Source organism: Numenius arquata, chromosome 9 (assembly GCF_964106895.1).
Source record: "Numenius arquata chromosome 9, bNumArq3.hap1.1, whole genome shotgun sequence".
Taxonomy (NCBI): Eukaryota; Metazoa; Chordata; class Aves; order Charadriiformes; family Scolopacidae; genus Numenius; species Numenius arquata.
This window is the reverse complement of record NC_133584.1, coordinates 59,064,776-59,580,700: the sequence shown is the minus strand read 5'-3', so window position 1 is coordinate 59,580,700 and position 515,925 is coordinate 59,064,776. Positions and strand designations below refer to the sequence as shown.

The window sequence follows — 515,925 nt, the reverse complement described above, 5'->3', positions numbered from 1 at the left end:
TCTTGCTTTTCAGTCTGGAGGTACAAATATATAAATGTAGTAGAAATTTGTAGGCACATAGAGGCAAAAACAGAAGACAAGTTTGTTATAAATGTCTTTCAACTCTAAACAAGAAAGACAGCACCAAGGGAGATCGGTCGAGAAATCTGGATAAAGCAGAAAATCAATTTCTTCAAATCAGTTGTATCAAAATTCTGCTTGTTATCAATTTTTTTTTTAAAGGAATTGCTGACATTTCTCATGCAACACTTTGTACAAATGGGCAGATTCAGGAGACTCACAATTTTAGCAAGGCACTTTCTGCGCTTTATTATTTTCATAGGAACTTTCTAAAATTGAAAGATTGGTCATTTCCAGGGTCATTCATAATTGTGAATTTTACAGGTTCTCACATCCTGGGATGGACTTTTAAAGGTATTTAAGTGTGGCCTCCTGCCCTCACTGTGAAGAGTATCCCCGGGAAAATAAATGAACTCTTGAAGTCTTCTTGCAGTACTGGGTTATAACAGAGTAAAGCCTGAAACAAACTTTTTGTAGACAGCCCCCACTTTTGTAAAGTTATTCCAAAGTTCAAAGTCCTGGCCATAAATTTCATGGCATTATAGGACATAATACTCTTTCCTATATTACCCAGAGGGAATCCCAAATTGATTGCCAGGCTCTGATCACTCCATAAACTCCATAAACCTGTTTATAGGAACAAGATTTCCTGTAGCTACGCTTCGGTCCTTCTCCCATACAGTGGGATTTCAAATACAAATTCACACTTCCAGCAGCAATGCAGGGAAGGGTAATATTGGCAGTTTCTGTGCTAGTAGGATGAGGCTCCCAATGAGAATTTTCTCATCTTATTGACTAAAAATTTTTATTATTCTTATCAGCTATTCAGTTTGCTGATACAGCGTGTTTCAAAGCAATGGGTTTTACCAGCCACGTTGCATTGTATTTGAGCAGTTCTTTCCTCAGAGAAAGATTTGACATTGGATGTCACTTGTTTGAAAATAAAATGGATTTTCTGTCTTTCTGGAGAAAATGGAGACTCTCTCTAGAGAACTTGAAAAATGCAAAATTAGCAATTAGAGTGTGTTTAGCGGTTGCAAGACAAACTTGTAGTCCTAGTAAAACGAAAAAGCCCAGCATTATGGTAATCGCTGATACAGTAAAGAATGCATAGTTGGAGAGTTGTGTAATGTTTGCAGCATTTATCTCCTAGTACTTCTCAGATACATGATTGATGAGAGCTGAACTGCCTTGATGCCAAAGACTGGAACACCTTACAGCTTCATCTGCTCAATCATGTAGTTCTTGCTCCACTTCTGCAGAGGAGACGCCTGCAAAAGCCACAGTTTTTTGCTTTTCTGCCCATACATACCTTCTCTCATCTACACCTTCCCTCTCTCCAGAAGCTGTAGAGCTTCAAGGCATGTCCTGGTGATCCAGACACTGCCAGACATTGGCCAAGCTCCTAATCCAGACCCAGATCTACATTTTCCAGCTGCATTTACACTAATAATAATTTAAAAAAAATTAATGTGTTTTGCCTGTGTTTAGAAAATAGCACCGCAGGCTAAAATACCAGCTCCAGATACCCTCAGATCTAATGAGCTGGTGATTTGATGTTGAAACCTGGGAAGCTGTGATAAATGGAGATGCTGCTGTCACCACTGAGAGATGCAGAATTTATTGATGAAACAAGATTTTAGCAGCGCCCCAAAATTCCTTTCCGACTCTGTAGCCAAGAGTGACACCCGGTGGCTGAGGAGCAAAATAAAATAAGGTCTAATTACAATGTTCGCTTTTCCTGTCCTTATTCACTGATTTTCTCCTTCAGCTTTTAAAGAAGGAGCTGGGGGCAAGGGAACACTTACTCCCCCTCCTTGCAGCGTGAGCACCCATCGCCTGGGAGCACTCATTCCCCTGGACCAGCTTCTTTGGGGTGAAGCAAGGAGACCAAAGGGATGCTGGCAACTCTCCCATGGCTCCTAAAACAGGCATGGAGGTGGTCCTGGCACCCTGAATTCGGGCAGAGGATTTCCACTGATCCACAACCCTCATGTGGCCCTTCCCAGGGCCTGTCTAGACTCAGGGATTGCGCTCGTTAAGACACAAAATGGGGTATTTTTTAACTGTGTTTCAGCTAAAATGGCAACAAACTCATCAGCACAGGTTATCAGAGAGAGGTACATACCATGGGGCTCCTTTTTGCTTTGTGCCTACTAGGTATTGCTTACCATACACTAAAGAACACATGGCAAAAAGAATGAAAGAAATGAATGAAAACACAAAGAAAAGAATGAAACACAATTTTTCACTACTCGTGTGGATTAAACCCTAATAATATCTTCAGCTAAGCTGATCTGATCATAGAATCATAGAATCATAGAATGGCTAGAGTTGGAAAATTGATCGGTATTATGAGTGGTTAACTGTCTCAAGGAAAGTGTTAAAATGCAAGGTAGTAATCTTTGGTGAAGGGCTGAAAATGTACTTTATTTGCACTTTAATTTGGACTTACTAAAAATGAGAATGGAAATGCCCAGGTAATTACATCACTCACTGAGCTGTGGCTTTACTAAAATGTCAAGTGTTGGCAGTCTGCTGCTAAAAGCTGGTGTCATGGGCCTCTGCTGGAAACGTGCCCACCGAACAAACAAACCAGTTTGGCTCCTAAATCAAAAGTTTCTGTGTGGGTGAGCCTTGGTGTTAGATGTTCCCTAAGGTACCTCTCCACCAATGTGTTATGTAGAGGGAGCTCAGGCTGGGGTCTGGGTAAGCATTTCGCTTCATTTTACTGGGAAAATGAAGCCCGGCTCTGAGACTTGGACCTTGCTGCTGGCTCTGCTTCCAGACCTCCGCTTCGGTGGTGCAGGTGATACCTGGCTTTAGGAGGTTGCTGGTGCTGTCCCTGATGGAAAATGTGGAGCAGGGGAGGATTGTTGGAGAGACAGGTCAGTGTCCTCTGGTCCCTCACTCAGGGATGGCTGCAGAACTAAGAAAAAAGCAAAAATATTTGCTCTTAAAATTTGGGAAGGTCTCTCCTGGATGAGAATAACTGGGATGGGAAGGAGCATCATTTTTGTGCCAAATAGTTTTTAGAGTTTTCAAAAAGGCAAGGAACCGTGTTATTACGAGCAAAGAGCATGAAGGAGAGGTTGTTGCACAACTCAAGACTATCGCAACCAGAGAACCAAGGAGCAGTGTGTAGCTGCCAGAAGGACCAAGCTATGTCTTCAACCACCCTCAGCTCAAAGGAAGCTCTTTGCAGAGACATCCCTCTGACACAGAGTTGCATTGTACAGCATACGGCAATCCCAAGCACAAATCCAGGCTGGGTGGAGAATGGACGGAGAGCAGCCCTGAGGAGAAGGACGTGGGGGTGTTGGTGGATGAGAAGCTCAACACGAGCCGGCAACATGCACTGGCACAGAAAGCCCCCCGCACCCTGGGCTGCATCCCCAGCAGCGTGGCCAGCAGGGCGAGGGGGGGGATTCTGCCCCTCTGCTCCGCTCTGGGGAGACCCCCCCCAGTGCTGCCTCCAGCTCTGGGGCCTCAGCACAGGAGAGACATGGAGCTGCTGGAGCGGGGCCAGAGGAGGCCACAGAGATGCTGGGAGGGCTGGAGCCCCTCTGCTGGGAGGACAGGCTGAGAGAGTTGGGGGGGTTCAGCCTGGAGAAGAGAAGGCTGTGGGGAGACCTTGGAGCCCCTTCCAGTCCCTCAAGGGGCTCCAGGAAAGCTGGGGAGGGACTCTTGATGAGGGAGGGGAGCCCTAGGATGAGGGGGAAGGGTTTGAGACTGAAAGAGGGGAGATTGAGATGAGATGTGGGGAAGAACTTCTTTGGTGTGAGGGTGGTGAGAGCCTGGCCCAGGTTGCCCAAGAAGCTGTGGCTGCCCCATCCCTGGAGGGGTTCAAGGCCAGGTTGGAAGGGGCTTGGAGCAACGTGGTCTGGTAAGAGGTGTCCCTGCCCAGGGCAGGTGTTTGGGACTAGGTTATTTTTAAGGTCCCTTCCAACACAAACCATTCTGTGATTCTATGATTCTGTCGCTTGCCTGAAGGAGATGTTGTCTCTTAAGGGGCTCTTCCGTAGTCAAACAGTTTCACAGCCTCAGCGTTACTCCTAATGTTCAGCAAATATTGGATCAAATAATTGCATCTGGAGAAAGTGGCTCCAGAGCAAAAATGTCCCTCAAGTTCAGTTCTATGACAGGCTGCCCTGTGGCTTTTTCTTCTTAATCATTTCCTTCTCTGTCTCCACCTCTCCTTTCACTTCATGAAGTGTTGTTGCTGGTGAAGATGTAGCAAAATGAGAGTTTACAGAATCTTTATCTCAGAAATACACAGCCCTAAGGTCATGCAGAAAACCTCACTCAGACTCAACACAGAACCTTGGTTCTCTGAGTTTTTCTGTCTCTTTCTCTCCCTTGTGGAATTAAAATAATGAAAAGCCAAATAAAGGCATCAAAACGTAAAACATCAGGAAGAATCAACCAGTTAACAAGTCCTAAGGCTGATACAGCTGTTTCACGATGGTTGTGTCTGGGGACTCCCATGAAAAGGATGTGCTCCGGGCTTTGCCAGCCGCAGCCAGCCTTCCCTGCCTCGAATGATTTGGGAGATCTCATGTAACGTTAAGCATTTCACTGTACGTGCTCCAAGTGCTAAATCGCAGCGAGGCTGTGGTCAAATAATGAACTGTCAGTATGAAAAAAAAAAAAAAGGGGAAGCCGTCTTGCTAACCAAGAGGTCAGTGGGATCTTTTCCCACCGCCTTCCACAGGAACTCCTCTACTTTTAGCTTTGCACATCCCATTCTTGACTGGTTTTTGGCTGCTCTGCTGTGAGGGAAGTGGCCATCCCTTACCCTTATCCCCTACAAGTCACCGGAGTTCATGGGTGATGCTGTACGCATACTGGTGTGCAGCACTTGGATCGTAATGGACACCTGCAAGTTGAATATTCACATGAATTAGCCTAGCAAATTACCCCCCACAAGGAGCGCACTTTCATTAATTCACAGCAGAACCAGAAATACTGGAGTGGTCGCTTCTAGACTTGCCAGGGCACACCTGGATTTATCCCGTATCACAATTTGCCTTTAATGACACATCCTACAGCCAGGAGAGACCACCGAGGTCTCTGACCCCTCTGCTCTACATAAATGAATTTGCATACTGATTCTTTCCCTAAATTTTTAATTCTTTCCGTAATTAGAGCTGCTGGTGCTTTATCTCCAGTTTGAGTCAGTTTTGGGTTTTCTTCCAGTCTTCAGATTATTTTGCCCTCATGATCTAAATTGTATTTTAAATAGATGAGAACGTCCGCTTCCTGCTCCATGCTATTTTTTTCTACAGAGATTCTCTGAAACGTGCTGAAGGCTTGGGTAGGGACTGGAGAGCACCTTCCTCACTTAATTCAACTCCTAAAAATATAGCAGCTAATCGATGTTAGCTATCTACCCTGACTTTGCAGTTGGGAGAGAGGAGAGAAGTACCTGGTAGACAATTTTCCTTTCCTAAAATAAGTATCAAAGATACATGGGATAAATCACCCTTTCGCTGGCGCTGGTCTCTCTCCAGGGAGACACCAGGGAGAGTTGAGCTGCCTGGTGAAGACTTGGAGGACCTAACTCATAGTTGGTGAAGGGAAAGGAAAACCTGGTGGTCCTTTCCATTTGTAGGCTGCAGATCTGCGATGTTCTCTGTTGCTGCCTTCCTGAGCGTTGCAGAAATCAGTGGAGCTGCTTTTCCTCTACCCTGCCAACACCAGTATGATTAACAAAGAGGCATGTGGCTGGTTGGTCCTGCTTCTCAGAGATGCTCGACGCGTTTCCCGGTGTGTTTTACAGGAACTGTCAGTAGTTGGCACTTCATAAAATCATCGTGGTCCTTCTTCTCTGTGTGCTGATGCTCTCAGGCAGAAGGGGGAGCCCATACATTACTTTCTGTGTGTAATCATCTCAAAATAGTGATACAAAGCCATCAAATCAGTAGGTTCTTTTGAACATGAGAGCTTCTGTTCTGAGAGCTGATGTTACAGGCGCATACAACTAGGGGAAGGCAGGCTTGTAGAGCCCAGATTAGTGTTATCTATTCCTTTGCAACAATGAGAAATCAAGGAAGATTTGAATTCTAAACAACTTTATCATGTGTCATCACACTAGTTCAAATGCTAGAAAACAGAATTTAATTAAGAACGCGTTAAACAAACAAAAATACAGTGGGGAAACAGAGCCTTTAGAAATAGAATAAGTCATAGCCACATGACATTTATTTCTGTTAATTTACTTACACACCCACTGGGAAACCAAGTCAGTCATCTGTACGGCACTGCTACGGTTATTTGTATAGAACTAGTACGTCAGATGTTTCCTAAGGATGCATGTGAATGTTAAACTCTTAAACAATCTTTGGCCTTTTGCAGGGGACTTCTACCAGGCTGAGCAACTAAATAAAGGCACTGGGTGGTCTTTTTTATCACTGCCCAAATCCTCTTCACATCCTTTCTCAGTGCAGAAGCTCCCAGGCGTGCCATGTCCTTCAGTCACAGCTCCTTCTCCACCCTATAACCAACATTTTGGTGCATGCATGTACACCCGGGGAAACCCATAACTCATTTTAGCTCTGAGGACCTTTGCAGTTCATTCCCTGGGATGGGTTTCTTGTAATTTTTCCTCCAAGAAAGGGTTTGGTTGCTCTTTCTGATGAGTTTGAAAGCAAGTAGGTTCTTTTACTCCTGGCTTTAACACCATCCGTGCTGCCCTTTAGCGGCATTACCCACCTGCTGGCTGCCATTAATACTTTGGAGGATCACACAAGCAAAGATTTTGGCCCTAAAACTTGTGACTGCATGAAGTTATATTAATATAAGCCCAGGTTAGATTTAACCCACACCGTATGTATGAGTGGGTTTTTTTCCACCTGGTTAATTGATGCTGTGCTGGATTTCATATAGAGCATTGAGTTTTACTAGCTTAGGTAGATTTATTAGTCAGAACTGTGGTTTTATCCCATTCTCCTTGCTCTGTGAATGAAACTTCATAGATGCATAGATGCAGTTACACCGTTAAAGCAGTCCTTTTACTCATATAGCTCCTTGTGTTCAAGGAACTGGCTAATGAACACCCAATATGGGTTAAGATAACCTAGACTGGAAATGCTCACACAATCTGATATCTCTGAACTTCCATGAGCTTTGAAGATGAACTTCATCACCAGCTTCACATTGTGCAGGCTTTCAGTCTCAGACCATGCCCAGGTCTGTCCTGTCCTTGCCAAAGGTAACATCAGGGAGCTTCTAAGAGAGATTAAATGGTCCCTAGAAGGAAGGAACCTAGGTTTTCTTCCCTGCTTGATGTCCTTGCAAGAAGGACAGAAGGATGGAGTCAAAAGGGAACTGCCAGGACCGTGTCCATGGGCTGCTCTGAGTGTGATGTGCAGCTCAGAGTGCCCTGGGTGGTTGCTCTGCCCACTGCAATGGATAATACAGGCAGGAGTTCACAGCAGCCAAAATCCCCAGAGGATCACGAGGCTGCAGAGAAATGTCCAATCAAGAATTTGGTGTTTTCCAAGGGGTAAATGGTGCTGCTGAGATGGGTGATGAGCAAAAATGATGCCACTAAAAAAAAATTAATAATTTCTAGATCTGAGGAATTAAATTGATTTCATAGCTTCCATTTAAAGGAAGAAGTGCAAGTTGTGCTGCAGAAATGCAGTGATAATGTACCTCTGGAAAGAGTGAAACTCCTAGGAGATATCAATTCTATGTCAGAAATTCGGCTCATGATAAGGGTTTCGAGACTGTGGAATTAATATGCAGTTTTGGAGAGTTAAAGAGATCTCAGGTCCTACTGGGAGCTGAAGATGGACATCTGACCTGATAGAAGATCCCTTAAAACTGGGAGTGAGAATTTGGAGAATAGAGAATATAATCTGCCCAAGAATACATATTGAATTCTTATTACATATAACTTGGATGCTGGGGTATAAATGAACTTTTATTTGAGACTGCAGTGCAAGCTTTGCCAAGAAAAACCCTACCCTGTAGAAGAGGGACAGGTTTCAGACTACGTGGTGGAGAAACCCTTCCTAGTGTTGGTGTTTCTGCAGCTGATGTAAAGATAAACTCAAAAAGATAAACTGCAAATTGTTTCAGGAAACGGTGTGTCTGTTCAAAGGCTGAAAATCTGTCAGAGTCTGTTGCACTGATAGGAATTATATGCAGAGGAACTGGAATTCAGGGAGCTACAGAAAAGAAAAAATATAAATAAAAGGCAGCCCTATGTGTAAGCATAGAAGTAGCAAAGGAAAAGCCAAATTTTGAAAAGAAAAATGCCACAAACAAAAATTGAGGATAGAAAACTTTAGTATAGAGGAGCTCCATTGAGCAGCGAGACTGTGGTCCTGAAAATTGCGCCAGTTAGTTGTTTGATGGAAAGAAAAACAAATTTTCCCATAAGAATTAATGTAATAGAGCAATTGAAATGCACAGGGACATTATGCAGCAGCTTAAAATCATTCCCATCCAAAACCCATCCCTGAACAAAGGCACAAGATGATAGTGTCGGTGTGATACTTAAATAACGTAATATTGAATTACTTAAAATGTTGTATGGCAGACGACTGTATCTTTGTGGGTATTTTAATGCAAACAAATAGAATACTAGAAAAAAAATTGTATTCACCAAAATAATTTGGTGGCAGGAGGGGGAAGGACAGAAAAATAGTCTAATGACAGCAGTTAGCAGAGCAGGGTATCACATGATTGACAGTGAATTTGCAAAACATGGGGTAGGTAAGTGATGGAGAGTAGGGTATTACTGTGCTATTAAAGACCTTCCTCCTTCTTTCAGGAGAAATTTGAAAAATTGTAGCACAGAAAAAACACACAGAAGAGCAGAGGCTTATGTTGGAAAAGTAAATATATTTAAGAAATCTGTAGGCTCTTGGTCTGGAGTGGCGTAAATTTATTTGCTTGTACTGTTAGAAAAAGGCATGTCAGTTCTGGATTAGAAACACAGATGCTGGGGATTCACATCAACATCGTGAGAAAATGTAAAAAGTATACTGTGAGGGGACTGCGTAGTTTAAAGGCCTTACAGCCTTAGAGTAATGTATATATGATGTTAAAATGTAGGTAAGAAGAGCAGAGGCCCATACAGAAGTTGCTTCTCACTCAGGTGAGGGAGGTACTAGACCAGGGTAGACCTCTACATGCCAAGAATGGCTGTCCTGGAGGAGGCTGAAGGTCCACCTAGCCCAGGATCCTGTCTCATGGTGATAAGTGGTGTCTAGAGAAGAGTAGAAGAACAGCTGTTAACTGTTTAGGCTGTATTGAAAGTTTTTTTGTCCTGCCCGTGTCCTAAGAGTGTTCGCAACAGGAGGTTACAGAAGCAGAGCTCCATAGGAGTAACTTTAGGAAATCCAGATTTGTGTTGGGAAAACTGTAAGCTGGCCCAGAAGCGTTTTTCAGACTTGCTTTTAAGAGTGACTGTATGTGATTTAGAAGATTCTCCCTCCAGACATGCTCCTTTATTTGGCTGCTCTGCTTTATCTGGGGTTGCCAGCAGTACTTCCCAACCAGGAGTCTCCAGCTGAAGCTGCACTTCCCTGTTACACTGCTCCTGGGGGTGCTAGTCTCAGGATCTAATTTCTTGGCTGACCTAGGATTGCACCCTCATGGCATGTGTCCCACAGACGGTGTGTTGGGGACCAGTTGGCCTTGGGTTACTGTCCCGAGAGAGAGCCAAGGGAAAAGGAGGCTGCGGGGAGACCTTCTTGCTCTCTACAAATACCTGGAAGGAGGGTGTAGCCAGGGGGGGTCGGTCTCTTCTCCCAAGGAACAGGTGATGGGACAAGAGGAAATGGCCTCAAGTTGCACCAGGGGAGCTTTAGGTTGGATATTGGGGAAAAAATTCTTCACAGAAAGAGTTGTCAAGCCTTGGAACAGGCTGCCCAGGGCAGTGGTGGAATCACCATCCCTGGAGGTATTTAAAAGACAAGTAGCTGTGGTACTGAGGGACATGGTTTAGTGGTAACTTGGCAATATGAGGTTAATGGTTGGACTTGATGATCTTAAAGGTCCGTTCCAACCAAAACAATTCTATGATTCTATGAGGAAAATGGCTGAGCTCCCTCATCAGAGCATCACTGGATACAGGTGCTGAAGCAGACCAGCATGTTTCCTCTTGGGCTTTTGGGCACCAGGACATCCTGCAAGACTGGATGCACTGCCACACTGGTGTCACGAGCCATTTGGGACCAAGGTCTCAGACGCTTTGGGGGCGCTCTTGTTCTTCTCAACCCCTCGGGTAGGCAGCACTGCCTCTACGCTGTCCCTGCTCCTACCTTCCCTCTCGAGTGCTAAGAAGTTGCTAAGCAACCTCCATCCATCTAGCAACCAGCAGCATCACCACCACGAGGATACCGTGGCCTGGATGCTGGTACCATTTTGTCCTGCAGCAGCTATTGCACCTGGGAAAGTCTCATCCTTCCCCCCCTCCCCAGCTGAGAGTGACCCCAGGGATGTCCACAACTTTGCACAAATGTGCAGGGGTACCAACAGATAAAAATTGGACATACCTGGTCTTTACATGAAGAACCATCTTTGGCTCATAGGGGGTCATTTGGACATGGTGTGGATTTTCATCAGGATGAGCAACATGGGATATTTGCAGATCGAGCTCCCTGCTGGTACCCGGGGGTTGGGTGATGCCATGTGGGGTGGTGGGGAGTGCATGGGGACAGGGTGGGTGCTGGAAAGAGGACCACATTGCTTGACTCCCCCCAAACCCTCCACCATGGGCTATTCTCGTAGGCAGATGGACCTCACCTGATGTATCTGAGATGTGTGATATGCCCATCCAGGCTTTTCAGCTTTAGTACCCTAAACATGTGGCTGACCTGGCAAGTCTTCATTGCTGAGACTTTTGTCTTTTCCATAGAAAGTAAAAAGCTTAACTACAGGGATATAGTCACGGATATTTATAGCAGCGTTCTTAAAAACTAGAAAATCGTTGCTATCTTTCTCTATTTTGAAAAAATTTGCTCATATTTCTCCTTTTGCTGGCTCCTTCCAGCAGCGCAGCTTCTCAGTGTTGTTAGAGGGGTATCATGTAAAGGCATGCACGAATGTTTAAGGAATGGCTATATTGCTTGGGGACAGCATGATGGTGAACCGTATAGGCATTTCGGTGCGGTTTCCTTTGTGCATGGTTGCATTGGTCCATCTTTGCCAGCCTCCTGCCTTCCTTCACGCAGAGTTTCGAGTTGCTCCTTCTTCCCAAAGGCTGCAGGGATTTCCCGAGTCCCGCTCCCGGACCGCGCTTGTGGCTGTACAGCACTGAACCCTCCCTCTAGTGGCTGCCGCACCGAAATGCCGAGAGATGCTCTGCACGTTTCTGCTCCTCTCTGCTCAGGGATGGACAGCGGTGCCAAAACCAGGTCGCCTGCCAGAGGTCCATAGTTCCTGCAGGCTTGGAAGCCAGCCCCATAGCACGTGCTCCGCTTGTGCTGTCCCCTGGCTGCCTTACACGGGGTTCGGCCACGTTGATGTGATTCCTGCCGTTCCTTGATTCGGATGGGCTATTTGCGATGCAGGATTTGTCCTCCTGAACCGGCAGAGAGGGGTGTGAATGGGAAGAGCCGTGTCAGGCTTCCCGTCTGGGTCTCACCACGTGTCTGGTCAAGGGTGCTTCTCCTTCTCGTGGGTTCTGTACTGCTAACATTTTGGATTCATCCAGACCAGACATGCCAGGGTAAAAGCTGGCTTTATTTTAAATCTCATTACAGTTCCTCTGTGTTTCATCATCCTGCAGGCACGCTATTTGCTGCAGCATCACTCCTTGCAGCAGGAGGGATTGCAGTGAAAGCCTCCGCGGCTGGTGGGAAGGGAAAAGTGCTGCCATCCAGCACGCAGGGCCCCCATCGACATCTCTGCTTCTCCATCACCATGCAGCTCCACCAACATAACTGTGTGTGCAGCCATTCTTGGGGTTAAACTACCAAATCTTGTACCAAATGGGTATAGCAGCATTTTTCTGGGCAACTGGGAGATGCTGCTTAGATTTTGGGAAGACAAGGCTAATGCAGGGGTGCAAGATGGCATCTCCTCCTGGCTCGGGTACAACCAGAACAGCACATCTGGCACTACCCGCTATGAACACATCTGCTGGGGGCTACCGGTGCCTGAACGGTCCCCGAGAGGTGCGTGTGGTACCGTTCTTCTCAGAGAGTCATCGATCCAGACCCCTCAAAGGAGAAACCCAGGCTCTGAAAACCCAGGATGACTATTTATATGTAAACACCACTAAACCTTCTGCTGATGATTTGAACAAAACCCGTTCAGAATGAATGGAGCAATCAGACTTGGTACCTGTCCAGAAACCCACTCTCCCAACAAGCAGAAGATGTGTCTGTGCTGATAAATGCCAAGAATGATGTCCAGCTTCTGAAAACTTTTTAGTAGTTGTCTTTTACCATCGTGGATCTTCCTTGGATTATTTCTGTTCCAGTCTCAGTCTCAGGGTTGTTCCTCTGGCTAATTAAAGGACAACCATTTGTCACTATTGACCAAATTTTTCAGCACTCATCAAGTTACTTTGCATTTCACTCAGCTTGACTATTAAAATAAACTGGGCAATTTCCCAGTTATTGCTGACTCTCAGGCACCGGCACAAAGCTGTGCTCGAGTGTCTCTTGCTGCAGGGAACTCATAGATTTAAAAAAAAATTGCCTCCCTGTTGTTTCTTATGAGAGATTTCTCTATTTAACATCAAGAAAAAAATTAAGCTCAAAATGAGCCAAACTTCTTTGCTCTGGGTACCTCTGCCTGGCACAGAGCAGGTCGGGCAAAGCCCACGTACCAGTTCCCCTAAAGCTACATCTGTACTAGTTAGTTATTAACCCATAAACTAACCAGTGCCGGGAGGAGGGTATAAACTCACTCCCTTCCTGACAGGGTGGCTGCCTCCCAATTATCAGCGGGGAACAGTCCCATCCTGTGCTGCCCCTGGCAGGGGAGGATTTGCTATCTGTAAATTCATTTACTATTCAGTTATATTTATTATTTTTTATTATATTTATTATATATTTTACATATAGATTCATATACTGATATTCATACCTATCCGTACAAAAAGGAGTTTCTTGTGATTTCCCTTCTGCTGCTGCTCGTGGAGCCTCTGTGGCATCTCCCAGCCTTTCCCTGCTGTGACGTTGAGTGGAAACCTAAAAGAGCCGACCAGAGAGGCAGAGGTTATCCCTTGAATCCAGGAGCTGGGATGAGCTGAGGTTCAGGGTGTTTGGGGTGTGAGACAAAACATAAGTATAAAAAATTCAGATTAACTTGGAAAATCTCTATATTAGCACTGAAATAGGTTAATAACAGCACGTTTCCCACCTTCTCACGCTCACAGAGGAACCCCACTGCCTTCCTTCATGTTCTCCATCACCAGGGACGCTGATACCACCCAACTCTGGCTGCATTGACAGGCGGGTTATTTCCCTACGCTGCGACCAGGTATTTATAGGCAGCAGATCCAGGCAGTAATTAGGCCATAGGATAATTTCTACTTCCACTGGGTCCGCCGAGCCCTGCTGGAGGGGAGCAGGAGATCTTTGCTGGGAGGGAACCAAACCCCCTTCTGGGTGCGTTGCTCCTCAGATGGAGCAGAAGATGCCAGCTTGGTGTGTCCAGTGACAATCCTACCCGCTTGTCCCTCTTGAAGGTCATCGGGGGCATATAACGGGTAGAGAATAGCTCCTTTTATGCCATGTGAGATATTTATATAGATAAGGGCTGCCGGTCGCTGGGAAGCTGCCCAAGATTTTAATGGTTTAATTGCTGTTTCCTGTATGTTCCCCTCTCTGTTGTTCATCACAGATGACAATTGTGGTTTCGTGTCCGTGGGGCTGGGCTGGGTTTCCCTGGGAATCTTGGCTCCTCGTGTAATTACGGCTCCTGGATATCTCCAGCGGTCTGGGTACATCCTTGAAGTCTCACCCCAGTTAAGATCATCCATGTGGGCCTTATTTCCTAGTTGGGAACTCCTACAAGATGATGTTGGTCCCTTTTTTTTCCTCTGAGGCATGAGGGAGGGATGGAGGGCAGATTTGGGCATCCTTGCAACAACCCGTAAAACACGCTGTGCACCATGGGGTGAGACCGGGAAGGACTCAAGGCACGACAAAAACCAGCGGAGGACTGGAAAACGAGCCCATTTTGGGTACCCTGGTACTCACTGGCGGTGCCACAGAGCCGCATTAGTGTAAAGCAGGGCACAATTGGACCTTTTAAGACTTGCGTGTGCGAGCAGATAAATACACCATTTGCTCCACCCTGATATTGATCCTGAAATAAAACCATGCCGCCCTCCGCTCCCAGTTCCATTATCTCCCACCCCAACTGCCCAGAAATCACAGCCAGAAACCCCCACATCACAAAATTGGCTGGAAGCTCTTGATCGTATTTTTAGCACTCTTTCTAATGTGCTTTGAATTTGCCTTCTGGTTTTTTAGCTGCTGGAGTAAATTCAGCTCATCCCTCGAACCTTTTGAAAAATTGAGGGTTTTTTTCACTTGCCTCCAAGGCCTTGGGCTTTAAGAAAAACAACATATATGCATGTATATGTATTCCTACATATATTTATACCTACATAAAATGAGACGTGCGGTAAAATTGCATGAGCTGGCAGCACAGCCGCCCTGTCACAAAAATCTCTTTGAAAGGGTGACAAACCACCTACGCTAAATGCACGGTGCTTTGTCTGCTCGGGACTGAGATGAGAGGGCAAATGTTGGCCCAGCTGAACGAAGCCCTGTCAGCCCTGATCCTTCATGTCACCCACCGCTGGGTTTCACACGTGCACCCCCTCCCCTCGCCCTGAAACCATTAGGTACCTGCCTTAATTTGGACTGGGCTACGGCCAAGGGTTGGATGTTTGCTTTAAATCACAGAGGTCTTCTCTGCCGTGCTTTAAAAGCTGATCCTCGGCTGAAGTCGTGCCAGGATGAGTTTTATCAGTGATAGGAGGGAGAAGAACCTGATAAAAAATACTGTAAATCTTTCAGAGCTTAAAAAAAAAAAAAAAAAAAAAAAAAAGAAAAGAAAAGAAAGAAAGAAAGTCTTTTCTCCCAAGGGCATTTTAACAAAGAGAGTTGCCCTGGGATTGAGTCGGTGCCCACCACGCGTCCCTGCTCCCCCCTCTGGTTAATTCATCTCTTGGCACTTTTTTCCTCCAAAGCTGCCATCAGTGCTGTCTCTTGGTAAATCTGCTGGAAAAAGCTGCTGGGAAAGTGTGTGCAGGCGTTTGTATGGGGGGGGGACAGTGCCACTGCTGCTGTGGGGACAGTGCCACCGCTGCCATGGGCACCGCTCACCCCGTGGGGAGCTGCTCAACGGGCTGATCTTTGGGGAAAGGTTGCAGCATCAGGACCACCGCTGGGTCATCCCAGCCCAGAGACCTGCTCTCCCACCTGCCGTGGCATCACAGGAAGGCACTGAGCCCTCATATTTAATGCATAAGGAGCACCAGGATGATCTTTTTATAGGTAGTGCTCTCAGGCTTCATTTTTGAAAAATTGTTAGGGAATAAGGGCTTTGAAATTAGGGGTTGGGTTCCCAGGTTGGTGGGAGATGTCTGTAGGACCAACATCTGGAGGTAGAGCTTTGCTGGAACTCATTTCTCACCCTGGGCACCAGGGACACGTCTGCTCAGCCAAGCAGGGAGCAGGAATGGAGGGGTGAATTCAAGCTCCTGTTTTAGCAGAGTGCACTTCCAGCTTCCCCGTCCTTGAAACTGAGGAAAATCTTTTTTTTATTAAACTCTACTTTTACACAATTAGGTTTTGTTCTAAAAGAATTGGAGTCTGGAGATCTGGACTATATTCCCTGTTTTGCCAGTGATGTGCTGAGTGAGGAGTTTTTCCTCTGTTAAAAACATCTGTAGTCCTCCCTGTACCTTGCTGGATTTGGTCACCAGGTTGGAGGTCTACTTGAGCCATCTGACTTCAGGGGATTAAACCCAAGGACTGTCCCTTTTACCTCTCCAGAGACCGTATTGCCCTTTCTTCTCTGCTGATTTTCATCGTGCTAATTTTAAAAAGAAATCCTTGAATCAGTGGGCTTTAACCCCTGGCCCATGGATGGCTGCTAGTCTGGATGACGCTGCAAGCCAACTATCATTATGTAGATATTTTCAACACTGAGGCAATGAGGCAAGACAGCAAGAGGGGGGAATTAAGAGTTAATTTTATGGGCATTTGGGATGTTGGCTGTCTTTCCTTTGGCTGCAAGTGATGGCAATGGTACACAAAGATTGTGTATTGTACATTTGGGATTTTAATGCTAATTTACAGGTTAGCTAGACTCATGGACCAATGTTGGTTGGAATGAGACCTTTGGATGTCACTTGGTCCAGCCCCAGAAGCTTTGCTGGTCTTTAGGTATTTTTTAAAGTCATTTAGTGTTTTTTCCAAGAATGGTGGGAAATACTGGGCTCTAACTTACCCCCTTGTCCCAAGGCAAGATCAAGTATTTCCGTATGTCATTCCTGACACACGTTTTTCTAACCTGATATTAAAACCCCGCAGGAGCGGAGAGTCTATCCCAGCTGCAGGCAATCCATCCCCAACCTCACGCGATCAAACTTTCCTTATAGCAGAATAAGAAAAACTCACAGTATCTAATAAATCAAGCAACATTTATTTCACTGACCATCTTGGTAGCTGAATCCTGGTTTTGTCTGGGCTATCAGCATCGTTAACTCTGTGCTAATGAGGGTAGCGTTAAGAGGAAGCTGCACTGGGGAGTGTAGATGGAGAGAGGATGGAGAGGTAAATCCAGGTCCCTCTTAGGTACAGAGTTAATCACTGCTATATGGCCCTTTCCCACTGCCTATCACATCCCATCCCATCACCCCATGTTGAGCAACGCAGGGCATTTGCCTTCTCTCCAGGAAAATCTGAGCAGCTAAATTCCTCGCTATACAGCAGAACTCAAAGTGGTAGGGGAAAGGAGAGGAAAATGCAATATAATAGGCCACGATATGGTGCTATCTATAAATATTTTACCAGGAAAGGTATGCGACTGGTATTTTGAACAAATCCCCAGCCACAGTTTTAATAAAGTGCCTTTAGCATGCCATTCTGCTGTGTTTAAATCTAATTCCGGTTGTCAGTCAAATCGCTGTATGTTATTAACCTATGGGCATAATTGCCTATTCCAAGCCTGCAGCTCTAAGAGGCTTTATGTATGATTGTAATAAATGAAATAACTTTTATGATTCCAACTCACAGTTGAACACATTGACATTGAAAATTACACATGCATACGCATTGCTTTTGTCTTTCCCCATATAAGATATTATCGGTGCGACTCTGACTGCGGAGGAAGACCCGTGGTGGCAGGGAAATGACTGAGCTTTGCATTAGCTCATCTCTGCAGCTGGTGCCACATGGAAACACTTCAGCCCATCTTGGTTTAAGATAAAAAGTCTCCATCCAAATAAGCAAACGTTCATAAAATTGCCACTGTGTACATCACTGATGGAGAAATTCTCACAGGCTGCCATGGCCAAAGTGATTTATACCAGATTTAGGTGTTGATGGCTGCTGTCTCTCCAACCCCAGCCTCCTCCCTCTCTCCCACCGTGTTGTATTTGGTGCCTGTGAAGTGATGCTGAAGGGGACATTGGTTTGTTGGTTTATTTTTTATTTGTCACCACGGACCAAAGGTGAACATGAAATGCAAAGGGCAAGGTCTGCGTTTTCCAGCCCTTTTGTGCTGCCAAAAGCCCACGGTAAAAATGTGAGGGTAGCGAAGATTCACTGACCACCAAAGGATGTAGGTGATGTGAGCAGCAGGTCTCAAAAAGCATCCTCTCAGCCTCTCTTGGGTGTCACCAGACTTTACAAGAAGTTATGTCCCCCTCTGTCAGCAGTAATCTGTGCTGGGAGCATCTCTCCTGGCAGTGCTGGACCCCTTGGCCTCTCTTGTGTGTCCAAACTGTTTTCATATTCATAGGCTGGGGAACATCTTTCTTCACTCCAGCCATCTGAAAGGCACGTGGACAGTCTCCACTGGCCTGCTGAATGGCTTCCCAGATGAGCAGAGAGACTGGTTTCTCCAGATGGCGGTCTATCTCAGAGACGAGGGATGGCTGACCATCAGTGATGGACGTTCACATGATGTGATGCACAGGACAAGAGGACCTTTGGGCAGCTGAGATTTGGTAGAGTGAATCCCGCCTCTGCAACTCCTCTACCTCCCTAATCTGAAGGCTGCTGTATAGATGTGAGACACTTGGAAAACACTTGTTGAGGACCAGCCCCTGCTTAAAATACTGCAAGGGATAGCAGAAGCGTCCTCCCCTGGGCCTCCAGCCTGTCCCCAACTGCCTGAATATGTTCAGAAAAGAGACAGCAAGTGGAGGACAAATCCTCTAGCCAGGCTGCCTTGGGTATGGGGAGAGGTTGTGCTTGTTGGCCACCTCCAGTGACCAACCACTAGGGCATTTTATCTTCTTGCCATCCTGCACTTTGGCTGAAAGTGTCCCAAAACACCCAGAGAAAGACTCTTCTCACTTAGAATGACAGAATGTTTAGAGTTGGAAGGGACCTTAAAGATCATCCCGTTCCAACCTCTCTGCCATGGGCAGGGACACTTCCCACCAGACCAGGTTGCTCAAAGCCCCGTCCAACCTGGCCTTGAACCCCTCCAGGGATGGGGCAGCCACAGCTTCTCTGGGCAACTTGAAAGCACTGTGTCCTGGCTGCAGGGCAAGAAAGGTCCAAGCTCCTGATTTTAGTGCTGTGACAGGCTCATGTCCTAAAATCAGGATGTTTCCACTGAATGATATGCTGGACATCTTAGGGACCAGGGTTTCTGGGGGCAGTATATGTGTGTAGGTTCACATGAGTGGGTGATACCACTCAAATCTTTCCTGGCATTGGTAGTGATTAAAGAACTGTGGTTTCACGGGGTATCATGTCACCACTAAACCTTTGGCTGAGGGTCCAGATAGTTTTTGAATGCTCTGCGCCTCCTGAGCTCCTCTTACCAAACTTTTGCCCCTCAACCCATCTGATCTTGTTGAGGAGGTCAGGGTCTGCCCCTCCAACTGCAGAGCAATAGGAGGGAATCCCTCTTCTTCACTCATCCCCTGGTATATGGGACCTCTCGCTTCAGAGCAGCCCCATTCCCACCTTGGGACTCAGCCGTGGCTCCCATTCCCCTCAGGGTGGTGTTTTTCAGCTCTGAGCTTTGATTGCAGAGCAGAGCACGCTGAAAGCGTTATAGGTATCGGGGCACCATAGTGGCATCACTGCCCTGTAATCGTGACATGACTTGGGTCTGCACAACTGTGCAAGAGCCACGGCAACAGCGTGTCCCCCGTCATCACCAGGTGGGTAGCAAAGGCTGGACCCTCCTCCCGGCCTCCGCGCCAGGCAAAGCTCATCGGCTTTGCTCGTTTGGTTGCTCGTCGCCCGCAGGCTTGGAGCAAACCTGGTCACACCGATGCGTTGGGTCCCCACGCTCCTTAAGCGCAACTCCTGATTGGAATTCATCTAATTATCGGTCCGATTCTGGGCATTTTGGGTGATGGGAAAATACGTATTTTGAGGGCCTGCTTCGAGATGTCTTAATAGGAGAAACGGGATGGCCTCAGTGTGTAGGAGCATCATTAAAGTGCCGTCCCCGCTCCTCCGGGCGCTGTGTGCCACTTCCCTATTTGACCCCTTAATTTCCAGCAGTGATGTCACCGAAATCCCTGTTTGTGGTCTCGCTGGCGGTCTAAATTTAGAGCGTTTGAGATGATTTGTGACTCTGTTGCTGGGGGGAGGCGGGGAAGGGGGAGGAATGACATGTGAGTCCTGTGTCATTGAGGCTTGTTTGGGCTTTGAAGACGGTGTGCGGAGGTGACGGTGCTGTCCAGGAAGAGCAGAAGGGAAAAAAATATACGGGACTCTTGATCCTTTTTATAGTCTAAGCAATTTAATTGAGCTCGTTGCTTAGCTAAGACATTAAGAAAGGATTTTCCCCTTGAATCCTGATTAGATTTCCCAATAAAATGCCCACTTTGACTGCTGCTGCTAGGAGATGTGCTGGTTTGTGGTTCAAAGAGGACACAGCGTAAAAATAAACTGAAAAAAGGAGCTGGATGCCGTGGGGATGTGGAGGAAAAGACCTTGCTGCATGGAGACCACCATCCTTCATGGGGCTGGGTGAAAGGCAGAGCTGGATGGGGCTGGGACTTGACGGAGAGCCGGGAAATGAGGGAAATAGAGGAATTTCCCACATCTTCCTTTCTGCCTCCCCGCCGGAGCCAGAGCATCTTGAGTAAAACCAGCGCTGCAGTGGCGAGCGAATCGGACAGGGGGTGGGTGTGGGCGGGGAGAAATAAAAATGGCATAAAATCGCGGATGGAAGGCTCTGCGCACCCCGCTTCTCCGCTCCGTCCATCCCTTTCCTCTCCCCGCATGGTGGGTACCCAAGGGTCCCTCTCCCCAGCCCCTTCCAGCACACGACCTTGAGGCCAGACGCCTGAAGGTTATTTGGGGGCATCTCTGTGTTAATCAAACATTCGCACAAGCTGCTTAATATCCCCCCCCCCCCACGCACACACACTATAATCCAACTGGGGATGGAGCCTGGCAGGTTTCTAGCCGTTATGTTTACATCGGACTGCGGGTGGAGGGAGGAAGGAGGGGATGGGGAGAGGTGGGGGGAACTGACGTGCTTGGAATAAAATCGTGCCACCTCCTCCTCCATCCCTCAGTGAAAAAAAATCAAACGCATCTGTCCATCCACCCCCCCCGCACCATTTCCCTACCCAAAGTGTCCACCCAGAAGAGGAGGGGCCGCCCCGCAGCTCATCTCAAGGGGGCAAAGGTCTTCGAGAAACCCCCGGCCTGATTTATTCAGGGCATAGCAATATTTCTTGGGATTAATATTAATAAGAGCCTCCTGCCCCCTCCTCTCCATCCCCCCTGAGCTGAGCCCGAGGGAGGCAGCCGGGCCCCGGCGGGGTACCAGGCCTCCTGCCTTCGGGTGCGAGGTGATGGCGTCTCTTCATCCCAGCCGTTTCGCAAGCCATAAACAGGTTGTTTATTTATTCGGGGCTATTTAAGATCTCCTTTCTCTCTCCCGTGTGCCCGCAGCCCGGTGAATGGAGAAGCCGTTTCGTTGGCTCTCCGGGCGAGGGCTGCCTGCTGCTGGGGCCGGCGGCGCTGCAGAGGGATGCTCGGCCCTGCAGAGGGATGCTCGGCGCACAGTGCGGCAGGGCAGGGACCCGCCTGCGAGGATGGAGGCCATCCCGAATAGAAGGGACCCCAAATCTCTCGTTTTTTCCCCCCTTTTATTCATTAAACGGGAGCCCTTTGGCAGTTCAGACTCCCCTGGAGGTCCAGGGCGCGGAGGCGCCCGCCCAGGGTCGAGCAGGCGACCGTGGGGGCTGCCAAAATTGAAAGGCTGAGGTTTTTTTTTATTTTGGGGTGGATTTTAATATTCATCCCCCCACCTGGTGCTGAGTGCGGGTCCTGCCTCCGCCGCTGGAAGAGGGGGGCGAGAAACCTCGGCGAACAAAGGAGAGGATGCGGGAGCCTGCAGCGAAAAGAGCTTTATTGGCACGGCACGACCCGACGGGCTCCTTGCGGCATCCGCACCAGCCGGGCTACAAGCCCAGGGGGGGTTGCCCCCAAATACCTGCAGCACCCCGGGGGGGGGTTGGGGTGCATAGAGTTGTCCCAGGGACCCCGAGCTTCTGTCAATGCTCCCACGGGCACCGTCCCGGAGGCGAGGGTCTGTGCGCAGGGCTGCAAAGAGAGATGGACCCCCCCCCCCCCCACGCCATCATCAAAGGCTCTGCAGCTGCCCCATGGGGTGGGGGGGACACCGTCCCCTCCAGTAAGGCCTGTCCTTGCCCAGTGCGAGGCACCTGCTGGGAGCACTGGGACAGTGGGTCGGGGATGGAAGGATGCGGGGCAGGTTGGCCTCCAGCTGCAAAGAGATGGGAAGGGATGGGAGAAGGGATGGAAGGTGAAGGGCGGGGGGTGGGGTGGGGTGGCGATGGGCTCCCAGGCACCCCTCTGGCTAAAAAGATGGAGAAAAAAATTGAAATAAAAATTTAAAAGCGTGAAAAAGGAGGGGAAGAAATAAAAAAAGCTGGGTGGTAGCGGAGCAGGCAGCTCTGCGGGGGCACCCGCTCTGCGTTAGGCCGCGGGGTCGCAGCATCCCTCTGTCTCCCCCCCTCCAGCTGCCCCGGGTTTCCAGCTTTTATGAATTTTATTTTATTTTCTGAATAATTCAGGTGCTGGTTTCCCCCCCAAACCCCCCCCTCCTCCTTTCCCCCACCCCCCTCCCCTCGGCTCCTCGCACACACACGCCTCTCGCCGGGGCTGTGTTAGGGGTATAATGAGGCAGCCGATGGGTAATTGGGATCTTTTGTAGGGAGGATGTATGGCCGGGGCAGCTGCCGGGGGGGCAGCTGGGGGGGGGGGGGGGCGAGGGGGGGGGGGGGAGGACAGCATTACCATACAAAGGGAACAAATGACATGTTTATCCCTCCAAGAGATTTACGCCCGGCCTCGCCCTGCAGACACAGCGCACCCCCCCCCCCCCCTCCCGTCTTCTCCTCCCCGGCACTTTTGATTTAAATTATAAGGATTAAAGGAGAGGGGGGGTGGGATGTGGAGGGGGAAGACACACAAACAGCCACCGGAAAAAAAAAATAAATAATAAAAATATTAATAGCAATAATAAAGCTTTAAAAAAAAAATAAAGAAAAAAAAAAGCGGCTTTGCCCCAACCTCCTCCCCCGCCGGGGGAGCAGCGGGAGCCCCGGTGACCCCGAGCCCTGCCCTCGCTTTTTAGCGGGGGAAAAAAGAAAAAAAAAAAAAAACCCACAAAAAAACCAACAAAACCCCATCGCTCCGCGGAGCAAAGGCGAGAGAAAAGGCAAAAGCACAAAGCGGCGGCACCGGAGCAGCCCCGGGGGCAGCAGCCGCGGCCCCCCCCCGGGGCCCACCCGCGGGTCACCCCCGAGTGACAGCTCCGGATTTCAGCCCCCCGGTGCGTGTGCGCGCAGGGACACCCCCCCCAACACCACCACCACCTTTTCTCCCCCAAAAGATGCTGCCCCCCTCGTCCTCCATCCCTCTCGGAGCCTCCCCCCCCCCCCCCCCCACGCCCTCCCCGCGCTGCGGATGCCACCTGCGCCGGTGCGCAGCGCTGCCTGCGCGCCCCGCGGCCGGGTTTTTGGGGGGGAGTGGGGGGTGAGGGGGGGTTCCGCGGGTGCGGAGAGCCGCGGAGCCGCCTCCGGCCTCGATGCTGGTCAGCCTCGTTCTTGGCATTCACCGCGTGCCTTAATTGTATGGACATTTAAATCAAGGTCCGCTGTGAACACGGAGAGAGGGGCCTTTCCTCGGGAGGAAAAAAAAAAAATATATATATATAATAAGAGGAGGGGGAAATTATTAAGGAAAAAGAAGGGGGGGGGGCGGCGGAGAAGGAGGGGAGGTGGGAGAGGGGCCGCGCAGCCCACCGCCCCCGCGGAGCCCAGCCTTTGTTCTCCGCACCCCGCGGAGGGCTCGGCGCGCCCTTCCCGATGGGAATAAAATCCATCCCACCCCCCCACTCCCCCCACCCCTCAGGAAAAAAAAAAAAAAAAGAAAGAAAAGAAAAGAAAATCAAGATATATATAAAATCAAATCCATCCAAGGGTGTGGGGTGATGCCCCGGGAAGGGGCCGGGGCGGCGGGGGGGGGGGGGTGGGGTGGGGGGGTGGGGGGGCCGTTACCTGCCCTCCGTCTCTGCCCGCCGCTGCCCGCTCTCTGCCGCCTTCCCCGAGCCCCGCCGCGCTGCTATAAGCGGGGGGGGGTCTGGAGGAGCGCGATAAACCTTCCCCCCGTTCGCCTGCTGCAGTCAATCCTTTCGCTCAGATCCCAAGTGGTGCAAAAAAAAGAAGGAGAGGGGCCCATCTGGCTTCTCATCAGCTTTGTCAAGTCTTGCATACGCTAAAATGCTAATGACCTAGATAGCTCATGCAAAATGCAGCAGAGAGGGAGGGAGGGAGCAGCGAGGGAGGGAGGAGGGAGGGGAGGGAGGGGGAAAGGCAGAGGGAGGGGGAGAGCCCGGGTGCATCACCCCCCTCACCCCCCCCTCCATCACCCCGCAACCCCCCCCCCCCCCCCCCTCACCCCCCCCTCCCGCCCCTTCCAAGCCCTTGCTGGCCAATGCACCTTGGTAGGTACGAGCCGGGCTTTGATTTGAAAGGTCACCCGGGTACGATGGGGGGGGGGGGGGGGGAAGGGGAGGGAGATGGATGGATCGCGGGGGGGGGGGGGGATGGATACATGGGGGGGGAGATGGATGGATGCGGGGGGGAGACGGATAAACCGCCCTGCCTTCACCCACTCCCCCCCACCCCCGCCCCAGCCCTTCAAGGAGGGGGTGGGGGGGAGAAAACGCGCGGTGGAGGGGGGGGAGGGCAGCCCCCATGGGGTGCTGAGGGGTGTCGTGTCTGTCGTCCCCCCCCCACTTCCCTTCCCGGCCCGACCCCAACCCCAAACCGCCACCCCCCCCCCCCCCGCCCCGCAATAAGAGGAGCGAAGGAAATACCCCCTGCGTGGTCCCTCCGTCCGACGGCCGGTGCAGCTGCGCGGCCAGGCGCGTAATCCCGCGGAAGATGCTTGGGGTGAGGGAGAATGCCCCCCCCCCCCCTCCTCCGCGCTATGCGGAGGAGAGGTGAAGATGATATATATATATTAAAAAAAATAATAAATATATATGTAAAAGAAAAGGGAAGGGGGGGTGTGGGGGGATAAAGTCAGTCCGGCGGCGGGGCGCGGAGCGGGCGGCTGGAGGGGCGCGGAGGGAGCGCGCAGCGCGGAGCAGCCGGGCGGGCGCTGCGCGGAGAGAGAGGAGCTGTCAGCGGCGCCTTCTCATTTATCATTAGCCAGCCCTAATCTTGCTCGCTGTCCTCCTTCGGTGATGTTGATCCACTTTCCCTCCCTCCTCCCCCAGCTCCCCCCCCACCCCCCCCCTTTCTTTTCCCCGCACACCCCCCTCCCCGTAAAGGATTATTCAGCCAAAAAAAAAAAAAAAAAAGAAAAAAAAAAGAAAAAAAAAAAAAAAATCACAGCTGCTGACTCCGTGCGCCGAAAACAAGGCGGCTGCAGCCCTCGCCCCCAGCCCCTCTCCCGCAGAGATGCTCCGGGTGTTGTCCGCAGAAATGCTGCCTTTTAAAACAAGGAGCGACCCGCGGGGAAAGAGCCTCCAGCCCTGCCCAGCTCCCCCCCCCCCCCCCCCTCTAACCCCCCCCCTCTCAGCCGCCTTCCGCACCCCCCACCCGGCAGAGGGAGCGAGGAGCGGGTTGGGGGGTTGTGGGGGGGAAACCCCTGCCCTGGCCCCCCCCCATCCCTCCCCGGCCTCCCCCAGCCCCGCTGCGGAGGAAGGATGCTGCAGAGCTGGATGCAGCTCCGCCAGAGAATAAAAAAAATAATAAAATAAAATAAAATAATAAAGGACCAATTTTGGATGAGGCTTCTCTTTCTCTAACCCCCCCCCCCCCCACCACCACCACCTCCCCCAACACTGCTGGTTTCACGGCTACGCTACTGTAATTATGAATTCTTCTTCTTGCGACTTGTGTGTGTGTGTGTGTGTGAGCGTGTGCGAGGGGCTGGGGGTGGCAGTGGCTGTGTTTTGCGGCTGACATCACTGCAGTGGCGTGGGGCTGACAGCTCCCAGGGCTGCCTGCCGCCCGCAGCGGCTCCTCCGCTTTTTTTTCCCTTTTTTTTTCTTTTTTTTTTTTTTTTTTTTTTTTTTTGCAACCTCTCTGCTGACAATTGTCAGGGAAAAGGCAAGGGAAGGGGGGGGGGGGGAATAATAATAATAATAAATAAAAAAACAACCCAACCCAACACAAACACCAAACCCACCCCGTCTCACCGCCTTCAAGGTGAATTTCAAGGAGAAGAGCATGCTTTTTGTTTACGGTGGGGTCCTGATGTATACCCGTGGTAAGGAACGCGCGCCGTGGGTATCTGTACATCTATATCCAGGGATAGCCATATATTCCCAGCGTCACCGGTCCTTACCGAGCGCCCCGTGAGACCCCCTAACCTTGTCAGGGCGCTGCGCAGCGCAACCCAGGCCAAGCCCCCGGCTGGGGCAGGCTCTGAAGGCAGGAAATCCTTTATTACTCTCCGGGTGATTTCCTACCAAGGGCATGTGCCCGCTCCCGGGATCTCTTTGCACAAGCCGCAGCGGCTACCGAGCCGTCCAGATCATTTCGGCTACGTATCGCCCCGCATGGCACGTATATTCCTTCCCATCGCATGAAGACAAATACAGGCTATTTTTTTTTTTTTTTTCACCCCCCCCCCCCCCCTTCAATCGAGGCCTAGAAGTTGCTGAGAAAAAAATCCACATGGAAGGAAGCAGGAGCACACGGTCCATACCCCAAGCACAGCCCGTGTGTGTGTGTGTGTGTTCAGAGATGGGTAGAAGCATCCAGCTCCGAATAACCACAAGGGCCCTGTTCGTATTGGGCCCCCCCTTTCTCCCTGCCCTGTTCGCATTGGGCCCCCCCTTTCCCCCCCCCCCCCCCCCCGACACGCTCGAAATCTTGGTGCCGAGCTGGCTGAGAGCCGCGGCCCTTTCTTCTTAGTGCTGTTTGACACTAGTACCATTTTGTTTCCATTGCGTTGGTGACGTTTCCTCTCACACGCCGCATCTGAGGAGTTTTCAAGGAAATACTGGAAATTAGACGTCGAAAATTGTTCAGCCGACTCACCAGCCCAGGCACAAAAATCTCCCTGCCTGCCCTTTATAACGCCACCCTCCGCACCGCCCCCCCCCCCAAAAAAAAACCCACAACACAATATTATCTGGTTGAAAAGAAAAGCAGCCCCTGTTTACCCCAAATGAGCAACTTCTCATATACCTCCTCTAAAGTGTTTGCAATTCAAATAAGAGCCCGTATAGCGCAGGTTTTAAAGGTCTCGCTGGCAGAAGCCATCAGCCAGAGCATCCCTCTGGGACCGCCGTGCTTCACGCCGCAGCTGGAGCCACCGGTCACCCCAGCCCCTGTCCCTGCCCGCAGGCAGCTGCCCGGTGGGGACCGGTCACGTTATTCATCCATCTCCTCCTTGGCTTTCTGTCTGGGAGATTTATAGAGAGCTGAGCTATTTTCCTTAAAAATAAACCTACGTGTTTCACCGGAGACAAGTTGGTTGGAGGTAAAAAGTTGTAATTTCAGTAACCCTCCAAAATTACAGCTATATATGTTTTTTTTTATAACTAACAGTGCTTTATCTCTTGGTGAGATCTTCCTTTGGAGGATCCCAAAGCGCTTCGAGAATCTGCAGGAACACGGATCCAAAGGGGCAATCTGAAGGAGATAAACGCAAATTCCCCCTTTTGTGGGGGAAACTGGGGATCGGGGGCCTGGGGGGATGTTTTGCCGGCCATCCTTGGTGACTTCGAATGGGAAGGAGATGCCTACGGAGCCAAGCCGTGGAGATGGAGCCACTGCTGGAAACCACGGGGGCAGCTGGAGATAGGAACCCAGCCAGGGGCTCCCATCGCCCGCAGCCCCTCAGCGCTGGGCAAAATGGCTTTGGCTAAAGGGACACGGGGATTTTCAGCCCAAATTTCAGCCCGCTCACACGGGGGCTGGGGGCCGCATCATGAACCTGCGCTGGATTAATGCCCAAAGGGATCTTTCAGGGTCTGTTCCAGCTCACATTTGCCCGCTCCCACCTTCACCGGCGGTATTTATGTAAAGCCCACTCCAACCCGCTTGAAAATACATTACGCTTCCCTTAAAAACATAAATCCTTGGACTTAACCGATGATCCATTCCCTCCCTCTGCACTATTAGCACATTAAGAAATTAAACGATAAAACTCCTAAAGATCCGATTGACCAGAATCGCGCTGCTCCATATGGCACGGCATATGTGTCCGGCCCTCCCCGCGCGCCCCGGCTGGGACGGGAAAAGGGTTTCAAGGCAAATTCGGATGGGTTTAGAGTTGCTTTTTTTTTTTTCTTCCCCTTTTTCCTTTCCCCCGTGACATTTCACTTCTCTGCTCCACTTCCAGCGCCGGAGGAAACGCTGTGGAGGTGATGTATGCCCCTAAATAAGGATGCAGAGCTTTGCTTTGCTGGAGGAGGTCAGGTGAGGCTATTTAACGCTTTGCAGGATGGCTCCTAAAAGACGATGGGCTTCAGAAAACAACCCCAAACCCCAAAGCTACATCCCCACAATCAGCTTAAGGACTGCTGGAGCCCATGGCAGGGGTGACTCTGGGGTAACGGGTCCCTGCGGGTGGATGCCGAGCACCCGGCCGGGGGGAAAAAGTCCCTTTTCTGCCCTACCCGCTCCACCATAAATCACACTGCAGCAAACAATAGGCTCTGGGCCTCACCGGGAGCTTTCCCTGAGCGATGATGGGTTTCTAAAAGCCTTTATGAGCTTTTTCACCACTTTGCTGAAATTTAAACCTCCTTTTTTCTTTTCTTTTCTTTTTTTTTTTTTTACTGGGGCTCACCTGAATTTCTGGGTGCTGGGAGGTGCAAAGATCTCGGAGCGCTGGGTTCATCCCCGTGCCCGGCGCTGCGCAGACGGACGGACAGAGCCCCTACTGAAAAACTTTAACTCTAAACATGACCTAAAACAGCTTAAGGGGGATATACGCCAAGGAAGGGATTAACCCCCCATCACCCCCCAACCAGGAGCAACAAATCCCATTAACTCCCCATCCCTGGGAGGGGAAACTCCGCATCCACTGACCCCTGAAATAGGGACCCGCCGCATTTATGGAGTTATTTATTCCCACTAAAAAATCCCACCCCGTGGCAACGTCTCCCGCAGAAGCTCTGTACTGAGAATTAATGATGGTTTCTGCGGAAAGCATCGGCATCGCTGCGAACCAGCCCGACCGTGTTATTCTGGTGCGACACCGGCATCGGCTGCTCACCTCCTAAATAGTTAATTCCTGGAGGCTGCGAGAAGGTTAAATATGTATCGGGATGGGACGCAGTTCCCTATAGCTCCCCTTCCTGCAGGATTTCTCGGGGCTAGGCAAAGAATCGGGAGCAAAATCCAGCAAGAGGGAGATAAAAAAAAATATCTCTCTGCCTGAAAAACCCGGCTTGCTCCCAAGTTGTAATTTGCTTTAAACCAGGAGAATTACTCACCGAGGTGATAGGTAGGAATGGCACAAAATATAGTGGGGCGGGGGGGGGGGGAAAGGGGGAAAGAAGCTGTTAGAGACAACAGCCGAAGAAAAACTCTGTTATCTATGGTAACAGTCTGGAGACTGATTTGTATCGCGTATAAATAGAGCAGAAGCAGCTTTCTCGATGTAGACACTCGGATGGTGAAGCGAGAGTTTATTTTACCCTCCCTTTCAGGTTCAGCTTAATATGAAAATTGCCCGTTTGAGGCAGCGGCTCCTGCTCCGCGGCGTCTGACATCGCACCCATTTCCATAGGAAACGGGCCCAAACTTTCTCCCCTTGATGCCGTGTTGGGCGCAGGCGTGGGATGCGAGCCCCGCGGTCCCCCCCCTTCCCCACGTAGCCTTTTCATCTTAATTAACCCCCCCAGCTACCCCCAGAGCAGCCCTCCCCAAGCCCCCAAATATTATTGCTTTGTTTACTACTGGGTTTTGTGGCAGATTAAAGCTGACGGACTAGACCCCTACTCCGAGTACTTATTCCCTTCCACAGTTTTTATACTAATATTTCGTCTACGGGCTGTAAAGGGGAAAAAAAACCCCACAAACCAAGCCACCCCAAATGTCTTGTAGTCTTGTGATTTATTTCTGAATTTTCCTCAAAGGGGGAGGAAAAATCATCTAAAGGTCTCCAAGCCAAGGGTTTAAAGTAATGCATCATATTTAAGCAAATTATATCAGAGTAAGCACAGGGGAAAAAAAAGGAAAGATGTCATGCCGGGCTGGAGCCTTGTTAAGCATTTCGAGTAACGTAACGTATATTTTTGAGGACAGAATTGGGGGGGGGGGGGGGGGGTAGCAGTGAGATTTCAGGGCTGTTCTCAGGAATATACCTGGGCTGTTCGTGTTCGGGAGCCGCAAACCCCATGGTGTCATTTGTCCCCTTCGCGTTTTGTGCCTCCCTCATTTTATGAGCATTTGCAAAGCAGCTTAAACCAACCCCCCCCCCCCCCCCCCCCCCCAAAACTCGCCTCGCCTTGCTGGAATCCGCTATTTATTTTTCCGAGCTGCTCTGCTACGGCAGCAACGGCCTTGAAATCCCGCAGCTTGGGTTTTACGGTGACATCTCCCGGCGTATACATTATCTGGGCTCCTATTGTTCCATAGGTCAGCCCGAGAGCCCTGAATCAGGTAAAAAGCACTTTCCTAGTCCCTTTTGTGCCGTACGCCTCCATATAAATGCCTGCCTAGCGTGTGTTTCCCATACGCAGATTCCACTGGCAGGGATGAGCAGATGGTTCAGGTAGCGGATTTAAAAGCCAACCCCCAGCCCTGACCTACATCGCAGGAGGAATGCCAGGCATACCTTTGCTTTCCCCTACATCCATCATATATCTTCCGAGGATTTTTTGCTCCCCCCCCCCCGCCATCAGCTGTCCAAAAAAAAAAAAAAAAAAAAAAAGCAATACCTTCACAACTGATATTTACACAAGTAAATATTTTTTATGTATATACAGCCAGTACGAAATGATTTTTAATGAATTATCTGTGAGTGAAAACAGTTCTGTAAATCAGCAGGGCTGCAGGCAATTTTTACCATATGTCGGCTTGCATTTGTATCACAGAATTTGGTTGTTTTTTTTTTTTTTTTGCGAGGAGAAAATATCTGCTTTTCTCTCATTGCTTATGTGCTAGAATTAGGATCTCCATAACTCAATGCATTTAAGCAAGAATATCGTCTGCTTTTATTGGACTATTATTAATGCAAAGGCAAAACGTGTCCTATACGGCGCTGCACACCCAGAGAGCAAGGCAGGCAGGAAGAGATGCACGTTAGCAGGGAGAAACACGAAGGATATTAAAATTGCCTTTTTTTCCCCCACAAAGCTTCCTCCGGACCTTTTGCCAGGAGGTTTCATAGAGTAAATCAGCAACTTCCACAGTAAAAGAAATAGAAAAACCTGCAAAATCTGAGCTGCGCTCTGCACACATCCCTCCCTTCCCCCTCTGTAAAATAGCATCTGAATTCCTAATGGCAATAAGGATGAATTACTTAACGTATGGAGGGGTTGCTCGGGCTAAAAAACACGCTCCGTAATAACGCTAGGCTTTATCATCCCTGTATTTACCCCTACAAGTGTAAAGCTCGTCACGCACAACAGAAGCAGGAGCCCGAAATGAGGAATTGCCACCGTTAATACCCTGCAAAATGCAGGTGAAAACTTCCGGCTGATGCAGGTTAGGAATGAACCGCTCTCGTAAATTCAGTTACAAAAGCAAGATGAAAAGTAACCGGGTTGTGTGTGTGTGTGTGTGTGTGTGTGTGTGTGTGTGGCGGGGTGGGGGGGTGGGGAGAAAAAGCACAAACCCAAGCCAAAATCGCTATGGAGATCTCTTACTCCTGCTTTATTCCTCAACTCTGGGGATTTTATTCCTGAGCTGGTAACGCCAAGGAAATGTTTTAATTATCTTTTAAAAATATTGCCGCAGTGGAAACCTAAAGCCGGATTCTCCATCGTTGGGGCTGAATCGGAGATGGAGCGGGGAAGGCGGGGGTGGGGGGGGGAGCACATCACGCAGGTTGCAGTGATGGTGGGAGGGAGGAGAAGGCCTCTCTGGTGAGAGTGGTCCTCGCTCCGCCGCGCCAAACCCCGAACAAAGAGAGGTCGCCCCTATTTGTCTACGGGTCCTGTCCATCGAGTCATTCGCCGCCGACTTCAATGGGAACAGGATGCTTTCCATTTGCCCACGGGAATATTCCTGGCGATGCCGCCTCGGGCAGGGGGAAGGGAGAGAGGTTGAAAAAAATATGTATTTTTCAAATTAAAAAATAATAAAATTAAAAAAAAAAAAAATCCCAATTCTTTCTCCTCTGCCCCCGTTTTCATCCCCTCCCCTCTCCCGCTGCGCGGCGAGGATGCAGCCATGAGGCAGGAGACGACGATTGTATCATAACGTAATGCTTAGATGAAAAATGTCATAACCATTTGTCACCAAATGCCCCGCGCGCCGAGATGAAGCAAACAGTATGAGACTGACAGGGCTGATGAAAAACAGCACTTAAGCTAATTTTTTTTTTTTTTCTGCTAAACTCTGTTGTGCACTATGCAAATATGATTGCGAAAGTGGGACATTATCAACACTTTAACGCTAGTTAACTTTCGGAGATGATTCTCAGAGCAATCAACATAAACTTAGCATACAGTAACTTAAATAACAAAAATGTTTCGCCGCTCGGCGCTGACATTTGGTTCCAGCCGGTGTGTAACGCCGTGTGATGGATTGCGCCGTGCCTGCGAACAAATTAAAAATACATTGCTTCAGATCACTGGTGGCAGTAGCGGAGAGGAACTGGTTTTAAACCGGAATAACAATAATAGCAATTATATACCAATCTGGCCTGAATCATCTCGCCCTGCGAGCAGTTATTGATTATTAATAGGATAATATTTGCACCAGCCCGCCTTAGACCGCATCCCTCATCCCGCTGGCTCCTGCAAGCAGGAACCAACCCGCTCCCGACGGATCCACGGTCCAGCGGCGGGTGCTTGCCACCTCTTAAATTTATCAAGGTCCTCAACAGCCTGTTTTTTTTCCCTAAAGGTCCAATTCCTAACGCCACGTGATCATGTGAGAATTGCATCCTTCCTTTCCTTTTTTTTTTTTACCCCCCCCCCACCCCGGAAAATAAATGTCTCTTTATCCATCAGAGCTCAGCACTGCGAACCATAAAGGTCATCCTCCCAAAGAAAGGAAGAATAACCCACAATTTGCTATTTTTAAAGCTCACGGCGGTGGGAGAGGTGGCGTATGAAAAGATGAACTGATTTACAGGAGAGGACCGGGGCGCGCATCTCCCTCGTTAGCATTCGCCCCATTCCCCGCAGCAACGGGGAATAATAATCATACCTTAATACCTCCCAGCGGGGCTCAAAGGAGCTGGAAAAATAGGATTTAGGGTGCGAGCTCGGGGTGGGGGGAGGAGGGGAAAGAAAACCGGCCCCACGCTGCAGCTGAACCCACGGTGAAAAAGTTGAAGCTGAATTTTATGTCGCGGTGTTATTGATTGGGATGTTAACAAACCCGGGAGCCCGGGGAGAGGAGGGAGGTTGGACGGCAGCCAGTTGCTGCTGCCGGTCCAGGCCTGGAAGGATGCCTGCTCAGATACAGCAAAAAAAAATAAACCCTCCCCGTCCTAGGTCTTCCCAGGACTTCTTTAAAAAAACCTTAATTAAGACTCGCACACTGAGTAAAGTACAGGGAATTAGCCCTGTTTTGCATATGCAGAATTGAGGCATGGGGAGGAGAAGCACCTTAATGAGGGTGGCCCGGGGAGCCCACCGAGAACTGAGCCCTGTCTTCACGGTCTGGGCCCTCCTCTTTGACTGTGCCTCGCCTGGTCTTCTCCTTAATCAAACCACCGGCAATCCTATCCAGCTCATTAATGAAATGCACCAATTCATAGCAAATATGATAGATTGGAGGAACAAACGGCACCTTTTCCAAAATTCAGGAGACATGCCAACACGCACAGTTGGTGCAGGGACCGGAGAGATGAGCAGAGGACCAGTCTTCCATGGGAGGTCTGGCCAAAGAAATGAAATAAATATATCCAAGGGAAAGTCTTCCTTCTTGTCTCAAGGGGTGGCTGCAGAGATGCACCAAAGGGGTTTTCCCCCTTTTTGAGACTGGGGAAGGCACTTTATCTGTGAAGAAACCAAGGAGGACCTTCTTGGATTTGATGGATCAACTCGGAGTTTACCCCAGCCCCGTGGAGCATGGGCTAGGCTTGCTGCTGACAGCCTTGCACCAGAGAGCCCTACCTAGACTCTTCTGCATGACTTAATTTATTAAAAAATAATAAAATGGGCTTCGACTCTTTGATAGAAGGGAAGAGCGAGGCTTACACATCACCCGGGTCTCTCTGCTCATGGTGGGGTGGGGTTCACCTCTCCAAACTCCAGCTGTTTTGTTGCCCAGTGCCAAGACCTGCTCCAAGGCCCCTCTGAAGATGGCAGCAATTTGAGGGCACCAAGGAAAGGCTGTGACTGCACGTGCCCCCCATGGTCACAGCTCCCCCACCCCAAAGATGTGGCCTCATGGCCAAGGAAAAAGGCTCTGGCACAGGTTTATTTATTAGTAAATGAATAGCTAAATGCTACAATTTCTTCCCAAAGGCCTGCATATCTGCTCTGGTCCTGCCCAGGGTGAATGAGAGATGGGAAACAGAGTGGTCCAGCTTTTTCAGATTGGGGATGGGACATTTTTGGTTCATTAACCTGTGCTGCTTCAGCAGCTCAGCTTGATGCTTTACTGTGTTTCAGCTCCTGTGTTCTGCTGGAAGGACATCACCAAGGCAGCCACCGAAGCCAGGGTCTTGTAAACCCCAAGGTACCCCCAAAGCAGCTCTTTCCACCTTCTCCCATGTCCAGGGTCTCCCTGGACTCCACCTGCCGGCAGCTCCACACCTTCAAAGGGATGTCTGATCCTAGGAAGACCACCTCGCCATGGCAGAAAGCCTTTTCCTGTAGCCGTGGCTGCTCTGGAGGGGAGGTGAGGTCAGCCAGCACGTTGCTGTTTGACGAGAGAGCTCTCCTCATTCTCACCCAACGCAAAGGCACTTCACCACTGAATTTCTGAAGCTGTAACAAGCCCAGTCCTAGTCCCCGGCTGCCTCTCATGGCCATCAGCAAGTCCTGGAGTGAGAGCATAAATGCACTTGTTCTGCCTTCCTGAGAGCAAGGAAACTGTCTCAACAAAGAGGATGAAATATTTCTCGTGGCTTTCCGTAAATGAAGGGAGAGAAAGCAGGGCAGACGGCAGATACTTGAACCTCTCCACCCGGCGATTCGTAGCCTACAAGAGCCTCGCGGGGCCGCTGGGACAAGGCTTTTCTGCCGCAGATGAACCCGCTTCTTTATCATCTCTGCCCAGATTCCCTTTTCTGCTCTTCCAGCTCCTGGTTTCATAATAAATAGGAGCCGGGTCTGTGAAGGGTGAGCAAGAACAGCCCCCCAGGACCTCTTCCTCTGCTCTCTGTTGTACCCCCAAAACCCATGTCCCTCTCTGTGGCGGATATTTGTGTTGCCAGCAGCAGCGGGATGCAGGGGACCACCACCACTCACCTCAAATATCAGGAGTAGTGTTATTGGGGCTTGCCTTGGACCTCATTTTCAACAAGGCAGAGATTTGGGCATGATGGAGCCGTCCTCCACCAAAGTGACATCCACCCCGAAGAACCTCTTTTCAAAGTCCCTTTCTGCACTTGAAATGGAGGCCAAGAAAATGTCCCAGTCGCTGTCACATCATCTCAAATCACAGCTTTTTTTTTTTTTTTCTTTCACTTCGAGCGACCAGCATCAGCTCTCATCCTGTGTTTTATACATGGTCAGCAAGAGACAATCTCTTTCATAATAGGGCAGGAGCACATCCAATTAAATGGGCAAACAATATTACATTTTCCTATTACTTTGCAGAGAACATCCTTTCTGGTAAAGAGAAGCCCAGAGGTTATAGAAATTTTAAGGATTTCTTTTTCACACTCTTGCATGGCTGAATCTGTGATCTCAATTTGAATCAGCCGGTACCTGCTGTTTGGGCTGTTTGTTGTGAGATGTCACCAGCGACGGCGGTACCAGAAAAGCTGTAACACAATAGACTCAAAAGGACCTGAGGTCAAGGGCAATAAAGTTTAAAATATAATCTCTGCTTGCTTGGAGATATTTTTGCACATATATATCCTGAAAAGAAAACTCAGAAGAATAATGCTTTCAAATGCAATCCGAAGAAAGTCACAGGGAAAAAGGCAATATATTTTGTAATGAATTTGTTTAAGCAACTCAGGTGATATTGTTGATTTGCTGCTCCCTGGATTGTAATTTATTAGAAATTGCTTCTGATGTTTACAGGATGCATAAAGAGTAGTTCAATGTAAATAAGGTGCTGCTGTATGTTTAAGTGTCCCTTCTGGTGAATTAAATAACTTTGTGAAAAGACTTCTTGCATATATTTATGCCACTTCCTACTTCAATGTCATCTTAGCTCAATTAACCGGAGAAGAAAAACCAGATCGCGTGTGAATATTTTACCATTCTTGATGGACCTGCGCTTCGATATGGTTTGGAAACCCCCAAATTGCCCGGAGTCCTCCGTTGCTCTACCGATGCCTTCAACCTTATCACCCTGGGGACCCGGGGGCTGCTTTTTTCTGGGGCGAGATGCCACCGCGTGAAGCAGAAACGGTCCCCCCCCCTCCCTCGACCACTGCGCCAGTGCGAAAAGTGCTGAGCCCAGCAGAGGAAAAGCTTCTGCTGCCGAACGGAGAAAGGGGGGCACCGCGGCACGTACCCTCCGCAAGACACAGCATGTGATATTATTCCACAGCCACCTTTTCCGTGGAGTGATTTGCTTCATACGAGGATTGCTTTCCATGCAGAAATAAATCTGAAAATCTATATACAACCATCCCCAATTGATCAGACAAATCTTGCATAGCCAAGGCTCATCAGAAGGAGTTGTAACGCACAGATTCCTTAAAGCATCTTGAAATTAATGGCAGGATCTATCCCAGAGCTATAATTTTTTTCATAGCTCTTAAAGGGGGTTATGCAGACATAATTCAGCCGGATCGAACAGTCTAATCTGAGATTTACATGATTGGTAATGCTTACTTCTCTGGGAATCAATTCTTGCAGTGCAAGAAGGAGCTCTAAGACGTGCAGCCTTGGTGTGAAGTACATTAATTCTTTCTAACAGGTTTATTCCTCCACCATTTTTTTGTGGAGCGGGATTTGCGTTACACCCCTCACAGACAAACCTGACAGAGCAGATGTGTTTATTTAACCGATTTACAGCCAAACTTTAAATAGCAGAACTTGCTTCTGCTATTAGCCATGCCCTCCCAGTAACACAGAAACACCTTGCAAGTCCCCAGCCAGCTTTTATAGCATGACATCCCATTTTTCTCTCAGCAACGGTGCCAGTTTCCTCGACCCAAGCCCTTGGTCTACGTTGATCATCCTCCCCTCAACACTAGAGGCTCAGCACAAGCCATATATCCCTTGTGGGCTTCAAAACACAGATTTTTTGACTCATTTTCCAACGTCACTGCAATATTCCAAAAAGCCTTCTTCAGGGCAGCACGTGTTTAACCTTCTCCCTGTGCTTTACTTGCCGGGAAGGATTTGGGCACATACAGGAAGCTGAATTTCTTCTTTCTTCAATCTCAGTTTCCTGGGTGGGATTTCCATCCCCAGGAGGTGTTTCAGCAGCAGGCCCATGGCACGGCTTGCAAGCTGGACTAGAAGCGTGCACGTCCTCCAAGAGGAGCGTGTCAGGGGAAGCTGTATAATGAAAAGAGAAATCGCAAGGTGGCGATGGGGGGAAACACTGAAAATACAGAAAATGGGAGAAGCGTTTCTAAGCTAGAAGAAAACGTAGAGTCATCCAGTTACGGACTGGCATCTCCTCTTCTGCTGGTCCAGCAGGAGTGGCAACACGGCTCTGCGTGCTCTGCTCAGGGGTGGGCACGTTTGGTTGGGGCAATGTGCCAAGCGCTTTGGGTTCGCTTTGGGTTCACGATGGGTTAAGAGCAGGTGGATGAGCAGCTCCCCCCACTCCGCTGATCCGGGGGAATTCATTATGCCCGGGAAGCTTGATCATGTCAGAGTTTGAAATGATGCTAAAAAGACATCATGGGGTTTCCTGGTGATTGTCCCCCATAGTTCCAGATCAGCTGAATTCAAAGAAACCCCCTTATAGCTACAAAGCTTTAAACTCTGCTTCAGGTCATCTGGAAATAGAAATCTCTTTTCTTTCTGCCTCTTCCAGCCTCTGTGGCCATATGCTGAGTTTGGCTGTCAGAATTCAATCACCAGTGCTGGTTCCTGAAGCAGAAGAGACTCTAATTTATTCTTCCTTCTGTATCCAGGCAAAGACATGTTTGCGACACAAGCTGAGTGAGAATTAGGCTTATTCATATTTTCATTTTTCTGAGCAGAAGCGTAATGTTCCTTAGGTTTGATCTTGCAAAATGCTGGTTGCTTTGGCCCTGGTCCATGTCCGGAAATCATGCATGGTAACTCCTGGCATGTCTGGGGGATGTTTGCAATGTGCATATAAATTCTGGAATATACATGATGTGTTGCTAAGACTAAGATGTCTAAGATGCCACTAAGATGTGTTTGCTGGGTCAAAACCTGAGCAGGAGCTGCGTCCAACCAAGGAAGGACCGTGCCCATGAAGTGTTGTGCTTGTGGAAGAAGGAACGCCAAAGTCAACCATGCGGCAGTGAAGAAAGAGGAAGGAAGGCGCTTGCCACTGTTGATGCTAATGGGCTTACACAACCTCGTTCATCTGAAATTAGTGCTCTTTTGTGACTTTGTAAATGACTTCTGTAGTGACACAGAAAGGAAAAGTGGTGCCAACCCAACAGAATGGGGAGATGTGTTTGGTCCTTGTCTCTCCAGGTCCTCACCTTCTGCGTGCAGCGCTTCTCCTGCTAATGGACCCATGTTTAATGGCAAGAGGCATCATCTTTGTGCAGCTCAAGTTCTCATAGAACCTCTTAGATTTGGCTTTTCTGGATTCTCTGGTGGGACAGGAGAGAAGAAAGCAGAGAGGAGATTAGAGAGGGAAAGACCTCATTAGCAGACAGAGAGCTCCTGCTCTCTCCTTTCTTCTAAAGCCTGATGAATGCCACAAATCGGAGCAGAAAATCAGAAATCAGCTCTGGGAGAGCTGTTAATACCTTGGAGTTAGGCTGGGATCCTGCCATCCCACAGCTGAACTGTGGCACCGTGGAGCACGGACCTGCAAATGAAGACTCCCCCGCTACACTGTGCTGGTTCAGCTGAGCTGAATGTGTCAGCAGGCAGCACCCGGAGTTTAATATTTATAACATGTTTTGACCAGTAATATATTCAGCTTATTTTTAGGCTGCGTGGCTCTGCACGGGGGGACATCTCACAGCTCTGAGCCCTACGGAAAGCTCCTGGAGGCAGCTGGAAGAGCTTTACGGCTGGTGTCCACACTTGAAGGAGAAGGTTTCCAGCCTTGCTTTGGTTTTCCAGCAGTTGGGAGGACACCCAGGGCTGGGGGTGGGATATTGCGTGGTTTGTGGGGTGGGAGAGGACATGGCATTGAGCTACGGATATGGGATGCCTAGAATGGCATGGGCTTGGCCAGGGTGGGATCGACTGCAATGGCATCAGGTGTATTCACCTAAGTTTGCTCTGGTTTAGGTCATCTTGGAAAACGCTTTCGCTGCTGCTTTAGGAGGAAATTCTTCTGGCAGCAGTTCTCAACCACAGGTCAGTTTATTTACACAAAGAAGGATTTGGATAATGAGAAAACACCATTGTGAGCCCAAATTAACATCAAATCAAGTTTTTAAAGCAGGAAATCACTTTCCAGCAACCAAACTGTTAAAATTCAGGTTCTAATGAGAGACCAGAAAGAAAATCTATAGCAAGAGAAGCTGAAACCTGTCTTGTTTGGATTATGTGATTAGAAGTTTTACTATTTTCAGTGTCACTAATCTGAAAAAGTAAGCCATGTCAGCAGAAAATTAGTCAATGTGGGAGGAAAATTTGGTGAGTATTTTGGGTTTTATTTCTGCATTGGAAATCAGTTGTTAGCTGAACAACACACAGGGAAATTCAAGCAGTTGATGTTTCACTTCTTCTGTTGCACGCAGCGCTGGTAGAAATCAGTGGCTTTTTGGAAAGGAATTTGCGTGGGACATGACAGCAGTTCCTTTCACACGAACCCTAATGTCCAAATACAGATTTTTTTCTTTATATAACCAAAATTCTGGGGGCCTGAGAATTGTTCATAATTAAGTATGTGAAAGAGAAGTGGCTGGTAATGAGGAGGCTTTACTTCATGTCTCCAAACAAGCCTCACCTAGATGAGATTTGTGCCTACACAGGTCTTTACAGGCGCCCGTGCATTATTTGAAATGTAAATAAGATATCCCCGACTGCTCAGATAGCTAATGGGAGGCTGAGAGCAGCCTGTGAGATGCCCAAATTCAGGGCTAAGCCAGAAGATGTGGGCACAGGTCTCCTTGCTTTCTGCCTCATGCCATCCTGTACAGCCTGCAGGAAAGGGCAAGAATTTTGGAGGTTGCTTCCCAAATGCGAAGTCACCCCATTTTCACCTCCATGTAACCTGCATAGCAGCTGACGTGACTAAGCTGAAGCCAATTTTAGGGAAAACTCATGCGAAGAGGAACAGATCTAACCTGAAACGCGATAATAGGATGGTTAGGATGGGTTTTGAGATCAGATGTCCTGATTCATATTTATACTTAAGCCTTTCCCATCCCGGTAACAACATAAAACAGCCTTAAAACGACTGTGCAGTATCAAATTCTTCCCTTATTTCCCCAGGGGTGCGGAGGTCTCTGAGGACAAGCCCCATGAGTGGCTGTGTTGAGCAAGGGCTAAAGAAGAGCCGGGGGATTTAGGCTTTATCTTGGAAATAGTATTTCAACGCATCACCCCGAATGAACCACTGCCGAGGGGTCAGTGGTTTCCTCAGCAAACCTCAGAAACAGGTGAAACAGTGGGCAGGGCTTGGAGCATCATTCAGCCGGACTTTTAAAATAGCAATCCCCGTAATAGGATTAAACGGGGCCAACCAATGGGGGCAAAGGCTTGAAGAGATTACAGGAGGCATGCGAGAGGAAGGATTAGCGGGAGATACAACAAAAACGGAAGCCAGGAGAGTGCACTTAGAGCTAAGGGCAAGTGGAGCCACGCGCCGGGCAGGCTTGAGGTTAGTTCACCTCTCCACCTCCACTCCAGGACAGCACGGACTCACCCTCTCCATCCACGAGAATGGTCCCTGCGCTGTGCCTCGAGATGTCCCATCGTCACTTGGACACCAGCTCGTTCCCTACACTGGTACTGACATGGTGCAGGGCTCCTGGGGCTGATGACCACTGGGAGTATGGACAGTTGTATGCACCAAAAATGTATTGTTTAAGGCCACTTCTCCTTTGCAGTCTGGTAGCCATGGAGTGAGTGTTGTCTCAACTGCTTTTAGCTTTGTCATCCCAGAATGCCCCAACTAGTGTGACAGCAAATTCAGACACCAAAAATAGTCATCTGAGTGTGGCCCCAGATTCATCCTTTTGCCTTCTGAAAAATGAATGTGTTAATATGTCTGTTCCCAACAATACTTTTACAAAACTGGGTGAAAAATATCTTTTCATAGAATCACAGAATGGTTTGGGTTGGAAGGGACCTTAAAGATCATCCAGTGCTACCCCCTGCCATGGGCAGGGACACCTCCCACCAGACCAGGTCGCTCCAAGCCCCGTCCAACCTGGCCTTGAACCCCTCCAGGGATGGGGCAGCCACAGCTTCTCTGGGCAACCTGGGTCTCACCACCCTCAGGAGAAAGAATTTCTTCCCCAGATCTCGTCTCAATCTCCCCTCTTTCAGTTCAAAACTGTCCCCACTCATCCTACCCCAGCCTGCCTCACCAGATAGTACCCATAGTGGAATAATCTCAGACCTGTGAATTTACATTCTCTCATGGTTATGTTTCAGCCACAGACACTGATGTGAGTGTGTCCTACCTGCTGCATAGGCTGTGCTTTAATATCATGGTCTTGGTGACTTCACTGGTTTAAGCTGGGTGAGATCTGAGCTGCTGACAGTCTACACCATCATCCCTCATCAGACTTTTCACCACACAAACACGAGGCCACACTGTGTGACTTGAGGCATCATCAAATACTGTTTGTTTCCTGTAGAAGATAGAGGTTTGTGCTCTTGGAAACCACAGGGCAGGAGTCAAGGGCCTCTTTCAAACTTAAGGACTTTTTGGAGTTTCCTGGCTTTGTAACTTGAAATATAGCTTCCAATAAGTAGAAATCCCACTATTTTTAACTTATGTCCTTCCCAGTAAACTGGGGACAGTGTGTTCCTCTCCCATGTCTCTGAAGTGTCCCCCCTCTCTGGTGTCCCCAGGGCTGTCAGGGCAGCCTGACTGCACCCCTCTGCCCCCAAACCTGCACCAGAACCATCTGATCCTTTCAAAATAATATTTCCCTTCATTGATCTAAATGCATCATCTATATATTTGTCCACCTGACTGAGCCCTTACTGGTGACAAGACTGTCATTGGTGATGGCTACCTCTCGGCATGCAAAATAGCGAGCAGATCCTCCAAAATGTCTTTGTTAATAGCAACAAGGACGGTGCGCACCGAAGTGCTTTACATGAGCCAATTTTAATGACTGATGGAGGAATGCTATGGAGTGCAGGGTGTTGGTACTGCTCTGTGTTCTGTATTTAAATAGACTTCCTGAGCACAGCCACGTGCCTTTGTGTGTGCAAAGTACGTCGAAGTGGTGCGTGACCCTGCACACAGCAAGGTACTGCTGCTGCCAGCGCCGGCTCCTGCTCCCACCCCTGGTGCTGCCGGGGAATAGCATCAAATAAAAAGTTGTTGCCTTTCACACACACATCTTCACCTTTCTTTTCTCTGGAGAATGCACTTGAGACACTTCCTTACTGCTGAGAGGCCACAGCTCTCCAAAAATTGTTGTGTTACCATGACCTGCTGTCATTAACAGCGCCACTTTTTGCTGTTCTGGCCAGTAATTGATAGCTGCTCCAGCCCTGGACTGCACATTCGGGGGTGTCACTGATAGTACAGTGCAAAACATTTCTTTTTTTTTAATTTATTTCATCTCTGGGCCTCTGCTTAGTCTGCCCTTAGCTGTTTTCCCAATGTAGCTGTTTCCAGTGGAAAATGAAACGGTTACATTTACAAGGAACCTCAGCGTGGATACAGATATAATGGCAATTTATATGGAATAGTTCCTATTTTTTGTGTGTGTGTGGTGGGCCATCAGTCGAAAGCCTGTTTATATGACAGAATTGTATACGCTATCAAAAATTGCAGTTTTCTGTGTATAGTGTGCAGCAAACTATGCAGTTGTGGTGTTGGGAGATATGATATAGGGAAGAACTTTGTAGTGTAGGGTAGATGGTTGGACTCGATGATCCCAAGGGTCTCTTCCAACCTGGATGATTCTATGATTCTATGATTCAAACACACCGTGTACAGGGATCAAATGATTATATATTTCTAATCGACATGTGCAAGTGGCTCTCAGGCCATTTAGAAGTCGGCCTTCTGCTTCAAACTAGGAGCTCAGGTCTCCACTGGAGAGAAAGATTCACCTCCAGAGGGCAGTTTTTCTTACCTACCCCAGGGTGGGATGAGCTGGCCTCTGGCAGTGCCTGTCTTCTGCACGGGAAAGCTTCATAGGACAAGGGGTAATGGTTTCAAACTGAAAGAAGGGAGATTTAGATTAGATATTAAGAAGAAATTCTTTCTCCTGAGGGTGGTGAGACCCTGGCCCAGGTTGCCCAGAGAAGCTGTGGCTGCCCCATCCCTGGAGGGGTTCAAGGCCAGGCTGGATGGGGCTTTGACAACCTGGTCTGGTGGGAGGTGTCCCTGCCCAGGGCAGGGGCTTGGAACTGGGTGATCTTTAAGGTCTCTTCCAACCCAAACCACTCTATGATTCTATGATTCATTCCAAGGGGGGGTCTTTGACAACCACCATATTCTTAGGTCATGAGTCATTTCTTTTTAGCCATCTAAAGGAAAGCTCAGAACAAACCCACGAGGCTACTTGGTACTTTTGGGGAAACCCTGGAAAATCCCTGTATGACCAGGTGCTGTGGAGCTGCTATGGGCACGGAGCAAACACCCAAGGCATCCTGCAGACCATCAGCCAGCTATGCTGCTCTCAGGGCGAAGGGGTTCGAGCATGAAGGGAACTGATTCTTGAGCTCCTTTGAGCAAAATCCATGATCTCTCGTGCACTGAACTATCCCTGTGTCATCCTCCCCGGCAGCCGCAGAGACAGCTTTATGGGTCTGCTGAGGTCATGTCCGAATATCCCGAGTAATCTTCATGAGTGACGGAGAAACGCTCGTGTGTCTTGGTAAACAGCTGCAAGGGACAGTTACCATAATTTAAGGTGTATATCTGATTCCAAACCTCACCTTGTCATGCAAAGTGTGAGCAAGACGGACTCAGCCAAAGTGCTGTCACTAAGATTGCATTTATTATATATGTATGTGTAAGATTAATGACCTGAGGCAAATATCCATGGAAAATATTTATTTTGGTAAAAAAACCCATCAACTCTACTCTTCAGTGAAGAGACTGGGAAAAAAAAGAAATGGAAACTGCCCGTGAAAAAACCTCCCAAACCAATGTCTTTCTTGTGTTGTAAAAAAAGCCTTGAATACCCATTGAAAAAATGATATAGGTTTATGTATTTTTTTGTTTGCTTCCTTTTAAAATTTCTTGGGAAATATGTCTTTGACCATTTCTGACAAGCTCTGAAAATCACCTTAGCCAAACAAAGCTTAGGTCAGCCATCTATAGAGACATGAGACGTGGCAGGATTCCTTATGGCAGGATTCCTTCATCTAGACCCAAATTTTTAATTTTTCAGCTAATCCCATCCAGACTCCTTTGCTGACCCATTAATATAAAACGTGACCTTCATTCTTCTTCTGGATAGGAGGTATCACTGCAAGAAGCAGAGACGACCCTTCACTAGCAGTTACAACAGCTTATATTCCTCCTAACACATTTTTAACATCTCACAAAAAGTCACTTGTTCCAACTGTTTTCTGTGAGCCTACTCCTCCCTCTTGGATGCAGTCAGGAGTCCCAAGATGAGGTATCCAAACCTCAGGTAAACACATAATGCTGATGAGTTGTGGGAGGTGAAGATGAAGTAGAGTCATACCCATGAGGTGCTCTGTGGAGTTGGGTCCTGGACCTGCTGCTCCTCAAAGCCTCAGCTGCTCCATCGCTTTTGGGGACAAAAGAACTTCCTGAAGGAAAGAGCTCTATGGGTGAACACTGATATCCTTCCTAAGGATGCATTCAAAAAACGTCAATTTGAGGGAAGTGAAGAGGAAGAGAGCTCCAAGAGGAGAACACCAGCTTTTGGAAGCTCCCGATCTGCTGACTCCCACCTCTGGATGTCCTGAATCTAGCCAATATTGGGAGCAGGGCCATGCACACATATCACAGCCGTACACTCTATCCTGGCCCGGCTCATGGCAGGGAAAAAAGGGTTTCTGCACCATGTGGGGCTCCAGCTGCTGGGTTGGGTTGAGGACCACTGGCAGCCTCCACAGCCCATGACTGCGCTGAATTTCAGAGGGTGATTTCCCCAAGCGCTTGTCATCCGTGGCTGCATTTTCCTTGCAGACTATTAGATAGGGAGGGTCTGTAACATATAATAAGAGCTTGATGAAGGCTGAAGGGCAGTCACGTTTTTACTGACTCTCATTTAAATTTAATTTAAATTTATTTTAAGCATTACCCCGTGGCCCATAAGCAAACAGATCCAATTGATGCTGCTTCTTGTTTTACCCACGTTCAAGTTTTAGCCGGAGAGGTGGCAAGTGGCCCTGGATGGCTGGAGGGGTTGCCAATGTTGGTGAAGCCCTGCCAGATCGAGAGCCTCCCATTGCTGCTGACACGTGGGTGACCACACGCAGCTGCGCTGAGGTGCTTATCAGTAGATGCTGTTAAAGCCGGCTATAGCATAATCTTCTTGGCAACTCTGGGCTGGGGGCATGAGATGTCACACAACCCTTCACCGCTCCAGGAGACACATCTACAAGTTGGCTGACCGTGGACGCAGCTGGCCAGCCCTCGCGGTACGCTGCAGGTTATTTTTGGAGGCAAAGCCACGGAAAAACGCTGAGGACCCCTGTTTTGATGGCTGCTGCTGTCCCTTGTTGGCCTCGCCGAGTTCTGCTTTGCATCCACAAACGCTATCCCATATTCAGAAAGTGCAATGCTGATTTCCGCTGTGTCTGTCTTCCTTAAAACCCCACAGAGGTGGCTTGTCTGCTCCATACTAGGTGCAGATCCTCACCCACATCTTGGAGGCTTCTTAACCCTTATCCTACAGACTTACTGGTGTAGCTGCCCAACATCTGACCTCTTCCACTACTGCTGAAGTGCTGCAATGCAGTTGGTGTGGCTAGGAGCCTCCCCTGAAATCAGAATTTCATGTACTAATGCTTTATTCCCCCTCCCAAATAATCCTGAAGCACCCCAGACCCACACGGTGCAATCTAAGTGGACTGCAGAGCAGCAGAGGAGGTGACCTGAATAACATAGCACAGTGACTTTATGGCAGAGATTTTTGGCTACCCCTTTACTGGTAAATTCATGCCTAACCCTGGGAGCCAACTGGCAGAGTCGTGCCACGTCCATATTATCAGAGTCCCCAAAACCAGGGGGACACATCCCAACTGCCTTTTGGGATTGGACTCATCCTGCTGTGCCGAGCAAACTCATCTCCTGCCGCTGTAAGATCTACCAGTGTAGAGGTGGGGTTTGACTTTTCCATCTGCATCTTGCAGGTACCATTCCTGAATTCCTGTGCCGTCCCCTATGGCTGGGATTTGAGTCTTTCTGACTCAAAGATCTCTTCAATGCACTTTTCATGTCACTGCCGCCTCTATATATGGCTATACTTCAGACACATCCCAGAATATCATTATAGCAAAAAAGAAGAAAAAAGGAGCTGAGAAGGCACACGTCTCTTAATGACTTTAAAAACCTTTTTAGAGGACTGCAGTTGGATTTTTTTTTTTAGTATAGAGCCACTCCTTTGGGACCTACTTGTGGTATAAACTTGTGCTGATCCAGTCTAACATCTGAAATAAATCTAAAGTTGAGGTAATGCTTTTGAGCTCAGTCTTACAAAACACTGAGTACCATTCCCACCTGAAACGATTGTGTTTCTTTATTCCACCTCAGGGTGCAACAGAGGATCTTACTGACCTTTTTTATAGGGCTGAACACTATGTTCCCATCTTCGTGTTGCTCCTGTTGTGAACCTTGAAGGTGTCTCTGACACTTCACTTCTCTCTCATGAGAAACACAGGTTACAAGATCTTCCTGAACAGCCTCTTCTTGTAAATAAATAAATTTTTTCACAAAATTCCCATGAAATGTGGCAAGTAAAGTACTTTCACCTGTCTACTGAAGTGTGTATCATATTATCTGTACCAACATTAATGTATAACTCACATAGAGGAAAAAACCTCTCAAAATATATCAAGGGTTTTCTCAGTGCCTTCCATAACAGTCAAATGAGCCCTGTTGCATTTTCGAGGGGAAAGGCCTGATCAGCCTCAATGTTAATGCTCGTGTTTCTCCACAAAGCAGCCCATTTGAGTTCAGTGCCACTTGACTCTGCTCTTCCATCGCTTCCAAGCTCATGTGGATATGGGGCCTCCGTCTCCATCGCATTCTGCCTCGGGGATTTACTCACAAATTGGATGTAAGACCTGAACGTCACATCCTTGGGACCGATGTTCATCCCACCGTAGGCTCTGTCAGAAACAGTGAACTTGATGGATGTTGGAGCACAACGATCATTGGCAGCACATCTCTGGCACAGTTTTGACCTGGGACAAGTAGTGCTGAGCTAAGAGGCTCCTGGGCTGCATCCCCAGCAGCGTGGCCAGCAGGGAGAGAGGGGGGATTCTGCCCCTCTGCTCCGCTCTGGGGAGACCCCCCCCAGTGCTGCCTCCAGCTCTGGGGCCTCAGCACAGGAGAGACATGGAGCTGTTGGAGCGGGGCCAGAGGAGGCCACGGAGATGCTGGGAGGGCTGGAGCCCCTCTGCTGGGAGGACAGGCTGAGAGAGTTGGGGGGGTTCAGCCTGGAGAAGAGAAGGCTCCGGGGAGACCTTGGAGCCCCTTCCAGTCCCTCAAGGGGCTCCAGGAAAGCTGGGGAGGGACTCTTGATCAGGGACTGTAGTGATAGGCTGAGGGGTAATGGTTTTAAACTGAAAGAGGGGAGATTTAAATTAGATATTGGGAAGAAATTCTTTGCTGTGAGGGTGGTGAAACCCTGGCCCAGGTTGCCCAGAGAAGCTGTGGCTGACACACCTCTCCGAGTGTTCAAGGCCAGGTTGGACGGGGCTTTGAACAACCCGATCTAGTGGGAGGTGTCCCTGCTAATGGCAAGGGGGTTGGACTAGATGACCTTTAAAGGTCTCTTCCAGTCCAAACTATTCTATGGTTCTATGAAATAATCCCCAAACCCAGATTAACCCGGGTTAGAGATTGTTCTTAATAGTTTGTCTGGGTACAACCACCCTGTTTAGGGGAACAAGGGCGTTTGGCAGTGTGGATGTGGCTACACCACCTCAGCCACGCTGAAGCCAGAGGACAGACCCCGGCATTATTTATTTTCCCAGGAGAAACGTAGCCTTAATGCTACCATTACAGGGGCTGGCATCCCAGCCTGCTATTAGAGTAGCCATCTTCCAGTGCTGTTGTGCATTTATTTTACCCTGGGCTTCGGCTGTATTTTCTAAAGCTGCACTGTGAGAAAGTTGTAATTGGACTCCTGAAATTTAATTTAGTGGTTGCCTGGTTGTCGGGCAGTTTTTCTGCCCATCGTTCGCCAGACGTAATCATATTCCATCAGAAGCAGAATAAGCCAGTATGTCCTGCATTACTAAGTGTAGCACAAGTTTATTGCCTGATGGGTTTTCCTTTCCTTGGGTTTGTTTTCTTCTGGGTTTTTATTTTTTTTTCCCCATGACAGATGTACATATTTGTTTTTGTGACTCTTGTCCACGGACCTCAATGTGTTGCGTTATGATGGTACACGAGGAAATCGAGAGAGGATGGTGAAAATACCAAGATGGAAAGGCCAAGCAGTGGTTTAGGAAAGACAAAATAACAGGCAACATCAGCCCTGTGGTTGTCGTATTGTTAATAATATATATTATTCCAAGACTGGGAGAGGAAAGGAGAGTGTTGTTTGAGAGGATGGATAGGAGCTGGTGTTAGAAACGAATCTGGAGCAGAAAGAAAGTGATTTAGTGTCTGTCCGTGTGGATGAACTTCATTTTTCTTGTACCCCTGGGATAAGATCACCTCCAGGGGATGTGGCAGCCCTGGTTGAAGGGGCACATGGTCACCTCCCCTGTCCATGCCGGCTTGTCCATAGCTGGGCTTCCACCCCAGTGTGGATGAGCTTAAAGCAGTAGTGAATATACATCTGCCTGCACCCATTTCTGTTGAAATGCCCATAGAAACCCCAAGCAGCCATATAGTGAAGTAAACTGGGCTAAGGGGCATTTTCCAAACCTGCATGGAGAGTTTGAAGCACAGGGAAAAACCACATATTTAGGCTGTTCCTGCTTTTACAATATAGCTGTGAGTCAAAAAAAATAAAACTGAAGGATTAGAAGGAACCATCATAGAACCAAATATGTTCAATGCAAATGCCTTTAAGAAAGAGCCACCTAAAATTAAAAGCGAATTAATGGCTATCCCTATTACGGCTTAAATTTGCTTATAACCACTGAAATTACAAAGTGACAACCAACTGCATCATTTAAGCCTTGACTATTTGCGCACTGCTGCTGGGGAGCCCGACCCAGGCTTGGGGAAAGTGCTATTTCAGGATTTGACAAAAAATTTCCCTCTTTTGCAGATGCATATTTTCTCTGGTCACTGAGGTCAGCACCATAACACCACATGGAGATGCTCCCGGCCAGAGGGCTGCTTGTGAAGGTGGTGGAAGATGCCCAGATCCCTTGGAGAAACTCAGCTGCGGTCCTCTGGCAGCTGCCTGCTCCTGCCAGCGGTCCTCAGTTGACATTATCTCCTGGCTTCCCCTCTGAATGCTTCTCTGTCCTCTTTTGCTCCCCGTTGGAAGCCCTTTCCCTCTGGCAGATTGACGGCATTATGGGGGGTGTCCCCGGCGGCCGCACTGCCATCTGTCCCCCCTCCCACTGGCACAACCTAGAGGCACCACCACTTTGGGATGGGTTTCCTGAGGGCTCCCAGGGGTCAGGTTTTCCCTCCAACGACTGCTGAGCAGAGCAAACATCTCTCTTGGTGGGATGCAAGCACCTGAAAACTGTGCCCAACCATGGGACAGCCAAGCATCCTGCCTAGTTAAGACACAGCGGATGGAGCGGGGCTTCCCCTTTGCTGGAAGGTTTGCTCCAATCTGTTATAAAAATAACTTATTCTGAGACGATCTGGTCCCAGGAGGGAGCAGAAGACCAAATCTCCTGGTTCCTCTTCTGGCTTCTTCTTTTATCCACCCCTGTGGCTTTTCTATCCCCTGCCTGCTGCTAATCAGCATTCCCCGTGAAGAGCAGCTGCTAATCTGCCGGCGGTAGTTAGTGCATGCGGAGGGTCGGGAGGTGGTGGGGGCAATGAAGCGACACCCTCCTGGCACCTCCTGCCCGGGCTCCTGCCTCCAGCATCACCCCCCAGCCCCCCCCCCCCCCCGGCCCTTTTCCCAAGCTCAAAGCTGTCCTGGCAAAAAATGGATTCAACCTGGTGCACCGAGTCCCACCCGTAAAAGAGAAGTTGTTTTGTAGCACTTGCATTTCAGGCAGAAAAAAAAAAAAAAAAAGTATTTGTATATGTGTATGTGTGTTTGCGTGTGCGGGCGTGTGTGTATATATAAATACATATATATATTTTCCCCTCTGAAGCAACTTGCTTCCCTTTGGGAATAAAGGGGATCTTTAAAAATGCAAAAATTCCTTCCAGACAGTTTGTCATGTCTTACTAGAAACAGCCGACCCTATTAGCAATTTAAATGATGTCTCCTATTAGCATAATTTTTAATGAAGCAGAGCACGTGTTCCACATTTGTGTTTCCGATGCGGTGGGGAGGAGGCACTCGGACACTCAATGAACGGAGCAGAAATCGGCTTTGAGAAGATAAGGAGTGATGCCACAACCTTTCGACAGTGACCCGCGGTGGTGCCATGAAATTCAGTGTTGGGGTGTGTGTTAATCGCACCCTGTTAAGGCAGTCAGTGGTGTCCACCTGGCCATCGTAACGGACCTGTCTATAGACGAGGCATCCTTCTTCAGTGTGACACCACGTAGATGCTTATATCAGGATTAATTTTGACCTGCTTGTGTGGTTTCTCAGTCCTGGCCAGGACTTTAGATAGTTCTCTGCAAGTGGGTTTGCATTTCGATAATTTTCCCCAAATTCTATGTGTAATTTGGTGGAAAACCTGCACTGACAAAAAAAGGCCATGGGAATAAGCCACCACCACTCTTGGTCAGTCTGCCAGATTTTGAGATGCAGATGGAGTGAAGGAAGGAGGGGCATATGTGGGTTGTCGGTGTGTGGTTTTGCTTCTAGAGCAGCCGTTGTTGAGTTGTGGGATCCTGAAGGTCTGGGAATTACTTCTGCAGGGGCTACCGCTGGTGAACAGAGGAGCGAAGTCGCCTCCATTGTGCAGCCAACTTCACCAGCGAAAACACAAAAAGGGTCCACTGGAATTTTTTTAGGATTCAGAAAAAGTTGCAAATTGCCCACCGTTGGATGCGCACAGAGAAACTGTGGCTTTCATTTAGATTTTTTTTTTTGTTTTTCTCCCAAAATCTTGGGAATAACAGGATTTCTCTTCCCTGCTGTCATTCATAAAGTCTTTGGTAGCTTTGAAACATGACCCAGAAGCTTTCTCAGACCATTGCCCTACAAGCCGGGCTGTGATTGCAACCCCAAGTCCCACCTGGGAGTCCAAAAGGGGTTAGCAAACCCAGGATGACTGACAGAAATAAATGCTAAATAAAATCACTTGCCACCCCAGATCTGTTATTACTATTTCAAATTCTTATTTGCTTTACAGTACCCTCGTGGCAGTGTGCAGGAAGGGAATGCCAACGGGTTTTCAACTCGATCAAACATCAGATAAAGCAGGGCTGGTGTTTTTTTTTTCCTAAAAACTGACATGATTTCTCTAAGATGAAATAGTAACTGAAATTTGCCCATCTTTTTCTCTAGTTTCCCCCTGTTTTTCCCACCTCTCCCTGCCTGCAGTGCCGATCCGTTGCACTACGCCAGGTCCTCGCACACGAGCCATTTGCGACGTTAGAAGGGAAATTGTGCGTGGGTGTGAAATCTTGTGTGCACACATGTTCCACATTTTGTTTGCTTAAAAGCCCGTGCAAAGCTTCTTTTTCTCTTTTTTTTTTCTTTTTTTTTTTTCTTCTTAATGGGAAAATCCTCCTGGGAACTGAAGTTACACAGGCAATAACACACAACACAAACCAGTAACTGATCCCTTCTGGGGAGGACACAAACACCCTTGTGCTGGGCCATCCTTTGGGAAAGCAGAAGGTCACTTGGACCAACCTTTCCCCCTGCGTCAGCCTCCCCCGTCTCGTGCGCGAATGGTCTGCCACGATACGGAAACATCCTCATTAGGATAATAGGCAGATTTCCAGGATCCACTTCTGATTCCCTCATCCTGGAACAGTCCCAAATATCACAGATGTTTTGACGGCTCTCCCAGAGGGCGGCAGCAGCTCCACTTTCGGCACGTTGAGCCCTGGCATGCCGCGAGCAGTGGGCTGCTGATGTCCTGCTCCACGCCAGGGATAGCAGCCATCCCAGTGCTCCCAGTGAGCCCAACACCTTCACCCCAGCAGACCGAGGACCCCATGTGGGGTGGTGCTCAGCTGGGATTTTCAAAGCCACGTGGCATCCTGGATATGCCGTCTCCAGCCTGTGCATGCTGCAGTAGCTTCTGGGGAAAAATATGTCTTTTTTAGGACATCCTGCAAAGCAAGTGCTGCTTCTTGAGAAGGACCTTGCTTTTAGGAAAGATGTACGGTAGATGAAAAGGACGGATGCAGGTCAATGCCTCCTTTCCACAGGCCATGAAATTATGAATAGGAAGCAAACCACTGAATTGCAGCGATGGAAGTTTGAGCATTAGGGGAAAAAAAGGGAATAAACCTTCAGCATCAAGGTGGCCTTCAACATCAAGGTGACCTTCCTCAGTCCACCCCAACGCAGAGCAAATGCAACTCTGATTTACACTGTGAGTCCCATCCTGGTGGCTGGCGGATGGGACAGTGAGTTGAGAGAGATGAAACCACGTCTCGATTTGCTGGGTAACCTCAGGAAATTGTTTCCCTTCCACCTTCCCTCCTATCCTCCCCACCTGCCTCAGAAGAGGCTGTGAAGCTTACTTCACTCAGGATTGCAAAGTGCTTGGGAAAGTTCAAGTGAAAGACAGCATGGAGCTGTTATTGTTGCTGACGTTTTATTTTTCTCTGCCAGTCAATTAAGTAAGAAAACCTGACAATCAGAAGTTATTTGTCGCGCTATATAACAGCCTCTTGTAGGGTATATCTTCCTTGGGGAGGAAAACATGAGCTGCCTGTTTATGAGAAGACTGGTAATAACAGACAATGGAAGAGAAGCATCTCTGCACGTTGCCGACCTGGCCCATCTCCCACCGGGTGTCCTCATTTATATATGCTCAAAAGCGATTGCAAAGTGCTGTTCTGGTGGGGTTGCATTGCTGGCTGGTGGATCGAGCGTGCAAAAGACTTGGAAAGTGCTGTGTGATACAGTATGGACACAGACATAAAGACTCATTGCTACCTTAGGGCTCAGATATCGCTCTTTCCCTACCTTCTCCACATAGCTTTTTCCTATGAAAGAAAGCTTGTGGTCACTCATGGTGGGGAGATATTAATAAGCAGCCATGAGATGGGATCCCACATGCTCATGATGAAGAACCCCTTACTTAGGGCACCAAACTGAATTCAAGTCTCATAGAGAAATTCCTTAATTATTCAAGTTAGAGCTTGGCCAGAGCACTGGAGTTAATTCTGTTAATCACAACATGTGTGCTGGCACCATAAATGATCACAAATGGTTACAAGCCAAACTTGACATCTCCTCCGGAGGACGTTGCGATCAGCAGCACAGACCTCCCCGGGACCATTCAAGCACAGAAGTGAAAAGCCATCTGCAACGTTTGGTGTCAGCTGGAGGCTGCAGATCCCAATGTCCTGAAGCCAGGACTTGTGACTGTCTATAGAAGGAGATACCTCCACCCAACACAGCCCAATCAAATGTCTGAACTATGTCTTCCTCCTCAGAAGGCCAGTTGTCCTGAAAGGATGTGGCTCTGGCCAACACAGGGATCTCCATATGTACCTGCAGAGGCTAAGGCATTTAGAAAGTGCACTCTGCCCAAAAGGGACCTTTAAGCTGGAAAATGTCATTGATATTCATAGTGCTACTTTGGTAATACTACTGCTCAATGACTGTGCTGGTACAAATAAATAATAGGAATTAGCTAACAATTGAAAATGGGGAAGGATCTTTTCTTCATTGTAGCCTGAAACAGTTCCCATTGAAACCACTGTTAAAGTCTTCCTTTTTCCCCCAGAGAGACTGAATCATGTCTCTCATGAAGCTTTGGTTGATCTTTCCCATTGCTGATGGGATGACAGGCTTGAACTCCAGGGAGCTGAGAGGGAAAATCACGGAATCATGGAATTGTCAGAGTTGGAAGGGACCTCTAGAGATCATCTAGTCCAACTCACCTGCTGAAGCGGGATTGTCCAGACCACATCACTCAGGACATCAAGGTGGGTCTTGAAAATCTCCAGAGAAGGGGACTCTATGACCTCCCTGGGCAGCCTGTTCCAGGGCTCTGTCACCCTCACCGGAAAGAAGTTTTTCCTCATTTAAATGGAACTTCCTATGTTCCAGCTTGTGCCTGTTGCCCCTCATCCTATTGCTGGGAACCACTGAAAAAATGTGGGGTTGTGCCTCCTCTGTGAGTGATCTTCATGAGAACACGGGTTTAGACTTCATTAATAAACAGGTCTGTGGCAGAGATGTCTCCTTCATGTCATCAGTCTCTCAGTCCAGCAAACACTGCATTACCAGCTTGCTGCTTGTGCCAGGTGGGGTGGCATGGTCCCACAGATCCTAGCAAGCCACTGGGAACACGTGGTAGGGTCAGTGTCCTGCTCTGCCACAAACTCCCAAGATGTCCTGGATGATGTGCTTGGAAACGACGGAGAAGTGGCTGTGGTGGTGGTGGCTTTCACACTGTCCAGCTGTGAGTTTGAGCTCAGGACCACAAGGCTTCAGAAGACCTCAACAGCAGATGAGGATACACCACACCACCTGCACCTCCTGGTCCTTTTGTATCCAGGCCTCTATTGGCTCTCCTGCAAGGTCTGGCACAGAGAAAAGCCCTGACTTTGCTCCTCCAGAAGCTGGGCTGGTTTATTATCCCTGTTAGAGTACCTGTCTCCCCCCATCACTTGCACTGAGCTTTGGGGAGATAAGTGTTTTGAGAGCTGGAGTGAATTTCATTTATTTTATTGTCCTTATTTTATCTGCCGGGGGGAGGTCAAGAGGAAATAATGTATTTTATTTTGGATTTTAATTTAGGAATATCTCAGTTATCTTACCTGATTGAAGCTGACCCCTGCAATTGCTTCCTGCTAAATATTTCAGAGATAGGTGCAAGGTGTCTATCAGCAGGTGAGGATGAAATTCCTTGCTTGTCAGTAAAGTTTTTATAAACCTCTTAGTCAGAGTTCATCTTGCAGCTGGCGATTACTTACATAGAGTCTGTAAGTAGCACTAGTGGTGCAAGAATATATTTGTCCTACTGCTATGATCTCCCGGTCGTTCTCCACTTTCTCCAGGCGGTTGTTTGCTCCTGCCGCACCACGCTCTCAGCTGGAATGCAAACTGATGGCAATTGGCCTTTTAATAACATCAGCACATCGTCCAGCAAGACCAAGTGCCAGGTCTGATTTGGGCCCCTGACACTTTATTATCATGCAATCTTCCAGAAAATTAATTGCTATCTCTGTTAGTGATAACCCAGACTCTTCAAGATGAGTATATCCTCCTGGTTTAGACAGTAAACTTACTGGAATAGGGGTTGCCTACTGCTTTTTTTTTTTTTGCTTCAACAAGATTTAACTTGCAATAAGGAAAATCAGTGTAAATGAGAGTTTAACTTCAGAGGCTGAAACATGGGTTTTGACAAGAGTTTTCCTTCCTTCCTTCCTTCCTTCCTTCCTTCCTTCCTTCCTTCCTTCCTTCCTTCCTTCCTTCCTCCCTCCCTCCCTCCCTCCCTCCCTCCCTCCCTCCTTCCCTTCCTCCCTCCTTCCCTTCCATCCTGTCCACCTACAACAGACAAGTCTGCCAGTGAAGAGGGGACTCCAGGGAGCAAAGAGAAGGGTTCCCTCCAACCTCTGCCATTTTTTGGCTAACTGGGGTGTCGGAGGAGCTGCCTCCCAGCAGGTAGCTCTTGGGTGTAGGCTTTGCGCTGGGCAGTTTGTTAAATGCATATGAAATGCCTTTTCAAATGTGCCACAGAGTAAATGTTTTTTCCTCCTCATTTGTTGCTAGGCTAATGTTGTGAAACAGCAGAATAGGCCATTTGCAATTGTAATGCCGAGCACTCAAGCACAAGCATGTTAGCATCTACTGCTGGCTGCGGCGCCCGCAGATTGGCAGCTGGCACTTTAGGTATAGTCCTTAAAGCTTATTAAATTGATCGGTCTTCGGAGTTTTCAGTCTTTCCTACAGCGTCATATTTATGGGCACTCCTGCCTACCAGTTGCTCTGCTGAGATTAATTGGCACGTCTTTGTGGGATCTTAAACTTTGCGCCAAGCCGTACGCAGCAGTGCCGTCTTCACATAGTCTGCTGGAAGGACCTTTGTAATAAACAGACAAACTAATTTTGCTACAGATTCCTATTATTGACCTCTTTTGTGCAGCCATCAAAGGAGGGAGGGACTGTTTCGGGGCATTTCCATTGACTGTGGATCCAGAGCTTCAAACCTCCAAGCCAGAGCTTCAAATTCAGAGCCAAGTTGACGGGAATCAAACTTTGCACCCAGAAATCCTATCTGAACAAAAGTGTGAGAAAAAAGATGGTGGAGAAGTAATTTCTCCACAGATAAGTGCCCACGGCACCAGAGTGCCAGAGGAAAAGTGCTGTGCCAATAACCCCTTTTCTGCAAGGCTTTCCCGACTTTAAACGTATCCCAGTTGCAGATCCACCCAAACCCGACAGCTTTGTGGGTATATGGCCTGTTGGTGTCTCTCCTCAGCTGAAGCAGGCCTACACCGGCCTACGGCTGGCACTGAGCCTCCATGATGGTGGTGCTCCAGAACACCTTGTCTCATTTCTTGCCATGAGAGGTCTTAAAGTTTGACCTACATGTATTTTTCTTGCTGATACAATATAATAATGTCCTTAAAAGGACCTCCCTGTATTCTCTGGACTTCCAACCCTTACGTTTTGGGAGCTCGTTAGACTTTTTAAGAACCACAGTTACATATTGTCTCCTTCCTCAGCAAAGGGAACTTATTTCTCTTTATTTTTCTTGCTCCACTTTGCTGTGAAAAAAAAAAAGCCCAGAAAAAAAAAAAAAAAAGTGAGGAAACTCACTGGGCTTTTATGAGGTTTACAAGGGGTTGCCCTGGCACTGTGGCTTGGAGAAGCGATGGAAGGATTTTGCAGGCCCATCCAAAGCTCCTAAGCTGTTCATGGAGCGGACAGTACTTGGATTTATTGTCCTGTGCAAACTGCTTGGCAGGAGCGCTACTTCTCCTCCACAAGGATGGTGGGAGGTACATCATCTTCCTCTCCGCATAGTTGCTGGCGAAGCCGTGAAATTAATGTGGCCATATGGAAGTAGGCTGCAGATCTTGACTATCTAACACGCTCCAGGTTCCAAAATCATGCTCCTGACACAACGCAACCAGAGGCTGCTCCAAACCCAAGGCTTGTGGCAAAAAGCCAGTCTTGTTCCTCTACATCAACCAAGGTACCCTTAGATGTGAAAGATAAAGGTCTCTAGCAATTTATAACTGCTAATGTTCTGGCCCTGAGAAGCTCGTGGAAGACATTTTATTTTCTGTTTATTCATCCTGACTTGAAGTGAATCAACTTCTGAGCTCACACCATGTGATGGTGGCAGTGGCGCATGTGTTTTCTGTGCCAAGAGAGAGTATCCAGGCAACTAGACCAGATATCAAAATCTTGTCAGATTTCTCCCACCCTGTATTTTGTCTGTCTTACGGCCCTTATTACCACTGAATTTAGGACCCGTTGCTCTCTAATGAATTTAATCTCACAGCTGCCTTTTGCAGGCAGGGTGATGCCTCCATTCTGCAGATGGAGATTGGAGATAGGGAGAGCCATATAGGAAACCTGGCTGAAGTAGGGATTGAAGTGGGAAGTCCCAGGTCATCAACTAGTAACAGAGACCCTTGTTTAAAGGTGGGAACAGTCCTGAATGTGAAGGGTTCAAGCTAAGAAAAGGAAAATTAACAACAAGGTGGTGGTGTCTTACTGGAGTGTAGAAGAATTTGGGCTGGAAGGGGCCTTAGGAGGTCTCTGGTCCAACCTTCTCGTCAAAGCAGGGTCAGCCCTGGATTTAGAGCAGGTTGCTCATCCAGTTGGGTCTTGAAAATGTCCAAGGACAGAGACATAACTGCAACCCGCTTCACTGTTTGTGCCCTTTGCCCACAGTCTGAAGCCCTTCTGCATCCTTCTGCCAAGCCCAGCAGCTCCCTACAAGTATAACCCGAGAGAGGGACCAAAGTCACTAGACAGAGGCTTCTGCTTTTTTTGCTGAAACCAATGATTTCTAGTCCCAGTAACAAAATATGGATCTCTCCATATGAGTTGGAAGTAGGACCTACTCTACCTACTGTAAGCACCCAATCTACACCCAAATTTTGCTCCTGTCCTCAAACATATCTACTTGTTCCCTGCTCAGGATGGAGAGGCAGGTACTCTGAAGACCTCCACAAGAAGATCCATAGCTTCTCTGCGCTCGTTACCCATCCCTGGGTAGGAAAACCAGATCAATTCACCTGTCATTGTAATTCCTCTCCTGTGAGTGAGTAGCAAAAACCAAATCCTACGGCTTTAACTTTTCGTGCTTATCCTTTTTGTTACCGCCTTTTGTTCAGCACTTCATTGTCAAGAGGAGAAATTGAGGAAGACAGGCATCATTTCATGTATGACCAAACAGCCAGAATGAAAATGGAATACCTGACTCTTTTTTTTTCCCAAGTCGTTAGGAATGTGGAAGTCAGTCGTGGACATTGTCCTAGCAGAACGGTGGCTGGATACCGAACTCAATTAGACTTTATGTAAGCGTGGAATTTTGAGACCTGAGAATTATTTGTTGTGTTGCAGAGATTCATCTCCCTCTCCAGCCCTATTAGGGAAAGAATGAAGTTTCTTCTATTTTAAGTTTAAAGAAGTGTTGTTGATGACCCAACAATCTCAAAATGATTCCTGGGGGAGAAATCAGGAAAATCATATGCATTTTTAATTCCTTGTCATTTTAGTTTCATGTCCTCAGGTTTTATTTCTTTAGCAATTCTTCTTAAATGCACTTATTCCAAAGCCTATGTCCTAATTAAAAAGCACAGTGCCCTGAAATAAGAGATGGCATGCATGAGTGTCCTAAATAAAGAAAAATAAATAAATAAAGGGCCTGTTAAATTTTCTACATAATGTCCACGAATGAGGAAGCATCCCCCTCTTCTTTTTTGACCTATGGATATCATTAATATGGACTGTTCCAGCACAATGAACTGGAAAGAATGGTAATATTTTTAATTTCCTCTCTTCGGCAGAAATAGTTGCTTTACCATATTAATGTCCGCATGGGTAATACACTGACTTCTGCCTGACATGAAATGGGACTTTATCTTGGATTTTGTGGGTATGTCAGAACCGAGTCTGATTACTTGGGGAAACAATATTCATGCTGCAAATTCTAATGAGTCTTCCAGAGACGGATCACGGAGGCTCTTCCCAAACGACCTGGAGCAAACAAGGGCTCAAAATTTCCATAGGCAGCTTGGCCACCTTCAGCTATAAAGCCAGGCGCTTGGCCGACAAATCCACAGTTGTCCCTGTTTGGTAGCAAAAATATGATTTTGCAGTAAGTTACAGGCGTAATTCAGCTTTCATGAGCTGGACCATGAGCCCAAGTTTACCCAGATTTGATGCTGTTTTTCCCGAGAATAGTTTACCGAGAACTGAAAGTCATACTAATGAGTTAGAAATCAGATATTAGAACAGCTTTCATTGACTAGTGACCCAGCAACTGGGCATGAGCCAAAGGTGAGAAGCAGAATGGACTCAGAAGTTTGCAAGGGAACCTGCTCATTCTCTCAAGCCTTTCATTGTCCTGCTTAAATTTATTTTGCTAATAATCTTACTGAAGAAATGCAAGAATAACAACAAAATCAATAACCCATTTCTCTTTTCCAAAGAGTTTGCTGCTTTGTGGGCTGTGTGGTCCCACCTGATGCATGTGCTGTTTGGTATAGGACTGAAAGGATCTGGTCTAATTCTTCTCTCTGCACTTTGTCTTTTCAAAATTGAGGATAAAAACAGCTTGGAGTTTAGTTTATATGCAGAAAGTCACACTGTAAGTAACACAGTGCAATTTTTCAGCCCCCTGTGGACACATTATGTTTGATCTTTCTTTGTTATATTAAAAAAAAAAAAAAGAAGATTTATCCAAGGAATTATTTAGGCTGGAAAAAAAGCCTTTTGCTGCCCCACAAGGTTTCAGTGGAGGAGCAAAAAATGAAAGAGCAAGTACATTGCTTCCATGCAAGCCAGGGTGAGGGATTTGTGGCAGGGTTCCAAAGGAAGAGTTGCCCGAGGTGGGCCTCATGCTCCTGTGATGCCTCCATGCAAAGGCATGGATGCAGCAAGGACAGCAGTGCATGGGGTGGACCCCAAACCCTCGACTGAAGCCACCCCAAACAGACAGGGGAAATTCCAAACATGATCCAGGGCAGGAGCTTGGGCTGGCAATTGCTCCAGTGTTTTTCGCGTGCTTTCTGCTGCTGCACGAATAAAGACAAGGAGAGGGGGAGAAGAAAGTTGGATTTGGGTTGTTTTTTGCAACTAAAGAGAAAATACAATGACGACACAACAGGAGAGCGTGCACTTGTGAAAGGCTGTTCTGGAACAAATGTAGGTTGGTCCCCAGGAAGAGGACTGGAAGAAAAAGGCTTTATTTGGTGGAGGAAGATTTAGGCTAGTAGCAAAGCTGGTCCAGTCTAAAAGAAGAAAACCTTTTCCAAGAAGGTCTTGAAAAATATAAAATGCATCAGTATGACTGTGACTTCTTCAACAAGAGCAGTTTGGGCATGAAACAGGAACTTCACAGATATAATACAAGTCACGTCATGTTTCATACAGGTCCTAGCTCTAGGTAATCACTCTCCCATGTTCTTGTGTTGCTGTGTGGCCTGTGGAAGGTCTCTGAGAGCCCTCGTTGGGTTGAAGGGATGAATCAAATATCTGCCAGGAGTGGTCTGAGACTACTTCATCCCATCTCAGTGCAAGGGAAGGCTGAGTGCCGGCCGGGATTGCCTCTAGAGGTCCGTCCATCCGTCCATCCATCCATCCATCCATCCATCCGTCCGTCCGTTCATCCATCCATCTCCCAGCCCTGGGAGCAGCACCGAGCATTCCCCCTCGCCGCCCGGTCGAGGCACAAAGCTCGGGAGATCTAACACGAGCACGCAGGAGGGGGCATGGCTGCGAGCATAAATGATCAAAGGGCAGAGCAGGCTGATGTGCATAAAGACGCTGTGATACAGCAGAAGAGATCCCCTCTAGCCCTCGCCGATGCTAATGCATATATTTACCTCCTGATTGACTTCATAATTAATTGACTATGCGGGGCAGATCCTTCTCTCACCTCCTTTGCTCTAAATAGGGCTACAGAAGCCTGCAGAGTGACAGGGGAGTAAAACCAAGCCACACGAGGGATGAATGAGACCTTTTGTCTTTATTTTCTCTGAAAGTACATAAAAGCCATAAGGAGCCTGTAAGGAGGGCAAAAATGTATTTATTTCAATCCCTGAACTGCAGCAGGAGAAAGTGAGCGTACAGAAGGGCTTAGGCAGTAGTTAAAAAGAAGAGGGGTTTGCATTTTTGACTCTAAGGTGGTTATATTTAAAAAAAATATGGTAGAAAGGTAAGGGAAATTAATACTTCCATCCCAACCAGAACAAGGAGAAGAAGCATTTGTTATGCAAATCTTTTCATTATTGCAAATCCCGAGTGCTGATAAGAGATAAGCGTTGTTCTAGCTTTATTTCAAGTAGCTCCTGCACAGACGCGGGTACGTGATTATATTGCTGTGAAAGAAAGAAACAAACACACGCATTTTCCCTGTACATTTATTTCTGTTACCGGAACATGAATTCTGGAGCCTGCCTGAAAAGGCGTTTGGTCCATTGAGGCTTGTTCATTTTACTGCTTTGTTTTCTGCTAAGGTGACATCTGCTCCTGAATGACCTTAGCATCTTTTCTCTCCGCAGCCTGGCCCGGGTGGCCATCCCTTTTATGCGCATACATTAATGTTCGGGTGAATCGCAGCTTCATGAGGTCTGTTCTTTATCCTTTTCATTTTCACTAATCCCAGACTCTGCGGGGAAACAAAGGGCTGGATCCTCGCGGTGTAAACGGCCAGACCCAACTGTAGGGATTTACATCCACTACGGTGCGACACCGGTTATCTCCAAAACCCATTCCCCACTTTGCCATCTCCACCATCAAATTCCTTCTCCCTGTTGGTAATTTATTGCCTTTTTTTTTTTTTTTTTTTTTTTGTCTGCTTAGGAGGCAGCTGTAAAATATCCTTCCAGGGGTGGGTGCCCGGAGCAGCTCCCATCCTGGGTACCCCGGTTGGACACATCCCCACTGCAGCACGAGGGAGGTTGGTGGTGGGTGGAAGGGTTGATGCCACCAGAATGGCGTGGGATGCCGCTTTCCTCCTCATCACTGCACCAAGGTCCTCCATATTTTTGCAGCCCCCAGTGCAGGATCTGCCCCCGATTACTGCTGTGTTCCATGGAAATCAATGAGGTTTGCTCATCCCTGCATTTAGCTGAGACACAGCTATCTGTCTGCCTGGCTATTAAATTACTTTTCCACGTGACAATGGAGCTTCCAAACTTTGCAGTATAATTTCAGTCTCCATATGCAGCTCTTCGAGCCATTTTCCCCCCCTTCCATTGTTTCACCGCTCTCTCCCCATTCAGAGCCTCAGTGTTGCAACAGGATTATTGCATATGCCCCATCTCCCTTTGTCTGGCACCTTCATTTTTTGCATCGCCACAAAATGAAATCAATTTTATAACTGATTTCTCTGACCTGGCACCAGAATGACATGCCTACAGTTTCTGCTACAAATTCTCCTTGCTGTCTGTAATAAGTTACTTAACCATTCCATTATTTCATGCCAGATCCCGGTGGGTTTTAGCTGCACAAGACGTCTTTCTGATGAAATTGGCACCAGCTTTTAAAAAATCCAAATCAATTATATCTCCTGGGCCCCGCTTGAGACTTTAAAAGAGGTTAGTTAGGCAGGGTCTTCTTTTTGCACATCTGGGTGGAAAATGCAGAGGCATTTTTTCCCTCCGCCTGCACGTACCAAGCGCCTCACATCATTGTTTCTTCCATAAAATTGTTTCTCGTTGGGAGAGTCGGGAGCTCACTCAGGGAGGAAATTTGGCTGGTATGTATGGCAAGACTCCAATGGCTTTAATGAATGCAATGTTGATCACTTGAACAACAGGATCAGCAATATGGCACGGATGCGATAGCCCTTTTTTCCAGTCCTGGTTATAAAGTACCAGATAACACCGTTGTGTCAGAGGGCAACTCCCACCAGAGGTGAAGAATTATGGTCTGGGTGTTAGATCTGGTTTCTTCACCCATCTTCTCCCTAGCAAGGCTTTGTCCCTGGAGCTGGTCCAATTCTTTTTTCCATTCAAAGTCATATTGAAATCCAATACTACCTATCCTGGCAAGTTTTCTGGTAAGGAAACAATTAATCCCAAAGAACTTTTTAAACAACAATTTCACTAGATTCCTCAATCTTCTCAACCAAGTCTTACTTTAACTATTCTCTAAATGAATACTGAAATGTTCCTTTATGGAAAGGAAAAAAATCAACTGCCTCACTTCGAGGTCACATCGTTATGCAAAAACCCACATGTGCACAACTTCCCACCTTTTTAAAAAATCAAACCTAAATTTGACTTGTTCTAAGTACCTAATGGGAGCTGCAATTTCTTGCTAATTATATAATTACTCCAGATTGTTATGTAGCGCTGGCAATTAAACACTCAAAATACTTCTAGCTTGAAGAAAGTCGTTGCGTAATTTCAGTGGATCTGTGCGAGCGAAGCTGCATTGGCTGCTGCTCCCTTTTCCCCGGTGACTTCACATCCGCAGCTGCTCGCGCAGACGCAACGGTGAATTCCTGAGTGGCCGCAAATGGGCAGAGCTTGGCCAACCTTGGCACATCACTTCATAGCACCTGAAGGCCCAGATCGGTGTGATGTAAGGGCTTAACATGAAAACAATAAATTATTTATACAAACAGGCTGAGGGGAGACCTTCTCTCTCTCTACAACTCCCTGAAAGGAGGGTGTAGCCAGGGGGCTGTCGGTCTCTTCTCCCAAGGGACAGGCGATAGGACGCGAGGAAATGGCCTCAAGTTGCACCAGGGGAGGTTTAGGATGGATATTAGGAAAAATTTCTTCACTGAAAGGGTTGTCAAGCCTTGGAAGAGGCTGCCCAGGGAAGTGGTGGAGTCCCCATCCCTGGAGGTATTTAAAAGATGGGCAGATGTGGTGCTGAGTGACATGGTTTAGTGGTAGACTTGGCAGTGTTGGGCTAACAGTTGGACTCGATGATCTTAAAGGTCTCTTCCAACCTAAATGATTCTATATGGATGTGTATATACACACACACACAGAGATATATATGTATTTTCAGAGGCTAGCAGGGCCATGAGCATCCCAGCATCAGAGTCCCCCAGGGGACCTCCCTGTCACACTATTCGATGTGGTCCCAGTCCCGGGACTTCCCAGTGGCTATTTTCATGGCAAATGTTTGCCTAGACCCAAAAAGGAGCGGCATCTCCCACACAGCCCCAGTGACATCTCAAGCATAGCCTGATTGCTATTCACCACCTCCTTCTGCGTGCCTGGACTAGGGCCCCGCAGTTACACATGTCTGACCAACACGGAAAAAAAAATGTCCTTGTCCCCAATATCTCAGTGTAATGTCCCTTGACACCTATTGCTTTTAATTCAGGTGACAGTTCTGTCTCTGAAGTCCCCACAGTCCCCGTGCTCTATGCCAAGACACAAAAGATGCATTAGTCTTCAATCCCATACTTTAAGTCCTTCCTTCGTTATAGCAATGATAATTATAAAGAAGCCTGGAGTGTCTTTTACATCCGGTCCCAGAGTGGTGGGGACCAGTAAGCAGTGATGACCCTGAAGCTGCTTTGCTTCAGAAGCTTTCCCAGATCCCATCCTTCCCATGCCACCATCATGTGAATTTACTGCCTTTCTCCTCTGGGAAGCTAAAACTCAGCCAACCCCCTTCTGGGCCTGGAGACTTGACCAGTGGCCCCACCTTTGGATGGTGTCTGGGTTTGAGTACCCTTGAAGCCCACCCTTGAAGCCTTGATATGATGCTCTCCCGTATGCAATGTAGGGACCACAAGAAGGTTTTGAGGAGGTAATGGGAGATCTTCCATCCCAAGCTCATTGCACTGATGGAAGTATTTGGCTTGGCTTGGCTACAGCAGACTTTGGTTAGTCCCTGGATTATACGTATCTGTACATATATATATGTGTATGTACACACCACTGTATAGGATATATGATTCTCTATACCACTGATCACTCCAGGGCTCTGTCTTTCTGGCCTGATGCAAATAAAACCCTCTCTGAAGTAGACGTGGTTTTTACTTGCATGAAAACCAACCAAGTTTGCTAGAGAGCATTTCCATCCCAGCCCAGCTAATGCAAATCGACCTGGAAAAGATACCTCTGTCACAGAGATTATCTGAGATGGTCTGTTTTGACTTGACAGCAACAAAAATAATAAAAGAAAATCTAACCTCTTCCAATTTCCTTGCCCATCCTAAACCGGGGGCAGTCCTCTGTTTAGTCATTCCTGGGGCTGAAACCAGCATGGAATGCTAAATGGATTAATTAGTACTACATCACTCTAAATTTAGACAGCTTCCTTTCAGAATTAGATTTCTTCAGGTTTATGCCATTACATTTCTTAAATGTACATTCTCAATCACATTAGCAATTATGAATACATTACATTTATTTTCTTTTTGAAATATTTTACTGTTGTACCTTAGGATATAAAATACGCACACTGTCCTACCCAGGCAGAAATGTGAGGTCACTACTACTCAGAATATTATTGCAAATCTCATGATTTTAAAGATAATCCTGAGACACCCCCCCCCTCCCCGAAACTATCAAGTATCTCCTTGTAGGAGAAAACCCACTTTCCTTTTTCATGCAAGTTTTTATCTCCTGGAGTTGTAGAGATGCTCTTGAAGAAAATGGAGCATCTGTGAAAACCAGGAGGTGAATAAAAATATTTGTTTGCCACTCAGACTAAACCTCTCTTTACCTAAGGTAGTCACATAATTCTGGGAACTAATGTCATGACTTTGGAAGTTAACATTGCTGAAAATGATATAAATTGATATAAAAACCAAACAATCAAACAAAAACTCCCACAGGGAAGGATCCTGGAACAAGTACGCCATCCTAGAAGCAAAGTTAGGGCAGTTTCTGTGCCTGTGCCATAAGCTTTGCAGTCCTGGTCCCGCACTGGAGAATTTTTCTCTGCTCTCTATTACATGTGAAGACAACTGTGGACAACAGGAATAGACATGTTATATACTAAATTTAGTCGAGGTAAAAGGCACATTAGGTCTGCACTGTAAATTCTCTTGAAAGGTTTGAGAATTTTGCGTACAAAAGGAACTTTTTCAGAAGTGTGTTCAGCATCTGGCTCCACATGTGGAATCAGATTTTCAAACCAGGCAGGGGTATATCAAATACAAGTTACGCACACTTTGGACATCTGAACTTGTTGAGCTCTCCTGGCAGATCTGGTCATGGTCATTCTATTGATGTAAATGGGTTATTCCGTAGAAAATCTGGTGATTAAGAGAAATAGTGGCAGAAACATATTGAAAATCTGGGAAACTATTGCAGAAAGTGAGGGTAGGCGGCAATATATTAAAAATAAAAACGAGAGTATTTCACATTCCCTAGTATTATGAAAAGTGCAAAACGAAACAATAGCTGTTAGCTTGGCACTTCGAAAAAGACCAAGTGTATAGTGTTGACTTGGAGATGTGGTAGGAGACATGGTGTGCAGCAGATCAGTTTGTGGTGTTACAGTAGTGAGCGAATTCAAAAGGGATTTCAGGCCAAAGGGAACTTGAACATTTTTTTGGGACCAGCAGCATTAACAGCAACAACAGGAGCAAGAGTGAAGAATTTACAAGATTTGCACACATAGCAGGAGAACTAAACCTGATTCAAATAAAATGCCAAGGCAGTTTACTGAGAAGGATGTTTGTGCTTTAGGGAGCTCATTTTTACCAGTTTGTAAATTAATAGTGACTGAGAGGCACCAATGCTTCACAATTGGTGATGGCAAAGCTAGAAAATGGAAAGACAACAGCTCAGCAGCCCCTTGAGAGACAGCCAGCATGGGCAAATCCTGCCTGAGTAGTCCGGTGGCCTTCCACGATGGAGTGACGGCATCAGTGGACAAGGGAAGATCTATGGATGTCATCTACCTGGACTTCTGTGAGGCCTCTGATATGGTGCCCCACAACATTCTTACCTCTATGTAACGACAGGCAGACCCTGTGTTAAATACTGTCCCAGGTGCAACCTGGAGGAGCCACCTCCGGGGCAGCAGTGGGACGCACGGGGCCACGGTGGAGTTGTTGGGAGCAGGTACAGCACCCTGCTATAGCCCATGGCTGGGAGGAGGGTGCCCAGGATTGCAGGGGTCAGAGCTGCTTTGTGCACGGATCCACGTCCGAGAGTCCTGCATGGCCCCATCTGTTCTGGCTCCCCCACCAAAAGGCTGCTTCTCCCAGGGGGAAGGGGACAGGGGAGTCACCCCCCCATGATTGCCTGCACCGCTGACTCAGTCCTGAGAACGTCTTGGTGCCCTTAAGACCCTGGTGGATCCGACTTGGGGCTCAGCAGTGCTTTTGCACCGCTGTGGTGCCATTCCCTGGTGTCCCCTGGTTCCCCATCCCATGCGGGCATGAAGAGGCTCTGACTAAAAGACTTTTAATGAAAAAAAGGGAGAAAAAACCATTCCTTAAATCTACTACAACATTAAGACCCCTCCTGTTCCCGTCCAACCCCCAAACCATCAAATCCCTGAAACAAGCCTAATCCCACCCTCCCACCCCAACTCTGGCTGCGGGAGCCTTGCTCTTGATGCCATTTTTTAGTGAGGAGCCATTCTGCTGCTGCTTCTCTGGCTTGTCCAGCCTGATGTTCTCCTTGGACATGCAGCCCTCGGGTGGTCGTAGAACTATCCCCAAATCCTGATGTGGTCCTTTAGGATTCATCCAGATGGTGTTGATGCGTTCCCTGATGGTGCCTTACTCCATGGGCACATCAGTACCCATGGAAAGGTCATGTCCCGGGGGGTGTCCTTCTCCATGGGCACATCAGTACCCAGGGAGAGGTCCCTTCCTGGGAGGGTGTCCTCCTCCATGGGCACATCAGTACACAGGGAGAGGTCCCTTCACGGGAGGGTGTCCTCCTCCATGGGTACATCTGTGCCCAGGGAGAGGTCATGTCCCAGGAGGGTGTCCTCCTCCATGGGTACATCTGTACCCAGGGAGAGGTCACCAGCTGGCAGGGTGCCCACATCCATCGGGATGTCATTTTCTGGGGGGCTGCCACTGCCCAGGGGTGCCCCTAAGGAGTTGGCTGTGCTCGGCTGTCTGTACTGTGTGTACTGCCCATTGAGGTGGTTGGTGGTAGCCGGGCAGGGATGGTTGCAGTCCTGGTGGGGCTGGGGCCACATCTTGATGGTTGTAGGGCAGGAACAGCTGTTGTTGGCCCTGGGGGGCCCATTTGTGTGCCCAGGCCAGTGGGAGTCTGCAGTCCTGGTGTCCCAATGGGGCAGTGCCTGCTGAAGGACCGCCATGGCCGATGACGAAGATGGCTGGTGAACGCAACTGGGTGCTCTTGCATTCAACGCCAGAGATGTGGGTGTTGAACCAGCAGCCTCCTCTCAGAGTTGTTTGCAGACCTGCACAGGTGAAAGGGAGATGTAGTGGGCTGGGTGATGGGAGGAGTCTCCTGGGGCTGCACATTGGGGAGGTGAATTGGGAGAGATGGCCCCATGACACTGGGAAATGATCTGTAAATTCTATTTACTGGGCAGGCTTTGCCCAGGCGACAGCAGGTTTGGTCGCTGCGCCTTGCTGAGCCCCCGTGCCACAACTGCCAGGGGACAGGGGTGCTGGGGATGCTGGAGGTGCTCAGCAGGATGGAGGAGACAGGGGAGCCACGGGTGCTGGAGGTGGTGGCAGGGCCAGGAGGGTCGAGGTGCCAGGGCAGATGGGGGTGCCATACCTGGTGGGGGTGCAGGGAATGGCTGCTGCTCCTGCCCAGGCAGTTGGCAGAGGTTGGTTGATGCTGGAAGAGAGACATGAGCAAACGCTGGAGGTGACATCCCCAGCTGGGGTGCGAGGGATGGAGCACCAGGGGACTGAGAAGGGGGAGGGAGAAGCCCAACGGGAGGAAGGGCTGTGAATTTCCCCAAAGTGCATCCCTGGGCTGCCGGGGTTGGGGTCAGTCCTTACCTCTGGCATCAGAGGTTTTGGCGAAGAGGGATGGCTGGATTAGCTGTGGCATCGGGATGGCCCAGGGGCCACAGGGTAGGTGCCACAGGGCGGGAAGTGCCATGGTCAGTTATGGTCGCTGGACAGTCTATTGTGTTTGGGGGAGGCACCAAACTGCTCTTGGTGCTTGTGTTTGAGCATCTCCTGGGTAGGAATGTTGGGGCTCCCCGTGTTCTGTCCCCGCCCCCAAACACCTTTGCCAGCTCTTCCTGGGGAGACGAAGGGCTCAGAAAAGAGTTAAAAGGAGAGTTACAGTCAACGGCTTAATGTCCCAGTGGGAACCACAAGCACTGAGTGGTGTCCCTCAAGGGTTTGTACTGGGACAATATCTTCACCAGTTTTCATGGTCTGAGAAAACCCTTAATAGTTTATTGTCATTTAGACAATTATTGTGTCACCTGATGACCTCTCCCCACCTGCAAAAGGGCTATCAGCGAAAGCAAGGAAACACAAAGTTTGAAATAGAAATAGATTTACTAGGATGTCTAAATTATTAATAATAACACTACAGAACCAGTATTAAACCTGATACTAATAGAAGATATGCAAGAATTATACCGGCCCAGTCCATCAGCAGGACCCTGGGCACTCCCAGCAGGGGATAACAATGGTGGGATCCTGCGAGCGCACTGAGTTTGAGAGGAAGGGAAGGGCTCAGTGGTCCAGCTCCGAGGCAGGGAGTTCTCTGGACCACCTCCATCAAGGGAGAGAGAACTATGCAGCAAACTTTTCTAATTTATACTGAGTGTGATGTTCATGGCATGAAATGATCCTGTTGTCCAGCCTGGGTCAAATGCCCAGGCCTTGCTCCTCCTCGTCTAAATCTAGATTAAACATATTACAAAATACGCAGCGGGGGTGTAGCAAAGGATTTAGGGATGCTCTTGTGAGGCCCTTTGGAGTCTGGGACAATGTCAATGACCTGGGACAATATCAGCTTCCAGATTTCGCCCAAGAACGGGGAGGACTAACAAGGCTTGGTTATTTGGACCAATGCAGAAGCTCTTGCTCTTCTTTATCTCACCTAACCTAAGGCCTTAACAATATGCTACAGGTGGGATTATCTCCTCCTATGAGACACTGTAGAAGTTATTCATACTGAGCAGCCAGCAATTTAATAGTTTGTCAGCGGACAGTCAGTGCCAAAAATGAGTGCTGCTTTTTGAGTAAATACAATGTCCTTGGACTTCTGTAAAGCATTTAAATTAGCACCATATAACACTACAATGTCAATGAAATCTCCTTTAAATGGATTCAGTACAAGAAGATCTCACAAAACAGTCCACAGAGGAGAATCGCTGTCAAAAGGAGGGATGTTTATGAAAGTTTCACGTAGATCAAAACAAGGTCTGACACCTTTCCACATTTTTATTAGTCACTGAGAAATAAATATAGAAGCACTGCTGATGAACGGCCCAGGTATCTCTTAGATTTACTGCAGAATGGTAAATCACAACAAGGAAGGGACAGCTGTTTTTATTGCACCCTAATCCGAACTTAAATGTGTAAGGAAGAAAAAACACAAGATGAACCTACAAAAAGGCGAATGGCTCTTGGAAAGCGGTGGCTCCGGAGAGGTGTTAGAGTTTTAATAGATGGTGAGTGAGCAGGGGCTGTCATGGGATATACTGCTGTGATAAATCACAAATGTGATGCTTGGAGGCACACAGAAGGGAGGGGGGAAGGGATCGGCTTCTCCCAGTCCCTCTGCGTGCAGGAAACCTGGACTTTTGGGAGAACCAGAGATCTTCCTTGCCACGATCATGTTCCTGCTACATTGCAAGGCTCAGTTTTGAGTGCAAGCAAAAATCATGACCTTCTTTTAAAAGGCGTAAGGCAGATGGATTGACAATTTGGGATTATATAAGATTTCCAAGGAATTAATGTTTTTGTTTTTTTTTAAAAAACACAGCATGTTAATGATCTTGGGGTGTATTTTCAGTGCAAAGGCATTTCATAGAATCATAGAACGGTTTGGATTGAAAGGGACCTTTAAAGGCCATCTAGTCCAACTCCCTTGCAATGAGCAGGGACATCTTCAACCAGATCAGGTTGCTCAGAGCCTCGTCCAATCTGACCTGGAATGTTTCCAGGGATGGGGCATTCACCACCTCTCTGGGCAACCTGGGCCAGGGTTCCACCACCCTCAGTGTAAACAATTTCTTCCTTGTATCTTGTCTGAATCTACCCTCTTTTAGTTTAAAACCATTACCCTTTGTCCTATCACAACAGGCCCTGTTAAAAAGCTTGTCCCCATCCTTCATGTAGGCCCCTTTTAGGTACTGAAAGGCCACAGTAAGGTCTCCCCAGAGCCTTCTCTTCTCCAGGCTGAACCCCCCCAACTCTCTCAGCCTGTCCTCCCAGCAGAGGGGCTCCAGCCCTCCCAGCATCTCCGTGGCCTCCTCTGGCCCCGCTCCAGCAGCTCCATGTCTCTCCTGTGCTGAGGCCCCAGAGCTGGAGGCAGCACTGGGGGGGGTCTCCCCAGAGCGGAGCAGAGGGGCAGAATCCCCCCCCTCTCCCTGCTGGCCACGCTGCTGGGGATGCAGCCCAGGGTGCGGGGGGCTTTCTGGGCTGCCAGGGGACATTGCTGGTTCCTGTCCAGCTTTTCATCCACCAGTAGCCCCAAGTCCCTCTCCACAGGGCTGCTCTCAATCCCTTCAGGTCCCGGCCTGTTTGTGCTTGGGATTGCCCCAACCCAGGTGCAGGATCCTGCACTTGGCCTTGTTGAACCTCATGAAGTTCACACAGGCCCACTTCTCAAGCTTGTCCGGGTCCCTCTGGATGGTATCGTGTCCCTCAGGCATGTCAGCAGCACCACTCAGCTTGTTGCCATCCACAGACCTGCTGAGGGTGCCCTCGATTCCACTGCCCACGTATGTCCCAATATGGACACCACTTGTCACTGATTTCATCTGGACACTGAGCTGTTGACCACTGCCATCTGGATACGACCATCCAACCAATTACTCATCCACCGAAGAGTCTACCCATCAAATCCATACCTCTCCAATTTAGAGAGGAGGATGTTGTGGGAGACTGTCATTTCTCCATGGTACATCCCAGTTGTCCCAGTGCAATGTCCCCATGCCACAGCCTCAGTCCCCCCAGGGTTCCTGTGTTTGGCTCTCTCCCCTAATATTAAGATGCAGAAAGTCTCCCAGCTGAGCAGGGTCTCAGAAGCCCCTTCCTGAGTTTGTTGTCACTTGAAATGCCTTGAAGAGGGTGAAGAAAGAGGTGCCTTGCTGCGGGGAGAGAGTGTGGATTTTGGAAACAGGACAGAACTGCAGAAGGCTACTCATACGACACCTCAGCATCCAGCAGTCCCTTGTCTTTACTTTCACGATAGTCTTATGGGGGGAGATTGTGAGTCTCCTTCTGTAGGCAGGAAAATGAGACAGAGAGACACTAAAAGCAAGACTCACAAAGGGATTTGGGTAGATCTCACGGGTCTAACCAAGAGTCTCATGGGTCTTAGGTTGCATTAGATGTGCCATTCCTAAATCTGGTACATCAGAATCTCAGCCAGGTTGCTGTATAACCTAGGATGTTTAGAGATGTTTAACTGATGTTTAGAGATGCTCAAGTTAGTAACATTTGCATTCCCAAGCATGTGAGTGGCCTCTATACCAGTGTATTTAACAGTGCCAGGGGATGCTATTAAGCAACGAACCTGTCACGATTCATATTTTAGGTTTCCTCCATCAATCCCATCTCAGAGGTTCAGTCTGGTAGGAAGGTTTTAGCGGGTCAGGACCAGCACAAAACAGAGCAATGGAGGACTGGTTTTTCTTCATAAATTCTGGGAATGGGGCTCTCTGGCAGGATGCTTGGCACCAGGGTTTTATACCTTCCTTTCTCTGAAGAGTTTGAGCCCCCATCTCTCTGCAAAGCTCCTAGGCTGTGATCCCAGGACGGGTTGTAGGTGTGTTATCTTCCTTCAGTGGAAGCTTTTCAGCTTTACTTGGCATCGAAATATGAATTGGACCAGAGAGAGGAAGAGGAAACGTGACCCCTTAACCTGACTCTGAAAGGGGGAGGCTCAGGTGATGCCCACGGTGTTGGGCTGTAAGGGTGCAAGGGCAGTGCTAAATTGTCAGAATGTTCCCTGGCATAGTTTTGGTCTGTGCCAGCAAACATTGACCCAAACCATCCCCAGGCACAGCAGAGGGTATAGCATTAACCAGGGGTCATTCCCAGTGAGTGGTGTGGACACGGCCACCCTTGTTTTGGGACAGTGAGCTTATCTGTACCACTTGGCCTCAGGGCAAAGGGCCATTCTCTTGCCTTCGTTTAGTTTGTTCATGTGAATGAGTGAGGGATTAATTTATGGAGCAAGGTCTGGGTCACAGGTCTCTCCCAGCAGCTCGATGAACATATGGCACATTAGAGACCTATCGCAACAGCTTCAGCTGAAGGAGGTAAAAGCATCCCCTCCCTGAGAAGAGTCTAGAGTGGGGTCAGAGGGAAGGAAATGAGAGGACAATCCTGCTCTGGGCAGGAAAAGTCTTGCTTTTCCATCCCACGTGCTGTAAATGCTCTGATGGGTGGATGCATTGTAACAGCACTTGAAATGAAAACCCCCTTTTTTTTTCTTGAAAGCAAAGCCTTGAGCACCTGAAGTAGGTGCAGAACTGTGAAACCTGTAAGGAGGAAGGTCCTTATAAATTATGTGCAGTAACAAGTGCCATTACGATGCCACAGACAAGGCTGCAGAACCTGGTGCTGCCCGTCCCAGCTCTGTCCCACTGGAGGGGTATAAGCCATCGCAGCTCTCAAAAGACACAGCATGTTAAGGTGCTGAGACAGCCCTTTCTCACAGCTTTATGGTATTGACACACGCCAAGCCTCCTTGGAAAATCTACTCTGGTCCTAGAAAATTTAGTCACAGGTCTGTGGTCTGAGGAGGTCCTGGTCTGCAAGGAAATGAGTTCAGTGTGTGTGTCCCAGCCATGTGTTTCAGATCTCTTTTGTGATAAAGCTGTATATAAAAGTATATGTGGATGTCAGTACATTTATATATTTATACAAATATTTATACGCGTTTTTACATGACTGTATGTAACCGCATCTGTATAAATTCATTTTCACCCCCAAAAATCATTGCAGCTTTAAAGTTGTTTCACAATAAAGAGTAAATAGGGAACCATGCCTTTTCCATAAGATTTATTAAATTATAAACCTTCAGGATGCAGCAACTTTGCCATGGTTTCACCAGGCTCATGCCCACCTTGTGACTAAGGTGAAGAAATGGAGCCCAACACCTTGTGAGAATCATGTATGTCACATGTTAAATGTACCCACAACACTCTATTTTTTCCCAGTCTCGCACTTGCTGTTTTATATCTCGTATTTTCAGCTAGTCTTTCTGGTCAACGGTCGAAACCTTGTTTGTCACTTGAGATTTAATTTTCCATCTCTTTCTTACATCAGTGAGTGAATCTTTGATGTTCCCTCTGCCAGCCATTGTGCCTTTCTGCAGCTTTATATTTGGCTTGATTGTACTATCCTGCGAACACAACTGTCTTGAAACAGAATAGCATTGATGCACAGACTGTCAGTCAGAGACAAGTCAGTCTTGTTCTTCTTTTAATCATGTGGGCTTTCCCCTTTCCAATTCTTGGTGACTTTCCTCCTACAGGAAATGAGTAGAATCTTCTGGCTCTGACTATTATAACATTTTACCACATGTGTTCTCTTTTGTTCCTAATTTCTCTTCAAAAGTGACTGCCTGGGTTGCTTTTCCCATGTTAACGCCGGTGAAAAAAATAGATTTTTATTTCTCCTTCAGCAGCTTGTGACAGTTCTTGAAACCTGTACTCATTGTACAGTTAACCATTGTAGTATGTATCTTTACTATTTCAGGCACCAATTAATTCTGTTTATCTTCTCAATGTCCCTTGCCTTTGCAAGAGAAAGGGTAATGGTTCTTGTCCCCACTTCATCGATGTGGTGTTTAGAGATTGATACTCATCCAAGAGTGAGTATCACCCAATTCTTCTCACGGAGAATTGAAACTCACCCAAGAAAGCACCGGAGAGTCATTGCGATGCCACCAAACACACCCATGGCTCCAGCACCCTCCTCGGGGGTTTCACCCCAAGATCTTCTCCCCTCATCAGTTGCCTCCGTGGGACTAACTAGAAAGCCACCCCAAACGAGGGCACACCGTGTTACCTGCAATACTTTGCATGGTTGTATGGTTTTAGCAGCTCATCATCTTGCCACTGTCGATAAGTGCACACATCACAGCGATAATCAAGGTAGAATTCTGCTTTTAATTATACCCTTTGCGACACGTTGAAATCAGCAGCATCGCACAGCCATGTCTGAATGCTCAAATGAGAAAGCTGGAAAAAGGTAAGCGAAAGGAATTTAGCAAAACTTTCCTGTTCTGATGGAGGTTGAGGAATTGAGTTTGGTTTTATGGAACTCTTGCTGAAGGCAAAATTTGGTCTTTTTGCTCTCTTTTCTTGCCTTTTCTAATTAATTTTTTATCTTTTCCTTCCACAGGACATGCTGGTTTAAAAAAAAAAAAAGAATGAATGTCAAAACTACTAAAAGCTAACTTTGAAAACCAAGCAATAATTCATTTAAAATCATCATCAAACCAATGCCTCTCCCTAGTGTTCTCCATAAACTCCTCAAAAATTAGGTGTTTCAACAAGAGCAGTTAATTATACAGACATAATGTGGAGCAAGACATTTATAAAATCCCCTAACGGCTGATCGAATGATCAGAGAATCACACAGCATTTGCAATTAAACATAGAAATATTCTGGATTTCTGGTTGTGAGTTGCACTGTCGGTGGTAATCTTATAGTGGCATATAATGAAACAGTTGTAAAAGCAAAGGAGCCCCCCTAGAAGATCAGGTGATGAAAAACGACATTGTGATTCTGGGATAACAGAAATCTGCACTGATTCTTCATCAGTGTCAGGTGAATTAACTACTTTCTTCTTTCTATGCTTTCCTAATTTTCTCAATGAGACTATTACATATTGTCAAACAACTTCTCACCTTAATCACAGAAAAAAAAAATCCAGTAAGTATTTTTATCCAGAAGAAACTTGGCATAGAGTAAAGGCATGAAATAAGGGAGTTGTCCCACTAGAAAGGAAGTTATTTTGCAAGCAGAAATGTCTCTTTTCCTTAGAAAAACATGTGGCCTTGGTAATATCTGGGAAAATACTCATGTCTCTTTTTTTTGCTTTGGTAGAGGATCCCACGTATTCTCCATGCTTGGTCTGTGAGTCCCATGTTAATGTCAACACAGATAAAAAGTGACTATGAAATTTTGAGGAAAACTTCCTTTGTGAGCTCTGGGAGCCAACAAACTTCCTTATTTCTACAGGTTTGTGAAGAAGTTGAAAAGCTTTCACAATATCCTGTGGAGACACGCAATTTGTATTCAGAACAGGCTTCAGAAGTGACAGCAAGACTTTCCATCGGAGATTTCCTCAATTAACCCCAAGACATACAAATTGGCATTTTTACTAATATTCTCCAAGGTCTCCAGGCTTGTGATGAGCGGAGTGCTGTCTCTCATTAGCACACCTGTAAGAGCCTTGCAGCAAGCACACGCGCCTCCCAGCATCCCAATGTTTTCCAACTTCATTTCCAAATCAGCAGCTCCACTCTCGTGGGAGGGAGAAGACGATGCCCAGACGCCACCAGAGCTTTACGCTGGTCAAAAAACGTGCAGATTGACAATACCACTGGGTTTTGGTGGCAGTCATCTCCGAAGACTTTTAGGAGTAGGACTGAGAAAACATTTAACCTCTTAAGACATGAGCAAGTTGATATATGTATTTTCTGGGTTTATTTTAATCCAGATCAGTTTTGTGGTCTGGCTCAACCCATGGCCATCCAAATGTTTGGGGTCATATAAAGAGAGGAATGTTCTCGGCAAAGAACAGTCACAAGCCAGGGAAGGTGGGACAGCTTTGGTTAATATTATGGTGATTCGAAGCATCCTTTGCAGGGCTGATCTGCTCAACACCTTCCCTGTGTCTGAATCTCACAAGGATTGGGGAAAAAAAGGATTTCTGAGTCCTCCCGGTGTGCTCTGTTGGGGAGGAAGGTTTCAAGGCATAGTTGCAATCTCAAGGTCTCTGAAAAAGCAGTGAACGTGGGTCTACCATAAGATGTCTGACTTCTCTACCCCCTCAACTATTAAAGAAAAGCAGATTCTCTCTTTTTCTCCTTGTGCTTTCAAGGGGTGTCTTTCCTCAGTGTTTAGAAGAAAGCTCACTGCGCGTGTGGGAGCCCCCAGCCTGCAAACCACAAGTGTACGGAAAAATCCTGCAGGGTTGTAGGACATCTCTCTGCTCCGGAGAGGGACATGGCTTAAGACATATTTTCCATGGGGAAGTTCTGGATGATGTGTTGACCAGGACTATGGGGCATGATGCAGAAGTTAGCTAGAGGGGTGTCACTGGAGAAGGCAGGCATCTAAAAGGTGGGAGAGGAATTCTCTGCCTATCCATTTTAAGGGTCATTAAATGAAGTGCAGGAACAGCATTAGAAACAGGAGCTCCCACCCTCAAGGTAATGTCCTTTCCTAGCCATGAGTCCAAACTCAAGCTCCCAGCTGTGAAGTTGTTCTCTTGACCTCCAGCTTGTCCTTCCTGGCTGTACAGTGTCCCGGTGTGAATGTAAAAGATGGGAGTTGTCTGGAAACTGAATCCTGGCCAAGAACTGTGTGTTCTGGAGCAAAGGATACGACTGAAGGTGAGAAAGATACAGTCGGAAGCGGTGAAGATCTCTTTGGACAATTCAGATCCTACTTCAGTGGGCACATAAACCAGGCAGTTGGAGCATACGTTGATGTGCTCCTCATATCAATGCAACTGGTATAAAAGACAAGACAGATGAACCGGATTCAACTGCTTTTGGGTGCAGATACGAACATCATAGGCTTTACGGCAAATTACTGGGGAGAAGATAAACAGGACACTATGAGAACAAACTCTAAATTATACAGGAGGGGCAGAGTAATTTGCATTGTGGAGGAGTAGTGCCACAGTTAAAGAAAACAGAAGCGTCACATCAGACAAGTAAGTTAACTGTATGGATAAATAACACCGATGCCAACACACTGCAATACCACACCTAAGAGGAGGACTGTAACAGAGCTTGCCCAGGGTAGTGACACTGCCCGAGATGTCCTAAAGGAGACTAGGGATGCTGTGGGTGGACAAGATGCAATAAAAAGGGGAAAAATCATGTACACTGGGTAAATATGTTGAAACATGATGCTGAGGGTAAATTTCTAGATGCCTTTAGATTTTAGAACAAATACTTCTTGGAGATGTAGTCAATGGAGAAGGAACTCCTGGTGCAGCCCAGGTTCACTGTGGTATTATCAAAGAGATGCTCTGGATGAGAAGCCATAATGTACTGAGATTCAGTATCGTCGTAGGAACAAGAAAGCCAAAAATATCGCCAGCACAGCCTTGGATTTAAAAAGGAGCCCTATGAAAAATGAGGCAACTTGTTAAAAGGAAATTAGTACAAGCCACGACTGGGTGAAATGTTTGCAAGCAGCAGAGATATTGTTTAAAGACACCATATTAGAGGTTCAGAGAGAATACGTAGAGTGTATCAAAAAAGACTTTAAAAAGACCAGAAGAAAGCCACTGTAATTAAAGATCAGAGCGAAGGAGGCTATTACAAGTAAGAAGACTTCATGTTCAAACAAGGAAAAAAATAGAGAGCATACATTCCATTAAAAAGGTAGAGTAAAAGATTTGAAGAACAACTTTCTGAGAGCATGAACACACTATCAATCCTTTTCCAAACACGATTGGATTAAGAAGCCTGCCAGGCAGCCTGAAGGGGCAACAGAGGACTGGGGTGTAAAATGAATAACTTCAGATCCGCAGGCCGTAGCATCGAAGAACACCAAAGGAACTTGAACCCGAACTGTCTGCACAGAGGCAATTGCTAGTAATTATTCCAGAGCACGTTAAGGGCATGAAGTTGGGGAAGAGCCTACATGGGTTTGGCAGGCTGAAGTCTTACTTAAGAAAACTGCTGGAGCTTTTCACCAGCACTAATTAGTCCGTTAATCTGGTTGTGTTGTTTATGGGACCTTTCAGAGACCCTTACCAGAGAGCTGAGCAAAGCAAGTTGCCATGGGCATGAGATGCTATAGGAATTATGTGTTTTTTTCACCGATTAAAGGACAAGCAACAAAGCATTTTGCAGGACAGGGGGATTGTTACCAGGATCCTGGTGCTGGGAGGTGGACTGCTGAACAAATCTGATGATACGGATGATATATTTGCTGATAATATTGGATTATTCGAGGCTGTGTGAAGGAAAACCAGTTGCAGAAACCTCATAGCACCGAGAGGCCGGATGATAAAAGGAGAGCTGAGATTCAGCATCTGTCATGGCAAATTAAAGCGCAGGGGGGAAAGCAACTCTCAATCTCTGACAAGTACTGAAGTTGAGTGAGGTGGTGTCGGTGAAGATGTGATCTTAGAGCTACTGCAGACAGGGCCAAAAATGGCAGAAAACCCGCTGCCCAGGAGGAAATAAAAAAATAAAAATTCTTCCTCCCCGCTCCCCCCCCCCGGCAAGTAACAAACTAAATGTTAGGAATTGTTAGGAAATGAAAAAGAATAAAACAAATCCCATCATTTCCCATATGTAAAATCCCATCTGGGGAACTGCATCCAGTTTCTAGATTCCCCAGTCAGCAAGAAAGGTTCTGGGGAAGTGTCATGGTACGTTTGCCTTATTCCCAAACTTCTCTACAAGTGTTTGTGAGTGGCCTCATCAGCAAGAGGAGACTCCTCGGTGGAGTCCGTGCAGCCTTGCCAGAGCTGGACCCAGGCTCCAGTGAGCCTGGGGGGAGGCTGCAGACGACCCCGACGCACAAATACCTTTGCAAGGCTTGACTCAGGCTGGCATGTTGTATAAACTGGTATATGGGGGAAACAGTGAACTCAGTCATAATCGCAGAATCACAGAATGATGGGGTTGGAAAGGACCTCTGGAAATCATCTAGTCCAACCCTCTTCAAAAGCAGGGTCACCCAGAGCAGGTCCCACAGGAACGTGTCCAGGAGGGGTTTGGATGTCTCCAGAGAAGGAGACTCCACCACCTCTCTGGGCAGCCTCTTCCAGGGCTCTGCCACCCTCACAGGAAAGAAGTTCCTCCTCACGTTTAGATGGAACTTCTTATGTTCAAGTTTGTGCCCGTTCCCTCTTGTCCTGTCCCTGGGCACCACTGAGAAAAGACTGTCCCCATCCTCTTGACACCCACCCTTTAGGTATTTATAAGCATTGATCAGATCCCCCCTCAGCCTTCTCTTCTCCATCTCTGCTTGCATGTGCTAGCATGTGTCCTTCCTGCTGACACGTCTCTGTAGGTGAAGTCACGATTAGTAAAAGCGTTCAAGATGGAACCTCACAGTGGATAAAGAGAAAAGCTGCTGCCAGGGTCCCTACAGTAGCTCTCAAACCTTCTCCCTTCCCCATCTGCCTTTTTAACTGGCAGAGCACTCTGTATTTTCATTCGGCAGGCTGTGAAGGGCAGAGGGAGGAGGAGGAGGAGCAGAAATGGTGGGTTTTGCAGCGGTTATTATTCTCTCAAGCGGCAAGCTGGATTTGTCTTTGGAGAAAGGTGACTATTGCATGCTTTCATGACATCAAGTTAGATCTTGGAATGTTTAAAATAATAGGGAAAATGCATTTCCCATTGACTTCTTTGGGAGCAGCTTGCACATTTCTGCAAGCAGATGGTATGATGTATATTAAATTATCACTTATGTCGGGGGGCTTATTTTAAGGATGGAAGTGTCGTCTCTTGGTATTTGTGCCAGAACTGCTCATCCCCAAACCAGGATTTTTGTATCCTTCCAGCTATCCTGGAAAATATTTGAAGGAACATGCCCATCCCAAAGAGAGGTAAAAAACAGTATCATCTTGTTCTTCTTTTGCATCTTTTAATGAAAAGGGAAAGGATTTTAAAAAATCCCTTTTATAAAAGAAGAGTCCAAATTGGCATTAATTGAACTAAAGGCAAACGTCCCCCAGACTTCATTGTAAACCTCCTCCACTTGGGTGAAGGTTCGCGTTGACGAGCAGTGACAACACGAATAAGTAGTGCAAATATGACTAGTAAAGACCAAGAAGTCTAAAGCAAATGCTGAGTCATCAACAATATTTATAACCTCCCACACTCAGAATAGAAGATACCAAGGGACTGCAATTACAGAGATATGACAAATGTTGAATTTTTAATGACTCCAGCTGTAGGACACTTCATCGTCCAAGAACATTGCTGCTGAAAGTCATAACCTTTGTTTAATCCATTTTCCATAGGTTGTCAGTTATGCTCAGCCCAGTTTGTCCATAAAAAGTATTGCTATTGACTACCTTGAAAGTTATTCCCAGTTCTGCAGCTCTCCACATCCCATTTTCCACTGTACTACTCCTCTCCTATAATTTGGTCCCATAACATTTGGTCCTGTTTGGTCCTTCTGTGTTCTCTAACACTCATTTTGATGCCTTATACCATACAGCTGTCGAAACACACTCTTCTGTGAATTATCTGTAGTTTAATCCTCTTTGCACCACTGTTTCTGAGCTAACCTGGTAAGTCTACCCCATCACCATGAAAAAATATATTCCATAAACAGCACCTGCACTGGGCTCATTATGGCTTTGGGACATTCTGTCTCATTTAGAATGTAAGTTCTTGGGGGTGAAAAGAGGTGACAAAGTCCAACTGATTCCCCTGGGACTAAAATATTTAGATACCAACAGAAATTCAATACCTAAAGTGTCTTTGATGATCTGGACCTGTGTCTTCCTGTAGGTACAGGATAGCAATTCACTGTGTAGCAATTCCAATAAAGAACGGAATCAAAAGTCATTACATTGCGTGGATGATAAAGGAGATAATTTAATAGGCAGTCAGATATATTTTACATATGCTGCTAATTTATTTTCTTCCAAATAGAATATTACCTGGCATTTAATTTCCCTCAAGAATCCAGATGCTGTCAGGAAATGTCCTGATATTTTTGTTTAAAACCGAGAAGCATTTCAGGTGTCTCTTAATCCGTTTTATTATGATTTCTCCATGAAACTATCTCAAATATACAACCTTTCCATTTACATCAGCACCTGAGTGCATTTTGCCAAGCAATGACAGGCTGGGCTGCATATCTATTCCCAGAAGAGCTTTCTGTGTTGCAATTCAATAATCACTGTTATTGCTGGATGCCAGAGCAAAAATAAGATATCTGTGGTCAAAGCCCTGAAAATTCCTCATCACCTTTAATGAAACACCAGTTTGATTTTATTTTCACGCGCTTGCCTTATGCAGGGAGATGAGGAAACAGCTCGCGTTTCATAAAGATCATCTTCTCGGGGCACGCTAATTGCCTGGTTTGTGGGACGTGCCTGCTGCAGTGGAGGAAGGAGCCCACAAGAGGGCTCAGGGAAGCAGCCTGCATCCCTGGACCAGCATCCCTGGACCAGCATCCCTGGGAAGATGCTGGGCATGGCGAAGCAGGGCCCAGAGGGAAAGCTCATCTGCTCAATCATATTCACCGTTCTCCTTAAACTATCTCAGACAGGGCAAGCAAATTAACAAGCAGTCCAAACAACACCAGCTTTTATTAGCGTGGATAGTATCATACATGTATTTTCAATCTTTTGCCTGTGTATTTCTTACAAACTTTATTAACAACAGGGAATGCTGCTGTATGGTAATATACGATAGCACTTAAAGCTTATGAAGCTCCCTTTCACTTTTATAGTATCGGCACAGCAGGCTCTGCTGAGCACCACAGGAGCACATTTATAAAAAGCTTATTACAGCATATAGCACAAGAGTTGGGTTTTTTTTTTTTTAGGCCTGTATGGGAAAACGGCACTATTAAATGTGATTATTTCCTTTGGTAGGGCAGCGTAAACAACTCTGTCATTTGTTTTTATAAAGCCATCAGTGCCACTGCATCCAGCCAGCGCTGACTGACGAAGCCAAGGAATCTACCAGACACCGTGCAATGCATTGAAAACCACCGGTGGAGCATGTTTATGTTGCACAATTTTCCACCAACAAACTTAATTGATTCCATTAGCTTTTTTTTTGTTTGTTTGGTTTTGATTGTGTGGTTTTGCCATCAGATGAAAACAGAATCACAAAGGAAGCCACAAAATTTTGACCAAGTGTATATCTATGCATATAAGCAAAACAAGCCGCCAAAAATACAGGTTAGGTGACATGGAATACTTTTTCCACTATCTAACCTATTACAAGTCAGCCTGCTAGGCAAAAATACCCTTCCTTTATTTACAGAACTGATGTTTTTTTGCAGATTTGGAAGACAGTCCGTGTTATCTGTAGAATTGATTATGGGAGATTATAAAGGAAATCCAGTTATACACCATTTATTTGTATTTGTAAGATAGATCGCATCAGCACCTCCAGCAGAGCACTGAGCTGTGCAGTTGCCTTAGTGAAATTCTACCCCAAAACATAGGGATAGTTTACGTCATCATTGTTTATTATTTCATTATTGATAGTTTAAATACATAGAAGTCCTTAATACAGTTTAGCCACTTGTATGGATTTGTGTGAATGTACTTAAGACTTTCAATGACTTGGAAGAACTTGAAAAAGGCAAATATTTTAGCAAATATGAGTTTGGGGTTCAGGAAGAAAAAAGGTCCCAGTAAGGGAGGGAATAAATCTTGAGGACTATGAGATCAGTAAGGAAAATCTGGAGTGGGGAATGTACAATACTAGTTATGATGGGGAATATGAAGGATATTGTGCTAAATAAAATTTTGGAACGGCTAATCAATGTGTAATATGAGTAAAATCTTCTTGGGCTTGAAATTTGCTTTAAAACTCTGCAGTTTTTCCTGGGTAAATAAAGGAAACAAATTTTGCCTAATTTCAGTTATCAAAAAAAATAATCAGGCTATCTACTCTCAGCTACTCACCAGGGCACTTGATGTGAGTTGAATGAAATAAACCCCTCTGGAGAACAGTCCATCCTCTCTGCTCCACTCTATTTGAAGATGGGATGAATTATGTTCTGAAGATGCTACTCTTCCGTTGTTTGCTACCGAAAATATCGATGCCGTCCTTCTAAACAGCTAAAGTTAGGAGGTATCAGTCCCACCCAAAAGTATTTCTCTGTGCCCTCACCTGCGGTGATTTATTTCTATTCATAAACTCCATCCTGCAAAACGAGAGTTGAGGGGGATAAAAAGAGAGAAATCCCAAAGTGAATTGTACAGAAAATATTTATTGAGAAATTTGTTACCAAAGTTACAGTTTTACCAAGAGAAGGGCTGTGTCACGATGACTTCCAAGTAGTGAAATTGGTGTTAAAATTTCAGATTTTGGGCAGGGAAAGATGCTAATGACAATGCAATGTGATGTGTGCAGCACTGGCCACTCAACGGACCCATTAATTTGCCCTCTCATAAACTGGAATCTGATCCGCGGGGAGGGACCCTTGATGAGGGAGGGGAGCCCTAGGAGGAGGGGGAAGGGTTTGACACTGAAAGAGGGGAGATGGAGCTGAGATGTGGGGAAGAAGTTCTTTGCTGTGAGGGTGGTGAGAGCCGGGCCCAGGTTGCCCAGAGAAGCTGTGGCTGCCCCATCCCTGGAGGGGTTCAAGGCCAGGTTGGAGGGGGCTTGGAGCAATCTGGTCTGGTGGGAGGTGTCCCTGCCCAGGGCGGGGGGTGGCACTGGATGATCTTTAAGGTCCCTTCCAACTCTAACTATTCTATGATTCTATCTATGGTTTAGGTCTACGTATGAACAGGGCACCTGTGACAGGCGAGGGTTCTCACTTCGATAGCCACTGTAAACTGGAGTGAATGAGCTCCTAAACCAGTGATCATTTCTCAGCTGAATTGCTCTCCTCACACTGCTGATGGTAGGACTTTTTTCAGCTGCTCCCATATGGGTGCTGAAAGCCCCTTGAAATGCTCTACAGCATCAGAGATGGCTGTGTGGAGCTTGCAGATAGGACACGAGGTGTTTTGTGAGATCAGTGCCAACCTGGAGGAGGACCTAAAGTGCAGGTGATGCTTCTCAGGGCATCACAAATGGTGCTACGTGGTTAAGTGCAGGCAGCGAAACCAAGGCCCACATTGACATTCAGTGACTATGGTGAGAGCTCAAAACCCGATTCACACAGAGGCACGTGGGCAGACAGCAAAATGCAGGTGTCTGCATCACCCTGGCTTGTGTGAACACGTGGGGACTGGAATTAAAGATGCACCTTGAAGCTCCAGTGAAGGAAAGAGAGAACCAAAGGTTCTACCTGCCAGTAAGAAAATTTGCATTGGCGCATTTTTTTCCCCGTAATTGCTCCGGTGCAGTGGAAAAATGAAGAACCCGTGTGAAGAGGCTGCTTGTATCCTGTGTTTTCGCCTTCTCCCTGGCACGTAGGGTAGACTCTGTTCTATTAAATTGCCCATTGTTTTTGACATCCCTCTGCAAATCCCAAATCACTGCATTATTCTGAGGTACAGTGCTGATGGCTCTTCTACGTCAGTTCCATTTTTAGTATAATTTATGTAGCTTAATCTGTATCTAAACGCTCATCTAGATCCCAAATGGAAGGCGGATGAATGACTGATTAATCTTCCCGCCTCTCTCTAGAAACCGTCTCCTGTAGATTGCTCTACTGTATTATCATCTCCGCTGTCCTTCTGGGGTAACAGATACAGCTGTTGATACAGGAATTCAGGTCTCTCGTTTCCAAAAAGAATCGCGGCACTTAAAGTCTCCAGTTCCCTTGATTGAAAAACCTTAGAACCAGTTCCTGTCCTTTTGCTAAAACCGGGGAAGAATTTCATCAGAACAAACGCGGGTTTGTTCTGATGAAAATATGTGCTTTTTCAGCAATCTCGTTACCTGACCAGACACTAAATGTGATTGCACCGAGGCAATCATCATAAGGCCGGTGTGTTTACAGTGATGTCACGTCGGCATCGGTCCTGAGCTTCATTATTTGACATTTTTATCAATTACGGAGAAGAACATAGAAAATAATTTCCGACCACTAGCAGATGACCCAAAAACTGCAGGAGCGGTGGTGACAAAGATGGGGGATTGGTACAAGGCTATACTAGTAATTTAAATGCTGCCAAGGACTCAGCATGGAACACAAATGTCTATATATCTGCCATAATCATCTATATATTTCTATACATTGGTAATAAATTCCTCGAGAGCCCTTGGGAATCACCTCTGAGGCTGTAAGGTCTACAGATCATATCATTCATCTAATAGAGGTGAATGCCATCCCAAGCAGGAATTGGGAAACCACATTCCATCGGCGCTTGCTTTGGGGTGACCAGTACCAGAATTAGTCCCATCTTGATCAAAATGAAAAAAAAAAAAAATCAATCAGGAAATATGCCAGTTGAAAACCTGGAGAGGGTTCCGAGTAGGGCAATGACAGTATTTAGAGAATTAGGAAAGATACTTCCCTGTGACGAACTCCCAGAGTCCTGTTTGTCGTATCTCGAGGGATGGCCACACTCTACAGCAATAAGCGAGGACAAGAAAAACCGGATAAAGGAAATCTCCTCGTTCTGGGAGAGACGAGCTAAGATTTAACGGGCAGGAGCTGAAGCTAACCTAAAAATAAGGTGCATATTTTTAACAGTAATTAAGCACTGAACAATCCACTAATGCCTGTGGAGGATCTTCTGTCACTGTATATTTTCAAATTAAAAAAAAAAAAAAAAAAAAAGAGATTGCTTTTCCAGGAGATGCCCACTGCAGCACAAACGCGGCTCCGTGATGGGCACATCACCACGGAGGTGGTTACATCGGGCTTTATCGATTTTAAGACACAGCAAATTTTGCTACGGGGTTTGAGAAAACCGCATCTACTCTAAACTACAGAGATGAGCAAATTTAACTCTGAAGGAAAGGATTATTACACCTATAAATACCTAAAGGGTGGGTGTCAGAAGGATGGGGACAGTCTTTTCTCAGTGGTGCCCAGGGACAGGACAAGAGGGAATAGGCACAAACTTGAACATAAGAAGTTCCATCTCAACATGAGGAGGAACTTCTTTCCTGTGAGGGTGGCAGAGCCCTGGAAGGGGCTGCCCAGAGAGGTGCTGGAGTCTCCTTCTCTGGAGACATTCCAAACCAGCCTGGACACGTTCCTGTGGGACCTGCTCTAGGAAGACCTGCTTTTGCAGGGGAGTTGGACTAGATGATTTCCAGAGGTCCTTTCCAACCCCATATCAGTTTGTGATTCTGTAAATGTCACGCCCTGGAAAAAATTATACATTTTGAGCAAGGTCCTAGGACTGGATGACCAGGAATCTGTGTAGAGCCCTGGCTGAAAGGACAGAGGCGAGCCCACATCCCATATCCCTTTTTTTCCCCACTCTCTCCATCACGCCTCTCTTTTTCCCTGTTCATGCTGGTTTCCTGAAGATTTTTAGCACATCCTGTAAAATTGCTGTGCTGGGAAGACTGTGATTATTACATGGGAATGTGAGCACTGTGTAGGTGCCTGAATCTAGGCTTTTTTCTGATATACTTCTTAATTCCATCTGTGTGTTGGTACATATAAAGTCTACGTTTAAGTGTGAAGCATAGTACACGATAAAGATCAGCATAGAATCATACAATGGTTTGGGTTGGAAGGGACCTTAAAGATCATCCAGTGCCACCCCCGGCCCTGGGAGGGCAGGGACACCTCCCACCACAACAGGTTGCTCCAAGACCCCTCCAAACTGGCCTTGAACCCCTCCAGGGATGGGGCAGCCACAGCTCCTCTGGGCAACCTGGGCCACTGGGCCAGGCTCTCACCACCCTCACAGCAAAGAAGTTCTTCCTAATATCTAATCTCAAGATATTTTGGGAAGTCACCAGAGCTCCTCTCCAGTCCTGACCTCAGTAATTCTAACTGTATCAAAATTTACTCAAACTTGAAAAATTGGCCGCTTGGTCCAAGAAAAATCTTGGGACTACCTGTGCTCAAAGAAGATGTTGTTCACCTTTCAAACACAAGACCCGTGAATCTGAAAACAGAGGTGGGACAGCTCATCTCTCAGGTTCCCAGCTGAATTTTTAATTTTAAAAAAGTCTGACTCCTAAAACATGGATTTCCTGCTTCTCTACATTCTTTCAGGAGCATCTGGGAAATCTCAATGTTGCCATAAATATCCAACTCCTTTATAAACACAAATTCAATTCTATGTCTCAGGAGTATCATATCCCTGTGAAATCCAGCTTGATTATGAGCTCAATGGAACTGTGTTCGTAATAAACCCTTTTTTGAGAGAATTATCTGGCCTTCCTCTCACAGACCAGGCATCAGTCTGTCGTTTTATCATCTTCTCTCCTGTTCGGCTAACAATCCAACTTTTTCAAAACCCACCAGATCAATTTTGCATTGAATTACTATCATTTCCCTTCCGTAACTTCTTTGCTGCTTCTTAGTTAAGCACTGTCTTTCTCCATACTCTGAAACCCTGAGTGCAAGGCTCCTGCCCAGTTCACAAACCCCATTTGCAGGTTTTTGTACAATTTTCCTTCTGGCTATTGACCATGACTATATCCATAGAATGAGCTTCAACTCTTTTAAAAACAAAACACCATTCTTCTAGCTTCTGTAGGTTTTCTCCATTAGAAACATGGTGGTGTTCTACATTCAATACGCATTGTATTACCCCCCAAAGATACGGCAATATTTTCCACAAGTATTTATACTGTTTCTTCTATATTTTTATTGCAAACATACGCGCAGACACTCATCTCTGGAGATGTACATCACTCAGAGCAGCTTCATACAAAAAGTACTCTGCAAGACCAGCATGATATAGTACATTGGCTAAATGTTAATGGAGGGCAGTTCTGCGTATATCACTAGAAAACTGGTGGGGGGGGACGGGAAGATATTATTGTACAATAAAATATGTTACCACATGATGTTTTGCTGAATATATTTGTACAATCCTTCCCTCTCTCAACTAGGAGCATGGACAACAAGCCAGGGGGTGGATGTGACACGCACACATACTGCAGGAGGGGCACGAATACAAAAACCTCTCCTGAGGCAGAGCCCATGGAAAACCATATTGGATACAACTGTGCACGGGGAGTCCAGAGCAAGCAGCATTTCCCACAGCTCGTCACAGCTCAGGGAGCAAGGCCAGGGACAAAGCTCAGCAGCCAGAGCCCAAGGAAAGGGCTACTTAAAATCACCGAATGGTTTGGGTTTGAAGGGACCATTAAAGGGCATCTAGTCCAACCCCCTGCCATAGGCATGGGCATCTTCAACTAGACCAGGCTGCACAAAGCCCCCTCCAACCTGGCCTTGAACTCCTCCAGGTATGGGGCAGCCACCACCTCTCTGGGCAACCTGGGACAGGATCTCACCACCCTCACACCAAAGAAGTTCTTCCTTCTATCTAGCCTGAATCTACCCTTTTTTAGTTTAAAACCATTACTCTCCGTCCTAGGGCTCCCCTCCCTCATCAAGAGTCCCTCCCCAGCTTTCCTGGAGCCCCTTGAGGGACTGGAAGGGGCTCCAAGGTCTCCCCGGAGCCTTCTCTTCTCCAGGCTGAACCCCCCCAACTCTCTCAGCCTGTCCTCACAGCAGAGGGGCTCCAGCCCTCCCAGCATCTCCGTGGCCTCCCCTGGCCCCGCTCCAACAGCTCCATGTCTCTCCTGTGCTGAGGCCCCAGAGCTGGAGGCAGCACTGGGGGGGTTCTCCCCAGAGCGGAGCAGAGGGGCAGAATCCCCCCCCTCTCCCTGCTGGCCACGCTGCTGGGGATGCAGCCCAGGGTGCGGGGGGCTTTCTGGGCTGCCAGCGCACGTCGCCGGCTCGTGTTGAGCTTCTCACCCACCAACACCCCCAAGTCCTTCTCCTCAGGGCTGCTCTCCCCCCCCTGCCCGTACCCACACCGGGGGCTCCGTGCCCACCGCGGTGACACAGACACCGGTTCTCCCCCCTCAATCGCTTCCCGCCACACCGGGGCTGGGGGAAAAGGCCCTCGCGCCCCGTCGCCGCGCGCCCGCCCTCGCGGCCGCCCGTCCCAACGGCCCGCGCGCGCCGGGGCCGCTCACCCCTCCCCGCCGCCACCCCCCCCCCCCCCCCGCCCCATTCTCCTCAGGGGCGATGCCGGCAGTGCCGCGGCGCCTCCTCCGCTCGCTCTTCAGCTCCACCTTCAGGATGGGCGACTCGACCTCCCGGCTGCCGCAGAAGGAGGAAGCGCTCCCCGGCAGGAGCCAGCGCGTCGCGGTGGCAGGTAAGGACGAGCCCTCCCGGACCCCCCCCCCGGCCTCCCGCGGCCCGCCCTGGTGGCGGCGGAGGTTGGGGGGCGGGGGGGCGGTCAGGAGGCGGGGGCGGAGCCGCTCCCTCAGGCCGCGCATGCGCAGTGCGGGCGGGGTGAGCTATGCGCATGCGCGGCGCTGGGCCGTGTGGGGGGGTGTCATGGCGGCGCGCCTGTGTTAGGGAGGGCAGGGAGGTGGACTTCAGCAGAGACCTTGAATGGAGCTCTCATGTGTCGTCGTTTAAGCTGCAGAATGACATTTCCAGTGCACTCTTGTAATGGTCGGAATTAATCGATCGCTGGAGCAGCCAATAAGCACATTTCTCTGGCCATATCTGAGTTTTCTGTTTAATTTTTACCGAGGGCCACAGTAATCCTATTCAGGGTTTTAAACATATTTTCCTAATGCTTGTGTTTTCTGTTAAATACTCATAGAATAGTTTGGGTGGGAAGGGACCTTTAAAGGCCATGTAGTCCAACTCCCCTGCCATAAGCAAGGACATCTTCAACTAGACCAGGTTGCTGAGAGCCCTGTCCAACCTGACCTGGAATGTTTCCAGGGATGGGGCAGCCACTACCTCTCTGCGCAACCCAGGCCAGTGTCTCACCACCCTCAGTGTGAAAAATGTCTGCCTTCTACCTAGTTTGCATCTACCCTCTTTCAATTTAAAGCCCTTACCCCTTGTTCTATCACAACAGGCCCTGCTAAAAAGTTTGTCCTTATCTTTCCTGTAGGCTCCTTTTAAGTACTGAAAGGCTGCAATAAGGTGTCCCCGGAGCCTTCTCCAGGCTGAATTCCCTGTCACTGATTGTGCTGAACTGGGACAGTGCAAAAAAGCTCTTACAGCCTTTTCTGCTGCAGCTTCCTGACTAACAGAGGCCACAAGACCACCCAAATCCTTGCAAGTCATAGCTCACAGCTGAAACACATCAACTGGTTTCAATGCTCAGAATAAAAAGACCAGGGTTAAGGCTTCAGCTGTAAGGTGACATTAGAGAAAATATTTAAACACATGAAATATGTAAATGCTGGTGGGAGAATAATAAGTGAATAATAAAATGGGCATGAGACCAGTGAAAGAAGTGTTTGAGACCATAGTAAAATCTTACATTGTATAGATACTGGGTAAAATGAGGGTGGTGGAACACTGGAACAGGTTGCCCAGGGAGGTGGTTGAGGCCCCTTCCCTTGAGATATTCAAGGTGAAGCTCGACGAGGCCCTGGGCAACCTGGTCTAGTAGGGGGTGTCCCTGCTGACTGCGGGGAGGTGGGACTAGATGACCTTTGGAGGTCCCTTCCGGCCTGGACCAATCTATGAATCTGTGAATCTATGAAAAATGCTGAAGGTAGCAAGAAGATAGTGGTGAAATTAAAGGTAGCAGGAAGAAAATTCTGTCTGATGTGGAGAAAGGTGGACTCAAAGGAGGGATGCAGAGATGGGGTTAATGTTATTAGGACAATGGACTCTAGAGATAATACCAAGAGTAGCACATTGCCTAGATTAAAGTGGCACCTTCATGTTGCTTATTGATAAAAGCCTGGACAAAAGATGTGCCAGGCCCATTTTATGCTCTGTAATTCCATAGATAAAATAATTTTGTGCTGCTGTACAAGAAATTTACGTCGCAAGTCCTTTCCAGCAGGGCTGAGGTTATCTTGCACTGTTGCAGAACTTGCACTTCTCCTTCTTGACCTTCATGAGGTTTCTGTTGGCACAGACCTGAAATTTTTCAAGGTCTCGTTGGACTTAAGCTCTGCTGTTTTGCACATCCACTCTCACTCTCTTTTTAGCGTTGCCCTCAAATTTGCTGAGCGTGTTTTCTGTCGCATCATTCATGTTATTGTTTAAAGGTATTGAATGGTACTGGCCCCAGCGTCAGCCCCTGGGGTAACCTGCTACACACTAGACATCAGGATATTGATCGCTGCCCTGTGAGTCTGGTGGTCCTGCCAGTTTGACGTGTCTAGTGCCTAGCCGCCTGCTCTTCAGCCAGTATTTTCTCAGCTTCCAAATGCAAACGCTGTAAGAGATGGTGTCAGAAGCCCTGCTAAAGTCAACATGTATTACATCCACTGCTTTGCCCTCATCTGCATAGCCAATCATTTCAGCATAAAAGGCAACCCGGCTGGCCGAGCATCATTTGCCTTTGATAAATGTGTTGACTATTCCTGATTACATTCTTGTTCTCTTTGTGTTTGGAAGTAATTTCTAAGAGGACATACTCCATGATCTTTCCTGGGACTGAGCTGAGGCGGAGCATCTTATAGCTCCTCAGTCCTCTTTTTGCCTTTGGTAAAAATGGCTGTTACTGTAGCCCATATCTCATCATCAGGGATCTCCCCCAGTCACTGTGATTTTTCTAGATATCATTATATCTAGATCTGTCAGAGTGTTCTGACGGTCACACCAGCAAGCTTGCCTCCCAGCTCTGGAAAAACTCCATGTGGCTCCTTGGATTTCAACACATTTAGCTTCTCTAAGTGGTCATAACCTGTTTTTCCTCACATTGTTTTCTGCTTTTCTTTCTGGCTGTACCAGTGCATGCAGAGGTTTTGGAGCAGTCTTTGTTTCTGAAGACTTAGGCAAAAGAAGTTTTAAGTACTTTAGTCTGTGCTACTTCGAGGTTGTCCTCTATTCATAGATTCATAGATTCATAGGTTGGTCCAGGCTGGAAGGGACCTCCAAAGGTCATCTAGTCCAACCTGTCCATAGTCAGCAGGGACACCCAACTAGACCAGGTTGCCCAGGGCCTCGTCGAGCTTCACCGTGAATATCTCAAGGGAAGGGGCCTCAACCACCTCCCTGGGCAACCTGTTCCAGTGTTCCACCACCCTCATAGTAAAGAACTTTTTCCTAATATCCAATCTAAATCTCCCCTTCATCAATGCACCCAGATTGTTATGAGTGTCTTTTTACTCTTGTCATTTTTGTGGAATCGTTTCTTGATTGCCATTTATGTCCCTAGCTAGTTTTAACTCCAGCTTTGGCCTTTCTGATTTTGTGCCTAAATGCATAGTCAAGGCATTTTATATACCCCTTTTGTTGCTTGTTATTGTTTCACCTTCTTGTATGCTGTCTCTGCATTTTAGTCCATTAAGCAGCTCTGTGTTGCTGATGAAGTTCTCGCTTTTTCTGCATGATATTTTGTTCCTTAGCTCTCTTAGATAGTTTTTGTCAAGATTCAGACTATCCTGAATGGCTCTTTCTCCCTTTGACAGCCTCTCAGGGGCTTCTACCAAGCAATTCCCTAAATAAGCCAAAGTCTGAGCTCTGAAAGTCCGTAGTGCTAAATCTGCTGTTTAGCTTTCTAGCCTTTTTTTGCATCCTGAACTTGTGTCATTTTGTGTCACTGCAGCTCTCTGCCATCTGCTGCTGCAATGCCACCGCTTCTTCCCTGCTTCTGAGCAGCCAGTCAACAACCAGCCATTACCTCCGGTTGGTCCCTCTGGCACTTTTGGTGAAATTGTCATTAGTGCAGCTTCCTGAATTGCTTGCACAATTTGATGTTACCCTCCCAGCAGACGTCTGGGAACTGAAATCTCCGAAGGGGACCAGAGCCAGTGGTTGGGAGACTTCTGCTCACTCTTTGTGGAAAGCTTCATACACTCACCTCCTTTTGGTCATGTGCTCTACAGCAGGCCCCAAACCACACTGCCTCCAGTGTTTCCCCTCTGATCTTGTCTCGGAGACTCTCAGCAGATGTGGCTTCAGTTTCACGCTGGAGCTCTGTGTTATCAAGGACCTCGTTTCAGTAGAGTGCAGCTCCCCATCCTGTTCTTCTGGGTTAATCCTACGTACCCTCTTCCCATCCATGACGCTGCTCAAGTTGTGTGAGCTGTGCCAGGTCTCTGATTCTTGTCACGTTATAGGTCTGTGACCACATTTGGACATCTGAGTCTTCTTCTTTGTGAACCAAACTCTGCCTTAGTGTGCAGACACTTGAGGAAAACATCTACCAGACCTTTCTTGTAAGTGGTAACTAGCATTGATCCTAATCTAGTGACCTGAGTTGTCCACCATGTTAATTTTCAATGGTGTGGAGGGCCCTGAAACTCTCCTAGATGAAGAGCTGCAGAGCATTTAGCTTCCTGTCGGTGTGGTCTCTTTGAAGATCCCGTTGCTCTCCTGCTCCTCAGTTCTTCTTGCATCTCCTTCCCTTGTGCTGCAGCAACTAGGTCTGCCAGAGTGCAGCTCTCAAAGATGAGGCTGCTGCCACTGCTGCTATCCCCATGGAGGAGGATAAAATTATGCAGTTAAACCTTGTATATTATATGGATTTCTGTGAAGTGACTGGAAGTAGTTGGTTTGCGATACAAAGGGTTCTGTTTGTAGTAGTCGGTTAAATGGGGATAAAATACCATACTGTGAGCTGAAAACAATACAAACATTGGTAAGCTTCACTTACTCTTTTTGTAATCAAGTTGGATTTATCTGATCTTCAACAAATTTCATAGTCTGGGAATTAGAGTCTGTTGTGCTGTTTTGTTTCCTTGCAGTAGAGCTGCTGCATTCATTTCTGAAAATTATTTCTTTCATATGATTTCTGTATAATGGTGCAATACGATCTTGTGCTTTTCAGTAAAATCCTGTATTATTAATTGCTTTTACCTTTCTAGTATAAGTCTAGTTCTCAGAATTAATTTTAGTTACATTACTGGTGAAACATGGCTGTGTTTTATGAGTATGTGAGTATATATTGCTTAGTCTATTTAATTGACTATTTTATTTTATGATAGTGGTAGGAGCACTACTCAAGGAGCCCTAATAATGTAGAGGGAACCTCCTGTGCAAGACATTGTATAATAACATATATATATATATACACATACTCTCTATTTTTTTCTTCTAGATGGCCTGAGATAGCAGAATATAGTAAATTAAAATAATGTTTTGTCCCACTGGTCCCACTGAGCGCTGTCAGGAAATATCTTCTCTCTCTCTGTGGTCTCAGCTATGTTCCAAGCAGAGGTACTTGCGTTGTAACATACACATCTAGAGTGGGTTTACTTTTTTGAGGCAGTAAAGGTACAGCTCATGAGTAGACAGTCTTAACGTTTGTTTAAACCTGTTAAGCCTCTTAGCTTTATAGATTAATAGAGCAATAATTACAAATATGGAGGAGGTCACGGTGAACTTTAGTCTGACCTTCTGTATGAAAAGGAGCACAGCATTTCCGTGAATTAATTCTTGCTTGAACCAGATCATGCTCTTTAAAGAAAACATTGATTAAAAATGTCATTTGACTGAGGAACCACTGCAAAATTTCATAAATTGTTCCAATGTTTCACAACTCTCCATTAAAAAGGTGCATATTTTGAACCACTTTGTTCTGTTTCAACTTCCAACCATTACAGCCTGGCAGTTTTCTTCATGAAGAAGAAAACCACAGTAGTATGGATTTTCTGCTTTTCATGAAATACATTTAGATCACAATTAAATTGCCAGTTCGCCCATTTTTTTAAAAAGCAAAGACTTTAGCCAGACATAAACCAAATGAAGTGAATTTTTATTCTGTCAGCAGAAGGCACATTTTCAATCATTTATTAATTTTTGGTTTTTTTTCTTTAAACTGTCATGAATTACTTAAGGTCTTTCTTGAGTTCTGCATATCAGAAGTAGACACAGAATTTTCCTAGTGATAGTGTCAACTGCAGTCTTGTTCCTACTCAGTATCTACTGAGTATCCTACTCAGTTTGTGTATCAAAGCATAACTAACATTTTGGGTTGAGGTGTTGCACTTGTGTTTAAGTGATTAATTCCTGCATACCTAAGAGATTTTCAAGTCATTGGTATAATGTCTGCTTCTGTTTTTAACCTTACGAATTGATCTGCATTTGCTTCAACTATCTGATTCAGTTCCAAGTCTGTATATTTTACATTAAAGTCATACAATATGAATTTATTCTATGTGGAATTACTACTTCAACTTGACATACTGAACTCCAGAAAAAGTTGCAGGGAATGTTTTTGCTGAGACACCTGGAGAAGAACGTGGCTAGTGAGCATAGGAAATTGAGCTTTTGATAGGTTTCATTGTTTTATTATGATTGTCCTCAGAGGTAGCAGGAATATTTCAGCTTTAGTGGCCTTGATATTTTTAAAACAAATACATGATCTTTGAGTGAAGGAGTCTCTGCCTAAATTCAGTGAAGCTGGGACATGGTGCACAGGGGGATCTTATCAATGAGTATAAATAACTAATGGGAAGGAGTAAAGGAGATGGAGACAGAGTCTTCTTGGTGATGCCCCATGGACAGACAAGAGGCAACAAGCACAAACTGAAATGCAGGAAATTCTGTTTTAACATAAGAAGAGAACTTTTTTTTTCTCCGAGGTTGGTAGAACAGTGGAACAGTTGCCCTGAGAAGTTTTAGCTTCTCTATCCATGGAGAATAGTCAAAACCTGACGGGAGACAGTCCTGAGCAACCTGCTCTCAGCAGGGCAGTTGGACTAGGTTATCTCCAGAGATCCCTTCCAACTTCAGCTGTGCCGTGATTCCATAAATCCTCTTAGCTGTAGCTGTGGTGGTATCAGCAGTGTCCATCTTTTCTTGGATACTCCAGCAGTTACAGAATTCCCTCAGGATCCTGATGATCCTCTTCTGTTGGGAGGCTGAAATGACATCCTAAGGAGAAGTTTGACAACAGGGTTCACTTGCTCTTCCTTCAGAGACACACTTCTTTCCATTAAAGATATGCAGAACGTGAACAGGTATTTTATGGGAACTACTTTACTCTTACAGGGGACCTGTTCTGTCCCCTGTCTGCTGAAGTAGCACTTGGCTTTCACAGGGTATAGACAGATTGGATTCCACCGCAGTTGACTGTATATGCATGAAGAATATACTTTAGATTCTTACAGGGAGTTTGTTTCACAAGAGATTTTTAAATGAGACGATTTTAGCTATCATATGTCCCGTTAGGAGATGTTCAGTTTATTTCTAATGTTGCATTTAGTTGGACATCTTTTGAAGCTTAATAGTTTCCAAACACAATGAGCAGTCAGAAGCAGAAATAACCCTTTAAGTTGTCTTGCAAACAAGCCTGTTTGTTTTAGTGGAATTTCTGCCCATGCTAATCTTTTTTTTACCATTCTTAAAACAACTAACAGAAATTATTGTGGTCAGACTAGTGACCTGTGGTCTGATCTTCTCATTTGTCTCATCCCCTGCCCTTGGAGGAGGTGGCTGGCCGGCCTGCGTCTGCTCCCATGGGCACATGGAAAGGTGCTGAGACTAAAAGACTGTAACTTTTCTTATCTATGTTCGTGGCCTGGTACAAAGATCCCTGTGAGCATGGGCATGAGATCATCCAGTAATTTTTTCAACAGCTTGAATCTGTGTCGTCATTAAAGTTTAAATTGTGCTGACTTGTAATGATATAGGGTCAGCGCACTGACAGGGCATACTGGATATCACTGGACTGGGATCACTGGACAACTTATTTAAATCATCGGTACTTTCCTGCCAAGGGCAAATGGCAAAACAGGCGACTGCTGAATGGGACAGCCTGATCCCTTGATACTTGGAAATTAGTGTGTCATGGAAATCTCCATGTTTTTGTAGCCTCTTTGTACTGTGCAGAATTAGGGAAAAAAAAAAAATCTGATACCTTATGCTTATTCTGTGCCTAAATCTGTATGCAGTGTTAGGTTGAGAAGTTTTAAACAGATTTTCCCTGATATGCTGACAGTTTGCCGAATTGTACAGGGTGCAAGATTTTGCAATAGAATTGCAAACTAAAATGTAAGCTTGAAGTTTTGTAAGATATTTTTTCAGCAGTACATAAGGAATAAAATGAAAAATATTAGATATTTTTTCCTTTAATGGTTAAAAAACCTGTTAATCGTGGGCAAATATAAACCTTTTTTTTTCAGACATGAAATTAATATCACTGTATTGTAGGTGTAAAATAGACATTCTTGAGTGAGATTATGACTCAAAGCCTACGAAGGAAATACGGTTTCTCTTAAGGTTTAGAAGGATTAATTTCTTAAAGTTTTCCAGCACTTTATTTACCTGAAACAGTGTTTTACATAAAGAAAACTAGTTACCCATTTTTACTGAAGTTTATATGGAATATGGGCCAAAAAATGCGAGATCTGACCTCCACTGAAGTACAGTTCAGGAGCATGTTGAGCATGTTGAGTAACGATGTCACATGTGCTCTAGTGTTTCTCAAATTTCAATTTACCTTTCTAGTTCAGAAGAGTTAATTACTTATTTCTTCATTCTAAGAGACGATCTCTGCGTCAAATACACTCAAGCCATCCATTTCCATAAATTATTAAATTTCATTACAATTTCACTGCGTACGCCCAGAGTCAAATCAGAAAGGATGTAAAGCAGAATATGTTTCCTTGTGGAAGCACATCACCCCCAGTAATTGTGTATTGTCTGAAAGACAACTTCTGAAATCCGTGCTTACAACATCTTTACAGGTAGGTGTGAGATGAAATTTGCTTGGAAATCCTGCCTGTAATAACATGCCATGGCTTTTTCTTTCTTTTTTTTTTTCTTTTGCACCTTGTCAGGTATTTATATCTAAACATTAAACAGCTCGTTTTCCAGCCAAGTGTACAACTATAAATATTGTACTGTCATTGGAAAAACAGGAATTCCTTTTTAACCACACATTCCGTTTACATTTTGGAAGGTGTTGCAAGGAGAAGCAGAGGTTAAGGCAATCTAAGGGGATTTTTTTTTGTTGTTGTGTGTGCTTTTTTGCTATTGGCAGCTGGAAAACAACAACAAAAAGGAAGTTACATGCACACACCATGCTTGATAGATTAAAAGCATACAGGAAATATGTTTACGGAGCTGCACATCCAGCTGTCAAATGCTGCTCCCCAGGTAACACCACCCTGATGAAAAAACCCTGTGCTGCCTTATCACCTCTGACTGCATTGCAATAAAAAGGGCTACGTCATTCATCACTAAGCCCTCTCCAAAAAAAAAATAAAAAAAATAAAAAAATAATTAAAAAAATCTCTTGTTGGAGTCCCTGGAGTTCCTGGCGGACTATTTAGCATGCGGCTCACAGTCGGGTGTGTGCGCTGGCATGAAGCAGCGCTGCACAAAGCTGTACCCCCAGGACTGCGGCGGGGCGGGTGCGGAGGAAGCTCTCCCCGGGGTTTCTCCTGGCAACAGCGCGGGTTGCTGGGAAACAGAATTACTTAAATGGGGAGAAACTTTACCCAACTGGCAGCCTCTTGAATGCAAATAAGGCTTGAAGGAGACTTCTCTTGCTGATACCGTAATTTCCCTTTCCGAAATGAAAAATGAATCCAGAGGTTCTTTATTCAGAGGATTATGTGTGGATGCTGCTCTGAGGAATCATTCAAAGTTGTGTAATAAAACAGGATAATTATTTCTAGTAAAAGGTAGCGGTGTGGTACACAGGATTCAATAGCTTCTCATTGCTGCAGTTTTGAAAAGGGATGTAACGTCTGAATTTGCCAGATTTGTGTTGTTAAATAAACCTGTCAGTTATGAGAATTAAACACAAGGGTTATATTTACACAGGTTATTTTTTTCAGTACAGAATATTTTATATTATTTTGTGTGAATCCTGGGATACATTGGACTTCTTTGGTTAATTGTGTGCATTTATCTTTAGTGCAATTTTTGCATGAATGACATTGACGTGCCATTTAGGTAATTTTGTGATTTTTGACTCAGAAAGAGGAGCATCTCACTTTCTTCACTTGGTCTCCACGCTACTATTTAAAAGCCTTTTGTGCTTGGGTGCTCAAGATCTGTGGCACCAGCTGTGTCTTTAGTTGTGTCTGTGTAACTTGAACAAACAAATGTTCTTTTTCAATATGATATTTGACCGACTTCATCATAGCCACACTAGCACAAAGTTAGCATATATGCTTCTGGGGAAGACTTGGCTTTAAAGGATGGGCTGTTGCAGCTATTCACATACAAGTAGGCATTGCTAAAATATCATGCAGTAAATCAGGATGTACCCTGCATCATGCATTTCCCTCTGTAAGGCTTGTTTGGTGAATGTGTATCACATGGGATTAGGTTGCTCATTGCTCTTTCTCCTTCCACACCAAATAGGAGAATATGGGGAGAAAAAACCTTGGTTTTGCTTTACGTTGTACCAGGTACAGAGCTGGGAGAGAGCACTGGAAGGGACTGTACGTGTTGCTGAATTGCTGCTGCAAGTAGTGCTACAGCAATACACAGAGTTACGGTTTTATAGGTAAAACAGGCACTTGCATGTTTAATTTGTCATTAATTATGACATTAATATGTCGTTCTCATAATGAATGTCAAAAGAAATTTAAACCAGGTGAATAGCGCCCCCCAAAATGAGTTTTTCTTCCACTGGCTGCAAGGGAGTGACCAGCTCAGGTGGAGGCATCTGTACTATAACCAGCTGAAGCATGATGACTTGAATCCCGTCTTTGCTGTCTTAGGCATCCGTAGAATCATAGAATGATTTGGGTGGGAAGGGACCTTTAAGTGGCATCTATTCCAACCCTCATGCATGGGCAGGGACATTTTCAACTAGATCAGGTTGCTCAGAGCCCCGTCCAGCATGATCTGGAATATTTCCAGAGATGGGGCATCCACCACCTATCTAGGTAACCTGGGCCAGGGTTTCACCACCCTCAGTGTAAGAAGTGTCTTCCTTATATCTAGTCTGAATATCTCCTCTTTCAGTTTAAAGCATCATCCCTTGTCCTTCTCTTCTCCAGGCTGCACACCCCCAACTCTCTCAGCAGCAGAGGTGTTCCAGCCTTCTGATCATTTTTGTGGCCATAACCAGATAGTGCGCAATCTTCCATGGGCCCACTGACCTGTATTTAAGTTATGTAGCTGTTTGATGTTGGTTAAATCATCAACATGTCTGTCCCAGTCTTTCATTTGGAAGGGTGTTCCAGGAGTGAACTGCTTTGAGTATTTATAATGTTCTTTTAATTTTAACACTATTATTTGTTGTCCTTCTTATCTCTTTTTGCGTCTATGTAGTCATTTAGCATCTCTCAGTTTTCTTTTACTTCCTTGATGAGAGGAGAGAGAGTGATCCCATCCTTCTTCTGTGTTCTGCTAAAGAGTAAAGCTGTTTTAATCGCATTCCATAAAATAGATTACTTAAAAAAAATATACCATAATCGTACTTTTCCGCCTGGTAGAGCTCTGCTATATATGGTATTCTTAAAGAAAAGGGTAACTGCTACGGAGACTCATTCAAACTCGACATGATTTTGATTTACGTTATGGTTACGTGGACAGATTAGCTCAGTGTAAGCCAGGTGTGGATTTATAGCATAATAACCACTCCAGGTAACTGCCTACGTGGATGCCTTTGTTGTGCAGTGAACGCAAAGTAATTTGTCTCGGTTTCATTGAAAGGTGAGCTATGTTACATTTACTCCAGGGTAAAAAATTGCGGTTATCACAAAGAGATGCTCTAATATGTTAAGAATTTTTTTGTGTGTGAATCATTTTTATCTGCTCTGTTTTTTCCCAGAACAGCACAACCAAAATTAATTGAGGGAATAATGTTATTTAATGACCTATCCCTGTGGTTGGTATTCAGTGGAAAGCATTGAAATTTTTTTCTTGCCGAAAGAGTTATTCTGGTTGCCCTGAGTCAAAAGCTCACTTCAAATGCCATTTCACAGAATGATAATTTTTTTCCCTTCTTTTCTTTGATTTTCTTGGTTAAGATATACAACATTTTCAATAATAAAAAAAAGAATTTCCAAAGTCAGGTTATGCTAAATGAGAGTTAAGTTGTTCACGTATGGAAGTGTAGAAGTGCAGCAGCTTTAGTTCTCCCAGAACCCTCAGGAAGTTCAATAGTAAAACTCCTCATACTTTAATTGATTTGAAGGGAGGTAAGTGCAGAATAGACCTTATATTAGGTTACCATAAGGCAGATTTAAGGTTGTTTGAATGTTTTAGCTATTAACCTCTGTGTCTTAGTCCTTTTGTGTTTCTTTGATGTGTAGTATTTACTTTGAATTTCTTCAGCTTAAAAAGCTTCTGTGGTTTAATTAATGTCTTCCTGTCAAATTTATACCTTCAAATTACAGTGGTGTACATTGCCTTATCTTCAGTTTTATGTAATTTTTGTTAAATTTATTTTTACTTTGCGATCATTGAATTATTTGGCTTGTAATTTGTTGTGTGATAGGCGCTGCTTTAGCTTTGCATGCTAATATTTTATTTATTATGTGTAGAATTTCAGTGGTGTGGATACATTTCTATATTGCTCTTATTTTGTTACTTGCAAATTTTTACAATACGTGTGAAACTTCCATTTAAATTTCTAGTACAATTAAAATAATACACATAAATAAGTCCTTAGTTCAAATAAGAGAAAATCCTGTGCAATATATAATGATTTTTATTGCAGTTTCTTATGTATTGCTCATAGTTAATTCCTGTTGCAGATATGCAAAGTTGGAGTTAGTGGTATTTCATCTACCTGGGTAAAGAGATTATTTCGGTCTTAGTTTGGAAGATAGGACCTTATTTTCTGTTGAGAAATGTGGCCAACTAGATTTTATCTGTATTTTTACTGTAGTTTGGGCTTGATTTTTCAGGAATTTGACTTTCCAGGAGTCTCCAAAGATGTCTTAAGGACTGCCCAAATTTCAAGAATGGCTGAGAAGCAGAAATCTAGCGGGAACTAATTCTTTTGGTGTCCCTCAATGTGAGACAGAAAGCTCTATGCTCTCTTTGGGAGTAGATGTGACACCAGCTGATACCTTCTGCTAGGAACCCAGTGAAAAAGTAGAAGTATCATGCAAGGGATGCTTGTTCTGATTAGACAATGGAAGTGCTCATAGAAAGCTGAAGATTAGCAGCAAAAGATGCTGCATCCAGGGCATTTCTGTAATCAGAAAACGCTCAACTACCATTATGGGATGGTAGATGTTTTCCACAAACCAGCTCTGGCCATTGGGTAGGAGAAATGTTTCAGCATTGCGCCCTTGCTCTCAAAAGGGAAGCACAGGTTGGTTCTTGTTAACGGCAGCGCTGACTTTTCTACTTTCATTGAGGCATAATCTGGATGATGTTGATGTTTCTCCAGAGGTCTTTCTGTTTCTGACAAGCCCCATTCATCTTTTACTATTTACAGGCTCTGAAATGCACTTTTTGGTTCATCAAACATTCAACTCCTGAAAATTTCATCCCAGAACCTGGTTATGCATCTGTGGCTGCTTCAGTTGATGCACAGCAGGAGCAGGAGTTGGGGAGGACAGCCATAGATTAGCTGGATAAGGAAGGAGAGGGATGACTCCAGACAATCCTTGGGGACAGCAAAACAGAATGCAGAGACAGGGACTGGTACCTGCTATATTGCAGACTCAGATCATAGCATAATCCAGGTTGGAAGGGACTTTGGGAGATTATTGATTTATGAGATCAGTAGATTGGCAGCTGAACTACTGGTCCTGTAGAGAAAAATGTCTGTATTCATCTGCTACTTTCAGTGTGGACCTTATACTTTAAGAAAGGACAAGCTTTGAAATCATGGTATCAGTGGATGATTTCCTGAGATGTTTTAGCAAACTACAATAAGATTTTTTCTAAGATTGTCAGATGCAAAGTATCTGCATCAGAGACAACATTACGATATGTAGGGTCTATGGGGACTATTTATATTGTTTGCTTTCTTTTGTTTGTACTCTTCCTTAAAATTTCTTCTTTGCTAAATAGGGATGTGTGAATCTCTTTTTGCACTTACCGGGGTCGACCTGTTATATGATGGGGAGTGGAAATGAAATCTCATCTTAAAGAGGTTGCACTCAGGTGACTTTTAATAAAATAAACTGCTCACAGAGTAAAAATGCTTAATTTTATTAGTATCTTGAGTGACAATTTTCAAAGTTACTACTCAGAAAAGGAACAGGAAAGAGAAGAAATTAGCAGGCAAACCAAAGGGTGGATTCTTAAGCAGAACATACTAACATGTCATTATATGAAGAAGAGAAATGTATCAATAAGATGACTCAGAGATATGTTTACAGTTGATTCTTAACATATTAATTTTTTTTCCTTGAGTGATTGTAGGATGTTTTGACTCTCCTCCTATTTTTTATCATGTCTTCATAAATCCAATCATAAATTAGAGTGACTTGGTTATAATTGCTCTGGAGCGCAGCAGCAACTTCTGAAATTAAACAGTAGGACCAACAGTACCTGTTTGCCATGTTCCCTTCTTCAGAAGGGAAGCATTTTGCTTCTGAAAAGTGTCTTCTGATGCTGTCGGCAGCTGAACATGATTCCTGGTGAAAACGCTGTGTTGAGCAATGAAGGGATTTGGGGTAGGACCTTGGTGTCTTACTATTGAGTGGGTTAATGCATTTGTTTTCTTACCAAGTTGTCTACTTTTTTTTGCTATTTGATGTAATTTGGTCCCTTGTACCATTCTTTCTCATCAAATTGCTTTTCAAACAGCCTGAAAGATGTTTTCTTTTACTGGAGTAGGGTAGCATTCCACTCGGGAAAAGCTGGATTCAGACTCTAATGGTGAGAACCCAGCATGAGGAAAAACTTTTTTCCTGTGAGGGTGGCAGAGCCCTGGAAGAGGCTGCCCATAGAGGGTGTGGAGTCTCCTTCTCTGGAGACATTCAAACCCCACCTGGACACGTTCCTGTGCAACCTGCTGTGGGTGACCCTGCTTTGGCAGGGTGTTGGAGGAGATGATCTCCAGAGGTCCCTTCCAACCCCATATCATTCTGTGATTCTGTGATTGCAGCCTGTTTCTGTGCCAGTGAAGGGAACTGTATCAGGGCCCCAGCCCTGTAGATATAGATAACTCAGATCATCTCTGTGAAATTGTTAGAGAGATCCTGGATCTGCCTTTGCCCTGGTCAACCAGTAGGTTCCTTTTGCAATTCCTAGACATGGTTCAGGAGTTAGCATGAATCGGGAACTGTTCCCAGTTGCCAGTTTGACACAGCCATCGTTTTTCGGAGTGTACGAGTATGGTGTGGCTGTGCCTGGGCTGATGACACAGGTCCAGAGGATGGGATCTGTGGTCACGAAGTAGCCATCAGCAGGACTTAGGTGCCTCCCTAGTCTTTGGTGGTGCAGAAGCGCAGACTTTGAGACTTGCCCTCTTGCATTTAAATAACTAAATTCAAGTCCTCATTAAGGACTCACCCTTGTGTTGAGCATTTCACACACCAATTAAGACCTACTCGGTGTTTGATTTAATTTATAACAATTAAAAGCTTTTTGAGTGAGAGAGAAAAATTAGAGCAGCAAATATGTATCCTGTATGTGTGGATATCTGTGCACTGACATTTCTGGGTACTACTATTGTAAAAATATGTCACTGTAGTTTTATTAATAATAATGGAGTTGGAAAATGAGTAAAAAATTGTTCTCTCTGGGCTGATGACTGGATGTAGATGAGGAATTCTGAGACATTAATCTCTCTAGAGCCATTTGAAATACTAATTTGTGAAAATTTAATTGTTGAAGAGAACGTTGAGCACAAAATAAAGTACTTTGTACCTGAATTTTACAAGAAAGCCCTTGCTTAGTGCAGAACAAAGAACATGTTCTTGTTCCTCACACATGGACTGACAATTATGAGAGGGTAACCTGACCATATTTTGGATAAATTATCTTAGTTGTCTGATTTTTCAAAGCATCCTTTTTCATAATCACTGAAGATATTTGAGTTTCTACCCACTTCATTACAAGTCTGTTTTCACTCTACCCAAGTTAACTCTAAGTGGATTTCATTATGAGTAACTACTTCTACCTAAAGTGCTATGCAGATATTTTTCACGTTGCACCCTGTAATCGCTTTTCTAAATGACAGTGACAAATGCCTGTGAAGCCAGGCTCCTAACATTTTGATTTTTGAGAGTATCTGTTTTTCTCCTGAGAACTTAAAGGAAATGATAAGCAGTTAAGGCTACAAATGGGGTTTAAACTTCCGCGTGGCACTTTATGTATATAATGCATGTATCTAAATTGTTCGGGGTGATACTGGAAGAAGAGAATAGGAAAACATTTTATCCTATGAATGCAAATTTACTTTGATATACTCAGATAAAAACCAAGTCCTCAAAAAAAACTGAAGAAGAACACGTCTAGTGAAGACTGACTCATGTATTTTGCAATTTCAGATTGGGGCATCATGCCAGGAGATGATGAGTAGTTGAAGCATATTCCCAGGGTGGAATATTTAGGAAGTTGTTGATAGCTTCCCATAGTGTTTGGCCTTGTGATTTGTTTGCCTTGCAAAGCTGGAGAACTCCACTCAACGGCGTGACAGTGTGCCAGCCCTAAACCCACCGCACTGCAGCATGGTTCAGGCATGCAGATTCGATTTTCAACTGGATTCAACTGGAACAATCCCTTTCTGGTGCTAATCCTTTTCCACAGCATTGCTCGACTATTGCAGTCTCCCACAGAAAAGGCCACAGTCAGGCATACGTTATGTTGTCAAAATGATAAATGATAACTGATAAATGAAGGTGGTAAGTGGTCAGCTGCCAAGGAAAAGACAGTCCGTCCTGTAGCAAAGTTAATTGGGTGCACACACAACTATGCAAAATGAGCTGTCGTAGGTGGTCCCTGCTAGGGATGTCTCATCAGTCAGTTGATCGGTCACCCTGGGAGTCTGGGTGCACCTCAGGTCCTTGCAGATCTAGTCCTTGTTCAGATTCTTCATGCATTTATAGGCCTTTGTTCTTGTTTTACTGTGTATTTTGTCCATTTTTGTGGTTGAATCTGTCAATGTCCGCTTCAGCTGTTGTATGCTTCTTCTATGTGGCTGTAATATTCCTTTTTTTTTTTTTTTACTTTTTCACCCATATTTTGAATCATAGAATCATAGAATGGTTTGGGTTGGAAGGGACCTTAAAAATCATCCAGTTCCAACCCCCTGCCGCCATGGGCAGGGACACCTCCCACCAGACCTGGTTACTCAAAGTCCCATCATTCTCCTTTTATATTCGTCTCTATGTCATAGTTTCATTCACTTACTTATGGATTCTTAGAGCTTCACCAGTGTTTGGCTATTTAATAATAAATGAAAACCAGAAAAGTGGAGAGTCATTAGGCAATTCATTGTTATCATCTCTCCATAAGAACAGCCCAGGTAAAAGTAGCCTTTTTTTCTGTCATGTAATGTACTTTCACCCTTTAATAATAAATCAATAAAGCCTCTGGCTCCAAAATTAGACTCCTAAAAAACCTCTGGCTTGTTCTCAGAGGAACTGGCTTGCCTTATCTCTAATGGGAATGCCCAGAAATGATAACAGGAGAGGGATAGCAGAAAGGCTAATAGAGTTAGCTCTGATGTGACAAACATGCCATGTTAAGAATGTGTTTATTCTTGAGAATAAAATATTTTGGGGACTATCATGTGCGTGGTGCTTCTGAGCAATATTCTCCTATCAGGTGGTGAGGATGAAGCATTACACAGCTGCTGTTGATTCATAGCATTTGCGTATTCTGTCAAGGAAGCCAAAAAGGAAGATGAGAAGTAGACCTGACATTAAAGTAGCTATTTGGGGTTAAGGTGTCTTGGAGAGTTTTCCAATGGATAAAGGCCATTTTATGTGTACAAAAACTTGTTAACATTTTTAGTTTATATTGCCTGTATTTAGGCATGCATTTACCGTGTTTCATGAGAAGATGTAGACCTCTAAGTGTTTTTGCATTTTGTAAATCATTCTCTCATGTTAATTCTTCTCATAAAACTCTCCTGGTAGATTTGCCTTCCCTGCAAGCGAAGAAAATAAGCTGTGGTTAGATGTGGAAGGAGGAGCCGGTCTTGTGGGTGATTTCTGTATTAGATTCCAAATACAACAGCTCATATAAATGAGTTACTTCTAAGTTTTCCACTTGTGAGGTGGGAAATCATGCTCATTTGACAGGTATACTAGGACAGGTATCCAGGTATATTACTTTTGTGAGACACAGGTGCATTTGAGTGACATCGAAAAATATATGAATAAAGGAATTTTGAGAAAAGGCAGAATAAGAAGACATGAGGTGGCTTTCGTCGGGAGAATTTTAAATGAACAAATTGTTGAGGCATCAAGGTGAAATATATAAAAGATGGAAAAAAGAATTTGAATTGAGTGATGACCAAGGCACAGATAAATATTATTTTTTTCCTAATTCATAAAAGAAAGATCAAAGTGATATCCAAGATACTGCAAAAGAATAAATCTGTGGATTTTTCTATGAGCATGGGCATGTGGGTCGTGTTGAAGGACAGACCTACATGTTGTTCTGTAATGGTGAACCTATCAATAGTGAAGATGGTCAAATTTGGATGAGAGATGGATAAGAGAATAATTAGAGAGAAATATGAGGAATTCAACTCTTCCTATATTCTGTGCCCTGGAAGAGAATAACTTCAAAGAGATATCAGGAGGATAGCTGCAGATAGGAGAATGTTCATGAGAAAAATGTTAAAGACAAAAAGTACTTGATAGAGTTACTAATAGAGCCTGATGTCACTGGAGTGGGTCAACTAACCTGAGATTTGAGTACTGGATCATTGCAGCCTCCCATGGAAAAGGCCACAGTCTTAGTGCAAGAAGGAAAGAGGAAAGAAGCGACATCAGAACTGTGGGAGACCCAGACGACAATAAGGAGAGAAGCCAATTGGAGAAGGCAGTGGGGGAAGTAAGGTGGAAAACAGGCAGAGAACGTGAAAAAACATCCCGAAACACAAGGTGTGGAGACAGTTTTATGTTTTCTTTCTATCTGGACAATATTGGATTAAGTGGAACATGAGATTGATCTGGGCTGGAAACTTATTTATGGGAAGGAGGAGAAATTGGTTGCATTGAAAGATTTTGACAGCTGAAATTGAAGGAAGATGCATCTTGGAAGGCGTCACTGAGGGTGGTGTAAGCAATTTCAGTGGAGTGGAGCAGAACTGCAATTACAGAGTATTTAAGAGAAGAGAGAGGGAATTAGGAGAGCTACAGTAAACTACACGTCTGAAAAAAATGCTTTAAGACAGGAAGAGGGTAGTCATTTCTGCAGATGAGATCCACTGTATTTGGAGGAGTGTGTATTGAGAGAGAAAATAAGGCTCTTCATCTTATTAGCAAGGCTCTTTTCAGGAAAGCGTTTGGCTGTTAGGGAATATATTTGTTTTTTCTTCCTCACTTTCAGTAAGAGTAATGAAGGAATAGTTAAAATTGTTCATCTCCATTGGAATTATATATATTTTTTGGAATATAGCTGAAATACTCTGTTGTCAATACATACACTTTTTGAAGGAAAACTAATTAAAAGATGAGTTTCTAATAGTGACTGCTGAAGTGGTGTAGCCTTTCAGAGGTAATTCCACTGACAGTAATTTCTATGAGATCTTTTTGTTCCCATGTTGATGCCTGATGGTCTTTCAGTAAAGGCAAACTGACATATTAGAGTTTTCTGTCAAATGCACAAAGAAAAGAAACAGAAAAATTATACATAGGTGTATTTTTTCCCCAAGTTAGCCTGTCATAATGATGCTAAGTGCTAATTGAAATGATAGGATGTGCAATATTTTGAGTCATAAATGTGATTTTGAAGTTAATGATGCTTCTTCTGGAGTTGAGTGGCCATTGGGACAAACATGGGTAGATCTGCTGCAGTCATTGGAAACAGGGCAAGGGGAACCTTGGGAGGATGTCTAATTTATCCATCTGTCTTAAGGTCAGATAATTAACCTGTTTTTTTTTAAAAAATCAGTAGTTGAGATTACACAATCTCTCACAGAATGTAGCAGTTGTTACCTTTAGAAAGTTTCTTCTTAAGGCTTAAGCTAAATCTTTATTGTTTTCGTTTAACTTTTTTCATTTCTTGTCCCGTTCATGCTGGTTACACAGAACAATTTATATCCCCCCTTCTTTTTTTCTGCTTGATTAAGTAGCTGTAGTGAGGGATTTAGTGCTGGTTTAGGACCTGAAACTTAGATATCTGTATGCGGGAACCCCAGTGTGCTCTGAGTGTGTGAGCTCCCATTATATCCCATGGAGGTGAAGCTTGGAGAGCTTGGGTTATGGGCTACACAAATAGGTGGGGAGAGCAAGGGAAACAAAATTTGTTGATAAATCTATTAGGAGAAGTATTGATTTAGCAACTGACTTGCCTTACTTGCTAATAAGTATCAGGTGTATCTGATGCAAAGATGGGACAGAACAGATACAAATTAAACAGTTTACAATTTGCCAGATAATACTACTCACCTGTCTCATCGGGTGTTAGTCTGCTCTCCGAAGATCTTTGACAAATGTGGATCTTAAAGTAATACTTTTACAACTCCAAAGCTTTCTTAGCCTGAGAAACAAAGCATGCTCCTGTGTTTGATGGAGGAAGAATATTTTGCCTCTTTTTTTAGCCAAGTGAACTTTATCCTCGAAGGGAAGATAAAGAAGAAGATTGTATCACTAAGTCCCAAATAACAACTTAGCCCCAAAACCTTTGGGACTCTATATTGAATTTCTCATTCAGTAGTATCCATAAACCTATAAAATTATACACTTAGGGAGGTGATTTTTTTTCCCGATTAATCTATTTTCCTCATTAATGTAATGCATATGTTTTAAGAAGTTGGCATTTTGCCTTGTCAAATAGCTTGAAGATAAAAGCAAGTTTACTCCTGTCATTCTCATATGAATTCTTGTCGTGTACCATATCTTGAATGAAGTTCCAAAACATAATTTTCTATCCTTAAAAGTCTTGCAACACGTCAAAAAATTTTCCACCAAAGCTAACTGTTAATGCTGAGCCATTTCTCCTATGAATGCCACAACGAGAACTTGTGCTTTTTAATTAAAAGATGACATCATTGGCAACTGTGGAGATTGCTGAAGATTTTTTGTGTATTAGCTGGGATCAGATTTCTTATTAATTTTCAGCTGATTTTTAATAATGGTGGAAATGATAAGAACTGGTAGCTTTCAAGCTGGAGTTTAGAAAGTTAAAATGTGCGTGACTTTTGAATGTGATCTTAATTCAAATCTATATGTCTCCTGCTTCTGGCATCTTCCCATGATTCTCGGGAGGAGAGAAGGAAAACATATTATTTTAAGGAGTATTTGGTGCTTATTAAAATTGCACATACGCCCGCCTTCAAAAGAATCTTGATTTACTGCAGGTTGTTCATGTGTCGCATGCGGACATTTTTAGAGAACAGATTTCTTATCACTGTGAACAGTGAATGGCTTCCAGTGCTCCACGATCAGTGAGCAAAAATGTTATATCCATTGTAAAAGGTAGGAAACCATGAAATCTTTAAAGCCGATTTGGCAGAAGAAGCGGTTGTTGGTGCCAAGATTTGGTTACTGACCCACAGTTTCCTGTTTTTAAAGATATTAATTGATTCGCAAAGAGCATCTTTTGGAAAACAAGAACTCAGACAGACTGGCACAGGCTGGAGCTCCGCCAAGACTGCTCGGGAAGGTTGCCATGCTGGGAGCGAGCGAGCGAGAGAGAGAGCGAGCGAGAGAGCCGAGGAAAGAAAAAAAGGCAAGACTTGGCACGGCTCAGTCAAATCAGCTTCTTTTGTCTGCTTTCTCGGCTTGAGCTTCAGGAAAGAAAACCGTCCTGGGGTACAGAAAAACTCAGAACTTTTTTGGTTTTCAAACTTAGATAGCTTTTTAAGTCTCTTGGGCTGTTTGAAAGTGGTGGTTCATTAAATGACGTTCAGTTACCAGTGATAAGAGAAATAAAAGAATTCTTTATTGAAGCCTCCTCAATGTCAGTTTATACATATGGGAAATACGATATTTGATTTTTTTTGTATGTCTGGTTAAACTGTAAGGGAGCCGAGTAACTTGGAGGATTACAGAGGGAATACCTAAATAAATGGGAGAATTTTCATTTTTGGCAACAACAAAAAAGTTTTCATCGACACGAATATGCTTTAAAACCAAATCTGACCTCCTTCGGAATACGTTCAGAACGGGAACTTCAGCGTTTCTCTCATACATGCTACAGATACGAACTTTTAATGGAACCTCCTTAAAGATTTCATCTGACCCAGCAACGAAGTAAGAGTAGAGAGAAAGTTGTGACATCTTATTATCAAAGTAAGTATGTTCTTAAAGGAACAATATTTATTTTTGCTGCTTCCTGCTGTCCTAACTTCATCTCCCAGCTATTAGTGACAACACTGGAGACCAGCAGGGCAAGCCGAAGACACCCAGGCTACGCCTGAAGGGCAAAAAAAGAAATGGGAGTGTGGTTATTTTCCTACTGCTCTAAAAGATTCCTTCCAGTGCATCTTACTACAGAGCATGTGAAATTGCTGATTTTTCTACTTTTGGAGAAAATAAGAGATGGAAAAATATTGACTTCTGCCAAGTGAGGAATGTTTGAAGACAACAGAGCTGGATTTGAACTGATGACACTGGATATAGAAACTTCAATTTGTAGTCACAGTACCTGTTTGCTGTAAATTGTGAAAAAAATCTGCTCTTTTCTCATACGTGGATTAAAAAAAAAATATCTGTGACGACTGAAGCGTGGATGTCTTATGATTTCAATAAAATTAAGGACCTAAAAATCCATTGTTTGTTTTCTCCAAGGGTGCCTGGATTTTCAGTGAGACAGGTACCTTATTTCTGATTTCCTAGGAACAAATACTAGCACACTGCCTATTAGGCCTGGATGTGGTCGGATTATACTACTTCTGCTGTGACAATCAGCATTATTATTTCAGAGAGTAACTGTAAAGCATAAATTTGTATGGATCGTCCTCACTTATAGTAAGTATTACACTATCCTTAAAGAATAGATTGTTCAGCCTGTAAGATGTGTAATTTCTGGCATGCTGCAGAAGGACATTTCCCTAATTCTTATATGCTGAAGGAAAGGAAGAAACAACATTAATGAAAAGCATTTTAACAGGACTGTGTTTGGATTTTAACTGTACATCAGGGCATTTTGATTCCTAGTCTACTAGAAGTAACTGGCCTTTTTGATTATCTTAAAGAACTTGGGTTCCTTAATATTACACTAAATTGGTTTCATAGCAAGATATGTCAGATTTTTACTACATCAGTGAACCTTTTGAAAGATACTGTAGTTTAATAGAGGGTAAGATACTGTTGTGATTACTATTTGATGCACTGAAACCTTTTAATATGGTTTGTTAGTGATTTTTGAAGGAAGTGTCTCCATCAGATGATATTATTAAAATAGCAACCCTGTCTTGCTAAATCATTAAAAAATATATTCAACAGCTATGTGTTAGAATAGATAACCCGCAATAGATTACAAATTGGTACTCGGGAGGAAAGGAAATGTTTGCAGGAGTTCAGTTTTGCTTTCTGTGTGGTTAGGTTGTGTGTCGGTCATTCCTGCACAGGCAGTAACATGTGATGGGATCGGGGAACAGAGAGATGTGCTGGGTGTAAGTTTGCCATCACAACAGTGTAGTAAGTTTGTCGGTCTGGGTGCCTATCCTGAACTGAATTTCCTATATTTCTTAGAAAGAGTGTGTAGTCTCAAAGCATATGCTATTTGCTTTAATCATGACAACACATTTTTAATGAGTGTCCCTATTAAAAATCAGAAAACAATAGAAAACATTTATCGTGGTGTCTCTAAGTGCAAACAAGCTCTGAATATTAGAATAAGCATATTTCTCTCCTGAGTACTTACAGAATTTCAGAAATGATTTCTCAGGTTTTAAACATGATCAACATGTGGGTCCTTGCAATGCATTTACAAATAGAAATATTTGTACTAATATTTGAACATATATTGACACTGAAGTTATTTTGAAAGCAGTTACTACAATTTTGAAAATATTATTTATCTTTTAAATTTCTAGTCAGTACATTTTGTGTTCCTAAATGAGATATACACCACTGCAGATTTCTTTTGGCCTACATAATAAATTTTTTTTTTTCCTTTCTGCTAAACCCTCTGCTTTTAAAAGTTCATCTAAGTGCTTATTTTTGGAAAAGACTCCAACTTGGCAAGCTAAAATCAAAATTTGAATTGCGTGGTTTAAATGGTTGGTTCCAGAACATTGATGGGATTGTATGAAGATGTAATTTGTGAGTGTAATTTGACATGGTTTATCATATTTATATATTTTATTTATGAACTGTATAATAATTTGGAGTTTTCTGGATACTTTAATCAGATTATTCATTATCACCATTCATTTATGATCCTTAATTATTGGGTTAGTTTAATAACTTCATAAATGAGCAATTTGTGTTTAATTCTTAATGAATCATTAATATATGTTTCGATTTCGGTTGTACAGTTCCTTAAAGTGGCATATTTCAATGGGGAGGTGAGGATTAGGGTTTAGGATTTAACTTGATTTTTCTTATTAAACTACAGAGGCACAATATTATTTCACAGAGGAGCATTGCGTTTGATCCTGTAATGGGCCTATGTCTCATCTCACTTGTATGTATTAATAATATATCAACCAAGGTTTACTCTTCTGTTTTTATTAGTATCAAAGTAGATTAAGATCAAAATGGGACTGTATTGGCTTAGTTTGTGCCTTTTAATTTTATCTGTGTAAACCATTTTTAACACAGATTCGTACAAAGGTTGAGTGAGCGCTTACTATGAATCAATATGTTTATTGGACAAGGAAGAGATACGCAGTTCTCAGTGACTATGGATTTTTCCTAAATATGGCCGTAGGGTAATAATATAAATGTTAAAATACAGTGTATGCAGATTTTATGTTATTTTGTATGCGGATATCCATGGAAAATGCTGGAGATTGGCTTGATGTTCTACATATGGTAGAACTCTGTGTTCTGCCATTGCTGAGGTAACCTCATCTTCTCTATCCAGTATTTTTTTAAAAAGCTACATATATTTTAGGACTCTTTCCATTTACCATTTACCATTACTCTAGAATAATTGCTTATTTTGTAGCCTATTACATGGCAAGGTGCTTTCTCTTTGTATAGCAACTTTTCTGGCACTGGTGTCATCACTTTAATTATTCCTTATAACTGTAGCATGTATTTCTTCCGATCTTGCTCCAGTTCACAACAATGTATATAAAACCATAAGTGCATTTAATATTTTATCAGTAAGTCCAGTCTAGTCCAAGGTGGAAAACTGTCTGAGAACCTGCAGGAAGAAGGCTGTAGTATTCCCCTCTTAGTATTTAGACCTTATCATAATTTAACATTGATGTTCATGAAATGAACTTGTTCATGAGAACAGACACAGACTTTTTCTTTATTTTAGTTAAAACTGTTTTTTCTGGTATTACACGTGCACGTGCTGGTTGGATTCTCAACACTGCAAATTGGTGTAGTGGGATTGACTTTGGTGGAATTCCGCTCCTTTATTCCCGCTGGAAGTATAGGCCATGGTCTTTATCTGTGCAATAAAATTTTGAGCAAAATCTATATAGCATTTTGTCCAGTGTAGCTGTTAAAACAGCATGTAAGTAACTTTTGTAATCACTGTGGAGGAATAAACACCTTTAGAAGGTGATTTATATGGTGGTCACATCAGTCCTGTGAATCACTCTCTTTATCGATCATAAAAGTAACCCAGGGCAGCCAGCTTAGACTAAGACATCTGACATAGAGTTGTCTAAATTTGAGGAAGATCAATCAAAGTCTTAATAAGATAATTTACAACAAAAGAAAGTTTTAAAATAAAAAATGGCAGTGATTACTTCTGCAGACTTGTGCTCCACTACAATGCAGTATTTGCTATATTCAATTTCAAGATTAAAAAAATAGGAAAATAGGACAACAAATGAGAAGATGAAAACATGAATTTGTAATATTTTTAAGTTGGCTTAAGATAACCATATTGTCTGCTATGTTCACATTTATTTTATAGATATGGAATAATCCACAGTTGTTTGGGGCCTGACTGATTCTGATAACGTTGTGAAAATTATTGTAGAAATGATAGAAGCCTGTCCTCTTGATAATTAAGAACATCCATATCTTTTCAGTTATTTTCCTATAGTTGTTATACCCTGTATACATCTGTTTCTCTGAGTTACTTGAGCAGTTTCTCCATATTTGGTTGATTCTATGGAATTTTAAAATGTTTGTGTCTTCCCTGAAGCAGACAGGTACCACCCACTTCATGTAGTTGAAAGCTCTAGTCGTCTTCACCTCCTCTTGGGTACTCCATGTCCTGTTGTGTTCACAAAGATGCCACTTACTGTGGCTAGAAAAATGAACAAAAATGAATTGGCTACTGTGTGTTTTCTCGTCTAAGTCATGGAGATGTTGGAATGAAGATGTGGACCTGATTTGAATGTTACTTCCATTACAAGGGGATCAAATATAGGTCTTGCAAGAAATTCCCATTATTATCCCTTCTTTACATTTGTTAAGTCACCTATTTTTTTGTAAGTTTGCCAAGATCAAGCAGAGCAAGGCTATAATTTCCTGTAGCTACCTTCGTTTTGTTGTCTTAGTATAATGAAGGTTAACTTTTCTGAGTCTGCTTTGGTTTTATACACTGTGAAGACAAAGACATTTGAATCTCATCTAGTGTTTTAAACTGGAGAGTGACTGCTGTATTTTCTGCCTCCTAATAAGAATATAATTCACTTCTGTACTTTTTCAGTGAAGGGAAAAGATGTCCTTGAAGATGCTTGGTGACATTTCTTATGTTTTCCATATTCCTAAGTATTTTGGAATGGATTAATTTGATTTTTTTCTCTAGTTTTTCCATATACCATATAGTTTTCCCATGTCCAAATGAGAGGATACTCTATGCTCAATAGTTGTTTGAAGAGAGTCTATGAGTTTCCTTTTTATGAACCGTAAAAAAGCAGTTCACCAGAGGTTCACATTGATGCCCTCATTCTTCTCCTGAAAGGGGTGCATAGGAAAACAGCTTTTTAGGGAAATAAGATATGTTCTCTGGGAACATCTGGGGAGTTTAGGTGCCTGACAGCAGTATAAGTGGTGTTTTAGACATCCAAGGCTGTCTGAGATACCTCCATGGAGCTGACGGACATAACACAGGGTATACAGGAGAACTGGGGTCTCTTGGAGTTACGGCTGAAGCCAGATGGAGGCATCTGAAAAGGTATTGGGCATTTGGAATTGCTTTCTTTTTTCCCATTTTACCAATGAGGACTAGAGACATTCTGTAGAGATTGTTTTTCTAGCAAGTATTTGATTCCTAAAGTCAGATTGTGTAATGCGAAGGACCATGGCCCTACAAATGATGTAATCTGTCTCCTGAGTCATGACAAGAGAACTGGTGCGTACAAGGCCAGTGTCCCTTGTGACATGTCCTCTTAGTCTTACATTTTGGCATCTTGACACCAGTCTTAACACTTTTGTTCAGAGCAGTGCACTAATTTGCATAGCTCCAGGTCTTTTTGCTTTCTCTCTTGAACCTGTCTTGTTTTCTCTAATCCCTGAAATTTTCAGTTCCGAGGTGACTGATTTAGTTTATTTTAGTTGCTTTAACTAATTCAGCTATGTCTCCATTCTTCCCTGTTTTTTGGGGATTCAACACTGAAAAAAGAAGTGAAAAAATACTTTCTTTCTCAGAAAGGGACACAGGATTACCAGGGCATCCTGGTACTACCTGTTCCACATGAAGAGTTAAGGTTTAAGTTTGATCTGTACTTCAGAGATCTCAAAAGGTAGATAAAGGTTGTTTGAGTTCACTGGGCTTGCTTTAGGACCACTGTACTCTGAAGCCGTTCTTTGCCACCCCCCAGAGATGTTTGTGGTTCCAGGGCACTTAGTGGTGTAGTATATGAGACCACAAAAAGAAAATAAGGCTTGAAAAGTACATGTTAGTATGTGTGTGAGTTGGGATCACTGTGGCACAGGAAACTGCAGAAAGAGGATAGAATAGCACTGTGTTGCAGAAGAGGGGTGGACTCTCATCTCCCCAAAGTATTTTGATTTAGCCAGGGCTTTTTTGGAGCAAAGGTTCTACGTGGGTAAAGGATGTGTTTCCCGGATGTGCTTTATGGGTGCAGTGGGAAATGTACTTTGTACAATTTCTGGCATAAATTAGATACCAAGAGGTGTTTGTCTCTCCATTTTGGTAAGCTGGATGCTGAAGGGCAGCAAGATCTGTCTGTATTACGTGACCGCTTGTGGTCAATGTGACTGCTAATTTACTTAGGGAAATTATCTGGCTGGCTCAGATGACTATCCTGGTGTCATCTTTTCTCCCAAGTTCTTATTCCTGCAGCCTATGTAAAAGTCTTGGTTTGTTTGAAGTTGCAACCTCTGTGTAGTATCAAATGTTAGATTTTTAAAAACAGAAACTATACGGCATTTGTAAGACACTGTGTGCCCTATGTGCTCTAACAACTTGTTGATGAAGCATATTGATAAGAGAGAAATTAGAAAATAGTCATGAAGCTGGGATGTCATATTCACCTTATTCCTTATTTACTGGATGGTACACCTATAGAGACTTTCAAGTTCACTCTTTTCATAGATGTATGTTGTTGTAAGGAATGCAGTTCTGACAGAGAGATGTTTCAGACACTTCAGGAAGATGCTTATAAGGAGGTCGACAACTCAGGAGGTAATCAGAGCCCAAGAAGAGTCTCTCTAATACAGAGAGAATAAATTTACTGAATTCGAAAGGAAACTGGAAAGTCTGAAGAAAGGTTTGTTTTGACTTCACTAAACTATAATGAGGAGATATATAGCTGTCGTGCAGATCCTTAAGGAATTTAAGTATCTTGATTTAATATGCAGAAGTTATCAAAGATGCATTATCCTTAAGAAAGACAGAGCAGGCCCCTCACAAGCAGTTAAAAAAGTCAGTTGGCTCCCTGACTTTTTGAAATGTTTCAGGATATAGTTCTTCATGAAGAGCAGTGTGGGTGGCATGGAGTATCTGAGAGCAGGTGTGACTTCTGTTTAGTCAGTAGGTTATCTCTGCTCCATACTGTGGATTGTCTCCACATTAGGGTACAGAATTACATATTTCTCCTGAGAGATGCCATCAAGAGTAGTGTATGTGATGCTTTCTGGACAGGTGCAGAAGATGGGGATTTCATACTAGCAAGCTGTTATTGGGGTTATTAATATATTTGAATATGACTTTGATTTAATCTTCCATATAAATTAGTATTAGAAGAATGAGAGAAGAGGCATACAGAAAACATTGGCTTTGATGTGCTAGATTATATCAAATTGGATTGTTTCTTTGACCATCTTCTTAGATGATGCACTTAACACTTCTTGCTTTTTTGCTGATACGTAACAAGGCTTTAGTCCCTGTTCCCCATCCACAAAGTGCTAACTTTGGGTTTCAACACTGGTAGGTATCCATTTGTATTGATTTTACAGAGCAAGCCCTTTTACATCTCAGCACAGCACCGAATGTACAGCGTAAGGGTGCTTATTTGAGATAAAAGGCTTCTCGGTGGAGTTTGTTTTGGGTGCCCCACAGCTGTGTTTTTTCCAGTCCTAAAGACAGGAATAGGAGTAAGGTCTAGTTTGCTTGTTCATCTAATACATAGCCAAGTAAAAACTTGACTATGGCCAAAGAAGTCTCTGGAGTCCCTACTTCTACATGGATGGTACAGTGATAATGATGTTTCCAGTTCTTATTTTCCACAGACTGTGATTTGTGTAATATGGGTCTCAGCCCAGATTAAAACGTCTGCAGAGACTCTGAGGCGAGGACAGACTGAGAGAAAAACCTGTATGTTCCTGAGAAGTATATTCAGAAAAATCTTGCCAATTTGTTTGTACTATATTGATAGAAATCCGTGGAATTGAACATTATAGGATGGAAAGTTTTGCACTGAAATAGGCAATATCCACTGATGAATATTGATGGCCACATTGAAGGCTTGTTTGAGGCAGTTTTCCCATTTGTAAAGAAGACCATGGTGTTTGCCCCTGAGTTTCTACTGTGTCCTGTTCCTACTTGGAGTGTGTTGCATTCTTCTGTCCTTAGTTGTGAAATCCTTCTTCGTTGTCTGTCTAGGAGACCGGTACTTTCTAATCTCCATGGGTGAGAAGGCAGGGAGCATTTCAAAGGAAGAGAGGACCTTTTCTTTACTAGTAATTATTATTTTAAGACTTGCTGCTTTCACTGACATTAGTTTTCTTTCTCTCTGCCTTAGAGTTCTAGACAATTTTGAAATGTTAGGACAAAAGGAGATGGCCTCATGTTGTGCCAAGGGAGGTTTAGATTAGATATTAGGAAAAATTTTTACACTGAAAAGGTTGTTAAGCGTTGGAACAGGCTGCCCGAGGAAGTGGTGGAATCATCATCCCTGGGGGTATTTAAAAGATGGGCAGATGTGGTGCTGAGGGACATGGGTTAGTGATGGGTTTTGTCAATGTTAGGTTGATGGTTGGACTCAATGATCTGAAAGGTCCCTTCTACTTCTAGGACAATTCTATGATTCTATGATAATGTAAAATATCTGCAATTTGGGAGGTGGAATAGAGGGAGCGATAGGTGGTTGCTGTTGATTATTTGCTTGTGTATTCCCTTTACATGAAGATAATGATACCATCTTGCACAAATCTCTCCAGTACCCTGTGCTGTGATGTGTGTGGTTCTACCTGAGATTGAAGCAGGCACTTAATCCTCAGTTCTGAAAATCACTGCAAGCCAAACTTCTTGGCTACAGCCAGTTGAGATTCCAGAAGAGAGCCAGTGATGATAGAGGATCTGTTTTTTGAGGGGATATATTTCTTCAGCGGCTGGATGGTTGTGATGCTTCAGAATAAGAAAGCAGAGATGAAATCATTAGGGAGGTACAGGTGAAGGCCGTACTGAAAGTGCTGCAGCACGTTACTGCAAGTGCTTCGCTGTTTCAAAAACCAACGCTGGCTTATATCTGCAGTTACAAAGAGGGCAGCGCTTTTATTACTTTGCCCCATAGCTTTATCCAGTGAGCGAGAAGGTTGTGAGAGTAATCCCATATGTCTGACCTCATGCCAACCTATCCATTTGTGGCACTATCCAAGGAATTAACTCATGGGCATTTGGTAGCAAGTGAGAAACCCACCTTTATAATCTATAGGTAAGAGGTTTATGATCCCCAGAAGACATGAAGTTACATATAGATGCCTATTAGTTGTACACGGTTGTGATGCATTTTAAGTACTTCAGATGTTTTATTATGATGCTATTATACTTATGGCTCTTACTTTCTGCTTGGGTGCACCCAGTGTAGTAACTTTTTATAAATGAGTTTATAAATGAGCCTGTTTTAATTCTTTTTTTCTTTTTTCACTATGATTAAACTCATAAGCTCATAGCATTGGTGAAATTTTGCATTTAAGGTGCATTGTGCTATTGTAGTAAGATACATTGTCCCAGTGTAATGTTTTTCCTTTCATATGGATTCACGCTGTACAATAAAATTCCTTTTTTCTGCTATAACACTTTTTCTGTGTAAATTCATCTGAAAGGGAAATATTAAAAGCTGATACATTTGTGGTGAGTGAACCACTTTTAGCAGAGGGAGCAACACAATTCCCTGCAATTGTGTCTCACTGTCTCTTCTTTAAAATTGCTGTGTTGCAGGAGGCTATTGTACTTACTTTTATAGTTGGGAAGCATTTTTCTTGTTATTTAATTTACATGCTGACATAATGAGTGCTCTGCTGTAATGAATATTTGATGTGTTTATGCTGATGTAAATGCCCAACTATCTTGCCAGTTTTCTTTCAACCTTTATAATTTTTAGACAATTTTGAGAGCGATGTAGTTTGCCCAATGCATTTTGATGAAAAAAGGAAGTATTTTTATGGACACTCAGTTAACAACTTCTAGAATTCGTTTTCTTGTGGCCTTGGCTGTTCTTCAGTGAGATTTGAACTTGAAATAATCTCTTTAGACTCTCATGAGAGAATTGGGCCAGGATCAATATCTGCAGTGTAGGTATGTAGGACTCATTACTCCTGTTTTCCTTCGTAGTCATCAGACAGAGGCACTTTTAAGCAAATTTGTTCATTCTATAATACAATGCTCTTGGAGCCTCAGGTGGAATAGTTTCTAGTAAAACACAGTTTCTTCTAATTAATTTCCTCGTAGAAGTGCTGAATTATGACTGAGGTGCTCATAAGCAGTGAGTTTGCAAATCAAAGGCTTTCTTTAGCTCTCTTCATCTGGAGCAGATAAATGTTCTTTAGAAATTACTAGGAGTATGCAGAATACTTTGTAGACACATAATTACACCAAACTCTTTGTGCGTGTGTGTGTCCTCTGGGTGATGCCATCAGGTCGCTCTGTCCCACAGGAGACATCTTGGAAGAGGGATGGTATGAGTCAATGTGGCACGTTCTCTCTGTCGTTTGCCCTGTTTTTCTGGCAGGAGGTACAGTATGAAGTAATGCACATGTTAAGATTTTGGCACTGCATTTCAAGAAAAAGAGGGTCCAGCTGGAAATATTCCAGAGGACAGCAGTGATAGTGATTGCAGGTCTAGAAGATATAATCAGTGAGAAAGCAAATTTGTGTTGTTTAGCCTAAGGAAGAGAAGACTGAAGGAGAAGGTGGTAACACTTTCCAGTTCTGTAAAAGGCTGCTGTAAATCAGAAGGTCGGAATAGGTTTTCCATGCCTGTGGTGGCTCAAACAAGGCATAGTGGGTTTAAACTGTGTCAAAAGAGATTCACGTTACATATTAGGGAAACGGTTCTAAAGATACGGGTAGAGCAGTACTGGAATAGATGATCTTTGGGACTTCAGAACATCCAACTGTACCAATCTCTAAAATCATAGAATGGTTCATGTTGGAAGGGACCTTAAAGATCATCAAGTTCCAACCCCCCTGCCCTGGGCAGGGACACCTCCCACTAGACCAGGTTGCTCAAAGCCCCATCCAGCCTGGTCTTGAACACTTCCAGGGATGGGGCATCCATCCCAAAATCAGGTTGAGCAAACAGCTATCAGAGATGACAAAATCCTGCCTTGAGACAGACTGATGGACTACATTTTCTCTCCAGGGCCTCCAAACCTTTTTTTTTTTTATGATTATTGGTACAATATATGAAAAAAGAGAGATTAAATGACCCAAACAGAAGGATGATGCTTTAACAAAGCATTGAAGCATTTCTAAAACTACATTCCATCAGTTGGACTTGCTTCCAGTTTGTTCTACTCCCGAAACTGATCCCTTTTGGTTAGCAAAGCTGAAAGAATTTGATTAAGTAACAGAAAATCTGGATGGTAGTAACTGGTAAGAGGTGCCGAATCCTGTAGCACGATGGAGATGAGGCTGGAGCAGCTTCATGCCCTGAGGTCCTTCCAGCAGTGAGGGTGATCCATGGAAGGGCTTGTTTGATATTTTGTTTTCTTTATTTTCTTAATTTTCTTCTTATAGTATTTTGAAGCATTTCTGGAAGAGAAAGGAGAGATGTGTTGCCTTTCAACCCAGCTGTGTCAAAGAGCAGCACCTCTGCCTGTATAAAATGGATTTCATGGGCTTGTAGTGCAGGGAAGTTCATGATACTCCATGATACAAGAGTCTTGCTCTTGTGAACTTTCAGCCCATTTTCTTACTCAGATTTTTGCATAAAAAAGGGAAAGTCACTATTACCACAGACAATCTCAGTGTTAGAAATGGTGAATTTTGCATGTAATATTTTCCCTCAGCTGGCTCATCCTCTGGGATGATGCGCAATCCCACCGGCAGGAATTACGTGTGATATTACCAGAAAACATTACAGCTGCCCGAGTCTTGTAATGAAAGGGCACGGGGCTGTGCCCTGGATTGGCCAGGCTTATGTTTGTGGATTCCTTTCTAAGGAGCTAATTGAAACAAATCTGGGTATTCATCAGCAAAATGTAGTTTTCAAATGAAAGAATATTTTTAACATAACCAGATAATGAAAAAATAAAAAAAAAAAAATTACAAAAATGATAGGAAGAAAAACAAGTGAAGAAAGGGCGGTAAGAACAAATGTTTTTAGGTGAGAACTTCCAAGACGTGCCTAGGTAGATATTTTCTGTCGTCACATTTCTTTTGCTATTAGGAACAGAAGTCTGTTGATTACAGAAAGTTCTTTTCCTATTGCAGCAGCGATTTCCCCTGCCCTACAGGCTTGGGTAGTAAATGAGCAACCTCTTACGCTCCCAGGGAAAGGAGGGTATTTTATCTTTGTCCTGCATTGCTGTGGTAAGAGGGAATACAGCCAATTAAAATAATTTCATTTTGGACACCATACTAAGAGTCAATAATCCTATTGTATTACTACTGCATATCAGTCAGTTATTTGCACCCTTTACTTGCTTGAGTTTTTTAGAATATTTGGAGTTTATGTTCAATATAATGCTTTTTTTTGTTTGCTTTTGGATAACTTTAACATTCTTATATGCATTTTTTTATTTCTAACTTACTGATGTGTGTTATTAAACTTATCTTTCACACAGGAGATTTTATTTAAAGATCAGAAGGATGTGTATTTGTCTATACAAATATATATATGTGGAGTGGTGTGTTTGTTGAAAGTAAAACTTTATGCTCATAGGCTTCTCTGAAATAATTAAAACATTTATGGTTTGTTTTTTTTTTCATTATAATCAGATGTCATAGAGCTCGTTTAAAGACTTTTGGGTTTTTTTTTTTGCTGGTAAATTTTCCAGACATTCTGGTATTCAACTTAGTTTGTACACTTGCTTAAATTAGAGTTTCTGAGTGACATTTAGATCAAAGGCTCTGTAATTGTTTTGTTGTAAATCATTATAATTTCATTTGTAATAGATAAAAATGAGACAAACGAATGTGGAAAGTCCTTGTCTGCCTACCCTCTAGTAATGCATTTCCTTTTCATTGCCTGTGCTGGGAATTGGAGTTTCTTATGTTGCCTCAAATTCACTTTTTTTTCTTTACAAGTGACTTCTCTTTTATGTATAAAAAGTTTATAGATTTAGTTGGCTAATGCAGTTATTGGTTTTAAACTGTGCCTTTGGGCTTCAGGCAGTCTTTTGTGAAATGCTGTTATATATGCGAGGGATGGACACGCTGAATGCTTAACTTGCCTTTCAGAAGGACATGTGAAAATAGAACATGGTATTTGCATATCTTTCAGGATGAGCCCAGAAGTCTTATGAGGCACAAATGTCAAAATATCTGATGGAAAACTTGGAGTGCCCTTCCTGTGATCCTAAACACTGATGCACTGAAAAGCAGGACCTTCATTTCTCTAAAATTATAGAATGATAGAATCATAGAATGGTTTGGGTTGGAAGGGACCTTAAAGATCATCTAATTCCAACCCCCCTGCCATGGGGGCTAGTTTGCTCCTTCTCCTACCTTGAAGGAGACTAACACAATTTCTTCTATTTGGATTTTCTGCTGAAGTACTCAAGTTTTCCCCTGCATTTTTCTGTCCACATATTTAGGATGCCTGAATTGGAGACTTCTGGCTGTAGTTCTTCTGTCCGTAAGTTCAGCTCATGTCGTGCCCCATCAACACTTGCATCTCAGAGCTCTTGTCCTTCTCCCGAAGGGTTTTCTGAGATGTCAGTGGCATGAAAAGTTCTTCCCTGTTAGTGGGAAGCTGTGGGGCTTCGCTCTGCAGCTCACTGCTCCCATCCTACTTGTGTCTTTCCCTTTTCAGAAACATTTACATTGCTCCCGTGTGGATCCACAGTTTTGGTGCCAAATGCTGTGGCACCAGCAACAGACCCAGTGCCAATGGTACCAACAGTATGAAGTACAATGTGTAGCCACGAATTTATGTCTAAACACTTCATATTACTTTTATTTGCTCTTCCATTGTTTAGACGTTAAAAGGAAACCTGTCCCACACAAAATTGCATCTAACTACTGCTAAGTGTTTTTATTATATATCTGCTTTATTTAATCTCTTTTCTAATTTTACTTGTTTCAGTTTTAACGGTCATGATAACGAAGGTGATAATGTTTGTTTATCAGTCACAGCACCGCTCTCCCTTTAACTGTAACTAAAGCCCATAGATCTTCATTTAGTAACCTCATCGTCTGAGTTAATACTTTCCTTTTTATTGAGAATTTATGCCTCCAAACATTCTGTTCCCTATGTATTGTAAATAGATTTGTGGGTCCCATTCCTGCTATTGGGTGCTGAGTGCTCCAGAGAATGGGACACCAAATAATCTTCGTGCGCTCATCAGTTTTATTAGCGCAATCCGAGTTTGCTGCACCACAAAGAGAACCCGCACAGACCTTACAATACGCTGAAGAGGAAATGGAGAAATTTAATTAACTTGGAGAAGGTGTTGCCACCTTCTCGTACAGCACAGGGTTTACTTGCTGCATTTTCAAAATATCAGCCCCTGGCTCCTCATTGAGCAGTTAAATGACACAAAAGGGATTTTTTCCTCTCTCCCCTGAGTGCTCAGAAGAGGACTACATACTTCTTCGTTGAAGTTGCAGATCTAATGGTACACCTGTAAATAGTGTTGGTTTATTTTTTCATAAATCACTTGCAGATTACCTACAACAGCCTGCGATTACTAGTTTGGGAACACTTAGAGTAATATCCTTGCCCAGGAAAGTCCAGTAACACAGTGTAGTGGTACAATGACTTTAGTATTGATAAGTAGGCTCCCTACAGTATCCTTTAAATAGTTTTATTAGTAATCTAAGAATACTACTTAGCAGTTTCAGATAAAGTTGGCTTTATATAAAATTAAAGAGGCCCAGAGAATATTTTCTGTATTGTTTTGTCAGAGTCTAAACTTGCATGTCATGAATCGGTCTAGGATTTGAAGGTAATAGTGGGTCTTGAACCTTTGCTGTCTACACACAGCGTCTTCTTTCTTTCTGTGTGTATTACACAAAACATGACAGTTTTGTGAAATGTGACAGTAAGTGAAATGAAAACCTTCTCCTCCCCTTCACAGCCTAGGAACTGTGACCTTCCCTATAATTCTTTATCCAAATTTTTTTTTGTCAACGTATTGCAGGTTCCTATGTATTCCAGTGTTTTTAAATGGACAGCTTATTTTTAAGCTGTTGTATGGATGATTATAGATATTTTGTGCAGTTCAAATATTTTGAAATCAAGCTGTAATTTTGCCATTGGTGATAGCAGTTGTTCCAAAAAGCCATTCGTGAAGCAGTTGGAACCCAGTGAGTTCCGTGCCTTAGGTAGCAGGAACGTGCTTTCAGGGCTTTCCAGATTTAATTTCTGCAGTGTCTCCAAATATTTCAAGCACATATGTTGAAACTGGCTTTCAAAATCTGTATTTAGGCTTTGATTTTATTGAAAGGTGTAAGAGACCGGTCCTTTGGAAAATCAGGCTCCTCTAATTATGTAGGTAACATATTTTAAAATGTTAGATTCTGTCTATGAATCATTCTCTCCCATTATTAGAGATGACATTTCCATTTAATTTCCCAGTGGGATTCCTTTTAATGTTTTCAAAACAACGTCAGTTGAAATCATATTTGTTTTGGTTGTTTGCCTTTATAAAGAAATTTTTATTAGAGGAATTGCAAAGTTTTTAAAAGGAGGAAAAAAGAGCTTTTAGAGATGAAATATTAGTAAAAGTTCCACTTGTTATTTTCTTTTAAATTCAATGCCTTGAACAGATGTCAAACTTGTGAGGCAGCTGTGGTGCATCTAAGTATAATATCAGAAACAAAAGATTTCGGAGTTGGCTGAATTTTCTTATTTTGATCATGTTCTTATTCAGTGAATCATGTATATTTAGTGCTACTGTGAATGAAGCTAATACTTTGATTTTCATTTTCAGATGAAGAGGTTAGTCCATTCTTGGAGTATTCATATTGTCTTAACAGGAATGATTTTTTTAGCAGGTATATTGAATTTTCGTTAGATTACTTCTTATGGTGCATTATACTGGTCTGTTCTAAATAAAAGGTGGCCAAGTGATTTTTGTCCCTGGGAGCAGGTGGCATGGGCTGCCTTATGCTGGTCAGTCCAAGGCGTGGATTCAGGCACTGAGACAAGATGCTCTCTATTCTCCACGTCCTGCTCTTTCAGAGATGATGAAGTTTGGATGTGGCTTTAAAGTTTTATGAGCTATCACTAATAAGATTCTCCAAGATATTTGAGTCGTCACCTTGTTTTGGGTTTGGTGAAATGTGGTGTATCGAGTATAATGTGAAATTCAAATGTGTTAGGAAAAATTCTAGATAAAAAAAAACAACTGCTGAGGCATTTGGGAGAGTGTGAAAAGGGAGAAAACTAGCAGAGGGGGGAAACAACATGTGTGTGGAGAATAAGAGAGACGTAAAACCTTAGTATGCTGCTTATTAATAGGATTTATTGCTGCTGTTTGTAATAACCCTGATTGAAACCATTTCTTTACATTTCGTGCTTGATACATTTTCAGGAAATTAGAAGAAAATATTAAATGTGTTACCTTCTACCCCATGTCCCCTTTCTCTTCTGATCTTTTTACTTGTTAGGTTTTAAACATTTATGGGGAAAAAACATTTTAAAAGGGCATGTAACACAAAGGTAATAATCACAGTGCCATGCTGTTTTATGGGGCAATAATCCAGTTGCCTTGTTTGAATAAACTACTCGGCCTTCATTCTCCTAGGCTTTACCTTAGGGAATGGAGTTGGATTATTGCCTTGTAAAACAGTGCTGCATTCCTGTTGTTGATTAATTATAAATCTCTGCCTATCACTAGTCATGGAGTACTTTCTATCTCACAGCGTTCGTGTTCCTTTCCTCTATGGCTTTGTCCTGCATTCAGAGAACTCACAAATAAAAGCTGAGTTCTGCTTGATTTGTGGCACTTTAAACTTAATCTCCATTCTGAGAATTTCTCTATAAGCATGTTATACATTTATTTTCTTCAAATGAAGGTGAATCACAGCATCCTCCATCTGAACAGCTTCCGAGTGAGATACAGCCTGCTGTATCACTGAAGTCTGGGATAACGGGAAGCGCCACGGTGGCTTTAGAGCTGGTGAGGATCCCCCGCCTCCCCATGGAGACTCAACTTCTCATCACATACCAACTTCTGATCACATATCCACTTATTTTCTGCAACCACTGGGATGTGTAAGCCAGAAGTAAGTAGGTGTTAGCAAGGAACTTGAGTAGTACCACCCAAATGAATTTTAAGAATTTAAGAAGGTTGGGATTTCCTTAGGTTTGAACTGGGAATGTGGGCTACCACTTCAAAGTGCCACTGTCAAGATACTGTCATTGTTAGCTCTTAGCCATATACTGATCCCCTGCCTCTTGTTAACTGACGTTGTTGGGCTCGTCCAGAGAATTTTTAAGTCCTTTACCACTTCCTAGGACTTTCTGGGAATGGGAAGGAACAGTCCAGAAATACCTGAAATACTTGAAGGGAGGTCAGCCCATGCGTGGTTGACCCATCACAGGATCACACCTGAAATCCATTTCTATGGCTATAGTAGTCTATGTCATCATAGTAAACTGAGTGGTTTTCTGGTCTCGAGTCAGTCTGGCCACATCTGCGCTATTAAACTCTTTCACCTGACAGAACATTATAGCGACACTCAAGATGTCTTTTGGAAAGGTTCCTGGTCCGTACTGACAGTGACTGAGTAGATAAATACACCAGCCAGTCTGTGGGGCCAGGGTGTTGGATCTAGTGCATACACTACATCCTGTTTAAATTAGCTTAAATTAGAATTTTCCTCCCTTTCCTTTCCTACTCAGCTTCGTGATTTCTTGTTCACTGTTTGTCTAAGAGGCAGTTGCTTCTTCTGTTTCTGACAGCTGAGTGACCTTACATGCTAAGATATGCTATTTTTTTGACACGCCATATGCAAGAATCTCTCTTGTGCTTGCCTGAATTACAAGGAGGTTATTAACTTTTAGGAAATAGGCTCCTCTTTCTCACCCAGTGAGGTTTCACAGTGAATTCTTCTGTGCACTGCATTTTATATTTTTTATAAATACACACAGTAACAAATGGATGTTTTGGGCATATAAATGAGACAAATCACTGCACCCCACTATTGACTTTTGTCTGAGATCAGAGATATTGATTATTCACCACCCATTGGTGAGAGTGAATTTTGGGTGCCTGATCCTTGATCTTGTTTTTTGGGGGAAACTGTGATATTTACTCCTTGAAGTTCTCAATGCTTTGGATGCCAACAGCTTCGCAGAGTCTGTAGTTCTTTGTATGGAATGATAACAGGTGTGATCACCCAAGAAATTAGAATTTTTCAGTTCTTTGATTTAAGTGATGAGTGCTGATGGCTACTCACTTTTCCAAAGGTCTTTGGTTCTTGAATATTATAGAATCATAGAATTGTCTAGGTTAGAAGGGACCTTTAAGATCATCTAGTCCAACCATCAACCTAACTCTGATAAAAACCACCACTAAACCATGTCACTAAGCGCCATTATGAACAGAAGTGCATAAAATAAAGGTAACTTTCTCAGTGTAAGAACTCTATTACCTATGTAAGAGTTTAACGCTAATAATATCAAAAGGATTTTTATGAACTGTGTATACATATGAACAGTGTTATATTAAAATGTTATATTGATAAGAATTAGTTAATAATTCATAACGTGCATTTTTATTTTTACTGTGTCTAAATTTGGAATATAACGGATAAACATATTTAACTATCAAACAAATTATTTAGTAATGAATAGAATTAGGAGGCAGAAGCACAAGTTGTAGGAGGATGAGTTTTGGGAAGCATGAGGAAGGCACTGGCTACTGAGAGAGCTGAACTGCTGGTTTTGGTGGCAGCAAACCCATGAAAAGGTTTACAGGGAAGAGCCAATTTTAATATTAGAAGAGAGGAGTCCTCCTGTGCCATCACCTGCATTTGGTGCAGAAAGGTTAATAAATGTCTTCCCTCTACATATAGTCAAGAGAGATATTCCTTAAAAATGAAATATATTTCTGCACCCCCACCCCCTAATTTCTTATTGTTTTGTGCAAATGAAGTCAGAAGAGAAGTGTATTTTAACTTTGCTTAGAGCAACATAATTGGTAGGGTATATGATGCAAATAAATTGGCTCAAATTTTCACCTAATGTACCCCTGCTTCAGTTCTCTTGCTGCCCTTGTGAACTGTAGTTATTGTTCTTGCATTGTAGTTATCTTTGAAGAGGCAGGGTTGCCTGTGGCAGTCAAGGAAAAATCAGAAGAAAATTTAAATGATTAATTAATGTAATCTAGTGCCTGTTTTACCAAAGGCTTTCAGGGACTTATTTAGCTCGATTAATGAGAGAAGTTCCAACAGCAGGTTTGTAGAATGGGTTTTTGAAGAGTGTAAATCACATAGCTGCTGGAGGGAAAATGATCTTGCACCTCTTTATATTAAGCCACCCACTGAATTAGTACTAATGAAAAATATTCTTTTAAAGCTTTTATTTTTTATTTAGTTATTATTTAGTAGTGGTAAAAATCAACCTTGTACACATTTTCTTTGAAGTTGTAAAAGACAGAGGATGTAAATCTCAATTTTGGCTATCAGCTAAAAGTGTGGATGGTCCCAAAAGTGGCTGGGCAAAATCATGGAAGGAAAGCGTGGAAGGAATACAGGTACCACGTTTGGGCCAGGAGTCCTCCGAGACCAGGAAAATATTCCTGGGAATTGTCAATATGTGCTTTCACTGCTTCTGTGCTCTGCTGTCGGGGGGAGAGCAAGGGTCTGAACTGACCTTTAGTTCATTCTGGTGTAGCTGTTTTGGGTCATGTGTTTTAGGATTCAGAAATACCTGTAACCAAACCAAAAAGGTAAAAGGAGTAAAAATGTTGAGACATTTAAAATTTTGTAATGTTTCATTTTTATCCATTTAAAATTGTTGGTAACATGCTTAAATTTGGAAACAACCACCAATGAACTAAAATACTGTTATTTCATACTATTCCAGAAGGAGTTAGGTTAGGTGGGACTTCTGGAAGTTGTCTAGTTCAGGTCATGGCTGTGAGCATGGCTGCCTTCAGAGTTAGGGTCTTGCCCAGTTGAGAACTGGAAGTCTCTGAGGATGTAGATCTCATAGTGTTTTTAAGCACCTTGTTCTTGCGCTTAACCACTCCCGTTGTGAAAAATCTTTTCCTTAGATGAAGCTGGAGTTTTGCTTGCTGATGGTATATTTTTTTCAAAAATACACAACTAAATGTTTTAATACTTCTGAAACATTTGCAGGTTTTTTTCCAAAACAAAAATGAATTCTATTGATTGATTATTTCCGGCAAATTTTTAATGTGAGGCATACTAACAATTGTCATTGAAGAATGTCATCAATTCCTGCCCAGCTGTAATTATATTAGTTAACATCAGTGAAAGCGTCTGTCAAAGTTACAGCTGTCTGTGAGGATGCAAAGTGTCTTGAGTTGAGATACAGGATCCTAGAGTGGAAGAGTGATGAACACTGAGAAAGACACAGAAAGATCTTCAAAATTGCCTTAATTTTTGATTTTATTTTGGTACCCTCAAAACCGTGTAAGGTTTAATGCAAATGCACAGACTTTCTTCCTCATTTGTCCTCTCCCCCCTCCTTCTCTATAGATCGTGCTAATCAAAATGGTAGTTAAGTAGAGAAAACCTCATTCTATAGCAGAGGAATGCTGTAGTTTTTGCAATGAAAACTAAAAAGCGAAGATTTGCACTGTGTTGTATAATCATAGAATAACATAGGTTGGAAGAGTCCTCTGGAGGTCTGTGGTTCAACCTGATGCTCTGAGCAAGGCCAGCTTAGGTAGGTGAGGTTCCTCATCTATCAAAATACAGGTGGCTCATCTATCAAAAGTGTCTTATTGGTTGAGAGATAAAACTAGATTGCCACTTATTTTTCTGAGCTGTTTCTGTTAGAAGAGTTTTTAGTGGCCAGAAGTTCAATGACAAAATAAAAAAATGATGAAAATGTATTTTTCAGTACAGTAAAAACGTGTGTGCTTTCCATTTGGCCCTATGGACTAAGGCGAAGTGCATTAATTTAAAAGATGTGCTAATTATTCTTCCTCTTTCAAGAACAAGGGCAAATATTATACTCACCAAAGGTCTGGCTGACAATGAGGAGGCCAGTCTGGCAGTGACAGCACACAGAATTGGAGACAAAGTGATGAAGGAGAAAGCAAGCTAGAAAATGGTCGGATAAAAATGAATCCCCAGGCAATCTGGGTGTGTGAGTTGGAGAAGGAAAGGAAGGAGGATGACTTCCAGAGGAGAATTAAGATAAGGAATGAGAAAATGTGGCTTTCAGGGTAACTCTGACATGACTGCAGGAAGAGGGATTGAGATACAGAATTTCATGGGGACTCATTTTAAGGTCATAAGCCACAGAGAAAACCCCCAAAAGGAGCTTCCAGGGAGGCAGTTACCCCTCTGTGGGTCTCCATGCGTCTCCAGCATCCCCACATTCCCAGTGCCTCAGACCTACTGTGCTGGAAAGAGAACTAGTATACTAACAATTTATGTAATTATGAGCAGCAAGGTTTTATTTTATATCTTACATTAGTACATAGCTTCACCAAATTAGGGCATGTGATATGCCTACATTTTTAGTACCAAGAGGTTTCAATAAAGGTGAAGAGAAAAGGATCTCTCTCTTTTAAAGCTTGCATAAAATACTACGTTTGAATACAAAGCAACTGCTTCCATGAACCATAAACCAGCCCCAATGCACCGAGGAGGTTCATTATTCAGCCCAGGAACACTCATGAGCAGCTCACGAATGCGAGAACAAATGGCATCCCCTATGGCTTTTCTTTCAGTGAAGCCTCTGGCATTAAGAGGTCTATTTCTTCATTAACTGTATATACATCTTGATTTCTTCTTGTTGGCAAGGTAGCCCGCCTTATTCCTTATATTGTGAAATGCACAAAATACCTTGATTACAATGATATATAGAAGTTGTGACAGTTTAAATAGCCTTTAAGTAGCATTATCTTATCCATAAATGGCAAAACGTTCTTTCATCACCTTTCTGTAGTTTGGATTTAAAAAGACCATTGTCCTCTTGGTGTGTATCAGGATAATATCTACCAGGACAGAAAGAGATACGCTGTTTTCACTGGTTTATATCTGTCAGTGCTAATTCTGTTACTTCTTGTGCTCACGCGCAGGTGCTTCTAGTTCAGTCTTTCACTGGAGAAGCTTATGATGCATTGGCGAGAGAAATGTATAAGTGGTATCCAAAAGCTGGTGGAGTGAAAACCACAGCAAGGTAGCGCTTTTGTTGGTATTGAAATGAGCCTTGGGACTTTTCCTACTGACAGAGTTACTTTTGGGAGCAGTACAGATGCCATAAAATAGCATTATCATAGAATCATAGATTGGCATAGATGGCAGCAATTATGCTGCCATCTACAAGGTAGTTGTATCGTAGTTGGTTATAGTACACCATTCTGGCTTTCTCATAATTTTTCCAGGCTAGAATGCGATGAAGACCATGTTCAACTCCCCTTAACAGCTTGTATCCTGAAAATGTGTCCGAGAGGGAACTCGGCTGGAATGGTCACATGTTGCCAATTCAAGCAAAGAAAAAGCATTAAAATAGTGAAATGGTAAAATGGGAACAGTAAACTGTTGGCATTTGAGCTTTTTAAGGATTCCTCGACTCTTGTCTACCTAGAACCCTCAGCAAAAAGGTTATGCAGTCTAGACTGGTATTAGTAGCTGAGCGAAATACAGCTGATCTCCCCATTTTTGGGAGCCCTGCCTTTCAGAAATGATGGATCACGCAAGCGTGAGGTATTGATGGTACGCAAACTCCTCACTTTAACGGCTTGAAGTAGCACTTCAAAGAAGGTAGATGGCCATGACATTGGGATTTGGGGGCCTCAGGTACCACGTTGTTACTGAAACTAGTCACCTCTGAAGATCTTTGGAGACCAATGCAGAAAACTAACTGAAATCTCTGTCTCTCCTTACTGATGGTAAATATTTCTGGAGGATGAGTGAGTGCTTCTGCATTGCAAATATGGCTACTAGCTTCCTAAAGGGCTAGTAAATAAATTAAATTACCCAAATTGTTTTGGGTTTGTGTTTGTACTTTGCATTACTGTCTTTGATTTTCAGTCTGAGTGGCAAGCACATTGAACTCTTGTGGTATTTCTCAGATTCTGTTTGTATAGCTGAGATTTGTATTTATACAGTGTGATTTTGCCACACATCCACACTAGTTTTTGCTGCTAGAAAAAAGCGGGAAGAAATTTAAACACCACCATTTCCCTGCTTTTAGTCTTAATTCCTTTCAATTGGATCAAAGACTACCTACTAAAAGAAAGAGAAACTTCTAGTCTGAATTAAAAAAATCTTCACAGGCTTATCATCAAACCCCAAAGAAGCATCAGTTCTCTTATTTTTACTTTCTTCTATTTTTCCAATACCTGTAATCCTTCTCATGTTTCTGTTTACCTTTTTAAAAAAAAAATATCTGTGCGTTCTTTTTGATGTTTAGCTGCAGAAGCTGACTATTCAGAAATTGTGGCTTTGTCAGTATGTTAAAAATATTTGAGTTTTAATACTGTAGCTGCATACATACTTTTAATACAGCTATATACCATTTTATAGCTTGCAGTTTTTCTGTGCATTTATATTGAAGAAGCAAAAGTCTAGTATTATGTAGTGTTATTAAAAATGAACCTTTAAAACATTAATCCACCCAACAAATAAAGAATCCTGCAAAGCATTTGATGTTGCTTGCAAAAATAACGTCAGTACTGTATTATATTCAGAAGAGCATTTTATGTCTTTCTCTCTTTCATGATCTATAACACTGCATTGTTTTTTTTTCCAAAGCTCCTGTTGCATCCTTCTTGTCGAGATTATTTAGGAGCGTGGTTTCTCATGTCCTTATGGGTGGAGGGTGACACCTTTCATTGCTGCCTATTTTAAAATTTTCTTACATCTCATTTTCATGATCCTGTAATCTTCTTGGATCAATGTCTCATTGTGTGATAATTTAACACGAGGATCATCTGACTCAGCCCCCCTCTAATGGGCAGAAGCAGATGCTTTATCTGATCAAGGGTGATATAAACCTCTCACCCATTTTTATTATCTCTTTTATTATATTTTTGTATGGTAAATATGCTGGATGGGTTTTGATATACTGCTGAGCTGTATATCACACATCATTGAAGTAGTTACCAAGCCTTGAAGACACTGAGTTATTGTGTTTTTTCTGAGTTAAAAATTTTTTGGTTTACATTATTTTTAAGGTACAAGTTGTTTTGATCATTCTTTAATAAAATAAAAGATAAATTTAATATAATGTCCTTCTTCATTGTTGATACTTTGGGATTGTAGTGTCCTAGCAACAGAAAAGGAGACAATTTGGAAAAAAAATTGTTAGGTATTGAGAAATCTACTTCTCCCTACTTACTTATGAATTTCAAGGTCTTAGTAATTGGAAAAACTGCAGCCAAAGTTAAGTAAGTCTTTACTCCTGGCTACTTTATGTATTTTCTCAATAGTTTGTAGTGGAGAAATAGTCAAGGTATTTAAGCTCCGTGCAGTCCAGCTGTGCAAGAGAAAATGGCGGATTTTGCTAAGAAGGTTGAGCTTAAATACAATTTTTAACCACATAATAGCAGGTCTTCCAGGCTGTAGGGTCGTCCCAGCCTTGTAGAGGGTGGAACAGACTCCAGGAATGAACATTCTCTCAGTGCTGGGGAGTATCCGTCTGCGGTGACTGTATGTCACCTCACCCCTTACCATGTTGTCCCTTTGTGGTGGTTGTAACTTGGGTCAGTCATCCATGGGTTCCCACTATGGACAAGAAGCTCCTTCCTCAAGGCTCCGTAAGAGATCACCCACACAACTCAGGTCTCCGTGCCTCCACCCAGGTGCCCCATGTGCCAGACCAGAAGTCCTTAATCTATAGCTGATCAGCAACATCTTGCCTTTGAGCCTCTGATACATAAACACAGCTTTACGTATCCTCTTTTCCAATATATCACTTTCTACCTGTTCAAAGGAACGCTTCTAAATGTCCTTTTATACCTGGGACTTACAATGTCCCTGTATTCCCAATTTCTGACTCACTGTCAATAGGAATCTTTTCATGCATTTGATTAATTTCTACTATTTCATTACTTGATTAGGATTTTAGGTTTGGCCTAATCCACCATTTGTTTTCACTCTGTCTCTTAACATGATCCCTGCATCACAGATGCTTGTAAGCATTCACATTAAACCAAGTTCAACTTGTGTTTAAAAGCAAATACTATTTTAAAAGAAGCAGAAGCAGCACATAAGAAGACGTAACCTTTTCCTTTGGTATCTGCAGTTACTGCAGGCTTTTAGTATATGAGGGTAGGTAAAAAGTTATGGTCGATAAACTTGGATTGTAGCAACATTGTCTTGACCTCTCAGCTAAATACCATTTCATGCCATGCTTGGTTTGAGTGTCTTTTTGCTCGTTTTGCATTTTTTTTTTAAAATAGAGGAACATAGCCTACTTACGGATTCAGAGAACAATTTTTTTTTTATTTTATGGAATGTCAGTTTGTCCTTATTTTCACTTTATACACTGATTTTCTCTGTACCAGTAGAAAATTCCAGTTTCTAAAGATTTTTTAGACGAGTGTAGCAAGTAACACTGTTAAAATTGGGACACGCTGTGTGAGAATCTATTCCTTCTGCATATCTGGGCAGTTCAGAAATCGTTCTACACTTTATAAGATGCTGTCTTGAACCATGAGAGACATTTCAAAGAACTTTCCCCTTCTCACAGGGGTATTTGCGTAATCATCTTTGCTGGAACAAGTTCCTTTGGCATGCTAATGAATTCTCAACTCCAGGAGGTTCTTTCTACAAAGTTGCTTTACATCAGATTTAATGCCCTTAAAAGCACACGAGAAAATTTAACCCACAAAACATGTGCCATCATCATTTATGCTGCTTCATGAAAATGTGACACGCAGGACATGAAGAGGTGATTGACTCAGAGAACTGGTTGTGGAGCATGGAGAGGAACAGGCTCAGCTGTAGCCTCGCTCTGTTGGATATAAGCAAAGGCCTGGGATAATGCCACTGTGGGTCCACATTAATTACTCAGTAATTATCCAAGAAGAGACACAAAGAATTTTTGAGAGAAGATATTAGAAGAGGTACTGGATATCTGTAGTTTTAATTTAAAAAAAAATAAAATTTGAAATTAAGTATTAGGCTTTTCTGTAAGCTCTTTTATTTTCATGATTCTCCTTTTCAGTGGGTCAGCTTGGGGTATCTTGATTCCCTGGTCACAATGCAAACAGAGAGGGCCTAACACAGCCGAATTAAAATTGCCATGAAACAGTAATTCTAAATTTATTTTTTTTTTTAATGTCTTCTCTGCAAATTTCCTCTCTGAGATAACAGGAAAAATGTAGTTTTCTGGCCACTGTCTTGCCAAGTCATAGACCTTGTTTGTTTTCCTTCTGGTGTCTCCTGCTTATGGTTTCGACTGGTGTCGGTAGTTGTTCTGCTTAATCTGGTGGTTGGGATATTTTATTAAGGTGCCATGAAAATGGATTTGAATCCTCTTAGGATCTTGCACGGAAAACTGAAGTTTAATCTGTTGAAGTGTGTGATAGACTGGGTTGATGTCCCTTAGCAATGATGGCAACTGCCTGATGGAAACTGGTAGAGTAACCATCGTGGTGAAATCTGCACCTACTTAGTGGTCAAACCTTTTGCTGTTTTGAATATATTATTTAAGTAAGAAAAATCAGACTTTCCCGTGGACATGCTAAGGGTATGAATGGAATGCTGCAGCGGTGAACGTTTGAGTGGTAAAAACTGAAGAGATGTTACATACTGGATTTTCAAAGGGATATAAACTTCCATCTCCCAAAAGTTGCCAAAAGGCTTACTTTCAGTAATAATTCTTAATGGAGAAAAAAAGCAATAGTGCTATTCCATCATTAGAAATAGTTCCTGAAACCGCTGTACATCATTGGGAAGACTAAATCAGGAATGATCCGTCTGTTGATGATATCTCTGGGAGGAGAAGGATGTGGAAATAGCGAAGAGAAATAAAAGGTCAGGCACAGAAATGAGTTTGAAGCTGAAAAGTAAGCCTTATTGTGTGGGTCTTGAAAAACTCAAATTGTAATTTTATGTGAAGAGAAGATGGATAGGCAGCTCTCCTCGTGTGTGGGTACCTGTACGTGGAGAAGATTCCTGCTAACGAGTGGCATTTGTTTTGCAGAGAAAATGTAAGATGGAAAGACTGAAGTCAACGATAGATAAATTAATCTCTAAAACGAGGGTTGGTTTACTGGCTGCAAAAATCATTGAAGTATGGAGAAACTTCCCAGGGGACTGTTATACTTATTGTATCTGGTCTGTTTAAAATGAGTTTAGGTTTATTTTTCAAAACCTTAAAACCTGTTTTGGGAGAAGTTATTTGACCTGTATGCACAGAAGACACCTTTAATCTCATAGTTCTCTTGTGGAACCTCTTACATGCCGGGTTTTGAGCACAGAACGTTGCCTGTATCACAGTCTCTACGTACTGTATTAAAACAGTTCTTATAACAATATTTTTAAAGGGTGGATGCAGGTTGTGGGTGCACATTAGGATTTACGTAGTAGACAGTTGACTAGTGGTTTTTTTCTGTTATGCTTTTCTGGAGAGTGATTACCTCCTTGGCTAAATCTACAGGAAGAATTAATGCAAACCAACAGAAACAGCTTTTTAGATGGTTTTGAGGACCTGATGTCTGTGCTGCAGACATTTCAGGGCTTTTTCCGTTGGACTAGCTTTAGTCTGGCCGTGTGGGCTGAACACCCATGTGCAGCTGGAGTGTATTAGGTGCATTTCTGAAGTGAATCTTCCGGTTTAGTTTCGTGCACTCTGAGACCATTCCTCATGTGAAACAGAGCAATTAAGTCGAGATTAGCACAAGGTTTGCCTGAAAAGCATGTTCCTTCTCTGAGCTAAAACGCTTAATGTGGATGCACCTTTTATTGCAGCCATAGGATTGAAACTTTGGATGGAATTGTCTCCAACACATTCTGCTTGTTGCTTTCTCTGAGAGAAAGTCCAGGAATGAGATAATAAAAATGAAGTTTTGACAGGTATAACAAACCCATAAACAAACCAGTGATATTATATTGGCAGGTTAGACAAACCTTCTAATAGCACTCTACTGTGGGGTAAATTGTTCTCTGTTCACTTTAGTGATTTTTCAGGTGTGTTTTGAATCTTTGATTTATCTTTTGAAGATCTCAGGAAATGCACCAAAAGTTAATTTGACCCTGGTCCTTTTTTTCAAATCCTTCTTGCTTAAATCTTGGATCCATTCTCAATACAGTGAACATGGGGACAGAACTGCCTACATGACGGAGCCGTGCTTGATCCAAGAATATGGGCACAGTTCATGGCATAATATGACCAAGAATAAGATTACCTGAAAATTAGAAGAGTGTCTTTAAAAATTAGAGACATCAAGTTGTGGATTGAGTGGCATTCCAGTGGCAGTAATAAGGCAAATCATTTAAATGTTGGATAAATGAAATGATCGGTGTGTCTCTGAGAGCTTGGGGTTGGACTCAGTGACCCAGATGGTCCCTCCTAATAGAATAACAATTAAACTCTAACTTACAATATTAAATAATTCCCAATGTGAATTGTGTTTATCTTAATATCTGGCATTTCCTCAAAATGATTCGACTGTCTAGCCTTTACGAATTGTACAACTGTGGGCTGAAGATAAAATTTTAACTCATTCAGGAAAATATGCTTCCATTCATACAGAGCCTGAGATGAGCTATTTCATTTTATATTCTCGGAAAAATGCCTTGGTGAATAAAAGCTTTTTTTATTAAATTCATGCTATCGTATCTTCTTTTTTACATTTGGTAAGAATTAATATTACTCTATCGTTTAGTCATAAAAGAACAGGTCCTTATAATGAACTGTGACAAGAGAGAGGTGAAGAAGAACTTTGATTGGCAGATCTGATATAATGACACAGAAGATAATATACAATCTACTATCCTCGTATCTTGATCTTTTATATATGTTCAACTGCAGGAAAAACAGAGGGAAAAAGCTTTTTATTAAAAGAAAAAAAAACACTAGACAGTTTGCTTACGGAAAGGTTGCTTAAATCACTGCTGCTGCGGAGTAGAGAATATGTGTGACCGTCCGACTGTCTTTGCCTCTTAGTGGGGAAATGATAACGTTCTCTCACTGGTCATTGGAGCTGAACGGAGGAATCATTTTGCTAAAATGTCCTCAAAACCGGTAATTTATCCTGCAGTTCCCTTGCTGGCTGAAGACTGAGAAGACTTTGGAGAAGACAATAAATACCTGGAGCATTTTGGAGATATGTTTCTCTTTTATTTCTTCTTCATCTCCTTCTGCCCACAGGGAAAAAAAAGACTTCCAGCCTGTAGCTCTGTATTATAACTGAACAAAGCCCCTGTGATTGTGCTCCGTGTCTGCCCCTTGATGTTCCCAGTAACTTCTGAATCAGCTGGCCAGCTTCAAGCATATTTGAAGGAAGGATGGCATAACAGCCCTGAGGAGAAGGACGTGGGGGTGTTGGTGGATGAGAAGCTCAACATGAACCAGCAACGTGCGCTGGCAGCCCAGAAAGCCCCCTGCATCTTGGGCTGCATCCCCAGCAGCGTGGCCAGCAGGATGAGGCGGGGGAATTCTGCCCCTCTGCTCTGCTCTGGGGAGACCCCACCTGGATTACTCTGTCTTGCTTTGGAGTCCTCAGCACAAGAAGTACATGGACCTGTTGGAGTGGGGCATGGAGATGATCCAAGGGCGAGAGCACTTCTATGAAGACAGGCTGAGAGAGTTGGGGGGGTTCAGCCTGGAGAAGAGGGGGCTCCGGGGAGACCTTGGAGCCCCTTCCAGTCCCTCAAGGGGCTCCAGGAAAGCTGGGGAGGGACTCTTGATCAGGGAGGGGAGCCCTAGGACGAGGGGGAATGGTATTAAACTGAAAGAGGGGAGATGGAGATGAGATCTTGGGAAGAACTTCTTTGCTGTGAGGGTGGTGAGAGACTGGCCCAGGTTTCCCAGAGAAGATGTGGCTGCCCCATCCCTGGAAACTTTCTAAGTCAGGCTGGATGGGGCTTTGAGCAACCTGGTCTAGTGGGAGGTGTCCCTGCCCATGGCAGGGGGGTTGGAACTAGATGGTGTCTAAGGTCCCTTCCAACTCTAACCACTCTATGAACTTATTTTCTGCTTAAATACAGTCTGCATTTGTTCTAGTTTAGCACAGCTTTTACACTTTAATTTTAGTGTGGCTGGAAGGGTCACCCTGAATCCAAATAACTGCCTGGTTTTGAAGAGACTGAGTTTGTATTCGCTTGTAACTTTAATCTCTCTAAAAGTACTGAAAGAATGATTTTAACTTGCTGGTCTTTGTTTCTTTTCTTGAAAGGTGTGTTTAATTCTTCTTCAAAAAACTTTTCTGATGAGATATTATCATTAAAATAACTGTATTAACTCAACATTATGAATAATTCATAATGTGATTTTGAAAAAAATTGGCATGCAAAACTACAATAATTAGTTTTATGTGATAGGAAAAGCATTATTTTCATATTTAGACAGGAAGTGAACATTTTTTTTAGATACACTATTCATGGTATACTAAATTATGGTATAAACTAGTGTTTGTAATTTAAAAAAATGACAAGTTAATTTGAAAACCATCCCTAAGATGCACACTAGTACGTTGCCACCTACCTGATAAAATTGATTACTTTGTATATTTATGCATTTGCTGTAAAGTGGGTGGTTTTAAAATGTGATTGCACATTTAAAATTAGACTTGAGCCCATGATGTTGCCTTTTATGAATTTATTTTGCACCTTATTTGTAATATTTTGAGTAGTATTATCTATAATTTTCTGAGGACACAATGACAGTTCTCATTAATTGCCTCCAGTCTTGTAGACAACTTTAAAGAAGTAATGGGGTGGTTGGAGGGAGTCATGGCATATGCCTCATAATATTACTTTCCTGAGTCTGGGATTGGAAGCTGCCTAAATACTGTACAAATACCCAACCCAAGGAGCCTGTCTGGCAGTTTTGAGTCAGGGTGTCTTCTTTTCTCCTACTGACATCTTGAAACATCTTCTCCCTCTCTCAGACACAGAGTAAGGAACTGTGCTGAGTAAGTGTCCTGGTTTGAATCACAGAATCATAGAATTGTCCGGGTTGGAAGGGGCCATTCATATCATCGAGTCCAACCGTCAACCCAACACTGACAAACCCACCACTAACCCATGTCCCTCAGCACCATGTCTGCCCGGCTTTGAAATCCTCTAGGGATGATTTTGGGACTGCCTCGTTGGTGACTGGTACCTAGTTTAAAGACCTGCAGAAGATCTTGTTCTGTCAACGAGGAAACTCCACTGTTGTCCTTTGTACCACACAGTTTTCTCTAACACGAAGGGGCTATAAAATGTTAGCAAATAATTTTTTTCTCTGTTCCATTAAAGGCATCATCAGAATAGTCTCCACAGCAGTTCTGACACCCTTAGTAACTTCATATTCTATGCAGAAGAGTGCATATTCATTTCATCAAAGCTTGTGTATGTGAACTTTTGTTGTGCTAATGTAAGCCCCCTCAGGGTTCTCTGTGGCACTAGCACAATTTTTAACATTTTGACTTCTGCACTGCTGGATTTTGTGTATGTCACCTAAAAAGCAGCAAGAATTTTGTTTCTTTTTTGTTGTTATTGCTAGTTCTTTGTTTCTTCAAAGGCTTTTCAAGGCATTTTCCTCTGTCTTTGTGGATGCACTGATTTCTCTCCATGAGTTAAAGTCAGAAGAAGATTTTCTGTTACTTTTAGAACTGACAAGTTCTTTTTGAGCTTTCAAAGGTGCTGCAAGATACAGGGTTGTGTCGTTATCAACACTGTCAGATTCTTTCTGCAATAACAAAAGAGCCATTCAAATACTCTGTAAGCAAGATGAGAATTTATTGTGGATGTGCAGAAACCCTGCCTAAGGTTTCTTCTCATTGCTCCTGGTGTACCAAGTATCAACATGACAATAGCATTGTTATAAGTAGTACATAAAACTCATATTGCCCATGCAAAGTAAACTGCCATTTCCTACTGCACGTGTGATAGCCCCAGAAAATGATATAAATATTAAAAATATTTTTGGTTTTGTATATAAAATTTCTACCATATGGCTACAGTGGCTGGATATAGCGTGCGCTGGGTTGCGTGTGAACCTTTTCTGACACTTGTGTTTCAGTGGGTGGTGTGTTCCCTAACGAGTCCCTCCCCATCTCAGGAGAGGTGGGAATGGACTCTTGATCAGGGAGGGGAGCCACAGGACTCCTCACCATAGCACGAGGGGGAAGGGTTTCAAACTGAGAGAGTGGAGATTTAGAAGAGATACTAGGAAGAAATTCTTTGCTGTAAGGGTGGTGAGACCCTGGCCCAGGTTGCCCAGAGAAGCTGTGGCTGCCCCATCCCTGGAGGGGTTCAAGGCGAGGTTGGAGGGGGCTTTGAGCAACCTGGTCTGGTGGGAGGTGTCCCTGCCCAGGGCAGGAAGGTGGAACTGGATGATCTTTAAGGTCCGTTCGAACCCAAACCATTCTATGATTAGGGTAAGAATTCCTACAGAAGGGAAAAAGGAAGCATTGGATCAGCAAAGCTGTCTTAGACAACTCTAGAATCACAGAATGGTTTGGGTGGGAAGGGACCTTCAAAGTCCATCTAGTCCAACCCCCTGCTATGGGCAGGGACATCTTCAACTAGATCAGGTTGCTCAGAGCCCTGTCCAAACTGACCTGGAATGTTTCCAAGGATGGGGCATCCACCACCTCTCTGGGCAACCGGGGCCAGGGTTTCACCACCCTCAGCATAAAAAATGTCTTCCTTATATCTAGTCTGAATCTACCTTTTTTAGTTTAAAACCATAGCCCCATACCCCTTGTCCTATCCCTTCTAAAAAGTTTGCCCCCGTAGGTTAAAAAAGACACCCCCAAGTTAAAAAGAATCAATAAAAATGGAAGCCTTTCCCCCAGTTAAAAGGGGAAACTCGCAATATTTTGAAACAACAGAGAAAGTACCAGTTTTCTCCTATAATAAAACATGTGCGCGCACACCATCATAAGTGACACTGCAGATACTGAGACGTGAGTGTGTGAACTGAGATAACTGCTGTAATAAAAAGGGGAATTTTCAGATAAGCAGAATGTTTCCGAGATGGCAAGCCCAGTGTGACTTCATTGACTTCAGTGGGTTTAGCTTGTAGAAAGGTCTATGTCTCTTCGATACGACACAATAAATAATCCTGTCTTGGGTTATGACTTCAAAAAATATTCTCAGTGTAAATTCCAGGACCAAGGATCTGATCTGACTCTTCGTTTTATCAGTTGTGACTTTTTGACAGCTTGCAGCCTTAAAGCTGAGGTGAAGTGTACCGGCAAGATACAGTAGCATATAACAAGACTTAATGTTTTGGAATGAAGATTAACTTGTTCCTTCTGCTAAAAAGAGGCTGATATTCACAGTTCAGTTTCATATATATATATCTATTTTTTTTCCTATTGCAAGTGCTTTTATGAAACATCTTTGGGTTACTGAGCACATCATCCTCTAAATTTGACCCAGTGTAATTATGGAGAAATACTATATTTCATGGAGAAATATGATGTGTATTAATTTTCTGTTTTATTGGCAAGTTCTATTTACTTTGCCCAGGTAATTACTGAGAGTAATATGATTACATTTTAAAGATGGGAAAAATGTTATTGTTCCGTATAGGTGGTAAATATTCACTCTGCTACATTTAAAAAATTATTTATAAGTTGTTTGTGTAAAAATTCCTTTTAGAAAAAGAAATCATATCCTTTCATAGTATTTAACGTTTGTTCTCGTGTGCTGTGTTGTGCATATAAATATTTATTTTTCTGGAAGGTGTTTTAGAATTGAATCTCACTTCAACAAAGTCAAGGCAAATTTTCATTTTAATTCTAATGGGAACAGGATTGGGCCAGTAAACCTTAGATTCCTTTTAATGTGGTGATTGACATTTTAAACCAGTTGGAGGTTTGAAAAAAAAAACGATTTTGAAGACTGAAATTGAGTTAATTGCAATAGGCAAATAGATGAATGCATGATTTACTGAATTTATGAATTTTACAAAAAGAGCACCTGTAAAGTCACGATAAGGGGATCTCTTAACATACAGATTTTAAGTTCTGTCCCAGACAAGAGGAGCAAATGAATATGCACAGATGTTATTGTTATAAGACTAAATAAATAACTTGGAAGTATATTCAAGGTAATGATTTAATAAAAAATATTTGAGGTATAGATTGCTATCACTTCATTGCTTTCTGCAATTTTTATTTTCACTTTTTAATGTTTTAGTATCATCTTCTGAATAACTTTAATTAGATTTATGTTGGAGTAAAGCATTAAAATGCTATTTGCATGGGTTTTTTCACAGCAGAAGTCAATAAAGAACATTCTCTCATTTGCCTTTCCGTATCATTGTCTGCAAGAACTATACAATTCCATACTAGAGGAAAAAAATGTTCTTAAAGGAGATACTATAGTCAGTTTGAGCAGAGAAAATGGCATTAAAACTGTGAATAAAGAGGCAGAACTTTGCAAATATATTTATTCTGCACAGCTGTGTAAGACTTTTGTACCACTTTACATCCTGCACGAGTTATTTATTTATGTGAAAAATAAGTACCAACTCTGAAAATAGGATTTTAGAAATGATACATCAGTATTGGTGTGATATACTGATGAGCTGTATGCGGCATAAATATCTATACAAGGAGAAATGCTGTCCCAAATGAGATATACTAAGACAAGCTGAAGTATGGGAATGGAAAGAGATAAAAAAATAGGTGCTTGCAGGCTATGGTCATGCTAGTAAATTAAATTACTGAGAGCTGAAACTCATATTCTATGTACTATTAATGTATTCTATACACTTTTAGTCTTAAGGCTCTTGGTCCCATGTAACTAACATTTTATCAGTCCCTGGGCACATTTTGGGTGGAACCACAGGGACAGTCTTGCACCAGTTTGGGTGCCACCTTCCTGGTCTGGAAGGTGAGAGAGATCCATGTGGATACGGCCAGAGTGGCTTCATGCCAGAGAATGGGCCGGGATGTTCTGCGCTTTGCTGTCATACTTGCACCCAGATGGTGCCCGGGGTGGAGAGCTGAGGTCGTTACCACCACCCCTTAGTCCTACACGTTTAGTCAATCATTAGAGTGATCTTTATCTGTTAATTGCTTGTCAGGTCTATGGAAAAATTGATGAATCATAGAATCAGAGAATGGTTTAGGTTGGAAGGGACCTTCAAGACCATTCAGTTCCACCTCTCTGCCCTGGGCAGGGACACCTCCCACCAGACCAGGTTGCTCAAAGCTCCATCCAGCCTGGTCTTGAACCCCTCCAGGGATGGGGCAGCCACAGCTTCTCTGGGCAACTTGTTCCAGTGTCTCACTACCCTCACAGCAAAGAATTTCTTCCTAATATTTAATGTAAATCTCTCCTCTTTCAGTTTGAAGCCATGACACCTTGTCCTATCGCTACATGCCCTTGTGAAAAGTCTCTTTTGCGAAAGAATCTGGGGAAAAAAAGGAACATTGGGATGCTCTTAGTGTAAAATCCTGCATAAAATAAAAAATATACACAGGGAAATAGCCAGAAGGTGTGTAGAAATTCACACTGCTGGTGCATCAATCACAGCTACAATATTATAGCAGCAGCTGGTTAGAGAGTTTCAGAAGGTTGCACAATTAATTTGAAAGTATTAAATACAGCAAGTTTTAACTTGGTGTCTGTAGTAGGATCTAACAGAAGAATTCAGTGGCAAGTAACTACGGTGACCTCAGCTGTGTTTTGTGTGGAAGGGGAAAGCACCTTGTGTGAATCTGGGAGACAGTTATGGATGGAAATAACATGGCTTTGCTTTACAATTTTAGCTGTAAAGAAAGATTATCTCACAGAACTGTGTTGGACATCTCTTCGTACTGCCACTGCTCTGGCAAGGAAAGACCATTTAACATATATGTATATATGTATATATATATGTGTATATATATATATATATGTGTATATATATATATATGTATATATATATGTATATATATTTAACATATATTTTGAACATATATGTTCAAAAAAGTCCCCTATGTAGAGAGTGATGCTCATAAATTTTATTTTTTATGATAGAGACCTTGGTTGAACTAATTTGTTGTCACCAGAGATACAAAATTCCTTTTAATATGAGTATCTTAGTTAATGAAACAAAAGACTAGGACATAATTATGATTCCTTGAGCTTTGACAAGTCCAGTTTTCATCATGGACTGAAAACTCAGGTGCCATCACCAGGCAACTTTCACATAGTCATCAGAATAAAATATATTTTATATTTTATAGTTCTCACAGTTTACTTTAACCAACATAAATTATTTTGGTTAATTCTATGCTCATATTTATCTGAATTACTTCCTGAGTTGACACTATTCACTCAAATTATGGAATTGGGGAGAATAAATAGAAGATAGTTTTCTGCTACACTTCAGTCTATAAACTGTTGTCTCTGTTGATCAAATTCTTGCTTAAAATATTCTAGTTCCCAAAATAGCCCCACTGAAATGATTTCCTAAATATATATGTTCCAGGTTTTTGGTGGCATTTGTTCTGTATTAATAGTACTCCTGCACAGAAACGCTAAGAGCATTTCAAGCTCAGATCATGATGCTGCATTTCAGATCAGGATACAATATATATATCTCCTTCTAAAGCTTTTGCCTTTCTTTTTATTCATACCTATTCAGCTGTGACAATAGGTGGACAAAGTGATTTTTAAAGTCTGCCTGTCTTAAGAGGCTGAAAGTTGTTTGGCTGCCATTTAGGTTTATTTATTTGGTGCCAGCTCGTAGTTAAAATTCTGTAAAACTGCTATTTTTGCTCTTCACCAGCATTCTTTTTCTGCTGAACTCTTGGGTTCATGTCATACCTACATGGGTCTGCTCGAGATCCTTTTATGCATCTTAAAGCTTCATGGATTTAAAACCGAGCCCAGGAACTGCTTCTGGAGGCTGATGCTCAGTCTGGGGGAGCAGGTCCACTCTTTATCCCTCTCTTTGAGGAGCTGAGACATGGTCATTTAAATTTAACTCTTCAGTTGTTTGAGCAGCGCCAATGTAAACTCTCCATCTCCAAGAACTCCTGTCATGTCAGCTCTGCAGGTTTGTGGTTCAGAGGTTTGTGATAGATTAAGCAAAGAGATAGTGTTTATGTAGCTGGGCAGGTAGATGAGTCCAGACAAAACCAGTAAATTGTGGCAACCCTTTCATGTTTCACTTTCTCCATCGTCACTGAGGTTTCCAGGGTCCTCCTCCTGCAGCTCTTGTCGTCTTGTCAGAAAGGAGGTTCTTCTCCTTTGGGTTGGTGCAGCCATGTCTAGTCTTGGCTCGCCTCTCAGTTAAGAAGGAGAGCCCTTTCTCAGCTCTTTTATAATAGTGATGCTTTGGTTTTGGAGCATAAAAAGCTCGAGAGGCTTTTCAGTGTTTTATGGAGATTGATTTCTCCCACCTCTTTTCAAAGAATTACTCTGGATGTTAATGTTTGAACCCAGGGCAGGGGGGTTGGAACTAGATGATCTTTAAGGTCTCTTCCAACCCAAACCATTCGATGATTCTATGCCTAAAATTTAAGGGGTGAGTGCTGTCCCTGGCCTAGTGGAGACAGAGTCCTAGGACCAGGTAGATGGAAGGGACCTCCTGAGGTCTTTAGTTAAACAGTTCGAGCAGGTGATTCAGGGGCTTTGACTATTCAAGGGCTACACAGGACCCGCTGTCTTTCTGAGCCCTGCCCCAGCGTTTGACGAGGTCTATGATAATTTTGTTATTCTTTCTTATTTTGAGTTGGGATCTCCCATGTTTCAGCTTCTGTGTGCTGCCTCTTGTCATTTTAGTTTATGCCTGCAAGAAGAGTCTGGTTTCACCTTCCCTACACCCTCCAGTTAGGTGGACAGCAAGGTTGGCTCAGCCTTCTCCTCTTACTGTCATGCAAAACCAATTCTTTCAGCATCCCCTCATTTGTCCCGTGTTCCAGACCCCTAACCATTTTGGTGCTCTATATAGGGCTCTGTCTGTCTGTCTGTCTATCCGTCTCTCTACCTACCTATGTACCTATCTGCCTGTCTCCCTATATTTTGGTAGCCCTGTATATATACAGTCATTATAGCAGGTGGCTGGTTCTCAAAAACATTGATTAATATGCAACTTCTTCAAGCACTTCTGTACTAACAATTTCACAAAATCAAACTGTGCACAGGCTACGTAGGTGGAATCACACATGTTTTAAGTCAAGGGTCAATCTTAATGCAGTTTGAAACAGATTTTGTACATTTTGTTAGTGATTAACATGTAATTTCCAATTCCATGTCTAAGTGCGATTTTCTTCTTTTATAGTGCACATCTTCCTTGGTTACAGTGTTTGTCTTCATGAGCAACGCATACAAAGAGGGCGACTGCAGTCATATGTTTTACAAATGCAGAATATCTAAAATTAATATTTGCTTTTGGAAGCTGAAGATATGGAAATACCATAAAATAAACATAGAGCAAATGAAAAGAGAAAAGATTATAAAATATATAGGAATGTGCATGTTTTTAAACTGCCAGGATCTGGAATGAGCTTTCAGATGTTAAATACCATATTGTCTCCTTATTACTTTTATTTTATTTGTTTTACCTTGGTTGTTAGAAGAACAAATGATGATGGAATTTAGAGGATGAGCAGTGAGGATCAGGAGATTGAAAGTAACATTTGCAAGTCCTTAAAGATGAAGGTAGCAGAAAGCCAAATGGTTTCCAAAAAGGGACATTTCGTGGAGTGATTTATCTGATATGGCATTGCCATTTGTTGTACAATTTCAGTCTAGTTGCTATGGGAACCAATTTTACTGTTGCAGTGATTGTTAATCAGGATTTGTAGTTATACCATTTTTACCACAAGGCCTTATATCCTTACAGATTAAATCATGGTTCTCATTGACAGTGGTGTACATCAAACGTTATTGCCAGAAATAAAACCTGACCAACCTTCCTGTCATTTTTCTCACCATTACCAGAATCAGAGAGCAGAAGCTTAAGTTAACTTTTACAGGAACTCAAGGATTCTGCATCGGTTACATTTGTCATGCTTGTATAATTCCAGGAAAAGAAAAAAAAAAAAAAGAAGCAAGTTTCTGCCTTGCAGTATAATAATTTTATTTTTTCATTTAAGTGGAAATGAATTGAGTACTCTGGAGATACATTTTCTATGTATTGCTTCTTTAAGCATCTCTTAAGGTAGAATTAAAGCTTAAGGTCATCTAAATTCTTTTTCCCCTATATTATGAAAAGAGAGAGATATTTGTATTTATGGAGGGAGGATTCAACACTCGAAGTCTAGATAGCTCAGCACAGTAAATATTCTGTATCTTTTCAATCTTCCCTTGAGTTTTACAACTGTCCCTGCAAAGAGGGTGTTGGCAGGAGAAGGGACAAAAGGGCTAAGGCAGCGGAGATTGTATTATCCTTTGCTTCAGCTAAAGGAGGATGCTGGGGTCAAAGAGCGTGACTTCTCTGGTTCTGGTTCTGGTCCTGCTCTGTTCTCTGTAAGGTGAATAAAAATGGGAAGAAGAATTCTTTCTCTCTGAATTTACTCTCTCGGTGACCTGAGGAGCTGAGCTGAAGTGGTTGCCTGGACACTAACAGCTTAAAGTAATGAAAATATGCATTTCTGCTTGATTTAGAATAGAATAGAAAGGTTAGAGTTGGAAGGGACCTTAAAGATCGTCCAGTTCCAATCCCCCTGCCCTGGGCAGGGACACCTCCCACCAGACCAGGTTGCTCAAAGCCCCATCCAGCCTGGCCTTGAACCCCTCCCGGGATGGGATAGCCACAGCTTCCCTGGGCAATTTTTTTAATATTTCCTTTATATATCTTGCTAGTTTCTTTGCTACCAAAAATAAATCTTCGAAGTTCTGAAAAAAAACCATTGGTAAATTGTAAACTGAGGAAATGCTGCCTTCAAAATTCACAGAAAACTTAAAAAACATATGAGAATGGTGAGCTTCCCATCGTCTCAATGGGGGTTTGATGCCGAAGCGTAGGGATGGTCGATACTGTTCAGTGTTGGCCGGTGATCAGTTTAATGCCATCATTAAACAAAATCCTTGTCTCTGAGTCCAGAACGCCCGACCTCTGATGGCAGAGCTCCAGCTCCTCACTCCCCAGCTCAGCTCCTTTAACTGACACCAGGAAAAGTTGTCGACACAAAACGTGTGATAGATTGCGAGGTAAAATGATGGGGATGACATCGTTTGAGTCCAGCCTGGGCTGGGGATTATTTTCACACGCCTCTTCTTTTATTTAAGTGGAGTTTTGGCAGAATTTCTAAAGTGCTATACCAGAACGATGCAGAACTGCAAGCATCCTTCCCAGATTTATGTTTCTCTGATAGTATATTATTCCGTATGATACAGCCAGGTAGTGTTTTATGTGATATTTCGCAAAACCCCTCAGCTTGTTGGCTTTTTCCCTGATGAACCGAATTCACAGCTTCTCTAATTTCAAGTCAGCCCCGTTGCGCCAGGAACATCTATGTAACAGTTTTGTTTTCACTTCATTGTATTCCAAGTACACTGAGGGATGCAGAATCAAAATATTAGCAAGGTGCTAGTTGCATTTTTTTTTAATCCCTTTCCTGATTTTCTTTCTCCCTTCTTTCTCTTCTTTCACGTTCGCTGCTGCCGATACCCAGCCCCCACTATAATTCTGATTGGCTAAATTAATTCTGCAGCATCCTGCTGTGAATAATTATGTTCATCCAGTGTGGAGCTGGATGCCTTTCTCTCCCCCCTCCCCTCCTTGCCTAAATTATAATGTGACAATTGAAGCTCACAGCTGGCTCATCAGAGGTGGCCAGTTTGGGAATTGGCACATCTGAATGTGCCTCTCCGTTAACTCTCTGCCTTGATTGCTTAAGACAAGACATATGTAAACCCCATGATTATTACCATTTTGTGCATTTCACAAAGATCCTGCTTTAAACTGCAAAGCTGTTGTGTTTGTTGGGGGAGGGGAAATTACAGGAATTTTTCTCTTCCCCTCCCCACAGTTCCCTCCAACAATAAATAGCTGTCAGACTTATGTCAAGAATGAAATTATAGGAGCACATGAGGCCTTGATTACATTGTTTTGGATAGATTGCTATTAGCATACTGAAATGAAGTCTAATTTTTCAGTGCTTTAGCTCAGTCAAGAATCAAGTGACACAGGAGGGGGAAGGGATATCAGCTACAAGAAATGAATGATGTAATTCTGTGCAACCATTCTGGAGCCTCTTTCAGTTTTCAGTGGTTAAAAACAAACAATGAAATAAATAAATATCTTCTGCCGAAATGTATTATTAGTTGGGAGGTAAGGCAGTGCCGGCGTATTACTGAACAAAACGTTCAGGTTAGATGTCATTCATTGTGAACTTATTAAAGAGAGCTCAAAAGCAAATGGGTGTAGATTTAATCCATCCTCGTGCAGCTTCTAGTTCACTCAGTACGTCCGGATTTTAGAGTTGAAAATAACGAGTTTTTTCTTAGTTGTTTGCATAATTCCTGGCGCGTTGCTGGTTTTGGGTACTGTGCATCCTCCGATGATGCACGCTTCTTATCAGAGAATGCTTAGGGCAAGTGCCTTGTTGTGTTTTTATTGCTTACAATTTGTGATGATGTGCACACGTTGCTTGCTTAGTTTGAAAATCTTTCATTTTATATCCTGTGAGTGTCCTAACTTTTAAATGCTTTCGTACCTGTGGCTCCTAAGATGGTAGTTTTATTAGCCACGGATACGTTGTTTTAACTACCTCTGTTTCGGTGGGGTGGAAATAAATAATAATTGTTTTGACTGATTCTTGAAATGATCGACCTGGAGTTTGGAAAGGGTCAAGATTCATTTGGGTTTACTGGGCCAACTGGGAGCAGCGAGAAGAGAGCATGAACTGTGCATGATGATAGATAAAAATTCAACTTGAGTTGGTCGTGTTCTTTCTGAGAGGCAAAGCAGTGGGTGAGACGCACAAGACATCCAAATCAGGTGTTTAGAAAGGATTTATACCATAACATCATGAATTTGCTGGGTGACACATACTGTGCAGAAAGTTCTTATTGAAATGTTGGACATTTTATCTTTCTAATTTGAAATGCTGAGCACTTTAGTATAACTTAAATTAATAGAACTGCACCAGCTGCAGAGGAACATGGTAATTACAATTAAATCAATCTGAAGTATCCCTAAAATGAAAAAAAATACCTTGCTTATTCATTAAAAAGTCATCTATAAGATCTAATGTTTTGGAGACCTCTTCACACTTGAAGGAAATGTGGTTTACTTTGTTCGTAATTTGGGGGTCTCTTGGTTCGGTGGCTCACGCCACTGGACTACTTAGAGCTCATTGGCAAAGGTTACTGGGAATGCCAGGAGTTCACAAGAGCTCAGAAGTTGCTTAGAGAAATTCAGAGAAAAAAAATCCATGAAGAGCTGTTGAACAATAAATATCATTTCTAAGAGAGGCCCTTAGTGCAGATAACTGGAAATAAGAGAATGTACAAGGAAATACCGTGATGTGCTTATCCTATTATACTGTTCCCTGGGCAACATCTAAAGTGCTATCAGAGAAAGGGATGCAGAAACACCTTTGGTCAGATCCAGTGTAGATGTTCTTGCCTTTATATTAAATATTGACCATCTTGCATTTTAGATAGTGTTTGCCTAGGGTTTGTCTTTATGTGTGCTCTGGGCAGTTGCTATTAATTTCTAAAGCTTGGACTGTTTCAGTCAGTTGGACTTTCCTGAACATTTCCATATTGAGATGAAAGACAATTTTTAAGACACCTCTTACTAAAATAGATATTATTAATTTCCATGTTTTAAATGGTTTCAGTTGCTTCAGTACCAGATGCAGAGAGTAATGGAGAGAAAGGGAGAAAGAGGGAGTGTAAACTGGTTTGGAACCAAAGGCTTTCTAGGTCAAAGCTGATATGTCCACTTGTGCCCAATGCTCTCTGTGACTGTGGACTCATCACTAAATCTTTCCAGTAAAATGGTGAGATGCTCCATCCATGATCAGCTAACTCCCTTCCAAGTCTTAGTCTGGGCTGAGCATGGGGCTCATCTGCACTACCCTGGGCCAAGGAAGGAGATGTGAACCTTAACGTGAGTCTCCTGATGACCTGGAGTGAACGAAAACCCCTTCAGCCCTTGCCTAGCTATGTGACTCACCAAAAGCCCTTGGTAGTCAGAGGAACTGTTACAACCTTGTGGTGTCCCGCTGGAAACATAGCCAGCATTGGGTAATATTTATTTTGAAATTTCTAAGCTGTCTTGGCCTATGATATGATAATGAAGCCAAAGCATTAAACTAAGTGCCTGAAATTTGACTGTGGTGGTTTTGAGGAACATTTAATATGTTTTTTGGCTATAACCCGTAGCTTGGTAATCACTTCTGTTCTGGCTGTGACATGGGAGCCATGGAAAAAATGAAAATAACACAGCATGGTTTGGTTCTCCGTTATCCCTGAGGCTTGCAAAGTGAACTGGGCAGTTCTGAAACAAACGTTTTATATCCATGATTTCATAATCCATGAATTCTTGCTTATAATTTGGTACAACCTCAAAAAGCACATTGTATTTCACTGTATTAGAAATTTATATATCTCACCGTTAGGTGAATATCACTTTTGAAATTGCTGTATAAGAATGTCTTGAAATGACAGAGCTCAAACAATTATTGTTAAACAAAATTTCAGTTCCGTTGAAACCAGAGGAAAAAACAAGCTGCTAAATGGGAAAGGACAAATTCACATAGGAAAACAAATTTTGATTTTGAATGGCAAGATGAACTCAGATAAGAAGAGAAAAAATATAGAGTAGGTATTAAAAAAAGTATTTTTAAAAATAATCTTAAGTGTCATTTGGAGAATCCTAATCCAACAAATAAAGAATCTTCAAATTTCTACATAACTTTTCAGAATTCTAAAAATCTAAAAATGCAGGGGCTCAGTGATATTTCTGGCTGAACCATGTTTTTCATGGATTAGTTCTACTGAGCTGTTTGACACCAAAGTCCCCCTCACTGCTGGCAGTGCAGCCACTTCAGCCTCGCTGCAGCCGATGGTGGTGACGGGAGGCACCAAATGTTGCTCAGTTTGAATAAAGATCTCACAAACTAATACTAAAAAAAAAAAAACAGAATTTGTAATAAGAGAGGATGCCAGTTTTCCTGTCTGCAGTGTCTGAATTTTTAATTTCACTGGTGTGAATGTGTTGTAAATATTTCATACGAGTTCTTCTTAGAAGTCACTGGAGTTACAAGTTTAAAAGTTAATCAGAGGAATAGATCTGTTAGACTTTTCAAGTGCTTTGCAAAAAAAGAAAGATAATGCAAACTCATGTTAGTATCTGCATGACTTAATAAAAGAAGCAAATGATGTGCTAACACAGCCAGAGGGAAAATTGTTATATCACTTATTTCCTGAGAAATGTGAGTTTCAGACATAATTAACCCAGCATTCATACACTTCTGACAATACTATTGATTAGCTAATCAATGATAACTAAACACACACCTCTAAATTACATAGTTTAAAACACATTACATTATATCAATGGAAACAAACCAATTAAAGTGCTTTAAATGCATACAACTAATCAGGAATTTAATACATGCTAATTGTGACCAAAATTTCAATTAATGTGTTGATACATTACATCATATTCAAGAACATAAAAAACCGTGAAGTAATCATGTTCATCATGATCATATCAAATGATCTCTGAAATGTACTACCAAGAAACAATGGTAATTTTCTGCCATTTTTCAACATTTTCTTTTTACAGATACCAACTTCATCTCTTTATGAGAGTATATATGTATGTGTGTGTGTGTATATATAGATGTATATATAATGCTTGGCTTAGTGTGTCACAGTTCTAGGGTGACCTCAAGGTGATATTGCCAAATCTATCTCTTTTTTATAATGTATTTTTTCTACCATCTCCTTTTAGAAAGCATGTTTGAATATTTTAATGTGTTACAAAAGATTAGTGCTGGAGAGGATTAGGTGGTGGATGGTAAATGGCTGACAACAGGATAAATATGTTTGTATGTAGGATATTTTCTCTGGGTAAAGTAAGATTTGTGTGCTGAATTATTATTTGGAGAGTGCTAACAAATCGTAATTTTCTCTTTGGAAAATGATTGGATAATAATAAGAATTTTTATCAGTATCCCTATTGTTGCATTCCTTTTATTTTACCTGCAAACGATGGTGAATGTCTTGAAGTAGACAAAAGATAGTTAAGTATGTAGCTCTCCAAATTAAATGGAAATTGGACACTTTACAAATTTCTTTCTGAAGTGATTAGTGTAAAAATGAAGAGTAACAGCATAATATCAACTCGATCCGTACAGGAAGATATGGGAAATAGGTGGGGGAAGAATTGCCAAAAGTCTGAAGAGCAGTCGAGAGATAAAAATGCACATTAGGGATTGGATTCAGTTCCAAGTTAATACACCTGAATTTCGACGTCTTTAAATGCAGTAGTTGTCTAAGCTCTCGTTATAGTCACTGTTGGTGCACGAGCTGCTTTAGGGTGTCCTACTCACGGGGCAGGTGATGACTTTCCATGCCTTGTGCTGGGCAGGTTGTAGGTAGAGACAAGGACATGGAAACAGAATTGTGCAACTAATCCATTCTTCCGACTCGTTAACTCTGCAGAGAAGGATCTGGGAGTCCTGGTGGACAACAGGATCACCATGAGCCCTGGGAGTCCTGGTGGACAGGATGACCATGAGCCAGCAATGTTGCCTTGTGACCAAGAAGGCCAATGATCTGGGGGGCATTAAAAAGAGCGTGGCCAGAAGGTGGAGGGAGGTCATCCTCCTCCTCTGCTCTGCCCTGGTAAGGCCACGTGTGGAGCACTGGGTCCAGTTCTGGGCCCACCAATTCAAGAAGGACAGAGAACTGCTGAAGAGGGTACAGAAGAGGCTATGAAGATGATGAAGGGACTGGAGCATCTCTCTGCTGAGGAAAGGCCGAGAGCCCTGGGGCTGTTCAGCTGGAGGAGAGCAGACTGAGAGGGGACCTCATTGATGCTGAGCAATAGCTAAAGGGTGGGTGGCAAGAGGATGGGGCCAGCCTCTTCTCATTGGTGCCCGGGGACAGGACAAGGGGCAACGGGCACAAACTGGAAGACAGGAAATTCCACCTCAACATGAAGAAAAACTTTCCTGTGAGGGTGGCAGAGCCCTGGAAGAGGCTGCCCAGAGAGGGTGTGGAGTCTCCAACTCTGGAGATATTCAAACCAGCCTGGACACGTTCCTGTGCAACCTGCTCTGGGTGGACCTGCTCTGGCAGGGTGGGTTGGACTGGATGATCTCCAGAGGTCCCTTCCAACCCCTGTCAGTCTGTGGTTCGCGTGTACAAGCCTGGGGTGCAGCTCATCAATTTCCATTTCTGAGCCATACCTCTCTTTGGAAGTCTTGCCCTCTGCTTTTCAGGGCTTTGGTGTCACACACTTCTGAAATATTATCCGCAACTTAAAGTGTTAAACTGGCTATAATTCCCTTTCCCAGTTCAGGAAGCATGTAACAAATTTAAGGACTGAATGGCATCCCTTCCCTCCAGCTTGTCAAGCGCTCCACACAGCTTGGTGTCATTGCCAAACTTGCTGAAGGTGCACTCAATCCCAACATCCGTGATGATTTTAGTAGGTTTCAAAATGCTTTCCCTCAATAAATAATTAAAGAAAGGTGAAAACTGAGGGACTAAATCAGCAAAGAAGGCAACTTTTCCACTTAATTAATAGCAGAGCAGTAGATACAGCAATGGCCGTTTCTTGTTGGAAATCCTGAGCACTGAGCTCTGTTAAGGATTGCTTGGGGAGATAAAGTTCAATCTCACACGTCACTTTTATGGTTCTTTCCCAAGAACCGGTGACTGAGCACAGCACAGCAGAGACACGCTGCCAGGAATGGAGCAAATGCTGATGTAGGGTAAATCCAGTTTTCCTCTTGCACTTCGAAGACTAACAAGGTGAGAAAAATTAGCTCTCTACAGAATGCATGATAATAAATTATGATTATTATGATAAATTAGTATGTTAATAAAGAAAGATTAAAAAAATGACCTAATACACTTAGTGGAATATGAGGGCAATCAGCTGAACATTCTGGGAATGAGCAACTCCCTTCTATACTTGATTCTTCAGGTTATACATGTTCAGGTGCTTGTTTTTTAACATTGGTATGAGGAAACTGAGAATCAAACACGTTTTGCTTGCCCTAGAGAAAGATGGTCACAGAGAAAGTTTACTAACGATGAGAAGTTTAATTAGAACACATTTTGTAGCTAGAACATGTTACAGGACAGGAAAGGGGACAACCCTTGAGCAGTGGCCCTTACACGTAGGAGAGGACAATGGCAGCTTTTGACAGCCAACCCACCAGTCCAGGGTTCTTTAGCAATAAATACTGGAGTATCAAGCTGGAGGTTGTGATTTTTCTAAACTAAAGTTCCAGGAAAGATTAAATTTTTTGAAAAACAGTCCCGGGGGAAAAAGATGTAATTAAAATCGTGGGTATTCAGATGACATTAAAAGAGATTGAAGACAGTGGTAAGGGCCTCTCTGAAAAACTGAAATTATGTTAGTCCTTCCAGTGAAGTGATGAGGTTAAATGCATATTTGCAAGGTCATGCAGAATACAAGAAGAAAGGCAGGGTTTGGGTTTTTTTTTCCCCCTTCTCTATGGAAATACAACTCTAAACTCTCTCGTGTGAGAAAGACAAGTCTGGAGTTTTTCACTTATGTTTCTAGTGGTTTCCTATGAGCATCACCCTGGGGTCATTCTGCCACTTTCAGATAATACCTTCGCTTCACACCCCAGAGGCTGAAGAACCTATTAAAATACTTGGACACTTTGGTCAAATCCTGAGAACCATGGAAAAAACCACTGAAATATTTGTAAAAGAGAAACATTCTTTCCTCCCCCCCCCCCAAGAGTGAACAGAAGTAGCTTTTGTGTACAAATATCATATAATACAGTCATACATAAAGTCTTCTCAATATAGACAAGAGGTGGTCGAGAGTTTATGCAAGAAATCGGCATCTCTTGAAGCAAGCAACAAACAACCCATAGCAGTCCAACAGTTTCTATTCCTACTAAGCATATAAAAGAATTCCTTCTGGAGCAGGCAGGAAGTGTCTGAGATCCATGGCAAAGAGATACACGTATATTTTAAAATGCTGTCCATGAGCAGAGCAGCGTTTCCAATAGTAACAGATCCCAACGAAAAATTAGCTTCCGTGTGAACTGAACAATTTGAAGGTCTGACTCAGAAGGAGACAAAATTGCGGCTCTGCACATTTTAATGCTCTCAGAAACAGTGATATCTATTTTGTACTTCAATATATATGTCTAAATAAATATATGAAGTAGTCCAAATTGTTTGAGGAGACACTCATCTATTTTCCATGATGCTTTTAATCAGCTGGTGGTTTTCATATATTGATGAGCAAATGCAAATAATCCCTTTTGGAGAAGACTTCCAAATTTTTGATAGAGAAAGCAGCATCCTTTAATTTGATTTCTTTTTACATTTACTAATTTTTGAACAAAAGTGCCATTCTATGTAAAACTATAAAAAAAAGATGGAAGTACATAACTAGGACATGGATCTTCGAAAACCAACAGGTGACCCATGAGATCGTCTCATGAACAAACTACAAATACAGAACCATAAGTGAACATGGAGGGTATTGCCTGGTAAAAAGAGTTCAGCTGGGAATGGAGAACAGAATTGCGATGTTGAAAAGAATGAAAAAGAGAGAGAAAGAAAATTGATGCACTCCTGTATTTAGAAAGAGCAGATCAGGATAAATAAAGATTTAGGACAGATATAACCAGGGAAGGTTTTCAGCAATAGATTTCCAAAGTTAAATTCCAAAGTTTGATAACATTTTTCCAAAATTGAGAATGTCTAATACCACCACTGGAATCAAATTCTAATAAATTCTTGAGGTACATAGTAATTAGTCATCTCAGTTAAGTGTGTGGGGTTAAAGTATAATCTTGTTTGACTTGGTTTTCTTTTTGTCTTGTGAAAATGATGTAAAATTCTGAAAGGTGTGGGGTCCTCCTGGCACCGCCGTCAGCTTTTCCAGAAAGGTCGCGTTGCTCAGAGAGAGAATGTGATCGCTACGGTTTCATCCAAAGTGTTTCACGTTGTGTGCAAATCGTGCCATAAATTCTGAAGTTTTGAGAATCGAGATTCTCAGTGGGATTTAGAGAGATGGACAACTTGGGGTTTTTATTCGGTCTCGCTTGGCAGGTTTCTCTGACTGCTAATTTTGCAAAGGCCCAGAGGTCGTACCCGTATGTGTAATCTCCTGCAAGGTCAGAGAAATGCGTTAAAAGAAGCAGAAACATGAACTGGCCCCATATTCAATACCTGCTTGAGTAGATCCCAAACTTTCAAGGTCTTTTTTGCCCAGTACGAACAATGCATTCAGATTTTTAAAGGAGCAATACAGCTTGTTTCTTAGAAAATAATGTTAAAGCAGGGGTCAAACTATCACATTAATTACCTGGAGGTCATTTTGGAGAAAATTACTATCAAATGTGTTGAAAAAGGTTTTATATTCTCCCAGAAATTATGATCTGCTGTTTCTATGGAAACTGCAACAGTACATAAAAGCTCTTTAATGGAGGTTTACAAAAGCTTAACATCCTGAAGTCTGCCAACATCTACGGGAAAAGCACAAACTCTCACACAGAGAAGGCTCATTTCGTCTCTGCCGCAACTCTTTGATTCCAGCCAGAGTTACATCAGACGTGAACCGAGTCCCCCAGCATTTAATAGTTTTATAAGATACTGGGATAAATATTATAAGATAATATTTGAATTGTAATCCTCAAATCTTTCTCCTCTGTTGGATGCACACGTGCTTGTCATACTGTCAACCTGATGAAATGGAGCAAATCTTGGAGGAATAGAACTATTTAAAAATGAACATTATTTCAATCTGTAGAACATTCTGGCCTAGTATTTTATTTTTTGTATTTCCATATTCCATTAGCTGTGCTTTTCTGGTGGGTTCAGGCTGGAGCGAGGCTGAACATTCTGCTCTTTTACACGCGCTTAACTTTAAGCATGTGAATAGTAACACTGACTTCAATGCATAAAGATAAGAAAGTGCTTAAGTGCTTTACTGGCCGAGAGCCAGATTGCTCAGCTCCCAGCAAGAGAGTGCCCAATATCAATGATTAATAATAATGAAAACTAGAATTTGCATTTTCTTAGATAGTTTATTGATAACTTTTCCAAGATTAATGTTCCTTTTATCTCCCATATGCACACAGAGTCTGTTTCTTCAGTGAGATATCGTCGTTAAAAATGTTCCTGAGGCCTGATGGACAACAGTTCCCTCTCTTTTAGTCGAGAGGACTAATAAACATGAATCTTGCCAAAAGAGGAATAACGTGATATTTTAGTTCAAAGTGCAGTCAGGGTTATTCTGTGATTTTGGGAAGATTCAAAATACTGCTGATTTGCTGGCAAACCTCTCCTATAAATCTTTGAACCTCAATAACAATCCCAGGGAAAAAAAAGTGTGGGTGGAGTAATGGTGAAGAATAGGCCATTACATGATTTACTGGAAGCGATAGAAACACATTTCTAGCATTTGCCTGCAAATACTAGTTCTATATGATTTTTCTGCTTTTTGTTAAGACTTTTGAACAACTCCTGTTCGTTTCGGGTAATGAACTACCTTATGGGATTGAACCACAGACTATTTGCAGACTATCGGATCGTTAATGGTTTTCTGTGTTTGTATTTGCTAATGGACATGTAAGCAATTTGGGATGAAGTTAATAATAAAAGTTTGCTCATCTGCATAAAAAGCGGATTTTCTAATTTTGCTAAATGGATATCAGATGAAAGGGGAGAGAAAAGAATGGTCTAAAATTTGTTTGCAGCATTAGTGTTGTTTTAAACGGAACCCTCCAGTTATCCCTCCTTTCTATCAGTTTGGTTTGGTGTGTCCACTAAGACTCCTTTTGGAGGAAACTAAACCAACTCATCATATTGGAAAGTAAAATCTGAAGGAGTGACTGACCTTCGGGCAGCTTCACACACAGATGGAGTCAGAGGATCAGAGTAAGTGTTGCCCAAATAACATCTTGCACTGCACATAATGTCCTGATTGGGACTTCACCAACAACTGCTTGTTGACTGATTTATTTTGGTGGAACTGAATTACTCGCTCTTGTAAACATAACCACTGGGTTTAGGAATGTAAAAAGTCAAATTCTGTCTTTGTGGCCTTTGTTCCTTGTAGCCACAGTTGCACGTAAAGTGGGAAGTCTTGGGAGATAGAGGTTTGCTAATAGAATCTCAGAACTGGGTGAGTGCTGTTGGCTGGAAGCAGGTACTGAAAATGATAAAACTTGATCTCGGGTAACTTGAGTTCATTGTGATTCCAATTACAAACTCAGTTAAAAAAAAAAGGAAGGAGACATTGATTGCTGTATAAGGAGTGTTAGCAAGTGTGAGTAAAACTCAGGTATGTGCCTTTTAGAGAATTTCCTGAGATGTTAGTTGCACTAAAGATCTCAGTTTACTTACGTGATTTGCTGCCAAATGGGCACGACTGACTCTACAGCTATTCAGCCATTAATGCTGTACACGATTTCGAAGTGATTTGAGAAACCAAATGGTGTAGGCATACAGTCAAAGGTCAGTAGAAATAGTATCATGTTTTTATTGTTTTCAATTTTAGAATAAAGTAGGATTAACTTGGTCCATGACTAAAGCCCAACTATCCTCAGTGAGGACAGCCATTTTAGTCATTGCTTAAAGCTTTTTTCTCCCTCCACATAATTAAAATAAAATAAAACATACTAAATTAAAATAAAACAATAGCCAAATAATCCAGTAAACATAAATAAGATCCATATGTAATAATAATCCTGAATATTTTGGTTTGTTATGGAGACCCTGATTTTTTTACAACCTTTTCCTGTTGAGGATCGAAGGCCAAACCAGATACACAATGAGGACCAACAGAATTTCCATTTCTATTGCGCGGGTTTACTTTAGTGAACCTTTGCTTGGGTCTGTATCTGTAACCTCTCAGTCACAGGACTCGGCTATAGTCAGGTGAAATAGAAAATTAGCCTTCTGCCTCACCTGCAACACAACCCAGATTCTTTGTCAGTGTTTATATTGCTGTACTATTCCTAAAATACTTAAAATGACTCCTATTAATCAAAGCTCCCCATAATTTACCATCCAAATAAGTAATCCTTAAAATTCTCTAACCTATTTTCAGTGCAGTATTTAAGATTACATTAGTAATGTAATAATTAACTTGATTAATTATTTTTATGGAAGGAATGAAAATACTTGTAGTAAGCATAAATATAGAGTTAACAAAAATAGATTTTTTTTTTCCAAGGAAACTCTTAATTAAACATCGGTAGAGAATGTGTGATATTACTATGCCTGATTTCTAAGAACTGTTTGTCACTTAGGTACTTTCGCTCTATAAGGAGAAAGCAAACCAATGAGCAATGGAGTTTAAATCTCAGTAACCTGCTTCAAAATTTGGCTGTCGAACACCCATATAATTTGATTCCTTAGAGCATTGCCGAAAATATTTATTTAATTAAATATCATCTGTTCCCTCATTAATATGTGGTTCTTCTTGGCTATTTTGTTGTTTCCTTTGTGCAGAAATCATCCAATAAATTTGCATCAGCCCTGATGTATTTTCTTCATTAGATGCTTGGGATGATGAGTCCCCAGGCAGGCCTTAATTTGATTTACAGTGTACAAAGAATTGAACCTTTTTACAAATTAAAACCAAAATGAAACAAACCATAACAGAACAACCTTCACCAAAGCCCCGAGAAGTGCTACCATTTGTTCTTTTCCTTTTGAAAAACAATATATAGAAACTGCAACGGTGTCATAGCAAACTACTATCGTAAAATTAATTCTAAACGGATTTGTTTGTACTCAATTAAATAGTCCTTACTAAGGCAAGAATTTTCATCAGCTTAAACCTGAAACTTGTTTCTTTTCCTTCTGTTATCACTTTTATTTGTTTGAGATCTTCCAAGTTAAATTTTGAGACAGCTTTTTCTGGGTGTGAGTGAATAAGCGCAAATTCCATGTGCCAGTTGTTGGTACTGAAGTCCAACTCTTCAGCTGGGACCTGGATTTGCCGAGCTATATCCTAGTTGTCCCTCAGCATTTAATTTCAGCTGGTCCCCTACCAGTTTATCACATAGATTAAAATAATATCACCTCTGTTAGAATTTGAAAAGGTCTTACACAAACTTTTGCTCTCTAACTTGTGCTATTATTGAGTTTTAAAATCAAGCCCTAAACCCACACTTTACATTGGTGGAAGTGAGGTAGGAGCGCAGGTTCAGGGAAAGCTTAAGAAAGCCAAATGAACTAATTAGTAGGAGTATTAGGTCATTGCGTACAATAAGCATTTTCTTGAGAAAGAACAGCCTGGGAGTTGATTTTCAGAGTTTTTTGTTTGATGGAAGAAAGCAATGTGCTTTGAGGCTTCTGCTTTAAATTCCAGATTGAGAAGTCCAGAAGAAGAGATGTAACACTGAGCAGTCCAAGATCTACATTCAGATTCCTATTTCAAAAAGAGAGAGGCAACTGGAACTCTTTAATGAAATGATTGCAAAGATTTTTATTTTAAACACGGGTAAAAAATGGCGTTTTTACCCTAAAACTGTTCTGATGGGTGGCTGAATTACAGTTATCTGGAATTTATAAAAATTGAATAGATATAGACATTGGCTTGGGAAAATTTTCTTCTAGCAATGGAAGTCTGGCAGTATTATAGGCAACGTGAAACAAATCTACTGTGAGCAATGGGCAAGCTTAATTATAAGCGTATTAGCACTGCAGCTGCCATGCTGAGTTTCTAATTGAAAAAATCACGGTCATTGTTTTCGTATTTTCCTTGTAATGAATGATTCTGATTTCTCAGAGTGATTTCTAATATTTTGCTACTTGATCCTAGTTTGGTTTGGTCAGCAAATATAGACCTTAATTTTGCAAAATATTACTCATGTGGTGCACCTTTTCCTGGTAGATTATATAGTCGAATAAGATCTTCTTGTGATTAATTTTGTGCAATCGCAGTTCATGAGCACATTTCTGCTGCTTAGGCATAAACATAGCAGGTTCCGAGGTTTTCTTCTTGCTTGAATCTCAGTCTAGCTTTTTCCAGGAGGATGTTTTGAGATCAGCTCTGTCTCAGGCAGGATGCCCACGTACATGGCAGCGCTAATGAGACCGACTCCGACTCCCAGGAGCCTGTTTGTTCTTCTGTGTCCTTCACCCGGCTGAGAACCGACACATTAACACGTGTTACACATAATAAAATAATGCAGGGGTAGTACCTCTTGTGACCATATTTCTCCATCCCTAATTACTGTCTTGAGATTTATAATGATATAAATGAGTTTGGCTGGAGTGTGTTTTCTACATCAAGTATATGTGCTTTATATTGAAGTTCCATTAGATTGCAGAAATGGTTTGGTTCCTGAACTGTGTCCAGTTCTGTGCCCCCGAGTTCAAGAAGGACGGGGAACTACTGGAGAGAGTCCATTGGAGGCTACAAAGGTGATGAAGGGACTGGAGCATCTCTCTGCTGAGGAAAGGCTGAGGGACTTGGGGCTGTTCAGCTGGAGAAGAGCAGACTGAGAGGGGACCTCATCAATGCTGAGCAATAGCTAAAGGGCGGGTGGCAAGAGGATGGGGCCAGCCTCTTCTCATTGGTGCTCAGGGACAGGACAAGGGGCAATGGGCACAAACTGGAACATGGGAAATTCCACCTCAACATGAGGAAAAACTTCTCTCCTGTGAGGGTGGCAGAGCCCTGGAAGAGGCTGCCCAGAGAGGGTGTGGAGTCTCTGACTCTGGAGATATTCAAACCAGCCTGGACACGTTCCTGTACAACCTGCTCTGGGTGGACCTGCTCTGGCAGGGGAGGCTGGAGGAGATGATCTCCAGAGGTCCCTTCCAACCCCTGCCAGTCTGTGGTTCGCGTGTACAAGCCTGGGGTGCAGCTCATCAATTTCCATTTCTGAGCCATACCTCTCTTTGGAAGTCTTGCCCTCTGCTTTTCAGGGCTTTGGTGTCACACACTTCTGAAATATTATCCGCAACTTAAAGTGTTAAACTGGCTATAATTCCCTTTCCCAGTTCAGGAAGCATGTGACAAACTTAAGGGCTGAATCCAAATCTTCTGACTCTGACTTTAGCGTATTTAGAGTTCACACAGTTTAGATCCATGATTGTAACTACTGTGACTTCTTTACTTAAGTCACCTAATTTCCCTGTATTAATTTTTTCTCCTTGTCAAGAACTAGCACTAATTCAAATTATATCTCTTTCCGTTGCTGATTAAGTCATTAACATTTAATACTGATTTGAACATCAAAACCACTAATCAAGCACAAATATTAATGGCTCTGTTTTGTAGCTTTTCCTCTGACCAAGGTTGTGAGCACTGCGGGTCTGTTATGGTCCATGAGTTCACGGAAAAGTTCCCAGGGCGCAATCTATTTCTGCTTCAGCAATTCTGAGGAAAGGTTGGAGGGTTTTTTTAACTTCCTCCTTGTGTTTCCCAAAGTGATTCGTTGCTGGTGGTAACGTGATTTATTTGTGACAATGTGAGCCCTTTCTGTTCCCACCACACACCTTTACTTTGTGATCTGCCCATACTTTTCCTTCCTCGTTCATTGTAACTCTGCCTGTGGACTTCTCCTTGGGACGGTGGATGGATACCATTTTGATGGCATTAAAATGCTGCTGCTGGGTGTAGTAGAGGGAAGACTGCGTGAATAAATGAATGTGATGTAATGGTCTGCTAATTAATCGGCCTAGATGACCTCACAATTTCAGATTTTTTACTTTCCTTTCCAAAGAGGACTTCTTTCATTCATGGTCTTTCTTCCTGAGCTTGAGTATTATTAAATTTGTGCTTTTAATATTATCTCTTTATTCCACTTTTCTCCAATAAGCCCACCCTCTTTCTAGTGGGTTTTTTGGTGCTGGGAATATAAAATTTGAACCAGAATAACTACAACGTCACTATAAAAACATCACTCTTCTTGAACTATTTAGTGCAGGATGTCTCAGATACCTTAGGCATCTAAAATAGCATGAGCTATATTAAGTACTTGAATATTTTCAAGTGTTTCACGAGAGTACACTAACTTGCATTTTTTATTTTTACTATATTAAATACAAGTTTATTTATTTATTTATAGGTACCGATATCATGAGACTCTTGGTTCTTTTGAGTCTTGCACACAGCAGGGTGGGATCTTTGCTGGTGCTTTAGTTTGGCACGAAGCCGCTGAGCATCTTGCCCAAATTCTAAGTTAACACCAAAGAACAATTGTCTGTGGCCAATAATTTAACGTCACAATTCTGGCCACTTCCTGTGTCTTCCATCTGGCAGTGTGTCTTTTCGAAGGTTACGTGCCCGTGTCCAGCCTCTTGGATATGACTGCTACGGATGAGCGGGATGAGTCAGAGTTTACCAGTTGATCTGTGCTTTCTCCTGCGTGAGGAGAGCTTATTGGCACTCATCTGAATGTGTCATTAAACCTCCCAGAATTTGAAAATAAATCAAGTCACCCTTCTCAGTTTAAGTAGTATTTTGCCCCTTATCTCAGCTCTTCTGTTTGTGGAATGGCGTAAAGGAAAGGTGGCATAATCTGGCTCTAAATTAAATGGCTTGGCGTTTTTCCAGTACTTGCTTTTTCCTGCTATCATGAACTGTGTCAAGTTCTTTTTTTCCTCTCAGTTGACTGTAATCAAAGTGTCATTTTGTCATTATTGATCCTTTCTTATTAGTGCCTGAAAGTGCTGTGTTTGAAAATGCTTCTTCCTTGGTCCAAATTTACGGTCAATACACAAAGGTTTCCTCATCCTCACTTCTCCATGAGCATCTTTTCTTACATTTCCCTTATCTTTTCATGCAGTACTTTCAGTGAAATTCATGAGAAATGTCTGGTCTTGATGAAGAGGGAAGAGGGAAAAAGACAGGATTCATGTATCCTCTCTTCATGCTCATCTTTCTTATTTTTGTTTCTTTTTTCTACTCCCCAGTAACTTGTGACATCTCAGAAGCTGTCAGTCAAACTGCCAGCAGCCCTTTCTTTTTTAGTGCATGATACGAGATTATGATAACTTTTCACTTCTGTCTTTTTAATGCTCTCTTTTCTCTTTGCCATTGTGCCATGGCAGTGGTGAAATAAATTACCTATTTGTGTGAAATAAATCATCTATTTGTGTGAAATAAATCATCTATTTGTGTGACTCACCTTTGTACCTTCAGATCTCCCTTTACAGAGTTCACTTCCTACGTTAGCCATTCCCATGGTGAGCTCCAGTCCAGAAACTTCCATTATTGCTGTTTTTTTCCTTAGGCAATTCCCAAATAGCTCCACAAGAGCTGCGACTTCTCTTGTGCTCGATGACAGGCCACCTCCTGGAAACGGTCCTGGCCTACGTGAAGTTGAATGGAAAACCATCTCCTGCTGCTCTGCTGATCAAAGAGCCAAGCTCCCCTTTTCACACTTGTTTCTTTCTCCTTCTGATCATTTTCTCCAACCTTGGCACAAATTGTTACTTTGTCTGTTATGCAAATTTTTTGGCACATTTTTTGGAACAGGATCTCTGTCCTTTTCAGCAGTTCCCTCCTGATTTCTCCGAAATTGTTGTTCATGGAGAGTGATTTTTAAGAGGTTTCTTTGCAGGATATGTCTTCCATGGGAGTATCATTTCGAAAGGACCTTCAGCCAAAGGTCTCAACTATTTCTGTGATCTCGTTTGCCACTTGTTGACTTCCAGCTGACCTGCGCTTGAGGCTTTGTGGAAAAAAAAGTTGGAAGCAGCAAACTGAGGCAAAGAGCAGGAATTAATTTTTTCTGCTTTCTCGGGGGGGTAAGGGGGGAGCGGGAAGAAAAAGAAAATTTTAGAAATAATTCCTCCCTCTCTCACTCTTACAGTCCCACTGCCTGTGAAGCCTATTTATACATTGGCTGTAGTAGACAACATTCTGGATCCACTTCTTATATGCAAATATATGTATATATTTGTATATATAGATAAAACGTATATATAAGTGTATCGATATATCGTTATCAAGATATATATAGAATCATACAATGGTTCAGCTTGGAAGGGATCTTAAAGATCATTGAGTTCCAACCGCCCTGCCATGGGCAGGGAATATATATATTCTTATGTATTTATGTACATAACTGTATAAAGCAAAATGAAACTTGAAATACTTAGAGATTATTGTTTAGGCATGAGTGTCGCTATGTGATTATTTAATGTTTACAGCTTTGCAAAAATCACATTAGAACGACTTTTAGTGTTTAGGCTTTATACAGAGTCTTCTACCGGTATTTTATACTACAGATGACAAAATTATTTTCACTTCCAGTGGTCTAGACCCATCTTTATCTTTTGAAATAGAGGATATTCAAACAAGTTCCCAGTTTGATGTTCCATCCTCGCTTTAGGACAAAAGATGTCTAAGCTGAACCTCTGGCCCAAGCTGGTTCCATGGTCAATGCTGTTGGCTGCCAAAAGGCATCTCCACGTCCCATCATTAAACAGTTTCAAGCAGAGAAGGGGAATTCGTCTGTTCGGTCGCGACTTTCCCTCCATAGAAAAAACTTTATGTGTGTTTATTAGAGACATTTTAAATAAGTATATTCGATTAGATCAATCTCACAGTTAAGATTTACACATCTTGTTTTCCGGCTGTTCAATCAGTTAATGATCTAGGTATTTTTTTTGTTTGAGCAAACAAACAAAGCAGTCCCCCGTGCTTACGACACCGATATCTTAGCAGATGTGAACTTTCTCTATGTGTAATTAAACCAAGTTTTATTACTGATCTTTGACACATTTGAGTGATTCACTATAGTTTCAGAAGGCCGTGTATTAAAAAACACTTTGTACACCACTTTCTGCATGAAATATAACAAGGAAAATACTTTAATTGCATTTTGATTTTTGGTTCACTGTCCAATAATTTTATATAATTGTTTATTAGAGATTATTGTAGTCTCTACCACAATAATTAAAAGTTGAAAAGCAATAAAAATAAGCAATCTTGTTGCACAACAACATAGCTGCTAGATTTTGTGTGTTTCCTTTTTCTGTTATTAACCAACAAAGATATTTTTCTAGTCAAAGACATTTTTCAAGAATTGCATTACCCGCTAAACAATTTCAAAAGCTGCATTTAGTAATATTGTAAAATAAAACTATTTCCCATGGTTGACTGAATAATGTAGCTTCTTCGAATAGTACAACCCTTAGCTAATTAACTGGGTGCTTTCGTATCAGGAGCTGATTATTGCTTCTGGAAACAATGATTTAGCCACCGAAAGGGGAACAACACATCTTAATAAAGACATTTTTCCTTAGAGATCAGCTCGTTAAAAATTTTCCTAGTGTATGTCACCAGCCAGGCTGTAAAGTAGTTTTGACTGATCATGTAAACTTTCATGGATTTTTGTCTGAAAAATGGGGATATAATGTTTACTTTCCTTGGCAGCTCTTTCAGAGCCCAATAAACTAATGAATCTGGGGAATATGTACAGTACTAAAGATATTTAGGTAAGGGCACTTTTTTGGGGAGAAGTGTTGCTTGCAGATGTTTAAAGGTCAAGACTAAGTATGACAACAGCTGTGACTCCAAACTTTTATGAATCTTAGAAGACATAAATGTACTGTGTAAAAAATTGTATTAGAAAGTTAGTGCTTCTCTATTCATTATATATTATTTAGCTACTTAAAAACTGTAAGCCAGCCGTGGGTAAGAACCAACAGCAGGAAACTGCGATCGTTCTCATACATGACGTACGTTAGAGGGAGGTCACTCTAAGCACATGGTTCCTAGACAATCTCTGGGTGCATTTCTGAATTACCTATAGAATGAAAAAAAGTGAAATTATTTCAAATAATAACCACAAAAAATAATTCAAAGTGTCTTACTTTGAAGAAACTTCCAGAAAATTTAAACAACCTTTGTAAAGCATCTTGAGATTCCTTGATAGAAGTTTTTGTAGAAATTCTTGGAAGATTTTGCAAGTTGAGGCAGCCAAATTGTCAAAAGATTTTTTTGATGAAAGGAACCTATGAGAAAATGTTCTTATCAATGATCAGCACTAAATATTGATATTGAAAATACCCCATCTTTAATCATTATTGTGAATTTGTAATTGATTTAGATTGTTCCAGAAAAATATAATTATAGGGAAAGCATTATTGCTATAACTTTTATTTTGATTTGAAGAGACAGAGTTCAATAAAACGAATGTTAGACATTATTTTTACTTAAACTGATGAGCCAGTTTGAATAGAGAAATCAAATATAAAATTATCCATATAATGAGAGACAGCCCTCACACAAACACCAGGCCATATATTTTCAAACACAAGTCTGCAGTTGGAATCTCTGTGTGTGTATTTGGTTGTCCATTTAATTGTGGACATTTATCTAGAAGTATTTATTATGCTGTTACCCCAGTCAGCAAAACCATCTAAATCCTTCATAACTGTTTTGTTGACAGTCGTGTAATTTTAATTCATTTATATAAACATCAGTAAGAGAACGAATCAGTGAATCACAAGCCCTGGACAGGCTGTGACACGCAATATTTAATGTAAGAGTTGGGACTGAAAAATCTATGTAAAGTTCATTACCAAGTTATTTTATTTTGACATTTGGTGCAGCCTATACATTTATTTGTACGGTGTAGTGACAGCGATGGCGTCTCAGTCATCTGTTTGTCATAAAGATAAATCATATGTTGGAAAGAGACTTACTCCATCTGGAAGAGACCTCAGGAGGTCTCCAGTCCAACCTGCTGCTCAAAGCAGGGTCAGCACTGCATTCAGCCAGATCGTTTATGACTTTGTCCAGTTCTTGGTTGAAAACCTCCATGTTAAACATCCCACAACCTCTCTGTGCAAGCTGTTCAGTGCTTTAGTATCCTCAGAGTCCTCTTTACATCCAGTTGGAACCTCTCTTTCTGTTTGTGACTGTTGTTGCTCCTGAATGAGTATCTCAATAAAGAACTGGAGTTTCTTGGTCACCTTTTCTGCTCTTTTCTGAGGAGGGCAGTAGATTGGGAAGATACTGGCTACGACCTGTGCAAAGACACAGTAAGGTGTGTCTCTCCCTCTTCCTTCACAAGCAGCCCAGAGTCACTGGGGGTTGTTCTCCCCTAGTTCTGCAGCACCAGAAACCTGGAGAAGAGAAGGCTCTGGGGAGACCTGATAATGGCCTTGCAGTACCTGAAGGGGTCTACAGGAGAGATGGGGAGGGACTCTCGATCAGGGAGTGGAGCAATAGGACGAGGGGTAGCATTTTTAAACTGAAAAAGGGGAGATTCAGATTAGATATCAGGAAGAAATTCTTTGCTGTGAGGGTGGTGAGACCCTGGCCCAGGTTTCCTAGAGAAGCTGTGGCTGCCCCATCCCTGGAAGTGTTCAAGACCAGGTTGGACGGGGCTTGGAGCAACCTGGTCTGGTGGGAGGTGTCCCTGCCCAGGGCAGGGGGTTGGAACTGGATGATCTTTAAGGTCCCTGTCAACCCGAACCATTCTGTGATTCTATAACCATGCAGACATCATTGTTATATTGGGCTGGGTGGGAAATGAATGGCGATCAATTTAACTTACAAAGCTGTGAGTGTTCGACTCCCAGGAGTAACTTTCAGCCTTCAGAGAGTGAGCAGAGCCTGTGACTTGTGCAGATGAAACTCTGCTCTTTGCTTCCAGTCGTCTCTATTGTGCTCACATTGGTAATAAATTCAGGTCTCGTGTCCCTCTGTAACACCAGAGTGAACGGCTTTTGTATTCAGCCGTGCAAGGAAATAAACCATCAAACTTACAAACTTATTCTACATTTGATGGTATCAATTTTATATTATTTGAACATTTCTCAGTAAACATAGCAATGGGGCATGAGTTACAGCCGCAGCGTTTTCTCACATCGCTTTCTGGTCTTTCATCAGCTTTGTGCTCTTCATTTATTGCCTCCCCTGAGTCATCAGTATTGGTCTAATGGACTGGAACAGCCTAAGGTGAATGGTAATTACTTATTGAGTTGCTGATAGCCCAGATGAGAATAGGACTTATTAGATCAGTAATAATGGAAATCTGTGTTTAGTGCAGAAGTTTTAGAGTCTGAAAGAAAAGTGTCTGAATTTATCATTCCTTTTTCTATGCAGGAAGTTATAATATAGTTATAGAAAGGTTTAAAATTAATTATATGAATCATGTTGTCAAAAGAAGACATACTGAGAGGTAAACATGGTAAAAGTGCATGGATTGTGGTCCTTCCTAACAAAACAATACAATGAAAATGGTTTTGAAACAGCCTTTTTTATATGGCAAAACATAAAAGAAAATGTTCAGTTCCCTAGCAAGAAATGTAGACAACCTGCTTACATCTCCCAAACAAGTAGTACCCTTAAATTGTCTGAAAATCATCCTGAAAACCAGTTCTGTTCCCCCTTTGTCCACCCTGGGATGATCAGGGCTTGGCTCCGATTTGAAGTCTGAGAATTGCAGGCATTGAAATCTAGTTAAATCTTTTCACTCACCAGTTAGGCCGGCTGAGCGTTGGATGGAGAGTTATAAGGGAACATAACCTGTATAAAGTGGCCACTGGTATTTTGCTTTTTCCTATTTTTTTCTCTGTTCAGCTGAATTAAGATGTGGTTTTTCTTCCAGTCTTTTAAACTTCAGTGTATTGTTGCGGGTGCAGACTTGGCTCCTTTCATTATCCACTGAAGCAATTTTCTAATTCATCATCATGAGAAGTCTCTTATTAAAAGGTCTGCAGCTGTGTTGTTAAATAAAATAACAATAATAACAATAATAATTTGTATTAACCGACATGCCCATTCAGGAAAGTGGTGCTCCACTGTGCAGGATAACGTAGAACAGCTGAGGAGATGTGACCCTTTGCTCAGAAAACCTGTAAACTACTGCCTTAAGAGTAGACACGACAACTGCGTATAGTAAAAAGTAGAAAGAAAGATCACAAAGATTCGAATAATTGCAATAATATCCATCATCTACAGATGTTCACAGCCTACTGTTTGCCCTGAAATTTCACCAGGTTTGCTATAATATTTGTTCTTCTAGCGAACGAGTTGTATAAATACAGTCATAAACAAGACATCAGAGCAAAGAGAGCCTGAGAACCAAGAATAAAAGACTTCTATCTTACACGATCACTAAAAATATGAAGTATACATTTCTATTGCTATATTTTTCTCTAGTAAAAGAAAAAAGGTATCAAAACCTTCCAAAGGAGAAGTGTAAGTGATACTAAATACCTAAAATTAGAAACTCCATTATCTCTTCAGATTCTTACGTGCTGTTATTTTAAACAAATGAGACCTTTTGTAATCATCCAGCCAAATGAGAAGCCCCAGTGATTGGGGAGGCACTTTATTGCTGCTGGAGGCTTTGCCATAGACAATGGTTTGGAGACTCTGTTTGATGATCTTTGTCTGAAATATGAAATAACGTTTTAAGCACCAGCGTCACAAAAAGCTCAACCTAATTTTTCCTGAAAGAAAGAGCCCGTCATTTTCTCTAAGTTCCCATTTTTATGATGCTGTTGAGCTATTTGAACAGTTAACACTAAATGCTTCATAGAATCTCATGTTTTCAGTAAACAATATTTGAAATATCCTTTTCTTAGATCAAGCCTGAAAGACCCTTGAATCCTTTTTCCATTTGTAAGAGAAACCTTTTACTTTTAAGTTAACCAAGAGCAGGCTCTGATTTCTGTTGTGTTACTTGATACTTTAAAATTTACTCTTTACTCTGTTTAAAATTCCCCTCGGTGCTGGGACAACCTCATAAATTCGTGGCTGGACTTGGCTAACGTGGATTCAGAGGGTCCTTTCCACTGTTACGACCATGAATCTATTTTTTAATGTCAAATAAATCCCAGGGAATCTCAACTCGTTCTAGGATTCTTTACCTTGGTCCTTTCTCATCTTTCAAACAGAGTAATCCTTCAAGGGCAGCCAAGCAGTGGTAGACAGGAATTAATAACAAGATCCAGGTCTGCCGCGTTGCTGGAATCTGTAAGGTGATATCAGATATTGCACGACATCCGTGTGGAAGCGTTGAACGAGCTGTATCACAGGCCTTGTTCAAATATCATGGACTAATTTAAAAAGTGTTTTTACATCTAGGCTACATTGAGTGCTTTCTGCCTGGAATAGGTTAAAAGCGAGTATGTTTTCTCTAACTGAGCATATAGTGTTATAGTTTCTTACAGTTTGTATTTGAAGAACTGTCTGGAATGGCCACATTACAGCATTGTCCTGGTTTGTCTTTCTTTGTTTTTATAATGCTTCCAATAATCCTAGCCAGGAACTCAGTAGCTAACTTGATTCCTTCTCTCCGTCTTGAGTTGTCTGATCAGGCCACGTTTGATATTTGAAGGCAGTTCATCGCCTACTTTGGTGGGTGGTTATTGCTTATTATATTTATAAATATTGCCGCCTTTATTTTTTTTTTTTGGCTTCGGGGAGGTTATATAGCAAAGCATTTCAGTTTACATTAACTGCTGCCATAACTTCCTTTCAGGAAGAAATCTGAGCTGCCTGTGGGTAGAGAAGTTTGTGTAGATATAGCCTATACAATAAGATCTAAACAATATGCTGTAAATCAGTGCCTTATTTTCAAAATTACAGAGTTAATCATATTTCTGTCAGGAATTCGCAACTGAGATTAATTACTGAAGTTTAATTATACAGTCATAGATGAATGTAGATATATGAATATATGCAGGGTAGTTAATTTGAATTTGTGAGGTTGTCTTGTTTGCACTTGCATTGCTAAATACTTTTGTCCTTGTTAAATATTAGTCATTGACCCTCTTTCCGTTAGTTTGCGTGTTGTTTGCAATCATTTGAAATAAAAATTGTAGTGCTTAGCTACGATTATTTCCTGTTTGAGGTTTCTTTACTGTTGACTGTGCTGAAGTTGATGATATTGTTAGGATAGGTAGCTTAGACCCTGGGATACGCATATTTCTTCTCTGTTGCTGGCTTTGTAGCCAGGGGTATGTCAAGTAGCTCCAAATTCTGCCCTTCTCAGGGATGTGAGAATAAATTCATTACAAACTGCAAAGTACAAAGAGATGCTATGGAGGCTTTCAGAGTAACTGAGACAAGTTGGCAGGATGCATTTTACATTCTATTTCTTGAATGCCTGCTTATGGGATTTTTGAAATTGTTTTCCCTTGAACAGTTATAGCAGGAAAATTCAATCAACTGAACATTTGTAGAAAGCAAATACAAAAGTGAAGCGAACATGGTCAAAGCAAATTAATTCCAAAATGTGAATGATTTTCATTAGAAAATGCTTTTACGTTATTGCCAGTAAGTATTCATCCAGCTCTACGCTGGAAGTATTAAGATAAAGTTTTTTTTTCACTTTGGGGAAGGCAGTGAAATTTGAAAATTTGGACGATTTATACATATTAAGTGGTATCAAAATTAGATACTTGTGCTTCCTTTAACCCATCCACTTGACCATCCTCTTTCTGGATGAACCACTTTGGAGATCCTAATCCCACAGAGGCCACTTCTGACCTCATCATTGTTTCAGTAACTTACAGTAGCCAACCTGGTAAATCATCTCTATATTTTTTTATATATTCTACACAGAACTTAGATTTCCAATTTTCAAATACCAAATAAAGTTCAGCAGTAACCTTCTTAATAAAGACAGCAATTATGTTTTCATTATTCCCTCACTGCTTATTAAACTGGGTCCAGAGTGTTTTATGGATCTAGAGCAATAAACATTATCTTACTTTAAGAGCTATTATAAAATGTTGAGAAAAACATAATTAATTATTGTTGTTGGAAATGTTCACGGTTTTAATGTGAGGATGTCACAGAAACTTAATTATAGGGTTTTTTTCACTGAATAACTTGTTATTTTGGAGCTCTGATAATGTCATATAGAGCCTTTAATCTGTGGGCGTTACAATGAATCTTTGATAGTTGGTAGCAGGCAAACATTGCCACCTGAATTTTGGCAGCATCTCAACCCTATTCCATCTACATTTGTATAAAGACAAAGACAACGTCTCTTTCCAGGTGTAGCTTTTTTAGAAAAAAAAAAATAAAAAGGAACCATAACGTCCAGGCTCAGCTCTTTCTGCAAATTGCTTGATGTAGAATTTTGCATATGGCTCCATTCATAACAAGGTACAGCATCTTAAGCTACGTGAGCCTCATCACATCTACTTACTGTGGTGGTCTTCAACAGCAGTGCCCAGATTGGGCTCACAGCCCATGGGCCTCTGCCGTTATTAGCTCATTATCACAAGCAAAGCCTTAAAAGTTAATAATCTCAGGTTGGTTTTTACTGTCCAGGATGGGACTTTGAGCAACCTGGTCCGGTGGGAGGGCAGGGGGGTTGGAACTAGATGAGCTTTAAGGTCCCTTCCAACCCAAACCATTCTATGATTCTATCATTCTATGATTCACGAAAATGCATTGAACCAGGAAATCAGCTGAGATTTTGTTTGACACTCAGGAGAAAAGGCCAAACCCAGTGTGGTCACACAGTCTGAGAGACTGGCACAGATTTGTAGGTGACCAAGAGGCAATGAGGCAGGTTCTTGAGGCTATGTCGTTAAACGTGCACCAACTCTTTTAAAACGCAATTATTTGTCTTGAATGCTATTTGAAATAATACACAGGAGTCAGATTTTTGAAAGATCTTACAATATTAAGTGCTGAGCTCTTATGAAAATCTGCCATCAGTTCAATGGGAGCTATTGAATAATTTTGAAAAACTGTCCTTGATTATGTAGTACCATAAGCTGCAGCTGGTCATAACACATGCGGCAGGAAAAAAACGGTGCAAAATTGAAGTCACATTTGCGGCACAATTTCAGCAATGCAAAGATAAAAATACTGTAGGACTGTTGTAGTTTTCTGCAAACTAGGCATTATAAACTCAGAATACTTCGTGTTGTATTTACTTCTGGTAAATCGAGACACATTAAAGTACTAAAACCATGATTATGTTTTGTCATTTTATGAAGGGAAATAAATGTTAAGAAATCCACAGCTATTTTATCTACCAAAAATCTGCTTTGTCTACCGTGAAATGACAAACATTAGCATGTATTACTTGTAAGAGTGTGTGAGTAGTGACTGGCAAAATTGTAAGGCAGGATTTCCCAGCAGTTCTCTTTTATTTCATGGTTTAACTGAGGGAGGAATACTGTGGGTGGCCACTGAAGTAGAAGATACACAGACACGGGACATTTCAGGAGCAATGAGAGCTATGCAAACTCATCCAGGAAGGATGGGATGCAATACAGGCAATATTCCCATAGCCCTCATTCATTACAACCTGTAAAATCGTTAAATGTGAGCGAGTTGTAAAGGAGTGATAATGGTTCACTGAGTTGTGGGTCATACCATTGCCGTGTAGCGAGATCTGTGGATGAGAGCTAGAGGTGGTTTATATATAACGGTTGAAGCAATAACGGATAAATTCATTACACCCCAATTTATTCAATTACAATGTAAGCTCTATATGTCAGTTAATTCCAATAGATCTGAAGATTCACATTCTGTTATTAAGATTATTCAGAGTAAAAGCAGACTCAAAAGAATGCTAGATTTCTACAAAGATGCACTCCATAAATTAGAGCTTTATGAGTTAATAGAAAGAGGAGGAATTTTTTAGAAAATAGCTTCTGTATTCAGAGGAATGTCTTGTGTGTTTGGATAACATCTACTTTATTCTTCTTGGCTGGAAGAAAGGTTAAATTCCTGTTATGTAAGGAAAGTGGATTTTGCTGTTAATTATGGAATCGGGTCTGCTAACAGAATAAATATCGGTGTGCAACCAATGCTTCCATAATGACCTAGTCTGACCTACTGGGCTTGATGTTCTTGGGTTTTTCCTCACGAGAGTGACATTCTTTAGAAATACAGGATTCCCTGGAATATTACATTGAAATTAGATTCTACAATGGAGATGGCAAATCACTTCTTTGCAAATAGTAAAAAACGTTAGATTAATTTGGCCAAAATTCTGATGCTCCCAGTGTAGGTGTTGCTACCTGGGCTCATCACCGCTGGCCCCAGAACAGTCACGGGGGAGATAAATGTCCTCAAGGTATGATCCAAATATTTTAGATGCCTGCTTTTGAGATGAATCATGTTAGAATTGTCAGCCTATATCACTATGTGCTTTATTTGTTTAACTCACTTGCTGTGATGGGTTAAAATGTTCATTTTGATGGCTTTCGAAATAAACTCAAGCTCTCAGCTGAAATTTGTTGCGATTCGTAGGGCTATTCATAGAAACTAGTGTAAAGAAGCTAACTTCAGCATAAAGAAGCTAACTTTAGCACAAAGGAGCTAAAATCTCCAATGTTTCTTCTTCCGCAGTCAATGGAGAGACAGAGAGTGGGAGAGAACCTCATTCTGAAGGCACTTCAGAACTGAAAACTCACTTGAGGTTCTCTGAGTCGCTCTCTGCGATGTCCTATCTCTCTGGTGATCCTCCAGGAGAATTTAGGGCATTTAACCTTGGGGAATATATCACTTACGCCTGTCGAAATAACTGCCAGACCCAGTGTCTTTCTTTCCAAAGGGAGGAATCCTTTCTTGGCGTACCTCAAACGCGAGGTTGAACTTACCGTGCTGGTCTCTGGGCCACTGAGCTGCGAGGATCAGACCACTCATGGTCCCTCTTCTCTTGGCTGGTGGGATGCTCTGTGCAGCCCACAGCCCCACAGCCCCCATACACAGCAAATATCTTCCCCTCTCCCGTTTGTCTTGTTCCTTGTGTAATGGAAGGAGCAGCCTGGTGACATGAAGCACTCTTGTCCACGGCAGATGCCTCTTACACAAAAGAGTCAGCCGTGCCCATTACCCTCCCAGTTACCCAGTAAGCATCCATTTCCCAGGCCTAAAGCACGATACAGCAGCACCAGTAAAGAAATATTTTCAGTGGAGTTTAGGAACAGATCCCGAGCTGTGCGGCTGTTAGAGTTAGTAATAATACCCCCCTCGGAGAGTATTTTGATATATTCTACAATTCTCTTTGATTTTAGTATTAACATAGGTTAATGAGAATTTCATATATGTGAACAATCCCTGCTAAAACTTTTCTCCAACTCTACTGATGTATTTAATGTGTGCAGTATCCTGTCTAATCAAGCACTCTTTTTGCCTCTGTAGCTTTGTCAGTCTACACCTCTCCTGGTCCTCTCTGCCTCCTTCCTTCACAGCTCTGCTGGAGCTCCCATGACATGACCCCTGCTATTCTCCCTCTGGATTTCCTCTGAGCTTTCAGTACCAATTATATCTAATTGTTCTAGATTTGGGAGTTGTTTAATGGTGTGTACAATGCTCTCAAAGGCTAGGAAAAGACCGCTAAACCTGTTTTCACTCTTTAACTCTGCTGTCTTCGCTCTTCAAATGGTATTTTAGTGAAGTTCTCTATATAATGTGCTTATTAGGAAGTTTTTTGAGAACACTTAAAGGTGTAGTTAAGGTGTAGTTAGACCATCTACTTTAGGTTCCCAAATTGGGCAATGCAATACCTTTAAAGGAGATGTCTTGAACCAGGAAGGATGATTGAGGACCCCAAAAGGAAGCACCTTGCTCTTCCCATTGCCTGAAAGGAGCCTCATCATCTCTGTCAAGCTATTCAGTACAATAAATCAAGATATTCTTAATGCAAGAATATACAAATGACTACCGGAATGCATAGTTTTATCCAGGCAAATAGAGTCATGAAATCTTACAATGGTTTGGGTTGGAAGGGACCTTAAAGATCATCCAGTTCCAGCCCCCCTGCCCTGGGGAGGGACTCTTCATCAGGGAGTGGAGCAATAGGACGAGGAGGAACAATTTTGAACTGAAAGAGGGGAGATTTAGATGAGATCTCAGGAAGAAATTCTTTGCTCTGAGGGTGGTGAGACCCTGGCCCAGGTTTCCCAGAGAAGCTGTGGCTGCCCCATCCCTGGAGGGGTTCAAGGCCAGGTTGGAGGGGGCTTGGAGCAACCTGGTCTGGTGGGAGGTGTCCCTGCCCAGGGCAGGGGCGTTGGAACTGGATGATCTTGAAGGTCTCTTCCAACCCAAACCACTCTGTGATTCTATGAAATATTTTATGATATATTTGTAGTCACTGAGAAATAGAGTATCAGCTTTAAAGTTAGTAGCTGTTCAAGATGAAGTTGTGGCAAATGTTAATAATTGGGGTAACTACTTCCCATTTCACTTTAAAAATTGTCATTTTTAGAATCTTGCCCCCCCCAGTTCAGGCACAATGAACAAAGCATTCTCACGACATTGTTTCACAAGGAGGACAAGTGCTTTGAATAAAATACATATAAAGGCAGAGGTACATTCCTGAAGCTTTGAGTGAGACTCATCCATCCTTTTAAGGAGATGGTTAATTGATGACTGGGCTCTTTGTGGTTGTTTATAACACCGTTCTCATCTTTATGATGAGAAAAAAATCAGATTATGAGCTTTCTCGAGCAGTAAAATCACAATTCCCTGTTTTTTGAAGAAGAAAAGCTGGTTGGCCTAACCTTGCCGCTCCCCCATCCTGCCTTCCCTGTGCCGATGGGGGATATTACCAAAAAAAAAAAGGTTGATAGTCATCTGAAACAGATTGTGAGGGGAGGCCTATCCCCGTCAAGCTCAGCCGAGCATTAGGTCTGGTCATTTATCACTGTCAGATGGGCGAGGGGGGGAGGAAGAAGCGCTGGACCGTTCCTGCTCATCTGCTGACTGACAGCTGACGGAAGCCTAATGCAACCTCCGGGCAGATAATCTGCCATCAAGGCGGGGGGAGGACGTGGATGAAGGAGATACTCTATCACGGGCTGCGCGGCTGCTGCTCCCTCAAAGCCACTGACATCTTCACAAGGTGAAAAAAAACCACCCAGAAATGTCAGTTGTGCTTTAAGGGACGGCGGTGTATATTGTAATGCTTCGCTAAAACTGTTCCGTGCTTCATTTCCATGGGTTCGTGGACATGCGTTTTTAAGAACAGATTAAGGGCGTAGGGGAGACACGCAGTTGGGTGCAGGAATGCTAATGTGGTGACAATGTTCAGAGGAGAAAAAGCGCCGTTTTGTTTCACCTCTGGGTTTAATTCACAGGACTGAGGATACTATTGAAAAATAGCAAAACCCACCCTGCCAAATAAAGGCCTCTGAGTGAGCCTACGTATTTAAGGAATGGGAAAAATATCTTGTGAGGGAAAACTGAAATTAAAGCAAAAAATATCTAATAAGTAAGGATTAATGCTACTTCCCACAGTGTTTTGTGCAACAAATACTTCCTGTAGGTGCTAATTTAGAGCCATGCTCTGCAAAAGAGGGTCCCAGACCGGTGTGAGAATATCCTGGTTTCAAAAATTCTTCCTCTACCTCCTAATGAAAAATTCTGTGTTTTTAATTTTGTCAATCTTAAACTCCAAGATTTTATTGTTTTTAATTTGCTATTATTTTTATTAACAGTATCTAATTTTGCTATTCATTACAAATCATATGCATTAACTTAACTGGGGAACGTTTTAATTGAGCACTGCTGGAGATTTTCCAATAAATTAACATTACATACTTTTAACAGATGTCTGAATTAGACATTGTTATTAGACATTGTAATTAATAGAAGTATTACTCAAATTAAAATCTCAGGGCCTTAGAAAAATTAAATTGTAGGTGACTGAGTGATGTTAACTCATTAATAGAGACTGACTGTTGAATTCCCTCCGTTGGGGTTTATTAGCCCAATAAACACCCTTTCCCAAGCGGCTGGAGAGGGCATTGGACAAAATCTTTGGTGTAAGGGACTGGGAATCAAGACAGGTTTTACCAGTGATATTGTGAAGTTCTTTAACTCGTCGTTGTGATATTGGTATAATATGTGTAATATTACCTTTCTAGGATGTTGTAAAGTTTTAATATTGTGTGTTGGTTGGATTTTTTTAGATAGAAAAATCACAATAGGCCTGGTTGTTCACTGACTTGGATCTTCAAAACTATTTTGTTTTTTCCATTTTCATGGAGAACAAAAGCAAAACCAGGACATTTGGTGCAAGGAAGAATCAAGACCCCTAAAGGTACAGATTATCAACGAGTAGAAGGAGAAAAGTATGAGAGTGGCTTTTCTTCGGTGTTGCTTCTCTAAGTGAATGAAAACAGACAGTCTGATATTGGAATTAATTTACCCCAATATAGATGTCTTTATCTGAGGTAACCACTATAGAATCCTTCATATTAGTTGGGGAAAAACAGTCACCTGTAGGGTAAGATTCATCTTTCCTGGATGTGGATGCCTAAAAGCAGGTGAATTGCTCAATGCTGCCTGTTTCTCCCCATTAATCCAGATGCTTTGGGTGAGAGGAACCTTTCCTGGGTCAAGCTCTTCTGTGTTGTATTTCAGAAAAAACAAAGAAGTTACACGTAGGGTGATGTTATTAGCTTGAATGGCATGTTTTAATGCAGTATTAAAATATTGGAGAAGCCGTGTTTCTCTATGACTCCCTCCACAGGAAAAAAATGTTTGAGTTATGTCTCTGTGTATGTAATTAAAGACTTGAGAAGCCACCGCTCTACTATTTATCTACAAATCCATGGCCAGCTATGAACTTCAAAGGGATTTTCCCCCTTTGAAAATGTATGTGCATGTCCAGCAAAAATTATTTTGGGTCTAATTTTGACAAGCTATGAACATAAAAAATCAATGGTGTTAAGATCCCCAGTGTCAACTGGCACCAGACCTAACTTCTTTCAGGCTGAGCCCTCGGAAAGGGAGCATCCTAAATCAAAAGTCACGTTATTTATGTAAATATTAACATGTAAAAGGAAATTATAAAAAAGCAACTTGCTTAAAAGCATTTGGGGATTTTCCCATTAGGTCTGTGCGTAGGCCGGCCTAGGATTTGGCATTTATGCTGCTGATTCACAAGCAAGGAGATGTTGAGCCGAGCCGTGCCAGGAAGCACCAACAGTGATTATCTCCCCAGCAGCAGGCTGAGGGCACATCGTTTTCCACAGTCTGGCCACTATAGGAGTTTATTTCTCCTGTGAATCTTCTGTCCTTCCTTCAGGCTGTGGTCCTTGCCCTTTTTGACAGTTTTTTTTTCCTTCTTTTTTTTCCTCAAGAAAGATGAGGGCGCCAGCTCTTCTTCCGTAATAAGGAAACAGCAGTATTCCTGGAGCTACTTTGCATCTCTCTGTGCTTCATTGCAGAATTTCTGCCTAGAGCTTTGTGCTAGTTTTCATTTTTCATGGTGTACACATGATGTCCCAGTTGAGTATCCAGTGCATGTTTTATTCATGTGCTTTTCACCCCGTCTTTGAGATCATTAATAAAGCTGCTAAATAAACCCAGGTTTAACAATCCTCCTTGCCACACCCCACTGGACATCTCCTCCCAACTCCATGTTTATCAGGCTCCTTTGTTTGGATCTCTTGGATTTCCAGCCCGTCTGACAGTATTCTTACCCAAGTTGGTTTAGATAAGGGCTTCAAGTGGGGTTTTGAAAGGCATTATCTCTCCCTCTGAAATAAAGTCCAGTTGTATTTTATAGGCTTCAATCAATTCCGACACTAACAACCAGCTGCTACTGGCACTGCCGGACAAGCAGTAATGGTAGAGATGGGATGGGTTGTTGGTGTTACGTGGAGAGCTCAATACCACCCTCTCCACCCTCTGCTCCAGGTTTGGGGCTTTTTCTCTCCATTTAGTGTTGTGCTGATCATTATAGGGAGTCAAAAAAATGTGATGTGTGCAGCTGTATTCTCTCAAATGATGGCATGCTGACCCATTCTTTTGCAGAATGGGAAAATCACAGAATCACAAAATGGCAGGGGTTGGAAGGGACCTCTGGAGATCATCCAGTCCAACCCCCCCTGCCAAAGCAGGTCCACCCTGAGCAGATTGCACAGGAATGTGTAGGTTTGAATATCTCCAGAGTCGGAGCCTCCACACCCTCTCTGGGCGGCCTCTTCCAGGGCTCTGCCACCCTCACAGGAAAGAAGTTTTTCCTCATGTTGAGGTGGAATTTCCTGTCTTCCAGTTTGTGCCCATTGGCCCTTGTCCTGTCCCCGGGCACCAATGAGAAGAGGCTGGCCCCATCCTCTTGCCACCCGCCCTTTGGATATCGTTCAGCATTGATGAGGTCCCCTCTCAGTCTTCTCTTCTCTGGGCTAATTGTCAATCCCAATTACTCAACAGCTGTGCATTTGATCCCACACAGTAAATGCAACACTATTTTTATTATTTTTATTTGGGCTACCACGCGACAATCCAGAACTGACAGAGAGCTGAAATCTCTGTAGGTCAGTTCACTGGCAACCTGACTATACATTACATACAAGCAGACTAACTAGGTTCAGGCACTGGCCCAGGTTGCCCAGAGAAGCTGTGGCTGCCCCATCCCTGGAGGGGTTCAAGGCCAGGTTGGAGGGGGCTTGGAGCAACCTGGTCTGGTGGGAGGTGTCCCTGCCCAGGGCAGGGGGTTGGAACTAGAAGATCTTTAAGGTCCCTTCCAACCCAAACCATTCTGTGATTCTGTGATTCATCTAAACTTCCATAGAGGAGAAGAAGTTTAAGGCAGGAGATCAGGAGGTAGCTGTGGTTTGGTTTATGGGGATCTCCTCCCTTCTGGGAGGCGGAGGACCATGGAAACGATGGGGAAACTTGTTAGAAAGCATGAAGAGTGATGTCTGGTGTCTCTGCCTGATCAGAGGGGGAACACAATGTTGGCAGTAGAGTCGTGGTCAGGAGGGCCTTCAAAGTAGACAAGCAACTCCTGCTTAGTGTGGTAAGAAACAATTTGAAGAGGAGAGTGACACTGTCAAACTGATGGACTAGAAGAGTGTTCTTTGCAGCGATATTCTTCTGGAATTTTAGTGCTCCAGAGAACCCTTCTCAAGACTCAAGGAAAGCATATTTTAGTAATCAAGGTGGCAGATAATGAGAGCCTAAACAAAAGATTTATATGTACATGTAGATAGAGGGGCCATACTGTAGGGAAGATAAAATCTTGCACATTTGAACACGGCATGTCTTCTTAGAAAGAGAAATTTTCTTTGTATTTCTTGTTTAATTTTTGAATTTTTGAGTGTAGGCGATCTCCATTTTTGTAATCTTCCAACAGGCACCCTAAAAAGTATAGGTTTTAAAAATGAAACCTGATATTTTCATGTTACATCATAACTCCAGGAGTTAGGTTTTTGGGAAGTGAAATGATGTGACAATCCCCAAAATAGCACAAGACTTGACTGCTGTGTGTACCTACTATGTTTCTGTCTGTGATACCTGTCTGAGCTGGGCGAACACTGTATTAATTAGAGGTCTATTACCCCAGCACAGCAATAAAACTGCTTGTGACATAGACTACCTTCTAGCAACCCTTGTAGATAGGATTGTTATTTTCCTCTGCTTTTGTTTCCTTTCCTATTTTGATCATATGTTTTACTGTTAATATTTGTCCTGGTTGATAACCCAGGATCTCCCTTGGTGTCAAGGCCATATTTTAATAAATATGTAGGTACCCACACGTATGTATAATCCTCCCACTGATTAGATCATAAATCTCAGTGATATTACTGCAAGTGATACGGGTGGAATTCGTCTGAGTTTGTCACTAGTTTCCTTATAATCAGTGCTCAGAAACTGATGTTTTTAAATATGATTCATTTTATCCTGAAGAAAACATCCAAAATATGCCAGATGAATCACCGCAGAAGTGTCTGGTTGTTTCCAGAGTACAAAAGGATCCAAGGCTGAGTGCTCAGATGTAATTATCCATTGTAGGTGACTGAAGCCAAGCGGCATGAATCCCAATTTAAGCGTATTTAATTTAACCTTAATGTATCTACCCCAGACCTCAAAAGCTAAATACCTGGCCTGCAGAATCAGAAAATGCATCAAGGGTACAGTCAGGATATGAGAGGTCTTGTTTCATAGAATCATAGAATCATAGAAAGGTTTGGGCTGGAAGGGACCTTAAAGATCATCCAGTCCCATCTCTCTGTCCTGGGCAGGGACACTTCCCACCAGACCAGGTTGCTCCAAGCCCCATCCAACCTGGCCTTGAACCCCTCCCGGGATGGGGCAGCCACAGCTTCTCTGGGCAACCTGGGCCAGGCTCTCACCACCCTCACAACATAGAATTTCTTCCTAATACCTAGTCTAAACTTTCTCTAGGTCTCGTGTACTTTCTGTAGGTGAAAGTCACATCATGGTACGTGGCTTTGTCTCCTTGAAAGCATTAAGTCCATTATTCTAGTTTCTAGGATGCTTTCCTCTGGCCATACCCCAAATATATCCCTGCTTCTCATATTTTCCCCCCACACCCCACCATCCTCTGTCCCAGCTGCCACGTATCCACTACCCCACACCAGTATCTACTTCTGCTCCTATGCAGAGCTTTTCCCATTGCCCTCGGCACGCTCCTGCCTTCCCCATCACACACGTGATCTCCTTTGACCTGAGACCCCACCACCCTTTCCCTTGTGGTCCATCTCTGCATGACATTCTGCTTCCTATTAGCCCGATCCCACAGCTACCGGCACAGCTGGTCAGCCACTAATCTGCAAACCCCAGTAGGATCGAAATTTCCAAATCGCTATTTCTCCTCCTCTGCATCTCCACTGCCCTCTTCTAAGAAATGAATTTTTAATTTTCAAAACCTTATTTTCCTGTTGTTGCTGTTGGTACATTTCCCAGGAAGAACCGCAGAACAAAATCAGCGTGCAATAATCTCGCCTTTGTTCATTAAGCCGAACCTATGTTTTTTGTGGAGTCCATGTGTTTTGGGGTCTGAACTGACGCACTGCGCTAGGACGCATCAGGGTTTGTAGCATCAATCAGTTTCTGTGTCATAATCGGTTTGATAGAATGGATGCAGCAGAACACGGTGTGTCACATTGGGAGACATCATCTCCAGAATACATTTCAAAACTGTTCTCAGCTACCACTCTTCCTTTCCTGACCTATTTTAATAAGCAAAGTTATTTATTTTTCGGCAAAATCTGTAATTAACATTTCCCATTGAATGATGCCGTGCTTTTTTAATAATAGTTGGGAACCACCATGTGAGAAAAGTAGCACAATACTACAAATGGTTGTAGGCAGTGAATTACTGTTAAGTAGCTGACCCCTCTTTTTAATTGGTAATGAGTTGACAGCTGATCTCCGCCGTATGACAGAGGATGGAACTAGAGAAGGGAGAGGTGAGAGAAACCCAGTAGATCATGTACGCCATCTCTCTGCCAGTGCTGAGAACCAAAATGACTTGGCAGAGATGGAAACAGAAATGGCTGGGTTCGGGCAGCAGTGTCCCTGTGCTGAAAATATCCTTTGGGAGGCAAAGTGATGTGAAACGTAACACTTTGGGTTTCATCTGATATGACATTAGATTTTCTTATTACACAGGAGCTTGCAGAACTGACAGTTCTGCTCATTGAACTAGACCTGGAAATAAAGAAGAGCTGCTATTTCATCACCAGCTATGAAGAATTTATGGATGGAATTCTGCCATAAATTACACATCTAATACCACCATTAGCTCCACAGAGGCCTGAAGTGCAGCCCTTTCCCTCTCGTGCCCCTGGTGAAACTATACTTCCATGGATTTTTCCATTGAGGAGCTTTCCGTAATCCCCCAAATGATGAAGAGAGGCTCCACCCTCAGGGACAAGGATGAATGGGTGGTTTTAGACAGTTTAGGTTGGAAATGGGGGGATTTAGTAGGTAATTCCTATTCCTTCAGCAGCGCTACCTACAAGCTTTCTCTATAAGAGCCAGGCTTCCCTTCTGTCCTTTCCAGATCATTGGGAAACCATCTCAAAAGCATTTTCTGATAACCGGGAGATCTAGGGAGATAGAAAGAATGTAAGTAAGGTGAAAGATTTCCCCTCTGTCTGAATACATAAGGATCTGGTTCAATATTAATGACTGAAAAAATCCTACTTTCGTAAACTTTATAGAATAAATTTATAGAATAAGAAATACAGAAAAATTTATAGAATAAATATCCTCATATATGACATAATTTGATACATAGTACATGTATAACTCTTCTTGGCTTACACATCGGGTACCATATTAGAGAGCTAAGCCCTTTTTTTAAAGGAAATATCTTCCAGGTTATGAAATAGGTTGATGGTGAAAAGTTTTTGCGTTTATGCTTTTGTCTGAAAGAACTCTCGAGCATACTCCTGGAATTACTGACAAAGCAATCCCAGTCACTGTTTTGATCAAACTATCAGCAGTGAGAATGATAGGACAAAAAAAAAAAAAAAAGAAAGATTCTGGGTCTGTGACAGCTGAGCTTTCAAACCAGAATTTAGTGAGATTGACTTCAAATCGGATGAATCAATTGTTAAAAGATTTATCAGAGATTTAGTAATTTAAAAAAAGAAATAAAAAGGTTTAACAACCACTGCTAAAGGATTTAACAGGGGTAAGGTAGAGTGAAAAAGAAACCCAAAAACCTTATTAGGTTTAAAAAGTCAGGCTTCAAGGCTCATATTTAGGTATATAAATGACCTGTTTCTCAAAAGTACTGGCCATTTGTGGCTTTCAGTGAAGTTCATAGAAATTCTGGAAGCCCAGAAGTTTTCAAATCAGGTAATTTACTCAGGTACCTCATTTTAAGTACAAGTGCAATAAAGGTGAGATCCCTGTTTTCTAAACCAGGTGAATGAAGCACGATGAAAATCTAGTCAGATGACACGTGAATATACTGAAATGAGTTCTGTTTTAAAGATGGCGAGTAAGTTCTATACTTGGAAATGGGAAGAACACGTTTGTTACTGTCTTTTAATTCCACAGGCTGTGTAACCCAATGGAAATGCACATTGTAGTAGAGTTAGTTCACTGTTAATAAATGAAATGCTGCCTGTAGACTTCAATATAGTTACTGTAAAGGATATGGCTATTTGAAAAAATGAACAGGTATCTGGTTCATTCTCTGTTGACATGAACTGGTTAAATTAAATGGTTAAATCAAAATTTTTTTTTTTTTTTAAATACTGGTAAGTAAGGCTAATTTTTCTTCCTTTGAGCTCAGTTTTCGTGTGTCACCTGTGTTGAACTTTTACCCCAGGGAAATTAATTTTCCTTTTTTTTTTTTTTTTTGCTATTTAGCCTTCTTTAGCTCAGAATTTCTTCTTTTTGGTGACACAGACTTTTTACTCGTTACATGTTAAGCGGCAGCACTACGCTGCCAAACTTCCACCATTTTTTTTTTTCTGAAATGTTGCAGTCTTTTACTGGAAATAAAAATTAGATAATCTCTTGTTTACGGGACAGAAAAGAAACCCACTGGCCTTCAATTATGTGCTGTATATTGATGGTGCACAGCAGTAAAAAGTGTTATATGAAAAAGCAGTAGGGGACGATCAGGCCGGAGAGCCCGTGTGTCTCGCAGTGGGTGACCAATCATGCCACGAGGAGCTTTTTTCTCAACATCTTACTCCTCACAAAGCACTTCCCTCATCTTCTGCTATGGGTTACCTTTGTTGTTACATCGGTTTTCAGGCTGCTGATAATTCTGTCTTCTCCTAAAGCAGTAAAACTTTCTCAGCCATCGCAGGAGCAATGAATCTGGCATCTCCTCATTGTAGCCTTCATTTTACTGTGGTTTCTCTGGAGTGTGCAAACTCCGACACCAAAGTTAAACTTGGGCATTCAATGAATTTTTAAATAAAAAACCGTCGCAGCTGTAGGTTCCGGTGAAATGCCATCAGTCTGTCTCCGTGTTACGGGTTTGCAAGCGGCGTCTGTCATCCCACTTTTCATTACTTCGCTTCGGAGAGGCGGAGTTGTGACTGGGGATGACATTCTCCTCTCATAGCTAGAATTTAGGAGGCATTTAAATAACTTGCTTATTCAATGCTGAACATTTTTCTTCACCCCTCTTTATTTAGATGAAAGCAGTCCTTTTCACATGGGCCTGGCTCTAAGTTTTATGGCCCTTTATTGGCTCCAAACTTTTGTTTAAAATTAATATGGCAACTATGCTAAATATTCTATGTACACACCATGCAAAGTGAGAAGTGCTTTTATGTTTATTTGGTGCCCGTCTTGCAATTTATATGCCACTTTGGGGAGTAATAACCACTGAGTTATTTTTATAACTGTTTTACAAACATCGTGTATCGCAGAATCAGAGAATGGTCGGGGTTGGAAGGGACCTCTGGAGATCATCCAGTCCAACCCCCTGCCAGAGCAGGTCCACCCAGAGCAGGTCCCACAGGAACGTGTCCAGGAGGGGTTTGAATGTCTCCAGAGAAGGAGACTCCACACCCTCTCTGGGCAGCCTCTTCCAGGGCTCTGCCACCCTCACAGGAAAGAAGTTTTTCCTCATGTTGAGGTGGAATTTCCCGTGTTCCAGTTTGTGCCCGTTGGCCCTTGTCCTGTCCCTGGGCACCAATGAGAAGAGTCTGTCCCCATCCTCTTGCCACCCGCCCTTTGGCTATTGCTCAGCATTGATGAGGTCCCCTCTCAGTCTGCTCTTCTCCAGCTGAACAGCCCCAGGTCTCTCAGCCTTTCCTCAGCAGAGAGATGCTCCAGTCCCTTCATCATCTTCTTATCTCCTTACCTGCTTTCTCCATTATCTGTCCAAAATTTCCAGCCCCTCAGTGATCTCAGTAGCCAACGGAGAAAAAAAACTCCACCATGTCTGAGATGTGATGGAAAGTGTAGGAAAAAGTGCCTGAGGCAAAATAGAGAGGAGAAAGGAGTCGTTCAAGCAGCAGCTGATTCACTTTAGGAAGTCCCTCTCTTGCCCCATCACTGCTTTTCCCTTTTCCTCCTCCTCTCCCCATCTACACATCATGTTTGTGCTGGGAGGAGATGGAGGAGGCTCATGGAAATTGGTTAATCAGCTATTTTCAATTCAATTCCTGGCTGTGCTTACCATGGAAAATTAACAGTCCTTGTGTATAAATATGACCCCTACTCCTGGATTAATTTGATTATGTGAGAATCTCAGTTTTCATTTTAAAAAAATAACTTTCTGGCTGCTCTGATAAAACAAGTTTGGATATGTAGTCTAAATATTCCCTCATGGTTTAAAAATCATAAGATAAACATGAAGAACATATGAGTCTCCTACTAATAAAAAAATAAATGTTCTCAAATTTTTACAATGATTGCTTGAGACTGAATATTTTGAGAGCAGAAAATGTCTGATTTTCGCTCGGCGCTGGATCAGCATTCTGCGAGAGCCAGATCTTTTTGAGCAGCTTTATTTGGGTCCACAAATAGAGAACTGATGTTCGGTAATGACCGGGGCTATCTTAATCTGGAGTTCCTCACGAATATCTTCAGTTACGCAAAATGCCTTGTAGAGACTTTCTGCGCTGCTGATTTCATTCTGATTTCATTCAACTTTTGTTTCGTCTGTGCTACGGTGAGAGAGGATTTTGCCTATGAGCGAGTGGCTGCTCTGCATTAGGCCAGGGCTTTAATTTTGCATATTTAAGAAAGAAGCACAAACTTCAGTCTCTAATAATCGCGAGTTTGATTCCGTTAAAGGTCTGATAAGCGCTATAAATTTTGTGGCAATGACTTTATTAGGAATCTAACTTAACGGCATTGAGTTTTTATTTACCTGAGCTTTAAATTTCCTCTGGGCTTTTAGCAAAATGGTAAATCTGTTTAGAAACTAAGTCAGGCTGGTCTGAAAGGAAATAGTTTTTATAAAAATTTCTCATTTGAACATCCTTCATTGTTAAATTTATCTATTACAGGTGTGATACCGTCGACATACATGGAACTGCGAAGATAAATGAATTGTATACTAATAAATTAAAATGTGCCGGAGAACAGGTCCAGGCACTGGAACTTCATTGTCCACCTGGTAAATTGCTAGGATAGGATCTAACGTGATTTCAGCTGAGCTAATTAACACCATCTCAAATAGTTTCTAGATATGACTTGTTTATTTTAATAGTTTACTAGTGCAGATATAATCCGTGTGTGGACAGAACTTTACTTGAAGTCAGTGAACTTTTAGCAAAGGGCCATTGTAGGACTATGTTAGAAGCTATGGAGCTGCAAAGACTGAATAATGCCAAAGAAATATTGAGGACCTGATTAGCAACTTTTGATTATCTTTCCATATATTATGCTGTTTCACCTCTCCTATGAGGACAGGCTGAGAGAGTTGAGGGTGTTCAGCCTGGAGAAGAGAAGGCTCTGGGGAGACCTTAGAGCCTCTTCCAGTCCCTAAAGGGGCTCCTGGAAAGGTGGGGAAGGACTCTTGATGAGGGAGGAGAGCCACAGGATGAGGGGTAATGGTTTTAAACTGAAAGAGGGGAGATTTAGACTAGATGTTAGGAGGAAATTCTTTGGTGTGAGGGTGGTGAGAGCCTGGCCCAGGTTGCCCAGAGAAGCTGTGGCTGCCCCATCCCTGGAAGGGTTCAAGGCCAGGTTGGAGGGGGCTTTGAGCAACCTGGTCTGGTTGGAGGTGTCCCTGCCCAGGGCAGGGGGTTTGGAACTGGATGATCTTTAAGGTCCTTTCCAACCTGAACCTTTCTATGATTCTATGATTCATGGATACAGAGGATCCGTGTAGGATTATTTCTGTAAAAATCCTGAGAAGCTAAGGAGAGAGGGCCAGGCACTGCACCCGTTTAAAGCAGACTTTGCCTCAAGCTGAAGTTGAATGTCAAGACCTCCAGGATATGTGTTGCTTTCAGCGTATCCTAGTTCTGTTCAGCAGGGAGCAAAGAATGTTGCAGATCTCTCTCAGGCTTAGTTTGAAAAATGGTGAAAATCGTTCTTGCAGTTGAGGATGGAGCAGCATTCAACTGTTCTGAGGGCAAGTCCCCCATTGTTTGCTTTGGTTCATGGAAATGCTGACAGCTTGAGTATCAATAAAACAGAAATAAAAATTTATTCCTTACCAATTGGCTTTCTGTTGAAACCCTGAGGATCAAGAAGATCAAGAAGATAAAATAAAGACATTAATGTCCTCACAATTCTACTTTTCCATGTGCCTGGTTGCTGTTGAAATCTACTGAAGGATTAACCCTGTAAATATTGACAGTATTAGGGTGACACTAGGAAGCTGAATTTAACTTCTCAAAGCCAGGTCAGTGTTCACTGATCATCTTTCCATGACTCTGTATCCACGGCTCTGGTTTTATCTTATTTATTTATTGTAAGCCCTTATCTCTGGACTGACGATGAGCTTTGAACAGTCATTTATTCTTTCTGTTGACAAGTTACAGGGCAAGTCCTTCTAATTTTTTTTCTAATTTGACGGGGCCAAAGGATTTCTGATTTTCTGGAGCTACTCAATCCAATTTGTAGGTGTGAATTAAAGCTTATGTTTTCACAAGAAAAACTGTGCAGTAAAAAGCCAGAAACTGCAATGTTCTTTGAATAGTGTACTTGTTGAGAGGCTCTTTATATTTATTTGTTGTTACTGTCTTCCTAAGGTTGAATATATGTTTTGTGAAAGTCCAAGTTTTTTTTTTTTATATTTTACTATTTAGTGCATCTAGACAGAGGGCAGAGAATACTGGAAAAATTGTAAAACAAAGTATGAATGACAAGAAAAGGAATTATTTTATCTGTCTACAATCTTTGAAACAAAAGTATGATGGCATCGGAAGACAGCTTGAGGACTCTGAAAATATTATTTTCATTCAAGCCCATTTCACCTCTAAAAGTTTAATTTTAATTTTAATATATTGAAAGCCTCCCCATTTGAAATGATAACTACTTCATACATCATATATGTCATTCACTCTTTAAATGAAGGCAGCGATCGGGAGTAGGGCAGGGTTAGTTTATTTGATCTCGCATGATGTTTCATAATTTTTCTGGCTGTTCGCTCATCTCAGATGGCTGTAGATCATGTTAGTAATAAAAGCCAGAGCTAACGAGGTTGAAACTTTGTACGGCCCTGGTCATATTACTCCCACTCTGGAACCTCCCAACAATTTCCTTCCTAAAGCCCCTCTCTTGGCTGGTGTGGCCCAGGGCATTCAATCTTCTTAAAGGCAAACAATTGACTTTATGGCGCCTCTTGCTCCGGTTGCAGGTAACCCTGATTTTCCCTTCTCATTGACTGTTGATAAATGTTTGACGCCAGCTGGGATTAGTACTGTGCTGTGCCTCCCTGCTAATGAAAAATATTGCTTTCAGAGAATTCGCAAGGCAATCCCATGTTCCTAATTTGACCTGTTTTATTCCTCACCAGGTTCTGTACTACAGGAAGTAAAATAATTCACATACTGAGAAAATCTCCTGCCTTTCTCCCTGGAAAGTATTTTGTGAACAGAAACTTCTGTTTTGAGTTCAGGCAATATTCTTTCTTTCCATCGTTGAAAATGAGTCTTAGTAGATGAAGAAATGAATGTGGGGATACCGGTGAAAAGGACTGGGAATATTCTGTTGTGATCTGTATATTTTATTTTATTTGGAGGTTGGAGAGCTCATTTCCAGGTTATACATACAACCCTATAATATCACAAGGAGTAGAATTTTCTCTATGCTCAGGAAAGTACATTGGGATGAAAGAGAAGTACATTGAGATGTGAAGAATGTACTACTAAGTTTGGAAACTGAGCAGTTTCTAGCCCCTGGGAGCCATCTTGTCACAGAGGGAGTAAAGCCAGGCTTTGACTATTTTATAGCACAGAAATCATCCCTGTGAGTACCAGCGGTGCTGTAATACTGCACTTTCCTGTATGCTGTGTGTTCCTTGAAAGTCGCAGTCTTGATTTGGCTTTTATGCAAATGCTTTGTATAAGAAGAGATGGCTCCAGGGAGACCTTAGAACTCCTTCCAGTCCCTCAAGGGGCTCCAGGAAAGCTGGGGAGGGACTCTTGATCAGGGAGGGGAGCCATAGGACAAGGGGGAAGGGACACTGAAAAGAGGGGAGATGGAGATGAGATGTGGGGAAGAACTTCTTTGCTGTGAGGGTGGTGAGAGCCTGGCCCAGGTTGCCCAGAGAAGCTGTGGCTGCCCCATCCCTGGAGGGATTCAAGGCCAGTTTGGAGGGGGCTTGGAGCAACCTGGTCTGGTGGGAGGTGTCCCTGCCCAGGGCAGGGGCTTGGAACTGGGTGATCTTTAAGGTCCCTTCCAACCTAAACTTCTTTGATTCTGTCATTCTATTATATATAATTTAGTCTTAAGCTGCAGCTCCTGACAGCTGTAGCTCATCTGTCTGCTTCCATAGACAAGATTTCCCAGACCCCAGCTGGTCTCTAGAGAAAATGATCTTCCACCTGAGAGTGGAAAGCCAAAATGGCTAGAAGAGGACCATTTAACTCAAGCAAACCTCAAATGTACCAGCTTTTCAGTTGCCATGCAAACAGCAGATGAGGTTTGTGTCATGCATTAAGTTTTCTAAGAAAGATGAAAGAAACTTGGCCATGGCATAGAGGAAGTGTCCTATGTGAAAAACAGAATATGTTGGATAAATATTCATTTTAGCAAAGAGATTGCTGTTGGGTGTTGTTGTGTTGGGTGTAAATGTCCAGGTTTTGGTAGCGGGATGGTTTCAGGGGCGGCCTCTGTAAGGAGTGGCCGGGGCTGCCCCGAGCCGGTTCCAGCCGGTCCCAGCCGGCCCCGCCACAGGACACAGCTGAGGCCCCCAGCGACACTGGTGGTGCCTCTGGCAAAATATACATCAGAAATGGCAAAATATGTCACGGCAGTGAGGAGTGAGGAAAAAAGTGTGAGAAACAGCCCTGTGAGCCTGAGGGTCAGAGTCTGGGATGGAGTGAAGCTGAGCCGGGGAAAAGGGGAGGTGGCTCAAGGTTTTGGTTTAAATTATCTTTGTTTCTCACTATCCAAACACATTTTAATTGGCAATAAATTAAATTAGTTTTCCTTAAATTGAGTCCGGACTGCTTTTGATGGTAATTGGTAAGTGATCTGCCTGTATTTTACCTCAACCCATGAGGGCAATGGAGCTGGTGAGGGGTCTGGAGCACAAGTCTTGTGAGGAGCGTCTGAGGGAGCTGGGGGTGTTCAGCCTGGAGAAAAGGAGGCTGAGGGGAGACCTTCTCGCTCTCTGCAACTCCCTGAAAGGAGGGTGTAACCAGGGGGGGTCGGTCTCTTCTCCCAAGGAACAGGCGATAGGACAAGAGGAAATGGCCTCAAGTTGTGCCAGGGGAGGTTTAGGATGGATATTAGGAAAAATTTCTTCATGGAAGGAGTTGTCAAGCCTTGGAACAGGCTGCCCAGAGAAGTGGTGGAATTGCCACCCCTGGAAGTATTTAAAAGATGTATAGATGTGGTGCTGAGGGACATGGTTTAGTGGTAACTTGGCAATATGAGGTTAATGGTTGGACTTTATGATCTGAAAGGTCTCTTCCAACTTAAATGATTCCAAGAGTTTTTTCATCTTGTTTTCTCCACCTGTCCTGTTGACGAGGGGGAGTGTGAGAGCAGCTGGGTGCGCGTTTGACAGCCAGCCAAGATCAACCCACCCCACTGGTGCAGAAAATACACCATATTCTTGGTCCTACAAAAAAGCTTGTGGTTGAGCACCAACATATTCTAGCAGCGATTATGATTTCCCTGCTTTCTCTGCTTGCACGAGGAGGTTGCTTTCAAGAGTACTCCGCCTTTGACAGTGATTGACTGTACGTTGCTCTGTACGTGTGTGTCACGTTAGTACCAGCTGACTTGTCTTAGGCACTAAACTGAAATGCATCTCAAGTTTATATTCTGGGACTTGTGGACAGTATTTTTGGAAAATAGACTCAGAAAGTGTGAAGTTGCAGGTGTCGGTGAATTGTACAGCTCGGCTTTCATAAATCAAACTTCAGATTTCAGTAGAACTGTAAGAAATAAACAGTTGGTTTTGTTCAAAACATATATTCTATTACATTTTGACTTTTTTTTTTTTCCCTTCTAGATAGACATCATGTCAATGGAAACAGAATGGTAGAACCTTTCCCAGAGGGAACACAGATGGCTGTATTTGGTAAGACATCAGTTATAAAATAAAAGCTCTAAGCTGTGTAGTGTTACTGCATGCCAAATTCCTTAATTTCAGCCTGAGTCCTTAGAGTTTTGGAATGTGGACTATTGCCATTTTCTAATCACTACAGTCAGCTAAAGCCACTGGTCATTTTGGGAGATGCCCATGCCCCAAGAGAAGCATATGAAGAGTATTTTTCTGAGTTATACAAAGAGAAAATTTAAACCCTTATTTTGTTCCAAAATAGAAAATTCCAATAAAAATTCCAAAATAGTAGCTTTTTATTTATGATAATTCCTTTAAGATCATTCATTATTTTAAACAAAATTCTGATGATGACCCATGATTCTCCCGACCTTAAGTCATTCAAGGAACTCGAACCATTGCAATCTACTGAGTCGTTACCATTTACATGTCCCAAACCTGCTGGTTTGTACTTTACTTTGTGAATAGTCCCGTAGAGTTCCTGTTGGGTGCCAACAGAGCTGGAAGGGTGGCCAGCTGTAAAAGAGAAGATGTTTAATTTCATTGTATCTCTGCTATTTTCTATGAAAATGTCATTCTTTGAGCCCTTTTGTAAAACTTGATAAAAGTGTTTCTCTGGAGAAATTGGTTACTTCTGGAAAACAGAATATCCTAAAATAGATCAATCACCATTTTTTTACCAAGATATGGACTTTACCCAAATCTGTGAATCATCAGAGCTGTCATTTTAGAATGTACTAATGTTAGTCCTTAAGGGCAAACCTATGGAATTTACTAGGGAAGAAAAATTTTGACAATTATTCTTAAAACTTATTGTTACAGAGAATGAAAAGTTTCTTAACCCTGTTTTGAACCATAAGATTGGATTGTTTAGAAAGGATATAATTCTCTATTAACTTCTACAGGATGGTGAAAAAGTGCCTTAGGAAATTTATTATATACTATTAAATGTTTATCTATCTGGGATGTTGAAGTAAATTTTAAATTACTACTTGATACACCTGCTATATCATCTAGCCGGATGGAGTTCTAAATCAGAGTAAGTGCAGGTCAGGTATATAAAGCAGTCATCACTATTTTTGACCTGGGCTCGCTCTAATAACATATATATTTTGGCAATCGCAAGGCAATGCGTGTAACAACAAATATGTAAAAACGGAGGATGTACCCTGGAAAGCAATGATTCTGAGAAGCAATGCTGTATAAATGCCCAGTATGATATAACAAAAAGAATAAATGCAGTCTTCAGATATGAAATCAGGGGTACAGTGTGTAGGCATCGCAGGCAGTTTTACACCTGCACACAGTGTTTCCGAGACGATACTAAAATACATTTCACATTCTATTGAGCAATTAGAGAGAATTTATTAATAAAAGCAACAAAAAAAGTGAAACACCAAAACAAACTATTAAAGCAACCAAAAGAATCTGCATATCATTGTGGTTTCAGATATGGACTGGGACAGTTAGTGGGGTGTCAGACCAGAGGTTTTAGATGTTTTGGGCTCATCAGGCTGCCAGTTGCCAAACCAGGGGGATGGAGGTCTCCTGCAGTCTTGCAGTGTGGATATCTCAGTAGTCCACAGGCACCCAGAACGAACATGGACACTTGTGTCAGGCACCCATTCAAACCAGGTGCTTCCTGAGGTTATGCATCAAGAGAAAACCCATTATTGATCACCATAAAGGCAAAAGTAGCAGAAATTATCATCTTCCCTACCTGGTACAGCAGATCACAGTAGACAATCTAATCATCCCTATGGATGTTAAAGATTCTGAATCTGTATTTTACAGGAGAAAGTAGCCTGTGTCAATATGGCATTTTCTCAGTCATTGAGCTTAGCGATGGTGATCTGATTTAATTTATATAAATAAAAGACATAGCATGAATATTTCAAAAACCTGAGCAGTGTCTGAAGGTTCTTATGTAGTAACAGTTTACGTATCTGTCTGGAATGAATTGCTTATCTTAATCTATTTTCAAACAGAGCTGTATTCACATCTGAAATATTTAGCAATTCTATGTGGAGTGCAAAGGGCTAAGTTACCCATGGACACTAATTTATTACTCCAAAAATTACCTTTTCAATTGATTATTGCAAAAAATCATAGTAAGTGTCAACTTTCCTGCAGAGCTCATATTTCTGTAGTTACTATGGTAGAAGAGGAGAAATGGTTTGTGTGTGTCCCCCTTCAGTTATGGTCATGATTTCTTCAAATTCTCTTTAGAGTTCCTCTAATCCGGTATTGTCTTTCTGCCAGTATTCCCTTGTCTGGGGATTTTGGGAACATCAAAAATATTCTTGGAGTGGTGGAATGAGAGATTGATTGGTAATTTTTTTGGAGTTAGAGGAAAACTACTGTATGTTACCTTTTGAGTTTTAAGGTTAAGATGGATGTAGAGACTCATATTTGAATTTCTTGCAGCAGGCAGGGTCAGAGAATTCTGGTATGATCTGGTATTGATGCAGTCTTCACTGTTTAAATTTTTTAACGCCCCTCCTTTATTTCCTGTGTGATGGTTAAATCAGCTTTGCAGTGGTTGTGGTGGGTGTTGGTGTGAGCGCTTCTATTAGTTCTATCACTGTTGGGTGTACATGATTTGTAAAATTCCCTAGAAAGTAATATCCTACCTACAGAATTTCAGTGGAAAAGCACCAAATCTTAAACATTCTGCTTTGAATATTTTCTGAGCAATTCTACTCTATCCCTATCAAGCCTGGTAACTCTCATAATTTTTAAATTGCCCTAGATTTTCCACAGGATTGTGATTGCAAACGTTGGGCAAGGTGGTGAAAACTCACGCTGCTGCCATCTGTGCTGTGAATAAATGGAAAACCTACATCTTCTTAGGTTTACTATTAGACCTGAAATATCGTGGTATACAAACATGACTCTGATGATAATTGTTGTCATTTGTTGCCATTGGCATCCCGTTCTGATGTGTGGTATGGAAAAATGGAGCTATGGTTGAGTTTCGCTACCTCCAAGGGCTCAGTGTTTGCTGGCCCCGTGTGAACGGGAATGAAAGGAAGCACTTGAAGAAGAAGACAATTATCTATTAGTAATTCTTCTCCTTAGATTATTATTCATCCCCTCCATGTATACTCCTCTAAGCACCAAGTTCTTTGTATTTTAGGACTCTGTAAGCTATAAGAAACTGAGGAAGAAACTGAGCTCGTCTTTCTGCTTCCACCTTAGCAAGAGAGGGCTTCTCATGCCTCTGCTCCAGAAACATCCATTAATCCTTTCGTTGGGCTTGCACAGGGACAAGGCTCGAAGAGCAGTAGTTACTGAGAAGTAACCACTCTTCCTTAAAAAGATCTACAAAAGCTAAAAGATGGTAAATAACTGTGTGATTTTGTAAATATAGCCTACTTGCAGTGAATTTTCCTGCTGCTTGGATAGTTTTAGATTCACCACTAAAAATAACAGTATAAAATGTAGTGCTGAGTTGTAAACACTAATCCTTTTACCTGCTTGCAAAATGCAGTTAGATTGCATTACAGAGCTCCGTCTTCTGCAAAACCTCCTTCAAGATGCTCTTACTAACGCTGCGTTATTTACTTTATGATGTGACTTCTTGTTTTGATCAAGGTACGGGGTGAATGTACACAGGTCATTGTTCTGGCAGCTTTCCCATTTATAGCAGAACCTCACAGTTTTCAAAGGACTATTTAAATGATCTTGAGATTCTCCGGTTGTCTGTTTAGCGTCATTAGCTGCCAAAGATACACCTATTGTTCATTAGAATAAAGAAATGTGGCCTTGTTTCTACAATGGTGAAAAAGCTGGATTCCAAGGGTGAGGGTGACTCTTTAATGGAAATCTTTTAATGCTAACCATCCAGTGGCCTCTTAATCCATTTTCCAGCTAATATTGAAGCACTAAGAGCGCTGGGACTGCTCACAGCCTCACTGGAGACACTGGAGAGTGCTATATCAAAAATCGTTGTCTCCCTTGAAGTAAAGAGGGGGGTGTATTCCCAAGTTCAGTGACTGAAACAGCTGAAACTCTGGGTACAATGTGTTTGTGTTATGGATGGCAAAGTAGAAGCTGTTCAATAAAGACCTTTCAGAAAGTTTTCTTGTAGTTTTTATGGCCATAGATATCTTCAATTGAATATATTTTGCCTGTAGTGACTGATTTTGACCAAAAACCTAACCAAAAGCCAAAACCTGAACATATATTAGAGGGCTGATGATGTTTTGAAAAGATTCAATTTAGGGTCTAAAATCAACTTTGGACAGAGGTCTGAAAAATGAAAAGAAATGCTTCAAAGCTGCAGAACATATGCAAATATAAATTAATATTTCCATCAGTACTATTGTAATTCTTTGCATATTTTAAACACATTTAAATGCACTGCTGTATCACGCTCAGGAATATTTGGGCAGGTCAGTGTTTCTGAATGTTAAGTGCATATTTTTCTTATCAACTGCTGCTATTGCAAGACTCCCAGAGCACTGATATATTCACTGTGCTTTACGTGGTACCTTATTTCTCTAAGAGGGGGCATCATGCATATGGTGCATTAATAGAGGGGCTCTTATTTACCTTTAGTAAAATCTGGCAATATTTCAAATTTGTAATCATAACACTTTTTAAATTCGGGACTAAATTGTGTTGTATTTGCTTGACATATACTGGCTAGTAATGGGATAATTGGTTTCTGGATGTAAACAAAATATAGACAGAAGTAGGATGTTAAGTAACTGATAAGATCTAATTACAGACATGTCTGACTTGGCAGACAGATCCAAGCTTGCTCACCTTCTGCTCTGCACTTATTAGACAGCAGCGTATTCCAGTAATTCTGTAGAGCCATATTATTGTTTACTTTGCCTGAGTTACTGAGTCCTGTTGAGATTCAGATGTACCCTATGCATTCCCACAATTCCTGCTGCTTCCAAAGGTTATTTAAAAACTAAAATAGGATTATACCGAGATTGTGCCATTAGTCCCAGGCAGAGCCAGGGGTTTCTCAGCCTTTGGATGTGGCCGGTTCAGCTGCCTCTGCAGTGCAGTGTCACTCCGTACCTGTGGATGTGGGCTATGGAGGTGGAAAGCTGAGCTCCTTGAACAAGACTTACTCTTGGGTGGTTCAACCCTTTCTAATAAACGCTTGATCAGGGCAACTCTTCAACTAAAGAGAAAAATAATTCCACTTGAAAGTGGGATGAAAGCTGGGGAGGGACTCTTGATCAGGGAGTCGAGCCATAGGACGAGGGGGATTGGTTTTAAACTGAAAGAGGGGAGATTTAGATTAGATATTAGGAAGAAATTCTTTGCTGTGAGGGTGGTGAGACACTGGAACAAGTTGCCCAGAGAAGCTGTGGCTGCCCCATCCCTGGAGGGGTTCAAGGCCAGGTTGGAGGGGACTTTGAGCAACCTGGTCTGGTGGGAGGCGTCCCTGCCCAGGGCAGAGGGTTTGGAACTGGATGATCTTGAAGGTCCCTTCCAACCCAAACCATTCTATGATTCTGTGATGTATTTAAGAATTGATCACTCTGTATAGAGTTTCTTTTACTCATTTGTGAAAGATCTACTGGTGGCCACTTCAGATAAAAAATTGTGTTAAGAAGTCCTTTGGTCTGTCTCAGTTAGCTTTTTATGATAAGCTTCTTTCTTTTCACCAGAAAAAGGAAATCACAGGAAACAAAGTTTGGACCCCAAGAGAAATACCTTTTTTTTTGTAGACAGTAGAAAATAGAACAAACAATTTTTCTCTGTTGTTCAACAAAAAGGAAGAAAACTTGAAACCATGCTACATGTCAGAAGATATTATATCTCTAGCTGAAGAGAATATAGGACTTCCTGATGTTGAAACAGGTGCATGTGCAGTGACCCAAATTGTAGGAGAAACATCTACAGCAATATTGCCAGATGTTACAAGTGGAAGAACTGAGAGCCAGAGGGAATGTCTTCCAGAAGGGGTTCCTGTTTCTCATGCTAGTTCTTTTTCAACGTCTTGGAAGAGTGAAGGAACTGCACTAATTGGCTGGGTTTGTAAAGCACTGAAATGGTAACGTTGTCCTGTGCTCATGAGGTGGCGTAAAAATGGACACTGAACTTTCTGCAGCTCTGCAATGAGAAAATAAACCTGTGAAGACATTGCATCCCAAAAAGGATTGCCTAAGGGGAGGCTGCTCTGTCCCCAAACCAAATCCTGTTCCCGTTCTTACCTTTGCGGTATGTTTATTAAAGAAGTATATAATTATTTCCCATTTTCTTTTTTTCATCTTCGAAATACTGACTTAAGGCCAGTGTCTTTTTGTTGCCTCTTCCAGAGAGCTAAAACACGACCCACTTCCCTGCCTCTTCTCTCTGGTCCTGGCCCATCCTTATTGCCGCCAGTGCCTAAACATCCTCTTCCTTGTAATCTGGCCTGAAGTATGATGCTCCGGTTTGCTGGCCAAAACTTCAGGGGTTGGATCAGCTCTAAGAACTTGCCAGGGAAGGTTCTCTGTTTAGGATTTAAAAATCTAACTGGGGAAGCCCTGAGTTGAAAATTTCCCCCTAAGCCTGCTGTAAAATAAGGTGATAAAAGCAGAAATAAACATAATTCTGGGACCTTTTAAAAATAATAATCTTAATATTCAATTTCTGTTATTATATCATAGGCATTATGCATTAAATGCTGGTGATCTGATTTGGTATCATTGTGCATTGACTCTGCAGTAGCGTAAATGGCCTGTTGCTGAGCACTACGTGAGACAGACCCAGATAAATACAAAATGCTACAGTCTGCTTGGTCTTTGCCAAGGACATTTCCTGACATTTATAAACACTAATAAGGGCCAATAATATATCCCTAATGCAAAGTGAAAGCTGTCCTTGATCAGCACAACCCTTCACAACGTTTTTTTTTTTTTTTTTTTTTATTTCAAAGGATCCACATCTCTTTTTCTTTTCGCTTCTGAAAACAAAAGTAATGTGGCCTTCAAACACAATATCTGTCCTTCTCCATCGGGGACTTGTTTATGTTAATTTAGCTTTCTTGAGGTAATGAAGACTTTAGCTTTGTGTGGATTTCCACTTAGAGCGCGTATTGCACATTAGTGAAGATCTGGAGGTTTTTAAAAGTAAATCAGATCGCAGCTTTTCAATCAACAACGTTCGCCTTAAAACAGCCATTTAATTATGTTTTGGGCACTTTCCCTCTGAAAGGAGTAGAAGAGACATAGTTAATTTTCATGGGGTTTGGGATAAGGCTCAGTGATCTCCAACGGCAGGAATTGTCTCTAACATACAGTTTATTTTCTATGCAAAAAGCCAGCAAAAGCCCCTAGATTACTTTAGCAGTGCAAAAGCCTTGTAGAGAAGCAATTTCTTGCCAATGATAAATAGGGCTATATCAGTGACTAGGATGAACATATGCTTGGCATCATTCTGAGTTGGTTTAAGTTTGAAATAGAAGTAAATTATCCTGTTAATGACTAGAGGCTGCCCTCATCAGATTTATGCTGCTTTGCGGGAGATATATGTGCGCGTGTGTGTGTGTGTGTTTGTGTGCTGGGATATATGATATACACACACACATTTACCATCAGCATTTATCCTTTGATTCCTGTTAATAAAGCCCAGAGCATGATGACATAGCATAAAATATAGAGAACAGGGATGATTGATTCTATTCAGCCATGAAAAATGTGATGCTAATTGTCAGCAGTAACAACAGCAGAGAAAAAAATAATATAAGGGGGTTTTTGGAGGGATAAAATTGTGTTGTTTTGATAATTTTAAACATACTGTGACATTCACAAAGTATTGTCGGTGCATCTTACAGATTCTAATGGATTTATCTTTACAACCCTGCTGTCACAGACTGACAATATTAGAGCTGGGGATGTGAGACTGAGCAAATAGGGTCCTATATTAAAAAATATAGATTACTTACTATTGCGTTATTCAATTTGGGGGTAATTTGAAGTGATTTTCCTGATTTTCAGGAGTTTTTCTCACCTAATGAAGTTATTGGTGATCTCAAAAAAGGTATCATTAGATATCTTGCTTAAAATCGAAGCGACAAAAATCTTCAGCTACTTTTAAAATGCTTGCTCAGAAACGCTCCTGAAGCTTGGGGGAGTCAACTGGAATCTTTATATTGATCTCATTGGTGCTTTCAACTCATCGGACTGGAATTAACCTCAGTAGATTTTAGGTGTGTAATCTAAAGTCATCTTCAAGAATTTCTCCCTAGTCAGAGAAAACACATTTGGAGGTCAGTTCACAAGGGCTGTCTCAGTAAGGAACACATCACCCTCTGTAGGTGCCTTGTTCTGTCAAAAGCTGTCTAAACAACTATCTTAGACTAGGGGGAGTTGATTCATTTGCGTAAATAAGTTGAAAATAGTTTATGCCATTTGAGGTGTCCTAGGGCATTTGGGACATCCACAGGGGGCTGGCAGGGATGATACAGGGCTCACAGGAGATCTCTGCTCTTCTCAGCTAGGAGATTCAAGCCAGACAGGTTTATCTAGGACATCCCAAATGATACGAGATACCTGTGTTTAGGGATTCAATGTACATAAAAAGATATCTAAATATAACTGTAACATATATGTGAAATTGTCCTTGATCTCCAGCTTCCAAGGACATGGGTCTGCTTTTTGGCATATGTGCCCCTCTTATGCCAGTCTTGTGCAGAATTGCTCATAAGGCATGTCAGATGACACCAGATGCCTTTATGCATTGATACTGAGCCCTGGATCCCCACTGACCCTCATGGGAGCTGGGACAGCTTTTGTCACGTGTGAACATCGATTTGTATATCTAAATTTGAGATCTAAATGCAGTTGTCCAATTTGCATGTTGAAGCTTGCGCTAGAGGTCTCTATTTCAAGTGCTGGAGAAGAATTGCTTCTGGAGTGTGTCTCACAGAACCTCTTACAACCCAGTATCTGCCAGGTACACTGTTTGCCCCTCTGTTTAGGGGATTGCCCACATTATTAGATCATTTTCAATGGCAATCTATTCTGGCTAGTACAGGCTCTCTGCTTTTTCTGGGAAGCACACACAAATCTTTTGTCCTTAGGAGAGAGTGAAAACTCCATGCTTAAAGAGGGCCAGACAGCATTTTGTTCCAGATTTTTCTTCTAGAATGCCTCCCCACTTTGCTCTCCGTGCAGGACACACTTTAGAAATGAAGGAAAAAATAGCCTTCAACATCTACAAGAAATAAATAATATGATGGTTTTTTCAAATAAGATACGAATTAATCACAAAAAAAATTCTGATTTGAGTTGAACTGTAAGTAATTTTGAAACAGCCGTAGTTATTTGTTTGTGAGCCAGGGAAAACAGCATGCAATATGTCAGGCTTTGAGATAAAATTTATTGGTGTGTCATTGGCTTAAATCCAACATTATGCTCATAAATAATATAATCCTGGTGTGACACATTTCTGCTTGAACCTTGACTGAAAATTATTGAGAATCATGTTATGAATTATGTAGTAGCAGTCGTGCATTCAAGTCAAAAGGCTCTAACTTGAGTGAAATGCTGGAATGTGTTTGTAATTAGGTACACTATCTGAAGGTGCCTGGTTGCAGAAAAGGTGAGGTGTCTTTCTGTGTATCCAGAGGTAGAACACGGAGCCTCGCTGCAGATGCAGGCGAACGGCCGTCCAGCTTTTTATTGACTCGTTCTTCTGGGATGGAGAGTCTAATGTGGTTGAATGTGGTGGTGTCATCTCCATCACTCTCTTGTATACTCTTAGCACTGCCTTTTGTCTCTTAATTTATACCGGCTCAATATGACCGGAGGCTCCAGACAAACCTTGATGATAATATACAGTCCAGCTGCACGGCAGGAGGGGAGTAACTTGGTGTTATTCAGTGGAATGTGCCTGACAAGCCAAAAAAAAGGCAGATGTAAGGGCTTAAGCATCAAAATGGTTATACTCAGGCTCATCAAGGGTGATGGTGTTTATCCCTGTGGCAGATACAGAGATTATCAACTGCTTTGCTTTATGGAAACCAATAAACCCAAAATTTACTGTGCTGCTACATTAAGATCTGGGCATGTTTCTTAGATCTAGAAGGACTTTTGGTAGCTCACATGGTCCCTCTTCAAATCACTGTGTCGTGTGCTGCTTGGCTGTAGTGGTTATTTCTAGTGTCCCGCAGAAATTCATACCTGGGTTCTTCTCTGTCTTTGTTTTTGTCCTTACTGTCTGCACACTGCTTTGTTCCCAGGCTGTCTTCTAGAGATGAGACCTGCGTGTGGTTCTGGGGGTAGTTCATCCTGGGTACCCTGCCTTCTACTCACGCTGTGAAGCAGAGTGAAGTCACTCCTTCTGCTCTGTACTATCCCCCGATATTCTCCTGGCAGGCCTGGTATCCTCAAATGTCCTCAGATATGCTCTCACATCATGCCCCAATGTACGAGGCCCTCACCCTTGGGCTTTAGCTATAGAAGCCCTGCTCTTAATGGGCCGCCACTGATTTGGAACAAAACCCTAAACTGAGAAAATGTGTGTGCCCATATACACACAACACTAATTATGCCTTAGAGCCATAGGTGAAATGTATTTTGCAGTATAAATGGAAGAACAAGGTCGTTGACCATGTTTCCCATCTCAGAGCTTTAGCTTTTCTTAAATTTCCTAGATCTCATGCCAGGGTGTGTCCTGAAAAGAGGGAACAGCAGTGTTGCATGAATAAATGAAGCCAGGCCATGAACTACCTGTGGTACAGGCTTATTCAGCCAACTAGAGCTGACTGCAGTGTGAGAATGTAGCATCTCAGAAGGATTCATGAATACTCCTGCCTCTTACTTGTTCTAGTAGTGTTTGTACCTTCAGATGAAGAAGACTGCATATAACCAGAGACTTTTAAGATGGATTTCCTCTTGCTGGCCAATACCTTCTGTGTCCTATTTTTGCTTTCATCAACAGACTTTTGAATAGGTCACCGATTCCTTGGTGCATGTGCAGGGCCAAAACTTGTATTTTTATAAGGTATATTTATACTTGAACTTTTTTAATCTTCAGTTAAAATATTACCGCTTACTTCATTTTAAAACTGACCTAGGTCCCCTCCAGTTATTTGTTCCAGACTGCAGTTATTTATGCTTTACGATGCTGTAGACCAAAACCAAGGGTAAAACAAAGATGTTTGTAGTCTTGTGGCAGTTTTGTTGCTTTAACAGACTTATTGACTCGACACAAATAATTTCCCAAGAATTCAAGGTACTGTGTGGATCCAAAATGTTTTGGAGCCTGTGCTGGAGCTTACAGAAGTGTTGTGTTGTTTGGAACCTGAGGCTATAAGAGTGTCTCGAGCAGTTGTGCTCTCCCTGGCTATGAGTCTAAGGCACTTTGCTGATGACTCCATCAGTCATATTTTTTGCCCCCAAACTCTCTTCTTATACACAGTTTTAGGAGGGTAATATATAGATTTTAACTGATGCCTAAGTATGCAGTTCCTTTCTCTGTTGATGCCTGTTGTTGGAAAACAGAATAGGAACGGAAAAGAGAACAAAACAGGAAATTGTCATTATGCCAGTGTATAAATCCATGGTTTTTCCATACAGTGAATATTATATGCATTTCTGCACTTCTTGGGTTCAAAGAGATCTAGCAGAACTAAAAAAGGTTCAGGGGGGCAAAAGGGGTGATCAGTCCCAGCTGGACCACATAGCCGTTCTCTCACTCCCCCCACAGTGGGATAGGGAGAAGAGGGAGAAAAACAAAAAATCAACCTTGTGGGTTGAGATAAAGGGAGTTTAATCAAACAGTAAAAGAAGAAAAATAATAACAAAAATAATAATAATAGTGGTAAAAGAATAGCGTGAAAAAGAGATAACCTAGTGGGGTATGAGAGGTCTACAGAATGACGATGGGCACGGGGAATGTAAAAGGGAATTGGTTTTGCAGAATATCTGCCCATACAAGAAGCAGGGACCATAACAAAAGATGCAAGAAGGAGCCAGTTTCAAAATAAATCAGAAAAGCTGGAATAAAATAAAAGACTATTGGTCTCCTTGCCAAAGGTTTTTCTGCATACAGAAGATTTCTCAGGTTGAAATGGGGCCAGGAGAAATAGAAGAGAGATCCACTGAGCGTTGTTCAAACCACAGCGGGCTCAGGAAACCCTGCAAAAGTCAGAGACCGGGACCATAGTACCGGCAAATATCACGTGTATTTTTCCTTTTCTTCTTCTTCCCTGAGTGCCTGCTGTTGGCACCTGTGAGTTGGATCCCTATTTTTCCATATACTGTATGTCATAGATCACGTATATCACCTATGTATATCACCTATCATATCACAGTGACTGCTTTTCTGTTACAAATTAATGGAAACTGGGGGGAGTCACGTAGCTAGAACTTTTGTGCTGATTCGAAAATACTGGAGTAATTGTTGGAAATGGTGTTGAAAACCATGCAAATGCAAGCCACAGTTATCATTAGCTCCCGGTTGAGAAAGATTCGTAATGAGAAATAGTGAATTAAAGATGTGTGTGAATCTTTTTCTGGGCAAGTTTGGCAAACTTGGTATGCGTTCTAGTAATCACACCTACCCTGCTTTGAAGTTGTATGTCAAAAAAACCCTCCAAAACCCCAGAGGAGCCAAAATGACTGCTGTAAAACAGGCAGAAGCTCTTTCTGGATGCAGGTATGGCTTGGCATGGATAGGAGAGATGTCTGTGCCTGTGTGCTTGGAAACCAGGTGGGTTGATGGTATAGAACGGAGGGACCTCTTACTGCTTCCACCCCGGGGCTGCACAGCTCTGTCTCTGGGACTACAGTTGGATAGTGTCAGGTACTCAAAATACAGTCGTAGAACTGTCCAGCTCTGGAGTCCTTAGTCCAGCTCTGGGGTCTCAGCGCAGGAAGGACATGGACCTGTTGGAGCGGGGCCAGAGGAGGCCACAGAGATGCTGGGAGGGCTGGAGCCCCTCTGCTGTGAGGACAGGCTGAGAGAGTTGGGGGGGTTCAGCCTGGAGAAGAGATGGCTCCGGGGAGACCTTGGAGCCCCTTCCAGTCCCTCAAGGGGCTCCAGGAAAGCTGGGGAGGGACTCTTGATGAGGGAGGGGAGCCATAGGACGAGGGGAAAGGGTTTGAGACTGAAAAAGGGGAGACTGAGATGAGATCTGGGGAAGAACTTCTTTGGTGTGAGGGTGGTGAGAGCCTGGCCCAGGTTGCCCAGAGAAGCTGTGGCTGCCCCATCCCTGGAGGGGTTCAAGGCCAGGTTGGAGGGGGCTTGGAGCAACCTGGTCTAGTAGGAGGTGTCCCTGCCCAGGGCAGGGTGTTTGGAACTGGATGATCTTGAAGGTCCCTTCCAACCCAAACCATTCTATGATTCTATTCTGTGATCTCTGACCATGGTTTGTATGAGCTAATTTATCTTCTGCTTCACTATTCACTCTGTTGCATCTCATGCTTGTGTGTCACGTATCACTTGTGACTATTGCATTATTCTGAAATGCAGCAGTGATACGTAATACAGATTGCACAGATTTTTAAAAAAAAATAAATTTGATAATTGCTGATTCAAAACCTGTAAAGAAAGAGGAAAATTCTGCTGCCTACAGAACTAAGGATATCTTTCCTTGTTCAAGGAGTTGCTGTCCCATGGCCACATCCAGCTTTATGGTAAAGATGGGAATTTCCACCTTTGCTGGCTGCTGTGCAGCAACCATGGTGCTTCTTTAGTGAATAACGGTGCATATGTCTACAGCACGTTATGAGGCTCTACCAACAGCCAGTTTCAAGGACAGAGAGGCTATTTATTTAAGAAAAGGATGCTACTCCAGCCTTTAGACCCGCCAGAGGCTGTGTGCCTCGTGATGTCCTCCAGCTTAACATTCTGCCAACCACAGCCAGGGAGCACGGGTCATTTAGAGGACGTCTAAGAAAACTGGGGGGTTGGAGAGTGAGAAGGTCATGGACTTCGCTGTGTGTAATGGCAGTTCCTCTGCCGAGTCCTCAATGCAGTGCAGACACTCTGCCTCAGCAGTTATTAGAGTTACTTTATTTTCAAGAGTGACATACCATGTTTTTGGGGAATGAGTGCAACGTCAAGTACTACATAAATAGCAAGTGACTAACCACATATCTATTTGGCCTCTGCCTGTTCCTCTGGATATAAATTAGTTTTTCTGTAACAATCTTCTCTGGTATTTTCTTGAGTAATTGTCATTTTGGGGGGTGGATAGGAAAGAGTTATTCTCTTTTGCAAGTGAGAACGTACCATAATTTTATTGGCTACTAACAGATGAGAAAGTAAGTCTTGGAAATTCTGTATTTCCACTAAGGACAGCTGTGGTTCAAAATAGATTAATTTTAATGATCTTCTAGGTAGACTTAGAAGGCATTTATTAGTTTGGGCTTTTATTAGAAAAGGGTTAAGGGTATGTTTCTGTGGAGCTGGGGAAAGGAGGACTAAAGGGCTGCTTGGTGAATTGGCTTGTTATTTGAATGTAATTATTTTTCACTTCTGAGGAATTACAGATTGCAAGTTTAAATAATTGTCAGGGTGCGTATAGCTTTCTATTGTTGTTTAAAATCTAAGGTAATAAATAAAAAGTAATACGAGATTACTTTTTCTGTATGTGTCTATGGCAGTTAATTTAACTTAGCAATACTTATCAACGAAGGAAAGAAAAGGCAAATTTTCTATTCCTTGCAGTAAACAAACTTTGTAAACAAGTTATTATTTTCTGCAGCATAACCCTAAAAGTGATGCTTATTTTGCTGGTAACAAAATGTTTGTGGTGCTTTGCTTGTATAATAGTAGAATATATTTTGGTTTCCTTCTGTATATTTCAAGCTCCCTGAGGTTGCCGAGAGATTACAGAGATTTTCAGAAGACAAGGGTAAGGCTTCACTATTATTGCAGAGATGAATTTATATGAAAGATACAGTTTCAAGAGAATCAAATGGATTACACAGCGCTGATGACATCTCTTATTTTATGTGTACATCAAGTTCTACTTGAGTAGCAGAGCACTAAAGTGTGTCAAATGACCGAGGATGATCTAAAATGAATCTCTGCACAGTGTTGGAATGCTCAGAGCAAAGGAAGATCACAAAATGATTTGAAAGCCTCAAATCAATGACTGAACTAAAGATGTGATGCTTTGCAATGAAGCAAATAATCAGGTTGATGATAGGACCGTGTACCTCTATCTCAATCTCTTTCACATATTATTGTACCAGAGGTTCTTTTTATCCCTAACAGACTTTGGAAAGGTAATATATTAAGAAACTACTCCCTTCTTCAAAGGAGATAGAAAAGTGGCTTGACTGAGTTTATCTGTGCACAAGCTGGCATAATTTACTCTTTATTGACTGTATCCTTGAACATTCGTCTGTGTGAATTCAGACTAAGATTTGATTCCATTTTTGGACAGTTCAGAGATGTACAAAGAGCTTCTGATGCTTTTATTCCTACTCATCACATTTTCATTGATCCAATAGTTGATTTTGTAAGGGAAATTAAAAAGAATAAATAGTTAAAGGACTCAGAATCTTGACCATAAACCCTGGCATTTTTTTCTGTGTCCTTGGGACACCTCAGTCCTCATCTTTGTGGCCAGGAAACATCAGGTCCCTACAGTACTTCTTAAGACTCCTCTTTAATTGATTAGACATGAAAGACAAGCAATTTCAGTCCAAATGTTTTGCACTTGAGGACTGGTTGTTCTTACTTTGTGAACTTCTTTTTCTGCAGGTCATATCCAATTTTTGTGCAATATTGCTTTATCTGTGATTCACTTGTTCATGGAAAATGATGCCCAATTGTTCCCAGCCATGAGCATTCACTCAGTTGCATTCCCAAATCCCCAGACATGAAAGAAAACATGTATTTATTGGATTCCAATTCCCGAATTGTACAATTTGTGGCAGTTCTTGTTCATGTTTATGGAATGTACTGGTATGAATGGCTCTGTAAATGGAAAACTAAACCTTTGGAGAGGTTGCTGGTTTCTTCTGCATTTTTACCCAGAAGCCAGCACAATGGAATTCAAATCTATGATGAAGGATTTCATGTGTTTTTTGAAAATAGCAATACCACTAATGTGGTTTTGAAAATAGCAATACGACTAATGATAGAAACAAGCCTCAGAGAGGAAGTCTGCATTCGGGATTGAGTTCCCGAACTCTCCTTCTCATCTTGTTTTCCCCAGTCCTACACCTGTCAAAATATGATGGAATCGATTACTTAGACAATGTCAAGTAAACAGAATTAGTTCTGTTTCATGAATGAAACTTGAAAAAGAACAAAATAATTTTTTATAAGATGGAAATCTTCAAGAATGAGACATTGAACAATTCTTTGGATGAATTACTTATTTATTGCTAAACTTCTTTGATTTCTCTTGTCCTGTGCCTAATCTTGACTGGTTCTGTCCTCAAGCTAACAAATATCAGGATCCCAGTTAGTATATCTGGCTTAGCTTGTTCAAGCAATCACAATGCTCCGATAGATTTTCCATATTTTTGGAAGCAGTGCTTTATTTTGTCTTATTTTCTACATTACTATATTGCAGCTGCGTTCCACTGAAAGAAGACAAATAAGATGAAAGTTGCTACATTTTATCTCTTCAAAGTTATACTGAAGAATACAAACCAACCAAATATGGAAATGAAAAAGGAAAATACATAGTTTTATCAAGTGACGTTTCTATCACCCAATAGTCATAGCATGAAAAAGAGGCATTTTAAACAAAGACCCGTTAGTTGGGATCCTTGAGTATTTTTCCAAAGGTGATTCTTTGCTTTGCTTTGGGACCACTCATACCTCACTTGTGGAGTACTTAAAGTAATAATTCATAAATTATGGTTCATGTGAGGCTTAATTATTGTGTGCAAAATGCTTTGATGTTTTTGGATGAAAGGAGCTAAATGCATGTGAATTACTATTTAAGTATTTGCTTTCTAGAGGAGGCCGAAAACCTTGTTCCTCAGATCCAAACGTCCTCTGCTGCGATTCCTCCTGTGGCATATTCCCACACTGGGGTCCGTTTGGGAGCTGGGAAGTAAAGCCCGTGACTTGTATGTATATGTCTGGGCCTGATGAGCCCTGCACAACTTCCAACTCTTTTTAACCTATCTCTCCCAATTAAGAAAATGCTGAGTGTGATTAATGCAGAACAAATAGATGCAGAAGAGTGATTAGGAATAAAGCCTGTATCCCAAGACTACAGAAAAAGGCAAAGCCGCAGCAGGGATTGGTTTTCTTCACTCTCCTGAGATCTACTTCTCTTCCTATTCACTCTTAGAAGTGATTCCCAGTGTTAGTTCTGATTCTTTAGACCCAAGATGAACTTCTGAACAGTTCAGGTGCTGCTCTCAGGTGGAAGTTGTGTTGCAGAATTGTCCTCCCAGCTCTGCCAGGTGGAGGTAGGTGTCACAGATACAGGGACAGTCTGGTGTATCTCTCAAAGGTCAGGAACTTTGGCCTCTGCTGCTTTTACATATTCTTCTTCCAGTGTGTGATAAGAACCTTTCAGATCAGCATAAATGATTTTTTGAGTGGGCCGTATCTTCCATGTTCTGGGAATTAGAGGCAAGAAGTTTCCCAACCGAAGATTTTGGTGATGGAATGTTTTTATCACATGGACTCACCAGAGAACAGTTTTGTTGTCATTCAGGATAAAATTGGTTTAAATATTCCTGCTTACTGGGTGGGGAAAGATTACTGAGGCAGTGAATCAGGCCATCTTTGAAAGTATTTCAGTACACTGACTTGTGTATATCCCTGCTCTCTGCTGGTTAAGATCAAAATTGCATTTAGATAAGAATATCTGAAACCTCTCATACTATAATTGTGAAGTTTAGAGCAACTGTGGTTGTGCCTTATTAACATTCTTGATACTGGCTTCAGATTTATTTAAATCCTGTGGATTTTGTATTATTTATAACTTGTAACATGCTTTTATGATGGATTAAATAAACACATTTTAAGAATCATTTTCTGTCTCTCTATCTCTCTAGTGCTTTTCCCAGTTTGAGTGCTGTTGTTTGATAGGGTTTTTCAAAAGTCGTACTTATACTTATGACATGTTATGCATATTTTTCGTACTAAAAACATGGCAGTTTTTCTCTTGACAGTAAAATATTCCTTTTCTATTATGATAGTCTGCTTTTCCTTTTACAATAATTCTAATCTGTTGTGCAGATTTTATACAAACATACATACAAACATGTGCCCACACGCACTTCGAATGTCACCGTACAGGCAGAAACGAATTGCCTGGGCATTTGTTAATTTGAATGAACATGAGGCTTCTGCTTCTCCTATGGAAAAAGAAGCAAACCCAACAGTTTCGCTGGGAATTCATGCAGTGTGAACAGAACACATCTTGGCAAAATGGTGAGCCAAGAAATTCCTCTTTAGTTGCTCTGTTAGGCAAACTGCATTTTAAATTTCTTGCCGAGGGCTTTGTTTGACTTGCCCCAGGCAAGCTGTTCAACATATTTATCAACCCTGTTGTAGCATTAGAGCCAACGCTTATCTAGGAAGATCATCCGCTTAATGCCATCTGTCATCGGGAGTTTTATTTCTTTCAGCTGAGCTTGTTCTCCGTTTCAGTTTTTTTCTACTCCTCCCAACCATTTCTTAGTTGATTGTTTTCCAGTGATCTCAAATATTCTGTGATTGCTCAAATATTCGGTGGTTGCTGCATGTTAAACCCCTGAAGACATCAATAATACAATTTTACTTTAAATCCTGATTGATAACATTAATCCTGTATGCATCCAGATGGCTTACCAAAGCGCCCTACATATTACGATGTTATGTAAAAGACTATTGCATTTCAATCTGAATCTGGAATTCTTTCCAGATTCTCCACCGGAATTTGAAAAAATTCAGAACAAAGACTCTGGGGTAATTCATGCTGCATTTTTATCTAGGTGCCTATGAGGACATGGCTTCGACCACTTTAGATTTTCAGGCCCTTATTTACTGGTGTCTAAGTGCAAAAGCAGCATGAAAGTATTCAGCCAAGCTGTGCTCACTCGCTTCACATGTGATTGTGAGATCCAGGTCTATTTTGGATTTGTGTCCCCAATCACGGTGAAGCCAAAGGGACTGGCATATTTCCCTACAGAGAGCAAAATGTAACTTTCTGGAAGTCTGGTGCTATTGAGTTCCATAAAATCAAGAAAAATTATTGTAACCAGGTGTACAACCACTGTGTATAGACTAGATGCAGGCTGGATGTTCTCCTGGGTTGCCAGGACATCCTGAGCTCCTTATTGTCCAGACTGGGACTCTGCTGGGTCCCATCACAGCTTCCCTGTTGCTTGCTTACCCATCTTCTCTTTGGGAGAGGTAACACGATGGTGCCTCCCAAGGTGTCAATCTGACCTTTCATGGAGAAGCCAAGGTATCCCCTTCAACCTGTGAAGTACCAAAAATGAATGGTCCCCACAGTTTCAGAGCACACAGCAGAAATATCTTTTTGGCTCAGTTCTTAGAAATATCAGTACTTGGACTGACTTCAATCAATCAGCTGTACCAACTGCTCTACACAAATTTTTAAAGAGAAAAATGCCAATCACAGTATTTGGTGGAAATGAGCATTATTATATAGGTATATAACTTGCTGAGGTTCAATTTATTCCTTCCAACTGGGGGAAAAAAAATCATTTCAGTTCAAAGCAGCTGAGCATTTCCTTCTCCAGATTTTATAGAGGTAACTAAATCAATCGTATTCAAAATTTGGGCCAAGTCCTACCCTGGCCAAGAGAAGCGGGGATACTGGCAGCTGTGTCTTAGGCTCCCGGAGAGATGCTGGCTCGAGCGAGCTGCATGGAGGTAGGCCGGTGGGATGTTCTCTTGGCCGTCCTTTACTGCCTCAATGTATAGGAGCAGCCTGTGCCCCCAGCTCCTTTTGGCTGGGGACTGTAGCATTTGAGCAGCTGGCAGAATTGTCGCTTTTAGGGTTTCAGAACATAAGCTGGCACAAGAGCTGGTCTCCTCTGTCTAGTGTGCTCCCGAGCTTTGGAGAGATCCTCTCCCACTACTTGCTGTGATCTGGGGTTAGGGAAGAGGTTTCCAGGGCACGTTGCTCTTTGTTCTCTCAGCCTACCAGCACGTTTTATTTTTCTGAGTATATATATTTAAAACTGACATTTCCCCCTACTTAGTGGAATCATAAATTCGAAAATCCTGTTAACAGAAGGAGGAGCAGGAGCCGCATCCTTTACAGTTCATCTTCTGCAGTGAAGCGTTGCTATCAACCTGGCGCGGGAACAGCTTCTTAATCTGCTGCATGGAAAAGTGCCTTGAAGTGTGGGTGTAGGGATTGCAGGCGGTGGGCCAGGAAAGGCTTGGCACGCCAGTGAAATAATGCATTCATTCTTCAGAAGGTGACAAAAAAGAAAAAAAAGAGTCTTCTGGATGTCCTGTTGGGCTGCTGGGAGGGCAGGGGAGAGAGAACGTTCCTAAATAAAGCTGGCAGGAGCGAAAGGTCATTGGGTAGGAAGGCAGAAGTCAGGTTGTGGTGCACCTGATGCCCAGCAGAGAAGGAAGTACCACAAAGGTAAAGGACGAAGGCATTAAAAAAAATGCTCCACAAAATGAAATACTGCATACGTGTACAAGTTTTAGAGAAAATATGAAAATTAGCTCATATTTAAAACAATACTGCGAGTCTCTTTAAGTGGAAAGGGTCTCCGAAGCATCAGCCTCCTTTAGCAACCCTGGAACTCAGAACTCAATAGACTTTAATTGGTGCGGAAGGGGTGCATCTTGTGAGGTTTTAGTTTGGAGAAGGAATGCCCTGCTGATGCAAATGTGCTGCTTGTGCTGATTTGCATAACGGAATCATAAATAAGAATTTACATCAGGGAACCTTCATGGAAACTGTGTGTTATTCAAAGATGTGATAGGAACGGACACTGGAGAAGGGGATCAGAAGGAAGGGGAGTAAACGTTACCTTCGCAGGACCACGCGGTTTCTTGTAGGAGTAGAGAACATCTTGAATATTGCATACATTTCAAACAAGTTTTCCAATCTGTTTTTGGCTTCTGTGTGATGGCTATTCCATGCAGTACACAAAATAAAGACTTGAACATTATTATGAGGATAGATAACTTTTTAATTAGTAACTTTGCTTATGATTCATCTAGTTTATGCCGTAGCATAGACTTCTGCAGCTGAGCTAGTCATGCTCTTTATAGTTGTGGGAGAGAAATAGGCAACTTTCAGACACAAATCACTACCTTTTGGGAGATTTGATTCAACTACAGATTCAAAGACATTCAGGTTTTTGTAATGACTGCATCTGGGGTATAAGCTTGTTTCTCTTGCCTTAAAATATGCCAGCAGCTACATTTGAGATGTCCAGGAGCGTTTCCCCTGGCCTCGGGATGCCTTTGGAGAAAGGCATACGTCTCTCCCAAGTCCTGTGTCATTTAAGTCAGCCTTGCGTAGATTGATGTTGTGGATATCCTAAGGTATCTCAAATGACCCCGGATGGCTCAATTTAGGCAAATAAATTAGTCCCTGAATGTATATGTTCCTGTTGCAGTCGATGGAGACCGAGTCAATATGGTTAATGCAATCTTTAATGCTCTTCATCTCACTAGAAGGTAAACATCTGGGGGTCAATTCTGCTCAGTTTCTCTCTGAATATTTCAAAATTATTACAGATTATCTTTTACAATGCGATGCTTATTTCTTTATCAGGGTGATGCTTTGCTTTCATTATTTTACAAAAATACTTCAGCTTATGCTAACTATTTTTTAGAAATATGCAAATGATCTGGGTTGCCTATGGAAACACATGTTCCTTGGCTGAGCATAAGGCTGTGTACAAAAAGAGTTGCTCAGAGGATATGTATGCGTATGGACTTATAAAGAGAATAGTTTGAGGAAATGGATGCGGATGCTAGAAAGGAATAGGGGTACTAGTGTTTATTCCCAAATTATATGATTAATATTATTTATAGAGATGAATGAACCTTTAAAGATTGCCATTTGAATCTGTTGGGTTTGAAGTTCAAAAGCAAAAAAAAAATCTTTAAATACCTTTTGAAATTCCAATTAAGAGTCAGTCAAAACCCATCACTAAAAGAATAGTTTTTGTTTTACAAATTAGCAATTAAAAAGTGACAAATATCTTCAGTGCTTAAACACTCTTCTGCAATATCCATTATGTTCAAATAATACTTTTTCTGGGAACGTGACTATGTTTCCCAGTATTTCCTTTTTTTTTTCTTTCTCTTAGGAATGCCTCCGGAAGCTCTATCTAACTCTAAAGCTGCACTCTCTTCACCACTACTGGGGATTATGCAAATTATTTCATGAGTAGTTCAAAATCACATTCATGTTTTCTATTTTCAAATTATAATTCGGGTGGTTTATTTTGCTTTTATATTTCTTTTCCTACTGTTTTTTTCCTCTGAGATTTATTTAATTATTTAATTATTTCATTTATTTATTTCTTCAGTTTTCTTACTAGAGTAGTAATCAATAGAGAAAGTGAACTTTTATGTACTACGAGAGCGTGTGAAGTCTTGAACTGAGATTATTTCACAGAATCACAGAATCACAGAATGACACGGGGTTGGAAGGGACCTCTGGAGATCATCTAGTTCAACCCCCTGCCAGAGCAGGTCCACCCAGAGCAGGTTACACAGGAACTTGTCGAGGCAGGGTTTGAATGTCCCCAGAGAAGGAGACTCCACCACCTCTCTGGGCAGCCTCTTCCAGGGCTCTGCCACCCTCACAGGAAAGAAGTTTCTCCTCATGTTTAAATGGAACTTCTTATATTCAAGTTTGTGCTTGTTTCCTCTTGTCCTGTCACTGGGCACCACTGAGAAAAAAACAGCCCCATCCTCCTGACACCCACCCTTTAAGTATTTGTAAGCATTGATCAGATCCCTATTTTAGTAATTTCCCTATTTTAGTAGCCGTTGTTCGTGTTAAACTTGGCTTACGGCAACCAGTGCTCTGAAGAACGGGCATTCCATGAGCTGATGTGTCTTACCTCCGGAATATTATGGGTTTTTTTTATTGTTAATATTTCTCTCCTTGTGGCAATTTCTCTGTAGAATGTGGCACCACTTAAGCAGAATAACAAACATCAACCGCTGAATGTGTTAATACCGGGGAAAGCAATTTAGTCTTGTATTGTTGTAAATTATGTCCCTTTACTACCAGGTTGTTTTATTATGACAAAGATTTCAATTTTATCTGTTCTCGTGGATGTGAGGATTTATGGTTTGTGCAAGGTGCCAGATACTTGAGAAACGATGAGAAGGGTTCACCAAGAGAATAAAATGTCTGTCTCGCAGAGGAAGGAGGGCAGAATGGATTCAGACATAAACTCGAAGAAGAGAAAGTGAAAGAATCCCTGATGAGGATGTAGGTCACCAGGTCAACTCAACAGGTCAGAGAGGGCTATTGAGGAGAGAATCCTAAAGAATAGTTATTGATCAAGGAGAGTCCATGACCACTGCCCTGATGATCAGTAATTTCAGACAGTGCAGGTAGGGATTTATTGAGCATTAAAATTTTTGAGATAAATAGGAAAAGAATGAGCACTTCTACTTTGTATTTGAAGTTGGGCCTTTATCTGAACTCTGGAAATGCCTACCTCTTTCCATGGTCTCCAGGAGCAGGCTACCCTCCTAGTTTACGGGGCTTGCTTGAGCACCTGGATTAGAAGGAGAAATCTGGGTCATTACTTCTGTAATTTTTGGTCCATTACAACTTTAGTTTGAAGTTAATCTCTGAAGTTTCAAAGAAAAGAGATGCTTTTGTGAGCCTCCATAGTTGATAGAAGGGATTGCTTTGTTCTAGTTGTACTTTGAAGGAACATATCTGTAATTTTTTAACCTGTCATATCAGCGGTGTTGTCAATAGAAAACCCCCAAACCCATCATGGATCATTGATTTCTAAGTGTATTTAATATTTAGCTTATTTTTACTGCCTTTTATTTCACATGTTTTAGTAAGGGAATAATAAAAGGAAGTATGTTATCATTGAAAGAGAAAATATGTTGCTCATAACCAGGGATAAACTAAACAATACTAGAGTGTACATGATATATTTCAGCTTTAGAGAGTCCTCCAAATTGTAGCTAATGTTTCTTAACTATTTAAGCCATTGGAGAAATGAGATTGTTAGTCTGGTTTGTTCCTTCCCCCTGGCTTTCACACAACGTGCTCGATTCCTGTTGCCAGGAGAGTTTTGCTAATTCACACCTGGTGACAGTCTGGTGTCTGGCCACGTGGGAGAATGACTACCGAAATTTTGTCTGAGCGTCACATACCTGCATGCATAAATTGTTAAATGAAAGCATTTCTCCTCCTGCATAGCATATAATTTAATACATTATTACTGCCACCTTTAAAGATGGCATATGCCTGAAAGCAGAAAATTAAATAACTGTTTGCCATTAATACAAATTATTGTGTTTTGACAGCTTGCTAATCAACTAAAGTAAAAATGGTGCCGTACAAATAGTGCAATTGCCTTTTAAGTTACTTTTTTTTAATGTGAATGAGAATTCTCCTTGTTCGGGCCTTTGAACCCTTATAGGGTTTGTCCTCTATGAGATGTTAATATTCAGAATCATAAATAAAGCTTTATTTGAGTTGTGCTCCAATGCAGATTGGATTTCTCAGAATAGTTACTCTGTGCATAATCTTGGGAAACATTTGACCATCGTGTGCTGGTTATAGATGTTGCTTCCACTATGGACGGTATCAATTAATGTGTGAATGAGTGATTTAGTATTGAGCAGATTTTGACATAATGATATGTACTTTATGCAATATTCAGGTATGGGCTGTTTCTGGGGAGCCGAGAGGAAGTTTTGGAGGCAGAAGGGAGTCTACTCCACACAAGTGGGTTATGCAGGAGGGCATACTCCAAATCCTACCTACAAAGAGGTCTGTTCAGGTAAGTCTCTCTCTTTGGTTTTTAAGGATTGTGAGTAGAATCCTCTCAGATTATGAGGGACATTAAGGAATAAAATGAGTGACTGCAGCGACTAAAGAGATTTGGTATTTGGTCAACCCTGGTTTCGGCCTTGCACCCTAAACTGTAATGAAACCTATGGTGTGCCCATCCCATTGTTATCTGCTAATCATTAATGAGCTAATGTGTGTACAAATATTCTGAGGAAAAAGGAAAAATAATTTCTTCAGGAAATGAATTCTGTTTCAAATTATGCAAATGTATTCCTTAGAAACTTTTTTAGAAGAAGTTTTGATGTTACTTTTGTCTGTACCTTAGTATGAACAAAAATCAGAAAGCGCACAGTAATTCTTCTTTTCCCACTTAACCAAGAGGTTGTGTCGAGAAGTCTAAATTTCTCATTCACGTTATTATTTATAATTTGTTAAATTTTTATACAGATCAATGCACGACATCCTATCATTTTCACGCCAAACCTTTGCGTTTATTTCTCATTGCACTCTTATACTAATCATTCTACAGTACTAATAACCCAATGCAGTTTCTTTCTGTGATCTAAAACATAGAACCACTGGCAGCCAACTGACTAATGTTGCTGTTAAAGCAAATTCTTGCTTTCCTGTGCTGGCTGGTGGAGAACAGCTTGGAGGTTTTCTTTTGGTTTATTTCCTTGTTAACACTTCTTATGCCAAACGCTGAAGTTGATACACTGTTCTCCCTGACAGTCTGTCACGTAGGCTTGATAGAAAGAGTGTAAAAAGTTCAGTGGCACCAACAGATAATGGACACTTTAGCAACTGTGAAGAAGTGCTGCGGGCATCCAAAAAACTGGAAACTTTCTGGAAGTAGTAAAAAAGGTGAAAAGAGATGTTTTAAGGTGGTATAGAATAGAACAGACTGTTTCAGTTGGAAGAGACCTACAAAAATCATCTAGTCCAACTGCCTGGCCAATTCAGGGCTGACGGAAACTTAAAGCATGTTATTAGAAGAATAGACAATACTGTACTAATTAGAAAACACCTTATAAATGCTAAAGAGAATGCATAGATTAGGGAGAATTTCTGGTGGGAACATATAGCAGTAGGCATGCTTTTGAGTGCAAGTGTTTAGTTTATAGATATTTAAAAATATCTAGGCCAAAAAAAAAGGACACCGTGCCCATCCCTGGAGGTGTTCAAGGCCAGGTTAGATGGGCTTTGAGCAACCTGGTCTAGTGGGAGGTGGGGTTGGAACAAGATGATCTTTAAGGTCCCTTCCAAGTCTAACCATTCTATGATTCTATGCCTTTAGCATTAACTGATGCATAGATGCGCAGAACTCCTGCAAAACATAGAAATAAAGAGGATCATCTATGGAAGGATCAGTGATGCCTGTCTTATTTATCCAAAAGATCCAATACTTCCTAGTAGTTCTCCAGTCTTGTATTTTGTGCTTTCATCATTTGCCTGTACTATCTGTAACTTTTATAAATACATATGGTCCAAGACCTATCTGGTAATTATTGTCCACTCTGTTGAATGGCCTGGGTATTAAATAATTAAATTATTTATATAGAATAGGAATGTGCAGCACAACTTCTCTTTCCCAACGCACTCACGGTTCCAGTACACCCATGGTAGTTATGATGGACTGTTGAGTGTTTCTCCAAAGATTCTGAGTTCTGGCTGTTGGCCGAGGGGAGATACAAACACAGGACAAGATGGTGTGACCAAGAAAGTAGAAAAACGGTACCATCTCTTTCAATTTTGTGCAGTATAGGCTGGTTTTAAATTTCAGAATAGCTCCATAGTATTGTGAGCTTTACGTTTGTTTGAGATACTTTGAAAGCTTTCTGTAGCTAGTTCATGTGTTGTATTTTATCAATAGTAAGCAAAAATAAAAATGGTAATTTAATAGTAAGAATTCTAGAATAAAGAAAGGGGAAAAAATCTTCGAAGTCTATTTCCGGATAGTTTTTTAAGTTAGATTTGTAGTGCAAAAACACAGCTGAGGTTATTTTTCTAGTGTTTGTTTTTCTACACATTTGCATTACGGATGTTTATACGCTTCCAGATGCTGGACACTGGAGGATTCTTTGCTCAGAGATATCCAGAAGCATAAGCACATAATTCATAGCCTTGTCTGTGTGAACATAAATGGGATGTGTACGTGCTACACATTTCTTTTCCCTAGTTGGGCAGCTGAGCTGACTTGGAGAATTTACTGATTTCTGCATACTATTTTTTCCTACTTATCTTCCTCTAGCCCTATTTCATTCTGATTTTTTTTTTTTTTTTGGCAGCTTTTTTTCATCTTTGAACGTACTTTTTGGAAGTCTCTTTAAAGAGATCTCTCACAAGCTCCCCTAAGATACTGCCATCTGACTGCTTCCAGTTGCCATAGTTTCTACTGGGAAGAACAGTTCCTATTATGCACTGTGTAATTGCCATTTTCTAGAGTTGTGTTGCTTTAAGTGAATACAGGCCCATTTTTCACATCTGTGGTGTTCTAGTCTTCTGCCATGATCTTCATGTGGTGGACTTCACTGGGAAGGAAGAGTGATCTGCAGACCTAGTATTGAACTATGTGAGGGGACACCAATTTTCTTCCAGCACCCAGGTGATGGCTGTGCTATTACAACACTGTGTTGGTTCTCCATGAAAATGTAATCCTCTAAGGGCAAACCTCCAACCTCATAAGCCTTGAAGAGCAGGATGATGCACCCCTCTGTTGGGGAGGTAGGAAAGTCAGGATTCCGCTTGAAAGGGTGAGATTAGTGTTGTCCTGTTTGGATGTGGTCATTTGAAGATTCTCCCATCAGCTGATGTGGTATTGCCTTGCTAAATTGATGTTTAAGAGATAATTGAGTTACTTTGATGCTTCTGAATACTGTGCTGGAAAATTATTTTTACATTTTGTGGTGACAACCATACAGATGAAAATCTGAAAAGGCATTCTGGAGTGCATGAGGGATTTGGAGCTATTTTGGTGCTTCAGCCTAATGCATAAATACACCATTTTTGGCCAGCATTAGACAACCCAGGATGTTCATTCAGTATGAAACATCTTTTCATATTTTGCTTACAGATGTTCAGAACAATTCTGTTTATCTCTATATTCATAAGCTTTTTGAAATCTGCATAGCTCAAGTGGCACTGAAATCAGAAGGGAAAAAGTCTGCTGTTGTTATTCATAAACTGGTTATGTACAATTACCATATAAAATATGCAGCTAACGATGATTTTCTTAAAAACAGGGCTTATGGTTCAAGCTGTTAACATCTAAGCAGGTCATTTTATTTTGTTTTGGGTTTCTTTCTTTATCTTCAGTGTAAGAAAAATAGATGAATATGCCTGTTTATTATCCAATATTAGTTAGAAGGCTTAGTGAATGTAACAGTATTTTAGTTAGTTAAATCAATTTGTAATCTAGTCAGTTCTCAGTACCTTTCTGAAGCATATTCTCTTGTACACAAGTCACATTTCTTAATAATTGACAACGCGATATAAAAGTATGCCACATGGCCTTAGATTCTGTGTTGAGTTACAGAAAATACTTGATTGTGAAGTTGTTTCACATTTCCTATGGAACAAACCCATGTTTTTCTGAGGGATAGTGTTGCCTCTTGCATCCCAATTAGTCTTTTGATTGATTCCTATACACAGGAGCTCCAATTCTCCTTAAAATGTCTAGGCTTCCAAAGGTCATCCAGAAGACTTCCAAATAGCTGATGGAAGAGAGTGGAGAAAGGCAAAATTAATTTCTTGCTCTGTTACCTCCTATCCCTTTGGTCAGTTGGTGATTTATAAAGTGAATTCCATCTCTACTTCATCTTAGTTCTACTTGAAAGAGAGGGCAAAGCAACCAGTAAAGTCCACAACAGGTTGATGATCTGCATGGTTTTGCTTTAAGAATGGAAGAGGGTTTGACTCTATGACGTGGGGCTTATATTTGACATATTTATGCATAAACAGCATGATGGTTAAAGCCAACAACAGAAAATCTGACTGGCATTTTTCACGAGCTATTAGTATCAGTAGAGAGAACATATAATATGGGAAAATATTTCTTTCCTTCTCAGGTTTGCCATTCTCTACAAAATACAGATGAATGTCCTGTGACAAACTATCAGTATGTCGAGACAGTGCCTTGTATTACTTGAAAAGCCCTTCATTTAGACATCACAACACTATTCCAAAGTGGGTCTGACTCTCCAAAATGTTTAAATGTGTAATTAAACTACAAGTATTCCCTTCACTTTCTGTAGCTTATAAAGGGATCTGAAGGTTTTCATGAACAGAAACTAAGTCCACAAGATTAAAGTTTCCAAGCAGTAATGAGAATGGCTCAGAACATTTTCTTTTATTATTAAATCGCTGTCAAGAGAATAGATTCCTGTTGTGCCTTTGTCTGTTCTTTTTTTCCTTATAAGAACAGGATATAGGAATTTTAATGACTTATAGATTCTGTGAAGAATATCAGTGTTCACCATACCCTTGATCTGAACAACGTGCCTTGGTAATATTGGCCAAGTGCTCCACCTCTCCCCTTTTCTTTTGCCTAGTTCACCTGTAAGGAAGGAAGGAAGGGTCAGCCAAAGTACAAAACATGGTATTGATCAAAGATAATGTCATGTACTCTGGATATTAATGTTTTCTATATTTTTTGTAGCAATTGAAGAACAGGATTTTGTAGAAAACGTGCAATTTTTATAACTAGGCCACTGTTGGAATAACTTGAGTCTCTGTAATCGTGTGACTACAGTCCTAGGATCCTCTTAGATGTGCAGACAAAACCTTGATATAACCCTGTAAACTATAATTTGTCCTTGATGCAATTGCTAAGTCATGAAATAAAATGAATGTACCAATTTCACTTCAAAAAAATCATTTGGAAAGGTGATAGCAGATGCTGCTGCGATGTTAAAACCTTGGCAACAAGAAATACAACAGCTGCATTGAATTCCAGTTACCTGCTATATTGCAGTTCCACCTAGAAAATTGTCTGCGTTGACATTACTGACATGTTCTTTTTCAACAGAAGAGCTTCTTATTGACCAAGAAAATGTCATTTATACCTTAGAATACCAGGATACAGAAATGTGTTCTGTAGATTCATTATTTAAAAATAAAAGGCAGAATAAAGATTTTTACCAACCGTTGTCTGAAAAACAAAAAGCTGCGTGTCCACAAGGAATAGGAACTGCTCTGCTCAGGGAGTTCTGCTACATCTTTAATCAAAGCTAAGTTTACGTTTCCATTTCAGAATTTGACTTCTCAGGGTTAATGTCTTGGCTGATTCAGGCTTGAAGAAATTACACTGATATTTATTATTTAGATACCTGATTGTGCCTTGTGGCAAATCTGAAATCCTAATATTCTCACTGCTATCCTCTGTTCCTTTTATCTATTTATCTCAGCATTGCCCATAATCACAGGCTTAGGTAGTAGTAGCAGTATAAATACTAAATATATTATTTATTATTAACAACTTTATTTGAATTGTATTCCACTGAGATGTGTTGTTTCTGTCTTTCTCATCTCCTGGTTTTATTAAAGATATATATAAGATGAAAATGCGATAGCCCCAGAGGTTGGAAGAGCCGTTACAGAACAAGTCAAAGACAAAAATCTTCTGACCTGAACCCTCTATTGGGTTCCCAAAGGACCTTCATTTTCTGAAGCCTCTGTGCAGGATTAGGCTGTGATGTTCCCCGTGTCACTGTGCCTGACCAGGGAAGGTGCAGTGGAACGCTGCTTCTCATTTTAGGCATGGGAACATAGTGTATTTGTGAAAAAAGATGATGTTACCAAAGGGCTCCCTGGTGTTATTACGGCCAGTGGGGTTTTCTTACATTTTGTTTTTGCTATGGAGACACTTGAAAATCTAAAAAACCAACAAGGCCGGTCTTCTACCAAACTGTCCTCCTAGAAGTAGGGATTACTACAGGTAGTAACTCCACTGAGGTCACCTGTGGCTATTCGTGTCCATGAGAACCATTCTTGGTATGTAATATTTGAAGTATTGAGCAAACTGATACTATAAGACAAAAAAAAGAGGAAAACAATAAGCAAAAGAATGTCCTGAGGGGTAGAGATCAGAGGTGGAAGAAACCAGGGAGAAGCACAGCTCTTGGGAGAGCATTGCTCTGGAGGTAGAATGTGTTTGTTTTCCCTGTTTTTCTTGTTTATTGTGGTGCGTTTGTGGTATTTTGCTGCTCCTACTGCTTCTTCCCCCAGCTGAAATCTTCATTCCTTTGGTGGCACATGACTGAAATGTTTTGGGGGCAATATGAATATTTCTAAGAATATATTTTTCCTGAAATTGGGAGAGTACTGAAATTACTGTGTGTAAACATAGCCCACTTTGACTTACTCCCTTCACAGAACATATTCTTATGCTGGCACATAAAAGTCTGTAAACTGAATACTATCTCACCATGATGATTAAGATTTTCAATAATTCTGCCAGTGACCTGCATAGTTTCTATGTGATGGATCATTGATGAAAATATCTGATTACAAGAGTGTAACTTTCTTCTTGCTCAGCCGTGCCCAAGAAGACTATTTTACCTTAGTTTATAATAAGTAAAGTTATGATAGTCGAGTTCTGCTCTGTTTTACAGTTGCAGACTCACACACTCTCACATGAGTTTCTCCAGGTGAGAAGAATTTGGTCCATGAGTAGGAAAAGAATTTGGTCCAGTGAAAGAAGAGGCAGAGCCTTTGGGGTCCTCATGGCTGTAATGATCTATAGCAATGATTTCTATATTCGATGTGAAGTAACAATAGAGTAAAGGACACTTTGAGGGGGAAAGGACACTTTTTGGGAAAGCCAGAGCTCAAGGGAGTTCACAGAATTGCTCACATAAATTTAGAAAGATCAAACAAATCCCTTTGGAGTGTGACACACAGCAGTAGGCAACTGCCCTGTATTACTGATTTAGAGGCTCACAAAGAGAAGACAGACGCTAAGGAAATAGCTTTTTTTCAGTTAGCTGGATACACTGAAAAAAACTAAATAGAAATAATTCTTGGGTCAATTCATTATTTTTTTTCCTGGTTAGTTTTGGCTAACATAAAAACCAAAGAAATGAAGAAATTGAGACCATGTAGGATACTGATTTTATTTTAAATAGTTCTTAAATTTTAGGAAGGAGTAAAGTAATGGAACCATGTTTTAGAATGGCACTTTGGCTTGAACTAAAAGAAAAATCAGAATATTTCATTATGAAAAGAAGAGCTCCCCACTTTTCAGTATTCTACAGTGGCATCCATTAAGGGAAACCATCAACAACATTGCACAATTTTTTTGTCAGACTCAGGATGATTTGGGGGAAAAAAGGCTCATAAAATAGCAAAAGATTACAACTGTGCACAGCAAGAAATATTTTCCAAGAGAGATCAAGCAGTCTGTCTGAGGAGTCCTAACTTATCTTGGTAAAGCCAAGAGATGAAGGATCCTTCAAAGAAGTCAACTTTCAATTTAATTGCTGAGGATTTGCTGTGGGCTAAGACTTGAGTACATCCATTGGAGGCAAATTCTTTTATAGAAGAGACAAAAATCTTTAAAATGCTTTGGTGCACTAAAAAAGGCCGTGTCTATGTCAGTAAACTGAACAGGGCACAGATTGGGACATGAGTATGTGACCAGTCGTACTGCTGGAGTGCTTTGGTAGTCCCTGATGTGGTGGTAGCCCGGACAGTAGCCTAGCCTGGACAATTACTGGACACAGCTGTTGGTTAATGTGGTACAGATACTCAAACCCGGACTCTTTGGACTGCCCTACTCTTGGTTTCCATCTTTTTTGAGGTGTATTGTCTATAGTGACATTCACAACCAGCCCTTTAAACCCATGAATCCTTGGAGTTCCCTGGCTGGGAAGAAGCAAAAAGGAATTACCAGCTTTGCCTCCTCTACTCTGCGTGCAGCCAATGCCTGGAGACAGTTCTGTACCTATTACTGAGCGCAAAAATATATCGTGGCAGCGCTTGCATACACATGCGCCCACACTGCTAACACACAGATCAAATCTGCCTGGAAAAAAAACCAACCCCGACATGTGGCTAACCTTATTTTTTTTGTCTACTAGTTCCCCACTTGTTTTTTTCTGGTGTTTATTCAGTGAAGCGATTCAATTAGAAACTATTTTTATTTTCTTTCCGAGGAGTGAAAAATGTTAATTGTAGCTGAAATGCCTTCAAGTGATTCTGTTCTAATGTCACATTTCCATAAAGTCTATACAGTTCGCTTTCTGCTAATATAGTACAGCAGCAGAACAAAAATGCTAAAAAAGTGCCGTTAATGTTTCAAATGCTAGACTTGGCATGGACTATGACCTTGCTGGGTAAAGCACAGAAGAAAAATAAGGTCCTTTCCTCCCAAAGCATACTATATAAAACTAAGAGAAAAGACAACAGATTGCTGCAGACAGTTGGAGAAATCAAAAGAAACTATAAGAGAATTTTAATTAATATGATAAGCCATCATCTCAGCCTACCACTGCCTGGCTTTGAGTAGAAAGTAAGTGAACAGAAAGCAGTTTCAACTGTACTGTCCTTGTGTTCTCAGGCTGTCATTGGGCTTTAAACTGGAGTATGATACACACTGTGACAGTCCTTCTCAGGAATCTCCGACAATCCTTCTTCTCAGGAGTCTCATCAGCCATGAAAAATAGAGCTGTGCTCCTGTTACTTAGTACTAGAGCATTTTGTACCATCCGTTGTAGCACCTCTGGGAGAGGTAGGATGTGATTGTCACAAAGAGCATGAGGTCAGCTGGTGAGCCTGTGTGGTGTCCCAGTGGAGGGGTGGCTTTGGCTGTCCTTAGGTAGTGGCATTTCAATCTGAAGAAGTCAAAGGAACAAGTATAACCTCAACGGGTGATACGCAACTCATTTGTGTTAAAGGGGTGGTAATCTGTGCCAAGGTCTGGTTTAGAAACTTCTCAGGGGCTCTCAGATGGAGATGGCAGAAATCTTTGAGATCATTTGCCCAGAAAGAGGGGAGATTTAGATGAGATCTCAGGAAGAAATTTTTCACTGTGAGGGTGGTGAGAGCCTGGCCCAGGTTGCCCAGAGAAGCTGTGGCTGCCCCATCCCTGGAGGGGTTCAAGGCCAGGTTGGAGGGGGCTTTGAGCAACCTGGTCTGGTGGGAGGTGTCCCTGCCCAGGGCAGGGGGGTGGAGTGGATGGGCTTTAAGGTCCCTTCCAAGTCAAACTCTTCTATGATTCTGTGATTCTGTGAGTGTGAGGCTGTTGGGAGCAGGGAGTAGTTATGCACTTTATGCAAGTTATGGTTCTCTCTGGATGGCTGATTGGGGAGAAAGGCTTCATGGCCGGTGGGCGTTGTTGAGCTCTTCGTGGCCCTGTCATAACACTTCTGTCTCCCCTGTTGTACCTCCTTTCACGTTCAGTCCTTCTGGAGACAGAAGAAATGGAGATACTTTGGAGGTATGTTCGGCTTAGCCATGAGTGATCCAACTCCTGGATATGAAAGAATACTTTCCTTCTCAAAAGGATATGCTGGTTTAAAGGAGACTCTCCAGCCTGTGTTATTAAGGAGGTCATAATTTATTCTGGCCATAACTTTCCTTTATTCATCCTGGAAAGGTGACAGGTACTATGTACTAAACTGAAAGTTTGCATTATCACCAACTACCTTGATTACACATTGTTGACTTCTTTTTTTTTCTCCTTTTTTTTTTTTTTTTTTTTTTTTTCATTTTTGGGTTATAATTACGGTGTTTTAGATTTCCTGGAAAGGATACAGGGTTTAATCATGTCATTATGAGTGCTGAATGCTACGAAAATTCTTTGTTCCAACTCAAGTGGAACACCATTATAATGCTCTTATCATCTATTAAGAAAGTAATAAATTGGGCCAAATTGATCCTAGACATAATTCTGCTGATGTCAATGGTGTTACATCAGGAAGAAATTTGTCTCAGTCTGCTAATATGATGATAAGATAAAAGAGCAAAGTGGCTACCAAGTCGCAAACAAGCCTTGGAAAAAGAAGTTCCACCCTCATTGATGAAGCCCTGTTTGTGCAATGTCTTGAAGCTCCAAAGCATTACAAGAGCGCTAAATATTGTTGTTATTATTACTATTATTATTATTTTCTGAATGGACTGTGTATGGTGAGGAAAATGGTCAGGATTCTATTTCATTCTTGTCCTTTCAATTTTTGGCAGTGCAATTCCCTTCAGCAGAACTGACCCCAACCAGTGGTAGGTGCAGATGGGACCATTAGTTTTCACCGCTTCATTGATTTTGGTTTAACAAATGGCTTCATTTTATTTCTTGCCTCGTTCCTCTCTGTTCGGGGACAGTTTAGCCCTTCTGCAGGTGTTCAAAGATGTTCAAAGACAGCAGTAAAGGTGTAATGAGTTCTCCACTCACAATGCAGTCTCCCAGCCTGTCTTTGTGATCTATTTGGAAGTCTTTACGTGAAGCTGAAATTAAATGAAAAAATACAGATGGGGATTGGGTGTCCTTAGTGTGTGAGCTGAATTTAGGCACCAAGCTTGAAAGTGAAAAGAAGGTAGGATACAATTTTCATGAATTAAGTAGGTCAGGTTTTGGATGGGGAGGGGACCTTGTCTTCCTTCTGCTTCTGAATCGGCAACAACGTGTGATCCGAAATGGAAATGTGGTGGGGACAGAAGCAAACAAGAGGAGATTCTTGCACAGGAAAAAGCACAGATCCCTGATTTGGCTTCCCAAAGTGTATCTGGCATGAAGCTGTTAAAAAGTATATTTAAAAAGATGTTAGTAATGAGAATAGGTTCCAGGACCTTGCCCTTCTTTCTCTCCTTCTCCTCCCTGCCCCAGATAGCCCTGAGCAGTAGAAGAAAATGAGCTTCCCATCTGGCTTTATGGCCTCCAAAGAAAAGGAATGAATCTGGTGAGGGGTCTGGAGCACAAGTCTTGTGAGGAGCAGCTGAGGGAGCTGGGGGTGTTCAGCCTGGAGAAAAGGAGGCTGAGGGGAGACCTTCTTGCTCTCTACAACTCCCTGAAAGGAGGGTGTAGCCAGGGGGGGTTGGTCTCTTCTCCCAAGGAACAGGCGATGAGACAAGAGGAAATGGCCTCAAGTTGTGCCAAGGGAGGTTTAGGATGGATATTAGGAAAACTTTTTTCACTGAAAGAGTTGTTAAGCCTTGAAACAGGCTGCCCAGGGAAGTGGTGGAATCATCAACCCTGGCAGTATTTAAAAGACGCGTAGACATGGTGCTGAGGGACATGGTTTAGTGGTGGACTTGACAGTGCTATGTTTATGGTTGGACTTGATAATCTTAAAGGTCTTTTCTGACCTAAATGATTCAATGATTCTATAATCTTGCGTTTATGTCTACACAGTGGCCTTGCTTCATCAGGACAAGTAACATGTTTTTCCTCTACCCTGGTAGTTAGGATGTTCTCTAGAGTTGTACATCTCTTATTTTGAGAGTCATTTGGGATCCAGGCATCGAACATCCTGAGCAGGTGTTTGAACTGAGGGATGTCACACCAAAGGTGTGCAATATTGTGGTACCAGCTCCTGCTGTTTCAGATCTAATTAACAAGGAAGAGCAAAATGTTCTTCCTGGTCTTTCCCAGAGATTCACACACTCTGAAGCCCACCAAAGTCTCTAATGATGAGCAGTGTCTTTTATATAGCAGTGGGGAACTTTCCATAATAAAGAGAATTATTTCTAAAGGCTGCTTAAAGGATGGCTATTTCAGGCAGCTGTGGAAAATAATTCATTAAAAAGGGAAAAATTGTGCAGCAAAACTGCATTTGTTGCGACTGCTCTTGAAGTAGACGGTTCTGATCTTCTCCTAAAGGTGCAGAAACAAATAGTGTCACAACAGATCTAGAAGGCAAATTTTGCAGACCAATTGAGTATAAAGCCAAGTGTCTCACTGCATATTCATCTATTTACTGCCTTCCATTCTTCTCCAATTCCTTTATTTTCAATATGATAATAGACTCTTCTCCACGCTAACTCATTGTTACCATGAAATAGAATTTGTCTGCACATGTTATGTTCATATAACGTGTGAGGGCAGAATTCATCAAAACAATTGATCTATGAGCAGGGATATCACTTAGTTGCTTTTTGCCTCCTTTATTCTCATCTTTCTGCATTTGAATTGTTAAACAGGAGCTCTGCTGCAGTGTCAAAGAGTATCTTACAAAAGCTGTTGCCATAGTGTTACTCCTAGATATGAATTCTTTTTATATCCCTGGCACGGTAAGTGGTTATTTATTTGTACTTAGGCTTATTTAATAGCTCTTAATTAGAAGAATGGCCCAGAGTTTGAGGAACAACTGAACTATTAGAACTACTGATAAAGATCATATAAACCTTTTCAGGTGTTTTTCAGAAAGTTACGAGAATCATAGAATGGTTTGGGTTGGAAGGGACCTTCAAGATCATCCAGTCCCATTGCCCTGCCCTGGGCAGGGACACCTCCCACTAGACCAGGTTGCTCAAAGCCCCATCCAGCCTGGTCTTGAACACTTCCAGGGATGGGGCATAAAATAACTCCCTCTATTCTCACCTTGTCCAAGTATCGCTAAACTACCCCTGTAGCTGTCACACCAGCAACGCAACCTTCCTCCCCGCTTTTGAAACCCCTCCCAGAAAGGAAACTTCTCCCTGAATGCAGTAGGGGAAGATCTTCCCATTTAATTACACTCGGACTGATAACAAGTAACAGAAGCTTCTCTCACGCGCACCACACTCTTGGTCGGTGTGTGTTTGCTTCCCTTTTCTTGCTTTTCCCTTTCATATTCCTCAGTGGCAGATTTAATGCTGGACTTTTCCTGGCAGCTTTTTGGAGCAGAAGGGATTGCAGAAAGGAGGAGGAGCACCTCAGCTGGGCTGGTACCTTGAGACTCAGCTGATTTCCTTCTATTCCTGGATCCAAGGTTGACTTGGATGACCTTCAGCTCTTTCTGCCTATTGTCCTCATTTATAAAAAAGGAGATACTTTATCTTATCTTATAAAGCCCTTTGAAATCTACAGCTCTGTGGATTTTTCTGGTACTGAGGAGTGTTGGAGGAAAGCATAGGTAGCAAGGGGATATCTAAAGTTTTCTTTTATCTCCTGTAGTCATAGAGAATTTCAACTGATATATTTAGGTATTTAGATATCTAAGTTGTTTTATTCAGCCAAAAAGGAACTATGCATCTGAACATTTTAAATTAAACGTAATTTTTAATCTCGGTTTTAAAATTCTGATTCCTTTCCAGTCCTGTAAGATGCAGGATACTGTAGTGTATCATAGAAGATCTTCTTTGGGCACTTAATAATTGTCCAGATTTTACAATATGTGATAATACATGCTCTATGCAATGTCTGCCCCACAAACCTGCTCTGTTTATTTCATGGAAATATTACTTTTAATTGAAATAAGCTTTCAGAGAAAGATTTTTACAGCTCTGCAGAATGCGACTTGATGGCTTCATTCAGGACGGACTTATATTGTGCAAATGCACTGAATTCACTGGAGTTAGTTTTCATTTATAATGGAGTTACTGGCAAAAAGATCTGCCCCTAAAACTTTTGTAATTTTGACATATTAAATTTAACAAAGGAGTATTAACAAGGGTAATATCTTTTTTCCCATGGATGGACTATAACATAGTGTCTCCTTCATTGAAGACCTTCTATGAAGATTGGGTTTTAAAAAACCTTTCTCCTGCAGAAATATCCTAAAACCCCCTAATTCTTCTATGAAGCTTTTTATTCCCCCAGAATTATTTAAAACACTTTTTATGCAGCTCCTTAATTGAATGTAGCAGTATTTCAGTGCTACAAGCCAAGGTAAATCTTATTTCATTGTAAAACTACTACCTTGACACAACCAAAATAATAATAATAATAAAAAAAAAAAAACCTCAGGAAAAAAAACCCCAACCCTGAAGCCAGAAATTACTGCTTATGCAAGGACAGCGTTAGTGGTTGTGCCATTCCCTTTTAAATAATTCCTCTCTAATTGGTAACCCAGTGTAATGGGTAAGTGAACATATTTCACAGCAGCAGCTGTTGGATGTTCAATGACTGGAAAATACAGTGATGGTTAAGTGTATGGAGTACTCATCCCATCAGTACGAGTAAGTTAATCATATACAATTCACTGAACAGTAGAGTTGCATTTGCAGAGCAGTGGGCTGCCTTTTAATTGTTGTAGGTCTTTTTCAATATCTTGCAGTATCTTTTGTCTCAGCTGTAGCAGTTTTGGTTGCATCCCTAAAACTGTCAGTCTTCCTTATTTTTGCAAGGGCCTAACAATTCCTCCTTCACAATGCAGCTTAAATTGGACCAGATGCTGCATCAATAGAGCAGTCTGCCCATCTCGGAGGCATTAAGCCCAAAATTATTTAGAAAATTGAAGCCTTTAACATACTCTGGATTAATGTGATTAAGTAGAGCTTGCTTTAATTCATAGCCATCTATTCCTTTATTAATAGCCATTTCATCAACAGGAGCAGCACATATGGGTACAAGATGACTGAAAGTTAAATTGATTGCTGTAAGCCTGTAAGAAAAGCATTTAATGTTTCAATAATAACTGATGTAAGACTTCACTGTGGGGCATTTTAGATAGATTTAGACCAGCTTATAGACACAGTATTTATTAACATCTTTTAATTTTTAATACGAGCTTGCTAAATGAAAGTCTTTTTTTTTATTTTTAATCCCTTCTTTAAGTCTGCATTTGATATACAAGATCAGTGCATTTATAAAGGAGAGTCTCTCATGTGAATGATAACAGCTGGTCCAGGGCATAGCGGAGTTGAGACTTCTGTCAGGCTTAAGAAAAGATAAAATGTGGCAGAGGTTAATTTTCTATGAGTCTATATACCCACGCTTCCTCCAGCCACACACATTTCTGATCCTATCATCAATCTAGGTACTGAAAAAGTGTGTGCTAGCTCATGTACGACCTATAATACCGGGAATCCATCACTTACACACTTAAACTGCCTTTTTGGGGAGGGTTCAGGTGGTCCTTACTTATTTCCCAACTCAGTAATTACGTATGTGCATATGTACACATGCGTACGCGTGCAGGGAGAGACAGAGACATTTACAGCATGACTCAATGCCATGGACATGAATTCCAACAATTTAGTGTTGAAGAGATCTAATCCCAGGACCTGGGAATGTTCCCTGGTGCTGTTTAATTGTATAGTACAGGCATAGTCTTAAATTCTGCTAAAGATGCCAAAGTTTCTTTGTATGCATGAAGAAATTCTTTGCTGTGAGGGTGGTGAGAGCCTGGCCCAGGTTTCCCAGAGAAGCTGTGGCTGCCCCATCCCTGGAGGGGTTCAAGGCCAGGCTGGATGGGGCTTTGAGCAACCTGGTCTGGTGGGAGGTGTCCCGGTCCAGGGCAGGGGGTTGGAACTCAATGGTCTTTAAGGTCCCTTCCAACTCAAACCATGCTATGATTCTATGATTCTATGACTTGTCAGTGGCAGAAGAATTCACTAAATACTATTGGATGATCAGAGGGGAAAGCTCTTCACTTTCCTGCAGATAAAGGGAGAGATGAACACATGAATTGTCCATCTGTCACGGAGAACTATCTCCTCCCATTCCTTCATCTGCAATGTGGACATGGAAGCCAGACGCAGAGTACTGGGCCATCCTGTCCTCACTGTCAGGGCATCTGTGCTTCAGTGGAAGGCAAAATTGGAAGAAAGTCAGAGAATGCCTCTGGCTAGTTATAGAGACAGACATGGGGGATATTACTTTTTGAGTGGTCGAAGCTCCAAAGTGTAAGAGCTGATTAGAATAATTGTAATGAGAGCTGGAAACTATTCTGAGTGCTGAGCGTTACAAAAGTGATGTTCTCACTAAAGATTGTCAAGGAAGGGAACGATGAATGGAGCCATAGATCCATTGATTCTCATGCTGTGGATGATCACCATCCCTACTGGCCTCCTGCATCTGTAGACCATAGAATTCAGCACAAAAGCTTGAATTAAAAATATCTTCAGAACATAAATAATATCAAGCATTTATCCCTCAATGTTAAGCAACTGCATATTATTACAGGTTGAATGTATGTAAGCTCAGCTTTTAGCCGGTGGATCTTCCTGTGCCTCTCTCTCTTAACAAGGCTGGAGCTTCTCTCAATATGAGAAAAATATATCTCCAAGGCGTGGTATCTGTGAGAAAGAAATTTGTGCCCCTCATTTTGCCAGATTTGATGTTATTAAATTCAAATAGATCTCGTTGTAGTAGGTACTGTACAATAAACACAAATGCACAGTGATTCACATTATTTAAATATACTACTTCCTTGAGTTTGTTTTGTTTGTTTTTTTTTTTTTTTTTTAATAGATTAACAATTACTTCTTTTCCTCATTGTCTTCTAAGTACTGTTGGGCATCCAAATTGGGCATTTCTTTTCTGGATGAATAAATGTCAAGGAATACTGGTTTTGCTTGAATTAAAATCCTTTCTTTGCCTTTCTTAAATGCTCCCATTTAAATGGGAATTTTAGAAAGGATACAAGTGACCTGTAATTTAAAACTCTTGATTTGTGCCTGGTTGAATAGGAATAATGGATAGTCAAATGCAATGAATGTTCATTAGGTTTAAGCAGGAGGTAAATGCTTTCACTGGTCTAATATGAAGTACAATATTTATATTTTAGGAAAAAAAGGCAAAAATATTTTTTGTTACAAGTAAGTACCGATATAAGCAGAACACTGTTTATTGGAGTCAATTTTAATTAATTTTATCAATGGCTGAAATAAAGGTTGCTCTTATTGGCCTATTACAGCATAATTAATCATCGGTAATAATTCATTTTACTTGACTTCTTGAGGTTAAGCATTGGCACAGCCATTCGTTAAAATTGGGGTGAGAATTAATAATGTCTAAAAGGTTTGCCACAAAAAAAGTGAAATCTCTGTAAAGATTTATTAAAGGCTAATGATTGATCTACTTGCCTTTATTTTATAAACCTGATCTCAAATATGGGTCATGCAGCTGTAGAAATATATTAGCTGGGGTTTGATCTGTTTCCAGTGGTTAATGGTCTTTGGGAAACCTATGACACCGTGAGGCATATTTTTCACCATGTCCTTAAGAAGATGCTTGTCATCACTAAGTGGGGTTTTATGCTCGGAGTGAGATTCTAGGAATGAAGAATTCCACTTGCCATAATCAGAAATGAGATATTCTAAAACATTTTAAGGTCCCTTCCAACTCTAACCATTCTATGATTCTATGATTCATGTAGCCTCAGATGATGCGGCCATAGAACAAGCTGCCTATTCTCACTGCAGGGACCTTCCCGATGATGGTTGGGAAAAATAAACTTGCCATCAAGGAACTGTTAATTCTTTCCAGAAGTTTCAGTTGGTGGACAGGCTGTCTCTTAATCTGTATTTATACAGCACCTTGCCCAGTCAGATGGAAGCTACAATTTGCAATGTAATGTCTAGGTATTATAAAAATGAAATAAGGCAGGAAAGAGAAAAGATGTTGTTTTCTAGCAGAAGGACAACCCATTGCTCTATAGTACACCCAGTAGGGTTCCCAGGAGGAGCTGTGATCACAAGGAACCCCTTGCTAATGTCACTGGTTTTACCTTCATGATTAAAGGAAATAAAACATTTTCCTAACTGCAAAGTGTTTGTCGATTATAAATTAATTCTGAATTTTCACCCTAGCTCTCGTATTGCTGGAAGCCCTCTGAATCTCTGTCTGTCATGAAGTTCCCTGCTCTGTGGCTGTCTCTTTTCACTTTGATGTCCGGGAGAGGTCTCTGGTGAAGACATTGAAGTCTCAGGTTGCCTGTACTGCTTTTTCTGCATATTTGTTTTTGGGAAATCACAATCCCAATCACATTTATGTATATCATATAACTGTTGGATTAGTTTAATAAAAGTTAGATATAAAAGAGAAGCTTTCAGAGTAGAAATATAGCAATCTATCCCTTTTTTTTTGCATTCTAGCCTGCAATTCTCAGGTATTAAGATATGTACAGTTTTCTTCCAGGCGCTGTGTTGATGTTCAGAGTGACAAAGAGTGAGAATTGGTGTATTATTTCAGAAATCTCACCTTGCATTCATAGATCTCCTCAGAATAGTAACCTCTTGCTGAAATCACTTGGGAGAGAAAAGGACAAAACTACAATTTTTGTTATTCTAGTGGAGTAGGTATTAGAGTATCGTACTCTCATTTCTTCTTTTTTATATTCCAGATTATTTAACATTTTCCAACTCCTTACATCGAGCTTGCTATAAATAGATGTCCCTAGGTATTATGTTTACCTCCATTTGTCCCTTTTCAAAGCTGTTCTCAATGCATGGCATATTCTTCACATTTCTGTTATTCTTTGCCTTCCATTATGCCCATTTATTTCAGGAAATTCTGTGTGTTGCATAGGTGTGGTACAGAGGCTTTGCAGCTGAAAGCTGTAAATTTTTAAGCAAAAAATCAATCATATTTTCTGCTAAATTGACAATGAAAAATATTCCCTTTATAGCTTGAAGCTGGATTTCAGTTCTGATGTCAGGCATTTTATTTATATAGTTATATTTTTTTTTTATATATATATATATATATATATTCTTTACTTTTCCATCTAGGCTTTTTCTGTACCAGAGCAGAGCCCCAAAACTGGCTTGGTTTGGGATACTACAGCCATTTTTGTGAACTAATCTCCCATTAGAACTCTTTCTTGGAGACTTGGGTCTCTGTAGCTCCTTACTCCTGAACCAGCTCACAGATTTCCGGGAACATCACTCCCTTTCCAACCAAAAGGGATTTTTTGGTTTTCTTTTTCTTTCTCAGGAACAATAAGTCACAGTTGAAGCAAACCATTAAAGCTTTATATGAGACAGCAATACTCAGGGTATGAAACATTTTGACTTTCTTAAAGACAGCCTTTTTTTGTTTTTTGCTTTAGGAGCTGCAAGAAGTATAAATATTCAGGCAAACTGAAATGCAGTCTAGAAATAATGGTCTCAGCTTCCTAATAATTTGTGATGGTGGGATTTAGTGGGATTTTAGGTTCTTGCACTCACTTAAGCACTCTGTGGAGTAGGGTGGGCTCTGCAAAATTGCTTTCGAGTCACTCTTTGCCCTCCGCAATCAGCTGCCTCCATCCCTGGCAGATGCAGCCGTCAGAAGGTTCCTGCTCTTCAAAGACTTTGTTGCCCTGTCTCTCAGAGGTTTTGGGGATTGTATTAATATTTGGTTTATTCACTGCTCTTTAAGGAAAATTTCAGGAGACCCTCAGTCTTCTGGAGCAGGAGCAAAAGTCCAGACAATTTGTCCTAAGCCATCTCGAAAAAATGACATGCCTTCATGGCACAACTGAATTAATGTCTTAATTTCATGCTGCTGAAGATAACATCGTATTTATTGAGCTTGTTAGAAAAGATAGGTTTTTTGGGAAATGGTAGGTAGTATAGTCAAATTACTACCTTTTGAAACTCTTACCTGAAGTCAAAATTACATCACCATATATATTCCACACATCATGTCATAATTAATTTTTTATTATCTAAGCATGATAATATTGTTTCCCTTAGCCCCATGCGAAATATTTATATTAGGTAAGGTTTTGCATTTGGGTTTTAAAAGAACAGAAATGCTGTCAGTCCAGGGCTTGTTGTATTTGGAGAAATTATGTTGCATATATGTAAAAGTAATTATGAAGAACACAATGTTTTAGTGGATTATGCTCTGCAAAATGGGGATAATGGAATCCAAATTTAGAAAGTACTTTGGAATCCTTAGGACAAAAGGATGGTGCAACTGTGACGTAGCATTAGCCTTTTATCCTCAAAGTTTTTCATGCCCATGGATAACAGGATATATTTCCTGGGCAGATCTTTATTCACTGTGTTTATCTATTATGATAAAAAATATCAACAGAATTTCATTAATTTGACTTTTCAAAGGAGCTTTGCGATGAAACAATCTTCTGAGCTACTAAATTCATAACTGTCTGATAGCAGAAACTGATGATACAAGGAGTAGGCTAAAGCTGGCGTGTAATGCGGTGGCATAATGACTCCTGTGCATAATTTAGTAGCCCAAATTTGAGTTTGAGCTCGGTCTGGTTCGTACCCCCTATGCAAAGGGCAAGGAGTTGAAGCTGATGTCCCAAGGTCTTACACCGCCGTGCTCTGTCCCCAGTTCTCTTCTATTGCCATCTTATGTTTTTTAAGAATGACCTGTGTACCTAACGCTAATCAGTAAATCAATGTATTTATAAAAAAGAAAAGATGTCTATGAATAAAAGGGAGTCTTTTCTGCTATTTCAGAATTTGTTACAGTAGCCTTGTTATGTTCCTTAATAGACATCTTATCTGACCGAATAGGCACACGTATGTCAGAGAAGGAATTAATTCAAGGGGCAGTGAATGAGTAGGGCTGCAGAATACAAGGGCTTGAGTTCTGAAGGACAACATTTTTTTTCTTCAGAGGAAACTAAATTCACTCAGTCCAAAGTACCCAATAGAAACCTAGGCTAACTAGTTTGAGATTGCTCCCCAAACACAGAATCTGACATTGTGGACCACTAAATCTTTCCTATAATAGGAATAATTTTAGTCAGGGACTACCTTTGGATTCACGATGTGTTACTCTATTGGTAGCAAGTTCATCACCTACTTTGGACGTACTTTTTCCTAAGGAGACTCTGTATAAAAAATAGAAGTCTTTTTTCCCTTGTTTTGATTTTTTTTTTTTTTCTGTATTGCTGATATGCTTATTATCTAATACAGAGTAGAGAAATAGAATCATAGAATAATAGAATAGTTTGGGTTAGAAGGGACCTTCAAGATCATCTAGTTCCAGCTCCCTGCCATGGACAGGGACAACACACAAGTGAAATGCAGCAACTTTGAGCAATGTTGAAGTAGAAGGTGATGAAATCAAAGAAAATTCTTGTATTATCTTCTGTATGAAATGAGTGGGGGAAATATAAGAAACGTATTGTGGATTTTAACTCCTCTTATAAACATCATACAACCAAAAGATGTAGTGTTAATATACAGTTAAATCAAAACTGTATTTTATGCTCTTACTGTGTTTTTAGGAAGGCTTTGTAGCAAGTAGTAGATTTTCTTATGCTTTCTTTGAGGAGATGAAAATAAATATATTTGGAATAAAAAATTATAGACACTATATTTTGTTGTATTCTTCCAAAGCTTGGATCCTGGTCTAGGGAAGAAAGTGGAATGATTTATACTGCTTTATGCTATTGGGTGTTTCAGTCCCAGCCAGGAAAGTGACAAATTCAGTGACAGTTTTCAAACCACCTGTCTTCAGTGCAGTATCTTCATTGTACTATTCTTTGTTCATATGGCCACATTTTTGGCCTTCTTTCATTTCTTATCAGTCTCCAAACTGCTTTTTATGAGACACATTGTGATTTTTCAGTATTTGAAATTCTATTAAATAGATTTTTGTTTAGAAGAACAGAGCTTAAATTTTTTGTAGAGCTATAGTTATTTTAGCGTGCCATTTTTATGGAAAACATACAAGATAAACCGGTTCTGCCCTAATTCTCAGCTTCAAGGTAAGATGCTGTCAATAATCCAAGATTGCTGTTAGTTATGAGGCTAAGGTTCTGTGATTCCCATTACTCCTTCCATATTTAATTCTTCATTTTATTAATTAGCTTTGTAATTAATATGCCCTGACCTAAAGCTAGCATTTCTCACTTGCTTGGCCACTTGTCTTGTTCTATATTCCCTTAATTTAGTGTTCAGATTCTCACAGGCTGGATGTTACAAGCCTGGTATTGCATTTCCTTGGTACCAGTATAACTGATTTGTCAGTAAACATCATTTATTGACATGTAAAGGCTGCATCCTTCTGATGTGTAAGTTTAGGGTTAAATTTGGGTTTTTTAATGAGGCAATATGGTGTCTGTCTGTTCCCAACACTGTAGCTGAAAGATTTTAACTCACCTATATAAAGATCATATAGAAATTTTAGTTAGGTTAGTCCCTACCTCATCAACCATGATGAAAAGAAGATGATACAAAAGCCCCAACTCTTTGTACAGAGAACAGTGTTTGGGATAGAAAGACTTTCTTCAAGCCAAGTGAACAAAGGAAGAAGAGGGGCAATTCACTCACATATTCACAGCATTTAAGGCTGGTAAGGGCTCACTGCATTATTTAATTTGACATCTTTTAGATCGCAGGTCATTACGTTTCATCCCTTTACTATTTTATTAAGCCTTAAAACTTTTTCCTTTAAGTTTAACTGCTGTTTGTCTGAAGTGTCTCTCCCAGAAGGAAACCTGATTTGAGTTGAAAACATCAGGAGATGAAGAATCAACCGCTTCCCTTGGTTTATAGAACATGGGTTTATGGGAGCACCAAACGATCCCATGGTGTAATTGAGCCGTGTGGTGGTTCGTAGCAGATAATCATCTGCGGTATTTAAAATACGCACCTACTTTTCCACTTGAATTTCCCTGGTTTCCATCCCTGCCACTGGCTCTTGATACGCCTTTTCATTGCTAGTTCAAAGACCCCTTTTGCAGGCAGTCATTCTCTTCCTGAGAAGATACTTATATCCTTTAATTAAAAACCTCTAGGTTTCCTTTTTGAAAGGCTAAATATATCATGCTCTTCATGGCTGTCACTGAAACTATTTTTGAGGATCTACTTAATGTCAGGATTGATCTCTCCGGCGCTGTTGCTACCAACCTCTTTTTCACTGAGGCATCCCAATTCAGTCACTCTTCCATTTTATTGCAATATTGCAGTGAAATTCCATATTTACTTCCTTGTCTACTGCCACCTTTGTGCTTTCCCCGAAGGCTGTTCCCCATTTGCAGGTGGGGTGTGTGTCGCTTATTCCTTTCAGTAGAGATTTTACATATGGCTATTTTTGAAACTTTTTTTGATTGAATGGGCCCAGCGCAGCAACGAATCACTTTATAAGACCATCCTATCACCCTGCTCGTCTGAGTTATCCACAGATTCTATAAGTTGAGACTTCTTCTTGCTTTAAAATTACTGATGAAAGACTTTACCAGCAATGGACTTTGTACCAGCCCCTGCAGAGGACAGATAAAAATGCTGCCATTCAATGCCTGTTCCCTTTAAACAATTTTTTTTAGAACTGTCATTTAGACAATTCTTAATCCATTTAACATGTGCACTATTGATATTGTATAGTGCTAATTTTTTAATCAGACTGTCATGAAGTAATAAGTCAAATGCATTAATTAAGTCTATTACATCCATGCTATTACATCCTACATTTATTACAACTAGACTTGTAATTTCATGAGAGAATGAAATCGAGTTTGGCTGACAAGACCTATATTCCATACCGCCCTGTTGACTGGCATTAATTATATGCCTATCTCCAACTTTTTTTCTTCAGTTGAATGCCATGTGAGATAGTCTGTTTTGTTGGCCAGGACCAATGTCAGGCTGATCCTTAAGATGATGTGGGATTTGAGCAGTTCAGTGATCTCTGCTGTATCTGGGCTGGCGAAGAAACAGCTCGAACTGGAGATATCCCATAGCACGGATCACAACCAAAGCCGTTTCATAGAATCATAGAATGATTAGAGTTGGAAGAGACCTTAAGGATCACCTACTTCCAAGCCCCCTGCCCTAGGCAGGGACACCTCCCACCAGACCAGGTTGCTCCAAGCCCCCTCCAACCTGGCCTTGAACCCCTCCAGGGATGGGGCAGCTACAGCTTCTCTGGGCAACCTGGGCCAGGCTCTCACCACCCTCACAGCAAAGAAAAGTAGAGCTTTCCCTGGGATGCAGACATTTATCCCAACACAAATGCTAAAGCAGCTTTCCACTGACATCTGCGTGAAATCATGAGGACATTTTTTGAACCTGAGAATCCTTTTGAATGAAGTTAAATCAGAAGATACTCTTTAGGAGGACCCTTAACGCTCTCCAACTGTGAGAAGCACTCAGTCCAGAGAGAGCCCAAAGTAATCCCTCCCAAAGTGCTTCCAGTGGGGCCATTCAGCCTAATGAGGACATAACCAGTCAACAAGACAGTCAAGTTTTGTTCTCTCCTTTTGTCCTATAGGCTATATAATTGCTGATTTTTTTTTTCCTTTTATGGATTTTTCAATCTGCACTATTTTAAAAATAAGAATAGAAAGAGTGTCAGTAGTGGTGGTCTTGCTTTCAGATATTCTCTTTAGTGTCTGATTATCAAACCCAACTTGCTGATAAAGAATACATAAGATTTTAGCAAACAAAAATAAGAACTTTTTATAGCTATACCATATAAATTTTAAATACTTGCATATAAGAAACAGGTTCATTTAGTAGTTTTGTATTGCAGATCTTTAGGAAAAATCAGTATTTGTTGTTCAAACTGAGAATTTCCTTTATTTTAAATTCATTCAGCTAGTTTTACAGAAAAATATGACTGAATTTCTGTGAAAAAATTGTCAATAACAGCATTTTGTACCCCATTTTTCACTGTCACTTTTATTCTCTTAATTTTTATTTGATGGGATAAAAAATTTAAGTTACTCTACCAGCCACCAGAAATGCATTTTATAGCAGCTCATTGTTCTCCCAGCAAATTTTCTTATCTTTTTAAATTTTCATTTACTGTGTTATTAATCTGTCCTCTACTAAACCAGATAAATAAATTGAAGAAAATTCTCTCTTTAGGTGTGCGCACCACATTGTAGCTGCTGTATGTGCTACTTTCTGTAGGCACTAGAAGAGACGTGATTTCTTGTGATCCAAGCAGAAGTTTGTAGAATTTATGGAAAATTTTATTTTGATTAACAACTGCAGGATTGGCTGGCCCATAGTGACAAATTGGCTTTTTGCTGTATAGGATTGACATATTTTAATACATCTGTGTAACAGAGCGTAGATCATGCTGAGAAGGTAAGCATTATATTTTGTAAAGCAGAAATTCCCAGTGGATAATAAACCAAACATTATCTCCTAGTTCAATGCTAACAAAGTCATTAAAGTTATTTGGAGTATAAAGAAAGTAAAAAATGAGCAGCCACATTAGTGCCATTGGATACCTGATATATTTTATGGTGTCTTCAGAGTAAAAAGATAAGGGATGACTTCCTACTCGTCATTGGCTACGCAGAAAGATATTTAAATACATAAGCTCAGGTAATAAATAAAATGTCTGTTGTCTTTGTTTTTGTTCTTTGCTTGTTTTAAAAGTGAGATGTATTAACCACTCACAGAATGGCAGGGGTTTGAAGAGATCTCTGGAGACCACCCAGAGCAGGGTCACCCAGAGCAGGTTGCACAGGAATGTGTCCAGGCGGGGTTTGAATGTTGCCAGAGATGGAGACTCCACCACCTCTCTGGGCAGCCTCTTCCAGGGCTCTGCCACCCTCCCAGGAAAGAAGTTTTTCCTCATGTTGAGATGGAATTTCAACATGAAATGTCACTTGATTGAATTACCTTGACTTCTGATGGGTTTTCTGTCCATTGGGTTCTTTGAGTCAAGAGCTGTTACTTTTCTAAGTACAAAATATGGGCCTGCTCCAGTGAAATTCTCTCATCTGTGTTAGGCAGGAGGTCCAATAAAATTGGCATAATGGACCCTTCTTTAGAATCATAGAATGGTTAGAGTTGGAAGGGACCTTAAAGACCATCGAGTTCCAAACCCTCTGCCCTGGGCAGGGACACCTCCCACCAGACCAGGTTGCTCAAAGCCCCATGCAGCCTGTTTCACTACTTTGAAGGTGGAAAGATAGAAGTTAAGTAGATCCCCAAAATGTGGGTTCTTAGTGTGTTAGTGCTGAATCCTTTTTTTGTTTATTTAAAGCACTGCTATTTTAGGATGAAACTGGAAGTTTTATTAGCGATAACTACAACATAATAAAAATTCCCAGGCTGGTTTGGAGAAACAGATGCTCAAAAGCCCTGCTACTTTTTCATGTAATACTTTGCATATTCACTAGGGCCTAGGCTTTAGCCAGCACTAATTGTTTTAGCTCCAAAATCAATAAGCTCTGAAATGTGCATCAGCTGAAGATCTGCCACCTATTTCTTTTGATTATATTTTGACATTTACTAGATTTAGGCCTTTTTTTTCTTCGGGTAAAGAGAGGCAAGTGTTTTTTCATTGAAGAAGCAGGGCAGGCAGGAATTGTTTTGGCATTGCTTGAATTTTATAACTTAATTCACCCAGGGTTGGACTACCTAAAGATGTCTTGTAGCAGTGTCGTAGCTGCTGGGCGCTGGGTATTCACCAGCGAGGTGCTCTCGAGCCAGCCCTTTGAAGTTGTTCCACTTTGCCGTGATTAATTAAATGCTTACGGGATACAGCAAGTTAAAAAGAATGAGTTCCCTTCTCTAATCCGCTGGCTTGGGCACTCACCTGGGAGATGATTAGGAAGGTGAAAATCTAAACACTATTAGGAAGAAAAAAAAGTGGGAAAGGAGCACTGAGGTGTCACTCAGATGTCTTTTTCTCTTGCTCTTTACGGGAATGTTTTTGCCAGAGTTTGAATCCCCGCTGAAAGAGCTCACTGTAGCTAATCCTCTGAGAGTGGCTGTGTTTTCTAAGTGGGAAATGGATCCAGGATAAACAGACAATCTGCTGTTGGCACACAGCCCTCTCTGCCACGGTGTAATAGTGTCTTATCATCTGCAGCGAGGTTCTTCAATGGCTAAGCTCCTTCTAAAGCTGAAGGAGAATTGAGCAGCAGAACTGGAAATCCGATAATGGCACCTATAAATAAAGGATTTCTATTTGCACAGTTAACAGCAAATGAAATTATATTTAGTGTTTCAATACGTTATTTAAAAAACACAGCTCAAACTTTGAGCCTTTTTTGGGAGAAAGCTTCTAGAAAAAGTTCATACTTGTTAAAACTTTTGGAACTTAAAGTGAAGCATGCTTTTGCTGGGGAATATTAAAAATCAGCTAATTAAAAGCAATAGGTGAACTGAGGACACCATTGCTCTCTGACTTAATATAAATGGGCCTTTCAGGAGAAATTCTGCAAGAGGCACTAAGGTGAAGAGCTGAATATCACTGAAAGAATAGTGTCTATCACTGATCATTTTAAATCGTTTCAGCTGTTCACTGTTAGCCTGCTAAATTTCTTGTTAAAAGATGTGCAGCTTTTTTGAGAACAAGTGGGTTTATTGTTTCTCTTCGATTACCCCCTCTCCACTTTAAGAAATCGTACAAAAAAGATTTGATTAGGAATATTTTGACAATTTTCTTTTACAATACAGAGGAGTGGTTAGCTGGTTTGATGCCCGCTCTGTTCTTTTGGTGCTGTACTGTACCACATAGAATCATAGAATGGTTAGAGTTGGAAGGGACCTTAAAGATCATCTAGTTCCAACCCCCTGCCCTGGGCAGGGACACCTCCCACCAGACCAGGGTGCTCAAAGCCCCCTCCAACCTGGTCTTGAACCCCTCCAGGGATGGGGCAGCCACAGCTTCTCTGGGAAACCTGGGCCAGGGTCTCACCACCCTCACAGCAAAGAATTTCTTTCTAGTATCTAATCTAAATCTCCCCTCTTTCAATTTAAAACCATTACCCCATGTCCTATCACTGCATTCCCTGATAAAGAGTACATGTATGAAACCCAAAGTGAAATGTGATTATTCTGTTTTCAGTCAAACTTAAGCCTAAGATAAAAAGTGAAACAAGAGGATAAATATGGGGAGCCCAATTTACCTTCCCTTTTGCCACTTTGGCTGCAGCTGAGTCACATTTGGCACCAATGAGCTGGTGTTTTCCAGGTGCTACTTAGGGTAACCTCGTGGTGTCTTTTGATTCCTTCTTGTGAGGCATTTTGCACCTGTGGGGAGGTTGCTCTTGTTCTTTTCCTGTCCCCTAATACCATTTTCTCGCTGTGCTGCTTCTAGGAAATCTTATGTTTACTCTGTCCCACATGGAGCCTTTTACCTGTCTGTTTGCTCACCTGTACCCAGTTGATTGGAATGGTTTCCACTAAAATTGTTGGGAAGTAGAAGTGCTCACCACAAATGACCAAGATTGTTCTTAGTAGAAATAGCCCACGCTGTATTCTGAAAGAAAATCCATCAGATTGTGGAAAAGCTTTGAGGAAAATTAGAGGTGAATCTGATAGGACCAGCAGCATCACCTCCTTGCTTTTCTTCCGAGGATGAATATTGATTTTAAATATGCCCCAGGTTCTAACAGTCTGTTAGCCACACATCTGAGGCTTTTTTTTCTTGAGGTCGGGGTATAGTTCTCGGAGTAGCACCATTATTTCCTTATTCAGAGGGAAAGAAGAAAGCTGATTCTTTGAACTTCTGGATTAGTCAGAGCAGACGGTGTTGACAAGATGTAATTGCTGCTTCAATTGAGAGGAAAGGTAATGCTTCTGTTGTTTTGAAGTTGTTTAAGAAACTCGCTTGTGATCTAAAGCTAGTCATCTCAGACAAGCAATTTGCTCCTGAGTGATAAGAACCTTTCGTAAGGTTCACATTGGCTTAAAAAATAATAATAAAAAAAGAAGTAAAGTCAGAAGCCACTCCTTAATCTCTTCTTAGTTAGATGTTGTTGGCTCGCGAGAGCTGGACAGACTGATATCCGTTTGCTCTCCTTCTTTATCTCAAGCCACAGCAAAATTCCTGACATGGGCTTCAGCTAAGCCAAACCCCATTATTTTCACAGGCAGTCCATATTAAAGCATGAGATCTGGAATAAATTCCATCCCTGACCTAAGCTGGCCATCAGTTCATGCCATAATATAGAAAGACCATTTCACTTTATTATTAGGCAAATTACCTGTAACTTGTATTTTTGTTCTACTAAATGTATGATCCCTTTCTGTTAACTTGACATCAGAATTTGCCTTCAGGTAATGAGTTGCTTCCATGGACTTCAATAGGTGTAGGAATGTGAGAGAGGAATTGGGCCATCATTTGCCTGGACAGTATCCTGGTGGACAGGATGGCATGGCTTTAGCTACGAGTTACATGAAAACTGTACGTTTTTGTCTTTTAGTCTCAGTGAGCGTATCTTTGTTGTATTGTGAAGCATGCTAGATAGGAACCAATTTGATTTTATCAAAATTTTCATTACAGATATCCCAGATGTGTCCCCTTTTACTCCTCTGCATTCTAGACTAAATTTAATCCCAGTCTTTTAAATCCCTTTTAATAGCTAGCCCACCCCTCTGTGCCTCATTTAGGTTTCTTTCATTTCAGGTGCCCCATTAGCTGATATAATGCTGTCAGCCTTTTCCCTGTTATGTCTCTTTAATATATCCTAGCATCCTTTTTAGTTCTTTCTACTTTTTTTTTTTTTTAATTAAAATTTCTCTGGGTGCTAAATTGGTGTTTCTGCTGAACACTCCTCAGTTACTCATAGACTCTGATTTTTCTTGTTTGGTGACAGCTAATTCAGAACCCATTGCTGGGCCAGATTCACTCGGTTGTTCCACTGCATGAAATTCAACAATTCTGTTGAGTAAATCTGAAGTTTATGCTGATACAATCAAAAAAACCACCCTGGTCTAGTGTGGACAAGGAGCTTATCGTGTCCCCACCAAAAGGCAGATCTGACTGTCCTGTTCACTTTTGTTTACTATTTACTTACTATGATTTAACTGAAGAATAGGATAAGTTTTTTTCCCCATTCATGCGACAAAAATATGCTTAAGTTTAAAAATTGTAAAATATATAATATATAATATTTATAAAATATAAAATGACCGTGTAGCACTCAGTGTAATGGACTTTCACCCTGAGATCTCTGAGCACTCATCAATCTAACTATTAATTACAATTGTATTGAATCATGAGGCCAGATCCTTTACATTTTGTGAAGCTAGATCTTTCAATAATACTGTGAGTGATTAAACACACAAGGAATGAAAAAAATCGTGCCCATGATATTGAAAAATAGGATTAATATGTTTTAATGTGCTGTAACACCTGCTGATCTTCCTTGGACTTCATCTGCTGCCATGAAGTTCAGTCAGGTTCTCTTTGACTCTTTTTGAGGCCCTTTGGCATCAGTGGTTCGGATGATGTGAAATAGGTTGAAATTATTTGTGTGATCTTGTGTAAACACACCCTTGAAATTTGTTTTCACAATCATTTTATCGATATCTCATGGAAACGAAGTTTCGTACTGTCAAGACAACTTAGATATACAAGTTTTCATATATTAATGTGATATTTAGAATATTTTAAAATATTTTACTAGTCAGTTACAAATATTTAAGAACTATTCATTTTTTTTCCCTGTAAGCTGACAAACTACTGTAATAACACCGCTGTCTTACCTTATTGCCTTTCTGGATAGTTTATTTCATGATGGCCTTGTCCAAACTAGCAAACATCTTAGAGTTGGCATGTGTATAAAATATTGTGTAAAAGGGCTTAAGTATAAATGATGATAAATCAAAACACCTTTGGGGTGGGGGGGGAAGGAAAGCAAAGGATTGTGCTTTGAATTGCAGATATTAAAAACTAGATATGCAGTAGCTAATTCTCACTAATAACATCTGAATTTATTTTTTCTTTTAAGGTAAAACTGGCCACACAGAGGCTGTACGAGTAGTATATCAGCCAGAAAACATCAGCTTTGAGAAACTGCTCAAGGTCTTCTGGGAGAATCATGACCCGACACAAGGTAGAGTGATGAGTGAGCCAGTATTTAATTATCTTACTAATTACAGCTGGGATAATTAGTGTTTGAGCTGCATGGAAGAGATGAACCTTGAAATCACACTGGAGCTCAAGAATATGATTGCAGACATTTATTGACAGAGAAAGAGAGGAAGAGAGAGAATGAGAGTACAGAAACTCACAATACCCCTCCTCCTTTACAGCTGTCTGTGCTGGGAAAATTCCCACAGAGAGGCACAGGAGACAATAGAAATTTTTTTTTCAACTTCAATTATGACAATTTCTTCCATAATGCTATCTTTTGTCTCTGAAATTAAAGCATATTTCTTCGCATCTTCAGAGCTGGTCATTTTATTTGTGCCGAGGACCTTTATCCTTCATAAAAAATTGTATTTGTTTTTTATATTTTTTAATGGCAGTGAATATCTTTTATGATTAGAAAAAGGGAACAAAAAGGGGTAAGAGATGGTGTGTCGAGGCACCAGCAGAGCATTCTAGCTATTTGCCTTATTCGAACCTTTTGATTTAATTTATCTTTCTTGGAAGAGGCTTCATGATGACATTACCCACATCTGTGCAAACATAAATGGGAAACTGTGTTGAGAAAGCATTTTACATGTTTATATAGTTTCAATAGACATCATCCTTTCTACCATTTCCCAGAAATATTGCACACAGTAACTCATTTCAATATTTTAACAGCTATCATAATTATGCCACTTGTTACTACATCTGGGAACAAAAAATGCAGATGATACCTTCAAAATGTGATCCTATCCTGGGTAAGAGAAGCTTCGAGAAGGATCCCGGGGCTGTTGTGGATACGTGTGTTCCAGCAAGCCCAGAGCACAATGCAAAGACAAAAATCGCTATTGCAGTTCCTGCCTGTATGAAAAGGGAAGCCTCAGTCAGGACTAAGAAAGCTTTTTTTTTTTTTTTTTTTTTTTTTCTGTGCAGAGTCAGTAAAATCTCCGAATATTTAGTGCAGTTTCTGTGTTGACATACCAGGAGTTCTACGAAGATACCACTGGGGATTCAAAGGAGGGACAGAAAAAGGACATAGAGCTTAGAAAACTGGGCTGGTGCTGTGAATAAACTAGTTGAAGAGACATAACACTATGATCAGGTACTTTTTTCCGGTATTTAAGTGAGGAGCAGATACCTGGTAGTGAGACTCACGACCCAACCGCTGGAAAGCCATAACAAGTTCCAGTAGTTGGAAGCTGAAGATTGAAAAGTTCCACCTCGAAATAAGAGTTTCACAGCTCTCAGTGTAATTAAACATTGGAATATTTTTTCCATCACCATCCTTTCAAGTCTTTAAGATGAGATCATTTATCATTTTAAAAGAGACTCTTGATTTAAGTCATGAGAAGAAATTCTATATCTGTGTCGAGTGTGGTGGCCTATACTGGGATCTGGTGATTTATGAGCCTCCCTTTTCAACTCCTTCCTTTATAGTTGTGTTCAGAGCAATTTGTCTGCGCTATCCTTGAAATACTTGCAGCTCTGCATTAAGGCAATGGCCATCTTCAAATCATGCTTCAGGGTCTCTCTGGTTTTCTTGTTGGGGTCAGGAATCCTGCTAGTGGCTGTTTTTCAGGGTTTTTTTGTTCTTTTCTTCCTTTGGATTGTCAGAGATTGGCCATCACCAGAGTCTGGCTTCTTCGTAATGGGCTGGTTGTTTTGATATGGCAGAGAATCCTATTCCTAGATAATTGGTTCATGTGTCTTGCTCACATGTTGGGATTGATCCTGATTGCCAGAGCTGGGAACTAATGGCCAGGACTATAGGATTCTTCAGCTTCCAGAGCAATATGAGGAATGGATTTCTGCTGAAATAATCTGGGCAACTACCACCTAATCAGTCATCAGTCCATAGTCTTGGCTTTGACGGTGAGTGGTTGGGCTCTGTCTGTGGCACACGAACAATAGATTGGTCTCTAAAGGACTTTGGAGCTTTGGGCTGACTGAAATTCATGTGCTTGGACACAACGCTGCGTGGATGAAGTATAGCGGTTGTGATAACAGGTCAGATCAGATGAATTTATGATTCCTTCTGGCTTTAAAACAAAGTAAAATGATGACATTATGTCTTTATATTCACCTTGCATTCTCACAGAACCGAGGCTCAAAATAGTTGCAGTCTGTGCTTTCAGAAGCAGGTTGGATGCCGGCAGATGTATGATTCATTCTTTGATTTCTGGCAACTGGGGAAACATCACCTAATTAGCCCAGGCACAGAGCCACGCTAATGGGGCTGTATTCCTTCGGAGATGTGAGCTAATATCTCTGCACAACGCTGCGCCGTGTAGATACCCCAATCATCCACAACTGTCTCAGACATCTGTGTGGCACCGCAGCGCTTGGTGTAAACACACCTAAGCCTTTATCTGATCTTGGCTCTGTAGAATTTCCAAATGGTTCTTCTGTAATAATTTGCCAAAAGTGAGAGCATCACTTTATCTACAGAGAAGATGAGCATCTTCTTCCATGAAGACTTTGCATCCCCAGACTTGGACAGGTTGCTTTACCTCTCTATTTTTATGCTTGCTTATTGCTAATCTCTGTTCAAGAACTTTGCAAAGCTCATCATGTCTCTACCACCTTTCGTGATTTAAGGAAAACCTAAACCACAAAGCCCCAATTTCAAATTTCTTTGTTTTCTAGGATAGGGATGGTCGGTTAATAATGCCCTTTCAAGTTTGAATGTTAAGCAGTAAGATCTTTAAGGTAGAATTAATTTAAGGTAGGATTGTTTCTTTGCCTTGACTTCTATCTGCTCCTGGCTTTTAGCTTGCTATGGGAAATGTGGTTTTATGTAAAGATACTGAAAGTCAGAGCTATCTCTCTGACCTATGGTATTCTTCTCCTTTCCTGAGGTTCAGCTGTGTGCCCGCAGCAAGTCTTATTTAGCCAGCCTTACGGGAATGTGGGACTCAGTCTGTCAAAGAGAAGTTTTTCACTAAGCAGATAAATTAGGAATACTTCTTATTCATTAAATTCAGCACACTCTGGATGAATCCAGTGTCTCATATAACCAGCAAATGCTGGACTTGTTGCATTTAGCACTCACTCAAAAGTATGAAAGTTTTGTCTGTGGCATTGTCTTATCTTTTCTGCAGAAGTTGGGTTAATGCCATTTAAGCCCTCCTACCCCCATCAGAGATAATGGACTTGTCTAATTGTTCTAATGTCATTAAATATCAAATACGTACATTCCGTTGCAGTTAAAGACCTTTGAAATATAAATCGGGATGGTACCAAGTTGCTAAAGAGTGCAGACTGGCAGACCTATCATTCGTTATTGTATGAGCATATTAATATTCAAAAGTTCCTGCTTTCCGAACAGTTGGACCTCCTGCCTTCAAGATGAGACTGACATCTCGCTGGGATTCGGGTGTTCTCTGGGAGGCAGCCTGGCTCTTGTTTCGCGAAGCTCTTGAGTCTGAGTATTATACAGAAGTCTATTGAAAAGCAAGAACCTTTGATCAAGTCAAACAGTCTATGAGTTGAAAGAGATTCTCCCAGATGAGCATCTCCTAAGTGTGGGGCCCTGATAAAGTCCTCCTTGACTATTAATTTAGGCTCTATTTTATAATTCATTACATTTGGGATACTGAAAAAGCAACAAACAAACCCCCGACTTCTGCCAAGTGACATATGGTTGTCATCTCTGCTCAGCCTCTAATGCACAGATCAGCATTCCTTCTCTCCTAGGAATGATCTTATCTATAAGAGGATTGCTCTCTATAGGTCTGTAAGTGCTTGAGGTGGTTGCTTCTTTGTCACTGATACAGAAAAAGAGAATGAATGTGATATGCTGAAAATATAGCAAAAGAATCTTATGGCTAATCACTTTGTATGCAGTTTTATTTTGCTAAAGTTTAAAGAGGTTGAGGGCAGATTCTGTACTGCCCCGGGTTTGTGCTGTGGGGCCATTCTCAGAGCCTTCCCAATTTTTAAGATATAAGCCTGACCTTCTCCTTCAAATTGCACCCTGGCGATGGTTCTGCTGACACCTCCGTGCTGTGTGTCTAGAGGGATGGGGACTTTCAGACTGTGAGTTTGTCTGTTCTGGCCTCAGCCTGTAGTTTCACGATCGCTGTAAGCTATTCTTTGACTCGACTGTTCGGGAAAAGAGCAATTTTCTTCTCTTTCCCTGATCTGTCTGCAGGACACAGCCTCTCTCTTTGTGTTGGCACTGGCAATCACAAAATTTTCTGATCAAGCTGAAAATTAACCCTGCATGAATTGAAGTGAAATGTAATTTTCAGCCAGGACTCCAATTGCCGGGAGCGTGTCTGCTGGTGGGACCGCCCTTCTGGCGTTAGCACCGTCCTACGGCGCGTGAGCCAATTGTGAAACCCAACCGTGCTTATGTTCAGGGAAGAAGATGTCGTGTTTTACCTGATGAGAAAGTTTGGCTGCTCTTTGTGGGGTGTCGGAAACTATTTCTCCAAATCTTCGGAAAAATCTATCTGATACCAGAGGACTCTGTTTGTCACGGTGCAAAATGTGATTCCTGTAAAGGATATTACTCTCCGTAATTGTCCTGACCCTGTGTGTGGCTGAAGTCCTATATATGTCAGAGATTTCAGCCCAATCCAAGAAAATGTAAAGAAAAGCTCCTTGTTGTTTTCAGTGGTTGCACAGAAGACAAGCAGAAGACAAAATAAATAGTATTTCATTCTATTTAAAACGTCAATACAGTTTAATGGTGATTTTGTCAGGGTTAGGTTGATGGTTGGACTAGATGATCTGAAAGGTCCCCTCCAACCTAGACTATTCTATGATTCTATGTTTGGAGCAATGAGGAATCCACTCGTCTCTTTTAGCTCTTTTCTCTCTTGAATTCGATCCAAAATGAATGCTTGTTTTGGTAGTTCTGCTCCCCGTGTTGGTTAAGAGCACCTGATCTCCAGCCCACAAGAAATAACTCGGCTACAGCTACAGTTCTCTGGGGTGAGCTCCTGTTGTACACCAATCCCATCCTTTTTCACTGCTTCTTCTGGCTTTCTGTTTGGATTTTTGAACTAATGGAAGGAGGTGAGAGGAAGCCAGGACTCCATAGTTTTGGTTGCTCTCTGACAATGGGGTGAAGGGAAAGGCACCCATGGCCCCCTTGGTTTCTGGAAATTTCCTTCTATCCTTATGATTCTTTGAGTGTGAATATACAAAGAACAAAAGTTACTGGTAAGTAACCTCATTCCTCCTTTCTGTCATGAAGAAGTCCTTATCGTGCCTGTGTTTGTACAGGAAATGTAAGCAGAACTGATATTTTTCCAGCAGTTGAGGACCATCTGTACTACAACAAACTCATCACCTGCCAGATTCGTTCTGAAAGTCTCTTAGTCCATATGTCTTGTGTATCCACGATAAAGAAGAGATGTATGAGCCGTTTCTCCTCCCTGTGACCTTCCAAACCATTTGGCATTTAGCTGATACATGAATCCTCCGATTAATATCTGTTTTTCATTGTGCTGACCCATTTTAGTTGCAGAGGGTATATTTATTTCTCACCAGTTTTGAAGGACTGTACTTTTTTTAGACGTTGCATAAGGAGTCTATCATCTGCAAATAATTAAAATTAGACACTAGAAATGACATTGTATTGCTAATGAGCAGATGTGTCTACTTATACCAGTGGAAGAACAGCTGTACACATAAAAAACGCTACAGCGACCCTAAACCAGCATTATGTATTCTGCTACAGGCCTGTAACTTCATTTAGAGATTAAAGGGAAAAAAGTAATCTCTCCATGTAAAATATAACCATTTTTGATTTTTTTTTTCCTTTACGTTCCTGTAACTCTCTTCCCTTTGTAATTTGAATGAAATTTGCAAATCTCAGATTAAAGCACAGAGCACCTTTGTCTTGTATTTCAAATGTTATTAAGAGTCCTGATGGTTTCAGCATTATTACAAGGTGTAACAAAAAACAGTAGAAATACAAAATCTGTTGTCACCAGACATATTAAATATATTCAAAATAGAATTACCGACCCCTCAGGGAGCCATTCTTGGTCCAATACTCTTCAATATTTTCATTAATGACTTGGAGGATATAGTGGAGAGGATGCTAATTAAATCTGTGGTAAAGACATTGCTAGGAGGCTCTTGGAGGAAGCGAATAAAACACAGCTCTGTGTTGATAAATTAAAAAAGCCATGGAAATCGATATGCTGAGACACAATAAAGATAAATGTATATTGGTTCACGCAGGACTGAATACTCAACAATAGAAATATGCATGGAGTTGTTTGATAAGAGACTGTGTCTTCTATTGCCTTCAGGTTCTTCTAATTCCTCCTCTTGTCAATGAAGTCTCAATGGTGGGATATAGTTGACTGGTGTCTCACCACCCCACCAGCAACCAGTTTAGTGGTCCCTCGCTCATATTCTCATCATAAATACCTGTGTTCTGTACTGTTTGCAAAGTAGCAAAGAGAGTCTTTCCAGTGGTGCCGACCAATACCGCATTTTGAGAATACATCTTCATTTCTTTCATGAAGTGAAATGCCTCATGTTATGTTGTTCTCGTTCTTTGTCCTTTCTCTAGACGTAAATATGCATTAAAAATAAATGTGTATTATTAGGCTGTTTTGCGTCCCCAGGAATTTCAGCTGTCATGACTTAATTTGCATATTAGACTCTTTTTACCCATTTAAATTTGAATAGACTTTTTCTGACCTATATTTCCGGCTTAGGAGATGTTGTTTTTCCATATCACAGTGAGAAGCTGAGGTTTGACTCTGCATCTTTTTTAATGAAGGGAATTATTAGCCAGTGCAGTGGCTGCTGAGGTGGCTGAATAGTTTGCATTATGAAGAGAGTGGTGCTGAATCAATTCCAGCTCAAGGGCAAAAGTCCTTCTGGGCTCTGATTTCTTCTTACCTTTAAACTAGTTTTAGCTTACTTATTTTATATGTGGCAATGGTGTGCTAACCAGTTCTCCAGAACTACGAAAAATTAACTTTATCTTTCGGTATTGCTACAGTCAGTACTAAAATGGTTCCTTGAAGATGAGAGAAGCCATGACATCGGTCTTTTGTGCCAGTGAAGATGACACTGTGGCTCCTACGCTGTGGGAAGCATGAACCCACCACTCACCTGAAGTGAGGGTAGGTGTAGACTGGATATAAGGAAGAAATTGTTTACGTTGTGGGTGGTGACACCCTGGCCCAGGTTTCCTGGTTTCCCAGAGAGGTGGTGGATGCCCCATCCCTGGAAACATTCCGGGTCAGGTTGGACTGGGCTCCGAGCAACCTGATCTAGTTGAAGATGTCCCTGCTCATGGCAGGAAGTTGGACTAGATGACCTTTTAAAGCCAAACTATTCTATGGTGCTATAGTTCCTCTTCTTCATAATGCCTGTATCTGCTAAGAACAACTTTGGGAAATGCTTTTATTCTATTACAGTCTTCCTTGGGATCATTTCTGGGTTATTTTGTAATTATAGCTTAGCTGTGTTTGTAATTGAGGAGAGGAAGAGGAAGGGATGAGGAAGGGAACCTTCATTTTAATTCAAGCTTTTTGATTTGTAGCTTCTGACCGAAAATCTGGACTTCTCAATGCTTAGGACTATCTTCAAATATCCATGAAGTCAATAGGTATGTAGTGTGAATAACAGCATCTGGATTTTTCCGTATGTTTATAGAATTAGAAAAGGGCAACCTTAGAAGGTGTCTTTCTGCAGATTTTTTCGATGGACTGTTTCTAATCTTTATACAAGGAAAGCAATAGACAAAGTCAAAACAAAGTGATACCAAACATTCTTTTCTTCTTCAAATAACCCACTAGTGAATTTACTGTACTTGGGTCTAGAAATCTGAGGCATTGAAGCATGGCATCATTAATCATAGTTTATGGTGATTATTAGTAGGCTTTTAATCTTTGTTTTCATGTATAATTAGGTACAAGAGGTCAAAGCCGACTCTATTCTAAACAACAATATTTTCAGTGAATGACTGTTTTTCTCTGCCTGCAATTTTCTCTCGCATATTTATAAGAGCACACTTGTCTGTGTTTTGAGAGAGCGGTGTCCCATGAGTTTATCTGCTGATAAAAGCAAATGACAACACTGTTATTTTTATTATCACTAATTATTTTTATTACTATTGCAATAACACCTGGTGGATCATACTAGGTTTAGATTCATAGCGTTAACATATGCCTAAATTTAGGCAAGAGCAACACATAAATGATGAGAAAAGAGAAGGCACATAAAGAAAACAACAGCAGGTTTGTGTGATTCCAGAGCTGAGCTCTATCTGAATTGCTGTATTTCTTAATTATATTTTATCACACGATCAGTAGTACTCCAGCTTTTTGTAAGCATCACAGCACAGATAGTCCATGAAGAAGAGAGCCGGTTCAGATGCCTAAAGAGAAATGTCTTTCACCACGCCAGATCCTCTTGCACATTCTGCCTGTCTTCCAGTTGTGCTTTAGAAAATGTGGGGCACCCTTGTGCCCTGTGTCGTGTCCTCTGATCTCTTCCAGACTTCTCTGCTCTGCGCATTTATTTGGTTTTGAAGACTATCAAGATCTTCAGTCAGATTTGTCTGACCACCACAGACACGTCAGGTGGGATAAAGACTGAGATAAAACCACCTAAATGTAGATATTTCCATAGGCATGAGTGTCTCATGAAAATCTCCCCTGGTTTTCAGTGGAGGTCTAGTCAACACAGTTGACTCGCCCCAAATTAGACACCTTTGTTTGGCCACCATTTAGTTGCCTAAACCTGGAAGCTGAGTTCCAGCTGCACCAATAATTACAGTTAAAAGGTTTCATTTCCATCCTAAGTTTATGTAACCCTGAGACAGATTTCTAAGAGAAGGCACCTCCAAAAGGTCCTAATATCTCTTTATGACAGAAAAAGCCTAAAAACTTGTCTAAAATCGATCATTTAACCTTTGATTAAAGTTAAGTAGAAAAAAGTTCCCTACAGTAAGTTTAATGCCATTAAAGATGACTTCTGTGTATATTCACCGCTCTCTTTGCCTGTTCTATGCGCTACTGGTAAAGACGTTTTTTCAATTAATAATTAGGAATGGATTAAAATTCCTGTCTGCCAGTGACATTTATTACTTAAGCTTTGTGACACTCATCAAAAGGAAGCCTGTGGGTTTTTTTGTGGGCTCAAGTAGTTCATACACTTCCTTCAAAGGTCAAAGAGCATTCAAAAATGCATTTAAGCAATGTTATATCTGATGAATTAATAAATAACGAAGCATACAGGGAACTCTTCTTTCAAACCAAATCTTGATCAAAGTTCTGTAAAATATTTGAACTGTCTTGAGAAGCAATGATGTCATGCATTTTAGAACTATGGAATAATAATGCTAGTAAAAAGCAAAGAGAATTGGGCAGAGATAGAGCCTAGGCTGGTATACAACCACCTCTTCTTGAGGACAGCCTGTCATTTCCATGGAGACCTGATAACTCTTCATGGCCCAAATCTGATAATGTCAGAAGCCTGCAAAAAGTCCCTGGTAATATCATATGGGAACGGTTCTATGAACAATTAAGAGGAAGGCAATAGTTACTGACCTACACGAAATACGTGTGATATTGGTGCTTCCACTTACTGGAAAAAAAAAAATTCTAGCATATGGACAAGCACAAGATAAAAGTTGGAAGCAGAAAAAATGGTGGATATTTTGCTGGATTGAACTTAAGCCCTACCACTGCAGAGTTAGGCATTCTGAAAGTTGCCCCTTTATTTCATATTGAATATACAACAGGCTGCCAGAACTGTAGAAACCAAAGCCCAGGAAATGGGTTTGGAGAATGCAGAGGGGCAGGAGACATTTATTCCAGATGGGAGAAGAAAGAGGTAAAGAATCTCCTGAGAGTGTTTCTCTTGTTCTCTTCGAGTTCTTGGATGACTTTTCCCTTCAGATGCTAGGGTTGGCCCTAGTAACTTAGTATGGTGTGATGATGACGTGACTCACAGAATCACAGAATGGTTTGGGTTGAGAGGGACCTTCAAAGGTCATCTAGTCCAACCCCTTGCCATGGGCAGGGACACCTCCCACCAGACCAGGTTGCTCAAAGCCCCCTCCAACCTGGCCTTGAACCCCTCCAGGGATCGGGAAGCCACAGCTTCTCTGGGCAACCTGGGCCTTGTGCTTGGGATTGCCCCAACCCAGGTGCAGGACCTTGCACTTGGCCTGGTTGAACTTCACGAATACCTTCATTATGAATACCTTCCAACATCAGCAAATCTGTGATTCTCTTTTAGCTTCAAAGCTGCACCGGAAAACCTGTAATCTGGTGATTTGGTGAAGGTTAAAGACCAGACTTTTTTGCAGCTGACGTAAATGATTAAAAGCATTGTGATAGCTGTGATGTTCTAAGCATATGTGCAAGTCAGAATTTATAGGGAAAGCCAGTATTTACTGTCTTGATCCCAAAGCAAATGGGGAAGACCAGAACTGTAGTTTCCTCCCTGTCACTGAAAACCATGTGTGTTGAAAGCTTTGTAAACCTTTTGGTCTATTGACAGTATAAAAGTTTTCTTTAATGTGTACAAGCTCATTAATGTATTGTAACCTTCTGAAGAAACTCTTATATTTCATATATCCTTCCTGTGCCCCCAGTACTGTGAAAATCATCAAAAACTCTCAATCCACAGCACTGTAACTAACTTCTTTTCTATTAACATTTTTCTCCTTTAATCATATGCCATAAAGAGTTTTACTTTCCCTTGGCAACTTTTAAGCTGTATAGATGTAATCATTACGGTGAGTGATGACATCAAGCCAGGGTGACACGGTGCAATTGATTTTTACTAAATAATTATATGATGAGCTGGAAGAAGGAGTTTTATTAGTCTTAACTCAGCAAGGATTGATTGGGGGAAAGAAAATGACCAATCAGTATATCAGGTTTCTGCAGGTATAAGAAAATAAGTGACAGCTGCAGAGAAGTCTATAAATCACCGAAAAAAATATGATAAAAATAAGAGCTATGAACTGCCCTTTAAAATTTCACTGGGTGGCACAGAAGAGTCTAACAGACCTTAGTCATTTATCTCCATTATGCTCGGGATCCTCTGAGAATAGCAAGGTTGACGAATGATGCCATTACATTTTTTTTTTATTATTTTTAAATGGAGAGAAGATAAGGAGTGTTGTATAAGTATTACTTTTGAGTCGTTAAAGGGTTGAGTCTTCAGAAGAAATCCCTGATTTGGCCAATGAAATAAATGAAATATGTTTTGCTTTAGCCTTCTGTAGGTAATATATTAAAAAATCACCATTTTGAACAAATCTGCTTGTTTGCAATTAATTCTTCATTTTTTAAGCAAAAAAAAAAAAGTAAGTATAGTACTGGGAAATATGTGTTTTTATTAATGTTGTGGATATTTGTGTTTATTATGGACCTCAAGAGAGTCTGGAGTTAGACAGGTTGGACAGTGACCTGCCTAAGGTGCATCTCAACAGAAACTCAAACTGTAGCGCGACTGCAGTGTGACTGCTTGAAGTGGGCAACTCTTTTCCCCAGCCAAGAAGACACTGCAGTTTTGATGAGGTATAGAATCTCTGAAGGAAAAAGCACTGACCAGCTGAACAGAAGCGGGGATGGTTTCATATATTCTGATCATTCAAATCAAAGGAGAACAAGTATTTCAAAGGAGAACAATATATTTCATATATTCTGATCATTCAAATCAAAGGAGAACAAGGTGCATCAAAGTGTTGGTAAGAGGACTTTTTAGAGCCATTTCTTGGACCATTATCTACATTTTGGCAAATAATTTTTTTTTTTTTTCCAGTGGCAGTGTGTTTGTTTTGCATGGCAGTCTCAACCTGGGAATCATTCCTTTTGCAGGATTTGGGAGACCATCACAGCTCCCTGTCCTTTCCATCTGCTGTCCTGTGGCCACAAATTTCTGCTTCATATAAATCAGAGCAAGCGCTCAGCTCTTCAGGGCATTTTGTGATTAATTGATGTTCTGGTCTCTGCTGGCACAGTGAGGAAATTTTATCTTCTCTGGAGTGGTCCAGGCTGAGAACCACTTTGCTGTGGTCAGCCAAAGTGACATTCCTAAATATGATCCATGGCCAAGTTCTAAACATATTTAGAGCTCCAAATGCCCTCATCCTCACTGGTTCTCCAGAGACCAGAGCTTACAGGGACTGGCCAGCGCTCACACAGGCACCGTGCTTTGGGCTTACACTCTTTGGCACCGCATAGCCCTATCTAAAACCACATTTTTTTGTATCTTGCCAGAGAGGTGGAAATTCTATGCTTTTCTATCAGTTCTAAAACCACCCTCTCTATCTAAACTTGTCTCTGATGAGAGATTTTATGGCTGCTCTCTGCATGGTAGCCAGTTTTCTTTGTCTTGGATATTAACAGCAAGTGCTGGCTTTTTGGCTTCAGGGTATATTTTTTCCCGTTCCTGTTGGATGTGGAGATCAGGGAGAGAGATCTTTGCCTTTTTGCCAGTTTCTGTCTTGCACCATGACAGTAGTAAAGCACAGCCAGATGAAATGGGGTGATCTTGCAAACCCTGAGCTGGCCCAAGGGGGTTCTGGTGTCAGAATCCTGGAGGACCTGGCATGGAGGTCAAGGACTTACCTCTGAACCTGCTTACACAAGATACAAATCAGGTAAATCACCCAGGCTTTGGCTCCCTCCACATCATGGCAGGGACATTGGGTAGCCCTTGAGAGTCTGCCTGGTTGTCTCTAGTCATAGAGATTCTCATCAACACTGGGCATGAGTCCTCTGGGTCTGGTTTGTGACAAAGTGGACCAGGTCTGATGCTACACATAAGATGATGTTCTTTCAGGTCACTGGAAACTTTTCCTCAAACTATCTCTTAGAGAGAAATGGGCTTGAGATCACTCAAAGTGTATCTACTGGTCATTACAGCTGCAGAGAAGGCTTTTTTCCTGTTATTTAATTTCTTCATTGCAAAGTTTCTGAAAGAGATGGTGAAGGTCTTTCTTCCTGCCAGAGACCTTATTCCTTAGTCTTAATATATTTTGTTAACATCTTTAAGAAGCAACCTGGTTATCGTCTCACCCTAGAATGAAAAGAAACTTCATGCCCTACTTACAGATTTCACCATGTATTATATACTTGAGGAAAAAAAAAAAGCTATCTCCTGGATCTACCCTCAGTTCTGTCCCTAAATTGGCAGGTTTTGCACAGAGAGTGACTTTAAGACATCTTGCGGAAGAACAGTTGTAGGCAATCAGCATTCCCCTGCCGAGAAGATCCAGCTGCTCTGAAGACGTGCAGCTGGTGTTCTGTAGGAATTACTCCTTCTTCCAGTAGTGAAGATTTAGACAAACCTGATTCACTGGTTTGATTTGGAATTCAAGCAAAATCATTTGCATCTCTTAAAAACGGAGTTTGGCACGGGTGAAAAAAAATGTCTTATTCTGACAAAACTCTTTGTAGAGAATTTTTACGGGAAATTTGATCCAGAAATGCATCCATTAGTGGTAATAAATATTGCTTTAATCTGTCCAATCCATAATGTCAAGAGTTTTATTCATTTTGCTGTGAAAATGTAACAAAGATGATGGTCATTCGACGTACTTCCAAGTCACAATGGTTTTATAATGTATGATTATAATTTGTGATAGATACTGATTTTGAAGGGTGTTTAACAAATATGTTTAAGTTGAGTCCAATTTAATTACCTGGGACCTTGTGGGCAGGGGAATGACGTGAAGCCTGTGGAGATTATTTGTGGTTTTAGTTGCATTATTACAAACTTAGAACAATTTTCTTAACTTCATAGAACTATCTTGGTGCACCGAAGATCAGAGTTTGGCTCGTTGTCTTTTGATTTAGCAGTACATAATATCTTCCAATACATATAGCATCATTATTAAATTAATTATTTGTATTTTCTCATTCTTATCTGAAGGCAAACGCATGTAACTGTGGTGTTATGTTAACAGAGAGAGACAGAATGTCATGATAGACAAAATAACAAAGACATTTCAGAAAACGAAGGAAAGTTAACTATGTGTGACATTGTGGAACTTTAAGATAGCCAAGCAGAGATCATTTATATTTAGTAGACTTTCTTTCGGACAAAGAAAAGATTGTTAAGCTCAATCATTGTACCATGGTTGTTTACTGAATTAAATTTCTTGCCTTGTTTGCTACTCATTGAGTTAATGAATCTCAACAAGTGAGATATGCCAGAGGGTTTTAAAAAATCAGTGATGGACCCTTGAGAAGGAAGTTTGCACATGTGAAGTACATTACAAGTAACAACAGTAACAGGAGCAGTTGATTATGTCTATACACACAGAATTTATTTTATTTTAGTATTTTGTCGTCTTTGTGGCTTAGGCAGACAACATATTAGCTACTTACTGCAGGAGATTTAAGTACAAATTGATTTAAGTAACAAGTGAAAATAAATGACATTTTAGCTTAGATGATTGATCACATTAAAGCTACATTTTGGGGTAATACTTACAATATCTGTTCTGTCTTCTTCATAGCTGGTGGGTGGTTTATCAGTGCAAGCCACCCCTTGAGCGCTAGAAGGTCACACAGTCTGACCTTCTCCCTAGCTTTAACTCTATAATATCGTATGCAGCTCTTTGAGCCTTGCTCTATCTGTAGGGAAATATCCTTGGTGTGAAGCACTAAGGAAAGGGATGTGGCTTTAGGTGTGTTGTTCTAGTGAGAAATGTTCTTCATTGTTTCAATGTGGCCTTATTTCCCATCTGGATATTGTGTACTTTGGCTTTCAATTGCTCTACCTCATTAAGTAACTTTGGCAAGAATAAAGATCCTTATTTCTCAGGTTATTTCTCTATATATGTATTTGTAAATCAGAGTCAGTTCTCTTAATCTTCTCTTCAATAAATTAATTAAGCTGACCACTTCCCTATTACGGTATAATGGTGACACATGCGTATATTAAATAATCTTGTTTATCTTCTCACTCAGAGCACCGGGCACACGAGCTCACGCTAAACTCATACTCTTGAAATGCATTCTAGAAACGGGCATAGTCTATAGTGATTCTCCATTTATAGAGATTTTTGTAATCTGCTCCCTAGTCGGTTGTTAAGTAGTTTGTTAAGCAATAAATAGATTTGTAGAATGCTAATGCTTAAGCTCAAACATCAATCAGCATTAACATATCTTGGCAAAACTAATGCTTTCTGGCCCGGATTCATTTTATGCTGAACTATTCCACAGCACTGGCTTTAAAAGAGCTTCCTACCACCCTAAAATAACTTGAAATAACTTGCAAAGAAATGAGCAAAATATTCTCTGCCTTGCAGACCACACTATTAAGTATTGATGAAGAATGTAGTTGTTGTTCTTATAGGTAATAATACAATATTTTAGCAGTTAAAAAGAAGCCCAAATCATCAGAAAACTCCATGACATTTTTCGGAATCACTTTCACTCATGTGCACTGTTGGTCACCCAATGGACTTTTTGTCCAAATGCATCTTTGAAAACATTTCTGCATCTTTTAGTTCATAAATATTTCAGTCAGATTTCATTTATTTATTGTCCTGTCCTTTAAACCATTTTTCTGTTTCCTTGGAAAGTACAAGAGGGATAAAAATGATCATGTTTTAATGAGTAGTAGGGTGTTGATAGCATCTTTTCCTCGCAGCATCACAGGCTCTTTCTCTACCCTCTGCCCTTTGCTGGGGGGGGTATCAGGACCTACAGTTTTGATTCGTTTCATCTCCATAGTCCTGAGTGTTGATGGTGATCTTCAAAGGGGCTTCTGTAACCTAGAGGTGGTCGAAAAACAAATCATGATGATTTCCAATTTGTTTTGGGTTGCAGTCACTCCGGCTTTTCCACTCACCCAAGTTCATGCAAAACACAAGACAAACTCAAAATTAATACATTTTTTTTACAACAAGGCAAAAAGTTCAGTTCTAGAATGAGAGACTGGGAACAAGGTTATGAAAGAAACTGCAAAACTGCAATTGTAGTTGGAAAACTCACCTCCAGATCATTCCTAATGTAAAGCTCCTCTCTGAGGCTGTTGTTTGACTTTACGGAATGACCCACAGTGAAGCCGGCTGGTGGAATTGGTGCCTGAGGAAATGGGAATGAATAGCGAGGAGAGATTGTGATGCCTTTGGCCAGTGTGGCTGCCTGGGACGGCATAACGCCAACCCATGTCTGGGCCAGTCACCTAAGGGGACAGTAAACTTCCCTCTGCTTTGGCCCAATATTTTATAGTTTTGTAGGTAGGATCCATCTCATATTTTGGAAACTCGTACATGAGCAACTTTATACAACTAGGCTTTCGAGGGGATTACATATATATGTATATAACAGCAGTAAAAGGGCTAATCTTTGTACCAAAATTACTCATTTGTGATATAATTTCAAGCAGTTACTGAGTATGTATAACCAAGGTTTTGTTTTCCTAATGTTAGATATAAACAATATTATATACTTTTGCCATTCTTAATATCAACATGTAGGTTGCAAATAGAATTTAGAGATTATATATACTTTGTTTTCTACTTCTCCCAAACTGAAAAAAAATGTGAAAGGGTTGCTGTTCCTACCGTTACTCACTCTGTAACAGGACTAATGCAGCCAGTCTTTCTCCAAACCTTCTCCTGAGCATATTTATCTATCGGAGTCCTCTTTGGAGCTCAGATTTAAGAGTTTCATAAGAGTCATTCCTTCTCTCCATGACTAGTGGTGGTGATGGTAGGAATTGATAACTTCAAAGTTAATTCAGCAATAAATGCTTACTAGTATTTTAGATCACTGTTTTGCGAGCAGAGGAGAATAGCCAGATATCTCCAAGGGTATTTTGAACCTTTCTCCCATTACGATGTACTCCTCCGGCACAAGAAAATTTTTAAGCACTTGGTAAAATCAACCTTTTTTTTTTTTTTGTAGCCACTTGCATGGTTCAAAATAAATATTTTAAGAGTACCTTGATTACAGTAACTGCAGCTTGATTATTTAAGGTTTTACATCTGTATTTGACTACTGTTTGATTTACCAAAATGTAAAATGCTCACATTTCATTTGCATGTCATTTAAAAGGAGATAGCAGAGTTGAATCTCTTCAGGACTATTTAACCAAAGAAAGACTTGGACTTCCTGAAAATACCTGCCGAGTATGCACATAAGAGACTGTGCTAATCCAGGTGTATGGAATGTCCTAAATTTTGGTCTGTTGAACTTCTGCTGCAGCCCAGTCTGGGCAGGAGGATGGTCGTGATAGAATCATGGAATGGTTTGGGTTGGAAGGGGCCTTAAAGATCATCCAGTCCAACCCCCTGCCCTGGGCAGGGACACTTCCCACCAGACCAGGTTGCTCAAAGCCCCCTCCAACCTGGCCTTGAACCCCTCCACAGTTTCTCTGGGCAACCCGGGCCAGGGTCTGACCACCCTCACAAGAAAGAATTTCTTCCTGAGATCTCATCTCAATCTCCCCTTTTTCAGTTTAAAACCGCTACCCCTTGGCCTATCGCTCCACTCCCTGATGAAGAGTCCCTCCCCATCTCCCCTGCTGACCCCCTTTAGGGACTGGAAGGCCTCTATAAGGTGCTGTGTTTTCTCTCTCCCCAGGAATGCGACAGGGGAATGACGTTGGCACACAGTATCGCTCGGCCATCTACACCTTTTCTCAGGAACAGATGGAAGCTGCCTTGCAATCCAAGGAAGAATATCAAAAGGTACCATTGGGCGGGGTGTGGAGTTGCTTCACGTATGAGCGGAGGTCAGAGATGTCACCCATTAGCACAAAACCACTTCTTGCGATGTGCTTTGTCTCCGTGTTGCTATTGGAGCTCCTCGCTTTGATACTGAACTTGCATCCTATTTACTTTAAATTCCAACTTTTCTAAAAGGGCTTTTTTTGTATGTCATTTTATAACTATGCAGAAAGAAAAGTAGTTACCTGTGCAGCGATAGTTTTAATCTGTTCTAGGCGTTTTTTTTATGTGGGTACACCACAGCAAAAGTCTGTGATTTTAAAGTTACTTAAACATATCTGGACCCCACACTCTGATGGGTATAGCCAAAATCTCAAACCCCAGAGTTCTTCAATGCTTGGGGAAAGTCCTGACCAACATTTGAGCTGGATAACTCAGGGTCTCCCACCTGCTGCTTATAAGACGCTTCTATCAAGCTATTCCATAAATTCTTTGATTAAATGTGACAGCCCGTTACTTAGTAAGACTATTTGTTTTGACACCAGGATTTGTGTGAGAGAAGATCGACCATTTCCCTTTCCATACACAGTCCTATTTTTCAGTGAGGATGGATTCTGTCTCTTCCTTGCCACACAAGCTATTATTTAACTCACGGCAGAGGGATTAGTGTCCTGTAGCGTTGCTGCATTGTAATTGCTGTCTGATCTGCCTTGTGGTCTTGTCAATGCACCATCCAGATTCTACAGCAGAGGTATATAAATTCTTATAATTTATATGAAATAAACCGCTAACCTACAACACCAGGTCAATAGACAGAGGAACTATTAAGTAGTGCTAAAAGAATATCAGCTTTCATGCATTGACTTATACTATGGCTTCATTAAAGTGTTGTGTTGAAGAACCAGGGGGTTTGGCGAGTATCTAAATTTAAAGGTAAAGAACTGTGTTTTGAAGAGTTTATGTACGAAGAGCCATGGACCAAGATCCAAAAAGGAGGTGTATGTGCTGAACTCTTGGGTGGCAGCTTGGTTTTCATAACTGCGTGTATGACATCGGTGGGCTGAGCTACATGTGCACTTTTAGGGCTGGTTTGTACACGCCATTGGTGTTATTTTGCATGCAAAGAGATACTTACTCTGCAAGTAACTAATTTGCAAGTCGTTCCTAGCAGTGTGATAACTGTGCATGTAAATTAAGTGTTCAGTGACATATATATTTTCTCCTGAGTAGCTGAACACATGGGGATAGGTCAGTCTTGCAGGTGTTTATCTTTGTTCACGGAGTAGTTTCTGACAGTTCAGTATTCAGGTTTATCATGCAGAACTTCTTTCTCCTCATTGTTTACCTTAGTTCCATTGCTTTTCCAAGTTGTTTTTGATCCTTTTTTTGTTAGCGTCTGCTGACCAATATCACCCCGTAAATCTTACAGCTTTCGCTTTGCTTTCCCAGCTCTATTATTCTCTGCTGTTATTTGTCATTAAATTAATACTGACTTGAAAGCAATGTAGGAGATTGCAATATGATATTACAGAAATTCCCATCATCAAATAGATTTCCTTAATGGCACAATTTAAAATTTACCTACTTTGAAGTCTATCACCATTTGAAAAGTGTGTATAATTAGTGCATTTATATAATTAGGCACAACTCTGTAAGTGATCACATGTCGAGTTTGTTTTTGCACTGAAGTAGGGGGAAGGAAAGGACTGTTGCCAACTAAGGAAACACAGCAAATACGTACTGAAATTCCTAGAGGATATGTGGTTTCTATGTATTATATACTACTGCAGTGTATTATATCTACTGCAGTGGCAGTAGAATGGTTGTGTGGGAAACACACTGAGCAAACAATATGTTCAGGAATCCCTTTTCATATTAAATGTTTTGCATTACATTAATGTAAATGTAATACAAGCACTTCCCTTATTATTGCAGCAATTTAAAATAAATACCCGGCTCTTCTGGCAGTGACACGCGCATAGCTATGCGCCTGATAGTGACAGATAAAAATGTCTGGGGATGGCGTAATACTAAATTTTTCCATGATAAGCAGTGGTGCGTGCCCCAAACGGGGGAAGGACTAACAAATATTCAAAGTGCAATAACCGCAACCTGTATGAGTGACTCTGCAGGTTTTTGGCACAGCAAATGAATAAAAGCAAAGGTAATTTATTTGCTTGTTGGCTGAATAATTGAGCATGTGCTCTTAGATGTCTTTTTGAGCTGAGGACTTGGAAAAGAGGTAAGAATATCCTCCAAATAGAAAAATACGCATTTGAGAGATGTTGGGGTTTTTTTCATAAAGTCAGATATGATTGTTGAATGAAAGGAAACGTGTTTGTTGGCTGAGGATAGAAACCAGCAAACGCCAAGGTTTGTATCATGAACTCCTGCCCCCACGATGGGAATTACCAGCTCCTCTCCAGCAGCCAGAGCCGTGTTCAGCTCTGTCCACATTTAGGAAGCAGCAGGGCCTGAGAGGAGCAGATCTGCAGAACAAACCAGTTTGTACTGAGGACCCAGAAATGTGTGTTTCAACAGGGTTTGCCCTTCAGGAGCTGTACTTTGGTCCTCAGGACCACAAGCATCAAGCAGATGGGAGTCAGTGGTGCGTTTCTGGTTTAGCTCCGTCAAAAGGAATTGGGTTCATCCATCCCCAGACCACTTTGGGATGTGAACCAGAGCATGAGAAATGACCATGATCAGGAGATTTATTACAAAACCACACTTCTGCTCCAAACCGAAACGCTAATGGAGCCTACGCCTTTAGGGCAAAGCTATGCTTGAGTAGAGAAATACTGTTGTTAAGGGCCCCGTGTCCCCAGCTCCTACCAGCCTACGAGTGAGACTCATAATGCGCCTTGAGCCCAACTGTCCTGCAGGGTTACATCTATTTTAAGTTGTGAAACTTGTTGCTGATTCATGCAGCTGTTTTAACAGCTGAGAAATGGCGATACAGCAATGAATATGCATCGAGCCACGCGTCTTTAGTTGTTGATGAAGCTGAATGCATACAGTCAGAGTCGGCTGGTGGTAATATATATTATAACACAATAGCGCTGCCAGTAAATTGTAACACAATGTAAGCGTAATCAGAAAAAACATAAAATGAGGGCCAGGGATTGGTGAAAGTACTGCGAATGAGCTGTTCCATCAGTTTTGCCTGAAGCTGAAGTTTTTTAATACAGTTGAACCTGAGGTTACTCAATTTTCAAGACAGTTGCTAGGCTGGATTTGGTTTTCAAATGAATTATCTAGGCAATAATCCGAATAGTGAAATCAGGGTGGGAAGAGGTTTGTTTTTATTTTTTCTGAATGAGAGGCCTGCACTTGTTTCGGCAAGCACTAACACTGGGTTTTCAGGCTCCATGAATTTACTGAGTCCCTCTCCCCTATGTTTGGCTTATATTAGTGTAACATCCCCAAAATGCCAACATCTCTGCATCCTCATGTAGGACAGCGCTGACAAGGAACATGGTGCACGGAGAGCAAAGCGCGGGTCTATTACTTTCACAGAATCTCAGATTCACAGAATCACAGAATGATATGGGGTTGGAAGGGACCTCTGGAGATCATCTCCTCCAACCCCCTGCCAGAGCAGGTCCACCCAGAGCAGGTCCCACAGGAACGCGTCCAGGTGGGGTTTGAATGTCTCCAGAGAAGGAGACTCCACCACCTCTCTGGGCAGCCTCTTCCAGGGCTCTGCCACCCTCACAGGAAAGAAGTTCCTCCTCATGTTTAGGTGGAACTTCTTATATTCAAGTTTGTGCCCATTTCCTCTTGTCCTGTGACTGGGCACCACTGAAAAAAGACTGGCCCCTTCCTCTTGAGACCCTCCCTCTAAGTATTTATGAGCATTGATCAGATCCTCCCTCCATTGATCAGATCCCCTCTTTTGTAACTTTGTTACAAAAGCAAATATTTGGCAGGAGAAGGTCCTTCCACAGAGCAACTAGAGGACCTCTCAGTGAATAATTATGAATGAATTGAGTTTTGAGGTGATGGATGGTGTGAGCAGGTAATAAACTCCTGATTTGTTATAGCCAAGAGAAGCTGGTGGGAAGAGTTGCTCTTATAGTTGTAATCTGGAGACAGTGCTCAAAGAGACAGGAGGATAGAAATGTTGAGATTTTATGAAGACATTACAAATGTGGCCTTCGCTAACATCCAGAGAACTGGAATGGAGTGATTTTTTACCGAATATATAGGAAATGTAGATGAAGCACCTAAGTAACTTTTTTTTTTTTTTTTTTGCTTAGAAATGGATGGAGCTTTGCTAGAAGTAATGTAATACTTTTTTTTTTTCTTTTTTTTTTTTTTTCCCCCGATTCAGACTCTAAAGCCATAATCTTGGAAAGTTTCTCTGCTTATTTTAAATGCCCTGGGCACCTCAAATACTGCTAAAAGCCTATATTTAGGTAGTGGATTTTGGGCATGCTCTGATCTCTCATGAGTTTAATGGAAGTTCAGATACCTAATTCACGTGTTCACCCCACCAGGAATAAACCAGGTTGTGCTGGATGGATGCGTTCTGTAGGATAAGGGAATGAGTGAGTTAGAAGTGGCCAGCAGAAGATGCGGTATCTCTGCAGCTCGGCATCCTAACAGATACTGGGAAACTTCCATAACCTTGCTGTGGGATGATGTGGGAACAAACCAGCTGCAAAACCAAGAGCGTTATATTTGGTATCGTAGAAAAGAGATATAAAATGATGTGGGAACAAACCAGCAAACCCCTCAACTGCAAAACCAAAACCTTTATATCTGGTATCATAGAAAAGAGTTTTAAAAGCTGGAGTTTCCTGGCCAGCGCGATGAGCTTTGGAGCAGCAATCTGCGAGGAAATGAAGTGGTCATGATTGTGTTTGTTGAGGCCTATTTACAGACCTACAGGATCGACAGTCCTGAGTTTTTCATTGCATGAGGAAATGCCTCGTGGAGTGAATTTCCAACATTCAGCTGTGGTTTTAGAACACACTTTGGCTGGGAGACAGTTTCTCATGTGTTCTTTTTTGGCTGGGAAAAGTTAAATAGCTCTTTTTAAAAGTAGGTTGTTGTTATTAAAGCAATACAATGGAGTTGATAAAAAAATAACACCTGCTTACTCCTCTTCAAATTATGTCTATTGCAGAGCTTTACGTATCAAATTATCTTTGCTTCACTCTGATGTGAATAGTAGCTACTTGATTCCTGATTGATGGTGGTAGCACTTATGAAAATAAGCAAACCTGATCTGATAAGCTAAGCCATTATTTATTTTGTAATCACTCATCTGTGCTACAGAGATACCCTTTTATGTTCATCCCTCTCTGAGAAGGCTGTATTCAGCTACGGATGAGGAGATTTTGTGTGAACAGTTGCTAACTATTTTCGTATTTACCTTAAACTGTAGAAAATTTGCCTTCTTTGTCACTCCCAAGAAAATTTGGTCGCGTTGCAGCAGAAAGATAGCTCAAAACTAATACACACTTTTGGCTGCCTTTCATGATGACAGTGGCAACAGGATAAAAACTTTAATGGCATGAACGTAGGGTATTATAGGAGTTTCTTAGAATGACTTTGTCTATGAGATGACCTGTCCTATTGTCAGCACTGATTAACAACCCACTTGGGCTTTCTTTGTTGAATTGATGCTGAAATGCATCTATAGGATGCATTTATAAAGTTTTATGGTTGTTTATGCGTCTATTTTTTTCTACCTTTTTGATAGGGAACTCTGTTATAATAGACACGGTCACCACGCTATGGGTTTTCTTTGCAGCCGTAACATATAATTTCAGAATTTGCACAATATTATAGTTATTGTTCATCTGGCTTTTCTATCTTCATAAATTTCCCTACGTTATTGGGCTGTAGAATTTCATCTCATGTTGTGGGAGGAAAAACGTTTTAACATCACCACCAAGATGACTTTATATTAAACCAGTGAAGTGTAGAGAATAAAAACAGAAATGAGGACCCCTGGAAAGCCCAGGAGGACTATGGACACCTCCTAGAACTCACTGTGGCAGAGGAGAAGTGCCACCATCCTGGGCTGGGTGCAGCACGTTGCCAGCTCCATACAATTTCTGTTCCCTGGATGCAGCAACAGCACATGTTACTTGTTTTTATTGATGCTACACAAGGCAAGATTTTTTTTAGCTTTTGATTCTGCATATATACTGTTCATTTGATCAAAGGCCAGGCGTTTCACTTAGCCCTTTGGCTGTTGCAAATACAGCTAATCATCCATTTGAAGTTAGAACTGTGAACAATATTATAAAACCGTACTTTCTATTTTACGATCATTTTTTCATCTGGGAGGTCATGGAGTTCAGCAAAGAAGTCATTTGCTTTATTGTACTGTGAATGTGAAGCCAGTGCTTCAAGCTAATGCTTATATTGGCCATTAAAATTAATATTAGAAATTGCCCTAACGTAAATATGGAATAGATTTGACTCCAAGAATGGTTTGTAAATGAAACATTTCCTGCTTTCTGTTGCTTGCTCTGTTCAGTTTGTCAGTAAAATCCTACAATTGTATAGACATCAAGTTTTCATGTACTTAGGCAGATGAATTCTCAATCTTCAGGGCATTTCTCATGCTGATCCAGAAGCTGAAGATTTAAAGGACTGAGTTGACTTGCCTACAAGAGTCTGGTGCCATTTGAGATGTCCTACCCTATTTGACCTGGAGACCTGGCCTCCAGCTGCCACTCCAGCTGGTCACAGATCTCCTATTCTCCTATAGATGGGTCCTAGCTCATACCAGTGGTAAAGCAACATGGTGGAGTTTGTAGTGATGCCAACACACTGAAGATAAATACCTTTACATCAGCCTGTAAATGTGTTCCCATATGGTTCAGTGGCATCAAGCATCATTCTGAAGGGCTTCTAGTTCAGGCTTTTGAATTTCTTGATCTTGATTATGCATCTGTTATAACCTTTTAAGTTTCACAAGCATATTAAATGTGAGGAGCATAAATTTGATAATGATATTAATAATAATGGTTTAAGTGTACACAGTGATTTACAGGGAACAGGATATAGTTCCTTCTCTTAAGGAAGCTCTCAACGAGCTTAGTTTAACTAGGAGATTAGTTATGTGGAGGACATGATAAAATAGTCTAGAAGAAGGTCAAAAGAAAGATGATCATGATTAGCTGTTGCTGTTCTGTGTCAGATCTTGTTGTCCTTGGGTTAAATGTAGCCCTTAAAACTGACTTAAATGAAAATTTCCAGGAAATGGGAACTGAGAAATCATCTGGAGATGTGCTGAGTCTTGAGATGTGTCGAGAATGTTGTGTCTTAATTCTGCTCTGGCCTTTGAATCCACCCGTGCCCAGGTGAAAGATAACAAGATGGTCTCTAAGGTCCCTTCCAACCCAAACGATGCTATAAGGCTTGTAGTGGGACTTTCTGCACTGATCTGGAGATGGGAAGAGGAGTTGGCCTGGTTTATAGTTTCTGTACAAATTAGAAAATGAAAAAAAAAGCTTTTTTTTTTTTTTTTTTCAAAAAAAGATACATGCATTTTTAATGAGCCTGGTGAAGTCTGGGAGCATTCCTTCTGCTGTCCATTACTTTTGCTTATCCTTAGTGCAAAGCTGTGGGATCCAAAGGACACTATTCAAACCTCAAGTTTTCTCAGTGACAAATGTGTGCCGAAGCTAGAATGAATTTAATTAGGAATTCAAGTAAGTACTCATGGAACATTTGTCTACTGTTTATCCAACTCTAAAACATAAAGCCAAAAATTTATCTGAAATGGAGCTTTTGAAGGCAGATATAACGACATAATGGCATTTCAGAAAGTTCTGAGCTCCACAAAGCTCACGCATGGAAAGAGCAGATACTCAATATTTGCAAAATATGCTGCTTGGGTACCTAAATAAGGACACAGGAGTGTCCGCTTAAGCACTGGGGTTCAACACTTTGATAACCAGATCTAGTACAGCATGTGGCCACAACTGTCATACCCTGATGAGGTTGCTTTCTAACTGATGTTAAGGTTTGCTTAAATACATCTCAAGTTTTTTTCGCAGGACTAAATGCAGATCAGCTGCACGGCTGCAAATCCAGAACACCACCGTCAGATTCAATGGAATTACTTTGGATTTCCAGTAACGCAATTGAGATAAAAAACCTGGCCCAGGAGTTTCTTTAATTTCAGCCCTTTTTTCCCCCTGATGATTTGTCAGAGAATTCTGTGTATTATTTTCTGTTTGAATTATTCCACTAAGTCAAATATAACGCTCAGCTTTTGGGAAAACAAGTCAATACTTCCTGGAAAGAAAAATCAGAGCATGCTTTAGTGAGCAACATTGTCATGTCTGTTTTGGTCTTGTGATCTTTTTGCATCAAGAACTTCTTCCCCTTTATTGACTCCCACAGATTGCTTGCGGACTAATCCCTTTAGATTCTTTTAGATCCAGGATGTCTGCTGATTTCAGTAAGAGCTAGATTGCAGAAAGAGGTCAGAATGGGCTTTTTGGTTGATGGGCACTACCATCAACTGTATTATCAGTCTTCTGCTACAGCTTTGGAGGATTGCGGACATTAAAATCCACCCAACTAGGAAAGGCCAGGACATTTCTCTTTGTGTTAATGTGTATCCATCATTCCCAAGAAAGCATGGAGTTACAACAGATAATATAAGTATTTTCTCAATGGTGTATCGATGGGCTTAAGCCTATATATAAATCATATTTGTACACAGGCATATAGGAATATAGATATTTTATGAAGAGCTGCTGTGAAGCACAAAGGAGGAAACATGCTGGGCAGACACTGCTATCCCTAGACATCTGAGTGTGTATGAGGACATGGAGGGATGGCATTTGCCTGAGTTCAGTCCTATTTTGCAAAATTTGACGTCAGCAATCTCTGCTTTTATGATCTTGACTGATTTTATTCGGTGAAGCTGTAGCGGGTAACTTCGTCATCTTATACTGCAGGGCTTAGGAGCCTAACTGGTGAGGTACCAGTTAGATGGGTGTCTGCCTTCACACCATGCAGTGCTGACAAGCAGGATGGAGCAAAGCCCAGGTTACAGCTCTCTATTGAGCCAATCAGCTCTTCTGCCTTTCTCTCTTCATTTTCCCACTGCAAGTTTATTTCAGCCTTTGTTTGTTGCTTGTTTCCTTCTCACATTTCCTGGCTCTTTTCCTTTCCAGGATCTCCTATCATTTGACCTTGACCGACATCCCTCTCTTCCTACTTCCACATTTTCCCTGGTCTTCAGATTTTCCACTTTCTTCTTCAGGCCCATGTTTTGGAAAAATCTTATCTTATTTTTATCCTTGCAGACAAAGATAAATTTGTATTTTTTGTAGTTGACCTTTATGATATGCCATTTAGTCACAGGATTTAAAAGTAAATCTAACTACCCAGCATAGCAAGATGGAGAAAATACATTCCATCTTCCTGCTGCCTAAAGCATCCCAAGATACCTCCTGCTGCAGGACCATGTAGGTGTGCACTCTCCTGGGCGACTACAGAAAGTGTCCTCAAAGACGGAGAAATCATTTCCAGTGACGCAGTGCTTCCAGCCCCCAGGACATTTTGCTGTGTAGCTTTTGGTCCCGACCTTTCCCCAGGCAACCAGCTTCCCATGGCTTATTGAGGTTAATGTATTTCCATTCTGGCTGCTCCTTTCTCCTTTGCTTTGGATATTTTTAGGTGACTCAGTTAAACCACGTCTTTTTCGATTTTTAAAGGAACTATATTTAAGGTCTTAGAAGAAAAACTCCTTTACACGTAAAGGAACTTCGTAAGTGAGTAGGAAAAGGCGTAATGAAGGCATTCATGAAGATCAACCAGGCCAAGTGCAAGGTCCTGCACCTGGGTGAGGGCAATCCCAAGCACAAGGCCCAGGTTGCCTAGAGAAGCTGTGGCTGCCCCATCCCTGGAGGGGTTCAAGGCCAGGTTGGAGGGGGCTTGGAGCAACCTGGTCTGGTGGGAGGTGTCCCTGCCCAGGGCAGGGGGATAGAACTGGATGATCTTTAAGGGCCCTTTGAACCCAAACCATTCTGTGATGTTATAATGAAGACCCATAGCCAGAAGCTTAAACTATGTGAAGGTACATATTTGTAACAGCTGGTGACTGACGGTGAAAGTCATGGATCCACCATCTCTTCAGGAGAATAGTCAGTATTACTCTATTATAATAATAATTATTATTATTTCTCCTCAGGATATGTGTGTAGTCAAAATTGTAGCTTTACACACCAATGTTCTCCTATCAGTGACTTTCCCCAAAAAGATTGTTTAATTTAGTTTTGAATTTACTTGACTTTTTTAAAAAAATCAGCTTTCTTGTTTTCTTTTAAAACATGGATACCAGAACTGGATACAATAACTCAGAATGAACTTAATCAGTGACGTAAATAAAGGTCAAATTACCTCCTAGGACACATTGCTGTTTATACACGTTTCTGTAGATGTGGCCTTCATTCTTTGTTCCTAGATGTAAAATTTTGGATTTGACTTTCCTAGAGATAGAATTTGGGACTTAAGTGTGTTGCAATGATCTCAATTCTTCAGTGCGAGTGCCCCAACATTATCAGCATTTGCTGTAACTCTGACCTTCATGAGGTCTTCCAATTTTACCAGCACTAATTTTATAATTCTTTCCAAGGGTTGATCAATGCGCTTCGTAACAATTCTGGTGAAAGTCCATCTTAATCCAATTATCGTTTCCTTTATTGATACCGTGTAGCACTTTTTTATATAATTGAAATAGTTATGTGGTACTACATCAAACATGAAATGTTAACTGTATTGTATCTACAAAGTTTCCTTTGTCAGCTAAACTTGTAATCTCATCAAAGAAAGATGTTGGGTTTATCTGTGACCTGTTTTTTTACAAAAACATGTTGATTGGCACTAATTATATGCCTCATCATTTGAATGCCGCTTCATTTTTTTTTTGTTTGTTTTGTTTTTAACCAAGTACAAATTGGCAGTGTTGCGTGTGTTGTCTTACTTGTCCCTTTTGAAGTGCTGCAGGAAACCGGTGCTCGTTCCCTCTTTGACAATATTCAATGCTAACCATCCACTGATTGTCTGAGCACCGTGTTGTTCTAAAAAGTTGCAAAATTAGACAACTTTAGGCTTATTGGCCAGTTCTTCATGCTGAAGGACTCCCAACTGCAAACTTCAAGGCTCAGTTTTTGCATTCCTTAAAGAAAGTGTCCCAGATTATTTTTTTTTTTTACTACAGAAAATACAATATTTCCCCCAGTAACAACTCAGAAATGTCTGAACAGTTTTTTCTAGAAAATTTGGAAAATTAATTGCCTCCTCCAAATACAATTTGACGACAACTTTCAGCCCAAAAGTTTATGTTGTGAAGCTTAAAATACCCCTGGAAAAATTCTGGAAAAAAGGAAGAGCTAGAACATCACAGGGAGGGATTTTAGCATCCTTCCCCCTTCTCCATATACACACACAAGCATGGGCTTTTAATAGCATCTCCCTCATTTTCCTTTCTGTAATATTTTTTATTTTTATCTCAATCAGCTAATTATATCTTGGATGATTATTTTTCATCCAACACTTCTTGCCATTATATATCCGTGGTTGCTATTTTATGTGCCAACAATCATAGGAAATAAATTTCCCCATTATCCCGTGATATATTATTACAGGAAAAAACCTTCAGTGAGAAATTGGGGGATGTAACGGGGCCGGAGGAAAACCTGATTTGTTTCATTGCCCTCTAGTGGCCTCGCAGCGCTTCTGCGGTGGGATGGAATGGCAGGAGCTTGTTTTCCTTTTTCTTTGTGTGCAACACAAACCATCAGGTTTCTTGTCATTTGAGCGTCCTGAAGTCGTTTGCCCACATTTGTGTAAACCAGATAAAGCAGAATTATCCCACTGCTGTTTGTAAATTATGAAAACAGGGGATTCTCTGTTTTTCATATTTTGCTACAGAAAAGAGGAAGATGTGTATTACCTGGATGAACATTAATTACCAAGTGAGTTTTGGGGGGGACACTCGTATATGATGGCCCATCATTTAAATATATACAGTCTACAGAAGTAGACATAATTTTTTAGGCATCATTTTCTCCTGCTGTTGCTGTGTATGATTGTGAATTCATCACACAGTCCAGCTGAAGGAGGGCTTGGCAAATATTCCATCCCATTTATTTGAAAATTATCATGGAATCAAAGAATAGTTTGGGTTAGAAGGGACCTTTAAAGGCTGTATAGTCCAACCCCCTGCCATGAGCAGTGACATCTTCAACTATACCAGTTTGCCCAGAGCCCTGTCCATCCTGACCTGGAATGTTTCCAGGGATGGGGCATCCACCACCTCTTTGGGAAACCTGGGCCAGGGATTCACCACCCTCATTGTAAAGAATTTCTTCCATCTTGGAGTGGAAATTTCATTGGGTCATCCTCAGGGGCTGATGTTGGGGGTGTGCAGGTCCAGTTGCACGTGCTGAGATGTTGAAGGCCCCTGAGTGTTCATGGCTTTGCGTCTTGAACTTGCTGAGCATCTTCAAGTGCATTGATACCCATGGAAATCATGAGCGCTCAGCACCTTTCAGAGTCAGCTCTTCACAGTTGCCACGCTCAATGCTTCACAATGGACAGAGACTGCAAAAATCGATGGGATCTAATTCTCATTTCACAAATAGAAAGAATGTGACTTTTTCTCCCCTTAATTTCATTGCAAGATGATATTTCAACAAATATATCAGTAAAGTGCATTAGGCACAGTGAATTGGATACGTACAAGACATACTGAGGGAAGAAAGAGGAGGAAAACTGGTTGTATTGGGAAAAGATCATAATATTTAGATTGGCCTTTTGTGAATTAAAAATAAGAAAACCAACAGGATTTGAGGCAAAGATATTAATTTCAAATGGTAAGATCAGAGGAAATCAAACACTGCTCAAGACAGGTTGGTACTATTTTTTACTCTGAGTTAAAACGCAATGCAGGTCTGAATTATGGCTTGTTAGTCAAATGGAGTGACTTTTTGCCATAAAATGCTTGTCTAATATATATTGGCTTTATATGGTGTCATATTTCTGCACTATCCTGGAAGGAGAGGAAGGGAAAAAGCTTTACTGGGCATTTTTGAGATGACAGCACAGTTCTGGCTCGGGTAGTTGTTTTAGGTCAGGCATTAGTTTAGCATCACGAGAAAATCACAGCTTTCATTAGAGAGCGGAGCACGGGTGACTCGAGCACCTGTGCAGAAGAGATGAAAGCACATTTATTTGTACGTCCGTGTTTGCGGATGCGCATTGAAAGCACAGGAAAAAAAAAATATTGCAGCTTTGCACATACTTCAAAAATGACTCACTCCCTCTGGTGGGAACATTTAATTCTGAACGTGTGATGCTGCGTTCCCTCCTCCTCCTCCTCCTCCTCTTGCATCCACCACCCCCCCTCGCCACATCGCATTCATCTTGCTTGGCGTGACATCTGCTCCGTGTGCTGCAGAGCAGCACTTTGGTTTCTATGGTAGCTGCTGTAGCCAGTGGACCCACCGACCGGGTGGGGAGAGGAGGAAGAAAAAGCCCAAAGTGGCTGGATTCGGGTGCACAATGGCTGTTTGCCTTTGGCCAGTGGGCTGGGATGCATCCAGAGAGGATGCCTCAAGAGTAGGTTGCTCCATGGATGGCAACTGCCGGGGTGTCTGGGGCCAGGGCCATTTGATTTCTCCTCCAGCATGAAGTGGCTGAAGGACAATATTCAAGTGGAGGGTATGAAGAGCAGATTGGGGGTTTGGTTGAACTTCACTCCGTGCTTTCTTTTGTCTTGTTTAGGTCTCCAGTTTTGCAGCCAACGGTCCTCAGCTTCTGCCTTTCAGATGGTGAAAATGCAGATGCTAGACCTAAGATATTATAATTCAGTGTCTATTTATAACATAGTTTGTCATTAGAATTACCACATCATTTTTTTAAACAAGAGAAGATAATGCCAGTTCACAATCTATACCTGTAGCTTGGTTTGTTGTTTGGGTTTTTTTTTAATTTATTTTATTTATTTTATTTTAAGCAGAGTTCTTTGATTTGTTCTGGCTCTGAATTCATTAAGAGGCCTGAATTAGCATCCTGCCATATCATCTGCGGCTTCTTCGCCCCTCTGTCCCCCCAGGTACAAACACCGGGGATTCTGAGCTGGCTCCCTTCAGCTACAGTGAGTTGAATCAAACACGGAGCCCACTTCTTCATCTTGATTTTTAAAATTCTTTATGTAATGGAATCAGAATATGGTCTGTGTTTCTCAGGTGAAAAACCCATGAGGGTTGTCCTTCAGGTTGCAACATCGAGGCTCGTGTGCCACCATGGGACATTGCTGCTATGAAATGTCCTGTGTTCAGAATCAATGTTATCGCGTTATACCGTTAGAGAAATGTATTTATTTTAGAGCTGCCTGTACATGGTAGACTAAGCCTCCAGGAGCTGGGATTCTCTAGTAAAATTAATATGAACTTGGCAAATGTGAGAGGAGAGGTTGTCAGAGACTGGTATCACTCCTGTTTCCTGTAGCTGGTCTAACGAAGGACGTGCATCGCGTGCCTGTGTGTGGGGTGTGAGTTCATGGGTGATACTGGGCTTTGGCATGTCTTTGGAGAGACAGCTCCTGGCTTGGTGAGCGGAATTTAGTGTTGGAGGTACTTTAGAGACCTCTAAAAAGTCTTTTTTATAGCAGATGAACAAATCCTTTTCATGCCTGTGCTTCTTTTATTTCTTTTCTTTGAAAAAATCTTTTTTTTTGGTTCCATTTTCTTTAATGCTTGGAATTTCAGGAAGCTACGGCCAAGTGTTTAGTCTTGTGTGAACAACATTTTGCATCTTCAGGCTTGATCGCTATGCTTTGGATGGTTGTATTATCTCGCTGTGTCTGTACCTTGCATCTTTTCCATTTTCTCAGTTATTCCCATTTAATCCTATCTAATCTTTCCTTGAGTCTTTATCAATGTGCCAGATTTCAGATTCCCTCAGTCGGTTTCAAGTAGCTGTCAATGGCACAATACGTTCTCGAGAACTCGGTTGTAGTCTGTGGTGTGTGGCTCTCTGATACTGTTCTAAAATAACACAAATTTGGCTTTGTCAGAAAAAAAATCACAGAAAATTATGCCAAAAGAAGAGGAAGACTTTTTACCAGGCTCCTTAGGATCTATGGTTATCTCCCAATGTTAAAGTGCTGCTTGGTTGCCTCTTCTACTCTTAGTCTTGCTCCTGTTCCTGTCTGTTGTGTGGAGCCTCTTCCAGTTGCATGGAAATCCCATCCTAGTCTCCCATCACAGAATCACAGAATGATATGGGGTTGGAAGGGACCTCTGGAGATCATCCCATCTTTAAGGACATTTCGTTTCTATTTATCATTAATAGTGCTCCTTATAAACAACTTTTTTTCTTCTTTTTGTCTCTAAGACAAACAGGTTTCATAGCCTTTAAACTGACTAAGCATCTGACTTGAATCCCTTGAGCTGTCTAGAGGTCTCATTGGGTTGCTAAATCCTACACTGGCCTTCTAAAGGTAGCTGGAAAAAAACAGTGAGATTTCTCTAAAAGATGCTAAAGTTGTCTGGGTCCCTCCCCTCACTTACAAAGGGCATCGTAGACCCCACCTGGTTTACATTATCCCATAATGGTGCTGTTCATTGCCATAAATTCAGCTGCAAATGATCTCTTTGGGAGCTAAGATCATCCCACTTTTGCCAATATTTGGCCCTGAACAGTCGTAGGTCCCGTGATCCACTTTGGAGAGATGGCATGAGAGTTCTGCTTGTAAAAGAGACCACATCGGGGTGGGGGGGGGTGGCCTGAGCAGTTCCTTGGAGAAGTTACGATCTTTTCCTAAAATGTTGCTGTAAAGAAGCTGATTTGGATCAGTAAGGGCATAAGACAAAAATCCAAAGGCTGAGGGCTACTTGCAATTGTGCAGACACCTGATTTATTCAGCTTATGTTATAATTGTTATAAATTCCTCGGGCCCAGCATGACTTTCATTTAACGTGCATCGCACCGTGGTCACGTTCTCAGCTTCCATTTGGGTTTTTGCCTTCTAAGTCAAAAAATACAGTTCATGATCCTTCTACTAAAATAATGCATACTATAAGGTTCTTTCTTATCATTGTTAGAGTCCATGACATCTTGGTTGTAGGCAGAGAGTAGTTTTGTTTACATTTTTTAATGTTTCTTTTGAACCTGTTGTTGGGGTTTTTTTTTTGAGATCAGTCAGTTTATATGTATTGATCAATGTTTGAAGATAATATTAAAATGGGATTAGCACGTAGCAATGATATATTAAATAGCGTAATTCATCATCCTGCAGAAGCCATCATTAATTTAATTTGTTTAATTAAAGTAGCCCATTAAAATGCTGGTGCTGGATTTAGTTACTGGCATAAAACCACTACTGGCTTCCTTTTTGTTAATGGGACATAATATTATACCAGGTCTCAACAACTTCAACATTTTGCTAATTGAGTCAGCAGTTCAATTTGAAATTAGTGTTGCTGGGAAGGAAAAACAAATCAAATATAGAACCTAGTTAGCATTTAAAACTTAAAACAGGGGGGGTTTCCTTATTTTCTTTTTAGTGAATGTGAGCAGGGGGTCAGGTTGTTATGTGAACATTAAAAAATGTCATCACCCGACCTGCTGTACACTTGACAATGCGTCATGTTTATACTGACAGAAAGCTGCAAACAAAACCAAATGAAAAGGTAATGAGGTAGAGCATGGAGGGGCTGCGGAATCTTCCCCTCCGAAAGCTCTGCAATGTTTATTAATGCTGCTGGTTCAATAGAAAAAGGTAACCTGCGATAAAATGCCAATGTATATTTTTCCATTTCAACTTGCACTTTTGGAATTTGCCCACGGTAGAAAAGACAAGAATGAAATAATTCCATATCTGAGCATAAAAACAGGAAATATACCTGTGCTGGTAAGCACGTTTTAGTGGAGAAAGTCCAGTTTTACCCCTTTGGTGAAGTCTTTAATGTTAACATCATAACCCTGACCTTCCTGCGGGCTTTCCTTCTGCTTGGCTGTTCTGGTTCTGCCTCCTCCTGCAATTGTCCCTCTTTGCATTGAGGTTGTGCTGCCCCAAAGTGAAACCCCCAAACCCAAAAGTTTGGTGGCCAAACTTAGCACCTGGTGCAATTTGAGATGCTTCAGGATATCTGAGACATTTGTATGGGGCTGTTAGATAGAATTACAGAATCACAGAACGGTTTGGGTGGGAAGGGACCTTTAAAGGCCACCCACTCCAACCCCCTGCCATGGGCAGGGACATCTTCAAGTAGAGCAGGTTGCTCAGAACCCTTTCCAACCTGACCTGGAATGTTTCCAGGGATGGGGCATCCACCACCTTTCTGGGCAACCTGGGCCAGGGTTTCACCACCCTCAGCATAAAAAATGTCTTCCTTCTATCTAGTCTAAATCTTCCCTCTTTTAATTGAAAGCCATCACCCATTGTCCTATCACAACAGGCCCCCCTAAAAATTTTGTCCCTGTCTTTCCTGTAGATCCCCTTTAAGTACTGAGAGACCACAATAACCTCTCCCCAGAGCCTTCTCGTCTCTGGGCTGAACCCCCCCAACTCTCTCAGCCTGTCCTCACAGCAGAGAGGCTCCAGCCCTCCCAGCATCTCCGTGGCTTCCTCTGGCTCCGCTCCAACAGGTCCGTGTCTCTCCTGTGCTGAGGCCCCAGAGCTGGACATGGTAGTCCAGGTGGGGTCTCACCAGAGCAAAGGACCAAGGAGATAGGTCAAAGGACCTGCAGGAGTCCTGCACACTTCTGGATCAGCAACTGGAGATGAAAGGAAAGTATCTGTATTGAGGCAACTGAATTCAACTTTCAGTTTACTAGCAGGCACCTCTGCTGTAGGTTTGTCCAGAACCAGGTCATAGAGTGAGCTACAGTTAAACATCTTGCTTGGGCTCTCTCCTTGCCCTCTTTTGTTTTCCATTACAGGGGCAGGTGAGAACCATGCTGATACTGGTGTGGTAAACATGGTTATGGCCTGGGTCCAAGTGCTGCCCTGCGACTGTGCACGCTCCTCAGTTGTCAGCGTGGTTGCTGGCATGGTTTTAGCCTTGTCTCACTAACAATCTCCAGAGCAATGCCCATGAGAGATGTGAAGGTGACAAGGTGAAGGACAGTCCCCAAGAGGCAGTTTCAGCGTGACCAGACTGTTGGGAGTAGGAGAGTCTGGTTGCTTGGACGTGAGCCCAGCTGCACCGCCTGGCCTGTGGACCGTGGAATGAATAATGAATGATTCAGCACACTTTATTTCCCAGTATGAATGAAGCCATTCCACATCAAGAATTACTTCTGTGAATGAGAAGGACTTCTACTGTTGCCTTTGATCACGGTGAGATCAGGCAATACTCCTCTCCACAGTTGTTTTAAATAATGCACATCACTTAGACGGGTGTCATTTTGCTGGTTGAGAAAACTGAAGGAAATATTTAGCAATATTTAGCAAAACCAGTGCCATAACCTTCTCTGGTGGTTGGAGATTTTCAGATGCTCCAAGCAGTGAGAAGGGATAGGATGAGGGGTAACGGTTTTAAACTGAAAGAGGGGAGGTTTAGGTGAGATACTAGGAAGAAATTCTTGACTTGTGAGGGTGGTGAGACCCTGACCCAGGTTTCCCAGAGAAGCTGTGGCTGCCCCGTCCCTGGAGGGGTTCAAGGCCAGGTTGGATGGGGCTTGGAGCAACCTGGTCTGGTGGGAGGTGTCCCTGCCCAGGGCAGGGGCGTTGGAACTAGGTGATCTTGAAGGTCCCTTCCAACTCTACCCATTCTATGATTCTATGACCTGGGGACACTTCTGGGTGACACTGTGAGGCAGCAGAGAGGTGAAAGGTGGTAGATCTCATATCTATGGGCCAAGTTTTCTGTAGAACTGGGAAACTGGAGCTGAAATGATAACGTGGAGGACATTAGTTTAGACCCCTCTGTAGTTTGTGTTCAGCTCTGATCACTCATCCAGGACAGGTGCATAAAAGTTACTGGATGGTCAGGGAACATGGAAGTATTAAACAAGAAAAGACTGTGATTTGTTATCTCATAAACAAGCTGAGCAAAACAAGGATGTTATTTTTTTTCTAGAAAGAAGTAAATATCAGGGAGAGAGGAAAAAGCTGTTTAAGGTAAAGAACAATGTTAGCACAAATCCAGGTGGGTATAAATTGGCCCCCTTTACGTTTAGGTTTGGAAATTAGATGTTTTATAATCATTAGAGCAGCTGGGTTCAGCAACAGCTGCCCAAACAGAATAGAGGGGGTAAGAAATCTGATGATTTATGTGCCAGTGCTTGCAAAGTTCAGGAAAGGATGTGTGTGAGCTTGAGTGGCGGGAAAGGGAATTTGATAATGCAGGAGGAGATCTTCCAGACCTGTGGCCCTCTCAGTGCAAAGTGCTACTATTTTATGAACTAATTTATCCTCAATTTGTCCCTATTTTAGAAGAGCTGCATTAAGCCATACTGTAACAATTGGAGGGATACGGATTTGATGGGTGGACTGTTCAGTGGATAAGGAATTGGCTGGATGGTCGCACCCAGAGGGTAGTACTCAATGGCTTGAAGTCCAGATGGAGAGCAGTGACAAGTGGTGTCCCTCAAGGGTCCATGCTGGGACCGGTATTGTTTAACATTTTTATCAACGACATAGAGGGATTGAGAGCACCATCAGCAAGTTTGCAGATGACACCAAGCTGTGTGGTGTTGTCGATACACCAGAGGGACGGGATGTCATTCAGAGGGACCTGGACAGGCTGGAGAGGTGGGTCCAGATGAAGCTCATGAGGTTCAACAAAAGCAAGTACAGGGTCCTGCACCTGGGCCAAAACAATCCTTGGTATAAATACAGACTGGGGGATGAGGTATTAGAAAGCAGCCCTGAGGAAAGGGACTTGGGGGTGTTGATGGACGAGAAGCTGGACATGAGCAAGCAATGTGCACTTGCAGCCCAGAAGGCCAATCACATCCTGGGCTGCATCAAAAGAAGTGTTGCCAGCAGATCCAGAGAGGTGATTCTGCCACTTTGCTCTGGTGAGACCTCACCTGGAGTACTGTGTGCAGGTCTGGAGCCCTCAATATAGAAAGGACATGGACCTGATGGAGCGGGTCCAGAGGAGGGCCACTAAAATGATCAGGGGGTTGGAGAACCTCTGCTATGAGGACATGCTGAGGGAGCTGGGGTTGTTCAGCCTGGAGAAGAGGAGGCTCCGGGGAGACCTCATAGCGGCCTTGCAATACCTGAAGGGGGCCTACAGGAAGGCTGGGAAGAGTCTTTACAAAGGCCTGCAGTGACAGGACAAGGGGCAATGACTTTAAGTTGGAGAAGGGGAGATTTAGATTGGGTATTAGGAAAAAGTTCTTTACTATGAGGGTGGTGGAACACTGGAACAGGTTGCCCAGGGAGGTGGTTGAGGCCCCTTCCCTTGAGATATTCAAGGTGAAGCTCGACGAGGCCCTGGGCAACCTCATCTAGTTGGAGGTGTCCTTGCTGACTGTGGGGAGGTCAGACTAGATGACCTTTGGAGGTCCCTTCCGGCCTGGACCAATCTATGGATCTATGAATCTATGAACCCATGCCTTGTCTTTATGAATTTATAGATTTATTGGGAGGACCATTACTTTGTTCATCAATATTCAATTTCCTGGACCCTATGGTCAACCTGTTTTGTGTGTCCCAATATTCACAGCAGTTTGTGTTATGTCACAAGTTGCAAAGGCGGATGTACCGAAAAGACATGATATACGGAAAATAAGGAAGTTCAATGGCCAGAGAGTTCTCTAATGGTGGTAGAAAACCAGGTTTCCTGGGATCATACACCAACAGCCTGTCAAATCTCAAATGCCTGGTTGTCACCATCATCATAAAATACTTCAACTTTACCTGAAATTAACTCTGAAAAACTCATGCAGTGAGCACAGAACTACTGTCATCTTAATGATGACCATGAACAGAGAAAGCTCAACACATCTCTTTCCATGCGATAATCACAATGTAAGATGACTTCTTCCCTTTGCTAATTATCACTGTGAACCTATCACTGTTTTATATATATATACACACATATATATATTTATTTCCTTTATTTTTACCATTTCCTTCTGCCATTTAAGTTAATAAAAGGCGATCTGATAAAAGATGAGAGAGAGAGACCCCTAAAATTTGGAGAGACATCTCATGCAGATAAGTTAAATTAGATCCTTGGTAATTGATATGTGAACTTGGGCAATAAACAAGAAGTAGTTAATAAAAATGAATGTGAAAATATTCTTGCAAATTGTACATGCTAATCTAAACTGAAAGTCCTGATTTTAAAGTTCAGGTATTTTGATCGTCAGGCAGAATTGACACTATGTCCTGATGAGCCAACCAGTTCACCAACAAATGATAGGGTTAGAGTTTATTTCCACCAGTGAATTTAGAATGAAAACCAGGTAAAATACTGAAATTAGCTTCTTCACAGGTATTGAATGAATAGAATAAAAAGAGCAATATTCATGGAGTAAACTGGCCAAATAGTGTGTGAATGGATGCAATAGGGGTTTTAGGTCTTTTGAAGAGATCCTCCGTTTCACTTTCAGGCTCCAGGTGCTGGAGCGGGTCCAGAGAAGGGCAACGGAGCTGGTGAGGGGTCTGGAGCACAAGTCTTGTGAGGAGAGGCTGAGGGAGCTGGGGGTGTTCAGCCTGGAGAAAAGGAGGCTGAGGGGAGACCTTCTCACTCTCTACAACTCCTGGAAAGGAGGGTGTAGAGAGGTGAGGGCTGGTCTCTTCTCCCAAGGAACAGGTGATAGGACTAGAGGAAATGGCCTTAAGTTGCATCAGGAGAGGTTCAGATTGGATATTAGGAAAACTTTTTACACGGAAAGGGTTATTAAGCACTGGAATGGGCTGCCCAGGGCAGTGGTTGAGGCACCATGCCTGGAGGTATTTAAAAGCCGGGTTGACATAGTGCTTAGTGACATGGTTTAGTGATGGTTGTTATCAGTTAGGTTGATGGTTGGACTCAATGATCTTAAAGGTCCCTTCCCACCTGGACAATTCTATGATTCTATGATTTTGCCAAAGACATCAGCACTTGAAATAAGTACTAGATATTGGTGACCCTTGATGTCTTCTGCAGGACCAGAGGCTTCCTGTGAGTAACCATATTTAATTCAGATGATCAGTGTGTCTGAAAACACTACTGAATGTTGCGGCATATCCCTGATGTCGAGAACTGGATTGCAAATGTGGTTTGATTATTTTTTTTTAAACTACTAGGTTAATTATTGCTTTGATTATAGAGCTAGAATTGCCATCTGTCACAAGCTCTGTGGGATGACCAGGCTTATTTTGGCTTAGTGTTTTCCTACATATAATGTTTATTATTCCCAAAATAATAGAATGTGGGACAGTTACTATCATCCTGGGACAACTTGTCATGTGGTGGCTTTACTCATATCATCACACTACGCTGTAATGCAATTAGGTTTTCATGTGCCACTCGATTAGGCTGTGAGCTACATGATATTATATTGTGCACAGCTTAGAGTTTTGACACAGATAGGGAGAAAAACAGTGCATCTGACTGACATCTCTCCTCTGTTTAATTAATGTCATTTCCATGTAACGAGCGTCTAGCGGTTAGCCAGTAGCTTTCTTGAAAGTTGAGAGCACTTGGGAAAATAGGATGTTACCGTCGGATTAAAATAGACTCGTTTTGTTAAGGATCCTCCTCAGATCTATCACAAAACAACCCTCTTCTGCTTTGCATGGGGAAGCTGTGAGATCAAGTCTCCCAGTGCCGGCTGCTGTTGCTGTATTACAAGGAAAAAGGCATAAACACATCCAGTTTTGTTTGAGACTTTGCAGATAAAAGTGAATATTTAACCATCATCCTAAACTGAAAATATTTCCAGGTGAGAAAACACCAATCTGTGGAAATACCACTAAATAAACAGGCAGATGTATTATCCCCTAACTCGAGTCTTAATTGAGCTCGGGCTCTAATTCTGGGAGAACACGTCACCGTTATCAGCCTTGCTGCGCTCCAACTCACAGGAAAAGTGTAAAGTTTGGGAAAAACTCACATTCTGGGCCAGAACTAAATTAAAAGGATCATTTTCCACAGTGGAAAGTTAATACGGTGACACCACCAAAGCTTCTTGTGGGTATTTTTCTCTAAAAAATAGGTAAAGGAAAACTGTCACTCTTCCCCATTAGCTGCTAAAAAGATACCTCCATGTCTCCACATGCCATCCCACCCTGTCACTTACTCCTTGCTTCTTTGGGCTTTTCCTTTGCATTTTTTCATCTAGAAACAATAAAGGATATTTGAACCCAAGATGTGTGCGTGGAACAACTTCAGAATTACCGGGTTTTTCATATTAATTGACCATAAAGGAGAGGGTCAGGGTGTTACCTCCTTTTTCGGTTTATTGAAGTGATCCTGGTGGAAATCCTTATGACCATTTCTAATCATATAAAAAGGAGGAAAATAAAAGAAGAAAAATTAATTGCCAGCAGCCTAGCTTTCATGATGAGCTGTACTGACAAAATGCGATGTCTGTCTATAGGCAATGAATAAAATGCATGTGATTTCAAACTCCGGGAGATGAGAATGTAAAAAATCTGTAGCAGGTCTCTTGTCATCGCCTCTTCTGGCCGACCAGAAGAAAAAATAATAATCCTTTGTTGTTTTTTTTTTGTTTGGTTGGTTTTTTTTTCTTTTTTTTTTTTTTTCACAATTTTGCTGTGGAACGCTCTGTGCAAACAAGCTTCAAAACCCGAGTTACTGAGCTTTTCAATTAAATTCCCATCAAAGCCACAAATAGAAAAATCAATATGCTTCATCTAGCATTTCTAACGTTGCTCAAATCCTGCCTGAAAAGGGACATGCTGGCAGTGGTTTTTTTCCCCCCATTGTTTTGTTAATGATTTAAAAAAAAATCTGATATTTTAGGGTCTCGCCTCCCAAACTTGAAACAAACTTAGAAGCTTGTTTTCCTCTCCTTCACGCAGTAAATACGATGCCTGAGAAACTTCTGGCTTATTTCTGTGTGTCTATGAATTTTTGCCAGCAAATTCTTCCTTGGGCAGGGATGCTGAGGACCTGGGAACAACTTCTGAGCCCGTGGGTTGGTGGACACCCTCCAGCCGTGCCTCTTGCAGGGCAGAGCTCTTTTCCAGGGTGAAGCCTTGGAGGATGCACCGGAGATGCTCAAGGAGATTTGCAATTCCAGAGGAGGCGACAGGATGCGGTCCCTCAAGCTCTGTAGATGTTTTTGCTCACCATCTTTGCAAGTGGGTACAAAAGCAGCGACGAATTGTGAACGCTGCTGCCGCGTCAGCATCATTTTAATTAAATATACATGGCTTTATTTAGCGATAGGGATAGCATCAGTTATATTATTTCTTCAACTGAAGGCCTGGAATGCAAATGGAGCGCATTTAAATGTAGAGAGCAAAGGACTGTGTTATAGTAGGAGAAAACATCTAAACGAAAGGCAGAGAAAAGCTTTGAGTCTCGGTGATATTCCTGCTGATGGCAAACTTGGTTGCAATATGCATTCACCCATTATCTTAACTCCTCATGTGCACACAAATCGCATTCCCAGCTCGTCGGGAGCCCACGTACTGTTAGCACAGCCACCGGGGTGTTTGGGCAAGCATTATTAAAACGGCATTAGTATGCAGCAAGGTGTTCCATGCCCTGCTAAATCACTCTGTAAAGTGGCCCTACAAGCTCTCCCTCTCTTTGTTATGACAGCGTTACTCCTCACGCTTCTGAGGCAAGACTAATAGGACTTAGAAATAGAGAGTTAAATTAGGTAGATGGGAAATGAAGGCAGGGGTAGGGGCTGAACTGGGAAAAGACTGGTGGGAAAGAGAGGGAATGTAGATGGGGAGAGGCCCTGGGGGGTCAGGCTACAGGAACGTGGCACAAGAGGCCTGAGCAGGATGGGAATTGAAGCTTATTCTGAGGCTGGTGTGATAAAGATGGCTGAAGTGTCAGCATTAAAAAGAGAAATAATGTAAAAACCCCCAATATTTGCAAAACAAGATGATCTAGTGAAATGATGCATGTGAAAAGGAAAAGAGCGAGGAATGAGGAGGAATAACACACAAAGGAAATAGAGAGATAAATGGTTGGAAAATTAGAATATTTCTGGTAGAGGGAAAGAACATTCAAGTCATCTTTTTTTTTTTTTTTTACCTACAGACTTTTAGTTCAAGAATGCTTCTAACCAAACAGAACGCCGTATTCCTGGTCGTATATGGTATTTTTTAACACTTGCCAAATGGTGTCTGCTAGCTTGTAACAGATGTAAAAGATTATTTCCCAAATCTGCAAGAATTGTCGCTTTACACTTGCAAAGTGAAGACGCCTTGACTGGAAATACTGGAAGAATGAATTATGCATGGAGGGTGCTGCATGCCTATTTTTAATGGTGCATGGGCATAGTCTCAAATATTATTTGTTTCCTTGGTTTACGTTTAAAGAGGGGCATGAGTGAGGAAAGAATGAGAAGGTGAACAAGCCAATCTGCCTTAAAAACATGCGCTGAGATTTCCTGGCGACAGAGACACCAGCCCAGCCCCGCAGAGCTGGGAGGAACTAACATCAGGAGGTATAAAATGTTAGTAACTTCGTGGTACCTTTGTTACTGTCGCTAATAAAATGGCATTACAGCTGCAGGGCAAGGCAGCATTAACAGTAGGCTTCCCAAATTCAGGCTAGTTAAATGCTTTATTTATTAATTAGTCAGACAGAAGCAAACCAGAAGCAACCCTGATCCCTTGCAGTGTGGTGGAGGAACGCGCATCTCTTCCCATCATTTCAAAAGTCACAATTTCAGAACATCAGGTGGAAGAAGCCATGACTTTCCCACCACGCTGGCTTGTTGTGGGTCATAGATGGCCCATGGTCCCCCCATCAAAGCCCTCGCGCATCCCTTGTTTATATCCAATTGTAAAGGACGGGGAGAGTGAACAGCTTGCACATCAGAAAGTTTGTATTGGAGGGGAGATTAATGAGATGAAGACATACTTGCTGGAGCCATTTGGATCCTTAGAGGAGTCTGAATGAAAGATTTCCAAACGGAGGATGCGTTCGGGTTCTAGCTTCAGTACATCGTAATACACAGAAGCAGGAATAATTAGAGAGGTAAAATTGCAATTAGTATTTAATTCTAAACTGAATTTTGACTCCCTCAGTTAAGTAAAACAGATTTCTTTCCAACATTTTTATCATACTTTTTAAACTGTGAAGGGCAGGTCAGAAAACAAATTCTTTTTCTTAGAAAACATCAAGATTATAAAGGTTTATGTACTTGGTTTTGTTTCACATTAAAACAATTTAAAATGATTTGATTTGTACGTGTGAAAGAACAGAGATATCCTGAGAGAAGGAGGATTTGCGCTTAGTGCCCATTTGGGATGGCTGTGAGATTGCTCCTCAGGGATGGGGATCATCCCTGCACTAGTTCTTTGATGATCCTGGTGAGGTGGGATCTCCTACCGCATTGCACTGGCACTGCCTTATCACCTAATGGGAGGTGATCCCTGCCTTGAGAAGTTTTCATGACAAACAGCAAATATTTCAGTTCTGATCTAGCGAAGACAGATGCTTTAGTGGGGAGCTGCAGGAGAGAAGAAAGTTGACTGAAGCAGCACAAAGAGCAGGAAGCAAAGCATGGTTAGGGATTCTTTCCCAGCATCTAGTGATGAATGGGACCTTGATGGGTGTTTCCCTCACAGAATCACAGACTGGCAGGTGTTGGAAGGGACCTCTGGAGATCATCTCCTCCAGCCCCCTGCCAAAGCAGGTCCACCCAGAGCAGGTTGCACAGGAATGTGTGCAGGAGGAGTTTGAATGTCTCCAGAGATGGAGACTCCACCACCTCTCTGGGCAGCCTCTTCCAGGGCTCTGCCACCCTCACAGGAAAGAAGTTTTTCCTCATGTTGAGATGGAATTTCCCGTGTTCCGGGTTGTGCCTGTTGCCCCTTGTCCTGTCACTGGGCACCACTGAGAAGAGCCTGACACCTTCCTCTTGACACCCGCCCTTTAGATATTGATACTCATTGATGAGATCGCCTCAGCTAATTCTTCCATGGTTTAGGAGACCACAGTGACCTGTCAGCATCCTCTGGTTTTCCTCTCTCTTTTTCATTGGCTCAACCATTAAGAATATCCTGCTTGACACTGATCTGTGTATGAGGTGGTGTTGTATTGGTACTTTACTATTTAGTAACTAATAACTTTATCACAACTGTATAATGGAGATGCGTGTAGTTGAGAAGATGTGTAGTTAGAGAGGTAGATATGCCATTAAGCAGGCAGTCCACATGCTCTGTGGGACTACCATTTAGTGAGCTGGCATTGCACACGATCTGTTTGCCTTCTACTTCTGTAAGAAATAACTCATAATACTGTAAAACTCCCTCCTGGCACTGCCTCTTCCTTTCGGAGGGGATGGGGAATGTGTTCAGGCTCCAGTAAGTTGGTTTGGCAGGTGCCTACCGCTGGCATGACTTCAGCAGCTCCAAGACCCAGATGCCCAGCTCTGAATGGTGTATCCATGGCATCTGGGAGTCAGTTCTTCTGTGACCTGGCTTGGCCTTGCTTCTTGAAGAATGTGGTGTGAGGAGTTATGGTTAGTCTGTTATTGTCTCCTCAGTTTTTAAAATCTGACTTATTTCTTGCCGTCTTGAAACTATGAGTAGAGAATGCATCACTATAATGGAAGACTATAATGCATCACTATCCTGGAGAAGAGAAGGCTCCGGGGAGACCTTATAACAGCCTATCAATACCTGAAGGGAGCCTACAGAAGAGCTGAAGAGGGACTCTTTGTCAGGAAGAGTGGTGACAGGACAAGGGGCAATGGTTTTAAATTGGAAGAGAAGAGATTTAGATTAGATATAAGGAAGAAATTCTTTACAGTGAGGGTGGTGAGGCACTGGAACAGGTTGCCCAGGGAAGTTGTGGATGCCCCATCCCTGGAAGTGTTCAAGGCCAGGCTGGATGGGGCTTTAAGCAACCTGCTCTAGTGAGAGGTGTCCCTGCCCATGGCAGGGGGGTTGGAACTAGATGATCTTTAAGGTCCTTTCCAACTCTAGCCATTCTATGATTCTATGATTCTATGATTCTAAGAGTAACAGCAAAAACTGTATGGAGTGAGCAAAACACTCAACTATATTGAATATTTATATCAAGATACAGCGATTCTAACAAGTTTCCAGATAACTCTAAGGTTTTGTTAAGAATTGCATCTTATGATCTTGTGGTGTGTATCACACTCAAGCACGTAAAATCACAGAGGGTAGTAAGGAAGTCACATTTCAGGCTAAAATTGTATTAAAATTTTGGCATGCCCAACAGCTTTTCGAGTGAAAGGTTGAAATCAAGATTCCTTTAAATTCTGGGAGTGTGGCTCCTGCCATGTGTTTGCAATCATGACTCTGTGCCCGTTGACTCCAAGGGAAGCAATTAATCCATTTTTGGGTTGTAGACTGGGGGATCTGGTTTTCATCTTTCGAAAAATGTCTCTTGGTTCCTCAGCGATAAATATTTTGTATAGCGTGGCAGCGCAATGCTGCTTTTTATATGTGTTTTATATTCTCAGGCAGTTACATCTTGTGTGCTCCACGTGAAAATCACAGTGACCCCATGCAGACCCATCATTAGCCAGTATAAATAATCACAGCTCTGGTGCTTTCCAAGCATTCACTTTGTTTTATGCTGGCTGAGAATATGACCCGTATCCTTTCAAACTTGCTGCGGGAACAAACTCGGAGCTCAATCCTGCTTCCAGCAAACTCAGGAGACTTTTTTTCACAAATGGCTTTAATGGTGCCTGAGAAGGCTCCAGATCTTAGAGCTTTCTTTATGTGCTGTTTGCAGTTTTAAGGTTTGGGAATATGTTAACCTAGCTCCGATGAGAAGGGGAAAAAGGCAGCAGCACTGTTCTTCATCTGTGGAAGTACATTTGTTGGGTAGGCTGTGTTCTTTTTAATGCTTTCCTCAAATGCCATTTTGTAACAGTAAAATGCTCACTAAAAATACTAAAATATTTTTAGTTGTCGAGTACAAATCAGATTGAGCTGCACATTTCCCTCGTGAGTAAAAGTGATGAGTTTGTGTTCATTAACTCGGGGCCATCTGGTGCAGACATGCTGCAGTCTGTGAATCAAACATGCATCAAACTCCAGGGATCAGAATAACCGCCAGACCCAGCGTTTGGGGGGCTTGGGGGTGGAGGGAGGAGGAAGAGGGTAGTCGACTACACGTTTCCCTCTTTTTAAAAATTAACTCTGCTCTACAACAGATTTCAGAGCTTAACGTTATGCTATTGTAAAACTCTATTCCAGACTCATCGGTGACCATTCGAGTTGCCGTTGGTGCCTGCCATCCTGACTATTTTGTGTACAAAATGACTAAATAGCGCTGTGTTTCTCTGAATTTTTAAATAATGCATCTTGAGGGTGCAGCTACACAGATGCATGTAAGAAATAAATCCGAACAGCCTTTCTCAGTCGTTCTGGGTTTGCACTGATGCAGCTCAGTGGCATTTTCACTTACAGCGGCATAACTGGGTGAGATTTTGTTGCGTTTCACAGAAAACTTTGAAAAAAGAAGTTGTAATTAGAGGCCCCGATTCCATCTGAAGTCCGCTCTGATTTCCAGCCTGGCAGCCTTTATACGCTTCTCAACCAAATGTCTGCAGACTTTCTTCTTCCTCCCTCTCCTGTACATGTTTTTTCTGGGCTCTACCTTTACCTCCTCCGAGCTCACGTCTGTCGGGGGTTGAAGTGATGCTGGGTGGTCCCACAGGGTGGGGAAGAGCCAGTTTTAAGGCTGCATGTATTTTGAGATGATCCAAAGTCACCAGGCTCCCCCTGCAAACCTGTATCACCTTGTGAGTTCATCGTCACGTGGCTCCATCTCCTCCCATCTGTGTTGCGTCATGTTTTCATCATTTTTCATTTATTAACCCTTGTATAAGCTTGTGAATGACACAGACTGGGGGCTATGGGAAGCATGGCAACACTCCGTTTAAATTTGGGGAACATGGTTCCTGGCATGGAACATTTTTTCTTTTCTGAAGAAATATGTGTCTTGTTTTCTCTTTTGCTCCTTTCTACCAGGACCTGCAAAGTCTGGAGGGGTGAATTCCTTCCCCACAAATGATGAGTAAAAGGCAGGCACAGGCCAGGCAGGTGGGACTGGGCTAAAGACAACCAGTGTGAATGGTGTTACTGGGGGAGGATGGTGACAGACCAGAGATCATACATGGGTGTTGCAACTGCAGTCCATGGTCACGTAAACCCAGCAAAGCTGGGGCGTGAAACACCAGCAGAAAAAGAGCTGTTATTAAATAGTCATAAGAAGCCTCTTGCCTAGGAGAAGGGGAAAGATTGAATTCAGGGTACTTTGGCCACCTCTAAAGTGGTTTAAAAAAAAAAACGATCAGGCCCATTTTTTGATCCTGAGGCCAAGTTGTTGCTCAGATGGAAACAAAGTAGAGTGGCTGTGTCTGTGTTATCTTTCAAGGTAAATCCTGGGCCCATTGCGTCCCCTGGTACAGGCAGTGCTGGGGCAGACACCAGGGACTGCAGGGAGCCATGGACCACCCAGTTGCCCCAGTGCCTGAGACCACGTCCTGCCTGGTCCTGCTTAGTTTAATCCTATAAACATAATCTTTGGGGATAGGGGGTACTTTGCACAGTCAAAATGGATATGCATATAAACATTGCTTTTTCTTTCCAGCTTCAATCTCTATAATAATATATTACACTATTTTTATACAAGGTTATCTTGTTTCAAATAGGCCATCTATGTCACTGTAAAAATCTGCTTATTCCTAAAGTCCTAAAGGTGGTTTTTTTTCCAAACATCAGGAGGGGTAAAATCTCCAAGAGGGAGCTGAAATTATTGTGAGTTTGCTGAAACACCCTGGCCCAGGTTGCCCAGAGAAGCTGTGGCTGCCCCAGCCCTGGAGGGGTTCAAGGCCAGGTTGGAGGGGGCTTTGAGCAACCTGGTCTAGTGTGAGATGTCCCTGCCCATGGTAGGGGGGTGGAACTGGATGGTCTCTAAGGTCCCTTCCAAACCAAACCATTCTGTGATTCTATGATTCTTCCTAAAGTAAGCATTTATCTTTGGTCAGCAGAAGTTGCTCTTGGGGCTCCACTGGACTCAATTAAGTTGTCCAGACACATATGCCAAGTGCTGTTAAAGATGATCTGGGATATCTGAGATGTCCACATAAAGCTGGCAGCCATGACTCAGAATCCACAGGAGATCTGACCCATGGGAATGGCAGTCAGGGGCTGGACAAGATTCCCTGTCGCATCTCAAATAATGTCCATGGATGCCGATGTCACACAACCATATCCTGCAGTAAGTCTTTATTGGCTTTAAGGGGAGCTTAGAAACCTTCCTGTAAATGCCCAAGTAGAATCCCTCTTCATCTATTTTGTTAGATCTCCTGGGGAGTGAGTTGTATTCTCAGTATCTGTGATGTATCATAGTCTAAAGGTTCTGTCCATCCTTGCAAAAACAGGGTATTGTGTGTCCTTACTAAACCCGGCATAGTCCCTGTGTGGGGACTGGAGGGCAGTTTTTCCTGTGGGTTGTGGCCACGGCTGCAATCTGTCTGTAGAAATGACACAGCTGAAAACCAGGATGAAATCCATACAGGACATAGCAGAAGATTCAGGTCCATAGTCTTTCACTGACTTAATAACAACCAAAGAAAATCTATTATTAAAATATGAAGGGAATGAGAGCAGGAGTAAGCAATCAGTTCTAAGCAAAGATCATGTTTCCATGACGATACCCCTATCAGCAGATAATCCATATAGCATAAGCTTGGCTGTCCTGCTGGGATGTCTTTTGGCATATTTGGAAAGAAAAATTCTGAAACTCAAACAGAATTCCGCCTTTGAAAAAGTTGGGGTTGGTGTATTTTTATAAAGATTCCCTCTCTTTTCATCACTCTCTTAAATGACTCGCCGTATTAATGGGACCCAGTCAAAGGAGATAACAGTGCTGCACAGCCCCCTTGTTTCTTTTCTCTGTTCTCTTTGAGTCTTCTCATCACAATGACCACCCCTGCTCTGTCTCTTAATTTCCTCCCTGGATTCTGTCACTCTGCTCTCCCACTAAGGGCAGTTTTGTGAATGGCATCTTTGAAAGCTCATCGTTGCTTTCATTTGCCTGTGAGGGAAATGACTGCTTACTCATCCCCTTTGGGAAACCGAGTTTACCTTCCAAGGAAGTCTCTTTTTTTCAGTACTTTGTACTGGAGTCTTTGCACAATTCTCAGTGAGCTTGTTGGCTCTTCCTTTGTGCCATCTCTAGGAAGAGAAATACACGCTCATGCTCATTTATGGTGTGACTTTCAGGCTCTAATAGCTCATTTTTCAAGTAAATTTTTCTGTAGGACAAGGTGATTCTTTGTTGTCTTCTATTAAAGAATGTTTCAAAGTTGCACCAATTTCTTTCTCTACAGTATTGCTTTTCTCCCCTTCAGTCTCATGACGTTTCAGTTTGAGTCTTTGAGTTTTGGATGCTAATAAAATTCTGGATCCTGATTCCTTTTGTATTATCTGACTGTTTTTAAGATCCATTTATACCCACTCTATGGCTTCTTTGCACAGTGAGTGCAGCAAGTTCACAGCAAACCATACCAGAGGTGAAAAATAGGTGCCTAGTTTTTGTTGAAAGAGAACTAAAGGTTCATTCCAGCTCCTGCCTTTGCCTTGAGAAGGCGTTGAAAGCTTCCCAAGCCTTTGACGTGAGCCCCAGAGCACACCAAAACTTGATCCAGCACCAATCCCACCGTCCAAGCCCATCACGGTTCATCCACCAGAACCAGTAGGTTTTTGTGATTTGCTCTCCACACTTCCCGTTACTGCGATCCGCGAGGCAGTTATTTGCTGTTTCATGGAAATTATGTGGTTAGATGCAATTCTTAGTCAGATAGAAGCACCTCAGCAAAGCTATTTTCAATTTGTTTTTTGTTAGGCTTTCTGAGAGAGGCTCACTCTCCTGCTTTCTGAGGGAGACTTTATAACTACTAATCTTCAGGAGCAGCGATCTCGGGGGCCCGTAGCGGATAAAGCAAGGTTATTTTCATAGATCTGCACTTGCCTTTTTTTTTTTCTTTTCCCATTTCCTTTCAGAAATTGCAGAGAATAAAAAGAAGGGATTTTATTCAGTGGAACTGTCCTTATTATTACTCTTATTCTGTCCTTTTTTCTTGTCTTGGCACTCTTGTTTAGCTACGTGCGTACCTTTTGGTGTAGGAGGTGGCCTTTTCTATGGCCCTCAGTGATTTAATAGGCTCAGCCCCAATAAACTCCACAAAGTTCAGGCTCCTCAGTCGCTTTGAGGATTTCAAATCTGTTTCTCAGAAAGCGAACAGGGGCAGTGACTGTCACATACGCTGCCAACGTGCGATGCCAACGTACTGTGTCATGAAGCTATGGCACAATATTAACTGACAGGGTAGAGCCAGCCCGTCTCCCTTTATAAACACGACTGCGGTACAGCTGTGTGCTCGCACCGGGGTACGTGGGAACAGTATTAATTTAAATGCTTTAAATCCATCTGGATCTTCTTGGCTCTGTTCTGTGGCTCCAGAAGAGCTCTTTTTTGAGGCGGTGTATCTGAAGAATTCTGTTTAATACGGGTAAATAATCCATTGCTATGTGCTGGTCAGAAAAGAAGGACGAAGAAGTCCTAATTAATCAGATCTTTCCCTAATTGGCTATGGCAAAGAGGTTTCCAAGCGTGCCAAGTGCATGAAGTGGCTGAAGAGCTGGCTTTGCCTAAATAAGATAGAGACAGTTTCTGGAACCGTTGTACTGAATTTGTTTGGATTTGCTCTGAGGAGATGGCAGCAGGATGTCAGGTAGATTAATCTTGGCTTTAGTACATCCCGTCCCGGAGTGTCATCCCTTTGCCTCCCGTCCGCTTCGCCCGGGAGTTTTGCTGCAGCATTTTTAGCCTTGGATTTTGAATAGTTCCGATGAAGCTCACATGAACCAAATGCAATTTGACTGGCACCTCTGGAGCAAGCGGTGTTTCAGTCAGTGAGTAGAATTAAATTGTTGACCGTGTGTCATTAAAGAAAGAAGAGAGGGATTTATAGTCTTAGCCATTAGTTTTCTGCATTTTGGTTCACAAACAGCCTGTTTGGACCATCTAGAGAGTGCAGCTTTACAACATTTCCAAACAATAAAATATGATGTTGACTATTTCTGTTGGCTGTTCTCCTGATCTTGGTACTTTTGGATCACCTTACTGGCCCAAATCTGCTCCCTTGGTGGGGAACAGTCCAAACCAAACTTGGCAGGAGCCAGTTGTCACCTGCGTGTACCCTGGATGGGGAAATGTGGGTGCTGGGATGGTAAGTCACCTAGAAAAAGCTCTGACCCTTTAGCCCTCTGAGCTTCTGCATTTTAGAAAACACCCCAGGAAATGCTTTGAGTTATGCCCAGATGTTGGAGATGATCATTTGCTGCCTTGTTTGCTGGATGTGAGCAACCATTCAGCAGAACGACCAACCCGTTTGTGTCAAACAGGTCCTGGAGAGATGCTGGAGAAGAGGAGAGGGTCTGGCTGAGCCCAGCAGAAGCCACTCCACGGGGCCTTTGGGCTTGCAGTGATACATCATTTTTCCCCAGTGTCACAGATAGAAGGTACAGGCTTTCCTCCTGCACCAGCAGCAGTTTAAAAGGCGAGATGGGGAAAAGTAAAGAGAGTGAGATCGCGCTGGTTTGAGAATGGCTGCAATCAGGCTACAATGAGATTATATCAAATGTGTTGTGAAAGTTCTAATAATTAATTGTTTCTTAAACCATGCAGCCTACATGTTTGATCTCTCTTCTGCATTTCTAAAGCAGTATAACATTTATTTTTCTTCAGTCGTTTTTCCTTGTGAACCATATTTCTATACTTCACATTTGATTTAGTAACCATAGCAATGAAATAAATGCATTGTCTTCATTTACAATGGTGTCTAAATAGGTACTCGTCTCCGTGTTAGTCCTTTAACAAGGGATAGTTCCTACCACCGTAAGGAGAAGGCTTTGGGCTATGTTATTGAAATCATTTTCACTTTGATTTTGTGACAGCAAGTCCAGAAGTCTCTGATAATGCATTTGTGTCTACTTTATCGCTGAAGAGTATGCATAGAAATACATAACCAGAACTTTCCAGGAGTATTTTTTGTGTCGAGAGAGAACATGGGTAGCATTATGTCTTTCCGGATACAAAGAGATGCATTAATACCTTTTATTTTCTTATGCTACCCTCGCATTATCAATAATCCAAAAGTTTCTATAGATAAAAAAAAAAAAGAACGCATACCGACTTTTTCTCTAAGAAAGAGTACACTCTCTTGTGCTTGAGCAGTCCTTACAGGAATAGATGTAAACTGTGTTCATTTCCTGAGGTTAAAAATAAAAGCTGCAAAGGCAAAAAAAAAAAAAAAAGAAAAAAACCTCTCCTTTTTGTGTTCTCAACAGATTGCTTTTGCAACTCGGCGGCAGATACATGACTCCCTTTAGCTTATTCACCTTTTATGTATTGATTCTGTTTATCATAGTCTTATGCGAACATAATTCAGTAATTTTGTAGAAAACAGACGTAGATTTCTATACATTTAGGCTACAGTCATGCTATAGCCTCACAGCACTCGTAGGAGTTGAACATCGTGTTTGAGCAGCCGTTTGCAACTATTTTGTTAGGATCATATGGTACCGTCAGAGAATGCAGTGGGAGATTTGCACTGAAATTATAGCCGTTCCTCCCTGCATCGTATCCTTTCTGTACCTCTGCCACGAGCGAGAAATGCTGAATTAGTGTCAACACTGAATCCTACTCAGAGAAATGCAAACTGCATGTTCCTACATGCACCATGAGCATCTCTTGGATGGAGCAGTGTTACAACTCCTGAGATTTAAATTTAAATCTTTCAGCTCCGGGCATACTCTTTAAAAGAAAAGGCTTATTATCCCTTTTACATATGGAGCCTAGATTTCCAGGAAAAAGAAGACTGGAAAGGATTTGAACCCCCAGAAAATTAGAGACCTAAATTAGACTTCCCTGAAAATTTTGCAGAGATGTATTTCTTCAGCAAAAATGTGATTTTAACTAAGGGAAATTTTCTCATGAGGGTGAATTTTATATCTTTGGATAGCGAAGCTTCTAAAAAAATCCATTTTAGGCTGTTGATTGTGTATATATATGTTGACATATGGATGTGTGTATGTGCTATATAAACAACATTATCTGGATTTTCGCTTTTTCATAAAAGTTAAAAAAAATCAGAGGGGTAAGAACAGATGAAAATGCAATGTTTCTATTTTATTTGACTTGGATTTTTTTGTGAAAGGAAAGAATTTTCCTACTAGCTCTACTTTTAAGTATAAGTCTTAGCTTCTGGCCATCACCTGTGTGTTATAAATGCCCAATTGCAAGAGCCAGCTGCTGACTCTGGACTTTTAAACTCTGTCTGTCTCTAATAGGCTAAATCAAGAAAAAAAATCTCTTGCAAGTGCATGGCATGGCTAGCAGCAGGAGAGGTAATTTATACATTCCCTGGGGTTTGCAGGGGAATCTGAAAATTGAAATTGAAGTTTAGCCCTATGTCCTGCTAATGTCACTTCTGCATCACCTGCCCATATGTTACTTAAAATGGTTCTCACCTGTGTCACTGCTGGGCTTTGAGCCTTTTCTGCCTGAGCTAAAGTTGTGCCCTTGCTAGGGGCTGTGGCAGAGTTTTGTGCTGTATTTTGGGTACAAAAGGAGGACTTACAACGTGTGGAGTTGTGCTTCAAAGGAGGTAGGTGTGTGCTGTCTTTGACTCAGCAGGAAAATCCTTTTATCTTAGGAAAACCTTCTGAAATGCTCTTTCTTTTTGCTTCTTGTGGTACTGGTTTAGATGACAGTGCAGGTAGTTCCTGCTTTTGCAGGGTAATGAGTTTGGGGGGATAATTTTTAGGGGGAGGTGTTAAAGGCAGAGGCTTTCTCAAGACTGCAGTAAAATAGGAGTGAAGCCTTGTGGTGGACAGAGCCCTGAACCCTAAATACTGACAACAGAAATAATAGAAATAATAATAATATTCTAGTGGTGACCAGACCTTTATTTTATGTATATCTCAAAGCAATAGAGAATAGAGAGGTTATAAGAAAACAAGGTGTTCATCTTTTCTCAGCAGAAAATTCATGGTTTGCTTTCCCATACAAAATTGTTGTTTTAATCCTTTTTATGTAATCCTTTCCCCTCCTTCTTTCTTCATCCCCTTCCTCACTTCTTTGTCCCTTAGGAAACAACTTTGCCAACTGCAGATGTCACAGGGTGTCATCCAGTCATGGTACTCTTCAAAGCCCGGAAGCTGAGCTTTGTTTTCATAATTGGGGAAAAAAAAATGCCAATGCTATGTGTTTTCAGCCTCTTTTTACTTTTGAATATGTACATCTTTAAAAAAAAGAGTGTTGCCTTCCATTTATGCTAAGGGCACTATGAAATAGTGCTTGAAATAGTAGTGTTGCTCCTCTCTGACATGATTCCTGGCCTTTGGTGCTCACTTGCTCATGGCATTAGAGAGTTGGGAAGGAAGAAAGCGAATGGATGTGTTTTCTGTGTTAGAGGCATGAACAGGAGGATCCTGAGTTCTGACAAACCATTTTAATTTAGATTTTTTTAATATAGTCTTGAAAGTCTGCAAGTCCTGGAAAGATAAGCAAATTTTCTTTCTCATCTCATCAGACCCTCAAATAAGACTTAAATTAGGCAGATGTTCTTGACAAACCCCAGTGTTTTCTGAGGACAGTATTCAGATTCCCTGTATTTTGGAGGTTATTATGAATTATTTTATCAATGGGCCAATAAAAAATACAACTGTAGAATTGCAAGGGATATCTCATGTCTTCAAAGTTCAGTCTTATGTTGTTGCAGACAATATCATATCGTAGAATCATAGAATGGTTTGGGTTGGAAGGGACCTTAAAGATCATCTTGTTCCAACCTCCTGCCAAGGCGACACCTTTCACTAGACCTGGTCCTTTTCCTATAGATGATCAGGCTATTTAGTAGTGCATCCTTCCCCTGATTTCTCTTCCACATTTGAATCTCTTAACAGACAGCTTTATAATATTAAGTTTTCTATAGAGCAGAGGAAGTCAGATTGTTGCTTCTGAAGTAGCCGATTATGGAAATACGTGATGGAGATAAATTTACTCTTCCATCATTCAGAGCTTCTGAACAGTGCAGGATTGCTAGAGTGAAGATACCAATGGTGAAGAAATTATCTTGGGCTCTAAAGCCCAGACTCCCCTCCTCATTGAGTCCTTTACCAGCATCGATTTCCCATGGAGGAGCCCAACACGTTGTCACAGGTCTGCTGCAGTGGTTCTCAGCAGACTTGAGGTGGAAACTTTACATGGACTTTGCAGTGAAGGTTCATATCCTCAGAGAAAATATCTGCTCCCCCCAAAGTTACAAGGCAGATCAAGTATTTCTGGGTGGCACATGAGATTATGCATCAGGTTTGAAATGTTTACCTTTGGAACTGGCATCCTAGGGAAAAAACATCTATGGTGAGATGCAGCTTCTGCATCTAAGTGTCTGCAGGTAGGGGCTACCTGTGCACTAGTCAGTAGAGCCCATGGAATCCAGGGAGCTATGCAGGTGTCCAGATGTCTACTCAGGGAGAGCAGAATTCCTCTTGTGTCCCATTAATTAGGTCCCCATTAACTGTAGGGGGAGGGTAGACACCGAACACCCGTGTACACCCATTTATGTAACACCTATATGGAGAGGTGTCAGTCTGAAACTTAGGACCAAATGACCTGCCCTAGATTGAATGATCCAGTGTTATTGGAGATGTTCTGGCACATCCATCCTGGCATGAAGCAGCCTCTCCAGATACACAACCTGCAGTTGGTCTGCACCTATCTCACCTGCCAGCGCTCTGTAGATGGTGAGGATGCTCTAGGGCATCACAAATGGCTTTGGATGTCATCCACAGCAATGTGGTAACTGAATTCAGTCCATGTAGATACCTAAGTGTAGGTGTCTGAGCCTGATGCTGGATGTCACTCCTAGTTTTCTAGAAAGACATTCTCTGATCTGTCATGCTGGAGTATAAGGGAATTCAGTCTACAAAAGTAAAGCATATGTCAGTACAGTAGATGACAACGTTCCCAACGCTCCCCTGGTTCCTCAGGACATTTAAGGAATTCATTTCAGAGGAAGTTTCTTTTCATGAACATAATTTGATCCTAATCATCTTTATACACGTAACATTAAGTTTTTCATTTGCCTCATTAACTGTTGCTTTACAAGTTAGGTGGTCAAATATTGATGAAGTACCAAGCGCTGGGACAGACCATATCGTCATTCACCAAATGCAACAGTAGACTTGGGGTTTTTTCATCTTATAAATTTTCATCAGTTTCCCTATATCCACAGATCAAATTGCTCTTCCTTTTGCCAGTGGAAAATTTATAATGGCTGAAAACAAATGTCCCAAATTACCCCAAACTGCTGCTCCAGAAGGGTTGTCTCTTCTAGATACTGTGTCCTCTCTATGTCCTGTGCTTATGTCTTAGATGTTGTAGGAGGATCTGAAATAGTATTAGATGACTGTCTTCAGGCAGCAGAATTGTACCCTGGACAAACTCTTTGCCTGCCAGGGGAAGTTTTCCCTCTGAGGCATCTGGGAATAAATTATTATTTAATATCTATGTCAATGGTTGCAATCCTGGTCCATGGAGAAGTTACCTGTAACTCTTAAAAGGTTGAGACTTGTGCTCCTGGATGTTGTTGTTTCAGCTATTGAATTCTAAGAGAAGTAAAAAAGAAACCAAATGTTTCTTAAAAAGACCATTTCCTACCATTTCTTATAAATGTTTCTTAATAAGAAGCACAAATGTTATGTGTCTTTACAGAGCCACCTAATTACTGTCTTTTCCATGAAGATATTTTACACCCACAAATAGGAAAGACAATGGTTTGTCTGAGGTCTAATGAAAGAAGATGGTCAACAGGGAAGCATGGGTTAAAAAAGTGGACCTTATAGTTAAAATGCTGGAAAAAAAAGCTGCTCTCTGTGTTATCATAGAATGGTTTGGGTTGGAAAGGACCTTAAAGACCATTGAGGTCCAACCCCCTGCCATGGGCAGGGACACCTCCCACCAGACCAGGTTGCTCAAAGCCCCCTCCAACCTGGCCTTGAACCCCTCCAGGGATGGGGCAGCCACAGCTTCTCTGGGCAACCTGGGCCAGGCTCTTACCACCCTCACAGCAAAGAATTTCTTCCTAATATCTAATCTAAATCTCCCTTCTTCCATTTTGAAGCCATTACCCCTTGTCCTATCACTACATGCCCCTGTAAAAGGTCCCCCTCCAGCTTTCCTGTAGGGCTTGTTGTAATAAGAGTTTGTGTTTCCTGGACATGCAGATTTTGAAGCCAGTCATTTGCAAAGCAGAGGTATCCTCTCCAGTCCTGAAATTACTACTGTAGATCCTTCTTACACCCTGCCTAGTTTTTCAACATCCTTTACCAGTGTGGTTGGCTGGGGTGGATTTAGTATTCCAGTGTTAGTCTCAATGCTGCTGTAAATGAAAATCAAGTCACTCTCTTCTCCTGCTTTGCCGTCCACATGTCCATGGATTGCATTAGTGCTTTTCATCACGGCACCCTAATGGGAGCCCGTGCTAAGCTGTTTGGCTACTGTGACCCCTAAATTACTTTCAGATGCTATTTTCCATTATGTAATCCTTTGTTCTCTCTGTTCCTGCTTTCCTTCTTCCCAGCTGAACACAGGCTCATATGTCTATATTAAAATATGGGTTTGCTGATTGAGCCTAATGTACTAAGGAATCCAGGCTGATTTTATGGCTGCCTTGCTCCCCTTAATACTTATTATCATGTCAAACTTGGTGTCATTCGCAAATGTTATCAGCAATGAATTTATATTTGTTTCCAGATCCTGTAAAAATATAGATATTGAATAGTGTTAGACCTAAGAGAAGGCCTTTAAAAGGTAATGCAACACTTAGGAGATGGCTCAAATGGTTTACTTTATAGGCAGCATGAAAAAATATATGTTTAGGAGTAATCCTCAGATTCTCAGTGGTGCAGGTGAGTAGCAGCGCTCGTGCAATCTATTAGCGATCGATATGGTGCAATAAAAGCCTGCTTTGCCTCCAGCTCCAAAAAGGAAGCATTTTAAAGGTAAAAATGGAGAAAATATTGGTGGGTAACTCAGCCAGGTCTGCCCCTGTCCCCACTGTAGCCCATGGAGGGAGAAGTGCTCCTCTGCAGGCTGGAACTTGGGCACTCGGAATCGCCCCCCGCCTCTGCGGATGGTTGAAGGATGACAGCTCTCTTCCATGCCTGAAGCTGGGGGATGTGAATTACTCCTTTCCCCCAGCTGTTAAACAACCATCTTCACTTTTTAAGGCGCTCTAATTTGAGGTGCTGAGCACCTATGAAATTCCCTCCATAAATAACGTAAAGAACTTGCATTAACGTCTTAACATTCAGGAGCCATTTTAGGCGTGAGAGTCGTGGCAGAGCTAACATTTCACCAGCACCTAATGCTTCCTCTGCCTGTGTTTGTTTTACAGGGATCTTTAATTTCCTGAATGCAAACCTGTTTCGAAATAATACAATATACCGTATACACATTTTCCACAATTCTTATAAAATGCATAGCATGGTATAAGCAAAACAATACAATATTCCTCTATAATCTTCTACTTGTGCAGTGTTGTAGAATAACGATGTACATCTGAGGAAATATCTAGCTCTCCTGCATTTTTTCATATAAATTAACTGTGTACCTAATTGCCTCATCTGCCAGCCTGCAATTTGCATGTGCTCACAGGTATATTGCTTTTGTGTTTAACTGCTTCATTTCCATGAATTGTATGCGTAAAGGGGTTGTAAGAGCTCTGTGTAGTACAAATCTGCTCGCTAAAATATTGAAATACATACCTTAGAGAGAAGAAAGATCATTTAAAGTGGATTAAGATCATGTTAAATGCTGTAAGTAAGCCATGAAGGAATGCTCCCCACCCTTGTAAACAAACCGGTGTTGTAGGAAGGTCTGTGAAACGAGAGCAAACAGAAAATGGCAGAATCGCCTTATAAACCAAATTTTCCTCCTATGAATAACTGTGTTAAATTCTGGGGAGTCAGACCAGCATCAAATCTGTGCGAAACCGAAGGAAGGTCTTGTCGACGTGCGCTGTTTCGGGGGGCAGAGGGGAGCGTGCAGGTGTACCTCTAGTTGTGGCATTTCCTGATTTTGTTGATTGCTTAATTGTAGCGTTCTCGATATACTTGTTTCAGAGCGGAATTTCTTAAATGAACACTACTCGGAGCTCATTAGCACCCAGAGACGTACAGCAGCCAGCAGTAGTATGGTTAAAAAAATATCTGGAGGATGCGTCAAGACTGGGAATGATGGCATCTGAAGTCTTGAACCCGGATCCGGAGTTTTGGAGCATTTGATCATCTAATTCATGTAGTACAGTGCAATGATTTAATTTGTGTAGCACACTGCCATCAGCTATTCTTCCGTAATGCTGCTTCTGTACTGCGGGATGAGAAAAATCGAGGAGTGTGTGCAAAACCAGTTTGTATTCTTTGCTTGTGGGAAGGTTGAGGTGAGGTCAAGACTAATGGTTGACAGCAGATTGACCCTGCAGGTATTTTCATGGGAGAGCTTAGCTCTGTGTTACAGCTTGATTATCTGCCCTCTGCAGTATGTGCAGCCTGGATCTACACAACTGGTCTTGGAAAGAGATAAGCCAGGATCCTTCCTTGGAGGGCTCTGGTGCTTTTTGCTGCAAGGGTAGAATTTTATAGGCATCCAGCTCTCAAGCTTGGTGATGGTTGGACTTGATGATCTGAAAGGTCCCTTCCAACCTAAGCTATTCAATGATTCTATGACATGGTGCTATGGATATATAGAGGGGAAATTTAGATGAGATATTAGGAAGAAATTCTTTGCTGTGAGGGTGGTGAGAGCCTGGCCCAGGTTGCCCAGAGAAGCTGTGGCTGCCCCATCCCTGGAGGGGTTCAAGGCCAGGTTGGATGGGGCTTTGAGCAACCTGGTCTGGTGGGAGGTGTCCCTGCCCAGGGCAGGGGGGTTGGAACTGGATGATCTTATAAGGTCCCTTCCAACCCAAACCATTCTCTGATTCTATTCAATGATATCCATTGGAGAGTCTCTAGAGGGGCTTACTGGGATGCAGCCTGTGGCTATATCTGTACCACTTTTCCTATTATTTGAGTGTTCCTGGCACGGTTTTGGCCCTGATGGACTTTTCAGACACTTCCCAAGCACAGTTTGGGAGCTGGCACCTGCCAGAGACCATTCCCGAAAGGCAGTTTGGATGCTGCTACCCAGTTCTGGAGTGTAGGAGAGCATGGGCATGGCCAGACCGTGCCAGCTGGCCTCCAGCACTGGGTTATCTGAGTTCTGGAGGTGTAAACTTTTGGTCCGCAGTTTAAATGAAGTTCTGTTTTGGAGCCCCCGTCCTTTGGGGCAGGATCCAGCACAGCTACTTTTAGCCATCACAAAGCGAGACATAGAATCATAGAGTCGTCTATGTTGGAAAAGACATTTGAGACCATCAAGTCCAACCATCAACCCAACACTGACAACAACCGCCACTAAACCGTGTCCCTCAGCACCATGTCTGCCCAGCTTTTAAATGCCTCCAGGGGTGACGATTCCACCAGTTCCCTGGGCAGCCTGTTCCAATGTTTGACAACCTGTTTGGTGAAGAAGTTTTTCCTAATATCCATCCTAAACCTCCCCTGGTGCAACTTGAGGCCGTTTCCTCTTGTCCCATCGCCTGTTCCTTGGGAGAAGAGACAGACCCCCCCTGGCTACACCCTCCTTTCGGGGAGTTGTAGAGAGCGAGAAGGTCTCCCCTCAGCTTCCTTTTCTTGTCTAAACTCCTGAACAGGGTGCCTGTGGGAGCGCAGGTAGCCAGGCTGCTCCAAAGGGCAACTCATCCCACTTTGATACCAGTTTGGGAAAGACTGACAGTGGGTGACAAAGACTTCCCGCTAGAGACGGAGTGGATGTGGATGTGTACGGGAGGGCAGAGACCTACTACAGGAGGCTGATGGGAACAGAGAGGGATGTGCCACCAGCACACAACTAGGGTGCAAGCACCAGACCAGCTTGGACTACACAGATGAAGTTCATCCCTCTGTAAAGGGGGCTTACAGCCCTCACTTGGAACACGAGTGGTGCATGGAACTTGGAGTGCATTGAAAAGAGTGTGGCCAGCAGGTGGAGGGAGGTCATCCTCCTCCTCTGCTCTGTCCTGGGGAGACTGCATCTGGAGCACTGTGTCCAGTTCTGAGCTCCCCAGTTCAAGGACAGGGAACTGCTGGAGAGGGTACAGGAGAGGCTATGAAGATGATGAAGGGACTGGAGCATCTCTTTACTGAGGAAAGGCTGAGAGACCTGGGGCTGTTCAGCTGGAGAAGAGCAGACTGAGAGGGGATCTCATCGATGCTGAGCAATAGCTAAAGGGCGGGTGGCAAGAGGATGGGGCCAGACTCTTCTCAGTGGTGCCTGGGGACAGGACAAGGGGCAATGGGCACAAACTGGAACACGGGAAATTCCATCTCAACTTGAGGAAAAACTTCTTTCCTGTGAGGGTGGCAGAGCCCTGGAAGAGGCTGCCCAGAGAGGGTGTGGAGTCTCCATCTCTGGACACATTCAAACCCTCCTGGATGCTTTCCTATAGAACCAGCTCTGGGTGACCCTGCTCTGGCAGGGGGTTGTAGGAGATGATCTTGGAAGGTCTCTTCCAACCCCTGCCAGTCTGTGATTCTGTGAAAAGCTTTACAGTGTCTGGGTACGGCTTGGAAACGAGCCCTCACTGGCCGAGCGACGCGTTCACATGAATGGCGATGGGCTCGCTCTCCTCTCTGATAACTCGCCTCCAAAAAGTGCTGATTGGGAGAAGAAAACTTTCAGCTAATTACTGTCATTTTTAATTTTTTTTTTTAATTTTTTTTTTTTTTTTCCCTGCGAGCTCTGACTACTGTTCTTAATTTCCTGACCAGCTTGCGCCCTTCCCCCGCGCCTCTCCGAGCATCTGTGGTCGTTTCAAATTGAGCTGTACTACCTGCTGCTCCGACTTTCTAACATACCATACCAGTTGGTTTGCCAAACAGTGAACTGCCAGCCATCTGCCATCCGAATCAGAATTTACATTGTTTCATCTTAAAATAACGCCTTCGGAATATCAAGTAACTCTCTGCAATCAGGTTTTGCGAACTGAAAATCGGCCAGGATTAAAAACAAATACCAAATGTGCCTCTGAAAGGAGCGGCGAGGGGAGATGGAGGGGTGGGGGGAAGTTGGAGAGGTAAAGTTTTTAATTTGCTCTTTACCTTATCTGGAGTGAGACGATAAGGCTGATAATTTTAACCTTGCAAATGCAATCTCCTTAAGGGGGAAGCAGTTTCACGGTGGCTGGTGAGGTGGAGCAAGGGGAATGGGGAATGGTTTCTGTGCATCGCCTGGGGCGCTAGGACTTTTTCTCGAGTCAGATACTCTTTGGGCCTCAGTTTCTCTGTCTTCAAAGACTTCAAACTAAGTATTGACAAGTTCTTGGAGTGCTCCGATCTTAGGTCTGCTCTTTGGGTGTTTGGTGTTCATGACTCCAGCAGCTCGCTGTAAATTAATGAGTTGATTGTAGCAGAATATTAACTTAGTGGAGATTTCATTTGCCTGACTCCTTAATCCCAGTCATCAAGAGGAAAAATAATAAATTTACTAAAATTGCAAAACACATTCTGCTGTTTGATATTAGACACTTTTAATCATTAGGTTTTAGGATATATTTTAGTGTGAGTGTCAGGCAGGTGACAGTTCTGAACTCAGGCAATACCACCCACTCGATACCTGGAAGGAAGGTTTCCATGGGTGATGTTTGCTTGTAACACTTACTAAATAAAAGAAGAATCCTGTTGACTGATCACAGTCCCTCTGTTCCTGTGATCTAAAACATAATACTGGCTAGTGTATTTCTACTTAGAAAAGGCCATCAGCAAATCCAACCTACAGAGACGGGTTCTGATGTCACCAGCAGACCTTAACTTGGCTCTCTCTCCTCCTGCAAACTTTCCGTGTGGTTCTAAAATCTCTCGAGCCTTAAAAAATGCTTGAGTGTGATGGTTTCTTTTAGGTGATGTGTGGCAAATCTCTCTGTTGCTGAAGAAGGCATGGATAGTGTGGATGCACTTACAGTGATGAGTCCAATTGGATTAGTTGCTTTTAGTAATGGAAGGTGCGGGAACATAGACTACATATAAATGTGTTGAAATGTCAGTCCACAAGATGAATTTCCAATGTATTTAGTTTCTAGTTAAGGGGAAAATAAGTGCATGTTCCAGCATATACTGTAATAGCAGCCTCAGTCTTCTCATCCTCCAGGACTGGGGAAAGGCGTATTTGGAGCAATATCCATCCATTAATAGGAAATTAATTCCTTCAAATGAAATCATCACAAAACTGACATGTCTGCATCTAGGCCCAAGGTACCGAGTAAGAGTCAGACTGCTTGTCTGTGGTGCCTAATACATGCTAAATACCCAGAAACACTTCTTTCCAGCAGCAGCATCTCCTCCAGGATCTGTAAACTCAGATGGAACATATGTTTTGGGCCAGAGAACAGAAGCGTGTCAGTTTGATTACTTAAGCACTCAGAGGGCGATTACTCTTACCTTGCTTTAGCTGTTTAAAATTAATGGCCTTAACCTAAACTTGTCGTATAGGTTGTCTCCGTTATCCATGGAAAGAGAGCAGCACCTTCAGGGAACGATTCTGCAGGGAACCATCCTAGGATAGGTCTGGATTGAGGATACCTCAATGGCAACTTTTCCCACCTTTCTCCTGAACCTTAAAATTTAGCTAAAACTACATTGTCTACATTTTAGATGAATCCTACTAAAGTAGATTCCACCTACTCTTCTGGGTTCCTATTTGTTTTTTATTTTACAGAAACTGAATACTAGGTCTTTCTTCTGCCAGAACCCAACAGCTGCTCTAGAAAACCTTTTTTTCATTGATTTTTGAAAGGCTGAGCTCTTAGCAGTTAAACAGTTGGCCTCAGGAGACCACTTCATATTCTGGATCTGGGTTGGACAATGGGTAGTGCGAACCCCTCATTCAGACATTTAAGCTTCAAATCAAGTGGATTGACCCATCTTTGCCTGGAATTTCAAATGGTCTGAGTAGAAAAGTGCCTGGGGATAAGTTGGTATCATTTTGTTGGAGAGGCAAGCAGAACCATGGCATGGGCACTTGCATTGGAAAGACATTTTCCATGCTATGAAAATAAGGGTTCCTGGTACAGTTGGCCACTTTTGGTCCAACAGAACCTCTCTTGGATAGCGACCAGGCATGGTTAGAAAGCTTCGATGGACAAGGAACTATTCCCAGTTGGCACTTTGGATGCAATCAGTACGTTTGGGAAGTAAGAAAGTGTAGCTGTGCCGAGTTAGTTGGGCCTCGGGGGCAGAAAATGGGACCTGGCATGTTTTATTTGCCAGTCGAGATGGTAGCTTGAGTCTCTGCATTATCTGCAGAGTGCTTAATTGAAGTATTCTGAATTAATGCCAGGCACCTGCATTTTAGGTGTTATAAAATCTACGTAGGGACCTGAAGCAGCCGGAATCTCCCCGCACGTGCCTTGGTTTGCTTGGAACTGGGCAAGGACCCAGGTCCTGTTTTGGGAGCTTTCTTTCTGCATTATTTATATACTGGTGTTTTAGTAGCCTTTACAAGTCCAAAACCCACTCATGCAAAGTGTTATGCTGATGTGTAACAGCGAGATTGTCCCGTCTCCAAACTCACTTATGATTCATGTATAAGAATAGAGGTAAGAAGTATTGTCAAGAAACAGATGGTGGGAACACAGGATAACAAAGAGATCCATTAGTAGAGGTATTCCATGAATTTCCTTTGTTGCCTCTTCTCCCAAAGGTCTCGCAAAAGACAGTTTATGATAAAAGTACTAATAAAACTCAAGAAAATAACTTCAGTTAGGGCTTGAGGGTGGTAAGGTTCAAGGTGGTAGATGTGTCTTTGCTGCAGCCCCAGAAAAACTAGTGGGGCATATTGGTACCCAAATTACTTTCAAAATGGTTCTGAACAGGGAAAATTACCCATGTTGAGCTTCATGCCTGCATATTTAGGCTGCTGCTCAGAGGGAAATAGCTAGTTTAAAGCTATCTGAGGTGCCTTAACACAAACTCTTAGTTTTTCCAGTTGCTAATGTTTCACCTCTCTTTATTCATACAAAGAAACTCAAGCTTTTGCTAATCTTTTTGCCTGCATTTGAATATTAGCAAAAAACTGTTTCCACTTGTCCAAGATCACGGAGATGTTTCTTCAGCATTGAAATCTGACTCTTCAGTCTCTTAAACTCTTGCAGAAACATTTGAAAACAGCTACCTTTTAGAAAATCAAGGATGAAGAATAAGATCATGCTCTGTGATTTGCATTTACCAGTACGTGCATTTACTGGCAAATCTTGTGGTTTCTTTGTACCTCAGCTGAAGTTTAGCCACCTCAGAATGCTGTTCCCAGGATACCGTGAGAACTGTCAGGCATCATTCAGCCTTACAGAAAAGGAAAACATAGCTACAAGAATTACCACCTAGTAAAAATTACTCTTTTTTGGGGGACTGTCACTTGTTCTGGACTTTCTAGGTGGGCTCAGACAGTGGGAACCCAACTATTTCAGGTCTGTGGAAAAAATTATAAATCTGTGTTTGACTTTTAATGTCTTTAATGTCTCTCTGAACCACTTAAAGGGAAAAAAGTTGTGAAAGTCAATGTATTTTTGCAGCCTTTAGGGATCGAAATATCCACAGATTAGACATCCTTCTTTTTTTTTTTTTCTTTTTTTTTTCCCCAGTTCTGTAAATAACTTCAAGCTTTTAAAGCTCCAAGAAATTTATAAACAAAAATATTTGAGATATAAATATTAGTGTCCATAATCCCTGTACTGTTTATTTATAGGAAACCAAGGAAACACAGGAATGGTAGGTGGGTGAATCGAAAAACACACTTTATTAAAGCAAAAGGCATAATGAGCAACCACGTACTGTGTGTGCTTGGTGTTGTGCCCAAGTTAATTCATGGAAGACTTGCAGACTGTGTTGTCATCTGAATTATGTCATTTCTGAGGGAAGTGCTGCAAAGGATATAATCCTTAGGAAGATCATTCTATCCTGATATAAATGGATTCTTCCATTTGGTGAAAAAATAAAAAAGTAAAGCCTGTCAGAATTAATTGAAGGTCTTTATATTGGCCATTCATAAAACTAAAATAGATGATGCTTGGGCAATGGAACAGTGGAGCTACTAAGGTCAGATTTAGACATGGGAGCAGTGATATTACTGAGGAGCAGTTGGTAGAAATGTTCATAAAAATGATTGAGAAAGGATCATTGAAGGACAAAAGTTGAGGACAAACCTGCATTAGGCACAGACGAGATGACCTGTGCTGTCACTTCCAGCCCTGACTTCCAGTCACTGCATATGTCTGAAAACCAAAGTTCATCTGTCTTTGGTGTGGGTCAATTACTTGAGCGAATGTTTGAACCTGGGCTAAACCCGTGCCACGTCCACAGAGCTGTGACGATCCATCAGCTGAAGAGCTTGAAACCTCCCTGCTGACAAGCAGCTCCTGGAGGAGTAGAGCAGTGCATGTGATTAGGAGAAGGTAGTTATGGGATCATAGAATGGTTTGGGTTGGAAGGGACCTTAAAGATTAGCCAGTCCTGACCCCCTGCCATGGGCAGGAACACCTCCCACTAGATCAGGTTGCTCCAAGCCCCCTCCAACCTGGCCTTGAACCCCTCCAGGGATGGGGCAGCCACAGCTTCTCTGGGCAACCTGGGCCAGGGTCTCACCACTTTTAAGTTTAAAACCATTCCCACTCGTCCTGTGGCTCCACTCCTACATTAAGAGTCCCTCCCTATATCTCCTGGGGCCCCTGAAGGGACTGGAAGGGGCTTTAAGGTGTCCCTGGAGCCTTCTCTTCTCCAGGCTGAACAGCCCCAACTCTCTCAGCCTGCGTTCATAGGAGAGGCTTGGGAGCCCTTGGAGGTCCTATTCTCCTTATGCCTTCTGAGGACAGAGAGGGGTCTGTGAAAAGGAGTCAGGCAGGTGGTGATAAAAATTGCTCTCTGTTGAGCGTGACTATTATTTTGAGTCCTCACTATTTCCCAGGGAAAGCACCCTGTCCTAGGAGCTGCTGCTAGAACATTTCCCATGTGCATTTTCATGCCTGAATGCAAACTTGCTTTCCTTTCTCATCCAGGACAGCATCTCTGCTCTGTGTAGAAAGGAATGTTTTGAAGACTGAGAAAAGCCATTAATTTGTTTCCGAGAGATACCTACTCCCAGAGACTGCATCCTGTGTAAGTTGCTGTCTGTGGGAAGGGTGGAATTCAGATAATGTTCAACTCTTTTACTGAAAAAAAAGGGCTGTGAACTAAATTCCCCCTCGGTTTGTAGCCACAGTGGTTCCAAGAGGTTCTGTGCCGTTTGTACCTGACAGAGCTTGACCTTCTGTGTACGAATAGAGCTGGTGTCGTGTAAAGTTTGCTGAGACAGAGATTTTGCAGGTATTCATTCATGAAGAAGACAGGTTACGGAGAGAATCTCCTCGAAAAATGGCCAGAATGTGACAAAAATATTTTAGTATAACCAGTTACTACATTATGTCTGACATAAAGGTAACAGAGGTATGGGAGGTCTATTGAGTAGAAAGAGATAAAGGAGCTTGTATTTGTGTGTGATTTCAAGACAGTTATTGATATCCTCTGTTCAGTTCTGGATCCATTTTGAAATGAAATAATGGAAATGATATAGAATGGAATGGAATATTTTCAGTTGGAAGGGACCTACAATGATCATCTAGTCCAACTGCCCAGACGGATACGGAAAACAGCCGGTGGTTGTAAACCAAGGGGTTTGAAACTCGATGTTTCCATCTTACAGAAAAAGGAGAGATCGGGGAGAGGTAATTTTACCATTAATCTTAAAAGTTTAAACATGGAAAAGATCTCACATATGGGACATTTTAGTCCTTTTGACTAAGACATGGTAAGAGATGGTGGCTGGAAGTTACCACTGGGCAAAATCAAAAAAGTGTTTCTTGGAAGTGAAAAAAGTTGAGCATTGGGATTGCAGAAACTTGGAATAAACTTTCATGTCCATGTCTTTTATGGGACAGCCACCCAGGGACTAGTTTGTCAAGGTAAATTATACACCACAGCGAAGCCTTGGGCTTACAGTTGATGAAGCTGTTGATGAGACCATACTACAAACCAGATCAGATGACTCCTTTTCCTGTAAAGAAAGGGTTTTAACAGGTTTTTGCTGGGTTTCATTTTAATTTGAATCAATTCCCTGGTGTGGCTCAGGAACCACTGGTTCAACCCTTGCTTCCTGGAGATGGCTTGCACCACGCTTTCCTTGAGAAACAGGGGCACACTTTCCTCAAGGCCGTTAAATTCTAGAAGTGAAATAAATTCAGGAACTTAACAACAGAAAGAGAAAATTCATACCTAGAAACCTGGGGATGATCAGAAATGATCAGGGATGGCCAGAAATGTTCAGTTTCAATGTGTGTATATATAAACACACTTACGTATACACACACTCATATATATTCCATATATGCAGTACATTCTGTAATATAAAACTTTTTGATCCATGAGTCCTTAGTTGAGCTATTTGAGGGGAGGGATATGAAAAGGAGGGGGAAGATGCAAAGATGTTGATATCTTAAAGCTGTGTTTTTACAGAAATGAAATGGAGTTTCTAATCTTTCAATTGAAATGTTCATGAAACCATTTCTGAAGAAATTACTTTTCACCGTGTCTTTACCTTGTTTTTTCCCCATTTTGTCCTGTAATACAATAAGAGGAGGTGTAGTTCTTTGCTACTTTTTCATTATTTCATTGCCATCTTTTATTTCCTTGATATTTTTGGTGGTAAGGGAGAAAAAAAGTGGGGAAAAAGAGGTAGGCAAAGGTGAAAGTTATTCTGATGCACACAGGAGACCGGAAGAACCCTAAATTGGCGCTTAAAATTAGTGATTTCTTAGGAGAGCTAGAATATGTCAATAAAATACAGCTTTGCCACTGAAGTTTTCATTTTCATTTGTTGGAAAATTCATTTTTCCAAAGAAAATATAATGAATTCTAGCATTTATGTACAGTGATGCTGTTGCTCTAAAACCCCTTTGTTGGTGGTTGCTATAGAAAACCTTTTGAGAAACAGGTGTATATATAGTAAGCTTTTAGACAAGTGCTTTCTTCACAATTTTTTCCTTTTCCATTCCCACATGATCTTGACAAAATACATTTACAGATGGCCACATCCTAATCTCATTTTAATTAGGGTAAATCAGAAGTGCTTCATGAGCATCCCTGAAAGTGGACCCAAAGAAAAATCTAGCTCCCATGGTTTATTTATTTTATGGTTTTATTTCTCATGGCTTTTGCAGTTATTTATTTATATTTGGCTTAAATTTCTCCAACCTGAAGGTGACACAAAGCCTAGTTTTAAATGTTTTTCTATAAGAGTCCAGCTCATGCCCCAGGCATCCTTTGGCTCGCTGAGCACAAGATCCTTTCACACCCCTCTAGCAAAATCTTCCATCAGAAAGTCACGAGCCCTGACAGGACTTTGAGAGAATTTATTACATTATTAATAAACCGGCTGATTAAAGGACACAGTTCCCTCTGGCTTTTCCTAAACTGATTTTGTTCATGGTATTTTAATTCAGGCACATTCCATAATTAAGACATTTTGATTCCATTTCTATTAACAGTGATAAGAAATCAAATCATAAAAAAAAAAAAAAAATCAAATAAAAGTGGAGAAAGGCCTGAGGACACGAGTGTCAGAGAGTGCCCAGTATCCCACAGCCAACTCTGTGATATTTTCTACATGAAAAGTATCAGATTCTTTTAGTTGCACAACCTCTCCTTTAGAGTTGACAAAAAGAAGAATGGAGAAAGGCAGAAGTATGGCATCTCAGCCAGGGAGTGCACTTCACTCCTAGGCTTGGAGGTGAATTCCTTACAAATATAAAGGTGCAAGGGAAAGAAAGCAAATTCACCACAGTTACATCAGCCATTTGCAGATGCGTTTCTCTGCGTTATACCCAGTTTTGACCGGATTATGCCTTATTAGACAAAGACAATGGGTTTAATTGAAGAAAGAGGCTTTAATTATGTTTAGCTTATGCAATTCATGCTGGCAATCCACTTTCAATAAAAAGGACATGGAGACCCAAATGAGCTGAGCTGGCCACCAGGAAGGACCACTGATTTCCAACTGCAATGAGCTGAGCCCATTTGTGAATCAACCCCAACGAGTGCGTCCTGGCAGAGCTGAATTTCACAAACCCATGGCGTTTTGATGTGCTTTACTGTAGCCTAATAAACTACATCTATACTAGTAATCTAAATACAGTCGGGGCGTGGGCTGAGATGTCAAAGATAATATGGGAATGTGGATCTGGTCAAATGATACAGGAATGTGTTGAGGGAGAAAGTAAGACACACCTGAAAATGGGTGGGAGAGCTACTTAATGCTGAGCACTCAGGGCAAATATAAATTGCTTCTGTTTTCATTGATGTCTGATCATGTCCTACTCATTTAGAAGAGTATATTCTACATATTTGTGGATACCCCATCCCTGGAGGTGTTCAGGGCCAGGTTGGCCAGGGCTTTGAGCAACCTAGTCTAGTGGGAGGTGTCCCTGCCCAGGGCAGGGGGGTTGGAACTGGATGATCTTGAAGGTCCCTTCCAACTCTAACCATGCTATGATTCTATATTTTCAGTAAGGAAGAGCTGTTCAAGTTAGTCCTGCCTCATGTTTGTCACCTGCACTGTGGGATATCAGGGCAGACCAAGCTTCACCTACAGGAGATGCTGTTAGTCAGGGATTAGAGAGTTCTGTGCCCACTTTCTTTGTTTTCTGGAGCTCTGTTGGCTTCGGTGAATTATACCAACATGAAATCGATATCATGAAATGGAGGATGTGGCTTATGAAGCCATCCCAAACTGGTCATACCAGTAGCACTGTGCTTGTCTTGCTGTAGTGCTACGTGGACCACATTGAGGGTTGAAGCTGAATTCATGTGGCATGTTGGCCCTGACACAGGAATAACTTCATCTTCAAACATTGTGGCTTTCAGATGGGCTGTGCGTTTGTTTTCTTTCCTTCTGACTCACCACTGGCTCAAGAAAAGAGTTATTTTTCTCTCTCTACTGATCAGTGAAATAAGCACTAAAAGAAGACTGTGCATTGTAGGTCACCTACCCACTCTTCTACTTTACAGGTTTTAAAGTGCTTCTTCACATGTAGCTCTATAATTTTCCAGCCTTTCATAAAAGATAGACTCAAGCTATCTGTCAGGGTCATAAAATGAAGATCATTGTGTTCTGTGTCTGATCTAACGGATAAAGCTGGAACTTGCTTTCACACCGATGCCTGAAATAAATAAGCCAACCCATTGAGATGTAAGCTCAAACCCACCTTGCCCTCCCAGCTTCTGGGATTCTGAGTACATTTGCAAGAATTCTTGTATTTCTTGCTGATATTTTGAAGCTCTTCTAGATGGATGTGTAAAACAGAAAAGCATTTTAATCTTATATTTAAGACCCAGTTATTCAGTATTGTTATCTCTAAGTGTTGCTGCAAACTGATGTAACAAGCATGTGCCGTCTCAAAGCAAGCTCAGAGGAGAATAATATTCCAGTCCAGAGACACTTCTAGAGAGAAAGCAAATACCTTCTTTCCCGGTCCCCCTCCCCAAGCCCCCTGAATACATGAAGTCAGCTCTTTCTGTATCACCGAGGGGTTTTTGTTCCTTTGCAATATGGCAAGCTATTTCTCCCTTCTTAAATTTAGTTTAATCAGCAGTTATGGCACAGTGTGTGGCTTTCCATAATTCTACTGATGTTTCTGCAAATGATCGCTTAGCGCAGGGCGTTATTATTACTGTGGACGATGGCTTACAAACATCTGCCGGGACTGAGATAGGAAGAGCTGAGCCTGCCTTCAGGCGGCAGGATGGGTTAGAGGTCCTTCCCAGGCCTATTTTTATAATACTCTGCTTATTCAGTTGCCTGCTTTTCTCTTTTTTTTTTGTATGTCTTCAGCACTGGATATCATTATCTGCCCGAAATCATCTTTTTCTTTTTTGTGTGATGCCCTAGTAATGAGCTTTTGTCATGTACAATGACTACATCTTATTTCCCACCCCCACCCCCCCACCCCCCTTTTTTTTATCATAATATCATCTGCTTAGGATGTTCTGAGAAAAATGCAACAAGCTATGATAAATCACCTTGTCAAGTTACCCGGTAATTCAAGCTGTTGCTGAAGTTACACATAAAATCCAGCAAGAAGCTTTGTGGGGAAGAAAGGTGGGGGAAGGAATTCGGTTCTTCAGAGCAGGCATCTCTCTTGTGCCCGTAATGAATCTATGGGTGGGATGAAATGTGGGGGATGTGTCAACCTTGCTGTTGTTCCTAATGAATCAAGAAGCTATTTTGAAGAGTTTCTCTGTCTCTCAGGAGCCGTTTCCACGTTGCAACATTGGATATGCACTTTGAAGGGCTCTGCTTTTCAACTCACACCTGCAGTGCAGTAAAATATATTCAGTTTAGTGCAGTGCGTGTTACCGGGTCGAGGGGTTGGGTGGACCTGGCTGCTAATGTCATTGAGCCCTTTTACGAAGACAGGCTGAGAGAGTTGGGGGGGTTCAGCCTGGAGAAGAGAAGGCTTCAGGGAGATCTTCAAGTCCCTTCCAGTCCCTAAAGGGGCTCCAGGAAAGCTGGGGAGGGACTCTGGATCAGGGAGGGGAGCCATAGGATGACAGGTAACAGTTCTAAACTGAAAGAGGGGAGATGGAGATGAGATGTGGGGAAGAACTTCTTTGCTGTGAGGGTGGTGAGAGCCTGGCCCAGGTTGCCCAGAGAAGCTGTGGCTGCCCCATCCCTGGAGGGTTCAAGGCCAGGTTGGAGGGGGCTTTGAGTGACCTGATCTGGTGGGTCCCAGGGCAGGGGGTGGAACTGGATGGTCTTTAAGGTCCCTTCCAACCCCAAACCATTCTATGATTTTTCAGCCAGCGGTTTTACAGAGGCCACAGAAATCTGCTGGCAGTTTTGCAGATATTGTCTCTGTGCTTCTTGTCAGGGACTGAGGGAAAAAAAACCTTTCTCCTTTTCTCCTAGAGAAGGCAACTGGGTTGTTCCTGAGATGTTAAGACCAGTTAGTTTGCAAATAACAGAAGTCTTACAATTTCCCTTTGTAGTCCCTTCAGCCAAAAAAAACGAGTTCTGGTGGAGCTGGAGCGCACTCCTTTCATAGCTGCTGCATCTGCTCACAAATAAAGAGCAACCGCATCCTGTGAGAATGAAGGACTTTGCTTTCAGATGAAAGGAAAAGGACGCAGAGAGTCCAAATGTAAGGGCAGTGCACAGTATGTGTTTCTTTCCTATGAGAGCAGCCATCTTAAACTGAAATCGCTCTCTGAATTGCAGCTCCTCGTGGCAGATGGGGAGGAAAACTGCTTGGATACTGGGAGATGTTCAGAGAAAGGAAAAGCAGAACAGATCCGTGATTACAGATAAAAGAAATAGCTAAGTTTTAAAATAGTTTTACTCCCAGTTTCCCCACTCCGCCACTTCAGTGTAGCAATGGTTTAACACGTTAGTGGAAAAAATAGCAGCCAGAAAAGGAATTGAAAGACCATTATTTATGATACCCAGAAATTGTCGGTGCACGAGGAGTGTAAAATAAGCCTGTCCTGAACCTTTCCTTGCGTATTAAATCGTGCCGTGCAACGTTTGGAGGCACAGAAGCTCCTTCATCCCCCCTGGTCACTTGTTGGTGTGTCCTTGGCACAGACGGGGCTAGTGCTGGCTGGCACTAGCCCGGGTGATTCCTGGCTACGGTGTACAAGTTCATGCTGGCCAAGAACCATTCCCAGTATGTAATCTGCATGTGGAAACCCATCTTCGGGGCCTAAGAGAGGTTATTAGGATGGATGTGAGCCGTGTCATAACATTTAGTCTCTGGGCCACAGAGCAGTCTCAGGTGCATTTTATGAAATACAGGAATTGGTGAGCACAAAGACTGTGATTTCCCTGACAAAAGAGGGGTTTCTGTTTCCTTAGCAGGAAAAAAAATATGTTCAATTACCTTTACACATGGTATTAGCAAGAACGGCGTTTTGGTTGAAGTTAGGCTGGGTAATAGACATACTTTGAGCAGCGAAATAGCAGGAGAAACGCTTGCTGTGGAACACAATTACAAATCCTGGCTTTGCACAGATGCTCGGATGGGGCCTCCGTTGTGTAATGCCAGATGCGAAAATATCCCTTTGTTCAACAGTTCAACACAGTTTGTTCAACAGACGGTGACAATTTCGTATCAGATTCATTCAGCTGAGCTCATATATAAATTATTGAAATGGCCTGGGATTTCCCTGCCTGGGAGGTAACCTCTTTTCATCCCTGCCGCATACCTAGAGTGATGCTCCCCGTCTGCGTGTCCCTTGGAAGAGGGGACTGCACTGCCAGAGCTTTTGAAATCTCCAACCAAACCTTCCTCTCAAAGGGAATAGAAACATAAAATCATAGAATGGTTAGAGTTGGAAGGGACCTTAAAGATCATCCAGTTCCAACCCCCCTGCCATGGGCAGGGACACCTCCCACCAGACCAGGTTGCTCAAAGCCCCATCCAGCCTGGCCTTAAACCCCTCCAGGGATGGGGCATCCACAGCCTCCCCGGGCAACCTGTTTCAGTGCTTCACCACCCTCACAGTAAAGAATTTCTTCCTAATATCTAATCTAAATCTCCCCGCTTCCAATTTAAAACCATTACCCCTTGTCCTGTCACTACGCTTCCTGACAAAGAGTCCCTCTCCGGCTCTCCTGTAGGCTCCCTTCAGATATTGGAAGGCTGCTATGAGGTCTCCCCGGAGCCTTCTCTTCTCCAGGCTGAACAACCCCAGCTCTCTCAGCCTGTCTTCTTAGGGAAAGTCCTCCATCCCTCTGGTCATCATCGTGGCCTTCAGCTGGACCTGCTCCAACAGGTCCATGTCCTTCCTGTGTTGAGGACTCCAAAGCTGGACACAGTATTCCAGGTGGGGTCTCACGAGCGCAGAATAGAGGGGCAGAATCACCTCCCACGACCTGCTGGCCACACTTCTCTTGATGCAGCCCAGGCTGCGGGGGGCTTTCTGGGCTGCCAGCGCATGTTGCCGGCTCATGTTGAGCTTCTCTTCCACCAAAACCCCCAAGTCCTTCTCCTCAGGGCTGCTCTTTAGCCATTCTCTGCCCAACCTGTGTTTGTGCCTGGGATTGCCACGTCCCAGGTGCAGGACCCTGCACTTGGCCTGGTTGAACTTCATGCGGTTTGTATGGGCCCACCTCTCAAGCCTGTCCAGGTCCCTCTGGATGGCATCCCTTCCCTCCAGCACGTCAACCATGCCACTGAGCTTGGTGCTTTTGGCAAACTTGCTGAGGGTGCACTCTATCCCACTGTCCAATAAACAATCTTCAGGACATGCTGCAAGACTCAGCTGTTTATGTGGGGCTTGTGGGAGACAAATGTCATTGATCAGTGTTATTTAGAGGAAGGGATGGCTTTTTTTCCACTGTTTTTCCTGGTAAAAGATAAGAAATCACATGTGCGTATTGTGGTTTCATCTAGCTGGGTTTTTTAATCCTTGCAGAAAATACTCGTGGTTTGTTTCCCACCCTCCGAACTGCCCCTTGTGCTCTGTGATGCCTCGTTTGGTGTGTAAGTTCCTCGGGGCAGAGACCCATCAATCCCCATTACGCTGACACGAGCCACACACGCCCTTGCTGATATATATATATAAAAAAATCATCTTGCATACAAACCCGGGGTTGTCATGGTGATTTGAAACTCCCTGAAAGCTTGCTGTAATGCAGTTAATCTTATGCACATATCTACACTTATTTAAAATCAGCCATATGACAAGTCACCTTATATGTAATGGCATCCAACCCACCCCTTAGGGAGCAGAAAATCTGCATAGGCTGAGCAGCTGCCTTTGGGGCGGGGGGTAATATTTTGGGCATCTAACTGCTTTTGACCTCACCTGGGCTGCCAGATGCTGTCAGCAGTTCCCACAACCATGCAAACCGTCTTCCTCATTTATAATTTACAAAATAGAAATTGTAGCTTTTTTTTTTTTCGGTTGGGGTTCGGGGCTCACACGGAGGAAGAGCCTGTGCATAATTCTTAGTGACACCTCAAAGTTCAGCATTAGGGTGGGAAGCTGCTGTTTTCTCCACGTGGTATATTCCTTAAATATTCAATGAAGAGACAACCAGAGGAGGAAAAAAAAAAAAGGGATTAATTTTGCCCTCCCTGTAGAGATGCTCTGTAGGGGGCAGTTCACCTTCTATGGAAGTCAGTGGGATGGGATCAGGCCTTGAGAAGTCACTGTGACACAAAAAGGAGGTAGAAGTATTAATATTTAATTTTCAAACACTGTAAGTTACATGCCCTTCCTGAAGAGACCCCTTTAGGTACCCATCATTAAGTGCAATATATACAATTCTTTCCACATCTGTATGGAAACTCAGTCTGTAGATAAGGACAAGATGTTCCTAAGTAATATTGCACAGTCCAAAGGAGTTTGTACCATCATAAAATGAAATTATTAGTTCTTCCTAAAAGGAACTTTATGGCAGTCCAGCTCTGGTTTTGGAGGCTGTTGTCCCCCGTGTGTGCTGGGATCCCCAGACATGGTGGGTGAGTTAAGGTTCTGCTCTGTTTTAACGTTGTATTAATGGAGGACTCTCTTTCTGAATGTCATTGCATTTAAACTGCTTAAACAGCTGTGTGGGCAAGAACCAATTAGAGAGTGAATAATAGTCAATTTGGTACATTTGCATCCGTCGAAGACTGTAACGTGCTCAAGTTTTGAGGAGTTTAGCAGCATTGTGAGGAATTACCTATAACATTCTGGCACTCCTAGTTACTGGGTTCCCACGGGGCTGCCAAGCCCATATTGCTTTTTCCATATCCAGTCTGTGGATGGATTGGTCTTCTGCCTCCCTGGCAGAGGTTTTCCTACGTGATTTTCCTTGCTGTGTTAATCTGCCAATGTGTATTTTAACCTGCAGCTGATGATCTTTAGTGTTCAAGACATTTTATTACCAAAGGTACCAAACTCTCAGTGTTTTTCAGCAACAGGAAGGACCAGTTGGTTGTACAGAAGGACCAGGGTTTGTACGTTTTTACTGTGTAGGGGGGCAGCAAGGGGAAGAAGGCTTTGATGACCTTTTTTTCTGGCTCCTTCCAGCAATGTGGTTCTAGTTTCGGTTCCTGTGATGGTGCTCAGTGTGGTGTTAGCATCAGGCAGGGTCTTGCTTCTCTCTCTGGTGGCCTGGAGCAGCGCTGACAAACGAGGACTTGAAACACATTTTGTCTCTCTTATAATAGCAAAGGAGAATTAGCAGCACTTTTCTTAATTATCTCCTTTGGAAAAAGAGTTATACTGAAAGAAAAAGACAAAGTCTTCAGGATCAGGCCAATTTATAATAGAAAAAAGAAACTGTAATCCTTATATTCAACAAAAGCCCTGTAATTCCTGTGGTAACACTGGCCTTTTGGGAACAGGAATAAAGGTGTGCGGGAGAACTCAGGCGGGTGGGTACATTCAGAATCAGTTTGGTTTTTCTTCATGTGCCAGAGGATCGGCTGTTGGCCATCACAAGGGGCAGAACACTGGGCTCTGGGTTGGTGTGATCCGGTTTTCTGCGAGGCCACTGAGGACAGGGAAGAGATGAAATAAATGAAAAAAAAAAGATCCAAGAAGGCTTCTTTTTCTTCATACCTCATATTCTTTCCCCTTTTCTGATTTAGGGATGGATTTCCCCTTTCAAGGTGAAGGGGAATACACTGACTTCCCCTTACTTACGCTACTGTCTCACCCTTTCCTGGTGGCAATGCAGAGAAGCTACAGTCCATCTTTGGACTTAGTCCTGCCACTGGTTACTGCAGTATCTGGTCACTTTTGCTCTTGAAGGATTATCCACAGGGAAAACTAAGAGGAAAAGACTCACTTTGTGCTGCAATGAGGCACACAGCAGACAGCCACCCTCTGAGCCCCTGCTACTTCGTAGGCTCTGCCTTACCACACTGGACTCTGTGGCTTCATCTACACCAGCAGCCCTGAGCTTCAGCAATGTCTTTGACTTCTTCCATGCTGTGAAATTGTTATCAGGGCTCCTTGTCGTGCTTTTGGTCCAAAGCAATGAGTGCTCTACCCAGAAAGGTCCGGACGTTTAGCTCTTTGAGCTGGACCAGCCTCCAGGAATCCATTCTGTTTACTGGTAGAAATCTGGGCCATTCATTTAAAGTAGTGTGATATAAGGACCGGGACTGTGTTTTCCTCTCTTCCTTCTCCATTCCTTTGATTATGCTTTAAATTTCTTATTTTTTGTTTGCTGGCAGGCCTTGCTCTCCCTTCATCTTCCTCGCCTTTGTTCTTTGCCTGTTGCTTGCTAACATGTGTTACTATATATACAGTGTTTCTGAGCTGAAAGGCTTTCATGCAGTATCTTTATTTCTTGACTAGCTAAGTGCTTTCTCTGTTACTTCGTACTGAGTCTGACAGACACATGCCTCTGGCTTATTAATCTCATAGAGTGAGGTTCATTATGAGTATGTGCTATTAGCAAACAGGAAAGTGCTTACTTATAATTGCTGCTCTCTAAAGGTTGCCTTGTCTGTGGCTTCAGATTCATCATCATCTTTGTTCTAGAAAGTCAAAATCTGTTTCTGCTAATAGGGCTGGCCCTTATTAAACCAAGCGACAGTCAGCAGTGGCTTTAGGGGAAGATCTATGCTGCTTTTTTCCAAGTATTCATGGGGATTGCCAGTGGAATGGCAGCTCTGCATTCATACTGAAGACTCGAAGACTGGATTCAGAGGTCCTCAGCCCTGACCATGTCACACTACAGCTAAAGCATACACGCAAATGTGACCTATCGCCACAAACTCCTGCAGGGGACTTCAGCTGCCCCATCCTGCCCAATTTCCATACCTGGGTTTTCTGTACTAAGCATAACCCTCAAATCCAGAGGGATTCTCCTAGAGAAGCAGGGTCATCTGCTGCGATGACTCTGCATCTGCTCTGACCTTGTTACCTCTACATGCTTCAAGTTGCTGCATGTGAGGACTGAGAAAGACAAAAAAAAAAAAAGCAGGAGGAATCTCAAAATCAGGAAGACTTGCCGTATCAGGAGATAGCATTGTTATCCTCCTGAGATCCAACCCCAAGGATGCTTTCAGTCTAGCTTCATGCTGCAAGTGGTCACACTGGGAGCACTTGCTCGCTCTCTCTGAGAGCATCTCTCTCTCTCTCACTGAGAGCATCGTGTGTGGGTGTCGTACATAGGTTGCCATCTATAAGATGACATGTAGGATGGTCTCCAGTGGCCTGTTTATTCTTGATGTTCTGCTTTGCTAGTGGTACTTGGAGAATGGAAAAGCTCCTTAATTGGGTTTGTAGGATCAGCTTTGGAGCGGACCCACAGAGATGGGGAGAAGTTGGTGAAGAACTAATTACTAAGTCTCTGGGAATGGCTGACAATCTGTTTATTAGCGTATGTCACTACTAGGGAGAGAGAGACAGCTAATTGTCAGGTGATGGATCTAACTAGGTTTGTGATCTCTTAGCTGATAGAAGTCCCATCAGATCGGTGGCCTGCCAGCAGTAAAGGCCTCCCCAAGGCTGAGCTACCCTGTGTGGCACTTTATCTTCTCTGGAGGTAGCCATTAAAGGCTTGAATGTCCTTGCTGTGCAAGCCATCAGATCCAGAATCTATGGACTCAATCGTGAGCAGTCAGAGGTGATGAAGAACTTCCTGGGACTATCCGTTCCCAACCCAATTTACTACTCTAGGTATAGCCTGGATGTTTCAGGCAAGAATTTGGTGCTGGTGAATTCTCTAGGGCATGTCTTTAGACCTGGGAGCCCTTGTCCCCAGGGTACCAGGTGAGTGAGCTCCTAGTGCACTCTTACAGGCACCCTAAAACTGTCTCTGGGTGGGCATCTGGGGACTGTGGTCTCACAGATGTTACTGAGGGTGTTATTGCAAGGCGATTTAGATGCAGCCTGAATATGCTTGGAGGCACGTCTTCAGTCATATTAGTTTTCCTAAAAGAAAAAGGTCATCCTAAATGAAATGAGAAGTCATTTTGCCTCTCACCGGGAGCTGTACAGCACAGCAGTAAAAAGGAGTTGCAGAAAAATCCCTAAAATATTACAGAGAAGAGGGTTTAAAGGGTCCAGTAACTTAAGAGAACTCCTTTTACTATGTTGTACCCTGTGGAAGCTGAGCTGAAGGTCGTAACTACGTTTTAACATGTGTGTAATGCTGAGATAAGTGATGACTTCTAATGTTTTGAGGGAAAATTGAAAATAACTTTTCTTTTAAAACTCCGGTTTTCAGTAAAACTCCAAATTCAGTCCATTGCCCAACACGCAAGGAGATTCGTGAACAAAGAGGGTCTGATGCCTTCATGGCTTTCTGGTCTACAAGAGCAGCACTGTGAGTGTTCAGAAGCCCTACCCAACATTACTGCTTGCTGTCCGAGCACATCCTTCTCCGGGTGTGAGCAGAGGGACCGAAACTCTCCGAGAATCCCACTCCACCTGAAATTTTCAGATCAGATGGTAACAGATCGCAGCACAGACAGTGCCGCTTCGGGATGAACAACGGTGAAATGCAAGCGGTATTTTAACATTTACAGTTGCACATTTTAACTTGGGGAAGCCAAGGAAGTCAAAGGCAGAATTGAAATGTGAGTCCCTCAACCTGTCCTCTCGTCATTATGAATTGCTGCGGTCTCTACTGGAACCATCCCAGGCTGCTCTGGAACATATAGATGTGTGAAAGGTTGCGGAAAAAGATTATTTAAGAAACAGTATGCAATGATCTGATAAAAGATGACAACATAATTAATATCCTCAAGGAGGCAGAGTTAAAGCTCTATGAGCCTTGCATTTCTCATTTCCTGACTTTTGAGTGCTTAACTGTGCATATTTAATGTTATATTAAAATAAAGGAGAGGTGCATGTGGTAAGCAAATAGTCCCTTCCCTGCTACTTGAGGATATTGAATTGTTTCACGGAAGATGCATTGTTTTGATGGTATCTGCATGATGTGAATTGAAGTGACATCAGCTGTGATCCACATTGATAATTCTAATTTATAATATCGTATTAGTAAATTGGGCCGTGCATTATTCTAACCAGTATGAGAGTACGTGCTGCTTTTTGGCAGACATGAGCTAAATGTGAAATCCAAAGAGCGTTGTTCTGATTGGAAACAAAAAGAGGCCAAGGCTGTTTTGCTGCTCTGCAACATGCTGCTACATAGAGCAACTGGTTAGGACTGAGGAGGAAAACATGGTCTGGGGAAGCGACCTAGAATATATTAATAACTTTGCTGCTGGGGATGCTGGAGCTCCATTAATGTAAGACTTATCTGCAATGAGGTAAAGCTGCTTAGAAACAGATTTCCAAACATAAGGGTAGGTAGTGACTTTTGAAGAGGCAGTGGGGAAGGGGCTCGGTGGGGATTATTCCCAGAGATGTCACCGAGACACACCGCAAATGTTTCCTCTTGTAACTTCTTGAAAGAAAAAAGTGAGTTCACAGCAGGCATCCTGGGTGGAGTGTCGCCGGCTTGCTCTTTAATCTGCCTTCCTGGCTGTGCTGCTGTCTTCCAGCTCCGGCACCTCAGGTGTAAAAGTCACAAGTCGGCAGAGCCTTGCAGATGGAAGACCCGCATTAAATAATAAAATCCGAAATCACTATGCAGCACTCGGCAGAGGTGGAGTAGCAAGGTGTTGCTGCAGCTGATGGCAGAGCTGTCGCTCTTGGTGTCCCTCACCCTCTGCGTTTGGGGCTGGGAGTTATTTTCTATGCCACGGGGAAGGCGGTTACGTGACCCCTCTGCTTGAACACGGCAGGGTTGGTGGGGACTGTGAGCTACAGTGGCACCTCTGTTCCCTTTTGAATAGGCAAAGCACACTCATCCTCATGCTCTCAGAGCACCAGGGCTTTTTCCTCACCTCCAGACCTTCTTTGGGTACGAAACACCCATGAAGACCCTATGAGAATACCAACCTTCTGTAGGCAAGCAGGATTGACCAAGAAGAGAAGTGCCTTGGCTGTAGGCAATATGTAAGTGAGATGATTTGGGGGGAACTTCAGGAGATATAAGGCTACTATATGTATTGAAATTTGCACAGAACCACAAACCCACAAAAACGTATTTACATCTGTCTCCCCAGACCACTCCCCACAAGTATTCTTATCAGATCAATGAAATATCTGGAGAGGTGTGGAGAGGAGACTGGAATGTGCATCAATTGGTTTTAATGGATATGTAAGGCATGTTTGTGGTCCCTGGCACTTCCTACCTATGCAAACCTGGAATAATTATGTTTATAGCTGTAGACCTAAAACAAGCAGGAATCAGATGAGAATCGGGTCTGTTCTGTGGGCAGGGAATTGCAAATGACTTTCTACCATCGTGTGGCCAATTTTCATTCACCCAATCTGTTGTTCCGGAAGGCTGAAAATTGTACAAACCGCATAAAAAGAGAGGACCAGATGTGTTGCGTCTGATCAAAGATCCACCCAACCCTTTGCTCTGATGGAATCCATCTAGGATAGATCCTCACCTAGTGTCCATCACCTTGGTGACCATAGCTGGTTTACTGGCATTTTGATAACTGTATTGGAGGATATGGACTTCTCTGGAGTTCGGGTTCATGTGGCGGGAGGAAAGGTCTGCCTTTCCCTCAGCCTACACGTAATGGGGTATGGAAAAAGCATGAGTCAATCGTCTCCTTTGGTGTGATCAGAGAAACACAGGCAGTGGGCAGGTTTGGAGATAAGGTGACCAGAGTAGGAGATGAGATCTTCAGGTTCGGAAGGGAGCCTGAGTGCTCAGGCTGCCAATCCTTCCATTCCTAAAGGTATTAGGAGGAAAAGGACAGTCTCCAGGTCCTGGAAGATTGTCATGTTTGGGTAATTGTTACTCTTTCTTCATTGAGTTGCATTCTTATCTTTGAGATTTGGAGCAGACTTAAAAAGGATTGAGGGACCCTTCTCCATGGATCCCATTGACCAGGCTTTGAGGACAAAGCTTTGAGGACCCACCAGGCTGACTAAGTTGGGATGGAGAACTCTTGCTCAGGCCAGGTTCTCATAAACCCTCTGCTCAAGTACCCACTAGCAAATCCCAGCCTTTGGGGGCCCTGCTCTGGTGTCTCCTGCACATTCTGGAACATGCACAGTCCAGGCTTTCTGTTAAAGATCAGGAACCTCCATAATCTGATGACCTGCAGGCTGGTGCCACTCCTCAGCAGGATTTACAAGACCTCATGGTGGCTGATGACATGGGATAAAGACAGATTTAGATACCATAGGAAAGCCTGGCCAGTCCAGAGGAGGAACATTTGCCCTGAACCCTGCTTGGATGTGGCTGTGGCCAGTAGAGGAGAAAGGAGGGCTTTAGGTTTACTTTGCTATCACAAACCTTTACAGGTTGATTGACAGACTACACTGTTATGTGAAAAAAAAACCCTGCAGTGCGAAGAAAGTAAAACACCCCACTGTTAGTAACATCCTTCCATTAAAATACAATCAGAAGAAAGTAATAATTTCTTTTATAAAGCCATAGTTATTTTCTGGTCACTGGTAGTATCCTGGATATTGTCTTCTGCTCTATTTATATTCCTTACAAAGAAGGGAGCTGCAGCAGCTGCAAAGACTGATTGCCAGGTATAGAAATGATAAGGCAAAAAAGGTTGTCATGTGATGTAAAATTTGGAGAAGAGATTTCTGGGAATGCAAAAAGTCGAGGCTCTGAGTCAGGACTCTTCAGCGCTACCTCTGCCTCTGCCGGCAGACTGCTATGTAGGACACCGCGGCTTGTTTTCCCTTCACACCTAGTTTGCACCAAAATAAATCCGCTGACATCAAAGGCTGTACGTGCGAGGTGCAGTGAAGAGAGGAGGAGGAGGAAGAGGAGGAGAAGAAGAAAGAGGAGGAGGAAGAGAAGGAGGAGAAGAAGGAGGAGAAGGTGGAGAATGAGGAGGAACAGACACTTCAGGTGCAGTTGCACGTCGCAGTCATGCAACTCCCTCAACCGTCTGCTATTGGAAGAGGTGATCTTGACTTCTTCTCTCTTCTGCTGTCCCCTTCCACCCCTTCTTTTTCACCAGCACTGGTGGGACTGTGCTGAGCCACTTCAGAGAGCTAAACTGGCAGAATATTTTCTACTCTTTGGTGGGTTAGTTTTCCACTGATAGAATTCCCTGGGCAAATTGAGCAGAAGACAAGAGGAGCACCAGCACTGACCTGAGTAAACTGGGAGTGCCAGAAGAGGAGAGACGGGGAGAGGTCTGAGCAGGACTGTCCATTACAGCAGCGTCTGCTCCTCTCTTCAGCTGATGTTGGCACCTCAGCTGCTTTCACAGGCATTTTTCTTTTTTAAGGAACACGATGTTTTGTATGATGCTTCACTAATCTCCAAGGATATTGAGGCTGAGTTAGTTTTTATAAATTGTAAACTTAAAAAGTGCTTTTGCTGAGATACTGTGGTGAAGAGAAACAATCTTTCTTTGGGTACATTGAAAGGAACAGTTTATCTTATGGGAACAATTTATCCACGTTATCCCCACTGATTGGCAGGGTGCAGAGTCAATTCAAATGACCTGATGATATTTGCTATTGGTTAAGAGCCCAGAAATGAATAATCAAAAACCAGCTGAATGTAACCCATTTACCTTCAGTGCAACTGTATGAATGAGAAAAAAAAAAAAAACAAAACCAGGAGTATGAGTACAGATTTTGAAAATTTGACCCAATTAATAGGGCCAGATATGGAAGTCATCACTCAGATCTTGACAAGCTTCTGCTGTAGCGAAATCATTGCTGGGCCAAACCTTATGGGTCTTATTTCCGAACTGAATCCAATGGAAGTTTGCCTGAAAACCATTAAGTTCATTATTTGGCACACTGATTTCAGTGACAGCTTTGAATGGGCAAGATGTATGTCTGAATTCAAGATTTAGCCCTTAATTCCTTGTTTGTAAGAACACACACTATCCAGCACTGTAAACATCACTCCTGTCTTATACATGTAAAATGCCAGGGTTTTTTTAACACAGAAATTCAGAAACACCTTGTGCATTCACAATTCCCGATTGATAGTACAAGGCTTCATTAAGTTTATGCTCAAGGAATCATTAATATGTTGAAGAGCCAGTGCATGTATCTGATGTATGGACATGCTAGTGGCTAAATAAGAAAGCCTGAGGCTGCCACATTAAATTTACTGGTGTCACAAGGAATAGCGCAGGGCATCCTTGAAGTAATTACAGGTGAGTGGACCGATGTACTCGTACAAATGCAGTTCCATTAAGACATTTTCCGTCACGTTCTCTCATATAAATCGGGATGTTTTATTGATGCAGAGCTAAATCAAGTATCTGCCATCACTACGTTCTCTTCTTCCACCCCCAGCTGGCATTTCATGCAGCACATATTGCAGTTTTCTTTTTGAACAGAAGCCTTTTCATCTACTGGAAAGCAGAAAAATGCCATAGGTGACATAGTTTAGCAGCATTTAACACATTAAATAGCTCTCTGAACTGCTGCAGATGGGAAAAAAAGAGTCCTGTATGCATGTCAAAGCTACAGGAAAACACATTTTCCTTTCAGAAATGAGCACTGCCTTTTCTGAGCACATAGTTTAAAGAGAACAGAAACTTGGGTCTGAAAAGGATTCTCTAGGCCATCTAATCTGGTTCCTTGTTTTTTCTGGGCAACCATCTCATTGAATCTTTCCCATAAGTGAATTGAGTCCCATTTAACATCTAGTGAGGTTTTTTTCTCAGCTATTCCCATTGGGAGGCTATTTCCTAACTTCATTTATCTACAAATTAAAGATTTTATTTTTCTTTTTTTAATTTACAACTTACATTTCTTCATGGCCAGTTTAGCCACATCTGTGGTTCAGATTCTCTCACAAACCCTCTCCACATCTTCCGGTTGCTCATTGGCTTTGGACAGAGTACAAAAACACATTAAAGAACTAGGATAACATGGTATGGCCATTCTTCTTTGCCAGATGGTACAAGTTTTTAGTAGAAAACTGTCGGTCACTAACTGTTGGGTTAATTCTTATACCAAGCCTATCATGTCCTCATGTCCAAATATGTGGTGGGGTGCTGTATGCCACGTTGATAGCCAGGGCAACGGTAAGGCTGCAGAATCCGTGATACAGCAGAAATATTTGAATGGAGCAATGAACAGGTAACAAGATGGGACAAACTGGTCTAGAGTGAAGTATAATGTTCTGCTGCCAAAGAGCAGAGGGAGAGGGTTGGTGTCAGAAGACTTTGGATTCAAGGTCATAGAATCATAGAATTGTCCAGGTTGGAAGGGACCTTTAAGATCATTGAGTCCAACCATCAACCCAACACTGACAAAGCCACTACTAAACCATGTCCCTCAGCACCACATCTGCCCGGCTTTTAAATATCTCCAGGGATGGTGACTCCACCACTGCCCTGGGCAGCCTCTGCCAAGGCTTGACAACCCTTTTGGTGTAAAAATTGTTCCCAATATCCATCCTAAACCTCCCCTGGCACAACTTGAGGCCATTTCCTCTTGTCCCATCACTTGTTCCTTGGGAGAAGAGACCGACCCCCCCTGGCTACACCCTCCTTTCAGGGAGTTGTAGAGAGTGAGAAGGTCTCCCCTCAGCCTCCTTTTCTCCAGGCTGAACACCCCCAGCTCCCTCAGCCGCTCCTCACAAGACTTGTGCTCCAGACCCCTCACCAACTCCATTGCCCTTCTCTGGACACGCTCTAGCACCTCAATGTCTTTCTTGTCATGAGGGGCCCAAAACTGGACATGACACTTGAGGTGGAGCCTCACCAGTGAGTTCCTCAGATAGGTCCAGCTTGCTTGCCAAAAGAGCTTCTTTTGATAGTCAGTTTTATCCCAAAATCTTGGCAAGTCAGCAGTGGAGATCAGCTCATAAGACTTATAGATATCGGTGAGGTAGAAATCACATTAATTCTGAAGGGCTTAGCTGCAAATATCATTTAATGGCAGAAGATGGATGTAAATACCAGAGCCAAAGTGTCGTCAAAATGAAAAATGGCTTAAGCCTGCTTACCCAAGCTCATGTCATCAGCACAGATAAATTAACGGAATAATGTTTTAAGCTGCTTGATAATGTACAAGTTGAAAAAAAAACACAACAGTGCTAATACAGAACAGATTAAGAGATGCCCAAAAATAGCTTCTAAAATTATGCTGCGTAAAAGTTCTGTAATGGGAATAAACCACGTAGGAAATGCTCTGGGCAGTCACACTGAGATGCTGCTGTGGTGTATCTTGTCATGGGTGGAAATTATTAACCTACCTCCCTGTCTTCTAGACATTTCTTGAACAATTGCATCCCTGGATTACACTTGTCTTATTAATAGGTGCATCATGTCAGCGGGGAAAAGTTCGAAGGGCAGAGTCTGGCTTCATTCATAGTATTGAAGTCCTTTATTTTTGGAAACAGGGTGGCCATTTCCAAACTGCCTTTGGGAATGATCCCTGACCCATGCCCTCTGAAACTGTGCTTGGAAAGCACGGGAAAGACTGTTAGTTGTCCTGATGATTGAGCTCCTCTGCCCATGCCCCAGCACGGTTTAATTTACTAGTATGGCTGTAGCCATATTAAGTTTTATTAGCTCAGTGAATATAATTGAATGAAAAAATCTTTCAGGAGCTAATGAGGTTCTTTGGGTAGACACAGTATGCTTCAAGGTAAGTATAAGCTGAAAACGATATCTTTGAGTGTAACTTGTTTATGTTAATTAATTAGAAAATTAGAAAAGAAGAGTGCTTTGTTCCCTTAGAGGACACGTCTAGTGTCTAGTCTGGTCTAGTGGGAGGTGTCCCTGCCCATGGCAGGGGGTTGGAAAAAGACGATCTTTAAGATCCCTTCCAACGCAAACCGTTCTATGATTCTACGTGGCTGATGGCAAAGGAAGCAGTGATAACTTAATGGTCATCATATCAAATGTTACCAAAATAAAGGGGGATTCTCTCCTTCTTAGCCCTTTCCTTTTACTAACCCAAGGTCTTGCTTTTCATGTCTGGATTTGAAGTCTTCCATTTTAATCCATTTCTAAGTGCTCCACTCTTCAAGATCAGTTGGTTGTTTTTCTATGGTTTTCCAGTTTCCTTTGGATTGATCTCAGAGGTGTTAGTGGTTACAAGTGGCTGGAACTTGCGGGCGACAGTTGAGGTACTGGGGGATTGGAAAAAGACAAATTTGGTGCCTTTCTTAATACAAAATGGGAAAAGAGGACCTGACAACGTAGAGATCAGACGCTCTAAGTTAATTCCTAGAAATATAAATTCCTAGAAATACCCTGCCACAAAATAATCAAAGCCTTTGCAAGCACCCAGAAGATAACAAGGAGCTAAGTAACAGTGAACATGGACCTGTCAAGAACAAATGACATCAAACTAATCTAATTTCCTTTTGTGACAGGATAAAAAGCCTCATGGACAGAAGAGAAGTAGTAGGTGTCATCTGTCTTTGTGCGAGAAAGCTTTTGACACTGCCCCTCATGACATTCTTGTATGCAAGCTAAGGCAACAAGGTCTACATGAAACTACTGTAAAATCTGCATGATATTTGCTGGAAAGCTGTAGCTGGAGAAGTGAACAACAGTTTTGACATTTATTCTGTGTCAAAGTAGAAAGATGCATTGAGTGGAGCTGCACAGGGCTCTGGTTCAGACAAGAATCATTAACTATGTGTATTTGGAGCGGAAAACGGCAAGTCTAGGAGGCTGTTTTATAGGAAGAGATTTGGGATGAGTACAGTGCATGGGACCCAACAGTGCTGAGTTCTTGGAAAAACATACAAATGCATCTTGGGATGTATATTTATATTTATAGCTGCCCTACAAGCCACATGCAGTAAATCTGCTTTATTCAGCTCTCACAAAGCAGTAGCTGTTTTGCCATGTTCTGGGTGATGTCCTTCAACAAAAACACAGATCAACTGTTGGGGGTGTAGAGTAGAGCGATAAGAATGGTTAGAGATAAGATTGGGTAAATATCCATCAGGAAAGCTGGAAATGTAGCTGCTGCTGTTGTGGGACAGTGGGATGACCTGCAAAAGTCCGTGCAAACCCCGTGATACCACAGTGGTTTTTTGCATGAGTGTATTTTGTCAACTCATTTCTATTGTTCTGTGTTGAAGTAGTGAATGAACATACGAAACAGGATTAGTCCTAAGAATGTTCCTTGAGGAACTCTAGTTTTAATCTCCCTCTGGTCTAATCTTGCCCTAATTTACGGTGCTTTTCTGTCATCTTTCTTTTAGCCAGAGTCCTTGTACTAATTAGCATCTTTTCTTTTATCCGAAATAGTTTCCCATCTGGCACTAAATCAAATACTTAAGTATTCCTAGTATGAGAAGTCACAACAGAGCTGTTCAGTCAAAATTTTCCAGAAAATTAAGAGAGACTATTAACTCTGTCCATTCTTGGAAACTCTCATGGATGCTAATATTGCTGAAAGTGATGTATTTTAGCGATCTGTCAGGTGTGTCTGCTTTTATGTGTGCTGAATATCTGGGGACTCAAAGTCTGCCTCTCCTATACTTGGTTGTCTGAATTGAATTTAAACATCACAGTAGCCAAGGCCATCATGTTAATCACCTGTAATTAGGTGTGGGGGGGTGTATTTATTGTGGCTTTTCCTCTGTAGCTGCACTACACTGAGTGCAGGACTTCGTTTACACACGTAGTATAAAGAATTCCGTTGGAAAAAATAGAGTGAAATGAGTGTTAATTGCAATCTCTCTTCTTTCCAAACAGCAAGGATGCTCAGCCTACATAGTCCATTTATTCTGTGCTTTGTGAAGTTTAACAGAATCAGAATCTTGATTGTTGCTCAAAGTTGGTCCCAGATCCAAAGAAAACTTCTTTCCGTTCTTATCTTCTCCTGTTTTACTGCACTGGAAGCACAGAAGCAGTTAAATCTCTGTCTTTCCATCTTGCACACACACACGCACACACACACAGGCTCACACACCACTTTATACTACGTGTCTGCTTGGCAACTTGGGATAGTTTTGCTGGCGTGTGGGAGAGACCTGCAGGAGTCAAGTGCAGCATTAATGTAGGTTCCCAGTGGCTTAGAGGGAAGCTCATTACTGACCTGGCTCATGCCTCTCTCGTTCATTTACAGTAACACTTTAAATATTTAATCAATCTCTCATTCTTTCCTGTCATGGACCATTTTCCCTCAATTGATTCCTTTTTGGGGGGCAGGAATGGTTGGAATGCATTTATGTTAGTGGAATTCTATAAATTAGACTCATTAAGAGGCCAGATACAACAGCCTGATGTGGAATTAGTCTGAGCTTCATATTGTATTTTTTGCCCCAGGTTCTCAAAGCACTTCAGAAGCACTAACCAGATAAAGGTGAAGAGCAAAGCTCTGCTGAAAGTTAAAATACCTCCTTAAGTTCCCAGGAGCTGCTTCTTAGGAGTTGTGGCTGCGGAGGTAACAGGATTATCCTTTCTGTACCGCTCAGCTCGCTGGCTCCTGTCTGGGTTTTCTGTCATGATGAGGGATGGGATGCATCCTAACTAGAGGGAGGGAAAGTGAAAGGTTGGCATGAGAACCATCACTTTTTCCAGCAAAAAGGTGTATGGTCTTCATGGTTGCATCTCCTGAGACTCCTCACCAGGTCAGGCAATGCTGAGGTCAAGCAGTGTCCTTGTACTACCCAATTTAGCTGGGAAACATCTCTTTTGTAGGTAGAGATGTAACATCTGCTTTACAAGTGGGCAAACAGAGGCGCAGGCAGGGAAGGGGCCTGCTCCAGCCTCTCATCTACAGACTCATAAATCTTGTGTTGACTTTGTGGGATCGCACATTAATTTTTGCCACGAAGGATTTGATGGCAACTTTTTTTGGTGATATTTTTAATAAGGTCTCTAAACCTCACTTTGTAATCCCATGAAATAGGCATTAGGCAGTATGTACGTGTAAAGACAGTCGTAGCAGGAACATTTACTTTCTGTGGCTCCTGAGTGCACTCGGGGGAATTGTGAAGACAATATCACACCTTTGGGGGTGTACAGAGGTCTTGGAGTACAGTTTGGCCTTGTTCTTGATGAACACCAAAGATAGAACTATGGGGTATTTGCCTTCCACCAAGCCAGGCTCAGAGAAGATCCCTGAAGGTGTTTAAAAGACGGGTAGACATAGTGCTTAGAGACATGATTTAGTGATGGTTTTCATCAGAGTTAGGTTGATGGTTGGACTAGATGATCTTAAAGGTCCCTTCCAACCTAGACAATTCTGTGATTCTAAGATAATTAAGAAACCTTCAGTAGCTGAAGGCAAACGCTTTCAAAAGGCAGGCAGAGGCTTTCAGCAAATGTGCTTTAAGATAGGATAACAAAACAGATATTCAGAGCTGCTTCTGGGCCCGGCAAGTTCTTTGCCACTCCTGGTGAACGTGGAAATCACCTTGAAAATGGGTCGTTTTCAAATCAAATTAAAATCCCTTGCACACCTCCTCAGTTGCTATTGATTTTTATTTTATTGATCAGCCGAGAAATGCTCGGGTGTTTCAGATATGCATTTAAAGTGTTCCTGTGTTATCTGTTTTTGCGCTGTCAATCTTAAATCTAAATGTGCTCAGTTAGCTGAAATACCAAATTAAAAGAAGCAACCCCAAATCTGTCCTGTTCCCGTGTAACTTAGCGTGAAGTGCCATCCCACAAGTGTCACAAGTGTTTTTCTTCAAATCACAGCGCTGCAGTGCAGAAGGAAGAGAAAGGCAAGATCACACTCTGTGGGAACGGGGTGTTTTCGTGTGTAGGAATATTTGCTTTTCAACACAATACTTTGCAATACTATCCATTATTACACAGCTAAAACGCTCAGCCTTTGAACTCAGAAGCCGGTATCACCTCACTACAAGGACCGGTGTCTGTCTGACTCCATTTAGGCTATTACTATTTAAGCAAGCATTTGAGTAGCGGGCTGTGAATACGGTTAAATTGCAAAGACAAATGCTGCTGTTGTGGTTATTGATGGTGTCTGTCCTTGATACAAGTGCTGTATCTCAAGGAGAGAAGTATTCATGCAATCGTCCACTGCTGACTTTCTTGGCACCCTTCATTTCGGTTTTGTTTGGTAAGTGGTGGAGTCTTTGAATGAAGATGCAACATTTCAATTACTCCTCTCTTTTCTTTCCTGGAAACTGTCGAGGGATAAGAGCGGTGATTGTAATTGAAAATATCCCTACAAAGCCTCAAAATTATTATAACTGAAATTAAAATCTTATTCTTTAACTACTATTAGGTTTCACCTTGAAAAATCATGCCCGACTTTCAAAGAAGAGAGTTTCATGGCTAATAATAATAACCTTTGAGAATTTAGAAGATTTTCACAATTCATTTTCCTATATGGTCACCAAAAAAATTACCCAGGGAATTCTCAGCCTTTTAATTGCAAATTCTGTTTGCTTTGACCTGGACTCATTGTCATGAATTTTGGCACCTAACTGAGGCACCTGACCCAGGAATAAAGAAATGATGCGGTCTTCTGTAGCTGATAGAGCAGTGTAGGCACCTCTGGATGGCAAGGCACATTTTAAGAGGACTGAACTCCTCTCTGGAGGTGGAGATCTTTTGACGTTGATGTAGGAGTAGACCATTCTCCTAAGTTTGGGTATGTGCAGGAGGTCCTGGGCACATAGCTGCCGCTACGTCTCCTGTAGAGGAGCTAGATGGAGCCATCCCCCTGCCAATTGCCTTATACTGGTTCCATTAAAAACATGTACCACTACCTTTAAAAAAAACGTGAATGGCTGACAGAGAAGAGGTAACTTTCAATCTCAGTCTTGCAGGTGGAGCTGGATGCTCCCCATTTTAGGGATGTCTGACAGTTCCTCTCAGAACTCTTTTCCTCAGTTGATTGATACTTTAGCAAACAGTAATTTCAGGGGGGGTGAACTTTTCCATGCCAGTTTTCTGCCTCCTCAGACTGATATTTTTAAAGACCCAGCCAAAATCCTTCAGAGAAGGAAGCTGGAGAAAAACATGTTGTTTTCAGCACTAAAATATTTCTCCCAGCCTGGCTACGAGGAGCCCTGGTACCTCCCTGCTGCAGAGCAGAGATCTGAAACTTGGTAAGGGGGTGTCTATTGCACATGTTCTGCTTTTTTTTTTTTTTTTTTGATCTCCCTGTGGAAATTTCCCTGGCTTTTCTTAGTTTACAGGCATTTTTTTTAAATCCCACACATTTAAGAGAGATGTCACAGCATTTAACAGCTGAAGCCTTCAAAAGCCGCTGCGGGGTAAGTGTTGCGCTGCTCTGGCTCCCCATCCCCTATTGTCACAGCTTGGCTTTCCACCACTGCCCAGGAGACAGGGATGGGAGGCTCCTCACCCTCGCGGCTGATGTTTGCTCTTTGCAAATTTGGGAGCCGTATTCTCCTGGGGTGTTACAGCAATGGCACCCAGTGTGATGAGGGACAAGCTGCTTGGCTGGAAGGCGAAAATGAAAGAAATTGAGTTTTAGGAGGGGAGAAGAAGGAGGAAGTTGGGACAGAGCGGGGGGAACAATGGGAATAGAAATTGCTCAGGGCTGGTAGGACACATGGGAGATGGGAGCTGGGACCAGGACCCTGATGGGAGGAAGCTCCCTGGGTCCCTGGATCTGCAGCCTGCCAAGGTCGGAGTGGGGCTGGCAGAGGTTGGGCGAGGAGACAGGGATGAGAAAGGGTTCCAAGGGAAATCAAAGCCACCTGATGACAGGAGGGAGAGGCATCACTTACCATGAGTGCTATTTGTAACACCACAAGCCAGCGCAGAGCCTATTTAAAGGCTGACACGTGGGATACCATATATACAGCTACATCCTTCCTCCTTTTCCCTGTATCTCATTTTTAAGGTCCTATACACAGCACACAATCCTGCACCTCCTTATTTCCTGGTGAACACACAGCTTTAAATACAAGAGCTGCGTTAAACTCGCCAGAACGAAGTTCTTATTGCTAGATTTTAATCCAGGCAAGCCCAGGGAATGTCCACTTTTCTGCAGCATTAGGTGTTGGGCAGGAACAAGACACACACGCTTTCAGAGAAGAAAAAGAAAGGAAATCAAGCTGCTTTCATGTGTTCTTTGTAATTATTTTTCCCCTGTTGTTCAGAATTCAAGTTAAAAAAAAAAAAAAAAGAAGGAAAAAAAAAGAAGGAAAAAAAAAAAAGAGGACTGTAGCATTTACTGGCAGTAATCATTTCACCATCTGCTCGGGCGTGCTGCTTCCAGAACACACGTTCTCAGCTGCTGAGCAGTCAGCTCTCCGCTCCTGTTCCTTTCGGAGATGGGGATGCCAGCAGTTCCTAAACTGTAACAGCATGAACAAGGCCTTTTTTTCCTCTCTTTTTCTTTTTTTTTTTTCCTTTCAATCGCTGGAATTCTTTTTTTTGAAAAGGCAGGAGAGTTGGGACTTTTCATCAGATTGTTTCCAAGACTGAGCTCTTCCCTGACTTGATGATTCTTCATCTGAGTGCGTGCGAGTGGTAAAAACGTGGAGAATATTAACATTTTGATATTTTGGGGTCCCCCAAGTGGGTTTGCTTTGTAGTAGAGCTCCACTGGGCTGCTCTCCAGGATGGATTTAGCTTGTGTTTCTTTAGCTGTACCTGGGGGAAAGCTCTTCTGGTGGGTTACTCTCGTGCCTGGGCATAGACACCTTTGATTTCTGCTCTCATGAACCATAATGCTGAGCTCAGCACCCCTTTTTCTAATGGCTTCTTTCCCTTCTCCTCCACATGCTAAGCCAGCACCGAGCTGTTCAGCATCGCAGTCTCCCCCCTGACAGCCCAAACCTGGTGGTGAATCACAGCGTATAAAACAGAAGGAGGGGTACCCCGCTACCAAATGGGCTTTGTTGGCTAAAAGGAGCTAGAACAGCCAGAGTTGCCCTCTCTGCATGCCCCTGCATCGCTGCCCTTCGGCGAGTGGTGAGCAGAAGCACTTAAGTAAATATATGACTAATTTAGAGGGCAGAGGGTAACATTAATTAGCTCATCCTGTCCTTGGATGTTTCTGTGTCACTGACTCCCTAATCTATGGCTCTTGCATTTTCTGTTGTTGTTTCTCATGGCAATAATAACCCGTGATCTCGGTTTGTACATTTAAATTCAAAATGAAAAAACATCCATCAGTGAAAGACCCTATTCAATTTTCCCACTGTAGAGCCAACGCTTTACAAAGAAATGAGCCAGAGTGAATTCAGAGCCCATTAGGCATGTCCCAGGAGGCATGAATCTATATGCTTACAGATGTGCTTACAGATATAAATCTGCATTAAGAAAAAAAAGATCCTGCTTGACCTAAGGTATTTGTTCTAAAACACGCAATCTAAAGTGCAGCTTTGTACAGAGAAGTGACTCTGTGGGATGGATTTGTGTGATTTTATGTGTGTTTCATTGAATCAAGATCAAATTTACTCCTTTACAAGAAGAAGAAATGTTATTTCTCTGTCAACCTCACATACTTGCTCTTTTTTCTAGAACTCAAGCTGGATGGGTGTTTTCCCATCCAGGAATCAGGGTTGTTTTGGTTTTTTTTTTGATCAGCATTTGATCCAGCTGAACTGCAATGTGGTCTGCAGAGGTTGGAGCATCAAAAACGCTTTGGGAATATCCCTTGTTTCTCAGGGCAGTGTCTGTGTTTGTACATTAGCCTCTGTGTTTTTACCTTTGAGTGCGCTGTGACACTTGGACTCACCAGTTCTTTGCTGCTGTTTAAGAAAATACCAATCTCTCGGACTGCATATGTTGGACATGCTATTTATAAAAAGTTTATGTGAGCCAAATATTTATCATCCTCATAGAGCAGGAGGGTGATGCAGGGCAAATCAGAAGATGGGCACGTGGGCAAAAGGAGTTGGGAAGGCAAGAAATGGAGGCTACAGAACATGAGGAAGTGGCAAAAGTAGAAGAGAACAAGGGAGGATGTTTGAGCCTGAAGGAGCTCCTAAATATCAGTGCCTGTTGCAAGGAAAACCCATTCACCGACCTCCTGCTGGTGTTACCCAGATGTAGGAGCTGTTTATAGGGCTACTATACCTGCCCTGATGATTATTTGATATAGTGATGCATGGTCAAGAGGAGCAGGAAAGTCCCCTACGGACTTGCTGATTTTGAAGACAAGAAGCCCTTTGGCACCCTGGGAAGGGCAGATGCTGGCCACTTTCAGAAGGTGAATGGCTCCATCCCACTGGTGCTGTGAAACAAGCTTGGCTGTGGGGCACAAGGGGTACATTCACCAGCTGAAGAAAATGAGACAGAAACAGTCTGTGCGTGGGAGATTGAGAGAGAACCAACTGAATGACCTTATTCCTTCAATGGAAACAGATGTACCATAAGGACGGATTGAAGGCAGCAGATTTGAGACCATCCGTGGTGTCAGGCGTGGTGGGAGAGGTCACGCTGACTTGTGCTCTCGGATGTATCGCTTGGAAGAGTGTGGGAAATCCTCTAATGTGTTTCTCCTGCCCACTCCTAGATGGTGGGACCCCCATGGCTTTCCCTGGAGAAATGTCAGCCTGGCAGGGTTGGCATCTGTTGGTGCCTTATAGCCTGGATCACAGCGAGCCCTTTGACCGAGCCCCTTCATTTCCTTCTTGTAGAACCTTCGAAGGGCCCACACTGAGCTGGACATGAAGAGGCAGCAAAAGGGAAGCAGTTGTTCTCCAAAGGAAGGAGTAGAGAGGGGTGTTGCTAATGCTGTGATTCCTCGGAGCAACATGTCCTGCCATGCCAAGAGAGGCACAGAGCCACGTGCGACATCTCCAAATGGTCCATCAGCTCATGCTTCAAAAGAAAGGCGAAGGCAAGGGAGAGGGCAGAGACCCTGACAGAGGCTGGGGAGGTGTTTTGGGGAGCGGTGCTGGGGGGGGGGGGGGGGGGGGGCGGGGGGGCATCGTTTCTCTCAACTTTGCTGTAATAACCGAAATGAACAGTTCTGAGATTTCATACTGCTAAAGCCACTTCCTAATTAGGACGAGCTTAAAAAGGACCGCTTGGCATCCTTGGTGGTGAGAGCCATGTGCTACCTGCAGCAGGCCAACTCCAAAATGAAACTGATTTTTCTCTTACCTACATTCTGCATTCAAGCAGCTGCTCCTAACAGGTGCTCGCTCTCTTCCTAGCAGATGGCGACAAAAAAATGGGTTTGTTGGCAGGTTTTGCCACAAAGCAGCCTTCTTATCGCACATATTGATGTGTATACAAACATACACGCGCGCTATCAGGCTTTCAGTTTAAAAAGTAATTCTCCTTCTGATATAAGGTCAGTCATGTGGGGTCCTGGCGAGAACGGTACGTGCTTCTCTCTTTTCTGTCCTGGGTCTAGAGGCATTTGTGGCTTAGCTGCCACATCAAAGCCCTGGCAAACATTTGCCCGTTAGTTCAAGTCTTCTGCTGTAGATGTAGATGAGATCTGAGGAAGAAATTCTTTCCTGTGAGAGTGGTGAGACCCTGTCCCAAGTTGCCCAGAGAAGCTGTGGCTGCCCCATCCCTGGAGGGGTTCAAGGCCAGGTTGGATGGGGCTTTGAGCAACCTGGTCTGGTGGGAGGTGTCCCTGCCCAGGGCAGGGGGTTAGAACTGCATGGTATTTAAGGTCCCTTCCAACTCTAACCATGCTATGATTCTATGTGGTAGGAGGGATATGCAATGTTAGACTGCATGCTTCCATATTTATCAGCACATCTTTAATTGCCTTTACTAGCTTAAATAACTGCGAACTAGAAAGCCAGCAGGTTTTAGATGGGGACTGCCCTGATGCTTTTCTCCTGTTTAGGATAATATAATAGAAATGCAGAAAACAAATGCTCTCTCTCCTTAAATAAAGCAACCAACTGAAAATTTACAGTGGAGGAGAGACAGAGCAATGCGTTTGAGCAAGGCAATATAACTGCAGCATTTTATCACCGGGAAACTCACCCAGGACTCTGAGTACTGAAATGTGCTCAAAGCTGCCTTGGGGAAGTACACAGGGAGATGATTTATTCTGTATTCATCACCCGAAGAGAGACAGCTGTCAAACAAATCCTTACATCCCCTTTCATTCTTGGCCCGTTAACTCCGTTTCCACCTCCCAGATTTTCCCTGGCGAGGGCTGTAAATTCGACAAAATGCTGCAAAGCAATGCCAGATTCGGAGGACTACAGCATCGCCCAAAAGACCTTTCCTACTTCTCTTTCTTGCGGTGCAGAGTAGCACCAGGAAGACCCCATGCTCACTCTGTTTTGCTGTTCATTTCAAACAAATGGCCCGAGCCAAGGCAACCAGATGAGGGTGACATCTGGCTATCAAACCTCTGCCAAGTCACTGCTGTTCTGTAGCTGGCAGGGAGACGATGCGCCGCAAATGCCAGGTTCTCGCTGAAAATGTAAAGTGCATTCCCTGCATTTTCTTTGCTTCCTCTCCAGCCACAATCAGTTCGGTATTTTGTTTTACTAATGGCCAAATTCAAATCCGCTTTCCAGCCGCATAAATCCATTTCATCGATGCTGGGAGGCTTAGGTGACGGGTGGAATTTGACCCCAAATCCAAGATGGTCTTGTATTTTCTAAGCTTACTGACAAATTAACTTGTTGACTCTGGGGGACACCTTATCGTTGCCTTCCAGTCCCTAAAAGGGGTCTACAGGAGAGAGGAGGAGGGACTCTTGATCAGGGAGGGGAGTCATAGGATGAGGGGGATTGGTTTTAAACTGGAAGAGGGGAGATTTAGATGAGATATCAGGAAGAAATTCTTTATGGTGAGGGTGGTGAGAGCCTGGCCCAGGTTGCCCAGAGAAGCTGTGGCTGCCCCATCCCTGGAGGGGTTCAAGGCCAGTTGGGAGGGGGCTTTGAGCAACCTGGTCTGGTGGGAGGTGTCCCTGCCCAGGGCAGGGGGTTGGAACTGGATGATACTTAGGGTCCCTTCCAACGCAAACCATTCTATGCTTCTATGGTTCTATGACTGAATCTCATTCAAACACCCAAGCCCCTCCTTAGGGAGTATGTTTGTGGTGGGAATTGCTGCTCACATAGGGGAGCAGTTTGTATCTAAACTCTTCCAGGAAGGAACAGGTAGAGCTTGGGGCAGCTGGAAAAGCTAAAGGAGCTCTAGAGATCTTAACTATGGTTTTTCTAGCAGTATTAAGGTGTACCTCTTTAGTAAGAAATCACTACATCTTGTGAAAAAAAGCACTGTAGCTTGTGAAAGAAATCTGTTGCTAATTGAAGGTACGTGGAGTTAAAAGGCAGCTCTCTAGATACCCTGTAATGCATTGCTCCCTGTTGTGCTCAGGAGCAGTTTGGTCCCGAAGCTCAGTCAGGGGTGGCAAGTGAAGGAGCTGAAGCTGTAGGATTTTCCCTGTTTCCTCATGAAGGGTTTTTGTTTTCACCCCTTCCCGCTTGCTGCCGTACTCTCAGCATTTTTGGCAGCTGACAGAGGGCATGAAAGAAATAACTGTGCTGGGTTTGCAGCTGATGTTCTGGCCAGGTGCGTTTTTTTCCCCTCTTCTGGTAAAATAGTTTTGCTGCAGGCACAAGTAACCAGTTTTCAACACTAGAAGGAATGTAATTGTAGTAAATTGTATTAAATAAATATGCAGAGAGCTTGGGCTGCTGGAGTGAACTTGCTTCTCAAAGAGTGCAGGTCATATTTCTGCTTTTCCAGTTGGCAGCCAAAATTTGACTATTTTGCCACCTATTTTCAGGTTTCAGGAGTATCACTGCACTTTCAGTCTGGGGGCTTGGGAGCAGAAGCCATCTGCTTTTGAGGGCACTCACAGGAGAAGGGGATATTAATGCTTGAAGAATAACTCGAATCTTTTTAGGTTGTCTTTGGTGAACCAGCTACGAAAATGAAATCTAATTTCCACAGTCCATATCAAAACCTTCACCAAAGAGTCTGTAGATGGGTAAGAATTGGAGAAATCGGATTAATTGCATCTAATTTTGTCATGTGCAACTGTGCTGGTAACTCACCAGCAGTTTAATTTTCCTAGATAGCTTTTGTGGAGCTGATTTCAGAGGAATGGATGTTTAGATATGACCCTAGCAGAGTGATGCAGTGAATGACACTGGATTTAGTAGATCACCAGCTTCTGTTTGACCCCAGCTGTGCCTATTCCCCTTCAGTGCTTTATCAGTTTTGGGATGCGAGTCAAATCCTTGGAGTTTAATTCTCGTGCCTGATGCACAAGTGTCACAGTGACCTTCATGATGTCCTGGAAAGGCACCTTCTGGCCTTTCGATGCTACTCCAATGGGATGGGGGTTCCCATCAGTCTTTTATGGGAGCTGCCAACCTCCTGAGCGTGTCTCTGCTCCCCTGAGCTGCCTCTACTCAGAGTTCACTGAACACAGATAACTGTATAGCTGACAGCATTATCCTGCCTTCTGCTCCGAGATCACTTGGTTTCAACATCAAATAAGCAAAACCAAACCGATCTGTATGGAAATTCTCAGGATTGCACAGGCTTATTCAAAAAGGTGGCTTCATCTGCTGGCTCCAGATCTCACATACAGCCAATTCAAACCATAACAATTTTTTTTTTTTTAACTTCATCAAAAGTTACCCTCTGTCTATGCCATGGGAATAGGTTAGAATATTGATCAAAGATTTGTCAAAGATCTTTGCACTGGAAAGTATGTACAGATACCGTAAATAACTTGAATCACATTCCATGCTACGTAACTGCTCAACGTGAAATATCCTTGAGAATGTCTAACTGAATCTACCTATCTTTAGATTCTGTCCTTATCAATGATCGTAATACATCCTCCTGTGAAATAATCAGTTAACTCATGGAACTATCGTGGCTGTATGGATTATCCATGTCTGCACAAAACATAAATTGCTTGATAATATCCCAGCAAAACTTTATTTTTCCAGAAAAGATAACAAATAGCTAATTCAGGTTTCCAAAAGCCTGTGTACTCTTATCATTAGTAAGAAGCTTAACCAACCTGAAAGCAAATGATAAATGATCCAGATCTTCATCATATTAAGCTTGTGTGTTTTCTACCACTTAAAAGCCTATCAAAAACCTAAAATCTGGGTAAATGAGATTTTCTGGAAGGCAAGCTTTAAAGTTTATCTCCTTTTCTTTTTAAACAAGAAGGCACTGCCTCTATTTACATGCTGTTTCTGGAACTCAAACGGAGCGAGTACATCGCTGCAGCGTTTCATGGAACATCCTTTGTTTATTCACACTGTGCCACTTTTAAACTTCAGATGTAAACAACAAAGGCTTCTTTGTATTTCACACACTCTCATACTCACTACCTTCTGAAGTCCACAGCCAAAACGCTGTGGAATTTTACCCTCCTCACACTTTCTTCTGCTTGTCGGATGCGTTCTTCCAGCCTTTTCTATTTATAGTAGTTGGAAAACTACTTATCTTCTGATTAAAACATGCTCTGTTCATTTTCTCCTGACTTTTCAGTCCTTGGTATGGGCTAAAATTGTATTCCCTGGTAACCATTTCAAATGTAATTTTAGTAGTAATTATGCATATATTCCATAACAGAAACAATTTGTCATCCTGAAGGATCCAAATTGGTTTAAAGTGGTCGACCTGTCTGTGATCTGTTACACAGATGAAAAATGCAGAATATATTCCACCAAATGCCGTTGGTCAGACAGAAAGGTCAGAAAGAGCCAGGCTGGAAATGATGCATCCAGATCAGTCTCGTGCTGGACCCATCTCCTTTCTGTTTGCTGATGCTACAAGAGATATCTGCTGAGCCCATCCATCGAGTGCTGTGTCCAGTTTTGGGCTCCTCATGACAGGAAAGACATTGGGGTGCTGGAGCGTGTCCAGAGAAGGGCAACGGAGCTGGTGAGGGGTCTGGAGCACAAGTCTTGTGAGGAGGGGCTGAGGGAGCTGGGGGTGTTCAGCCTGGAGAAAAGGAGGCTGAGGGGAGACCTTCTCGCTCTCTACAACTCCCTGAAAGGAGGGTGTAGCCAGGGGGGGTCGGTCTCTTCTCCCAAGGAACAGGAGGAGGAAATGGCCTCAAGTTGTGCCAGGGGATGTTTAGGATGGATATTGGGAAGAATTTCTTCATGGAAAGGGTTGTCCCTTTAAGTTTCCTCTTAAAAATGCATATATTTTCCTGAGAAACTGTCGTGCTTATACATTGTGGAAGAAACACTTGATATAAATCCAGTGCTGCCTCCAGTGAGAAAATAAAACGATGGTGATGTAACAGCAGAGCTGAACTGACCTCTCTATGTTAAACATGTGAAATGAACATTTTTACTTCTACATTGCAACTCCCCCAGATGAAAAATAATTGGAGTGAATTCCATTTTATTGCAAAGGATACGTACACAAGGGAATACCTTGCATCGCACAGGCCGCTCTGCACTTTGCAGCGAGGCATGGATCGGAGATAACTGAGCTCATGGAAGCGGTAAAGTCTTGTCAACAGAGTATTTATATGTGGAGTGTTCTCATCTGCTCACAGGCAGAATGGATTTGCCTGATCTTACCCTTACGCTGCTTTTGGACCCCGGTTACCTTCTCACAGTCGTTCGGGAATGCACCACGTGGAGTTACCAGTGCTGGTCTGCAACAGCTTGGAAGGTTCTGCACTGAGCTTCACTGCCCCGTATGTAGGTTGTTGGAGGTGGCCTCATCTCGGTTTGGACCCAACCATTTTTCATTTGAGGAATATGAGAGTAATGGACGAGTGATTAGTGAAGAACAGTCTGCTGTCTCAAACCGCGGAATAGATTTTAGCTTTAGATCACTGGAAGTCAGAACAGGGCATATCTTTTCTTAGCCATCATAAATTATCCATGCAGGATGTACAGTAAAAGGCTGTTTGGCTGCGTTAAAATTGGCTAGACAAACAGAATTTCCATCTCTCTCAATGGCTCCTTCAACACCTAATTAGTTCCCAGATGCTAGTTGAGCAAGATGTCTTTTATCTTTGCTAATGTTATCTTCCTATACCTCCTAAATGCCCCCTGGTGCCGTTCTTCACTTTCATCTCTCTTCCCTCAAGAGAAGGCAGGATGGGTGTTCAGGAAGCTCTATTCTGAAGGTCAAGCTTGTAAAGACTGTGGGTCAAGTTGATCCTGTTATACCAGTCAGTATCTGGAGCGAAAGCTTTGAATCCAGAATTAGATTGATATGATGGAGAGCAGGATACAACTTCCTTTCTGTGCATGTTCATAGGATCAGTATCCAACAGGAAAAAATAGAATTGCAGATTTTATTTCGCTGTCAGTTCCATTTAATGCAATTCAGGACAAATTCAATGTTCATCTTTTCCCATTGCTAGAAGGTGCAAAGGAGTCTGCCTGTATAAATCTGCCGTTTCAGCTGGCATAGCTGATTGTTGTGGGCAACGAGGAAGTACACTCAGATGGAAAATAGTAGGAAATATCAGACTAACTGCACTCCTGAACCTTTCTAGACCCTCTGAGCGTAACCACTCGGGGCCTCAGATATGTTAATAGCCAGGCTATCGGCCAACTGTGATTTACCTTGGCAGGTCTGATTTATATCCAAGCCCAGCAATACTTTACCCTCTGGCAGGAATGAGTGACCAAACAGCCTCCTTCAAGTTAAGTATTTAAGAGGAAAGCATTTCAGAGAGAGCAGATCTTCAAACCAAGGGAACAGACTATATGTACACGTGCAGCTTTCCCTAAGGCTGGTGAAGCTGTGTCTCTAGCTGGGTTCAGTTCACTTGATTCAGATGATGTGCTCTGTTGTGTGTGTGGGTTTCATCAACAGGCAAAAGCTCTGACACAGTCAGTTTTCTGGTTTTATAGATGAAAATCAAGATTCTTCAGCTTAGCACTTTGCACCACCATCTTTTAAGTTTCTATTGTATTTATTTCTTATCTGCATTTTCCCTGTGCTGCACTGAAAGAATGCACTCGTATGAGCAATTCCAGTGGGCCCACATAGCAGCATTTCTCCTCTTTGACCAGGTTATGTCTAGTCCCTGTATCACAGAATCACAGAATGATATGGGGTTGGAAGGGACGTCTGGAGATCATCTCCTCCAACCCCCCTGCCAAAGCAGGTCCACCTAGAGCAGGTTCCACAGGAACACGTCCAGGCAGCTTTGAATGTCTCCAGAAATGGAGACTCCACCACCTCTCTGGGCAGCTTCTTCCAGGGCTCTGCCACCCTCAAAGTGAACTTCTTATGTTCAAGTTTGTGCCCATTACGTCTTGTCCTATAGGATCTTTATGTCTTCAGATTTATAATGTAGTCACATAGGAGCTTGTTTTCTATCACGGCAAAGACCAAAGAAACCTGTAAAGTCAATGGGTTTCCCCATTTCTGCTCTTAGATCCATTTGCCCAGACTTGGAAGGATGCAGAATTTATACCAACATAATTCGATCGTTCCTGGTTTCAGTCTTGCCTGATTGGCGAGAGGCGAAGTGAGTTCTGAGACTAGATAGCTTCCCTGCAAGGATATTAATAATACTTAGGAATTATATAGCACTCCAAAACCCTGTGCAAGCATTAGCTAATTATGTAGTAGTCCAAAGCCTCATGCAAAACATTAGCTAATCAATTCTTGCAGCACCTATCAAATATATCAATATCATTTAGTCCATCATGCAGAGGGGTAAATGGAAAGAGGAGAATGTGGATATCTGATCCCAGTCCATGCTGGTGCATGATATGGTAGCTGGGGTTAGACTTCACCACTTGCTCCCATGTTTTCCTTGGCAGGATCCTTCTTCCCGTCTGGCTCTCTGTGGATAAACACATGATTTCTAAAAGGAGGTCACCTACATGGACGCGAATGCAGATTTTATCAGCTAGACATGACTTCAGCCCATTCCAGGGCTCTGTCGAAGTCACTGGCATCAATTAAATTGGAAAAGCCAACATCAGAAGTGACACAGAGAAGCCCGGACCCTGAAGTTTAAACTGAAGTTTAATATTCTCTGGAATAACGGTTGAGTGTTTACCAGTGAGGTGCTCCAGCCAACTGACGGCATCACAAAGGAAACAATTTAAAATAATATATCATTGAGATGTTATGCTGCAGAGCAGGCTGTTCTTGCAGAAAAGGAGAGGTATATCTCCATGACACTTAGCAAATGAAGGAGGAAATAAAACATTCTTTCTTAATTGCACATTATTGAGGCCTCCCGCTACTCGTTGTGTTAGTTCCTCTGGACCAAAGTGGGGGATAGATGGTCCTCAATACAAGCGAGCACGTATTGCTGAATTTCTACTCCCAGGCCTGCCAGCAACTAATCCACAAACTTGGAAAAGCCAGTTAATTTGTTTTCCAGTTCAAAATATCCTGGTAATCATCTTTCTCGGATGTTCTCATACTCCCATCCTACAGAGGATCGAGCCTGTGCAACTAATTCCTGCAGGCCTTCTCCTCAGATAGCGCAGCTCCTTTAACTCTTCCTGCTTTTGGAAATAGAGCTGAATTTCAACATTGCTGCTGCTGATGTGAAATTATGAGTAGCCAATATAGTAAAGGGGTAGCCCTAGAGATTTTTAAATGGGCACTCGCTGCTGGAGCGCTCGGCATTGTGAGATTATTTGCCTGGCAGTTGGACATCAAGGATGAATGATGATACAGAAGCCCAAGCTGTCGGACGTGTCAAGATACAACGTCAGTGATTTTGGAGGGGCAGTTAGAAATACCTCATCTTTGTGTGACTTGCTGAGACACGAGACAAACTGGGTATTGCAGCGGCCGGAGTGCAGGCTGTCAGCTTCCTTTTAAAGTGCACCTTGAATCAAGCACAGGATGATGCTATTTTTATTAAAAGCCACAAAATGCTTGAAACCAATTAATACTCCACTGCGTTACCAATGCCTCTGCTCAGAAAATTAAATAGTTTCATTTAACAAAACCAATTTTAAAGCTTTTTTTGGGTCAAATTTATAAGTGGGTTCAACCTCTTCTCTAAGCTTCTGTGAACCATGAATGTTCAGCACGACATATCAAAGTGTCAGTGCTTTCCAGTCTGTTTCTTCAAGTATTTGGAGGTACAAGGGAACCCTGCTTTTCTGGCACAGTTCATTCCCAATTCTTAAGGCACGTTACAAGCATTAGCTACTTCCATCTGAATGTAAACAAGGAGCCAAACACCTTGAATGTGTTGTTGCCATGCTGTAATGTCAAATGATTAAATATTTTGACGTACTTTGGCTCAATATGATCAGCTGGCTACAAAAAACTGAAGCAGCAATTACTGTCAGTGCAGAGGGCAGCAGCAAATCAAAGCGCGGGAGTTTCACGTGCTAAATGGAGTTGCTTGGGAGTAAGTGCAGAACAACCTTCTGTGGTTACGCTGGTTGGGTTTATTCCTTGGCAGTCTACCGTATCATGTCCCCTGTTGAGGACAGGGGAGATATCACCTGGTATAACCGAACTGAATGGCTGCCAGTAGGACAAACTGATTTTGCTAATGTGCAGACTCTGCTGTGTCCCAGCCACCCAGGGCATGGCTAAAACCATCTGTAAGATGATGCCATCTCTCTACATGACTAGGACATGTAAAGATGTCCTAGTAAGGACATGTAAAGACTAAAGTCTTTCTAACTGCACCTGCATGCCATAGCATCCCCTCACTGCTGCGGAGATGGGACTGGTAGCACTGCGTTGGGTTGGATAACCAACTGGTATGGTTCAGAAGGGGAAAAAACAGGGTTTGGTTTGCTGAAATCCATTGTGGTTCCAAGCCCTTCTGACCAAAATCATGTCTTTACTGACAGTGATGTTTGGGCCAGTTGCTGTTCCTATGTGGGGAGTGTTCACTGGCTATTTAATGGCCCAATATCTGCGCTGCAAGTCCTCTAGACAGTGCCTTGGTGCACTCCTCCACTCTTGGTGCCACGAGGAGGAGAACTGCTTCTTGCCAGTATGTGCTACACAAGTCCTAATATAGATGCAAATCTGCATCCAAAATAATTTCTCCAGTTCAGTTATTCACTAAGATGTTTTCCTTAGGAGAGCTGAGCATTTTAGCAATCAGTTCTGGAAACAAAGCATCTGCGAGGCTTGAGCTGTCCATGAAGGCCTTGACATGGGTAATACCACAGCAGAAAGCTACGTAATTGCTCTGTGTTCACAGCTGAGGAATTTGGGGGTTTCCCACACCAAGTCATGGTTATGATTTTGAGGAGCTGCCTCAAATTCTAGCTATAGCCAAAGAGGTTCAGAGGAAACCTTTGATAGGAGTGTGGCAGGTCAGTGCAACCAGTTGGGGGTCGGCTTGAGGTATGAAAAGAACTTAAATTGGAAATTGCTTGCACACCAGCATTACTCTGCTCTGGTGAGACCTCACCTGGAGTACTGTGTCCAGCTCTGGAGTCCTCAACACAGGAGGGACATGGACCTGTTGGAGCGGGGCCAGAGGAGGCCACAGAGATGCTGTGAGTGCTGGAGCCCCTCTGCTGGGAGGACAGGCTGAGAGAGTTGAGGGTGTTCAAACTGTAGAAGAGAAGGCTACAGGGAGACCTTTGAGCCCCTTCCAGTCCCTAAAGGGGCTTCAGGAAAAGTGGGGAGGGACTCTTGATCAGGGAGTGGAGCCATAGGGCGAGGGGGAACAGTTTTAAACTGGAAGAGGGGAGATTTAAATTAGATATCGGGAAGAACTTCTTTGCTGTGAGGGTGGTGAGAGCCTGTCCCAGGTTGCCCAGAGAAGCTGTGGCTGCCCCATCCATGGAGGGGTTCAAGGCCAGTTGGGAGGGAGCTTTGAGCAACCTGGTCTGGTGGGAGGTGTCCCTGTCCAGGGCAGGAGGTGGAACTGGATGATCTTCAAGGTCCCTTCCAACCCAAACCATTCTATGATTCTATGATCACGGATGAGCTGTGATTTAAATTGGCACTGCTACCCAAGGAATGAAAAGTGGACTGCTTCTGTGCTTGAGATATCTCCAAGATGATCCAGCAGAATTATAGACAAGTTAGGTTGGATGTTTTATGCTGCAGATTGTTTGAGTTATCAGAAGTTAGCAGACACACACATAGAATACAGTGCTTTGGAGAAGAGCTGATGTGACTTCAGCAGAGGAAACTCATGTCTTGCACACATAATATAGTTTTTTTTAAGAGAGCAGGTGCATAAAAGGGACCCAGGCACTGTGGATTAAGAGCAAAGTTTCTCTTCTGAATGAATAACTGGCTATAGATAGGAAATAAAAGTTACAAATAACCAGGCAGTTTTATCAGTGAAGGGAGATTACCAATTACCTGTCTTGGGAACCTGTGCCCTTAAATATACTCATAAAAGAGCTGGAAAAGAGAGACAGACGATAGTGACGTGCCAAAATCTGCTGATGGCATAGAGTTATTCCAGGTAAGCAAAAGTAGACATGGCTACAAAAAAAAGTTGCAGAAGAATCTGACAATATCAAATGTCTGGGCAATAAAATAGCTGCTGAAATTCCATGTCAATAAAAGTCAAGTGCAGACACAATGATAGGGTTGAAATTAGTCCGCGAAAGAGGTCCTGGCGTCATTGCAGATAGTTCTTTGAAAATGTCTGCTCAGTGCTCAGCAGAGGTCAGAAAGGCAAGTGGAATGCTAAGAATTGCTGGGAAAGAGATGGAGAATAAAAGTAAAAAATCTAAGTACGGCACTGAGTAAATCCGTGGTGATCTTGAATAGAGTGTAATTCCAGTCACCCTGTCTACAATGCAGCAGGAAAATAGAACTAGAAAAGATGCAGAGAAGGGTGAGAAAGCTGCCCTGGGTTATGGAGTGGGGAGGCTGAGCCTGTGAAGCTCGCTGAAGAAATGAATGAACAGGATTAAGGCAGAGGTGTAATATCAAGATCGCTCTGGAGAGAGCGAATAAGGAATTATTTTTTGCAGCATTGGGTGTAATGACTTGGTCAGGCAAGAAGTTTAAAGCAAACAACAGAGAAAAAATTGCACCGGCTATAATAAATTAGGAAACTCATCAAACAGAATCTTTCTACATGCGGGAAGTACAGATTGTTTAAAAAAGTAGTAGTGCTGAGGTTCCTGGCACTGGCTCCAACATCTTCCTCCAGCACTTATCCTGATGTACCGGGTTGGCTGTGTCCTCTACAGCTTGGAGAGATTTGGGTTCTGGTTTGGTTTGGCCTCTCACCAGTAGAACCCGCCAGGGTTTTTTGGGCTGGATTATAATCAGTTAAAGGATCATTGTGATCTTCTAGTGTGACCTCTCCTATGACAAAAAGCCACAGAAGTCCCTTGAAAGAATTAATGAATCAATTCTCTTTGAATTACAGCAGAGTATTTGGAAGAAAAAAAATATCCAGTAGTACCTTAAAACTTTCACAGAATCACAGACTGGCAGGAGTTGGAAGGGACCTCTGGAGATCATCCAGTCCAACCCCCTGCCAGAGCAGGGTCACCCAGAGCAGGTTGCACAGGAACGTGTCCAGGTGGGTTTGAATATCTCCAGAGAAGGAGACTCCACCACCTCTCTGGGCAGCCTCTTCCAGGGCTCTGCCACCCTCACAGGAAAGAAGTTTTTCCTCATGTTGAGATGGAATTTCCCGTGTTCTGGGTTGTGCCCGTTGCCCCTTGTCCTGTCCCTGGGCACCACTGAGAAAAGTCTGTCCCCATCCTTCTGCCACCCGCCCTTTAGCTATTGCTCAGCATCGATGAGATCCCCTCTCAGTCTGCTCTTCTCCAGCTGAACAGCCCCAGATCTCTCAGCCTTTCCTCACAGAGATGCTCCAGCCCCTTGATCATCTTCGTAGCCTCCGCTGGACTCTGTCTAGTAATTCCTTGTCTTTCTTGAACTGGGGAGCCCAGACATGGACACAGTAAAAGGTCTGCAGTGATTAAAAGGTCCCAAGGGTAAATTACACTCCCCCTAATTTGGTTCTTCCTATTTCTGCATGCAAAGGCTGCAGTAGCCCCTTTGGCTGCTGCCAGTGGTAATGGGAACTCACATCGGATGGCTCAGGAATTTTGAGACAGTGAGGACTAAAAATTCTGCTAGAACAGGATTATCATCAAATTATGTCTGCCTTGGTGGCAGGAAATCAATCAAGAATGGGCTGATTTACACCTGCCCGAGCCAGCACATCCTGAACTTCATCATCATCTTTCCCAGTGATGTTTTTATCTTTCCATCGACGCAGTCAGTGCAAGGAAAATGTTTTCCCATTTAAAATCAAAACATCCAAGGTAGCGTTTGGCAGAGTGTGGGAGCCTGGGGTCCCCGCTGCTTCTGACAACAACACTGGTGTCTTTTGCTAATGACCAAAGTGCAATATAATGAGTTGTCTTGGGCTTCGGCTTCATGCAGCGTGCAGTGTTTTAATAGGCTGTTAGTAATTCTGAAAGGGATAAATGATGTTTATGCCCTCTTGTGGTATGTTATTGAACAGAATGGATTTCCTAACTGACAAAATTAGGCCAATGGTGGAAAACTCCCAGGTAAAAATCTGTAACAAAGACTGTTTTGCACAGTAGAAAAATATCCATCCCTCCAGCAGCATCCTCATGACTCAGTTAAGGGGGGGAAGCCAATTTTACATGCATTTACAGCAGCAAGTAAATGACTAATGCCCACGATGACAGAGTTTGTGCCATCTTTCTGGAGTGAAGATAATTTAAAAAGTGCTTTGCTTTGCTAAGAAGGTTAGAAAGTAAGTGAAACACTGCTTTCTAAAAGCAGTTGTGTTGACACCTCTTTGTGTTAGTAGTTGCCGACCTGTTGTTTGTTATCTTCTTCGCTCACTCGTCTGATGGGTAAATAATCTGATTCCTGTGGGACAAAGCCTGTCCCAAAGATGAAAAACGCTGTTTGGTGATTTTACATGGGGAAATAAGACCAGATTCCTGTGAAACTGGGCCTGTTACTCCAACATGTTTAAACACAGTGAATTAACTAATCAACATCTTCCTAACTTGCCCTGGGATTTTCGATGTAGGGTTGGGAACCAAGGGGTCCCCAGGCAGATCATGGATTTTTGTATCAATCTTACTGCTTCATTCCTGATTGAAAACTGAATACAGCAAAATGACAGTGAAATTACCAAAATAAATCAGATTAATGCTCTACAGGGTCCAGCAACTGGTCTCTGCCTGTGGTCGGTACTTGGCTGTGCTGAGGCAGGATCTAGGAAACCCTGTTCTAGGAAATTTGGAGACTTTTCGGTCCCAAATAATCATCTGTTATTTAAGTTCTAGCTAATGCTGTGAGGAAGCATTATTTCCATGACATGTCATCTTTCTCTCTGCCCAGCCACCAACTATGTAGAAGACTGTTGTAATGAGGAAGGGAATGATTTCCTTTCCACATCCATGATTAGCACAACCACAACAGTGGGGTTAAATGAAAGTAGGGGGCTGAACTGGGCTAGGTTTTAGGAGAAACTCTCTAAGAGGATGGTCAATACTGGAATGGCCTCCTTGAGGAAGCTGGAGGATCTCCATCTCTAAAGATCTTTCAGAAACAGTTGAAGAAATGTTTGCTGGGAGTAAGGTGGCTATCATTCCTTCTATCATGGTGAAAGAAGTTGGACTTGATGACTTACAACAGGTCCACCAGCTCGGTTTTTGTGATTCTGTGTGATGATTTCCTTTTATTGGTTTTATTTATTAGTATAATGAGAAAACACCTATTTATCTGGTAACCTTAAATGCTAACACTTTGATCTTACAGTTGATTTACCGTCAAGTCTGGCTGATAACAATGCAATTCTATCTACATCCAGTACTTTACAAATATACTTTGCAAGAGTAGTCTGATGCCAATTAAAGTGCTTATGAGGTTATCATGGGCTTCAGTGACCACCAGTTCTGTCCCCACTGAGATGAGAATTGATGCCAAAGTGTTGCTGCTCACCAGTTTCCTTAGAAAAGGAAAATTCAGTAGGAAAAACATGTCATGGCAATTCATGTTAAAAAGAAATTTCCTCTGTCTGAAATCTTTCAGGAGTTTCAAATTCAGTTAGGGAATATCAGAAAGAAATTAAAGTCTAATTTAAAATCCTCACCCACATTCTTTCTTCTTTTCCTGCAAAGCAATTATTGTTTCTGGTCCACATACAGGCAAATCTTTCAGAAATGAGCCATAATTCGCCTTAAAAATACCTTTCCAGTCATGATGGAACTGTTCTTTTGGAAGAACGGGTTTGCAGTGACACTGTTAAAAGAGCCCAAATGCTCTTATTTCTCAATGGCATCAGTGGGGCTAAAATTTCACCCAGAAATTCTGCTTGGTGTGAGGACATTTGGGGTAGTTAGCACATTTCAAAGCTGAGATGAAGTTCTTGGACACTGCAAGGCATCTGGCCAGGCTTGATCAAAGGGTGCTCTGGTGCCTTTCACATTTCTTTTCCACTTCCATGGTTAATAAAGAGGAGACAACGAACGTGTGGCCGTAGCAAATTGAAGAAACGAGCCATTAAAACAGGAGGGTGCACTGCTTCTTCTCACCAACATGGTGCTCACAATGTCTCCTAGCAAAATATCGTGAGAGGAAGGATGAAGGGCTTTCAGGGATGTGCTGTAGCTGTGGTCCAAGCGCTGAGAGACGTCTGTGGCTCCTGCTGAGAGAAAACCCAACATCATTCATCAGCAGAGAAGCCAGCAAACCACTAATGGATTTCCATCATCTTTTCTTGGCAGGTATTGACGGAGGGCGGTTTCGGTACCATCACAACAGAAATCCGGGAGGCTCCGGAGTTTTATTACGCTGAAGATTACCATCAGCAGTACCTCAGTAAGAACCCCGGCGGATACTGCGGCCTCGGGGGAACGGGGCTTTCCTGCCCTATCGGGATCAAGAAATAGCCTGTGCTTACTCCACTGTGTTTCAGTGAGTTGTTTGAAAACAACCCTGATAGGTGTTACAGGACGCCCGTAGCATCAGATTTGGGAACCTCGAGGCAGCTTTCCATAATCGGGGCAGTTTCCCCTTCACCGACAGTAAAAGCTAAAGTAGAGGCAGAAATCATGCCTGTTGGCAAATGCTTCTTGCTCTGTGCAGATCACGGGGATTCCTTGCAATCTTGTAATCTGGAGAGAAAATAAGCTTATAAAAGTTTGGCTTGAAGTGTTGTTTAAAGGGATGAATTAGGGGGTGGTGGCACCTGCTAACTGCTTTGCATAGCTAATGCCTACAGACGTATATATTTTCTTGGGTTAAGGAATTTGCGTGTGTTATGAGCACTTTGACTTCTGGAGACATGGTTGGTCTCATCTTAATTATCACAACCCTATAATTTGATGTCTTTGAGAATGGTAAATGTATAAGATCAGTAATTCTCCCACAATTCCACTTTCACGGCAACATGTAGTATCACCTATAGTGCCTATTTTCTGATAGAATTTTACTAAGAAAAAGTAACATTGTAACAGGATTCTTCTTTCTGACAGTTCCAAAAAGTGTTTAAGCACAAAAATAAATCAATTTTGTTTCCTGCAGTACAATAAATTGCAAGAAAAAAAAAAAATGTTTTCTGCGATGTGTTCCATGGCTCTAAGGATATATCTGGGTAGATCTAAAAAAAGTATCAAATATTATAGAAGGATGTAGCCTGCTAATTAAACACCAGGGCTTTTAAATCTGTATTATTGTGCGTGACAGTACAGAGAAGTAGAATTTGTATTGTTCACACTGTAACGTAATTATTTCTGTGATTAATTGTTTGTTCTTCAGTAGCTCGTGGAGCCCCCACCAAGGCCAGAGCTCATTGTGGCGGGTGCTGTGCAAATGTAACATCGCGCAGTCTCTGCCCCAGTGCGTGTACAGGCTAAACAGCGGGACAGCCAGAACCTCATGAAATTCAACCAGACCAAGTGCAAGGTCCTGTGCCTGGGTGGGGGCAATCCCAAGCACAAACCCAGGCTGGGTCGAGAATGGCTTGAGAGCAGCCCTGAGGAGAAGGACTTGGGGATGTTGGTGGATGAGAAGCTCAACAGGAGCCGGCAACGTGCGCTGGCAGCCCAGAAAGCCCCCCACACCCTGGGCTGCATCCCCAGCAGCGTGGCCAGCAGGGAGAGGGGGGGGATTCTGCCCCTCTGCTCCGCTCTGGGGAGAACCCCCCCAGTGCTGCCTCCAGCTCTGGGGCCTCAGCACAGGAGAGACATGGAGCTGTTGGAGCGGGGCCAGAGGAGGCCACAGAGATGCTGGGAGGGCTGGAGCCCCTCTGCTGTGAGGACGGGCTGAGAGAGTTGGGGGGGTTCAGCCTGGAGAAGAGAAGGCTCCGGGGAGACCTTGGAGCCCCTTCCAGTCCCTCAAGGGGCTCCAGGAAAGCTGGGGAGGGACTCTGGATGAGGGAGGGGAGCCCTAGGACGACAGGGAAGGGTTTGAGACTGAAAGAGGGGAGATGGAGATGAGATGTGGGGAAGAAGTTCTTTGCTGTGAGGGTGGTGAGAGCCTGTCCCAGGTTGCCCAGAGAAGCTGTGGCTGCCCCATCCCTGGAGGGGTTCAAGGCCAGGTTGGATGGGGCTTTGAGCAACCTGGTCTGGTGGGAGGTGTCCCTGCCCAGGGCAGGGGGTTTTGAACTAGATCGTCTTTAAGGTCCCTTCCAACCCAAACCATTCTATGATTCCATGATTCTGTGAATACCCTGTGAAAGTCGGTCCGGGACACAGACAGAAATTTCACTGCTGCCCTACTCTTATCATAGCTAAAGAAAATTCCAGGCCTCTTGGAAATCAGCAAGCTTCCCTCTTTGCCTTAGGAAGGACAGCATCCAACTGTGATGTCAGCAGAAACGAATGGATGGTGTGATGTCACATCCTGGTTGCCCCTGGCAGAGAGATGTTCTCATCTCTGGTGAGAACATGGCTTGGGGAAGATGTCCTGAAGTGTCTGCAGAAGGGTCACCGCTCTGAATGTTGTCGAAGAGTGTGGGTCCAAGACTGGGATTGAAATGCTGCTCCTTCTCTTCTTTTGTTTAACATCTCTGATTGGCAGCGTCCATGCAGGCTTTTTTTCTCAATTTTTTACATCCAGAAATGCCCAACAGAGCAGAACTGCTAGTGGTCCTACAGGATATACACGTACGGGTAAATGAAATAGGCTTATTCCTTGTACCTGATGCCGTGTACGTATGGCGTGTCCTACAGCCTGGTGCTGAGCTCTTCCGCTCATACACCCTAAACAATGATTTTATCCTGCCTGCCCATGGGAGATGATGTATGAACCTGCTAGCCCCCAAAACTGCCTGGACGTTGCTGGGCAGGTTTGAGCAGGCTATGGCGATGCCAAGGGGCTTTGGTAGAGATCAAGTAGCACAGACAATTACAGAGCAGTGCTTTAGCTGGTGTCCTGCCCCTCTAGGTTAGTGGCACAGGCAGCACGTGAGCAACGTGTCTCATTTTGTACCCAGAGTGTGGCCTCCGACCATCTTATGAGTCCTTCCTGGAGACTGGCAAGAAGATCACAGCAGGGAGATACGCCAAGGCCGGGGAGTTCCCGTGGCACGTGAGCATCCAGAGCCACGGGAAACACATCTGCGGAGGCACCATCATCAGCGCGTTGTGGATTTTGACTGCAGCCCATTGCTTTGCAGAAGAGGTGTGAGTACTCGGGGGGGAAGCGGGGCAGCCCAGGCACAAGGGGTTCATAACGTCCCACCTCGTGGGTGCGGGATGTGTATGTACTTGGTGTCAAGTGCAACATGTAGGTGACTGAGCCAGAAAGAGAGCCCTGAACACAGGCATCACTTCCTTTGGGGAAAATGAGCCTATTTTTGATCAGAGGTAGTGCTACAACAGAAATGTGCAGAAATCTGCATAAACAGGAGATGCCTAAGGAGAATATTTTGAAGGATGGACTGAGCAGCCTTGTATAAATGCCCGTGATGCTGTTCTGGTGGCCCCGAGCATTTCCTCTACATCTAAAAAGAGGTGTGTTCCATTCCAGCTTGTTCTAACCCCCAAATTACCTTGGCTTTCATACAGCAAACACCTTTACCTCAGGGAGAGCCTGATTTTAAAACAGCAGTTTCTGGATAAATCAATGCCCAGGGGCAGAGTCCAGCCCTCTGCAACCCACCCCCTCCCTCCCCTCAAAATGTGGCAGGTCGGAGAGCTGGGGGGGCCACCCTGTGTGACAAATGACCTGCGTCACCACAACCTGCAGCACAGCTGGCTGGGGGCAGCGGGGTCCGGAGCTGCCAGCCCAGGGCACAGCGATCCCGACCATCCCACCCACTCCATCTGTTCATTAGCCACTGGGCTATTAATAACTTGGTTGCCTTCGCATCCTACCTCTGCACCTCTCTCCCCTGAAAATTAGCTTTGCCTAGAAGCGAGGGTGTATTTCTACGATATTTATAACCAACCTGCCCCTGCAATTTGCTGAGCATCGCCCTACCCTGCTCCTGGGGAGGAGGCACCAGCCTTTATACCACAAAGCCTTCGGGTTTGCTTATGTCTGCACTGCTTCTGTTTTGTTTCTAAGGCCACCAGACCTCACTGTTGTGGTGGGGGGGACCGACCTCAGCCGCCCGCTGGAAGAACATAAACCGGAAAACTTGATCCTCCACGAAAACTTTGACGGGATGAGCATGGAAAATGACATCGCTCTGATCCTGCTGAGCTCTCCCATCGAGTTCAGCAGTGAGAAAGTCCCCGTCTGCTTGCCCTTCATACACGACATCGACACGTGGCAGCAGTGCTGGGTTGCTGGGTGGGGATCCACAAGTGGAGGTGAGATGCTGTTGGGAGATGTATTTGCTGATGGAGGCTGGTTTTTCTCCACTTAAAGTAGATGTTCTGTCCCACGAGAGGTTACCCACACTGACTTCCACTCCCTACCTCCCTGGTAAACACATCCACACCTTCACAGCCTCTGAACATCCACCAGTTCTCTGTTCAGTGCAAGAACCCGTTACCTACTGACCCCCAGAGCAAGGTCCCTGGTACTCTGAGCACGTGTGGTCAAGCTGGAACCTCAGAGCCACCTTCACTCTGCAGGAACTCAACCTTACTGTGGATGCATTTTTTTTTTGGCATCCAAAGCAAGACAAGCTCCACCCTGGTGGGCAAGTTAGGCTGGGTTGAAAGTGGTCTGAAATAAGGGAAATTAAGGTCTAGGATTGTCTTTGGCTTAATGCCTCCATGAACCAGTTTGATTTGATGGTACTGGTTACCTCTCTTCTTCCCTCATTTAGAACAGCAGATTGCTGTTGCTAATTGCTCTGGTTTAAGTCCTAATGAAAGTAGCTCCAGCTCTGATTGTGACCCAAAATGTCTATCCTGAACAAATGTCACTAATGGCTAATGAGCTATTTCATTATTGGAAAGAGGTTATTGGGATGGAGGGGGCAGGGTGGTGCTTCAGGGCTTTGACAGTGCCTCCGAGGATGTAGTGAGTGAATGTCCCATTTAATCCTTGCTATTCTGCTCCAAAGGGCTACTGTTTTCTCTCTGAAGCTCTGCGTTTCCCTTCTTAGGCTTTATTTGCCTCATGTAATGGTAATACACAACCCAACACTGTGTTATAGTTGTGAAACTCCCATTTCACCAAGGTAACGTGCTCTTAGAAACAGAAAAGCGGGAGACTGCTGCAGTCGCTCTGCAGCTTGGCAGGATTTCTCTTTAGCTGGTCTCTTTGCAAAGCACATGGCGTGGCTCTGGAGATGGGTCTCATGCCGCAGTGTGGGCTCAGTTGACATCACTTCTTCTCTCCAGTTTGCACCCTCCATGAGGTCAATGTGTTCAGCCCTGGCACAGACCCCTGATGTCTAGGTGATCACACAGAACCATAGAATTGTCCAGGTTGGAAGGGACCTTTCAGATCATTGAGTCCAACCATCAACCCAACACTGACAATAAACACCACTAACCCATGTCCCTCAGCACCACGTCTGCCCGGCTTTTAAATACCTCCAGGGATGGTGACTCCACCACTTCCCTGGGCAGCCTCTTCCAAGGGTTGACAACCCTTTCTGTGAAGAAATTTTTCCTAATATTCATCCTAAACCTCCCCTGGCACAACTTGAGGCCATTTCCTCTTGTCTCATCGCCTGTTCCTTGGGAGAAGAGACCGACCCCCCCGGCTACACCCTCCTTTCAGGGAGTTGTAGAGAGTGAGAAGGTCTCCCCTCAGCCTCCTTTTCTCCAGGCTGAACACCCCCAGCTCCCTCAGCCTCTCCTCATAAGACTTGTGCTCCAAACCCCTCACCAGGGTTCTCTGGACACGCTCCAGCACCCCAATGTCATTCTTGTAGTGAGGGGCCCAAAACAGGGCACGGCATTCCAGGTGGGGTCTCACCAGTTCTGAGTACAGGGAGACAATGTTTTCACCTCAAAGAAAATCAGAGGTGTTTCAGAAGAAAACCAGGAGAAACTGAGTTTGGAGTGAGGGATGTGCAATGGTGTGACATGGGCCATAGCATATGTATGAGGCATCGCTCCTCAGTGGGGAATAACGAATCATTTCTCATCTCTACCAGCCTTATGGAGGTGGACATCTCTCAACTGGCACCTCAGGTGGCACTAGCCTGACTCCTCTTCAACTGCAGTCAATTAGACCTCAATGAGCGGAGCCACCTCCTTGGAGATGCCTACATCAGAGCATTTTAATCTGTGGGAACTTCCATGGAGCAACCCAACCCTATCTTAGCTGGGAAAGGGACTTGACAACTTTCTGTCTTTTAGATCTTACCTTTGAGTCTCACCTTCCCAAAGGTGCTGGGAGGATTTAGCTCAGTGAACTATGAAAGAAGGAATGAACTTCTGAAAATCTGTAGGTCTCCTCCCCAGCAGCAACATCTCCCAACAGTCAGTTTTATCCTTCAGTCTCAGGTTCACTTTAAAGAGAAACGTGGGTGAAATGAGTGGGGTTTCCAGGTAGCCCTGTGTATTTTCGGTCTTTTTGTCACTTGCTGGTGTCTGCTGCAATTTCTGTTTTCCCATCTCAAGGGAAGAATAAAGCAGTTATTTTCATTGCGTAGAGACCCACATTGTGAAAGATAAAGCTGGTACCCTGGGTGAGGCATGGCCTCATAGACTCCCGGGAAAGCATGGGGATAACAAGATCATCTGTTCGGGAGAAAGCTCAGTGGACTAACCTTCACAGAGCTTCCACAGGACCCCATGAAGGCTCCCTCAAACTGAGTTCCTCAGAAATGTGAGTGAGAAACCCAAGGTGTGCAGTGCAGCTCATCTCAGGTCATCACCAAGACCAGTAGGATAAGCCATCCCTTTGGGGGTCTTCCAACTGTACCGCATCCCAGACTTCATCTACAAAAATAAGTCATTTTTAGAATCCTATTTAGCAAGCCTCCACTCCCCAGGATTTCAGTTTTACCCATTAACACCTCCCCCTTCTCTACCTACCTACCACCTCCTGGTCTGGCATAAAGTCAGGAGCACAAACTCATCTCTGCTAACATTTGGACAGCCCCTGTAAACGCCCGTGGTCCCAAGACCATATGGTTGTGCCCTGACCCTCTTGCCCTAAGATGCCTCACAAATCCAGCCAAGAGCAGTCCCAAGGGCTAGTCTCCAGCTGTAGTTTCACCCTTAGAAGTCTGTGCTGTTCTGCAGGGTTTGTTAATTGTTCTCTTCTCACTTGCTGGTTATCGGTGGTGGTGCCAGCATCCCACGTGCTGCAGAAGGTGCGGATGAAGCTCATCAGCAGGGAGCAGTGCTTGGAGCAGATCCCCGAGCTGGTGGAGAACGTGCTGTGTGCTAAGATGGAGAAAGGAGAAAGAGAAGACTGTGAGGTAAAGTAAAAAGGCTCCTGGATGGCCACGCTGCCTGCAGGGTCACAGAGACATTGGAAGAGAAGCCCCTTCGCTTCAGGAATGGATATCGATCCTTCCCACAGCTTCCTGGGGTTGCTAAAGCTTCTCTGCAGGAGGCCAGGGCAGGATGCCCAGGGGCCAACGAACTACCTGTAAAGGCATATTGACATGAGCAATGGGGGTGCAGGACTCTTGGGGTCAGAAAGCAGTGGTGGTGCTGGAAATGAAACACCTTGCTGAGCAGATGAGTCTCTCCTCATGCTCTCCCCCCTGCCCTGATTCCCTCCCTGCAGCGAGAGAAATGGGAGCTCTGCAAGGGAAACCATGAGCTGAAAGGAGGGAAAGGGAAAAGGGTGGTTTCCAACAAGTCCCCTTGGATGAGAGACAGTTTTGGATGGCTCTGGGCACAGGAATTTGGCCTGTTATCTCATAGCGTTTTAAAAAACCAGTGTCTGCGTTGGCCAAGCCGTGGGAGATTGATGGGAGGGGAGGTCTTATGCCCCTGCGGAGAGGGCTCAGCACAGCATGGGCTGTGTCCTCCTCCTGCCTGCTGTCCCCTCAGCCCTGGGCTGCTCTATCACCAGGTTAAATACTGAAAAGAGATGGGAAAGATTGTCCAGGAGGGTCAAAGCAAAAGAACTGGGTGGGAAATTGAGTCCAGGAGTTTTTAATTTGAATATTATAAACCTTTCCCAGGTAAGGTCTTGGCTCTGATGCGACTGTCCTTTGATAAGATGGCAAGTTTGTCTGTGGGTTCCAGAACGAGTTACGTCTTATTGCAATGAGTTAGTGATATGGCATGATGACTTTTGAAGCTAAATAGTGGAGTTCAAACAGTATTTGATATGAAGGACTGCTAAGGGGAGAGAGCTGACACAAACACCCAAGTGTGGGAAAGCCCCACCGAGAATTTGTGCCCTCAGAACACACTCCACCTGCGGGGCTGCTGTCCTAGAATCATAGAATGGTTTGGGTTGGAAGGGACCTTAAAGACCATCCAGTTCCAACCCCAGTTGGAACTCTCCTTATGTCAAACAAAGTCTGAAAGACAAAAATCACCTTTGCTTTCACAGCATCCAACCTCCAACTCCCTCCTCTGAGTGCCTGGCAAGGACTGAGCACTCCCTTCAGCCTCTGCTTTAGGACTAAGGTCTCCATCCTCCACTGGGCAAGGGTTTTCTTGGACACGTGCGTGTGTTTGCAGGGGGACAGATGGACAGACAAACGTATGCCCAGCTTCATCCTGCAGGAACCATTCATTGAGGGCACTAAACCCACACCCAGGGCAGAGAGAGATCCTCTGCTCTTTAGGCAATGGCAGTGGGGACAGGGACAGTGGGCTGCAAAGCTATTGCCATCTGGGCCCGTGGCCGGGCAGCGGAGGGGAAGCTTTGCTTTGCAGAATCATTTTTTTGATTAGCCAGGGAGCACCTGTCTCTGAAAGCATTCATCTAGAGACTTTCACCTCCATTAAATTCAATCAAAAATTTTAAAAAGAAAACTGCCACAGGATAACATTAACATGATTAAAGAATGCACTTCCCAGCCCAGCCTGAAGTTCTGCGGCTGAATTATGCTGGTGAAACAGCAAAGAGCACTTGTACCCAGCAGAATGAATCTCCTGTATTCAGAAAGCTGATGAGGGTGCTATTTTGATCTTCAATAATGTTGGAGCCGTCTGAGAAATGAACTGGAAATGCGAGCTTTCCAAGCAGTGGAAGTACACAGTGATTGCTTGTGTGATAATGCTCATAACCCAGCAACTGCCCACTTTTAGTCGAAGTTTGACCAGGCAGAAACATCTTGCAAACTGAAATTACGAAGCAAGACAAAACCATACCCTAGGCTAGTGGAGCTCCTCAGGAGTGAAACAGGTGACACGACTTCTCAGGACCAGGCTGGATGGGGCTTTGAGCAACCTGGTCTAGTGGGAGGTGTCCCTGCCCATGGCAGGGTGGTTGGAACGAGATGATCTTTAAGGTCCCTTCCAACCCAAACCATTCTGTGATTCTATGATCAGAATTTGCTAATTTGCTGGAGGGGAAGCATTTTGCTGATGGAAGCACTGATTGAAGTCAGGTAGGGCACATTTTGGCCTTGCTAGGCTGGTTCAGAAATGTGGTGGCTTGCCCACAGTAGGCTGCCTGGTAATGCACTGGAAGACCAGGTCTGAACCTGATGTTCTGCAGCATGGACCACTGGACACCCAATTCATCTGCCCTGGGCAGATAGCGAGGCAGACTATAGACAGTGCAATCTATTGAGCTATTCTTGTTTATAGAGATTATGGGGTTTGTGTCAAATGAGAGTGAGGCCAGATTTCAAAATACCTAAATCCTTTACAAAGTCAGCACTGTCAAGGAAGTAGAGCAGCCCTGGGCGTGTCTATGCCAACCAGCTGTCTCCTGGATGATTTCCAGACATAGCTCAAATTTTTGCATGGGTCAGGAGCCACCTGCAAGAGAATCATAGAATCATAGAAACATAGAATCATAGAATGATTTGGGTTGGAAGGGACCTTCAAAGGTCATCCAGACCAAACCCCCTACCATGAGCAGGGACACCTTCAACTAGATCAGGTTGATCAGAGCCCCATCCAACCTGACCTGGAATGTTCCCAGGGATGGGGCAGGATCACTTGGATCCTGGCACCCCAGTTTAGAGATCAGGAAGGAGCAGCAGCACAGGCAAGGCAGAGATGCCTGGTCAGGGAACAAACGCTGGAGACACTGAGCTTGCTGGTGTAGATGAGGTCACAGTAAACCTGGAAGCCATACATTGCACAAATGCATGACCTGTCTGGACATGAAGTAGGTCAAAGCCTTATGTTAACCTTTTCTGAGCTTTTCTGAGAATCAGGATACATTTGTTCATGTCCAAAGCCAGGCTAAGTTGGGCAGGTTGCATCTAGACCCGAGGGTGTAAATCCACATGATCCTGATCTGGATCCAAAGGATTACCATCCATTTGCCCTCTGTGCCATTTGTGTGCTAGATTTCCCCATTGCAGCAAGCTGTTTTATATGCAGCAAGTCCTCACCAAGGGATCATATAGAAGTTTTATATTCTACTGACCATTGCCATAATACTCCCACATGGCAACAGGACATGAATAGAAAGGCTTAGACATTTCACCAGCTGCCATCGTACTAGTACCAGACAAGACTAATTTGTGGATTACTGAGCGTATTCCTATAATAACTCAAGGAGACAAAATAGCAGAGCTCGCGAGCATTTGTACTTTAAAAAAAATCCATTCACTTAAAAGAAAAATCTATTGTATAGCAATTCCCTAGCGGTTCTGCAGACAAATATATAGATTGACTGTGAATTAACGCTAACAGGATCTGTAATTGACTTATAGTTCTATTTAGTCATAAACATTAGCATTAATGGATGTTCATGGGGTACAAGTGCTAAAGAACAGACACTAGAGATGGCCTATGTGTTATTTTTTCATGTGCTACATTTCTTCCATGACCCCATGAACCACAATTGATGTCTAATTCCTTGCTTTCTTAAGCATCTTTTGTTAGGCTCTGATGCAACGGCAACTTGAACAATAATTAGAGTATGAGGGACTCACAAAGCAAATGCCTCTTCAGTGTCTTGCCTATCCAGACAAAATTCAGTAAATGGCCCAATTATATTTCAGAGAGTTTCTGCGAAGGAGGTCTGTGGGGGCAGCTCAGTGCTGTGGTGATTAGGACAGAGCGTGTTCAGCTGGGGGTCACAGTTCACACACAGTTCAGGCCAGCGGCTGGCGAAGGGGGGCCCAGTCCCTGGCCTGACTTTCAGGGTGAGGAATCATCGCGTGGCCACAAACAAGCAGTGGGAGGATGGTTCCAGCCCAGCGTCACCGTGCCCTCCAGAGTGGGGCTGGTTGGAGCCATGGGCTGAAGGTATCTACCCACTTCCACCGACTGTAGCAGGAGGTAGCCTTGGTCATGATACATACCTGAAAAGATGCTAAGATGCTTCTAGGGCTCTGGGGTTGAATTTAGGTCTGTGAAAAAGGCAGAAGAGGACCTCTTCAACTCTAATATGTCCTGCCCACATATACTGTCAGCAGTTTGGAAAGGGAAAATGCCTTTATAGCATCTGGGATGCTCAGGGCCCTCACCCTGCATAGCTATAGCAATAACAATAATTGGGTGGGATTTATCTGTCCAGACACAAATGTCTTTCCTATAGCCATCTGCATCTACCAAGTCATCTTTCCGTCAAACAGGAGGAAAAAACTTCTGACACGAGAGTCATTGAGACTGTTTTAACCATGTATTTTAAATTCGTTCCCCACACGAGTGCTTGTTGCTCCCCATTAACTAGAAGCAACTCCAAGGTGCTGAGCTCACAGGGAAACACATGGCTCTGAGGTAGGACAGTTGCCTACATGTAAGTCTCCCATGTCATTTCAGATATCCCAGGATATCTGGCTGGCATCCCACTTCCCACTATCTCAAACCATGCCCCAGTGCCAGTAACGTGACTGCAATGGGGGCTTGACACTTGCACTGGAAATGCCAAGGAGAGGTGATCAGTGGAAGTCACCCCTCGTACCCTCACTTTGTCTATGCATAAGAGTGCTAAACCCATGCAGAAGTGACAAAAGCTCTTCCATCCCTTTACAAGCTCTTCCATACTTTTACTGGTGCTAATGTGGCTCCAAAACTGCAAAGGAAGGCTTGTGAAATAGAATTTTTTAATGAAAAGAAATCTGGAAATGAAAACTGGGTCCATACAGGTAAATTATCAGGGACGCAAAGGAAAGGTCATAAACCAGGGAAGCCTGGTCAATCCCTCAAGCTCTTCACAATATCTGAACAGAGGTGGGTAGATGATGGAGTGATTTCAGTCTGTAGGGATGGAGAGTAAGGTCTGAGGTTTAGGCTCTTCTGCCTCTCAGACAAAGATCTCCTGGGGGCCAGGAGTCAAAGCTGACCACGTTCCAGTTCAAAGTTATTACTAACTATACAAAGTTACTTTACTGTTTTACCTTACCTTAATATTGAAGAGAGTGATCCACTCTCCATCCTTGTGGTGGATTCTCCATCACTGAACTGTCACTAACATGACAAGGTGGGTTTTTTTTTTTTTCCCTAAGGGACAGGTTGCTTTAAGTAGGAAGGTAGAATCATAGAATCATAGAATGGTTTGGGTTGGAAGAGACCTTAAAGATCACCGAGCTTCACCCCCCCCTTCCCAGGTATCCTGGGAAGCCCCAGAACAAAGCAGTTCAAAGGTGTTTCTGCATCTGCAGCCATTTAAATTTGCTCCTGAAGGGTGCTTTGATGTGCAACTCACAAGAATTAGAACACTTTTCCTGTGTCCCATGGTTTTATAGGGCTTTCATCATTTTATCATTTTATGATATGGGCAGACAAGTGAACATGTTCAGGCTGCTGTGGCTTAGTTCTTTCATCTGTCAAAAACATTCCTTCCTATTGCAAGGACCTGGGATGTTGATGATGTCTCCTGTCTCTTCTGCATTCTTCCACTGGGGTGTAGCTTTTGGTCCGTCAAACTGGAGCTGTTTGATTTGCAGCAAGGGGGTCCAGCATTACTCTGTGTGCCTGGTGAGCAAAGCTGTGGGGAGCAGAACATCTCCGGATCCAGCTGAACACAGAACCCTACTTTGTGCTTGCCCTGGGAATGTGGGAATGGGTGTGATGACTCAGAGGAGATGCTTCTCATTCAATTCCAATGAGTCAACACGGCTTTAAGGGAACGTCATGACTCAGAGACAGATTTAAATTCTTTGAAGGAGTCGACAAGCATGTGGCAGAGGGTGATCCAGCTGATGTAACATGCTGAGATTTCCAAAATTCTTTTAATGAGATTTCTCACCAAAGGCCCATGGAGAAACTGAACTGCCGTGAAGTAGAAGGGCTTTGATTTGAAAGGGAGGCAACAGAGAGGAAGGATTTGATGGGAGAAAAGGCTCACATGGGGAGTTGTGTTGGCATCCGTGCAAGGAATTGTGATGTTCTAGGAGGGCGAATGCTGAGACAACCAAGTTGGCTGATGCCACAGCATTATTCAGTGGTTCAAAATTAAAACTGACCGTGCAGAGGTGCAGCAGGATCTCATTATTCTGTGTGACTGGAGGTTAAAACAGCAGATGCAGTTCACTGTTGATAAAGGCAAAGTAATGGATATAGGGGAAAGCAACTCCAGCTGTAAGCATGCAATAATAGGCTCTAAATTAGCTATTACCATGTAAGAAGAACTTGGAGTAACTGTGGATAGTCCTTCAAAACCATCAGCATGAGGGTCTGTGGAGGTCAAAAAGGCAACGAGAGCATTAAGAATTATTAGGAAAGGAAGAGATAGCAAAGCAAATGCGTGTTATGGCAGGGCACTAATCTCGGGAGCCTATGTCTTGTGTGATGTGTGCAATTCCTGTCCACCCCATCTGAGAATGGAGCAGTAATTTTAGAAAAGGAGATGAGGAGAGTAGAAAGGATGAAAAGGGACACGGAATGACTTCTGGTGGAAAGGGGAATAACACAGGAGGCTCTGAGGCTTGTAAAAGAGATGTCTGATGGGGATATGACACAGATTTCTAAAGTCATGAGCAGCAAGGAGAGGACAGTCAAGAGCTGTCCTCTTGTCACCACTGTTCAGAACACATGAAGGAGGGGGTGTCAGATGGCCATATCAGGCAGCAGATTTAAAGCAAAGAGAAGGAAGTGTTTTTTCATCCAATGGATAATTAAACTGTGGAAGTCACTGACCAGGATGTTGTGGGTATTTATCCTAAGGGATAAATGGATTCAAAAAGCAATTAGATAACTTCCTGGATGAAGATCTCTCTAAGGCTATTAACCACTGTGATGTAAATACAACTCAGTAAATACTTGCCCTGTTTCTTGTTCTCCTTCCCTGCACATTTGCTACAGATGACTGTTGGAGAGAGGAGTCTGGGCTACATGGGTCTTTGGCTGGACTCGTTATAACTGCCTTTAAGGCCGTGCCACTGTAGTTACTAACGGACCCTGCTGACATCTATGTGGATGGAGCTGGGCAGTCTTGTTCTCCCATTTTCCAGCAAGGGGATGGAGAGACAGAGCACCTGAAGGCTCTCAGCTGAGATCTCAAAGCGATCCCATGAAAGGAGTCGAGATGCCCTGTCTTACCTGGTTCATTTTTGCTACCGGCATCCTGAAAACAGCTGTCGCCTCCTTCCTTCCACCTTTCTCTAAAGGCAGCTTGTTCACGGTGAAATAACTGAGGAAACCATCTGTTTGCCAAAGCCTCTGCTTCCTGCAGCCAGGGCAGCTCTGAAGGCCAGTGGTGTTATTCACACGCTGAGTATCTCCAATTTGCACAGCGCTCACCAACACGAAAATGAAACCAGCAAAGACTTGTCAAGGATTGTGTATCCACCTAATGAGTATCAGATGGGTTGTTCTCCCTTCCCTAGAGCTTCTCCCACCTAAGAAGATTTATGTGGCTGAACGTGTTTGTTCTGATCAATTACCATGGTGCAGACACGAATACAAATACGAAAGGAAGAAGATTACGATCTTGATCCAAAGCCCACTAAAGTCAGCAGAAAGGCTCCCGATGTTCACAAAAAAGGCTTTGGCCGTGGTGAAAAGGATGAAACTTTTGATCAGCTTCAGTGAACAAAGTGCCTTGTTAGTCAGTGATGGTTTTTATACAAGCCAACTATTTATCAGCGAATACATCATTGTTCTCACCTCTCCTAATGGGAGGATTAACATGCAGTTGTGGAAGGCATGAGTTCAGCACCAGCTCTGATTTGATGCCGTTGCTTTTCACTCGTCTTCTAGTTGAGGAGAAACATGCAACAGAAGCAAAGATACTATTTTTAGGTATTTTTGCTGTCCAGAAACTTGGCACTCAGACCGAGGAGCAGGAGCAGGTATCTGGTGTGTGTTGCTGACCAGGAGTATTTCACCAGTGGGATACAGGAGGCTGAAAGCTGAAAGCAGCATTTCGTAAGTTCTTCGATCTTCAGAGTCGTTAACCTGAGCGTTCATTAAATTAGTGCTACTGGAAACATCACAGAGCTGAGATAATTGTACCAGTGCTCAAAGCTCGCTCCTCCCTCACCTTCTCCTACACGAGGATGGAAAACCTTGGGCCAACGTTTTTGAGAGCTTAAGGTGGATACAGGGATATTCAGAAATATCCAAGAACCAAGTTTTTTTTCTCTATCTTTACCCCTATAAAAACCAGGCTCCTGATTCATCTGGGCTGCTGCTATAATTATGTGAGTGAGATTATCACAGGCAGAGGATGATTTAGCCCACTTTGTGATAGAATGATGGAGCTAAACAGCTAAAGTTAAGAGAAATGGCATGTTAGATGTTGCACCCATGAAGCAGACCAGCTCAGCCCATGTGGAAAGGGATGTGAAGCAGGATTTAGGTCTTGAGGCTTGTGGATTAGAGAAATGGATTTGCAGCTGCCGCCCAGCTCCCTCTCTGCCCAGGTTTTAAATCTCTTTTCGCAGCTGACAGTCCCCCAAGCCCCGCAGACACCTCTCCCTTTCCTCACCGACCGGGCAGAGAACAAAATGAACACAATTAAAGGGGCAAACAGGGAAAATCAGATCTGATTTGAAAGGGAAACGACATGATGTGTAGTTTAAATAGGGATTCCTGGCTCTGCCATTGCCTCGTGCAAATCACATCCCTTTTCTGCCGCGGTTTTCTCAGCTGTGAAATACGATAAGACTTCCTCCCCCAAGGACAGTCACAAGGTATCAGGAATTAACTGGTATTTAAGCGCCCTGGGAGAAGAGTCCTTTGCAAGTGTGAACAGCCTCCAAATCGGACACTCTGAATGGTGTGCGGGGGCTCTGCCAGCGCTAAAAAATCTCCCATACTGGGAAAAGCCGGCACGATGCATCCCGACATGTCACCGGCGAGGGATCGTCAGCCGTTGCTGCGTCACTGCCTTGAGGATGGCTCCCACTCTCCCGACTTCATTTATTATCTCTGTGTAGGAGGCTCGAAGCATCTTCCTTTCACTACCAGGATAATACGTTTGGCCTGTTCCTGCCCCGAGGGAATTAGCAGTAAAATTCCCCGTAATTTAATTGTGTGTACAGCCTGGGAGATGTTCACTCATTCAAACAGGATGCCATTGCCAAGGACGCTGATAATGCATGGGTCCAAGGTCACTGCAAGGTCACTTGCGCGATTCGCGCAAATTCTTGGATGAAACAGGGTTGGGAAATATCTTTAGATCCTGAGTCTGAAGAGGGTCCAGCAGCACCAGCTGAGATGCAGACACGTAGCTACAGTAACACCATTTCAGTGCAAACAGTACGGAATTTACGGTTGGACTCTATGATCTAAAAGTTCTTTTCCAACCTAAATGATTCTGTGATTCTATGAATGTTGAAGCAACACTTGCTCTGTATTTATCTTAATTTTTCCCTCCTGTACTCATGTTGAACCAAAAAGAAAATAGAAAAAAAAATAAACATATTAATGACCTGGGCCCTCCATCTAGTGAAGTGAGTGGGAATTCAGCCATATCAGGAAGAACTTCTTTGCTGTGAGGGTGGTGAGAGCCTGGCCCAGGTTGCCCAGAGAAGCTGTGGCTGCCCCATCCCTGGAGGGGTTCAAGGCCAGGTTGGATGGGGCTTGGAGCAACCTGGTCTGGTGGGAGGTGTCTCTGCCCAGGGCCGGGGATTGGAACTGGATGATCTTTAAAGTGCCTTCCAACCCAAACCATTCTATGATTCTATGATAAACTTTAGCGGGTGCCGATGAGTTCCACAAGGAGCTACAACCACTTCCTTACTCATTAATTAATGTTAGCCCAGGGTAGCTTCCAGCAGAAGGGGGTTCATACATTGATGACAAAGACATTTCTCAAAGTAGTGTGCAAAGAGGGAAGGGCAATGATTCCCCGGAAAGCTGGCTGTCTTGAGAAATGTATGGAATTTGTATGGGTTTTATTTGCCACATGTATTGAAGAGAGGGTAGAAAAAAAGCTTGAAACCCTCCATGGAAGGAAGCTTATTTAGAGCAGGGGCTGCCCAGCACTTGCGTATATAAGTGTCAGAAAAGCCACCTCTTTGCAGGGTGGCTGCAATGTGCATGTGAAGGCACGTTGGGTGAGTGAAGGTTGCCCTCACAGTAGCTGGCAAATTTTCAGTGAAATCATGTGGCTGCAAGAAGGATTTGTCAGGATTAGTGTTCATCTCTTGTCTGATTTCTGGATGCTAGCCCCCCAAATTAACAGTGGCAAGTACTCAGCACCTACGTGCACCAGTTCTGCAGAGAAGTTAAGGAATAAATGAGCAGTCACAGCAAATGTCCCTTTTCACTGCTGGATGGTGTGTCTTGGTGACAGGATTCAGGTATCCTTCTGGAGCCACGGGAGCGTGTGGAAAAGGCTGAGGAGGACAGGGCATTGCACTGAGCCAGAGCTTGTGGCTCATTCCCTCCTTTTACCTTCTGTATCTGTTTATTCTCCAGGGATCTCAGGGTTGAGCTGTGAAATTTTGAGTCCAAAATGTCCTTGTGCCCTCAAATCCTCATGAACTCAGGATAGAGTTTGATTTTTCCCGATCCATCTGTGGGATGCAACTGCTATGAGAGACCTGAGGTTGGATCCTGCAATAACATCCTCCTTATGCCGTAGGTGGACAGCGGGGGACCTCTGGTTTGCAGCTACTGGAACACCATGAAGTGGTTTCAGGTCGCCATCGTCAGCTGGGGAGAAGATTGTGCAGAAAAGCCAAACCATGAGATCTTAGTATCTGTTTACAGCTACCGTGATTGGATTGAGACCGAGACAGCTAAGAGGGGGAAACCTTTCTTCGTTGAAGGCATAGATATCAGTGCAAATGCCAGGATGGCTCCTTCCAGGGTGGTTCCTTCCAGGGCTGAGACACAGCTGGTGTTTCTTGAGTATTCTCTCCTTTTATTTATCTTTTTAATAGCATTTAGAGTACTCTAGAGAAGATTTTTCAAAACATAATAAAAGTCAGAACTACCATCTCATTCTTCTTTTGCTGCTGACCCATGTAGTCGTGTCTCAGGTCAACCCGCTCCATCTTGCTGATGTGGACACAGACAGCAAAATGAGACACTGCAGTGAGACTGAGGAGCAATGGAGATGCTGGAAAGATGCAGTGAGAGAGCCAGGACACTGGCAGGAGAAGCCTTAATCCTCTGAAAAACCACAAATTTTCCACACTGGTGGGTCACGTCAGGCCCAGTTGTTTGCTGAGCTCACATGCCAAGTCAAGATGTGGCATCTGGAGGAGCTGCTCCCCTTGGAAAGCTGAAACCCTAAGAAAGGCCTTAGCTTTTTCAGTAGCTTAGCTGTTGGCAGGATAGCTCTGGGTTAATGTAACTTACAGCTAATTATTGGCTGAATTTATGTATTTTCTATCTTGCAGCTAAGAGTATCTTCAGAGACCACAGCAGCTGCTCAGGTGATATTTGAAGCTCCTGGGACATGACTACGTGTCAAATTCAGTGTCTCTTTAAGTCAGAAAAAAGATAAGAGAACTTTTGGGCAGTGTTGTAAAGTGTAGCATCATAGAACTAATCAGCTGTATTTACCTGGATTGCAAATGCTGGGTTTGGGTTGTTAAAGGCAATAGAGAAAAATTTGGTTGGGGGAACTGTTCCTGAGCCACCCATAAAATGCTGTCTACAGAAACCCCTGGGCTTTGTAATTATCCAAAATTAATCGCTTGCAGGTAAATGGTAAATCAAAATGAAATAGCATTGGGTTTTGTCTCTGTTGGAGGCCTTTTACATGCACTGCTGAGAGGTCCACATCCCAGCCTGAGCTGGGACTGAGCTGGTCCTTCATGCAACGCGTGATCCTTCTCCAGCAACACAGTGCATCGCAAAATGCGTTCTGGTCCTCACAAGGAGGTTGCTTTTCTTGGAAGCGATGGGGAAAGAGGCAAGCAGCAAGGTCTTCTTCATGTCCCACCTTTGCAACAGCATAAAAGCACCTGTAATTTGCAGCAATGATAAAACTCAGTGAATGTGCAATGGGACAGAACCTCACAAATTGGTTTTAATTACCTTGATATTTTCTGGCTAGCTGGTGGAGAAGCCTTGTAAATGAGAATTAATTCATCTACCTTAAGCTAATGCAAACCCATCTTGGCATAAAAGTCAGACTTTATTTTCTGTGTTATCTGAGCAGAAAATAATGCTTAATTATTATTAGTTCTGAGTAATGCTAATGAAAATTGCTCCACATTAATTTCACATGGCTGACTGGCTAATGGATGCATAAGGGTCTTGTAACCCTTTGCAAAAAGACTAATAAAAGCTAAAAACAAGGGGAATATATTACTTTAGCAGCTATTAGTAGTAGACAGTGTCTGCTGGCATTAATACCTATATTTATTTTCCTTTCTATTAATAATATATCAACAGATTCTAGAAGCTGTGGCAAGGGCTGGACATCAGGAAATATTTCCTAATGCTGCAATCTATTCAGCTACAGAATTGTTTCCCCCAAAGGAAATGAGAGATGGCCTCCTGCTTGAATTATTTTAATGTGGGGATTGTATGAAGCACTTTCGTCTACAGCACAAGGCATGGAAAAAGCCTGCGCTTACAGGCAACTGCAAAAGGACCCAGCAGGTCTTTTCCATCAGTAGCATTTTGCAAACTGATAATGGTCGGTGTTAAACGTAGGCGATGCTGCTTAGTGGTTACAGCAGGGCACTGCTGCTGTGGGGTTCGATCCCTCCTGCTGCTTGTTTACTCACTGGCTTTGGGGAAGGAAAGTTTGTGCTTCGTGCCTCAGTTTCCCTACTTGTAAACTGAGATAATGAAAGTGGTTCATTTTGCTATGTGGAAGCATCAGTTCTGAAAATTAAGACCAGCTATGTAGCTGCAAAAGGATAAACAGGAAAGGGACTTTTCATCCTTATTTAAAACACCATGAAATTCATTAAAGTGAATTCATCTTTGTTACTACATCCACTGTTCAATAATTAGGGCGAGAAAGCAAATGTTTGTTTAATATTTCTATGCCGTAAGTAGGTCTGATGGAAGCACACCGGTGCTGTGTTTTGTTTCAAAGGTATTTGTGTTTTGAGAGAGCACATCACTTTCGATTATGGATTTGATGGGAAAGTGTTGGAGTCGCACAAAATCAAAACGCAACGTATCGGCTTTGTCATTAACATTTCAGTGTGACCCGTTAATTTTTTAAGCTTTATAACATCAGTGTATTCTGTTTCTTATGTTAGTGTATCCTGTATTTGTGGGTTTAGATCACCTAAGTGAAAAGTTTCCCAACTGAACTACCTCAAACGTTATACTTCAGGCAGTAGTTTGCGATGTTCACTTTTTGTCTTAATTTGCAGCTCATTTCTTATTGCCCCTTCCGTCTTTCCAAGTACTTGCTCCTCATGTCCAGCCATCCCAATGAACCAGCTGGCAGCAACTGAGCTTACAACATCCTGCGGCATCACGAAACATCCTCTTATTGGGTATTTCCAAGTATCTGTCTTTGAAGTATCACAATCGGTTGCTTTCTCCGTGTCTCACCATGACTCACTGCTTCAAGGGCTCTTTAATATGCAATTCCCCTTGTTCCCACTGCCCAGACCACTAAATCAATTAGCAAGTGGCTGCAGAGGAGAGAACTGCATTTGGCTCCTCTGCTGGCAAGGGTGGGCTTCAAGACACTGCTGGAAAGTAAAAGTTCCTCTTCTTCGAGGCTTTTGAATCTATATGTCTTAACACTAACTCTGCAGACATTAATCACAATGTAAGCAACCCCAGAGCCTCCAAATTAAGGAAACGGGGAGGAAAGGATGATACAATGGCTTAGGCACTGAATGCCTACACAAGGGCATATATTCAGCTCTTCAGCAACCCTGTGAGATCCTAGAGGAGCTCTGTAGGATCGTGTATGCAGAGGAGTAACTCCTGAAAATTGAGACAATCAGCCATGAGCCATCTGAAATTCCTTAGGACAGCTATTGGGAGAAGAAAGATTTTCTTTTTGTCCTTTCTTCTTTGATGATAACGGGAGAGAATTTGAATGGACTTGTGCCTTGGACATAGGAGGGAAGGAATTTTCTCACCACCAATGTGAACAGCATTGCTTCAGTCTGGGATGCATAAGAACCTGGGTAAAAGACAGGAAAGATAGGAAAGAGAGGATTTTCCCTGAAGATGGTCATCTCAAGCAAAAATTTTGGTCTGAACAACCTCGGTCTGAACAGAATCGTAGAAAAGGGCCAAGGGAATGATAGGAAATGATCTGTCAACTATGAGCACAGTTGAGTTTATAAACAACCCCTGAAACACATTGTGCTGGGCCAGTGGTCTATGTATTCCTTTATTTCAAGCTGCACTAATAATTTGCCCAATTTTGCAACTTTTTTGGCCAGAAACTCAAGCTAAAAGTGATGCTAAACAGAGCAGAGGGCTTTGTTAGGATGGGAGGGGATCCAGGAGTGATGCAGCAACTCGGGGGTGCCGGGGAGGTGTTGAGAACCCTCCAGCCCTCTCAGTGTCGCTGCCCCAGCCACGCTTACGGCAAACACTGAGGAGGTGGAGTGCGAAGCTGGAGCTGGATGTGTAGAGGAGCATGAAGAATCACAAAGTGTTTGTTCAAGGCGGGCCCAAATGATGGGCACCTTGTGACAAGGGATTTGTTTTGCGGATGAGCGAGCGGCTGTCTCTCTGTTTGCATGACTGGTGATATCAGAATGAAGCCATTCGTGCAGAAAGGAGCCTTCCAGCAAATGCATGTTATCACATCCGTGGGGTATGGGCTCAGGGTATGCTGCCACTTGCAAATTCCTCCCATGACCCACATTTGAACCTGTTTCCCGGAGGAATCTGGCACACCGTGTCCTTCAGGGGAATATAATTCTCTCCAAAATCCTCCACATGCTGGCAGATCTCAGGGTATGATCTTTCACGGTTCTTTGTTGGCTCTTTATCCAGTATCAGGAGGATCCGGATCCTGGGCAGCACCTTCATACACTGCATGCTGGCTGAGATGGAGTTAGCTTTCTTTGGTGCTATGTCTGAGATTTGTGACCTAATCAGTGTTGATGACACACCGGTGTTTTAGCTATCGCTGAGCACTGCCTGTGGAGCATCAAGGCTTTCTCTGTTTCTCATGCTGCCCTGCCAGCGAGTAATCTGGGGATGCACAAGAAGTTGGGAGAGGACACAAGGCAGGATCCCTACTGGCCACAGGGATATTCCATACCATATAATGTCATAGAATGATAGAATGGTTTGGCTTGGAAGGGACCATCATGATCATTGAGTTCCAACCCCCCTGACCTGGGCAGGGACACCTCCCACTAGACCAGGTTGCTCAAAGCCCTGTCCAGCCTGGTCTTGAAATAAAATCTCGGGGGAAGAAAGAGGAAGGGGAGATATTTGGGGTTATGGCATCTGCCTTCCCAAGTATCATTAAACATGAAGCCCTGCTTTCCTGGGGATGGCTGAACACCTGCAGTGAATCCATTCCTTATTCCACTTTCGTGCATGCAGCTTTGCTTTGCTTATTAAACTGTCTTTATATTGACCAGTGAGTTTTTTTGCCTTTACACTGGATCCTTCACTTGCATTTTTGCTGCTGTTGTTAAAGGATCCAGAACTCATGCACCACCAAGGATGCATTTGTTTGCTTCTTGCATAAGCTCCAGCTGACTCTGTTGCATTTTCCCTGCAACCAGCTTACAGATGTTGTGGCTTCATATCTCTAATAACCTAAATGGCACCAGGGGCTCTTCTCCAGCCCCGAAACCAACTGGCAGGATCCTGCCTGATCCACATGGTTAAACTCTCAGGCTCCAAATCATGGTGGCTGATCCAAACTACCTCCTGGCAATGGTCCCTGGCCTGTGCTAAGCTGGGAAGTGTTTGGGTTGATGTTTGTGAGTGTGGGCTAAAGCCAGGCCGGGGCTATGGATGAAGCATGGAGGTGAACGAGTTCCTGTACCCACTCAACCCTGTTTGATATACCGATATAGCGCTATAACTTGTGCATCCCTCCCTCCTCCAAACCCGGCTTCTTTCCCAGCTCTTCTGCCAACGATTCCTGCTCCACAGCCATCCCAAACGTCCTCCTACCAGCCTGGCAGGCTCGCTCGAGTCATGAAGCCATTATTCAAATCCTCAAATGGGCTTAAAAGGTACAGTTTGGTGTTCTGTTTTTCCCACTGTGTTTAGAGGCACACTGAGTCACTGCTGAAAAGGGCTTTGACCGACCCGCTGCCTGCCGTTACGGGAAGGGGTTGCATCACAAACTTTTCAATACCACCTACGTTCCTGCCTGGCTGCCAGGATTTCAAAGCAATCACTGCACAATTACAGGCTAACTATACAATAAAGAAAAGGGAATGGTACCATCCCACTGTGAGCTCGTGGAGGACCACAGAACTGTTCTTTAATAAAGGTAAATCGGTTTCTGCTTTGCCGCATAATGAGCCTCTGATGATTTCAGCAGGAGAAATCCCAATTAGAAATGGGTGGAAAAGGGGCGTCCCATCTTGGGAGCATGTTGGAAAGCCTGAGAATTTTTCCTATGGTGTTTTGTCGTTAAACTAAAGCTTTTACATTTAAAAAAACCCACCTTGAATTAGCCAGGTACAATGCTGCAAAGCAGGATTCAAGCCTTCCTACCCCTTTTTTTTTCACCTGCTGCAGTCTGGTAAGAGGAACATCATTTTCCACCCCAGCTATGATCCAGAGCACTAGTGTATGGGCTGTTTGGTTGTGGGATTTGCTGTGGGAGCTGTTCTGCTTTGTATAAATGACTGACTGCAAGGATAAAAGGGTGAGAGACTGACATATTTCTAATACAATTTTGAAAGGCGTTTGAAAAATCCCAAGGTAGCTGCAATATTGAAGGAGAGGCAAAGTCATCTGCTGGTTCAACCTGAACCAGACCCCAGAGAGAGTTGTAGGAAGCACAGACTTGCCTGGTATCACTTGTAGGTGCATACTGTCACTAAATAATGATGGTGCTAGCCAGGAGGCAAACTCAGAAGGCCACATGGCCTGTTTTGGCTATCTTCAGGCTATTAAGCCCTGTCCCTGCCCTGTAAGGGTACTCTCAACCCAACTGCCTCTTGGAAAATGACTGCATCCTGGAGCACAGGAGGCAGGTGGCCAACTGAATGTCTCCAAAGATATCACCTTCTGCATGGGAGTGGGCGCCTTCTTCCCCACATGGGAGGTGGTCTTCATGGAACATCACCTAGGGATGTGGTGGAGCCTGCAGAGCAACAGGAAAAAATCCTTACCCTACAATGTAAAATGCAGAAGGCCAAACTTGGAGCAATGTCTGTCCTTACTTTCTCCACCAGGACCAAGAGCTGGCAAGTTGAATTTATGTATCTAAAGCCAAGCTGAATTTGCATACCTAGTTACAGTTTATTGCATGTATTTCTGCCCAAAACTTTATGTGGGAATGCTTGGAGGTCGGGCATCATCTCCTTCTGCAAATTTTGCTCAGTGGCATGAGCAGGAACAGCAGCACTGTGTGTCAGTAGAGCTTAAGTAGAAAGGAAAGTGCACAAGGAACCTTTCCTTTCCTTTCCTTTCCTTTCCTTTCCTTTCCTTTCCTTTCCTTTCCTTTCCTTTCCTTTCCTTTCCTTTCCTTTCCTTTCCTTTCCTTTCCTTTCCTTTCCTTTCCTTTCCTTTCCTTTCCTTTCCTTTCCTTTCCTTTCCTTTCCTTTCCTTTCCTTTCCTTTCCTTTCCTTTCCTTTCCTTTCCTTTCCTTTCCTTTCCTTTCCTTCCCTTCCCTTCCCTTCCCTTCCCTTCCCTTCCCTTCCCTTCCCTTCCCTTCCCTTCCCTTCCCTTCCCTTCCCTTCCCTTCCCTTCCCTTCCCTTCCCTTCCCTTCCCTTCCCTTCCCTTCCCTTCCCTTCCCTTCTTTTTTTCTCCTCTCCTCTCCTCTCCTCTCCTCTCCTCTCCTCTCCTCTCCTCTCCTCTCCTCTCCTCTCCTCTCCTCTCCTCTCCTCTCCTCTCCTCTCCTCTCCTCTCCTCTCCTCTCCTCTCCTCTCTTCTATTTTTCTTTCCATTTCCTAAGTACCCCATGCCATAAGGGATGGTGATACTTTGGATCCCACTCCTGCCTCGGTCCGGATGCCTTTTCCGTTACATAGGCTCAATTCTTGATTTTTTTCTGGCAGATGGGGCAGTGCCTCCTCTGTGACCGGCCACAGAAAGCACGCAGCCACTCTTAGGCATGGTCCCTCAGGCAAGAGTTGATCCAAGACTGAATTGCCTCAGGCATTTTTAAACTAGAAAAATTTACTGTAAAGCCGTTAAAAACAGGTTTCTTGTTGGTTTTGGCATACAAATTCTGGCACATGGAGCTTTCCTTTTTCTGTTTCTGGAGGACAGCCGTAGCTAAGCACGTATATCATGATAGTCTTTGTAGTTTGCTACCTGTTCTGCAGCGATTGAGTTTTTGTGCCATGTATTAAGGGTGCCGAGTGCTTGAAAAATCTAATGCTAAAGCTCTTCTACTTTCTGACCTGTGGAACAGATGGATGGCATAAGTGGAAATTGCTATTTATTTTTTAAAGAGCTATTTCATCCCTTAAGAAAACGTTCCTTCAAATGCCAGAATGAGAAAAAGAAAATCTTCCTAATGAGTGTAACTATTAGGTGGGAAATGGTTTCTCAAAAGAAAGAGTAGAAAGCTCATCACTTGGGAGTTTTAAAATTACAGTGAAAGAAGTATTAAAGACCACCCTGCGAGACAGAAGCTGGCACAGGTTGATATATGAGATGGAACTAGGGCAACTGTGTCCATGTCGTAAACTGGGCATGTTGGTTTTTATTTCTGTAGCACCACATTCAAGGGATCCCTTTTGCACTCCAGAACACAGTAAGTATGAAAATGGAATGGAATTCCATAGGGGACTTTAAGATGGCACCCACTACCCCTAAAAGGGGGATTTTCAAAGAATTTCAACAATCATTGCCAGGTTCTGACCTTCAAAAGAGTTTTGCTCAAATTTTAGTGGATTTTAAGGTCAGAAGAAACTCATCACATAATTTTGCCTTGTGTAATGCAGTGCAACAAAACCTTAAAGAAAAATATTACTTTGTTATGAGTTTATTAAGATTTTTAAAACTACATTATAAAAGCACAAACAAAGAAGAGTGTGGCACACTTCAAATATCACGCCACTGCTTTTTTTATTTAAGCAGAAGCTGAATTCTTGTAAAGGCTGAGCTTAGCTGTGGATGTTAAGCATAAAAAATATGATGCTCCTGGCTATCTTACACAAATTGAGTTTAAAAAAAAAAAAAAGAAAAAAAAAGAAAACTTCTCTTGCTTTGCCACCCTTCTTTTGTGGCTTTGTCTAAAAGCTTTTTCTTCTCTGTCAGGAAAGAAAAATAAACTTTGATGTCTCTCCAGCACCTTTAATACAAATAATGCTGAGATATTGCAGTAAGAATAAAATAGGAATTAAGTGGAATTTCCTATAGAAAATCGATAGAGAAAATGGAGTTGCTCAACTTTTTGCCTGTAAAAGCCTAATTCTGGAAAAAAATGTATATACTCATATATTTACATGCATATGTTTAAAAGAGCTCAAATTATGGTTTAGCTTTTCCAGTCTTGTAATTGAAAAATGTGACCTCTAGATGGCAGAAACTCCCTCTTTTGGGCTTTTTTTTTTTTCCCTTTTTCTGATTTGTGTTTGTTTTTTTTTTTTTTAAAAAAGAAAAAAGTCCCTGCACAGGATGTCACAAAACCAAGTTTTAGTATAACAGATGGATTTATAAGTATTTAGCCTTACCCAAGCCTGGAGATCTCAGGGCAGGTTGTGGCATCAACCAGCTCTAAGCCACACTGAATTTGCTTTATGCTTATCATACTGCAAACCTTACACCGAACTGCAATTATCTGTCCTCCCAGCCAGGCAGGTCAAAACGTTTTTTGGTGGCCAGACATTTAATCTAAGTCTGAGTAAAATCAGGATGAGATAAGTGACTAAATATTAGAGGATCTGGATTATTTGGATGCACAGTGCAGCACAAGACAGAGAGGGGATGGGGGCATTACAGAATTGTTCGCCCCATCTAGCTGACATATCTATCAGGGAAAAGGACTGTTTGGGGCCTACAAAAATGGTTCCCTAGCTAAAAGTTTAGCACCTAGGCTAAGGGGGTCACTTAACGGTTTTCTACTATCCATGGAGGGAGATGGGGGATTCATCCCTCCTACTTGGGGCATCTTCTTCATCCAAGGACCACTGATGTTGCCTCACACTTATATCCTCGCACCTTCTTGTGCTGAAATTTATGGCTTTCCATCCTCATCTCTGAAGGTGGGGACCTCACAGGCTGGGAACCAATGGCCTGCTCTGCAAACAAGGTGTTCGCATGTTACTGCAAGCAGAGGATGACAGACCGGGCCACTTAGAGTGAAACGGGTTTTTATGTGTCTGCCTTCTCATGGTATCATGACCAAAATACATTTTGTCCTTTATCTCTTCTGGCTCTGGGTAACAAGCGGGTCTCCTCTTCACTAATTTCTCCCTGTTTATATTTTTAATTCTCTTTTCCCACTTCTGCTCTCAGTCAAGGGTTTCCAGACCTTCTCCAGGATTATGCTCTTCTCACATTGATGTAAATCTTCAAGGTTTGTGGCCATCTCATACCCTCCAGGGGCACGTCCTACACTCACAGCTAGTTACCCAAACCACCTGACTCCAGCCATGGGAGAGATGGGTAAATCTGAGGGATATGAGGCAAAAAATTTATTCTGCCAGTAGACTAGAGCACATGAATGTAGGAAAGCCCAACATTGACCAAAGATCCTTGGATAATTCTTGGTATTAATTAGTGAGAAGTCTGTGTTCAAGCAGGGATTGGGCAGGTGAATAAATAACAGGGAAAAGGCTTCTAAGGCAGAATATAATGCAAGAGCGTAAGAATGTCCAATGGCTTCAGATGATGAGTCTATCCAGTCTCTACCAGTGGCCAAGCAGGCGAGCATGGTCAGGGCTACCAAATGTCTTTTTGAAGGCTGGCTATTTGTTCCTCCTGGACTTTGTAAGACCAATAAATTAATTGTTTTGATGGCCAGAAAGGAACTATTTTAATCATGTTATCTGAGCTCCTCTGTAGGTGCAGCTCTTGAGTTTGATGCAAAACTCTCCACTTCTCCATAAGCCAACATGGTGAAACACGTGCATCGTGAGGATGAGGCTCACTTCAGCTAAGCCCAGTTCCAGCACAGGGGCAGGATCTCGCTGGGTCCTGTCCTGGGAAAGGTGCATTTCCCAAGGTGGATGCCGTGTTGGTACCCTGAGGTGTTACACTCCTCAGGTTCTGAGTGCTTTGAGCTTTCATGAATTCACATGGCCCTTGCCTATGTTGTGTGGTGGGTCACTGTGTGCTGCAAGAAGGTGTCCTCTGCTCACTGGGTGAGATAGGAAAGGGCTATAGCCCAGCAACAGTTGTGGTGCTGCTGAGCACAGCTCATCTCACCTCCCTTTATGTGCCTACAGCACATGTTTTTTATCTGATCAGGTCTTTAGACTCCTACTATTGCCTGTAAAGTCCTAGAAAGTGATCCCAGTCAGTGATTCATCGCACCCTAAATCAGATATCTACACTTGGTCCGATGACTCACTTCATTGACTGTGCTGTCTGGGTTTCTATTGACGTTAATGGGAGGCTGAACACCTACCTCTGATGTAGACGTCTGTGCCATAGACATAGCTGCCCACACACAGGCACCCAGTGCCGTTTGAGATGTCCTGCAGCATCTAAGACATCTGTATCCCCTGGCAGGTATGACATGTGAGATCTTTGTCTTCTGGGTAGCACCTGGAGGTCAGATGGGACAGGCCTGAGCATTTCACATGGCATGAAGTGTCTGTAGTTAGAGACCTGAATTGAAGAATCAATTTTCCAATAATGAGTCTCCATCAGATTGGTTGAGCAAACTATCTACGATGCTTGCATTGGAGATGCAGGTTTGTGATGTTGTCTACAAACACCAGAGCCACAAAAGGGGACTGAGCTGGGACATACTTAGCCCATTCTGCTGATGCTGTTTCTCTCTCTGTCTCTCACTTAGCTATTCAGTGGAGCAGGGAGGACTTGGATGATAAGTGATAATGGCCACCAGACATGCTATCTCCTCTCTTTCCATCCACTCCTGTCTTGTTCCAGCTGAAACAGTGATCAAGTTAAAATCAAGGGCAGGAAAAAAGTGACAATATAAGGAGATTAAAAAAAAAAAAAAGCCAGACATATTTTGCAATCCAGCAGGGCGGTGAGTGGGACTGGCACTTCCACTGCAACCGTTTCTGCTGCGGGAAGGAGGGAATTGGACAAAACTAAATCGCATTCACAGACAGCTGCTGAATCAAAGCTGCTTACACTGAAGGATGCAAACACTTTCCTTGTTGCACTGATGCCTCTGGGGGAGGAAAACTCCACCAACCTGCATAAATTACATGGCAGAGAGGAGAAGAAGCTTATATGAGGTTTCGACATGTCCCGAATAAGAATCTCTGACGTTGCGCTAATAAAACTCAAAATCCATTAAGAAATAAAAATATGATGCTGAAGGAATCAAAGTGCCTTGAGCTGCAGAGAAAGAGAAGTGAGGCAAAGGGACAGAGGGCATCACCCATGGATACAGCCAGTTCCAGTGCAAGAGTTGGCTTCCACGTGGAGCCAAGGGCACCCTGAGGGACGGAGAGGGGTGCCCCTGGAGGGGCCACAGAGCGTGGGAAACATTGCACTCTTTTCCTCCATCCTAGAACATGTAAAGGGCTTTATAAAGGGTGACAAGGAGGGAAAAACTGTAATTTCAAAACTACCATAATCCTTTGTCATTCTCTCTGAGGACTGTCGCAGCTTGGCGATGCTTAAACCAAAAGGACCATTTCATGTTCTCAAAAATCCAATGACATCTCAAGCAGGTGACCTCATAGTCCTGTATAAAATACCCTGAAAACTTCTGGATTCTTGGCTGAGAAGTTATCAAGGAGCAATATGGGTCACCAGGGGCCAATGACAAACCATAATCAGGACTCGCACCAAAATACCTCTGTGCCGCCAGCATTGCCAAGATCAGGCACTTTGCTGAAAAACCAGGTCCTTCGAAGAGGGCTTCGATTTAGCTCTGAAAAACTGCAGACATGTAAACGATCTTTGCCTGGATGTTGTTATTTCCTGAGCATAATGGCCCTGTGTGTGAGCTTGTGCTGCTGCACGGGGATAAAGAAGGGTCCATCCAACCATGGTGGTAAAAGGCTGGGTTTTGTCCTTGTGTCCTCCCTGGGGAGGCACCATGTGATCGCCAGAGGGGGATCTCAGCTCCCTCACCATGCCATGGAAAGTGAGTTTGGCAAAGCTCGGGGCCAGCAGGAGCAGGATCAGGCCCTGCATCTCATACACAGCTCCATGGTTTGGCAATTTCATCCCAACAGCCGCCTGTCTGGGGATTTGGAGAATACTGCGGAGATGGAGAAAGGAAGGAATAGAGTTTCACCTTTTATTCTTTTATCTTGGCAACAATGTGTGGTGGGAAAAAAAAAAAAAAAAAAAAAAAAAAAAGAAGAAGAAGTTATGAATGGCAGAATTAACAATAATATTAGCTCCCCCTCCCCATCCCTCCTCCCTCTCCCTCTGCCGTCCATTCAGGAGACCGACAATAAACAAGGTCATTTGATTCATTCAGCTTGGGGTGTAAACAAAGTCTTACAATAAAAACCCTCCATCAGGGCCCCCCTTTTTCTCTAAGAATAGATCCCCCCCCCGCCCCCTTCCCAAGCCGGGCCCCCCCCCTCTTGGCTTCTCCTCTCCCATCATCCCTGGATCGGTGGCCGCGGGCGTCCAGCCCTGCTGCCACTTCCGCAGTCCCCGTCCCAGCTCCGTGAGGCCCCGCTTCCTACTTGGTGTGGGAACCTCGGCTTCCCCAGGCAACATCTGCAGGGATGGCCCTGCTTTCTCATGCCGGTGGCAGCACTGCCTCATCGCGGGCTCCTGATCCAGAGGGAGAGAGAGACAGAGAAAAGAGAAAAAAAAATCCACAATAATAAAACAAACCCGACCCAACAATAAAGGGTTTCGCATCCCCCTCCCTGGCCCGCAGGGAGCAGATCCCAAAAGCTTGTGGTCAGCTTCCTTTTTTCACAGGCTTCACTGATGTTGGTGCAGCCGATGGGGAAATAGCTCTGTGTGTGTGCGTGTGTGTGCACGCACAGCGGGAAGGCTGCAGGTTGTGCAAGGAGCTGTGTAGTAGGATCGAGTCTAGGATGGGGCCCAAGGGGTGCATGAGCCTCTGCCTGCACCGGAGGAGGTCATGAGGGTTCATAGAAGCACAGAAACATTTTTGTTTGGATGGGAAGGGACCTTTAAAGGCCATCTAATCCAGCCCCCCCCGTCACGAGCAGGGACATCTTCAACTAGATCAGGTTGCTCAAAGCCCCATCCAACCCGGCCTTGAACACCTCCAGAGATGGGGCAGCCACCACCTTTCTGGACAACTTGGGTCAGGGTTTCACCACTCTCATCATAAACAATTTCTTCCTTATATCTAATCTAAATCTTCCCTCTTTCAGTTTAAAGCCATTATCCCTTGTCCTATCACAACAGGCCCTGCTAAAAAGTTCCATCTTTCCTGTAGTTCCCCTTTAAGTACCAAAAGGCCACTATAAGGTCTCCCTGGAACCTTCTCTTCTCCAGGCTGAACCCCCCCAACTCTCTCAGCCTGTCCTCACAGCAGAAGGGCTCCAGCCCTCCAAGCATAGCCATGGCCTCCTCTGGCCCCGCTCCAACAGCTCCATGTCTCTCCTGTGCTGAGGCCCCAGAGCTGGAGGCAGAACTGCGGGGGGGGTCTCCCCAGAGCGGAGAAGAGGGGTAGAATCCTGTCCCTTGACCTGCTGGCCATGCTGCTGGTGGCGGTTGGCTTTCTGGGCCGGCAGTGCACATTGCTGGCTCATGTTGAGCTTCTTGACCACGAACACCCCCAAGTCCTTCTTCTCAGGGCTGCTCTCATTCCATTCTCTGCCCAGCCTGTATTTGTGCTTGAGATTGCCCTGACACACTTGAAGGACCTTGCACTTGGCCTCATTGAACTTTATGAGGTTCGCACAGTCCAACCTCTCCAGCATGTCCAGGCCTCTCTGGATGGCATCCCTTCCCTCCAGTGTGTCAACCACTCCACACAGCTTGGTGTCATCAGCAAACTTGCGGAGGGTGCACTCAGTCCCAACATCCATGTCACCAACAAAGAGGTTAAACAGTGCTGGTCCCAGTACCAACCCCTGAGGAGCACCACTCATCACTGGTCACCACTTCGACATCGAGCTGTTGACCACAATCTTTCGAGTGCGACCATGCAGCCAATTCCTTATCCACTGAGTAGTCCATCCATCAAATCCATGGCTCTCCAATTTACAGACAAAAAGATGTCATGTGGGACAGTGCCAAATGCTTTGCACAAGTCCAAGCAGATGATGTCAGTTGCTCTTCCCTTATCCACCAACAGAGTAACCTCGATGTAGGTTGCCACCAAAATAGTCATGCATGATTTGCTCTTGGTGAAGCCATGTTGGCTGTCACCAATCACCTCCTTATTTTCCATGTGCCTTAGCAGAATTTCCAGGGGGATCTGCTCCATGATCTTGTAGGGCACAGAGGTGAGGCTGACTGGCTTATAGTTCCCTAGGTCTTCCTTTTTTCCCTCCAGTGACTTGCAATGGCCCCAGGCTCTGCAGGGAATGCTGGGATGCAGGAAAGGGGGACCACAGCATGACCATGGCCCATGGACTGAGTCTCCTGCTTTGGTCAGGGTGGACAGGTATTACCAGTAACTCTCCTAAAACACGCAGTTTTCCTGTCCATGTCTCAGTGACACGGATGCATTGCTGGATTTAAGCACTGTGGAGACTGCGTCAGTTTTTGGTCTCTTGAGTCCACCATAAACTTCCTCTGTGTGACCTCAAACAGCCCAAATCCTCAGGATCACCTCAGCTTCCTACTCAAAAGCACGGAAATAACACTGGGCCAACTCACCTTCACTCCCCGTGCCTCAGTTTCCTCCTTTTTTTTTTTTTTTCCTCAGTGTTCAACTACTTACTTTACTTAAATTGTAAATTTGCAACATCAGAGGTTGTCTCATGATATTTCCGCATCACTTAGTACAATGGAAAACAGCTCATCTTTTACAATTTTTCTACAACCACAGGGCTATCACAATGATGTCTTGAGCTCCGTAATAATAATAAAAATAATAAAAAGGAATGAGTTGTTCTTTCTCTGGGGAGGAAGGCTATTTTCAGAGGTGCTCAAGCGATGGCTTATAACAAATAATTCTAATACAAAGCCTGTTTTTTTGCAATTCAGTATTTGCAACACCACGAATATGGCTGCACTTTTACTTTTTGTTTGTCTGCTGGATCCCTTCCACAATTTCTTGCCGGGAGAAGAAGTTTCTTTTCCTGTATTTCCTGGGAGAGAAAATTCTCCAAAATACAAACTGCGAGAGACTGAGCTGCAAGAAGGGGGAAAACTTTGGGCCAAACCATTGGGTAAATGTACTGCAAGAAACCCCAGCCAACAGCAATGAACTCTTCTGCTTCAGTTATCACCTGCATAATATAAACATGTCTTTTAGGCAAGGAAAATGCCTCTTTTCCTCCCTTTCTCACACACTTGCTCACACACACTATAAAAATTTCTTGTTTCATCTGGTAAAATGCTGGCAGGTTCATTGTGGTCCTCGCTGACAGGTCCTCTCCAGCAGGACATCCAATTTAGGTCACCAAGCAGCCTGCGGCAGCTTTGTCTCTTCTTTCCAGGAGTGGATCCGTGACTGCATGTTCATTGCTGCTCTGATGAAAGACCTGTCTGGCAGGGACCATGAGACTGACGTTTTGCTGAAATTGCTGGTGATGTCTCAGAACAGAGGAAAAGGGAGAGGACTGAGACCTCTGTGTAAGAGCCGTGTAGCTCTTAGTCAGAAAAAAAAAAGGGAAATTTAGCAGGGCATCATTTCTGAGTTCGTGCTACACAAGAGCATAGTTCAGCTTCAGACACCGCCACTCTCTTGAAATTCAACATGGCAAAGTTTCATCCTATCAAGCAGCAGAAGACTGATAAGCAGAAATCTTCCTGCGCAGGCTTAGCAAAGCCTCTGGGGTGCATATACAGAATAGCTGGGCAATGGGATAATTCCAGTGTCTCACCGGGATTTTCCTGGTCTCACTCTAGCTGTATCAGTACCAAAAAAATACCCCATAGCTGGGAAATAATGAAAAGGACAAAACATGCTACACTTCTTCTCCAGTGGTCTTCTTTGAAGTGTAATAAGATCACTCTAGATCTGATTTTTTAAGATTTGCAGTACAGATTTTCCATGGGCTTGGTGCCTGCCCTTGAGGAACGATGTGGCCCCTCAACAGGGCAATGAGAAGGCAGGGAAGTTCCCAGTTTGAAGCTGTTTGAAGGGATGCATTGCAAGGGTGAAGGAAAACTTCAGCTCAGTCCCTGGGAATTCTTCTACAGCCAAGAAATCCGCATTGTTGGAATGAGTCTCCCAGAGGAAGTGATTGAAATATCATCGTGTGAATCATATCTGTAACAAGGTTGGGCTGTAGGAAACAAACCTTTGCTGAAGCCTGGGAATAGATGACCTAAAATGACTTTTTTTCATGCAGGAATGGCCTTCAGCAGCCCATGTTAAGTGAAGGGTGCTGGTTTTGGAGGTCCAGCAGGGCTGGGTTGTCCCACAACATTACCTGCCACCGACTGTGCTGCACAGGGTGCTTGAGTACAACTGTAGGATGGCTCTTGTGCTATTTAGAGAGGGTTGAGCCACCTCAAATGATGCCCCTTGTGGTGTTAAAAACTGCATGTCGCATATTCTTACGGTATGGCTGATGCCTGGTGTTTGCTCAGAGCAGCTGTAATCGGAGACCTAGCACTGTATGGGCAGCCACGGTGCCACAGGGAGAAGAGACACAGGGAGAGCTGTAGGTTGATTTGAGGTCCTGCTTTGGGATGGTTGGTGGCTGGTACAGGGATGGGAAAGGATGTCTGGAGTGATATATATAGTCCGGGAAGGTGAGTGTTGTGCTGAGGTGAGGAGGTTGCACTGGTCCATGACACAACATCTCTGGGAGGAGAACTATCCAGTAACTCATTTAGGATCTGGACTGCAAGTCTTGCTTAATCATAGAATCATAGAATGGTTTGGGTTGGAAGGGACCTTAAAGATCACCCAGTTCTTCTCCCCCTGCCCTGGGTAGGGACACCTCCCACCCAACCAGGTTGCTCCAAAACCCCTCCAACCTGGCCTTGAACCCCTCCAGGGATGGGGCAGCCACAGCTTCTCTGGGCAGAGCAGAGGTTTATTCCATACATACTTTCCATGATGCACCTTACTTTCTACTGTTAATTCCACCATAGTTTTCTGTCGCCCCTATCAAGACTGTTATGTCAAGAACTATGTATAAAGGCAGCAAAAAGGCTGTCTGCCCCAGTGAGCTTAAAATCTGCATGCACCTTGCATGAAATTACTGAAACAGTTGACACATACATGAGGTATTAAATAACCCACAAAACTTATTATCCACCTCAATGGATGGGAGGAAGAATTCAAACCCCACCTAAACTGCTGTTTGTTAGGTAGCTTCAACAAATATCTTAATTTTTCAGTAGTTGCTTTGTCCTGCCAGACTTTCTTACTGCCTGCCTCAACTCAGTCCTACCAAAGCAAACATTAACAGCTCATCCAATTGCCTATATTTAACACTCCAAATCTGGCACAGATTTATACCAGCGCTGGTAACAATGGCACTGAACACCTGTCAGTGACTGCATTTGCCCAGGGATTCACTTCGTTCCATGCCGTGTGTTTAATAATTCCTGAGAACAATGGGACAAATAAACATAGTTTTTTGCTTAGCTTTTACTCAAGCCAACGCCACTGTCCAAATTGTACATGGGAGGCCTGCAGAGGCTGGTGGTTGTTTCCTAGGCTTGCCGCCTCTTTCCCTCAAAAACCACGTTGTCAGCAGCTCTGTGCTCAGAGAGGACATTTACCACTTGTATGTAAGGAAGGAAGAAGGAAGAATGAGCAGGAAAGGGGCAGCGTCATGCTGGGCTCCGAAGGCAAGGATGATAAATTTGAACTTGAAGCAGTGGATGACGGACAGGTCTTCTAAGAAAGGCTGATGTGGTCTGAGCAGAAAGGATGGAAGATGCCTATAGAGCATGGCCAAGTTGGAACAACGAGGGGTTTACAGGAGCCAGTGTAGAAGGTGGGAGCTGGTGATGGTTGATCGGAGGGAATATAACAATTTGCAGTGGTGTCTTGGAATAAAATGTAGGAATGGGGATGGGGAGGACTGGTGGAGGTTGTCAGGGCTGTCTTCGGGTGGGGAAAGAGACTGGGAGGGAAGGCAGGTCATGTCTTGGCTTCTCCTGGTGTCATCCAGAGAGCTGTTGAGAGCTGAAGGGTTTCTGACCCTCTGAAGGACAGCGTAAGCCTTTGCACATTGTGAGTGAGAAGCACATAGCAATTTAATCTGCTGGCTAATGGTTTTCTAGACATCAATCAGTGCTTAATATTACCCACTCTTTCCACAGAAATGAGCCCTGCCTTGTGAGGTTGAGTAGCTCTGTTCCCCCAGTCACAGCTAGTGTCTCCTAGAAATTTGTGGATGGGTGTCTCAGCAGTGGCTCACCATGAAGGATGGGTGGTCTATTTAAAAGGAAAATTTCAACTCTTGAAGTCTTGGACGCTTGAGGAAACTTACTGACCTGAGCAGTGTGGTAGTACCTTTCAACCTGTCAGATCTGGAAGGGGAACCACCACAAAATTTTGGAGAAGCTTTGCTGTTGACCTTTGTTGTTGACCTTCACTGTTGACCATGAGCGTAACAGTGGTCAAGGAGACAAATTCACCTTCGCTCAGATCAACTGAACTCTGGGTTTACAAAAAAAAAATTAAAAAAAAAAAAAATTTTGGCAGGCTGTGTCTGTCCAAAGTCTGAATGAATAGAAACTCCAAAGGAAGCACCTGCTGCTAAAGGAAATCCAGGACAAGTTTTATTATCCTTTTTCACAGGTCTATTCAGGACTACATTAGGGGTTTCCTCTTTCCTTTTCTGGTACTTCACACTCATTCACAACAAAAAACATATTGTGCTTATGAATTATATTCCAGAGAATATAGCTGGAGCTTATAAAGGCCCTGGCCAAAGAACTTTATTTTTAACCTCACTCCCTTGTGGATTAATTTCTCAAATGAAAGCTTTGCAATTGTTTGGGGTTATTTTTCTCTCTTTTTTTCTTGGACGGGGCACAAGGGCAAATCCTGCCTGTGCCGTGTTAACAAAAAGTGCCTCTCAAGGAACGAGGAGCAAAGGAGGTAAGTGAGGCTCTTGATGGAGCTCAGCTTCAGGGCAAAAATGGAAAATATTAATGCGATTCCTCCAAAACGAGCAAAGTGATAGAAGGCCTCCTATTAATGAGGCATTGACCATTCTGGTGCATGCAGAAACCAATGGCAATTTTTTCCATTTCTAATCTGCTGTAGCTGCACAGCACAAGGGGAGAGAAAACCCCCTTTGGCTGCCGAAGGCCATATGAAGAGCAACTTTTGAGTTTGACCCTGAGACCATCTGAGCCGGTGATGAGGTACCCAGGAGGCAGCGAGGAGTTGGCTGATCAAACACAGCTGCTCAGCGTAACGTCTTCCGGGTACAGAGTACATAAAAGCTGAAGGGCTTGCAAACAACCCAAGTGTAACGCACGAGCCACTTGTGAACCCGTATGTTTGATTTAGTGGGTCATTTTGCACCTGTGCGAAAGGGATGCGAGCTGATCCTTGAGTAGCCTGGGAAGGTTTTGGACCCTGGGGGTGGGTGCCTAAGAAGTGGCTCTGGGCCCTCCGTGTAGCAAATATACTGTATTCCGTGAGTGCAAAGACACAAAGCCTTTTCTTGTTTTAGTTCTCATCTGTCCTTAAAAGTCTCCTTCTTGGTTTTAAGCGCCCTTGTGCACCCCCCTGCCTCCACACCATCAGGAGGTGACAGCCCAGAATACAGCTTGTCGCTGCTGCCACCTTCCCCTGCCCCTCCGGGTGCTGGTTCTCCTTCTCACAGGTTATATTTTGATTGGGAGCCCTTTTCAAGAGAGGACATGGCCTGCTCTGCTTTGCAGCAGTGACCAGCATGAGAATTCCTTCTTCAGCCTGAGGCTCCCTGTTGCTACCGCAGCGGAAATAGTAAATTATAGCAATTAGCGGTGGCATAAATCAGAAACCGTGACCAGACGAGGTCACCGAGGACTCGAGGGCTGCATCATACCCGTAAATTACCCCGGACAGGAATTCCTTCATCCGCACTGCTAAATTGAGCATTTCTTGACATGATTTTGGCCCAGGCCAAAGACATTGACCCCAGGAATGGCTCAGGCATTAACAAGGGCCAGCGATCAGCTGGGCATCTAGTGTGGGACCTTTTAGGTGGTTAGAGAGCAACCATCGCAAGGGGCATGCTAGGCAGGAAGTCCTGGCAGTGTTTAGTAGAGATGCAGCCCATTTTTAATGAGCATGGGCTCATTTTTAATGAGTGTGTTAGCGTGGAGATGGCATTTCTATGCAGGGAGAACACGCTCTGGTTCCCAGATAGCAGTTTTAACTGCCCTTGATGTTCCTCACATTTCTTCCCTCACAAGTTGTCAGCTAAGGATGTTTTAAGGTGTTGCCCCAGGGTCAAGCTGTTGGTCCGTGTGAGTTCCAAGTGGTGTCAGACACCATGTTGCTGAGCTGAGGTATGGCATGGCTCCTGCCCTCGCAGGCAACAGTCTCGCCTGGTTGGAAGGTGAGACACACAAAGCCCTGAAAGTCCTTGATGCAGGATGTCAGCACAACAGGGGCTTCTCTGTCCAGATGGAATTGATTTTTCTTTTTCTCTCTTTGGCTTTTAGGATGCTTTTCTGAGTGTTCTTCCTTGATCTTATTAGATGGCAAGGATAATTACAGATGTCCCCTAATATTTTGCAATATAGGAACTGAACACAGTCAAATATACAGCTTATTTTCTACCTTGACAAGCTGTATTACTCCTACTGTAAGGAAAAGTAATATGAAATGTAAGAAATAAAGTCAATGTCTAACTTACATCTTGGCTGGCTAGGCTGGAGAAGAGGTTGAAATCCTGAGGTTGACCTGATACCATTTGTGGGCAGCCTGGATTTGGGCAGCCAATGAATCCCACTTCTTGCAGCGCAGGGGATCAGGGTCCCTCATGTCTGACTTGTCTCCTTGCCACACAACACTGCCACAATAGGCTTCCGTACTTTAGCTCTTTAGGTTTTTCTCCATCTCTGAACTGGTTGCCCAGGAACATCAGTGATGATGCAGTATGTTGCTGGAGTCAGCAGATGTGATCCTGCACCTATGTTTGACCACCGCCTCTCCTTGTTTCATGGATGGGATGATGCAGACGGGAATTAGGGCCAAGTGTCCAAGGGGAAAATCTAGTACCTACCCATTGAGCTAGAAACTGAGCTGGTAGTCAGATATTTCAGACTGGGAGAAGTGTAACCTAAGAGAGCTGTGGCTAGGAACAATTATGCTCCAAGAGGAAAGATACCCCAATAAATAGTTTTTCAGTCCAGGCTGACTCCATTGGCTGCCCTGGATGAAGCCCTCCTCCAACAGAGTTTTGTTGTCAGTCCATGCAAAGCAGCATGGTGTGAGCGACAGGGAAAAGTGCCCTGATACAAGAGCATGTTTCCCCAGACTGAGACCTTGAGGTGAAGTGCCAAAGGTGCTTCAGTGTCCTCATGGCATAAAAGTTGCCTGCTGAACAAGTGCCTCCTCCAGCTGCGCTTTCAAAGAAAACAGTGGTCCTTGCTTCCCTTGGGAGACAGGACATAAGCACCACAGCTCGTGGGAGCTGTAGGTTGTGCATCTCCATCACATCCTCAGCTGTCTGGGGGCACTGGGACAAGCTCTTGCTGATGGTCTTGCTCCAGGCTGCTGGCCTTGTGTACCCCAGAGATATGTTGTACCAAAGCATGGCAGAAAGAATTCAAATACCTTCAAAAGCAGTAAGTGTTCCTTTAAATAACAAATGCTACCTTTGCTATAATAAATTCTACCTCTGGTCAGGTGTTGCGTGTGGGAGGCAACCTTCCTTGCACCCAGTTTGCATGTGACAATGTCCACCCTCCTTCACATCTTCTCCTAGAGCAGGTTTTGTGCTGCGCTGCTGGGACGGGGATGCTGGTTTCAAAGGAAGCTTCAAAGGAAGCTTCTTTGTGAGCGAGCAGTGGAGGCAAGGGCTAAAGGGACTGAGTCATGACTCCAAGGAGTGCTTAAAAATTTTCCATGCTACAGACCATATCCTCCTCCCCACAAAGACTTCTGCCAGCCAGGGAGAGCTTGTCATTTCTTTGAGAGCTAAAAAGATGAATATTAGGCTGTCTCCCTCCTGTCTCCGCTGCCTGGGAAGTACCCAGAAGGCTGTTAGGACACAGCAGCTGAGTCTTCACTACTTTCCTATAGGATGCAGGAAAAGAAGCACAGCCCATGGGGGAAAGTTGGGAGATGCTCCACTGAAGCTCACTGGGGTCTGTGGAGGGGCTGGAAAACGGCTGAAACCCTGATAAAATAGAGGAGCTGAGTAGCAATGAAGGAGATCCCCCTCTTTTATTTTGCAGTCACTTTTCAGATGAGAGACAAGTCTCCCCCCTGAACTTATTTGGTGGGAGGGTGGTGGTGGGGAATAATTAACATTATCTAAATAATTATTAATATCTGATATTATTTGATATTTCTCCTGCAGCCTTAGTAGAGGGCCTCAGAGCTTCACTGTGCTGGGTGCTGTGTGGAGCCAGGGAGGAAAAGAGGCAGCTCCAGCATCCATTACCAAGGTCAAGGAAGGGGGAAGAGGTTCCCACTATTTTCTCTTTTGCTTCTGGGATTTAATTCAGATCAAGGAGGTGAATTTGGGGACAAGCTAGATGAGTTCAGCAGCTGTGGCATTGAAATACAGGGATCATAAATGGCAAGAGGAAGGGAAACCCAGTAAACAGTTTTCAGATCTCAACCAAGCATTGCCTCTGAACTACAAAGACCTGCAAGAAAGTGGTATCAAACACCCAGCTCCTACTTTGACCCCTGCCTGAGGGGAAGTGAATCAATGTTGGGAAAATATGGAAAGCAGGATGAGATTATCTACTGTATAAAAGAAGCTGGAAGAGATGGCTTGGGATATTTGTGTATTGAGGCTCTTTCCACGTCCTATTCCTTTATGGGGGGGTGCTATTGTACCTATTGTGGCAGATCTTTATCAGCCCTGTTTATCACGTTAGATGCAGGGAATGTCAAATTGCTGAATGTCAGGTTGTTGACTGTTTTCATAACAGGAAGCTGCCTGCTGTCTTGCTGTGTTAAGGAACTCCCCTATGCACAATATTTTCCAAAACAACCAAAAAAAAAAATCTAAACCTTCTGCTGTGGTTGGGTGACTGCACGGATTCAAGTTTCTATTGTTCCTTGTAAGGCAAAATCCTGTATAGATAAATAACACTTGATACACATATGCCTGTTATTTCTTTTGTGTAAAGATACAGGAAATATGGCTGTTGTTTTGTCAAGATGAAATATTTCCCAACGTTCACACTAAATCTCAACACTTTCATCAGCGCTTGAGAGCCTGGAGCGCTGCCATGTTCAGGTGCAGGTGGGACGTGGGAGAGAGCAGAACAAGAGTGGGTTAGTCATTGCAACACCGAGCATCGTGGGACCCAGATTTTAAGTGCCTTCATCCCTGTGAGGCTGCAGTTAGGCACCCGGGTTCCCCTCGGCACTACAGAGAAGGGATGGCTAATTCAGATTTCTTATCAGAAAACTGTGTCTGCCTCTCCTCACTTGGAAAAAAAGTGACCCAAATACCTCCTGGCTTCCCTGAACATCAAAGTCACAATGACCGAGTCTGGGAGCTGTAAGTAACCCATGTGAGCTGCCTGAGAAGGGTGGATACATCTCACTTGGTCAGTTTGGGCACAAGATATTGCAGTTTGGATGAGAGAAGGTCCTAACCACCTTCGTTTGGAGTCCTGAACTGCCTGCTAATTGTAGGCACCTAGTCTATTCATGGGAGCAATGTACTAATGAAGCTCCTACACAAGTGGTCTCCATGTGATAGTCACTCTGAATGGTCCAAAAAGCGTGCAACCACTGTGTGTGAAGTAAAGTACCCTTGATGACAGCCTGACTCACTCTAAGGAACACTATATCTTGGTGCAATTAAGAGATGACGTTCTGAACCACCCCTAGGATGAGGAATTTGAACCTGAGTCTTCCCTAATTCCTCTGGCTGCTTTGGTTGATGGACAGAGGCAAGGATAAAGCTTTTCTACAAGACTAAAATATCTCAGAGGAAGACGGAGGTGGCCCGTAAACTTTGGACATGGGGTCTGCATTCCCCAAGGGTTTTCTTTTAAGACACCATAGTAGAGCATTGAAACAGAGTTAGTGTGCTTTCAAAAATTGATCAAAGCACTGCCTGGCTGCTGTTTCTGACTCCAGGTCTCCAGAATTTGGTCCACAAGATGGGCATCATCCCATGAGACCCCACAAGGCTGTCTCTCACAGGCACGTGCTCTCTCAGATTGTTGTCTGGGCTGTAGGATCATGGCACAGGCAGAGAGCGAGAGATATTGAATTAGCAAAGGGATTTCTTAAAAGTCCCCGCAAATTAAAGAATCTTGGTTCCAATAGAAAATGCAGCATGCTTTCTGTATCTGCATATATCCCTTGGGGTCAGCATACTCATATTTCAGCCTGGATAAAATCCCCCTCTCTTCTGTAGTATAACCAGAATTATTAACTCAGGTAATTCTGAGCCTTTGCACAAAGCACAATAGACCTTTCAAAGGGCATTTTCCCCCTCTCTGGTGTCCAAGTAACCTCATGAGGCTGCCAGCCCAGTGCAGGACATGCTGGCAGAAAAGGTGGGCAAGTCACCATGGCTGGTTTCTAATTCAAAAGTCTGTGAGCAACTAGCTGGTCACTCACTCCCCAACAGGGCATTGACCCTTGCTGCTAGTTCCCTCTCGCTGCTCTTCTGGGGGGAAAAAGGGTACATTCTGCCTCAGAACAAAGAGTGACAATTATTGAAGGAGGAAACTTCCCAATCTGTACTTGGAAAGAATAGATTTGTTGGGATTTTGAGAATTTCTGGACAAAGATGCAGACTGAGAGGTCAGCTCAGCTTCCTCAACTTCATCTCTGCAATCCCAGGATGGGGAAATCAATGATCTGGGGAGCCAAAGCTGAGCCAGACTCTTTAGAGCTTCAGAAACTCTGTGAGACAACAGGTCAATGGTGGTGGGCACCTCAGACCTTCCACTTTCCTCCTCCTGAGGAGCTCAGAGCTGACGGCTGTATCCATATTGCCAGAATGTAAATGTTGGAAGTCATCTGGCCATGCTGTTTAACTGGCAGAGGAACGGTACATGTCAGAAAATACATTTCAAAAGAAGTTTAGAGAAGAAGGTGGACTCAATTATGGCAACCAGAATTCAAGAAAGATTTATGTTTGTTTTGGGGTAGGATGGGCTTCGAAACCCCTTCCATCCCATATTTTTATTATTTCCTGCTCATGTAAGAACAGAGCCCTTAAGACCCAACGACATCAGGCCTGGCTTTGAATTATAGCATTAAAGAAAAATACGATATACTCATATTTATCATATAGTCAGCAGAGGGCGTCCAATGCACGCGTGTCTCCTAGCTCTGGTACAGAGTTGGAACAGCAAATCAGCTGATGGCCAACTATTCCTCTGAGCGCGGCTGATGCTTCCCCGTCAATTGTGCGGTTGCCCCGGGTTTCCTTCCCCGCTCGCCGTGCGCGGTGCCATACGGTAGATGCAGACCTAATTGTTCGCCCTGCGGCCCCTGCAGACAGGATACAAGCCCAGTGCCAGGTGTTTGAATTATTTTCCTGCGTGGTGGTATAGTGCATGGGAATTGTTGATAACACTAACAATGCAGCAAAGGAAAAGTGGGAGAAGGAGGAGGACAATTAAGCAGCCTTTGAAAGCCCTGGGGACATGTAAAATACCCTCCCTCTATTCATGTGTCACCAAGTCCAAGTTCTTAAGTATAGAAACGCGGGTGTCGTTACTAGGCGAATCTCTCTTACAGCCTGAAATCTTTCAGCGAGACCTGGTCTGGCTCGTGGTACATTCACCCCACTGGCCTAGTGGAGTTAAATCTGATTTATCCCAGGAGGCTGTCAAGATGGGTCATCTTCCCAGAGAATAGCTACGTATCCCTGCCCTGATTTGGTAGCACTGAGGGGTGAGTTAGGGTTGGGGTCCTGCTGTCCCAAAGTGCTCTCAGTGAAAGGCTGAGAGAGCTGGGACTCTTTAGCCTGGAGAAGAGAAGGCTGAGGGGAGACCTTTTTAATGCTTATGAGTATCTAAAGGGCGGTTTGAGGGAGGATGGAGCCGGACTCTTTTCAGTAGTTCCCAGTGACAGGCCAAGGGGCAATGGGCACAAGCTGGAACATAGGAAGTTCTACTCAAATATGAGGAAGAACTTCTTTACGGTGAGGGTGACAGAGCACTGGAACAGGCTGCCCAGGGAGGTCGTGGAGTCCCCTTCTCTGGAGATTTTCAGGATCGGCCTGGATGCAGTCCTGAGAAATGTGCTATAGTCAATCCTGCTTTGTCCTGTTGGACTAGATGATCTCTAGAAGGTCCCTTCCAACTCTAATGATTCCGTGATTCCGTGAAAGATAGGGGTGTAAGATGACTGCACCAAAGAGGTGGGGAGTCTAGCCAAGAAGTTTGGTGGGAAAAGGAGACCTAGGATGTAGATCTGAGGTCAAACCCTGGCTCCAGACTCACTTTATGATATTGAGAAAGTCACTAGTCCCTCTTCACACCTGAATGACTTTAGAAATAGTCAGATTTTTTTGGTTGAAACCATGGTAGGTTGAAAAAGTGTGGTTTTAGGGTTGAAACAGTGATACAGCAGCATACAGCACCATACAGCACCCAGCCATGCATGCAAAGAACTTGCCACCATCCTAGATGTTGTTACATGGCAGCATCCTGCAGGTCTTTCAACAGAGTATTAAGGGTTGATTTACAGAAGAATAAGGGCCTGAAGACCTTTCTCCTGGGGTCCTCAGCACTCCAGGGCTCAAGGCGAGCCATTAGCCATATTTCTAGGCCTGCACACAGCTCTTGCCAAGCTGGCTGTGCCATGAACCCTTCTCACAACACTGAGCTCCTGCACTGTCCGAGAGGCCACCGTGTCCCAGCAAGCTGAGGCCCCTTGAGCTTGCTGCCATGATGACACTTTCCTGTTGTCCAGTGTGCAAATTCCAGTGCAGATCACCGGCACTTCTGATTAGGAACTGTTTTGTCAGCATCTGGCACCATCCCAGCAAAAGTGACACCAATTATTTGTGTCAGCTCCCCTCTGAAAGCAGGAGATATATGAAATCTCACCCCAAGACAATCCATCACGGCTTGCAGTGGGATTTGGGACCTGTCACCCTGATGGGGTATTGACTGAGCGTGGCTTCTTCCAGGACAGAGAGGTTATGGAGAGTGTTATATCATCCCCAGCAAGGCACCGTGGATTGAAACTGAAAAATGAGCCTCAGAGTCTCTCGACTTGGGTAAATGGTCCAACGAGAGCAACTGAAGTGAATTCAGGCTGCTCCTGGTTTATGTTTATCTGAAGAGTTTAAATAACCCACACGTGATTAAATGGCAAATGTTTGTTTTAGAGTAAGCTGGGACCAGGCTTTATTTGTCTGTTTGTTTTAACATCAGCTTAGGTTGATGTTAAAGTCTTTCCACCAGGGTACACGGTGAGCTCTTGCTTTGCCCAAAGGCCACTGGCTTTTCCAAATAGTCTTTTTTTTTTAATATTTTTTTTTTTTCTGACTGGTAGCAGCTGGGTTTTTTGCTGATATCAGGCTTTATTTGCAGATGGCATGGGAAACGGTGGGTGCCCAACTTGAGACAGGAATTGGGTCCTGCCAGTCTCTGGGGTTGTTTTGGGAAAGTCACGTTGTACCCACGATGCCTTAGTGCCTCCTTGCAGTCTAATGAAAAGAATATCAAACATCTTGAGTTATTGCTGAGAGATCCTTATAGCAGCTGAGGCTTAAACACAGAGTTACAACGAAGGCTCAGCAAGACCACAAGCTCTGGCTTGGTTTACTGGTGAGTGTCCTGTAGGGGACACCTCCCACTAGACCAGGTTGCTCAAAGCCCTGCCCAACCTGGCCTTGAACACCTCCAGGGATGGGGCAGCCACAACTTCTCCCTTTTGCTTTATGTGTCACTGTTTCCCTGTGGCTCTACTCATCCCACAGCTCATATCAGCTCTGTCCTGGGCCTTATTCCTCACATTTTGTTGTCTGCAGCTCTGCTTCTCTGCTAAAGTATCACCTTGTATGAGCACAGGACACTTGCTACGGGCCATCCCTTTTCCTCTTTCTTCATAGCCTCATGTTGGGATATTCTGGATCAGATCTGCAAATCCTCACCCACAGGTGCAGGAATGATCAGGACAGCCCATGTCCTGAGAAGTAAACCTAGAAACTCAGATGGAAGAACAATGGTCTCCTACCTATGTTAGAAAATTACCATCATCACCATGAAGCATGTAACTCTTCTCCTAACCTCACCAGCACCCATCTCCCAGCCCACCCAAACCCAAAACAACTACAATTAAGGAGCCTGGGTTCTAGTAGGTGGAAATATACCCCTTGAAACTGCACTAGGTATTGAATGAACACCCACATCCATACTCACGCATTACAACTACTGACAAACAAAAGCACACAGCAAAGCATTGAAGAGGGAAAGAATCAAAGCAGGAGGTGTGCTCACAGAGCAGGTTAAAAGTGCATTTTCCCACTATTCAGAATATTTATTCTGATTATTTTTTTATTGTCCTTCTCCCAACCACCAGGAATAGGTGCTCTGCTCATGGAGGAGAACAGTAACATAATAATACAGCCTCTGAGGTCTCCATTTCCTCAGCCACATGGCTACATTCAACCTGCAGGTTCTGAGCCCCCTCCTGCCCAAAGAACATGTTCATCCTGGTGCAGTAGTTATGGGATTTCTCAATGTGTGCAGAGAACCATGGGGTGTTTCCTGTGCCCCAGCTTGCAAGGGAGCCAGATTGTGTTTCTCAATCAGGCAGCTTCAGAAGTTACCCCAAATGCCCGTGCCAGTCAGAGCTGGAGTCATCCAGACACACTCCATCCCAAAGCTTTGGGAGAAGCACTTCAAACTCACCTTCTCTGCATTGACCTTCATCAAGAGCAGCTCTCCCTTGGGTGTGCCAGAGCTGAGTTGCCCTTCACAGACATTTCGCTCATCTCACTTGTTGCCACCCATCAGCTTTCCTCTCTCTCCTTGACTGACTTTTTTAGGCTGACTCACACCCAGTAGAATCCCTTTGGCTTTCTCAAGAGAATCATAGAATTGTTTAGGTTGGAAAAGACCTTTAAGACCATTGAGTCCAACCATTAAAGAAGATGCGTGTGGTCTTTGGTGTAAGCACAGAGTCTTTCTATCAGAGGACAGGAATCCAGGGGTCAAGAGGGATTTAGGCATCTCAAAGGCTTCTCAGTTGCCCATCTGGGGACTGTGACTCCAGCCACAGCCAAGCACAGGTCCCAGGAAGAGAAGAGAAGAGAAGAGAAGAGAAGAGAAGAGAAGAGAAGAGAAGAGAAGAGAAGAGAAGAGAAGAGAAGAGAGGAGAGAAGAGAAGAGAAGAGAAGAGAAGAGAAGAGAAGAGAAGAGAAGAGAAGAGAAGAGAAGAGAAGAGAAGAGAAGAGAAGAGAAGAGAAAAGAGGAGAGGAGAGGGATTCTGAAGGGGAAATACTAGTATGTACCGAGGACACAGATCTGCAGTTCTGCCCTTTCTGGCCAAGGAGGATGTTGGCTGACTCTGGTACATAGCTCCTTTCTGCATCTCCAAATGTTGAGTCCCTGTCCAAATCATGTGCAATTTCCCCCAAAAGCAGAAGACCCATCTACCACAGAGATCCCCACTCAGCTACCAGCTAAACATTGCTTTAACAGCTAACTTCATGGAAGGACGCTGAAGTCGGGGCTCTAGCAGTATTTCTCGTCCAATTGGGTTTCCCTGGATTATTCATTATTTTCAATGGAAAATAAATCCTTTCACCTGTGAAAAAGCTGCAGCAACCATCAGCAGAACTGTTCACTTATGACAGAAAGGCATAGAGGATATTTTAAGTAAAGGGGGAGTGTTTTTCTTCTTTCCTCTTGCTTTATGTGTATCACATACTCTTTCTTTATTTTGGGAGCGCAGAATTATATCCTAATTAAAGGCTGTAAAAGAGTGGTGAATCTAAGAGGCCAGGAGCAGATACGTATTATTGCCCCTTTCATAGATCATATGAGCACTGTGGTGACATAATAAATAATCCACCCAAAGTTTTTAAAGGCAAAAACCAGCAAATCATTAATAATGTCTCTGGCACCATATATCAAACTGAAACCTTCCTTTTACAGCTGATCCCCAGCTATTCCCAGCTGCCTTTTTGCACTGCTGTGTACATTTCTACCTCCCTTTGCATTGCTCTTTCTTCCTGTCTTCCCTGCTACCATATTTCTGTGCTTTGTCCATCTGCATTTCGTTCTTGCAGTTCACCGAATAGAGCTATGAATAACCCAAGAAAACACACATGGCACTTTTGAAACCCGTTTGCTCAGGAGGTTTAAAACTTGCCCAGACAAGAAAAGACTGGCAGAAACTGTTTTTCAGGGTAAGGAGCGGAACTGGATGATCATATGGTATTCTCATTTATTTCTGCCACCAGCGGTTTATTTATGCTGCTGTCTGTAATGGTGGAGCACTTCATTCTGTGCAATTTTTGTTGTCTTATAACCCTCTCCTTTTTTTGCTTTTTGTTTAATCCACTTAACCCATCTCACTATCACAGTCTATCTCTCAGTGAGTCCGTTTCTGAAGGGCTGGGATACAATCTGTCGTTACTCTTTACTTGTTCGTGCTTAGTGTGTCTAAGTTCTTCTAGGTTTCTGTGCTTCTTGGGTTATCATAATTAGTATATCTGCATATCCCTATTATTAAGTATCATGGACTTGATAATAGTCATTCCTGAAGTGATGCTTCAGTCTGACTGACTGGTTGCTCTTCTGTCTCATGATGTGGGGTTTTATCTTGTTGAAGAAAGACTGGTCACACAGGGATTACAGAGGAGGAAGGAATTGCAAACATGGAGGCAGGGTAGTCTTGTGCTGGATTCCCCCATCTGGAAGACACACCACGAGGTGCCAGATCAAAATGGTTCACCATTTTACTGGTGGAGGCGAGAATGGCAGGGAGCCCATCCCAGTGGCCAAACTTCGTTTTCTGTGCTTGGATATTTATTTTTTTTTTAATAGATCTGGGAGTTACTGCAGTTGTTACACTATTCCTGGTACAATACAATTCTCTGCGAGTGCTCTGGGATGCACTAGCACAGTAAAGGTAAAATTTCTCACTGTGTGAGTCACTGACTTTTCTCCCTAATATTTACGACAGGATTCATCCCACCTCGCTTTACAAATATCTTCAGCTTGGGCACCTTAAATTAGGACACCTGCAGGTGTCCCCACATGAACTGGCTGTTCAAACACCTGTTATGGACAGGAAGGAGTGGTGGCTCAGTCAGTTGTCCACACATAGGTGTCTAGTGCCACTTGAGATGCTCTTTGGTATCTGAGCTACACACAGCTGGCAAATGTGATCTAGTCAATGTAGCTTAGATAAATATTCAGAAGAGGAATTGTCAATGTTTGCTTTACATTGAGCTCAGTAGCTCTCCAGGCTCTGCTAAATGTCCTTTAACTGTAGTGTCATCTCATTCCCACAGAGGCACCTGTATTTAGATACCCACGGTCTGGAACTGAGCCCCATTCACCTGCTCCACATGTCCACAAGCAGAATGAAGTGCCATCTGAAACGTCCCAATTAATCCTCTCCAGCTCCCACCTCCTGCTCCAGAGGAGAATGTCTTGCAGAAGTCCTGAATCCTATCTGTTAGTCCTGTGTGGGTATCATCTCAGAGAGCAAGGGGTGATTCACGGTACTGAAATCAAGCCCTTTCTGTGTCATGAGAAGGTCTGCTCCGCATCAGATCCATAATGAGGCACCAAATTAAGTCAAACTCATTCATCTCTGATACATAGAATCATCTAGGTTGGAAGGGACCTTTAAGATCATCTAGTCCAACCATAAATTACATGTCATTGCAGCTTTGGGGCTGAGCAGGAGCCCAGGCTGGAAGTGAAACAGGGGGGTTCCTTGGGTTCAAAGCAATGATGAAATGTTGCTGCAGCTCTCAAAGGAGTTAAACTGCAGGGATTTGTACAGTACTGAGGTGACACACGTCCTTCCAGCTGGTAAGGAAGAGGATTGTTTTGCTCATTCCTTACTGTGTGCATGTGTGGATGGGTGATCCCAGCATGGTGACAGCGTGGGTCTCCAAGAAGGCATGGTCAAGTTTCAGTTCAGCACCAATCAACCTTGCACATAGCATTCCCCAAACTGGGAGGCAATTTCTTAGTCTTCACATGAGACTTCAGTGACCTTTGTAGTGGACTTTATGACTACTTCACTTTTTCATTGTCACAGGGTAGTCTGAGCCACTGATTACCATGGGACTCTTGAGAATTTGCTGTAGTCATTTCTGTGGCCATCTGAGGACGTCGTGACAAAACTTGGATAAGGTTCCTGTGTTCAGAAAGATATATAGGGTCCCAGTCCTACTGACTTCTGAGGGACTTAGGCTCCTACATGTGTTTCTGAGTATAGCTGTAGAACTATGTGGCCAGGGAAAGGCTTGTGACTTCAGATACCCGCTTTATTTTCAGTGGAAATCCACCACTGATGCTCAGCGTGATATTTGGCTCAAAGAACATCATAAGCTTAAAAATACCGTTTCCACTGGGCTAACACCTAACACATTCTACTTGATGTCTATTCACAGTAACCAGAAAAAGGTGCAGGAAGCAAAGTTAGCACTTCTACCACAAAAAAAAAATGCATCCTGCCTGGTTCTGCTGAGCAAGTTACTTCTTTGTTAGGGATGAAGTGAATTAGTGGGTCCAACTCATAAAAAACCCAGCATTCTGGATTCCCTAAGCTGAGCAAGGACTCTGCCTATTTGCGTCTCTTAGGATTTCACAGTGCTGCAAACCTTTAGAGTAGTTAATTTCTGAAAGCAAGAGCTATGTGCTCCACCTTGTAGTGGAGGCTTTGAAAATCATATAGTGATGTCTATGGGTGTCAAGAATAGTCACACTGAAATGTTTCCTTAATTTTCTGGATGTCTCATCTTCCTATTGTGGAGAAACTTGCTTTTGTGTTTGAATGCCCATCTGACTTGCTCTCCCCACTGAGAAATGCTGTGTTTACCCATGTTCACAACTAGCTTGGAAACCATCAACAGGCACATCTCCTTCTTCGGGTGGTAACTTCCTGAAAAACCCATTTTCTGTTGTGATGAGCAGACTGCCTTTGTAGTACAATTTGCAAGAGAGAACTTATCATGTATTCATTGAGTTGGGAAATCCCAGCAAAAAGTCCTGCTACATGTAAATATGCCACTGGTGCCAGCATGATACTGGCTATAATTCAGATGGAAATTGTACCTTTTTCTCTGCTAGCAGTGAAACAACCCCAGATGAGACTAATTTCTATAATACTTTTGTCTCCTAATGTCTCTCAGAAAAAATTTTTTGTATTTTTTTAATGTTTTCTAGAGAGGAAAACTTACCTCCTGAGATGTTACTTGTTTCATAGTCAGGCTAATGTTTTTTTTTTTAACTCTGTCTAGAAAAAGGATTTAAAGATATCAAAAAGCTTCAAGCAGAGACCACACCAATCATCTGTCTCACCTGCTCCTAATAGCAGGTCAGTGGGAGGTGAATTTTAATGTCCAAAAAGGTAGCGTCCTCTCTGGAAATTTGTACAACCTTACCAATTTCTTTAGGACAATTTTCACTCCAGTATTCAGGCTACATTGCAGGTGCAGCCTCAGCCCATCCACTTTTGAACTCATGGTGGTGTGAGTCAAAGGACACAGTAGAATCAGCAGGGATAAACCGGGACAAAGATTTGGGTGCCTCAATCAATATTTCTCATACCGATTCTTCAGAAGAAGTCTCGAAACCTTTTGGCCTCACACTGGACACAAGCAACATAAATGGCTGAAAACCATTGCTTACATCAAGATTTAAATGTGTAGTTGATACTGAAGTGTTATTTTTTTTTTTTTTAATTATTTTTATGCATTTACTTATTTTGGTATGCTGTCGTTTATGAGTCCACATTCTGGCCTTGAACCTTATTTCCACACATTTCATTTCTGATCCTCTGAACACTCAGTTTGCAGTCACCTATCCCTGGAGGCACCAGACGCTCTTTATTCCCATCAGTCCAGTCCTCATAGCATATAAATTTCTCTGTTTCTGGACAAGTTTGGAGCTGCCTAAGTCTCGACAGTGATGATCAGTGAGGAGCTTACTCACATCTAAACCCTGTTGGGATTCACCAGCTGAGCATGTCCTTACCTGCTTAGCTTTGGGGACTGATCTGGTGGGTGGATTGAGAAGATGCCAACCTGCTCCTTGCATAGATTGCAGCAGCAGGCAAAAATAACCTTTTGCCTGTTGAGCAGTTAGACCTTCTCTCCTAACTTTCAGGAGGCTCTTGTTCAAATAATCCATATGGAGATTGAACCTACTTTTCCCATGTTATAGGAAAGGGCACTAATCCATAGGTGTGCTGATACTCCTCACTGTTTCTCTTCCATGAAACCACCCAACGGCATATAGCAATGATTGCACAGTTCAGCAGTAAGTGCATCACCCTGGAAGACCATGTCTTCCCCGTTGATATATTATGCAAAACAGAACAGCTTCCAGATGGGAGATCTTAAGACCACTTAAGATTTTATTTCCCTACTAATGCCCTGAGTGAAAGACATGAGAAGGCACTTCTGTGTCAATTTTTGCTGTGGCGTAGCCTGTTCTGAGAACACTGATCAGATCAAAACCAGTGAGTATGATGAGTGGAGAAATACCAGCTTGTAGACACTGTGTTTCTCAGAGTGGCCAGGGTTTCGATGACTGTGAGTGATCAATAGCAGGACAGGCACCTGCAGAGTTAGCTAGACAGCTGGAAGTGCTAAGGGAAGAGCTATGGTTTGAGCACCATCCCTAAACGTCTTCGGCTGAGAAGGTAGCGTGGCTCTTTCAAAGTTCCTCTACAATTTTGTACAACCCATGTTAAAGGAAATACAACCCATCCATCTTCTCTCTTGGATGATCCACATAAAACATTAAGAAGCTGTTACGAAACCCAGGTCATGGAGTTGTCACTTAAGGTCCTGAGGGTCAAGACACTGTAAAATGTCTTCCCATCTTAGCAGCATCTGCAGATGTAACTAATATACACGTGAATTCTAATTCTTGATTATTAATGATACTAATCCAAATCCATCCTTTTAATTTTCCACAGGTTGATCTGCTCCGACACAGCAAAAACCAAGAGCAGAATTATCTGAACCACGCCTGATTTGGAAAAGGGACTCTGAAACACCTGCACTTGCCTGTGTTTCCAGAACCTTGTTTCGGGATGGACCATCTATTCCTCCTCTTTCCCCCAGTGGTCATGGGATATAGGATCTCCCAGCTCCTCTTCGTGCCCTCCCTGCTACCCTGGCAGGGAATAGCCCTAAACCCAAGAGTGAGGTTGGGTTCCTGTAATTCTGCTGGGAAAGGGACAGTTGCTGCCAGGATCACCAGACAGGAAGAGATAGGGAGGAGGAACAGGAAAGTGAGGGAAAGGGGGGCAGAGGGGCTCAGCTTTTTCCCGTCTTCTGTCCTTCCTCCTCTGGCAGCAGCATTCCCACACGTGGTGTGACTCGGGTGTGGCCAGAGATGCACAATCCTCTTTCCTTGCTCAAGGGATGTCACAGGAAGGTGAAACTTGATGAGATTAGATGAGGTACCTCGCTGCAACTGGCTGGCACCTCCAAAAGACATCTGATGTAACTAAATCTTTGCAGTTCAACGTAGGTAACAGCCGTGGGAGATAATAAAGATCTCACAGAGTGGGTGCATTTCCCTCCCCACATTCTCCTTTCCTCCTGACACACATTGCTGTTGTGGACTGATTTTGCCAGGAATAGCTGTCCTTGCTAGCTTGGTCTCATCCTTGTAGTTCCCATATTTATTAAATGCATCACCAGCGCTGTGGCTCAAAAAACAAAGTTGCTCCATGAGTCGCTTCCAAGATGGACTTGTCTTCTTGGGATGGGATTCTCTGATGTGCAATATGGTACCAAGTCTGAATAAAGCTTTCCTCACCTCTGGGGCAAGCCTTTTGACTCTGCCCCAATGAAAACCTTAGTGTCTTGCTTTTATTCTCTAGATTTCTTAGGAAGCCAAGGAAAACACAGCATGTTAGGACTGACGGATATCTGCTTTCAAGGTCAGGTTTGGGGCAAGGTGGGAGACTGGGGAAGAGATCAAGGTTTCTGCCATTAAATATAATCTGGGCTTTTCAGAGACAGAGGGATGCTTTTACTGACAGGAAAACTCTTTTTCTTCAAATCTAAATTTTAATGTGGAATCTCTGTTATCTTGTCTGCTCCATCATCTGACTGGCTTTGAGGTTTAGCAGCTCAAACCAGCCTCACATATCTAATGCCTCTATAAAGAGGAGAGGAAGTCTTAACACTCCCAGGTCCACACCGCGGCTGGTGCATGGGGTCAATGAGCATCATGGACATCGTGGACATCATGGACAAGGTGAGACAGCAGTCAGGGTGTGTGCCTTTCCCTGGGACACCTTGGTGCCTGGAGCCCTGCAGGGATTTCAGCACAGGGCTGTGGCTGCTCTCTGTGATGCCTGACATAGACGTTTGGTGAATCATGAGTCTGACACATGGAGGCATGGCAAGGGACAGACTGCAGCACAGGACAGACAGACAAGTGAGAGCCAGACCTGGCTGCATCCTTGCCTGCTCCTGAAGGCAGACTCTTTAAGGGCAAGTTCTACTGCCCAGTGATGCTCTCAAGATCAGGGGTTGGTCCCTTTCATCTCAGTAAAGTTCTTGCTCTGGATGACCTGGGGAAAAATTGATGTTTGAATGAACAATAAAGAAATTTGGATGTTTAGCAACCAGCAAATTATTCTTTGAATGTCTTAATGTACAACAAAGAGATTTTTTTTGTATTCCAGAGACTTACCCATGTCATTCATGAAACTTAACATGGAATTAGCCTTGAGTGGTCGAGGTTGCTGTCACAGAGCACTGCTTCAAGATAGCACTGCAGTGGGAGCTGAGATTATGTTTATTGAGTCTGGGTCCTAGAGCTGCAAGTCTTCTCTGTACCTTGGCAGAAGAGAGCAGGAGTGCCAGAACAGGAGCCAAACTAGCCAATGTCCTGAGGCAGTCCTGCCACCTGGGACCAGGAAGAACTCCCAGGTCGGGGACTGGTGAAGGGGGAGGGTTTCTGTACCGTAGCAGACTAATTAGGCACCACAGCAAAGCATTTCCATCCGCTTAGGAAGCACTGTCCTGACCTTGCTCCTATGCCTACTCCCTCTCTGTCACAGGGCTGAAAGAGCCTCGCTCAGCTCTTTTGAAACTGGAAAAGGAGCCCAGGACCATCCTTTATGCAAGAGCTGAGAGGTTAATACATGTCACTTCTGTTGGCTGGGACTTTGCAAGAGGCTAAGGAGGAGCCAGCCCTTTTTACTGAGGAAAAAGAAACACAAGCCTGCCACAGCCTGCCCTTTCAACCCTCACAGTTCAACCCCACTTTCACGCCACGGGACTTAGAATAAATAAATCCTTCTCGGAGCAGGGCTGTGTCCTCTCAGCTGCAGCAAATGCAAAATGCAATTCCTTGCAACGCAACGCAAACTCTGCAGGCTGCTCTTAGGTGCTGGGTTTTCCTGCGGATTACAGGGATAAGCAAGCATCAAGCTCCTGAAATTAGAAAGGTCAGTGGGGGTGCTTCCTGTTGGAGCTGCACAACCCCTGGTGCTCAGTTCAGAGGCCATGGAGTTAAAATTAGAAGCGGCTGCAGGGTTACAGAAATTGCTCCTTCAGCCTGACGCGGTGATGGGGTCTGTGGCTTAAGGGACAGGAGAAAATAAACATCTCCATCCTGAAAAATACCTCTCCTTTGGTATCCAACACGAGGTTTGGGATGTCAGGAATCTCTCCCTAAATAATCCCTCTCTTTCTCTGACATATAGAAGACGTGTATACACCTAGCTATCCACACCAAAATAACAGGGACTGAAATAGTTAGGGAATCTCCAGTTGAATCACTTCCCCGAAAGGCTACATTGGGTGGACACAGCTTGGAGGGGAGGTGTCAAGGTGTCTGGCATTTTTCTGGGATATAAAAGCCTGAATAATTCACCTTTCAGAAGCCGAGAACCTGAGCCTCCTTCTCTGATGAGTAATTCCTGCATCTCTTCCTGACTCTGGGAATATTTATTCTATTGGACAGCTCCAATAGAAGAGATGGAGAGAGATTCCACAGTCCCAGACAGCCTGTGTTTGTTGCAGACCTTAGATACCTTTCCCCAGTTGTGCATCTTCCGTGTACTCAAGGTAACTAACTTGGAGGAGGACAAATTGCAGGGACTGGCTACTGCCAAGGATGTGATGTGTGGTCATATGAAACACCCACTGCAACAGTTGAAACCGTTGTTGTCTAGTCCTTATCCTATATCCAGACCACAGCCCTCTTCTCCTGCATCCAAGAGGATGCACCTCTCTTGGGGAGTAATAGGAATGACAGACTTACCCCCAAGGTCTCTCTTGCTGCAGGAAAGTAGTGCTGGGGTAAAACACTGCGACTCCTGAATGATTTTGGGAATTGATGGGAGCATGGATTTGAGTTTTCCCATCCCATTCTTAACCCTGTGTTAGGAGGACCACTTATTCCTGCCACTTGCCAGGGGCCACCAAGCCCTACTATGCAAATTCTGTACCTTCCAATTAAAGAAAACAGGGAGATTGCAGGGCATATACACAGCCAGCTTGGAAACTCCCTGCCCTCCAGAACAAAGTCTACTGGAAATAACAACAAGTGACCTCTTCTTGTAAGGCAGCTGGGATTCCAAGTGGCCAGAGCTAAATATGGTGCTAGGTCAGCAAAGACCCACCAGGAAAGGGAGATTATTGCTCTCCATTAGTGAGAGGAGTGTCTGCTTGCACACATCTGCAAAGACCTCGGCTTTAGAAAGCACATTTCTTTTATTTCAGTGGTTTACACTTTTGTTTTCACCATGCTCTTCATCATCTTTCACCAAATATTTCCTATTTTAAAAAACAAACAAACAAACAAACCCAACATACATCAAGAAACAATTTGTCTGGCTGGTAAAAAAAAACAAACCAGAACAACAGGACAACAAAAACCTCACACCCAAAAGACAAACAGAGATGCACAGCAAAAACATGCCGTGGAGCTGTGCACGGCCAAAGAGGCCGTACAGCTGTGCAAGTCTCACATTGCCTCTCCTTCCCTCCTCCTGGGCTCTGCTGAAAGACAGCGGCTGTAATCCCCTCCAGGTGGTGACAAGCATTATCTCTCCAGCCGGTATAAACGTGACAAGCTTCGGAGCTGGCTGGTAACATGTGTTCCCGGGCTGTAAGAGGGAGAGGGGAGCTGCAAGACTGAACACGCGTGTGAGTCATACCAGCCAAAGGGAAATGTAAACTTTGGAAGCAGTGCAGGCGCAAGGGACGTAATCGCGAGGGATCCTTTTCAGCTGCGTGCTTCGTTCACGCATGCTCCGGGCGATCCTGGGAGAGGAAAGATTCATAGAGTTGTAGAATAGTCTAGACTGGAAGGAATCTTTGAGTCCAACCATTGACCTAACACTGCCAAGTCCACCACTAAACCATGTCCCTCAGCACCACGTCTACCTGTCTTTTAAATACCTCCAGGGATGGCAACTCCACCACTTCCCTGGGCAGCCTCTTCCAAGGCTTGACAACCTTTTCCGTGAAGACATTTTTCCTAATATCCATCCTAATCCGTCCCTGGTGAGGCCGTTTCCTCTTGTCCCATTGCTTGTTCCTTGGTAGAAGAGACTGACCCCCCCCGGCTACACCCTCCTTTCACGGAGTTGTAGAGAGCAAGAAGGTCTCCCCTCAGCCCCCTTTTCTCCAGGCTGAACACCCCCAGCTCCCTCAGCCCCTCCTCACAAGACTTGTGCTCCAGACCCCTCATCAGCTCCTTGCCCTTCTCTGGACATGGTCCAGCACCTCTATGTCTTTCTTGGAGTGAGGAACTACCTACTTCGGCAACATCTGTCTGCTGGACTGACACTGCAACCACTCCCCAGCCCCTCAGAATGGGGCTTTTTGTGAGCAGGCTGTAGGGGTGCAGGGTCCGTGCTGCCCTGATGAGGACAGGCACATGCATGAGTCACTGCCCAAACACAGAAGGTGACAAACACAGACATGAGTGGGGACAGGTCTCTTGGTGGGGAATGCTGGTGATTTCAGTTCTCATGGTTCGATGATTGCATTTTTGTGTTTTATTTGCTTTCTCCTTGCTGGTGCTGCAAGTGGGGAACTTACCCACTCAACACAGCGTTGATGTTGACTATGCACAAATGGCTTTAAAATGAGTGAAATCAACAGCTGGAGGAGAAGTCCTGGGAAATGTTTGCCCTTCCACCAACCCATTAAGTTCCAGCAGTGTTTTTTAGTAATAGCAGAGAAGGGTGATCTTGGAGCCAACAAAACTTCCATGGGTTGACTGGCATGAGCTGTTGCCTGGCAGTCTGCAAGTCACCACGGTAAATATTGTACGATGCTTTTGGGTGGCTACACTGGGATCAGCTCTTCCCACATGAGACATCTCCATCTGAGCAACTTGTCTGGACTCCCTGTGCACTCAGCAGAGAGAAACAGGTCTGCTGAGCGTGTAATTCATGTCCTCCTAATGCAGTTGTCTACAGCAGATGAATCATGCTCTTCTTTGCCTCCCTCTCCTCACTGTCCCCTTCACTCAATGTTCCTAGGCTGGGTTTTGAACCAAGCAGGCTGGTGGTACCTGGCCAACTTCCAAGTTGCAAGGGTAGTTCACAGCTTGAATTCAAATGTTTCTTCAAAGTTCCTGGGTTAGAATGCTACAGTCCATGGGCTTCACCCCTCCAGGTAGTCCTGTATTGCACTCTGAATAATTGCTGGGAGATCTTGTCTCTTCTTGTTGCCTGGAGACCCTAGGACAAAACATCTGATGCACATGCCTGGAGTTAGTGGTATGAATCCAATCCCGCAGTAACTTTCTCCTTGGTGCCTTTCCCTTAGTTATAAATCAATGAATATAACTGTATTTTTCACATTTCTCACCATGGACACCTTATAAAGTGTTTTGGAATTGGCTTGTGGAAACCTTGGAAAAGTTTGATACAGAGTCAGAATATTGATGTCATGGGACATCACTACAGATGGGGAAAATTCCCCTGCAGCAGTGCTGTTTCTTTCTGACCCAGACAGTGAATGCCAGAGGGTTCACTGATGCTGTGTGGGTGCTGTCTTTAACCATGAGCATAGGTCTAGACAAGGAGGATTCAGTAGGACTATCAAGTCTGTTGTGAACGGTGGCTTCTTGAAGGCATTTGCAATCAAATCCAGCCCATACAAGCAATGTTCACTTATGTGCAAAGGCCAGCACTGAGCTCATGCACAACAGTTTCTGCTTGAACCTTCAAATAGCACCTTAAAGGGAGCTTTAATGGTACAGAAGCTACAGGACTGGCCCTTGGAGCAGATATGGTGTTCATCATGTACTCTAGATATAGGAATGAACCTGTTAGTGCAATACTGAGATACTACAAAATGCATCAGTATTGCTGTGTCAGAGGAGAATAAGTTTTCTTTTTCCTGTACTTCAAAGCCAATCGAGTTTTAACATTTCATTTTAACCTTGCACTTCAGTTTCTTGAGGTAGGATTTGTTTACACAGATTTAGGGGTGGATTCTATGATTCAGGTTTTTTATATCCATGACTAATGCAGTTTAAGATGGCCCGGAGCAGCCCTGACATTTACAAGGAGCTTGTGATATGACTCTGGAGTTACAGAAGATCTGCACCCCGTCAGACCAACACTGGGGGGTGATACTGGATTTCCTAGGCCCTCTCAACTGGCACTAAACTTCTGTGTTTAAACAACTACATAGACCCTAAGCTGTTCGGAAGCTAGTAATCTTGGGTCTGGAAATGTCTACAGAGAAAATGTGGAACTGAGACTACCAGATGAGCCAAGATACCAAACTTTGAGATGGGTTCAGGGTTCAACTGAACTGCATCTAGGGAGAGATGTAGTCCCACCTGAGATGTCCTAGGAAACCCAAGACATCCACATGAGACTAACAGATGGGGTTACCCTTCTTTTTGGGAAGGCCTAGATCTTTCTTAACTTCCGTGTCTTGAGGATGATGTGGTTCTCTTGGACTCCCTGGAGGATCTCAGGTGGCATTGAGGGCAGCTCAGCTGAGATCTAGCTCTCCACTGACTACTCCACATAGGCCCCTATTTCTCAGACACCTAAAATCAAGTATGTACATCTGGAGCTAAGCCCAATTCTTAATTTGAGTGAAATGAATCTTATCTCTGGAAATCAATTGACTGTCTATGAGTTTAAGAAATTAATTCTTAAAATGATAACAATATTAATTATTTGATTTTGGATATTGATTATGTCAACATGTCTGCATGCACCTTCAGAAACCTGGCACAATACTACACACATACTTTTTCACCATACAGTTTAAGGCATTTTGTTTTCACCCTCTTAGTTTTTTGTTGTTTTACTCTCCCTGCAAATTATTGATAAAATGGACTGTTTCCCAAAGAGGTATACACATGTCTGCAGCTGAGGTATGGTCAAACTTCTCCTGGCATTAGTTGGGTATTTATTCATAAATTTATACGTTGCCCAGTGGAAAAAAATATATATAATCTGGTAGAAAATAGTTGTAAATGAACTTTGCAGTTCTATCATGATTTGTAAAGTCCAACCTCTCCAGTAAATACTTGAACCTCTTCCAGTTGTTTGCTGCAGCACAAACGCCCAAACCTTTTCCATGACAAAGGTAAAATTAGTTTAAATATTACTGGTTGTCTGCAAGGGTGAGGCACTGAGCAGCTGCAAAGCCAATTAGCTTCAGAACAGGGCCTCGTACCACATTGCCTGAGGGATCCCAGATGACTGTAAAGTGCTTAGATACCACCATTGGCATAGCAAAGGTAATTACAAGGAAGTGGACTTTAATCGTCTCTAATTTGGTCAATATTGCACTCAACCACTTCTCAGATACCTGACAGGTGAATTATCTCTTTGTTATCTACTGCTACATCGCTACATACTACGGTGATGGGTAAAGTACAAACAGATTGGTGGTCTGGAAGAGGAGAGATCCACTGGAATGACCTTTCTGGGTGTGGAGGATTTCCAGTGAAGCGAGTAATGATCTCAACCTCTACTAAAGAAAAATAGAGACACTGGGGAAAGACTTTGATATCTCAGACCCCTTTTTGAGGTACAGAGAAGGTAGGGTAGGGTTAGGGTAGGAGGAAAATGAATGTACATCTCTGTGGGCTCTGACCAGACTTTGGCAATGAGTCCAGATTTTGTCACATTTCTGTGCATTGGCAATCCTCCCAGGAGAATGGCATGCAACAGACAAAAGGCATCCTGAAGTCGCTCAGAGATGATGCCCAGCAGAACCACAGATCACTCAAGCAGCAAACACAACAGCATGACTTAAAGAACGGGAACAAGAAGGTATCACAAACAAAACAGCCTTCCCTTTCCCAAAACCACTTTTCTATTGAAACCACTAAATCTTAATGAGTTTACTAGCCCTCTAGAAATGAGGGCAGGTAATTGCAACGTTACTCACAGGATTCAAGACCAAGTTTACCACATTTAACTCTGAGGAAAAGCCAATTATGATGGCTCAACTCACTGGAGATACTGTAATATGTAATGAAAATATACTTTTAAAAAAGAAAGAAAGGAATAAAGAAAAAAAGCAGTTTTTGATAAGCAGTTCTAGAAGTCCAGGTCATCCTGGTCAATCTCATCAGAGTCTTCTTTCTTTTTAGAAGCCTGAACTTCCTCAGTATGTTCACCCTCCTTTGGATCTGCACCTTCAGCATCTGCCTGGTCCTCATCTCCCAAAGGATCAGTGCATGAAGATGCTTTGTCCTCTTCTTCTTCCTCGCTGTCAGGATACATCTGTGAGGGTTTGCTGCTATCACCACTTTGAACCTCTCCGTTGGAGTGGTTGTTCACGGGACTGTTGTCATTTTTGCATTCCTCTTCATCTTTGTCTTCAGACCCCTTCTGGGATTGCTGTGAGAAATTTCCCACGGAAGAATAACAAGAAAAGGCGGCTGCTTTGTTCAGAGTCTCTAGCCTTTTGCTGGTTTTTTGGCCTTTGGCCTTTGAGGCTTTCTCAGAAACCTTATTGTTGCCTTTGACTTCATGTTTTTCATGTGCCTTGTCAGGGTCATCACTGGTAGGTTCCTCATCACTCTCATCATATTTGTCACCTCCCTCACTGTTGTTTTCTTCCTCAGCTGAACGTGCCTCAACTTCTGACTCTGGATTTGCATCTTCCACTGCCACAGCTTCACCCTGCTCAGCTTCTTCACTTCCTTCTGCAGCATCTCCTTCAGGATTGTTTTCAGTTCCAGCATCTCCTCTGCATTCAGATGTCTCTTCCTCATCATCAGCCCCAGTGTCCTCATTCTCTGGCTCCTCTGCTTCTTCAGCTTCATTGTCAGCTTCATCTTCAGCTTTGGACTTCTCATCAGCTTCCTGCTCTTCATTTTGAGTTTCTTCTTCTTGTTCTTCCTCTTCCTCATTTGCTTCCTCCTCCTCTTCCTTTGTTTCTTCCTCATCTTTTGCTCCCTCTTTTTCCTCTTTTGCTTCTTCCTCCTCCTCTTTTGGGTTTTCCTCCTCTTCTTGCACTTCTTCCTCCTCCTCTTTTTTTTCTTCTGCATCTTCTTTTGCTTCCTCATCCTCCTTTGTTAATTCTTCCTCTCCTTGCACTTCTTCCTCATCCTCTTTTGTTTCTTCCTCCTCCTTCATGTCTTCATCTTCTTCTTTTGTTTCTTCCTCTTCCTTCACTTCCTCTTTCTCCTCCTCCTCCTTTGTTCCTTCCTCCTTCTCACTCACTTCCTCTTCCTCCTCCTCTTTTGTTCCTTCCTCCTTCTCACCCACTTCCTCTTCCTCCTCCTCTTTTGTTCCTTCCTCCTTCTCACCCACTTCCTCCTCTTCCTCTTTTGTTCCTTCCTCCTTCTCACCCACTTCCTCCTCCTCCTCCTCTTTTACTTCTTCCTCCTCCTTTACCTCTTCTTCCTCCTCCTTTACCTCTTCTTCCTCCTCCTTCTTCTCTTCCTCGTTTTTTATTTCCTCTTCCTCTTTTGTTTCTTCTCCTGATTCCTCTTTTACTTCCTCATCTTCTTTCTCTTGTGTTTCTCCATCTGCATCCTCTTTTGTTTCCTCTTCTTCTTCTTCCTTCATAATTTCTTCTTCCTCTTTCCCTTCTTCCTCCTCTTTTGCATCCTCTTCTTCTTCTCTCTCTTTCATTTCTTTCCCCACTTCTTCTGCTTCTTCCTTTTCTTCTTCATCTTTAGCCTCATCCTCCATCTCACAGTTTTGACTCTCTGATATTTCAGGTCCTTCTCCATGTCCGTTCAACAATGAGCTGCCAACTTCGTTTAATTCCAGCTCCTTTTCTTCATTGCCCTCCACTTCCATTTCCCTTGGTTGAACCTCACCCTCATTATTCTCCTCATTTGGATTGCCATTTTCTGCTGCTTCCTCCACAGAACTTCTGGGATTTTTTTTGATGTCCTGGGCTGCTTCTGAGACACAGACTTCCTCATAATTTTTCTTCAACCTCAGGATTTGCTGTAAATCAAATGCTTTCGTGACTGGAGCATTGGTGGCCACCACTGGGTTTCTTGAAGGCTTGGAAGCCAATTTTTTCCTCACACAAGAGTCACATGGGCAGTATTCCTCCTCACTAGTTTGTTTACTAATACTGGCCTCAAAAGCTGCACTGAATGCTGTATCTTCATCTAAATCAAATGATAAGTCTGATGTGTCCTCTAGCCTACTCTGGGTTCCATTCTTGTCACTGAAGAGTGACTTTTTATGCATAGTCTGCAATCGCCGTCTCCTCTGCTCAGTTTGGAGTGTTGACTCGCGCTTGAGTGGTTCATCTGGAGGTCTCGGTGTCTTCTTCCCTGCCCTGGTTTTGATCTTCCTCAGCTCCTTCTCTATGCTTTTTTGTATCCTTTTGCTCACTTCCTCCTTCAGTTCCAGTATCATTTCATCCATCTGCTGGTTGTTCTCCAGGTTCCACCTGACTTTTAATTCATTCATGGCACTGACATAGTGAGCCATGAACTCCTTCTCAATTTTCTTGAGCAGCCTCAGGACCCAGATTGGGTCTGGATCCACTGAGTTTTGCTGGACAAGGGATGTGCCCACACTTGTGGCCATGTTGACACTGGGCTTTGGGTCATTTGCAGACACTTTTTCAAGTGGCTCTTCCAAATCAGCTTTCAGTTCTGCCCCACAATCAGCAACATTGACATTTGCATCGATGGTAGTGGCTAGCTGATCAGCTTCCTCTTCAAGATTTTCTTTTGGGAGTTCATCATTTACAGCTTCAGCATCTTCTTGTTCTCCATTCTCAGCTAATTTGCTTGTTTCTTCATTTCCATTTTCTCCATTTTCATTTTCTTCATTCTCATTTTCTCCCCCTTCCTCCTGAGCATTTTCACAGTTACTGCACTGATCCTCCTTATTCTCTTCTACCTCCTGAGTTAGAGATTCCTCTCTAGTAGGCTGTGCTTCTTCCCCACCTTTTGATTTTGAGCAGGCTGTTGAAGGTCGGGATGACTGCACTTCCTCTTTACTTTGTTCTTCAACCTCAGTCAGTTCAGTGCCAGCCTCTACATTTTCCACTTGTCCAGCTGACTTGAATTCAACCATTTTCAGTGCCGTTAATGTGCAGTCCCTGGCAGCAGCTGTAGTCTCTTCTCCTGAGCCACCAGAACCACTGCTAACATCAACCCCAGAGGAGGACATGGGAGTGAAGTCATAATCTATAGATTTTGGGACTTTAAAGCCAGAGGCTGTCTTTGCTGGCTCACCTGCCTCTTGACCTGAACTTGGACCACTTTTTTCAGCTGCGCATCCAAACCACAGGGCTTGAAAAATGTTTAGCAGCTCCACATACCTTGGCTTATTCAAATGTTTTGATTTATCTGATGGATCTTCTGACTCTTCATCAAGGAGCTGGAGACTGGCAAGACAAGTAATCAAAATGTTGGCAGAGTTACTCAGTTTTCTCCCCATAGTGGGGGACACTTCAGGCAAACTGTTTGATCGGTCAAATTTTGTTTCATTTTTCGAACTGAGCAAGGCCTTCATGATTTGGACGGAAGTCTGGACAGATGTTGGAAGGTCTCTTCTGTTGTTATTTTGGCTGGATGTAACTGACTGGCTACATTCTGCCTGGTCGGCCTTGGCAGTTTCAGGCACAACCTCAGAGATTTTTTCCTGATTTATGCATTCTTCAGCCTCTTCATTAATAGCAGCGCCTTCTTCTGTCTCTTTTCCCACTTCATCCTTTGCCTCGTTTTCAGCCTCCTCCACATTCTTCTTCTCAGCTTTTTCATCCTCTGAGATTTCCTCGGTGTTTGTACAGTATGATACCTCAGTGGTTGCCTCTATACATTCCTCTTCTTCACCATCCTCCATTTCATATTTCATAAGCAATGATTCCGAAGGGATTTTACTTAGCCATTCTTGCACAACTTCTTCTGGAGATGTATTTGGTAGAGTAGATGGCATTAAGTCACTCCCTTCCTCCTGCTTGTCTGTGCCGTCTAACTCTTCATCCACTTTTCTGTTGCAAGAGTCATCAATCTCTTTATTCTTCTGATCATTTACTTCGGTTGCAGCTGATTTAGACCCATAGGAAGTTGCTTTGGAGGAATCTATAATTTCTTTCTGCTCTTTTCCTGCAGCCACCACTGATTCAGTACCTATACTGCTAATGGAGGAGTTCTTCAGTATGGTTGACCGTATTTTTTTGCTGTTTGGCTTCCCTTTTGGTGGGGCAGGGCAATGCAAACTACATACCGACAAAGTCTCAGACAATGAAGCTGGGCTGGAGTTTGACATCTTCACACGAAGATGTCTAGTTTTTACCTGCCTTGATTTTGAAGATTGAGACATGTTTGATTGTGAACACCTATCATCACTTTCCTGGGATATCTGTGTCAACATGCATTTATCTTTTTCTTCTGACTTTGAAGAGACTCTTGAAGATACACTTTCAGGATTTCCGTTCCTAATCCCAGTCTCAGCTGAGAGGTCACCTTTTGAACATAAACTCTCACTCATACTTCCATGTCTTGAAGAAGCGGTCTCTGAATTCATCTTGGAATGACCCTCTCCAGCTTTTTGATTAGGGTTTGAAACACTTGAGCAGAGAGATGATGGCTTGCTGTTTTCTTCTCTATGGCATCTCTTCTTTGAGCCTTTTGAGGATTCACTGTAGCCATTGGTGGTACTTTTCAAGCTTTTTTCCTCAGTAACACCTGCAATTGCCTCTGCTTCACTAGTAGATGAAATGTTTGAGTGAAAAGATCCTGAGTTATGAGACATGGGGTCTACGATAGATTTTTTCTTGATTTCACATGAGCTTTTGGAGTAATTAGATGCCCTGCTACATGATCTCAGGTCATCTGCATGTAGGGAATTCTTCTTTTTGTTCGGCGTGGACTCAAGTGAAGACACAGACATTTCAGACTGTGCATCCATATGAATATGGCTGGGTTTGCTCTTTTTGGATCCTCTGGAAGAGTAAGAGGCATTGCACTGAATGATCTCATCACTATCACTTCTCTTGCTGTTCCTGTCACTAGCTCTGGAATGGGGTGTTCCTTGTGTAGAGCATCGTTCACCTTCACTGCTCTCATCTCTTATTGGTTGGCTGGGCTTTGTTTTTGCTGAAACTGAGCTGACTTCACTGATCTCATTTTCTTCTTGTTCTGCTTCAACCTCTTCAGCCTCTTTCTTAGGGCAGGACTCACTGGAGAAGGAAGACATCACTGCATTGTCATCAGAGCGGTCATCCTGTTCACTCTTTGCTCTTGGTGTAGCACAGTTACTAGACTTGCTGTACACACTGTTGGCAGGAGTGGAGCACCTCGTGTTATCTTCGTGATTTGCCTTCTGAAGGCTGGATGAGGATATGCTCCTACCCACGCTACTTGTTTCCTCGCATATGTTCTTCTTGCTCTGCCTGGACTGCAGAGATGACCTTGACATGACACTCCCAACTCTGCTGCTCTCAACCTCTTCCACATCATCCTTTAAGCACTTCACAGAGGAAACTTCACAACAGTTTTCATCTTCATTTTGTGAATTGCTTTTGCTGGCTTCATGGTCTTCAGGGGCATCTTGAGTATCCAGGTTGTTTTCACAGCTTGAATGTGACATTATGCCCAAGGATGAAGGTCTCTGACTATTGCTTGTGCTTGTCTGAGTGTATTCTTGCTGGTCTTCTCCATTGGAAGCACCTGTAGACAAATCACTTTGACACTTACACTTTTTAATGGATCGATATGCCACTCTGTTCTCTATAGTTTCTGAGTAGGATGAGGACTCTTGCACAATGTGCTCAGAGAATTCCTCACTGGATGTGGTGTGGAGGCTATCCATGGAAGCCATTTTTTTGTGGACTACTCTCCTCCGGGAAGATGTGCTGGAGCATGATGACCGTGTGTGCCAGGTGCTTCGTACACTGGGCTCTTCCCTCTGGGATGTGTGCATGGGATTTTTCCAAATGTCATAGTCCTGGTGTTTCTTGCCACAGCTATGACAATGAGCCTCATCACATTCTGATTCCTCAAGTTTTGACATGTAAGAATCAATATCACAGGGATATAATGACTCATCTGCCTCTGAGCTGGCTTCTGGGTTCATTTTCTGTATGGGGTCTACTCCACTGTCCTCGACACCTGACTCTTCACAAGGCATCTGGTTCATCAGATTGGACTTCTTGATCTGGGTGGACCATTGCAAAGTCTCATCGTTTAGCAAGCGGAAACGAACTTTCATCTCAACAGACAGGCTGCCATCCTTGTTCACATGCACCCGTTTTTCTATGTCATCGTTGACCAAGGAATGGACCAGGTCCCCAGGTTTTGGATGTGAGCAGCTGTTGGAGAAAGGTGCACCATTATCCGGTGAGGCAGCGAGACCATTAGGATACGACTTTTCTGATGATAACGAAAATCTCATCGACCTATTACTTGATGACGACCGTGGATGGATAACACTTTTTTTAGCTTTCAGTCCAAAGTTCACTGGAATTTGAAAAAGGCAAAGAAAAGAAAGTCAGAGAGAAATGTTAACTCATATAAAGATGACACAAAATATATAGATCAAACCCTCAAACTATTGATACTATTCCACTAAAGCTAAGCCTGTTGCCTGTGCTTGTTCACATAATTTGAAAACTTGGCTATGACTAAGTAATGACCATAAGTGTTAAGTTTTGAATTAATAGTCTATATTAAGATCTTCTATACATTAACATTATTGTTTTTATAAATCTAAACTGAAACAGAAACACTTTTTTTGGCTGTATTATGTGCATGTCAGGAAGAAAAGAATATACATACAAAGCAATTTGTTCTCAAAGTTTCCGTATTTTATCATGTTGCAAATATCCCTTTATTTAACTGCTCAAGTTTTCATCCTTCTTATTCAGTCATGGAAAAATACATGGAGAATTGACCCTCTTCCTCTAACTAGAGGTCAAGTGTCACACATTTATTGTACATCATCCACTTCTCCACTCACATGCCAGAAAACACAGGTGTAGACCAGAGCAGCACTCAGTCCCTGCAGGGATGTTCCACCATGAATAATTATAATGCTTATTAAAATGTAAAGAACAAATGGAAAAGGAATTGTAAACTGGTGTTTGATAGTTACAAAGAGAAACAGTGGTAGTTCTAGAAGAAATCAGTGATAGTAGGGATTTCTAAGAATTGCAATCCTAAGCACATCTCTATGGCCCAGTGCAGTGATCTACATAGACTTATTGAGGTCCCAGACCCTCATTTCAAGCAGAGAACATTGCTATCATTCTGTTTTGCAAGATATGCATCTATCTTGTTTCTAATACATATGTTTGTGTCTCAAGCAACAAGTGTAGGATGCCTCTGTCCTTAAGTTTCTACAATTAATTGACAACACATGAGTGAATCTTTCCTGGCTCCTGGTCTTGACAATGGAGAGAAACAGGTGCACCTCCAGAGAACATTTCATTTCATCCTAAACTAAATCCCTAATGTAGATGAGATAAATTGCCCCCTGGAAACGGGAAGTTTCTCTTCATAGGCTACCAAAGGTGGCTGGCTTAATTACCTAAAAACTTAGATAACTCATGATGAAGTGCCTAAGAAATATAATTCTGAACATAACCTTTCCATAAAAACATGCTTTGTTCCCAAAGGGCTACACTGCAGCTGTAACCTGCAGGAGAAACTGAGTCTCCTGCCGACAAAAATAGGGCATCGTCTGAAGCAGGCAAATGCATAAGTGCCAGCATTGTGACAGACAGACAAGGGGACAGAGGATTCGTGGGAAATCTCAAGGGTTTGGGGAGTCTCGGAGGCAGACACAGGAAAAGGAGGGAGTTCTGGAAGGAAAAGGAGACACAGAGATATGAAAGAGGAAGGGAAGTCAGCCAGACATGGGGAGCATGTAAAAGAAAGACTGGAGGGTGTAGGGAGGAAATCCTAGAAGGAAACCAGAGAAAAAGAAGGGGAGGATGGAACGGCCTGGGAGGCAGAGAGAGGGAAGTACATTTTGTACATGAAATCTGCACTTTGGGGCCGTACAATAGGTGCCTGTAACCCCCAGGTTGTGGGACACAGGCCTGGAGGTGACCGTGCAATATGCCCCAGAGTTTTTCTTACTGTCATTGTTTTCATTGCTGTTGTTGCCGTTGGAATGGGGAGCCAGGTCAGGCAGCTTCTCCACCGAGTGTTTCCTCAAATTCTCCATCGATACGGGTTTAAATGGCTCCCGGCCGACACACACTAGCACGTTGGGGCAGTGGAGCAGAGCCTGCATGCTGTCGATCTGGAAAGAGAAGAGCAGGTGGATCACCATGAGTCGATAGAGCAGCGCTAGGTTTTTCCAGGCCCAGAATCAACTGACTTTTCAACTAAACTAAAATAAACACGGTTCTGGAGAATTTCAAGGTCTATAAGAACCTGTTGGCAGGTTCCGTTGCAGCATTCTTCCACTGAAAGATCAGCTCCATTATGTTTTAATCCAATCTCCTAAAATAGGGAAGGGGTGGGAGAGATTGCCTGAGGGAGAAGATATAGAATCTTAGAATGGTTTGGGTTGGAAGGGACCTTAAAGATCATCTCGTTCCAACCTCCACTGATAATATCTCTCTTATTACAAGGTTTTACATCTTCTGGGAAAGATTTAGGCATAATCAATGTGGTAGTGAGGAAGCGGGTGCAACCAGAGGCTTTTCAGTTTCCTTTGCAGAGAATTATACTCTTTAATTCTTCTAATTCCTGTATGGGACAACAATTATTACCTGCAGCTAGCAACGGGGAGCAGGGCCAGACATGGCAGAAAGTAACTTTTACCCAAATACAACCTTTACCTAGGATCTAAAGGAGTGGGAATCAGTCTTCTGATGAGCACTGGCTAGACAAATCCCGGACCCCTTTTCCATCTTGCTTTTGCAATCCCTTATTTGTGAGACTGAAGTTAAGCTCCCAGGTAAACCACTTGGCTTCTAAAAGGATGAGAAGGCTCTCTTGCTGTTTGAGAGAGCTTTAGGGTGGACAACATCTGGCAGCTTTGAGCTGTCAGGGGTCTCCACAATCCAGCTAGGATGTTTCTTCCTCCTCAGGCTGCTACATCAGGAGAACATCTCTAGAGCACATGGGGACTCACAAGTAAGAAATGACCATGCAATGGGCTACCAAGATGTTAGCTAGCACCTGCGGTGGGCTGAGCACTTATCTTGCTCATAAGATGCACCCTGACCTCACTGTGTCATTTAATCATCAGCCCTTTAACTAGCAACTGAGAATGGAAGAGAACAAATCTCAGAGGAGCTGCGATGACAGTTCTGCAGTTGTCACACGTGCCTGGCACAACAGAGCATGAAGAAAGGACCTCATTCTCTAAATTTTGCCACAGCAAAGGAATGCAGAATCAGGTCCCCTGCAGAACCCAAGCCCTTGGTTTGTGAAATGCCTCTGGGGTTTTCTGAGACCAGTTAGTACCACTAGGTCTTTGAGAGGGACTAAGAAAATAGTGATGGATCTTGTGCAAATAAGATCCTCTTCTGACCCTAACGTAAAACAATCTGACGTTAAATCCCCATTAAGTTTAGGAACTATTCCTGTTTGTAAAAGACATTTTTTTTTCAGTGAAAGCTATTTTTTGCCCAGGACGTTTCCTCACATGGTGCTGTGTCTGTATATAGAGACTTCAATCACACTCATCACCCCTGCTTTGTGTGTGCAGAAAATAGATGGTGCCAATGACACAGCTTCAGGAATCAATGGAGCTGAGCCAGCCGAGTTATGAATTTATATAAACTGCACAAACCAAATCCTTTCATGTGGAATCCACTTGTGCCGTGTGACTCCAAATAAAGGGTCTGTCATGCAGTATTTCTGCCATCATCAGCTCTTTGGCAGTGTTTATACCTATAACGCAGCTCTCCTCCCTGATATCTTGCAGGGTTCATCTCTTTGAATTAATAATTGTAGAAATTCATCCCTCGACCTGCTGGCCACAATTTTTTGATGCAGCCCAGGATGCGGGGGGCTTTCTGGGTTGCAAGCACACATTGCTGGCTCATGTTGAGCTTCTCGTCCGCCAACACCCCCAAGGCTGCCACCTCAGGGCTACTCTCAATCTGTTCTCAACCCAACCAGCAATCCCAAACACAAATACAGGTTTTATAAGCAACTTCTATAAAGTAGCATATTGTCGTCATCTCCCTTAGATGTTGCTTGTGAAAAACAAGCAACAGGCATCCTTCTGTAAATGTTGAAAAAAAGGGACAGGAAGGTAATAACTACTAATAACTAAACTTCAGATTTTGGATATCTAAAAGTTAGATGTGTAGGACTGAGCTAGTCAACCAAGGTTGTATAGTCCATGTAGAAAGTGCAATTCCTGTTCTTTGCATTGGACATCTCTCCTACCATGAGACAAATCATGCTCTGGAGATGTCTCTTTCTCCCTTGGTATAAGACCACCTTGTAATGATTAGAAGAGACACAGACACCTAAACTAAGGCAGATTAACTCCAGCCGACATGACCACTCAATAGCTGTCAGAATAGCATCATCTGAGCTGAATACTGAATACCAGTCTCCAAGGTCCTGGAGCCTGTGCTCCTTCTTAAAGGCCTTATTCTTTCAATGAGTTGCTACTATTAATTGCTAATTTAGAAATACAGTCATTATTAACTTCAGCTGTATGGCATAATCTCAATGTAAATAAAAACACTAATAGAGCATGTTTGGACAAACATTATAGGTCTGGCCCGAAGCAAGGAGTTTATCACTACAGTAAAAATGAAATTATTTTAAAGGGCCCTTTAAATTCCTTGCAGTCGGTGAAAACCCAGGACTTTAGAGGTGATTGTTGTCTGACCTTTATTGTATTGGATTACTTATCTATTTATTTATTCAGGAAATTCTATTTAAGCATAAGAAAAATACCTTTTCATTGTGAGGGTGACCAAACGCTGGAACAGGTTGCTCAGACATACTGTGGAGTCTCCATCCTTGGAGATACTCAAAACCCAGCTGGACACCTGAACAACCTGCTCCAGTTGACTGTGCTTTGAAAAGGGGAGTTGGATGAGATGATCTTCAGAGGTCTCTTCCAACCTCAGCGAAAATGTGATTCTGTGATTTATTGTAGGAGAGGTAGTTTTTATATTCATATAGACATCAGCCTGAGGAAAAGTGTGTGTGTGGTGGAACTTAAAGACTAGAAGGTAGATGTTCTTATCTGCTTTAGCTGTCACAGTCAGTGGAGAAAGATAAATGCCAGTAGGGTGGGATGTGTTTTATTCTAAATAAAACCTTAGATATTTGGTGCTTTCTTTTAAGGTGGGAGGTAGATCAGAAAATGCCCCAGTGAAAGAAAATAGTGGTTACTGGTTGGTCAGCACAGATTTTTTCCATCATTAAAGTTTTCTTTCCTTGGTCAGAGATGCCATTATCTTTTCCGAGCAGTAGCCTGTAAGGAAATCCTTCTGGTAAACAGATTCCCCATTTCCCTCTGGCTGCCACAGCAAGATTCTTGAGCACCCATGCCAGGATACCATATTACAAGAAAACACAGTTACATCCCAGTCCAATTTAGCCACAAACCCCAAAGGCCACTGGATGTGAATATTTGAAATCCAGTGATCACCTGAAGGAGCTGTGATGGACAAGGGAATGCCCTGCCCTATTGTTTCTCCATTAACTCATCACACTTGATTGTAAGTTGCCTTTTACAATCTGGGCTTCTTGCACGCTGGTGGAAGACAATATTTCCAGGGAACAGGTTATTTCACCCCAGGAAACCACCCAATGCAGGTGGTACATCCCCCATTGGACATGCCTGCCTCTTTCTCTTACTAGAAAGTAAGTCAATTGTCTCAATAAAGTTGTCTAAATGTAGATACTTACAGCAATTGAAATGTTCTAGGGTATCTAATATGTATGTGATGATGGTAGACAGGATACAAGATTGTGCCCCACCAGACTATCACCTGAAAGCTGAGCAGGAAACATCTAGCATATTCATATAGAGACAGTTAGAAAATTAATTGTCTTTATTTGCAGGCTGAATCCCAAAATATGGTAACTTCAAGAATATTTTGATCTATGATAAGTGAACAGATAAGAATAAAATGGAAGAAAATGAACAACTTATGATAAAGATCTCTGATGGTTTAGGAAAGAGGATTTGGATTGCTCAGACCCCATCAAAACGCTCCTGTGAGTTCCCTCAATGTAACTACTCTATCATAAGAGCTCATGGTAAGGGTTGCTCACAGTTAAGACACTTGAAATTTAGAGACAAAATCAACTAAGAAAAATTTACAGGGAACAATCTCAAGCAGTTTGCCCTTGGTGGGCTGAAATAGACTCCAAAGTTTTATTGCATAATCCCTGAAAATGAAATTAAATTTCTCAATCTTACTGTAAGACCTGATCCAAATCCAACTGTAACCAATGGAGGGAAACTTGTGACCTCTACAGACTCTGGGTCAGGAACCAAGAGAATTACAGAGGCTGTGAGTGGAGTTCTGGACCAGAAAGCAGAAAACTTGTTGCCAATACTTGTCTCTATTGAAGTATTTCTGTTTGTATCAATCAGCTTCTGGCCCACAGACTGCTCTGGTGTCTTAAAGATCAGGTGCTGCCTTGTGAAAAAATTGCAATTTGCTGTGCTTTGAACCTATATACACAGACTCTTCCAAGGAAATGTCAGCTATGACTTTAAGTTTCATTGAAGTCCTCGTACTTCTGACAATAAAATTGTGATTTTTCAAAGTAGTAAGATTTTTGCTTATTTGCATACTTCATTATCTCATACCAAAGAAATTCCCTGTCATGGTGGGATATGTCATGTATGGATTGGTTCAAAAAAGCTAAATGTTCTTTCCAATAAAAATGTTTCACAGACTTTACTCTAAGCCCCACTGGGGAGGCTTCCTCTCTTCTGAACGATGTCTTTTTGGATGAATTTGGATGGATTGTCTCCATGAATGTTACTATACAGTACCTACCACAAAGGGGCTGTGATCACAGCAAGGACCTCTAGGTGCTACTGTAACACAATTAATAATAAAATATTGTCAATACCAAAACAGAAGAAAGACACAGGTGGTGTTCCCTGGGGTGCAGTATTGCAGCCTGTTCTGTTTAATATCTTTGTCAATGACCTGGACGAGAGGATCAAGTGCACCCTCAGTAAGTTTACAGTCGACACCAAGTTGGACAGGAGTGTTGATCTGCTTGTGGGTAGAAAGGCTCTGCAGAGGGATCTGGACAGGCTGGATTGATGGGCTGAGGCCAATGGGATGAGGTTGAACAAGGCCAGGTGCCGGGTCCTGCACCTGAGTCACACCAGCCCCATGAACACTACAGGTTTGGGGAGAGAATTGCCGGGCAGAAAAAGACCTGGAGGTGTTGGTCGACTGTCAGCTGAACATGAGCCAGCAAGTGTGCCCAGGTGGCCAAGAAGATCACCAGCATCCTGGCCTGTATCAGGAAGTGTGGTGAGTAGGACTAGGAGAGTGATCATCCCCTTGTGCTGGGTACTGGTGAGGCCCCACCTCAAGTGCTGTGTCCAGTTTTGGGCCCTTCACGACAAGAAAAACATTGAGGTGCTGTCTCTAAAATAAGGACTCTGATGCTTGTTGTGGAGAACATGCTATCCTCTAGCCCTTCCAGGGAAGAAAAAATCGTCATAAACTGTACTCACCTCAGAAGCTGAACATAGATGCCAGTTTCTGGCAAAGGTAAAACATAGGACATAACCTTTGTTTTTCCTCTGCTGGCTACCAGCCAACCCAAGACATTTGAGACAGGGAGAGAATGACAGAATGGGGAAATACTGCGAGACACAGTTGAGATCACAAGCCCATAAGCTTAATCCACCTTCCAAAGAAGTGCAGAGATGCAAGGGAGAAACAGGAAAAGCTCGTAACAGACATGTTCAAGAAAAGGCTAACGGGCTGAGTTCACTGCCTACCATGCTGACTCATTGCCTCCTTTCCTTGGGCTCTTTCATCTCTTCCCTTCTTGTCTTCATTCATATTTACAACTCTTTGGAGTGCGAACAGCCCTTTTGCTTTGTATTTGTACCACATGCAATCCAGGGGGATCCAGCCTCTGAACTGGGATATCTCGTTTTAACAGTAATTAATTTTGTATTTTATTTATGCAAAGAACCCTTTAGCCCTTCCCTCCCCGAAACTTTTGCACTGGAGGAATTAGAGAGCGGTTCTTCTGGGGAGTGGTTTTTTAAAGCTATGCTAATCTGTTGGTCAGAAGGTGAATCACGGGGTGTTGCCACTCCCTGCCCACATACATATTAGCAAATTAGCGGAAGAAAAGAAGGTGGAAGGTATAGGAAAGTGCATTTCTTGACCTCACTTTCTCTAACACCAGCATGGACAACCTCCCCCGCACCCTGCCACAGTGGAACACCCCTTTTCCCATCTGCGGAGGGATGGGTATGTATTTGATGAGCAGCCAGAAGGCTCTCCCCATCACATCAAAAGGAAGGCAGAACAAGAGCTAATATTGAACTTAAAGTAGGGGACTACTGCACAGAAATGGATTTAATCCTCTGCAAACTGTAGCACCCAAATGATTAGTCCAGAAGGGGGTAAGCAGCATCCCTTCATCTCCCGCAGCACATCAAAACTCACATGGTCTCCTACACACCACATCAAACTTCAGGTCTCAAAATCCACATGTAGGAAGCAGGACAGATGCCAGTGTCCCAGGCTCCTGCAATAGGTAATCCACTAAACATAAATTACACACTGCTACATTTATTTGACTCTTATATCACGGGAATATGAGCCAGTCCATTGCTTCAGGTGCCGAAATGCCACAGTTTGAGATGAGTTGTCATACCAACACTTCTAAAAACACCAGCATCTTCTAGAACTGCTCAGACATGAGCTGTCTAGTTTTCTGTTTTGACCACAGTGTAAAGCTGCATGAAAAATGATAGCCTTGGGAGCTGAGATCTGGAAATCAGGCCATGAAGCGCTCAAACAGCCAAGTAAAATACGTGAAAGATAGAGGAATAATGCGCTGCGCTGCGTTCTCAGTCAACCACAGGCAAAGACCATGTTTAGCTATTGCACTACTGGCAGCTTTTCCTGGTCTGCTCACAGATGCCTTTGTGAGTGAGTGTGTGACACTTTGCACAGGCATAAAGAAAATGTTCTGAGTTTGGCCGTGGAAATAGTCCAGATGAACATGATCAGGAGAAATACCATGATCAGAACTTTAGTGGCCATTGGAAATCATTTGGGTAGCAGCAGAAGAGAAACACTGCATGGATAAAGGGGAAGGAAGAGGAAAGACTGAAAAAAAAGGCACCAAAAAAGCAGAAAAATTTTTGAGAAACAAGTGAAGAGGACAAAAAGGGGGAAAAAATGGATTTACAGCCCGATCCAGATTGGAAGACAGGCTGGTAGGATCATATGAGGGCCGCCACAGTTACTGCCTCTGTAAAGGATCAGCTGGCTCCTGATGAAGACTATGAATGTCTTCCTGAAGACTTCCTGAGAAATTCCAGAGGCCCCCACATCTCACTGACTTCATACTCAAGCTTTTGATGGCCTTTTCTCCACCCACCCACCCTGTCGGCTCAGAATGGGGTCTGAGACTGTTCTAGTTGCAAATCAGCCAGAGAAACAGAAAATTGCTATTAAGAGTGCAAATTTCAACATAGAAGAGAGGAAAGCATTTCTTAGAAAGTGTTTTCCAGCAGGTATTTTCCAGCTTCAGACATGCTGCAATTCTTCACTGAAATCAGAGTCCACCACCTGCTCCTTTGGCAGCGGGCTATTTAAATCTGGTCCATCCAACATCAGCATTTGAAAATCATGAGTCAGACTAACATCCACCCCACCCCAAGCGCCTGCTTTTATCCTCTCCGAGGGCAGGATTAGATTAAAAACTGACAAGTCTTGAAAAATGCTAAGCATTTGGTTCTTGTGATTAGCCTTGTGGTGACTGAGTCAGTGGGAAGGATACGGTTCATGAGTTCAAGCTTTTCCCCATCACCAAAAGTTCTTAAAACTTATTCTTTTTATATGGGCAATATCTACACCATGGATGAGAAGTTATTGCTGCTGGAAGCTGGTGGGGGGAAAAAGGGAAGCACAATATAGACGTGTTCCAACCACCTGTAGGAGCTGGGACTGGGTCTATTAACCCTATTGCTTCTAGATCAAGCTCATAGATCCATACGGCATTGTTCCACCATGGGTCTTACCATCCCACGTGTCTCTTAGCATAAACATTTGAGCATTGTGCTTCATGGACACATAGAATCATAGAATCGTCCAGGTTGGAAGGGACCTTTAAGATCACCAAGTCCAACATATAGACTCCAGAAGCTCAGGGCATAAAGAGAAACACATCTAGCTGAAAACTCTGGTTTGATTGAGTAGTTTTCTTGTTATTGTGTCCAGGGTTTCAACCTCAATTTGCAAAGCTCATAGTATACAAATGTGAAAGCTGGAAACTTGTTCACTTCGGCACAATAGAAGTAGCTCCCCTGATCTTAACTGAATTTATTTCAGAAAAGAAATAAACTGAAAGAGGGGAGATTAAGACTAGATATTATCAAGAAATTCTTTCCTGTGAGGGTGGTGAGACCCTGGCCCAGGTTGCCCAGAGAAGCTGTGGCTGCCCCATCCCTGGAGGTGGTCAAGTCCAAGTTGGACGGGGCTGTGAGCAACCTGGTCTAGTGGGAGGTGTCCCTGCCCAGGGCATGGGGATTGGAACAACATGATCTTTAAGGTCCCTTCCAACTCTAACCATTCTATGATTCTGTTCGGGACCCAAAGGAAGAAGCAAAATCACAAAAATGCAAAACGTTGTATCTTGTCCTCTCCTATTATCGGTAAAAATTCCAAAATCTGAATATAGAAACACAGACTTCTCTATTAAAAAAGCCCTGCCTCTCCTGCAAAAATTGTTTGCAGAAACAGTGATTTCTACTTAACAGACTTAAAGAAAATTCACAGTTTTTCCAGGAGAGGGTGGAATTCCGCTATTGTTTGTACTCTAGGTAAATGAATAAATAGAAGTATCATGTTCACAAATATTATTGCATATACTCAATATGGATTGGAAATGTCTTTGGCCTGGATTAAATTCAAAAGAATTAGAAAGTAATTACACTTTGCTACATTATTATTGAAAGAACAAAATCTCCTCAGGCTAAGGGAATCATTTGCATTTGCTGTATGTTAGATAAGAAAGTATTAGATTTAGTATCTGTTAGATAAGAAAGTGGGTAGCACACGGGGTCCATTTAACTACATCTTGTAAGGCACTGGGCCAAATGATTTCAGGGCATCTCAAAGGTTCATAAAACACACCTGGATATGAGTCTTCTTATGGATCAGGTTCATGGAAAGTTTTGCTGAGGTTTACAGATCGCATGTGTAAATCTCATCGGAGTCATTGTGGTTTTGGCACGGAATCAGAGAATATTGAACCTGAAACCTGTGGTTTGTTTTTAGACTATGAGTCACACACATGGTGGGTGGAAAGTGGTACAGCTCACTTGATAACAACGGTTTGCACCAGATGAGGGGCTGAAATTGGTTGCAATTATTCATACCTGAACACAGCATGAAACCGAGTGTCACAGTGAATATGTCAACATGGAACCAGAAAAATTAACTAACCCAGGGAGGGAAATTATCACTTTTCTTCTCTTATTGTTTATATATGTACCATATTTTAAACTATCTACTTTGCCTCCATGTATCCCATTTCCCTCTTACAGTTCCATCATGGTTGTGATGACAGGTGTCATCAAGACAGATGAGCTTGGTGGATGGCCCAAACATGAGTGGCCTAGAGGATGCCTGCGGGCAGTCTACAGATGTCCTAGAAATGGCTATATGGATGTCTAAATCTGAGTCAGGAAATATGTCAGACAAGCCTGTTTCCTGGCCTTGCACCCTAAGGTCGCTGTAAATGCACTCATTATTACCAAGAACGATTTAGTAATAGCAGTTAGGCCAATATCTTTACTAATAACAGCTAAAAAAAGTTCTGCCTTTACTGCTAAATTAAATGATTCTGGATCCAGGGTGCTGGAACAGAGTTGCCTGTACTGTTAAGTTGTTAGAATGATCTTTGGTGCATTTAAAGCCTGGATCGACTGGAACTCTCCCAAGAAATTCCTGGGCAGATCTGGGAGTTAACACACACCAGGGACCTTTCCTAAGAAGTGGCTTGAATGCGGGCAGCCAATTTTAGAGGCTGTGGGAATTAGGCCCTGTTTTGGAGGCTATGTAGTATGAATAGTACCATAGAATCATAAAATAGTTTGGGTTGGAAGGGACCTTAACCCCCTGCCAACCCCCCTGCCATGGGCAGGGACACCTTCCACTAGACCAGGTTGCTCAAAGCCCCATCTAGTGTGGTCTTGAAATAAATACAGATATAGGTAGTGTATATTTGGTGCCAAGGCCGGAGTATGTGCCCTGATATTATTCTATCTACTAGAATAGCAGTAGCCCATGGTGCTACTTCTGGCTGAGGAAGATCTTAGCCTATGGGTTGCTGGAGACTGGGAAGATACACCGGGGAAAGAATCCCTTCATATGTGCCTTTCTGTCTTTCTCCAAGACTGCTACAAATGGCCACTGCCAAAGACGGCTTGATTTGACCCAGAATAGTTAGTCTTGCCACAGCGTCTACTCTGTCTCCTTCCAAACTCTACACAATCACAGAAGAAAAAATGAGGGTCCTTACCCCAACGAGTCTCTAATAACTAATCCTTTACAGTCCCTAGTTAGTGGTGCCTGAAGAAGCATTCCTTAACTCATGATTGCTCCCCTGATTAACTTGCACAGTAATTCTCTGATCCCTCAAGGAAATTTGGTTGCATACAGTGCTCCTTCTGCAATGTTCTCACTTGCAGAGTCTAAGGCAAAAGAGAGTCTTTCTGGTCTCCTGCTCTGCCTTTCTACATAACAGACTGGATCAGATTCACTCATTAAATATAACAACTTACGGTCAGCCTTGAGTGCGCCTAAGAAAAAACCATCTAAGTCTTGGCCTGACTCCAACAAACATAAAACTAGCCACATCCCTTGGAAAACTCTTCTGACGGTTGATAAATCCCATTTGAGAAGCTCATGGTAATTGCCACCAGTAGCCATAAACTATGTAGACTATTTGCCATACCACAATGTGGTTTCAAATGCCATAGAAGGAGTATTGGATTTTAAGGAAGAATTTGGTTTTTTGTTTTAATTTAAGACAGCCAGTAAAAGGAAGGCCTAGTGACTCAAGAGTAAGTGCAGAAATTGGGACATCTGTGACTAGAGACATAGCCACATTGCCAGGTTCCTGTGACTTAAAGAAGTTTTAATGACTATTCATCTGGTGGACCCTGGGTAATTGCCATTTGCAAGGGAAATCCTCTGTTGCTGTGCAGTTGCTGTCATGTAATCCTACACGTCATCTCTTATAGGTTAATTGACTGTGAGAATTTCTGGCCTTTCTATGATCTCTTTCTACTCCTTTGCCCCTAGAAGTATTCCTCCCTCTCCCGAGACAAGCGGTGGGGATCTGCACGTTGGTGCACTCTTCTGTGGTTTAGACCATGGAGAAAGAAAATCCACTAGGTTGTATAAGACCTTCCCAGAACAGAGATGAAGGTCCCTCTGATAGAGAAGATACCCTGCAAATTTTACTGTACCTTTTTGTATTGAGATATCGGCTCTTAGTAGCACACCTGGTTCTTTTTCAGTGTAGAACTGATGTCTCTAGTAAAACCTAGGAAAGCTGCAATTTTCAACTGTCTCATCAACCGAGTGATCTTCAGATGTAGAGTCCCGTGACTTATGTTTGTTAATATTTAAATATCTGTAGCACTTTAAAATAAGTGCATGAAACCTTGGGCCTGGGTTGATTCTCCTAATTTTACGTGTCTAGTCTGAATCAGTATTCTGATCTTCTGTAGTCAATAAAGAGAGGTTAACAGGCAAAATGATCACCCATCCTAATTGCCTTATAAGCTGATCAGGTTTAAATTAATTAAGTCCAGGCCTGTCTATCTTTTAGCGCATAAACTTGCAAAACAAAGTTTCACTGGCAAGTTAATGACGTCAATGTTAACCTAAATAACAGATTTCTCTGTTTGGGCACTCTTTTCAGTTAATCGCCTGGAAAACAGTAACTAGTGCCTTGACCTGAAAAGAACTATGGGATTTACACTTTTTACTTGCTGAAAATTTAACTGATTTGTCTAAGCTAAAATCAGATTGAATTTCTCTCCATTCCTACAGTCATCAAATTACTATTTTGATTTAGAAACTGACAACAAAAATCATGGTTAGTTTGGGAAGAGAGGCTCTTGGCTCTGCTAAAGTACGTGTCCAAACACCTATTCACTTCAGTGGGACTAGCTCTTCCTTCCTAGTAAGCTGCCGCCTGCTTGATGCTTAAGAGTAAAAATACTCATTTTACCACATTCAAGGCTTCAGGGGTTAGAATGAAAATTCTAATGTGTAAATTCCACTAGAACAACTCTGGGTTTATATTAACATTGGAACCCAGACCTTTTAATCACTGTTTCTACCGACCTGAGCTTTGCATAATTATTATAGGTTAATTTTGAATTCGTAGCACTGAAAGACTCTCTGACCTAAGAACAGTGAAGGCCCTGTAATCCAGGCCACAGAAGAAACAACCAGCAAATAGACTTTTCCCTGGAATTCATAAAGTGTAGCTCTGAAAAACTGCAAGAGGTAAATAAGCAGACAAATGGGAGCAAGAAAAGACAAAACAACAGCAAAACACATGTCATCACAAAAGCAAGAATTCTGCTAGCCTCCAATGGATCTTGATGCTACACCACCACCTTTGGCCTTACTGTGAACTTCATCTGTATTAAGATTCTGCACAGCTGCCCATGACCTTCTTCTGACTTTGTTCCATGAAAAAGAGGTAATACGTTCAGTTCACTGGCTTCATGAAATCACTAGCATTTCTTCCTTTTCAGGTAAAATCTTTGGCTAAATTTGAAAAAAAAAAAAATTGAAAAAAAAAAAAAGAGATAAAATGAGGGCTATAAAAATAAATGATACAAGTTTTGTCTGGAGAAGAAAATGTACCAATGTGCAAAACCAGAGAGATCTGCAATCCAAAAAGTTTATTTCCCTTGGAGTTGATTGAATTAAACTTGGAGGTTTACTAGAAACTTTTGTGGACTAGGTGGACTACAGAAGGAAGAAAACAGTTTTCTCTGCTTTTTCAAATCAATAATACTACATGAAAGGAACAAAAACCAACGAGCCTGTTCCATATGTGTCTATGTTTATACCCACATAAAGGTATAATAAGAAACCAAAGACTTGTAATACCAAAGTGTTCTGAATTTACTCAACAAAATGGTAAAGAAATTAAAACAGAGACACTGGGACAATATATGCCAACCATATGTCATGTTGCAGAGGTGATTTAATTTAGGATTTGAGTTTAAACCTAGAGTACAGTAGTAGAAAAACACAAAAGCAGATTGAAGGGGCAACACTCTTAGGTCTATGAAAAGCACTTTCTTTGATGGAAGTGATCAATTCAGTTGTAGGAGAGATTTTTCCTTTTGTGTGTCCAGTTTTCAAGAGATCAAGGAAAAACTTCCAGCAAACAAGATATTGTGAACTTGCTTTTAAATGCTGTGAATTACATCATTCTGAACAAGACAAATACAAAGTCAGTCAAGCAGTAGTCCAGATACATTGCTTAGGAATGAATTTTACTGTTATTTGGTTAATCTGTCAAATCTTGGGAATAAATGTCAAAAGTTACTGTTCCTCCCACTCCCAGCCCCCCTTTCCAAGAAATAGTGGCCTCTGTAATAAGGCTAGACATAGACATGTGATAAAAGAAGTCACCAAAATTATTAAAAGATAATTTGAATTATTGTTCAAAGAGAATAATATGAGAAACAAGGAAATGTACAAGAAATATGAAAAATCCAGACACCTTTGAATAGTCATGGAAGAATGGAGGCATGTTTTCATTGTCTCTAACAGATAATGCAAATGTAAGTATAAAGACAAGATGTACAGTCAAAATTAATCTTCAGCACCAGCTGAAGTAAGTTATTTCAGGAAATTCCCCACATTGTGAGACAAACTCACCATTTTCACTCCTTAAAGAAGCCATCAGTATCTAGTAAAGACTGGGAAAAAACTAATTTTGTATAGGGAACAGGGATTTTGAAGATGAGGTATGACAAGAAAACTTAAATAGAAAAGCAGAAATGCTTTAGAGAATCCCTATGAAAGGAAAAGATTGGAAAATCCAAGACAGAGTGAATTTTCCTGTGGTTTAAATGCTTTGTACCAGAGACTAGAGTAACAGCTCCAGGAAGTTCTAACAGGAATGACCATTGACTGAGCAGTAATGAACAGTAAAAAAGCAAGAGGTAAATGGTTGAAATTAAGAATGGCCAAAAAATCACTTTAAAATATCCCCCAGACAAGATATTAATAATCACATATTTTCTAGCTATGTGTAAGATGATAACATTGATCAGGTTGGATCCATAGTCACCTGTCACTGTGATATTCTACACAAGAATAAAAGGAGTGCAAATTAAATTAGTAAGGTGCAGAAGACGAACTGCCTATTGGCAAGAAGGTAATGAAAATTTTGATATCCAAAAAAAGAATCCCAAGGGACTGTGGAGAGATTGATCCGCAGACACATTTCTGCAGGTGGAAAACATGGAGAAAAAAAGGGGGAAGAGAAAAGATGTCTATGGGACCGCTGGGATTTATTGTGGGAAATATCATTATCACTATATAGAGGATAATCTTAAACTCTATGGAAGGCCAGAGAAGATAGATCTCACTGCAACAAAGAACATCAGTATCTTTTGAAGTGATGTTCAAATGCAGCATAGGCTGAATCATTTCCAGAAATGAAGGGTGGATTGGGAGTGGGAGTGCAAAACAAGGGACAAAGCTATTGACAAGTTGTCTCCTGAAGAGGCCTACAGAGCTTGTCACTCAAACTGTCAGTAAGGATGTTAGCATGTAAAACTTAGTAGGTGCCATCAGCTTCAAACCCTTCACAGTGACCACTTCTGGTCAGTTAGTACCCACGTCATTCTAGCCACATCTTGGCATGTTGGGATGAGATCCGACTCTGGGACAACAGGGACCTTTAGGCAGGATGATCACCACTGCAGAGCTGAAAATGTAAAAGATAACTACATGTCTTTGGATGGAAAGAAAGATGGAGATTGAATAATAGTGAAGATATTGTGTTCACTGAACATGTATTTATTGTATATCCCTGCTAAAATTTCAGTGTTTATAATGACTAGGAAGAAAAGGCTTTACAATGACTAGAAGGCAAATTGTGGGAAACTCATTTAAGAATCACAAGGAGAACATTAAGACTGCACTAAGAAGTAGAAGGCAAATCTTTTCTTAAGAGAAATGGGTGAAAAATCTCAAAAATGGAAGAAGTGAAGAGGAAGTTACTACCACTACACAAGATCATTATCTCCACGTGGACTGAACAAATACTGATAAGTATTTGTATATAGATTATAACACGTCTTGGCAGCAGGGTTGGGTTTGTTGTTGGTTTTTTCTTTCCTAATTCGAGTTGGTTACATTTGTAGTAGTAAAGCAAGCAGTGCCAGACCCTGTTCTTCAGAATGAAGGTCAACTGAAGCAGCCTGGCTGCTCCAAAGCAGGCTGGCCACATCCAAACCAACTACAGTGAATGGTCCCCAGCCCTGATTCTAAACTGCTGGGAGTCTTGTTACTCGGGGCCAACACCAAACCAGGGAAGATGTTAAGAATTTAACAGAACGGAGAAGAGAGGGATGAGGTCTTGCTCTCACCCTTTTTAATTTAGTAGCATAATTGTAGTTGTGGTACACAGTAAACATCACCTTGCAAATAAATTGATGGAGGCTAGGAAAAGATAACCTAACTGATTCTGAAGGCCTCTAGACACCTATTTTTGGCCAGCTCCAATTTCAATGGACTGCCAGCTTAGTCTCAACAGCTATATGGGAGCTTAGCCACTTACCTCACTTATAGAAACATTAAGACACTGACATTCTAGATGTTGGATGGGGTTCTGAGCAACCTGATCTAGTTGAAGATGTCCCTGCTCACTGCGGGGAGTTGGACTAGATGGCCACTTCCGACCCAAACTATTCTATGATTCTATGATTCAGGTCTCTGAATCTGAAATTAACCCAGCTCCTGATACCCATTCCTGATATTCTTCTCCATCACCCCTTCTTGTAATTAATGGAGAAGTAACTAATGTGACACTAACTACAGAAGCCCAAAGGATGAAGGTAATGTGAGCAAACTGTTGGCCCCATGAGCTAAAGGATTTGCGTCACGGGGAACGCAAATGCTGATGTGATAACACCGGTTAGAATAACTGACCAGCACCAGGCTTCAGAGATACTTGCCTTCCTCCCATCAACAGTGTAGAGCTTCTTCACTGGGAACTGCAGGATCTCTGAAATCTCATCCAGGAGTGTTTTGAAACTCCTGGCATTTCTGCGGTTCAAGATAATTGAGCGCCGAAACCCACTTTCTCCATTCTTAACTAGAGTGATTTTCTTGGGTATTCTGGGGCCATGGTGAGTGAAAGGTGAGGAATAATCTTCAAGTTTGCTCTCCTGAGCTGCTCTTCTCAAGGTACTGGAGGGACGACCACTTCGTGGTGGGCCTGGCCTGTGTCCCCCAGAAGTAATGCTAATAGGTTTGACGTATTTCTTGTCGGAGCAAAGGTAGCATCCTCCATCCTCCAGCTGGTCCAACTCACTGATGCAATGTATTCCTCGTGGGGTGGTGATGGTCCGTACCCCAAATGGCAGTGGGACCCGATGAGAGAGGTCATCCATGAGTGCATTGAAACTCTTGAAGCTTCGCTGGTTGATGGCCATCTTGACTCCCGCAAATTGAGGATCTCCACTCTTGAAGAAGGTTATTTTTTTGGCTGGGGGTACCTTGGTGAGAGTGCTTGTCCGAGCCACGGAGGGAAGGGGTTGCTCATAGTTGTAGGAGCTAGTGGTTGACAGGTAGTCAGCAGGCACCTGAGTCATCCCTCTTGCTTAAGGGTAACTAGAAGAGAAGCAAAAACAGTTGGGTCGGTTTGGGTCGTGCAGAATCAGTGTCTGATTAGCGTGATGGCAAAGTTTGTTTCCCTCACAACACTTTTACCATCTCCGCTTGACCAAGAGCAGATTGTACCAACATGGATCTACAAACTCAATAGCTCAGATAGATACGAGGAAACACAGCAGGAACAGTAGCCGTAACCCTGCTCCTCACGGTTAAACCATGCTTGGCCTGCAGATGCCAATGAGAATTCAGTCAGTGTTAGTCACCCCTGAGGCAGAAAAAGCATGAGTCAGACCCCAAGCAAAACCCACAAAAGCTGATATTTGTTTATTGTTGTCCTTTTGAGTTTTGTGTCCTCCTTGTTTATATTTTTGAGGTTTTCTCTGAAACTATCAGAGCCAGTGATTGCTTTGGTTCTATTTTTCACAAGAACTGAGATTCTCATGTAACCCTTTGACCCTGTGAACTGGCACATAACAAAAACCAAAACAAAACTGAATTTGTTAATGTAGTGATCACACATTGTGGCACGCAACTGCTCCTGAGTGTACCGAGGGGCAGAGTAGCCTAGTTTCACACCAGCTGCTTGTGGTCATGCTAAGGCATGGTCTGGATGAATATCTGTGGCATTTATACAAATAATGGTAAGAAATATCACAAGAGCTCAAGTAGAAATACAAAAGTTGGTTCTGCTAAGCAGCGGGAAAGTTTTAAATCAGCCTAGTAAGCACAGGCGTGAGGAGAACGATCTCCCCAATTCGTGTTGGAGCAGCTGGTGTCCTTCACTTTTAAAGCTAAACTGACTTTGGTGTTTAAGTCTGGAGGTTGAACCCCACCATTTGGAACCCAATTGTTTTCCATGTCTTTGCCATGTTGGAAACAAGTGGAAAAGAGACTGGACTCTACTCTTTCTTGCATGCCCTTATCAAATGCATTGGAAGTCAATCACTAAAAAATTTCAGACCCCACATGGAATGAAACAACTGTGCAAAAAAAAGAAAATGCCTTGGTTTCGACGTGGAAAAAAACATTAACACTATTTGCAACTGCTAAAATATTGGCTGTAATGAGTATGACAAATGACTATTTCATGAATGTGAACAGTGATTCCACAGCTCACTTTGAGTTAATGACTCAAAGTTAAATGGAGACTCAAAATGGCATATAGAGTTGTCATCTTCTGATCAGAAGTTACTGCTCATGTATAGGCAGCAAACCATTTGAATTGTTAGTAAGGAATACAGAAGCTTGTAGAACGTGGTGCTGGCTACAAGCAACTACATCCAATTTACTTCCCAAATTATGTTCGTAGTTGATAGCAGTTTTCTATGGCAACTTCAAAAAAGTCTCTCACAAGAAAGAAATTTTTTATTGTTCACAAATGAGTTAGAAAACAATAAATGTATTTCTAATGACATTTCCTTCAGTTTGCTCCTGGTTACATTTCTTGCAGCAGCTGAATAAAGCTTGAGTTTCAATAAAATAGTCAGGCTACTCAGAAATTATTCTTTGGAGAACCAGTTTGGTGACCACTGTAATTAATGGGAATTTTGTCATTGATTGCAGAGGTGCAGCATTCACAAAGCTGTAAAAGCTGATTTTCTCCACATTTTAGAACAAAAGCATTATTTTATTACTATGCTACTCTCAAGTGAAATATTTGCGCGGTTTGTACTACAGCAAATTCACTCCTGCAATAAATGGGAGTTTAACCTCGTCTAGGTGAGAAAAGACATTAGGCACCATTTGAAAGATTATTATTTTGACAAATCTTTGCTTTTTTATACCCATGCACACTGACAAAGATTTCAGTATGATTTATTCTTTCCATGTACATATTTCACCAAGCAATTATTCACTTATTTGTTTCCCAGCTAAAGGTCAATCCATCACTCTATCTTCCAGGGAAAAAAATAAAATTCATTTCTCATTTTCAACAGCTTTCATAAAGGTGGCTCTAACTTTTTCTCTATGAGTCCCACATTAGAGCTTTCAGACATAGGCAGCATAATTTTTAAACAAACCCTTTATCCAAATTGTAGTCCCTGGACCAATGGTGGTCCACAATATGCTGGCTGCACTCCCAGAAATTTAACTGCTTCCCAAGGATTTATTCTACTTTTTTTCAAGCTATTAAAACACACGGAAAGAAACATAAAAAATTTAAATACGAGAGAAATCATAATATACTTTAAGAATGCTAATTTTCTTTCGGAATAATTTCACAAGACCATTAAGGGATCACTGATGTAAAGGAATGTCGTCCTTTAAGTTTTGGGTGATAGAGTCGGTTGCCCACCCAAGCCTAGATGCTCTGCCAGATCTGCTCTTATGAACCAGGATATAATGTGAAGAAAGAGCCTGCCACAAAAATCTTGCATGAAATACGAAAAGCTCCTGCAGAGAGAAGTTCTGTATTGTCCATTTGAAGTTTCAGAATGAGAAAGAAATTCTACTGTATATCTGATAAGACAACAAAAATGGTCATCTTGCCCAAATACATCTTTTTATAGATACAGAAGAGAGGAGTCTCAATTCCTTTTTTTGTACTTACACTGAAATCCTTCATGCCTCTTGCTCAAGATGACTTTTCCTTATAGAATATCCAAGAGATTAAAAATAAATCAACAAAATAATTAAAAAAAAAAAAAAAAACCCAAACAAAAAACCAACACAGCCAACCAACCACTTCCAGGATCTAATGGACTGGACAACGAAGGGAAAAGCATTAACAGGTTACATGCTGTCAATCAAACTGTCCTCAAAATGACTGACCACAGCTTGGAGGGTTAATCAGGACTGTGTTGCTAAGGATAGAAAGAAAAGCTACCTAAGCTGCTGGAGAAGGCTCTCAAATCCACCGGGGCTTTAGGCACAGTTTACCCAATCCTTCTTTTGCTTGCGCCCATGTAACTCAGGTATAAATCTGACTCAGTGACACTCCTCTCCAGTCACACCAGTACAAGTGAGAATGCAGTCAAGGCCAAAGACGTAACATCTCCCTCTTGCATAAAGGCTGCAGAGATCTGGAAAACTTTCTTGAGCCCCCCTACTCATCAACAATACTTTGGAATCAGATTTATCTTTTGCGTAACTCCAGGGAAATCAATGGAGCTAGAGTAAAGATGACAGTAGCTCGTAAGGATTTGTGTATATGCTTGTTGCTTCTCAGCTGTTTTATAGTCACTTACTCAGGATGTAGATGACTGAGATTCATAACAATTTTTCAGTGAAATTTTTTCTTAACAGGAAAGTCTGGTGAGTCCTAACCCAAATATTTTCAATTTCTTGGCCGGTGTCAAAGTCAGAGTCTTAGATGAATGCTCAACAGCTGGACCACTGAGATTTGGGCATGAAATAAGGACAGACAAGCAACCTGTCAATGATAAATAACAGGAAATTACTTGTTCTTTCATAATTCACCTAGGAGAGCCTTCCTGCTTTCTTTCACACTTCCTCTTTGCAAAGAAAACTCATACAACAAAAAAAATCGATCAGTTGGATTTAGGTACAATATCAGTGGGAAACCTCACTTTTGTATGGGCTGGAATTCCTGTCTTCTAGCAATATTTATTTATTACATACATAGCCATTGCACTTGTGCACCAGTATCATTTACAGCAATAAGCACCTTCTTTAGTAGAAAGCAATTACTTTCATAGAGACCATAAGAGTCATAAATGGATTTTATTGCAAGGGCAGGGATTGGGAGATCCTGCAAGAATAGGTTCATCAGTTTTACATCTGAGATACTTAATATGAGTCTTCCGAATGTAAGGTTAGTGTTTGAGCAGCTACACAGTCCTTCTTACACAGCACTGCACTTCTATCTGTGGACAGCACACCTTTCAGGGTCCAGAGACCACTCCTGTGGGATCCTTGGCCCAGAAGGGCAAGGTCATCTCTCTGTAGGCTAGCATCTACTCTAAGAGGTCAGCAGCTCTACTGGGAAATTTGTAGGAGTCCATCCATGGGAAAGACTGAACCCCTCCTGAAGGCCATTCTACTCCATCAGGACTGTGCCAGGCAGCCTGGCTCCTATCTTTCAATTTTCCACCACAGTTCAAAAACAACATCGCAAAAAGACTAAACTATAAACTAAACTAAACTATAGACAGGTAAGTCACACATTTCTAAACCTTCTCAAACCTCTGCAATCCCACTTCACACAGAGGAAGCTGGACCATGCGGTTGGGTATCCATTATGTGAACCCTTAGCCAAAATTCCCTGGGACTTCTAATACATCTGGAGCACATGTCTTCACATCAGCCTTCACCTTCTGTCCCTCACATTAGGCTTGTTATCTCTGAGGGGGTTTTTGCAGCCTTCTCGCTGCTGGGGACGTGGAAGGAGGAGAGGAATCCGGGTACCACTCTAGAAAGTGTCTGAGCTGAGGCAGGAGAGCTGTCAGAGAGCTTGACTCAATAAATTGAGACCCAAGTCTGTAACCACTGTTTGAGAGATGTGAAGACCTTTATGAGAAGCATCCACACTTGACTTAAATACTTCAAATTATCAAGAGTCTACCCTGCCCAGCAGCAACAGTTCCAATAGTTAGTCCCACTTAGTGCCAAAGATCTGCGCTTTTTCTCTAGCCTTAATATGTCTAGTGTCAGGTTTTGTATGGCTTTTCTTGATAAATTAGTGTGCAGACTAGTTTCCCTTCCCATACAAGTAACTGTAGCTTCCATTTTCACAAAGGCATTTCTTCCAGACGGAAGAAAACATTACAGGTCATCATTAACATTTGGAATGGAGCTGGCTGAAAAATCCACGTGTGCATTCTAGCGAAAACATGAAGATTATTTCATTTGAAATTTTTCCCAGAAAAGGTGGGAGTTTCTGGCAAGACAAACGAATCATTGTTTTGTAACATCTAACCACATTTCTCTAAAAAGGCTCTTTTCAGTTTGCTCTGTGCCCTTTTTTGAGAAAGAAAAAAAAATTTTTAAATGTCAAAGTGATCTTATTAACAGGGAGTATTTATGGTCTGACCAATCCAAAGTATTGTATGGAAAATGACAAAAGTTGAGACACTAGGTTCATAAAAGAGAAAAACATTGAATTGGAAGGCAGCGAATCCATTTGCCTGTGATTATATAAGAATTCCCTGCAAACAAAACAGGTAGATTGTATATTTTCCCCTCCATGTATTTGTTACTTAAAATTACTAAAATTAAAAATTAAAAAGGATTTATTAAAAAGGGTTCTCAAACTCTGTGTAGGACTGGAAGTTTTTAATTGTCCGGAAAAGAGGTTTCTGATTGTCATTCTGTTCCATGGCTGATTGAGCTTAAAACACAGCCCTCCTTCACCCGGGTCCTTGTTACAGTTGCTGTTAAGTGCAAGCAAATCCGCCTCTTGGTAGGAACAGTGCATTAGTGATCACAGCCATTGCAACCAGTCCTTGACCCACACCACTGGACTAGAAGGCATGTTGGAGATGCAAGCGTCCATCTTTTGTGCTAAAAACAACCTGGATTTCATGGCACATACAGCTGATACCATTTTTCTCTACCATTCTCAGAGAGGAACATAAAATCATAGAACACTTAGAGTTGGAAAGGACCTTAAAGATCATCTAGTTCCAACCCAACGTGTTCCAGATGTGTCAATGTTCCAACATGGGTACATCTGTCTAAGAGGCTTTGGATTCATTGCATCTAAGATAATTTATCTCTTTTCCTTCTCTTCTGGGATTCCATTGGGGATTTACCACATGGATATCTCCTCTATTAAGCTGTACTGTGCCTATGTCCTATTCCTTACAGATAAGGACAGGGTCCTGAGCAGAAACAAGCAAAATGTTAGCTTCTCTCAAGCTCCTCTCTTTGAATACGTTCTTACCCAAGCTCTTACACTGGTGTCCATGGCTATGATCTGGATGGTTTCTTACCCAAAGCAACAGTATGACAGCTTGTTCTTTGCAGAGCCCTAGGGCTGGAATGGACAGGGCAGGGCAGCACTTGAGATGGCTGCTCAGAAGTCCTCCTTAGTCACCTGAATGGTGACAGAGGGCACCCTCATCAAGTTCTCCATTAACACCAAACTGTTGGGAGCAGCTGATGTGGTGAAGGGCAGGACTGCTTCGGAAGGACCTTGAAAGGCTGGAGAAATTAACTGATGTGACCCCCAGAAGAGAACACCAACCACGTGTCAGGGACAGTAGCAATGCAGGCTCAGGCTGACAGCAGCTTTGTAGAGTTGGAGGCGGGGGGCCCAGTGGACAAGAAGTTAAACAGGAGTCGGCAGTGAGCCCTTGTGGCAAAGAACACCATCCACATACTGTGATATATTCGCAAGAGTGTCCTAAGCAGTCCAAAAGAAGTCACTACTCCCTTCTGCTTGGATCTTTTGAGAACACATGTGGACACTATGTCCAGGTTCTCACTCCATAGTGCAAGAAAGATACTGGCATACCTGAGTGGGTGCAGCAAAGGCCACCAAGGTGATAGGGCAAAACAGTAGCATATGACGTGCAGAGGGAGGGCGAGAGCATTAGAATTCTTCAGCTTGGAGAATAGACTTGGAGGCATTCATATCATTGTCGATAACTACCTAGAACGTAGAATCATAGAATGGTTTGGGTTGGAAGGGATCTTAAAGATCATCTAGTTCCAACATGGTTGTAGAGAGCCAGACTCTTCCCAGAAGAGCATAGTAAAGTGCTGAGGTGTGGCAGATACCTAAATAGCACCTTGGGCACTCCCACTTGTATAAGAAGAACATTCTTCATGATGGTCATAAAAGGCCTGGATCCAAGAGGTGGAGGAATAGTCGGCCCTGGAAATATTCAAAACTCAGCTGAGCAACCTGATCTATTGGGACTTGCTGCAAGCATATGGCTGGACCAGAGAACCTCCAAAAATTCCCTTCCAGCCTAGTTTCTTCTGTGATTCAGCAAGCTGAGGCAGCTTCTCCAAAGGTGGTCTGCACTGTGCCTGACCCAGGCATGTGTGGTAATGAAGATCCTGTTAAGTGCCAGTTTAATGTGATACGTCCTTTGTAGCAATCTGAACTGTGACATCCTCGGAGATGTTTTCTGTCATCTGAGAGAATATTCCACCTCTAATTTCACATCATTAGCTCTTCCCTTTTGTGAATACTGGATATACTTCTAAAAATATTAAATATTCCTTTGTAAATGTGAGGCAGATCCTGGTAGATAAGGTTCTCTGTTGATATTTTGGGTGGCTTTGGGGAGTTGGTTTGGAGTTTTGTGGGATTTTTAAAAGTTGTATTGCTTTTTCTTTATTTGGGCCCATACCTGTTTGAAACAAGTCAGTCTTCAAAGCACAGCAGTCCAAATTATATTTCCAGCTACTGCCTTCAATGCAAAGGATTACATTGCACTTAACCTAGGTAAAGAAGAAGCCCAGCTTTCTGGAGGATAAGAATTAGTCTCAGGGATCAGGTTCACCTACAGCAAATCTCCCTCCTATTCTAGATGCATTATCCAATTAGTTTTTCAGCCATTAACCACAGGTGCAAAGAAAGAAAACCCTCTGAATTTGCTAAAATACTTTTTTTTTCCAATGTTCCTTACTTTTAAAAGCATTTATTCTGTAGATGATGTCTCTACAGTTGCTCTATCAGTCTTCATGGACTTAAATTATGAACTTGTGTCCCTTCAACATGAGGTAAAATACAGTTGAGAAACATTATTACTTTGCTAAGAATCACCTTCATTGTGTAAATCGCAGGTACGTTTATGAAGTTGAAGACCAAAGCTCACGGTATCAGTAGAAGTTCAGAGAATAGGGATTGATACATAAAGACCTGGCTAGAGCATCGGGAGGGACCTCAGAGTGGACAGACCTTACCGAGGCTGGGTCCTCAGCACCGTACTGAGACTTAGGAGGAAACATAAGGACAGTTGAACATGATTACAAAATAATAAAACAAGATGATGCATGACACAGAGAGCATCCATTATGCTCCCTTGGTGAACAGAAAGAGACAGGGACATGGTGGTGCCCGTTCGTTACTGCTTCCCCTACATATCCTGTTGTCATCAACCAGTTCCCCGAGTTCCTCAATACAATTGTTCTGTGATGGCTCCCCTGGGATGCTGCTAATCACTGTCCACTGTGAAATTAAAGCATTCTTCCACTGAATGGAGCAGAGAAGTCCTAACACAGAGGATTGGTTTCCTTTTGCTAAAGAAATGTAGGATTTGTCTGTCATAAAATGTAACCAAGGGCTTAAGAAACCAGAGACAGAGACTCCAGTTCTGCCACATCCTGTTCAACACCAGGCTGTGGTCTGTCCAAGTCCCAGCTGTGTCACCTGGCTTCGTGACACAGCCCTGATCACTCCTGCTTCTGCAACAGGCTCCGACGGCAACAGTCGTATCGGGGTGTTTCAGGCTGCACACAGTTCAGCTCCACCAACGGTTCAGAAATTTGGGAGAATGTTTTTGTTTCAGAGGGTATTTCTTGCCAGGCATTTCATAAGAATATTGCTGTTTTAAAGACCCAGGAATTTAGGTAACCTGCACTGGTCCTTACTCATATTTCTAGCAATACTGGGAAGAATAACTTTGTATTTCCTTTTGAGGGGGGTTTCAAGTTTTATGTCCAAGCTGATCTGCACGTTTGTGCCAGGAAACTGATAAACAGCTGTGCTATTTATCACGTTGGATGGAGGTGACAGCATGGCAAGATCGGAGCATCTTGCCAAGAAACCTAGAATTGACACAACTGACTACACGAAAGGAACAAGGTCACAAGAACATATATGTATCACAAGGATTAAGTATGGGTTGAACTGGGTGTTAGCAGCCCTTTCCTCTTCTCGTGATGACTCTCTGGTATGTGTGTCCCTTGATTATGTGATCACAGCCACATAAGGTGGCTCTTCCACCTCCCTTCTCTCATTCCAGGGCTGTTTACATCTCCAAGGAGGATGTAAAAGCTCAGGCACAGAATAAGTTTTATAGACAACCAGTTGAGATTTCCTAGGCTGGTTCACTCATATGCACCCACTCCCCTTAACAACCCAAGCTTTGCTTCCTCATCTTCCAGTCTGTAAAGGGGAATGAAGAAAGAGGCTGAGTAAAGCTGAGTGAGTATCCAGGAAAGCAACACAGCTGTCTGGAGTAAGAAGCTGAATAACTAGGAAAATGCACAAAAACGAGGACCCGAGTCAGGACATGCCTAAAAATTGATACCCAGGAGCCAACTACTGAGAGATGAACCAAGAAAGTCACCAGAAGCTTTGAAGATGCTTCAGTCCTCAACTGGATCTGGACTTGGGAGCTAAAGGCTGTATCTGAACAGAAGAAACTCATTGTAGGTTCCAGCAACTGAAGATGTTGGAAGCTTTTTTCCCCCCATTTCTATGAACTGCCACTCTGAACCTTCTTCCTCAGGACAGTGTCCAACTCTGCAAACACACAGGTGCTTCATCACATGCACGTCCCACGTTCAATATGGGGCTATCCGCATGTGCAACAAAAAACTCGCATCCTAGTGTTCTCACCTGCTAAAAGGCACAAGCTTATTCCTCTACACCACAACCATTTCCCAGTTTTACATTTCTCAATTTTACATGTCCAACAAAATATTTACTTGAGATTATTAATCCTCTGATATCTGATGTTTGCATTTCTTCCAATGATTCTCCTTTTTCTGACCATTTCTAAGAAATCTAGGCCTCTTTATACCATTTCTCTTTCCTTTCTGATGCCCGCAGTTCCTTCCAAATGATTACCAATTTTTATTTTCATTAATGTGGTTTTTTGTACTCTTAAAAAATTATTTCAAAATATATTAAACCAAATCACGTATCTCTACATTTCAACAGGCATACTCTTTCTCTCTCACTTTTTCAATATGTTTATTACTGAATCTGTGGACAGCTTTTATTCACCCAATGATGTGTCTTCCTAAACCCTTTGAAATATTTTTCCAAGCCAAATTAGACACTGCATAAAATTTGATAAGTAGTAGAAGCAGTCAAGTTTTTCTGGCATCGTGTATTTATTTGGCCTTTTCTCTGCAATCCTTGTGCCATACAGCTGGGCAGTTATTTCTGCCTTAACATTTGTTCCATTATATTAGAAGACACAATGTCTCACCTGGAGCGACTCTCTCCTTTTGGCTTTGAGTAGTAGGGGAAAAAAAATCAGGGATATTATCCCAGCCCTTTCTCCTTTATTCATCCCATCAGCTGCCTTTGGGAAGTGACACAGTTGGTTTCTCATTTCATTCTCTAATGTCCAACGAGATCAGCAAAGCTGATCTGTGTGCTTTCCAATTTTTTTTTTTCAAAGATTCCTCCACTTGTTCTTTATCAATTATTTTTATTTTTTTTATAGTGACTTCCTTCCTCACTTTAAATCCTGTCCAAACTACTCTCCTATAGTTTTCTTCTTTAGGAAAGATTTTTTTTTTTTTTTTAAAAGTGTTCAATAACTCAGCCAGTTTTGAATCATTGTCCTCCTTTTTCATTTATTAATGATCCTGCTTTTTCCGCTACTTTTGCTCTACCTTCAAGATTTACATCCTTCCAATTTTACTTATTCTTGATTTTAATTCATGTCAGCAGAACTTTGACCTCTCATCAAGGGTAGCATTGCTAATACTGGTACCCTGGCCAAAGTCTAAATTTGGCAATTTCTGCGTTTTTTGCTTGCCTAGACTTCTAACACAATAAACTGTTCTTTCTTTTCCCCATCTATTGAACCTCAGCCGCCAGTTTCTCGGATCGGATGAGCCAGCAGGACTCACTGGAGCTCACGAGATCTCTTGGGATTAGCTCTTGCCGAACACCTGCTCCTTTCTGGGCACCGGGCAGGAGCAGAAGGGACAATACTTTCTCTCCAATGCCAGCTGTGTGACAATGGTGGGTATTTCTTACATGCACTCTCCTTCCCAGATGTGTTGGGACCATTCTGGAAGAACAAAGTGTTGTGGTGGGGTAGTAAGACCAGGTGGCTCCAAAACTGCTCAACCCCAAATGGGGTCAGAGAGATCACGTGCAACCAAGGAGCAGGGACAAGGATCAGCCAATGCCTGGGCACTGTGGGACACATATCCCAGATGGGCAGGATGTGGATATCTCATGTCTCTACTTGAGACAGTCACTCCAGGCTTCCTTTGGAGTCACCAGAAAGATTTGGTGTCTTTCAGGCTGTGTTCATCTCATCCTGAACTGGATGTCTCAGTGAATTCTGTCTTAAAACTATTGTTTCTCTCCCCTGTCTGGAAAAGAGGCTCAAGGTGATTAATGCAGACAGTGACAACAAGGATGTTCCATCAGATCCATATCATTCCTCGTGTCCTGTCTCTGACTAACAAAGAAGGGGGAGGAAGGGGTTTCTCTTTGGCTGATGCTGACCCTTCAAAAAACATTTTTAAATTTTTTTTTTTTTTAATTGGATGGAAAAGAATTACCAGAAGTGAATACTTGAAAAACTGAGGGGATAAAAGAGGGAAAAAAATAAATATAAAAAATAAAGGACCTCATTTTCTCCTGGTCTGACCCTTCAAATAGCATTTCTTTGATATTTTTGAGAAATGAGAAGGTGAAAAAGCCATTTTAAGTTAAATGAAAAATTTTGCTTCACCTTATTTTTCCTTTTACTCTCTCAAAGCAGCTGAAAGAGTGTTTGTAAAAAATAAAAGCAAGAAAAATAGAAATTTCACACTGAAAACTTCACAAACAGAATAGTTTGGGTCCTTTAAAGGACTCCACATTTGCAGTTGACATTAAAAAAAAAAAAAAAAAAGCAGCTAAAAAAGCTACCTCCTGCCCATCCTCTACTGGAGCTGCAGGTGAGATCCAGTCTGTTTTTTGAGAGACTGGCCATCTTCTGCTGCCTTCCCTCCACATGCTCCCCAAATGCCCTGGTATTTCTTCCTCATCCTCATTCTCTCTCCTGTTCACATCATGCTCCCTGTGATGTCAGCTGGTGACATCATCCTCCACATTCATGGTAACAGGTGTAACTCTCCACTGCTGGGTCTCTCCTACTCTTCCCCTGACCTCTTTCCCAGATGTGGAGCTGCCAACTCTTTTATCGCGGTTAAAAGAACACCTCCTTATCTTTCACTGCAAGCTCTTCCCTCCTCACTGCGAATAACCCACACTCGTATGACACTCAAACTCACAATCTCCGTGTCGTGTTCAACACCTACATCTCCTTCACACCAAACACTCGTATCTGGATTCTTGCCAAATCCTGCAGATTCTTGGCTGTAATCTCTCCAAAGTCTCCTGCCATCCCTTCCTGATGAAGCACCTGTCTCTTTCTGAGTCAGCTTATCTCAACCTTTATAAACTTCACCAGCTTTCACAATATTATGCAAGGTCTATTCAAAATCCTGCCTATAAAATTCTTTGCTTCTGCAATCTGGTGGTTTCCCTCTATTTTTCCATGTTTTTACATTTACCCTTACTACCCTCACCATCTCTGAAGATCTTCACCGTCTCCTTTCTTGCTCCTGCCTCACCTGAAGATTTCCAGGGTTGGCCAATTCAGCTCACACCTTGCAATCCTTGGAGCAGAAAGTGTTCAGATTCTGTGGTAATACATTGACATGGGAAAGTAAGGAGAGATGTAGTCCTCCTTGCTGCTGTGAGCCTCCCTTCCCTGGCCTCATACCCATCCTAAAAACACAGATCTTCTAAAACATGTAGGAGTTAATGCAAACCTTATACAATGCCACAGTTATCACTCAACTCTTCATCACCACCATCTCCCAGCCTACATCTGATCCTGACCTGGATTCAGATGTGAACATTGTCCCATTTGTCCTGCCTCTCACTCAAAGGCAGATGTGATAAGAAATTGTGAGATTATTTATTAAGAGGCTTTGCGTGCCTTTGAGGAAGCTTAAAGTGATAGCGTGTTGAAGTGGGTATGAGAATCCCCAAGAAAGAGGGAATAGGTCTGGAAAAGTACTGCAAAATGTACCTAGGATTATTTGTGCTAATTTTTTCCATGGATTGGCCAAGTGCCATGTTTTTCCGGCTTCAGTGTTCACTTTGCCTGAACTTTAATAGCAAGGGTATCTGCCAAATGTGCTTGTGGGCTTGTTGAGGTGTTCATGGAGGGCAAGTCAGAACTCCCTCCCTGCAAGACCCCACAGCCAGATCTCAGTGACACAAGATTGGCTTGTGCAGTCAAGAAACAACGATGACACCAAGTGACTAAGCCCGGTCAACTAATGCAGAAAGAATGCAAATATTAAGAAACCAAGCCACTGAGCAAATGAAACCTGCAAGCAGTTTATTTGGAACTATCCCACACAAACTTTGATGCAGCAGTGAATGTTCCCTCAACTAGGACAAAAAAAATATCCACCAAACTTGTAATTTATTGAACCAACTGTAGTGGCTATCAGTCGTATCCTGAACACAAGATGTATCTCATTATTACACAGATGCATCTTTAGTATCAAAAGTTACTGTAAATGTGCTTCTTCCTAGTAACTCTAGATCAAATATTCCAAATTTACAGCTCTGGAGGTTATTTTTATTACCTGCTAGAGCCTTTCTTGCTTTCTGGGCTCTGAAAGGCAGGCTCTGCTCTTCTGTCACTCCCAGTGCTACCCAGTGCAACCCAGCACAGCAGTTGGACGTTAAATGGCACTTGTACATATCATAGCCTCATAGAATGGTTTGGGTTAGAAGGGACGTTAAAGATCATCCAGTTCCAACACCCTGACATGGGCAGGGACGCCTCCCACCAGACCAGGTTGCTCAAAGCCTCATCCAACCCGGGGATTATGTCTCCATAAGGCAGCAAAGAATCCGTTTCTCACTCTCACAGCTTTACTGACTGCACCGGGCTCACAAAGTCTAAAAAACACACGTTTGTTTAAGGAGCAGAACTGGCACAACGTGGCTGTGGGACATGCATCAGATCTGTTGAGTAAGCAGATATCATTTCTAAAGATTTATTGCTCCTTTGGAATCCAGCAGTGCCCCGAGTCTGCTGCCGAGATGGATGATGGTAAAAGCACGTGTTAGGACATCCACACTGCCAGCCAGCACGGGCCCAGGCTTGCTGTCAGGAGCAGACATGCCCACCACCAGGCTGTGATCAGGCTTGCGTGCACAAAGAGGTCACCTCTGTTCTCCAGGTGTCATAACATGAGCCAACATCTCTTTAGTGGGCAGCATTGAGGTGGTCTTGCATGTGCCATCACCATATATCCAAGCCTAGCTCCTTCCAAGTATGTTGCTGATGCTGAGACCTAGCTGCAGCCCAGCACGTAGCACAGGGGTTGGATAGAAACCAGGCAGCTTGGGAAGCTTTCTCTCCATCTCGGAGTTGTACAGACACAAACCTAGGTCATAGTCACAGTTCCCAGAGCATCAAACAGAAGAGACAGAGAAAGACTAAAAGGGAAACTGAGGTACTGACAGACCTAGTGACTTGCCTAGGACCACTTACATGGCCATTGGGACAGCACCGGGGATGCAACCTTTGCCTCCTTGGTCCCCATACAGTGATTTACACTGCCCCGTTAAAGCAAAGAGAAAGGGATAAAACCAATTTCCGACAAAAGCACATTGTTTCTGGGTGTGCTCTGAAACAAGAAGGATTTGCATTGCCATCTCAGTAGCCCACCTCTCCTGCTAAGCCGATAGGTACACGCAGAACTCTTCTCACGTAATCCAGGGCACCAATGGCAGTGGTGTATCTAAGTAAGTACTAAGAAAGTAAAGCAACAAATAGCTTCCATGCCCTGCAGGAGGAGGAAGACTCAGGGTAACATCGCACAGCCACAAGCCTGCAGGATGCCGACAATTTTGAGAGGTTTTGGAGAAAAGCAACAAAATGATTGAGGGCTTGGTTAGGTTGGAGGGGAAGAAAAAAAAAATATTGAAAGCACTAAATATACGTTGCTTGGCCAACTAACACCCGAGGGAAAATAAAAGAGCTGGCAGGCAGGAGGGAGCTGAGAGCCAAGGAAGAAGTAGGATCTCCATTGTTAAGAGCTCTCAGTCCTTGTAAGTGAACAATGAAGAACGACTGTGCGCTGCAAGCCAGGAGATAAGTTAGGCTGAGGGGAAGCTGATGAGTGTAGGCACTACACAAATAGATGAAAATCAAGTCCTTTCTGAAACAAGATTTTTGGCACTAGCTACACCTGGGTCTTGATTTTTCTCCTGTGTTTTTCATCCTCTACATGGTGGAAATGTTAAGGCGTTAATTCTTCCCAGGCGTGCAGAGGAACCGCTTAATGTAGAGCAAGGGGGTATAAATAGATGTGATGGGATAAAACTGAGAAAAGGGCAAGTGAGGTCATTTAGATTGGAATAATCTTCAAATGAAGTGGTGGAAGCTGCTTCTCACAGGTTATTTAAAATTAGACGGGGGGGAGGGGGGAGGGTGTTTTTTTAAAGAAGAGTAGACTTTAGGGAAAAAAACCCATTGCACTATGAAGGGAATAGATGAAGAGAACCATTGTTTCTCGCCCCAAACTTATTTTTTAATATATTAAGACCGCCTAAGTGTATCAGCAACATTTTATAATTGAATGTGCAGTTTGTCCCTCTTTTACATTAATGGGCACAGATTAATAAGAACAACAGTTGATAACAATAAAACTCACCTATTGGCCAATGATTCATGTTTCTCCAAGGCACAATAAGAAGACAGCCATGATTATAAAGAAATAAATTAAAGAGATTAAATTAAAGGGGGAAAAAATCCTATTAAAGCTCCAAAGGAGAGATAAGGGAGATCCCAAAAACCAGCAAGAGATGGACACATTATCTTGTGCCCTCGGTTACCATAAGGTGCAATTTGGGTGAGTAGAAGATAAATACCAATCAATCATCAAAACAACAATTCATAGTGATTATAGACAGGCCAAGAACCTACTGTAGTTTCAGATGTTCAAAAGCAAATACAAATCTTGGTCCCAGTCCTACAAGAATAGTCACAGAGAATTACGGTCACAGAGTGGTTTGGGTTGAGAGGGACCTTTAAGGGCCATCTAGTCCGACCTCCCTGCCATGAGCAGGGGCATCTTCAACCAGACCAGGTTGCTCAGAGCCCTGTCCAACCTGACCTGGAATGTTTCCAGGGATTGGACATCAACCGCCTCTCTGGGCAACCTGGGCCAGGGTCTCACTACCCTCAGCATAAAAAATGTCTTCCTTACATCTAGTCTAAATGTCCCCTTTTTTGGTTTAAAGCCATTGTTCCTTGTCATATCACAACAAGCTCTACTAAAAAGTTCCCATCTCTCCTGTAGGCCCCCATTAAGTACTGATAGGCCACAATAAGGTCTCCCCGGAGCCTTCTCTTCTCCAGGCTGATCCCCCCTAGAGTGGAGCAGAGGGGCAGAATCCCCCCCCTCGCCCTGCTGGCCACGCTGCTGGGGATGCAGCCCAGGATGTTATTCTTCCATAACAGCCACATGAAACCAGGCGGGTTTTGAACAAGAGGCAACTGAGTGTTGCCAGGGTCCTCTCCTCAAAGGCTCAATAAGCTGCTGACCTGTGGCCTCCTGGTAAATTGATATCAGTACTCTTCCTCCCTTCTGTGTTAATTCAGCCCTTACAGATATGTGGTCCTGACATTATGAGTTTTCTAACACCATGTATAAGAACTGGAAATGAAAGGCCACTGCAATGGGATGAAATTCAGTGCCCTGTACTATTCAAGGGGTCAAATTTGATGATCTAAATGACCCTCCTGTCATCAACTATATGAACCTCTCTTCAGTCCAAGAAATGAATTCATTCTTTTAATAGTAATTCACTGAAGAGCTGTCAAGGGTCAACGACCTGAGGCTTATATTAGCCAAAAAAACACAAGACCCTCCCTTCTAGCTTGTACTTAGAGAGACCGAGGAGTTGCCAACAAAAGAAGAAAGGAAAAAAAAAAAAAAAACCAAACAAAAAAACCTTGTGGGCTATTCAGATCTTACAGAGAAAAATCAGAGCAGAAATTCTGGTTTGGACCCCAGTTGGGATTGTGGTAAAAGTCACAACCTGCCTCACCAGGGACCAGTGTTGGAACAAGCCTGTGACCAGCCTGGCTCCCTGCCTGGGCAGCACGGCTTAAAACAGACAGGACTCCCCTCCTTGTGCACAGGATCTCACATCTTCTTATGGGCTTGATCCACTCAATCTCCTGCTGTCCTGGAATAACAGCCTAGACTTTAAGAGGCCACAGCAAATTATATCAGGAAAACTGGAATCCAACTCTGGTCAGAAAGGAGACCTATTTGCTTGGGAAATGCCTCAACGAGGATGGACCAAGAGCCCACTGCAAAACCTCCCAGGAAAAAACAAAAACAGCCTTTGGAAAATTTCCAGGGATAACATCTGCATTGCTCAACAAAGAAAAATACAGCCACCAGCAACTGCTTGATCACATCAAGCTCCTGATTAGTGGTAATGTGGCAGTGCTGGGTTAACGGTTGGACTGGCTCCCCAGTTCAAGAAGGACAGGGAACTGCTGGAGAGAGAACAGCAAAGGGCTACAAAGATGATGAGGGGCCTGGAGCATCTCTCTTGTGAGGAGAGGCTGAGGGACTTGGGTCTTTTTACTCTGGAGAAGAGAAGACTGAGGGGGGATCTGATCAACACCTATAAATACTTAAAGGGTGGGTGTCAGGAGGATGGGGCCAGTCTTTCAGTGGTGCCCAGTGACAGGACAAGAAGTAACAGGCACAAACTTGTACATAGGAAGTTCCATCTGAACACAAGAAGGAACTTTCCTGTGAGGGTGGCAGAGCCCTGGAAGAGGCTGCCCAGAGAGGTGGTGGAGTCTCCTTCTCTGGAGACATTCTAAACCCACCTGGACATGTTCCTGGGCAACCTTCTCTAGGTGGACCTGCTTTGGCAGGGGGTTGGACTAGATGATCTCCAGACGTCCCTTCCAACCCCATGTGATTCTGTGATCAGCAACCTCTCTCCATAAATATGAGTTTTATTTATCACAGATGCCTACTTCTCCCACGTGAACATCAACCACATCTCACTTTCTTAGTGTGAATCATAGAATCATTTATGTTGGAAAAGACCCTTACTATCATCAAGTCCAGCCATTAACCCAGCACTGCCATGTTACCACTAAACCACGTCCCTCAGCCCCATATCTACTTACCTCCAGGGATGGCAACTCCACCACTTCCCTGGGCAGCCTGTTCCAATGTTTGATAACCCTTTCAGAAGTAATTTTTCCTAATATCCAATCTAAACTTCCCCTAGAACAGCTTGAGGCCATTTCCTCTTGTGCTATTGCCTGTTCCTTGGGAGAAGAGACCGACTCCCCTGGCTACACCCTCCCTTTCAGGGAGTTGTAGAGAGCGAGAAGGTCTCCCCTCAGCCTCCTTCTCTTTGGGCTGAACACCCTCAACTCCCTCACCCGCTCCTCACAAGACTTGTGCTCCAGACCCCTCACCAGCTTCATCGCTCTTCAAAGATATAAGCTCTAACAAAGATGTAAGAAAAAAGGACAACAGAGCTACTAAAAAGAAGCAATCAATACTAACATCAGACCTCATGCTGCTGCCTGCTCTCCATTGCTCCAGCATCTCCCTTGTTGCTCCTTTTCCCTGCATTGACTCACAAGTGTACAGAGGGACAGAGAGAGGAAGATTCAACTCACCGCAGTGAAGGTAATCCAGGTACATAGCTTTGCTCAGGTCAATAATCCATCCCAGGCCAGGCCTCCCTTGAGCACTCACAGCAGAGATCAAGAGCCAGGCAGAGAAATCCCCCAAGTTTACGTTTCTCAGCCCTACAAATGAAAGATGGAGCACTTCTTCTGCCTTGCTGCCAACACAGGGGGCCAGGCCCCCACCTCCCTTCCATAAAGCTTTACATCTCTTTCCTTCTTGCAGCTTTCCCCACCGCCGTGTGCTCCCGTGCTCAACAACTTCTCCAGATAAAGAAACAAATAGGCTCTTCTGCCCGGGGTAGCCACTTGGAATGGGATTAAGATGAGCAGAAAGGAGCTTACAGCTGGGCACCATCTGCAGTGACGATAATTAACTAATGAGGTTTTAAAGATGTTTTTTTCTTTCTCCTCATACAGGTCTGATGACTGAGAAATTTGCATCACTGTGTGCATCATGGTCTCTGCTGCTTGACAATTCTGACCCAGTGCCTCCTTCTCCTCTGTACACATGTATTCAAGTCACGAGCTTGAACGCAGGGGAAAAGCTGGCTCCTGGTAGCAAAGGCTTTCTTGCCTTTTCTGATCACAAAGCCCATGTTTTAAGTCTCCAGCCTGTGATATGCAGTAAATAAATCAAATTAAATGATTGCAAAGGTCTCTCCCAGCCTGAAAAAAACCTCCTAAATGGTAAAACCCCTCCCCAGAATCCAGGACAAAATTTCATATATTCCACCAGAGGATTTTAAAGGGCACCTATAAATGATAAGGAATGACAAAAATCACAGCTCCAGAAAGGTGAGGGGAAATATTATTCCTCATTTACCCGTGGGAAAAGAGGCATCTTCAAATTCTGATATTTTTTCCAGTCCGGCCAGGTGAAGACCCCAAATGTCCTGACACCTAGCTCAATACCCTCACCCCAGACCATGATTCCTTGCCAAAAGACTCTCATACTTTTCTTAAATAAAAACATTGCCTGGCCTGCAAAGCTGGTGTGCTCTGCAGTCCCTGTTAATGACCATTCACCCAAAAACTTCCCAGCTTACGCTGAGGCTCCATTCCCACTTCTTCCTCTGGGCTTCCAAGAGCATGCAGAGAAAATGGTGGCCCAGCTGAGTGTCACCCCAACCTTGTGCAGGGACACAGCATGAGTGGAAACTACCTGATCGAGTTTAGGTGTCTAAACTGTAGACCCTGAGTTAGAAGCCTATGCTCCCTGCTCAGCATGTTCCTCGGGGCACAATTCCTCACACGCTGGAGCTGATGTCAAAAACAGGTCAGATGATTCACCCTCAAGAATCAGCCTCATTCTCTCAAGGGAATAAATGAAGTCTGAGATGTTAGCTGAGATACCAACCTCTACCTCGTAGGCACCAAGAGTTACATGAGACGGGTGCCCACTCTCAGCCAGTCCAGTCATACCATGCACGTGAGGATAAGCACTTGCCAAAAACTTTCTGTATCCTGGGTTGAAAGCAATTAGCCAACTTCGGTGTTGAATAACCACCAGCCAATAATTGCTGCTATTCTTTTGGTGGTGATTGGGAATCCTAATCATGAATATTACATTTTACCAACAAAAACTCTGGTGATAGCCATCTTTTCCTCCTAGGTGTAAAGTACTCTTTTAACGAAGTCCGGTGCCTTCTCAGCCCACTTTTTCTGCAGATCAGGTTGAGCCCAGCAGCGTGAGAGAGAGCAAATCTCAAGAAGAGGTTCAGTGCTCCATCACAACTGAGCCTAAAGACACTCTGTGGATGCCTGAAGGTTTGTGCTGAAGTAAGAAACAGTACTGTCCCCTTAGAAGCTGGTGTACCTTTTTTGTTTGTTTGTTTTGGGGAGGGAAAAATTAGGGAATAAAACTGCAAATTTGGGAATTTCACCCAGGAAAGGACAGACACCTCCGGCCCTTTGCTTTAGAGTGAGCTGAACCATTTTCCAGGCTCTGTTGATCATGTCTCATCTAGGAGAAACATCATATGCAAAACACATACATATAAGCATAAAGAGCTCAACGTCTGCATTTATACAACGAATCCCATCCTTGCTCCTTGTGAGCTATGGCCAAAAATAAGTAGTCTCAGCAAATACTACCTACTTTCAGGTGCTACTGTTTCTTCTACATAAAGGGAGACAGGGAGAAACCTCAGGGAGCTCTGAGTTACCCTTGCAAGTGACTATTGCCCCCCTGATCATAGAATCATAGAATGGTTTGGGTTGGAAGGGATCTTAAAGATCATCTAGTTCCAACCTCTAGAAGCTCCATCAGCCACTGATGACGGACCAGGAGCTGTTTGTGATGTATTATTCAGTGGATGTAGCTAGAACAGAATCTAATTCTGCACGATTTTCCCAAAATAATACTCCAAAAGAAAAGGACACAATAATAGTGGTGTAAAAAAAGTTTTCCTTGTGTGTGTTGCTCCCCCGCCTCCTTCTTCACCCTGTCCCATCTGAAACTTAAATCCCACCTGCAGCGATGGCCAAACCATAGCTGAAAACAGGTCTTGCTCCAGGCATGTGTGAGGAGGACACACGTTGCTGTGGAGGCTGTCACTTCGGGCAGGTGTCATGTTAAATCTCTCGAGGGGTTGATTGCTGTTTATCGTGGGAACAAGGGGAATCTCTCCAGCTTTAGCCTGTGCAATGGCTTCGTACGTTAAAGCTGCACATGATCAGCTTGACCTTATGCTGCAGTTGTTGACTGGTTTGGGGTTGGTTTTTTTTCCAAAAGAAGATTACACAGAGGGTTGCTCAGAGTGGGACTTCTCACACTTTTCTCCTCTGAGAATAATAATTAATAGCTTATTATCATTAATTGCATTTTGGCAGCTTCCCTGGCTGATTTTACCTGTAAATCTCCACGCAACTTCAAGGCATTAATGAAAATGGACTCACCCACAGAGGTGGCTGAGGATTTTTTGATTAAGTGTTAAGGGGGAATTTGCGGGAGGGGGAAAGGCATTTTGGAAAACGTGTTAGTTTTGAGAAAGCTCCTGCTGGGAACATTTCTCAAATTCAGGGCTGAACCCCAGTCAAATCTACAGGGGAGAGAAAACACCCGGGGTGGATAACTATTAACACAGATTCGAGCCTTTTTTATAAATTAGGAATCATGCTGCAGGTCCCAGTTCCATGCCACAGTGGCTGTCCTGACCTTGTCTCCTCTCCGGATAAAGAGTCCTATAAGGCCTCAAGCCCAGGAAAAACCCCTGATGCTCATCTGCATTGAGAGTGAGAGAAAGGCAGATGAAATATCCCATTAAACGTGACACAACAGCAGGTCACGCAGCAAACCCGGGGTCCCCTTTTCCGACCCCCCCTCCTCAATTCATAAAACCCCTTTTCCTCACAATGAGAAACCAGGCTGTTTAGCAGGAGGCAGGAGAAATTTGCTGACAGGGAGAACCTAAGCTCTTTGACTCCCATAAGCCCCTCCTTACGTTTGGATATTATTAGCACCTGTTTCTAATCCATTATTTAGAGGTTTTACACTTAACAGCTGAAATTGCCAAGGGTGTTAGGTCTCACTCAGAAAAACTGAGTACAGTACAATCGGGGCTACTTTGGGCAAATCACTTACTCCCTGTTCACAAAGGAATATAAGCCAGCACCTTGTTTCTGGGAGGTGTTTAGCTTTATCCTATGTTGTCCTTTGCTGAATAGGGCTTCATTTTCTCTATATAGCATTATTTTACATGTAGTGAAAGGATCTCTGTCCTGGCCTTTCAGAGGTGGTCATCAAGAGGTAATTGTGCTGCCCAGTCTGCAGAGTAGAAGAGAAGGAGCGTAGACCTCCCTGTTTGTCTCAGTTATTGTTTACTGCTCTCTACCAAAATAATGCCTAGAACTAATAATGCTCATGGCAGTCCTCATGTATATGGTGATATGTCAATATTGTATAATTTTAGGCAGACTGTACTTACGGACTGTTTTGCTCAGATGATCCCGACTGTGGATGATGAAATTCTAGGAGCACTATGAAGCCTAGGTGTTACCAAGACTATACGAGGACCTCTAGAGAGTCTAGAACCTTAGGAAATACAGCTGCAGGCAGACCTCCGTCCTAGCTACAGCAGATCCCTCTTTCCCATTAACACTAAATATATTTCTTTGCCAAATCTCCTCTTCTTCCTCACCAAACACACATCCTACTTCAACATTGCAGGGTCATTTGAAAAAGCTTTTAGTTCTTTCTTGTGTTTTATAAAAATAGAAACACCTGAAAATGAACAAACTAGGAAGCCCAGCTCTGTCCTGAAATGCAGGTGTGTAAATTCGTGAAACTACTGGAGTCAGCACAAGTGAAAAGGAAGTTACTCAGTTTCCCTCTGCTCACTTTCACAAAACAGCTCTGGATTTGTGCTGCTGGGGCTGAGGGAGGAATTTAGCCCTTAGCGTCTGAAGGGATTGGCATGTTATTAATTCAGGCCTTAGACAGAACAAATTAAATTGATAAAAGGGCACAGATGGAGTCAAACACATGGGATGAAGTTTATTACAAAGGTGGGAAGCACTTTTCTGAACCCAGCGAGCTGGCTTTTTGGAGCCAGGCTGCAGGCAATGGCGGTGCTGTCTTCTGCTGCCCAACAGCACCAAAAAGGCTAGACCCATCACAGTTGATAGTGGGGAGGCCAAAACCACAGGTCTCAAAATGCTCATCACCTTGGAGGCATTTGACCGGCAGGACGATGAGGTTACCTTGCTTTGGTCCGTTACAGAGATAAGAGATGCTCGAGCATCCCCCCAGACCTCACCTTCTGCCTGGCCCCCCTCTCTAAGAGCAACCTCAGGCTCCTGGTGGGGTTGTGACCACAGTGGGAGGTCTGAGCAGGAGACTCCATCATCAGCGGCTCTTCTGGGTGAAGCAAAAGGAGAGCTGGAGCTTTGCCAGGCTTTGCTGCCCTTATCTTATCTCAGTTGGAGCGCAGCCTCTGACATATCTTCATCTCTTCACACTGTGACGTGCGAAGGGCAGAGCCTACCAGCTGATGCTCAGGGTGATATCGCTGCCTCGCTCCAACACCCCTGCCCTTACCACGCTCTCTGCACGGTGGGCTCTGAGATTAGGATCTCAGGTCGCCGTTGGGAGGCAGCTGAAGTACCACAAGCCTTGTTGGTCTGAGGTGTAAGGTCTCTGGCCTCACAGCAGTTACACCTGCAGTGGGTAAGGGTTTTCAGGACTGGGGTTTTTCACCCTCCAAGGTGCTGTCTCATGCTCCGGAACAGACCGTACGATGCAGACAGTGATGGGTGCAATGCAGAACACAAGGGCAAAGATGATAGACCTTTCCTACTAATCTCCTTGTACCCAATATCTGTATAAGAGAGAACTGCCTTATATACTAAAGCATTATTGTATTAGCACTAAGAGCATTAGGGACTTGTTTAGCACTGTAACCTCCACACCCCCACCCAACACATGGCTGTGCTTTAAAGGGCTCCATCCTTGCCTGGTCCTTGTGCCTTCCGGCAGTCATTCCTCATCTTCTGCAGCTGTACTAAAATGTATCAGCAACAGGCTTGGTGTCTGCTGTACTCCTTAGATGATGCAGAGAAAAAAAAAAAAAAAACTTGGAAAAACTTTTAGGGGACGAGATTTAATCACAACTCTGGGATCTGGGGCATTTGACATGTCCAGGGAAAGTTGCCTGGATTTCTCCTGGCTGTGCTGAAAAAACAACAGCCTTAATACTGCCCAACAAAACAACATTACAGGATGCACCATGTGTCCTTTTAGGATTCAAAATCCATCTCTGCTCTTCCCAGGCCCTCTTCTTGTTTTTTTCTCCCTCACATTTTGCTTTCACCTTCAGCCATGAGTTTAGATCATTTTCTTTTCCCCGTAGAAATAGCCAATAATGGGAGTTTTCTAACCAGGCAACAGATTTTGGCTCTGGCTTCCCAAAGCCTCTTGCAGAGCCCAAAGACCCCTCATGACCACAAAAGGAGCCACTCCAGAGGGATGGGATGCCAACTCCTGTGGGAGTTCCCATGATGGGAGCCCTGCAGCAAAGCTTGAAATCTGCAGCACAGTGTCTACCTAGATGTCCTCTACAAGAGTGGTGAGGAAGATGGAGGAGCTTCTCAAGGAGGTGAAAGGAAATGGAGGACTGACCTTATGTGTTCCAGAATGTGCTGTTGGCCCATTGTGTCTCCCCAGCTGGTGGGAAATGGTGAGAGCAGACCAGAACCCCAAGACTGGCAGGAGAAGAGATAACCCAAATTGCGCATTTTTGATGCACAGTTTTCATCAGAGCATTCAGTTACTCTTCCAGCATGGTGACTAGTGGGCCAGATCCAGACTGTGGAATGGCCTCAGATCAGACCCCTTTTGGATGAGACAACAGCAAATATCTTTAGGCCAGCACATGAAACCCAACCTCCCAGCCTATGCTCAGCCCAACACCAAGTCTCTTCCAGCCCATCACGAGTCCCACACCTGGGTTCCCTGCAACAGCACCATCTGACCTCTGTAGCATGGTCGTCCCCAGGTTCATCCCACGTATACTTAAGACCTTCCAAAGGTCTCTAAAAGTAAGGTGTGTAGTAACCTTTGGGTCTACCCTGCCAATGAAAAGGAAAAGATGCCTCCAGAGAGGGTTCACGTAAAGAGTGTCAAATGGTTAGCTCAAAATCCAGGCTGTAGCAGGCAGATGTTGTTTCAGAGAAGGAGTACAATTTGCATTGCGTGTAAATACAGGCAGAAAAGTCCATGGTGGTCTGAGAGCTGCCCCAGGCTGGGAAAAGCCCAGGAGGGAAGGGTTTGTTAGAGCTGTGGTTGCTGGGGACACCAGGAGCAGTCATGCTCTGCTATGCTCTGGGCAAAATGTCTGGGAGCACAGCCCGGCAGAACAAGTCTGGTAGGGTTGCTGGTGTATTCATACCGGTGTGATTGGTATGAAATCATGCCCTCACCCTACCGCCCAGTGAGCTGCTGAAGAGCTTCCCCGTTTTGTAACAGAGATGACAACATCCCTCCATCCATCCCCTGCCAAGCAGGGATCCGAGTGTGGCAGGTAAACATCCCTGTGATGCCCTGAGGCTGGCAGGCAAGAGGGGCTTCTGCCCATGGCTTCTGCTGATGAGGAGCGAAGGGGTGCTCACCCCTATGCGTGCCCATGGTTTGCTGCAGCAAGCAGCTTTACTCGACACACGCATACTCGCAAAATGAAGGTGTGGGAGAATTTGCTCCTTTGTAAGACTGGCTCCAGGGACTACTCTAAACTCAGGTAGCGTGGCTTTGAGCTCTGCTCTTGGGCTCCGTCCAGATGCTTTCCTTGTCTCAACCTTTTCAAAGTGTCCTTACACCACATCAGAAGTGAAAAATTAAATAAAAAACTGATAATTCAGTCCTTTGCACGGCAGCAAAAAAATATTGCTACTGATTTTACTTGTATCTTATACAGCTTTGGACTTACTTATGTTCTTGGGCATCAGGTCTAGATACAAATTCTCCATCACAGTAGTATTAATCTAGAGTAATGAGACTACAGTTGAAAGAGCTACTATGGTTTCACATCATTGAAATGAATCCAGAATTCAACCCCTCACTTGACACTGAGTATTATAATCATGTTGAGTGTGACAGTCTTGTCAGGAGCAAGAAACTGGCTCTGCAGTTCTGCAGAAACCTGGCTACTCCACTGCTTCAAACTCCGGTGCAGATGGGCTCTTCCCAGTGAACAAGGGCAGCCTTTACACTTTGCCTCTTCCAAAACCACTGTCTTGCTTTGTTAAGCCTCCACCCCTGCTGCTGTAGGCATGTCACCGCCTTGCCCAGCTCTGACTCTTCACTGATGTGGCCCCAACTCTTTAATGAGAGGTGTGAAGATTATTCATGGAACGTTTTCTACCACTTCTGGTACTGAGTTGGCTACTTTGGCTACTACTAAAACTAATGCCAAGTCCCTGGCACGGTTTCAACATGACCTTGCGCCGCTCTTAGAAGCAATTCCCAGGCATGGATTGGGAATTAGCACAGGACCACCCTGTTTTGAAGGCTGATTTTGACAGTATGGACATGACCAAACCGTATCAGGTGAGCCAAGGCCCCGAGAACGGACAAGGCACTGTTTGATTTACAGATATTGCAATAAATCTTTTTTATGTTGCTTCTGTTGCTTGTGGCTTTGCTGGTTATGCTTATATTGGTATCTCGAGGGCTTTACACTGTAAGAGCCTCAGTTTGCATTGTCTTAGTGGTTTCAGAGCGGGCAAAACCACTCAGTACTTCAGTCCTTTGAAGTATCTGCATTGTTATGGCCATTTATAAACACCATCAGACAGTTTGTTACTTTCTCGCCCCCACTTGCTGCCAAGAAACAAATTAGAGTTAATACTTCCCTTGTTTGCGTATGAGATAACAGAGCAGCTTCACACTGTTGGGTGTGCCCGGTGTGCACTCAGCGCCGCTCTGAGCAGTGATGGGCAGTCACCTTTGGCCGTGGAGATTGCTGTGAGCTTCCTGAAAGCTTCCTTTACATCCAACGTTGGGCAGAACACCAGCAGCTGGGGCTTTTCATGGAAAAGCTTTTCCTGAGCTTTTCATGGAACCACAGAGTGATGCAGTTCTGAAGGGGCCTCAGGAGGTCTCTGGTCCAAACCCCCATTCAAAGCAGGGTGAAACTGAAGTTAGATCCAACTTCAAATTTATAACATATTGCTCAAGGTCATATTCAGCATTTTGAATACCGCCAAGGATGGAGAACCCAAACACCTCTGGGTACCTGCTCCAATTTTTTATCATCTTCATGGTGAATTTTTTCCACTCCCCTAAATGTCTAACTGGGATTTCTGTTCTTGAAATCAAAATTCATTGCTTCTTTTCCTTTCATTGTGGACATCCGAGGAGAATCTGACTCTGCCTTCTCTATACGCTCCCATTAGGTGTCTGTAGAGAGCAATAAGATTCCCTTCAGATATCTGTGCTTAGGGCTGGACAAATGCATTTTTCTCAGCCTCTGCTTGTAAATCCTGTGCTTTAGTCCCCTAACCATGTTGGTGACCTTCTGTCTGACTCTCTCCAGTTTGCCAATCTCCTCCTTGTGGAAAAGCCCCAAACTGGGAAGCCCAGAACCAGATACAGTATTCTGGATGTGTCTAACAAGTACGAAATACTTCTATTCAGAGGAGAATACGTCTTCTCTATCCACTACACTTCAGAAGGTGTAATAAGGGTTATTCTACTCTTGGGCTGTTTTTCCATCCATCCATCCATCCATCCATCCATCCATCCATCTTCTTGGTATTTTGAAATTCTTTCTTACTTGAACTGATGCATCAAAGGCAGGAAATCAGACTTAAGCTATGAGAGAGGCGAGGATGATCCCTTTCTCCTTCGTGCCTCCATTGAGAATGGGAAGATGGAGCAAGTGATGAGAGAAACCAGCAGTAAAGCCACATCAACACACTTCAGCAGGACATGTCCACATAACAGTTGGGTGAAAAAACAGTTATCTACCTATCTATCTCCTGCACTGGGTGGAAAGAGAAGAAGGAATAGTACTATGGCACCATGTAGTTTTACATGATATGCTGGTTGTCTTCCCATCTCACTCACCTTTTTGGAGGTGGTCCATGTCCACTACATGACAAAGAGAGATAAAAGGGGTTTGTTCCGGTGCTGGAGTAAACTTGTTTGCCCACTGGGGTTTTCAGGGTATCTATGAAACAAAACTAGGATGCCATTTAATGATAACTCAAGACAGAGCTGTTACTTCTTCCTGAATAGCACTTGAACCCCCTGCCCCACCAGGCCCTAAGCATCATATTGAAGGTGCAGAGCAGAGCTGAAGAGAACGTACTAACCTGTCCTGGATTAGACCCTGCACAGGGAAGCCTGAGAGATTAGGTATTTTGATGCTTACAGAGCTGTTTAATCATAAGATAATGCCCAGCCTGTTCACACAAATTAGGGTGGGTCCTGTTTGCATAATCTTGATTTCAGAGGCAAATTAATCTCACAGACAACTTGTTTCTACTGCACATTTTATCCATTCAGCACATTCGATACGGGATCAGATCTCAGCCTGATGAAATTGTTGCAGGGTGGATTATGAGAGGAAGGAAGGAAGAAAAGAGAAGTGCAACCAGAAAGGTAGCTGAACTTTGTTGTATAATTGCTCCTGGATTGCTAGGTCTAGGCAGAATATAGCCAAGGCTTTATAATTTGAAGGGGATCTCTGCTTCTTACTCACCCTTGGGATGAGAGGATGTTTAATAATAATTCATTCTTTATTTGTTTTGCAAATAACAACTTCAGTCACAGATCAAACATCCTCTCTCCTGTTCTTCTTGCCCCACAGTTCTTACAATCTGACTCCCTTCCTTACAAAAAGGCATCCATTCATTACTTTCCCAACACTATGCAGCACCAGAGCACTAATTTTCAAGCATTCCCTTCAAAATAAAAATCTATTCAGGGCATCCACCACTTCTTAATGAATTAATTAAATTTTAATTAAACATCACCAAGAAATTAACTTTCCCTTTGCAGTCAGCTGCGTCGGGAAGGGCCATGGGGCATTCTGACATAGTTACAGCTCTTCTCAGCTTTCAAAGGGGAGGGATCTATGCTGATTCATTCATAATCAGCCCACTGAATAATGCATGGGATGCTAATGACAGTCCAAAGTCCTGAGAAGGAGACAGAAAGTACTTCCACAACTCCGTTTTTTTTTTTTTTTGAGAGGAGGAGTAGAGAGGGGAATTATAATAAAATAAAATTAAAGAGTCCTATTTCAGTTTAAGAAGCCAGGGTGGAAAACACAGCTTTGAGGACTTTGTGAGCTCCTGACAGATATTTGGAGGAGCTTTTTTTTTTTTTTTGATATTTCAGAAGCTGCCTTCTGGGCTCTCACCCTATTCCTACATTTTCTCCCATCTCTCACAGTAGCAGAAGTACTAATGCTTGAAAATAAGTCCCGAGACAGCTTGTGCTCTCACATAACCCCCACAAACACATGGATCAATGCAGGAGGCAATCAGAGATGTGAGCTACTGAGAGAGGGAGGGGAAGCTATGGGGGGTCAGGAGCAATGAGACACTGGGAGATGCAGGGCTCTGAAGACAACTTGCTCTCATATTACCCTTACAAGCCTAGAAACTTTCCCTGATTAAAAGGGTATTTTTGACAGAAACCCTGAGGTGAATGGCTACAACTATGTTGTACGGCTTTGGTCAAATTGTAATTTTAAGCCACCCTAAATTACTTCATATTCAGAAAGAGGAAAGGCTTTTCCTGTCTTGCCCCAGTGCAGGATACCTCCAGTGTGAGGGGCTGGAGAAGCCAAACCAGCTGAAGCACAAAAAGGTCTAAGCTTGACAACAGCCAAAGTCTAGATGAATTGGGATGAAAAAACAAGTATCTGAGTAGTGGAAACACAACCTTTCTGGTTCATTCTCTGACATTTTAGCTGGAGCTAAAACCAACCTCTGTGGTCTCGCTCCCCTTTATACATTGAAGAATCGAGTAGGAACGGAGGGCACTTTTACAAAGGACAAGTTGTCTTATTTTAAAATACATGTCTAAAATATGCTGGAGAAGAGAAGGCTGAGGGGAGACTTTATCTATGTTTACAAGTACCTAAAGGGTGGGTTGAAGGATGATGGAGCTGGACTCTTTTCAGTGGTTCCCAGCAACCGGACGAGGGGCAACAGACAAAAGCTGAAACATAGGAAGTTCCTTTCAAATATGAGGAAAAACTTCTTTACGGTGAGGGTGACAGAGCCCTGGAACAGGCTGCCCAAGGAGGTCGTGGAGTCCCCTTCTCTGGAGATTTTCAAGACCCGCCTGGATGCAGTCCTGAGTAATGTGCTCTGGGCAATCCTGCTTCAGCAGGGGAGTTGGACTGGATGATCTCTAGAGGTCCCTTCCAGCTCTGAGAATTCTGTGATTCTGTGATTCTGTGATATCCTTACCACCTCTGGAAGAGCTCAGCACTCCACTTTGACTAGAGGAAACTTAACTCAGTCTTGGATTTTTAGGCTATACCTCTTCCAGCAAACTAGGGAGTCCCAAGGCACTGGGAGCACCAGTGTCTGCTCTAATAAATGGGTAGCATAGGTCGTGGCATGGGTTTTGCTTGGTCAATGAGCTGACACAGGCAATGCAGCTGTACCACCCTAACAATGAATTTAATATTATGGTTGTAGGCAGATCACGGCCGTTTGGCCAGGGAATGGGACAGTATCTCCAATGGAGATACAACTCCGAGTGCCTAAGTTTAGGTGGGATAAATAGCACCCATTTTTTTCTGTGATCCTAGGACTGATGCTGAGGGTTTTTCTGCCATTTTCACTACAAGGCCATCCGCCAACGCTCTGAACGGGGCTGTGCATAAATTAGAAGGACAGGATGGACCTTTGGTTCCCCAGAAATAATATTAGCAGTAATTTTGATAACAAGCAACAGCGATGAATTCTTTCTCCTCTTGACTCCCCAGATGTTTTAGTGCTAAGTGCTGCAGACCTCGTGCTGTTGTCTTGCAGGGGTTGCAAGCATTGTCAACAAGGGTTGTCTTGCACTCTGCACCTTGAATGAATACTGTTCCCAAGACTGTGTTTGACACTTGTGACACTTGTGTGTCACTGTGATGTTGATAACACACACATTTCATCTCCTCCTTGTCCTGCTGAGAAATGTGTATAAGAAATGCAAAACTACAGGATTTGGAGACTTATTTATTGCATGTTTTTTTCCTGTATAATTGCACAAAGGATGTAGATTCCACTTTAACTTATGAACTTATATTTGCAAAAGTTGGTGGGGTAGTCAAAAACTGCACAATAATAAGCTGTTCCCTTTCATACATGAAATCCCTGGAATATTTTCATGCCTAGGCAGGATGAGGTGTACACAGTTAATTCCTGGTCTCACTCCCCTAACACCATTCCCATGACATGACTCATTTGTGGACGTCAAGCCCAAAGGAAGTCCAGGAGATGTGCTTCCAAGTGAGATTGGTGGGCATCAGGCTCCTAGAGCCTCATGTAATTAAGCTCTTTCAGATATTCCCATCAAAAAGCATCAAGGGAACGGTGTATTTAATCACCACAGTAGTTTATTCAGCACTGCTTCGCCTCAGTTCCCCAATGGATTTGGCTGTGCTTCTGCCATGTGTTGCTGTGGATCTTCCTTCCTAGCCAAATATTTTCATGCTAAAAATTTTATCTCCCAAGGCTCAGCCTATTACTACAGACATTTCTCCCAAAAGACACCGATCTCTCTCCAACTCATTACTGTCACCTTGGAGGAAACTAATAACAGCATGTGTTCACCAGCTCTTTAGGATTTTGCAGAGAATAAAGGATGTTCCCAGTTCCCTTAAGGGAGGAATTATCATTCCTGTACTTCAGGCAGGTGAGCCAGAGCTCACTGAGGTTCAAGGCTTGGCAAAGGGCATTTAGTGATTTGATGGCAGAGGCAAGACTGTCATTGTGGAGTCCTGACTCACTCCATTCCTAATTACTGTCTGCCATTAACATAACTCAAACTGAAGGAAGCGGATCCCTGTTTCCCTCCTGCCTCCAAACATATGTAACCCCCACACCTGATTTTTAGAAATACTCCCTAATTCTGTAGATGATGTCATTTTGCAGGTTGGCTGAAAGTAACGCCAAAGCAGTAGTAAAAGATTGGACAATTTGAATTGTTCTCTCAGTATAGGTTTTCATAATTCTTTCTTCAACCAAAAGCTGCCTTTCTGAAAAAAAAAAAAAAAAATCTTGTAAAAATCTTCATTTTCTTAAATGTAAAACATGTCTTCTCTGATACAGTTTTGCTTTGCTTAATTGAAAAAACTAATCTATCAGTCATATGTTTACTGAAAAATCTAATATTTTTAGTCAATAAAATTGTTCATCTGGATGTAGTAAATGTTTAAGTAGACAACATTTAAAGAGGCTTTATAATCATAGAATCATAGAGTGGTTTGGGTTGGAAGGGACCTTAAAGATCATCTGTTCCAACCCCTGCCCTGGGCAGGGACACCTCCCACCAGACCATGTTGCTCAAAGCCCCATCCAACCTGGCCTTGAACCCCTCCAGGGATGGGGAAGCCACAGCTTCTCTGGGCAACCACCACCCCCATTATAAAAAAATTTCTTCCTTATGTCCAACCTAAATCTCCCCTCTTTCTGTTTAAAACCATTCCCCTTTGTCCTGTCACTCCTCTCCCTGATCAAGAGTCCCTCCCCAGCTTTCCTGGAGCCCCTTGAGGGACTGGAAGGGGCTCTAAGGTCTCCCCAGAGCCTTCTCTTCTCCAGGCTGAACCCCCCCCAACTCTCTCAGCCTGTCTTCACAGCAGAGGGGCTCCAGACCTCTGATGATGATTTGATCCCAAACAGCTTATGAGACAGATGTCCAGGGATACCCTTTTGTCTATTGTCCATAAACAGAGTCTAACTCTCAAGCCAATGTCTGCTTTATAGACATTAGAGATGAAATTAAGCCACCTACCTTTAGCTCTGTCTCCACTGAGATCAAACGCCACTCCCAAACTTGGGGAGATATTTAACCTACTCGTCACGTTCTTTCCTTCCACCCAAATAACTCCAGTCCTTTAACCATGTAACGCCTTTCAGTGCAGAGAGCATCCTCGCTTTAGGGGAAGGGCAATGAGGATCAGAGGGATTCTGTGATTTGCCCGGAGTCCCGCAGCAGGTTGTGGCATGACTAGGAAGCCACGTCAGAGATCCTGTCCTGTTCTGAGTAATTCTGCGTCATGCAGATGTCATCCTGTGAGAAGCTCACCCCAAAGCTCCTCTTGCATATGGGACGCTACTAATAGGTCTTGCCCATGTAGATGTTCCTGTGTCCAGTGGTACAGTTGTGTGTGTGATGTGGCCATACCCTCAGAAAGAAGAAGCATTATGGGGAATTCAATGAATATCATCAAAATTGTCTGACCTTCACACCTTTGGGACATCTTCCATGCCCTCAGATTGGTTTGAAACTGGCCAAAAGACAAGTAATGGAGAAGGGGGCAGTAGCAGTGTGATTGCAAAGGTCACATTTCCATAGCACTTTAGGCTTTTTCTGTTGTTTTTTTTTTTTAAAGCTGAGAGTGTTTGCTAAACCAGAAAGGTTCAGAGTTGGGCATTTTATATTTTCATTACGTTCTCTTTAATCTACTAAAACTAAATAGGTCTTCAAACTGCTAGAATCTGGTGATGAAAATGGAGCCTAACTTGACCAAGAAACCATTAATTACAGCTAATGGAAGGAAGTAAGTACAGTTCAAGAAAAAAAAAAAAAGATTTAATTTTCATTTTTTCTATGGATGTTCTGGGGGAGCTACGGTATTGCTATGAAAAAATGTCATTTTTAAAAAAATATGCATCGTGTATTTAAAAAAGATCAAACAATCTCACTCTGACTGGTCAGTTACCACTTTCATTTTTGCTTTTTGCATGTGGGCCATTAAAGAGGAAAGAAAAGTGAAAAAGTTTTACAAAATACATTTTATTTTTACGTGTGTTTAAGGGAAACTAAGCTAAACCTAGAATTTTCTTTACATTTCTTTTTTTTTTTTTCCTTAGAAGGATGTTTTTTCTAAGGAAATCATCAATGGAAAATGTTTGACCAGCTGAACTCTTATCTTTAGATCTGGAAACACATGCAATACATGGAAATCCCCACCTCACTTGAAGTTTCAAGGGGCTGACTGCATTTTGTGCTCATACGTCTTTTGATATGAGTAAGTGCTTCAGTATTTGCTTTTGTTTGCTCGCCATCCACTCCAGTCCAAGGAAAAATACAGGAAAATTTCCCCTTTTGCCATTACAGTGCATGATCACTGTGCAGGGATCCGCGAAATCCACTCCTGTTGATTTTTCTGCAGTCCCCTGAGCCAGGCCCTCAGTCTTGACTCCTCCTTTCGCCTTCAGGGAATTTTAATCTGGAGATAAACTTCTAGCTTGCAGGAAATAGCAGAGATGACCTGGATATATCTCGATATGGACTGGCCATCAGAGCTCAGTCATTTACACTGTTGTTAAAACAGTCCTTGGCTTGGTTTTGTCCTGAGCCTGTTGGCTCCAACCCAAATGACCCCCAGCCATGGGTCAGCAGTTAACATAGTCCAAGAACCACTCCTGGCAGGTTGCTTAGATGCACCCACCTTGCTCTGGAGAGAGTTTAGCTATAAGGTCTTCACCAGACCATGTCACCAAGGCAGAGCGTGGGCACTGGTCCTGGTTAGTCTGCCTGTAAGCAACTCTTTGGGTTCATCATGGAGTGGTTTTCTTTCTCTGAAGTTAATGACTCAACTGCGTCTTCATACTGTGGAGCAAAGCAGCAGAAGGGTCTTGTCTTTGTTGCGTGTTGTCCTATCGAAAACTTTCTCCAACTGCTTTACTTGTCAAAATCCTCTAGGCAGAGGGCACTAGGTTATCCTGGAGAATCATTCAACAAGAACTGTTTTAACAGTTCTTTAGAAGCAGCAGCCTCCCATCCTCTCTCCAGCTCAGATAGGAATTGTAGGAAATAAAATAATAATAATAATAATAAAGGGGAAGAGGAGGTTAAGATACATTTTGAATTGGATGAACATCAGTTGATGCTAATAGCTGCCTATTTTTTTTTTTTTTTTTCAAAAGCAGAATACCATAATAGTGTGTGTTGATAACGGCAGGATTCTTGCAGGCTCATTTAGGCCTGTGTTCACTCATCTTTGGGCACACAGCTAAGGTTCCTAAAGGATTTTAGCTGACTGCTCTCTCTCTGGAGTCCATGGAAAGAGTTGGCCAGCCCTGAAGAGCTAGGAAGAACTCAAAGCAGGAGGATCACTCTTGGAAGACCTTGTTTCTCTTCAGTGGGCCTCAGGACCCATTATAATCTCTTTCTAGTTCTAACCATCTCCCAGACCCTCCAAGTCTTCTGGGACAAAGTCTCAGCCTGTGAGCTGAAGCTATGGCTGCTCAAGAAGAGCATCTATTGCGATCGCTTTCTCAACTTCAAACATTTCCACCACCACCAGTTCTCGCTGTGCCACAAGAGAATTTTGGTGGCAAAGCTATGCCAGCCTGGAGGTCTGTGTGCCCTCCCATTGGAGGATGGCATAGATGTAGAGGTTGAAAAACACCGTTAAGCACATTGCTGCCCCGTTGGACACCAAGACCCAAAAAAGGACCTATGTGCTTCTTCTGCAAAAGACAGTGAGGGTGGAGAAAGACACCATCCTGGAGAAAGTATACAAAACACTGGAAAACGCAGGAAAGAAGCTGGATAGAGCAGTGAAAGCCCCTTGTACTAAGAGATACCATTGGTTCAGCACTTGGAGTAGACTGAAGGGGTTGGAGATGGCTCCAGCCCTCTGCCACCAGTTCACTCTCTAACCTTTCTACCTCTTCATCTTTCACCTGCGCAACTAAGGGTGAGGATGAGATGTGGGACTTGTCTTTGATGTAGACAGATCTGGTTTTGTTTACTATCCAAAGCTGTTGAGTTTGGAATTCCCTGGGTTTTTTTCCAAACTTTGACAGTGGGAACTAAACTAGAGGGTGACTCGTAATTCCTGATCACTGCACCTCCTGCCTATGTCCAAGAAGGGGACTGTAGAGCAAAATCCTGCTGTTCTTCCAGGAGAACAGCACTCTCAGCAGGAGTGGCGGATGCAGAAAGTCTGTAAGATTTGGCTTTTCTTCATGCAGCCTGGACTGGGTTGCAACCTCTGGTTTTATTTAATACCCCAGCCATGAAGTGTTGATAACGCCTAGGAAAAAAAATCACATGGGCAAATAATGAAAAAAAAAGGAGCCCAAAAACTCCAGACGTACACACACATGCAGACCTGCTTTGGCTTGCATTACAGGTTCTCAGCCCAGGAGCAAATCGCTTGGGAAATTTAATTAAACTTTAATGAGGTACTTTGATTGTTGGGCCGTACGCCTAGTGGAATTAATGTACAATGAAGGGGTGTCTCGTCATGCTGCTGGCAATAGCTGGCAAGTTCATGTAGAGCAGAGCTTGTCATCCTAAATCACCTTTTGAACTCGGGAAAACAGCAGGGAAGAGCAACCAGGAAGCTCTAATGGGTCATTTAATTACAGCAGGTCCTTTACATGTGAGTCCTGTACATTGAAGAAACTCCCTCTGAGTCACTTTTGGGACATTTCAGGAGGTTGGAGAAGGGAGGGCAGGCAGGCTGGTGGTCTGGGTTGAGGGTTTCCTTCTCTTCTTTCCCTCGAGTAGGCAGGAGACTGGATTGAAGGGAGGCCTGGCATGGGGGATCCTGGGAGAGAGGGGTGGTGAGCAGGCCATGGGTCCTCCATGGGACCTTGGTGCACGGCTATCCACTAGCCAGAGAAAGACACTATTTGGTTGCTAGTGGAAATGTGGCTTCTGTTTCAAGTGAAGGGCCTATTCAAGCCCTCTTCAGCTGCCAGGCAAAGGCTGGTTTACAATGCAATGCTGGTTTGGAGAGGGCCATTCAACCTCAGGAGAGAGTGGGTCCTACCTCCTTCTGCCTCAAAGCTAGGCCTCCATCTTGGAAAAGATCAGTCACCGATTCTCTCCTGTCCCATACAAGATCACCAGACATCCCTTCCAACCTCAACTGTGATAACCTGCCTTACCAGGCTGGATCTGTGACTCTCACTGACCCTTGGTTTACAGGGTCCCAGAGGAACTGGGACACTGCAGACTCACCAGTGTATGTTACCATACATGGCCCCTTTTGGAAAGAATCTCTTTTTGAAATGAAGAAGCACAGTGCTGGGAACATCTCAGGAGTGCAAATGCTTAGTGCAAAGCACAACGTGAGCTCTTGAAATTTAACTGACATGAGGACAAAACAGAAAGTTTTATCTACACATGCCAAGTGATCATGTGTTCTTGGAAACCTGGAGGCCACCAAGCCAATAGACATATTTCTTATCACCACTCCAGCCACCACCCACCCAGTCTTACAAAACCAAACCGTTAGAGCATTGACACGGTGTGGCTGGGAATGACAAACCGTTTTGTGTTCTTCACAGTTTTTTCAGCAAGACCCATTAATTCCTGCTGCACTTTTCAGCCAACAATACAGCTTTTCCAGTTTCTGGGCAGTTAAGGGCATAGACGAATGCAGAAACAAAAATGCCTGCCCAACCTTCATTTCTCCTCCTAGTGTCAGTGCTTTATGATGCAGCTTTTTATCACCTCTAATCCTATTCAGTGTTCAAACTAGGATTGTTCTACTTGGTGGACCAGCTATGTGCAAGGAAGGAAGACATCCTCTATAGGACCCTTGCCATGTTGCTGAGGACACAAGAAGATATGAAGTGAATGATGTAGAGATGCTGAAGGGGCATGGATGTACTTCCTCAGTGTTCAGATGGACACAGGCTGCCCTGAAGAACCAGTTATGTCTGTCCCTCTGCTGTTCAGACTGTCCATCAGGACTGCTACTGGACCAATCTGCTGGAGTCACTGTCAGCAAGTCTTACTTTCCAGACTCTTAACTTGTGACCAGGGGCTACGGTGCAAATGGACTCCAGCTATGGTGTAGACTGCCCTTGCTGCAGCTGAGAGCTGGATTGCTGAGTAGAGATTGGGCATCCAGCATCCCAAGCTGATGGGCAACTCCTTCACCTCTCCAACACCTGATGGGCAACTCCTCCATCTCTCCAACACCTTGCTTCACTGTGGTCCAAGGAAATGGCTGAGTTTGTGAAGCTCCAGGGTATTAGCAGGACAAACGTCAGGAAGACATTCCCACCCAAATCCTCTGCTCTTGCAGCAGGGCATATTGAGGAAGCAGAAAATAAGACCCAGAGTTGGGCATCAGTTGAAGAGAGAACGAGTCCAACAATTCCTCCCCCCCACCCCACCCCACCAAGGGGCTGTGTTCTAGGTTCAGTCGTTTAAATGATGCCTCTGCTGTGGTGTTCAAATTGAGAGCTCTGCTGCCCTAGGATCTCACCATGGAGACAGCTGGGCATGTCTGGGAAGTAAATTCCACCTTAAATCACTGATCAGACTTGCCCCAATCTGTGCAATCACTGGGAAGGGACCTGGCAGGCTCAGTTATATGTTAAATGTTGAGTGGATGCATCCAAATCTGCCTGTGAGCTGAAAGAGGCAGAGGTCCAAAGAGGGGAAAAAAAGTTCACGTGTAATCCCGCAATGGGATCGTGCAACGGGTACCTTTCACTGCATGACCACATCACGGGATCTCCTGCAACTCCAGGTCTCCCGCAACACCTGGCACCTGGAAGGAGCGGGGAGGCTGCACAAACATGCTCCAGCCCGGCGTTTCCTAATCCCGAAGCACTTGACTCTGCAACTGCAACACTTCTTCCATCCTCCTGCGTGCGGGGGAGGGAAGAGGGAATGTTTTCTAAGGCTGTAAAGAGCCCAACAGACAAATCCACCCAAATCCCACACTCTGGCATTACCCAAGGGCCCCTGTCTGCATCTACACTCATAAATGGATAGGACCAGGATCAGGAGCACACACACTTCTGCAATGACCCTCCAGCTATTTGTAGCATACTCCTTGGTGTGATTTTGGCCCAAGAACAAGTGGCCCTGATGAAACCAGGGCCCAGGGAAGGTTCAAGGTGAGTGAAGGCCAGGGTCCATTCGCAGTCAACTGGGTGTTGCTGTCCTCTTTTTGGAGGCTGAGAGACTTTAGTAGGAAGGTTGGACCAGCTGGGCTCAGAACTGACCTGTTTATTATCCTGCTTAGATGCATCCATGTGAGCCATCAGGGCCTCTGGAACCACCATGCCACTGGGGCAGAGTAGAAGGCTGTCACCTCTCCCAGGCCAGCTCTGAAGAGGACACGTGGGATGTGCACTCTGCCGAGGCTTTTACCAGTCTGTGCTGACAGCTGTGGAAAAGGAGACCAGGTGATGTTGCTTTCTCCAAGCCATGACTAGTCTGACCTCCGTACTCTGGCATGGTCGCTCACGGGCAACCCAATCGTTTCTTCTCCACCTGGGGCCACTGGTCCCTCTCTGGTCTGTTTTCCATTAACAGTCCTCAGCCCTGCTGTAAGGTCTGTCATCCTCACCTGGTTCAGCAGATCCTGAACTCCTCTCCCTTTCCCATTCCAGTCTACACTCCAGAAGGTTCCTTCCACTAGTATGGTCCTTTTCTCCTCCATCTTCTGGTTCCTCATCCAACATTTGTCCTTCCAGTCATGCTCCGTTCCTTCCCAGCCCTACCCTTCCTTCCCAGACCATGGCTGTTCACACCCACCTCCTCCTTCCTTGGGTCCTTTCTCCAGCCTCTCCAGCCATCTAGTCCTGTCCCCAGCACCTCAATGCCTTGTCTCCCATCTCACCCAGACCGAGTTCCACCCCCAGCCTCCCACTCAGCGCTCACAGTGCATGTCACCGTTCCCACACCCACCCGGCGTCCCTGGGTGTCTCCTCCACCCAGTCTCCCCCCCACACATAATGATAGCTTAAAGCTGTTGAAACCCAACAACACACAAGCGTCCCTCTGCGGCACCTGCCCCAGTGCTTGACAAATATTCCTGAAGTGAATAATGAGCAAATCAAATCTCAGCACTCCCAAGGTAGAAGAGAGGAAGACTGGAGGTCTCCAGGCTGGAAAAGAGGTAGCTCATGGGGTGGGATATGATATTTAGTTACAAAATCATGCATGGCCCAGAGAGGGTAAATAAGGAATAATTCAACTGGAGAAATATGGGGTCAAAGTAACCTGGCAGGCGGCAGGGTCAGATCAACAGATGGAGGTGGATCTTCACATGGAGTGGGGATGTAAAAGGTACTAAAATTTTTAACCCACAACCAAGCAAATGTACGGAAGACAATCCCACTGAGGGCAAGTCAAGACAGAGAGCTCACAAAGCCCTGAGCTGCAGATGGTCTGAAGAGGGAGAGGGGCTGGGGTGGATCGCTCTGCTTGCCCCATTCTTACACTCAATTTCACACGTACTTTCCTTACCCCATCAGAAACAACATTATGGGCTGCATCAGCCTTAGGTCTGGCCAGATGTGGCCTGTGTGTGTATATATATGTGTATATCTGTCATATCTACTCTGTGTGTGTATAAATATATACATATATATATATATATATATATATAATATGACCCATAAATGGGAGGGTGGAGTTGGGAATACTGGCCCCTCCAGCCCAGAGCTCCTGGCTTCAGAGACAAAACAGACCTCAGGTCCTTGCTGCTCTGGAGGGGGCTGAGCGGTGACAACCTTTGTGTTATGGTGCGATGCTCGAAGACAAGAAGCCTGGCCCCAACTGCAGAGAATCAAATAGCTGGTCCCAGCTCAGGGGTGCTGAGAAGCCCGTTTTAAACTAAGGTTTTCAGCGTCCTCCCTGGATTTTGGCCGAGGCCCAAAAGGGCAGCGTGGAGACTCGTCACTTGCCGGGGAAGCAAATCCAGCCTTTCCCGCCCAAGCCACAGAAAAATAAAACCCAAAAGCAGTGTTTTGTTTCTCAAAACAAGAAGATAGGGCGATAGTGGTGGAGAAGGATTTTTGGTGCCTTAGCTGGTCAGGGCGACAGTGGGACCTGCTGTCCCTTGGTACCCGATGCCGCCCGCTCCCTGGGATGCCAGGGGGGGAGCAGCGGGATCGTGACTCAGCCCCCACATGAGCGGGTTTCCTTCCTGCACCACCAGCCCAGGCTTCTGATGTTTTGTTCGCCGTGAAGCTCTGGGGGCCAAGCGGGAGCTCCTGGAAATCAAAGGGAAAGAATAACATCTTGGGCTTGCTGAGGTGGGGTGCGTCCTGGCTGGCCTGGGGGGGGGGACATTTGGGGTGCTGAGGGAAGAGAGGTGGAAGGAGGCTACGGGTCAGGTCTCCAGCATGAGCCTTCTTAACCCCAAACTCTCCCTGCTCACAGCAATGATCCTTGGATGCTCTTCAGCTGCTGCTAGGGACCCTCATAGGTTCCCCATGCTCCAAGGAAGAGGAAGGGAAGGAGCTTAACCCTCTCTTCTTCTCAGGGTGCTGTCTCTGCCCCGCTGGGTTGGAAATGGGACCCCTAGAAGTCCCTCTTGTATTGAAATGGGAATAAACAGGGGTGGGGAGGCAGCTCAGCTCTTCTTAACCACCCTGGACAGGAGATTGCCGTATTTTCTCTATTTTCAGACTTCCCTCTATTGATGCCAAAGACAAAACCCTCAGTCAGAAGTTGGTCAGTGCTAGCAAAAAAAATGTCTCTAGAGTCTCTGGTAGTGTCCAGACTCAGTTGTTTGACCCTGAGTTGGTCTGGCCACATCCAAATCAAGTGGTCACATCCAAAATTTCCCTACGGATGCCCTTGCTATTCCCAGCCCAGGGTCGGGGCAGGCCTGAGCACCTCTGTGCTGGGGACTATGATAATTTCACAGTGTGGTAGGTAGCAGTTGAAGGCGGGGGATCTTCTCTGGCCTGGTTTCTTGACCGGTGTGAGCCTAGTGCAGGTCTCTCCATGTCCCTTGCAGTGTCTGGAGATGACCCTGAAGATGTACCAGCCTTCAGGCAGGGCAGAGGTTTTGACTCGGGCCCTGTGGATGATCCCAGAAGGGTGGCAGGAGCACACAAGCTGCATTCAAAAGAGGAGAGTCTGGCCAGCACTGGATTTTATTTATTTATCATAAAAAGATAGAGAAGATCTCTATTTGGCTCATTCCCTCCACACCCACTGCACAACCTCTCCCTCCTCCCCAGCCAGCTGGGTGCTGCTGGGCCGTCAGACACAACTCTTCCACCATCCTCCCTCTTTCAACACCTCTGAATGCCTGGTTATCAGAGGTGGGCAGGAGCTAACCCTGGGCCTTCAGCCACAGAGGCTGGTGTGGGTGGCCTTAGATCTTGCCTTGAAGGGGCGCTTCTGAGCAAGTCCTCACTGGGGTCTGGATCTCCTCCAGGTGGGCAGTGGAGGTGATGTGCTGGATTCAGCCAAGTGGGTTGCCACCAAGGTGACTCCAGACTGATGCTGAGCCTGAGCCCACAGGGCTGAGCCTGTACTATCCATCCCTGGGCTCTTCTCCTCATCTTCCCCCTGCCTTTGCCTTGGCACCCTCCCACCCCATGCCCAGCAGAGAGGGAGAGACCCCACAGCCTACCCACAGCCCTCCTGCCCTGTGGGCCAAACCCTTCTCCCCTACCACCCACCTCCATCCCCTCGCTCCTGTTTTCCTATTCCCAGCATTTACCCTCCCGCACGTAGCCCTGGGGGAGCCGGAGGACTGTACACAGAGGGAGAAGTTATTTTTCCTTGACATAAACATCCAAGCCTTTCCTCGGCCCCCTCAGCTTGAAACGTGGAGGTAGGACCTGGACTCATAACATCCGGCAGGAGGGGCTGGCCTTATCTGCCAGGAAACACTCAGCTCCGGATACATCCTCCCCTGCTCCCGGCACCCCAGCAGCTCCCATTGGCAGTGCCGGGCAGGAAACCACTCAGCAGCTTGTCTCATTCCCTCCTCTGGAGAAATGGGAGGGAGGGCCCGATCCTGTCCTCACCGCGTGGAGGGGTGCGGTGGGGTTCAGAGGTGGGGTGGAATGGGGGCAAAAAGAGATGGAGGGGGAAGGTGTTTACTTGGCAGCAGAAAAGGATTGATGGGGGCAAAAGGGGGTTTTGGGGAGCTGGTGGTGTTGAGGGTCTCCCCTTGGCTCTGCCACTGATTTGTAGGGTGACCTCAGTCAAGTCTCCTCACCACCTTCTCTGACTCTACTCCCCTCCCCTGCTTCTCCTTTGAGAGCGACAGAGGGAAAATAATCATCTCCCAGCTGATTCAGTAGCAGCACCCAGAGCCCTCGCATGGAGTAGAGACCCCTGGTGCTAAGGGCAGCACAAGCGCTTAGTCCTGTTCAAACTCTTGGTAGGAGGCGCTTCATGTCCCAGTGCTGGACATAAAAAGGGTGGGAGGGGAGGAAGTATTATCTCTACTTTACAAAGAGGGAAACTGAGGCACGGAGCAGTCACTTGGTTGCTTGTCAGTGGGGTCTACCCCTGCATGGTGGCACTGGGACAAGCAGACATGGTTGGTGGAGTGAGGACAGAAAGGAGCCACCACCTGCTCAAGGGAGGCAAAGGAAATTGCCCATCAAGGAGGGACGGGGCATGACACAGCTCCTGGCCAGCCCAGATCCCAGCGCTATCCAGGAAGGTGACCTCATCCCTGCTCCTGACGCCCAGCACCGTGACCCACACAGCCACGAGGGCCAAGGGCTGGTCATGGCCACCGGACACCGGGGGCAGAGGACTCACACCCTGGTCACCTCCTGGCAAGGAGAGAACCTTGCCCTGGCCCAACCTGACACCCTTGAGCAGGAGCCTAAATGTGGTGTGAGATCATTTTATGCTTTCCTGCAGCCTTGATTTGATCTTCCTGCTGGTTCCCAGCCCGTCCCAGCCTGGAGACAGCAGCCCACAAACCACAAGGCTCCTCGATGTGCACAGATGCAGCCCTTGGGCTTGTAGGTTTGGGATGGGGAGGGAGTAGAAACATCCCCAGGGCTGATGCAGAACGAGTCCCACTTGGGGTGGTCCCCTGGCATCCATAAACCACCACGACCATCAATCCTCTGTAGGAACATCCACTTTCCAAGTAAAAAAGGCTCCTTCCCACCTCTGTCAGCCACTTATTTTCTGGCTGGTCCCTGCAGCGACGCCCTGCATCCCAAAAAAGTGCTGCGGGGCGGGAGGCAACCCCACAGCCTTGCATTTTCCATCCTGCCAGAGAAGGGACGGAGGCCTCCGCTCACCAATTTCATCTCAGCTGCCGGTGTCCCGGGAGGTGGAAGCTGGCTGCTCCCGGCGCTGGGCGTGTGCCCGGATCTGGCCGGCGAGCCCTGGCTCCCAGGGAGCCGCACCTCGCCTTGGCTGCGGCTCCCAAAGCCCTCGGGGGGCCCCGGCTCCCGGTTGGGGCCTGTAGCTCTTCCTGACGTGCACAGAGAGCACGGGGACACGCTCCCACCGCTCCTCACGTGGCTCCGGGTTGAGCAAGTGGGGACAGGCTCGGCTCACAGGCTGCTCAGGGCTGGGATGCATGGAGACACCCCTTTTCCTGGAGAAACCAGACCCTGGCCACCACCGTATGGGCTGCTGGGAGCTCTCGGTGTGGGCTTTGCCTCCACCAACCCCAAAAGTGACTCTGTCTGCAAGAAGGGAAGCGGGGAAGAGGCTCACGGGGTGTTTCAGTCGATCCCATCGCTGCTCGGGGATCAGGGCAGGACAGGAGAGGGCAGCCAATGTCCTGGAGAGAGTGTCCCATCAGGGGGGATGAATGCAAGAGCCCACATCAGGCATGTTGGTGGCAATAACCAGAGCTCATCTTGTTGGCGGGGGGCCGGGATGACTGAGGTCTTTGGTTCCTCACCAAGGCAGTTTAAAAACTCATCACACTGTTCTCAGCTGCCCCTGGAGCAGAGCTGGCAGAAAGGGACATTTGCAGAGCAACCTGGGGTGGGTGCACCTCTGGTGCCCTGGGGTGGGTGACCTTCTAACGAGAGCCTGCTTGGAAGGGAGCAGTCCCCTGGATTTGCTGGTTGAAAGGCAGATCCAGGTTTTGGGCACAGGGTCACAGGCCACCCCTACTATGAATACTTTTTAATGTGCTTCTGGGGGGCTGTGGGCGTCCCGCGGGCCTGGGCCACCACAGGGATTGTGGGCAGAGCAGGAGCTGGGAGGAGCAGGACTTCTCCAGCCTTGCTCCTGGCATGGTCCCACGTGAGTCAACGCCGCTGGCATTGGGCAGAGAGGCCAAACAGGTTCACGGCACCTCCATCCCTCCAGCCCCATTGGGCTGGTTCACAAATCCTCTTGGAAGAGTGACCTTGCCCCACCTGGGCTGCTACACCAGCTATCCAGCACCACACCAAGCATACCGTTGTGCTGTGCTGGTGCAAGAGCCACCACGGTCCACAGTTCCAGCAGGACACCCAAAGGCTTCCATTTCATTCATCCTAAAAGGGGAACCAGCTGGACATGTCCAAGCAATGGGCAAAGGAAGAGACGGAGTGTGTGATGGGAGGGTTCTCTCCAGGAGGACCACAGCTGGGGAGTGAAGGAGGACCATAATCACAGGACAGAGGCATATTGGTGCCTCCCCAAACACTCACACAGCCTCCCACCTTCTGAGACCATGGGCTCCCTGAGTCAGAGATAAGTCATTTATGGAGGCAAGCCAGCCCAGTCAGGCTGGGTTGGGTTGAGTGACCTCTGGAGAACCCTTTCAGCCAACACACGTAGGTGGGCATCACAAAGTGCATTACAAAACTTGCTCCTCCACTTTTGGGGCCAAGCAGGAGGACACAGCCTGGGAGGACAATGTACTACGAGGTGTGCGTGGCTCAACCTCAAGGACTGCAGGGACACAGCCTGATTTAATGTCTGGCAGGAGCAGGCTGCGATATTGGTGCATGGGCCACAGGGAAGACTAAGCTTTTCTCTTCGCTAATGCTTGAAGACCACCACTCAACATCTACCTAGAAGACCACCCATCACGCAGCATCTCAAACGTGACCCACACTCCATTTCTGAGGCCTCATTGTGGCACTTGCAGCAAGGACCCTTCACATGGCCCTTGCACTGGAGAATCTTAAATGGTCCATCAGCACAAATTGTGAAAACTTGCCTTAAATGTGAATAAAAAACACTCTCCAGGCAGTGGCACTCGCCCCATAAATAAGCAACATCATTTGTCCTCACCAACACACCAAAAGCAAAGCTTTGCCTTAACTTCACCGTAATATCTACATGGGAATTGGCGCGAAAAGGCCATATTCATGAGATGGCAAAAGCGGGATCAAGGCCACCAAAGTGACCTTTGCTGCCCCTGAGACACACCGTGAAAAGCGAAGGTAAGCCCACGTCGTGCCTCGAGTCGGTTTGTCAGAAAGCAATCCACAATTTGTAAAGATAACCACAGATCTTTTTTTTTTATTTAAAAAAAAAAAAAATGGAAGTAGAAAAGTTTGGCCGAAAATACCAATAACAAAAAAATAATTAAAAAAATAGCACTTGCACAGGAAATGTTTCTGTTTTGAAATCTTTGTCAATAGCTACAGCAATTTAAATCATAAAACAATCATTGTATAAAAACATTTATTTAAATTAAATATTTTATGCAAACTCATATCTACACTCATTCAAAATGCATAGAGTCACACAAAAAAGATGGAATGTATTAGCTTAAAAAACCTGTGAAGTTGTGGGGGTTTTTTTTTAAGTATTATTTGCAATTATTATTAATACACGTTCGGGACTGAAACCAGAAAATCATAGCCACGCTACTAACTAATCATTACCAAGTGCCATACAGTAAACACTAAGATTAATCATGTCATATAACTGATTTAAAATAAAGCTTCATCTTTATGAAAAGGAAGAGAACTCGAGCAATACAAAATCCGAGGGGAAGAATAATGGAAGGAATAAATCAATGTACAGCTTTATTACAAGCAATAATACGCCGGAGTTAGAAGAGGCATTGGGCACTGCGGCTCGAAACATGAAGCCTTTGCCTTCAAACAATGTTTGGTAAAAAGAAAAAAAAAAACCAACCTGTGTCTGCTACATCATCACCTCTTTGCCCCAAGTGCTCATCCCAGGACACGTTCCTGGCCTGCTGGGAGGCTCTGCTGGGAGGCCAAGGAGAAACCATGGGGGGGGATGTGGATGCTGGTCCCATCCTGCCTTTGCAAGCCCTGATCTAACCCTCCTCTGCAATGCCCCCCCTGCAGCCCCCGCCGCATATCCCCAGGGACAGCCCAGCAGCATCCCTGGTGTCCCGTCCCCTCTGGGGCTTCCCAAGGGGATGAAGCCCCCAACTTGTGGTCTGGGGGCAGGGAGACAAGGCAGGTTTCGCCCCCCACCGGTGCACAGGCAGGTCAGAGCGCCAGGAGCCATGGGTGGCTTGCAGGCCCTTTACCAAAACCTTCCCTTTTCCCCCCTCCATCCCTGCCTTGTCCCCTTCCAGGGATTTTTTTGCCCCTGCCAGGACTTCACATCTGCCGTTTGTGGGATGCTGCCGCCCCCCGACTCCAAAGCAGAGCAGGGGGTGCCCCAAAATGGCAGGGAACCTTCCCACGCTCCCGGGAGCATCTCTGCTTTGGGAGAGGGACTTGGCCCAAGGGCTTTGGCATTGGGAAATTCCCCACCCGGCCCCCTTGGGAGCAGAGCACCCCAGGCTTTGCACCGGTGGTGAACTGACGACCGAAATCCTTTACCTACGCCACCGAGGAGACTCCACGGCCCTCACGGTTCGGACTCGGTCACCCCAAGGGGCGGCGAGCGATGTCCCCGGGCAGCAACGCCTCGTAATACTGTGTCGGGTCCTTCCTCGGCCGGTCCAGGCGGCCCCCGGCCGGGGGTCTAGGAGACGCTGTAGTTATTGTAGTAGGTGGCTGTGGCATCGGCGAGGACGGAGATGAGGCTGGTCTCGGAGGCATGGGAGCTGCCAGACGCTGGGACGTGTCCGTTGGCCAAGACCCCGCCCTGGTGGTCGCCGTGGCCGGGGTTGTTGAGATATTGGTCGAACTCGTTGCGGTCCATCTCCCCCAGGAGCTCGGCTTGGCTCAGCTGGTCCAAGGTGTCAAAGCCGTGGTGGTCGGGCGGTGGGGAGAGCTGGCCCAGGTGGGCATGGAGGCTAGGGGGGTGCAAGGAGGGGAAGGCGGGCGTGTAGTAGCTGGGAGGAGGAGGAGGAGGAAGAGGAGGGCAGCTGGAGGCCGGGGGGATCATGCAGGTGGCCGGCGGTGGGATGGGGCTGAGAGGGTGGTGGTTGCATGGGAGGGAGCTGCCCGCATACTCCGGGGAGTAGGTGGCTCCAGCGAGGTGGGAGCGGTGATGCTCCTCGGGGCAGGGCGAGGAGAAGAAGCTCTGCTCAGGGTCTATGGCGTCCAGCGGAGACATCTCCGGGGGGGTTGGCAGCCCGTAGGGGTAGGTGTCCACGCTGGTGCTGCTGCCGCTGCTGCTGCACGGGGCTTCCCGGTATCCCCGGCCGGCTGGTAGCCCCGGGCGAGGCGGGTACTCACCCGGACCCTCTTTTTCCCCCCCAGCCCGGCCGCAGGTCCTCTTCTCCGGCACGGCGTTTTGGTCCCGCGTCAGGCTGCCCAGCAAAAACCCGGGGTCCACCCGCTTGCAGATGCGCTTGACCTGCTTCTTCCGCCGGGGCCGGTATTTGTAGTTGGGGTAATCTTGCATGTGCTTCACCCGCAGCCGCTCAGCCTCCTCCACGTAGGGACGCTTCTGCGAGAGGCTCAGAGCCTTCCAGGACTTGCCTGAAAACGGAGAATAAAACTCCCCTTTAGCACCCATATTGGGGGGGAAAAAAAGGGGGCTGCCTCCCAAAGCTTGCAGGCACACAACCCAAGGGCAAAATTGGGGGTCCCGATATCCCAGCCATCGCACGGAGGATGCAGCCCACAAACCCCGCAGGAAGATGAGACAGCAGCCGGAGGGTGAAGAAGGAGGGGACTGAAGCCACCGTAGGTCCACCGACTCCCCCCATCCCAAGTCCCCAGACAGGGCGGGTTCAGGGTTAGCTGAGCCCCACTGCAAATAAATCACGGAATCATAGAATGGTTTAGGTTGGAAGGGACCTTAATGAGGGCAAAGGAACTCCCCCGGCTCCACGGCCTGATCTTGCGGTGCCTCTCTGGGACGGAGAGCCCGGCGGCTGAGCGGGGACGGCTGAGGCCATGTCTGGCTGAGCAGGGGGGTCAGGACGTGGCGTCCCTGGATGTGTCGCAGCCTGTGCCCTACCAGGACTCGCACCGGGGCGCACGGAGACCTGGGCACTGCGACCTCGCTGCTCCCTGTTTGAGGTACACAAAATGTCCCCCAGATACAGGACAGAGAAGCAGCGGCGGGGCTGGGGTGGAGGGGGGAGGGTTGTATCCCACGGTGAGGCTCCCCCAGGGCTGTTCCTCAAGGAAGTGGGAGAAATGAGGGTACGGATCAAAGCCTTCCCACTGCCAAAGGGACGGCAGAAATAACACTAACAAGCAGAGATGCTGCGTGGCAAAGCAGCGAGGAGAAAAACCCAAACCAGCAAAGAAAACACCGCAAAACTGTGCAGGGAAACAGAAACTTTGGGTAAGAGGGTGGGCAGCAAAGCTGTGTTGCAATTCGGACAGCTCTTTCTCAGGCTGTCTGGGCTGGTTATTTCTCTTTGCCCTCTCGGTTTTGCATAAAAAATGGGGATTGGGATAAGGAGGAAACTGGAGGGGGAGTGGGAAACAAATGTGTATTCAAAATGGGTTGTGATCCCCCAAAAGGAACAGCAGAAACACCACCCCACCACCCCCTGGACATGCAATATTGGGGTGGACTAGTAGGTTTGGGGACAAAGTGGGACAGCAAAGACAGGCTAGGGAAATTTGGGGGGGGGTCCCTCCTTGCACTGCACTGGGGGATCCCTGGGGGTTTGCCCCTCAGCAGGGTTTGCCGCCGAGGGGGTGCATGCACCCAGAGTGTGGGTCACCGCCGGGCTTTGCACCCTCGGTCCCTGCCCCTTTGGGGGTGAGGGACCCCATCAGGATTTGCACGCCACAAGGCAGCCCAGTGGACATTGTCCCAGGGCGCTGGACCTGGCTTTGCACCCACAGACTGGCCATGTGGGTGCGTGGGTGCTCACCCCCTGCGTGCTGAACCTGCCTGTATCCCATGGAGGGGGGCCAGGAGGATGCAGGCACCCCAGGGTGCTGGTGCTAGACCCTGGCAGGGCTTGCACCCTGTGGGGTGACTGGGAGGATCCTCATCCAGGCAGGGTTTGCATCCCCTGGGATGGCTGATGGGTGCTCACTCCGGGGTACTGGTTTGGGAGAGGGTTTTCACCCCCAGGGATGCCCAGGTGGGTGGATGGGTGCCCACCCCAGGGGTACAGGATCTGGAGAGGGTCTGCACCCCCAGGTATGGCCGATGGGTGCCCACCCCGGGGTACAGAATCTGGACAGGGTTTGCACCCCATGGGATGGTAGATGGGTTCCCAATCCTGGGTACTAAACCTAGACAGGGTTTGCACCCCTGGGAATGCCCGGGTGGGTACATGGGTGCCCACCCCCGGGTGTCACCCCCAAACCCCGCACCCCTCCTCTCCTCACCGAGCATCTTGCTGAGCATTGAGACCCGGGGTCCTCGATCCAGAGAGGGTTTGCACCCCCGGGAATGCCCGGGTGGGTGCATGCACCGTAGGGTGCCACACTCAGAGCCAGGTTTGCACTCCCGGGGATGCCCGGGTTGGGTGCATGGGTGCCCACCTCCGGGGTCCTCGATCCAGAGAGGGTCTGTACCCCCGGGGATGCCCGGCTTGGGTACATGGGTGCCCACTCCCGGGGTACTGGATCCGAAGGGTGTTTGCACCCCCGGGGATGCCCGGGCGAGCGCGTGGATGCCCATCCCCGGGGTATTGGATCCGGGCAGGGTCTGCACCCCCGTGGATGCCCGGGTGGATGCAGGGGCGCCCACCCCCGGGTGTCACCCCGAAACCCCGCACCCCCTCCTCTCCTCACCGAGCATCTTGCTGAGCTCCGCGTTGTGCAGGTCGGGGTTCTGCACCGCCAGCCGCTTCCTCTCGTCCTTCGCCCACACCATGAAAGCGTTCATGGGCCGGCGGATGCGGCTCTCGGAGCCTTTCTCCCCCGCCGGACAACGCGGGGGCGGCCCCGGTGGCAACCCCTCGGTGGTGTCCCCCTCCAGCCGCTCCGGCCAGGGGTAGGTGCTCAGCAGCGCAGCCATGGCCCGGCCCCACCGCCCCCCCCCCGCCAGCTCCGAGCCCCAGCCCCGACCCGCCTCTGCCCCGCTGCGCTGCCCTCGGGGTCCCCGCGCAGTCCCAGCCTCCTGCCCGGCCTCCCCCGTATTTATCAGCTCCTTGGAAAAAACCTCCTCCAATGACACCGAAGGTACTGGCTGCTCCTCCTTGTTTGCAAACTCCGGAGCCCCGGCCAGGATGGCGCGGGGGAGAAAAACTTCTCCCCACCCTCTGCCCGGCACCCCCTGGGGGGGAGGTGGTGGTGGTGGTGGGGAGCAGCACCCCCAGCCTCCCCCTTCTTCTCCCCTCCTCCCTCTCCCCTTTTATTATTAATTTTTTTTATTATTTTGCCCACTGAAGGGGAGGGAGGAGGGAGCTGGAAACGGCCCTGCCACCCCTGCACAGCCCCCGTATCTCAAAGCCCCCAGAAACTTCAAGGCTGGGGGAAACGCAGAGAGAGGAGATGAGGGCACTGAGATTTCTTTTTTTTTTTTTTAGGGTGATCTGGAAAGAAAAGGAAAATGGCTCCAAACTAGTTCCCCCCCCCCGCCAGACCCCTCCCCAGAGTTTGGCAAGCTGCAGCGTGCCTGTTTGCAGGGGGAAATCAAGACACGGGTCCCACAGGCAGGTCCCCCCTTTCCTCCACACCCCCTGTTTTAACTGCTAGTCCAGGCTGTGCTCTCTGGTTTTGACCCAGTTACCCCAAATTCCCAGGTCCCAGGGATATATATATACAGGAGGGAAACTGGGACCCAGTCAACCTGCTGGTGGGCGCTTGTCCAGCCTGGTTGGGCTCCTGGGTGAGGTTTTCAGGGGCCACACAGGGCAGGCGATGGCGCTGGGCACAGCCCAGAGGGGCTGCAACATCCCCAGTTGGTCCCCAGTGCCCATCCCTGGGACACTGGGAGACGGAAGGCCGGTCTGATGCTTTTTCTTGCTGCTGCCCCATCCTGCAAAGCCACCCCAGCCCTGCTTGGATGGAAGCACCGCCATCACCCAACGATATTTCCCACTAACCCCGTGAGGGTGGGAAAGTCACCCCCGAGAAATGTTCCCCCCGCTGGGACAAAGGATCTCCAGGAAGGCGATGGGACCCAAAATCCCCAGCCGGACCCCCTTGCCCGGTTCATCCCTGCCGCTTGCCCCCGCCGAATATATTTAGTCGCTGGATTCCTTTATGATTCTGACCCCCTGACATGGGCTGCAGCGGCTCCGCTTTGACTGATGGTGGATTTCCTCTCCGCCCTGCCAGAAAGTCGGGGCAAGAGATGGGAAGGCATTTCCTCGGGGCCGGCCGGCCGCCGCTGCCCCATCTAACCCATGGGGACAGAGGGGGAAAAAACCCAGTGTGGATCCCAGGGCCGTGTGTGTGTGTGTGTGTGTGTGTGTGTGTGTGTTTGTGCAGGTAAGCAGCGATTTACCACGTGCCCTGGGTGTTCCTATTGACTCTTGTCAGATTACGAGTGATGGAGAGCGCGGTATGTAAACGTGAGCCGTGAGGGTGCAGGATCTGCCTGGGTTTCCCGGTCTCTCCCCTCGTTTCACACAAAATCCCCGCGGTTCTGGTGGGTTACGGTGATTTGGGGGTGCGGAGAGGTGGAAGCTGCCAACTTCGCCTCCAGCCGGAGCAACAACTGCCCTTTCTGAGCTTTTCCCCGGGACCGAATTAAAACCCTGAGGAAGCAACAACATTTTCCGAAGGAACTGATTAAAATCTATTAAGCTATTTACAAACGGGCTGGATCAGAGCTGCGTTATCTGGGAATACAACAGGAAGGCAACTTCTCTTAAAATCTAAAAGGCGCAGGAGATTTCCTGGTCCCGGGACAGATTTATAAACCCTTTACACACAGGGACACGCAGGCAGGCACATAGCAACTGCCTTTCATCTGTGTTTTGGACACGGCGGGCTCCGGTTCTTCTCCGTAAATCCCATCCCATCCCGCCTCGAAGTGCCGGGATGGGGCAGGGAGGGAGGATGCCAAACCCTCTGTCCTGCCCCGAACGGGTCTCCTGGGTGCGTTTTGCAGGACGGGAGGTTGGGAAGAAAACCCGCAACATCCTTTTTTTATTATTATTATTATTATTATTACTTATTTATTTCCCTTTAGTAGGAGTTGAAGTGCCCTGCAAAAAAAAAAAAAAAAAAAAAACAACAAAAACCCCAAAAAAACCCGCCCGAAGTCGCGAGGTTTTATTTTGAATATGGCCGTGTTATTTTCCACCCCTCAGGATGCGCCGGGCCTGGATATCGTCATTATTATAAAAATAACAACCTCTGTTACTCGAGGCCCTGGAGGCCAGAGGATTTTTAGTAGTAGTAGTACAATATATCCCCTCAAGGGAAAAGGGAAAAAAAAGGAAGAGACGAATTCCACGCGACACACGGCACTGCCTCCATCCCGCACCGCTTTTCCAAGGAGGGGAGATTTTCCAAGGATTTTCCAGGGGAGGATGAAGCGCTGAGCAGGGACGGGACCCGACGGGTGCCTGGAGGCTCTCGGAGCCCCTCACCCGGGTTTTTCCTCCTCCTCGCTCTTCCCCTCCGCATTGTGGGGGTAACATCGACTGATCTCCCCCCGGGTATCGCAGGGGGGGAAACTCACAGGGTTTTTTTAGAAATTCCCCTGCGGTTGCAGGACAAAAAATACCGCAAAAGTACTGGAAAAATTTGGATTTCCTCCCAGGCTGGAAGACAGCACCCTTCCTAGGGTCCCCCACATTTTGAGTGCAAATTAATAATAGTAGTAGTAATAAAATAATAATAATAATAATAATAATAATAATAATAATAATAATCACTTTCTTTTTCCTTCCCCCCCTCTCCTTTAGCACCTGGCATTCTGATTGCATTAGTAAGATGGGTTTCATTCTGCACCCGACCTAAAATGCTGGTTAAACCTGTCCTGGAGGAAGCTCCGCGTTACATAAAGGCAGCTGGGGCCCTGTGAAAATGCCACCTTGTTAATTGGGACCGCATCAGGGTAATTAGCAGCAGTCTGGAAAGAACTCATCTGGACTTTTTGTTGGTTTTTGGTTTGTTTTTTTTGTTTTTTTTTTTTAACGCTTACCTTCTCCATTCTGGCGTTCGGAACGCTTACCTGTATCTGGGGCACGGGAAGGAGCAGAGCTCTCCCAGGGCTTTGCTTTGGAGAGCTGGGAAATTACAGGCTAAAAGCTACGGGCTAAAATAGACTGAGCAGACAAAGGGTGGAAGAAAAGCTTTGTTCTCCCCGTTTTTAGCGGATGGGGAACGGTGGCGGCAACTCCCCGTGGGGCAGGCAAGAAAATCCCTGACCCCAACCCGGCTTTCGCCCCGCGCGGGTGAGACCATCCCCACTCTTTAAAAAAAAAAAAACCATCCCCTTTTAGCCCGGATCCCACATCTGGCTTTTCACTCGGCTTGCCAACGGCGGGTTTATTTTCACTAAATAACTTCCCCCAACCCCCCCTACCCCACCCCTTGCTTCGGAGACATTAAAATGGGTGAGAAAGTGCAAATCCTAAATTAGCTCGATATTCACATGTGCCTTAATTATTGATGAAGCTCTGGGCTCCCAGGGGCAGTTTTGGCAGAGGCAGCTGGGGGTTCCCAGCAGAAGAGCCGGCTCTCGGCGGCGCGGCTCCCACCCAGACAGAAGATCCACCTCTTGCCCACCCCCCAATCCTCCCGGGGTCCACCAGGCTTTCCCCAGGGATCCCTACTGGGACCAGTCATTTAGGAGGAGAAACCAGAGCTTTCCCCTTATACAGCCCGCAGTGAAAAATGTAGACCAAAATAAAAAAGCTAAAATTTTGAGCACACACACTCACGATGCTCCAATGATTTTTAAAATGCAGCGTTAAAAGAGTTACAAAATAAATATCTTTCAGTCCCTTTAGGTTACAAGGGGCTAGCAGAATTTCCCTCTTGCCTTTTAAAATGGATAAAAATGGATTAAGATAAGAAAAAAAAAATAATTAGAGTGACTCAGAAGCAGAATTTTAAGTTGTGACTTGCTGAGAAACCGAGCTCCAGTTTGGCTTTGGAGCGATTTTCCCGCTTCTGCCACCACAGGAGTTTTTTAAAATTTTTTACCGTATTCACCAGTGCCACATCGCTAAAGGTTTGTTTATCCAAAGAAAAGTTTGTTTGTCCCTGCGTGGGACAGGAATGGAGCTGGGGTTATTGTCCCCGCACTCCCTGAGCTCAGACCCTCGGCCGCTAACACTGCGCGGATGAGATTTACAACCCTTCGCGTAATTAGGGTTCTCCTGCCCAGGAACGAGGAGGAATGAAGCAAAGAACGGCCTCAGAGGCGAGAAATCCTCCCGTTGTTTGAGGACAAAGATTTTTTATTTATTTATTTATTTATTTTTAAGAGAGGCGTGATGCGACGCCGCGTTTCCAATAGACTTTGTGTGGTTTTCCTCTCTTCTCGGAGCTTCCTTCCTCCTCTCGGCGCTGGCAGGTTTGGAGGTTTCGTGACGTAAATGGTGCCTTTTGAAGGTGGGTGCTTTAAGAACTTCACTCCTGTGTGTTTAAACAGGAGAAAATTGGTTAATTACATGGGTGCATTCAGCTAATTTTCTCTGCCGAGAGCTGATTATCTGAAAGAACCGGAACTACCTTCGGCTTAAAGGAAAACTGCATTAACTGAACGCGATGCTGAATGGGACGGGTCCCCAAGTGCATTTCTTAAGGTTCGCACAAAGCGGCTGCATCTTGGATACCGTCTAAAGGACCAAAATTCACACAGACGTAAGGATTTGGGGGCCTGAAATCTGAACCCCATCTGAAACGGGGTTGTCTTAAAACTTGTACTTAATAGTGGCACAAATCTGTGCTTTGCAATAACCTTGGCTGTTACTTCTGCTTTGCACTGCTTGTGTGTAAAGGACTAGAGCTGGTACATCTGAGACCCCACCGGTGCCCAGCTCTGGGGCCTCAGCACAGGAGAGACATGGAGCTGTTGGAGCGGGGCCAGAGGAGGCCACGGAGATGCTGGGAGGGCTGGAGCCTCTCTGCTGGGAGGACAGGCTGAGAGAGTTGGGGGGGTTCAGCCTGGAGAAGAGAAGGCTCCGGGGAGACCTTGGAGCCCCTTCCAGTCCCTCAAGGGGATCCAGGAAAGCTGGGGAGGGACTCTGGATCAGGGAGGGGAGCCATAGGATGAGGGGGAACAGTTGTAATCTGAAAGAGAGGAGATTTAGACTTGATGTGGGGAAGAACTTTGCTGTGAGGATGGTGAGAGCCTGGCCCAGGTTGCCCAGAGAAGCTGTGGCTGCCCCATCCCTGGAGGGGTTCAAGGCCAGGTTGGAGGGGGCTTGGAGCAACCTGTTCTGGTGGGAGGTGTCCCTGCCCAGGGCAGGGGGGCTGGAACCAGATGGTCTTTAAGGTCCCTTCCAACCCAAACCATTCTACGATTCTATGATCTTGGGAAGAAATCCAAGGAACGGTGCCTGTCCCACACATCTGGGTTGTCACGTCTCACCCTTGCCTCGCAGGAAGGCTCTGCAGAGTTGGACACAGCACCATCAAACCAGCTGAAACCCATAAAGCTCGTGCAGACTTCGGCCCGATGCTGGTAACAGACTACTTTCCCGTGGCCTCTACTTTCCAGGCTGGAGTTCTGTGCTCGCAGGTAATTACAAGCACACGAGTCGGCACGTTTATTGCTATTCACAGAATTCCAATTGCAAATCCCCTTTGCTTCCCCGACAGTGAATTTCGAGGCTCAAAGTGAAGAAAACCGCTCTGCCAGCGAAGAAGGGAAGTCACTCCCGAGCAACCAGCACCTGCATCAGGCTCCCAGTGGGATAAGGCAAATTTTCTTCTCTGTCACCGGTGACCTGGGATGACCAGAACTGGAAAGATTTTAAGATCTCTGCTGTGTGTGCATCATTCTCGGTTTGGGAGGAAAAGCAGAGCGGCGACTCTCATTTTGCTTGGTTTCTGGGTAATTTCACTTGGAGGTACGTAATTTTGTGCCGCAGTGTGCGAGCCCAATGGATAAATATATAAACAAAAGACCCTGCTGTTTAAAAGTCCTATTTGCACTGAAATGAAACCAACTGATTACTTTGTGCTTACGTTCTGCTAATTTCCCCATTCGGGTAACGACGTGATTCTTCTTCTTACGCTTTCGAAAAAAGAACCTTCTCGCCAAACCCGAGCGTGGATAAAACTGGACTCACAACCCTCGATAAACAACAAGAAGAAAATATAATTTATTACTTTGAGACACGTTCCTCAACGTCTCAATCATCCCCTTCACCGGACAGAGTCTGGTAAGAGGAGCTCTTTGTCGAGTAACACAAAGTTGGCCGACCACTAAGACACGCAGAGCAGAGCAGAAACGTGAATTCCTTGTTTTAAATGTTAGGCTATTATATTTCTTTTTCCCCCTAAAACTCATGTTCTGCACATGCTATTTCTCTCTTTGAGCTTGAGGCTCATTAAAATCCTACATTTCCTGGGATAAAAGTGAAATTCCCACTTCTTGGACAAATAGAGAATCTTCTGTATTTCAATCTAAGACAGACTTAAAGCATAGATACAGAATCACAGACTGATCTGGGGTTGGAAGGGACCTCTGGAGATCATCTCCTCCAACTCCCTGCCAAGGCAGGTGCACCCAGAGCAGGCTGCAGAGGAACACGTCCAGGTGGGTTTGGAATTCTCCAGAGACGGAGACTCCACCACCTCTCTGGGCAGCCTCTTCCAGGGCTCTGCCCCCCTCAGAGTAAAGAAGTTCCTCCTCACAGTTAGACGGGACTTCTTATGTTCAAGTTTGTGCCTGTTACCTCTTGTCCTGTCACTGGGCACCACTGAGACAAGACTGGCCCCATCCTCCTGACACCCATCCTTTAATTATTTATAGGCGTTGATCAGATCCCCCCTCAGTCTTCTCCAGAGTAAAAAGACCCAAGTCCCTCAGCCTTTCCTTGTAAGAGAGATGCTCCAGGCCCCTCATCATCTTTGTAGCCCTCTGCTGTACCCTCTCCTGTACCTTCTTGAACTGGGGAGCCCAGAACTGGACCCAGTGCTCCAGATGGGGCCTTCCTAGGGCAGAGCAGAGGGGCAGGATGACCTCCCTCCACCTGCTGGTCGTGCTCTTCCTGATGCCCCCCAGGATGCCATTGACCTTCTTGGCCACAAGGGCACATTGCTGGCTCATGGTCATCCTGTTGTCCACCAGAACTCCCAGGTCTTTTTCCTCATATGAAGTGCTTAACTGTAGTAACACGGTAAATTTATAAAGATTTACTCCTGGTTTTATTCTTTCCATAACCAACACTGGAATCCGGCCAAACGCTCAGAAGAATTTAGCACACAGAAACTCCTGGAAGATTAATACAGAGAACAAACAAGCAAGCCCAGTGGTATTTGGAGAAAGAAACCCCGTTCCTTGACTAGCACCTTTTCAAACTGAAATCTCAGAGAGACCGTAAAGTTTAGCTGCTTAAGACTTAAAAATAATAATAAAAATCATTGGAAAAAGTCGAGCTTTTGGCTTCTGCTAACAAACAAAAATCCAAACTCGGGGTGAAATTAGAAAGGCTGCTTTGAGGGGCACCCCCAAAACTTAGGATGCTTCAATATAACAGAAATCAATTATTTTGCTGTTTTTTTTCCATCGAGAATAGTGGGTTTTTTTTCACCCCAAGCACGGAGCTTACTCGCAACTCTACGGCAACCTCACGGCATTAAGCGGCAGGTTCGTTGAAGGAAGGCAGGGAACAAGCCCAGCCGCAGCAGCCCCATCCCGGCCAATATTTGTACAGCGCTGAAAAGCAAATCCTGCAAGGTTGAGAAACTTTTCACGCCAGCGTGAAACACAGAGAAAGGCATCCCGTCCTCCCTCACAATAAGGAAAACGACAGTAATTTCGCTGCAACGAATGAGCGTGTCCTGAGGGGCAAGAAAGGTGAGCTGTAAACCAAGATATCTCACCAAAAAAAAAAAAAAAAGAAAAAAAGAAAAAATAAAAGGAAGATTTCGTAAGATTTCAGCTGCAGCTAAAACATCTTTAGCCACGGGGACTGTGCGCTTCAGACTCAGCTTCTCCCACTGGACAATAAAGGCAGCTCGAGGAAATTTTTTCATATTAACATCTGCATCTTGACAATGTTTTTCAAACCTCGTTAAGCAACTCAACTGAGCTAAGACAATTAAAAAAAAAAAAAAAGAAAAAGTCCCTATTTTATTCAGCGGAGCAGGGCAATGGGGATGTTTTAGATTTACACTGATGAGACACAGCCCAGGCCCAAAGTCAAACCAACAACTAACGGGTTTGAATTCTGGTCAGCTCCTCTGGATTATTCCATGAAAACCAGCTGGATTTCAGGGTCGGGCTGGCAATTTGCCGTGGCCAAAGCAGTAGCAGAACCAGACTCCAGGATGGTGAGCGCTTCTTCCCGTTCCCCCGCTTCCAAGCTCACCCATCCCTGCTGACAGCACTCAGCTGAGGGACATTCAGATGCCAAAATCCATCCC

The 515,925-nt window shown here is 43.5% G+C and overlaps 3 protein-coding genes across 4 annotated transcripts; 2 read left to right on the top strand and 1 right to left on the bottom strand.

The window, feature by feature from the left end:
- The first annotated feature begins 90,956 nt into the window (after positions 1-90,956).
- On the top strand, positions 90,957-369,834 carry MSRA (methionine sulfoxide reductase A). Of its 2 annotated transcripts, XM_074153498.1 has the most exons (7): positions 90,967-91,096; positions 150,856-150,907; positions 200,011-200,075; positions 224,810-224,929; positions 255,414-255,518; positions 273,085-273,191; positions 369,023-369,834. In XM_074153498.1, the coding sequence occupies exons 1-7, from the start codon at positions 90,967-90,969 to the stop codon at positions 369,185-369,187; spliced, it is 744 nt and encodes a 247-aa protein (XP_074009599.1). In that variant the 3' UTR covers positions 369,188-369,834. The 2 variants fall into 2 exon arrangements, with proteins under 2 accessions (XP_074009600.1, XP_074009599.1); XM_074153499.1 differs by lacking the exon at positions 150,856-150,907 and having other exon boundaries at positions 90,957-91,096; positions 200,007-200,075.
- Positions 369,835-371,203: 1,369 nt separating this feature from the next.
- Positions 371,204-387,050, top strand: LOC141468784 (serine protease 55-like). The gene is given in 6 exon segments (XM_074153956.1): positions 371,204-371,260; positions 371,263-371,329; positions 371,734-371,923; positions 372,810-373,055; positions 375,936-376,080; positions 386,733-387,050. Coding segments are annotated over 6 exon segments (990 nt in total). The 5' UTR covers positions 371,204-371,236.
- Positions 387,051-504,073: 117,023 nt separating this feature from the next.
- On the bottom strand, positions 504,074-507,436 carry SOX7 (SRY-box transcription factor 7). The gene is made up of 2 exons (XM_074153551.1): positions 507,211-507,436; positions 504,074-504,978 (listed from the first exon to the last, which is right to left on the bottom strand). The coding sequence occupies exons 1-2, from the start codon at positions 507,434-507,436 to the stop codon at positions 504,074-504,076; spliced, it is 1,131 nt and encodes a 376-aa protein (XP_074009652.1).
- Between the last annotated feature and the right edge of the window lie 8,489 nt (positions 507,437-515,925).

What these genes read in the sequence shown, in the direction of transcription:
- MSRA (XM_074153498.1), top strand. Translation starts at nt 90,967, where the DNA reads ATGCCGGCAGTGCCGCGGCGCCTCCTCCGCTCGCTCTTCAGCTCCACC. An exon ending in TCCCTACACCCTCCAGTTAG is followed by an intron (nt 150,908 to 200,010) that starts GTGGACAGCAAG and finishes CCTTCTAGATAG; the next exon opens with ACATCATGTCAATGGAAACA. An exon ending in CCAAGGAAGAATATCAAAAG is followed by an intron (nt 273,192 to 369,022) that starts GTACCATTGGGC and finishes TTTTCTTGGCAG; the next exon opens with GTATTGACGGAGGGCGGTTT.
- SOX7 (XM_074153551.1), bottom strand. Translation starts at nt 507,436, where the DNA reads ATGGCTGCGCTGCTGAGCACCTACCCCTGGCCGGAGCGGCTGGAGGGG. An exon ending in GGAGCTCAGCAAGATGCTCG is followed by an intron (nt 504,979 to 507,210) that starts GTGAGGAGAGGA and finishes CTCCGTTTTCAG; the next exon opens with GCAAGTCCTGGAAGGCTCTG.